This window comes from Scyliorhinus torazame, chromosome 18 (assembly GCF_047496885.1).
Source record: "Scyliorhinus torazame isolate Kashiwa2021f chromosome 18, sScyTor2.1, whole genome shotgun sequence".
NCBI classification, from domain to species: domain Eukaryota; kingdom Metazoa; phylum Chordata; class Chondrichthyes; order Carcharhiniformes; family Scyliorhinidae; genus Scyliorhinus; species Scyliorhinus torazame.
In genome coordinates, this window is record NC_092724.1 from 113,210,812 (window position 1) to 113,787,527 (window position 576,716).

Sequence of the window (576,716 nt, forward strand, 5' to 3'; positions counted from 1 at the left end):
ACCACTGGTTCTCAAAATGCATTACAGCCAATGAAATATTTTTTAAAGGGTAGTTACTGTTGTAATGCAGGAAATGCAGCCGGCAATTTACAATCAGCAAACTCCCAAGACAGACAATGACCAGATGATTTTTTTTGTGTGTGTGATGTTGATTGAGGAATAGATATTGGCAGAAGAATGGCCTAGCACTTTGAAATAGCATCCTGCGATCATGTACATCCATATGAACAGGCAGAAGGGGCCTCGATTTAATGCCACATTCAAAAGACAACAGGCGGGGTTCTCCTTCCCGCCGCACCCACTTTCTGGCACGGTGCGCCCCCACTGGCAGTGGAATCCTCCGTCCCGGCAGCCGGCCAATGGGGTTTCCCATTGTGGGTACCCACATGCCGTCGGGAAATCTGTCGGGCGTGAGTGCGCTGCCGGCAAAGGGGAGGCTCTCGCGACAGAGAATCCAGCCCAACACTTCCAACAGTGCAGCACTCCCTCAGTGCCGCACTGGAGAGTCAGTCATGATTTTGTGCTGAAGGGTGAATGGGATGTGGTGGGTATAGCATGGAAAGAATGAATGACAGATGATGGAAAATTAAAGATGGACTGTTACCATAAAGACACTAATTGCAGTGCAAAACCATCAAGGGTCTCTGCTAGTTTTCGAACAAAAAGGGTAAACTCTACCCTCCCCACAGTTAATGAGGTAACTTAAACCAGCCTCCCTTGAAATGGAAGGAATGCTTTAACACTGCACTACATTTATTGTTCAGTCCATGCACACAATGGTCTCACTTATGACTTATAATAAAGCAGAAAAGAGAGTATGTTGCACCATTGCATTCATATACATTTATTGAATGTTCAAGTGAACCATGTAATATGCTCATAGCAGATGTGTTAAGAACTGCAGCTACCAGCAAGATGACAGAAAGAAAATTATATTCAATGCATTTATTTAAAAGAAAAGTTTGTTAAAATCCTGTGTTTTCATCAAAGTAATTCAAGCTTTGATTTTTCAAAATCCTGTGACTTAGTTTGAATCAGTTCTGATCTGTTGAAGTTTAATTGACCGAGTTCCACAAACCCGTCTTTATTCAAATATTTATGCCTGAAGTTCCATTGACTACAGACACACATCTCACTGCTTTACAGGATCCCATCGAAAAGTCGCATGAACTGTCATGTGAAAACAATCAACCGGACATGCGCATTCCCTCAATTCTTCGAGCATGAGTTTGAATTTTTTTTGTGTTGAGCTCAAATATTGTGCCTTTGATACAGGCACAGAAACCACAATCTTTGTTAAACTAAGATGCAGTCACTCGAAAATCACATCAGCATTTTGCACACTTAACATTAGATCATTACTTCAATCAGCCATTAACACTGAGACAAAAGTGTAATGACAATTCCAAATACTTATGCATAATTGACTCAATTTTAACCTCCCATGCCGATTAAGTGCAGGGAGTTAAAATGGAGATAAAGTGCTTACCTCCTTGTTTGCACTGCATTACTACAGGTTGCTATCTTAATACCTCTGGTAAGCTAGGTATGTGATGTATTGCCGGCGAGGACTTCAAATATTTTCAGAACCCAGGGTCCAATTTGGTCAATCAAGTCCGCACAGGATTTTAGCCCTGAGCTAGTCAAAGCAGTCAGCAATATGAGTCTGCAGGCGGAAAAGGCCCAGCAAAACTGGACTCTTTTAATATGTCTCATGGTTTATTTCCGTGTTGAAAGGAAATCTTCTGGGTATAGCCTCACAAAGGGCTATGGGCCTCCCTGTTCTTTCACCTGTACCCCCCACCCTAGTAGACCGTGAGCACCACCTGTCTTCCTCCTTCACCCAAACAACTTCCCTGAGTGCTTACTTCCTCTCACTGGCCCCAGCTCCTCCCTGCCACCATTAAAATTGAGGCAAATGTATCATCCAGCGCATGCCAGAGTGTCCAAAGATTGTTTAATTATTGTGCCTCTCGCATCTGCAAAAGGATATTTTTTCAGTTTTGTCAATAACTTTCTCTTACCAGTTGCACCACCTAATGGATAACGGTCAAAAGAGTCAAGCTCAAACATACGGCTTGTGGAGCGATAGACATACAATAAAAACTGATCTTTTATCTGAACTGACAAATGAAATCCATGTGACATTTGTACTACTTCACAAGAGTCTATATTTTACGATAGTAATGATGTTGAAACTGTTGGTGTTCACCATGTGCATGCACAGAATAATATAGAAATCCAGAAGTTGCTGTCAGTGATTCCACGCTTCTCCATGGGATGCCCCAGATCACCCTCAATTTGAGAAACACAGTTAACATTTTGAGTTCATTGTTTGTTTCTCTACAGATGCTGTCAGACCTGCTGAGTTCATCGAGCATTTTCAATTTGTATTTCAGATTTCCAGCTCTAATCACACTCAATTTGAATTCATTGAAGTGATGAGAACTTCAACTCTTATGCCATTAGCCTCACTGCAAAAAAAATTGACACGGTTTTACCTTGTTTAATGAATGGTAACTAGGTTTTTAATGGCATACTAATTTCATAATTACTGCTGAACAACTCCATTGGCCCTGAAAGAGTGACTTTAGATTTGTTGAATATCAAATATCTCTGTATGATAAGAAATTCCACATTTTTAAAAACAATAACAATAATATTTTATTTAAAGCTTATGATATTTTAGCATTTACATAAAAGCCATGAGTAATCTCCCAAAATTAATTTTGCTGCCTGAAAATTTTCAATTTAAAAGTGGAAGGCTTCCATGGGTTTTAATCCTTGGGTTGCTGCCTGTGAGAATATTTCAATGTGATTGGCTGCTTACCTTGCTTGATGACATCACTGTTGTTATATATCTGGAGATTCCCATGGATTAGCAGCAGATTCAAAATGGTGCCAGGAAAGGAGAAATCCATGTCACAGTGTTTGCTAGATCTTTGTGGGAAGCTTTCTTCAAGGTTAGTGGTGAGGACCATTTCTCATCACTGACCGCAAAGTCCAGTCCATTAATCCTTCTGGAATAGTCACTTGTTGAACATATTAGATATCAAATTGATGTCAAGTACTTCTGTGTTTCATGTACATATTTCCACAGTATGGTCAAAGTAATTACTTAAATAGTGTCAGGAAATCAACTGAAACCAGATTGGATAGGGACACAAAAGTGGCTCAATGGCATACAAAATATAATGTAAATATTGAATTAAAAATCACACATTCCACTCTTAGCATTTGTGGGTGCTTGCTAATATTGCCACAGTAATGTTTCCCAAGTGCAAACTGCATAAAAAGAAAGTGAAGGATTAATTACTCACATGATAAAATCTGTTGAGATGAAAGAAGAATCATGGGTGGGATTCTCCGACCCTCCACCGGGTTGGAGAATCGCCAGGGGCTGGCATGAATCCCGCCCCCGCCGATTGCCGAATTCTCCGGCACCGGATATTCGGCGGGGGTGGGAATCGCGCCGCGCCGGTTGGCGGGGCCCCCCCCCCCCCCAGCGATTCTCCGGCCCGTGATGGGCCGAAGTCCCGCTGCTGGAATGCCTGTCCCGCCGGCGAGAATCAAACCACATCTCTTACCGGCGGGACAAGGCGGCGCAGGCGGGCTCCGGTGTCCTGGGGGGGGGGGGGGGGGGGGCGTGGGGCGATCTGGCCCCGGGGGGTACCCCCACAGTGGCCTGGCCCGCGATCGGGGCCCACCGATCCGCAGGCGGGCCTGTGCCGTAGGGGCACTCTTTTCCTTCCACCTTCGCCATATTCTCCACTATGGCGGAGGCGGAAGAGACCCCTTCCACTGCGCATGCACGGGGATGTCGTGAGCGGCCGCTGACGCTCCCGCGCATGCGCTGCACGGCAAAATCATTTCCACGCCAGCTGGCAGGGTACCAAAGGCATTCCCCGCCAGCTGGCGGGGCGGAAATCAGTCCGGCGCGGGCCGAGCCCCTCAAGGTGAGGGCTCGGCCCCTCAAGATGCGGAGAATTCCGCATCTTTGGGGTGGCGCAATGCTGGACTGATTCGCGCCGTTTTTGGCGCTGGTCGGCAGACATCGCGCCGATTTCGGAGAATCCCGCCCCATGTGTTCTTCATACCACAGTTATTTATGCAATGGGTCAATTCTAAAATCATAACTTTAGACAGATTGGAAACAGCCACAAACCACACCACTGAGGATGCAAGGCCTGCAAGGCCTAGCTGAGAAAAAGAAAGCAAGATCCTCGGTTTGTCACCTACTGGTCAATAATTTAAGCATACCTTTGTGCAGTTGGAGCACCTGGAGTCAGGAGATTGGGGGGACATTTGGTGAATTGTAATGTGACTTTTTGAAATACAAAGACATAGGGCTGCACTCTCCGAATTTGAGACTATGTCCAGAGCATATGTCTAGTATTATGATCAAAAGGTCGATCCCGCCCCCGCACCGATGCTCCGCCCAGTGGGGGGCTCGCAGTCGCGCCACATGAAATGAATGAAATGAAATGAAATGAAAATCATTTATTGTCACAAGTAGGCTTCAATGAAGTTACTGTGAAAAGCCCCTAGTCGCCACATTCCGGCGCCTGTTCGGGGAGGCTGATACAGGAATTGAACCATGCTGCTGGCCTGCCTTGGTCTGCTTTAAAAGCCAGCGATTTAGCTCAGTGATACGGACAGAGAATTGCCGGGTCCATGATTGCGCATTCGCACGATGGCGACCTGCAGCGGTCGCACCGTACAACATGGCGCCGGCCGTGTGCAGACCCAATAGTGCCCCTCTGTGAGCACCCTCGGCAACCCCGGACCACCTCCCACCAGCCCCCCAGCCACTGCCGAAGCCCCCCCCCCCCCCCGGCCAATGGAACGGCTCCCCCCCCCCCACACGACTGTGGCAGCGCTAAACACAGTCCGCAGCCACCACGCAAGGTTGACAAAGCCTCAGACCACCAGTGATCCACGCCGTTGGGATGTCGGCCCATCGGGGGAGGAACATCGGGGAAGGGCCTTCAGGTGACAACCTGAAGCCGTCCCAACGGCATGTGGTGTACTCACCGATGACACTGTTTTGGAAGGGGCGGAGCATCCAGAAACAGGCGCTGCCCCCAACTTTGGTCTCAAAACTTTTCTCCAGCCAATTGCCGAATGTGATTCCGGCAATCGGAGAATCCAGCCCTATTCTTCAGACCTCCAGCCACATGTTTCCCGACAGCGCCGTTGGCTGGTGGTGGGATTCTATACTCCCGCCGCTTGTCAATGGGATTTCCCATTGAAACAACCCACACCACCGGGAAACTCGTGGGCTGGGGTGTGCTGCCAGTGGGAAAAGTGAATCGCAACGGCTGGAGAATTCAGGCCAAACTTAAGTTCCTTTTTGTTGCAGAACTTCCTAATGGACCTGACTTCTCAAATTGTTTGATGAAGAAACCGGAATGTTGTCAATGCACGGTTTTCACCTGACTTTGCTTCTGTGAATTTGGCTGCACATATCAAACTGGGAGCTGGGTGCCACTGCTGAAGAATCAGGGGCGTCATTCTCCGACCCCCCGCCGGGTCGGAGAATGGCCGTTGGCCGCCGTGGATCCCGCCCCCGCCGAAGTCTCCGGTACCGGAGATTGGGCGGGGGCGGGAATCGGGCCGCGCCGGTTGGCGGGACCCCCCGCTCAATTCACCGGCCCGGATGGGCCGAAGTCCCGCCCAGGAATTGCCTGTCCCGCCGGCGTAAATCAAACCTGGTATTTACCGGCGGGACCAGGCGGCGTGGGCGGGCTCCGGGGTCCTGGGGGGGGCGCTGGGTGATCTGACCCCGGGGGGTGCCCCCACGGTGGCCTGGCCCGCGATCGGGGCCCACTGATCCGCGGGCGGGACTGTGCCGTGGGGGCATTCTTTCCCTTCCGCCTCCGCTACGGCCTCCACCATGGCGGAGGCGGAAGAGACTCTCCCCACTGCGCATGCGCGGGAAACTGTCGGCGGCCGCTGACGCTCCCGCGCATGCGCCGGGAAACTGTTAGCGGCCGCTGACGCTCCCGCACATGCGCCGCATTTCCGCGCCAGCTGGCGGGGCAACAAACACCATTTCCGCCAGCTGGCGGGGCGGAAATCCCTCCGGCGTCGGCCTAGCCCCTCAATGTTGGGGCTAGGCCGCCAAAGATGCGGAGCATTCCGCACCTTTGGGCCGGCGCGATGCCCGTCTGATTGGCGCCGTTTTTGGCGCCAGTCGGCGGACATCACGCCGTTGGTGGAGAATTTCGCCCCAGATACTTTATTTCTAATATATGCTCTCAATACTTCACAATTCAGCAAAGCAAGCGGCATATGAAGAATATAAGATCATTATTGTACCCCAAAATGGGTTAAGCCCAGTCTCAGAGCTACCAGGGTTATGGAGGAGGGTGGTGGTGGCAAAATTAGATGGCTCCAACAGTTGGGTGTGGGAACACATTGCAAAATTAACTTGTCCCAGTTCAAAACAAGGAGAGCAGCATGCAAACTGTGTGCTGCCTGCTGATTATAATGACTGTGGCAGGCAGCCCAGCAGGAAATGTGTTGCTGAATGATTACACTCACGATATACTCATCACGACTGCTGCCATGATAGTGGGCATTCAGCTAGATGATGTGCTGAGCATGGTCACAAACCAATTGCACATTCATTGAGTGGTATCCCTTTAGAGTCCTGATATACCTCACCCTTGAGATGCAGCGCCTGCAAAGCCATGTGTATGCAGTCGATGGCAGCCAGCACCCTGGTAAAACCACATGCACACTCTTCCTATTTCTCTCTATTCAGACAGAAGACAATGAAGATCCCCCTCCTGGAATACAGAACCTCTGTCACTTCTCTACTGTGAACGACGATATGTTTGTTACGACAAACATTCCAACCTAGAAGGATCTAAGCCAAAATAAATTAAGTGCCATGGTCACTTTCACAGGATGTGTAAACTGTGTTCTGCTCTGAGGTTCCTGGTCAGACTGTAAAAAGGGCTATGGCCCCCTCCTTAATGAAGTACACACTTTCAACACAATACTACTGACTGAGGTGGATGCAGGAGAAATGGTGCTGGAAGACAATAGGTAGGTCAGGCCTGTTGCTCAGAGCTCTTCTCCCTGTCTGCCTCCTCCTTTTTGGAGCAGTTTTTCATCCTTGCTGCCTCTGTTCAATTTCTCTCCATTACTGCAGCACACGGAGGGATTGCTAAATAATCCTCAGAATTTGAGGAAGGTTGCCTTGCAATAGCAATTACTCCTGATCTGCATGCAGACTATGCCAAAGTCCAAATTTGTGAGTTTAGGTGGATTGACTGTGCTAAATTGCCCCTTAGTGCCCAAAAGGTTAGGTGGGGTTACAGGGATAGATTGAGTGTGTCGGCCGAGGTGGGGTGCTCTTTCAGAGGGTGCAGACTCGATGGACCGAATGACCTCCTTCTGCACTGGAGGGTTTCTCTGGGTGCAATTCAGTGGACTTGAGTTAAAGTCTGCTGAATGGTGCGGTGAGCGGGGTGTTTCTAGGCGCATGAAGCGCTGAGAAACATCTCGCTATTCAATGGCATTTTGCTGTGTTTTGCGGCCTCGGGGACATTTTCTCCACCAAGGCCGCACACAGAGGGATTTCCTGGGGCGCCATTTTGGAAGTATACCCCAATCATTACCCTCCCCCTTTCAGCTCACCATCCCCCATTTTCAACCCCACCTTCACCCCTCAACCTTGAGGAGGCCCTCCAGGAATGCCCCCTTCACCGCGCTCCACCTGGTAAGGGTCCCCCCGGCCCAATCCCTGGCACTGCCAACCTGGCAATGCTACGCCAAGCACCCTGGCAGTGTGCTACACTACCCTGTTCCCGACCACATGGGGGTCTCCAATGGCCTGGAAGACATTACGCCTGGTTCAGGTTTGTGTGGACCAGTACTAAACAGTACTAGGCACGACTGTTGAGTACCGGGCACTGGGTGAATCCGGCGAACATATATTTAAATGAGATGTGTGGCTCATTTAAATATGCTAATCTGGAACATGGCCAGTGAAGGTGAGATCCAGATCATTACCTCTCTCGAGATCCTGTTGAATCTCATGCGACGTTTCGGACTTCACAAATCTCGTGAGAGGCCTTTCGCAAGATTCAACTGCCTCATCCTGACAGTAAGTGAGTTGCGACGAGGCCGCTGAATCGTGCCCAATGATTATCAGCTCCTCAAAACATCACTGTTTCCACAACTTCAAAAAGAGCCAATCAAGGTTAATCAGCAACTGACCTGCATGTTGTGATGATTCTTTTAAATGGCATTAGTTTTATCTTTATATTTCCTGTTGTTGAAGACATGTTCAGTTATGCATGTTGAAGAGAGGACACTAACTAGAGCAGCAGTGTAAAAAAAGGCCAGGCTGGCATCGAATCAGTGTTACACGCTGAGTCACAACCTGTCTACTTTGCACGCTTGCAATTCATGGGTGTGATGCCCATTTCACTGCCGTCACTATGATGGCATTTGACATGTGATGCACCAGAATTGAGCAGAAGCAACATGGGTGGCTTTAAATTAAATTAAATTTGTAATTTAATAATCTTTATTGTCACAAGTAGGCTTACATTGACACTGCAATGAAGTTACTGTGCAAAGCCCTGGTCACCACATTTCGGCACCTGTTCAGGTACACTGAGGGAGAATTCAGAATTCACCTAACCAGCACGCCTTTCGGGACTTGTGGGAGGAAACCGGAGCACCCGGAGGAAACCGGAGCAAACACAGGGAGAACGTGTAGACTCCGCACAGACAGTGACCCAAGCTGGGAATCGAACCTGTGCTAACTGCTGTGCTACCGTGCTGCCCTATTATCAATGTGATGGGGACAAACTCAAGATCCACAGTTTTCAGCCCAACATTGCCACAATTGCTTTGGCGAGTGATGTTGTTAATGTTGTGACAATGTGGTTTTTGAAATCCAGAGTGTTTTAGGCTTTGCAGTTTCAGACACTTAAGCCTGAACTTTTTGCATGGTGATATCTGATTTCTTGCCATCCCAAAAGTCTTCCTCACTGGCTCATTGTTCCACAATGCACAATATTATCTGGTCAGCGAGAGGTATCTATACTCCTGTGCTGGGACAGAAGAGTTAATGGCATTTCTCTCCCACTTTTGTTCCGTCCATTCCATAATTTGCTGATGAATATCTCTCTTCAGGGTGAAGCATCAGCAGACAATGACCAAGGTCCTGCTGAGAGGTAGTACGCTGATGGATGGATGGACAGGCGGACGGATGTTCTTTCCAATTTGAGGTAACAGCTCTTGGGCAATATCTATCCACTGGAAAGGTGTCAAAGAAACAGTGTAATAAAACAATCAAATCAGAAAATGGTGGAAAAGGACAGCAGGTATCAGAAAATGGAAATGATTGGTGAATCTTTCTGTTGAGGCTGACCCTTAGGACTTAGGCGTTTGAGCTGTCTCTTCTGTGGGTTTCCAATATTTCAATTCAACTTCTAATAATTGCAAATCATGCAACCAATTCGAAATTGGATTAACAGTCAAAACTGATCACTTTGTTTTAGCAGTTGCGGTGCATTACTTACCAGAATACGAAGACTCATAACTTTTCATTGTCAGAGCTAGAAGTTTTCTTTCTCACTAGTTAAGCCCAGAAGTGTCCTGAAAGAAGTGCACCATTCCATGGAGATGAACGTTTTGTGCAATTGTTTCTTTCAAGCATTTATTATGCATGACCATCAGGCTTTTTCTGTAAGCTGCCTCATCAATGTCCTCATTGGAGTGATCTGCAGCAGAACTAGTGGTGCTGACATCTGCGAGAGTCTTTCCCCGAGCCCAGGCCTCGTCATTCACCATGTGAAGACCTTGCCCTCTAAAGTGCATGCGGTACCTGAGCTAGTGGCTGTGATTATGAAATTAAACATGTGATGGTGTTTCATCATCATCAGTGTCTTCTTGTTCTTGCCCTTCATAGTCCTGGATCACTGCCTGGTCAGATGACAGTTCCTGGATATCTGAAAGAAGGAAGGCACTAAGGTAGAGTTGCAGTGGGCGAAAGCAAGAGCTGCACGCTTCCACCATCTGCTGCCTGGGAATCAGGAGAAGTTGTGAATGAGGGGAAAGTGGCACGTGAAGTGGGGGAATGGGTAAAAACAGACCATCATCTTCAGTCCATCCAGCCCTGCCATTGGCCAAGGCCACAGCAAGCACTGTGTCCTCCATAGGAATGAGAACATGTCCCTTGCCAGTTAGGTGCTGCTCCTTTCGGTATGTGCCACTTTGTCCCATGGGAGAGATGCAAGTATGTTAGAGGGTGTGGTGAAATTTGTCTGGGTGATGTGACTGTCATGGTTGAGTAGATGGCATTGTGTGCAAGCTGTGAGACATGGTTGTGAGGTTTACAGCCATGCTAGGTAAGTGAGGGTGAGATGAAGCTATGAATATTAGGTATGACCTGTGACTGATGGAGACTTTTGGCAGCCAAGTAATGGGGCTGTGTTACATTGAGCGATGTGAAAAGCTAATGGTGCAATTATAATTTTTATAATCTTTATTCGTGTCACAAGTAGGCTTACATTAACACTGCAATGAGGTTACTGTGCAAATCCCCTAGTCGTCACACTCCGGCGCCTGTTCGGGTACACAGAGGGAGATTTCAGGATGTCCAATTGATCTAAGAAGCGCGTCTTTCGAGACTTGTGGGAGGAAACCCACTCAGATTGATGGAATATGGCAAGTGAAGACACATTCACTGACCTTGACCACTCATGTCAGCCCATTCAATTTATTTTAGCACTGTTTCCAGCTCCTTGGGGCCAGAATCTTGGCACTGTTCTGCACGGTTATCTGCTCTTATGTAGTTTGTCTAGAGGACCTTTCTCCTCCTCTTCACCTCATGTACCAAAGCCTCTAGTGCATTGTCAGAGAACCTTGGAACCAGCCCCCTGCCATGTTATGTTACTCCATTGCCTTTCTCAGACTAAAATCACTTCTGTCATGAATTGCAGCACCTTTAAGAGACACACCCTTAATTTAAGTAGCACTGTCCAGCTGGAACTCGCGCGAAACTCTGATGACTTTGTACCCCTTGATTAGATGTGCAGCCACTCAAAAGTGCATTTACTGTTGGCTGCACAAATGAGCATTCTACACAATGTTTTACCTGTATCACAACAGACAGACACAGGTTACTTACTCCTCACACTCATTTTTGACCCTAGTGCAATTTGCCACCAATTAATTCCAAAACATTTTCTTCTATAACAAAGGTTTATCCTTCTTCACACAAAGAAGGCAAAGGTGATATTAAAAAAAGTATGAAAAAATTAAACCATGTCTTCACAGGCAAGCAGTGACTACTGATTACAAATGATATTGTTATAAATACCCGTAACCTTTATTAAATGTGTGCTTTTAAAAACTCATAAGTGAGGTAAAAGAAATGACCCTATACAGAAATAGCACCCTTAGTTAAAGAAATTTGCGAATAAAATATGAAGGTAATACAAAGATTTAACAACTCTGGAAAAATAACAATTCTTTTGCATGATTTGAGATAGGTGTCGAAAATGTCTAAATAATTCCAAGTAAAACTGAACTCTACTGCAAGTGTGCTAGATTGCTCATTCTATAACCTTGTGTAATATGTGGCTAATAGTTTAAATAAATAACTCAGGGAAAATGCATATTTGAACATAAAGATAAAGTCACCTTGCTTCCAACAGATTCCTGCCCCAAACTTTCTCAGAGTTTCTCTTTCTCTTATTATTTTACCCTATATAGTCTCATTAGAAATATTTTACATATTTAGTATTTCAGTTATCCCAGCCAAAGTTCTGTCCCGTCATTTGGTAAAATTTCATGTTGAAAGGCCGGTAGAAGTCTCTCAGCCTCTGAACCACCTCTGGGTCAATGTTGGGATGGGTTCTGCCTTTTGTTTTGCCCAGGCAATGGGGTTTGCTGCTGCCCTCTGGCTTCTTCAAGCAAGGGAAGCCCTTGGTCTTGTTGAAATAGAAATGTTTGTCTGTGATGATCCTCTTCAGACCCAGAAAGTCTTGAACTTTGCCTAGTTCTCCTGCAGGGTCACTGATTAGCCTCTCTCCACTCACAAAAAGAATCTGGTGCATTGGGAAATACTGTAGCCAATTCTCCAAGTGCTTGGCATAGATGCCAATCTGAATCGCACTCCATGACGTGTCAATCAGGCCTGTAGTCCTGTTTTTGAAGGTCAAGCTCTCAAAGCTCGGGATGTCGGGTTTTTTTGAGAGAGTTTGCGTGTAGTCAGAAATAGCTCGAGTGACGGGGTCCCGAACCACCACAATTAGCTTGGCATCCTTGGACATTGCATAGATTCGAGCAGCTGCCTCCTTGGTAACAAAGTAACTGGGAGTTTTCTCCATGGTGATCTGACCGTCCAGTGTTTTAGGCATCAGGCCCCTGTGGAAACACAAATTTATATTTAAGAAAAAAAAGCACGTCAGGATTTATCTTTTATTAGTTTCGTTCAAAAATACTAAAATCCAGTATGGAGACTATGGGACTACAATTCAAATTTGGCAGTGGATAAAATGGCTGCCCAGGATCCCCACCCAATTTTCTTTCCCTTTCAAATCAATCAACAGTAAAATGACAGCCAATCCATTACTCCTCATTTTATGCTCTTGCTGATCTGACCTTTTCCCTCATTCAATCTCGATTCTGATTTTGAGAAGGTTATGGAAACAGCACTCAACAGTTTGATGAAAGTGATAAATCTGTACTAAACGTTCACTTCTCTAGGAAGAGTGAAACATTGATCTGATTGGTTTTCCTCACTTCTACAACCCACATTGACTTCCCTATATGCCAAGCTAAATTTTATAGTTGGAATGAAATATCAGTATCAGCTTATATTTATTTGGTGGCTTTAACGTTGTAGACCATTCCAATGCGCTTCACAGGCACATAATCAGACAAATAAAAATTGACACTGAGCTGAAGAAGGAGTGATTAGAACAAGTAACCAAACGTTTGATCAGAAAGGATGTAAGAAGGATTTTAAAGGAGGAAATATGAGACAGGGGGCAGGGTTTTCCAGCCCCAACACCAACGGAAATAGTGATGGACAGGGCGGGGAGATTTCCTGTCTCGCCCGAGATGATGACAGCCTGCAGTGAGGCTGAGAATCCCGGCCTTGGGGAGGCAGAGATATTTAGGGAGGGAGTTCAGAACTTGAGAGTCCAGACAGCTAAAGGCATGGCCAACAATGGTGGAACTAAGGAATAGGGGATGCACAAGTGACCCAATGTGGAAGGATGTAGAGCTGTTGGAAAGTTGAAGGGCTGTCGGAGATTAGAGAGATAAGGAAAGGACGAGATATGTGTTGTAATATGCCTTTAGGGGATTAGCAGCATAACATCACAAGAAGGGAAGTGTGTCATGTGATCCAGTCTCAGTTTCACTTTGACCTGTGAGTGGGACACAACTCTCACAGCTTTGCTGGTGAGGTCTTCAAGCTTTCTACCTTTGTATAAATGTCCCCAAGTGCCTAGTTTAAATAAATGAAAACACGACATGTTTACACAATCCCTTATGAGTGACTTTATATTATAAAAACATGGCAACATTTGAGGCATTTGAATTTGCAGTATCTCCACAATGTTATACTCAATTATACTCAAGGCATTTTAATTTTCACTGCAAACTGTTGCATACAGTAGCTTGTTACAGTCCCCCTTACATTCCCATTTTTGTTCTCTCACCCCCTGGATTTAAAATGGCATTTGTCACTTTTTAACCCAATCCTCCAATCTTTCCACATCCTTTCGTAGTTGAACCATCTGTTCTCTGCTTGCAGACCCTCTTTCCTTCAATTCATTAAGATAACTTTGTTTTATGCCTGAGCTTCCAAACTCATTTATGTCCAATGTAAAAGTTGATGGCCCTGAGGAACCCCAGTGAAAATCATTACCAGTTCCAAGTACAATTATCCTTTGTTTCCTCAGACTGAGCCAATCTTCCGAGCTGCTCCTGAGGTGCAGACCAATTAAACACAAAGCTGGGTACCTCACTGTTCACATAATGCACTCACTCCAGCTTGAGTCTCATAAACTCATAGCTAATTTGCCATTAAAGAAATGTTACGGTTAGAACAGGGTTTCCATTAACTCCAAATAAAATAAAAAATCCAATTTGCAAGTCTTTGTACTGCAGCCATTGAAGTTGCACTCAGTAATTTAAATTCAAACAAAACTAACAAAATGCTTTCCAAAAGCACTGATTGCCCACACTAGTGATTACATGTGGCTGCCTCTCAAACAGACTTAGCAGACTGAATTTGTTCCATTTTTTAAAAAAAATACTGGGGTGTATTTTATGAATGGTTTCGGATTTTACCATTATAATATTTTACACTGTGAGTGAATGGCATGTGTCGCCTCACTGCAGTTATATGTTTAAAAGGCCTTGTTTGTGTTTACAGCGCCCGAACATCATTTCAGCAGAGAGTTTTCTTCAGTGTAGGTTCTCTAGAATTTACTGGCTGTTAGTTATAAAATCCCGGGCGGGATTCTCTGATCCTGAGGCTAAGTGTTGACGCCGTCAGAAATGCCGTCGTGTTTCTCGACGGCGTCAACATGGCCTCAGGATCAGCAATTTTAGCCCCTACAGGGGGCCAGCATGGCACAGGAGCGGCCCACGCTGCTCCAGCTGCTGATCCCGGTGTCAACTGAGCGCTGCGGGGTCTGCGGATGCGCAGTGGCTCCCTTCTCCGCGGGCCGAGACTCGCCGGGGAGCTGCGTAGAGCGGCCACTGACTTGCACCACGCCGATCACGCCGGCGCCAATGGCGCCGATTCTCCGCCACGCGGGGAATCGCATCCTGGCATCGGGGCGGCGTGGCGCGATTCACGCCGATCGCGGCGATTCTCCAGCCCGACCCCGGGCTGAGAGAATCCCACCCCCCATCTTTTAAGGGTTAGAAATCAGCTTGAGTGTGCTCTCCAGGCTCACACCTGAGGGAGGGAGTGGCGCACTGTTATTGTCACAGGATTGGTGATCCAGAAACCCAGGGGACCTGGTGACCTGGGTTTAGATCCTGCCATGACAAGTGGTGGAAATTGAATCCAATCAATATCTGGAATTAAAAGTGTGATGATGACCATAAAATGATTGTTGTTAAAAAAAAACCAGCTGGTTCACGAATGTTCTTTAGGGAAGGAAATCTGCCATGTGACTCCAGATCCACAGCAATGACACTCAGTTGCATAAAACTGCTACAAAGTCAATAAAAAGGAAAGAAACCAGATAGAACACCAGCATCGACCTAGGCACTGGCAAGGACAACGGCAAACCCAGCCCTGTCGACCCTGCAAAGTCCTCTATACTAACATCTGGGAGCTTGTGCCAAAATTGTCTCACAGACTAGTCAAGCAACAGCCTGACACAGTCATACTCACAGAAGCATACCTCACTGATAACGCCCCGGACAACACTATCGCCATTCCTGGGTATCTCCTGTCCCACCGGCAGGACAGTCCTAGCAGAGGTGATGGCACATGGTATACGATTGAGAGGGAGCTGCCATGGGAGCCCTCAACATCGACTTTGAACCCCATGAAGTCTCATGGCTTCAGGTCAAGCAAGGGCAAGAAAAGTATCGTCCACCATCAGCTGATGAATCACTACTCTTCCATGTTGAACGCCACTTGGAGAAAGCACTAAGGGTGGTAAACTCAGGGTGGGGACTTCAAAGCCCATCACCATGAGTGGCTTTGTAGTACCACTACTGTCCGAGTTGGCCGGATCCTAAAGGACATGCCTGCTAGACTGCTTCTGAGACAGGTAGTGAGGGAACCAAAAAGAGGGAAAAACATACTTGACCTCATCATAAGAACATACGAACTAGGAGCAGGAGTAGGCCATCTGGCCCCTCGAGCCTGTTCCACCATTCAATAAGATCATGGCTGATCTTTTTGTGGACTCAGTTCCACTTACTTGCCCGCTCACCGTAATATTTTATTCTTTTATTATTCAAAAATCCATACGCCTTTGCCTTAAAATGAAGGGAATAGATAAGATCGAAGCAATGAGGTTGTTTCCACTGGCGGGAGAAACTAGAACTAGGGGGCATAGCCTCAAAATAAGGAGGAGCAGATTTAGGACTGAGTTGAGGAGGAACTTCTTCACCCAAAGTGTTGTAAATCTATGGAATTCCTTGCCCAGTGAAGCAGTTGAAGCTACCTTGTTCAATCAATCTGCCTGCCGCAAATGCATCTGTCCATGACAGTATCGGTAGAAGTGGTCTCCGCACAGTCTTTGTAGAGACAAAGTCCCGTCTTCACATTGAGGAAATTCTCCATTGTGTTGTGTGGCACTACCATCGTGCTAAATGGGATAGATTCAGAACAGACCTAGCAAGTCAAGACTGGGCATACCGCGAGGTGCTTTAGGCCATCAGCAGCAGCAGAAATGTACTCAACGACAATCTATTACTCATAGGCTGGAATATCCCCACTCTACTATTACCACCAAGCCAGAGGATCAACTGTGGTTCAATGAAGAATGCAGGAGGGTGTGCCAGGAGCAACACCAGGCATACCGAAAAATTAGGTGTCGACCTGGCGAAGCTACAACACAGGACTACTTGCATGCCAAACAACATAAGCAGCAAGTGATAGAGCTAATCAATTCCACAACCAACAGATCTAAGCACTGCAGTCCTGCCTCATCCAGTCATGAATGATGGTAAACAATTAAACAACTCACTGGACTGGGAGGCTTCACAAATATCCCCATCTTCAATGATGGAGAAATCCAGCACATCTGTGCAAAAGACAAGGCTGAAGCATTTGCAATAATCTTCAGCCAGAAGTGCCGAGTGGATGATCCATCTCGGTCCCCTCCAGAGGTCCCCAACATCACAGATTCCAGTCTTCAGCCAATACGATTCACTCCACGTGATATCAAGAAATGTCTGAAGGCACTGGATGTTGCAAAGGCAATGGGTCCTGACAGTACTTCAGCAATAGTACTGAAGAATTGTGCTCCTGAACTTACCGCTCCCCTGGCCAAGCTGTTCCAGCACAGCTACAACATTGGTATCTACCCGCAATGTGGAAAATTTCCCAGGTATGTCCTGTATACAAAAAGCAGGACAAATCCAACCTGGCCAATTACCGCCCTATCGTCTACTCTCAATCCTGCTCACTGTCGCTCAGTTTGGGCTCCACCAGGGTCACTTTGCTCCTGACCTCATTACAGCTTTGGTTCAAACATGGACAGAAGAGCTGGACTCCAGAGGTGAGGTGAGAGTGACTGCCCTTGACATCAAGGCAGCATTTGATCGAGTACGGCATCAGGGAGCCCTAGCTAAACTGGAGCCAATGGGGGCACTTGGCCTCAATTATAGGCTGCGAGGGATGATTAGAGTCGGACACAGGTGGCAGGGTCTTGATAGCAACTCGAGGACCATCTGGAGAACAATCTTTTTCCTCTTGGCTCCAGAGGAATTTTCGGTCCCATCGTGGGGTAACCTGCCGCGGGGGACTCAACCAAAAATCCATTGGCCGGGATATTTCCCCCCCTCTCGGCGGCAGGTTTTCCGGTGGCGGAGGCGGTTTGCCATTGGCTGCCGTTGGGATGCTATGGTCCTGCCAAAGTCAATGGCCATTTACGTTGCCCGCCGGCGCCGCCAGTGCGGAACCCACTGCGGGGGTCACCTTCAGTGTGGCTGGATGAGCACAGTGGTGGGCGGGGCTGGAATACCCCAGCCCTATGTTTTTTTTAACAGCCTTTCTTTTCAGTTTTTCTTTAAACTGCCTTTCTTTTCAATTTACCTGCTTTTGACATCCACAGGGTCTGCTGAAGAATTCTGCATGAGGCCAGCTCTACACTACACTGCTTATTGCCAAATTATTTCCCAATGGGGTCTTTCAAGATTGCCTAATGTGCATACCAAAAGAGGCCTAATACCTAAAAATGACCTCCACGATATGGGCAGTGGCATCAACACCTGCGCAGATTGGGTGTCAGCTACCCAATAAATTGTTATGCTTTGCATACATCTTGTGTCAAAACCAGCATAAGCCAATTTGTACCTCAAAGCTATCTACAACACCAGTTTAAGAGCTGTTTTTCATCGAGTCAGGATGACTTAGCAGCCCTTGGAAAATGGTGGCCAGGGCCTGATTCCAGGATTTCAGCGCCTTCCTGGCATTTCTGACCTTCGAGGGGTTATTTTTAGGTATTAAGTCTCTTTAGGTGTTTTAAGGCTACAGGCTGGTTAGAGTTAAAAGCCCACATTTTGCAACCGCAACATGGCTGGATCAATTAGACTCGGGTCAGTTTTAGATTGAGCTGTAGTTCACTGCACTTCAGGGGGGAACTTTAAAAAGGTAAGTTTGAAAGGTTCTCCTCATTCCCCCTATTCCAAGGGATCTCCCTCCATCTATCACCATAGGCCCTCATGCCAAGATATGCCCCCTGAACAACCCATGGCCCCTCATGCCCTCATGGCATGTTATGTCCTCCCAACAACACCCCTAGTCTCCAGTGAGCAGTTTTGGAGGGTGGAGCATTGGGGTGGTGAATATATAAAGTAACTTACCTCAGGGATTTGCGGCCTAGTCTCCAGGGAGCACTCTCGGTGACAGTTATAGAAGTTGGGCACAGACTCGGACTGTGCAGGTATCTTAATGATCACCATCCACAGCAGCTCACAGGAGGGGTAATGATGTGGTGATGTGGCAGCAGCAATGACTGATCTCTGTAACCAAGGGTGTTGCTACCAACCTCAGAACCTCATAACTGCTATTCCAGATGTGCTTTAGCAACACAGCCAACACTCAGGATTCAACCTAGATCCTTGCTGGTCTTTTTGGATGAGACAGGAGGGTTGATGTTCCAATATGAATACAGAATACTCACAAATCATAAGGTCTAGGTTAACTGGATCAGCCTAACTGCATACTGCTTCCACCACCAACAAACCATGGCTGGTATGTGTAGTATCCACAGATTGCACCACAGCAAGCCACCAAGGCTTCATCAGCAGTTCCTTGTCAACCCACAACCTCCACCATCTAGGACATGGGATCACCAGCAGGAAATGACCGTAAGTGTGGTCTTGGCTGAGAGAAACACCCGAAGCTGAAAAAAGTGCTTCACAGCTTCTTGGTCCCAGGTTCGATTCCCGGCTTGGGTCACTGTCTGTGTAGAGTCTGCACGTTCTCCCCGTGTCTGCGTGGGTTTCCTCCGGGTGCTCCGGTTTCCTCCCACAAGTCCCGAAAGACGTACTGTTAGGTAATTTGGACATTCTGAATTCTCCCTCTGTGTACCCAAACAGGCGCCAGAATGTGGCACCAGGGGCTTTTCACAGTGACTTCATTGCAGTGTTAATGTAAGCATAGTTGTGACAATAAATATTATTATTACAAAGTGGCAAAGTGTCATTCAGTAACAAGCAGTGGGATTCTCCCTTCTGGGGGACTAAGTCCCCACGCCGGCAGGAGAACCGGCGCCAACCACTCCGGTGTCAACAGCTCCCGAAAGTGCGGAATTCTCTGCACTTTCGGGGGCTAGGTGGACGCCAGAGGGGTTGGCGCCGCTCCAACCGGCGCCAATGGGACTGCGCAAGTTTGCGCATGCGGCGAAGGGCTGGCGTGATCTCGCGCATGCGCGGAACCGCCGACGTGGTTCCGCGCATGTGTAGACCGGCCGGCATATTTTGGTGCATACGCGGGGGGTTCTCTTCTCTGCGCCAGCCATGGCGGAGCCCTACAGGGGCCCGCGCGGAAGGAAGAAGTGCCCTCACGGCACAGGCCCGCCCACAGATCGGTGGGCCCCGATCGCGGGCCAGGCCACATTGGGGCCCCCCCCGGTCGGAATTCCCCATGCCCCCCCGAAGACCGCCCCCGCCGACTTACCTGCCAGGTCCCGCCGTGTGGGACCCTGCGTAATCCACGCCAGCGGGACTGGCCAAAAACGGCTGCCAACGACCCCCGACCGGCGTGGCGTGAAACCTGCCCCTGCCCGGAAAACGGCGCCGGAGAATACGGCAGCCGGCGTCGGGGCGGCGAGGCGGGATTCTCGCCCCCCCCGCCCGGGGATTCACCGACCCGGCGGGGGGTCGGAGAATCCCGCCTAAAATGTTTCTCAGCGCTGCAGCCGCCAAGATACACCTGGCTAAACACATCCAAAACCAGGAATAGATTTTTTTCCAGTTAAATTGTGCCCTCTTTGCCATTTTATTTTTGTTTCAGGAGAAATGGATCAATGTTTGTAGATGTCCTGCTGTTATTTTACCCATGGCAGGAGCAGGCACATGCCCACTGGTAGCCTGGCAGCTTTCACTGGGCGGGCTGTTCTCAGGGAATAAGGGGAGGGGGCAGGTTTGGGTGAGGGGAACCACCTTTGGAGGGTCACTGTGCTCATCTGAGGCTCAAAGTCATAGCACCCCCTCACCCCCCTTTAACCATCCCACCCTGGCCTCTCAAACGCCTCGCTAATGCCTGCCGGTCAGGTCCTGCCAGTACCCCGGATCTATCAGACCTCTGGCTTCCATAACGCCCTCTTCCTCAGCTACTAGCTGTAGTCAAAGTACTGGCCACCACTTGAACCTCACACTGCTGGGACTCCAAGCTCTTTAGGGTGTGCCTTGCTCCCTAGATGGGTGTGAAAGTATCACCCTGAGCCAATTGATGCCCGCCGAGTTAAATATGGCTGCAGGGCAGTGACTTTTTCATGCACAGACTCCTGTCTGACTTTTTAGTCAGGTCAGATTGGGAGGGGGGCTGTGGGATGTAAAATCTCTGTCCAGTCTAAAGTTTGGTTCTGTTTTTCCTCCTTACTGAAATCCACTTTGGCTGATCTACTTGAATGACGGACAGCAGCTTTGTTTACTTAATTGCATCAATTAATCTTATAGTATTGAGTGGGTGAAGTCAGCTCTGTCCCCGATTTTCACTTATTGCAACATGCCAAATCCAGATTCAATGTGGGGAATGTAAGAAAACGAACTGCCAACCATCGGATGGGCACATTCAAGGCCCAAGGCTGTGTGCTTGCTGATGGATGCACTAAAGCTTGGGGCAGGTACCGTAGAGATGCAATGGGGAAAGGCAGCTGGCTAAAGCCATCCCGCCATAGTGCATGAGGGGTACAAAACCATGCAAAACCCCACAGGTTGTATGTCTGACATGGAAAGAATATTGTAAATATCAGCTGTATTTATAAGAGTTATGAGCCACCTCAGAGTGCTAAATGTATTGTAACCGTGACTGATTCAATCGATCTGTTCAATGTTGGGAGAGATCGCTGAGTGTGCAGCTAAATGTATTTTTGTAGCAAATTGACATTGCCGTTTCAGTGGGGTTTTTTGTATCTGAATCAACTGTAAAATGTACCAAGAAGCTTTGTTACAAATGGCCGTTTTCATGATTAAAACATTCACTGTGCACAAAAAAAAACGACACTCATTTGCACTTTATGTGAAACCAACTGTGAACTGTGATGGAATTAATAAATTTTATAAATAAAGTGTATTTTTGGGCAAAGAAAGATACCTGATAGACATTGGATTTTTTGGCATGCTAAAATGTTAATGTGAGTGTCACGGCAGACACTTCCTCTCGTTTTCATTTTTTTTGCTCTGTGAATTTTGTTGGGAATCATTTTTATATCAGAAGGGAAACGGCCTTGAATAAATGTTCAGCAAACATATTCCATCTGTGTTCAAACCTTGATGAAAATGGCTTTTAGAAAATAGTGTTGCATCGTCTCATTACTGCTATCTAATATTTTCTTGCAGTGAAAATAATATTTTATTCTCTCTAACCTCAGACCATAATATGAAGAAAGAAAATAAATGTGAGACTAATAGTACCAAGTATACCCCATATAGACAATTTAGTTTACTTTGAAATGGCCAGATGTCAGCATGTGTGCATGTGGTAAATATGCAATCATGATTGAGACTTGATATATTAGACTTTAAAAGTAAATTTTCAGTGTCTCTTGGGCATGAAAGTTTAAACTTTTTGGGCAGGATTCTCCCCTATCCAGCATGGTGGGCCATACTGGTGCCGAGGAGTGGCGTGAACCACTCCGGCATCAGGCCGGCCGGAAGGTGCGGAATCCTCCGCACCTTCAGGAGCTAGGCCGGCACCGGCGGGGTTGGCGCATGCGCAGGGGGTTTCTTCTCTGTTCCGGCCATGGCAGAGGTTGAGAGCAGCCGGCGCAGAGGGAAAGAGTGCCTCCATGGCACAGGCCCGCACGCGGATCGATGGGCCCCGATCGCGGGCAAGGCCACCGTGGGGGCACCCCCCGTGGCCAGATCCCCCCGCGCCCCTCCGAGGACTCTGCAGGCCATCCGTAGAGCCAGGTCCCGCCAGTATGGACCTGGTTTGATTTACGCCAGCGGGACTGGCCCAAAACGGGCGGCCGCTCGGCCCATCGCGGAGAAGCACCGGGGGGTGGGGGCCCTGCCAGCGGCCGCCGACCGGCGCAGCGCGATTCCCGCTCCCGCCAAAACCCTGGCGCCGGAGAATTCGGCAGCCGGCATTGGTGGCGGGATTCACGCCGCCCCCCGGCTATTCGCCCTTGTTGGATAATGAATCCCGCCCTTTGTTGGATAATGAATATTTATTATTTTATGACGGGTGGTTGATTATTCAACATCACTCTTGGCCTTGAAGATTGCTCTGTTCCAGGTTTCTGAAAACAACTACACTCTGCCAACAAAACAGGCAAAGAATCATAAGAACGCGCCTACGGCAGATGATGAGACCATTTGCCCCATTGTGTTTGTGCCAGCTCTTTGAAACATTCCTTTGCATCTCTCCATTTCTTTTCAGACTAACTGTCACTGAACTGTGTGGGCGGCATTGTGGCTCAGTAGTTAGCACTGCAGCCTCACAGTGCCAGGGCCCCCGGGTTCAGTTCCACCCTTGAGTGACTGTCTGTGTGGAGTTTTTACATTCTCCCCGTGCCTCCGTAGGTTTCCTCCGGGTGCTCCGGTTTTCTCCCATAGTCCAAAAATGTGCAGGTTGGGTGGATTGGCCATATTAGGTTGCCCCTTAGTGTCCAAAAGGTTAGATGGGGTTAGTGGGTTTCCGTGATTAGGGTGGGGGCATGGGCCTAGGTAGGGTGCTCTTTCAGAGGGTCAGTGCAGACTCGATGGGCCCAATGGCCTCCCTCTGCACCGTAGGGATTCTACGAACATGTGTCTGTTTGACATCGAAAAAAATGTGATACTGAAGCGCTGAGGGTTAACCCGACTGATTTTGGTATAGCACAAAGGCTTTCTTGTATTTACAGTTAATGTGTTCATGTTTATAAGATTGTGGTTTGGGCCAACAGCGTATGGTTAGATTATTAATGATTTACAGCTGTTCTCTTCCACTTCAATCTATTCCGAAGCTCAGGGAATTTGAAATTCAAAAGTAAAAAGAACATTTTAATTATTTATTAAAACTGCTGGCGCTGCTTGAAGGAGAGCGCTGTGTACAATACGTCAGCCCATAATAGCACTGCAGAGCGAAGCAGGTTACATTCTGATAGCTAAATATCAAATGAAAAGGGACTTGCCTGAACCACTTAGTTTGATGCACAAGAAAATACAGATTGTAGATATTCATAAAGGATGATTTTAATTAGCTGGGAATCTGCTGGAACCCGAGATAAGTGAACAATTTATGTGACCATGAAATGTTGGTCAGGTTTACACCAGATGTTTTATTTCAGGCTGTACACCACTTTAAAGATAAAGGATAAAACCTGACGGAAATTTTATTCCAATGCAAAACTGGCTGAAAATCTTACTTTCGATTTTGATGGTATTGACCTGCTCATAAACCAAGATATTGTCAATGTAGACGTTGTCTTTCTCAGAGCATGTATCCCAGAAAATTCCAGCAATTATAGCCAATGGCGGTGTATTTGGTTACTGTACTTGAGCACTACGTCCTGGGTCTGAATAGGAATATATCACCGTTCCTTCACAGTCACTGGGACTGAGACCTCTCTCCCAAACAGCACTGTGGGTGTACCTACACCACATGGACTGCAGCGGTTTTAGAAGGCAGCTCACCACCTCCTTCTCAAGGGCAATTAGGGATGTGTAATAAATAATGGCCTAGCCAGCAATGCCCACATCCCATGAATGAACAAATAAGAAAACAAATATGTGTAGGGAAGCTATTGCTTTTGGTGGAGAGTTCAAGAACAAGTAGTCATGATCCTAAATTTAAAGTCAAGCCATTCAGGAATGAAATCAGGAAGCACTTTTTCGCACAAAGGCAGTGGTAATCACAGCAACCACCCTGTACGAGCACCTTTCTAAACCTCCCTCTTTCCTACATCACAAGGCGGTTGGTCATCCTTACCTTGACCAAACCACCACACTTAAATGAAGGCTGGAATGCAGAGCCCTGGGAGCCACTGGATTCATCGGCTTTATACTGCTAGTATTGCCAAACCCACTAATAACAAGGAGGAGATCGGTGGCAGACTCTGAGGTGGCAATCAAAGGTCTGCTGAAGCCCCTATGGTTAAGATCTCTGCCAATCATCAAACACTCAACACCAAAGTTGTTTACATTTTGGCTCAGTTGTAAACCTAAACTAAGATGAAGCTTCAGATTTTGGGGCAATTCTGCACCTTTCAAAGTGTTTCTTCCTTTTCTGGTGCTGCAGTGTGCGCACTATTGTGACACTCCTGCATCCCACTCCCTTGCAGCGCCGCGCATCTTGGCTCTTCTCTCTTCAATGTCCAATGCTTGCCTCCAAATGGTGCCCAGACTCAGAAAACACACATTGGAGCATTTGCCAGGACTATCTTCAGGTCGGAGTTCGTGGCAGGGATGAAGACTGATTAGCCTCGGTCTTGCTAAATTTTAGTTGGATGAAGTGAAGACTCATCCAAGGTCAGATTTTGAATAAGCAGTCTGTCAGCTTGCAGTGGATGAGTGGAGAAAGATGATTGTAGGTGTCATCAGCATAAACGTGGGAGCAGACCTCTATGATTTGAGATGGTGTTGCCCTGAGGTTATAGGTAGATGAAGAGCAGGAGAGTATCAAGGTGGATCCCCGGAGGATCGAGAAATGATGGCAATGGGTGGGGAAGAAAAGCCATTGCTGGAAATGCTTTTTCCATGATTGGATTGGATGAAAATGGAAGCAAGTGAGAGCAGTCCAAATAAGCTGTACAGTGATGGATAAGTGTTGCAGATGGGTGGCATAGCTAACAATACTGAACACTATATACAGGACAATGAACCACAGACACAAACACAGAGCATATTAACAGTGATTTGTTTGGTTGCTGTGTAGTACCTAGCCACCATGGGAGGATTCAACCCTGTCCCTTCTCTTCCATCCAAAGCGAAGCAATATATAATTTTGAGCATGAAAATTTAGTTCTAAGATTGTGACTGAATGGCTGGTTAGATCCTTATTGGGCACGTAAAGCTGTAAGATAAAGTTTGTTGATTGTCATTAAGCTGCTGAATGTGAAATTGTTTAAAATCTAATTATTCCTTCATTATGCAGTGTTGGACTCTGAAACATTGGGTTGGATTTTGCGATGCCTGAAGCTGCAGGGTATTCAGCATTCACTGTTACCGGGTATTGGAGGGGTTCCACAACATCCAGATTGTATAGTATAGTGTGCTAATACAAACGTTGTAATAGCCCAGCCAGCGCTACTCCCTACAGTTGACTACTTCAAATGGCAAGTCAGGAACCAATGTGAATTTGGGCTAGTTGCCCACTAATTACAAATTAATTACACTTTTAAATGTTACACCTCTTATTTTCAGGAATAAGAGGTTCCTCTCACTTCACCAGTTATTAATGAGGAGACGCACACCATTTTTAAAGTTAAAATGAATTGATTTTTTTGACAGTACTTACCATCGAACCTTTTAAAAATCTGATAAATCTTGTTGAGGTGTAAAATCTGTGACATCTCCCCCATGATTTATCAGACGTTTTTAAATGTCACTTTTTAAAATGACATATCTGATCAAAATTATTGTACTCTTTAGAAATGTGCTTAATTTTTAAATTTTGTAAAATGAATTGCGGTGACTAAAAATCAGATTTTCTAATGCCTTTTCAATGTGATTTTCCAACACCTTTGTCTTACTGCTGCAGCCATTTCTATTCAGTTTTTGTAGTGCAACAACCACCTGTCATTTTCCCCTGAACTGTGCAACTGGCTGCTCTTTAGGTGGTCAAAGTTCTTGCCACCAGGATCACAGTAGGCTCATGTGAAGATTAGCTTGATGTCAATGGTGAGCGTGGCACTCAAAATCTGGACCGTATGAGAACTATTTCCATTTTTTTGCTGGATGTAGATAAGAGGTGGGTAATATATGATAATCAGGGACAGAGTAATCTCTTGGTATGGTTTAAATTGCCAAAGGAGGGGATTGGAGTTCTATATCTACCTCCTCATTCTCTTGGGGATTGGAGATAGCCTGTTCAGATTTAATTTTCTCCAAATTGTCCTGGGATTTTCTCTGGTCTCCAAGAACAGCACATTGTTTTTGAGTGGAATGGCGAGTTGTGTGGGCTCGGCTGTCTATCATTGTTCGATCAAGACCACGGCATTTAATTATCTTCATAAAATTCCACAAATGCTATGTTTGTGAACCTGTAATGGAGATCACAGTCCAAGATGGCTACTTCAATTTGTATCACTGCAATTCAACATTCCAGTTCAATTGAAATGGAGTCAGCCTGTCTGCAAATCCCATCAAACACAATGACCTTGTGAGGAATGTGAAGGTCCCACATCCCTTCTCCCATTCACAAAGTATTAATGCTTTGAGGTATTCAACTTTTGGAGATGGGCCATTGAGACTGCTCACTTGGACAATGTGGCCCTCGCTGAGCTAGCTTTCCAGACATGTACTGATCACGTTAGCTTTGGAATACATGGACAATAATATTATTTGGATCCTTCTGGCAGTTGTTGAAGAAGGAAGGTCATGTGACAAGCCAACTCTGTATGTTTAAGTACACATTTTTTCAACAGGGCTGAGGACAAGCAGCTAAGAAGTTGAGAGAGAAGACCCAAGTGGCTCCCTCCTGTCACTCTCTCCAACCCACCTGGCAAACATCGGGTTCTGTTAGCAGACCACGATCATCCAGGGATGCTCCTGTTGCGGACATGGACTTCTTTAAAAATAAGTCACCCTAGCATTACTCTGTCCATGTGAACAACCAAATTAGCCATCTACATCTTTAAATCAGAATATTTGAGATCACTGAATTCAGTATGAAGCCAGCCAAGTCACCAAACCTTATATTACTTTTTATGGATTCTAATTTGGCCAACCTATTCTGCCCCACACTGTAACCTGTATTTGTGTGGACATGAATTCCAAGTGTTTATTTGAAAGTTGGGTGCATTCTATTATTTCACTTTGATCAGTTTAAGTACAATAAAGCTAACCATTTTCTTTGTTAAACTCAAGAATATCTGTAAGGTTGGATCGTTTACGTTCGCAGCACGTAAACAGTCAAGTAATCATTGAATTGGCAAGTATATCCTTTTCAAACAAAAAGAATGGAGCAGTTGACTCTCCCAGTCTGGTCATAATATTGTAAAATTTAAAAAACAATTGAAGGTTTTTAGTAGCCATTGGAGCAAATAAAAAGATTGAGTAGAGGAAAAAAAAATCTATTCCTATGTTATTGCAGAAGAGTCACTAGACATGAATTTCAACTGAAAGGAAACTATGTACCAAATGTAACAAATGAATATAATTGAGAGGCTCGACTGTGGTAAACAAAATCTGATACGTGAAAGGCAGAGATTTTTCATGTTTTCAGAAAACATGGGCAAACATTATGTATTTGAAATTAAATTGTGAACTTACAGCAGAGCCTGTGAATCTGGGCAAAGTGCCCAGGAATCAGGAATAGGGACTGAGTAATTTGTGAAACTCCAAATATTTCTCTGTGACAAAGACAGGAACAATATCTAGGGCAAAATTCTCCCCAAACGGCGCGATGTCCGCCGACTGGCGCCCAAAACGGCGCCAATCAGACGGGCATCGCGCCGCCCCAAAGGTGCGGAATGCTCCGCATCTTTGGGGGCCGAGCCCCAACATTGAGGGGCTAGGCTGGCACCGGAGGGATTTCCGCCCCGCCAGCTGGCGGAAACGGCCTTTGTTGCCCCGCCAGCTGGCGCGGAAATGACATCCCCGGGCGGCGCATGCGCGGGAGCATCAGTGGCCGCCGACAGTTTCCCGCGCATGCGGAGTGGGGAGAGTCTCTTCCGCCTCCGCCATGGTGGAGACAGTTGTGGAGGCGGATGGGAAAGAGTGCCCCCACGGCACAGGCCCGCGGATCGGTGGCCTGGCCCCGCGCCCCCCCCCCAGGACCCCGGAGCCCGCCCACGCCACCTTGTCCCGCTGGTAAATAGGTACTCTAATTTACGCCGGCGGGACAGGCAATTTATCGGCGGGACTTCAGCCCATCCGGGCCGGAGAATCGAGGGGGGGGGCCCGCCAACCGGCGCGGCTTGATTCCTGTCCCCGCCGAATATCTGGTACCGGAGACTTCGGCAACCAGCAGGGGCGGGATTCACGGCGGCCAACGGCCATTCTCCAACCCGCTGGGGGGTCGGAGAATGACGCCCCTAATGTTAGACTGTGGAATACACATATATGGATTAGGAGTAACAATAGGAAAGCAGGACAATGTTCCACGTGGTGAGGAAAATTGAACCATTCTTAAGGTGAACAAGAAAGTTGAATAAACCATCAAAAGTGAAATCTGAAATGCAGTCCATCAAGACTGAGGGAACAAAAGAAGAAAATAGAAAATTGCGCTTGTAGATTGAAGGGGTGTCTTGTGGCACAATGGTAGTGTCCCACTTCAGGACATGGTGGCTGTTATAACCCCCATGAGACCCACAGGGATGACCTGATTAATCGCCCTGCGGGGCTCTTGGAATACGTACTGCACCGCTGAGGGTCCAACAGCAGGCTCGTTCATTCCCCAAAATAAAAGCCAGGGAGGTGCCGGCATCTCTGGATGGTCCTCGCTGGGACTTGGATGGTTGTTTAGTTGCTGTAATGCATAGCTGTGAGTAGGAACAGAGATATTCAGGATACGATGAGAAGTAAAAGAGAGGCTTTTAGCAAGTAAAAAGGGAACTAATCAGCAGAGGCATTAGTGGAGTACAGAAAGAACAGGATGCAATTCGGAGAGCAAAGAAGGGATATGAGAAAAGTAGGGAAATCCCAAAATATTCTATAAGCATATCAATAGGAAGAGGATAACCAGGGAAAGAGTAGGGCCCATTAGCGACCAAAAGGGAAATATGTGGGTGGAGCCAGAGGACATTGGTAGGGTGCTGAACAGATACTTCATATCTGCCTTCACTCAAGAGATTGAGGAGGTAGATTCAGAACTCAAGGAGAGAGAATGTGAGGTTCTTGAGCAAATTGTCAAGGTATTGTTGATGTTGGCAGGCTTAAAAGTGGACAAATCTCCAGGTCCAGATGAATTGTGTCCTAGGATGCTGTGTGAAGTGAGGGAGGAAATTGCAGGGGTTCTAACCCAAATTTTTAATTCCTCTCTGGCTTCGGGGGAGATTCTAGAGGACTGGAGAACAGCTAATGTGGTCCCATTATTTAAGAAAGGCTGGAGGGATCAGTCAGGGAACTACAGACCATTGAGTTTCAAGTCAATGATAGGGAAACTATTTGAGAAAATTCTGAAGGACAGAATCTATCTCCATTTGGAGAGGCAAGGTTTGATCAGGGATAGTCAGCATGGCTTTATCCGAGGGAGGTCATGCCTAACAAATTTGATTGTATTTTGTGAGCATGTGACCAGGTGTGTGGATGAGGGTAGTGCAGTTTATAATGTTCTCATGGATTTCAGCACAGTCTTTGACAAGGTACCACTTGGGATAATTATAAAAAAGGCAAAGGACATGGGATTCAGGGTAACTTGATAAGATGGATTCAAAATTGGCTTAGCGTAGGAGACAGAGGATGATGACAGGTGGCTGCTTTAGCGACTGGAAGCCAGTGTCCAGTGACATATCACAGGGATCTGAGCTGGGTCCCCTATTGTTTGTTATTTATATAAATGACATAGATGACTATGTAAGTCTGCGGATGGCACAAAGATTGGCCGGATGGTTAATAGTGAGGTTGAGTATCTTGGGTTACAGGAAGATATAGATGGGATAGTCACATGGGCAGATAAGTGGCAGATGGAATTTAACCCTGAAAAGTGTGAGACGATAGTAATGGTACAAGGAATAATTCAATGAATGGCATAATATTGGGACGTTCCGAGGAACAAAGGGACCTTGGCATGTTTTACCATAGATCTCTGAAGGCAGAAGGGCAGGTTAATAGGGGGGTGAAAAAGGCGTATGGGACACTTGCCTTTATCAATCAAGGCTTGGATTACAAAAGCAGGGAGGTCATGTTGGAGTTGTATAGAACTTTGGTGAGGCCACAGCTGGAGTACTGTTTGCAATTCTGGGTGCCACATTATAGGAAGGATGTGATTGTACTGGAAGGGGTACAGAGATACAGAGACGGTTCAGCAGGATGTTGCCTGGGATAGAACATTTAAGTTACGAAGAGAGGTTGGACAGGCTGGGTTATTTTTGCTGGAGCAGAGAAGACTGAGGGGCGACCTGATCAAGGTGTACAAGATTACGAGGGACATGGACAAGAAGCAGCTGTTCCCCTTAGTTGAACGGTCAGTTACGAGGGGACACAAGTTCAAGGTCAGGGGAAGGAGGTTTAGGGGAGATTTGAGGAAAAACGTTTTTACCCATAGGGTGGTGAAGGCCTGGAATGCACTGCCTGAGAGGGTGGTAGAGGCGGGTTGCCTCACATCCTTTAAAAAGTACCTGGATGAGCACTTGGCATATAACATTCAAGGCTATGGGCCAAGTGCTGGCCAATGAGATCAGGTAGACAGGTCGGGTGTTTTTCATGCGTCGGTGCAGACTCGATGAGCCGAAGGGCCTCTTCTGCACTGTGTTATTCTGTGATTTTGTATTAAATTACTTTAGTCTCACCTTCTTGGGACTCCTCATTGACATGCATAATAGCCATGGAAGGTGCATTTATAACATGGCCAAATGGGTTAATTATCACCCTACAAATCCTTCCAATATGCCTCTGGTTGGTGCTATGAGGGGGAGTATCTCCTGGTCAGCCTGAATTTACAGAAGGCAACGTATCACTGCAGTATTTTGCCAAGCATAACCGTGGCCCAACACATGGATGTCCATTGATGTCAATGCCCTCTTAGGGCATGGTATCTGGAGAGAGGGAGTTTAAATTGCAGTAAAGTACAAGACTTTGTGGAAAGTAAGAATAAAATGTGGGAAAAATAATAACAGCAAACAAATTCAAGTGCACATCAAGTCAAGTCACTTACGAAATCCATACATAGGAGATATAGACGCAACGACTGGACACTGCAATTAGTTATGTATTTAGCAGTTGTACCATTTAGGTTAATGCAGGAGTGGGCGAGACAAGTAGGTGACATGTCTGAGGAGACAAGCGATTATAACATAAGAGTTTGGCAGCAGTAATTCCATTGAAAGAAAGATATGTTGCTGGCTTCACATCAGGATAGCAAACAGAAGCTGTTCTTTGTGTTACAGCCAAATGATGTCTATCCAATTTTTTGGTCTAAATTCTTTAAGTAAAGGCTGAAAACACCAACAGAGTATGGATCGCTTACACTGGAATGCAAGGAACTATTTTAAGGACATTTCTGTTTGCTATGGAATACCAGATTGCTATCATAATTAATGAACAAGCTGGTCTGTTAATGTACCCTTGAGGAAAATGACCATTTGCACTGTGGGAGAAAATAAAAGTGGAATATGATAGAATAAAGGACACAAGTAACACAAACCAAGAGAATGGACAAATCTGATAGTAATTGTTGAGAAGAGTAAATCTGCTTGGAAACTACATCAGGAAATCATTAAAACTTGGAATGGTGCCTGAGGACTGGAAAGCAACTCACTAAATACCAATCTTTACAAAGCGAGATGAAGAACTGCAAGCAGCAAACCCAACATCTGTTGTGGGTAAAATATTAGAAGATATTTTGAAAGAGGAGATAATGAAAGACATAGATAGGTTTGGTATGGTACCAGAGAAACAGCATGCATTTACATAAGGAAGTTCTTGCCAAATAAATGTTCTGCACTTCTTTGAGAAAGTGGGAAGCCTCATTGACAGTTGAATCACTGGACAGAATATCAGCTATGGCTGTGAACGAAACTATATTAACAAGGCATGTGGTCACTGAGTGTTGCTGAAGAACATTGGTATCGAAGTCAGTGGAGTTTGCCATGTATAAATTTTATACTACAAAGCACAACAAACTCACTGAAACTAACAGCACAGTTGGTTTTGCAGCGGTAAGAAAACATATTCAAGTTTTGGAATGTATCGTCAGTGTGATAGAGTATAATCCACCGGGGTGATACTGATTCTGTGTAAGGTATTGCGACGACCATACCAAGAACATTGCGAACAGCCCTCATCACTGTTCGAAAACAGGGACATCCAAGATTTGGGGACAGCCGAGGAACAAGCAAACAAATTGATACTTAGAGCTTGAGCTGCAGAGGTTGGGACAGTCTGGGTTGCTTATTTCGAACAAGAGAAGACTAAATTGGACCAATATAAACTGTTCAAAATTGCCACAGACTCTGAAACCAGTGGGTGTAGGCTCTAGTTTAGAAAGGAATAGTGGTACAGTAAGCTCCATTTAAATTTAGATGTATATGATGATGGAATGGAATTTCCCAGGAAATCCACTTGTGTGGAAAAAGTTAAGGGAGAACTGGATAGATATTTGTGGTCGAAGGCAATTGAGGCATATTTGTTTTAGGGTCAGCCCAGAAGACTGAAGAGTCTTTTTTAGTTCTGTACTTCTTTATGTTGCTAAATTGAGCTTTGAAAGCACAAGTTTTCAGACTTTTGATTCATGCGGAAATGAGTGCATAATGTAACATTGCTAAATAATTTAGCAAGTTGCGTGTGCTCACAGGTTTCTGACATTTGAAGCTGACAGAAGCATGGTCCAAGTTGTGTATCTTCAATATTCTTTTTGTGTGGTTCAGTTTCTTCTGCATCTCCTCTTTGGTATTGTTTTGACTCCAGACATAGATAAAAAAATATTCCATTTTGTTATTTGTGGTATATTTGTGGCATTAACACATTGATGGATAACATATTGATGTGGATTGACCTGAAGAGGAATGCGTTGTTGGAATGTGGGGCTATGGAAGTGTCAGCCTGAAACTTCACCGAATCACATGATTGTACTGGCACAGAACGAGGCCATTCGGCCCTTCAGGTCTGTCCCAGCTCTCCGAATGAGCAACATACCTTGTGCTACACACTCATCCTCTCCCCATAGCCCTGCACATTCCTCCTTTTCAGATAAAAATCCAATAGCCTTTTGAAACCTCGATTGAATTTGCCTCGACCACACTCTCAAGCAGCATATTCCAGATCTTAACCACTTGCTGTGTGAAAATATTTCTCCTCATGTCTTCATTTCTTTGTTCGCCAATTAACTTAAATCTGCGCCCTCCTGTTTTCGCTCCTTCCACAAATGGGAAATGTTTTTTCCTTATTTACTCGGTCCAGACCCCTCATGGTTTTGAATACTTCGATCAAATTTCCTCACAAGCTTCTATTTTCCAAGGAAAACAGTCCCAGCTTCTCCAATCTATCTGCATAAGTCAAGCTCCTCATCCCTGGGACTATTCCGTGAATCTTTTCTGCACTCTCTCGAATGCCTTCACATCCTTCTTAAAGTCTGGCACCCAGACCTGGACCTAATACTCCAGTTAAGGCTAAACTAGTGTTCTAATCAAATGTAACGTAACTCCCGTGATGTACGCCATGCCCTATTAATAAATAATATTAGTTCTCCGGGCCCCGATGGGCTGAGCGACCGTCAATTTCTGGCTGGTCCTGCCGGCGTGGATTAGACATGGGGCGAAATTCTCCGTATCGGCGTGATGTCCGCCGACTGGCGCCCAAAACGGCGCAAATCAGTCGGGCATCGCGCCGCCTCAAAGGTGCGGAATGCTCCGCATCTTGGGGGGCCGAGCCCCAACCTTCAGGGGCTAGGCCTGCGCCGGACTAATTTCCGCCCCGCCAGCTGGCGGAAAAGGCCTTTGGTGCCCTGCCAGCTGGCGCGGAAATGACATCTCCGGGCGGCGCATGCGCGGGAGCGACAGCGGCCGTTGACGGCATTCCCGCGCATGTGTAGTGGAGGGAGTCTCTTCTGCCTCCGCCATGGTGGAGACCGTGGCGAAGGCGGAAGGAAAAGAGTGCCCCCACGGCACAGGCCCGCCCGTGGATCGGTGGGCCCCGATCCCGGGTCAGGCCACCATGGGGGCACCCGCCGGGGCCAGATCGCCCCGAACACCCCCCCGGGACCCCGGAGCCCGCCCGTGCCGCCTTGTCCCGCCTGTAAGAGAGGTGGGGCCATCACGCCGATTGCTGAGAATCCAGCTTCAGATAATTACTACTCTGTTACCTATTTTGCCAATTGTGCATCCATGTTGCGACTGCCCCTTTATCAATCCCATGCTTATGACATTACAAATCATTCATCCCACATTGAATAAACCAACAAGCAGCATCACTGAAACGTCAGCTAGTACCATTCTAACTCATTAATAAGCTGGAGTTTTTACTTGTTGCTGTTAAACATACCGAGGTAAACACGATTGTGAGTGCCTGATCAAGTCTTTAGTAAACATGGATCATAATTTGCCAGTGATGTTGAGCTCGATTCAAATAAATGGAAAGAATATCCCATCGCGAGCACGTTTGGTGTGTGTTTTGCGGTGCTCACAATGCCGAGAAACATGGGCGAAATTCTCCGGAAACGGCGCGATGTCCGCCGACTGGCGCCCAAAACAGCACAAATCAGACGGGCATCGCTCCGCCCCAAAGGTGCGGAATGCTCCGCATCTTTGGGGGCCGAGCCCCAACATTGAGGGGCTAGGTCGGCGCCGGACGAATTTCCGCCCCGCCAGCTGGCGGAAAAGGCCTTTGGTGCCCCGCCAGCTTGCGCGGAAATGACATCTCCGGGCGGCGCATGCGCAGGAGCGTCAGCAACCGCTGACGGCATTCCCGCGCATGCGCAGTGGAGGGAGTCTCTTCCGCCTCTGCTATGGTGGAGACCGTGGTGGAGGCGGAAGGGAAAGAGTGCCCCCACATCACAGGCCCGCCCGCGGATCGGTGGGCCCTGATCGCGGGCCAGGCCACCGTGGGGGCACCCCCCCGGGGCCAGATCGGCCCGTGCCCCCCCCCCCCCCCCAGGACCCCGGAGCCTGCCCACGCCGCCTTGTCCGCCGGTAAATAGATGCTTTAATTTACGCCGGCGGGACAGGCATTTTAGTGGCGGGACTTTGGCCCATCCGGGCCGGAGAATCGAGCGGGGGGGCCCGCCAACCGGCGCGGCGCGATACCCGCCCCCCACCGAATAACCGGTGGTGGAGACTTTGGCAGCCGGCGGGGGGGTCGGAGAATCTCGCCCCACATGTCTATACAAGGCAACCCGCGTTGTACAGGGGCCTCAGTGGGGATCACACTGCTGAGGCCACACTTAACAGTTTTAGTGCAGTTTTATGCACTGAGAAGCTCCGCTCGCCGGAACTCCCCAGTGTAGGGAGAGATCAGGACGCCATGTTTAAATGGTGTCCCGATCTCTGAGGCCCCTGAAACAATCCACGACCCACCCCATCTAAACCCACTATGGGAGGGTCCCCGCACCCCCACCAACACCTAGCAGGGCACCCTCCCTGCCCGATCGGACGAGTGCAAAAAATGTCAGTTTGGCACCTTGGCAATGCCTATGCCATCTGGCAGTGCCGCCTGTGCACCTTGGCAGTGCCAGGCTGGCACCAAGGCAGCACTGCCAGAGTGCCCAGGTGGCACCAGCAATGCCAGGGCGCCAAAAGGCATGCAACCGGGGGGGCCGCTGGTCCTCTGGGTGATCCCTATGAGTGCCATTCCGTCTGGTCCCATTTTGTGATCTCCGAAGCGAAGAGGATGAATCCGAAAGCCTCAGGTACCTCAGGGTACTGCAAATTAGAGTGAGATGAGCTGTCTCACTCTCATATGCAGATTGCCTAAAAGTGATTCTGGCCACAATGGGTGGGATTTACATCCCAACGTCTCCCGAGATCGGGCTAGAGCTCGCGAAGCATTGCGAGTCCGGTAGATCCCGGGAGCGTAGTCTCCTGGCTTTTATCGGGCGCGTTGTGCCACAATGAGCTGCTTTTTGGGTGCAGCGTGGCCATTCAATCGCGCCCGATGTTTTATTCACACAGCTTCAAGAGCAATTTATTCGCAGTTAAATGGACTTGTGAAGACATCAGCTTTCACTGTAAAGATACTCTTGATGAGCCATGTGGGGAGAATTTTTACTTGGGTCCAAAATGGATGGCAAGTCTGTGAACAATATTGAACACTGAAGGGGCAATTGGATAAGGCCAGTGAGGTAAGCTGAAAATCCCTCCTGCACGCACCCCCCCAAAGATAGCAAACAAAAGCCCTGAGGTAATCTTGTGGGATACTTGCATAGGAGTGCTTAAAGAAATCATCTGAAATTCCCTTCTTATTTTTGTAGGCCCATTGATTTCAAAAATGTCATTTGTTTTGAATAATATGAATATGAAAAAACAAAAGTAGCGTATCAAGCCCCCAAGATCATCGCAGAACCATAACCTGCACTGTGGCAGAAGAATTTAACATACAGAGCGCAATGACCTTGATAGTCGAGTTCATAAAGGCTAAACCTCTGAATTCATTTATATTCATTATTTAACTTCTTGCATTATTATTTCATTTGATAGTGGCCCCGATACTGCCGTGCTTCCTGAGTGATTTCCATTTGAAGTAAATTAAGTAGGGACTTTTACAATATGAATATAATTTCCAGTGGAAATTAAATTCCAAGTGCCTAATGGTTACTGTAATAGAAATGGTCAACATATTTCCAAGAGCTGTTATTTCACTTAAAGAAGCTATTTTCTACAACACTACATCGCTATCACTCACTTTCAGACCTCACTTGCAATTGACTGTGACTGCTGTTTTGTGAAGACAGTTTTAAAGGTGAAATAGTATGGGCTTTTTACATTATGTCTAATGTAAGTTGGGATCAAGCCACCTAAATCAAATTTAGATAGTAGACACAACTGAAACTTGAGACTGAAAGGTTCCTAACCTTGCAATGGCCTGGTTAGGAACATTTCATATCTGTTCAACCTATTTAAAGTCAGTAGGTAATCAGGATTTACATAATCAGCTTATCATCAAAATTTAATTTGCATCCAAATCTACAAATGCAAAACTATTATTTTCCTTGGGTAGAGAGCTGCGAGTTACTCGTTCCATCGGGACTGACGGTTTAGCTTAGTTGGCTGGACAGCTGGTTTGTGATGCCGAGCGAAGTCAACCACAACGTGGGTTCACATTCCCGTGCCAGCTGAGGTTAGTCATGAAGGCCCCGCCTTCTCAACCTGGCTCCTCGCCTGAGATGCGGTGGTCCTCAGGTAAAATTACCACCAGTCAGCTCTCCCCCAAACAAAGGAAAAGCAGCCTATGGTCATCTGGGACTATGGTGGCTTAACTAGCTCCACCTCCTTGGACAAGAGTGGTGAACCCAATCCTTCACTTACACACCTTACATTCATCATGTTCCATAACAACTGATCTTTGGCTGAAATTACAGGCTGAATTTTACATCCCCCACCCTCATTGGACGCAGTTTACACAGGGGGACACATAATTTACGAGGCGTGGCAAGCACACCACTTTCCCAACAACCCTAAAGTTATCCCACGTGACATGGAAGATGGGTGGGTGTCAAAAACAGCAGACCCATCGCCATTTTAAATAAATAATTAACGGTCAATTGAGCTTGTTACCAAGTCAATTGGCCCAAATAATACTGTCCATGCCATAGGTTTAGGTAGGCAGGCATGGGTGGGGGAAGACATTTATTTAAGCAAACTGCTTAAAAGATGAGAAGGAACAGGGATACATCCGTTGTGTGGGGGTGTCATCCCAAAGGGAAAAGCGGTTAAACTTTGGAAATGACTGATGTTGGTCTGAACTGGTCTTGTATGATCTCATATAGAACTACAGTTTGGACAAGTACCAGTAATTTTTACTTGTTTTTCCAGCTGTGCATTTCACAAGATGATAACTCCTCCTTGTTCCTTCCTGCCTGGCCTACAAAACCTGCTCCTACCTCCCTCGCCATCTTGCTAGTCTGCCCAATCCCTCTCTATCCAAAATCTGGGTCTTACCTGGGTCTGGAAGTCATCGTTGTCTTCATCCCGGGGCCTCATTGCAGTCCCAGCAGTGCCTACCCCTGAGCTATGGTGCTGCTGGGATCACTAGAGCTGCTATCCAATTAGGTTGACCAGCAGCCCATGAGGACTGGACTTCCTTCCTCTGAGGAGCCAAAGTTCAATTCTTGCCTCATTAATGCCGCACTTGGGGGCAGAACGGTGGCGCAGTGGTTAGCACTGCTGCCTTACAGCGCCGAGGTCCCAGGTTCGAACCCGGCTCTGGGTCACTGTCCGTATGGAGTTTGCACATTCTCCCCGTATTTGCGTGGGTCTCACCCCCACAACCCAAAGATGTGCAGGGTAGGTGGATTGGCCAAGCTAAATTGCCCCTTAATTGAAAAAAGTGAATTGGGTACTCTAAATTTATTTTTTTAAATGAATGCCGCTCTTGAATTTATATATATTGGGGATGGGGCGGGATTCTTCAGAGTTGCTAGCTAGCGGTGGGAATTGCGGGAGTGAGGCCAAATGATGTGAGTGAGCTGGCCTGCCCTGCTAGCCCCGACAAGGTTCCCGCCAGTCCGAGGAGGTTCCGGGAGGAACATGGAAACACCTCATTAAACCGGATTTGAATGTCAATATCGGGCAGGAAGCCCAATTCACCAGACTCCTGTGATACTCCAACACCCCCAAGCCGGACGTCTCATTGGCATAAATTGGAGCAAGCCCTGAGAAACTGGGTCCTGCTGGCTTGCATTCCAAGGTGTGGAGCAATGGGTTGAGTACCCTCTCTATTCTTGTCCCCAGGGTGCCCATGGAAATCCTTCAAGGGAGGTGCAGGTCAGGGGAGGGGCTTGGGCTGGCTGCAGGGCTTAGTTCAGAGGTCTTTCCTTGGATGGGTGTCGTTTAGCTGATCTTCCCATCTGTAGTCTTTAAAACCTTTAAACTGTCTTTCAACATGTCAATGGCAATGATCTGTGAGGAGGAAGTGAAAGTCTTTTCCGTAGCCCTAAACCCTTTAAAATCGCTCCCATCATGTCAACATCAAAGATCTGTGAGGTGAAGGTAAAGGTTTCCCCTTTAATGTGGTGGACACCTTTGAAGTGCTTTTATCACAGTCAATTTCATTGGCTCTAACTTTTTCAAGTCTGTGTGGATGCCTAGAAGCCGAACAACTTTGAACGTAATTCTTTACAGTCAATTTCACCTTTTAAAGTCTCTTGATTGACAGGTCCAGGCAATTTCAAAAGAAAGATTACCTTTGTTTAGTTATATAACTCTACAGGGGTCCATTAACCCTGAAGTACTTCCTCTTTTGAGCAGCTGTTCTTTCTAACTACAGTTTTTTTTCAAGAGGCTGACTTTTTATTCTGAACAGCTTCCGAGAAACACTACGAGGGCTACACTCAGCCAAAACACGCTGCCTCAGAGCTGCACAATGAAACCTTAGTTTACTGCAGAAAAAATAAATGGCAGGTCCAGTTCGGCTTCTAGGAATAACCCACTGCACACGTTGATCGGGATTCTCCGCCGTCGGGTTGCTCCGTTTTGCCGGCGGCCCAGGGGCTTCCCGATGACATGGGGCTGCCTCACAGTGGGAAACCCTACTGACCAGCCGGCGAAAGGGAGCATCCCGCCCGTGTGCTGAACCAGAAATCTGGCGCGGCAGGGCGGAGAATCCAGCCCGAGTTCTCTGCTGCAAGTGAGAGGATATGGTATCACTCTGCGGCATACAGCCTCCTACGCAAGTGAGTAGCCCTTTAAATATATTTAGTATTCATTCTTTTAAAGGCTTGAAGGATCATTCAGTGATTGAACAAGATATGGCATGAATTGAATACATTTCAGAGTGGAGCATATTAAAATTTTGTGCCTGAACAACTAATAAAACATGAAGTCATTCATTCATTAAGGTTTTCACATTCCTGTCACATTCTATATCTTCTGTTTACTTCATTTAATACTCGGCTATGAACAAGTACCATAATACAAACAAATGTTACCCTCTACTGAACAAGGGAACCATGAGAAAATATGGTGACTCAATCATTTGACATGGAGACAATTCCCGAAGTGCTAAAGATCACCAAGCCCAAGTTATTTTACCCACGGGCAATAACCATGAACTCTGCTGTTGGGTTTGATTTCTCAAACAGGGAAATGGTGAGGGGTGGGGCAATTTCTGGCTCACAGTTGACCCTGTTTTTTAGACAGAACAGCACAAGAGAGATGAATGTTACTGCCTGATTAGCAGTCAATGTGATTTTTGAATGGGTCATGATTTAAGCAGCCAGCAATCCCACGCAAAATAGGCAGGTCCCTCATTAATAAATTCACATCAGAGTACCTTGATGTATTTGGTGCACTGATCTTCCATTGGAAGGAGCATGGAACCTCTGCTTGGTAGAACTGAACAAAAGGCAGACAAGTCACTTACAGTTTGAGAGGTCTTTTGTGGTTTATAGTTTGTAAGAGCTGTATTCTGTAGTAATGAGGACCAGAAAGAAGGTCTCTAGAGTAATTGATATTATCTGGTATTAAACATTTTCTAAATGTTTAATTTAAAGAGGCAGATCATGGCAGGAAAGCTCAAAGCCCTGGTGTGCTCCTGGTGCACCATGAAAAGCCGGGAACATTTCCAGTGCCCTGGGCCAGCATGTGTGCAGGAAGTGCCTCCAGGTGCAGCTCCTGCAAGTCCAGGTTCCAGAACACTTAAAGCACTTAACTGGCTTTGTGTGGTCCAAGAGCTGTCAATCCTAGCTACATGTTCATAAACATTGTGGTAATATTCACAGCTGACTACTTGAAAACCACTCAAGCATGAAGGGAAATGAATTAAACCATCCAGACAGCTGGGTGCTGTCAATCACAGCCTAGTTAAAGCATTTTCACATAGACATAAATAAAAGGCTTGCAGATCAAAGATCTGAGGGGTTTAAACCGAGCGGACTGGTTTTCTCTTTCCAGGAATTGACACGTGGTGCTTCCACTGTCTGAGCCAGCAGGTGTATTGCACAGGTGAGTTTTAAAGCAGTGATTAGTCTGGACTGACCTCTTGCTTCTAGGCAGGGATCCTTCTTTGTGGGGGGCTTCCAGGCAGGGGTCTCTGTAATTGGGGGGGGGGTTATCTGGTGGGGGGGTGGGAGAGTCTGGTAGGGGGGTGGGATGGCAGGATTTGCTTTGTGGGGAGAGGGTGGCCCTCCAATGGAACTCCCTTGAAGAATTAGCCTCTTGGCTCACCGCAAGGTCCACCACATCAGGGCTATGTTTGTTAATACCAGCACCAATTCCCTCATGAATCCCAGCCCAGTGGACCAGAGAATCACATGGGCTTGGAAAATATGGTGCCTGGCCCTTTACTAGGATGCAAATGGGTCGACTGACCCATTTGAATCCTCCTGCTGGCACGGGATGTGAACCTCAATGTCACTGCCAGCGGGGAGCCGGAGCTACAGGATTGGATTTCCTGATGCTGGATTCTCCACAGCATTGGGAACTCCGTTACCAGCAGCGGATGGTGGAGAATCCAACCCATTATTCCATTGGAAGTCGTTCAGAGAAGATTCACCAGGTCAATCCCTGGTATGGAGGGATTATCTTATGAGCAAGGTTAAATAGACTGGGACTCTACCCATTGGAATTGAGAAGAATGAGAGGTGATCTCATATAGGGTAAATACTGAGAGAATGTTTTCTCTCAGAGGGCATAGTCTCAGAATAAAGGAGTGCCAACTTAAGACCGAGATGAGGTAAAACCTTTCTCTCAGAGGTAGGAGATTCTTTGGAAATCATTGCCATAGGGAGCTGTGGAGGCAGAGTCCTTGAGTACTTCTTGGGCTGAGGTAAATAAATTCTTAAGTAAGGGAATCAAGGTTTACGGCGAAAGGGCAGCAAAGTGGACATCAGGAATGTCAGATCAGCCACGATCCTATTGAATGAAGGAGCAGTCTTGAGGGGCTGAACAGCCTATTTCTGCATTTTATGGCTTTATGATCTTCTTATGGAGTCATCAGTGGACAGGGGTCGGGAATTCGCTGATCCTGAGGCTAAGTGTTGATGCCGTCCGAAACGCCGTCGCGTTTCCCGACGGCGTCAACACGGCTCCAGGATCAGCAATTCTTGCCCCTACAGGGGGCCAGCAGGGCGCTGGAGTGGTTCACGCCGCTCCAGCTGCTGATCCGGCCGTGGAATGGGCGCTGGGGCATGCGCGCATGTGCAGTCCCACCAGCACGATTTCCGCACATGCGCGGTGTCTCCCTTGTCCGCGCCGGTCCCGACCCAACATGGCGCAGGAGTACAGGCGCCGGCACGGAAGAAAGGAGTCCAGGAGACAGGGAGGCCGGCCTGCCGATCGGTGGGTCCCGATCGCGGGCCAGGCCACATCGGAGGCCCCCCTGGGGTCGGAAGCCCCCTCCCCACTCACAGGTTGCCCCCGGACCCTTCAACGCCGAGGTCCCGCCGGCTCAGAGCAGGTTAGAACGGCACCAGCGGGACCCGTTTTTTTTTAGGGCCAAGCCGGAGAATTGCAGGGGGGGTGGGCCACGTAGAGCGGCCCCCGACCGGCGCCACGCCAACCAAGCCATCTCCAATGGTGTTGGGGCGGCGTGGCGCGATTCGCGCAGCCCGCCGGCGATTCTCCGACCCGGCGCGGGGTCAGAGAATCCCGCCCAGGACTCCTCATTCAAAGATTATCCCCACAGTCTTTTTACTGGAATATCATTATATTGATATATTTTTGTAAAAGCCTTTTTTGCACCTTCTGCATTCACAGGGATAGTATGACAGATTTTTTCAGCTTGCAAAATGCGCAAATGCTTGCTATCTGGGAAATATTAAATATGGCAGCATTTAACCACTTTTATATTGAGTTTGATGTAAGCTAACATGGCATTCCAACAAAAGCCTCTTGCTGATACGAGAGTTAGAATCACAGAAACCCTACAATGCAGGAGGTCATTCAGCCCATCAAGTCTGCACCGATCCTCTGAAAGAGCACCCTATCTAGGCCCACACCGCCACAACCTCGTAACTCCACCTAACCTTTTGGACACTAAGTGGCTATTTAGCATGTACATATTTGGACTGTGGGAGGAAAGCGGAGCACCCGGAGGAAACCCACGCAGACACAAGAGAATGTGCAAACTCCACACAGTCACCCAAGTTTGGAATCAAACCCAGATTCCCGGCGCTGTGAGGCAGCTCTGCTTACCACTGTGCCACCGTGCCGCCCCACGTAACAACATTGCCACTGTGTAGCAACACTATGCAATTTCTAATTTGTCACTCTTTGATGCTATTCTTTACTAAATGTGCCAGAAGAATTGGATTTTGAAACTGATATAACGAGTGAAGGGGCAATGGGTGAATACAACTCAAGTTTTACAGCTACGATCAAAAGCTTGTCACTTTGACCTTTCTCACTGCTGACACCTGCTCATCCCTGCAGCACGCTCTTTATGATTGTTACTGCACCTGCTTATTGGGTGTCTTTGCATAAGTCGTATCAGATGTCCGTGACCCTCCTTTGTCACATGATCTGCCGTCGAGGTCATGTGTTTGCAGTAAGGAAGTGGCTCGATTTGCACAACACATGTGAAAGCCATTCATTAGCGAGAAGAAGACTCTCATGTGACCCATCTATCTTTCCACCTGGCCACGCTATAGGAACTTCTTCTAACTCCTTCAGGTGCTGAATTTCCTTGTTAACTTTAGAAATCTTTATATAATTTTTTTTAGTGAAACATCAGCAAAAGCAGAGCTTGTACTCTTGGGCATCTGAGTATTAAAATTAGATCAGCTTATCATGCCAGAGAATGTTTCGTCTCATCGAGTTGAATCTTACACCCTCCCCAAATCCCGGAAGGGTGCGTTTTTACTGGGGGGTTTATGTAAAACACAAGGGGTGCCCAGCCCACCACCTTGAAACCCACTCCTGAGCTGTTCACCACAAACCGGAGGTGGACAGGCGCCAAAATCAGCAACCCGCCGGCCACATTTAAATAAATAATGAAAGGTCGATTGAGCTTGTTATCAAACCAATTGACTGGGACATTACGTTGCCCATTCCATAATATGGTTGGCACAGGCAAGCTGGCGGCAATGGGTCGGGCGGATTTGAGTCCAAGTCATAAACAGGTGGGAGTGAATCAAAAAATTATTAAACGCAAGTTACATTTTTATTTTGTCGAACAAGATTCTGCCATTGTCCTTATGAAGCCCCATATAATGCAATCATTGATGTTCATAAGGCAAACAATTTAACAGAGAACGGCCTTACAAATTATAAAAGAGAACCCAGCTATTTATTTCTCAATCAATTTCATTAAAATAGATTGTCCGTTGATTAATGCATTGTTGTTTGAGGAAGCTAGCTGTGAGCAAATTGGCTACCTAGTTTCCTGCATTTTAACAGTGACTACATTTTGAAAGTAGTTAATATGCTTTGAAACACTTTAGGATGTATCTGAGATGGTAAAATGTGACATACAAATGTAAGTTTTATTCTTTTACAGCTTGTAGGAGAAGAGCTATGCAGCATAAACTGTTCTTTTTTGCACCCTTTCCTCTTGCAGTACATATTGTTGGAACGGTTTGAAAATCTCATCCTGATGAGTGCAAAATGAAACGTTTCAGCAACCTGTCTCTCTTTTCAGCATTATTCTTTTTCTTCTGTTAGATTAGTTTGAATCACGTCCAGGGTTCAAGATGGCCTACCTTTCTCATCTGAGTGAATCAGAATTAATTAATTCCATGTAATCAGTTAATCTGAACATCATATTATTCATTAAATCATAAATGATTTGTTGCTTCAGGAAATTCAGGCAGCAAAAACAATCTATTGGAAGATCTGAATGTTATAAACGGTTTCCATTTTTGCACATTTTAGAATGCTATGCTGGGACCATTTTCTGCTCTCATTGGTTTAAACTTCTACCCTTTATTAATGTGGCACCTTGAGGTTTATTTCTTCAGACACAATTTTTAAAGGGTCTTCATCAGTCCATTCAGGAATGGGAACCAAAGCTGTCAGTGACAATGAGGATACTATTATACTTTGGTGATATGAAGGTCAGGATACAGAATATTATTTAAAAGCTAGACAAAAATTACAAAAGAGATAAGAGTATATTTATAGTCGAATGTCATCTTGGACAGTGTCAGCTGGTGGTGTGTTTGGCGACAATAATTTTGAACTTCCACATTACAAAATTGCTCGTGGCAATAGCTGGTTAAGGCTTCCAGACTATTGATAAAAGCAATTTCAGGTCACATTTCAAAAGTTAATGTCAGTCTGTAAAAGATCAAAGACCTGGAAATTATTGCCCTTATTAACAAAATTTGTTTGAATTAGATTTGGTTTTGTTCAAACAGTTTAGCAATCCCAGTGGGGCTTTTGCAGTGTGGGAAATTAATTGGGTCCTACTTATCTCACCCTCTAAAGATATTCTTTGCAGAGGTTTGAAGAAAATATAATTCTTTTCCTTGCTATTAGTTTTTTGATGTTGTTGTAATAAAAATTAGATACTCCAATAGTGGATGATAAATCCTACTTTGGGATTGGGCAGAGAGTCCCTGGCACCTAACTAGCTCTGTACTTTGGTTGTCTGACCCTTGGATGTTATAAGTCATAAAATAGACAACGTCAACCAGATAATCTTGAGCTATAGGCCTAAATATTCACCTACACTGAGGGTGTACACATGATATAGAATTGCAACAGTGCAGAAGGATGCCATTTGGCCCATCTAGTCTGCATTCACCGTCTGAAGTGCACCCTACCTAGGCCCAATCACCCATCCTATCCACGTAACCCCACCTAACCTGCATACCTTTGAACACTAAGGAGCAATTTAGCATGGCCAATCCATCTGACCTGCACATCTTTGGGAGGAAATCGGAGCACCCGGAGGAAACCCACGCAGGCATGGGGAGAAAGTGCAAACTCCACACAGACAGTGGTCCAAGGCCGGAATTGAACCTGGGTCACTGGAGCTGTGAGGCAGCAGTGCTAGCCACTGCACCACCATGCCGCTTTATATCGATCCTGAGTAATGATCCTGAGTCCAGGTTCATTTCTCCTATCCTGTCTGCCATGTTTTCAAAAATTTAACAAGTGTGCAACTGGGATTGAGACAGAAACTGAAAAGTTACTTAAGTGTAGACATCTTCAAATAATTAGAGTCAACAACCCAAGCATTCAGTGGCTTCTGGCATGACTAGATTGTTCAATCAGTTCTACTTGCTATTTCATTTCAGTAGAAAGCAAAGCTCTTTCAAAACTCATTTTTGCTTGTGTTTTCTAGCTTTCTTTCTTATGCGCAGTATGGTTTAGAGGCTCCTCTGGGAGTGGGGTATTGGCTGACTGCCCCCAGGAAATCAGCAAGTTCATAATTTCACACTGCCAGCAGTAAGCTCATAGCTTAAATATTTAAAAATGTCACTGCTGATATTCAGCTATATTACTGGCCAAAATAAAGAACAGTGTTGGAAAAACAGGAAAGGATGCTTGCCCAACCTAGCCATGCCATGTAGCCCACCGAAACACAACATTTTAAATACCCCCTGTAGTGCATGAGCAAGTCCACAGTCACTTCCAAAACCCATGCTTTCCCCAAATTTGAGAAAGAATGTTTTTTCAAATATAACAATGAGACTGGATGCTGTTTAAGGGCAGCATTTGTAACTCATCACCAGTTGCCCTCGGGTAAGTGGGAATGAACCTTCATCTTGAACGATTGCAGACCATGTAGCGAAGGCATTTCCAACAATGTTGTTAGGCTTCATATTCCAGGAGTTTCACTCAATGACAGTGAAGGTACTACAATATTTGTCCAAGTCGGGCTGATGTTTGACTTGGAGATAAATGCTGAGTTTGAGAGACACTGCTCGGCAACTTGCTGAAGTACATCTTGCAGATAGTTTGCACAGCAGCCATTGTGCATAGGCGGTGGAGGGAGTGGATGTATAAGCTATGGGGCGAAATTCTCCCCCAACGGTGCAATATCCGCCAACTGGCGCCAAAAACGCCACCAATCAGACGGGCATCGCGCCGGCCGAAAGGTGCGGAATGCTCTGCATCTTTGGGGGCCGAGCCCCAACATTGAGGGGCTAGGCCGACGGTGGAGGGATTTCCTCCCCGCCAGCTGGCGGAAATGGCGTTTGTTGCCCCGCCAGCTGGCGGAAATGGCGTTTGGTGCCCCGCCAGCTGGCGCGGAAATGCGGCACATGCGCGGGAGCGTCAGCTGCCGCCGACAGTTTCCCGCGCATGCGCAGTGGGGAGAGTCTCTTCCGCCTCCGCCATGGTGGAGGCCGTGGCGGAGGCGGAAGGGAAAGAGTGCCCCCACGGCACAGGCCCGCCCGCGGATCGGTGGGCCCCGATCGCGGGCCAGCCCACCGTGGGGGCACCCCCCGGGGTCAGATCGCCCCGCGCCCCCCCCAGGACCCTGGATCCCACCACGCCGCCTGGTCCCGCCGGTAAATACCAGCTTTGATTTACGCCGGCGGGACAGGCAATTTCTGGGCGGGACTTCGGCCCATTCGGGCCGGAGAATTGAGCGGGGGGTCCCGCCAACCGGCGCGGCCCGATTCCCACCCCCGCCCAATCTCCGGTACCGGAAACTTCGGCGGGGGCGGGATTCACGGCGGCCAACGGCCATTCTCCGACCCGGCGGGGGATCGGAGAATAACGCCCCATGGTGTCAGTCGAATGGGCTGCTTTTACACAGGTAGCATTAGGTTTCCTGAGTGTTTTTGCAGTTGTGTGGTAGGGATTTGGATAGGGTTTCAGAGATTGCCCAGTCTCCCAAAGGTATGTTGTTCGAGTCTGTACTCTCTTTAACCATCATCGTTTAGTCGCAAGCAAGTATTTACACATTTGGGCGTCATTCTCCGACCCCCCGCCGGGTCGGAGAATGTCCGTTGGCCGCCGTGAATCCCGCCCCCGCCCCTGCCGAAGTCTCCGGTACCGGAGATTGGGCGGGGGCGGGAATTGGGCCGCGCCGATTGGCGGGACCCCCCGCTCAATTCTCCGGCCCGGATGGGCCGAAGTCCCGCCCAGAAATTGCCTGTCCCGACGGCGTAAATCAAAGCTGGTATTTACCGGCGGGACCAGGCGGCGTGGGCGGGCTCCGGGGTCCGGGGGGGGGGGGGGCGCGGGGCGATCTGACCCCGGAGGGTGCCCCCATGGTGGCCTGGCCCGCGATCGGGGCCCACCGATCCGCGGGCAGGCCTGTGCGGTGGGGGCACTCTTTCCCTTCCGCCTCCGCCACGGTCTCCACCATGGCGGAGGAGGAAGTGACTCTCCCCACTGCGCATGCGCGGGAAACCGTCGGCGGCCGCTGACGCTCCCGCGCATGCGCCGCATTTCCGCGCCAGCTGGCGGGGCAACAAACGCCATTTCCGCCAGCTGGCGGGGCAACAAACGCCATTTCCGCCAGCTGGCGGGGCGGAAATCCCTCCGCCGTCGGCCTAGCTCCTCAATGTTGGGGTTCGGCCCCCAAAGATGCGGAGCATTCCGCACCATTGGGCCGGCGCGATGCCCGTCTGATTGGCGCCGCTTTTGGCGCCAGTCGGCGGACATCGCGCCATTGGGGAGACTTTCGCCCCTGGACCTCGACATGAAGTTGGAGCTTCTCCCCTTCCACATCTTCCTTACTGCTCAGATCTGAAATCATTATTACATTAACAGCATGTATGCTTCTGGTATTTATCGCAAGGGGTTAACCCTTTAGCACCAATTTGGACAAATTAGAGTATTGTATCACAGGTAATACGGCAGCACTGAATTCCCGCTTGGCTTCTGATTGTCCACTGTAACCTCAGTGGAGGATCTGTCGAAACCCGAGAAAAATATAGTATTATATGGCAGCTGATCAGGAGAACTCTTGCATAATTCTAACCCCTTCAAAACAGTAAACATAATACAATCTTTACTGGGACATTTAGTGTGCTGGCCTCGGGAAACTTGAAACAGGCCCCCATGAAGACCTACCTAAAATTATACTGAAGTCTTGATTTCATGAGTTTATTTCCAGTTCTTAATGTATTACTTCATGCTGTGGTGCAGACACAAATCAATGAAGGCTGAGTACCATTGTCAACATGCAAACGTATTGTTAATATAATGAAACAATTTGTTATTCAGGTATATAGGATCATGACAAAAATCATACAATAATTCCCAGGACTCTACCTCCTGACCATTCATTGTACTGAAGCAGGTTTTCCATTAAATAAAATCTGTACGATGTGAAAGACTCACAGTCAGATAACTGCTGTCAATTGGAATTAACGAAAATCTCCTTCATACTTGATGCTCGGTCAATGGCTCCAGAAGTGAGATTGGATGACAACTGAAGGCTTGATTGGACTAGATGTTTCCCCCAGCAGCGCAGGTACAGAATGCAGCTGCTAGGGAGACACAGACTCTTATACTCCGCCTTACTGGGCGGAACCAGCAGGCAGGCTTCACCAATGATCTTCCTGTCTCAGGTACCTCCCACACCAATGATCTTACAGCCTCATCCTAGGTACCGTAATATCCCTAATACCGACTACCATATTCACCCCCTGTTAAAAAAAGAGTCCGGTGGGGGCGGGGGGGGGGTCTTGCGCCATTATGGTGGTACCTGTCGGTGGTGTGTTTTGCTTTATTGCCTGTCACAAATATTTACAGTATTCATTTTACATGTACATATCAGAATGAAGCAATTAGTCGATCGGGGGCCCTGGTCGCCCTCTGTGATCGTCGCAGTTTTGGCGGTGATGCAGGCGTCGGCTCGGGCATCCGTGACTCCGGGAGCATAACTTCAGCTTCTTCGGTAGCTTCATCACCCCTGGGTGGGACCAGGGGAAGAACCAATCCACCTGGGAAGGAGGCAGCCGTGGGGTGTGCCGGTGGGAGGGAGGGTGGGGTTGGTGAGGGGGTGTGGGTGGGGATCCAGCAGGCGCCAGGTCCCGTAGGGAGAGCGTATCATGCCGGCCGTCGAGGTACGCCACGTAGGCGTACTGAGGGTTAGCGTGAAGGAGGTGGACCCTCTCGACCAATGGGTCCGACTTGTGCGCCCGCACGTGTTTGCGGAGCAGAATGGGTCCAGGAGCTACCAGCCAGGTTGGGCGCGAGGTCCCGGAGGAGGACATCCTAGGGAATACAAGGAGACGTTCATGAGGTGTTTTGTTTGTCATGGTATACAGCAGCGATCGGATGTAGTGGAGTGCATCCGGAAGGACCTCATGCCAGCGGGAGACTGGGAGATTCCTGGACCATAGGGCCAGTAGGACAGTCTTCCAGACCGTTCCGTTCTCCCTCTCTACCTGTCCGTTTCCCCTGAGGTTATAACTGGTCATCCTTCTCGAAGCGATGCCCTTGCTGAGCAGGAATTGACGCAGTTCGTCGATCATGAAGGAGGACCCCCCTATCGCTGTGTATGTAGGCGGGGAAACCGAACAGGGTAAAGATACTGTGGAGGGCTTTTATGACGGTGGCTGCGGTCATGTCGGGGCAGGGGATGGCGAATGGGAACCAGGAGTACTCGTCAATCACGGACAGGAAGTACGTGTTGCGGTCGGTGGAGGGGAGGGGCCCTTTGAAGTCCATACTGAGGCGTTCAAAGGGACGGGAAGCCTTTATCAGGTGCGCTTTCTCTGGTCTGTAGAAGTGCGGCTTGCACTCCTCGCAGATTTGTCAGTTCCTGGTGGCGGTCCTGACCTCTTCGAGGGAGTAGGGCAGGTTGCGGGTCTTGACAAAATGGAAGAATCGAGTGACCCCCGGGTGGCAGAGGTCCTCAAGGAAGGCCCGGAGTCAGTCCACTTGTGCGTTGGCACATATGCCGCGGGATAGGGCACCAGGAGGCTCGTTTAGCTTCCCGTGACGATACAAGATCTCATAGTTGTAGGTGGAGAGCTCGATTCTCCACCGTAAGATCTTATTGTTCTTTACCTTGCCCCGCTGTGCATTATCAGACATGAAAGCTTCCGACCGTTGGTCAGTGAGGCGCATTAATCTCCTGCCGGCCAGGTAATGCCTCGAGTGCCGCACGGCTTCTACTATGGCCTGGGCCTCCTTTTCAATGGAGGAATGATGGATTTCTGAAGCATGGAGGGTGCGTGAGAAGAAGGCCACGGGCCTGCCCGCTTGGTTGAGGATGGCCGCTAGAGCTACATCGGACACGTCGCTCTCGACTTGGAAGGGAAGGGATTCATCAATTGTGTGCATCATGGCCTTTACGATGTCCGCCTTTATGCTGCTGAAGGCCTGGCGGGCCTCTGCCGACAGGGGGAAAACCGAGGATTGGATTAGTGGGTGGGCCTTGTCCGCATAATTGGGGACCCACTGGGCGTAATATGAAAAAAATCCCAGGCAGCGTTTCAGGGCCTTGGAGCAGTGGGGGAGGGGAAACTCCATGAGGGGGCGCATGCGTTCAGGATCTGGGCCTATGACTCCATCATGCACTACGTAGCCGAGGATGGCTAGACGGTCGGTGCTGAACACGCATTTGTCCTTGTTGTAGGTTAAGTTAAGGGTTTTTGCGGTATGGAGGAACTTGTGGAGGTTGGTGTCGTGGTCCTGCTGGTCGTGGCCGCAGATGGTGACGTTGTCGAGATACGGAAACGTGGCCCGCAAACCGTACCGGTCAACCATTCGGTCCATCTCCCGTTGGAAGACTGAGACTCCATTTGTGACACCAAAGGGAACCCTTAAGAAGTGGTAGAGCCGCCCATCTGCTTCGAATGCAGTGTACTTGCGGTCGCCCGGGCAGATGGGGTGCTGGTGGTAGGTGGATTTGAGGTTCACCGTAGAAAAGACCTTGTATTGTGCAATCTGATTGACCAAATCAGATATGCGGGGGAGAGGGGACGCATCGAGCTACGTATACCTGTTGATGGTCTGACTATAATCGCTGACCATCCTGTGCTTCTCCCCGGTCTTAAAAACCACTACTTGAGCTCTCCAGGGGCTGTTGCTAGTCTCGATAATACCTTCCTTCAGTAGCCGCTAATGAAGGTCTGGTCCTGGGCACTGCACCGTCTGCTCCTGGTGGCGACGGGTTTGCAATCCTGGGTGAGGTTCGCAAAAAGGGAAGGTGGGTCGACCTTGAGGGTCCGCAAGGCTGCAGACAATGGGGGGGGGGGGGGGTGGGTATAGGGCCACCAAATTTGAAGGTTAGACTCTGGAGGTTGCATTGGAAGTCCAATCCCAGGAGCGTGGCAGCACAGAGGTGAGGGAGGACGTAAGTCGGATTTTAAAAAATTCTCTTCCCTGGACCGTGAGGTTCGCTGCGCAGAACCCCTTGATCTCTACAGAGTGAGACCCGGAGGCCAGGGAGATTCTTTGGTTAACTGGGTATATGGGAAGAGAACAGCGCCTTACCGTGTTGGGGTATATGAAACTCTCTGTGCTCCCAGAGTCGATCAGGCAGGATGTTTTGCGCCCGTTGATGAGCACGGTCGTCGTCGCGGTCGAGAGCGCTCGGGGCCGAAACTGGTCCAGGGTCACCGAGGCGAGTCGTGGTAAGAGTTGGAGATTTTCCTTAGGCGGTGTGTGGTCATCCGAATCGGGGTCCTGAGACTCCAGCCAAGATGGCGGCACCCATGCATCGCATGTGGTCCCTGGGGAACAAGATGGCTGCGCCCGGGGTCCGCATGTGGCTCGGGAAAATGAAGATGGCGGCCCGTGGACAGAGTTGTGGTGGCGTCCCCGGTTCGCCCCCGGAGACAGCGGCAACCACCCGGGCCTGGCGTACCGTCACAAAATGGCCCTTTTTGCCACAACCTTTGCAGGTGGAGGAGCGGGCCGGGCAGCGCTGCCAGGGGTGCTTGGCTTGCCCGCAAAAATAACAGCGGGCCCCCCTGGGGTTGCCTGGTAGCCGCGCAGCACAAGCTTGTGGGGGAATGGGGGATGCATCGGGGTCAGCCGCGGGTGGGTTCCATGCTGCCCAAGGGGCAGCGCGTGCGTTTCGGGAGACCACATCCAGGGAGCTAGCAAGGGCCCATGCCTCCTTGAGGCCTAGTGTCTCTTTCTCCAGCAGCCGCCGACGGATTTGGGAGGACAGCATACCTGCAACGAATGCGGCCCGGATTAAAAGTTCTGTGTGGTCGCTGGCTGAAACTTGCGGACAGTCACAGGTCCTACCTAGTAACTGGAACGTGCGGTGGAATTCATCCAGCGATTCTCCCGGGATTTGTCGCCTTGTCGCTAGCAGATGTTGGACATAAACCTGGTTTACTGGGCGCATGTAGTGCCCTTTCAACAGGGCCATCGCGGCCTCGAAATCATCCTCATCCTCGATGAAGGTGTAGATCTCTGGGCTCACCCTCGAGTGGAAAACTTCTGGTCCTCCATGGGTGCAGTTGTAGCCGCCTGAGGTACCCGTTGAAGCATGCCAACCAGTGTTTGAAGGTTGCCGCTGAGTTTGCCATGTGGGGGCTGAGTTGCAGACACTCCGGCTTGATTCGGAGCTCCATTCTTTAAAATCTAGTCCAATAAATTGATGCTCGATCAATGACTCCAGAAGCGAAATTGGATGACAATTGAAGGCTTTATTGGACTAGATGTTTCCTACAGAATGCGGCTGCTAGGGAGACACAGACTCTTATACTCCGCCTTACTGGGCAAAACCAGCAGGCAGGCTTTACCAATGATCTTCCTGTCTCAGGTACCTCCCACACCAATGATCTTTCAGCCTCAACCTAGGTACCGTAATACCCCTAATACCGACTACCACAATCCTAAAATAGCTGACGTGTTCTGTTAATCAGGTACAATTGAGAATTGAAAGCGGTCTGAACATGGATTTACTTCATGCTGGTATTGCCAACTCTGTACCACTGAAGAATGGCTTCAGGTAAAACTACAAGTCATGATGAATCAGTTCATCAATCTGATGGAATGCAAGAAGAATAGTCAATTTACAAGTCGTTAATCTGTCTCCCACTCTGAGATGGGCTGTTCCCTCCAGCCAACTCACAAACAGGTATTTGCATCAAACTGACAATTTATCTTGTGCTTCGAACAACTCTTATTCTCTGTGAATAAATTCCTTAATCTCCCTAGTACATATGCACTTATACTCAGTGGTAGCATCTGGCACTGACACAGTGATATGAATCACAATTCATATTGCAGCGTTCTGACATTAACGTTTGAAACAAGGATGGAAGGTTCACTAATTCCAACTTTCATTCTTTACATAAGCAATTGTTTTCCAGCTTCTTTAAGATCCGAGAGTGGGATTGAAAAGGCTGCACCAGCAAACCCATGTTACCTGAAGCCAAGTGTGAAGGGAACAAACAAACCTCCTGGCAGCTGTGTTAAAACCATTCAGCTGTTAATCAAAGGCAAGTTAAAGATACTGCTCTGTGAAATCGAATGAATGCTTAGCATTTCAAAGGATATCAGGGGATTTAAAGCCTCTTCACGTGATGTGGGCTTTCTAGGAAGGTTTTGACGCTTTAAAAAGCAGCAGTTTGAAAAGCCTAAGGCTGACTGAGCAGATGTGAGTAAAGAGTAAGTGTTCTGACTGAACTGTCTGGTTTGCTCATCAGCTGTCAGGCAGAGCAGTTCAGAGTGAGAAGGCCAGTTCAGAGTTTAAACAGTTCAGACCGGGATGAAAACATTGAACAGTGGGCTACTTGAGATCACCATGCCAAAAGTGTCATGTTCTGTAGACTGGGCAAAGTGAATGATGAACTACAGAACATCTAGTTTAAATAATTTATTATGAAACAACTGCGTGATAACGATAACTAGGATAAATCAAATAATAAGCTACTAACAGTATTTAACCATTGTAAAGCTATTGCAAAATATGTCTATCCTCCAACACAACCGACTCCCACCGCCCCAGCCACATGTTCCACCTGGTGGGTTTACACTGCCACCTCGTGGTACATTATGTACAGAATTGCTTTATTCATATCATCACAAAGAGTGATCTTCCAGTTCCCCAGGGTTGGAAGGAGCAGTCCAGATATGAGACTCCCATCCTGTGGAGGCTGGGGACAGGTCTGCCGCTAGGTGCCTTGCCCAGTTTTGGCCTGATCAGGATTCCCGATCTTGGTGGCGGGCAATGGAGAATCTCGTCCTTTATCACGTGTGGGACAGGCGGTGCGTTAAGGATTGGTTAGGTGTATTATTTGCGCTCCCTCTGATGCCTCAAATGCGCCTCTGCACATCCCTGACAAAGTGTCTTGATGTGTTTAGCGACTTCCCGAATGAGCCTTCTCTATTTTGGTCAGTCATAAGCTAGGGTCTCCCATGAGTCAGTGTGGCTATTTTCCCTCTTCAGCGAGGCTTTGATGGCATCCGTAAAGCAATTCCGCTGTGCTCCTGGGAGTCTCCTGCCACGGAGTTCAGAAGGATGAGAGGGGATCTTATTGAAACGTACAAGATACTGCGAGGCCTGGATAGAGTGGACGTGGAGAGGATGTTTCCACTTGTAGGAAAAGCTAGACCCAGAGGACACCATCTCAGATTAAAGGGACGATCCTTTAAAACAGAGATGAGGAGGAATTTCTTCTGTGGAGCTCTTTGCCGCAGAAGGCCAATTCACTGAGTGTCTTTAAGACAGAGATAGATAGGTTTTTGATTAATAAGGGATCAGGGGTTATGGGGAGAAGGCAGGAGAATGGGGATGAGAAAATATCAGCCATGATTGAATGGCGGAGCAGACTCGATGGGCCAAGTGGCCTAATTCTGCTCCTATGTCTTATGGTCTTATGGCCGAGTTCCAAGTACAGCAGTTGCTTCAGGAGTTTGGTGTTCAACTTAGTGTCAGAAGAAGAGAGTGAAGGAAGGTGTTTGTTTATTTACTTTTCTCCACATCCTGCAAAATCTATCAAAATTTTAACCTAAAACTTAATCTGAATATAACTGTCTTAGCGTTAATGTCAAAATAGCCATCTGGACATTAACGCCCAAAAGAGATTCCATTAAAACCACAACAGTAGGCGTTTTGCCAAACTCATTTTTGGTACATGGGCAATTATTGATGCAATGGCCATCAATCGGTAGCATTTTAACTACTATTTTTTAAATCTTTGCTTTGGATCAAAACACAGCTGTGCAGATCACCCCATTAATTTCATTTAACATTTCTGCACTCCATAACCTCTGCTTAATCTTTTACAACTTAACCCCAATGAAAGCAATGCAGATGAAGTTTCCCCAGCTGTTAACTGCGACACACTAAAGTGTTTTCATTTTCTGTCATTCGCAGTCATTAGCAATGGCCTACAGATTTCTGACTTCACTTTGTAAAAGTTTTATGGAACAGCTGTAGAAGTAATTGGTTTATTTAAAAGGAAACCATGTTAATATAAGACAAAGGAATTTAGATTCACATTAAATGGATGAAGGATGGCTTAACATAGTGGATTGCAAGAGTACATCTGTGTTTTGTCCCATCCTGACACAAATAGATGATGACATCCTTTTCCTGTAATGAGCCATTATAGTAACTTATGGAATAGCAATCTAGTGTAAACTGAAAGCCAAATGTATGGAAGTAGCTCTCAGCAAGAAATACAGAGTTGGGTAAAGTCAAATATGTATTCTAATTCTTCTCAAACTAATCGGAAGTTCAGGATTGTGCTCCTTCACTCTTGCTTGTTCCAATGTTATGTGAAAGGTGTTGTTTGCTGAACTGTTCAAAGTGATTGGAATTGGGCCAACTCAGATTTGGGAACTGATTTTTGAGCTCATCCTCCCTCACTCCATCCCTGGCAAATAGTTTTTCCTCCCAATGATTTTCTCCTCTAGGCTCGAACTCTCATGAAGGCCTGATGCCATGGATGTCAATTTCCAATACATTCCCAAGTGGCTATTTTTCATGTATTGATCCAGATGGTAAATGTTGGCTAGATGCTGTTTGGGCACCCATACATATGCACTTTTCAACAGAAAGTCATCAGGAATGGAAACTTTTTACTGATTAATCTCTCCCCAGTTCAGTGACATTTGTCAGGGCCTTTACCGCTGCATCATACCACTCATTCAGCGTAATCACTGAATCAAACCTTGATGATATTTCCTGATCTGTAGGGCCGTATTCCAAACTGGGTCACTGGCTTGTTTCAGAAACCTAATTATCAGTACCTTCAGGAGAATTGGGAAAAGTTATCAGCTGCTTGATAAACAGAGAGGTGGCGGATATCAGTTAAAGAACTATGGCCACTATTCTCTGGTCCGGCGCCAGAGTGCTGGCGTCAGCGCTAAAACGGGAGTACTTTACTCCGGCGCCAGTTCCGAGAGCCAATTCTCGGATCCTGGGGGGGCCAGCTGCCCACGCCTCTCCAACTGCCGAACCCGGCATCGCTCGGCGACGCGAGGTCCGCGCATGCGCAGTTGGGCCGGCGCCAACTAGCGCATGCAAATTGGCCGTCATCTCCGCGCCGGCCCCAACGCCAAATGGCGCAGGGATCCAGAAGCCGGCGTGGAGGAAAGGAGGCCCCCGACAGAGAGGCTGGCCCGCCGATCGGTGGGCCTCGATCGCGGACCAGGCCACTACGGAGGCCCTCCCCGGGGTTGGACACCCCCCCCCACCCCCCCGCCCCACAGGCCACCTCCGGATCCTTCAACCCCGAGATCCCGCCGGCCCAGAGCATGTTAGAACGGCGCCGGCGGGATTTTTTTGGATGGCCGCTCGGCCCATCCTGGCCAGAGAATCACGGCGCCGCTGGAGGATCGCCGCTATGACCGTTTTCCACATTTCTCCGTGCGCACTCGCCTGTTTTTTCACGGATGGGAGAATGGCGTCCCGGCATCGGGGTAGTGTGGCGCAATTTGCGCGGCCCCCCGCTGATTCTCCGGTCTGGCGGGGGGTCGGAGAATCGCGCTCTATGTTTTAAAAGTAGGAATAGTGAATTCTCCCTTAAAGGTGAACCCTAAATATTCCCCAAAATTGAAATGTGTAGGGCTGCAGTGGTCTTTAAAAGTGGTGATGCAAACTAAACTCTTTTAGGATAATTCATGAGTAGAAAATGAAGAGATTCATGTTGATTTTGTACAACTATTTATTTTCATGGATTGTGACTGTCACAGGTCCGGGCAGAATTTGTTATCCATTCGAAAATTGCACTTGAACTGAGTGGCTTGCTGGGCCATTTCAGAGGGCACTTAAGAGTCAACCACATTGCTGTGGGTGCATGTAGGCCAGAGCAGGTAAGGACGGCAGAATTCCTTCCCTAAAGGACAGTAGTGAATCAGATAGATTCACATTCCAGATTTATTAATTGAGTTTAAATTCTACCAGCTGCCATAGTGAGATTTGAACACACTGGACATTATCCTGGGCCTCGCAATTACTAATCCAGTGATATTACCACTACACTAACATCTTTCCATGTATTAGAATCATATAATTAGCCCTCATTTGGAGTATTATGTTCAGTTTTGCACACACTATCATAGAAAGGGTACAACAGCAGCTTAAATCGTGCAGCATAGCTTCATTAGAATGGTATTCTGAAGGGCTCCGATTGGGTGATAGTGATAGATTGTTTCCATTAAGAAGTTAGCACAAATTTAAGACAATCGCAAAGAGAATTAAAGGAGAGAGTTAAAAAAAACTGTGTGGGCCTTTGCCACAAACTGCTGTTAAAACAGTTTGTGAATTATTTGAAAAGGGATTGGCATATTTGCTTGAAAGAGAGGGAGATTGAATGGTGATATAGGGAAGAGAGAGATTTTGGGATAGTTAGCTCAGGTGAAGAACCATGTTCAATGAGATTCAGCAGATTTAAAGCTAATCACACACTTGTGTGATTGGAATGTACTTAGTGATTGGAATGCACTTACCACTCTTTGATGTGGTTGATGTTTGTAAATATTGGAGTTTCAGCACTTCAGAATCATTCACACATAAAAAAAAAAATTTAGAGTACCCAATTCATTTTTACCAATTAAGGGGCAATTTAGCGTGGCCAATCCACCTAGCCTGCACATCTTTGGGTAAACACGCGGAGAATGTGTAGACTCCACATGGACAGTGATCCAGAGATGTGATCAAACGTGAGACCTCGGCGCCGTGAGGCTGCGGGGCTAACCCACTGCGCCACCATTCACCCATGAAGGGAGATTGATGAACCACGGCTGCAGCTGTTTTGTGGAAGCTGTCAATTGCAGCCCACTACTAGAAATTAATGAATGGATTACAGCTGCAGGGTCTGAGAGGTTTTAAAACAGGTCACAACTGTTCTCTTTCCAGGAATGGACATGTGGTGCTTCCAAGTAAGTGTTACAACTGTAATTTCTGTCACTGCCCCTGTCTGGACTGCTGTCTAGGTTCCAGACAGGGGTCTCATTTCCAGGGGTTCTGTGGGTGGGCCCTCTATTTAGGGGGTCCCTGTTGGGGGTCTCCTTATTAAGGTAGCCCATTGGGGGTCCTTCTATTTAGGGGGTTCCTGTGAGAGGTCCTTCTAGTTAGGGGGGCTCCCATTTTAGGGGGTCTCTGGGGGAGCAGGTAGTGCATTGTGGGGGAGGATGGCCCTCGGGTGGACTTTGGGGGGAACTCCCTTTAGAAGTTATTCCCTTGGTCCACTACAGAGACCAGCACATCAGGTACATGTTTGGTGATAACTGTAGTGAGCCATGCCCATGTGATTCCCGGCACGGAGGACTGCAGAATTGTGATGGCCCGGAGAATCTGGTGCTGGGCCCGCTAAGTGGATCTAAATGGGTTATTAAGACCCCTTTGCATCCATTGGCATCCTCCCACTGGCACGCGGTTGAGAACTCCGATCCTGTCTCCAGCGGGGGCCAGAGCATAGTGGTTGGTTCGGCGCCTGGCATGAAGTTTGATTTTGGCCGGATGGTGGATTCTCCTCCGCCTGATCACGATCCACGTTGCCGCCGTCCCGGGGTGGAGAATCCAGCTCTATATATTACCAGTGTATTTAACAGTGGTCATTTTCTGTGCACATAGTTATTTATAGCCAAAACAAAACAAAATATGAACTAGACTTGGCAGCACGCAACTTTTTTCGCAACAACTCCAGAACTGCCATGCCAATCTTTACAATTAATAATTACTCAGTATTTGATATTTCAGTGGAAACCTCTCACAGGCAGCACCAGGTTTATACAGTCTTGTTCACTACTCCAGTCATCACTATCCTTTTTTTAAGTCACTTGGTAGTATATAACTTTAATATTGCTGACAGAGGAATTATGCTGTCAAAGTTTTTGCACTCATCAGGACAGCTCACAAAACAAAACAATAGAGTCGACCTGCATGGTCTGAGTTTAAACTAAAGCTTGGCAGTTAGCTGTTCTCTGCTGCATTATCCATGTGTGGCAGATTTACTTCCCTGAAGGACATTAGTGAACCAGATGAGTTTTTACAACAATAGCTTCATGGTGACAATACTGAGGCTAGTTTTTAATTCTAAATGTATTAATTGAATTCAAATTCTAACTGCTGTAATGGTGGGATTGGAACCCGTGTCCCTACAGCATGAGACTGGGCTGCTGGATGACATCACCACTATGCCACCACTTCCCCTAGAGTGGTTCAGTGAGGCAGTAAGAAACCAGCTGGAAACCTGGATAAGATAGATGAAGTGATTTGACATGCTGCTCAATAAGATGACACCCAGGTGTTTAAATGGAGCTAAGAACTAATATAATACATCACCTCTCTCACAGTTTGGACTGTGTGGGATCACTGAACATCTGTCTTAGAAGGAGCACTTTTGTTCTAATGCAAGAGTTTAAAATATTTGAGCAAATGTACAATATTCACGAAGATGCTGAGGCTTGCTGGGATCATTCCATGGGCACCTGCAACATTTCCTAAATGGTCATACCATGGAGGGATTCTTTCTTATGAGTCCAGCTCGTTACCGTTACCAGCGTGGATGGAGAATTTGACGCTTAGCAGACCGGCGAATTGCCGTGAAGTAAGGGAGAATCAAAGTCCAGTGTGAGACCAGAGAATCACTGCAAATCCATAGCCTCCAGTGTCAGAAGATCCTGGGACTAACTTTAGACTTGGAATTATCAGAAAAAAGCAGCCACGATTGACGAATTCAGGTTCGATCCGTAGCCAGGGACAGAAGGGTGTGACTGTGAGGTAGACATGGGGAACCAGAAGGTAAAAATGGAAGGGCCTCAGCCCTTTCAAATGCCCAATAGGTACAAGGGGCGGGATCTTCTGATCCTGAGGCTAAGTGTTGACGCCGTCATAAACACCGTTGTGTTTTACGACGCCGTCAACAGGCCCCCAGGATCAGTGATCCTGCACCTTACAGGGGGCCAGCACGACACTGGGGTGACTCACGCAGCTTCAGCTGCCGATACCGGTGTCAAACGGGTGCCACAGGTCTGCGCATGCGTGCTAGTTGCCTTCTCCGCGCCGGCACCAACGCAACATGGCGGACAGGTTCAGGGGCCCTGCGCGGAGTAAAATAGGCGCCACCAGGAAAAGCCGGCCCACCAATCTGTTGGCCCTGATTGTGGGCCAGTCCACGGTGGAGGCCACCCCCGGGGTTGGATTCCCCCCTCCCCTCCATTAGGCCACCCCCTGCAGGATGAACGCCGAGGTCCCGCCGGGTAGGACCACATGTGAATGGCGCCAGCGGGACTCGACCTGTCTCGGCGGCCACTCGGCCCAACGCGCGCGGAGAATCGCTGGAGGGCCGCGACCGGCGTCGACCACGCCGGAACCAATGTCGCCGTCTCTCCAGTCATCGGAGAATCGGTGGACTGGCGTTGGGGCGTGAATCGCGCTCCCCCCCCCCCCTCCCCCCAGCAATTCTCCGACCCGCTCCGGCGTCGGAGAATCCTGCCCAAGGTTCTTTTGTCCTATGTGGTCAAGAGAAGGGACTGCAGGGATGATGAGCAAACTGACCACAACACCATGGTGTGCGAGGCCATTCAAGTTGGGGAGAGTAAAGGAATGGATTAGTGGTAAAGGACACTATGGGCGAAATTCTCCGTAATCGGCGCGATGTCTGCTGACCGGCGCCAAAAACGGCGCAAATGAGTCCGGCATCGCGCCGCCCCAAAGGTGCGGAATCCTCTGCATCTTGAGCGGCCGAGCCCTACCCTTGAGGGGCTAGGCCCCGCCAGCTGGCGGGAAAGGCCTTTGGTGCCCCGCCAGCTGGCGCGGAAATGACATTGCCGAGCGGCGATGCGCGGGAGCGTCAGCGGCCGCTCATGGCATCCCCACCCATGCGCAGTGGAGGGGGTCTCTTCCGCCTCCGCCATGGTGGAGACGATGGCAAAGGCAGAAGGAAAAGAGTGCCCCCATGGCACAGGTCCGCCCGCGGATCGGTGGGCCCCGATCGCGCGCCAGGCCACCGTGGTGGCACCCCCCAGGGCCAGATTGCCCCGCGCACCCCCCAGGACCCCGGAGCCCGCCCGCGGGTAAGAGAGGTGGTTTAATCCACGCCGGCGGGACAGGTATTCCAGCAGCGGGACTTTGGCCCATCCGGGCCGGAGAATCACCGGGGGGGGGGCCCGCCAACTGGCGCGGCGCGATTCCCGCCCCCGCTGAGTCTCCGGTGCCGGAGAATTCGGCAACCGTCGGGTCGGGATTCACGCCAGCCCCCGGCGATTCTCTGACCCGGTGGGGGGTCGGAGAATCCTGCCCTATATTTGTTTTCTGGGTGAATTCTGAAGGCTGTGTGGCCTATCCAGTGCCAGGGTTAAGGACATCTCAGGGTTGGAGAGAACCTTGGGAATGGGAGGGGAAGGATCCAGTTGGCATGGTCCACATGTGTACCGAAGACAGAGGCAGGACAAAGAAAGGAGTTCTTCTATGGAAGTATGAGCAGCTAGGGGCTAAATTAAGAAACTACTAGAAAATGACAACAGAGTACACAAGATCAGCGAGTGAATGTATGGCGTTAAAATTGGAGTGGGAGGAATGGAGCACCGATGCCAATGCTGGGGAAAGAGGGAGCTGTTCTATTGGGACGGGCTCCCCTTGGAATGCACTGAGAGACATGGAGAAGTGAATAACTCAAGCTGTAGGGAGGGCTCGCTAATTAAGGAGGGAGGGTTCAAGGGAGGGGAAATTGAGAAAGTTAAAGATTGTGATTAGTACAATTTAAGCCTATGCTGTTTCTGAACTTCCTTGTTAAATTTCTTTAACATGTAGTTAATCCGGTTGAAGCCTTCCAGTTTTACTCTGAGCTGTCCTCAACAGCTTGTTTACACCATTCAACCAAGTTATCACTCAGAAATGCAACACCAAACCCATTAGACCCAAAGGAAAAGGAATATATTGCTTTTCTGCTGTCCTCGTCTCAAAGGGTCAAAAGCTGAACAACGCTTTTAAAAGCAAAAGTCATTGAAGGTGCTTTTTGGGAGTGAAGGCTTTCTGATTATCTGTGTTTTCCTCCTGAAATCTAAACAAGATACTGCTACAAATTAGGTCCATCTCCCTTTGGTATGTGGATAGTCACGCACGATTGACTATTGCAAAGAGAAAGTGATTTTGAAGCTCCCTACCCTGCTGGTGTGTAACAGCTGTTTAAAACATGTTGCAATGTGAAGATGTTTATATGCCTTCATCGTACTGTAACTCCAGAGTAAACTGCCACCTCCGTGAGTTGATAAGGATTCCCCAGGATAACTTGACTCTGTGTGCATCTGCACACATAAAGTGAATTTGTCCCGATTGCACACTTACTGTGTAATAGTCCATTTGAACATTCGGAGAGATAAATCACGTAGAATGTCTCTGTACATCACGGCAATGAAGAATAATCTTTATTTCAATGCAGTACTCCCATCTGCCACCAATAAGAATACAGGTACACTTTGTTATACAGCTACGGTTTCACATTGAGTTTGGGATCCATATGGGGTCTCTTTAGATTTACCCCAACAATTTTAGCATAGAACGTATTTGTAAAAATCATACTTGTTTATTTACAGATCTATATGCACATCTCAATTCGCTACATACTTCTGCTTCCCACCAAATCTCAGTCCCTTAGTCATGTGACACTGCATCATTGTTCCATCAGTTTCAGGTGCTCCTGATGTTGACCTTATACTTTGGGCCTACTAATAATGAAAGATTGGAGACATGGACAAAATGTTCATGCCTATGGAAATATACATTTGTCTTGCAGGAGTGCAAAGGCAGCCTTAACTGACTTGATGAAGTGAACACATTTGGTCAATTTGATGCTATATTTCCTTCAAGCTATTGTTAAAGTGGCTTCTCCCCAGAAGAACCCAAGTCTGAAAGTCATTTTAAATGTGGGAATGTAATGACAAATTTCACCAATCACAATTTATACTGCAGGAATATACATTTGCCTGTAATATAAAATGTGATCATTTGAAACTTAGAATTCTTGGGCTGGATTTTCCATTCCTATGGCTAAGTGAATAGGGGGAGGTCGACACATAAAAAGTCAGCGTGAATCCCTCACCGATTCCGGTACCAGTGAAGGGCTAGCACCAACGCCAACCAAAACTCCCACCTCCCGTGCCGAAAACGGCTGGAAAATGGACGGGTCCTGGCCCGTGCGTGCGCACAGCTGATGACCTGCAGCGGTCGCGCCGTACAACATGGCGCCGGCCGTGCGTGGACTCGACCTGCAAACTGAGACCCCACAGCCCACACCCTGGTCACCCCCCACCAATCCCCCCAGCCCTCGCTGAAGCCCTCCCAGCCAGCAGCACAAAACCCAATCGAGTGCGATGGCGCTGGTCACAGTTCCGCAGCCAACACTCCGGGTTCATGATTTTTGTGACCACCTGTGTCCCACGCTGTTGGGAACTTGGCCCATTGGGGATGGAGCATCGTGAGTGGATCGGCCGATGAGGCGCCAACAGCATTGCGATGGCATGCAGCGCGTGTCACAGTGATGCCAGTCTGGAGGGGTTGGAAACTCGCAAACCGGCGTCAAACCTGCACCGGCCCCGATTCCGGCGTTGGAATCGATTCTCCATTCAATCTCCCATTACAATATCTGCGTCGGGCAACGGAGAATCCTGCCCATAGTGTTTTTCCTGATGAGTGCAGTGTGGAAAACTTCAGCAGCATGTCTCTATTCAGCAATGTTCAATTTCTGGAAACCAATCGATTGATAATGAAGATACTTCTGTTTTACATGTTAAGACCTCTTTGGCTCCTATTGTTACATTTCCACTCCCTTGTTACCTGACCACAAGAATGGAAGATTTTCAAATGTCTATGCTGCTCTAAACAAGCAAAGATGCCACAGTCCCAGATGACCAGGGGAGAGCTGACTGGCGGTGATTTAACCTGAGGATCACCACACCTCAGGCGAGGGGCAAGGTTGAGAAGTTGGGGTCTTCATGAATAACCACAGCCAGTACGGGGATTGAATCCATGCTATTGCCACGCTCTGCGTCACAAACCAGCTGTCCAGCCAACTGAGCTAAACCAGCCCTGAAACCGGTCCATGCTGCTCTACACCGTCAGGCATTGCTGTTCCAGGGTGCAGGAAAAGTCATCCTGTTGACTTGAGCCTTACCCCCAGAGATAGCAGCATTCTTTTACAGAGAAGAAGTCAGGTCCCATCGCTCATCCAGATAGAATTACAATATTCCAACATACAAATTAGGCCAATCTGCCCTTTGAGTCTGCTCTACCATTCACTGAGGTCATGGCTGATCTGATTGTAAGCCCAACTCGACATATCTGCACACTCCCCAAACACCTTTCACCCCCTTACTGATCAAGAATTTATGGGCGGGATTTTCTGACCCACCGCGCTGGATCACGCCCGGCGCGGGCGTAGAGAATAGCTGTTCACGTTGGAAATCCGGCGTGACGGCGCTTCCGCGATTCTCCACGGACCCGCCGGATGCGCGTGCACGTTGGTGACGCGGCGCCGGTCGGGGCCGTTGAAAGCGGCCCCCGCGCCGTTTCTCTGCACTCGACGGGCCGAGTGCCAGCTGAGTTCCGCCGACGTGGTTCACATGTGGTCCCACCCGGCGGGACTTTGACATTCTGGCTGCGGGGCCAGCCTGGTGGGGGGGTGGGAGGTTCCGACTCTGTGGGGGGACTCCACAGTGGCCAGGCCCGCGATCGGGGGCTACCAATCGGTGGGTGCGCTCATTCGGGGGGGGGGGGGGGGGCTATGTTCCTCCACGCCATGTTCACGGCCATCCGCCGTGCACATGCGCGGCCACGTAGGCGTAACTGCAGGTCCCCGCCGGCAGCCGGAGCTGTGGGATGCATGCCCGGGCCCTGCTAGCCCCCTTGAGAATGAAGAATCACCCGGACCTCCCAGAGTGAAAAAGTCCAGAGTGATTCTCAGCAGTTTTCTGGCGGGCATGGAGACTTAGTCCCCAGAAGGGAGAATCCTGCCCAATATCTATCTGCCTTAAAAATATTCAAATACTCTGCTTCCACCACTTTTAGAGGAAGAGAATTCCAAAGTCTCACCACCGTCTGAGAGAAAAAGATTCTCGTTAGTGGGCAATCCCTTATTGGTAAACAGTTGTCCCTAGATTCGCACACAAGAGGAAACATCCTCCTCACACTGACTCTGTCAAGAACTCTCAGGATTTTATATATCACCATCTTCAATGGTGAGATTCAAATGAATCTGCCACATAATTAAAGTGACATCTTACACTAAATGCAAATTTCTAATATATTCATATTTATTTTATTAATGCTGTTTTTGGAAAAATATGACTGCAAACTTGATGTTTTTATTTGGTTTTGTTTTGATGTCCTTTTCCCCACTATTGTCTGCCATCCATGTATTGTGTCACATTCATGGTGGGGAGCATATGCAGTTCAGGCTGTCAGCTCAGACCCTACCCTCCACCCAACACATGCACGCGCACACACACACGTATTAAACTACTTGTTCATTGCATGTACTTATATTGCTGACAGTTACTAATCAGGAACATGCTCAGGATTTGAATTTCTGATTGCCTGATGTCACCAACAAACATGGTTCTAGATACTTGTTAATCAAGCAAGTGTTGCTCAAAAACTCCACTGCCAATTAAATGCTATGCACACTATGTGCTCAATTCTATGCCAAGGTTGTAATAATTGTGAGTAACTACAACTGCTATCAACAGAATATTGGAGTTACCCAAATAACTCACTAGGAGAGAATGGAGACCTTCATAGTTCATCGGCTGGATTTTCAAAGGGGTGCATTGTGGGCGGAAATTCTAAATCTCGGTCCTGTTGGTCATCTCAGGACTTTGATGCCTCCGGGACAGTTTCTTCAATTCTCAACAGGTTGGTGGAGGCGAGGGTGTAGGTAATGCAGTCATCATCAATTAACAGCCCCATACGTTCCTTAAGGAGAGTGTTAAGGGCCCTTTCTGATCAGGATTGCATTTTTAAAATTCTTTCCAGTCAGTCATGTGCACGTTTTTGCACAGCTATTGAGTTCACATGGAGACCATTTCTGTGATGTTGCCAGCAAGCACTGCACCACATCTTGTCCATGACCAGTTTCTCCAGAGTTCAACTTCATCATCATCTGATGAGCTGCCTGCTCTAACTGGAAAAGGCAGCAGCATCTTTTAGCATGGCTGCTGTTTGTCTTTGTCACTGCTGCCAGGAAGTTAGCTCCTGTGTCATATGGCTCCAAACCAGATGGCGGAATATGTAGCTGGACACAGATCATTTAATTGATGGTAGGTTTATTCATCGAATGTAGCATTAAATAACTCTGTCTCCTACATAGCAATTGACCTTCAACCATGTATCTTTAACAACATAATTAACCTACCATTTACATCTTGGATGTACTCAGTGCCTCTAAGAATCTTGTATTGAAGTTTTGTTTGCACTTCAGTCCCACACTCTTAATCTACAGGCACCCAGTGCAGAAAGGGGTGGGGAAGGCGGAGAACCTGCTCGTGAACCTCGTCCTGGGCGAAACTTCCCATTAACAGGTCCAGGCAGCGGGTGACCGAGGGGGTCAGCCAATCAGACTTGCTGCCCCTCTTCCGCAGCTTCATTCGCGGCTGGGTGCCCCTGGAGAGGGAGCCTGTGGTGTCCATGGGCACTCTCAAGGCCTTCCGTACCCGGTGGGCACCGCAGGGGTTGGACTGATTTATCGACTCCTCATTTCACATTATGATTTGATGTTGATAAGTTTTGGTTATTCTTTGTTATTTTTGGGCAGTGCCCCTACCAGGAGTGGCCCCTTTTAAATTTATCCTTAAGTTAATTTCTGTTATTCTATTAAGTTGATAGACCCAAGAGATCTCAGTGCCTCTAATTGGGAGTCAAACTCGCCTGCTGACCAGCGAGGACATTTGCATTCAAGGATCGCATTGCAAGAGTAACACACCTGAGTCATTGAGTCAAGACCTGGAATTTATCACGGTGTCAGGGCTCCTACCCCCCTGAGAAAGTTTGGTCCCATAGGATTACGGGCAGTAATGCTTGCGTCTGGCCAGACTCTTTCTACGGTCAATATGGCTTTACAGCGACAACAGAACAAACTACAGTGTCAGAGCAGATAGGAATATTTCCTTTAATATCCTGCAGCTTCACATCAAAGTGAAATTGTATTCTGATTTAATCAGCCCTTGTATTATTTATGAGACAGAGATCGAGCAATCAATTCCTAAAATTATTCTCATCTTAGAGGTGACAGTGGTTTGAAAAAAATAAAAATAAAATCATGGTATTTGTTTCCCATGTGTGCAATTGTCAGACATAAATATATATATTCCTCATTTCTGAGTGTCATCAACAGACCCAGTATATCAGACTGGCAGGCAACACCTGAATATTAATAGTCATCTTCTGCACTCAAATCTCCGATAAACTACACTGAGTAGGGCGAGGATGTACTTGGTGAAAACTGGCAATTTTCTCATGTTAATTATAGTGTGGCTTATGGGTCCCAGAGAATTCCTGTACTGGTTAAGATATGTGCCAGTTATTTTATAGTGTAATGGCTATATCACTGCATCATTATGTTGTATCTACAAAACAGAAACATGACAATCAGCCCAAACACTCTTTGCTGGCTCCACATGAGCCTGCTCCTCTAATCCCACCAGCATAGTTTTTTATTCCTTTCTCCCACGTGCACTTAGTTAGCTGCCCATTAGGTGCATCTATACCAGTTACCTCAGTGACACTTTGTGGTGGCAAAGTGCACATTTAAACTACCCTTTGGGTAAATAAAATTTTTCCTGAATTCCTTATTGAATCTATTTGCAATTATATTCTATATGGGTCTTCTAACTGCGAATGCCTTACAAGGTGAAAACATCTTCTCTACACCTCAGGCATGGCGGCACAGTGGTTAGCACTGCTGTCTCACAGTGCCAGGGACCCACGTTCAATTCTGGCTCGGTTGACTGTGTTGAGTTTGTACATTCTCCCCATGTCTGCATGGGTTTCCTCCAGGTTTCCTACCACAGTTGAAAGATGTGCGGGTTAGGTGCATTGGTCATGCTAAATTGCCCGTAGTGTCCAAAGGTTGGGTGGTGTTATGGGGTTCCAGGGATAGGGTTGGGGAGGGGGCCTAGTTAGGATGTTGATGTGAAATTCTGGCCCATGTTGAAACACAGTGTAATTCACTGTAATGGAGCAGGTGCTTTTGTGAGATATAGGGAGAGAGACAAAACAGCTACTGCTGTGAAGAAGAACAAAGCAGCTACTGCTATTGAGAAGCATGATGCTTGCAAGAGTTTGTTTTCTGTTTGAATGGAAAGGAACAGAACATTTGGGACTTCTGTAGATTTAAGGAACAAATGAGTGGGCCTTGCTGCTGGTTGTTGGATCTGGAAGACCCAGGCTGAGTGGGACATCTTTGAAGGATACTGGAAGTTGCAATTTGGGGGCTGGGGGATGTAAGCCTGCTAGAGAGCGCAGAACAAAAAGGGTTGTAAGAGGTATCTCAATTGCATTGGTTAGTTACTGGGAAAGTATGTTTCCTTTAGTTCAATGTGTTAGTTGCCTGTATGTAAAGTTAGATTTTTGTTGATTTTAGTTTGTTTTTTACAGTAAATGTCTTAAAAGTCTTGTCCTTTGGTTATTTCCATTGGTCATTTGGGAAATCATTACAAATGTGAGCTTGTATACAATAAGTCAAGGTAAAATGGATTAGCAAAGAGATTCATGTGATCTGCTATGATTTCTGTCTGACAACAAGCCTGTGTGCCTTGGTTACCCATGGGAAAGGGGAGGTCAGATAGAGACTTACTGAAAGCAAGGTGCAAAATGTTCATACATGATTATCATAGAATTTACAGTGCAGAAGGAGGCCATTCGGCCCATCGAGTCTGCACCGGCTCTTGGAAAGAGCACCCTACCCAAGGTCAACACCTCCACCCTATCCCCATAACCCAGTAACCCCACCCAACACCCAGTAACCCCACCCAACACTAAGGGCAATTTTGGACACGAAGGGCAATTTATCATGGCCAATCCACCTAACCTGCACATCTTTGGACTGTGGGAGGAAACCGGAGCACCCGGAGGAAACCCACGCACACACGGGGAGGATGTGCAGACTCCGCACAGACAGTGACCCAAGCCGGAATCAAACCTGGGACCCTGGAGCTGTGAAGCAATTGTGCTATCCACAATGCTACCGAGCAGCTGGGCTTGGTCTCTGAGAGCTTCTGGACAGAAAGAAAGAGAGCGGTCTTACAAAGAGTAAAAAGGCTGAAGCTGAATGCTCGGTGTTCTGCCCAGTAGCTCATAGGAGAGCCACAGAAGACCTGCAGAATGTGGGAGGGAGGACAATCTGTAGCCATGAAGACTCGAGAAGATTTTCCCTGGATAGGCCAAGTGGAGAAATTGCCAGAGTGGACTCCACTGCTGGGGTAGTCGCTTCGGGAATTCTCTGAAAACTGAAGGAAGCTCCTTTCAACAGTCAGTCAATGTTACAACTCAGTAAAATGAGGAAACGCAAACACATTGAAAGCTGGGAGTGACTGTAAACTGTTTCCTATAAATACTACAATTCTGTAGAGAGTGTTTTGTGCATTTGTGGCGTGGGGTCATTGGTCATGTTATAACATTAATAAGGATTATCTTTTCTATAATTTACAGTATTAGTTGCCTACTAGGTAATGCTAAGTTGATGTTGCTTTTCCTTTGTTTCTTACAGTATACGTATTAAAACTTGAAGTTGTGTCTTACAATTCCTTTATGTCAGTCACAGGAAATTCAAATATATATTTAAAAGTTACCGGTCTCTATAGGGTTCATAACAAAATGTGTCTCTTTTCAAAAGTTATTGGTTTCTATGTGGATTGTAACAATCCGCATTCACAACTTTTGATATTTTAGGCCTAATATTCCTGTAAGAAAAACCTCGGAATATATTAATATCTTCCCAACTAACCCTCATTGCCAGTAAAAGATCTGCTTGCTTGTTCAAGCCAATCATTATCCTCCTCAGCGCATTGATAACTTGAACCTTCACCAAATATTCAGATGATATCAGGAATAATGCTCTTGAACGAACACAAAATCATCACTTTTGCATTCAGGGCATTGGAGAAAGACAGAAAAGCAGGCAAGCAGGGAAGTATCATGCTCTTGACCTGTCAAGACAGAATGAAAATATCACAGTGTAGTCGAAAGCCACTTGGGGCTGGAAGTAGCTATGATCTTTGACAACCTCCACAACACATCAAACAGTTTCAAAAATTCAAGTCCTTTGGGAATACGTTTGAATGCTTTCTTAACTTCCCTGGTCCCTGTATCGATTACTAGCTAGAAACATAAACTCTGCGTGCATAGATCTTCTTGACTTGGTTAATTCTCCCCATTATAAGGCATGAAACATGGACTTCTGAACATAATTGGGAGAACTATTTTGGAGATTTCATAGTATCTGTAAGTGCCAATGTACCTGTGCTTACTATCTGCATTAAGAACAAACAAAAATATCTTACTTTATACTCACTAATGTTTATTTTAGTTTGGCATCACAAAGGATTGCTTTTCAACTTTAAAGATTTTGTGCAGAAATATTTTCAGGAGCAAAACTTAGTTGGTGAGTAAAAGTTCTGATATTTACCGACCTCCAAAACAAACAACCTACATACATTGCTAGGCATGTACTGATAGGTCCAATTTCTCGGCCTAGATAGTCTCCATTTCAGTAATGCTGAACAAGGCAACTAGTATTGGCTCTTGCCAACATCACAGAACAGAAAACAGAAAACCTTTGAAACAAGTCTATTTTTGGGAAGGATTGATCTAAAGCGAAAATAGCTTCGAAAGCAACATAAGCAATGTGGATTTTGACCAATGTACCCTTTCACTAAGTACTTTATAACCATACAGACATGTTTAAAGGGCACAGGGGACCACTAAAACAAAGAAGCAGTTAGATGCTGTGGGGAAATGAGAGTACTATTCACGACATCATCTCCATCAATTAAACCATCAGCATTCCGTTTAAATACCCTGGCAAATAATGCTACCTGTGTAAAGGAATTTCCTTCTTATTGTCTCCAAGAATTGAACTTTAAAAATAGCAGATTGCACTGGTACTGCATAGATGTCTCAGTGATCTAGGTCAGCACAGAATGATGTAATTTGCCAAGCCATTCATTTCACCTTCAAGCATTCAGTGTTCAAAGTGCTTTCCAGTGTATTCTGAGTATTATGCAAACTCTGCAGCAAAAAAAGGATCTCCTGATGGTTATAGCAGGCCCAGAGATCATACATACACCACGATGCAATAATAGGGAAACAACACAAATCAAGGTTTTAGTTGCCATGGTGAAATTCGCTGCCTGTTTTTGCATGCAGTGGAACAAGTGATGGCCGTGACCATGATAGGTACTGTTCATGATTGCAAACGCAATTAAATATTTTATATTGAACAAATAAGGAAGGATAAAAAGCTGAAAAATTTGGGTAGTGTTTCCCTCACAGCAGTAACAAAATCTATTATCATGTTAAATTAGGTTGATGATTTACACTATAGAATTTGATTGCAGTATCATAGCTGGTTGTGTGTGATCTGCTTCAGGATCTCACAACGTCTAGAATTCCCCCCCCCCCCACCCATCCCCCGCCACCCCGTAAGCTGACAACACCTATTTACAACACAAATAGTTCTGAACATTGGATCTTCAATTATACCGAACAGATTCAATAGGAACTTTCTTTTTTTTTTAAACGCATTTTATTCAAACTTGTATCAAAGTAGGTTACTGCAAATAAACACCCCGGGAAACATTCTTCCCAACAATCACTATATAGTTTGTACAGATGTTTCTCCTTTTTCACCCCCCCCCCCCCCCATCACCCACCCCCCCACCCAACCCCGCCCCCACCCCCTGCGACGAACAGCTCCTCAAACACGGTCACAAACATCCCCCACCTTTTCTCAGACTCCCCTGCTGAGCCCCTTAACTCATACTTTACCTTCTCTAACCGCAGGAAGTCATAGAGGTCACCCAACCATGCTGCTACCCCCGGTGGCGATGTCGACCGCCACTCCAGCAAAATTCGTCGCCGTGCAATCAGAAAGGCGAAGGCCAAGACATCGGCCTTCCTCCTCTCCATGAGCACCGGCTTCTCTGAAACCCCAAATATCGGCACCAAAGGGTCCGGGTCCACTCCCTCCTCCACTATCCTGGATAAGACCGTAAACACTCCCGCCAAAATCTTCCCAATTTTTCACAACCCCAAAACATGTGCGCGTGATTCGCTGGGCCCCACCCACACCTCTCACATTCATCTGCTACCCCCTGAAAGAACCCACTCATTCTCGCCTGAGTCATATGCACCCTGTGCACCACCTTGAACTGTATCAGGCTCATCCTTGCTCAAGAGGAGGTCCCGTTTACCAATACTCCACTCACAATCACATATCTCCCACCTGGATCCCTCACCTCCTTCGCACTCACAAATCGCTCATTAAAATCGCCACACCCCTCGATTTCAAATCAAACCCCGAGTGAAAAACTTGCCCGACCCACCCCTTCCTTAACCTAACGTGGGGCGAAATTCTCCGTTATCGGCGCAAAGTCTGCCGATCGGTGCATATCCGACTTGCGTCACGTCGGAAAAATGGGTCGAAAGTCTCCGGCCCGAAATGGGCTAGCAGCGACGTAACGGGATCCGCACTTGCGCAGTGGTTCATGCCGTGCGGCGCGTATGACGGCTCATAAGGCCGCGCTGCTCCCCCCCACCCGACCGGAACACCCGACCGGAACACCTGACTGGATGGCTGGCCGCCGCTCAGCCCCGAGGTTCAAGTCACGGGATGTGGAGGCGCTCCTGGACGCAGTGGAGCAGAGGAGGGACGCCCTGTATCCCAGGCACGGCCACAGAGTTGCCCCACGCCACAGCCGGCGCCTGTGGAGGGAAGTGGCAGAGGCCGTCACCGCTGTGGCCCTGACACCACGGACAGGCACCCAGTGCCACAAGAAGGTGAACGACCTTGTCAGAGCAGGCAGGGTGAGCCTCCCCATATCCCCCCTCCCCCATATCCCCCCTCCCCATATCCCCCCTCCCCCATATCCCCCATATCCCCCCCTCCCCCATATCCCCCCTCCCCCATATCCCCCTCCCCCACATCACCTGATCACTGCCTGCATGTCTAACCATGCATGCTTCATTGTGTATCGCAGGACCAAACGTCCAGGCACCCATCCCCGCAGATGAAGACCGCCCACAGGATGCCCCTCGGAGGCCACGGGACACAGAGAGACCCGGACCCTCCAGCATGCGACGCCCGCAGGATGCCCCTCGGAGGCCACGGGAGACAGAGAGACCCGGACCCTCCAGCATGCGACGCCCGCAGGATGCCCCTCGGAGGCCACGGGAGACAGAGAGTCCCGGACCCTCCAGCATGCGACGCCCGCAGAATGCCCCTCGCACACCACGGGAGATGGAGAGACCTGGAGCAACAGGGAGACGACACCCCCGTCACGTGCGGGAGCGACCACCCAGCGACGAGGGGGGCAGCCACAGGCCCCCGTCACATCCAAGCCAGGACACCACTACCCAGGACACCACTACCCAGGACACCAGGACACCACTACCCAGGACACCACTACCCAGGACACCACTACCCAGGACACCACTACCCAGGACACCACTACCCGGGACAGCACTGCCCAGGTCACCCCTACCCGGGACAGCACTACCCAGGAAGACGAAATACCGGACAGTGACTCAGAGTGGATGGGTGGAGACGGACCCCCACCCCAAAGTGCCATGGACTCAGAGTGGGACGAAGAGCACGACACAATGCCACTGCTGTCACCAACACCCTCCACCATCGCAGAAACACTCACCTCGGTTGGGCACTTTAGTGATGAGGCGTCTGGTACACTCACTGGTGCGCACAACACAGCCGTCCCGGTACAGCAGGTGGAGGTAGGAGCAGCAGAGGGGCCGGGCGGTCGGAGGGCAGCCCAGCCCAAGCGAACATCTGCCGCCCAGATGGATCCCGGGTTCCTGGAGTTTCCACACCCACACATAGATCCGATGCAACCACCGACCTGGAGACGAGCGAAGAGGGTGACGGCCGGCTTGCGGCGGCTGCAGTCGCAGGTGGAGGAGTCCACCCGCGTCCAGGAGCTGGAATTGGTGCCGGTCATGCGTGCCACCCAGGCCGACACCGCACGGGTGGCGTCCGCGGTGGAGGCAATGGGTGCAACGGTGTCAGACATGGGGAACGGATTGCGAGGCCTGGGGCGTTCCGTGCAGGTGGCGTCTGTGGCCCAGGACATGGCTGCACTCTCACAGGAGGCCATGAGCCAGTGCCAGCGCCAGATGGCAGAGGCGCTCAACACCATAGCCCAGTCTCAGCAGGCCATGGCCCAGTCTCTGCAGGCCATGGCCCAGTCTCTTCAGGCCATCGCTGAGGGCATCGGCGCCAGTGGCCATGTGCGAGCCGGCGTCGCACTGTCACAGACAGGGTTTGCCAACCCCCTGGGCTCCATGGCTGCAAACCTGCAGACCCCTGTCGATACCAGCACGGGTCTCCAGGACTGGCAGCGCCAGATGTCGGGGGGGGCATCGGACGGCCAGTCCGTTCGCATCCCCCACCCATGTAGAGGCCTGGGGGCCATCGGACACCCCGAGGGAGGAGGAGGTGGTGTGGTCCGTCCCGGCTCCCCCTGTAGGGGAGGTCCCGGAACACCGCGACACCTCGGACTCCCCCCCCCCTTCCGTCCCAGGTGCATCGGGTGGGCAACGGGCAGGACAGTCTGGCAGCTCGCCATCCCGGTCGCCTGGGCCGCAGCCTGGCCCATCTAGGCCAGGACGCCCCAGGAAACGGCCGCAAAAGGGATCCAGTGTCAGAGGGCAGGAATCCCAGGAGTCCACCTCCAGTTCTGCTGTACCGTCTGGGGAACCACGTAGACGTAGTCAAAGGGCCCGTAAGGCCAAACAATTAGACACTGAGTAAGTTGGCACGGGTGCAGGGCACAGATGAGTTTTAGGGGCTAGGGCACGTGCATGAACTCGTTTGGTTATTAAAGTCAATGTTACACCTACAGAAGCTGCCTTTGTGCTCTGTCCAAAGCGTGCGGGGGTGTCATGTACGTTGAGCGCAAGTGTGTGTGTGAGGGGTGTTCTTACCTCAGCCCCAGGTGAGTCTGCCCCCTTCCCCCTGGGCCGCCATCAACATCCCCCCGGGCAGAGGACGGGACCGTGCGCTGCAGTGTCACAGCCGCATGCAGGGATGGTCCGGGTGGATGGTGGTACTGTGGCCATGGGTCAGACATAGTCCAACGATGTGGAGCCAGGAGCTCACCGCAGGGCGGGTTGTCATCATCCTCCATGGCCTGCAATAGACAGGCGTCCACCCGCAACTGTGTGAGCCCGGCCCGTTGTGCCGCAGGTGGATCGGCAATGGGGGGTGATGGTGTGCATGCGGGTGGTGTGGGTGGGGTTGGGGAGGGGCGTGAGGGTGCTGGGTGGGTGGATGGGTGGGGGGTGTGGGTGGTCGGCTGTTGCCATGGTGTGCGGTCTGTGGCCATACTACCCGACTCCCACGCCCATCTAGTCAGTGAAGCGGGCGGTTATCAGTCTGTCCCGTGCCCGCTGGGCCAGCCGGTAACGGTGGACAGCCACCCGCCTGTGTCTACCCCGTCTGCCCTGACCATTACCCCCATCCCCCTCATCTGGGGAGGACTGCGCCTCTTCCTGCTGCTCCTCCACTCCGCCCTCCGCTGCCTGCGGCACATCGCCCCACTGCTGGGCTATGTTGTGCAGGACGCAGCACACCACAATGATGCGGCCGACCCTATCTGACCGATACTGGAGGGCACCCCCAGAGAGGTCCAGGCACCTGAAACGCATCTTCAGCACGCCAAAGCACCTCTCTATCACTCCCCTTGTCACTACATGGGCATAATTGTAGCAGTTCTCCGCCTCATTGCGTGGCCTCCGTATAGGCGTCATCAGCCACGATCGCAATGGGTAGCCCCTGTCGCCCAGCAACCAGCCCCTCAGCCGGGGATGGCGTCCCTCGTACATGCTGGGGATGGATGACCGCGACAACACGTATGAGAAGTGTACATTGCCTGGGTAACGGGCGCAGACTTGCAGGATCATCATGCGGTGGTCGCAGACCACCTGTACGTTCATCGAATAGGTCCCCTTCCTATTGGTGAACATGGCCCTGTTATCTGCAGGTGGCCGCACGGCGACGTGCATCCCATCGATCGCGCCCTGGACCATGGGGAACCCGGCCACGGCAGAGAAGCCCACGGCCCGGGCATCTTGGCTGGCCCGGTCCACAGGGAAGCGGATGTAGCGGTGCGCCATGACATATAGGGCATCTGTCACTGCCCGGATGCACCGATGCACCGATGTCTGCGATATGCCGGACAGGTCCCCACTTGGTGCCTGGAATGACCCCGTTGCATAAAAGTTCAGGGCCACCGTAACCTTGACAGACACGGGAAGAGGGTGTCCCCCGCCAGTGCCACGCGGTGACAGGTGTGCCAGCAGGTGGCAGATGTGTGCCACGGTTTCCCGCCTCATCCGGAGTCTCCTCCTGCATTCCCGGTCCGTGAGGTCCTGCTATGACTGCCGGGGCCGGTACACATGGGACGCCCTCGGGTGCCTCCGTTGCCGTTGGGCCGCGACGTCCTCCTCCCCCTCTTCATCCTGTCGGTCAGGTGTCCCTCCAGCCTGTGCGGCTGCCGCCTGCCCCTCTGCGGCAGCCTGTGCCGCCTCTCTGGCACGCTCCTCCTCCTCATCCAGGGCAACATGGACATTAGCGGCTGCCGCCACGGCGGCCAACATCGCTGGATGATCGGAAAACATGACGGCCTGGTGCGGGGGAGGGGGGGGGAGGGAGGAACGACGACATGTCATCATTGCCCATATCCCCTCCTTCCCCCCAGCCAGGTGGCATGGACCGCATGGGTCCAACTGTTGGAGGCTGGCACCTGGCCAGGTGGACCAACTCACTTGCCCTTTCACCCCCCCTCCCCGGCACGGACCCCCCCATCCCCCTCCCCGGCACGGACCCCAACCTCCTACCCGGCATGGACCCCCCATCCCCCTCCCCGGCCCGGACCCCCCATCCCCCTCCCCGGCACGGACCCCAACCTCCTCCCCGGCACGGACCCCCCATCCCCCTCCCCGGCACGGACCCCCCCCAACCTCCTCCCCGGCACGGACCCCCCATCCCCCTCCCCGGCACAGACCCTAACCTCCTCCCCGGCACAGACCCCCATCCCCCTCCCCGGCCCGGACCCCCCAACCCCCTCCCCGGCACGGACCCCAACCTCCTCCCCGGCACGGACACCCCATCCCCCTCCCCGGCACAGACCCCCCCAACCTCCTCCCCGGCACGGACCCCAACCTCCTCCCCAGCACGGACCCCCAATCCCCCTCCCTGGCCCGGAACCCCCATCCCCCTCCCTGGCATGGACCCCAACCTCCTCCCCGGCACGGATCCCCCATCCCCCTCCCCGGCACGGACCCCCCCAACCTCCTCCCCGGCACGGACACCCCCATCCCCCTCCCCGGCAAGGAGCCCAACCTCCTCCCCGGCACGGACCCCCCTCCTCCCTCCCCGGCCCGGAACCCCATCCCCCTCCCCGGCACGGACCCCAACCTCCTCCCCGGCATGGACCCCCCATCCCCCTCCCCGGCATGGACCCCCCCAACCTCCTCCCCGGCACGGACCCCCCATCACCCTCCCCGGCACGGACCCCCCCATCCCCCTCCCCGGCACGGACCACAACCTCCTCCCCGGCACGGACCCCCCATCCCCCTCCCCGGCACGGACCCCCCCAACCTCCTCCCCGGCACGGACCCCCCCATGCCCCTCCCCGGCACGGACCCCAACCTCCTCCCCGGCACGGACCCCCCATCCCCCTCCCCGGCCCAGACCCCCCAGCCCCCTCCCCGGCACGGACCCCCCATCCCCCTCCCCGGCACGGCCCCAACCTCCTCCCCAGCACGGACCCCCCATCCCCCTCCCCGGCACGGACCCCCCCAACCTCCTCCCCGGCACGGACCCCCCATCCCCCTCCCCGGCACGGACACCACCATCCTCCTCCCCGGCACGGACCCCCCCATCCTCCTCCCCGGCACGGACCCCAACCTCCTCCCCGGCACGGACCCCCCATCCCCCTCCCCGGCCCGGACCCCCCATCCCCCTCCCCGGCACGGACCCCAACCTCCTCCCCGGCATGGACCCCCCATCCCCCTCCCCGGCACGGACCCCCCATCCCCCTCCCCGGCACGGACCCCAACCTCCTCCCCGGCACGGACCCCCCCAACCTCCTCCCCGGCATGGACCCCCCCATGCCCCTCTCCGGCACGGACCCCAACATCCTCCCCAGCACGGACCCCCCATCCCCCTCCCCGGACCGGACCCCCCATCCCCCTCCCCGGCACGGTCCCCAACCTCCTCCCCGGCACGGACCCCCCATCCCCCTCCCCGGCACGGACCCCCCCAACCTCCTCCCCGGCACAAACCCCCCATCCCCCTCCCCGGCACGGACCCCCCCATCCTCCTCCCCAGCACGGACCCCCCATCCTCCTCCCCGGCACGGACCCCAACCTCCTCCCCGGCACGGACCCCCCATCCCCCTCCCCGGCCCGGACCCCCCATCCCCCTCCCCGGCACGGACCCCAACCTCCTCCCCGGCATGGACCCCCCATCCCCCTCCCCGGCACGGACCCCCATCCCCCTCCCCGGCACGGACCCCAACCTCCTCCCCGGCACGGACCCCCCCATCCTCCTCCCCGGCACGGGGCCCCCCATCCTCCTCCCCGGCACGGACCCCCCTCCCGGCACTCCCCCGGAGCCCAGCCCACTCTAACCACCCCCCCCGCCGCACACACACACAACCCGAGACACACCTCTCCCCACACATTCAGACTGCGGCCACGCCATCGCCTGCACAGCGGCCAACCCCCCAGGCCGTCACTCACCTCCACGCTGGTCGGCGTGAACCTGGAGCACAGGTTCACGCCGATGAAAAGGAGGTTTGATTTACGCGTCGTGAGCAGGCCCAAAATCGGCTGCCTTGTGCAGACCCGTGCCATTCTCCGACGTCAGCGGCGCCATTAACGCCCCGCCGACTTTTCTCCCTTCGGAGACTTCGGCAACCGGCGGGGGCGGGATTCACAGCGGCCAACGGCCATTCTCCGACCCGCTGGGTGGTCGGAGAATGACGCCCCTGGTCTTTCACACGGAGGTGTGTCTCCTGCAAAAAGACAACACCCGCTTTCACGCTCCTGAGGTGCGCGATCACCCGCGACATTTTAACCGGCCCATTCAGTCCCCGGACGTTCCACGTTGCCAACCTTACCGGAGGCTTGCGCCTCCAATCCCCTCTACTGTCCGTCATCTTCCCCACTTAACTCCTGCCCCTTTAGTTCCACTCTGTACCTAGCCCATCCTAGATGGCCCCTTTCTTCACCCTTGACCATGTCATCTCTCACCCCCTGCCACGTTGCAGAAACACCCCCCCCCCCCGCTTTTCCCCTGCCCCTTCTACCCCCTCCCCCAGTTCCCCTTTCCCCCTCCCTCCAGCCACCCCTCTTGGTCTTCTCCCCCACCACCTGACTTCCGTTCACCAGCATAACCTGCTAGCGCGGCTGACCCTGCCCAAAGGCACATCCTAATGACCTCCCGCTCCCTCTCCCCCCCACTCCTCAGCTCAAAGAAGAAGGCCTCCTGCTGGCCTTACCCTCCCCCACCCAAACAAGGACTTCTCCTGAACTCCAGGTAGCCTTCTCCAAAAGCAAACAAACAGATGTTAAACACAAACAGTCCCATAAAACAGGAGGGGGGATGGGAACATCCATCCCCACATAAACTTTTCACCCCTACAACGCCTTACAAAATCAACATTGAACAGAGCCTCCCCCCCCCCCCCCCCACAAAAAAAGGCGAAAACCCCCCAATCCATACACCCACTTCAAACATGTTCCCGACCATTACATAGTGCCAGCACCCCGGTTCCCAAGCATTGTCCACTCAGTTCTCCCCCAGTTTATGCTCCTTAATGATGTCTTTGGCCACTTCTGAGGTCTCGAAATAATACTCCCGGTCTCCGAACATCACCCATAATTTCGCCGGGTAGATCACCCCAAACCTGATCTGCCGCCGGTACAGCACCGCCTTGGCCTTGTTGAAACCTGCCTGCCATTTTGCCAACTCGGCTCCGATGTTCTGATAAATCCGGATGTTATTTCCCTCCGCAGCTACACTTCTCCTGGCCCACCGTAAAATTTTCTCTTTCTCCACAAATTTATGGAGTTTCACGATCACCACCCGCGGAGGCTCCCCAGCTCTAGGCTTTTGCAACTTCCAGAGCTACCAAACACAAAACAACGGGATCCAGTAAGATATTGGGCGGGTTGTTTTATGAGGAAAGGTTAGAAACATAGGAAAATAGGAGCCCATCGAGCCTGCCCCGCCATTCAATACGATCATGCTGATCATCCACTTCAATGACTTTTTCCCACACTGTCTCCCCATGCCTCTTTATTTCATTGGAATTTAGAAGTCTGTCTGTTTTAAACATATTCAGTGACTGAGCTTCCACAGCCCTCTGGGTTAAAGGATTCCAAAGATTCACAACTTTCTGAGCAAAAGCAATTTCTCCTCATCTCGGTCCGAAGTTGCTTCCCCCTTATTTGGAAATTGTGCACTCTGGCTGGACAGGCTAGGCTTATGTCTGCTGGAGTTTAGTGGAGTTAAACAGTGACCTTGAAATATGTAAGATCCAGAGGGGTTTGACGGCATTGATGTGGAGAATCTAGAACTAGGGGGCCACTGTTTAAAAATCGGGGGCCCATTTAAGATGGAAACAAGCAGAATTTATTTCTCTCAGGGGGATGTGAGTCTCTGGAGCTCTGTTCCTCAAAAGGCAGTGGAAGCAGAAACTTTGAATGTGTTTAATGCTGAGGTAGATAGTTTCCTGATAAACAAGGAGGGTGAAATGTTATCGGGGACATGTGAAGTTCAATCAGACCAGCCATGGTCTTATTGAATGTCAGAGCAAGTTTGATCAGCCTGGTGGCCTGCTCCTGCTCCTAATTCATATGTTTGCATGTTCATGTGACAAATGTGCAGTGTATTACTGTGCCATATAAAACAGGAATATTCCAGGTTTAACTTTTGAATGATGCTAAGTTTTCTGTTATGTGCTGACACGCAGGGGTTGGGGAGCTGAGGGGGTGGGGAGCGAGAAGGGAGAGGTGCTACAGCTGGTCTCCATGTCCTTGAGTTTAGAAAAGGAAAAGGTGGCTCGGGAATCTGTTTCTGATTAATATTCAGTGATCTCTGCTGGACAATGTGTTCACGTGAAGGCATTGCTGGAGGGTTACTGTCACTCAGGGAATCATAGCCCACCATCCACTCTAGAGAAGAGAATAGCACAGGGGAAAAGGCTGACAAATAGTTCTTTAAATGTCTCCTTTGATCCAGGCAAGAGCTGAGCTGTGGAAAACAGGAAAGACCAACATGTGCCCAGTTAGGACGTTACTCAAGGTGCGACAGCTGGATTGAATCTCCCCAGAGAGAAGAATCTCCTGATCACTGTCCATGCTGGATCGGGGGGGTCCAGAGCAGCCTCAGCTATCATCTCACTCCACTCTTCCCTTAAGAGTAAATAGCTGGATGATTTTGACTGTACATTTCACACTTGAATAATGCCTGCTGCAGCCACAGAAGGCAACAAGTAACTGTAGAACAAGACAAGAAGTCAATTGTTTGCAAAAGGTGACAGGAGGTATTTACAAATAAATTAATGAAATAAAAAAATGGACCAAACTCTACAATTATTAAATAATTATTTAGTAATTCACAAAATCACCTTGTCTTTCAATTTAACATCCCTGAATCAGATGGCTATGGTTTCTGTGGCTAGTTTAGCTCAGTTGGCTGGACAGCTGGTTTGTAACGCAGAGCAAGGCCAACAGCGTGGGTTCAATTCCCGTACTGCCTGAGGCTATTCATGAAGGCTCTGCCTTCTCAACGTTGCCCCTCGCCTGATGTGTGGCGATGCTCAGGTTAAATCACCACCAGTCAGCTCTACCCCTCAAAGGGGAAAATGGGCCTATGGTGACTTCATTAAATGTAAATAATTTTTTATTATTCATTTAAAATTGTATTTCACTTTATGGTTTTGATGGTTTGATGGTCATTTTCAATGTGCACTGGTATCTTTTATTGTTTCTGTCCAGTTGCCTTCAAGTAACTTTTGGCACTGCAGATTTATTCAGTAAACGGCACTGAAGGGTCAGTGGTGATTATTGACATGATTTTTCTAATTTCTGGTTGGGACCAGTAGCAAGATCCGCTCATGTAATCAAATGCTCGAGGCAAAATACTTTTAGGGATGAAAATTCTATTGGTTGCTGTGACCCTTCATCAGGCCCTCTCAAGGGTAATTTGGAATGGGCAATAAATGCAGGTCAGTGATGTTCACATTGCATGAGTGCATTAAACAAAACCGATGACTTGGAAGTGGCTGCTTCTGGGTACTTTGCGATGCCGCTGAAAACATTCAATTAATCCATTCATAGGGGCTGGTTTAGCACAGGGCTAAATAGCTGGCTTTTAAAGCAGACCAAGGCAGGCCAGCAGGGCGGATTCAATTCCCGCACCAGCCTCCCCGAACAGGCGCCAGAATGTGGCGACTAGGGGCTTTTCACAGTAATTTCATTTGAAGCCTACTTGTGACAATAAGTGATTTTCATTTCATTTCATTGAACAAAAGCCAAAGCCTGAAGTGCTTTCTGAAAGGAACAAAATAGAATAGAAAATATGGAAATAATTGCGATTCCACAATGGGACAAGGACAATATTATTTGGCTAGTTGTTCAAACATAAAACGGAGAGGCAGATTTCAAACTGCTAGAGGTTATAATACCTGCCTAACCTTGTTAGCACAAATCCACAAAGGGGTATCAACAAGCTACTTTGTATGTGGGGAGAAATCATAGCTTGCATTTCTGGACTCTCAAACCCGGTGTTATATTTGTGTAGGGCTTCCTGTACAATGCTCCCATGGCAAGTGTACGGACAAACAACACCAGCTCCCAGTGCTTCCAGCTGCACAGAGGCACCAAGCAGAGATGCCCGCTGTCCCCACTGCTGTTCGCCTTGGCGATCGAACCATTAGCGAATGCGCTCAGAACAGCAAAGAACTGGAGTGGGATGCAAAGAGGAGGCAGAGGGCATAGACTCTCGCTCTACGTGGATGACCTGCTCCTCTACATCTCGGACCCACAAAACAGCATGGAAGGAATCATTGCGCTCCTGAAAGAGTTTGGTGCCTTCTTGAGCTACAAACTCAACATGAGCAAAAGTGAGATTTTCCTGGTGAACCCGCAAGGGGGAGGGGCAGCGCAGGGGGGGCGTCTGCCGTTTAAACAAGCCCCACACAAATTCCGCTACCTCGGGATCCAAATCACTCTTGACTGGACGGGAATCCACAAATGGAACTTGACCAATCTGACAGAGGAAATCAAAAAGGACATGCAGATGGAACACACTCACACTCTCCCTGGTGGGGAGAGTACAGATGATCAAAATGAATGTACTGCCCAGGTACCTAGTCCTACTAAGATCCATCCTGATCTATGCCCCCAATGTCTTTTTTAACTCACTGGACAAGTTAATCATGGCGTTTGTGTGGGGGGGAAAGAATTCTAGGATCACAACGAAGGTCCTACAGAAAACAAAATCCAGGGGAGGGCCAGCCCTCCCAAAACTACAATTCTACCACTGGGCAGCGACAACGGAGAACAAAAGAGCCCGAAACCGAGTGGGTGCGCGTGGAGGAGGCCTCCTGCAAGGGGACCTCTCTCCGGGCCCTCGCCACGGCGGCACTCTCATCCCCGCCCAAGAAACACTCCAGCAGCACAGTGGTGATAGCCACCCTCCAGATGTGGAACCAACTACGGCAGCAATTCAGACTGACCGAAATGGCCGACAAAGCCCCCATCTGCAATAACCACAGGTTCACACCAGCAGTTACCGATGCCACCTTCAAAAGGTGGAGACAGGACGGGGGGACATTGACAGTCAGGGACCTATATACTGATGGACGAACAGACAGAGATTCCAACTAGCTAAAGGCAACAAACTCAGATACCTGCAGCTTAAAAACTTCTTACGGAAGGAGACAAGGACATAGCCACGACCACCACGACTGACGCTATGAGAAGAGCTACTGGACGCAGACATCCTAGGCAGAGGGAACTGTAGTGACATGTACGAACGACTGTTAGAGAGGGCAGATACCGAACTGGACACGACAAGGAGGAAATGGGTGGAAGACTTGGGGTTCGAAATAGGATGGGGAATCTGGAGCGAGGCACTGCACAGGGTCAAGTCTACCTCCACATGTGCAAGGCTCAACCTAATGCAGCTTAAAGTGGTACATGGAGCCCACTTGATCAGAATCCGAATGAGCAGGTTCTTCCCGGAGGTGGAGGACAGATGTGAACGGTGCCAAGGAGGCCTGGCCAACCACGCCCACATGTTCTGGTCTTGCCCCAGACTTGCTTGGTACTGGACAGCCTTTTTCGAGGCAATGTCCAAAGTGGTGGAGATGAGGGTGGAGCTATACCCAAAAGTGGTGGTTTACAGGATATCAAACCAGACAGATCTCTTCATGGGGAGGAGGGCGGACGCCCTTCTCTTTGCCTCCCTGATTGCCCGTCATAGAATCCTACTCGGCTGGAAGTCAGCAGCACCACCTAAAGCTGCAGACTGGCGATCTGTCCTATCGGAATTTCTCCAAATGGAGAAAATCAAATTCGCCATCTGTGGGTCGGAAGACGGCTTCGACACAACATGGGAGCCATTCACCCGACTGTTCCGATATCTGTTTGCGGTCAACACATAAATAAATAAGTAGCCAGTGGCCAGGGAGAAATAGCCAGGACAAGACAGAAAGAGGAAAGCGAGGGAGGACCCTGGGGGGGCGGAGGGGTGGGGGTGGGGGGTGGTTTGGGGGGCAAGGTGAGGTAGCAAAACCCAGCAAGAAAGAATGAGGGGCAGCAGTGAAGAAGGGGTGAAGAGAGTGGGAAGGGAGGAGAACAAAAAAGGGAGCCAGAAGGGGGAACAAATAAGAGAACAGAAACAGCAGGAAGTTAGGGGGAGAGCTGGAGGGGGGGGTGGGTGGGTAGGGAGGAATGCATGCTGAGCCAGACGGCGACAGATTGTAAATAGAGAAACCTAAGAACAAGCCTGTTTGTACTGTACAATAAATGAAAACGCACGGCAATGTATATCATTTTGAAAATGCCAATAAAAAGATTTGAAAAAAAATATTTGTGTAGGGCTGAATGAAAGTGAATGGTGTTTTTTCAGAAATTAATACATAAAAAAGGAATTTTTCAAATCATGGAAAAATGTTCCAGAATCCGAAGTGAAATTTTAGAAAACCTCTTGCCAACTAATTTTCTCTTTTTAAAAAAAACACCTTGCCTGGAGTTGAAGCAGCAGCTTGAGACACCATGGGGCAGTCATACAGGATGGTGGGATTTTGGACCAGTGCCAACATTTCTTTGCGATATGAACTCAGGATTTAAAAAAAAATCTTTATAAGACGTGGAAGTGTCTGCCAAAGCCAACATTTGTTGTCCATCCTTAACTTGCTTGAACTGCGTGGTTTACTAGGCCAACTTCAACCTCGTTGCTGTGGTTCTAGATCACATGTAGGCCAGGCCAGGGGCGTCATTCTCCGACCCCCCGCCGGGTCGGAGAATCGCCGGGGGCTGGCGTGAATCCCACCCACGCCGGTTGCCAAAAGTCTCCGGCACCGGATATTCGGCGGGGGCGGGAATCGGGCCGCGCCGGTTGGCGGGCCCCCCTGCTGGATTCTCCGGCCCGGATGGGCCGAAGTCCCGCCGATAAAGTGCCTGTCTCGCCGGCGTGGATTAAACCACATTTTGAACGGCGGGACAAGGCGGCGTGGGCGGCGTGGATTAAACCACATTTTGAACGGCGGGACAAGGCGGCGTGGGCGGGCTCCGGGGTCCTGGGGGGGGCGCGGGGCGATCTGGCCCCGGGGGGTGCCCCCACGGTGGCCTGGCCCGCGATCGGGGTCCACCGATCCGCGGGCGGGCCTGTGCCGTGGGGGCACTCTTTCCCTTCCGCCTCTGCCACGGTCTCCACCATGGCGGAGGCGGAAGAGACTCCCTCCACTGCGCATGCGTGGGAAACTGTCAGCGGCCGCTGACGCTCCCGCGCATGCGCCGCCCGGAGATATCATTTCCGCGCCAGCTGGCGGGGCAACAAAGGCCGCTTCCGCCAGCTGGCGGGGCGGAAATTCCTCCGGCGCCAGCCTAGCCCCTCAATGTTGGGGCTCGGCCCCCAAAGATGCGGAGCATTCCGCACCTTTGGGGCGGCGCGATGCCCGTCTGATTGGCGCCGTTTTGGGCGCCAGTCGGCGGACTTCGCGCCTTTTCGGGAGAATTTCGCCCCTGGTAAGGATGGCATATTTCTTTCTCGAAAGGATATCTTCATGATCACATTACTGAGAGACTAGCTTTCAGATCCAGATTCTATTGATTGAATTTAAGATTCACCAGCTGCCTTGGTGGGATTCAAACCACCTGTCCCCGGCACCTGGGCCTCTAGGTTACTAGTCCAGTGACAGTACCACGATGCCACCATCTCACCCATGTACACAGTAGTTAGCTGTTTGAAGGCTATGCTTTTACTAACTGCTCTTAGCCCAGCAATCTCGACTACACCTCAGACCTGGCGAACAGTAAATGCTGGTCTTCAAACTCTGGATCTGAGAAAACAAATCAGATGGCCACTGAGGCTCTAAAACAAATGCATGTATAACTGTGCCCATATTCTTGAGTCTTTGTCCAAGTTCACAATCTAAGGCTAGTTCATTAGGGCGGATGGATTATTGTGTAGATAGCATCGATTGGTTGGGCCAAATGGCTGATTTATGTTTGTTATAACCCGATTGGTCTCCCCGTGTGCCCATGGAGTATGAGTTCCCCTGCTGAGGGGCGGAGGCCCTTCAGCGGGCTAGTTATCTCAGTCCCTTAAAAGCCGGCCCAGGTAGGAGCCGAGCTGCAGAGTAGTCCGACTGGGACTGTGACTGGTGTCATGTTAGATACACTGGTCTAACACTGGCTGCAACTGGATGCAGCTTAGATCAGAAAGATACTCCAGACCTTGAAGTTAGTTCAATCAGGTTTATTGAACGAATAGCACAGTTAGCACAGTTCTCTGTTAGTTCGACTCTCTGCTAACTTAAGTGTGGTTACTCTGTCTGACTGAACCAGACTAGCTCTTAGCCACATGGTGGAGGTGTGAGTTTGTAACAACACCCTTGACTGACTCTCTAGATATTCATCAGTGGAAAGAGGCGGAGTGTGAGTGTCTCGTGTCTTTTATAGTCAGATCCCACCCCTGAGTGTCCTGCCTGCTTATTGGTCATGTCCTGTTCTCTGTGTCCATTAGCTGCTTGTCTGTATATCATTATGTGTGTGTCTGCATATCATGACAACTGGGACTTACAAATTCTTTACATTTGGTAATAAATCATGGGCGGGATTCGCTCAGCCCAGGGCCGGCCCGGAGAATCGCTGCGACCAGCGTAAATCGCGCCACACCGTCCCGACGCTGGGACACGATTCTCCGCAAGTGGAGATTCGGCGCCATTGGCGCCGGCCGGGGGACGCTCTAAGGGGGCCACCCCCAGCGATTCTCCGCCCGGGATGGGCTGAGCGGCTGTCACAAGAACCCCGAGTCCCGCCGCCGCCGTTCTAACGTGGTCTTACCCGGCGGGACCTCGGCGTCGAAGGGTCCGGGGGCGGCCTGTGGGGGGGGGGGGGGGGGGCAACCCGGAGGGGGCCTCCACTGTGGCCTGGCCCGTGATTGGGGCCCACCGATTGGCGGGCCGACCTCTCGGGCTGGGAGCCTCCTTTCTTCCGAGCCGGCCACTGCGCATGCGCGGACCCCGTGGCACCCAGTTGATGCCGGGGTCGGCAGCTGGAGTGGTGTGAGTCACTCCACTGCTGTGCTGGTACCCCGTAGGGGCCTGAATTGCAGATCCCGAGGCCATGTTGAAGGTGTTTACGATGGCGTCAACACTTAGCCTCAGGATCAGAGAATCCTGCCCTGCTTTTGACTCTCCTTTCCGGACTCCTCCTTGACTACTAAAATTTTCAATAACATTCTATAATGCAATAGTATGTAACGAGCAAGGAAAAGAATCAAATAAAAATCGAAGGAAATAAAAATCAGGGGCGGGATTCTCCGACCCCCGCCGGGTCGGAGAATCGCCGGGGGGCGGCGTGAATCCCGCCCCTGCCGGCCGCCGAATTCTCCGGCACAAGAAATTTGGCAAGGGCAGGAATCGCGCCGCACGGGTTGGCGGGCCCCCCCCCCCCCGGCGATTCTCTGGCCCGTGATGGGCCGAAGTCCCGGTCCCGCCGGCGTAAATTAAACCACCTCCCTTACCAGCGGGATCAGGCGGCGCGAGCTGGCTCCGGGGTCCGGGGGGGGGGGGGGGGGGCGATCTGGCCCCGGGGGGTGTCCCCACGGTAGCCTGGCCCGCGATCGGGGCCCACCGATCGGCCGGCGGGCCTGTGCTGTGGGGGCACGCTTTCCCCTCTATGTCTGCCATAGCCTCCGCGATGGCCAACGCAGAGGTGACCTCCCCTGCACATGCGCGGGGATGATGTCAGCAGCCGCTGATGCTCCCGCGCATGCGCGGACGTCCGCCGGCTGTCGGAGTCCCTTCGGCACCACGCCAGCCGGCGAGACGGGAACCACTCCGACGCGGGCCTAGCCCCTAAAGGTGGGGGCTTGGCCCCTAAACCGCACCTTTGGGGCGGCCCAACGCCGGAGTGATTCACGCCACTCCATCCCGCTGGGACCCCCCGCCCCGCCGGGTAGAGGAGAATCCCGCCCCAGGTGTTTTCACCTTGTGAGTAAAGGTAAATAACTGAAGTGAGTCACATCATCTCACCCTCAAGCAAATTCTAGTGTATAAATCAACAACAGCAGCCATAGAGAGCTGAGAAGACATCATTGGCCATTCTTTCTTTGGATCAGGCAACTGTGCATGGCGGGGGATGAGACTTAACACAGAGATTTTTCAAAAGTAAGATTTAATCCTATCCATTATATTTCCAAGAGCTGGAAACCATAAAATCTCATACACCTTGATTAACATTTATGCTAAATTCCATTTATTTGATTGACAACATGGATGTTTCTTGCAACGCAGTATCACGGACACATGCACTGGCAGTCGTAAAACCTATAGCTTTTCAGTGCACGTTAAGATCAGTTTACAAAGGCACAGTTTGTCCCTGTGAAGAATTATTGATGGTATTGCTCCCTGAGCTAAATCACATTATGCATGCACCTCCCACAGATACTGTGCCTGCATGGCAACAGAGCCTTCCCAAAGTATTGATGGTATTCCTACTCCACACACACTAGGCACAGTGGAGAGCTTTCCAGGAAAATGCACGTGCAAGTCTCCAGCATTTCAACACAGCAGCAATTCACCATTGTGTGAATAATTCCAGTGAAGCTCCTGAGTGGAAACATGCTGATAGACGCAATGCCTGCTGAATGAAAGAATATGGCCTGAATCTTATTAGATGGTCACTGTTATTTGATTCCTCTGATGGAATATAATCCTGTGCATCATTATGGCAAGATACACTGAAATGCTATTTTGATGTTTAAATAGTCATTTGTATTGAACTATGCTCTTCCACCACCACCTATATTTCTGAACACAGAAACTGATTCTGTTCTGTTATTTTCCATACCCCTCCCCTAGTCATATCACCATTTACTCGTGCTCTGTAGTTTAATAAACACCGCTGCTTCATTTCATTCTGTGTGCACAGTAGGATGTTTAACAGTAGCACAATGGTTAGCACTGCTGCTTCACAGCTCCAACGTCCCAGGTCCGATTCCTGTCTTGGGTCACTGTCTGTGCGGAGTATGCACGTTCTCCCTGTGTCTGTGTGGGTTTCCTCCGGGTGCTCCGGTTTCCTCCCACAGTCCAAAGTTGTACAGGTTAGGTGGATTGGCCATGCTAAACTGCCCTTTGTGTCCAAAATGGTTGGGTGGGGTTACTGGGTCTCGGGGATAGGGTGGAGGTATGGCCTGAAGTAGGGTGCGCTTTCCATTTCTGGTGCAGACTCGATGGGCTTTTTTCATGATAGTGTTGAAGTATTTTTCTGCAGGATACCTGGTGCAAGATAATTCTGATGTTGTCAAACTGAATTAGTATATCGTTCGTCCCTTCATTTTTGCCCCTAGCAACGCTGAGATTTAATGCCCTGTGAGGAAGGGGCAGGGCGATCGGACGAATTGTGTTGTAGGGAATCAAGTGCGGCAAACGGCAGGTTTGTAAATTCTATGAAGATTTCGCAGAGAAAACCAGCAGCACCTTCTCAGGGTAGCTAGGGATGGATGATAAATGTGTTGCCACATTCCGAGGTGGTCTCATACGTGTCCCCCTCCTCTCCTCGGCCAAAGTCCATGGCACACCGACTTCAGCATAACCTGCCATTTGCCGCACTTGATTCCCTACAATGCAATTCGTCCGATCGCTCTGCCCCTTCCTCACAGGGCATTAAATCTCAGCGTTGCTAGGGGCAAAAATGAAGGGACGAACGATATACTAATTCAGTTTGACAACATCAGAATTATCTTGCACCAGGTATCCTGCAGAAAAATACTTCAACACTATCATGAAAAAAGCCTCAAATAGTGTCCTGAAGATTTATGTAAGTTTACCCAGTCCCAGGAGCAGCCTGTCCGCAACTGCTTTAAAATCCTAGTGATGCTGAAGGCTTAGATAAGACATTGCTCTATGTCTGAGGTAATACCTGCAGTCGACGTCCAATTTGTCTGGGAAGGCTTTTTTTTCTGGGCTGGTTTAGCTCCTGTATAACCATCGAGCTTGTAGATAAATGTCTGGACAGCGAGAAGCATGAGGGTCATATAACTACTCTGAAGAAGGACATTAAATCATTCCGCAATCAAATTCTCGCCCTTGAAATAGACAGTTTCCCACCAGTCACTTGATTAATCTGTTTACTTTGGTAATATATCGAGAATGACAATTGCTCGAGATTGAACCATCTTATCACAGCAGAAATAGACAAGTACCAGTTTCCGAAGAAAAGCATAGCTATTAAAGTGTGTTTTCCTGGCACGGTGGCACCAGCTGATGTGTCGAATGAGCCAACTACCACTGGTGGCATTGACCATTCCGGGGAGTGGCACCTCTCATGAAAACTGGGAAAAAGATGTCCCAAAATAAATATGACCAAACACGGACATATTTGACACATCTGATCCGATTTTCAAACACCTTAATACACCATACAAAACTGTGACAGGTCACAGGACAGGACTGACATCAACTTTTCAAGCTTGCTGCAAATACACGCTGATGCAAGTTTATAACGGGTCATGTCAGCCCTGAGGTGAAACTTCAGCCTCCAGAATCACTCGCCTATTTGGTTTACAAGGTGAGCTTTGGAGCATGAAGTGCTCCCAGGTCAAACATAGCATCTGTCAGACACAGATTAATGATCCCAAGTCAGATGCCTTAATCTGAGGAAGAGCATTCCCCTCCCACTCGACCAATGCAATATGTCCACTTACACATGAGCATTCTTGGGAATTCACTAAGATTTTAATGCAGAGAATCGTTTTACAAATCTCAATCTCCAGTTTGCCATCAGTCACAGCCACAGAAATAACTTTGGACTCAACTCCCAGTATTTTCTATCTATTAGTTTTAATGGACGGCTAATATATATTCTTAATGAAAAAGGATTCAAGTCGAGAGCACAAATTTGTAAAATGACCCTGTACTGTTAGTTTGGAGCAGGTTTGTCTGATGGTTCAGTGCTTTTTTTAGGAAACGGATTAAATTTGCCCAAATGAATATTATGTAGATACTTTCAGATCAATTTGCTTTTATTAATTGTCCCCTCCTGTCCTAATGGTGTTCAATCTCTGGTCCAATTATACTGCCTCACCTAAGTGGTCATTTTTGTACACATGAGCCCAGGAGCCGTGTCTGTTTGCTATTCGACTTTGATGGGCATCATTGCCAAGCCCCATCCTGTTATCCTCTGCTCTCTACAAACAGGCATTCCCGAGCAAGGAGTCACTGGATAGAAGGATGCTTCTTCTTCACTGACCAATGGTACTGAGGTGAAAAATAGTTCTCAATATTTGAGCTACATTTGTTGTCAGGTTAAAGCTAGCTGTGCCAGCACAGTCTCGGCCCAATCCTTGGTCCTCTGGTCCAACTGGCTCAGAACTACACTGGGTCTTTCAGGAATGGTCTTCTTTTCTTTGTCTCCACATGAATCAGAATCACAACATTCAGAATGTTTCTAATGGTCTCAATTTGAACTCAAAGCCATTATTCGCATCATGCTCACTGTCTGTCCCTTAGTTGTTCAGTCTTATTAGTACACCTTGTAGGAGGGACCAGACAAAAAAGGGTAATCGAGCATTGATTTTGTTTTCTTTCCATATTGTATTTTGTTCAATAAGGGGATAATTTTACAAAAAAATTGCACTCCTGATGCGTAGCTTCACATGGAGATAGCCAATATCTGCTTGATTTCCCATTCATTGAATAAATGGGTAAAAAGTCAATTTAAAAAGAAGCAAATACTGGAAAGATTCAATTTGAAAACTGGTGGCTTGAAGAGACTCTTCAATTTAATTCAATTTCCCAATGTAAACATCTCTTTCAATTAAAGTTACTGAAACAAGATATGATAAAAAATAAGAAATGTAAGCACAAAGTGACCATGTTTCTTCAGTATCTCATCGCTCCCCATGCAGTGCCAGGTGTGGACGCTAATCATCTCATTAACCACAGGGGTGTAATTGCCTATGATGTTGTGAACACAACTCTGAAGATCGAAGAATCTCTTATAGCCAGAGACCGAACCATTAATCCCACGCTCCTTGAAACCAAACTGATGACACTTTGATGCTTCAATGTCGCCAATCTATCCCTAAAAACAGTCCAAGGAAGTGCTGCTGGACGAGAATGCTGGCTTTGTTCCCCACAGGTTCTGTGTATCAATCACAGCCCAATGCACTTAATAAACTGTGTTTTCCCACACACAGCTTTAGAACTCTGTGGGTATCGGGAGAAATAAAACAGACCCACCACAAGCACGAGAGAGAGAGAGAGAGGAAAAGAAATTACATCTGAAAGAACAACTCTGACATCCAAAGCAATTTACCTTCCAGCACATTGTGAAGCAAGGTCACCTTCCATTAGCTTCTCGAGAGCTACAGAAATAATTTAGAAACCAATTATCACAAGGTTAACTTTGTTCATCAGATTGTAACAACATTAAAGGGCCTACTGCTTTAGACAAAAGGTACAATTGCTCCAGTGTCTGTACAGTGCATCTTATCTTATTGTATAATTTGCATAGCAATTACTTCAATCATGTCGAGAACCTCTAATGGAAATTCAGGTTTGTGTCTATATTATTGTGTTTCCCTTTTCAGTAAATATTGGCTTTAAACTACAACCTTTAAGAAAGTTGATCTTTTTGGACCAATTATGTTTTGCTCAGTTTCATGTGGTGCGTATTAATTAATGGGTGGTGACTCTGATATTTAAAGGAAGATCTTGCTATGACTAAGGACTTTTCACCTCCTCGTGGCATCTGCATACTCTCAGCAAAAGTTGGCTTTTGAAATGTGATCATTGTTGCTGTGAATGCAGATGCAGCAAATTCAGCACAAACAGAATAAATACAAAAACAGAAATTGCTGGAAAAACTCAGCAAGTCAGGCACCATCTGTGGGGAGTGGAACAGAGTTAATGGCCGGCATTCTCCGTACTGGAACCTACCCTTCCAGCGGAGAAATGGGACTGGTCTCCGCTGGCACTAGGGCCCAGGATAGGAGTCTCTTCCCTTTACCAGATAAATCTATGCATGGGGGAGAGCTCACCAGATTCCATCGAAATCACGGTTTTGGGGCAGCAATTTTGAGCGGGCAGTCCAATCCCGATATCCGGCGGCAGGACCCCTCCACAACGTAAATCCTGTCCCCTCCTGCTGACAAGGAGGGGCGTCCTCCCTCCCACCATGGGAATAATCGGTCCCCCCCCCCCCCCCCCAGAGCAAGCACACATGAGGGTGACCAGACCCCCTACCTCCCGATCCCTCCACTGACCTACCCAGCCCCCATCGGTCACCCTGAACAGACCCCACATTAGACCCCCCCATTAGAGACCCCCATTTGTCACCCCCGTTTAAAGCTGAAGAGCAGTCCACTGTACAGTTAGTGTAGTGAAAGATAATAATAATAAATATTATTATTATCCCGGCTTGGGTCACTGTGCGGAGTCTGCACGTTCTCCCTGTGTCTGCGTGGGTTTCCTCCGGGTGCTCCAGTTTCCTCCCACATGTCCCGAAAGATTTGGACATTCTGAATTCTCCCTCTGTGTACCCAGACAGGTGCCGAAATGTGGCGATCAGGGGCTTTTCACAGTAACTTCATTGTAGTGTTCATGTAAGCCTACTTGTGATAATAAAGATTATTATTATTATTAATTATTATTAAAACACACCATGGTGGGCCCAGAAAATGTCACCCTTTATGAACACTGCTTCTCTCTCCACAGATGCTGCCAAACCCACAAACAGAATGCTGGATATTCAAAATATAGCAATATTACCGGTTCTCCCAGTGCCCAGTTTATAGCTCAAACAACATCACCCAAACATCTCCTCACTGCTGTCCATAGGACACATCTGTTCAAACATGGTTGCATTTTCCTGCATAAACACTGTGACTCCACTTTAAAGTAATTAGTTGGTTGTGAAAGACTTTAGGAGCCTCAAAAACCCGATATATGCTGCTTAAATCAAGGAATCTTTGTCCCTTCCCCAAGTATATGACCACAGCATTCTGCTCCCTGCTGACACACAAGTTTCGCCTATGTGTTCCAGGGATGTTTCATGTCCACTGCACCATTGGACTGGCAATACTGGCTGCCCCACCCTTCCTTCCCAAATCCCATATATTTGGGTTGGAACTCTGACAGCTTCAACACACCAATGGCGCCAGTGTGGCTGGCCAGTGTAGAAGTTGCTGAGGCCCTACACGGAGTTTGAATATTGCCTGACTGGCACTATCAGTCCATGCTTTCATTCCTCCAACAATATAAGACTTGAAAAACCCAAACTTGGCATCACTCAAGGCTACTTTTGGATTTATCCTTTACCCCCACTCTTTTTCATTCCTACACTGTGGCTGTAGCCAATTATAAATGATAGCCATGCCCAAGTTAAACCATTGTATTGTGAACTAATTACTGTTCAGCTGTGATTTGCTTGAGATTTACTTTTAATACTTCAAAGTAACTTAGGCCTCGCTGGCCCTCTTCCATTGATTAATTACTTCTCCACACCAGTAGCTCCTTCCATAATTCAAAAAAAAAAGTATTGCTCCATTTTCCAATGAAAACAGATTTTGCCCTCTTCATCTAGCTTCACAGCTGATTGATTTAAGACTCTGCAGAATCCTTGTTACCTTCCTTTGAACTTTTTGGGTTTTTATAGGAATATTGTGTATTTGCAAGCATCCTTTCAGTGTACATATTGGCATGATACTACTCCATTCGTGTTTTGGCAACATGTTAATGCCATTTTCTATTTAATGGTTCCAGCACTTGAGTTCCTGACTTTTTATTATATTCATTCATTTAATAGTTTCATAGGTTCCTTATCCTTAATTTATTGCACGTTTAAAGAGAAATCATTTGCGGTAATTCAAGTCCTGACAGGCCATCATAGAGAATATTTACTGCAATACGGACAGGCTGCAAGCAGTCGCAAATCTAATCTTCACTCGGTCCTCCCATGATGTGTGGGATGATCGTGTGAGCACAAGCATAGGGCTCGCCACCCTGCAGCACAATTCACATGTCTTACAAACAATGAAAGCTTTTTTTCCACGTTTTACTTATATTTGGACATCAGCGGACAAGGCAAATAATTTGGTAATGCTTAGTGGAGACGTTCTTCTTTAATGCTGCTGTTGTTTTCAACCCCTACAGATACACTGACAGTCAGGGGAACTGTAAACATATCTACCTGTTCATCCCACTCGCTGATGATATGGTGTACCGTTTTACTACCATGGGCCAGTAAACCTGTTGATTTAAACCTCTGCTACGCGGCTAACCTTCAGCTGAACCGGTTGATAATTGCTGTCAACCAATATACCCAGGATGGTCGGCAACCAAATGATAATTCTCAGCTGCAAACGCTGTGAATTTTCATTGCAGCGCAGAGATATTTGACGTCAACGTAATTTGACTTACAAAGTGAAACACAGAACTGACTTGCACATCCAGCAAGATATACCCTGGAAAATTTCGCTGTGAGGTGTGGGGAGGGGTGTTGGACAAATCTCTCAAAGTAACTTTGACATTCGATTGGCAGAAACTGCAGAGAAATTATGTAAATGTCATTGTTTCGAAAATAAGTTAAGTAATTAATTTTACGCAAAACACCTTAGGATATTTGTGAGACGTGTGACAGGAGCTATTTAAATGCAAGTCTAATTGAACACTTCAGACATAAACCTTCAATACACTACTGTTCTGATGAAGTGTAGGAATGGGATTCATTGTGTCATTATGTTTAGCATTGTACGGCTGGGATTGAACACTGTAGGAATGACATTTTTAGTTTAAGCAAATGTTGAGACTGCATTTTTTTTCCTGCTGTTAACAATCAACTAATAGGACACCTTCTTTCAAAGTTGCATACTTAGTAGATTGTTATTAATGTCAGAGAAAATCAGTTGTCATCACAAATTGTCAGAAACATAATTTGGTCACATGATGAACTGTTCACTTAGTTTTAGTCCTTCCAGACTGATTGTACATTTGCAGCATTTTCTGGTTTCGATATCAGATTTACAACAGTTTTGGTTTTAATTTTTACTTCTAATTTTAAATGTCTGAGTCCTAATTATAAAACTCATCATGTGACGTAATTTTGTTTTTGACAATTGGTAGTGACTTCTGCTTTTCTCTGGTGACAGTCCAGGGCCCAGAACTTCAGATCCCCAGATGGTCGTACCCCATACTTATCCCCCAGGATGAGTTACAGAAACCCGCAGAAGTACCAACACGCTGACTATGCAGGAATTGCTCAGGAAGTTTGGACTTCTTATGGAAGTCCGGAACCTTCCTAAACCTGGAATCTTCCATGACAAGTCTCCAACTCTGAGTTAGAGTCACAGACTGAGGGTTCTAAGTTGCTTGCCTGAATTGCTCAAGAAATGTTAGACAGAAACAGTGACCACTCCCCCCCCCCCCCCCCCCTAACATTCCAATGTCTGGCCCCAACCCACCAACACCTTCCAACCCAGCATGACTACATCCTCCAACCCGCCACGACCCTCCGACTTCCCCACATCCCTCCGATTTACTCCAGACGCTCTGACCACGCCCTGATCCTCCGACTATACCTGACTCTCCAACACCCCCATCCTCTGACTCCTCCCTGACTATCCAATTCACCCCTGACCCTCTGACAACCCCCCAACCCTACAACTGCCCCCTCCCAACCATCCGATTTGGCCCCTATGAACCGACCCAACCTCAGCACCTTACCTACCCTGCTGCCCTCCTCAATTGGCCCATGCCCACCCTGACATTCTATTGACTTACCTCACTCACATCATTCACAAACACATTGAAAAGCTATTTAAATATAGAACATAGACCATACAGTGCAGAAGGAGGCCATTTGGCCCATCAAGTCAGCACCAATCCACTTAAGCCCTCCCTTTCAGCCTATCCCCCTAACCCAATAACTCCTGACCTTTTTGGACACTAAAGGCAATTTAGCATGGCCAATCCATCTAACCTGCACGTCTTTGGACTGTGGGGAGAAACCGGAGAACCCGGAGGAAACCCATGCAGACATGGGGAGAACTGCAGACTCCACACAGACAGTGACCCAGCAGGGAATCGAACCTGGGACCCTGGCACTGTGAAGCCACAATGCTGACCACTATGCTATCGTGCTGCCCAAAAGCTTTTCACTGTGTTAGTGAGTGAAGACTTACCAAAGAACGGCAGCTAGTGTCATACAAAAGAGGACGTGGTTTGGCTTCCCCCCGACGTTCTTGCATTACAAAGAAGGACTCCGAGAACATGTTTGCTCCTCATTTCTGAGGAGGCCTGGTTTGGAAATTCAGGCCAGAAATGTGGAACTCCAGTGAAAGGCTAAAAAAACCGAGCACATTGGTAATCCAATGGTGATTCCCTTGCCCCTGCTGTAAGCCCTCCACACAGAGGGGTGAGAAATAGGGACAGACTTGCAGGATAAATAGTGTACATGAAATAACTTCAAAAAGACTGTGCAACTTTTCAAAAAGAAAAGTTTATTCTGGTGTTTGTTGAATGCCTATAAGTAAAGGTGAAATAATGTGGAATGACAGAAACCTCATTTGATTCCGCTGAAACTTTCATCCACTCGTCTGATGTAGAAATGCCCCTACAGTTGACATAAGGGTCAATCCACCTACTGGGCAGAGCAACTTTAAAGTGAGAAGAATCAGCTTTGAAAATAACAGGAACATTTCAAAAGGAAGTATCCCCAGAAACCGGGAAGTAAAAACAGCAACTGTCAATTCTTGGTGGTAAAGTAAAACAACATTTTCATTGCAAATCCTCCAACTTATAGAGTGGGATGAGTTTCCATTTTGAACACGTTTGACTTGAATTGAATCCATTTTGATCTCATCCAGGTTTGCACTTACTTATTTGCACATCATGAACCCAAACTCTGCCCTGAGCAAGCGCAATTGGGCAATGTTTGAAAGAGAATTGCCGGCAAAAATATTCCTTGAAATATTTAAGTGCGGTAAATTGGTAGAAACGTTTTATAGATTTGGGTATAGTAAGTAGTCAGTTCCTCAGTTAACTTTAAAAAATATCTTTAAAAATATACCTACGAGAATCCTTGGACAAAATGTAATGTCCTCTCCTGAGGTAGGATTAGAATCATAGAATCCCAACAATGCAGAAGGAGGCCATTCGGCCCATTGAGTCTAAACAAACCATCCAAAAGAACACCCTACCTAGGCCCCTCCCCTGCCCTATCCCTACAAGCCCACCTAACCTTTTGCACACTAAGCAATTTATCATTGCCAATCCACCTAACCTGCACATCTTTGGACTGTGGGAGGAAAACGACACAGACACCGGGAGAATGTGCAAACTCCACCCAGACAGCCATTCAAGGCTGGAATTGAACCCGGGTACCTGGTGCTGTGAGGCAACAGTGCTACCCACTGTGTCGGATGGGAGATGGGGAGGTGGGGGGGTGGGTGTAGGCGGAATTTGAACTGACAGAAGGGTGCCAGGTGGGATCCTTGCTGCCTTCCCACCTCTGCTGATTAAATCCAGGATGGGAAGGCTCATGGACAGCCTTCCTGCTCTGCTGCTTATTGAGGCCCTTAAATGGAAAATTAATGGCCACTTTAGGGCTATATCCTGCCTCCTCTAATATTCACCTAGTGACAGACAGGGCAGTAACCAGGCAGGAAACTCAACAAACTCTCCCTGTTGGGATCACTTGCAGGATCCTGTGCAAAGCCCTAATTCAAAGCCACTCAGTGGCTGATTGAGGGACCCAGCACTTGGCGAGGGAGAGCCTGGAAAGAGCCACCCTCTGTCCTTGCTGCTGGACCCACAAACCCCACCCCAGAACACCCATCCCACCCTCACCCACTTGTGGCCTGGGTCTGCCGGTGACCCTGGGCCTCTCTCTGGCAACTGCACAGCTCCCTTGGTGGCACAGGCTTCAATAACTGATGGACTTTGATTGTCCAGAAGGAGAAGGAAGTTGGGATCTTTTCCCCAGGCTCATTGATGCCAGGGAATGTCCACCACTTGTTTTGTTATGCTCTTGAAGTAGCATAAGCTGCTTCCTTGATGTGCACTCTGACAAAGGAAGGTTCAGACTTGGAGATAGTTTTAACACGTTTATTACTGTTAACGAATCTCCTGCTTGGATTTGACTCTACTGTTAATCCTGCTATAGCTATTCAGACTGACGAACCAGTCTGCTACAATCCACGTGGTGGGTGTGATGTTCAATCAACCCTGTGTCTGTACTCACTGAGTTTCTCCACTGGAAAGAGGAAGATCATGTGTGCTGTGTCCTTTTATAAGGGTTGGTGTAATGACCTCCTGTGGTAGTGTCACCTCTGTGTGTATTGTGAATGCCCATTGGTCGTGTCCTATCTTACTGATCTATTGGTTGAATGTCTGTGTGTTATGTCTCTGGTGCTCCATCTAGTGTCTATCTAGTCTATGTGTATTTACATTAACCCCTTGTGTACTTACAGTGATGAAAATCACCACATCCCCTTTTTTTTGTGTTACATATTTTCTGTACAGTGTTAAAGAAAATTGAACATAAAACAGGTAGATAAGTGATGCTCTGTACAAGTTATGATAACAGTGATCATTAAACAATAAGTCCAAATCATATGCATGAGTCCAAAATCCATTAATTATTATGGTCGAGTGACTTTCTTGTTTGGTTGGTGAGTTGGTGATGTTGATGGTGGCATGTCCTTGTGAACGCGATCAGTGTCCCTGTGCGGAAGGAACCAAGAAGTGGTCACATCACTTTGTTGTCTGGTTTGGAGTCTTTTTTTTCTTTCGATGCTTGTGGTAGCGATGTATGCAATCTGTCCTGAAAGCCATGTTGCCTGTTGGTAGTGCAGCAAACGTGAACTGGTAAAATGCATCGTCCTGCCATGGTAAGTCATTGTACTGAGCTGAGCAGTAACAGTGCCCCTCATGGGCAGAGTTGTACAATGTCGTACTAGTCGTAGTTCCATTGGTGTTGTTTTTGTCGTGCTTGTTGTCGATATTGTTGCCTTTGGTACGCTTCTTGCTATTGTCTTTGATGTTGTTGTTGTGTTGGTTGGTTTTGTTATCATGTTTGCTGCGCTCAAGGACCACACTGTGGATAATACGAGTCCTTTACACAGTTACTCGTGTCTGCGTCCTGTGTGGCATCTGCTGTTTCCTTGAGCGTGCCGTCACTGAGTTTGCGGCGCTCCCTGTCTGGAGTCATGTCCAGCTTACGTGAATCAGTTTTGGCTTGTCGATTCTCCCTGTCTGGAGTCAGGGGCGTCATTCTCCGCCGGCGGGAGTCTCCGTTTTGCCGGCGCCCGGGGGTTTCCCGACGGCGTGGGGCTGCCCCACAATGGGAAACCCCATTGACCGGCCGGTTTTACGGAGACTCCCGCCGGCCGGTCGGAGCAGAAATGTGGCGGGGCGGGTAGGAGAATTTCGCCCCTGGTCTGTTTCACCTAAGTCAGTTTTGGCTTGTCGATGCTCTCCGTCTAGGGCCCTTTCTGGTTCACTTGCATCTTCTGAGGTTTCTTGATGCTGCCCGTCTGGAGTCATTTCAAGTTCACTTGAATCTTCTGAAGTTTCGTGATGCTCCCGTCCGGAGTCAAAACATTCAGGAATGCATTTGCTTGTGGAGAGGCTCAAATGAATGAGGTTTGAAATAACGTGGTGTCACCGGAGTCACCAGGGGCGAAATTCTCCCCCAACGGCGGGATGCCCGCCGACTGGCGCCAAAGCCGGCGCAAATCAGGCGGGCATCGCGCCGGCAAAAAGGTGCGGAAGTCTCCGCATCTTTGGCGGCCTAGCCCCAACATTGAGGGGCTAGGCCGACGCCGGAGGGATTTCCGCCCCGCCAGCTGGCGGAAATGGCGTTTGTTGCCCCGCCAGCTGGCGCGGAAATGCGGCGCATGCGTGGGAGCGTCAGCGGCCGCTGTCAGTTTCCCAGCGCATGCGCAGTGGGGAGAGTCACTTCCGCCTCCGCCATGGTGGAGGCCGTAGCGGAGGCGGAAGGGAAAGAGTGCCCCCACGGCACAGGCCCGCCCGCGGATCGGTGGGCCCCGATCGCGGGCCAGGCCACCGTGGGGGCACCCCCCGAGGTCAGATCGCCCCGCGCCCCCCCCTAGGACCCCGGAGCCCGCCCACGCCGCCTGGTCCCGCCGGTAAATACCAGGTTTGATTTACGCCGGCGGGACAGGCAATTCCTGGGCGGGACTTCGGCCCATCCGGGCCGGAGAATCCAGCGGGGGGTCCCGCCAACCGACACGGCCGGATTCCCGCCCCCGCCCAATCTCCGGGAGCGGTGACTTCGGCGGGGGCGGGATTCACGGCGGCCAACGGCCATTCTCCGACCCGGCGGGGGGTCGGAGAATGACGCCCCAGTAGTTTCACTGTGATTGTCGAGTGCCTCTGTACATTCTAGCTGAGGTCTGTCACATTGCACATCTGGTATGGGAAGTGGGATGCCGTTGTCACTTGTCGCACATACAGTGGGTAGAGCCTCAATGTCTTCTTGTTGTTCACTTGAGCTGGGTGGTAGACTGTCATAGTCTGCTTGCTGTTCACTTGAGCGTGGTAGACTGTCAGAGTCTTCTTCTTGTACACTTGAGCGTGGCAGACTGTCATAGTCTTTCTGTTGTTTACTTGAGCGTGGCAGACTTGCATCGTCTGCTGCTGGTTGCTCAGAGGAGGTTGCTCGACCCTCATGGTCTTGTTCATGCAAGGACTGCGCTGTGGAGTTTTGCATTGCTTCTATCATGGAGTCTGTCCATGAGCTCGCTGTGGAGGCTTGTGTCACTGGAGTCACTTCTTGTGTGGAGATGTGCAGTTGTCTCGCTGTGGAGTCTTTCATCGCTCTCTGTGTGGAGGCGGGGACTCTTCGCGGTGCGTGGACCACTCTCTGTGTGGCAGCAGGCCGCTCTCTGTGGGCTTGTACCGCTCTCTGTCTCTTGGTGTCAGGCCGCAGCATAATCCTGTACTCACGAGTCATATATGCTGGGCTGAAGATCCTCAAATCCGAAGATCACAACCGGGTCTGTGTCGGATTCTTCACTGTAGAACACATCTTGTTGCGGTTTGGATTTGGTACTGGGGTCGCCATCTCCAATGATGAAATTATCGTCTGAGTCGTAGTCTTCTAGGACCATATCATCACGTTTTGTGTCGGAGCTGGCATTGGGCTCACGATGTCCAAAGAAGAATTCAAGGTCTGAGTCATAGTCTTCAAGGACTGTATCATCTCTTTGGGCGATGCCAACTGCTTATTACAGGGTTCTGCGGAGGTTACTTTCAGCTACTGGTCGAAGTTCAGGCATTGTGCTGTCGTTCCAGGTGAAAGAATCTTGTTTTGTGGCTTAAAATTTTTTCTCTTGTTTTGGGACATTTCCCCTTTAAGTGGGCGTGTTGCTGGACCTCTGACGTCACGACGATTGTGACGTGGAGCATAAGAAGCGATTGCGCATGCGCAGATCGCTATTCCTTTACTTTGCGCATTTCTCTCAACTGCGCATGTGCGGTACCTTCCAAGATGGCCGCCGATCAAAATTGTCATTCGTAACTCTGTTACCTCGGCCTCGTGGTGAGTATTGGCGCCTCTCTTACCGATTTCTGTTGGTTTATTTGTGTTTTCCTCGCAGTATTGTTCGAACTTGTCCAAGACTGTCTGGCAGTCTCTCTTTACTTCCCCTCTTGAGTACTTGAAGGTTTTGAAGATGTGTTCTGCATTTTGCACCAGCAATTATGAGCAGAAGCTCCGTCTTTCCAGCATCGGCCATGTCTTGTAGGTCAGCACCTACCAGGAAGATCTCAAACCTTTGCCTGCATGCACACCAGTTTGCACTGAGATTGCCGTGGCACCTGAACCGCTGTGGAACCGGAATCTTGCCTGGGTGTTGTTGCTGGTTGTCACTGTTTGCTGAGTTGTAACTATATGGATTTAAACAGTTACTCACTGGTACCATGTTTTGTTACGCTCTTGACGTAGCATAAGCTGCTTCCTTGATCTGCACTCTGACAAAGGAAGGTTCAGACTTGGAGATAGCTTTAACATGTTTATTACTGTTAACGATTCGTCTACTTGGATTCGACTCTACTGTTAATCCTGCTATCGCTACGCAGACTGACGAACCAGTCTGCTACAATCCTCGTGGTGGGTGTGATGTTCAATCAACCCTATGTCTGTACTAACTGACTGTCTCCACTGGAAATAGGAAGATCATGGGCGGGATTCTCCGCAATCGGCGCGATGTCCGCCGACCGGCGCCATAAACAACGCAAATCAGTCTGGCATCGCGCCGCCTCAAAGGTGCAGAATTCTCTGCATCTTGGGGGGCCAAGCCCTCACCTTGAGGGGCTAGGCCCGCGCCGGACTGATTTCCGCCCTGCCAGCTGGCGGGAAAGGCCTTTGGTGCCCCGCCAGCTTACTTTGCCATGCGGCGCATGGGCGGGAGCGTCAGCGGCCGCTCACGGCATCCCCGCGCATGCGCAGTGGAGGGGGTCTCTTCCGTCTCCACCATAGTGGAGATCATGGCGAAGGCGGAAGGAAAAGAGTGCCCCCACGGCACAGGCCCGTCCGCAGATCGGTGGGCCAGGCCACCGTGGGGGCACCCCCCGGGGCCAGATTGCCCCCCCCCCAGGACCCCGGGGCCCGCCCGCGCCACCTTGTCCCGCCGGTAAGAGAGGTGGTTTGATTCTCGCCGGCGGGACAGGCATTCCAGCAGCGGGACTTCGGCCCATCGCGGGCCGGAGAACCGCCGGGGGGGACCCGCCAACCGGCGCGGCGCGATTCCCACCCCCGCAGAATATCCGGTGCCGGAGAATTCGGCAACCGGCAGGGGCGGGATTCACGCCGTCCCCCTGCGATTCACCGACCCGTCAGGGGGTCGGAGAATCCCGCCCCATGTGTGCTGTGTCCTTTTATATGGGCTGGTGTAATGCCCCCCTGTGGTAGTGTCACCTCTGTGTGTATTGTGAATGCCCATTGGTCATGTCCTATCTTACTGACCTATTGGTTGAATGTCTGTGTGTCATATCTCTGGTGCGCCCTCTAGTGTCTATCTAGTCTACGTGTATTAACCCCTTGTGTACTTACAGTGATGCATATCACCACACCATTGGTGATTGAAATGAGAGGCACTTCATTTGGCGTGCCTTCCATAAAGGGGGCGGAGCTTTTATTAGCCCTCCTGCCACCTTCAGTGAATACTGTCGATTGCTTCCAAACATTCCAACATAATGTTTGGAGCCTCCCCAAACACCTTCAAATGCGAGCTATTAGCAAAACTCCCAATTGTAATTCATTCACCTTTGGGAAGAGGGGGCTGTGGCCAGGGGACGTGGCCAGTTTTGCTGGTGGGGCCTTCTGAGGAGCATAGGGCTTAAGAGAAGGAGATGGCCATTCGGCCCTTTGAGCCTGCTCCACCTGCTATATCAGGTGAACTGCAATGAGGAAGACATTATTGTCAAGTAGAACCTCCAGACCAAGACATTCAAATGTTTTCAATGTAGATCTCAAAGAAATGCAATGCTTTCCTTCATGTGAAGAAATATGAAGAGGTCACTACAGTTTTATTTCCATTTTGTAAAGAGGTTGGGACCGATTCTGTCACCAATCAAGTGTTTTCTTTTGAAAATGGAGAGAGATACAGACTCTTAAACGCACCAGTTTAATGTTTACATTAATAATAATCATCTTTATTGTCACAAGTAGGCTTACATTAATACTGCAATGAAGTTACTGTGAAAAGTCCTTCTGTTTAAACAACTAAAACAAGTTTCAGTGTCCCAAGTTGCTTCTCAGTCATGTAATCGGACAAATTAGGTGACCCCAAGCCAGATGAGCAAAGGTTTGACCAAAGACGTAGGTTTTATGCAGTGTTTTAAAGAAGGAGAGAAAGATAGCGAATCAGCTTTAAGGAAGAGAATTCCAGAGGTTAGGGCTCAGACAAATGAAGGCACAGCCACCAATTAGGGTGGATAAAATTAGAGACACTCAAGGGCAGATTTTGAAGGAGCCCCTAGCATTGTTGCAGATTTTAATGTTGGCGATAGTATTACTATAGAACCGTAGAACAGTGCAAAAGGAGGCCATTAGGCCCATCACGTCTGTCATAATATACACCAGTATATCATGGTGCAGACACACACACACTGATGGACATGCAGTGGGACCAATCAGCATACACAACACCGCAGCCAATCACCAGTGAGAGCACACGCACTATAAAGACAGGGGACAGGAGAGTTCCCGCTCATTCTAGTAGCAGCCAGCTCAGAGCACAGAGCTCACAGCCTGCAACACAGACATTCACCATGTGCTGAGTGCATCACCTGGTTAGGACTAGGCAAGGGTCAACAGTTAAAGCTGGTATTGCATTTACCCACAGTTCAAGTATGTTAATATAGTTAACCTTATAATAAAATAGAGTTGCACCACTTCCAGTGTTGGTGACCTGTCTGTGATACAGAACACCCAACACATCATGGTACAAGGAGTGGTTGCATACTAGCACTTCTGAGAGCCACCTGCAACTAATCAGCATTCCGGCATCCTAAAGTATGGAGAACATCAACCCGCCGCTGCCGCCACCGCTCCGCATTGCCGGCACCTCAGAGTACAGTGAGAACCAGCAACGATACCCAGGCAAGATGTTCAAAATCCGGGTTCCGCAGCAGCTCCAGTGCCACAGCGATCTCCGCGAAAACTGGCGGGCATTCCGGCAAAAGTTTGAAATCTTCCTGCTGGCAGCCGAACTAGAAGACGTGGCCGATCCTGAAAAAATAAAGCTTCTCCTCACCATCGCCGGTGCCAGAGCAGAAGAAATCTTTTAAAAATTCAAGTTCTCCAAGGGGCAAAACAGGAGCGACTTCCAGGCAGTCCTGGACAAACTCGGCAAATACTGTGAGGAAAACACACTCCAACCAGCAAGGAAAGGTAAGAGAAGCGCCAGTACTCACCTCGAGGCCGAAATCCCGGAGCACAGAATAATTGTGGTCGGCGGCCATCTTTCTAAAGGGACTGCACTTGCGCAGTTGCGCAACGACGTGCATGCGCGATCACGAAAACGGCCATCAGTAAAGGAACGCCTCCTACGTGCTACGTCACGTGCGTCATGATGTCAGAGGCCCCGGACCACGACCATTTAAAGGGGAAACGTCCCAAATCAAAGAAAAAATACTTTAAAGCTGTAAAACAACCTTCCTTCACCTGGAATGACAGCACAATGCCTCAAATTGAACCAGGAAATGAAAGAAACCTCCAAAGAACCCTGCAACAAGCAGTTACCTACCCCCAAACCGAGTCCGATTCCGACTTCCCGCAAACCAGTGACACCGAGGACCCGAGGGAGCCTTTTCGAGTCGCTTTTCGAAATTATAACAAAGAACAGGCTGTCCCCGAATCAAAACCACCAGCCGCTGTCGGTGCACAGCATTGATCCAGACGACGAGTGGTGTGCTACCTTGACGGTCAACCAGAATACGTCGCCCACCTCAGAGACTTGACTGAGTTTTACGATGTTGGACTCTTTGATCTGTTCTGTTATCCTGTTTCATCGTTCCAGTAGTTTGTATATAATGTTCATTTCGTTGTTGGTGTGACACACTGGGCGACATTCTCCGACCCCCCGCCGGGTCGGAGAATCGCCGGGGGCTGCCGTGAATCCCGCCCCCGCCGGTTGCCAAAGTCTCCGAAGAGAGAAAAGTCGGCGGGGCGTTCATGGCGCCGCAGACGTCGGAGAATGGCACGGGTGGGCGCAAGGCAGCCGATTTTGGGCCTGCCGATATTCTCCCGTCCGGATGGGCCGAAGTCCCGTCGACGTGATGACGGGTCACGTCGACGTAAATCAAACCTCCTTTTAATCGGCGTCAACCTGTGCTCCAGGTTCACGCCGACCAGCGTGGAGGTGAGTGACGGCCTGGGGGGTTGGCCGCTGGGCAGGCGATGACGTGGTCGCAGTCTGAATGTGTGGGGAGAGGTGTGTCTAGGGTTGTGTGTGTGCGGCGGGGGGGTGGTTAGAGTGGGCTGGGCTCCGGGGGAGTGCCGGGAGGGGGGTCAGTGCCGGGGAGGAGGATGGGGGGCCCGTGCCGGGGAGGGGGATGGGGGGGGTCCGTGCCGGGGAGGAGGATGGGGTCCGTGCCGGGGAGGGGGATGGGGGGGGGGGCGTGCCGGGGAGGAGGATGGGGTCCGTGCCGGGGAGGGGGATGGGGGGGTGGTCCGTGCCGGGGAGGGGGATGGGGGGGGGTCCGTGCCGGGGAGGGGGATGGGGGGGGTCCGTGCCGGGGAGGGGGATGGGGGGGCCGTGCCGGGGAGGAGGATGGGGGGCCCGTGCTGGGGAGGGGGATGGGGGGGGGGCAAGTGCCAGGGAGGGGGATGGGGGGGGGGCCGTGCCGGGGATGAGGATGGGGGGCCCGTGCCGGGGAGGGGGATGGGGGAGGGGTCCGTGCCGGGGAGGAGGATGGGGTCCGTGCCGGGGAGGAGGATGCGGGGTCCGTGCCGGGGAGGAGGATGGGGTCCGTGCCGGGGAGGAGGATGGGGGTACGTGCCGGGGAGGAGGATGGGGTCCGTGCCGGGGAGGGGGATGGGGGGGGGGTCCGTGCCGGGGTGGAGGATGGGGTACGTGCCGTGGAGGAGGATGGGGGGCACGTGCCGGGGAGGAGGATGGGGTCCGTGCCGGGGAGGGGGATGGGGGTGGTGGTCCATGCCGGGGAGGGGGATGGGGGGGGTCCGTGCCGGGGAGGTGGATGGGGGGCCCGTGCCGGGGAGGAGGATGCGAGGGCAGGTGAGTTGATCCACCTGGCCAGATATGGCCAGAGGGGGATATGGGGGAGGGGGGATATGGGGGATACGGGGGAGGGGGGATATGGGTAAGCGGGGATATGGGGAGGGGGTATGGGGGATATGGGGGTGGGGGGATATGGGGAGGGGGGGATATGGGGTATATGGGGGAGGGGGTATATGGGGGAGCGGGGGATATGGGGAGGGGGGATATGGGGGAGCGGGGGATATGGGGAGGGGGATATGGGGGAGGGGGGATATGGGGGATATGGGGGAGGGGGAATATGGGGGAGGGGGGATACGGGGGATGTGGGATATGGATATCGGGCAGTGGGGGGGGAGGCTCCCCCTGCCTGCTCTGACGAGGTCGTTCACCTTCTTGTGGCACTGGGTGCCTGTCCGTGGTGTCAGGGCCGCAGCGGTCACGGCCTCTGCCACCTCCCTCCACAGACGCCGGCTGTGGCGTGGGGCAACTCTGGGCCGTGACCGGGATACAGGGCCTCCCTCCTCTGCTCCGTGACTGGAACCTCGGGGCTGAGCGTCGGCCGGCCATCCGGTCGGGTGTTCCGGTCGGGTGGGGGGGAGCAGCGCGTCCTTATGAGCCGTCACGCCGTGCGGCGTGTGTGACGCTGCACGGCATGAACCACGTGAGCAAGCGCGGATCCCGTCACATCGCTGCTAGCCCATTTCGGGCCGGAGACTTCGCGACGAATTTTGCGGCGTGACGCAAGTCGGATTTGCGCCGTTTTTTGGCGGACTTTGCGCCGATAACGGAGAATTTCGCCCCCTATTTCTCTGCACCAGGCACCTTCCCGTGTAAATAGATTAGTCTCATGTACATAGTCATGTAAATAACACGCACACACATAGTCAGGTACATTCACTCCCTGTCGCTGTGACGCAGCAGTGCTAACCACTGTGCCACCGTGCAGAATTCAGTGCTCTTCCAACCTATAATTTTTCAAGTAGCAGCTTGTCTTTTCTGCTAAATAATTCCACAAAAGCTGAATTTTTGAACCTGGCAGGCACACAAATTCTCGGGAAGCTTCAAGCTTCTCCAAGTGTGTTAATTTTGCAGCACTTCATTGAATTTCTCCATTCAGCCTTAGGTGACAGGGTACATTAATAGTCGCTTTGTTTCAGTCCCTGTCAGATTATCCATTGTTATTTTTATTTATCTTTGAAATTTCAGGGGAGAAAACATTATAAAGTCAACAGTAGCTTAAAAATACCACTGTGAAAGTTATGTTTGAAGTGCATATTTATTTATTTTTGTCTATTTCCTTTTATCGTTAAGAAAAGAGTTATTCATATATTTGTTTAATGTTCGCTTTATTTCTATACTGCCACACGCATGCAATATGTCTTTGAACTGCATGGGAAGCTGAATTTGTCTATCGAGGAAGAATATACTTGGGCATGAAGTTCATTTCTTGTCAAGGGGAAATGTTAATTAGCCAACACTGAGGCAGGCGAATTCTCCCATTTTGAGACTAAGTGCCGTTGCGGGGAGTGGGCAAGAACATGGAGGGCAGGATTCTCCAATAATCGGACTATGTCCCCACACCGGCGTATAAAGCGGCGCCAACCACTCCGGCGTCAACGGTCCCCGATAATGGGGAATGCTCCGCTTCCAAGGGGGCTAGGTCGGCGCCGAAGTGGTCCTCACAGCTCCAGCCGGCGAGGAACAGCTGCCGCGAGTTCGCGGTTGCGCGGAATGGCCAGCGTGACTCTGCGCATGCGCGCTACTGCCGGCGTGATTCTGTGCATGTGCGGGGGTTCCCTTCTCCGTGCTGGCCCCCAGGCAATATGGTGGAGCCCTACAGGGGCACGGCGCGGGGGAACATAGGCCCCCACAGAGCCAGCCCTACCGCCCGCCGATCGGTAGACCCCGATCGCAGGCAGGCCACCTTGGGGGCCCCTCCCAGGGTCGGATCCCCGCGCCCACCTTCCTGGACGGCCCCCGCAGACACACCTTCAATGTCCCGCCGTGTGGGACCTGAGAAATCCACGCCGGCGGGACTAGGCCGAACTCAGCGGCCACTCAGCTCGTCGGGGCCCGAAGAATCGCCGGGGGGACCGCTTTCAACGGCCCCCGACCGGCGCGGCGGGAATCCTGCAGGCGCCGGAGAATCGGGAAGCCGGCATCGGGGCGTGATTCTCGCCTCGCCCGGGGATTCTCCGACCCAGCGCAGAGTCGGAGAATCCCTGCCGGAGTGTTTCCCACTGCAGATGCCGTAAGGAAAACATGCAAAATCGTCCTGCCCTGATCTGATTAATTAAGCACTCGGGTGTTTCGCACCATATTTCGTGGTGGGGCAGGCCTGGATGGCGCACAGTCCGCCACTGAGTTCAGGCACCACATTGAAAATGCGCCCAAACATCACTGACTCACTATTGAAGAAAGAAGGTGGACCTTCTGAAAATAGAGTGGATCCTTGGGAACATTCAGAGGCTGGAGAGTGAAACCCCACCAGAAGGTCCACATGCAGATGCACCCCCGACCCACAGTTATGGTGTTCCAGGGTTGTGGGCAGCCTCCATCCTGAACTCCACCCTGAAATCCATATTATCGCCCCCATGTTCGCCATCAAACTCGCTGGCGGGGGCTTGGGAGATTCTGCCCATATACATAAACATAGAACATACAGTGCAGGAGGAGGCCATTCGGCCCATCGAGTCTGCACCGACCCACTTAAGCCCTCACTTCCACCCTATCCCTGTAAACCAATAACCCCTCCTAACCTTTTTGGTCACTAAGGGCAATTTATCATGGTCAATCCTCCTAACCTGCACGTCTTTGGACTGTGGGAGGAAACCGGAGCACCCGGAGGAAACCCACTCAGACACAGGGAGAACATACAGACTCCGCACAGACAGTGACCCAGCGGGGAATCGAACCTGGGACCCTGGCTCTGTGAAGCCACAGTGCTATCCACTTGTGTTTATCTTTGCAGTCACAAGAGATCTGTGTTCCAATCATGTTTTGCTCCAGTGGAAACTTGGGGACTTCATTCTGCAAAGGGGGCTGGTCCCTGAATTATGGTGGGGAAAGAAAACCCAGCTTACTGAAAGATGCTCCCACCTGCTTGGATAACTATGAAGTGACTGTGTAAATAAACATGAATCAGTCAGTTTGACCACAAGCTCCACTAAAACGATCAAAATAAGAACATAACCAAGTCCATAGGTCTCAGCCCCAATCAGCAAAAATTAACAAATTTCATGTCAGTTGCTATATTTAAAATAAAAACTATTAAGAAATCCAAATTCTTGGGCAGCACAGTGGCGCACTGATTAGTACTGCCCCACGGCGCTGAGGACCCGGGTTTGATCCCGGACCTGGGTCACTGTCTGTGTGCTTTTTGCACACTCTCCCTGTGTCTGTGTGGGTCTCCCCCCACAACCCAAAGATGTGTAGGGTAGGTGGATTGCCCACACTAAATTGCCCCTTAACTGGGAAAAATATTGGGTACACTAAACTTATATTTTTAAAATGCTCATCTAATGAGATGTTCCAACTCTATGTCCTATTCAGTTCTGCTTTTATCAAGAAAATGGCCTGTGTTAACTTGTACAAGTGAAATCAAATCTGTATCTTTGCAGAGTTCAGTTGAGGCAATGAGCACCCTCAATAGTTTAATTGATAAGTGCTTGGCCAGTGCAAATCTTGTTGTGAGGTCCCAGGTTTGATCTGCAGGCATTGTTGAGTTAGCCAAGCTCAGGTAGCGTATTGATGGGCCATTTACAATCGCCCTGGATGAGCAAGGTTAAAAGAAAATCGAGTTCTAGTTCCCGATCACTCTCTAGTGGCCTCTGATGATAATAACAACTGTAGGATATTACATCAGGGCAAAGTTAGACTTGCTTGTGAGGTACCAATGGGTGGTAGGTGATTATGGAAGAGACCTTCAACAGAGTTATGGAAGGAGGAAATTGGAAAACAGTCAAATACACATGTTAAAAACACTACTTCAGTCTATCCCAGTACAAACCATTGCAGTCCAAACTGGGTCACTGGTAGAGGCTGGTCTTAAGGCGATGGTTCTGGTCAAATCCATAATTCAACAAGTGTTTCCTTCCTAAGCTCTATTTACAAGGGAAATCCACTCTAATTTGATTCAATTTGATCTATATCGACACGCTTCTTTGTTCATTTCCTCTTCCATTTACACAAAAATGTGGACTGTTTACATAATGCGTAGATCAATGCAGATTAAGGAGAAACATTTGTATCCCATAATGCAATGGGTTAATTATTCTGCTTAAAATCCCTGGTCTGCATAGACTTGCTGGGAACCTGAAAATGTAAGTGAATCTAAAGTAAGGGATGTTAATATGTACAAGAACCTAACATCAAACATTTGTATATAAGGAAGCAATAATGGAATGCAAGTCTCGGGGCAAATGGTGGTGGTGAAGTGGTGCCATCAGTAGGCTAGTAATTCAATGGTCCAGGCTAATGCTTGAGGTGCGTAGGTTCAAACCCCACCATAGCATCCGATGAAATTTAAATTAAGTTTTTTAAAAATGGTCTTCATAATGGTGACTATGAATGATGATTGTAAAATCCCATCCGGTTCACTACGGGAAGGAAATCTGCCAGCCTTACTTGGTCTGGCTGACATGTGACTCCAGATCCACAGTAATGTGGTTGACACTTAACTGCCCTAGGAAGTCCCGGGCGAGATTCTCCGACCCCCCCGCCGGGTCGGAGAATCGCCGGGGGCTGGCGTGAATCCCGCCCCGCCAATTGCCGAATTCTCCGGCATCGGATATTCAGCGGGGGCGGGAATCGCACCGCACCAGTTGGCGCCCCCCCCCCCCCGGTGATTCTCCGGCCCGGATGGGCCGAAGTCCCGCTGATGGAATGCCTGTCCCGCCGGCGTGGATTACACCACCTCTCTTACCGGCAGGACAAGGCGGCGCGGGCGGGCTCCGGGGTCCTGGGGGGGGGGCGCGGGGCGATCGGGGCCCACCGATCCGCGGGCGGGCCTATGCCGTGGTGGCACTCTTTTCCTTCCGCCTTCGCCATGGTCTCCACCATGGCGGAGGCGGAAGAGACCCCCTCCACTGCGCATGCGCGGGGATGCCGTGAACGGCCGCTGAATCTCCCGCGCATTCGCCGCCCAGCAAAGTCAGTTTCGCGCCAGCTGGCGGGGCACCAAAGGCCTTTCCCGCCAGCTGGCGGGGCGGATATCAGTCCGGCGCGGGCCTAGCCCCTCAAGGTTAGGGCTCGGCTGCTCAAGGTGCAGAGACTTCTGCACCTTTGGGGCTGCGCGATGCCGGACTGACTCGCGCCGTTTGTGGCGCCGGTCGGCGGACATCGCGCCGATTGCAGAGAATTCTGTCCTGATCCTCATCTCATACCTGCAATCTACTGGAAAATATGGGCTGGGATTCTCCCCTACTCGGCGGGGCTGGGGGGGTCCCGGCGGGATGGAGTGGCGGGAATCACTCCGGCGTCGGGCCGCCCCAAAGGTGCGGATTTCTCCGCACCTTTAGGGGCCAAGCCCTCACCTTGAGGGCTAGGCCCGCGCCGGAGTGGTTGGCGCGCTGCCGGCTTGCAGGAAAGGCCTTTGGCGCCACGCCAGCCGAGGCCGAAAGGACTTCGCCGGCCGGCTGAAGTTCGCACATGCGCGGGAGCATCAGCGGCTGCTGATGTCAACCCCGCGCATGCGCAGGGGGGGTGTCTCTTCCGCGTCGGCCATGGTGAAGGCTGTGGCCGAGGCGGAGGGATAAAGAGTGCCCCCACGGCACATGCCCGCCCGCGGATCGGTGGGCTTCGATCGCGGGCCAGGCCACCGTGGGGGCACCCCCCGGGGCCAGATCGCCCCGCGCCCCCCCCCCCCCCCAGGTCCACGGAGCCCGCCCACACCGCATGGTCCCGCCGGTAAGAGAGGTGGTTTGATTCTCGCCGGTGGACTGGCATTCCAGCAGCGGGACTTCGGCCCATTGCCGGGGGGGACTTGTTTTTCCGGCGCGGCGCGATTCCCGCCCCTGCCAAATATCCGGTGCCGGAGAATTCGGCAACCGGCGGGGGCGGGATTCACGCCAGCCCCCGCCGATTCTCTGACCCGGCGGGGGCTCGGAGAATCCCGCCCATGATCAATAATAGTCATGCCATGCCTGGCCTTCAGTGCCCAGTCTAGAACGCTTTCAAAACAGTTAACTACCCGTTTTAAATTCATCTCCGAACTTAAACTCAACCCCCCCCCCAATTTATCTCGCGACTAGCTGACCATACCACACCAGGTCCGATTCCCACTTTTTACAGAGTTAACTGAGTTAACAGAGTTACCAGGGAGGTGGTGAAGTGTTATGAATTGGTGTCAGCACCTTCGAGTTAGGAAGGACAAATTGGCCCTGGCAGGGGGATGGGGGGGGTGGGGGGTTATACTTATGTCAAAACTCCTGTGAGAAGTGCATGTGGGTAAATATTTGGGGAGAAGTTTTCAACTTTGAATCTTGCCATAGCCTTTCCCCTTCCCATCTCTGCACCATTCTCCTCCACCCTAACATTCCCTTTCAAATGCTCAGTCACTCTAACTCCAGCTTTCGCTGAATTCCTCCATTTTCCTCCACATTCCACATTTATTTGCACAGTTTTCAGCTGCCTCGGTCCACTCCTTTGTCTAAATTTGCCTTCCTCGACAACTCTCTTCCTACCTTTCAAAATCCCCCCAAGACCCATCTCTTTGATCAACCCTTTATCGTTATGTCGCCGAACCTTTCCGTTCTTGGTTCAGCATCCAATTTCCTTCTGTCTATTGGTGAAACATCCGAAGAAGCTATTTTACATTAAAATGTGTACTATAAATGCTTGTTTTAGAAGCTGTTGCTGATATACACTGGGATTTTAAGATAGCATCATGGAGAAGTGACACAGACTGGACTTTTCTCTTCTATTAAGTGATGACCTGTGATTTGCTGAAAGTTTTCATTTTTTATTGTCGCTGTGTAAAATAAAGGAGGTAAACTCCCTGAAAAGTCCCATTTTCGAATTGAGAAAGCTCACAGCCTAATCACTGGTGTACAGTGGGGTCCATACTGGAGTTCTAGCAAGCATACATGAGTGATATAAGCCAGAATTCTCCCTCCGTTAGGATTCTCTTTTCTTGTGGTCAGTGCACCCCCGCCCATGGGTTTTCCGATGGCATGGGATGGCTTTAACGGGAAATCCCATTGGAAATTGGTAGGAGTAGAGAATCCCACCGCCAGCATATGGCACACTGCTGAGAAACACGGGGCTGGGGGAACGGAGAATCCAGCCCATAATGTGATTCTTCACTCTCACCGAGACCTTCCAAACCCCCCTCAAAAAAATTATGAGAATGAAGAGTCAGTTGCCATGGCAAGTGCAGAAATCTGGGGCGTCATTCTCCAACCCCCCGCCGGGTCGGAGAATGGCCGTTGGCCGCCGTGAATCCCGCCCCCGCCCCTGCCGAAGTCTCCGGTACCGGAGATTGGGCGGGGGCGGGAATCGGGCCGCGCCAGTTGGCGGGACCCCCCGTTCAATTCTCCGGCCCGGATGGGCCGAAGTCCCGCCCAGAAATTGCCTGTCCCGCCGGCGTAAATCAAAGCTGCTATTTACCGGCGGGACCAGGCGGCGTGCGCGGGCTCCGGGGTCCTGGGGGGGGGGGGGCGCGGGGCGATCTGACCCCGGGAGGTGCCCCCACGGTGGCCTGGCCCGCGATCGGGGCCCACCGATCTGCGGGCGGGCCTGTGCCGTGGGGGCACTCTTTCCCTTCCGCCTCCGCCACGGCCTCCACCATGGCGGAGGCGGAAGAGACTCTCCCCACTGCGCATGCGTGGGAAACTGACAGCGGCCGCTGTACTCCCGCGCATGCGCCGGGAAACTGACAGCGGCCGCTGACGCTCCCGCGCATGCGCCGCATTTCCGCGCCAGCTGGCGGGGCAACAAACGCCATTTCCGCCAGCTGGCGGGGCGGAAATCCCTCCGGCGTCGGCCTAGCCCCTCAATGTTGGGGCTAGGCCGCCAAAGATGCGGAGCATTCCGCACCTTTGGGCCGGCGCGATGCCCGTCTGATTGGCACCGTCTTTGGCGCCAGTCGGCGGACATCCCGCCGTTGGGGGAGAATTTCGCCCCTGATTGGAGAAACTCAGCAAGGAGTACCAGCAAAGATCTGGGGCGTCATTCTCCGACCCCCGCCGGGTCGGAGAATGGCCGTTGGCCGCCGTGAATCCCGCCCCCGCCCCCGCCGAAGTCTCCGGTACCGAGCTTGGGCGGGGGCGGGAATCGGGCCGCGCCGGTTGGCGGGACCCCCCGCTCGATTCTCTGGCCCGGATGGGCCGAAGTCCCGCCCAGAAAGTGCCTGTCCCGCCGGCGTAAATCAAAGCTGGTATTTACCGGCGGGACCAGGAGGCGTGGGCGGGCTCCGGGGTCCTGGGGGGGGCACGGGGCGATCTGACCCCGGGGGGTGCCCCCACGGTGGCCTGGCCCACGATCGGGGCCCACCGATCCGCAGGCGGGCCTGTGCCGTGGGGGCACTCTTTCCCTTCCGCCTCCGCCACGGCCTCCACCATGGCGGAGGCGGAAGAGACTCTCCCCACTGCGCATGCGCGGGAAACTGTCGGCGGTCGCTGACGCTCCCGCGCATGCGCCGCATTTCCGCGCCAGCTGGCGGGGCAACAAACGCCATTTCCGCCAGCTGGCGGGGCAACAAACGCCATTCCCGCCAGCTGGCGGGGTGGAAATCCCTCCGGCGTCGGCCTAGCCCCTCAATGTTGGGGCTCGGCCCCTAAAGATGCGGAGCATTCCGCACCTTTGGGCCGGCGCGATGCCCGTCTGATTGGCGATGTTTTTGGTGTCAGTCGGTGGACGTCGCGCCGTTGGGGGAGAATTTCGCCTGTGTTTGGGTTTGGGAGCTAACAATATATTCAAGGATTTTAGAGTGAAAAGAGAAATTAAAGTTAAGGCAACAGTTTGCAAGGCCAAAAGGACTGAAGGTGAGTTTTTGGAGAAGCGGAGTGTCAGTGGATTTGAAAAAGAGGCGCTAAAGGATCTGAGAGCAATTTACTTTATCAGCTAGCAAGGGGTTTGAAGAAGAATGGGTTGATGGGCAGCAGTTTTGTGGCACAGCAAAGATGCAGAAGGCACGGATGGTATGGTCCAGATAAATTTGAAGAAAAAATAGACAAAAATGTAAACTCTGGCTAAAAGAAACCTTGGGACAGATTTGCCTTGGAGGGCAAGAGGAAGAGATGTAATGGAAACGTATCAGGAATATCCATGAAATGGAATATTTTCTGCTGCTAATGTCCTTGTCATATATTTTAAACTGTGGGATTATATGAGTAAGATAATTAAAGCAGGGATAGGGTGACTGTGTGAATCAAAATGTGCATTTGAGACAGTAAAGAGCCTAGCAATACTGAAAATAGATGTTTACCTAAGGTAAGAATTGGGGGGCGTGGGCGGGTGTGTTGGAATGGGGGAGGGATAGGGCAAGACGGGGCATGGAGGGAATGATCCAACGTTGTCCATTTTACACTCCCGCCAAAGTTTTATTTATCCCCTTTTGCTGCCAAGGATTAAAATTATTCATTGATTTATAGCTCTGCATTCAACTCACTTCACATGCTCTTCTGTTCCCCTTTGATAGCTAAAAAGGAAGGCCACATGAGGGGAGGAGCTGTTGTCTGAACAGCAATGACCAGAGTTTATAGTGAGGGTAGCAGCTCCCCTAATGAGCTTGATTAATTATTGATGAACAAATCATTTGTTTACAGGTACTCAGCATGCTACACCAACCTCCGCCCCTTCTCCAAGCTGACCACAGCCTGATCCATGGTTGATCTAATGATTAAGGAGTTAGCATTTGCTCTTGGAGACCTTGGCAGCCTACTTCGATTATTCAGAGTAAGCTTCTGAATGGAGGGAATTACAGGATTTTATGGAGAGCTTAGATTCTGAAAGCAGTTGTCAAACTCAAACTGTTATTGATGTAATGAGCTTGTCCTATGTTTCTGCATTAACTCCTGAAATGCAGGATATTCTTTCAATGGCAAAGAGACTGGAACATGTGATTGCATCTTTCTTAAATTAAAGGACATTTGTATTGTTAAGCAGCAAATTATGGGCGGGATTCTCCAATCCCACGGCTGAGTGCCCACGCCGTCGTAAACGCCGTCGCGTTTTATGACGGCGTGAACGGGCCGCTCCCACATCTAATTCAGCACGGGCCAGCACGGCGCTGGAGCGGTTCGCGCCGCTCGAGCTGCAGATCCCGGCGCGAACTGGGCGCCACAGGATCCGTGCATGCGCAGTTGCACCGGCGCCAACGAGGACATGCGCAGTGGCGCCGGTGCCAATGCGTGCATGCCTCCTTCAACGCGTCGGCCCCGACGCAACATGGCGCAGGGCTACAGGGGCCAGCGCTTAGGAAAAGAGGCCCCCAGCCACAGAGGCCGGCCCGCCGATCGGTGGGTCCCGATCGCGGGCCAGGCAACATCGGAGGTCCGCCCCCCCCCCGGGGTTGGACCCCCCTACCTCCCCCCATAAGGCAGCCACCCGACCCTTACACGCCGAGGTCCCGCCGGCTCAGAGCAGGTTAGAACGGCGCCGGCTGGACTCCGCTCTTTTCCTATGGCCGCTCAGCCCATCCATGCCGGAGAATCGGCGGGCTGGCCACATGGAGTGGCCCGCGACCGGCGCCGCGCCAACCACGCCAGCGCCAATCGTGCTGATTCTTCACACTGCGGAGAATCGCGTGTCGGCGTCGGGGCGGAGTGGCCCGTTCGCAGGGCTTCTCCGGCCCGGTGCGGGGCTGGGAGAACCCTACCCAAGATGCCCAAAAGTGCCTTATCGGCTCAGTACCCCCCCCCCCCCCCCCCCCCACCCCCGCACCTCCTGTACACAACTGGAAACCATCAGCCCATTCAAGATATCTTAAAGAAAATACTGACTTCCTAAAGTTGCACTATTTTAATCAAAGTCAGTAGTGAGCTTTAGGAAGTCAGCGTTTTATTTAAGAAATCTTGAATGCACATTTAAACATACCTTCTGTCGTTGGAATTATGAATTTTCTAAAACTTGATTGAAAATGGAGCATATTGGCCAGGTATGAATTCAATGCATTTCTCTTGGCTTTTGTTTCTCATCACCTAAGAGTATGGAGACAGAGATAACCCATTTTCTAAGCAAATGTTCTCATTGAAATAGGCGATGGTCTGAGAGATTGCTTCCGTGCCAATGGAAAAACCTTTGCCGTGGGGCAGCACGGTAGCACAGTGGTTAGCACAATTGCTTCACAGCTCCAGGGTCCCAGGTTCGATTCCGGCTTGGGTCACTGTCTGTGCAGTGTCTGCACATCCTCACCGCGTCTGCGTGGGTTTCCTCCGGGTGCTCCGGTTTCCTCCCACAGTCCAAAGATGTGCAGGTTAGGTGGATTGGCCATGCTAAATTGCCCTTTGTATTCAAAATTGCCCTCAGTGTTGGGTGGGGTTACTGGGTTATGAGGATAGGGTGGAGATGTGGGCTTGGGTTGGGTGCTCTTTCAAAGAGCCGGTGCAGACTCGATGGGCCGAATGGCCTCCTCTGCACTGTAAATTCTATGAAATCTATGAAAAGAAACTTGGGCCACAATCTCCTGTTCTAAAGTCTAAGTTTGGTAGCAGGAGTGGAAGTCGGATTGTTTTGCACTGGGGGTCTGGACACTGACCACATGCAATTTTGCGCTGGTCAGTCCATTACCGAAGAATTCTTTCAAAACACAGTGAAATTCTCCGTTTGGGAGATTAAGGGCAGGTTTCTCCGTCCCGCCGATCCAGATTTCTGGTTCAGCACGCCATCGGGAGTCTCCGTTTCACCGGCTGGTCAATGGGGTTTCCCATTGTGGGGCAGCCCCACGCCATCGGGAAACCCCCGGGCAGCAAGCAAAACGGAGCGTCCCGACGGCGGGGAATTCAAACTGAATCTCATGTCAGGAGTAGGCAGGAAGTCTCCATCCTCACCATTATCTTAAAGGGCCAATGATCCGGGCGATTTAAAGGGCTATCCCTTCCTCTTCCACCCGGCCAATCCCTTCCCATCTCGGCCTTCCTCAGATGTTTAGAAGATGAATGTGGACCGACAACCAACTGATCAAAAATACAAAATGTACTAGGTCAGTGTTCTCAGCACCCTCCTTTACAGTAGCGAAGCATGGACAACTTGTACAGGCCAAACCAGGCTGAACAGCTTCCATCTCAAACAAAAAGAAAATGGCTGAAGAGAGTGCCAAAAACAGAAGTACAGCAGGGTGCAGTGATTCCAAGCATGTTTTATCTCTTGATTCAGCAGTGACTCCGTTGGCTGAATCATGTGAGCTGAATGGATGTTGGCGCACTCCTGCCCGTGGGTTTCCCAGTGGCGTGGTTTCAATGGAATTCCCATTGACAGCGGCAGGAGCCGAGAATCCTGCTGCCAGCAAACGGAGCACAGCACCCCGTTGCCAAGAAACACATGGCTAGGAGGCCGGGGAATCCCACCCAATGGTCAGTCCAGATGTGACAGACACTCTGGGCACAGTCAATCGGGCGGGATTTTCCAGCTGTTCTGCCAGCGGTGGCGGATGTGAACAATGGGAAACCCCCTTGATAGCGGTGGGACTAAAACATGCTGCCTCTGGCCAATGCAGGTCACCTCCATCTGTGCCTCTGCAGAACACACCGAGGAGGGTGTGGAAAGTCCTGCCCTTCCTCTATGTCACCGTAGTATAAGCCCATTTGGAAAGTTGCTCCCATTAACAAATAACACACTTGGTGGGAATAGAAGGCATCATCGAAAGTCCCCTATGTCACTGTTTGATCAACAGGCAGAACAACTTGAATTTAAGATAACAAGAATAACTTTCAAAATCTACTGTTCCTCAGGATAAATGCGAAAAACATTTTTACAGTGTACCTTAAGATATCATAACAGGCTGTTGTTGTGCTATTAGCTAAGCCCTCAGACTTGTGTAGCTCCTAATATACTGCACAAGGCAAAGGTCTATGAGTCCATTACACATCTGTAATTTGACGTTTGAGCAGATTTATGAGTCAGCGCATTTTTAAAATATTCATGCCCACTTCTCTGATATTTTATTTTCCTGTTTATGCATTACAGCTTTCCTTCTTGTTTTGCTGGATCTTTTAAGAGGTATTATCCCCCTTGGACACATCAGTAGCTTTTAAGAGATAGATTCAGCAATAATTTGAGACCCAAAAGTTTTCTAATGCCTTATTTTTGATTAATTAGTTTTAGCTTCATTACTTCATGATAAAGCTCCGTTCATAATTAATTATGATTGCCATAAATCCACGAAATCCAATCAATTTGAAAAGCTCCTTAATAATATGCTAATGCCTCCTTCAGAAAATCATGAATCTATGTTAAAAAAAACTCAACAGGGTCCACAACATTCATAAACAAAACTTGTGAATGTCTGTCAGTTGATTCTGTTCTCTAAACATTTTGCCTTTCACAATCTAAATAGAGACTTAGTCCTTTCAGCTCCTTAATAATTGAGTGAGATTCTCGCTAGCAGTTCCTTTTACCACCTAACCTTCATCTGTAATTACTTAGGTAGTTTGGAAATTATTCGTCGGGTCTGATAGGGAGAGTCAGGCCAGAGTGCATCAAAACACACCTTAGGCTATCAGTGACCAGACAGGAAGGTGAGACAGGAAACATAAGTTTTGGACGACATCCAAATAAGCCATTCCCCTAATGACAGGGCAAAGCTAATGGAACGTATTCCAATTACCACCAACTGATTCAAGTGGCTCTCAGCTCTGGGACTCATGCATGTACCCATCTGTTTGGAAAAACAGGCACTGTGTAACCATGAGATCACTGCCACGCCCATGTCAGCAGAGGGATACTTTCATAAATGACAGCTTTCTCAGATGCTGCTAAGTTCTGCAGGGGCCCACTGAGGAATCCTTTAATCATTTTCAGTTAAGTACTGTCAGAGACCATGAATGCTATGTAAGGTGCAGACTACTTTGAACTGAACATGGAGCATGATCGTTCTTCAGTCCATTGCAGAACGATTTGTTGAAGACGCTTCCTGGTTAGAGATTTAACCCTCTGGGCACAGATAAGTAAATGGACCTTGGCTTGATTTGAGCATGTCCGACTTTAAAGCCGAAATCTTCCCTCCTCGTGGGATTTTCCGGTGCCGCTGGGAGTGAATGGAGTTTTCTGGCTGGAACGCCAAAATTTCAGCTTGCGCTCTCAATGGGTCCCTGCCACGGATTAAATCGGAGAATCCCGCAAACATTTTTCAAAATGGAGGATGCCGTAGTTAGAAAAGTGTTTTAAACGTCATTGGCTGGAATTCTCCAGCCGTTCGCCAGCGGGAGGATTCTCTGGTACCGCTGGCAGTGCAGCCCCACCCATGGATTTCCCAGCTGCACGGGCTGGCTTCAATGGGAATTCCCATTGACAGAGGCGGGATCAGAGAATCCAGCCACCAGCGAATGGCATGCCGCCTCTCGCCTCTGAGAGCCACGCGAATCCCGCCCCATTTTCTGTGGTGTCTTTGAGGTTTTAGGGTTACAGCCAAGTTTAGAGAGAGCTGAGATAATGTAGTGGCCATTTTACAGATGTTCTCTTTTTTTGCATTGGCAAGAACTTCACGTTGAAAGGACAAACTAAATGGAAATGACAATGGAATTCAATGAATCCTGGTACTTTTCTGGAAATGCTTTGAAGCAGGAGTGGAAAGTGACAATTAAGAAAATAAGATGAACTAAGGCTAATGGCATTGCATGAGCTTAAACTAAATTTAGGTTTCTGAGTAAAAGCACATGCTGGGAACATTCAGCAGGTCAGGTAACATCAGTGGAGATGAATTAACTGGAGGGGTTATACCTTTTAAGATAGAATGGGGAAAGGGTGAAGGGGCGGGAGGCACCAGAATAAGGGATGGATCAGAATATTTCAAGAAATTTCTTCAAAATATTTTTGATTAAATTTGAATACTTAACTCTTATCATTGCAGAGTAAATGCAGTAGTTTGAGAATGACAAATAGGCAAAATAAATGCACAGAATTTAGATCAACGTCTAGAAGTGAAGCATAGGAATGTTTTTGGAGAAGAAGTTCTCATTACTTAAATCAAAGGCTCGATTTGAAAACTTTTTTCATCTTTCAGAAATGTCCCGAAACCCTAGACTGCATTACTAAAATTTTCTAAGTTGTTTCAGTTTCCAACATTTACGATTTTCATTACAGAGGGACAATTTTCTGTGTGCTCATATTCTGAGTTGTTCTTCACAAACAAGTTCTAAAACATAGAACGTAAAGGAATTCCTCCTGATAAGAATGAACAGCGAGCTAACTCACAATTTAAACTTTTTAACTTGGAACCATAGCACCGTTCCTTCATGCTCTCTGGATTAAAAACCTAAAACGTGTACCAACATCATGTAGATTGCAGCAGTTCAAGAAGGCAACTCAACACCAGCCGGCGATGTCCACATCCAGTGAACAAATAAAAGAAAATTGAAACACGGCATTCGCACTTGCAATCCATATTACAGCAACAGTGACATTTTCTTTATTCATTCATGGGATGCAGGCATTACTGGCTGGGCCAGCATTTATTGCCCATTCCAAATTGCCCTTGGAGAGGTGGTGGTGAGCTGCCTTCTTGAATATCTACAGTCCCTGTGGTGTAGGTACACCCACGGTGCTGTTAGGGAAGGGGGTCCAGGATTTTGACCCAACGGCACTGAAAGAACGGTGATATATTTCCAAGTCAAGATGGTGAGTGGCTTGGAGGGGAACCTCCAGGTGGTGGTGTTCCCATGTGTCCACCACCCTTGTCCTTCTAGACAGTAGCAGTTGTGGTTAGGAAGATGCTGGCTAAGAAGATTTTGTGAGTTGCGGGACTGCATCCTGGAGATGGTACACACTGCTGTCACTGTGTGTCAGTGATGGAGGCAGTGGATGTTTGTAGGTGGGGCACTAATCAAGCGGGTTGTTTTGTCCTGGATGGTGCTGAGCTTCTTGAGTGTTGCTGGAGCTACATCCAGGCAAGTGGAAAGTATTCACTTACACTCCCGACTTGTATCTTTCAGTCAGAACGCTGAATCAGAGTCTGATCTGACATTAAACTGAGGAGACATGAAACAGTACTTTCAATTCTCTTCAGAGTCAGTTCAGCACTTAATGCAAATGCTAAATTTGTGGTGTGAATGCGCCATAAATCCTCTGCCAAAATGCTATAAATATTCTTCCAACCACTACCCCTTCGCTCTCACTATCTGGCCGAGCTATCAATCTGCTTTCGTTAGAACCAATAGTGGCTCTGCTATACACAATGGTTACCTGCCTGTACTCTTGTGTGTCCTGCTTCTCAAGCTTGGCGTGAAGATTTATGCTTTTTAAATTCATTCTGCTAAATTGGACATAGCAGCTAACATCAAAGAGGCATCCAGTACTACATACCCATTCAATCAGGTGAATCATGTACAGCATAATTGTTTTGTTTTTAGTTTTTTTTAATGTAACCGACAACTGTAGTTCAATTAAAAGCATGGCTGTCTAGAAATAATTCAAAGGCATTGACCAATTGAGGGGCTTTGTCCTCTAACCAACACATCAGCAAGTGATTCCTGCAATTTTACTACACTGCATGTGCTACCAGACGTCCAAACATTTTTAAAGAATGGTGAGGGATGGGGTTCTACTTGGCTCAATTTTGATGGGTGGGGAATAGAATTTAACCATGTCAATGAAATTATGTGGAAAATGTTTGTCAATAGCACTCATGATGAGTTCCTATATAATGAAGATGATTAATAATAAGAACACCAAGAAAACCGCTGCACCCATTCTAGAATTCTAATGTTTCTTGTTTCTTGAATTATTTTAATTTTTAATTTTTTTTTACTCCATTCTTAAAGTTAAAAGCCAATCCTCAGAGGGAACAGGGTAAACACCAAATTCAAATAATAATAATCTTTATTGTCACAAGTAGGCTTACATTGCAATGACGTTACTGTGAAAAGCCCCTCCTCACCATATTCCTGCACCTGTTCGGGTACACAGACGGAGCACCCGGAGTAAGCCCATGCAGACACGGGGAGAATGTGCAGACTCCACACAGAAAGTGACCCAGCCGGGAACCAAATCTGTGACCCTGGTGCTGTGAAGCCACAGTGCTAACCACTGTAATACCTTGCTGTCCATTGAATCCAATTCATGGGGCGCGATTTCCACTCCCACGCCGAAGTGGCCGCGCCGTCGTGAACGCCGTCGAGGTTCACGACGGCGCGGAACGGCCCCGGTCCCGACCGATTCAGGCCCTGACAATGGGCCAGGATCGGGGCCACGTCATCTACACGCGCCAGGCCTTCTCGCCCACATAAAAGCGGCGCCGCATAGATGACGAGGCCGGCGCCACATAACGGGCGTCATCCGCGCACGCACGGGTTGGCCGGCGCCAACCCGCGCATGCGTGGTTGCCGTCCTCTCTAAGTCCGCCCCGCAAGAAGATGGGGGACGGATCTTGCGGGGCCGCGGAAGGAAGGAGGTCCTCCTTCAGAGGGGACGGCCCGACGATCGGTGGGCACCGATCGCGGGCCACCCCACATTTCAGGTAAAGCCCGGTGCAAGATCCCCCCTCGCCCCCCCCCACAGGCCGCCCCCCCCCCCAGCGTTCATGCACCGCTCACGACTGCAGCGACCAGGTGTGGACGGCGCCGGGAGGAACCCGCCATTTTGGCCTGGCCGCTCGGCCCATCCGGGCCTGAGAATAGCGGGGGTGCCGGAGAATTGCCATTTTCTGTGTCCGCCGATTCTCCGGCCTGCGGCCCGCGAATCTCGACCGGGCCATTCCCGCCGCTTGGGAGAATCGCGGGAGAGCGTCGGACCGGCGTCCCCGGAACTTTTGGCGGCCCAGGCGATTCTCCCAACCGGCGTGGGAGTGGAGACTCGCGCCCATGGTCTCCACAAGAGAGACCTACAAGATCAAATTGACACGAAAAGGCATTACATCTCGGGCGTCATTCTCCGCCGGCGGGGGTCTCCGTTTTGCCGGCGCCCGGGGGTTTCCCGACGGCGTGGAGCTGCCCCACAATGGGAAACCCCATTGACCGGCCGGTGTTACGGAGACTCCCACCAGCCGGTCGGCGCAGAAATGTGGCGGGGCGGGTAGGAGAATTTCGCCCCTGATCTTGGACTAGATCTGACGCTTGACCTGAGCTAAAAGGCTGATTTCAGATTCCATTGCATTTTAGTAATTATATCGGTGTCCTTTTCTTTTGCAGTTCTTTTTTTATATAAATATGTTATTTTTATTTCCAATTGAGGGCAATTTGGCATGGCCAGTCCACCTAACCTGCACATCTTTGGGTTGTGGGGGTGAAACCCCGCAGACACAGAGAGAATGTGCAAACTCTACACGGACAGTGATCCGGGGCCGGGATCGAACCTGGGTCCTCGGCACCATGAGACAGCAGTACTAACCATTGTGCTACCGTGCTGTCCTTCTTTTGCATTTCTAATTTCCTTAATAATATTGCTCAATATTTACCTTTTCTACGTCATTTGGCATGTTCTATTCTGCTATAAAGTCCCTTCTCAATGGCCTCCTTTAAAACCTGAAGAGGGCAAGTTGTTGCTAGCCTTTACCCACAACATAGTTACTTGATGTTCAGGACCAACCTTCCAACCCTTGTTTGCTGATCAGAACTAAGTGCAGTGCTCAGGTTGTAGCCTGCTCACAGCATTAGTACACTTTCAACATGACCTCCATGGAATTGCAATAAAGCTCAGCATTCTGTTAATTACATTAACAGCTGCTTCACAGGACTCAGCTTGAAAATTTTTGATGCCAGTACTGTTCCTGGATCTCCTTCAATCTCTCCCATTCACTGAATAGGTACAGGGGCATGTTCAGATTGTAACAGATTGACATTCACGTACCAACTCTCTGAGGCTAGTGGCAAAATTGTAAATCCAGTTTCTTTTGCAAAGGATGTTAAGGATTGTGAGTGATCAGCGCTCAGCATCTTGACAGTCAGCACGTAAGGCGCAACAGCCAACTCTTGCACTCCGATTTAACTCTCCCTTGGAAGAAAGTCTCGTCCTTGAGAGCTGTTCGTCAATCAGATTCGCTATCAGCTCTCCAACCTGGTTGGGCACAGCACTTCAATGGTCAGAGGTGGTACTGCAGTGTTTTGCTTGGAACTAAATCCCAGAACCATTGGAAACCGGTGGGGTCAGGAGGGAGTGATTGTGACATCAGGGGATAGGAGGGGGAGTGCAGGGGCTCCCAGAGCTCCAATGTCCCAGGGGAGGGTGCTCCAACTCTGCAGGGCCCTTCCCGCCCGAGATGGGGGAAAAGGGGCGTCATTCTCCGACCCCCCGCCGGGTCGGAGAATGGCCGTTGGCCGCCGTGAATCCCGCCCCCGCCCCCGCCGAAGTCTCCGAAGGGAGAAAAGTCGGCGGGGCGTTAATGGCGCCGCTGCCGCGGAGAATGTCATGGGTCTGCGCAAGGCAGCGATTTTCGGCCTGCCGATATTCTCCCTTCCGGATGGGCCGAAGTCCCGTCGACGTGATGACCGTTCACGTCGACGTGAATCAAACCTCCTTTTCATCGGCGTGACCCAGTGCTCCAGGCTCACGCCGACCAGCGAGGAGGTGAGTGACGGCCTGGGGGGTTGGCTCTGGGCAGGAAATGGCGTGGCCGCAGACTGATTGCGTGAGGAGAGGTGTCTCTCGGCTTGTGTGTGTGTGTGTGCGGCGGGGGAGGGGGGGGTGGTTAGAGTAGGCTGGGCTCCGGGGGAGTGCCGGGAGGGGGTCCGTGCTGGGGTGGAGGTTGGGGGTTGGGGGGGTCCGTGCTGGGGTGGAGGTTGGGGAGGGGTTCCGTGCCGGGGTGGAGGTTGGGGAGGGGGTCCGTGCTGGGGTGGAGGTTGGGGAGGGGGTCCGTGCCGGGGTGGAGGTTGGGGGGGGGGGTTCCGTGCTGGGGTGGAGGTTGGGGGTTGGGGGGGGTCCGTGCCGGGGTGGAGGTTGGGGGTTGGGGGGAGGTCCGTGCTGGGGTGGAGGTTGGGGAGGGGGTCCGTGCTGGGGTGGAGGTTGGGGGGGGTCCGTGCCGGGGTGGAGGTTGGGGGTTAGGGGGGGGTCCGTGCTGGGGTGGAGGTTGGGGAGGGGGTCCGTGCCGGGGTGGAGGTTGGGGGGGGGGGTCCGTGCTGGGGTGGAGGTTGGTGGTTGGGGGGTGTCCGTGCTGGGGTGGAGGTTGGGGAGGGGGTCCGTGCCGGGGTGGAGGTTGGGGGGGGGGGTTCGTGCCGGGGTGGAGGTTGGGGGGGGGGGTCCGTGCTGGGGTGGAGGTTGGGGGGGGTCCGTGCCGGGGTGGAGGTTGGGGGTTGGGGAGGGGGTCCGTGACGGGGTGGAGGTTGGGGGGGGTCCGTGCTGGGGTGGAGGTTGGGGGTTGGGGGGGTCTGTGCTGAGGTGGAGGTTGGGGGGGGGGGGGTCCGTGCTGGGGTGGAGGTTGGGGGTTGGGGGGGGTCCGTGCTGGGGTGGAGGTTGGGGGTTGGGGGGGGTCCGTGCCGGGGTGGAGGTTGGGGGTTGGGGAGGGGGTCCGTGCCGGGGTGGAAGTTGGGGGGGGGGGGTCCGTGCCGGGGTGGAGGTTGGGGGTTGGGGAGGGGGTCCGTGCCGAGGAGGGTGATGGGAGGGCAAATGAGTTGGTCCACCTGGCCAGGTGCCAGCCTCCAACAGTTGGACCCATCCGGTCCATGCCACCTGGCTGGGGGGAGGAGGGGATATGGGCAATGATGACATGTCATCGTTCCCCTCCCCCCCACCAGGCCGTCATGTTTTCAGACCATCCAGCGATGTTGGCCGCCGTGGTGGCAGCCGCTCATGTCTATGTTGCCCTGGATGAGGAGGAGGAGGAGGAGGAGGAGCGTGCCAGAGAGGCGGCGCAGGCTGCCGCAGAGGGGCAGGCGGCAGCCGCCCAGGCTGGAGGGACACCTGACCGACAGGACGAGGAGGGGGAGGAGGACGTCGCGGCCCCACGGCAACGGAGGCACCCGAGGGCGCCCCCTGTGTACCGGCCCCGGCAGTCATACCAGGACCTCATGGACCGGGAATGCAGGAGGAGACTCCGGATGAGCCGGGAAACCGTGGCACACATCTGCCACCTGCTGGCACACCTGTCACCGCGTGGCACTGGCGGGGGACACCCTCTCCCCGTGTCCGTCAAGGTTACGGTGGCCCTGAACCTTTATGCAACGGGGTCATTCCAGGCACCGAGTGGGGACCTGTCCGGCATATCGCAGACATCGGAGCACCGGTGCATCCGGGCAGTGACAGATGCCCTTTATGCCATGGCGCACCGCTACATCCGCTTCCCCGTGGACCGGGCCAGCCAAGATGCCCGGGCCGTGGGCTTCTCTGCCGTTGCCGGGTTCCCCATGGTCCAGGGCGCGATCGATGGGATGCACGTCGCCGTGCGGCCACCTGCTGATAACAGGGCCGTGTTCACTAATTGGAAGGGGACCTATTCGATGAACGTACAGGTGGTCTGCGACCACCGCATGATGATCCTGCACGTCTGCGCCCGTCACCCAGGCAGTGTACATGACTCATTCGTGTTGTCGCGGTCATCCATCCCCGGCATGTACGAGGGACTCCATCCCCGGCTGAGGGGCTGGTTGCTGGGCGACAGGGGCTACCCATTGCAATCGTGGCTGATGACGCCTATACGGAGGTCACGCAATGAGGCGGAGAACCGCTACAATGATGCCCATGTAGCGACAAGGGGAGTGATCGAGAGGTGCTTTGGCGTGCTGAAGATGCGTTTCAGGTGCCTGGACCTCTCTGGGGGCGCCCTCCAGTATCGGTCAGATAGGGTCGGCCGCATCATTGTGGTGTGCTGCGTCCTGCACAACATAGCCCAGCAGAGGGGCGATGTGCCGCAGGCAGAGGAGGGCGGAGTGGAGGAGCAGCAGGAAGAGGCCCAGTCCTCCCCAGATGAGGGGGATGGGGGCAATGGTCAGGGCAGACGGGGTAGACACAGGCGGGTGGCTGTCCACCGTTACCGGCTGGCCCAGCGGGCACGGGACAGACTGATAGCCGCCCGCTTCACTGACTAGATGGGCGTGGGAATCGGGTAGTATGGCCACAGACCGCACACCATGGCAACAGCTGACCACCCACACCCCCCACCCATCCACCCACCCAGCACCCTCACCCCCCTCCCCAACCCCACACACCCCACCCGCATGCACACCACCCCCCCCCCCCAGTTGCCGATCCACCGGCAGCACAACGGGCCGGGCTCACCCAGTTGCGGGTGGACGCGTGTCTATCGCAGGCCATGGCGGATGATGACAACCCGCCCTGCGATGAGCTCCTGGCTCTACATCTTTGGACTATGTCTGACCCATGGCCACAGTACCACCATCCACCCGGACCATCCCTGCATGCGGCTGTGACACTGCAGCGCACGGTCCCGTCCTCTCCCCGGGGGGGTGTTGATGGCGGCCCAGGGGGAAGGGGGCAGACTCACCTGGGGCTGAGGTAAGACCACCCGTCACACACACACTTGCGCTCAACGTACATGACACGCCCGCACACTTTGGACAGAGCACAAAGGCAGCTTCGGTAGGTGTAACATTGACTTTAATAACCAAAGGAGTTCATGCACGTGCCCTAGCCCCTAAAACTCATCTGTGCCCTGTACCCGTGCCAACTTACTCAGTGTCTAATTGTTTGGCCTTACGGGCCCTTTGACTACGTCTACGTGGTTCCCCAGACGGTACAGCAGAACTGGAGGTGGACTCCTGTGATTCCTGCCCTCTGACACTGGATCCCTTTGGCGGCCGTTTCCTGGGGCGTCCTGGCCTAGATGGGCCAGGCTGCGGCCCGGGCGACTGGGATGGCGAGCTGCCAGCCTGTCCTGCCCATTGCCCACCCGATGCACCTGGGACGGAAGGGGGGGAGTCCGAGGTGTCGCGGTGTACCGGGACCTCCCCTACAGAGGGAGCCGGGATGGACCACACCACCTCCTCCTCCCTCGGGGTGCCCAATGGCCCCCAGGCCTCTACATGGGTGGGGGATGCGAACGGACTGGCCATCCGACGCGCCCCCGACATCTGGCGCTGCCAGTCCTGGAGGCCCGTGCTGGTATCGACAGGGGTCTGCAGGTTTGCAGCCATGGAGCCCAGGGGGTTGTCAAACCCTGTCTGTGACAGTGCGACGCCGGCTCGCACATGGCCACTGGCGCCGAAGCCCTCAGCGATGGCCTGCTGAGACTGGGCCATGGCCTGCTGAGACTGGGCCATGGCCTGCTGAGACTGGGCCATGGCCTGCAGAGACTGGGCCATGGCCTGCAGAGACTGGGCTATGGCCTTGAGCGCCTCTGCCATCTGGCGCTGGCACTGGCTCATGGCCTCCTGTGAGAGGGCAGCCATTTCCTGGGCCACAGACGCCGCCTGCACGGAAGGCCCCAGGCCTCGCAAACCATTCCCATGTCTGACACCGTCGCACCCATTGCCTCCACCGCGGACGCCACCCGTGCGGTGTCAGCCTGGGTGGCACGCATGACCGGGACCACTCCCAGCTCCTGGACGCGGGTGGACTCCTCCACCTGCGACCGCAGCCGCCGCAAGCCACCCTATTCGCTCGTCTCCGTGTCGGTGGTTGCATCGGATCTATGTGTGGGTGTGATAACTGCAGGAACCCGGGATCCATCTGGGCGGCAGATGTTCGCTTGGCCTGGGCTGCCCTCCGACCGCCCGGTCCCTCTGCTGCTCCTACCTCCACCTGCTGTACCGGGACGGCTCTGTTGTGCGCACCAGTGAGTGTACCAGACGCCTCATCACTAAAGTGCCCAACCGTGGTGAGTGTTTCTGCGATGGTGGACGGTGTTGGTGACAGCAGTGGCGTTGTGTCGTGCTCTTCGTCCCACTCTCACTCCATGGCACTTTGGGGTGGGGGTTCGTCTCCACCCATCCACTCTGAGTCATTGTCCGGTATTTCGTCTTCCCGGGTAGGGGTGTCCTGGGTAGTGCTGTCCTGGGTAGTGCTGTCCCGGGTAGGGGTGTCCTGGACAGTGGCGTCCTGGGTAGTGGTGTCCTGGCTCGGATGTGACGGGGGCCTGTGGCTGCCCCCCTCATCGCTGGGTGGTCGCTCCCGCACGTGACGGGGGTGTCGTCTCCCTGTAGCTCCAGGTCTCTCCGTCTCCCGTGGTGTGCGAGGGGCATCCTGCGGGCGTCGCATGCTGGAGGGTTCGGGTCTCTCCGTCTCCCGTGGTGTGCGAGGGGCATCCTGCGGGCGTCGCATGCTGGAGGGTCCGGGTCTCTCCGTCTCCCGTGGTCTCCGAGGGGCATCCTGCGGGCGTCGCATGCTGGAGGGTGCGGGTCTCTCCGTCTCCTGTGGTCTCCGAGGGGCATCCTGCGGGCGGTGTGCATCTGCGGGGATGGGTGCCTGGACGTTTGGTCCTGCGATACACAATGAAGCATGCATGGTTAGACATCAGGCAGTGATCAGGTGATACGGGGGAGGGGGATATAGGGGAGGGGGGATATGGGGACGGGCTGTTGGTGGCTCACTTGCTCGTGGGCCCCCGACCTCTGCATCAGCAACCTCCCGGTCCTCAGGTCCGCCAGCCAGTTCCAGGGCCCTTTCCTCGTGTACGGTCAGTGGCCTCTCATCAGGGGGCCCTCCTCCAGTCCTCACATGCTCCCTATTGTTGTGTGCGCGCTTCTCCTGTGGGGGGGGGGTGGTGGCAGGGGTAAAAGGCAACAGTGTTAGGCAGGTATATGAATGCACGCCATCGGTTGCGCGTGCATTGCAGAGGTTAAGGTTAGGGCTGGATTCACTTGGGGATATGGGGGATATGGGGGAGGGGGATATGGGGGATATAGGGGAGGGGGGATATGGGGGATATGGGAGAGGGGGGATATGGGGGAGGGGGGATATGGGGGAGGGGGGATATGGCGGAGGGGGGATATGGGGGAGGGGGGATATGGGGAGGGGGGGATATGGGGGAGGGGGGATATGGGGGAGGGGGGATATGGGGGAGGGGGGATATGGGGGAGGGGGGATATGGGCGAGGGGGGATATGGGGGATATGGGGAGGGGGGATATGGGGGAGGGGGGATATGGGGGAGGGGGGATATGGGGGAGGGGGGATATGGGGGAGGGGGGATATGGGGGATATGGGGAGGGGGGATATGGGGGAGGGGGGATATGGGGGATATGGGGGAGGGGGGATATGGGGGAGGGGGGATATGGGTGAGGGGGGATATGGGGGATATGGGGGAGGGGGGATATGGGGGATATGGGGGAGGGGGGATATGGGGGGGATATGGGGGATATGGGGGATATGGGGAGGGGGGATATGGGGGGGATAGGGGGGATATGGGGGAGGGGGGATATGGGGGAGGAGGGATATGGGGGAGGGGGGATATGGGGAGGGGGGATATGGGGGAGGGGGGATATGGGGGAGGGGGGATATGGGGGAGGGGGGATATGGGGAGGGGGGATATGGGGAGGGGGATATGGGGGATATGGGGGAGGGGGGATATGTGGGAGGGGGGATATGGGGGACATGGGGGAGGGGGATATGGGGGAGGGGGGATATGGGGGAGGGGGATATGGGGGAGGGGGGATATGGGGGAGGGGGATATGGAGGAGGGGGGATATGGGGGATATGGGGCAGGGGGATATGGGGGAGGGGGGATATGGGGGATATGGGGGAGGGGGGATATGGGGAAGGGGGATATAGGGCGGCTCAACCTGCCTGCTCTGACGAGGTCGTTCACCTTCTTGTGGCACTGGGTGCCTGTCCGTGGTGTCAAGGCCACAGCGGTGACGGCCTCTGCCACTTCCCTCCACAGACGCCGGCTGTGGCGTGGGGCAACTCTGCGGCCGTGCCCGGGATACAGGGCGTCCCTCCTCTGCTCCACCGCGTCCACGAGCGCCTCCACATCGCGTGACTCAAACCTCGGGGCTGAGCGACGGCCAGCCATCCAGTCGGGTGTTGCGGTCGGGTGTTCTGGTCGGGTGAGGGGGAGCTGCGCGGCCTTATGAGCCGTCACGCCGTGCAGCGCGTATGACGCTGCATGGCGTGAACCACTACGCAAGCGCGGATCCCGTTACGTCGCTGCTAGCCCATTTCGGGCCGGAGACTATCGTCCCATTTTTATGACGTGGCGCAAGTGGGATTTGCGCCGTTTTTTGCGCCGATCGGCGGACTTTCCGCTGATAACGGAGAATTTCGCCCAAGGTTTTTGACAATTCTCTGCACTCTCTAGCCTAAAGAAAGTGAGGCTGTGCGGGAAAAGGCCATCAAGTGGCCATTCAGGGACCATAAGAGATGAAAGGGCAGGCTTGAGGCTCTGGGTAGGGGCGGGGGGGTAACCCATCCAATCAATTGTATGTTCTCTCCCTGCCTTAGAACCCGCCTTGGGGAGAGCATATAATTCTGCCCTGTGGGTTTAAAATTCCATGTAATGATTTGGAATTCATACCATTTTTTCCAACTCATGACCTTTTCATTGAACAGTGTGACCAAGATACAGTTTATCCACACCCAACTCCCACCATTCCATAACACACTTTAACATAACATAGACCATACAGTGCAGAAGGAGGCCATTCGGCCCATGGGGTCTTTGAGCACTTAAATACTGTATTCCACTCCTCTCGATTTGCTTTCTGTTTTGAACTGCAAAGTGGTTGGTTACTTGCAAAATGGACAGCACGGTAGCATAGTGGTTAGCACAATTGCTTCACAGCTCCAGGGTCCCAGGTTCGATTCCCGGCTTGGGTCACTGTCTGTGCGGAGTCTGCACGTTCTCCCCGTGTCTGCGTGGGTACCCTCCGGGTGCTCCGGTTTCCCCCCACAGTCCAAAGATGTGCAGGTTAGGTGGATTGGCCATGCTAAATTGCCCTTAGTGTCCAAAATTGCCCTTAATGTTGGGGGGGGGGGGGGGTTACTGGGTTATGGGGATAGGGTGGAGGTGCTGACCTTGGGTAGGGTGCTCTTTCCAAGAGCCGGTGCAGACTCGATGGGCCGAATGGCCTCCTTCTGCACTGTAAATTCTATGACATCTATGAAAACCACTTGAGTATTATCTTCATCTATGAATCATGACCTAGGGCACCAAATTAAAAGTCTTGCATATAGTCATCAAGTGTAGATTTAAGAACTGTTATATTCTAAAGTCTTAAACTATAATGTGCTCATTGACCTCCCCTTTAACTCAAATGAACTGTTAAGGCAGAAAACAAATTTAATGATGAAATATTTCCAAATGGGATGGGCTAGGTGTTGGGATGGAGGGAGATAGGTGGAAGACTGCGGTGGGAACGTTTCAATAGAACACAGCACTCTGAGAGGAACCTGGACCTGTGGGGCGTCATTCTCCGACCCCCCGCCGGGTCGGAGAATGGCCGTTGGCCGCCGTGAATCCCGCCCCCGCCCCCGCCGAAGTCTCCGGTACCGGAGATTGGGCGGGGGGCGGGAATCGGGCCGCGACGGTTGGCGGGACCCCCCGCTCAATTCTCCAGCCTGGATGGGCCGAAGTCCCGCCCAGAAATTGCCTGTCCCGCCGGCGTAAATCAAACCTGGTATTTACCGGCGGGACCAGGCGGCGTGGGCGGGCTCCGGGGTCCTGGGGGGGGCACGGGGCGAACTGACCCCGGGGGGTGCCCCCACGGTGGCCTGACCCGCGATCGGGGCCCACCGATCCGCGGGCGGGCCTGTGCCGTGGGGGCACTCTTTCCCTTCCGCCTCCGCTACGGCCTCCACCATGGCGGAGGCGGAAGAGACTCTCCCCACTGCGCATGCGCGGGAAACTGACAGGGCGGCTGACGCTCCCGCGCATGCGCCGGGAAACTGACAGCGGCCGCTAACGCTCCCACGCATGCGCCGCATTTCCGCGCCAGCTGGCGGGGCAACAAACGCCATTTCCGCCAGCTGGCGGGGCGGAAATCCCTCCGGCGTCGGCCTAGCCCCTCAATGTTGGGGCTAGGCCGCCAAAGATGCGGAGCATTCCGCACCTTTGGGCCGGCGCGATGCCCGTCTGATTGGCGCCGTCTTTGGCGCCAGTCGGCGGACATCCCGCCGTTGGGGGAGAATTTCGCCCGTGATTCTTAATCTGCCCTGTCAGTCTCCTTCCCATTTATGAGCTTCCCCTATTTTAATTCCAGACCTGAGGTATCCTGTGGCAGTGCTGTTTCAGATACTGACACATGCTTCTCTCCTGTCATTAATTTATTTCATGCTTCTTTCCATTATCTGATCTGAAGATAACCTCGGCTATCGGGCTCCATCCTGTTATTCTCCTAAGCACGTTGCAGCTCAATGCTTTTTTTTTTGCCAATCTTCTCTGTGGTGTTGATTCTATTTAATTGCCTGTTTGGATTTCACTTGGTCACTCTTCAAAAAATCTTTAAAAACAATTCTGGTTTCTGGTATTTACAATTTCTTACGCTTTTTATTCAGGAATCTTTTTGGCGGCAGGTTCCTTTCCTCAGTTTGGAGTGCTGTTTTGAACCTTTTCTTATTTTTGCACTCCTCTTTCAACAAAGAAAGAATCAGAGTTCATGCTTAAACAGTAGATATGCAACAAATGAAAGGCGTCCCATTTTTGTCATTCAGCACAAAATGGTGCGCACTTGAGTCACTTATGCAGGTTTTCTGTCAAACATAGAAACATTTTGCAAAGGTGATGCCCTCATAAAAGTAAAACTAATATGATCACTAACAAACATTACCGCTTGGGGCTTAAAACAAAGACATTTAAAATCATAGGAATGGACAGACACAACTGTACATATTGAACTCCTAAAAGGTACAGGAAGTTCATCTAGTGAATATCTGAATCGCCTAAGCTAACAACTTGTACCATCTCGAGCAGAGGCTTGCGACTTGCACCTCCAGAGCTGTGCACAGCTCAATAAAGATTAATGTGTGGCTCCTGACCTTAATTGATCAAATCTATTTTGACAATAATTAAGTGGCTTGTTTCATTTTTTCAAGCTGTTACTATGATTGTGTGAGGATGTATCATTCAATTAACAACGTTTTGGTAAAAACCTTTAAAAAATGTTAAAAAGTCTTTCCTAATTTTTGATTTTTATTGGCATTTGAATAACAGTTTTGTGGTTCTTAAGATATCGGCTGGAAGCCTCTATTCTTTGCTGGTGGCGGGGTTCTCAGTTCCTGCCAGCAACACAACCCCGCCCACAGGTTTCCCAGCGATGTGGGATGACCTCAATGGGATGTTCACATTGAGAGCAGCGGAAACAGAGAATCCCGTCGACGCGCTGCCTCCCGCAACCCAGAACAATGGGCGGGATTCTTCCCTAACCGGCGGGGCGGGCCGTACCAGTGCCGAGGCGTGGCGTGAACCACTTCTGCACTGTAAATTCTATGACATTCTATGGCAGCACACCACCATCTTCTTAAGAGCAACCGGTAATGGATAATTAATGTTGGTGCTGCAGCAATGCTCACTTTCCATGAATGAAGATATAGGAAGTGAAAAATGACTGAGCTACGGCATAAGGGTTTGACACTGCAGAACACCGCGGATGCTGGAAATCTGAAATAAAATCAGAAATACTGGTAGCATCTGTTTTATTTTAGGTCCTCGGTTTGAACCCTGGTTGCCAAGCCAAGCAAGAGAGCTACAGTTAACATCTTATGCGCCTGGTTTATGAAAAAGAAAACTAACTGCTCTTGGAATGATCCCCTCCTTAAATGTGAGGATGTCACTTGAGGTCAGGGTCAGGCTCAGAGGTGATACCCTTTCTGTGGCCAAGTAACTTGCAATCACCCACATGAATAATGACAATTCTGAGGAGGTGCTGCCATTGGGCAAAATGCCAACATAATAGTTCTACTTTGGGTGTTGGGGATGGAGACAAAATAAGTGTTTTTTAAAAGGGGGAGGCAATCCTAATTCATTGGGGGGTCTTGAGGTGCAGTGGGTAGCATCCCTGCCTCTGAGCCAGAAGCTCGGGGTTCGGGTCCCAACCCAGAACTTGGTGGCCAAGAAAGCTGCATTCATAACACGGCCAAACAGGTTAAATGTCAACCTGCAAAATCCTTCCAACATGCCAATGTCAGGCCATAAGAGTGGGAGAGACTCCTGGTCAGCCATATTTGATACGGAGTGACGCCCCTCTCGTGACAGGTTAATGGCCTGTCCCAGGAGAAAATTTGCGATGGGAACAGATGAAAATCTGCCTTGTAGACCATTGGTGCAGGAAGGGAACAACAGACCTAATTCATTAAACGTTTAAGATGGGTTCAAGAGGGGGCTTTCTTAGATTTACAACAAAACTATGAACGCCAGAATAAGTTCATCTGATAGCTTGTGGATTCTATCAATCACATTACAAATGAGTAAAATGATCATGTAATGAAAATGATTCATTTTGGGATTAGTTTGTTTTCATCCATCAGCATGGCTGTACATTTTCCATTCGTCCCCAATTCTGACCCAGTAAATTATGTCTGAAAACGGATAACTCCAAGTAGTAGGAATAAAATCCTCACTTCTTGTTTGATCTCATTACAATTGCATAAGACTTGATGTGGAGGGGATATGCTGGTCACATACTGGGTTGGGTGGGACGGGTGTGGACAGAATCCTGAACGTTTGGCAGCGAGTGAGGCACAGATGGAGAGCTGGAATCAGGATAACTGGCTGTCTTTTGGACCTGTTGTGGAATGATGAAACCTTTCATCGAATCATAAAATCCCTACAGCGTGGAAGGAGGCCATTCAGCCCATCGGTCTTACCGATCCTCTGAAAAAGCGCCCTACATAGGCCCATGCTTCCAACCTATCCCAACAACCCCATCTAACCTTTGGCACTAAGGGGCAACATAACATGGTCAATCCATCTAATCTGCACATCTTTGGACTGTGGGAGGAAAACAGAGCACCCGGAGGAAACCCACGCAGACACAAGAACGTGCAAACTCCACACAGTCAGTCACCCAAGGCCAGAATTGAGCCCGGGTCCCTGGCACAGTGAGGCAGCAATGCTAACCACTGTGCCACCTGCCACCCCTTTTGTTTTAGGAGCAGGAAGGCGGCGATTCAGAGCAGAAGTGGAACTTTCTTTTTAGTGGATGAAACAAATTATGCTGGCTGTGTTTCATTCCCGTGCTGGCTGAGATTCCTTATTTAACCTCAAGCAAAATCATCCTTCAGATAGAACATCATCGCTTCAGTTATCTGAGAATCTGGGACTGACCTGAATGCATTTAAGAAAATCAAGTAAAGAGGAGGAAGCAGCTGCCCTTTGCCTTGCCGAGGCTCAAGAGCTTAGACTTCAGCCTCCATTTTTAACAGCGCTGATAAAATATTAAAGCTGTAAATAGAATTTTAAAAAAGGTTTTTGAGCCTCAGGCAATTCCAGGAGGCACTGGAATTCTGCTCATAAAATTAGTTAACTCTTTTTTCCCCTTGGCAAAGCCACTGTTACCTAGGTAACAAAGATGTCGGTGGATACGACCAAGACTTTTGTTATACGAGGCTGAAGTGGCAAAATGGGTCCTTGGGCTAACTTTGGTGTTTGTGATAAAGCAAACAACATCTTCTGGCCGCAAATATGCATTTTTTATCAGCATTATTCATTTTAAACTAACATGGTGGGATTTAAAAGTGAATGCTTTGTTGCTTGCTTTAAATAAGCATGGAGACATAGATGCTTTTAAGACCAAATGTATATTACAAGGAAAATTGCAAAGTTCCAGGCAAGCGATCACACGGAAGCGATGACTGTTGGAAAACTCAATATGCATTTTACCAACTTTAATACAACTCCTGACTCCCTGAAGAAGTCTCCTACGGCCTCTCTCGGGCCAGGATATTTATGTCCCATGGGCCTCTTGGCTTAAAGGTGCAGCTCCGCTCCCTCATCTGGGGGGATTGTATTCAGTTGAGGCCACGGGGACTCTGATGTTGCAGACCCCGTGGCATCAGGTCAGGTTATAACAAAAACACAGTGGAAATAGAAACCAATTTAAATTCAGAAGGTAATACACATTTTGGCTGACATTTCATTACAATTTTGATTGTGTACAATTTTCCCAGTTTACCATTATTTCCAATATAATGAACTGTACTACCATATTGCATTAATTAGCATCCAGTACTAATAGCAGGGGAGATCTTGTGGCGCAATTGGTAGCATACCTGCTTCTGAGCCCAGAGGCTCCAGGTTCAAGTCCCACCCCAAAACTTGATGATGGCCAAGGAAGGTGCGTTCATAACGCAGCTTGAGTATCAACCTGCACAATCCTTCCAACACGCCAATGGTGAGCAGGAGAAATTCCTGGTCAGCCGTGCTTGATGCAGAGTGGTGCCCCTCATACTAGTGACCTGTTCCAGGAATAGCATTGCTACAGAAACAGATGAAAATCTACCTTGTACAGGGAGAGAAACGACAACTAATTATCAGACATTTCGATATCATTGTGGTAGACAGGATGTTTCCATGGGAAATGTTTGGATATGAGCTCAATTACTTCAATTAATGTACTTTTCAAATAAGAAGTTCTCAATGAGCTTCAAACAGCCTTATTGCATGAAAACTCTAAATCACAAAGTCCAATTGTTTATTATGTGCAGGTAGTATATTAATAGTTTCACAATACCCCAGAGAATATTTAGAAGCATCAATCTGTTTAATTTCACTGGTCAAATTGTTGAGTGGACCAGCTCTGGAACATTTCTGTTTCTATCCCGTGTTCAAAGATTCATTCTAAAGCAGAAAATACGAGATATCCTCAGCAGGCCTGGCAGCATCTGTGGGAAGAGAAACAGACTTAATGGCTGGGATTCTCTATTGGTGTCAGTGGGAACAGGGGGCGGAATTCTACGAGCCTCCGCGCCAAAATCGCACTCGATGCGGGGGCAGAGAATGGGCGTCAAATCCGAGATCGGGCCTGATGCCGCTCCCGCGATTCCCGCGGTTCTCCAAGTGCAGCTGGCCGAGTTCCACCCTGCGGGCACTCGGCGTAGTGGCTGCGGACTCAGTTCATGGCCGCCCTGGTCGGGGGCGGGGGGATCATTCACTGGGGGGGCCTTCAGGACAACCAGACTATCGATCGGGGGCCACCGATCCGCAGGCGTGCACGATCTGGGGGGGAGGCTATCTTCTTGGTGCCGGTCCGCGGCGTGGGGTGGCCGTGACACATGCGTGCACATGCGCGGACTCCCGACCAGAAGTCCAGGGCCCCGTATCGGCAGCCAGAGCTTTGAGGAGCACTCTAGGGTCCTGCTAGCCCCCTGCAAATCGTAGAATCACCCTGGACTTTTTCCAGGTAAGTCCAGAGTGATTCGCACGCATTTTTCCACGGGTGTGGGGGCATAGCCCCATTATTGGAGAATCCCACCCAGGGAATTTGGTGCTCAGAAAAAATTCCATTCACTACAGCGGGTCCGGAGAATCCCAGTCATGGGTGATGTGGGAGAATTCCGGCCAACAATTCGAGTCCGTATGACTTCTTGGGCGAAATTCTCCCCCAACGGCGCGATGTCCGCCGACTGGCGCCAAACACGGTGCCAATCAGACGGGCATTGCGCCGGCCCAAAGGTGCGGAATGCTCCGCATCTTTGGCGGCCTAGCCCCAACATTGAGGGGCTAGGCCGACGCCGGAGGGATTTCCGCCCCGCCAGCTGGCGGAAATGGCGTTTGTTGCCCCGCCAGCTGGCGCGGAAATGTGGCGCATGCGCGGGAGCGTCAGCGGCCGCTGACAGTTTCCCGGCGCATGCGCGGGAGCGTCAGCGGCCGCTGTCAGTTTCCCGCGCATGCGCAGTGGGGAGAGTCTCTTCCGCGTCCGCCATGGTGGAGGCCGTAGCGGAGGCGGAAGGGAAAGAGTGCCCCCACGGCACAGGCCCGCCCGCGGATTGGTGGGCCCCAATCGCAGGCCAGGCCACCGTGGGGGCACCCCCCGGGGTCAGATCGCCCAGCGCCCCCCCCCCAGGACCCCGGAGCCCGCCCACGCCGCCTGGTCCCGCCGGTAAATACCAGGTTTGATTTACGCCGGCGGGACAGGCAATTTCTGGGTGGGACTTCGGCCCATCCGGGCCGGAGAATCCAGCAGGGGGTCCCGCCAACCGGCGCGGCCCGATTCCCGCCCCCGCCCAATCTCCGGTACCGGAGACTTCGGCGGGGGCGGGGGCGGGATTCACGGCGGCCTACGGCCATTCTCCGACCCGGCGGGGGGTCGGAGAATGACGCCCCTTCAGAGCACTTTGCATTTATTTCATTCCAAAGGAGACTGTTTGTCCAACATCCAGTACTAGATGTGCAGAAAGCTCATCCAACTAAATATTGGTCAGACCAAAGCCATTATTTATGGATTCCGTCACAGTCTAACTAAATTAGGTGTTTGCTAGCCACCAACTCTGTACCTTTCCCAGGCAACTGCCTATTTCCACCTCCATCACATCACCAGACTCATCCCCTGCCTCAGCTCATCTCCTGCTAAAACCCTCATTCTTTGTTCCCTTTAAACCTGCCTATTCCAATGCACTCCCAGCTTTACTACCCTCTGTGAGCTCGAAGTCAGCCAGCACCCTGATGCCCATATCCTAACTTGTAGCAAGTCCTGTTTACCCATCACCTCCAAGTTCGCTGACCTACACTGGCTTCCGAGTATGCATGCACCATGTTAACATGCATCATGTAGCCTTTCCAAAACATTGTGTGCTTAGTAATCCATTATTCTTTGGATATTAGGATTGCCCACTTCCATCCTTTATTACTATTTACCCAATCACAATAATGTTGCATTGCCCTTGGTGTTGGGTGGAAGTGTTGAGTTTGGGTAGGGTGCTCTTTCCAAGAGCTGGTGCAGACTCAAAGGGCCAAATGGCCTCCTTCTGCACTTTAAATTCAATGATAATCTATGATTAATCTAGGACAAAGGTTCGGCACAACATCGTGGGCCGAAGGGCCTGTTCTGTGCTGTATTTTCTATGTTCTATGTTCTATGTACTCTTGTTGTCATTTCTTTTCAATGGGAAGAAAATTCCATCTGTTGCAAAGTGGTTCTAACCATCTGGTTTTAGCCAAATGCAGTGATTTAGGTGGTTATTATGTTTATTTAGAACGTAAGACTAGGTTCATCCTTTACCAAACTACTGAATATCATATACAGGAGTAACACTAACCAGCAGTGCAAAACCTTACTCTGCCTCACAATCTAATACAGTCTGCAACTCAGCTCAACAAATGTCAAATAAGTAATTCCAAATCTTATTCAGCTCGCCTGTAAATATTTTACAGAGCAATATTGATGTGATGTATAATTGCCAATCACTTAATTGTTGCCATGATCTGTGGTCTTTTTAAGTATTAAACTCTATTTTGGTCAGATAACCATTTATCTATTTATTTTTAAGATAAATGTATAACTAGTTGCATGTATGTAAAGCTTTAGCTATGCTTAATTGGAGAACGAGTTTTCCTGAGCATTTTTGATTGTCTTATTTTTTGATTAAATATTTAACAGCTATTAATTCATTCTCACAATGAACATAAACATGATTCTACATAAATTAAGCCATTGATTTTTATTTTTCATGTTGGGTATCCCTTATCTGAACAAAGGGTGCATGAGAGCACATTGGTTAGCACAGTTGCCTCACCGCTCCGGGGGCCCAGTTTTGATTTCCGGCTTGCATTACTGTCTGTGCGGAGTCTGCACGTTCTCCCCGTGTCTGTGTGGGTTTCCTCCGGGTGCTCCAGTTTCTTCCCACAGTCCAAAGATGAGCAGGTTAGGTGGATTGGCCATGCTAAATTGTCCTGAGTGTCCAAAAAGGTTAGGTGGGGTTACTTGGCTACGGGGATAGAGTGAAGGCCTGGGCTTTAGTAGGGTGCTCTTTCCAAGGAACAGTGCAGGCTCGGTAGGCCGAATGGCCTCCTTCTGCAATATAAATTCGATGATAAAGTAGGGTACCGATCCTGGGGCGGGATTCTCCGACCCCCCCCGCCGGGTCGGAGAATCGCCGGGGGCTGGCGTGAATCCCGTCCCCGGCGGTTGCCGAATTCTCCGGCACCGGATATTCAGCGGGGGTGGGAATCGCGCCGCGCCGGTTGGCGCCCCCCCCGCCTATTCTCCGCGATGGGCCCGCGATGGGCCGAAGTCCCGCTGCTTGAATGCCTGTCCCGCCGGCGAGAATCAAACCACCTCTCTTACCGGCGGGACAAGGCGGCGCGGGTGGGCTCCGGGGTCCTGGGGGGGGGCGCGGGGCGATCTGGCCCCGGGGGTGCCCCCACGGTGGCCTGGCCCGCGATCGGGGCCCACCGATCTGCGGACGGGCCTGTGCCGTGGGGGCACTCTTTTCCTTCCGCCTTCGCCATGGTCTCCACTATGGCGGAGGCGGAAGAGACCCCCTCCACTGTGCATGTGCGAGGATGCCGTGAGCGGCCGCTGACGCTCCCGCGCATACGCCGCACGGCAAAGTCAGTTTCCCGCCAGCTGGTGGGGCGGAAATTAGTCCGGCGCGGGCCTAGCCCCTCAAGGTTAGGGCTCGGCCCCTCAAGATGCAGAGGATTCCGCACCTTTGGGGCGGCACGATGCCGGACTGATTCGCGCCATTTTTGGCACCGGTCGGCGGACATCGCGCCGATTGCGGAGAATCCCACCCCATATTTAAAGGCCAAGACAATGTTGCTTCTTTTTGGGTTTTCAATACATTTCTCACTGCTCGAGGGATTACTAATCAGCCTCTTCCAGCTGTTACATACCTGTGCAATCCCACCTGAGAGATGGCTAGGTCTTTCTACACGAGCAATTTACAAAATGACACTAAACTGTCTCAGCAGTTTTGAACTGAAGATACATTTGTGAGATTGAAGTGAAGCAGCCGTTTGTGGATGGATTGTAAGTTGTGACATTTCACAAGTTACTGCCCTACTTGGAGTGGTGTGGCAGTGGGATTCTTCTACAGAGACACCTTGGTCTGCACCAGTACACAAGCAGGCAGGGAGGACCTCTCGGCCTGCGTGAGTGCTGTTCTGCTGCCGGGTACTCGCCTCCAGGCAATTAAACTGCCCCCGCCAGGTCAGGAACCTGGAGGCTGACTGGGAGTCTTTTAACTTAAGGGCATTTAGGGAAGGACAGTACACACTGACCTAGCCAGCAATGCCCACATCCTGTGAAAGAATTTTTAAAAGTTGGCAAGTCTCTTAATAAGCCTCGTGAGAGCAAGTGGTCCTGGCAGCCCCCAAACCCACCTCAGCAAAAATGGACAGAGCCGAAAAATTGCCGCACCAGCTGATATTGGTATTTTCAGGCCCAGTCCACCTCCATTCCTGACCTCAGTGGGCCCCAAAGATTCAGCCTATTGCCTCTAATATTTGGATGCTGTTCCACTGGTGATCACACCTCTCCATTTCTTCCTGATGTGGGCATGGTTCAATGAGTACAGATATTCTATTGTATCTCATGCAAGTGGCTGCTCTTCATGTATGAGTGTTGGAAAACTATTTTGCTATGGGAGGCTTATCAGATCTCACCCAACATCTTCACAAATGCACTTCGCTGAGCAATAATCAAGAACAAGTCTGGCTGATTTTTTTGCTGGTCTGCCTCACCTGGCACAGTGATAGCTGTACCCTCTGCAGTCCATCAAAGTGTTACGACCACCCAGGCTAGTGCACAGTCAGTTCCTGCACCACAGACCCCAGAGTCCCAACACAAGTGAATGAACCAATAATTTGTTTAAAATTCTTGAAATCTTTGGCCGTCGGCTGCCCAATAAATTACATCCACTAGTTTGTAAGTTGAAACACTATGGGCGGGTTCTCTAAAAATGGGGCTATGTCCCCACGCCGGCGGGAAAATCGACTCCGGCATCAACGCCCCCGAAAGTGAGGAATTCTCATCTTTCTAGTGGGCTAGGTTGCTGCCGGAGTCGTCCCCGCTGCTCCAGCCGGTGGGGAACAACCGGCGTATTTCCACGCATGCGCAGGGATTCCCTTCTCCGCTGCGACCCCCGGGCAATATGGCGGAGCCCTACACGGGCAGGCGCGGAGTAAAGTAGCCCCCACGGAACCAGCCCGCCCGCCAATCGATAGGCCCCGGTCATGGGCCAGGCCACCGTGGGGCCCTCCGCCCCCGCCCCCCCCCAGGATGGCCCCCGCACACTTACCTTCCAGGTCCAGCCATGTGTGAGGTGAGTAATCCACGCTGGCGGAACTGGGCAAAACTCGTCGGCCACTCAGCCCATCGGGGCCCGGAGAATCGCCGCGGATGCCGCTGCCAACGGCCCCCGACCAGTGTGGTGGCGATCCCGCTGCCTCCCAAAAAATAGCACCGAAGAACAGGGAGGCCGGCATCGGGGCGGTGAGGCATGATCCTCGCGCCCCCCCCCCCCACCCCCCCGCCCCCTGGGGGATTCTCCGACCCGGCGCCGGGTTGGCGAATCCCGGCCCACAACTATTCATTTATGGCAGAAATAAAGTTGACATATGCGGTAATTGCAATGGAATAATGGCCAGCTAACCTATTACCCCCCTTTTGACTGTCCCACCCTCTACCCACACACACACAAGACAGACAGACACAGAAGAGTCAAAATAATAAGGACTAAAGCAAAAAGAAAGATAAGGGGCAGAATTCTCCGCAATTGGCGCGATGTCCACCGACCGACACCAAAAACGGCGTGACTCAGTCCGGCATCGTGCCGCCCCAAAGGTGCGGAATTCTCCGCATCTTGAGTGGCTGAGCCCTAACCTTGAGGGGCTAGGCCCGCGCCGGACTGATTTCCGCCCCACCAGCTGGCGGGAAAGGCCTTTGGTGACCCGCCAGCTGGCGCGAAACTGACTTTGCCGGGCGGCGCATGCGCGGGAGCGTCAGCAGTTGCTCACGGCATCCCCGCGCATACGCAGTGGAGGGGGTCTCTTCTGCCTCCATCATGGTGGAGACCATGGCGAAGGCGGAAGGAAAAGAGTGCCCCCACGGCACAGGCCCGCCCGCGGATCGGTGGGCCCCGATCGCGGGCCAGGCCACCGTGGGGGCACCCCCCAGGGCCAGATCGCCCCGCGCCACCTTGTCTCGCCAGTAAGAGAGGTGGTTTAATCCACGCCGGCGGGACAGGCATTCCAGCAGCGGGACTTCAGCCCATCCGGGCCAGAGAATCGCCGGGGGGGGGGGGGGGGCCGCCAACCGGCGCAATTCCCGCCCCCGCCGAATATCCGGTGCCGGAGAATTCGGCAACCGGCGGGGGCGGGATTCACGCCGGCCCCCGGCGATTCTCCGACCCGGCGGAGAATTTAATACTTTGTAGCAGGCTATCCTCCTGAGTGGTCAAAGCCACTGGTGTATTGTTAGTGATGGTCTTCTGGCATAACATTCATTCAGTACTCCCAGGCCATAGAATTTCCTCAGACGAGTCACTTTAACCTTTATTAAACTGGACCTTAATGCAAAGTATCAACCTTAGGCCTGTTTCTTTCTTAAGACTCTTTGTGTCACCTCAATCCAGTTTCCAGCCTCAGTTTCCTGAGCAGCAATTTTCCTCTGGCGGGAGAACATAGTCTCCCAACTGGAGAATCCTGCCCACTGAGTTTAAAAATGTCCTTGCAGTGAAGGCCACGAGAGATTCCAATTGCTCTCCTGCAATTATTTGCTCAGGAAAACTCACTATACTTGGCAGAGCTTTATGAAAAAAAGAGAAAGTAAATATAACGCCATTGTTGAAATGAATGAAGATGAAATTTCCATCTGAACCATTGAGGAGGCCCCTGTGCAACTTTCAAAATCAATTTGATGTGGTAAAATCTGTAATTCTATTGCATTTGCTGGGAATGCTCCCATCTGAGAAAAAGATTTCCTTTAAATTTCCAAGTAGCAAGGTGATTTGACAAGCAAAAAGCTCCCATATATTGACTGCATAGTTTGCATTGCATGGATTCAGCTAATGTATCTTTGCACATAAGAGTATCTAGCACAGGTGATTCTGGAAGCTGGGGAAAGATTGAGTGAGTCCATAGAATCCCTACAGTGCAGAAGGAGGCCATTTAGCCCATTGAGTCTGTACCGACCCTCTGAAAGAGCACCCTGCCTAGGCCCACTACCCCCCCCCCCCATCCCTGTAACCCCATAACCTCACCGAACCTGTACATCTTTGGACACAAAGGGGCAATTTTGGCATGGCCAATGCACCTAACCTGCGCATCTTTGGACTGTGAGAGGAAACCGGAGCACCCAGAGAAAACGCACGCAGATGCGGGAGAGAATGTGCAAACTCCACACCGACAGTCACCCGAGAATGGAGTTAAATCTGGGGCCCTGGCGCTGTGAGGCAGCAGTGCTAACCACTGTGCCACTGAAGTAATATTCTGGCATTGCGAATTTAAACTTTGAAAATATCCTCAGTCGTGATTATTTCATTGATTCCACACTTAGGAAAACACTGTTCAGTTTGTTTTCTCTTGGCGCAATCATCTCAGCATGGAGAGATGTGACCTGTGTCACTCCTAAAGGTTAGCCTACATTGGCATCACGGGTTAAGTGCAGTTTACCAGACAAGGGGAATTGCGACTGCATGGGCTGATTCACAAGAGGAGAGCTGATGCCAAAAGTGCAGTAATAATTACTCAGGCATTTTATGACAGGTTAATTATAGTTTAACTTTTTGTCAGCAACAATTCCAAGTTTCTGACAGTGCTAAATGCCAACAACTAAACTTCTTTCAATCGGGTCACGCAAATCACACATGTGGCCAAATAAAATTCAACGCTTGGCTCTGGTATTATTTCTCAGCATACCAGTGGCACTCAAACGGCTGTCATCAGTCTTGCTTGATTTTGTGCTAAATTTTCTCTGTCAAGCAGTACACTGTCATAATATACACCAGTATATCATGGTGCAGACACACACTGATGGACACACAGTGGGACCAATCAACATACAGAACACTGCACTATGAAGACAGGGGGCATCAGAGTTCCCGCTCATTCGAGTTGCAGGTAGCTAGGAGCACAGAGCTCACAGCCTGCAACACAGACATTCACCATGTGCTGAGTGCATCGACTGGTTAGGACAAGGCAAAGGTCTTTATGAAATGAATGAAATGAAAATCGCTTATTGTCACAAGTAGGCTTCAATGAAGTTACTGTGAAAAGCCCCTAGTCGCCACATTCCGGCGCCTGTTCGGGGAGGCTGTTACGGGAATTGAACCGTGCTGCTGGCCTGCCTTGGTCTGCTTTCAAAGCCAGCGATTTAGCCCTGTGCTAAACAGCCCCTTTAGTTAGGTCTTTAGTTAAAGCTAGTATCGTATTTACCCGCAGTTCAAGTATGTTTAAATAGTTAACCTTTTAATAAAATAGTGTTGCACTACTTCAAGTGTTGGTGACCTGTATGTAATCCAGAACACCCAACATATCATACACTTTGGGTTATAAAAGTTCCCTCACGGCAACCTAATTGTTTCCTTCCCAATTCCTCAATCGCTTGTGTGAACACTGGACCCAATATATTTAGAAGTACAAGAATAAACAAGCTCTCTGGATGATAAAAAAATTTGATAAAATCAAAACGATGCAAGATAAATGATATTGAGTGACATTTACCTTTATTAATTGAATTATTGTAATACTCCGAAGATATTAAATGCCACAAGTTTGCTGGTGGCTCATTCTGCTAATTTCTTTGTCTCCCTCTTGACTCTTGTAGTGTTTTATCTTCAGAAGCATCAACAGCCTTATAGTACTGCCCCTGAGCAGCAGTTCTGAATGTGAAAGACCTGACAGTGATGGTTTGCAAATATGAGCCCGACCTTGACTGAGCATGCATTCCCCAACATTGGTCATCGGAAATGATCAGGAACAAGAACGCTGACTGATTTGATGTAAATGATACTTGCATATGGTTAACCCATATTGATGGGAGTATGTCCATTGTCGAGATTGCAATTTCTCTCCTGTACTGTTTTGGTTACACATTGACAAAGATTCCAGAGGGCCTGGAAATGATGGGTGGCACTGTAGCACAGTGGTTAGCACTGTTGCTTCACAGTGCCAGGGTCCCAGGTTCAATTCCCAGCTTGGGTCACTGTCTGTGTGGAGTCTGCACGTTCTCCCTGTGTCTGCCTGGGTTTCCTCCAGGTGCTCTGGTTTCCTCCTACAAGTCCTGAAATACGTGCAGTTAGGTGAATTGGACATTTTGAATTCTCCCTCTGTGTACCCAATCAGGCGGCGGAGTGTGGCGACTAGGTGATTTTCACAGTGACTTAATTGCAGTGTAAATGTAAGCTGACTTGTGACAATATTAAAAATTCTTATTATAGGCGGGAATTCTCTTGTCGTTGGGATTCTCTTTACCCGCTGGCAGTGCACCTCGTCTGCGGGTTTCCCGTTGGCATGACGTGGCTTCAATGGGAAATTCCATTGACAAGCAGCGGGGAAGAGAGAATCCAACTGCCAGCGATTGGCATGCCCCCCACGAAACACACAGAACGGGATTCTCCAATAATGGGGCGATGTCCCCACTCCAGCGTCAAAACGCGGGCATTTCACTCTGGACTTTCCTGAAGAAAGTCCAGAGTGATTCTCCAAACTGAAAGGGGCTAGCAGGGCCCCGGAGTACTCCTCACAGCTCTGGCTGCCGATATGGGTCCCTGCACTTCCGGTCGGGAGTCTGTGCATGTGCACGGCGGCGGTCTTCGGTGGTTGCCCCGTGCGACATGGCGGCCCCGTAAATATAGGCACCCCCGAGATCGCGCGCGCCCGCGGATCGGTGGCACCCAATCGCATGCCTGGCCGTCCGTGCGGTTCCCCCCGCCCCCGGTGAAGCATCACCCCACCCCCCACCAGGGTGACCGCAGACTGACTCCGCAGGTGCCACTGGCCGTTCCCGACAGGCAAAACGTGGTTAGAACCACGCTGTCGGGAACATGGCCAGTTGTTGTCGGAGAAATGGCCCCCTAACCGCGTGCGATTCTCTGGGAACCGGAGCATCGCGGGAGCGTCATCGCGTCGGATTTTGGCGTCAATGCCCATTCTCCGCCCACACGCCGATTGCGATTTCGGCTCAAAGAATTCCGCACACAGTGGGGGACGGCAGAATCCCACCCATAATCCCAGCTAGACTGGCAGGCCAAGCTTAAATTTGGGGACTTGAAATTGAAAATGGGATCTTCTTGGCACAATTAGTTGCAAGCGCACTTTATCAATTCAGCCATTAGAGAAAGCCTAATTCTACTGTTTTCCCAGTTCAGTTCTCGATGTTACATGTGACGATGGCAGATGGTGCTTTATTTACTATTCAACTAGAAAGATAAACAATTCCTGAGAAATAGTTCACAATCCAGTCACTAGAGCTTGCTGATAAAAATTGGTTGCTTGTCTTTATATCCAAAACCATTTGAACTAATTATCAGATTTGGTGGAGGATGTTAATTCATTTCTGGATTTTAGCTTCTGATGTCCTCCAGAAAAAAAATTACTTTTGGCTGGGATTTCAAAATTTGTTGATAAATCTTTTGCTGAATCAAAAGTATTCAATACCACACCGATTACATGTAATCAGGCTTCACACATCTCTTTTTCATATTTATTAGCTGAAGTGAATTTGTTCAATAATTACTGACTAAATGTGAACCAGTCTATAGTGTCCTCAAGGCATCAGCTTGACTTTGAGATTCGGTGTCTTGCGTCATGGGGGAAATGGAGGAGTTTTTGCAAATCCCTATTTGAAAGTTGCTGAGCAGCTTATACCATAGAGCAGTGTAATTTTCAAAGAAGTAATGCATGCAAAGCTGTGACATTTGCAATCCAAGGTCATGAAGTCGCACAAATCATTTCCAGGTGGAAAATAATCGCTTGTTGGGAGAACAAAAGCTCCTACAGCCAGAATAAAATAGAATAAAATCAGAGCTGTCACGGCGTAAAAATAATAAACCATAAGTACCATCTGGGACTAAACCTACATATTAATAATCAATGATCTTTACTGCACACAGTTCCCTTTTAAGGGAATGATTTTTAGCCATTCCAATAAGCAGCTGGTCAGTAAGGACTCAGATTGTCAAATGGGCCAATTTGCCCAAAGCCTGCCAGCCACAGAAACTGGATCCACGTGGGGTAATCAATAGAAAAAAGTGGTGCACCTTGCCTGGGAGGTGCTTGTTTATGCTTATTAGTGAAAGCTACCCTATTTTTAAAAGTTTGTCCAACTTGAATTGAAGGTTGTTTACAAGGAGTGGTAAGGATTTCTTTTTCTGTTTACAATCAAAGTGCACATTTAAAATTAAAGTGGCTGTGCTATTTGCTTTATCTGTAATTGGTACCGAAAGATGATCTTGATTAACCTCACCACTTCGGGTTTCTTCATGCCCAGGTCCCATGCGTTGAAGAGAAGTCTAACTAAAAGACAGCGATAGGGCAAACATGGATAAATTAAGTATTCTGTTAATGCTGAATAGAATTGCTTTGCACTGTGCACGCTATTATCTTTCCACTCACCCCCCACCCTGCAATTTTGCCTTTTAGTGCAAGCACTTTACCAGCATTACACTTAATTGCTGACTCAAGTCATGTCAAAATGACATCAGTTGCCGTGGTTAATCCACTGTGCTTTTGAGGAATACCTTAACAAAAGATCGATGGCACAATACGGTCTTAAGCTATATAAGTTGCTTAGTTACCTGATTCCAGCAAATACAAATGAAATTAATCACCGTAGCAATTATCACATAGATCAAAATTTTGCGTAACCTCACTAATACTAAATAAATGTGCAATGCCCGTTTCTTAATGCACAACGCACACTAAATTCAACCAGCTGCTGCTGTTTTCTGGTGCTCATAAAACTGATTTCATTTCAATGCTGGGCAATGAAAAGTTATACTCACTTTCTTTGCACCCTGCAAATTATTCCAAGTCAATAATTGTTTAATAACTGTAACAGAGGGGGCAGCATACGGGGTCGATAGTGATTTTGTATTCTGGACAGTTTGAAGTGTTCCTCTGTCGGCCTTTTGAGAAGGATGTCACCATTTAGATTAAGTGCTGCTTACAGCAAATTCATTGCAAACTCTGTTCCATCATTTTTGTTATGCTGCTCAATTATTCCAAATAGCTGGAATTTCTCTTCTGCAAGCACAAATTTTCCTGTCAGCATTGGGGTTTTACGATCTAATTGGATTTTGAAACAATTTCGGTGGACAGGATGAAATTAAGCATTTTAGAAGCTGGACTATTGCCAGTCTGTCGTGCCGCCTCTCTTTGGGGGTTGGTGGTGCTGAGGGAGAATAGATTGTACCAGTTCAGCTTCTTGCTCACATTCAATCGTCCCATATCGCTTGTCCCAAATGCACACTTTAGGAAGTGAGTGTCAATATTTCGGTTTGGAAGATTGCTCTTTATGTTTAATAGAGTTTGCAAGCTATGTCAAATTCACTGAGAACAAACATCACCCTTGATGTTGACAGCTCTGAACTCAGTGCAATTCTGTATTCAGACTTGAGTGCATTTGACTATGTCCTGTTCTAATATCACAAGATAAATACAGATGAGGAAAATCGTATGGTGCACATTAGCTCAATCATTCAAAGCAGCATGATCACAGCAGCATATCAGTTGATCGATGACTGCAGGGCTTTTTCCCTTCTTGATAAATCTCAGAAGATTAAAAAAGGAACTTGCATTTATAGAATCATAGAATCACTTCAGTGCAGGAGGCCATTACACCAACCCTCTGAAAGAGTACCCTACCTAGACCCACGTCCCCACACTATCCCCATAACCTCCTAATCCCACCTAACATTTTGAATACTAAGGGGCAATTTAGCATGAACAATCCACCTAACCTGCACATATTTGGACTGTGAGCGGGAAACCGGAGCAGCCGGAGGAAACCCATGCAGATATGGGGAGAATGTGCAAACTCCACACAGTCACCCATGGTCAGAATCGAACCCAGGTCCTTGGCACTGTAAGGCAGCAGTGCTAACAACTGTGCCACCATACTGCACGTATGTAACACCTTTCACAATCTCAAGACATCACTCAGCACTTTACAACCAATTATGTAATTTTGAAGCACTGTATAACCACTGTTACAATGTAGGAAGCACAGCAGCTAATTTGCACACAGCAAGGTCCCATAAATAACAATTTGATAATGTCCAGGGGCGAAATTCTCCCGAAACGGCGCCATGTCCGCCGACTGGCGCCCAAAACGGCGCCAATCAGATGGGCATCGCGCCGCCCCAAAGGTGCGGAATGCTCCGCATCTTTGGGGGCCGAGCCCCAACATTGAGGGGCTAGGCCGACGTCAGAGGAATTTCCGCCCCGCCAGCTGGCGGAAACGGCCTTTGTTGCCCCGCCAGCTGGCGCGGAAATGACATGTCGGGGCGGCGCATGCGCGGGAGTGTCAGCGGCCGCTGAAAGTTTCCCGCGCATGCGCAGTGGAGGGAGTCTCTTCCGCCTCCGCCATGGTGGAGACCGTGGCGGAGGCGGAAGGGAAAGAGTGCCTCCACGGCACAGGCCCGCCCGCGGATCGGTGGGCCCTGATCGCGGGCCAGGCCACCGTGGGGGCACCTCCCGGGGCCAGATCGCCCCGCGCCCCCCCAGGACCCCGGAGCCCGCCCACGCCGCCTTGTCCCGCCGGTAAATAGGTACTTTAATTTACGCCGGCGGGACAGGCAATTTATCGGCGGGACTTCAGTCCATCCAGGCCGGAGAATCGAGCGGGGGGGGGGGGCCCGGCACGGCCCAATTCCCGCCCCCGCCGAATATCCGGTGCCGGAGACTTCGGCAACCGGCGGGGGCGGGATTCACGGCAGCCCCCGGCGATTCTCCAACCTGGCGGGGAGTCAGAGAATGACGCCCCAGATGATCTGTTTTAGTAATGTTGCTTGTGGGATGAATGTTCGTCAGGAAACTGGGGAGAACCCTCTTCTCGGGCGTCATTCTCCGCCGGCGGGAGTCTCCGTTTTGCCGGCGCCCGGGGGTTTCCCGACGGCGTGGGGCTGCCCCACAATGGGAAACCCCATTGACCGGCCGGTGTAACGGAGCATCCCGCCGGCGGGTCGGGGCAGAAATGTGGCGGGGCGGGATGGAGAATTTTGCTCCTCGTCTTTAAAGTAGTGCCAAGAGGTGTTTTGTGATCTGAGAATGTAGATAGAGCCTCAGTTTACAATTTCATCCAAAAGACTGAACCTACGACAATGCGGCACTCCCTCAACACTGTATGACAGTGACTATTTTTTTTACTGAGCCCATTTTATTGGAGCAACATTTAAATTTTAAGTAGTTCTGCAATGTTCTAGAAAGGCCCTGAATCAACTCATTTATAATAATAATTTTTATTGTCATAAGTAGACTTACATTAACAAGCCTCTAGTCGCCACACTCTGACGCCTGTTCGGGTACACAGAGGGAGAATTCAGAAAGTCCAAATTACCTAATAGCACATCTTTTGGGACTTGTGGGAGGAAACCGGAGCACCCGGATGAAACCCATGCAGGCACAGGGATAACGTGCAGAATCCACACAGACAGTAACCTGCGGGAATCGAACCTGGGACCCTGGCACTGTGAATATGAGAGAAAGGATACCTGAGGAGTGGTAGCATCGGAGAAACCACCCCGTTTGCCCCAAGTCACAATTCCACCTTTCCCTTTATGGGAAAGATGATGTAAAGGACCTGTACAGACCAACAATGGCAAAATCACAGCAGTAGTTACACAATGAAACAGTATGCACATGCAATGATGCCCAGAGTGACTGTTGTCCCTTCAGCTGTAAAGTGCGGATTAAAGCCAAATTACATTTTACTCTTATCTGAAACACGTCCTGGATGGCTGCAAAGCAACCCTACAGGCAGCAGACTTTGCATTGACTAGGTAAAGAATTTTAAGGCATTTCTTTATTGAACACAAATTATTAAACACTTAACAGAAACGACTGCAAGTTATTCAGCACTAATTAGCCGCAGAAAACACGAGTGATTCACATAGGTGTTATCTTTTGCTATAAACTCTTTCAGACAACAAGTGTGCTGGCAAGATTGGAGAATGTTGGAAACTATCGGCCTGTGAGGAGGTAGGAGAATTATGCCATATTTTATTTTAAAAATTAAAGCACCAAGTAAATTGTGCAGTTCTGGTCTATTTGGCCTGGTCTACCATCTGCCTGCCTGAAGGCTGGAGAGATAGCAGTGGACTCAGCCCACCCTTATTTAAAGTAACAGTCCTAACTATTAATTATACAGGAACGTTATTCTGAAAGGTAGGCAGAATGTTTCCCATCCTCCAAGTGTGTGCTGTCCATCCAGTGGACCAGATATTGAACCCGATATCCATCTGCTGTTTGGGATGGTCACTTGAAGATTCTATAGTAATGTCTAAGGAATATAGAAGTCCTGCAAACAATTCCCCAATGAATCAATAACTTTAAAAAAAACGTGATTACTGGCCTATTCTCTCATTGTTACTTCTGGTATGGAGTGGCTCATGTTGTGCTGAATTAAGAGCACAAGCACATGACCCACCTGCCCACTCCATTAACTTGCCTTTATCAGTAGCTTAAATATGCAGGTGAATAACGTAAAAGACTATCATGCACTACTGAACAGGTTAATTAATAAGATTATTTTTTTACATTGTCCTGAATTGAATAATTGAATAAAAGTGGAAAGAAATGAATATGCAGGAGCCATGATGTGTTTACCTTTTAATTCTACACGCAAATTGCTTTGACAGCCGGCTTGAAGTAATGCTAAAATGATTAAAGAATAGAGACAAACACAGAAGACATAATTATGTGGCCAATATAGATCTCACTAAATGAACTGGATGTCTTAATGGCACTAGAGATTATGATGGTAATGAAGTTACTATTACATGGTTATGGCTAATGAGCAGCCATCGCTGAGGGGAAGTGGCCCACAGGGAAATTGGTTTCGTGTTGATTTTTATTAGAAGTGTCTTCATGATCTGATGGTGTCCCCCAACTATCCAAAAACAGAGGGCCATGCCTTCCTGAGATGGAGCTTCAGCTTTGATTAATTTTTATTAGTTTGCTCCTCTCTCCTTCTGAAGCACTAGCTGACCAGGATTTTATGCAGGATGGTTCGCAACTTTAAGTCACCGATGCACCAAATGTGCGTGGCATGGCGACCTGGAAGAGCAGGCATTCAGTCATGCGTGCTAAAAGCAGGCGGTGTTTAAACTCCCGGGCGTTTTCTTTCTGATAGCTTGAAGTCCTGCATTGCTGGAGGAAAAATCCAGCTGCAGTGCTAACTTGGGCCACATACTCGGATATTTGGTGAGTTTTTACACCTTTTTATTAACACAGAAATGATTCAGTCTAACTGAGGCGGGTGACATTTTTTGGTGGGTTAAAGTTTTATATTATTAGTGCTTAGCGTTTATAAATATGTTTAAAATCCAAATAAATTGAAAGGAAGATATATATATATTTTTTTTTAAACTTTGGTTTGTCATGAGGCTGTTAATTCCATTAAAAGGGTACTTGACTGTATAAAGTGAGTTTGAAGTCACAGAAAGTGAAACATTATTTTCTTTTTAAACTTTGATTTGTCACGAGGATGTTAATTCCATTAAAGAAACTATAATGGATAGAATGCGGTGATCACTCGTTAACGGGTATGATTATCCACCTAAGGTACTTTGTATTACTGGCCACAGGTTCTGTCGGTCCTTGTGTGGCTGATGGGCCCGATCCTAGAGCCTAGAGACACATCTTCAATCATTCACTTGGCAGGACTTTCCAAAAGGTGGGATCGGTCCTTGGATGGTAGATCTCACTCCAGTCCAATGCCGGCATCTCCACATCATGGCTAGATCTCAGGCATTCCTTTCTCAGGCACCTTTTCAAGCCTCCTCTTGCCATCGGATGTTCTCAAAGAATTGTGTTCCTTCAATCAGAAGGTTCCTCCAAGTAGGTCTCTTATGGGCAAAAGTCTCCCAGGCATTGATGCCTATGTTCCATTTCTTGACGTAAGCCTTCAAGGTGACTTTGAAGAGCTTCCTTTGTCCTCCTCTTGTTCGGGATCCTTCCTTGAGCTGGGTGAAGAAGGTTTGTTTTGGCAGTGGAGTCTCTGACATCCTAAGCATATAGGCAACCCAGAGGAGTTAGTTTTGGATGATCATGGCCTTGATACTGGTGCTATTGACTCCTTCAAGGGCACTAACGTTAGCACGCCTGTCCTCCCAGCTGATTCAGAGCTAAATTACATTTTGATTTTGCAATGCATTTTAAGCTGAGTTGTTTACGAGTCTCCCTCGTGCAATGTTCATCCTTAGAAGCCTCAATGATCACTTCAAATGCTTTAACAAAGTTAAGTATATGTAAGCCTCCTATGACTTTCATGTAGGGATGACTGATATGGGTCCCTGAGGCATCTCTGATGGAGGTTCAAATGGGGATCGTTGTTGGGGGTCTTTGATGGGGGCCTCTGTTGGGGATATCCATTGGGGGTCCATGATGGGGGCTCTGATGGGAGGTCTCTGTTCGTGGTCTAGTTACAGGTTGCCATCCTGAAAATGTTCCCCTTATCCCAACTTTCTATCTTCTATCAGTTGCCTAATGTTATACCCATGCTTGTATACTACCCCCCACACCATGGGATTTTATCTTATTAAGCAGCCTTTTGTATGGTATCTTATCGAAAGCTTTTTGGAAATCCAAGTATATTACATCTATTGGTTTCCCTTGATCTATCCTGCTCGTTACCACCTCAAAGAATTCTAATAAATTTGTGAGGCACGATTTCCCCTTCATGAAGCCATGCTGATTCTGTTTGATTATATTGTGAATTTCTAAATGCTCTGCTTTTACATCCTGTATAGTGGACTTGAAACATTTCCCAAATACTGAAGTTAAGCTGACTGACCTATAGTTTTTTGTTTCTTGTCGCCCTCCTTTTTTGAATGAAGGAGTCACTTTGGCAGTTTTTCAATCCTTTGGGACTTCTCCAGAGTTTAAGGATTCTTGGAAGATTATTACCAGAGCATCCACTTCCTGTAACGTCCTGGGATGTAACGCATCACATCCAGGGGACTTACTGGCCTTTAGCCTCATTAGTTTCTCAAGTACTCTTTCCCTTGTGATGTTACTGTATTTATCCACCCTCCCCCTACCCCATCATCCCCCGCCCTTCAGCCCCTTGATTATTTACTTTTGGAATGTTATTTGTGTCTTCCACCGTGAAGACTGGTGCAAATGATTTGTTTAATTCCTCAGCCATTTCCTGGCTCCCCATTATTATTTCCCCAGTCTCAATCTCTAAGGGGCCCATGTTCACTTTGGCTCCTCTCTTCCTTTTTATACATTTAAAGAAGCTCTTGCCGTATGTTTTGATATTACATGCTAATTTATCCTCATAGTTTATCTTCTCCCTCTTTATTATTTTTTGGTCATCTTTTGCTGGTTTGTAAAACTTTCCCAACCCTCTGGCTTACCATGAAATCATAATTTAGGAGCAGAATTAGGCCATTCGGCCCATTGAGTCTGCTCCACCATTCAATCATGGCTGACATGTTTCTCATCCTCATTCTCCTGCCTTCTCCCCATAATCCCTGATCCTCTTATAAATAACACTAATCTTTGTCACATTATATGTTTTTTATTTCAATTTAACACTAGCCTTCACTTCCTAGGTTAATCATGGTTGATTTATCTCTTTCCTAGAATCCTTCTTCCTCACGGGGATATATCCTTGTTGTGAGTCATGAACTATCTTCAGAAACACCTGCCATTACTGATCAACCGTCTTTCCTGCTAAACTCCTTTCCCAGTCTATTCCAGCCAACTCTGTCTTCATTCCTTTATAATTACTCTTATTTAAGTGTAGCACAGTTGTTTCTGACCCAAGTTTCTAATTCCCAAATTGAACGCTAAATTCGAACATGTTATGGTCACTGCTTCTATGGGGATCTTTTACTCTGGGATTGTTTATTAAACCTGCCTCGTTACACATTTCCAAATCCAAAATAGCCTGATCCCTGACTGGATCCACAACATATTGGGCGTCATTCTCCAACCCCCCAGCGGGTCAGAGAATGGCCGTTGGCCGCCGTGAATCCCGCCCCCACCGGTTGCCGAAGCCTCCGGTACCGGATATTCGGTGGGGGCGAGAATCGGGCCGTGCTGGTTGGCGGGCCCCCCCGCTCGATTCTCCGGCCCGGATGGGCCGAAGTCCCGCCGAGAAATTGCCTGTCCCGTTGGCGTAAATTAAAGTAGGTATTTACCGGCAGGACAAGGCGGCGTGGGCGGGCTCCGGGGTCCTGAGGGGGGCGCGGGGTGATCTGACCCCGGGGGGGTGCCCCCACGGTGGCCTGGCCGCGATCGGGGCCCACCGATCCGCGGCGGGCCTGTGCCATGTACATAGATCCCTGAAAGTTGCCACCCAGGTTGATAGGGTGGTGAAGAAGGCCTATGGAGTGTTGGCCTTTATTGGTAGAGGGATTGAGTTCCGGAGTCAGGAGGTCATGTTGCAGCTGTACAGAACTCTGGTACGGCCGCATTTGGAGTATTGCGTACAGTTCTGGTCACCGCATTATAGGAAGGACGTGGAGGCTTTGGAGCGGGTGCAGAGGAGATTTACCAGGATGTTGCCTGGTATGGAGGGAAAATCTTATGAGGAAAGGCTGATGGACTTGAGGTGGTTTTCGTTGGAGAGAAGAAGGTTAAGAGGAGACTTAATAGAGGCATACAAAATGATTAGGGGGTTAGATAGGGTGGACAGTGAGAGCCTTCTCCCGCGGATGGAAATGGCTGGCACGAGGGGACATAACTTTAAACTGAGGGGTAATAGATATAGGACAGAGGTCAGAGGTAGGTTCTTTACGCAAAGAGTAGTGAGGCCGTGGAATGCCCTACCTGCTACAGTAGTGAACTCGCCAACATTGAGGGCATTTAAAAGTTTATTGGATAAACATATGGATGATAATGGCATAGTGTAGGTTAGATGGCTTTTGTTTTGGTGCAACATCGTGGGCCGAAGGGCCTGTACTGCGCTGTATTGTTCTATGTTCTATGTTCTATGTTCTATGTGCCATGGGGGCACTCTTTCCCTTCCGCCTCCGCAACGGCCTCCACCATGGCGGAGGCGGAAGAGACTCTCCCCACTGCGCATGCACGGGAAACTGTCAGCGGCCGCTGACACTCCCGCGCATGCGCCGCCCGGGGATGTCATTTCCGCGCCAGCTGGCGGGGCAACAAACGCCGTTCCCATCAGCTGGCGGGGCGGAAATCCCTCCGGCGCCGGCCTAGCCCCTCAATGTTGGGGCTCGGCCCCCAAAGATGCGGAGCATTCCGCACCTTTGGGGCGGCGCGATGCCCGCCTGATTGGCGCCGTTTTGGGCGCCAGTCGGCGGACATCGCGCCGTTGGGGGAGAATTTCGCCCATTGTTCTTGGAAACTGTCCTGATTACACTCTATGAATTCTTCCACATGGCTACCTCTACCAATTTGATTTTCCCAACCTACATGAAGATTAAAGACACCCATGGTTAAAGTCCTGCCTTTTTTACATCCCTTTATTATCTCCGAATGTATTTTCTTTCCTACAGTATAGCTATTGTTTTGTGGCCTATCGGAACAATGGAACAATGTGAATGCACTGGAGAGAGTGCAGAAGAGGTGTACAAGAATGGTTTCAGGGATGAGAAACTTCAGTTCTGAGAGGTTGGGACTGTTCTCCTTGGAGAGAAGAAGGCTAAGAGAAGATGTTGAGGACAGAGTTGTTAGGGAGAAACTGTTCCTACTTGTAGAGGGATCAAGAACGAGAGGGCACAAATTTAAAGTGATTGACAAAAGAAGCAAATGTGACGTGAGAAAAAGCTTTTTCACGTAGCACGTATGGAGTGGGCCAGCCAAAGATCCGTTGACCTTCGGTGGAACCAAACAATCCTCACGGCAGGCAGAACTGGAAAGTCCTGTCCTATCGCTTTTGTTTACATTCTGGCGCAATACAAACATACCTCAGGCACAAGCCCCAGGGTGAGTCCAATTACCAGATTGCACATTACAAACTGAAGACGAACATAAAACAAACCTGGATTAACACTCTTGACTCTGCGCATATGATACTCGAACATCAACACAAATCATACTGGTGTCAGTTTGCACCACCCAAGGAGTATACCAAAGAATATAAAAGCCTTGAGCATGTGATGCTAATGCACAATTTTTATTGATTCTAAATATTCACTTTCCAATTTCTCATGCAGTACCTGTAATACCATATCATGTTCTTTTTGTTCAAATTGGCGTTTAGGTTTCTAATCCTCAAACGTAATTTCTTTTACATTCTTTTGTGGGACGTGGGTATCACTGGCAAGGCCAGCATTTGTTGCTCATCCCTAATTGCCTCCTAACTGAGTGGCTTGCTCAGGCATTTCAGAGGCCCATTCAGATTCAACCACATTGCTGTGGGTCTGGAGTCGGGTGTAGGCCAGATCAGGTAAAGATGGCAGGTTTCTTTCCCTAAAAGGCATTAGTGAACCTGATAGGTTTTTATGACAATCGATGATAGTTTGATGGTCGAGCTTTTTAATTTCAGGTTTTATTCATTGAATTTAAATTCTACCAGCTGCCATGGTGGGATTTGAACCCAGGTCCACCAGAGCATTAGCCTGGGATCTCTGGATTACCAGTCCAGTGCCATTAGCACGACACTACCATTTCCCCAAATATTGAACAATTAATAATCGCACTTATAGTGATTTTAGTAAACTTTACAGTCAATGACTCATTGCTAGGTTGCAGGCAGATCAAACCTAACCTGTTGTTTAATTAAATGTTTGATACTAAAGGGAGGATCTCTAAAGTTTCATGCTCTAATAATACACCCTAACAGTATTTCTGGGGTGTGCGTGATTGTCCATTGAGGATGGGATCACTCAGCTGTAATGCTTTCCATGATTGAACAGCTTTTTAATGTTCAGCTGTCTCCACTAAGAACAGCCATTTTTATAACACCAGTCAGATGCCCAAACCATCAAAGGACTTTACAAGACCAGTGGTAGACACCAAACAGGAGATCAAAAGACGAGAGAATGCAACTAAAGGCAGGTTTTAATAGCCTGAAGAATTGTGATATTGCTTTCATGGAATATTATGAATAGTGAGCTTTCATCATTACAGCAGAAGGGGATCTCATACAGCTTGTGACCCAGCAGTAGGCATGGTGTTGATTCTCGAGTAGGATATACCTGTAGAGCTCTCCCGTAACTTTCTATATTTTTAGAAAAGAACCAAAAGTATCTGTTGCCATTCATCAGTGTGTGATTGGTAAGTTTGCGCAAAGAACCCAGCGACACAATAAACACCATAAGCAGTTCTGAAAATTTGAACACATTTTGACATAGTTTGTAAAGTTGGGGAAGAAGTTATGGTTCAATGTTGAGGTTAACAATCTAGTCAATGACTTCAGTTGACGCAGTGTAAATGGTTGCGATGCCACCAGGAATCGACCTTTCAGAGCATGGAGTTCATGATATGGGCAATGGTCTCACTTGAGGCCACAGTCACGATTTGATATCATTTTGTTTTTTTTAATTTAGAGTATCCAATTCATTTTTTCCAATTATGGGGCAATTTAACGTGGCCAATCCACCTACCCTGCACATCTTAGGGTTGTGGGGGTGAAACCCACACAAACACGGGGAGAAGGTGCAAAGTCCACCGAACAGTGATCCAGAGCTGGGATCGAACCTGGGACCTCGGCGTCATGACGCAGCAGTGCTAACCACTGCATCACCATGTTGCCCCGATATCGTATTGTTATTGGCTATGGAGTATGAATGAGTTGGGAGTTTGTATAGAGTGAAACTGGGATTTAGGGAATATGGCAAGTAGAGCATTAGAGAAATTGAACCTTGAGGTGGCAACAAATGTGAATAAGGTTTGAGCCATGATTTGGGTATGGTAGTGCCCACTGTAGAAGTAAGAGGTTGTGGGATTTCAAAGTCAGAAGACAAAGAGATCAAGGCTGTGTGCCTTTTTGCTTCAGACTGGTGAAGAACTTGGGATGGAATTAAACCTGCACCTCAGTTGTGTTTCTGACAGCAACCCACAGAGGGTAGCTTTGATGTAACCAAAAATAAAGTACTTGCTCAATCAAGACTTGGGGCTGGATTTACCTGTGGGCATCAGGACCCTGATGATGGGACCATGTGGGGGGTCCCACGCCCACACTTGTTGGCACTGCTAACGGCTCAGCAACAGTGGAGATTTCCTTATTGCCTCCCTCTGAACTTGCTATCCTATGAAGGATGTTTGGCGGGCTCCCAATCAGAGACTGGCAGTTCCAGCGCCTGAGCAGTTCCCCCCAGGAGAGCTGGGTACTGCAGAGGCAGACCAGGGATTGAGAGGACGTAGAGGCATTCAAGTGGGTCAAACATCTGAGGGACAAAGGCAACACGCACCTCGGAGCAGTGGGAAAGCGCCTCCGTGCCCTCATCAGTGGCTTATCAAATCTCCTGCTGCCAAGGCCACAAAATTGTTCCAAACTGGGGTGACTATACAAATTAGCTGCCCACTTCTGTGATGCAGATAGCCAATATGTTTCCTAGGCTGTCCCTGGAAGCGTCCCTTGTAATCGGAATGCTTTGGAGAGTCGTCCCAATGCAATTCCCCCCCCCCCCCCCACCCCCCCCCCCCCCCCCCCCACACCCCCGACCCACCTCCTCGCCTGCTATCAGGGGGCCGAGAGAATTTAGACTCAATGTCAGAGAAGTAGTTGACTCCTTTGATGGTAAATCAAATAGTTACTGACGAGCACCTTCAGAGGAAAGAAGTTGGGGATAAAATAATTGTCAGCGGTAATAAGATTGCGAAGAAGATCTTTCTAGATTTGTTAATAAAAGGGACATAGTATGGCTCTCATTACCATACATAATGTTAACTTTTAATTATGCAAAGCAACCCCAGTCTTATCGCCAGTGTTTCTTACACACCTCTCCTGAATCATTACAAAGACTGAGTTAAGCACAAAAAGATGACAGGGATAAATAAAACAATTAAAGTTTTAAAGCTTTATCATAATTTGGTTATCAGTATGAGTCCACCCCATCTTCGGATTATCACCCTTTGACCTATTTAGCTGGCTATTATCCATTTCTATTCAGCAGTCAAAGGAACAAAAAGGGCAGGATTTCTTGGTCTCAGCAGGTGCTTCTCTCCGCCGAATCGATTCAGCTAATAATAAACAATTAGCCTTTCTCTCCTTTATAAATCCAACTTGATCAAAGCATTTTGTGTCTGCGCTTGAAGGATAAGCTTATTTGTACAGGCTAATTAAGAGTCTTTACAGTCATTACAGGGGCAACAGTCTTTATTTTTATCCATCATCTCCCACGAACAGAGGTGGTGTTCGGTGGAACAGACCACATCAGTGACACGGCACCTGCTCTCCGCATTCCCCACATACTTCTCAGCAGCTGATAAAAGAAATCTGAAGCAGGTGCAGAGGTCCCAACTGTCCCCGAACTGCCAGGACTCATCCCAGTGTTTCCCTAATTGTCCGGAGCTAGCCTATTGTTTCCTCGGCTTTCAGACAACTCTGATAGATCGTGGGCCATGCAAGCATGGGGACAAAAGCACGGTCCGGGATTGAGGAAGGCCCTAATGAAAAACATTCCTAGCGTGGGCACTAACATACCCACAATGCACTTGCAAAGTTTGCTTGGATCGCGGTAACTGAGGTGCTGCTCCACTGGCAGTCTGTGCTTCAACCAAATTGGCTTCAAAATCCCCAGTCCCCTATTCAAAGTATAAGATTTTTCTGCTCTCGTCCTAAGTGGAGTCAGGCATGGTTAGCTACAAACTCAAAGCTAGCCTCAAAGCACAATGAGCTGGCTGCTCACACTTTCCTTGGGTCTCCTAATTTGCATGATTATTCTCTGTAGTTTTTGGCCTTGTGCCGAACAGGGACCTCGGAATGTTGCAGCTGAAATTTAAAGGGACATCCACAGGTAAGTGACCTGGCTTTGAACATGTAGCCATTTCTTCATCATGGCTGGGTCAGGATCCTGGAACTCTCTATCTAACATTACTGTTAAAATACCCTCACCACATGGGCTGCAAGATGAAGGTTCAGCACCACCTTCTCAAGTAGAACTAGGGACAATCAATAATTGCTGGCCTTGCTGCTGGTGCCGATATTCCCAGAGCAATCCTTAAAAGTGAGACAAGGGGAAAAATATTGGCAAGAATGTTTAGGAAGGCTCGGCATGAATTTCAAACATCAGCAGTCTTTGACAAGACTAGACACTGGCAACAGAGAAGAAAATGCAGGCAGCCCAAAAGTGAAAAGGTGCAGGTAACTGAGATTGGTGGGGTGGCGGGGGTGGGGAGCAAAATATGAATACGTGTATCAGTACAGTACATAATGCCCTGTCCTAGGGTTGGAAAAGTCGAGATGCTGCTGAAAGGGGTTGGTGTAAAAATAGTTGCTCTCTTTGGTATTCTTAAAATCTGCTCAGGAGAGCAGTGTATCAAGCCAGTTTACATGGTGGTCGGGCTCCGTAATCCACATGTGTGGGACCTAACAATAGAAGCAGGTGAAGACCCTCACGTTAAGACTGTGGCATGACCAGGCCATCCAATATTAGCAGGCTGACAGTACAATTCTACGCCACAAGGAGTCACTTCAGTGGTAAGCACAGCTGCTTCACAGCTCCAGGGTTCCAGGTTCGATTCCCGGCTTGGTCACTGTATGTGCGGAGTCTGCATGCCATCCCTGTGTCTGCGTGGGTTTCCTTCGGGTGCTCTGGTTTCCTCCCACAGTCCAAAGACGTGCAGGTTAGGTGGATTGGCCATGCTAAATTGCCCTTATTGTCCAAAAAAATGTTAGGCGAGGTTACTGGGTTACAGGGATAGGGTAGAGGCGTGGGCCTAAGTGGGGTGCTCTTTCCAAGGGCCAGTGTAGACTCGATGGGCCAAATGGCCTCCTTCTGCACTGTAAATTCTATGATTCACAATCTTTTTTTTAACGTTTCCGATTAAGAGGCAATTTAGCGTGGCCAATCCACCTACCCTGCACATCTTTGAGTTGTGGGGTGAGACCCACACAAACATGAGGAGAATGTGCAAACTCCACATGGACAGTGACCTGGAGCCAGGATTGAACCCGCAACCTCGGTGCTGTGAGGCAGCAGCGCTAACCACTGTACCACTGTGCCGCTCTATCAATTCACAACCTGTTCCATGTTTAACACTCACCTATGCCAAACCCTCACACAAAGCTGCAGCTCTTTCACTTCAACTCATGCATGCCGCCAATCCACAGTCAAGATTATCTGGTCATTTATTTCACTGCTGTCTGTGTGAAGTTGCTGTGCACAAATTACCGCTTTTGCTCTATTATGACAGTGGCACTTCAAAAATACTTAATTGGCTGTAAAGCACTTTGGTATGCCTGGGGTCGAGAAAGGTGCAAGTCTTTATTTCTTTATGGGCAGTGCCAGTGCTTGACATAATTTGCAGATTGGAAAAGAAGCCTCGTAAGTGAAGCTTAAGTGGCAAAAGCAAAAATGCTCAAGTGTAGACACAAATGCTAGAGTTTGATGCTGAGCCTCGAGAGGCTGGGTGGTATTCTCCCACTTTGCGACTAAGTGCAGTGGTGGGTGGCTCTGTCAGTGCCTTTCCCACTGGCCAGAATAGCACCAGATCCTGAACCAGGGGTGTCATTCTCCGACCCCCAGCCGGGTCGGAGAATGGCCGTAGGCCGCCGTGAATCCCGCCCCCGCCGAAGTCTCCGGTACCGGAGATTGGGCGGGGGCGGGAATCGGGCCGCGCCGGTTGGCGGGACCCCCCGCTGGATTCTCCGGCCCGGATGGGCCGAAGTCCCGCCCAGAAATTGCCTGTCCCGCCGGCGTAAATCAAACCTGGTATTTACCGGCGGGACCAGGCAGCGTGGGCGGGCTCCAGGGTCCTGGGGTGGCGCGGGGCGATCTGACCCCGGGGGGTGCCCCCACGGTGGCCTGGCCCGCGATTGGGGCCCACCGATCCGCGGGCGGGCCTGTGCCGTGGGGGCACTCTTTCCCTTCCGCCTCCGCTACGGCCTCCACCATGGCGGAGGCGGAAGAGACTCTCCCCACTGCGCATGCACGGGAAACTGTCAGCGGCCGCTGACGCTCCCGCGCATGCGCCGCATTTCCGCGCCAGCTGGCGGGGCAACAAACGCCATTTCCGCCAGCTGGCGGGGCGGAAATCCCTCCGGCGTCGGCCTCGCCCCTCAATGTTGGGGCTAGGCCACCAAAGATGCGGAGCATTCCTCACCTTTGGACCGGCGCGATGCCCGTCTGATTGGCGCCGTGTTTGGCGCCAGTCGGCGGACATCGCGCCGTTGGGGGAGAATTTCGCCCCAGATTCTGCGCTTGGAACCTCATTAATTATGCACAGATCCCCTTCAAATCCACGGGCAGACCGGCAGCTAGCTGGCAGGTTCAGTGGTCTCGATGCCATATTTAAACAGTAGTCCAGCACTCTCTCCACCTGCCTTCACAGACCGTGCAGGATGTCAGCAATCCAGAGAGAAAGGCTAGCAGCCTCAAGAAGTGTGCTCCTTGGTTCAACCATTCTGCCCCAAGCCCATCACCTGCGAAGTGGACCCCTACCACCACCTCTGGAGTCTTCATGTATCCTCTTCCAGTAAATGATGTGTTATCCCTTGTTTGTGAGCTTTTCTTGCAGCCTTGGAGGGGTCCAGCTTCCCTCCCCTCTGCCTTCCATTGATCATCTTTTCTATCCTCCTCCTTGCACCCCTGCCTGCCATTGTGAGCTCTCACCCTACCCCCACCCCTCCTTGCACAGCCTTCCTTCCAAATTCTCCCCCATTGTCTTTGTCAGGCCGACTTCTTAGCTCCCATGAAATTCTCTGCTCCCACCTGCCACCAAACCTGCTGCGGGCAGGAGGGGACAATTACGCCCACTGTCTCAGATGCAGGCAAATCTATTTTTAATCCTTCACACTCCATATCTATAGTGTGGCCTTCACGGCTATCACACACTGCTTTGAAAGATGTTCCTAAAATGTTAATTTCCAGATGTCATGAATTGACAGAAAAATTGAGAATTATTTTGTTGAAGAAATCTTGGTTTTTCGTACATATTCAATTTAAGTTTGGTTTAATCTTTTTTTTTGTACTCTTTGTTTATGGCACTCCAATGTTCCGCCTTTCCCTCACATTTACACAGTCACCCTTTGGTATTGCACCCTTGTAAATGTTGTTCACGTCCAAAAAGCAAATCTTCTTTGATAGGTCAGTTTTCAATCTTAATGTACAAGCCAGAAAAGTCAATGGGATCAATTCACCCAAATGGGAACAACGTCCTATAGACAGCGCATTTAGCCACGTGTTTCCTGGCGCTCGCAGTGCTAGGAAACACATGGCTATTCAAAGCGACTCGCATTATATGAACCTGAACCGAGCTGGGACCAGTGTTCTGGCGAAAAGAATAAATAGGGTGGTCAATAGGACTTTAAACTAAAGATTGGGGGGGAAGGGAAAGTCAGGGAACCAAGAGGTGAAGTAATCAGTGGGAAGCGTAGCTGCTTAGGAATACAAAAAAGCACGAAAAGACAAAACTCAGGAGAGGTTACGATAGTCCCCATCCCACAAAATATGACACAGTGTATGGAAAGGCTCAGTAAACCAAGGTCCACCACACTAAGAAAACAAAAAGGGACGGTCAATAGAGAATTAAAGGTGCTATATTTAAATGCGCGCAGTGTACGGAACAAGGTAGATGAGCTTGTGACCCAGATTGTGACTGGCAGGTATGATGTGGTAGGCATCACAGAGACATGGTTGCAGGGGGTTCAGGACTGGCATTTAAACATCCAGGGATTCACAACCTATCGAAAAGACAGGGAGGTGGGCAGAGGGGGGCGGGGTTGCCTTGTTAATTAGGAATGAAATTAAATCAATAGCACTAAATGACATAGGGTCAGATGATGTGGAGTCTGTGTGGGTAGAGTTGAGGAACCACAAAGGCAAAAAAACCATAATGGGAGTTATGTACAGGCCTCCTAACAGTGGCCAGGACCGGGGGCACAAAATGCACCACGAAATAGAAAGTGCATGTCAGAAAGGCAAGGTCACAGTGATCATGGGGGACTTCAATATGCAGGTGGACTGGGTAAATAATGCTGCCAGTGGACCCAAGGAAAGGGAATTCATTGAATGTTTACAGGAGGGCTTTTTGGAACAGCTTGTGATGGAGCCCACAAGGGAACAGGCCATTCTGGACTTAGTGTTATGTAATGAGCCAGACTTGATTAAAGATCTTAAAGTAAGGGAACACTTAGGAGGCAGTGATCATAATATGGTAGAATTCAATCTCCAATTTGAAAGAAAGAAGGTAGAATCAGATGTAAAGGTGTTACAGTTAAATAAAGGTAACTACAGGGGCATGAGGGAGGAACTGACGAAAATCGACTGGGAGCAGAGCCTAGTGGGAAAGACAGTAGAACAGCAATGGCAGGAGTTTCTGGGAGTAATTGAGGACACAGTACAGAGGTTCATCCCAAAGAAAAGAAAGGTTATCAGAGGGGGGATTAGGCAGCCATGGCTGCGAAAGGAAGTTAGGGAATGCATCAAAGCAAAAGAGAAAGCCTATAATGTGGCAAAGAGTAGTGGGAAGTCAGAAGATTGGGAAGGCTACAAAAACAAACAGAGGATAACAAAGAGAGAAATAAGGAAAGAGAGGATCAAATATGAAGGTAGGCTAGCCAGTAACATTAGGAATGATAGTAAAAGTTTCTTTAAATACATTAAAAACAAACGGGAGGCAAAAGTTGACATTGGGCCGCTCCAAAATGACGCTGGTAATTTTGTGATGGGAGACAAGGAAATAGCTGAGGAACTAAATAAGTACTTTGCGTCAGTCTTCACAGTAGAAGACATGAGTAATATCCCAACAATTCCGGAGAGTCAGGGGGCAGAGTTGAATATGGTAGCCATCACAAAGGAGAAAGTGCTAGAAAAACTAAGAGGTCTAAAAATTGATAAATCTCCGGGCCCAGGTGGACTACATCCTAGAGTTCTAAAGGAGATAGCTGAAGAAATAGTGGAGGCGTTAGTTATGATCTTTCAAAAGTCACTGGAGTCAGGGAAAGTCCCAGAGGATTGGAAAATCGCTGTTGTAACCCCCCTGCTCAAGAAGGGAACAAGGAAAAAGATGGAAAATTATAGGCCAATTAGCCTAACCTCGGTTGTTGGCAAGATTCTAGAATCCATTGTTAAGGATGAGATTTCTAAATTCTTGAAAGTGCAGGGTCAGATTAGGACAAGTCAGCATGGATTTAGTAAGGGGAGGTCGTGCCTGACAAACCTGTTAGAGTTCTTTGAAGAGATAACAAATAGGTTAGACCAAGGAGAGCCAATGGATGTTATCTATCTTGACTTCCAAAAGGTCTTTGATAAGGTGCCTCACGGGAGACTGCTGAGTAAAATAAGGGCCCATGGTATTCGAGGCAAGGTACTAACATGGATTGACGATTGGCTGTCAGGCAGAAGGCAGAGAGTTGGGATAAAAGGTTCTTTTTCGGAATGGCAACCGGTGACGAGTGGTGTCCCGCAGGGTTCAGTGTTGGGGCCACAGCTGTTCTCTTTATATATTAACGATCTAGATGACGGGACTGGGGGCATTCTGGCTAAGTTTGCCGATGATACAAAGATAGGTGGAGGGGCAGGTAGTATGGAGGCGGTGGGGAGGCTGCAGAAAGATTTAGACAGTTTAGGAGAGTGGTCCAAGAAATGGCTGATGAAATTCAACGTGGGCAAGTGCGAGGTCTTGCACTTTGGAAAAAAGAATAGAGGCATGGACTATTTTCTAAACGGTGACAAAATTCATAATGCTGAAGTGCAAAGGGACTTGGGAGTCCTAGTCCAGGATTCTCTAAAGGTAAACTTGCAGGTTGAGTCCGTAATTAAGAAAGCAAATGCAATGTTGTCATTCATCTCAAGAGGCTTGGAATATGAAAGCAGGGATGTACTTCTGAAGCTTTACAAAGCATTAGTTAGGCCCCATTTAGAATACTGTGAGCAATTTGGCAGCACGGTAGCACAAGTGATTAGCACTGTGGCTTCACAGCGCCAGGGTCCCAGGTTCGATTCCCCGCTGGGTCACTGTCTGTGCGGAGTTTGCACGTTCTCCCCGTGTGTGCGTGGGTTTCCTCCGGGTGCTCCGGTTTCCTCCCACAGTCCAAAGACGTGCAGGTTAGGTGGATTGGCCATGCTAAATTACCCGTAATGTCCATAAGGGTTGGGAGGGGTTATTGGGTTGCGGGGATAAGGTGGAAGTGAGGGATTAATGTGGGTCGGTGCAGACTCGATGGGCCGAATGGCCTCCTTCTGCACTGTATGTTCTATGTAATCTATGTAATTTTGGGCCCCACACCTCAGGAAGGACATACTGGCACTGGAGTGGGTCCAGCGGAGATTCACACGGATGATCCCAGGAATGGTAGGCCTAACATACGATGAACGTCTGAGGATCCTGGGATTATATTCATTGGAGTTTAGGAGGTTGAGGGGAGATCTAATAGAAACTTACAAGATAATGAATGGCTTAGATAGGGTGGATGTAGGTAAGTTGTTTCCATTAGCAGGGGAGACTAGGACCCGGGGGCACAGCCTTAGAATAAAAGGGAGTCACTTTAGAACAGAGATGAGGAGAAATTTCTTCAGCCAGAGAGTGGTGGGTCTGTGGAATTCATTGCCACAGAGGGCGGTGGAGGCCAGGACGTTGAGTGTCTTTAAGACAGAAGTTGATAAATTCTTGATTTCTCGAGGAATTAAGGGCTATGGAGAGAGAGCGGGTAAATGGAGTTGAAATCAGCCATGATTGAATGGTGGAGTGGACTCGATGGGCCGAATGGCCTTACTTCCGCTCCTATGTCTTATGGTCTTATGGTCTTATATAAGGGGCCCGGTATATTGACGTCACGTACTCTGGGCTCGAAATTACTGAGGAAACTTCCTCTGTTTTGTGGCTGCCAGCAAGCAAGCAGCAGGACTGTGTGAAGAACTGAAGATGGATCTTTTTGGACTAGGGAAGAGAGGGCCAGAGACACAAACAGGCCAGATTCTCACGATTGAATCTGCTGGAGAGAGCTTTGCAGGAGATTCCACGGAAGGACAAAGCAGTGCTGGTGTGAGCTCCAGGACTCTGATGAACAACCCATTGAGAAATGTAACATTGAATGACAAAGTAAATGAAATCGTGAAGACCAAGCAGGCTCACCTTTTGCATTAAAGATAAGCAAAAATGTCACGAAGTTCGGCTGGCGTGGGTCGGGAAGGTCGGCTGGTGTGGGTCGCGAACATCAGCCGGTTGGTAAAAGTGGGTCCCCGGAAAAAAAGTTCGAAAAACACTGCCCTATCTTAAGGTGCATTCATCCACTCACTCTTCAGGTAATTTGTGCATCTATTTTTAACTGAAAAGTTTGTATAAATAATGAATGTTGGCAGGAAGCACATTTTTGTGGATTGCTGCCAGTGTAGATATAAATATTTAACAGAAACTGAATGTAATAGAGGATATTTTAACTTGGTACACAGTAAATTTAGTTAAAAATTCTCTAATTCCGCAGCAGTCTCCATGCCGTCGTAAACGCCGTCGCCTTTTACGACGGTGTGAACGGGCCGCTGCCAGGACTAATTCTGGCCCCTACAAGGGGCCAGCATGGCGCTGGAGAAGGTTTGCGCCGCTCCAGCTGCCGATCCCGGCACGAACTGTGCGCTGCGGGATCCGCGCATGCGCAGTGGCACCGGCGCCAACGCGCGCATTCGCAATGGCCTCCTTCAACACGCCGGCCCCGACACAACATGGCGCAGGGCTACAGGGGCCAGCACGGAGGAAAGGAGGCCCCCAGCCAGCGAGGCCGGCCCGCCAATCGGTGGGCCCCGATTGCAGGCCAGGCCACATCGGAGGTCCCCCCCCGGGGTCGGAACACCCCTCCCACCCACCCCCCCCCCCCCCCCACAGGCCGCCACCCGACCCTACAACGGCGAGGTCCCGCAGGCTCAGAGAAGGTTAGAACAACGCCGGCGGGACTTTTTTTTTTTTACGGCCGCTTGGCCCATTCGGGCCGGAGAATCGCGGGGGGGGGCCGCAGAGAGTGGCCCGCCACCAGCGCCGCACCAATGCGCCGATTCTCCGCTCTGCTGAGAATCACGTGCTGGCATCGGTGCGGCGTGACCCGGTCGCGGGGATTCTCCGGCCTGGCCCAGGGCTGGGAGAATCCCATCCAGTAGTGCGAGTAACCAAACTATTTATGCTGGGTCATAGACATTCCCTGTGCAAATGTCACTGAGAGCCCTCAATCAGATGGTTTCATTTGCAGGGCCTTTGTAAATTACTGCATTTAACAACTAGAAGTCTCCTCAAACACACATCCGAGTGCGCCAACTAAGATGCTGCGAAGTGATGAGGTTTGTAGGACTGCCCAAAGACTAGATAATCCTGCCCTCCCAAAGAAGGAGTGGATTTGATGTTTTTTTTTCATGGATATCTACCGTTCTGCAGTCCTAACAAAGAAATAGCATTGCTCCTGTTTATGGGTGAGATGACAGAATGGACAACCCTCTATGGTTATCATCTTTTGTCAAGTTCAACATTTTTGTCCAGAGCTTTCTAAACAAAAATGGAATAAAATGATTTTCGCTGTTGTATGCCTTCACTATACAACTGTGATAGAACGTATTCTCAAGTTTTTTTTACAGGGTACTTATTTATTGCATGCCCCTCATTACCCATGAAAGGATGGCGGTGAGCCACGTTCTTCAACTTCTGCAATGAATGTGGGGTAGGTACACCCCCACAGTGCAGTCAGGACAGGAGTTCCAGGAGCCCCTGTCCTTCTAGGCGTAGAGGTCACAAGATTGCAAGGCACTGCCTCTCTCCCTATTTCTCTCTCTCTCTGCCCTCACTCGCTCTAACTTATTTATTCCTCTAATTCTCTCTCTCTCTTTCTCACCCTTTCTTGGCATCTAACCGTAGCAGCTTTTGGTTTGGATACTGAGGATTTACATATAGTATGTCTGCCTCCTTATTATTTATTATTCTGTTTACTGGTTTAAAATCTTTTTTAAAATATTAGCTTCCAGCATTCTCCTGATTCCTAGCTATAGCGTAACATAATTATGTAGACTCTCTCTTGCACTTATATCATTGGGCCCAGCTGCCCTTCCTGATTGGTGACCGTGAATTTCATTCCAAAGCTCTGTCAGCTTTGCGATCACGGAAGTGGTTGAAGTGTTCCAGCTTGACATTTTACTGTAAGACCTGTGGCTCAGAAAAGCACAAAAAAAAATTGGCCTGCTCCAAAGCAGACTGAAGTATATATGGCAATACCACCCCTATTGCCCTTCAAGGAACTCTGAAGGTGTTCAGGATTTGGATCATTCTACCCTGCTGAAGGAGTAATGTTGCCCTAAGGAGCAGCCAGCTGCCTGGATCATCGAACTCTCTTTACCACGAGAGGAGATGTTTACACAGTGAGTTCCTTCCATTCCTAATACTGCTGTGCAATCAAATCATATGTTCCAACACATGGCTTGTTTCAAAGTTTACGAAAGCAGCAGTAACAATCCTGCTGATCAGTTAAATATCTCCCTTTATTTAAAAGTACTAAGGATTGGCAAGGGAATATTTACAAGTGATTTGTGATCCTCCAATTCTGTGAATACTCTTCATGTAGGCTTCCTCAAATGTTTCAAACTATTATTGCTACAGACAACAAAACTCAGAGAAATTATACAAACATTATACAAAGGAGCTTTGGTGCAATCTGAGTTGTAAACACCGTGCCTGGGGAAAGCACTGAAGGTTATTGTGAATTTTCTGCTGGAAACAGGAATTTAAACAGTGGTGAAGGCAGAAAATGATTCAGGATTTTCCACTTCTGTACACAGCAGAATAGACACTCAAACAGGTGGAGTACTCAAAACATCAACAGCTATCCTATCAAACTTTGTTTCTTTCAAAAGGAACGTGTTTGCCAGGAAGATATTTACCCAGAGCTCCCATAATTATACTTAAATCAATCAAATGGACACCTTCACCAATATCCCAGGGAAATGAAAGCTTCAGATTAGCAATTGTTTTACAAACATCCTGTAATAAAGCTAATGGATAACCCAGGATGATGATGGTTTGGTAATTGTGAGAGCGTGGTTCAGGAGAACTTTCCATAGTTTAATGGTGTCAGTAAGTGCCCTTGAATACTTGATTTTGGTCTGGAATTTTACACAAAGAGAGTGTTGTTAACGATAGGAAGTGGATCACAGTTCCCATTTTAAGAAATCCAAGATACTTTCAAACTGTGGAATTGTGGCTCACAGCAGACATATGATCGATAGGCCAGAATTTGCTGTGAAAATAATGGTGAGGCTAATAGCACCCATGGTTATTTATGGATAAATGGTACAGCAACTTGTCACCTGTGAGAATTCTTCAACGCTTATGCTGCTTGATGGCATCACTGTTGCTGGATGCCTGTAGATTCACTTGACTTTGCACCAGATTAAAGTTAACATCGGAAAAGGTAAGAGATATCTAGGTCTTTGTAGCCAGCTATCTTTAAGGTCAGCAGTGAACATGTTTGCTTTGGTGTTAACCGAAAACTCCAGAATGTTAAGATAACTTCATTTTTGAGAAATAAATCTTTCCACAACGATCTGCAGCTGATCTTTCAACCTTTGCACCAACTCTTTAACCTTAATGTGTCTTTGCCCATTCTTTCATCCTCCCCAAGCTCTTGCCATCCTGACCCAAGATCCTCTGCATCCTTCTCTACATGAGGAACACACCAAACAGACAAACATACAAAATTGACAGGTGGCTGGAGGGCAGCTGGTCACTCAAGCCTGCCCCACACAATGACAGATGGTCCATCGTGAATAAACACCCCTTCCCTCCCCGCTGCCCTGCACTAATGCAATCTCCTTGGGGGAAGGCTAACAAAACAAAGTCAAATGTTTTGTTAGGACCCCGGAATTCCCGACTGCGCAGAAGGCCCTGCAGCCTCCATTTTGTACACTCTGGTGCACTTGCACCCGACCCCCTGATCACCTGTTCTTCGTGTCCTAGAGCATCGTGTGCAGTTTGTATCAATCTGACAACACTGTTCGGCGACAAAACATCTTAAAGGGAGAAAGAAATACAGCAGAGATAAACAAGTCGCTGATTGGAAAAACACCTGGAAATCCACATCACAAACCAAGTGCATTTGGTTAGTCACAGCACATTCCAGCGTTGTGTGATTACAGAGGGAGTGGCAGTCCTCTGCTGAAATCAAACCCTGGTACTGATATTATCACAGACCTTTCTCCTTTGATCTTGCTTGCACCCTGTGACTTAACATTGCCCACAAAACACACTGCTGTGAACACTTCTGACTCAAACTGAGAAACACCTGACTTGTGGAATTCTTAACTCCCCCTCCATTATCTGAATGTATTTAACATGTATATTCATGCTCAAAGATCTTCACCCCACTACTACGAACACAACATTGCCCCATCTGAATAACCTCATTACAGGCAAGCCAGAAATGTTTTGGTCTGATCTTTATATTCTCCGTAACTACACTGTATATTGCAATTTATAGTAACCGTGCACCCATTGCACTCCTCACTCAAACCTTGTTGGCTAACAGCATCAGTTCCAGGTGGGAGGGAAAATTCATCTCTCTCTGAACAGGACAGCATGCTTATGTGCGGCTATATTAGTTATTACATCTGACCACCCACGAATAAAAATAAATCCTCCCTTAACAGTTAAAAGAAAAACATCAAAGATGCAATTTAACAGGAACATTTCTCAGGTCGCGATTCTCTGGAAAAATACCCAAGTGTGGTAGCGGGCTTGAATTGCCACGAGCTTCCCGGCGCTCGGCCCATCGAGGCCGGCAACACAATTCAACATTAGTTGGCCCATTTAATGAGGCCTCACGGCCTTCTCGATGCAAATGAAGGCTCCCCAGCTGATTCGCCAGGACGCACTCGTCAGCCCCCAGCTAACAAAGTCAAGCAGCATTTAAGCTGCACTTGCTCTGCCAACCGCAGCCAGCTTACAACAACGGCACCGAGGAGATCAGCCCCACGATTCACGGACGCAAATTTGGAGAGGCTGCCAGACGCTGTGGAGGCCAGGAGGGATGTGCTGTTTCCCCAAGGGTCCAGGAGAGTCAGCTACAGGGCAGCCACTGCTCCCTGGGATGAGGTGGTGGCAGCTGTGAGCTCGGGGAGTGTGACCAAGAGGGCTGGCCTTCAGTGCCGAAAAAGGTCAACGACCTACACTGGGCAGCACAAGTGAGTAGACACCAATGCGCTGGGATACGGCCCAGACTGGCGGTGGGATGCCGGACTTAAGAATCCTCACCTCCTTCGAGGAGCATGCCCTGGAGGTGACTGGGGTGGCCGAGAACAGATCAGTCGCCCACGCGGTGGCTGGTGTACGCTTTGAGGTGAGGGACCACCAGACTCCACCCAGAGGACCTGTCAAATGTGAGTTGTTATTGCCGTACTGACTGACCCAACCCTCCCACTGATCACATGTCCATTCTCCCGCAGGTACTCCCGGGCGGCACCCGCTCCTGACTCCCAGGTGAACACCTCAGAGAAGAACTCCGAGGATGCAACCATTTTAGTCGCCACACAGGTCATCCCCATCCTCTACCAGGGCAGATACACACAGCTCGGTGGGGCATGTTAGTGGTCAGGCGTCTGGGACACAATCTAGTGAGCACCACACTGCAGATGATGCATATCAGGTGGAGGCAGGAACCCCCAGGGAAAACAGCAGTCAGAGGCCTGTGGGATCCCAGGACCCAGCTGGGTTCCAGCCTGATGCTGAGCCTGTGATACAGAGGTACCTGGAGCTGATTGAGATGATAGGGAGCAGCCTGAACATTTAAAGGGGAATATCAGCATCACTTCAGCAGGTCCATAGCCACTTGGAGGAGTCCCATAGACCTGGAGATTTGCCGGTAATGCGTGGCACAGAGGCCAACATTGCTGGGGTGGCGATCACGGTGGACAGCCTGGTGCACGGCGTCTGCACATTAGTGAAGATGCCAAGGCTTTGCGCAGTCGGTGACAGCCGTGGCTGAGGGCCTCGGCAGAATGTCTGACTCGCTAGGGGATGTGACCCAGTACCAGGCTGACCTTGATGAGGTTCTGCGGGTCATGACGCTGAGGGACGTTTCCCCAAAACAGGTGACATTGCCAAGGCACTGCAGAACATGTCCCAATCACTGAGGGCCACATCCCAAATGCAAATGGCCATTGCTGAGGCACTCCAGAATGTGGCCCAGTCACTGAGGAGCATCACTGAGGACGTCGATACCATGGTGCACATAATGGAGAGCTGCCAGGACTGGCAGAGCCAGGTGACTCAGAAGCTTCTGGAGCTCACTCCAGCTGCCTCTCTTTCCCATGGGTGCTCCAGGGACCTACGGGCACCGTTCGGGAGGAGGAAGCGCTGGAGGCCAACTTGTGGTCTCCCTATCCTGAAACTGCCACATCTCAAGGGCAGCGGGCAGAATAGGGTAGCACAGTGATGCCTGTAGCATGGGTCAGTAGACCTGGACCCTCTGGCTCCAGGCCCTCCAGAGGATCAAAGGGCACCAGAGGTCACAGGGCGCAGAAAGCAGCAGGCTGCCTCCACCTCTGATGTGCACCAGAGCTTTCCTCACAGCAAGTGATCATCACACTTCTGCCTTGTATATTGACCCACTGTTAGTGTCGACACAAGCCCATCACCCTGGAGTGATGTTAAGCAGACGCTTGGAGAGTGCAACAAGGTAGTTGGGAGAGGGGCGGTATGATGGCAGATGAGGGATTGGGGGGAGGATTGGGAGGAATGAGGGGAAAGGGGATGTGGTGGTTTGGGGGAAGGAGGGACATGGGCAGAAGGGGCCTGGGGGGTGGGGGGTGGTGGGGGGGGGGGGAAGGTGAGAAATGGAGGAGGTGAGACTGGGGAAGGAGGGAAATGGGGGGTGGGGGTATTCGGGGGAAGGAGGGAAATGGAAGAGAGGATTGGGGAAGGATGGAAATGGGGGGGATTGGGAGGAGGAGGGAAATGGGCTGAAGGGTAAATGGGGGGGAAAGAGGGAAATCTGGGGGAGCCGGGGCTTTGGGGGAAAGGAGGGAAATGGGAGGGAGGAGTTGAGCTGATGGACATAGCCTCGTCCTATGGCAGTCTGGTGAAGATGAAAACCTCCCTGCTTTCAGGCAATGTTGCAACCTCCATTCTTTGGCTCCTCGCTGGGCTCGACTTCCAGCCCCTCCTGGCCGCTTCCTCCTCAGATGATACCACATGTCCCTCCTCCTTCTCCTTCAGCATGTCGCCCTGCTCCTGTGCCAGGTTGTGAAGGGCACCAGCCACCAGCAACGTGAGGGCAGCCGGTGCTGGACCAACACCAACATCTATTTTGATATCTGTAAGGAATTGGAGAAGGAGAGAGGCCATCAATCAGTTAGGACTTCCAGTCCGGGACCCCCAAATCCAACAAGCATCCACCACCCCCCCCAACCTTACCATTCCTGTTCTACCTTCTCTCAGAGTGCCATCCAGCGAGCAAGTTGTGCGGGAAAACCTCACTCTGCACCCTGGCTACATCAGGAGCCCCTAGACTCCAGACCTCAGACCTCTGCTGGGATCATTTGGGAAACTGTGCTCAGGTGCCCTCCACACATGTATCCTTTGACCACAAGAGGACCACCAGTGCTGAAGGCCTGCTCTGTCGTGTTTGATTGTTGGCAGCTACCCCTAAGGTGCTGACCCTCCGAGAGTTCAGGTACAGTGTTCTGGTTTCAAAGTTTCCTTGAGATGATATACACTAATAATCCTCTGAGGCATGGCATGTGTACCCTGGAATAGGTACTTAAGAGTTGAGAGTTTGAAATGCTCTCACAACTAACAAAGCTAATTCGTCATTTTCAATAGCCTTCAGCTGTGCAGCTAGAGGCTGCTCACAGTCAAAGGGGGTGCAATTGACTTTCAGCATTGATGGCACAGAAAGGCTCTGTCCTGGAGGTGTTCGGTGGGACAGGTAGGCAGCAGCTTGCCTCTGTTATGGGTTTCCACAATATTTAAAGATGTCTTGAAGGCCTCACAGTCGCAAAGCCCCTCACCACCCCCGGCCCTCCACCCCCAGCCCAGTGATAACCCCGACCTGGAATGTTTCAGCCCCCGACCAAGCCCAAGCCCTGAGGTGTGTCCCCCGTCCCACCCTAGCACTGGGCCAGCAGCTGGAAAATGGAAATGGCTGCTCACCTCTTCACTTCCCCTCAGCACCCATTGCAGCAGCATTGCGTTTTTAAAAAGGAGTACCAAACGTGATTTCTCGCTGGCGACTCGGGTAATTTCTGGGAGGCTGTTGCATTCAACTTCAATCTCGCCAATGAGACGGAAATGAATGCAAATGAGGTTTCATAATATTCTCACCATTTGGGGGTATGAATTAGAACTCACCATCTGGAGCAGGCCAGGTGAATTGTAAACTGGTTTACGCCCGGCTCAAATCTCTATTTTGGCCTTGCCCGCTATTGACCCGGTGCGCCCAGATCTGCATTGGGCACAGCGCAGGGTTGAATTTCAACCCAAAGTTTTGTGCATTATAAAATCATCTGCGAATAAGGTGGAATTACAGAATCTCCCGCCAAATCCTTCCTAAAGAAACACAACCCACTCCCAGTTATTCTATCACAAATCTCCCTATTGAAGTTTATTTTGTTTTCTTTTGTTCTTGGGAGGTGAGCCCTACATTTCACTTTCTGAAACATGTTCAGTGCAAACATTTGTTTAGTTTGCCTCACAATAACATTGTTCAAATCAGTTGTTCAAAGTCTATAAACCTTGACTGAACCAATTCAATCCAAATATTCCTCACTTTCTGGAGCACTGAATCATTTTTCTGAACAGGTTAACTGGCCGGGGAGTGAACTGGAGTCCGGAACAATTCTACGTTCACACTGCTTTCAGATTGGCCTTATTATTGAATTCTGTGATTGGGTGTCAACATTAATACTGCCTTCAGTCTCCTGGGATCTCCTACCTGTATTGCCCAGGGAGGGTGGGTCGGTGGGGTGAGACTGCGGTTTTGCACACTGGCAATTTTCTCACTGAACAGCAAGATCACAATTCATCTGCACTATCAAAGACAAGAACTGAATTGCCCTTCTGCCCTGCTAGCAGAAAAGACTTTTGAAAGCACTTTCACATTGAAGGAGAGCGCAATGAACTGTGGCAGCTCAGGCCATTGACAGTAATGTAAACGGCTTGACATCCCGGGACCTGACAGCACCGCAGAGCCATATTTTCATAGGGCTCACAAATTGTCATCAAGCCTCCACTCAACTGTAAAACAACACAGCTGGTCCACAGTCTTTCAGCGACTGGAATCAAGGATCCCTCACAGGCCTGGACCTGGAACATCAGAGACACATGAAAGGAATGGGAAGAGCAGCACAAGAGATCATAGGTCTCCATCGGAGCAACACTCCCTTGAGCCCTTACCGAGAACATGAGATTGCCCTTGCAAGTTGTTCTCATTAGGGGTTGCCAACCCTCAAGGCTTGGCCTGGAGTCTCCAGGAATAGAGCTCGCCAGGAATAAAGATCAATCTGCAGAACATTGCTGTGTGCAAACCTGGAGAATAAAATGATTGAGACATGAAAAAAGTTTTTTTTTGTAATTTTCTTTGAATGTTTGTCTTTACCAGATATAAAAATATTAAAAATGGTGGTTGGCGGGGGGGGGGGGGGGGGGGGGGGGGGCGGCGGCGGCGAAAGCTGCTTAGTTGAGCGGAAGCATCATCCAATTGGGAAATCAGTCTTTTTACTTTCCAATTGGCGTAAGAAAGTAACACGTCATAGGGATGGATGTGCTGGCTGACCAATGGCTGGAATCAAAGTGCTGGGGGGCGAGTCTTGTGATCGTCTCCAGGAATTCATTCAATCACAGTTGGTAACCCTAGTTCGAGGGCTCCTTTGTCCTCTTCACAGAGGCTGGTTTGAGAGCTATGCATGGCAGAAGTCAATAGATCGCTAGCCAAACCTATTTATTGCAGAGTGATACAGGAAACTGTAGCATGATGAAGGAAGTATGGCCAGAATAGGAAGAAAAGATCACTATAGCACCTTTGCAACCTCAGGGCATCTCAAAGCTCTTTACAGCTAATGAACATTGTACTCATGACATATTAGTCACAGTTGTAATGCAGAATCCGGCTGCAAATTTGTACACAGCAAGGTCCCTCAAACGGCAATGTGATGATGGCCATTTAATCTGCTTTTATTGGGATTAGTTGAGGGATGAATGTTGACCAGGATACCAGGAAGAATATCCTTGCTTTTCTTCAAAACCATGCCATTGGAGGCCAGACAACTATTTGGTCTTGTGTCTAATCTAAAAGACAGCATCTGTAGCTCTGTATTGCACTTGAGTTTTGACCAGTCTTGAAGTTGACAAGGTGAGGACCTGAGCCCACAACCTTCTGCTTCTGAGATAAAACTGAGACACAATGTAGTGAAAGAGAAATGTGATTATAATGAGGCATTATAATAAAAAGAATGTTAGAATCGAAGATGAGAAGGTTGGCACCCTGGTGCAGTGGTTAGCACTGCTGCCTCTCGGCGGGATGGACCCGGGTTCAATCCCAGCCCTGGATCGCTGTCCATGTGGAGTTTGCACATCCTCACTATGTCTGTGTGGGTCTCACCCCCGCAACCCAAAGATGTGCAGGGTAGGTGCATTGGCCATGCTAAATTGTCCCTTAATTGGAAAAAAAAAAATTTTTTTAAAGCAACCATTAAAAAAAAGAAAAAAAAGAATCAAAGGTGGATCTCTATATTACATGGGCACTAAAGGACAGGAGCAATTGTCAAGCCAACTATCAACTGTTATTTCTATTTTTTGTTCCAGTGAGTAATTTACGTCAGTACTGAAGTTCAGTGAACTATGCAACAGAACCAGCCTCAAAGGAGATGGAGTCTGTAGATTTGGAAATACTTCTGCAATCAATTAATTTTGACCACAATTACTCATTCCAGTTGGTGCCAATGATTTTTTTGTTGTTGTTGCAGCATTTACCCTATATAATCTACCCTGGTGCTTTTACCCTGATATCACACATTTCCTCCTCCCGTTTTGCAGTCTGATTGATCAATGTTATTAAACAGTAATGGAACGCCACAGATGATCCCTAATGATTTTCCTAAACACTCTTTAATTAGGTGGTTAGAGATGCAGTGAAAAACAATTGGACTATGGTTACGGAAAGTCTTTTCGCAATCAATTCCCGGTCTGCAGGAAACGGTCACTGAAATCTTTTTGTGCCAGTAATTAGTGCGTGGTTATTTTTCACCTTGAATTTCTTTGGCTGATCCTTACTGTAGGTATTTTATCCTAACTCTCATTCGTTAGCAGCAATCAAACCAGTTTGGTTTAAGAGGAGAATTGTCTGATTTGGGTCCAAAAGGTTATAGGACGTTATAGCATTCAATTGATGGTTGCAGCCAACCAGGAAGAATGATTAGATTGAATTCCCCTTGAGCTACTCCTGATATAGTGTGCAGGACACACTCTCTCTGTAATCAACAACAGATTAGTTCTCTGTAGACTGGCAGCAAATCCTTCACACTTTCAATCCCCATTCATAAGCATCACAGCACACAGCTCTGAGCTGCCCGTTTTGTGTGGAAGGTCTGAAGAGCAGTGCTGCCTTGGAAACAGAATTAACATCGCCAAACTGTTTCTGTCAACAGTTGTAAATAGCAATGATAAATTTCAACTACATTTGTGGCACAAAGGAATATCATAATACAAGGTACCACACACTTAATGCCACAATGAATTTGGAGCATGTCACAAGCTCCCCTCTCTACTATCCAGTATTGGTGCTCAACTTTCAAACTTAACAAGCAGTTAAGGTGACGTTAAGCACAAACAAGTGGACACAAAACTAGATGCCAGAAAGATAAGAGTGAAACACATTAGGGTAGAGGACAACTTTGTATGTCGATTGGCCAGATTCATGATCATTCAACAAAGGAATGGTAAGTTTATAAGAGAAGAAGAATAAACCAGAAAGCATATTTCAAAAATACACCAAATGATCATTATCAAGCTGTCTGGCTTAATTATTTGGAAAGCAATTAAAGGGGGAAATTTTTGACTAGTTTTTGAAGTAATATATTTATCGAAGGCAAATTGAACTTTAATTTCTGAATCTAATAAATAGATTGACTGCATTGTTTAATGAAATAATAAGAATGTTGTTGATGTCTTTCATAATAATTGTAATTTCTGTAGCTTAAAACTGGTAAAGGAATAATTGTCTGATACAATGGAAAGATCACAATGTCAATGTGTTTAACACTGAATAAATGCAATAATACTATTTTTAAGTGGTATGATCAAACTGCAAGTGTCTTGAGAAGGTTGTTGTAATCAAAGGGTCAGATTAAAGTGGTGAAACAGCTGCTGTCTCTCCAGCAAAGAGGAAATTCAGTGTTAGGTGAGCAGATGTTACTTGCAAGGATATAGGACGGAGGAGATCTCTAAAGTAGAGTGAGCCAAGGCCGTGAAAATGTTTAATTTGGTTTTGTGAGAGTGTACAGAGTCGGTGAAACTTGGAGAATGTGGGAGCGCTGATACCGATGGGGACTTGGTGCAGAAGAAAACATGAGGTGCAGCATTTTGGACCAAGTGAAGCTGGTGGAAAATTGTGGAACGGAGACTGGCTAGGGGAGCCTTAGCGAAGACAAATCTGGAGATGGCAAGACATGGAATTGAATGGTACACTGAGAAAAGTAGGGGTGGAAGCAGACAATTGAAGTGGAAGAAACTGGTCTCAGTCATGTAGTGAACATGGGAGCAGAGACAGAACATCAGATCAAAGATTCCGCATCCCTTTATTCAGAGGTTTCACTGGAAATCTACATTTGGACTTGCCAACACAAATACCAACACCACAGCCGAGTACGAGAAAACAAAAGTCGTCATTCACCATTTTCTAACTTACCGAACTGAACTTTACATTCACTAGCATCATTAAACTCTGAAAAGGTGAAGTTGAAGGAGCTCATGAATTACGAGGAATCAATGGAGAATTGGAGCTGGACGAGTTAACGCTTAAGTGGCGGGATTCTCCACTCCCGCACAGAAGTGCCCACGCCGTCGTGAACGCCGTCGAGGTTCACGACGGCGCAAAACGGCCCCAATCCCGACCGATTCAGGCCACGACAATGGGCTAGGATCGGGGCCGCGTCATCTACACGCGCCAGGCATAGTCGCCGCGTAAAGGCGGCGCCGCATAGATGACGCGGCCGGTGCCGCATAACTGATGTCACCCGCGCATGCGTGGTTGCCGTCCTCTCTGAGTCCACCCCACAAGAAGATGGCGGACGGATCTTGCGGGGCGCCAGAAGGAAGGAGGTCCTCCTTCAGAGAGGACGGCCCGACGATCGGTGGGCACCGATCGCGGGCCATGTCACATTTGAGGTACCCCCCCCGGTACAGGATCCCCCCCCCACCCCACCCCCCCCACCCCTGCAGGCCACCCCCCCAGCGTTCCCGCACTGTTGCCGACGGCAGCGACCAGGTGTGGACGGCGCCGGGGGGAACCCGCCGTTTTGGCCTGGCCGCTCGGCCCATCCAGGCCTGAGAATAGTGGGGGTGCCGGAGAATCGCCATTTTGGGTGTCTCCGGCGATTCTCCGGCCTGCGGCCCGCGGAACTCGACAGGGCCGTTCCCGCCGCTTGGGAGGGCGTCGGAACGGCGTCCCGGGAAATTTTGGTGGCCCAGGCGATTCTCCCAACCGGCGCGGGAGTGGAGAATCTCGCCCAAGGTGTTACCTGCAACTGAGTGAGATTTGTTCTCATCTCATTAAGGATGTTAAATCACTCGCCGTTTGCTAAGTGCTATGTCCCATCACTGATGTTAGGCAGATTATACCAGGAAGGGTGATTTCATTTCATGTACAGTAAAACACAAAACTCGGAGCATTTAATTTGCAACAGATCTATTTCAGAAAGAGCTTTGTATTTTATATGAAACATCCTTTCTGGCTTACGCTGCTCAAGCCCTATGCAATTGCCCTTCACTCATCTGCTGCTGTAGGATGGCTTTCCCACATCCTGCATTCACCTCCTGTAAAACCCTCTGGATTTCATCTTGACCAGAAACAAAGAAAGACTGATTTTCCACTCTGCCTTGCTGAATACTGATTATCTGAGTAGAACTATAACAATGTGATTCCGTGGTGATGTCGAGGCAGTGTCAAACAGCCGCCAAATACGATTACCAGTCTTGTTATGTCATTAAGGCAGCATTTGACTGAATATGGCATCAAAGAGCATTAGCTAAACTGGCGTCAATGGGAATCGGGGGGAAACTCTCTGCTGGTTGGAGTCATACCTGGCACAAAGGAAGATGGTTGTGGTGGTTGGAGGTCAATCATCTAAGCTCCAGGACATCACTGCAGGAGTTCCTCAGGGCAGTGTCCTAGGCCCAACCATCTTCAGCTGCTTCATCAATGACCTGCCTTCTATCAAAAGGTCAGAAGCGGGGATGTTTGCGGATGACTGCACAATGTTCAGCACCATTCACGACTCCTCAGATAATGAAGCAGTCCATGTAATAATGCAGCAAGACCTCGGCAATATCCAGGCTTGGGCTGACAAGTGCCAAGTTACATTGGCACCACACAAGTGCCAGGCAATGACCATCTCCTACAAGAGAGGATCTAACCATTGCCCCTTGACATTCAATGGCATTAGCATCGCTGCATCCCCCACAATCAACATCCTGGGGTTATCATCGATCAAAAACTGAACTGGAATAGCCATATTAATCACTGGCTAACAGGGCATGTCAAAGGCTAAGAATCCTACAGTGAGTAACTCAACTACTAACCCCCCAAAGTCTGTCCACCATCTACAAGGCACAAGTTAGGAGTGTAATGGAATACTCTCCACTTGCCTGGATGAGTGCAACTCCAACAACAATTAAGAAACTTGACACCATCCAGGACAAAACAGCCCGCTTGATTGCTCCTCCGTCCACAAACATTCAAACCTTCCACCACCGATGAACAGTGGCAGCCTTGTGTACTATCTACAAGATGCACTGCAGTAACTCGGCAAGGTTCCTTAGACAACACCTTCCCAACCCACGGCCACTACCATCTAGAAGTACAAGAGCAGCAGATACCTGGAAACTCCACCACCTGGAGGTTCTCCTCTAAGTCACTCACCATCTCGGCTTGGAAATACATCACCACTCCTTCAATGTCGCTGGGTCAAAATCCTGGAACTCCCTCCCTAACAGCATAGTGTGTGTACCTACACCTAAAGGACTGCAGCGGTTCAAGAAGGCAATGCACCACCACCTTCTGAAGGGCAACTAGGGATGGGCAATAAATGCTAGCCTAACCAACGAAGGCCACATCCCGTAAATGAATTTTTTTTAAAAATCGATTATTGCATCAATATTGCATTTTTTCATGATTCAGTCTTCAGATTTGATGTGACTGGTAAGATTGGTGTTTATTGCCCATCCCTTGTTACCCTTTAAAAGGCAGTGGTGGACTTCCTTGAACCACTGAAGTCCATGTGGTGAAAGCACTCCAACAATGGAGTGAACTAGGAATTTTGCCCCAGTATCAACTTGTTGTAACCAGCCTTCACATTCGCTTACCCCTTGCTTTTGATTACGGGCATGGTAGATATTGAAAAATGGGGTTAAGTGGCACTCTTTAGCTGCGCTCCAAGATCCATGTTAGAATAGGAAAGGAAATGTTATCTCTTTCCACATTATGCACCATTTCCCAATCAAGATGTCAAGCAGGTAGTCAGTCTCTATGCTGGTGCTTGGACTGCGGGCGCAATTGCAAGCCAAAATTCATTACTGTACAGGAGTATCTCACCAGTTAATATACTTTCACCCTTTACCTCCCCCTATTGCCTCGCCGCTTTTTCCACTGACACCACTAAGACAAGCAACTTCCTTGATGTGAATTCAAATTTGTCTGGACGGCATTGCCTGATTTAAAAACAACTTTGAGAGTATTGTTTACAGTTCCAAATAACACACGATTGTCGCATGTTAGCTAACCAAATCCCACACCTAAGGCTATTTTTGATGCTGACACGTTTACTGGAAATTCTTGTCTGAGTACGAGTGGCTACAAGAATATATTGTCACTCCACAGGCTGATTGATCCAAGGTGCAGCTCCTCCCACTCATTATGCGACAAATGGAAACAGGTTCCCCGAAGATTAAATGCTTCTACTGGATTGTCAGGTAACCTTTCATTATTTTCTTTAATCCTGCATAATAACAGTGTCAGGGTGTCACTGATGCTCCATTACACAGGAAACAACCCGAAGGAAAGACTTGAATTTCCCTAAAGACCATCAGCACCATATTGACATGGATGAAATCACAAGATATTGATCTACCAAGCAAACATAGAAATCCTTTTGGAGAATTTTTACAAAGTGAATAATCTGTTTCTTTACAAAACTGGATTCATGGTTACCATTGAAAGACCATTCTTCAGAAATAAGATTAAAATGCACCGCATATTTCCTGAATTGCGTTCACAAAAATTAGTCAGCGCAATGCATTTTCGACATAGATAATTTCTTCTTGATGTTGCAAGATGTACAAACCTGGGTGTAATTAGATCGCAAAACCACTAATGTGTAATATTATTTATAATTCAATAAATTCACAATGCTGTTTTGACATGCATTAGTGAAAGAAGGAATAGTGGGAGAAAGGGAGAGCTCCCTATTCCAATGGGAGGAAAGGGCAGCATGGTTGCACAGTGGTTAGCACTGTTGCCTCACAGCACCAAGGACCCCGGTTCCATTCCAGCTTTGAGTGACTGTGTGGAGTTTGCACATTCATCCCCGTGTCTGTGTGGGTTTCCTCCGGGTGCTCCAGTTACTTCCCACAGTCTAAAGATATGCAGATTAGGTGGCTTGGCCGAGATAAACTGTTCCTTAGTGACCAAAGGTTAGGTGGGGTTACAGGGATAGGGTAAGGGGAATTGGGCCTCAGAGGATTAGTGCAGACCCGATTGGCTGAATGGTCTCCTTCTGCACTGTAGACATTCTATGATTCTATGATTACAACAATGCAAAATAGTGCAAGTTATGTAAAATGAATAAATCATTAATGAAATAGCAATTGCTGCTCATGTTGAGATTGAATCCTCTTCAAACCAGGATATTTCTCACATATTTTGTTTCAGACAATCCGTAAAAACATTGCAGGTTGTTCTTGTTTCATCCTGTTGATCGAACTATTGTGGGTATGTAGTCTGGATTGCACAACAGATTAAATTAACTTGTTGCAAACTTCCAAGAAGCTACATAGGGCGGAATCAGACTGAAAACCAGTGTGTAGGTCTCCAGTTGAACAGACCATTTTTTTCTGTCTGGGATTTTGAGCTCTCTGAGAAAACAAATTGAATGGGCATGGTTTGTGTCATCACTCTGGTGGAATGGGGCCTGATACAGCTGGCACCCAGCTCCACAGACATCGGGACACCATCTATAAAGGATGTATCGATCAAGACTGAAGTGGAACTCATTCCCCACCACCCCTCAACGGAGATATTGGGAGCTCCAACCCCCGGCAATCACCAGGGCTCTTCCCCACACCACCACCACCTTGGAAGTATCGCTGACCATCCCCTCCTCAGTGCCCGCTTCCCCTTGTTCCTGCAAGATCCCCCCTCATGGCCATCTCTTCCTGCCCTACCCCCCCCACCACACATAACTGAAACCCTACCCCAATGGGACTCCCACAAGTGCCTATCCTTGCACTGCCCCTCGGCACAGGTTGGTACTGTGCCCAGCTGGCAATGCCAATCTGGAAGTGTGAACCTGGCCGTGCCAAACTGTGCCGGGGCATGTCCTTCACCCCCCCCCCCCCCCGGGGACTATACTTGCCTTTGCACCCCGGCTGCACCCCTCGACCGAATCTCGTTTTTAAAAAGCTGTGTCATGCCGGTGAGGTTTGACTATTCTGTGGGGGGGCGCGGTAATCATGTGGCAGGAGTGGGCGTGGTCCTTGTGACATCACTGGTGAGGGGCGTTTCCCATTTTTCACTGGATTTTCCAGCCATGCCGCCATTCTTTCTGACCCCAATCAGTGCAGTGGGCTCAGGCTAATTACAGCGGGTCCAACATTTCACATCTTAACAACAGTTAAGGAGGGGCTGGTTTAGCACAGGGCTAAATCGCTGGCTTTGAAAGCAGACCAAGGCAGGCCAGCAGCACGGTTCAATTCCCGTACCCGCCTCCCTGAACAGGCACTGGAATGTGGTGACTAGGGGCTTTTCACAGTAACTTAATTTGAAGCCTATTGTGACAATAAGCGATTTTCATTTCATTTTTTCATTTCAGTTAAACTTTACTGGGGTAGTTATTCATTCTTTTTCCCTCGTTGATCATGTTCTTTCTCCCTTGTGATAGTAACTGCACTGCTTCCCATTCAGCATAGGGAACAAGACTCATAATGTTTTCTGATTTCAGTTAGATGAATAAATAACCATGACGGTAACACCATTTCATAACACACCGAACCAATGTACAAATTACAGTTGAAGACAGAAGGAATGCTAGTGTAGCAGTTGAAAACGTCCTAGTGAGCCAAAGTTTTTCCCTTTCCCTAAAGATGCATTGTTGATGAAGTCTATAGGAAGGCTATATTGAATTGTATGTATTTTTATATTGCTGAACAGCTGGGAAGATTTTTCTATGGGTTATACTGAAGTGCAACTTTTAAACTTGCAAAATAGGTATCTAATTGACAAGTGCATAACAACATAGAAAAGTATGAGGTATTATATTTTGGTCAGGAAAATAAGGAGGTCACATGTTACTTGGAAAATATAAATTATCAGGGGTGGACAAACACAGGGATCTGGGAGTACAAATACAAATGAATCAAATCAGTAAAATGTGTAATGCAGGTTAATTGGGTCATTAAAGAATGCAAACCAAACACCAGGGTTTATTTCTAGAGAAATGGAATTGAAAGGTAGAGAAATTACACTATGTTTGTGTCAAACCTTGGTTAGACTACTGTGCTACACATAGATCTGGTTGCCATATTATGAAACAGATAAAGAATTCAGGGGCACAGTACTCCTTCACCCCAGCTATACCCGCACAGATATGTACGAAGACAAAGAGTGGTTAGCACTGCTGCCTCACAGCGCCAAGGAGCCGGGTTCAATTCCAGTCGTGGGTGACTGTGTGGAGTTTGCACTTTCTCGCCATGTTTGCGTGGGTTTCTTCCGGATGATCCGGTTTCCTGCCAGAGTCCAAAGATACGCAGGTTGGGTAGATTGGCCATGATTAAATTGCCCCTTAGTGTCCAGGGATGTACAGGTTAGGTGGGGTTACGGGGATAGGGCAGGAGAGTGGGCTTCTTTCTTTCAGAGGGTCGGTGCAGACCCGATGGGCTGAATGGCCTACTTCTGTACTGCAGAGATTCTATGATTCTATCCTCGCTTCTTGACCTATCTGCAGACTTGAACATGATTGACCCGACTATCTCTAACCATTGTCCAAGTGGATTGGGTGGCACTCGCCACCCAATCCACTTGGGTAGAAACATCTGCAATATTCTCCCCCACTTCTGCACCCTGACCTCTGGTGCCTCCTCAGATCTACCCTTGGCCCCTCCTATTACTCATCCAACCCTTTCCCCTGATCGTCATCTGAAATCACAGCATTATTTCCCATATGTACGCTGATGACATCCAGCTCTGCCTCATCACTACCTCTCTTGACCCTTTCACTGACTCTAATTTGCCTGACTGCTTGTCCAGTACTGACTGAGCAGAAATTTACTTCAACTAAACATTGGAAGTACCAATGTCTTCAGACACCACACACAAACTCCTTACAACTCAATTCCATCCCTCTCCCTGGCAACCACTTTGAGGCTGAACCAGACTGTTCTCAAACTTGGTGTCTTCTTTGATCTAAAGTTGAGTTTCTAATCACAAATCTGCACCATCATCAAGTGTGTCTATTTCCACCTCCATAACAATGCCTGACTCCTTCCCTGCCTCCATTCATCAGCTGTTGGATCCCTTATTCATCCTTAGACTTGACTATTCCAACGCATACTGGCCTGCCTTCCCCTATCTATAATCTCAAACTCATCCAAAACTCTGTTGCCTTTTCCCTCACTCACACCAAGTCACATTCACCCATCGCCCCTGTGCTTTCTGAGATCCATTTGCTTGCAGTTAAGCAAGGGCTTGATTTGAAAGTTCTCATTTTTATTTTCAATTCCCTGCATGATCTCTCCCCCTACCCATCACAGCTATCTCCTCCAGTCTTACAGTTCTTTTGGATATGCTCCCTCAATTCTGTCCTCTTGAGCATCCCCAATTTTATTCACTCTACGAAATGCTGCCATGCCTGCAGCTGCCTAGGCCCTATCCTCTAGAATCCCCCCCCCCCCCCCCCCTAAACACCTTCATTTCTTGTGTACAGGCCACACCTGAGCAATTTCCTACATTGCCCGGTAGATGCCAGTGTTATAGCTGTACTGGAATAGCTTGGCTAGGGGCAGGTTCTGGAGCACAAGTCTTCAATACTATTGTCGGGATATTGTCAGGGCCCATAACATTTGCCGTATCCAGTGCCTTCAGCCGTTTCTTGCTATCACGTGGAGTGAATCATATTGGCTGAAGACTGAAATCTGTGATGCTGGGGACCTCCGGAGGAGACTGAGATGGATCATCTGCTGGGCACGACCTCAGCCTTGTCTTTTGCTCATATGTGCTGGGCTCCTCCATCATAGAGGATGAGGATATTTGTGGAGCCTCCTCCTCCAGTGAGTTGTTTAATTGTCCACCAACATTCATTGCTGGATGTGACAGGACTGCGTTTGTTGTGGAATCGCTTAGCTCTGTCTATTACTTGCTGCTTATACTTTTTGGCACACAATAATAATAATATAATAATCGCTTATTGTCACAAGTAGGATTCAATGAAATTACTGTGAAAAGCCCCTAGTCGCCACATTCCGGTGCCTGTTCGGGGAGGCCGGTATGGGAATTGAACCCGCACAGATGGTCTTGTTCTGCATTACAAACCAGTTTTTAGCCCACTGTGCTAAACCAGCCCCTCCAGCTAACCAAGCTAAACCAAGTAGTCCTGTGTTGCAGCTAAACCAGGTCACACCTCATTTTTTGGTATGCCTGATGTTGCTCCTAGTATGTTCTCCTGCACTGTTCATTGAACCAGGGTTGATCTCCTGGCTTGGTGGTAATGGTGGAGTGGAGGATTTACCAGGCCATGAGATTGCAGATTGTGGTTGAATACAATTCTGCAGTTGCTGGTGGCCCACTGTGCCTCATGGATGCCCAGACTTGAGTTGCTAGATCTGTTCGAATTCCATTTAGCAGGGAGGTAATGCTGAGGGTATCCTCAATGTGAAGACCGGACTTTGTCTCCACAAGGACTGTGCGGTGGTCACTTCTACCGATACTATGATAGACAGATGCATCTGCAGCTGGCAGATTGGTGAGGATGAGGTCAAGTATCTTTTTCCCTCTTGTTGGTTCCCTCACCACCAGCTGCAGTCCCAGTCTAACAGTTATTTTCTTTAGGACTTGGTCTGTGGTGGTACTACTGAGCCACTCTTGGTGATGTACATTGAAGTCCCCCACCCAGAGCATATTCTGTGCCCTTGCCACCCTCAGTGCTTCCTCCAAGTGGTGTTCAACATGGAGGAGTAAAGATCCATCAGCTGATGGTGGCCAGTACGTGGTAATCAGCAGGAGGTTTCCTTGCCCAAGTTTAACCTGAAGCCATGGGGTCCAGAGTCGATATTGAGGACTCTGTTCTGGGTTGCCACATGGTATACCTCTGTACCGCCAACTCTTCTGGGTCTGTCCTGCCGATGAGACAGTACATACCCAGGTGTCTGGGACATTGTCTGTAAGGTATGTTTCTGTAAATTAGCTCTCCCAACTTTGGCACAAGTCCCCAGATGTTAGTAAGAGGAGGGCTTTGCAGGGTCACAGGGCTGGGTTTGCCGTTGTCGTTTCCGATGCCTAGGTCGACGATAGGTCAACCGTTCATTCATTTTTTTATGTTTTTGTAGCGGTTGAATACAACTGAGTGGCTTGCTAGGCATTTAAGAGTCAAACACATTTCTGTAGCCCAGATAAGGATAGCAGATTTCCTTTCCTAAAGTGAACCAGATGGGTTTTTACAACAATGGTTAATGGTCATAGACTTTAGACTTTCAATTCCATATATTTTATTGAGTTTAAATTCCATCACCTGCCGAGGTGGGATTCGAACCCATGTCCCCAGATCATTATCCTGGGTCTCTGGACTACTAGTCCAGCGACAATACCACTATGCCACCACCTCCCCTCGACAAATCTTAACTTTTATGTTTTGCTTAGAGACATGGATGAGCAGAGTCACAGGGCTCCTCAGGGCTTGGTCAACAAAAGGATATAAAGCTTATTAAACAAGTAAATATTAATTATAACACACTACTCCTTCTCCCCAGCTACACTTTTGCAAACATATACAGATTTGTAAGGATAACATAAGTTGCAGAATGTATCTTATACTCTAATGTTCTCAGTAAGTACACAGTCCATGTAAACCAATGGGCAGAATGTGGTCAGGCACACCACACTCTGTAACCAAGTCACAGATGCCACCCAAAAAAACTTCTGTAGATTTCACCATCAAATCCCCGCAGATGCTTGTTACACTGCGGGCCAGTTGGTCTCATTGGAACTCTGGCTTCAACACGAGGGTATCCAATCACGACTTTTGAAGACTGCACTTTGAAATCTTCTCCCACATGGGGCTTTCTTTCAGATACCGTCTCCAAGGATCCCCATCCAGGGTGTCAAGCTCTCCTCTATTCTGGGTTGCCACATGTATTCAAGCTTCCACACAATCATTCAGGTACCCAGCCATGCCAACAGAACACGGCAACTTCACAGGCTGTATTAAGGTGGCACCAATCTTAGGATTACTTCAGATGTCTGTCTTCTCGCGAGCCAACTGCACTAGGTCGGCATCTTTCAGCTGTCGTTAACTGTGCCTCTCTCTCTCTGCCCCTTTCTTTAACTTCAGTGAAAATTACCTTGTTCAGATTCTGGTTCCTTGTCCCTTTGACTTCAGTCTTGCTGGGACTCATCTTTTCATTCCCTGGTTTCTGACTGTACTTCAGCTTCTGAGATTTGCTTTCTTCCCCTTACTTTATTGTCTTGCCTGTATTGGCAGTTCCTGTGATAGTTGCTTTCTTCTCAGTCAACTGAACTTTAACTGTTTCTGCTTTTTAATGGTTGCTCAGCAACATCTTGTTTTTTTAAAACACTGTAATTGCTATCACATCGTACAAATGGCAGAGCGGCGGCGACCCGGATGTGGAAAACTTGATCCCATCTCCAGAAGGTTTCATTATTGCTAGTAGGGGAAAGGGGCTCGGTGTGACTCATACAGGCTGGAAACCCAAATGCAGCAGAACCATTTGAAATTATTGTTGAGTTCAACGGACTCCATTTTCACTGAGGAGATGTAAATGTTCTTGAAGGATGGATAAGGTTTGTTTAAGGGTCATGATCTGAAGTTATTTAAATCCCCAGCCCTTAAAGAAAAAAAACGAAGCCGCAACTGTCATTTAGAGATAAAAAAATACAAAAACATGTTACTGGAATGTATTGATTCACATGACATCTGTTGCAGCTTAGAAAAAAGATTACCTTCACTTCCCTCAATTTCAATTCCCTTCATTGTTGACATTTCCCAAGGGCTCTTATTACAGCTCAGGCCATTATGGATCGAGTTTCAAAAACTCAAAAAGCACTTATTACAGCAGGGATACTGAGTTCACACTTTAATTGACAGTTTTAAGTGGCTAGTAAAGAATTATTGTCTTTGATGTAGCTACTGAACAAAAGTTTGTTTTTTACAACAGACTCTGCATTTGTGAATATTCAAATCTCAGAATGGGTTTCATGAATAAGAGGGTTTTTTTCAATATCAAGTACGCATAAGAGGTCCAGTAGATGGTTAGAAGTTCAGTTTTCTTTTTCATCTCCGCATATCTCCTGAGGTGTGCCCATAGTAAAGATTGGGTGAGTGACTATGGGTGAGGTATGAGAGTCTGAGGTGGCGTGGAGTTGGGTGTGGGGTGAGGAGAGAGGGCTCGAGGGCCTAAAAGCCTTTAATGAAACTGAACCAAAGTCTCAAAAAAACCAAGATGGGCCTCTTAACCAACTTACCTTGGCACTCACCTGCCTCCGTGGCCACATCCAAACTGCCTCCAGAGGTGGCGGGCCCAACTTGATCTCCCCTCATGAAGCAAAAACTGTGTGTAACGGGGCCCTTCATATTGAGGTGGGTCTCTTAAGTTGGGGAATTTCCCAACACGGTCTAACCACTTTGATAGCAAACATTCGGCCCTTAAAATCAAAAGTTGTTTTTGTTCTGGTGCTTCTTTAGGTCAGACTGCAGAAGAACGATGTCCATTAGACATGTGTGTACTACTAAATCTGGCATAAAAAACAGCTATTCATGGCTTTACAGTCCTGCTGCCAGGATAAAAGAGCCAGATTTAGCGGTATAAACCAAGGCAGCCAACTCACAGACATTGGCTTCCTTCACTGTTCAAACTGAACAAGTACCAGCTAAAAGTGGCCTGACCCTGTTTTCAGAATTCCAAAGGCATTCAGCCGAAAAAAAAAATCACTTTTAAGGACTGTCTAAGAAAGCTGCACTAGACTCACCCTTCAGCAACATTCTTCCCCCTTTTTTTATAGGTCAGTCCCATATCATCCTTCAACAGGCAATGAGCAGCACTGGAGTTGGGAAAAACCCATGGAACTTTTCACGGCTCAAGAAAAGAATGGAAATGAAATGAAATGACATGGTCAATGAGGTGCTTTACATATATTTATGATTTCAACTAATAGCAAGAGAGCCATGTTGGTTGTTGAGTTGCAGAATTCAAGTGTAAAAAAAAGCAGCTTTCATTAAGTAAAACGCTGAGTGGGTATTTGCGCCCACAGTAGAGATCAGAGAAATATATATATTTTTTCATACTGTAATCCAATATATTTTGGTAATCGGCAATCATCTCAAATTTTGACCCCTGAAGGATAATTCATTCTCCAGGTTCCAGCACAATGGTTAGTTTCTGGCCTAAATTCCTGTAGAACTGGATTACACACAGCTGTTGCGTGACTCTAACTGCTTTAGGAGGGGTAGAAACTTAATCTTGTGATCATGAATAAATTAGAGGCTACATTTAATAGTATTTATGGAAAGTTGCTTTCACAGGTCATCAGGAAATGAATACAGGTGCACATTGGATGTGGAAAAAAAGTGCAATGAAAAGTTTTGGACCGATTCAAAACTGAATATTTCTTTTTTTTTAATATTGGCCTAGAGTTTGCTGTGACCAGCAAATGAATCACTTTGGCCATTCAGCTCACCTCCAGTTATGCAGAGACTATTAGCGGGCTTGTCAGCAGAGATTTCCAATCTTCTGGCGTCTGTTTGAAACCAGCGCCCTCTAAAGGGCATCTGGAGCACCTGTGAGCAGGAAAGCTGATCAACAAATTTGATTCGTAAGTCCTCAACGAGATGGGTGTACAGCGAAGTGGGAAGTGGAAAACAGGAAATATAAATTATATCTAAAGACTTGTATAGGCATCAGAAAAAAAGATTGGAGGCTGACAAAGGGGATTGAGAGAAAAACAGATAAAACCTTTTCAAAATGTATTTCAATTTTTTGATTTTCGGAACATTCTGAAATATGAGGTTTGTTCTGAGGGAATGAGACTCCACACTTATAAAATTAAATTTCCAAGGCCCAAGAGGTTGTTTAGGAATATATATGAATTATTACATCATTAAAGGGCCTTCTTGGAGGTGAGTAGTGAATTTAAAAGCACTTACCTTTACAGGAGCAGCCCTTTGGATTTCGGCGGCAGCGGTGCGCAGGGGCCTTCTGGGAGGTGAGTAGTGAGTTTAAAAGCACTTACCTTTACAGGAGCAGCCCTTTGGATTTCGGCGGCAGCGGTGCGCAGGGGCCTTCTTGGAGGTGAGTAGTGAATTTAAAAGCACTTACCTTTACAGGAGCAGCCCTTTGGATTTCGGCGGCAGCGGTGCGCAGGGGCCTTCTGGGAGGTGAGTAGTGAGTTTAAAAGCACTTACCTTTACAGGAGCAGCCCTTTGGATTTCGGCGGGAACCGGAAGTTCGACCTCTGGCAAGCCCCCCCCCCCCCCAACCAATAAATTCTGGTGGAGAGGAAACCCGAGACACTACACGTGTAGTGTCTCCCACCCACCCTCCTCCTCTAACCTAATAATAAGACCCATTGGTGTAAGGTAAGTGCCATATTTTATTATATTATTAGCATTGTGCAGGTCAAGGATTGGAGGTGGAGGAGCAGTCTCTGTCAGCGAGAGAACCTGAGAACATCTCAGAAGGTAAGCAAGTGATTTTTACTTTTATACCTGTTTTTCAAATTGTGTGTGTCGGGGGGAAACTGAAGTGACATCACAGAAAAGCTGTGACCTGAGTGGCTGGTTGGGATTCTAACCTAAATTTTTTTGAGTATTTGGGAACTAATTAAACATAATAACTTAATTATAATTTAGAGGATATCTAAGCCAGGGATCGGAGAATATTATAGTTAGCTATCGCATTTCTATTAGAAATCTAGTGCTAGGAAACAGATAGTTGACAGTAACTTTGAAATTTAAAAAAAGTATTTATAAAAAAAGACAAATTTTAATTTTAATTAATTGACGCAATGTCAGTTAGAGGGGTGCTGTGCTCTGACTGTGAGATGTGGCAGGTCCGGGAGGCTTCCAGCGTCCCGGATGGCTTCATCTGCAGAAAGTGCACCCAACTGCAGCTCCTCACAGACCGCATGGTTCGGTTGGAGCAGCAATTGGATGCACTTAGGAGCATGCAGGTGGCGGAAAGCGTCATAGATCGCAGTTATGTAAGTGTGGTCACACCCAAGGTGCAGGCAGAGAAATGGGTGACCACCAGAAAGGGCAGGCAGTCAGTGCAGGAATCCCCTGTGGTTGTCCCCCTCTCGAACAGATATACCCCTTTGGATACTGTCGGGGGGGATAGCCTATCAGGGGAAAACAGCAGCAGCCAGAGCAGTGGCACCACGGCTGGCTCTGATGTTCAGAAGGGAGGGTCAAAGCGCAGAAGAGTAATAGTTATAGGGGACTCTATAGTCAGGGGCACAGATAGGCGCTTCTGTGGACGTGAAAGAGACTCCAGGATGGTATGTTGCCTCCCTGGTGCCAGGGTCCAGGATGTCTCCGAACGGGTAGAGGGAATCCTGAAGGGGGAGGGCAAACAGGCAGAGGTCGTTGTACATATTGGTACTAACGACATAGGCAGGAAGGGGCATGAGGTCCTGCAGCAGGAGTTCAGGGAGCTAGGCAGAAAGTTAAAAGACAGGACCTCGAGGGTTGTAATCTCGGGATTACTCCCTGTGCCACGTGCCAGTGAGGCTAGAAATAGGAAGATAGAGCAGACAAACACGTGGCTAAACAGCTGGTGTAGGAGGGAGGGTTTCTGTTATCTGGACCACTGGGAGCTCTTCCGGGGCAGGTGTGACCTGTATAAGATGGACGGGTTGCATCTAAACCGGAGAGGCATAAATATCCTGGCCGCGAGGTTTGCTAGTGTCACACGGGAGGGTTTAAACTAGTATGGCAGGGGGGTGGGCACGGGAGCAATAGGTCAGAAGGTGAGAGCATTGAGGGAGAACTAGGGAATAGGGACAGTGTGGCTCTGAGGCAGCGCAGACGGGGAGAAGTTGCTGAACACAGCGGGTCTGGTGGCCTGAAGTGCATATGTTTTAATGCAAGGAGCATTACGGGTAAGGCAGACGAACTTAGAGCTTGGATTACTACTTGGAACTATGATGTTGTTGCCATTACAGAGACCTGGTTGAGGGAAGGGCAGGATTGGCAGCTAAACGTTCCAGGATTTAGATGTTTCAGGCGGGATAGAGGGGGATGTAAAAGGGGAGGCGGAGTTGCGCTACTTGTTCAGGAGAGTATCACAGCTATACAGCGAGAGGACACCTCAGAGGGCAGTGAGGCTATATGGGTAGAGATCAGGAATAAGAAGGGTGCAGTCACAATGTTGGGGGTATACTACAGGCCTCCCAACAGCCAGCGGGAGATAGAGGAGCAGATAGGTAGACAGATTTTGGAAAAGAGTAAAAACAACAGGGTTGTGGTGATGGGAGACTTCAACTTCCCCAATATTGACTGGGACTCACTTAGTGCCAGGGGCTTAGACGGGGCAGAGTTTGTAAGGAGCATCCAGGAGGGCTTCTTAAAACAATATGTAAACAGTCCAACTAGGGAAGGGGCGGTACTGGACCTGGTATTGGGGAATGAGCCCGGCCAGGTGGTAGATGTTTCAGTAGGGGAGCATTTCGGTAACAGTGACCACAATTCAGTAAGTTTTAAAGTACTGGTGGACAAGGATAAGAGTGGTCCGAGGATGAATGTGCTAAACTGGGGGAAGGCTAATTATAACAATATTAGGCGGGAACTGAAGAACATAGATTGGGGGCGGATGTTTGAGGGCAAATCAACATCTGACATGTGGGAGGCTTTCAAGTGTCAGTTGAAAGGAATACAGGACAGGCATGTTCCTGTGAGGAAGAAAGATAAATACGGCAATTTTCGGGAACCTTGGATGACGAGTGATATTGTAGGCCTCGTCAAAAAGAAAAAGGAGGCATTTGTCAGGGCTAAAAGGCTGGGAACAGACGAAGCCTGTGTGGCATATAAGGAAAGTAGGAAGGAACTTAAGCAAGGAGTCAGGAGGGCTAGAAGGGGTCATGAAAAGTCATTGGCAAATAGGGTTAAGGAAAATCCCAAGGCTTTTTACACTTACATAAAAAGCAAGAGGGTAGCCAGGGAAAGGGTTGGCCCACTGAAGGATAGGCAAGGGAATCTATGTGTGGAGCCAGAGGAAATGGGCGAGGTACTAAATGAATACTTTGCATCAGTATTCACCAAAGAGAAGGAATTGGTAGATGTTGAGTCTGGAGAAGGGGGTGTAGATAGCCTGGGTCACATTGTGATCCAAAAAGACGAGGTGTTGGGTGTCTTAAAAAATATTAAGGTAGATAAGTCCCCAGGGCCGGATGGGATCTACCCCAGAATACTGAAGGAGGCTGGAGAGGAAATTGCTGAGGCCTTGACAGAAATCTTTGGATCCTCGCTGTCTTCAGGGGATGTCCCGGAGGACTGGAGAATAGCCAATGTTGTTCCTCTGTTTAAGAAGGGTGGCAGGGATAATCCCGGGAACTACAGGCCGGTGAGCCTTACTTCAGTGGTAGGGAAATTACTGGAGAGAATTCTTCGAGACAGGATCTACTCCCATTTGGAAGCAAATGGACGTATTAGTGAGAGGCAGCACGGTTTTGTGAAGGGGAGGTCGTGTCTCACTAACTTGATAGAGTTTTTCGAGGAGGTCACTAAGATGATTGATGCAGGTAGGGCAGTAGATGTTGTCTATATGGACTTCAGTAAGGCCTTTGACAAGGTCCCTCATGGTAGACTAGTACAAAAGGTGAAGTCACACGGGATCAGGGGTGAACTGGCAAGGTGGATACAGAACTGGCTAGGCCATAGAAGGCAGAGGGTAGCAATGGAGGGATGCTTTTCTAATTGGAGGGCTGTGACCAGTGGTGTTCCACAGGGATCAGTGCTGGGACCTTTGCTCTTTGTAGTATATATAAATGATTTGGAGGAAAATGTAACTGGTCTGATTAGTAAGTTTGCAGACGACACAAAGGTTGGTGGAATTGCGGATAGCGATGAGGACTGTCTGAGGATACAGCAGGATTTAGATTGTCTGGAGACTTGGGCGGAGAGATGGCAGATGGAGTTTAACCTGGACAAATGTGAGGTAATGCATTTTGGAAGGGCTAATGCAGGTAGGGAATATACAGTGAATGGTAGAACCCTCAAGAGTATTGAAAGTCAAAGAGATCTAGGAGTACAGGTCCACAGATCACTGAAAGGGGCTACACAGGTGGAGAAGGTAGTCAAGAAGGCATACGGCATGCTTGCCTTCATTGGCCGGGGCATTGAGTATAAGAATTGGCAAGTCATGTTGCAGCTGTATAGAACCTTAGTTAGGCCACACTTGGAGTATAGTGTTCAATTCTGGTCGCCACACTACCAGAAGGATGTGGAGGCTTTAGAGAGGGTGCAGAAGAGATTTACCAGAATGTTGCCTGGTATGGAGGGCATAAGCTATGAGGAGCGATTGAATAAACTCGGTTTGTTCTCACTGGAACGAAGGAGGTTGAGGGGCGACCTGATAGAGGTATACAAAATTATGAGGGGCATAGACAGAGTGGATAGTCAGAGGCTTTTCCCCAGGGTAGAGGGGTCAATTACTAGGGGGCATAGGTTTAAGGTGAGAGGGGCAAAGTTTAGAGTAGATGTACGAGGCAAGTTTTTTACGCAGAGGGTAGTGGGTGCCTGGAACTCACTACCGGAGGAGGTAGTGGAGGCAGGGACGATAGGGACATTTAAGGGGCATCTTGACAAATATATGAATAGGATGGGAATAGAAGGATACGGACCCAGGAAGTGTAGAAGATTGTAGTTTAGTCGGGCAGTATGGTCGGCACGGGCTTGGAGGGCCGAAGGGCCTGTTCCTGTGCTGTACATTTCTTTGTTCTTTGTTCTTTGTTCTTTGTAAAAACTGGTGTCACTCCTGATTCTGCAAACACTAACATGTGTTTTTGTCTGTCGAGTTAAAACAGTGGGCGGTCAGCCCAACACCACACATCACATTAATTTCTGCACAGCTTTCGCTGGGGAAGACTGCAACAGCACAGAATATGAAGAAATAGGATATCAGTGACAGCAGCTTTCAGATTTCCTCATTTAACTGCACACGTGTGGACTCCAAAATGCATGCCAGTTTTGCCCTGTAATAAGGATGCATGCAGACAGCCTGTTTTAATTTGTCCATCAAATTCCAATCCATTCATTTATTGCAGACTCTCAACTAAAATTACCCTGTGTGTCGATATATTAACTATACCTCAGCACTGATGCATTTCTGTTTATTGCGATGTTCATATCACATGAATGTACACGTCGCAGAAGCAGCATTGATAAAATGGAAAGGACAAGGTAAGGCAACAAATAGCTTTCTTTTCACAGAGTCTAATTCACACTGAATTTGTAAAAGGCTTGCTCTCAATTTGGAGGGACTGTACAAACAAGCTTGTTCTCTTTATTTGGATTTCTATTTAAGGTACAAATAGGCACATCTGTCTTGACGGAATGAGAGCAGAAATTATTTTTCCTCTGAAATTAATCATACAAAGTGAAACAAGATTACCACAAACCACACTGCTCTTAACTTTGTATATGCGTTTCTGTCTCTAAGTATATCTATGCATAGTGCAGCTGGTGAAACTTCACATAACAGAGCTGGAGTAGGTCATCGTATCAACTCATGCTACACATGTGATGCTGATGCCGTGACAATTTGGGTGCTAAAAACACACTAAATACATAGAGCGGGATTTTCCGGCCTCGCCCTGTGACATGTTTTCCAATGGCGGAGGCATCCCATCATGCCACAGGGGAACTGCCATCGGTTGGGGGGGGGGGCTTCAACAGGGCCAGAAGATCCTGCCAACAGGGAGGGTCGGGAAATCTCGCCAGTAGTATAGGCTCAAGCAAATAGTCAGAGAACTGAGGTGACCTGAATGTGAACACCACCTGGGAGAGGCAGTTGCACACTGGTGTTATTATGCATTACCTGCTCCACAATGTCCCAATGCCACCTGCTGCACACATACATGAACCGATGTATATGTTGCGGAAACAAAATGAAATGGAAAGGACAGCAGCAACAATCACTCACTTAATAGAGTGCCTTTAATGTAAAAAGATCTCACACGGAACTTCACAGAGGTACTTGGTGCAGATAGGCCAGAGCAGTCACCTACATTCCCAACAGAAACCTACCCTTGTCACCTCAGAGGACGAACAAGGTGACACAAAATATAACACCAAGCCACATGAGGAGATGTTAGGTCAGATAACCAAAATCTTGGTCAAAGAGCTAGGTTTTTAAACAATGTCTGAAAAAAGGAAGGCAAGGTTAAGAAAGGAAGGGGTTTATGAGAGAATTCCAGAGTTTATGGACTAGACAACTGAAAATATAGCCAGCAATGGTGGAGGGATTAAAATCAGGAGTGCACAAGAGGCCAGAATTAGAGGAGTGATGATACTGAAAGAGATATGTAGAGACGAGGTCATGGAAGGATTTGAAAACAAGGATGAGACTTTTCCGATCACAATGTCATTTGACTGGTAGCCAATAAGGTCCGTGATATGGGAAGTGGACATGATGTGAGTTAAGACTGGGGACAGAGTTCTGGTGACTTCAAATTTACAGAGGATAGAGTATGGAAGGGCAGTCAGGAGTGAATTGAATACTCAAGCTGAAAGGTAATGAAAGGATGAATGAGGGTCTTCGGAGAATAATTCAGTAGCTGAGATGGGCAAAATTGGGTGATGTTATAGACGGGGAAAAAGGAAGAAGGATGGAGTCAGGAGTTAGGGAACAAAGTTTGGAGCGGGGATTGAAAGCAATGGCATCAGTCTTCCCAGTGCTGAGAATCTGAGTATTTTGTTTTCATGGCTGGGTGTCACTGGCAATGGTCACATTTGTTGCCCATCCCTATGAAATGATCATGCAATATTGCTGATGTGTTCTCATCATGTTTGCACAAGGTTTATAGCTTTTGCTCCCATGTGGTGGAAAGATAAGAATTGAATCTTGTTGTGGGGGCCAGCATTCATTTATCTGCAATGGGTGATCTGCCTGTGGCGTATGACAGGCACAAACTGAAGTCTTATCTCCAGATTCAAGCTCTTGCTAACTGCTAGTTATCTGTCTGAAAATGGGCCAACAGACATTATTTTCTATATGACGATAAAATTGGTCTTGGAATGTATCACCAAATAGCCCATTTTACACCCTGTCCAATTTTATTTTCCATTTGCAATTGTCCATTTTACGCTATTACTCAAGAACAATTTTGCCCCCATACTGTCCATATTGTCAATTTAAAAATAGCATAATTCTTACACAGAAATTGGCAGATAAATAAGCCTGAGGTTTCCTGTTATTGAAATATTTTGAGAATGCAGGCAGCATTAAAAATAGAACACTGGATTTATTAAAATGTGAAATCTGCAAACTATTGGCACTCAGCATTAGTATTCCAATATGGTGCGCCATGAAGCATTATGAGTTTTACAATACGAGAGCCTCTCCAATACCTCCTGAGTTGAACAAAGATTTTTTTTTCCCAATTAAGGGGCAATTTAGCGTGGCCAATCCACCTACGCTGCACATCTTTCGATTGTGGGGGTGAGACCCAAGCAGACACCGGGAGAATGTACAAACTCCACATGGACAGTGACCCGGGGCCAGGATCGAACCTGGGTCCTCGGCACTGTTGGAAGCAACAGTGTTAACCATTATGCCACAGTCCCGCCCTTCAGCTGAACAAAGGTGTTCAAAGGAACGACTTCATCCCTATGAATTGAAGCATGGCCTTATGAGAAACGTAGCTCACAGTTACTCAACTGACAAGCATGTTTGTGGCCTGTTTATAAGAAGAGCCTTGGTGAGTTGCTGCAGTGCATCAAGTAGATGGTGGTGGAGGCAATCGATGTTGAAGGTGTTCGATTGGGTGCCAATCAAGCGGGCTGCTTTATCCTGGATGGTGTCAAGCTACTTGAAATGAAATAAAATGAAAATCGCTTATTGTCACAAGTAGGCTTCAATGAAGTTACTCTGCTTTAAAAGCCAGCTATTTAGCCCAGTGTGCTGAACCAGCCCCTTGAGTGTGGTTGGATTTGTACTCATCCCGGCAAGTGGAGACTATTCCATTGTACTCCTGACTTGTGCCTTATTAATGTTGGTCAGGCTTTGGGGGGTCAGTATGTGAGTGACACGCCGCAAGATCCCTAACCTCTGACCTGCTGTTGTAGCCACAGTACTGATACAAGCTACAACACAACACCAAACAGCAGAAGGAGCAAGTGATAGACAGAGCAAAGTGATTCCACAACCAACGGATCAGATCTAAGCTCTGCAATTCTGCCGCATCCAGTCGTGAACGGTGATGGACAATTAAACAAGCAACAGGACAAGGAGACTCCACATATATTTCAATCCTCAATGATGGAGGAGCCCAGCACATCCATGCAAAAGACAAGGCCGAAGCATTTGCAACAACATTCAGTCAGAAGTATCAAGTGGGTGATTCAGCCTAGCCTCCTCCAGGTGTTCCCAGCATCACAGGTGCTGTCTTCAGCCAACTTGATTCACTCCATGTGATAACTGTGCTAATCATATAGTACTGTGGTTATAAGAGCAGGTCAGAGTCTAGGAATCTTGCAATGAGTAACTCACCTCCTGACTCCCCAAATCCTGTCCAAAATCTACAAGGCACTGGTCAGGATTATGATGGAATAATTCCCACCTACCTGATTGAGTGCAGCTCCAACAATACTCAAAGAACTTGACACGATCCAAAACAAAGCAGCCCACTTGATTGGCATCCCTTTCACAAACAATCCACTCCCTCCACCACCAACTAACATTGGCAGTAGTGTGTACCCATGTACAAGGCTCGGTAGACAACCCACAACCTCTACCACCTAGAAGGGTAAGGACAGCAGACACATGAGAACACCACCACCTGGAAATTCCCCTCCAAGCCACTCACCATCCTGACTTGGAAATATATTGCTTTCCTTTACTGTCGCTGGGTCAGTATCCCAGAACTCCCTCCTTAATGGCACAGTGGATGTACCAACACCATATGGACTGCAGTGGTTCAAAAAGACAGCTCACCAGCACGTTCTCAAGGACAATGAGGGATGAGCAATGAATACTGACTTGGCAGTGAAGCCCATTCAAATCCCTTGAATGAATAAAATCAATATGAATGAAATGAATGAATGAAAATCGCTTATTGTCACAAGTAGGCTTCAAATGAAGTTACTGTGAACAGCCCCTAGTCGCCACATTCCGGCGCCTGTTCGGGGAGGCTGGTACGGGAATTGAACCATGCTGCTGGCCTGCCTTGGTCTGCTTTCAAAGCCAGCGATTTAGCCCTGTGCTAAACATGTCTGGTTCTTTTCAGTTTCTGGTCAATGGTAACACCATGGATGTTGATAGTTGGATATCCAGCAATGGGAATGCCATTGAATGTCATGGGGAGATGGTTGGATGCTCTCTTGTTGGAGATGGTTATTGTCTGGCACTTATGTGGCATGAATGTTACTTGCCACTTATCAGTCCAAGCCTGAATGTTGTCTTAATTTTACTGCATCTGGGCACAAGATGCTTCAGCGTGTTAGAAGTTGTAAATTGTGCTGAACAGTATGCAATCATCAGCAAACATCCCCACTTATGACCTTATGATGAAAGGAAGGTCATAATGAAGCAGCTGAAAATGGTTGCGCCTTGGATCTTACCCTGCGGAACCCCTTCAGTGGTGTCCTGGAACTGAGATGATTGATCTCCAACAACCACAATGATCTTCCTTTGTGCGAGGTATGACTCCAACCAGAGGAGAGTTTTCCCCAAGATTCTCGTTGACTCCAATGTTTCTCCCTAATGCCACACTCGGTTAAATGCTGCCTTCATGTCAAAGGCAATCACTCTCACCACACCTCTTCAAGTCAGCTCTTTTATCTATGTTTTGCACTAAAGCTGTAATGAGGTCGGGCGCTGACTAATTCTGGTAGAATCCAAAAGAGTCATCAAATTATTGGTGTAAATGCCACTTGAATGCACTGTCAATGGTGCCATCCATCACTTTGCTGATGATCAAGAGTAGACTGATGGGTCTGTAAAGGCTGGGCTGACTTTGTCCTGCTTTTTGTGGAGACGACATACCTCAGCAGTTTTCCACGATGCCGAATGGATGTCAGTGCTGTAGCTGGACTAGAACAGCTTGCCTAAGGTTGCAGCTAGTTCTGAAGCACATGTCTTCAGTACAATTGCCAGAATATTGACAGGGCCTTTCATAGCCTTTCAAAAATCCAGTGCTTTCAGCCATTTTTCGATCTCATGTGGAGTGAATCGAATTGACTAAAGACTATGCTGTTGGAGACCTTAGGAGTAATCTGAAATGGATTATCCACTTTGCGCTGACAGGAGATGATTGCAAATGTCTTATCATTGTACTGATGTAGTGGTTTAGCACAGTGGGCTAAATAGCTGGCTTGAAATGCAGAACAATGCCAGCAACACGGGTTCAATTCCGTACTGGCCTCCCCAAACAGGCGCCGGAATGTGGCGACTAGGGGCTTTTCACAGTAACTTCATTGAAGCCTACTTGTGACAGTAAGCGATTATTATTATTATGTTCCCCGCACCCCCATATTTGAAAATGGGTACAGGTATAAAGCTTCCTCCTCCAGTTACTTGTTTACTTGCCCACTGTCATTCACAATGAGATGTGTCAGGGCTTCGATCTGGTCCATTGGTTATAGCATCACTAAGCTCTGTAAATGCCGAATGTCAGTTTGCCAACAGGATGGAGATACTGGACTCTCCTCTTCAAGGGTAGAAAGGAAGATATATGGGTCAATCAATGAGGCGCTTGTGCAACCTCTAGTGACCGACTCAGGGATGCCATTTAATAATAATAATCACTTATTGCCACGAGTAGGCTTCAATGAAGTTACTGTGAAAAGACCCTAGTCGCCAAAATCCGGCGCCTGTTCGGGGAGTATGGGAATTGAACCCGCGCTGCTGGCATCGTTCTGTACTACAAGCCAGCGATTAAGCCCACTGTGCTAAACCAGCCCCTGGTTTTACATTTGACCATATGTTTCATAGGCATTCTCCTTGTTTGGGGAACAGGTTGAAGATTTTAGAAAAACCCAAAGATTAGAAGCAAATTACCTATATCTTTAAAATGGGAAAATAAAATTGAAGTGTAACTCATGTTGTTCATTGCATTACACTTGCATCAAAAATAGCAGGAGCTCGCTTTAAGTAGAAATATTGGATTATTGGTTATTGGATATACTTGAAAATGGCTCTTGGCATTGGTCAAAAACAGTTGACTGGGCTGTTTTAGATGGAGGTCAGTGAGGACTTCACAGAGCTACCTTGAGGTCAAAGCCTGTGGCCACTTTGTGATAGGTTAAATCAAATGAAAAATTAAGACACCAGAATTTACAAGGTGTAAATGTTGATGGGATAGCATAATAACTGGAAGTAAAATCTGTGGTCAGGGAGCTTGTACCCTGTGCAAACTCTTGAATGGAGATACCAATTTCCCATGGTGTTGTACATCGGGAGTGAACAGCAAGTGAACCAAGGTTAATTTTTTTATTCGTCCATGGGACGTGGGCATCGCAGGCTGTGCCAGCATTTATTGCCCATCCCTAACTGCCTTTGAGGGGCAGTTAAGAGTCAACCACATTTCTGTGGGTCTGGAGTCACATATAGGCCAGATCAGGTAAGGACGGCAGATTTCCTTCCCTAAAGGACATTAGTAAAGGACATTAATGAATACCTGAAACAGAATGTGCAGCCAGTTTTCAATCCCATAATAAAGTCACACAGTTTGTCCTTAGCTATATATAATTAATTATTCTATTATTTATAGTTCAATCACAAAATTACTGTGATTTATAAATTAGCATTGATTGGAGCAGACAGCAAGGGGACACAGAATCATAGAATCCCTATAGAGCAGAAGGAGCCCATTTGGCCCATTGACTCTGCACCGACCCTTTGAAAGTCCACCCTATCCCAACCCTTCGAAAAACTTCCCTACCTAGGCCCAATCTCCCACCCCACCTTATCCCTGTAACACCACCAAAACATTGGACACTTAGGGGTTGAGGAGGTACAGTGCCACTCCTAATGGCAGGGTGCAATTACAGTATGACTCATTTATATCATGAGCTATCATCGGAATTTATCATGGAAAATATTGACACAGAGACCAGGAAGAGACTTTTATAGGCAAGAGGTGTGTAGACAGACTCTTTTAATACTTAGTGAAAGATGTTTTTAAAGCAGTGAACTATTGCCTCTCCAGAGAATTATAGAAACTTACAGCATAGAAGGAGGCCATTCAATCATGCCCTTGAACAAATTATACAATTATTCCCACTCCCCTGCGCTTTCACTACTATCCTGCTCCTTTTTGAGAATATATCCAATTACCCTTTTGAAACTTACTCTTCAATCTGCTTCCATAATTCTCTCAGGCAGTGCAGAGCATAACCAGTACTGCATTCAAATCTTTTCATTTCCCTTCTGGTTGTTTTGCCAATTAATTTAAATAACTGTATTTTGGTTCTCAAGCCTCCTGCGAGTGTGAATATGTTTTCTAGCCCTTTCTTATTCTTCACAGCCAACTCCAACCCAGATTCATGCTAATAATTCAGGATTGCAACAAACAAAACTGTCATCGAAGATTAATTATGCATAGCAGTTTATAAAAGAAATTAAAGCAGTGTTGAGGATGAAGAAAACATAGGATGTAATTTCTATTCCATATTCACTCCTTAACAAACTCAAATGGGTCTTTTTCTTCTTCTCTTCTCATCTTAAAAAAAGTCTAATTTAGTCCTGAACAGCAACCTCTTGGTTGAGGTGTTCATGTTGTTTGTGCATGTTACAAACATCAAAGATCACAGTGACTGATTCAGGTATGTGTAAATCTTATCACTTGATTCTCACATGGGTCAGAGCATTAAAAAAAGCACACAGGAATGAGTACATATTTAATGATAATGCAATTTTTAAAACTTCTGTATTTAATCTATGACAGCAAATTCATTCAATTTCAAAATTTGAGAACTCGTTCAAAGAACATTATTAATTAAAAGTGAATGAGTTAATTGAAACCTATAAATAAAATGGTAAGTACGGTTTGATTTGGAACACGGAGAGAGAAAGGTTCTGTAAGCTTATTTGCTCGACTGTTTAGTAAAGTTTTTTTAAGCCCAAGATAATGTCAGCTGTTGGGTTTGAATCAGAGTTCTCGCACCTCCAACTTTATCCCCATCTAGCAAGATCATCAGCTCCTATTACCCTGAAGATAAAATGGAAAAGGGCTATTTATTTTGCACTCCTGGCACATAATCTTTGCAGGTAGAATGATAATATATTTTGCGTTTGAGACAGAGGGGTTTTATGAGATTCTACAACAAGCATCGACCAAAATCTATGCCGAAGTCCAAGTTTCATTTCTGCAAAGGAAGATGGCATGCAAGATATGACAAGGCCAATTGTATTTGGAACCTTTTAGAGTTTTATCTAGTGCTCTATCTCTTTGTGTAATCATTTCATGACACTGAATTCAGACTTTAGCAAGTACAAGGGTTTGATTTTTAATTCATGGTTGGGAACAGGTCTCCCAGATAATTTCAGGGGCTTGACCCTGTGTTGCAAGTGCTGTGATCTTCAAATACAAAAACCCCTGATTGGGTGGGGGGGGGGGGGGGGGGGGGGGGGAGGCTCAGCGCCCAATTAGAGGGCAGCACATTACAAGGAGGCAGGACAGGATCCGCGAAGGCAGCCATGGCTAGATGGTTGTTTTGATGGGCGCAAATGCAATGAGCCGAAGGGCCTTTTCTGTGCTGTATGATTCTATGACTTTATGTGTGCAAATCATTATTAATCTTGAACTTTACACCTTTATTTACCAAAATGAAGAAATTATTTCCCATTTAAGTAGTTGCATTTTCCATATTATGATCAAAAGCATTTAGATGGCGAGTTTGCATAAAGGAATTTTATTTCCCAATTAACTATCTGTCAATGTTTTTGATCAAGTAGTTCGTTTTGGTGACATCATCAATCCAGTGTGTAGGAGGAGTTGGGAAGTTTGGTATTGTCAGGGCCTGAACTCAATTTAGTAAATGCAATCCTTGACTGAGGAACCTTTAAAGATGTTGTAAGAAATCAGTTTGAGCAGTAATTCCCTCATATCCAATTCTTCTCACCGCCCAATAATAATCACTGGTAACAGTCGAATTCGTAAATGGAAAATCCCCCTGTCCTACTTTAAAAAAAAACAATGTCAAACAAATCGACGGGGTTTACTGTTAAGCTTTTCTTTTGGGATGTTGTGAAAGTTAAATATTCCCACTGACCCGTAAAAGCCAACACTGCTGGCTAAATAACTGGGTAGAGACGGGTTTGAGAAGGGAGGGATAATAACAGCGATTTGTATAAAAGGCTGATTGAACAGCATTGCTGTTACTCTGAAGGAGATTCCACAACACGAATCTTGTTAATTTCACGTTCCAAATTATGATGGATACATTCAAGCCATGGTATAACTTATATTTCAAAAAGAGCCATGTGAAAGTCAATTAGGGAGCGTGTGGCTACACAGCCACCGGTGGCCTTGTAGGACTGGAGCGCATTTTTTAAGCCTGGGTCTTACTGTAAAAAAACACTTTATGAGTTTCATCATAATGATCACCCATACCCCTCTATTAAAACTCTGTTGTGTAAACCAGCCACTACTAGCCCGGGAAAGGAAACTTCTGCGTTAAATGCTGCTGAAAGTGTATCACTGAGGCCTCAATAAAAGTACTTGTACTGGCGGGTGCTGAGTGGGGGGTGAGGGGTACGGTTATTTCACACCCCTCCTTCCCCAAACCCGTCTCTGCACAGTTTTTTTGTAGCTAGCTTTTGTGGACGAGTGGGAATATTTTCAATGAATTCTGTCACAACAGCCTGACTGCCCACACCCAGGCCTCAGTGATCCAAGAATCATAATTGAGCAGATGCTTACTAAAACGTTGGCACAAAATGTTCTGCCAAGAAGACATTACCGAATGGGGACCATTAGCCTCACAGAAAGCCCCCGGTATATTAGGAAATTATTTTCTGATACAAAAGTCTCAGTGCAAAGGGCAATGACGAGTGAAGAAAGAAACGCGATGAGCAACAATTACAATTAAATAGTGTCGCACAAGTTTCATTGAAAGTTATGAAAAGTATTATTACAGAGAAAATGCCTACTCGCCATGTGCACCAGCGTGTGTTTGTACATTAAGTTTGTAAAAACATCCTGTACTCCGGGAGATAATTGCTCAGGAACGCTTAAGCAGGAACTTCGAATCAACAAGTGAGGGTTTAATGATAAACTAGTGTGTGTGTGTGTGTGTGTGTTCGCGTCCGCTCGGTGTGATGCCCCTCCCAAAAAAATCCTTTACCTGTACCAGCGCAATCCCTCATCGTAGTGTCTGTCGAAGAAATGCGGCTCTGCCCCCACCGCCCGGACGTCGGGATGGACCCGGACAAATTCAAGCAGAGCCCGGGTGCCTCCCTTCTTCACCCCGATGATGATGGCCTGCGGGAGCTTCCTCGCCCCGTCGCCGCTGAAGCTCAGGGTGCTGGGAGGGTTCCCCGCCAAGAACCTGGCGGTCCCCCCTCGCGGGTTGAGATTGAAGGGCTGGAACTGCAGCCTCAGGTCTCGGAAGTACCTTTCGCCCTTCCAGTAGCCGCCCTGCGCCTGGAGCTTGTGCAGGAGCCTCTTCCTGCGGAGCGCCTGCCAGCCAGCCAGGTCCGCGGCCAGGTACTTGCCTTGTGCTGAGACGCGCAGCGGGCTGGGCATCGTGTGACAGAGATCCGACAGACAATACAACAAGTACAGGGACATCAGCAGCACACACAACATAACCACGATTTTCCGGTAGACCTTCGTGGGCAGAGCGTCCGAAAAGACTGTGCTTTGTGCCATAACGTGTAGCAGTCCCCAGCACAAGAGAATTCCATACTAGGCAGTAGCCATGTATCAGCTTAACAGAAACATTTTATTTGGGTGTTGTGTGTGATCCTTTCGTGTGTTTGCTTAAGTCTGATGTGTGGATTAAATTGGATGCCACTCGTTCTCCCAGTATGTGTTTGGGTGGGAGGAGGGGTGTTTATATCCTTCTAGCTTTACTGCTCCCGTCTTCAGCTGCCCGCCACTCATTTACTTTCTGGCATATTTTTGTTTCCCCCCAGTCAGCTCATTCTGAGTTGTCACGGTGCATTTTTACTCGCCTCTTTGATTCATCCCCGACTTTCCAGCCACAGTTCCATCCAGATCAATGTGGCAAAAGTTCCCCTGTGTGTGTGTTTGTGTGAGAGAATGATTGACCAGCCACCCAGGCCAATCACAATCTCCGTACCCTCTCCGGCTATCCTCCAATGGAAAGGTTCCTACAACCTCCCGTCCAATCAGTGTAGACTGGGGGCGGGGCCAGTGGGCGGGGTGAAATTGAAGCGAGTAGCGCGCTGGTGACTGGATGAAACTTCTCGACTCTTCAACCCGGGCGGTCTTCACTCCGCTCCCAGTGCCCCCACGAGAACACCTCCCTTGTCCACCGCCCAGAGAGGGCAGCTTTCCCGAGCCGGTTGTACAGATATTGCTCTATCTGTGTAACATTTTGAGAGTGGAGTAAGGTTTTTTAAAAAAACGGCAATGGTCCATAATGTAACTAGGGGGCTGTTCACAGCAACTTCATTGCAGCGTTAATGTATGCCCACTTGTGACAATAAAGATTATTATAGTATAGAAGGCGCTGTGTTTTTTCAAATTGGGTTTTTGGAAGCCCCTATCACTTCCCCCCCCCCCCCCCCCCCCCCCACATAGCTCCGATAAGCCTGGCATCATTTAAGGAATATTTTTAAAATAAATAAACCCCCACACCGCAGTCTGCAGTGGTGTTAGTACTGAAAGCCCCATGTGAGGGAGATTAGGAGCCTTTCACCACCAAGTATGTTCACATCACTTGAGTTTTACACCATGACAGGATTTCTTCCCTCAACCCAGCAGTGACCACTGATTTCAGCTCCAGTGGTTTGAGGGGGTGAAGTGAGAGAGCCCGGCCCCTTCCCAACATTCAAACTGAGGCAGGAATGAGCCGCTGTCCCTCCTTTGCCACCGCGGGGCTGTCAGACAGTGAGTGCACTGTAAACAGAGGCCGCCCGCCACTCGCCCGCTTCCTGTCAGGTCGGCAGATCATACCTTTTTTGTGAGTGTGGAAGAAGCAGCTTCGTTAATACAATTGAACAGATCGGAAAACACACGAGGCCAATTGCTTTCCTCCGCGGGACCGCATCATTGAACGTTGGCGCGGTGGGCGCCGCGTTCCAACAACATAAGAATGCTGCCGGCAGAGCGAGGCGGTGAAGAGGGATCTCTCAATCTTTCTGATGCAGAAATGCGACCGAATTCTGTTGGAGCGGGAGAGCAACTCCCACTAATTCCTGCCTTTGCAAATCGGTGCAGCTGAGGGGAGATATCGATTGAGGAAGAGGAGACGGGGGCGACTAAAATTCACTTCATCACAATGTTGGCTTTCAAATATTATTACACAAACGCGTAAATGACGTACACCTCGTTATGTTTACACATTCTCGGCCCAACGCAGACATTAAACAATGATTTGTTTTTGGAGTGTGTGTGTCGGGGGGGGGGGGGGGAGGGGGTAATCTTGCTGAGGTGTATTTGAAAGGGAAAATGTGGGGTGTCCGACAGCCTGGGACTGAATTGACTCTAGATGAGAAAGTCCACACCCTGGCCCTTCAGTGAATTTCTGCCACCGTCTGGTTATTAAAGTTCTCCCATTTCTCTCTCTCTTTCTAAAAGCCCCAGGACACGTTTTGGACACCGTGTAGCTGCGTTCATTAAACTGAAATTCCAGGGGAACATGTTGTTCAATCAAACGCACAACAGAAGCGGCCCAGGCGCGCTGTATCGTGGCGACCTTTTGTGCCTTTATTAGACCGAAATGAATGGACATGAATTCCTTTTAAAAAAAAAATAAAACAATCCCATTAATTTCTCAAAATGGATCAACAATGTAAGTCTAATAGAGTGAGTTTGATTGAAGTTCTGATTGAACATGGTGGTGAATGTGTGATCTATCGTTGTGCGCTTGTTTGCTTTTGGCATTAAGAGCAAGTTGGGCTGTACATTTATAAACAACAACATAAACTGAAATACTGCCTCACCCAGGACGATTCTGAGGTATTATTTAAAGAGTTTGGATCTGACAGCCGCCAAGGCAATTTGAAGCAGACTCTGTTAGGAAGCATTCCTTGAGTTGTATAATATACCCGCGTATTGTATCCTCCCCAAACTCCGAAACCTTTCCCGTTGTCGTATTCGCCTGAGGTTGGCACAAAAGCAGTTTTTTGGGACAATGATAAGGGGGAGGGGGGGGGGGGGTGAAATCATATCAGGCGAAAATCAATACAAAACAGCCGAGAAATCCGTCTGAAGTGGTTAAATACGACCATTGCGGATGACCTTTTTCATTATTTATTAATTCCCAGCTTCGATTGAACCAACGCGAGCTGAGAAGTTGGGAACCAAATAGCCTTCCTTCAAACCGATAGCTTCTGGTTCAATTAGCTTCTGTCCAGTTTTGTTTAATTCTGTCACTTGCTGCGTGTTAACATCTCGATCTCCCACTAAGCTGCATTCAGTCAGCCCAGATTTTGCCCAGACATCATCAGGCTGCCCACCAAGGACGATCACCTTTATTAGAACTTGCCTTGTCTCTCGTCCGGCATTTGATTATTTCCTTCACAAAGTGAAACAAGGGCGCAAACCCAATGTTTCACATCTGTTGCCTTATTTTTTTTTGTGTGCGCGTGTTGTTGTTATTTCTTCCGCTGCTTTCTTGGAGGTTAAAATTTGCATAAAAATGACTTGACTCAGTCCTTCAATTTGTCCGCACATCAGTGCCTCAGAAAAGGAGAGCGACCCCAAATATCAGCGACCTCGGATCTACCATATGTTCCTGGGTTCGGGACAAAAGGACCGGCCAATGGTTAACAGATCACCCCTGTTGGATTTATATTTTTTTAAGGACCGGGAGAATTAATTGTGGGAACTAATATCCTCGCAATGTTTCAAAACTGTTCCCACAAAAAAAGGCTGATCACTAAATTTATCAACTGCTAACGCGCGCTTAAACTTTGTTTTATTTAATATACTGGCGCTTCTGTTTATACAACAGCAGATTTGTGCATTTCAGCAGACGGATGCCCAAATCCGAGCGACTACGTTATAATATTTAGTGTTGCCTTTTTCTGTTTAAAATGATAACTTTATGCCCTTTCCAAATATTTCAGGAATTGTGTATCAAATAATTTTGAATTTCTGGACATAATCGTTCCACTTTCTCCCCCATAAAAAAATACTTTAATTTCAAAAACTAACTAGCCTAGTGGCTCTGTGTTCTGAAGAAGTTTGGCTTTTCACCAAGTTTTTCAAACTGAAATGTACGGTTGATTGAACTTTGCAAACTTTTTCCAGTTCAGTGAAAGAGTCCGGATTTTTAAAAAAAATTATATTTTGAAAGCGAAGTTTGAGAACCTGCTAAATAGTTACGCATTCCCGCGAAGGAGAGATTCCTGTAATTGTACTCGGGCTTATATATTTGTCTAAATATACCGCGTTATTTGGCGAACCTTCTGGTATCACCCAGAAGGGAAGGAGTTTTGTCCTTCAAAGTACATTTTATACGCTTCAATTTTCACCATCCTAAACTGCCTAGAAATTTGTTGTCGAAAATGTAACCTTTGGAACGCGAAGTCTATTCAGCTGCCCTTGGTAAATGGCGTTTGTCGTCTCAATCACACTTTGCACGGGAGTGGATTCTGGAAAACTCGTTAAACTTGAAAACCCCACATGGTATTTGCATAATAGTTAGTGGTTCGAATCACCCTAAACATTATTTAATTATCCATGCGATTTTTAATTGGAGATACTGATTACACTTTTCTCCAGTAGTCATCGATGTTATCAGGAACATCATATAATTCAGTGGTAAACATAGATTGCGATTTATTCAAAAAAAGACATCCTGAAACTCGAGTTTCTATCTCGCCTTCTCATAATTAAGCAGAACCTTCCCTCTGCTGATTCTCACTGAGGTGCAGATACTATATATGAGATTGTTGAATATTCTTCTTATTAAGATGTCTCACTTGTAGTCAGAAAAGCTCCTTCCCCGCCTCCCCCCACTACATGGCGGAAGTTTGGAATTTGCAGCGAACTTGGAGACACATTCCGGCCTCTGCGAGGCAGTAAAACCGTGCGGAAAGGCTCTGCCACACGAGTCCTTTCCACAGCTGAGCATCCGCCGCGAACCAGCAATGCTCACTCGAAAGAGAAATCATCCTCTTCTTGTGATAAATCAATCGACAGGGAAACGAACAGAGATTTGTCCCCCCCCCCCCCCCCAAACTAGTGGTGTAACCCGATTGAAATCTCTCCAAACGATATTTGGGGTTATGAAGTAAGGTAAACTCCGTGGAACAGACACATTCCCTGTCCCTAACCATTCACCAGCTTTCTGTCGCTCCAGCCATTTCCAACAAGGTTATTTTTTTCTTTGAGAGCGACACCTTACACAGCGGAAGATGAGGTCTGAATCGTCACTTCGGCCATTGCATGTAATCAAATATAAAGTACACTTTATTACAGTGTAAGCGATTGATGTTCAACCAACTTTTCCGATAAGGAATCGTGGAGTGCACGATGTAAAAATGGCACAAATGCTTTGCTGCATTTTGAAAAAAGTCTGTATGGATGTGGTGCAACTTTTAAACAGAAAATTCACCCGGGGTAGAGAGCGGAATAAATAATTGATCACAGAATAAATAGCATTAAAAGTTATAATGCTGAAGTAAACCCGAATGCGTGGAAGGCACCAGAATAGCTGGAATGTACTGAGTCGATTTTAATGTATTTAAATCACCGCCTTATTAACCAGTACTCGAAACTGCAGTGTTACATGTTTGAAAGGCAAATTTGCAAAGGCTGAGCATTTGACATGAACTCGCTCACATTCAAGAAGCAGGGTGTTAGCAACACGCTGTTTCTTTTCCTGGAGAAAACGGTTTCAAGTTAACGTTTTATTATCACAATATCCATTGAGCTGAATTTCATATAAGCCGCATGTATTGAAAGGCCTCTCTGGTTTCCCCGCCCAAGGAGTGCAGTGCAATGTCCCCAGTAATAATCTTTAATTTATAAATTCAGAGGATTTGATTTATTCACCCCAATCTGACTTTCTCGGCTGACAACGCCTTAATTATTCAGAAAATAATTCTGGTGGTGTGTGATGTGGAAATTTGGTGTTGCAACTGCCTAATTTGTCAGTGGCAAATGTTTTATGCAAGAGAGGAGATTGCGGCTTCCTGGCACGCCTGGTACCTCTGCTCCCCACTGCTTTCCATCTCTCACCCGAAGCTAAATGATTCAAATACAATTGCTGGAATTATAAATATCTACATCACGACTCTGGCCTGGTCACTTGGAAAATAAATAATGAAGATCATTCGTTAATGTCACTGGAGTATTGGCGGGGGAGGTGGTGATGCATGGCTCTTCTGTTGCAGTTTGTATCTGCTGTTCCAATTCAACCTTTACCGTCTATGTGCAGCGGCTTGAGCCTCAGCCATGTATGCGCGCGAAAATTAACATCTCCAAATGACTTTACATTTGCCGGAGAGAGAAAAATACCTAAGTAAACAAAAGGCCAAAGAGCTTGTTGATGTTTGAGGGTTAGTCATAAATCTTTTAAACTCTTTTGCGATCCTCCGTCTACCCGCCCCCCCCCCCCCCCCCCCCCCACAGCGCCTTGCTAGTTGGCCCTGACGGCAGCACAATCTGACAGTTAAACAAATTGTCACAGTTCAAAAGTTTGCCAAGGGTTGGCCAAAGTTTAAAAAAAACATCAGTTTAGGATTCAACTAAAAGAATAATGAACTGGCATCTCCCTCTTGCAGGTGACAACTTGTTCCTGGAAGATTACTTGCAAGATTATTATAAAGTTTTTACATTTTCTTTTCCTTTTCCTTTCTGCCATTTCTCTCTCGTCTACCTTTCCCCCCCTCTATTTATCTTTCTGTATCTAATTTCACTCGATTCCCTTCTCCTTTGTCACTCTCTTTCTGTTCCCTTGCATCACATTGCCTCTGACAGCGCTATTCACCAGAAAATCAGTGAAGGCGATTGGGGTATTGGAGAATTACATGTCAGGCCACAAATAGAATTTAAAAATATTTAAATATATTTATCGGGATTTATTCCTTCAAAAGGGTGCCTTGGTAAATAAAGTACAAAAACAAATTAGAAAAGCTAAACACATTAGTTATAATAAAATCATATTCATTTTGATGTTGATCGGCAGAACCGATTAATGCCGCCTTGTACCACTGCTGATAGTCAACAGCGGCGGGCGTCGCAGGCGCCATGGAGGGAACAACCCTTGTTATGCTTCTTTGTGGGCTTTGGGGGCAAGGCACTCAATACGGATTGTGAGACCAGGGGGAGGGGGGGGGGACTGAAAGTCACCACCATGCGCCCCCTCCCCCCATGGCCTCCTCCAACCCTCACTCACCTGAGTTGTTCACTGCTGCTGGGCTTCGAGTGATGGCATTGTGCCAGTTTCCCTGTAGCACTGGCAGCAATGAGAGGCAGCTCCCATTTGGCAGGATTTCAACCATCAGGGTCCTTGGTCCTGGGCAAGGCCAAGCACTGTCCAACTGAGTGCCTGCTGGCACTGAAAGCCGCAGGACTACCTTCAAAGGAAGTAATCGGGTTTTCAAAGGCTCTGCAGATGGCGGGCAAGACCCCCGTCCCGTCCGTCCCCCCCGTCCCCGTCCCCCGGCCTGGATTAAACCCTTTGTTCCTTCGAAGACTTCAGGAAAGACAAGAGTGGGCTGTGAATGGCCAAAGTGCCACTCATATTGTTGGTCTATGGAGAGAGGCAATTTGATTCATAGTACTGGAAGGAAGTATAGGAAGGAAGCCTTAGATGCATATTTGTATCATTGTCCTGATATTAACAAATCCCATTTCCAACAAATTATGGTGTTAATGTCACACAACCTGAAGGGTAAGGAAAAAAATCCAATTCACTGGGCTTGCCAGAGATTCGCTCCTTCCACCAATTTCTGGGCCAATGTATGCCGGGGGGGGGGGGGGGGGGCGGGGGGCATCTGCAGGTGGTATTCAGCTGGCTGGAAACATAGAGCGCCTCTCGCCTGGGCTGGAGTGAGGCACAGGGATTATTTAAATAATCAACAACCCTTTTTTGTTCTTATTACCTTTGTTGCTGCCATATCATCGGAGTGAGCTGCCAAAAATCTGTTGAACTAAGGAAGTGCACGCTGACTCTCTCAGGAGGATGAAGGTGCTGGCTGCATTTATGAGGGAGATGAGAGGGGCGCACCAGTGGAGGTTTCTGCACCAGCGAGATAGGGTGTACTTGTTCATTTCGCCAAAACACAATGGGCGCGATTCTCCACTCCCACGCCGGTTGGGAGAATCGCCTGGGCTGCCAAAATTTCCTGGGACGCCCGTCCGATGCCCTCCCGCGATTCTCCCAAGCGGCGGGAATGGCCCTGTCGAGTTCCGCGGGCCGCAGGCCGGAGAATCGCCGGAGACACCCAAAATGCCGATTCTCCGGCACCCCCGCTATTCTCAGGCCCGGATGGGCCGAGCTTCCAGGCCAAAACGGCGGGAACCCCCCGGCGCTGTCCACACCTGATCGCTGCCGTCGTGAACGCTGGGGGGGGGGGGCAGCCTGCGAGGGGGCGCGGGGGGATCCTGCACCGGGGGGTACCTGAAATGTGGGGTGGCCCGCGATCGGTGCCCACCAATCGTTGGGCCGTCCTCTCTGAAGGAGGACCTCCTTCCTTCCTCGGCCCCGCAAGATCCGCCCTCCATCTTCTTGTGGGGCGGACTTAAAGAGGACGGCAACCACGCATGCGCGGATGACGCTAGTAATGCGGCGCCGGCCGTGTCATCTATGCGGTGCCGCCTTTACGCGGGCGACAAGGCCTGGCATGTGTAGATGACGCGGCCCCGATCCTAGCCCATTGTCAGGGCCTGAATCGGTCGGGATCGGGGCGGGGCCGGTTCGCGCCGTCGTGAACCTCGACGGCGTTCACGACAGCGCGGCCACTTCGGCGCGGGAGTGGAGAATCCCGCCCACAATGTGTATGCAAGGATTCTTAAGGGGCAACTTAGCATGGCCAACCCACCTCACTTGCACATCTTTGGACTGTTGGAGGAAACTGGAGCACCCAGAGGAAACCTACGCCAGCATTGAGACAATGCGCAAACTCCACACAAACAAAAGTGAAAAATAAGGGGCATGATCTTTTGGGTCCATTAGCCACGGGTGCAAACCCTGTTATGTCTGCAAAGTGTTGCAAGAGGGAAATAACGGTATTTGTGCTGGCACAATCTTGGTTTGAGATCTTCCCCGCCACCCATGGCTGGTGATGTGATCAGGTTCACGCCCAGCAAGGGAATGAATCTGATTTCCATTATATTTGCATGCACTCAAATATAATTAAACAGCTTTATGCCATAGCATCCTGCCTCATGGAATGCTCCCCACCTTGCATCGTGACATCATGATGGCGCGAATCATTGTGGGGAGGGGTCTTCCAGGCTGGTTGGAGGGAGATTAGCTTACTTGCAGATTTGGGCACCCTTTAAAGATGGCGCCTGATTGCTGTACCATGCACCGCTCTGCCAGAGTGACGGCGCAAACCTCCAACCCCCTGATTTCTTTTTGACAGAGTGTCAAAAGATCTGTTCAAAAAAACTGTCTGTTTCTAAAGAGAAACACATCGGTGTTCAGTCAGAACCTGACACTTACCATTTATTTTGGAAAATGCTGCCCATGATTAAGAAACATCCATTAGTGACACACACTTCTGAGCCACCTCTTAGCTTCGCTTGCAGAGGTATACCTTTGCAAAAATATGCATTTGTCATCAATACTTCCCTTAAAATTGGGAAGGCGTCCATAACCAGAAGAATTTGCCTGGCACCCTGACCAATGTTGAACCCTAAACATTATCCAAAGCAGACCAGGAAGTAATAAACTAAGATATCCACCCTAAGGGTATATGGGCTGCATCATAGAACATAGAACATTACAGCGCAGAGGTAGATGTCAAAGCTGAAAATCACACCATGAAAATGTTTCTATGAAATAATTTATTTGAAACATACCCTATAGCCAAGAGATTTCATTCAACAATTCACTTAATTACCTTCTTTCGTACAATTGTTTTAATGAATACTTTTCATCTCCAAAATGTGAGACATAAATATCTAAATTCAATTCATTTGAGAAAAAATATTTATTTTCACAATAAACTTACTTTCATTTGTTTCACTTCATTGGAATTACTCTAATTTAATTAGATATACAATCTTCATGATTTGATTTTTAATAATCTCTCTCCACATCCTCAGTATCAGTCTCAACATCCTTCGGGTCAAAATCTGCATCTGCACCTATTTTCTCAATGTTTGTTACCATTCTGAATTTTCCATCAGTGGTGTCAAAGGAAACGTCTGTAATATCACTCTTTATATTTTCAGTGTTTGCTGAAACATTACATTTTTCATGATAGGCCATATCAGAAATTCTTCCTTCTGGAGCCAAAATAAAGAGATTTCTTGATGAGCCTGCTCAACTGCAAGAGAACAAAGAACAAAGAAAAGTACAGCACAGAAACAGGCCCTTCATCCCTCCGACCGTGCTGCCCGTCTAAACTAAAAATGTCTACACTTCCAGGGTCCGTATCCCGCTATTCCCATCCTATTCATGTATTTGTCAAGATGCCCCTTAAACGTCACTATTGTCCCTGCTTCCACCTCCTCCGGCAGCGAGTTCCAGGCACCAACTACCCTCTGTGTAAAAAACTTGCCTCGTACATCTCCTCTAAATCTTGCCCCTCGCACCTTAAACCTATGCCCCCAAGTAATTGACCCCTCTACCCTGGGAAAAAGTCTCTGACTATCCACTCTGTCTATGCCCCTCATAATTTTGTAGACCTCTATCAGGTCGCCCCTCAACCTCCGTCGTTCCAGTGAGAACAAACCGAGTTTATTCAACCTCTCCTCATAGCTAATGCCCTCCATACAGGCAACATCCTGGTGAATCTCTTCTGCACCCTCTCTAAAGCCTCCACATACTTCTGGTAGTGTGGCGACCAGAATTGAACACTACACTCCAAGTGTGGCCTAACTAAGGTTCTATACAGCTGCAAAATGACATGCCAATTTTTATACTCAATGCCCCAGCCAATGAAGGCAAGCATGCCGTATGCCTTCTTGACTACCTTCTCCACCTGTGTTGCCCCTTTTAGTGACCTGTGGACCTGTACACCTAGATCTCTCTAACTGTCAATATTCTTGAGGGTTCTACCATTCACTGTATATTCCCTGCCTGTATTAGACCTTCCAAAATGCATTACCTCACATTTGTCCGGATTAAACTCCATCTGCCATCTCTCCGCCCAAGTCTCCAAATGATCTAAATCCTGCTGTATCCTCTGACAGTCCTCATCGCTATCTGCAATTCCACCAACCTTTGTGTCATCCGCAAACCTACTCATCAGATCAGTTAATATATTTCTGATAATTTTCAAGAATCGTTTTGAGTTTGTTGTTGTTGCCAGAAGAACATTCAACGGGTCAAATGCCTCATTTAAGGGTGGGAATTGTACTTTACCTTCTGCATAACACATTGAAGGTGACTTTTTTCCCTCTCTGTTTCACCTGATATCCTGCAATATTATATATAGGGCCTGATTCATAATTATGAAGAGGATGATAGATGAAAGATGCCTTAAAGATTATTGGTCTCTTACCTACAACATTTGCCCTTGCATTCTGTTGCTCTCTGTCAACTTCTTGCCTACTTGCTTCAGACTCATCATCTTTCCTGACTCCGCATGCTCCTTGTTACTTTCCCTCACCAAGTAATAATGTGTAGTGCCTCAAAACATATGAGTAAAAAAAAATGAAAGAAGGTCAGAGTTTCACGGTGTAAAGTTAATGTTTTTTTAAAAATGTATGGTTAAGACTGGTTAAAGCATGCCTAATTTGTAGTGCTAGTGAGGGCACTGTGTAGGCAGAGCAATGGGATCCCCTGTTTGGAGGCAAAAGTCACCATCCCACCCCGTGCCCACCTCCGTCCCAGTGGAGGTAGAAACTTGTCATTAGTTCTACTACATGGCCTGAGTACAAGGTATCATCTCACCAAGTGTGTTTGGGACTGATGCTCGAAGGACCTCAAACGTGTTTGACCACAAACTAACATTTTGCTTTTATGCAATAGTATGCAACTTGTGTTAAATGCAATTCAATTCCTGGTAAATCACTTACTTCTTTTAATAATACTTTTATTGTATATACTCTATGTGGAAAATGCTAGCGATATGGATGCCTGCCAAAATCTGTAAGACAATAAATATTTTGGGTTAAATCTGTTTCAGAATTGGAAACCAAAGATTTGTATTTCGCAATTCCGATAAAAGCTCCATACCTGAAATATTATCAGGTCTTCTCTTTCAGAAATGCTGATGGACCAGTCGTATATTTCCATAGCTCTGTTTTTATCTCAGATCTTCAGCTTTTATTATTTTCTTAGTAGTTGATTGCATTAAATGCATATTGTATCACATCACAACCACCAACTAAGAAATACTAAATTGCAGCCGTGCCTGGACCATTCCTTAAAGCTATTTTCAATTCCTAACATGGCATTTACAATTACAAATTGGGTTCATGATTCATGGCCATGCTTGGAATCTTTAATCTCTGGGAAACCCAACTCGGTATGCTGAAGTGCTTACAGAGCGGTTATCACATGTACGGGTTGCACAGCTACCCAGCAAAACAACACAACATTCTGTTACGTATTTTCTTTGATTGACTTGCTTCTCTCCCTCTGTTTGGTAGCTGCTACAATCAGTTGGATCTATATGACATAATGGAGTTGGAACATTAGAAGACTAATTCAATCAATGGTTGAGAATTTTTAAACTAATAATGAGCATCTGAATTCAGAGATTAGATTATAGCCTTGAACTTGCTCCCTAATATATCAGTTTGTATACAATACACTGCTCCAATTGCCTCTGGGCTTTTTAATTTTATCTTTGAGTCAATGAAGGTCACTTATGCATCATGCAGGATAATATTTTTTTGAAGAATATTTAATGCCTTGTTAACCAAAGGCTATGAGCAATTCCGAATGCATTAGGAGGATTTACTGCAGTTGCTAAAAATTAGGTTCTCTTTTATCATTTTAATCAGAAGGCTCTTTCCAACTGCAATTCATATTTACCTAATTAAATACTAAGCATTGACATAATTCTAATGATATGAATTACCTGTATTCTAATTTTTTGGATTCACACATGTAGTTATTATGCAACAGACACTTGCAGATGCTGCAGAGGGAGTTAAAGGGTTTAATTTAATACCCATGATCAGCTGATGTGCATAAACTGCTCAGGCTGTGTTCCTGTGGTTTTATGATGTCATCAAGTCCGCTGATCGAAGGGCAGCATGGTGGCGCAGTGGTAGCACTGCAGCCTCACGGCGCTGAGGTCCCAGGTTCGATCCCGGCTCTGGGTCACTATCCGTGTGGAGTTTGCGCATTCTCCCCGTGTTTGCGTGGGTTTCGCCCCCTCAACCCAAGGATGTGCAAGGTAAGTGGATTGAACACGCTAAATTGCCCCTTAATTGGAAAAAATGAATTGGGCACTCTAAATTTTTTTTAAAAGGAAAAGAAAAAAAATGTCCCCTGATTGAATTAGATATTCTAGAAACTCCCTCAAAAGTAACCATTATCCTATATAAAGCTCCTTTACTTCATCATGTTAATGCAATTTATTTTAAGACATATTGATCTATCATCGTATTGTTTTAGAAAAGAGAATGCAAACAACTAAGCATAAGACAACTTCACTCCCATAATCTTACAACTGTGCCATGCTTGACAGTATTGCCGTCACCTTTAATCTCACCAACACTTTCAATGCTGCCAAACAAATAAACTCTTAAACACCTCTGAGATTACGCAGTAAGATATTTCTCCTGATTCTGTGCTGTCAATAAATTATAGTTATTGAATAATTTAGAAAGAAATGTGACAGATTCTTGATTAGAACAGAGTAAAAGGGTAAGTAAACACTGGGGTGAAAGTCGTGAGTCTTTGAAACACCAATCACAAGAACTGGCTTCAACAGGAATAGCGTCATTGATCTTTATCCTTTCAGTTAGGACATGTGAGAAGGCAGTGGCACAGTGGTATTGCCATAAGACTTGAAATCCAGGGACCCAGCGCAATGCTCTGGACACCAGGGTTCGAATCATAGAAACATAGAAAATAGGAGCATGAGGTGGCAATTCGGCCTTTCGAACCTGCTCCATCATTCATTATGAGCATGGCTGATCATCTAACTCAGTAACCTGTTCCCACCTACCCCTTAATGATTGATCCCTTTAGCTTCAAGAGCTCTATCTAACTCCTTCTTGAAAACATACTGTTTTGGCTTCAATTGCTTTATGTGGTAGCGAATTCCACCGGCTCATCACTCTCTGGGTGAAGAACTTTCTCCTCACCTCAGGCTAAATGGTTTACCTTGTATCCTTAGACTGTGACCCCTGGTTCTGGACTCCCCCACCATCAGAAACATCTTTCCTGCATCTATTCAATCTAGTCCTGTTAGATTTTTATAGGTTTCTATGAGATCCCCCTCGTTCTTCTGAACTCCAATGAATATAAGTGTAACCGACTCAATCTCTTCTCATACATCAGACCCGTTATCCCAGGAATCAGTCCGGTAAACCTTCGCTGTACTCTTTCTCTATAGCAAGAACATCCTTCCTCAGATAATGAAACCAAAACAGCACACAATATTCCAGGTGTGGCCTCACCAAGGTCCTGTTTAATCGCAGCAAGAGATCCCTGCTGTACTCAAATCCTCTCGCTATGAAGGCCAACGTACCATTTGCCTTCTTCACTGCCTGCTGCACCTGCATGCTTACTTTCAGTGACTGGTTTATGAGGACACCCAGGTCCTGTTGCACATTCCCCTCTCTCAATCTGTAGCTATTCATATAATAATATGCCTTCCTGTTTATACTATTGTTGCTAACTTTGCCTTAGTTCAATTGCTCTGTTTTATTACCTTTGCTCTTGAGTCGCTAGGTATCTTTATGATACCGCCACGAGGTTCAAGTACGAGTAATGATCAATAATCCAATACACCGATTAGTAAGATTTAAATCAAAGCACATTTATTATACACAGTAATCGCTACTCATGCACAAATTCTACGTCTAAGCTACTTCTATAACTAACAGGCCTATACTTAACTTGGAACTGGCCCACCAGGTCAGGGAAACAAATGGCCTTTCGTTCGGGTTCTGAGCCTGCGGGATTCGAAGTTGGTACAGATTGGTAGCTAGGAGCGCCTATCTCGTAGCGAGTGCTGAATTAAGACTTATGGGTTCAATCTTCACTGCTCCGGTCACGGTCAATGTTGGTTCGTTGTTGCTGGGTGACCCGGGCAGGAAGAAGAGCTGAAGAGGAGCTGCTGAAGAGTGAAGAGAGGGAAGAGGTGAAGAAGAGCACGATTTGAACTTGGGGCTCAATTCTTATAGTCCCCAGGGGCTTCCCGCCTTTCGGGGCGGACCCTGTACCTGGTCCCAAGTGATTGGATTTTGTCCCAATCGCTTGGTTCAATTTTCTCCAATGCTGGAGCGGTTCCCTGATCGATGGGCGGTCTTGAGCTGCTCGTTCACCTCCGTTTGTGTACGCTCCTGCTGGCGCCGAAGAGTCTGGTTTTGCTTTGTGTGTCTAAATGTTGCTTATTGTTCCCGGGGATTGCTCATTAGTATGCAGATGGCTGTTGTTTTGTTATGCTGATGGTTGCTGGTATCGATAGTGTCTGGCCTTTCCAGAGGTAAATACACAGCCAACCTGCAGCTGCTGGTTTTTGTCTTGCCTTTGCCGTTCGACATTTTGAATCAGGAGTTGGCCATTTTAAGTGGCTACACTATCAAAGTGGATAACTTTGCATTTATCCACATTATTCTGCACCTGCTATATATTTGCCAACTTAGGTTTCACCACTAAGGCAGGTGTTGAAATTTGAATTCAATAAAAAATAACTCTCATGACAATCACAAAATCATAGTTGATTGTTGTAAAAATCCATCTGGTTCATTAATGTTGTGAAGGGGAGATAATCTGCCATCCTTACCTGGTCTGGCCTACATGTAACTCCAGAGCCAAAGCAATGCCCTCTGAAATGGTCTAGCAAGCCATTCAACTCGAGGGCAATTATGTAACAAATACATTAAAAATTAAGCCAAGCCAAAGATGAACATTAAAAAAAACTTTGCAGTTCTGAAGGTTATAGAGTTGATAACACTTTTCAATATTTTGCTTGAATATTAGTAAATGACATCCCCAGCATGCGTTTACCAAGTATCAGCGGATACTTCACTTTTTCCAAGAAGTTCATATTGGTAGTTTTAGTGAGTCCATGCCGAACATGCTAAGATGGCATTCCTCCATTTGCGATTTTCGAACAGGCATTAATCCATTTATTTCAAGAATCGCTTAACCTTTCGTCTAACAGTTTTGATTTTTCATTTTAATCATCCTTACAGCCTCTGTGAATAGCAGTCATTTCACCTAGTGCCCTTAAACTTGTCAGAGAGAAGAGATTTTTAAGCTATTGCTGTGGAATGATCCCCGTCTCAATGGAGAGACAAAAGACTCTAAGCCACCTCATCACTCGTCACTAATTCATTGCTACACCATATTTTTCTGTTCTTTGCTCTGTAACATGAAACAAAATAACATCACATACATAGTCTAAAATGTTATATATTTTAGATATTTTAGCATTGCTAAATATTTGGTTTGCAATTTTCTAACATATTTTGTGTACAGTGGATATGCTGTTAGGATAATTAATATGAAAATAAGAGGATTACCTATTTCGCAAAGTGAACCTAAAGTGACACTTTCAACATACAAATATATTTGAGATAATGGTCAGTATTTTATGAGGTCCAGAAGAGTGGGGGTCTCTGATTGGGAGGTCTCTGATATGGGTGGCTCTGATGGGGCAGTCTCAATATGTGGTCTCTGATATGGGGGTCTCTGTTGGGAGTCTGATGGGGCGGTCTAATAGGGGGGGTCTGATAGAGGGTCTGATGGGGGTCTCTGTTGAGGGTCTGATGTGGGGTGTGATGGAGGGCTGCAGTGGCTGGTGGAGTTGGGGTGGGTAGGATTTTCATTGTACGAGGGATGGTGCCCTCATTCCATATTTACCCCTTGACCCACCATGGGATCCATTGTGTCAGGGCCACATTTGAAACAATTACTCCAATACATGCCCACGTGAATCTCAGCCAAGAAGGCCGGAGCATCACAGAGGCCCTGGAGAATCATGCTTCCATCTCATTAATTGAACGCAAATAGTTTCCAAATGACCCATTTGCATCCTCCCACCGGCACGGAACATATAGCTCACTATCGCCACTGGCAGGAGACTAGAGCATCGGAACGGGAATGGATCCTGTTTTTTTCCTAATGCTGGATTCTCTGCCACCTCGGGAACCCCGCTACTGGCGACAGGAGGCAGAGAATCATCCCCAAAGTCAGTTACATGTTTGTGGTGAATCGGGCCTCACGCCATCCTATGGTGGGTTCTCACATGGAATACATTTCCATGCCATGAATAGTCAATAATGTAAAGCCTTTTAAAATGATATCTTACCTTCAAGATAAAGTCAGTGGCGTCCGGTTTATGTCCATGTACAGGTCATGCGAGACAGTCGGCTTTGTGTAATTGTGTCTAAGTCCAACTGGTTATCATTGTTGAACCCTGCATCACAAGAGAGGGGTGAAGAGAATGGCAGCTTGCATGGAAGCTCAGGATCATCAAACGGTGAGTCAGAGGTGAGGGGAGGTGTCAAATGGGTCAGGTTCATGGAAGGGTGGAAGAGGGAATACCAGCATTCTAGGGTCATGGGGTTGTGGGAAAGGTCAGTCAAGTTAAGAAATGAAGGGTCCAAAGGGCGGTGTCGTTATTGTCAACATGTGGATCCATCTCAGGCTGTTGGCTGGCAGAGTCCTTACAGGGCATTGACCACAAGGGTATAGTTAGACAATGTCCTTTACCATGCACCCACTTCCTGTTCTGTTGTTGGTAATGGCACAGCATGGTTAAAATTCCACCCAATATGTTTCTTTAACAGCTAACTTAACGAGAGAGCTGATCTTGTTTAAATTGTGCTGCTTACGAAGGTGGTTAACTGGGCTTGTAAAGGTCAAGCTTCCTGGATAGGGGTTATCAGGTCAGAGTGTTTGTAAAGGTTCATAGGGCAGAGTGCGTGTTGAGGTTATCAAGCTGTCGATTGAACAGATTATTGAACTTGATATATTGTCACCTGGTAGATAAAGAATACAGTCTTAATATCTAGGTTTGCAAAACTATTTACAAACAGTATTTAGCTCTGATGTCTGATTATTATCTTTTAGTCCAAAAATTCAGAGCATTTGTGCTGAATATTATGTCTTCATTCTTAAAATGACTGAAGGGAGTGATGCTTTAATGGGAACATTGGGGTTATTTCATCAGTTTAATCGCAATCTCTATCATCTCTCTTGTTTGGCTGTGAACCATTCTGACTTACTTTTTAAATGTTTTATTTTTCCTGAGTTGTAATAGGGGAAATATATTTCACGATGTATGCTTTGTTGATAGGCATTTAATTTCAATATCTGAAAAAGTCAATTTCAGGGTAAATAGTGCTGGGTCAACCAATCTTACAGATGAAGGAACAAGGATGTGGATGTGACAAGCTGCTACAGTGTATCTTGGAGATGGCACACGTTGCTGCCACTCTGCTCCTGTGGCGGAGGGGGTGGGTGGCACTTAATTCATCACTTTAATCAATCAAGCGGGTGCTTTGTCTTGGATGTTGTTGAGCTTCTTGAGTGTTCTTGCACATTCACTCATTCAGGAACGTTTGCCTTCACATTCCTGACATGAGCCTTGTAGGTGGTAGACAGGCTTTGGGGCGTCATGAGATCAGTTACTCACTGCAGAATTCCCAGCCTCTGACCTGCTCTTGTAGACACATTATTTGAATGGCTAGCTCAATTCAGTTTCTGGTCAATGGTGACTCCCTGGATATTGATAAAAAGGGGATTCAGTGCTGATAATGCCCTTGAAAGTCAAGGTGAGATGTTTAGAATTTCTCTTGTTAGAGGTGGTCATTGCCTGGCGCTTTTGTGGTGAAAATGTTACTTAACAGCCCAAGCTTGAATATTTCCCAGGTTTTGCTGAATATGGACATGAACAGCTTCAGTATCTGAAGAGTTGTGTTTGCAGCTGAACATTGCACAATCAACAGCAAACATCCCCATTTCTGAGCTTATGATAGAGTGAAGAACATTTGTGAAGCAGCTTAAGATGGTTGGACCTAAGACACTACTCTGAAGAACTCGTGCAGCAATGTCCTGCGACCGAGGTGATTGACCTCAATAACCATAACCATTTCCTCTGTGCCTATGACTCCATTGACTTTCCACCTGAGTTCCCATTCAATTTTACTTGATGCCACACTCGGTCAAATACTGCCTTGATGTCACTCTCAACTCACCTCTGGAATTCGGTTCTTTTTTCCAGGTTTGGACCAAGGCTGCAAAGAGACTGGCAGCCAAGACAGATAATCCACAGAGTTCTTCTACCTGAAGATGGTTGCACACACTTCAATCTTTCCATTTTGAATTCATGTGTTTGGCTCCGCTAGCATTGAGGACAGAGTCTCCACTTTTTGTTAGCTGTTGCATGGTCCACCACCGTTCATGATCTGATGTGGTAGGACTGAACAGCTTTGGTCTGATCAGTTAATTGGCTGTGGGATCGCTTAGCTTTGTCTTCCACTGTTTAGCATATATATAGACCTGTGCTGAACCTGACATGTTCTCCTACACTCCTCATTGCACCATGGTTGGTCCCTTGGTTTGAAAGAAATGGTAGAATTCGGGATATGACAGCTCATGAGGTTACCAATTGTATTGGAATACAATTTTACTTCTGCTGATTGCAAATAAAAAAACAAAAGACTGACCTCAAGGTGATATAAATAACAGAATGCAGAATCATTACCAACAGTTGCCTTTTAAGAAAAATGATGCCAGATGATATGATCTATTACCCAAAGATTAGGGCAGAAGGTATGTGGGGGAGGGTAATGTTTTATTTGTCCATATATGAGGGCATTGCTGGTTAGGCCAGCATTTATTTCCCATTCCTGATTACTCCACAGAAGGTGGTGGTGAGGTCCAAGGATGCTGGAGTCAGCAAGAGATGGTGGGGGCATGGCAATGGGTGCAGTTGGTGACGGTAGATGGTGCTATTGCTTGATGGGATTTCTATCGCTACAGTTGGCAGGGCAGTGGGAGCTTCGGTGGGACAAAGAGTGCCTGACGAGGAGGTTCCACCACTCCTGGAGTCAATTGGAAGGCTATCGGGTTTTACCTAGTAGTCTCTCCAAATTGCTGAGCCTACTCACAACCCCCATCAGCGATCTTCAGATTTTGTTGTTCAGGGGACTTCCAAAAACCAAACTGCAACTTGGTTCATTCATGTCAAAACACAGGAAATTTACTGGTGGCATATATCGCACACCTTACTGAGGATAAAAAATGTTACGTACATGTGTCACATTCTATCATTCATAGAGATAAAGCTGTAAGTCTCATGAAAGTACAGATTCACAGAAATATTGTTAGGAAAATGAAAATAGTTTTAAGCGATTTATATTTGTATTGGTAAACATTAGAAATAAGGCATACTTTTAAATGAGATAAATTCAAAGCTTCTGTGCCTGGAAGGGTAAAATCGATAGTTAGACTCATGCTGGACAAAGGTGTTTGTGTGAGTGTGTGAGGGCTGCTTTGAATTCCAACTGTGATCTTTTGTGCTTAGAGAGAGCTACGGCGTGAATAGTAAATAAACCAGCAATGGTTGCTTAGCAACTGGGGTCTTGTAAGGTAGAGAAGCTTTTAAGTTTTAGTTTCGATAATTTGATTGCAGTCGGAGATAGGTAATGAGAGAGAAGGCAGCTTTCACAGCTCTGCTAGAAGCAGTTGGTTTTAGAAAGCCAAAAAGGGACATCTCTCTTAGCTTTGCTAGAAGAAAAGCCATGCCATGGAGTAATGGTTAAGAGAACAGATGCCAGAAATCTAAAGTACAGTTAGGTAAGGAACTAGCAAAATGAAGAGAAGTTTCCAAGAAATCTGGAGTAAATGGAACAGAGGAAACTGGAAAGCAGAACAGATTACTGTTCGGTAAAGTCACAGAGAGTTGAAAAGACCTGGATTCTTGAGAGGCCAGAAAGATATCTGTAGTAATGCTAAGGTTGGTGATAAATCACTACAGTTTGGGAGACATTGGACGCAATTCTCCAAAATGGAGACTAAGTGTTCGCGCCGTCGTGAATGCTGTCGCGTTTCACGATGGCACGAGACAGCCGTGGGCAGTAGCGATTCTGACCCCCACAGGGGGACAGCATGGCGCTGGAGCGGTTCACGCCGCTCCAGCCTCCCTTCCTGGCGCCAAATGGGCGCCGCGCCAACCCGCACATGCGCTGTTGGGCTGCGCCAACCCGCGCATGCACGGGGGACTTCTTCAGTGCGCCGGCCCCGACGCAACATGGCGTAGGGGATCAGGGGCCGGCCGCGCAACAAAGTAGGCCCATGGGGGAAGAGGCCAGCCCGCCGATCGGTGGGCCCCGATCGCGGGCCTGGCCCCATCGAAGGCCCCTCCCAGTGAAGGAGCGCTTTTCCCCGGCCCACAGGCCGCCCCCCAACCCTTTGCGCAGATTTCCCGTCGGCAGCAACCAGGGGTGAACAGCGCCGGTGGGACTCTGCCGTTTCCGCGCGGCCACTCGGCCCATCCAGGCGGGAGAATTGGCGGCCCGGCCGTGGACAGCGGCCCGCGACCGGCGCCACGCCAAATGCGCCACAGCAAATGGCGCCAATTCTCTGCACCTCGGAGAATCGCACGCCAGCGTCCGAGCGGCGAGGTGCGGTTGCGCCGATTCTCCGGCCTGGTGCGGGGCTGGGAGAATCGCGCCCATTATTTGAAATAATTGTGGAAATTGATGGTTGGATCTCAGAGTTTGTGCAGAAGCCTTTAAGACAAAGGAAACCTGATAGGAGAGATTTAAAACCTGAAAGCAATACCTTGATGGAAGCAGTATAGGGAAAATATAAATTTAAAGAAGATTTGAAAGTTTGATTTTTGTAAACAGAATTTGTATTCACTTGTGTGGAAGCTGAAGTTCAGTGAGACAAGGTGGCTCATGGTATAAGAATTATCTGGAGGGGATTTTGAGGAGAAATCCACAGACTTTCACTTAGGTTCAGAGAGGAGTGCGTTTTACCACAGTCATCCTGTGTGCTTAAAAGTGACTTTTTGTGTTAATGAGACCATTGTAGCTTAAGATGTAATTTACAATCCATTTTTATCTTAAAACCTGTGTGCAATTGTTAAGCTAAATGAGAGTAACGGAGTATTGAATTATAATGCAATTCTTTCATGCTTAACAAATGGTTTTTTTCTTGTTGTTAAAACAACTGAGCTGTCTTGTGACTGGTCCTCCGTGTTTTATTAAAAAAAAATATAAGTTACAGTCTTCTGAGCCAGAATTCTATTCGAGGATCTTCCCTTCCAGATATAACATTAACTGCGATCGTAACAATGGCCCGTAACTTATGGATAGCAGTGAGAAGCCACGGGGATGCGGATTCTAAAAGGAAAAAATGCACACTTACCAGCGCTCGGATATCGCGACAAACCTCTCTCTCCGTTCAGCAGCCTCAGACCTCGAGCGGGACTGTCTGCGCAGGTTCCAGCGCGGTGTAGGAGTAATGCAGCCCCACCCATTTATGACAGGGCCAGCTTGGAATGCTGATTGTGGGCAAGCATTTAAACTGCAGATTCAGATTGAACACAACAGGCAACATATTTAACAAGTGTTTTAAAGTTATGTAGAAGTTTCTTTAACAGTTCTTTTTTCGCTTTTTCTTTTATACAGATATTACAGTTGTTATTGGTTCTTTTAAAGTCATTTATATATTTTTTTATGATGAAAGGTGATTATTTATAAGCGAACAGAGGTTTGTTTTTTGTTTTAAATCTGTGAAACTATTTAAATCTGCACTATATTATCATATACCTTTACGTGTGGCATGCTTAAACGTGTTTGTATGTTTCAATTTAGGTTATGATCACAAGATTTTAAAAGCACCCGAGGATTTTTGCTGTCACCGTGCTTGTAACACTGGGCAGGGTTTCACTGATATCGCAGCCATGTGGTGGCACCGGCGTCAAAACCGGCGCGAGCGATGCCAGCGTCAATGGGCCTCCTGGCCCAGTAATTCGCCTCTCCTTCTGAAGCTAGAACGGCGCCGGAGTGCTGTGCGCTGCTCCGGCGCTGAAAGCCGGCCCTACACGGCCGGCACGGGTCTGCACATGTGCGCCACGGCTGTCGCCGCGTCGGCGCATGCGCGTGGTTGCTATCTCCGCCCCGGCCCCCGGGCAACACGACGGAGCCCTCTAGGGGCCCGGGGCGGAGGAACATAGGCCCCCCCGGAATGAGCACGTCCACCGATCGGTAGCCCCCGATCGCAGGCCTGGCCACCATGGAAGCCCCCCTTGGTGTTGAATCCCCTTGCTCCCCCACCAGGACGGCCCCCGCAGCCAGAACGGCGAGGTCCCGCCAGGTGGGACCATATGTAAACCACGCGGGCGGGACTCGGTGGGCACTCAGCCCGTCGAGTGTGGAGAATCGCCGCGGGGGGCGCTTTCAACGGCCCCCAACGGGCGCCGCGCGATTGCCGCCGATTTTCCGGTCGGCAGAGAATCAGCGGCCCGGCGTCGGAGCGGTGCGGCGGGATTCTCGCGCCCCCCAGCGATTCTCCGACTTGGCGCGGAATCGGAGAATCTAGGCCCTGACAAACTTTTTGATTTGTGTGTATAGAATCATAGAATCACTGCAGTCCAAGGACCAATCCCACCTTCCTGCCAAGTGAGTGACAAATTCCTGCCAAGTGAGTGACTGAAGATATCGCTCTGGGATCGAGCTCATCAGCCACGCAAAGACCTACACAATCCGTGACCAGTAACACGGAGTATCTTAGGTGGACAATCATACTCATTCGAAAGCGATTACCGTATTCTATCCATTATAGTTCATTTAATGGAATAACATCCTCATGACAAACCAAAGTTTTTAAAAAAAACATTCTTTCACTTTCTGTGACTGAAACTCACTTTATTCAGTAAAGTAACTGTTTAATGGAATTAACAGCCTCATGACAATCCATAGTTTTTTAAAAATCTTCCTTTCACTTTATTTGCATTTTAAACATATTTATAAACGCTAAACACTAATAATATTCAACATTAGCCATCCAAAAAGATGTCTCCTGCCTCTGCTCAATGATGCTAGACTGAGAAATAAAAGTGCAAATAAAACGGTGTCACAATTTTCCTAACATTGGGACATGTCGACGAAGTTCGCACTGTCCCTGGATTTTCCATTCGGCAGGTCCAGCACAGGGTCATCGCGTTCCGTATGTGCGGCGGTCCAGCAATGTCAGTCGGGAATCCTACAGGAAGTTACGGGCCAATATTTTTACAAACTTTCAGTCCACCAGTTGACAAACCTTGCTTAAAATGCAAGCTAATTTGTCTCTATACCGTCATGTTTCCATTTATCAATTTCAAAAAAACGTTTCAAATTCAAAATGCCTAATATATTTGTCATTTTTACTTACAATGCTAGTCAGCTAATTATTCTTTGTTCCTCTCTCCTCAAAGCCACTCTGTCTTTTCTGAGTTCTTTACATGATTCTTGAAGAATAACCTTTTCCTTTACTAGCCACAGTGACTCATAGTTTCTTGCTGAAAGGGTCACTTGTGGAGCATAAACCAAAGGAAGATTGTCTCGCTGTTGAGCTGACCAGTATCTGATCAGATGATAATTCTCCATGACCGGGGCCTGACTGATGAATTAACTCTTGACCAGAAGGTCCCAGGTCAGGATTCAAGTGTCTCATCAGCATTTCCCATTATTTCTGTCAGGCATACTCCAATAGCGATGTCAGTAACTGTATGGCACCTGCTCTTTATTGAATGGTGGCTTGGAGAAAACTTAAACCACTTTCATTGCTCAGTTTTCTTCTGCTTATTCCTTTCAGTTAACTTTTCAATGTAACTCAGTCTTAATTTGAACCAGCCGCTATATTTCACACGATGAGTGTGTTTTTAAAGGGTGACACAGCAGGTTCTCTGACTGGGCATTGAATGCAAAATTTAAGCAATATGTCTTTCTTAAGATATTTCATTTGCTCACCCGTGAACATTTTGCTGTCACATTTTTTTAATAAAAGAGAAAGCAAGCCAATTATTTTCTGTTGGTTTCTTCTGAGCTTGAGACCACCTGAAGAATGTCTAATTGACTTCAGGAGCAAACCGTGGGTCTGAATTTTCAGGAGGGGGGGGGCTCCAAACAGTCTAACAAACGTTGATTGGCATAAGGCAGGACTTTTGCCCCTCACTTGGCAGAGAGCCCTGCCTTGGAGAGCTGCCAGCCAGTCAGATTGCTCAGTGGCTCTCCAGTCCCTCCAGCCACAGCACTGCAGTGGCTGGAAGAGGCACTGCAGGGAACTGTCTGGTGCTAATTCCTGGGAGCCGGAATACAGGTTAAGTGGGAAGGGTCTCAGGGTAGGAAGGATTGGGAAGGTTTGTGGGGAGGAGCGGTGATCGGAGTTTCAAGGGATAATCTGGGGTGAGGGGAGGTAGGGGAGGGAGGTCCAGAGGCCACTGGGCACTTTGCTTCAGTAGGGGCTTCTGTTGGAGACACCACCTCTTCCCGCCCAAGATACGACTATCTTTGCTTACATAAAACCCCTGAGATCTGTCATCCACCCACCAGCCTAATATTTGTGTGTGAGTGGAAACGGCCCTTAATAGGCCATTATGTGGCCACTTAGGGGCCTTAATTGGGGCAAGGATGGAACTTCGTCTGAGGCCCTTTAATAATAATTTTTATTAATGTTTCAAGTAGGCTTCCATTAGCACTGCAATGAGGTTACTGTGAAAATCCCCATGCGCCACACTCCGGCGCCTATTCGGGTACACTGAGAGAGAATTCCGAATGTCCAATTCACCTAACAGCAAGTCTTTCGGGACTTGTGGGAGGAAACCAGAGTCCCAGAGGAAACCCACGCAGATGCGGGGCGGGGAGAATGTGCAGACTCCGCACAGACAGTGACCCAAGCGGGAATCAAACACTTCTGCTCCAGTGTAAAATCATGACCACTTCGGAGTGGGTGGCAGCCCGGAGTCAATCTTTATATGCAGGTTCGACCTCCCCCCCCCCCGCCCCCAATTCCTCAAAACCCGTTGGATTGAAACATAAAATTCTGGCACTGGAGCTTTAAGTGACCACTTTATGATCAAGTCTGGAGGAGTGAGCTGGTTCCCCTTCTATTCAGCTTCCTTGGTTGGTCATAACAAATGTCTCAACATTTATTTTACATGTATACTCCTTTTCCAATCCAAATGTATTTATTTAAAAGGAGGCAGTCAAACTAGATTTGAAGAAAGAGCATGGGTGGGATTCTACATCTGTTCACGGCCACGGGATTCTTCTGTCCCACTGCAGTGAGTGGGAGATTTGGCTGAGTGACAAATTGTCCCTCCTCGTTAGCAGGAATATACAAATAATATGGGGAGCACGGTAGCGCACTGTTGCTTCACAGCTCCAGGGTCCCAGCTTTGATTCTCGGCTTGGGTCACTGTCTGTGTGGAGTCTGCACATTCTCCCTTTGTCTGCATGGGTTTCCTCCGGGTGCTCCGGTTTCCTCCCACAAGTCCCGAAAGTGCCGTTAGGTGAATTGGACATTCTGAATTCTCCCTCTGTATACCCGAACAGGGGCTGGAGTGTGGCGACTCGGGGATTTTCACAGTATCTTTATTGCAATGTTAATGTATGCCTACTTGTGACAATAAAGATTGTTTTTTTAAAAAGACCTTTTCTTATCTTTGAGGCATAGACTATTGAGCATTGCGACCATTTGAGGTTAGTTGGTTTCCTTTAGAATCCTGGAGTTGAGTTGATAAGAACATAAGAACTAGGAACAGGAGTAGGCCATCTGGCCCCTCGAGCCTGCTCCGCCATTTAACGAGATCATGGCTGATCTTTATGGACTCAGCTCCACTCTCTGGCCCGTACACCATATCCCCGAATCCCTTTATTCTTTAGAAAGGTATCTATCTTTTTCTTAAAAACGTTTAAAGAAGGAGCCTCAACTGCTTCACTGGGCAAGGAATTCTAGAGATTCACAACCCTTTGGGTGAAGAAGTTCCTCCTACACTCCATCCTAAATCTACTTCCCCTTATTTTGAGGCTATGCCCCCTAGTTCTGCTTTTCCCGACCAGTGGAAACAACCTGCCCGCATCTATCCTATCTATTCCCTTCATAATTTTATATGTTTCAATAAGATCCCCCCGCATCCTTCTAAACTCCAAAGAGTACAGTCCCAGTCTACTCAACCTCTCGTCATAATCTAATCCCCTCAACTCTGGGATCAACCTAGTGAATCTCCTCTGCACTCCCTCCATTGCCAATATGTCCTTTCTCAGGTAAGGAGACCAAAACTGAACACAATACTTCAGATGCGGCCTCACCAACACCCTATACAATTGCAGCATAACCTCCCTAGTCTTGAACTCCATCCCTCTAGCAATGAAAGACAAAACTCGATTAGCCTTCCTAATCACCTGTTGCACCTGCACACCAACTTTTTGCGACTCGTGCACCAGCACACCCAGGTCCCTCTGCACAGCAGCATGTTTTAACATCTTACCATTTAAATAATAATCCATTCTGCTGTTATTCCTCCCAAAATGGATAGCCTCACACTTGGCAACATTGAATTCCATCTGCCAGACCGTAGCCCATTCACCTAACCTATCCAAATCCTTCTGCAGACGTCCGGTATCCTCTGCACTTTTTGCTTTACCACTCATCTTAGTGTCATCTGCAAACTTTGACACATTGCACTTGGTCCCCAACTCCAAATCGTCTATGTAAATTGTGAACAACTGCGGGCCCAACACTGATCCTTGAGGGACCCCACTAGTTAATGGTTGCCAACCAGAGAAACACCCATTTATCCCCACTCTCTGCTTTCTGTTAGTTAACCAATCCTCTACCCATGCTACCACTTTACCCTCAATGCCATGCATCTTTAGTTTATGCAGCAACCTTTTAACCTTGTCAAAAGCTTTCTGGAAACCCAGATATACCACATCCATTGGCTCCCCGTTATCTACTGCACTGATAACGTCCTCAAAAAATTCTACCCAATTAGTCAGACACGACCTACCCTTTGTGAACCCATGCTGCGTCTGCCCAATGGGACAATTTCCCTCCAGGTGCCCCGCTATTTCCTCCTTAATGATAGATTCCAGCATTTTCCCTACAACCGAAGTTAAGCTTACTGGCCTATAATTACCCGCTTTCTGCCGACCTCCTTTTTTAAACAGTGGTGTCACGTTTGCTACTTTCCAATCCTCTGGGACCACCCCAGAGTCTAGTGAATTTTGATAAATTATCACTAGTGCGTTTACAATTTCCCTAGCCATCTCTTTTAACACTCTGGGATGCATCCCATCAGGGCCAGGAGACTTGTCTACCTTTAGCCCCATTAGCTTGCCCAATACTGCCTCCTTAGTGATTACAATCATCTCAAGGTCCTCACCTATCATATCTTTATTTCCATCAGTCACTGGCATGTTATTTGTGTCCTCCACTGTGAAGACTGACCCAAAAAACCTGTTCAGCTCCTCAGCCATTTCCCCCTCTCCTATTATTAAATCTCCCTTCTCATCTTCCAAAGGACCAATATTTACCTTAGCCACTCTTTTTTGTCTTATATATTTGTAGAAGCTTTTACTATCTGCTTTTATGTTCTGAGCCAGTTTACTTTCATAGTCTACCTTCCTCTTCTTTGTAGCTTTTTTAGTAGCTTTCTGTTGTCCCCTAAAGACGTCCCAGTCCTCTAGTCTCCCACTAATTTTTGCCACTTTGTATGTTTTTTCCTTCAATTTGATACTCTCCCTCACCTCCTTAGATATCCACGGTCGATTTTTCCCCTTTCTACTGTCTTTCTTTTTTGTCGGTATGAACCTTTCCTGAACACTGTGAAAGATCGCTCGGAAGGTTCTCCATTGTTCCTCAACTGCTTCACCATGAAGTCTTTGCTCCCAATCTACCTTAGCTAGTTCTTCTCTCATCCCATTGTAATCGCCTTTGTTTAAGCACAAAACACTAGTGTTTGATTTTACCTTGTCATCCTCCAACTGTATTTTAAATTCCACCATATTGTGGTCGCTCCTTCCAAGAGGATCCCGAACTATGAGATCATTAATCAATCCTGCATCATTACATGCGCACTCTGAGTTTCCTGTACTGTGCGCTCTTTTTGCAACTGCCCATGTGCGTCTCCTTTCTCAAGATGGCTGCCGCTCAGAACCTCCGTCTTCCTCCGATTCAACCCTGCCTCTGCCTCATGGTAAGTTATCGCGCCATTTATACCGATTTTGTTTTCTAAGTGATGATTCTGTGTTTGTAGAGACTCAAAGTATTGATTTTGTTTTTGTTCATAAGCAAGGCATTTTTGTATAGCGATTTCTAGAGTTAGATACTTATTTTGTGAAGTTCTTCCCTCAAACTTTTATCAGACAGTCCAGAAATTAATTGATCCTTTAACATAGCGTCTCTGAAATCAGCATAATCACAGCCTTGTGGTATTAACTTGAGATTTGTAGTAAAATCAGAGATGGGCCCTCCGTTTCTCTGACAAGAGTTAAATCTTTCCATCATCTCACCAGACTGACTGTTACAGCGTTCATCAAATTTTTTGAGTATTACTTCTAGTTTGGTGTTGTCCTCACCTTCTAAGTAATTAAAACAATTATAGATTTCTCTAGCTTCATGCCCTCCTGTTGAGAGTAGTAGGGCTATTTTCATTGCATCAGAGGCAATGCTTAAATCATTAGCTGTGATAAATATTTGGAACAGCTGTTCAAACATTTTCCAGTTATAACTTAAATTATCAGTTGTTTCCAGCTGCCATGGAGTTCCAACAAGTTCTATCGAATCAGTTAGTCGTTGAGGATCCGTTTGCTGCGAAGTCTTCTGCAGTCGAATATCCAGTTTAAGTTTTCCTGCTCTTGCTGGTGTCTAGCTAGCTTTCTGAAACCACTTCTGGTACCATATGTTATTCTCTAAGTCTGATTAAAGATTGTAGACTTCCAGTTAACACAAATACTTTATTCAGTGGGTTTGTTCTGTTTCCAGAGCTTAACTAGATATAATACATCAAGAGGTATGACCAGTGAAGCTAAGGTAAGCTGCCTATGCTGAGCTGTCTCTGTGTGCTGCTGCTCCCTAGCTCTGTGCTTCTGAAAGAGGCGGATCCTCCCTTGGGCTGTGAAGCCACAGTGCTAACCACTATGCTACCGTGCTGCCCCAACAATCAATGATGAACAACAATCATTTTTAATGCAGGGACATATCAAAATGTGACAAGTGATGGTGTCCCTCAATGATCTGTGCCTGACATCACCCGTGTCCACACTGTGCCCTTGCAATTCCTTAGCCTTGTGAACCTACCCATTCCACCTAGGTGTGTTCCCAGGATGCACATCAGAGGTGGAGGCGGTGTGCTGCCTTCCACTCCCTGTTGCCTGAGATGCCCTTGGTGGATGTCCTCTGGAGGTCTGAGTGCTGGATCACCCTGGCCTACTTTTGGGTGCCACTGGTGTTGTTGCATCACCATTTTCTACCTGCTGCGCCTGAGTTGTGCCGGCCTCAGGAAGGGGGGAATTCAGATTGACTGGATACTCCCAGGGTCTCCTGGATGGAAGGCCCAGGGTTGTGCTCAAGCAGGTCCTCCTCCCTCCCGGTACTTGTGGACCCCTGGGCTACTACATAGGATGAAGAGGCTGCTGGAATGAGCTCCAGAAGTCGAAGTGACACCTGGCACTGCCAGTCCTGGAAACCCACCATTGCCTGCACCATGTAGTTGAACACCTCAGCCCAGTTCCTCAGCGATTGAGTTGTGCTTTTAAGTTCTCCCACCATGGATTTGACCTCCCTTGGACACCACCCTTGCAGTATTGGCCTAGGCGCCACACATTATCGACACCATCTCCTGCGACAGAAGGCTGTGGGACCTCTCCATTCAACCTTGGTGTCGCTGATAATCCTTTCTGGCATTCCTGGCTCTGCCTTTGAATCTCAGCAGCTGAGGGACAAGTGTGTCCAGAGGCACGATAGCTGGCTGGGGCACAGCTGAGTCCTGCGATCCAACCGACCTCCAACCACCTTATTCCTGGGAAGTTCCTGCCTCTACCTTATGTGCATCAGAAGCTATGTGGTGCGCCTTCCTTCTAAGGACGCCGACTGAGGTGTGTGTCTCTGCGGTGGTGGATGGTGAGGGTGATAGCTGCAATGCTTTATCTGTATCCTCCTCTGACATCTCCTCTGAGGTGGTGTCGAGGGTGGGCAGTGGGACACTGCTGGGTAGATGGGCCAGGCTAATTGAGTGATGTTCCTACAAGGAAAGGAACATGGTATTAGAACATGGCCTGGTCAATGGTCTGGGATACTCAGACCTCACTTGAGTTTGATCATCTTGATGAAGGTACAATGGCTCCTCACTTTCCTCTGACAGGTCCACCTCACTCTCAGCACAGGCCAACTCCTGCTCCTCCCCTGTGAGCTCCAGGGCTCTCTCTCAAAAGGAGCCAGGATCTTCAGCTCGGGCATCCCACTGTCCATCATCTCTCGCTCAAGTCTGTTGTGGGTGATCTTCTCCTGCAGGAACACAAATGGGATTAATGTTAGCTGGCCACCTGGTGGGTCAGATGTCGGTGAAACCTGGCATGTGTATGCACTGCGCGCAAGCAAGGAGGGGCTTTGAAGAGAAGTACTGGAGGTGTGAGGAGGATTGTGGAAGGTTGGGTGCTAGGGTCCTGCTATGTGGCAGCATGTGGGACCGAGGTGACATTCCAAAGGGTGACGGCAAGGCGCGGAGAGGAGACCGGGTGCACTTACCCTGGTAGAATGGAGTCAGTCATTCATCGTCTTGCAGCATTGTATCCCCATCCTCTTGTGCAGGCTGTTTGCACTAACCAGTGCTGTGACCATCTCCCAGGTGAGATTTGTTATCTTGTTGGAGGGCCTGCTGCCAAGCGGAGAATATATTGCTGCCCATCTCTCCCCCATGGCATCCAGCAGATGGGCAAGGGCTCCCCTCTGTGAATCGAGGAGCTGATTTACTTGCTGCCATCCTCCTGGCTTGAATGAAAGCAAGTGCTGTGGAGCTGTTTAACTGCAGCGGATCTTGATGAAAGTGCTTAGATTACCCCCCCCCCCCCCCCCCCAGGGCTGGTGCATTTGATGTTTGCGCCTCAGGCGGGGACTTTTCATGTGGGGACATATTTTTCTTTCAAAGTGCCTAAAACCTGCGGTATGGATCGAGCCAGTGAGGCCGATGGGAATCACACCGGTATTCACTCCGAGATTGACATTTTTTGTGAAAACTCCACCCAATGTTACACTTCCATCCGTATAATATTCTTTGTGGTACATGCATTGTAGTACAACTTGCAAACATTTTACAGAAAATATTTTAAAATCATTTTCATAGTAGGTGTAATGGTATCGATGCAGCAGCAAATCTGTCAAATTAGCTGAAGACTGACATGTGTGATGCTGGTGACCTCGAGAGGAGACCGAGAAGGATCTTCCACTCCGTACTTCTGGCTGAATATTGTTGCAAATACTTTCAGTCTAAACTTTTTGCACTGATGTGCTGGGCTCCTCCTTTATTGAGGATGGTGATGTTTGTGAAGCCTCCTCCAGGGAGTTGTTCAATTGTCCAATACCATTCATGACTGGATTTGGCAAGACTGCAGAATGTAGATTTAAGCCATTGACTGTGGAGTTACTTATTCTGTAGTCCTGTGTTGCCATTTCACTTGATTGTCATCTCGCTATTAGGTTTTGATCCCCTGGCTTGGTGGTAAAGGTAGAGTGCGGGATATGCCGGGCCATAAGGTTACAGATTGTGGCTGAGTATAGTTCTGCTTCTGCTGATAGCCTAGTTGATGCCCAGTCTTGAATTGCTAGATCCATTTGAAATCTATCCCATTTAGCATAATTGTCATGCCACACAAACGATGGAGGCTGTCCTCAATGTGAAGATGGGACTTTGTCTCCACAAAGACTGTGTAGCGATCAATGCTGTCATGGACATATGCATCGGCGACAGGCAAATTGGTGAGGATGAGGTTAAGTATGTTTTTCACTTTTGTGTGTTCCCTCACCGCCTGCCACAGACCCAGTCTGGCAGCTATGTCCTTTAGGGCCTGGCCAACTTGGTCTCTGGTGGTATTGATGTCCCCCATCCAGAGTACATTCTGTACCTTTGCCACCTTCAGTGCTTCCTCCAAGTGGTGTTCAACATGGAGGATTGCTAATTCACCAGCTGAGGGGGGGTGTCCGTGGTAAGCATTAGGAAGTTACCTTGATCATGTTTCACCTGATGCCATGGCACTTTATGGGTCCAGAGTTGATGTTGAGGGCAACTCCCTCCCAACTCTATACCAATGTGCCGCCACTTCTTCTGGGCATATCCAGACTAGGAATGGTGACGGTGGTGTCTGGGAAGTTTTGTGTAAGGTATGAGTATGTCTATGTCAGGTTGTTGCTTGACTAGTCTGTGAGACAGTTCACAAGCCCCCAGCCGTTAGTAAGGAAGACATTACAGGGCCAACAAGGCTGAGTTTGCCTTGTTGCCGTGGTCATTTCCAGCTCCTAGGTCGAGACTGGGTCTAGTTTCATTTGTTTTTATTGACTTTGTCACAGCTGGAAACAACTGAGTGGCATGCCAGGCCATGTAAGAGGGCATTTAATAGTCAACCAACCACATTCTGTGGATCTGGAGTCACATCTAGGCCAGACCAGACAAAATGTCCGATTCCCTTCCCTAAATGGCCATGAGTGAAGCAGATGGGTTTTCACGACAATTGACAATAGTCACCATTAGACTTTTAATTCCAGATTTCCAGAGCATTACCCTGGTCTCTGGATTATTAATCCAGTGAAAATACCACTGTGCTACCACCTCCGCCTGTTAGCTGTCCAATCCTTTATCTGTGCTAATATGTTACCCTGTATGCCTAGGGCTCTTATTTTGTGCAGTAACCTTTGATGTGGTACATTGTCAAATGCCTTCTGAAAATCTAAGTGGAACACATCCGCACATGCCCTTTTATCCATGTTGCTTGTTACTCCCTCAAAGAACTCCAATAAATTAGTCAAATGTGGTTTCCCTTTCACAAACTATGTTGACTCTGATTGCGACAAGGTTTCCTCAGAGTCCTGCTATAACCTCCTTAATTAAAAAATAAATTTAGAATACCCAATTCATTTTGTTCCACTTAAGGGGCAATTTAGCATGGCCAATTCACCTACCCTGCACATCTTTGAGTTGTGGGGGTGAGACCCACGCAAACACGGGGAGTATGTGCAAACTCCACACGGACAGTGACCCAGGGCCGGGATCGAACCCGGGTCCTCGGTTGGAGGTTGGTTGGATCGCAGGACTCAGCAGTGATAACCATTCCATGCCACCCCCATAACCTTCCTAATAATAGATAGTAAAACCTCTAGATAATAATACAACAGCGTGGGAATTAGAATTTAGCCACTGAAGTATTGAAGGAAGAGTATTAAGTGTTTTTAAAAAGGAACGTAACAGAAAATATTTTTAAAATCAAGTCAGAGAACTGTGCTCAGCCTCATGATTTCTTATAAGTCTGGACAGACTTTTAAACCTGTGACTGAGCCAGCTGAGGTGCCACTGGGTGTGATTCAATAAAGGGGGCTCAGCGTCTGTATCTTTGCTGCGCAGTGATCAATGAATCTTACCCTCTCGTTAATTTGATGTGAGACCCCCCCCCCCCGCAAGAAATCACCCCTGTAATTTTTAATTTATTTTTCTTGACAAAATCACTTTGTTTATCCAACATTCCATGTTTAATATGAAATTACACCTTCTGTGCCTTTTTCTCTTTAAATTCAATTCACAACCAAACACCCTCAGTGAGACAATGGGCCAGTCTCTTCAGGAGCGGGAACTGTCTGAAATAGCAATATTGTCACAACTTTGTGGTACTTCAACTGATACACCATTCCCCCTGTCTTTTAGAATCATAGAATCATCGAATCTCTACAGTGCAGAAGGAGGCCATTCGACCCATCGAGTCTGCACTGACCATTGGAAAGAAACCCTACCTAAGCTCATGCCTGACCCGATCCCCGTAACCCAAGCTAACCTTTTGGAAACTAAGGGGCAATTTCGCTTGGCCAACCCACCCAACCTGCACATCTTTGGACTGTGGGAGGAAACCGGAGCCACCAGAGGAAACCCACGCAGACACAGGGAGAAAATGCAAACTCTACACGGACACCCGAGGCTGGAATTGAACTCGGGTCGCTGGTGCTGTGAGGCAACAGTGCTAACCACTGTGCCACCGTGCTGCCCTTTTGTTTTAGGTAAGATGAGGTATTTCTCTTTATGAATTGTTGCATAGTATTACTAAGCAAAGAAAGATGCTTACACGAGATATAAGCTTGACAATGCTTAAGATCTTCTGGACAGTTATTAATTTGTTGACTTCATTTAGAAATGCTGGTAGACTATGGTGCCTCCAATCTGACTGCTCAAAATTGGAGTTGTTCAAAAACAGGGTATTTTTAGAATGTGGCATGCATCAATTTTACTTGAGCAAGATAAAACAAAAATTTACCTTTGGACAATATGGCTAGATGGTGCAGTGGCACAGTGTAGCTCCGAAATAGTTGTCACCTTTGCCGCTTGCTCCGAGCTCCCACGCTCCAAGTGACCCTTTATCCCACCCAACCTGGCTTGATCCCAACTACCCATGGCCCAAACCATCCGACCTGAATCCGGATTGATCTGAAATCCAGTCCCACCCTTGGTCCTAAGGTTGACAATTTTCAGAAACTGGACCTGCATTACTTTATGCATTGAAGCAAGTTATCATTTTCATAGAATTTACAGTGCAGAAGGAGGCCATTCAGCCCATCGAGTCTGCACCGGCTCTTGAAAAGAGCACCCTACTTAGGCCCACGCCTCCACCCTATCCCCATAACCCAGCAAGCCCATCTAACCGAAGGGCAATTTAGCATGGCCAATCCACCTAGCCTGCACATCTTTGGACTGTGGGAGGAAACCGGTGCACCCGGAGAAAACCCATGCAGACATGGGGAGAACGTGCAAACCCGCACAGACAGTGACCCAAGCGGGAATCGAACCTTGGACGACCCTGGCGCTGTGAAGCCATAGTGCTAACCACTATGCTACTGTGGATTTTTAAAATTTGTATTATTAGTTGGAGTTTGGATTATTGTCGGAGAGACATATAAAATCATTGTGGTGAGGTTGTATCTAATTAGTTGTTTAATGTGCTTATATTTACACAAACATTTACACTACTATGCACTAAATCAAGGGCCACTCAGCCTGTACACAGTGCTTGGGAATTTTCTCCCCTACCACGCATGTTCTGCATGAAAGGTCAGACAATCCCACCCAGTGTCTCTTGTTCTTTCTTTTTTTTTAGGCAGATCGGACACGTCACCCTCTCCACCATACCCTTTCTGGGGTGGGTGCAACATTAAGTCGAGACAAGTGGCCTGAAAACCACAAGGAAATCAAACAAATTGCAATATTTAATAATTTTGGACATGAAACAAAAAATAAAATCGCACAATAAAGTTATTTACGACTTAAAATTTACAAGTGGAGCTCACAACACGCTAGTCGTTTTATGGCTGCAGAAAATGAATACACAAAATTAGGATCTGCACAATCTTCTTGTGGACAAGGGAGAATCTTCATTTGGACAACATCATTCCTAAACTCCAATTGGAATTCTAACATCATCTCTGGAGCATTATGCAGCCCTGTCCAGCTTTCAGACAAGAGGCTGCATGGACTGGTACTCTGATGCTGTTGCTATGTCAACAGCTACGACTGCTCGAAGCTGTTCTTACAATCTCACTGATGCTTCAAAGCAGACAAGGGCCTTTAGGAGACAGGCCTCGGAGAGCCGTGCCAAACTCAGCATGGTTCCAATACATTCTCTGTGGGAATGAAACTTTAATGAAATATGCACTTATGAGTGATGCACTTAAGTAAAACAGACTGCACCTCATTTGTTCTCCTTTCAATTAGCTCTTGAAACTATGCAAAACTAATTAATTTACAGAAGGTTGCTGTGTCAAAAGAAAAGACAAATTGAAACTTAATTTACTGTGATAATGACGGTCCTAAAATTCACTTCCCAGCTTGTAATATAGATAATTGTGACCCGAGCAGAGCAAATCATTTAGATGTGAGTCATTAAAAAAGGTTATGAGGAACTCTAGTCTAACCAAAGTGACATTACAGACAAGTTTCTGTCATTATGGGAACTCTCTGGTTGAGGTGGCCTAAGATGCCACCAAAATGATATACAGTTTTCCTGAATCTGCTCATTTAGAAATATATGAACAGCATTTGGTTATTCAGCCCCTCAAAGCTGTTCCACCATTCAGTTAGATCTTGGCTGATCTTTATCTTAACTCATTTACACATTATGGGAATGATTCTCTGTCCCGCCAGACCTGTTTTCTGCCGCGGCATGCCCCCGCCGGTAGCGGGACCCTCCATCCCAGCGGCATGCCAATGGAGTTTCCCATTGTGGCCATCCCCACGCCATTGGGAAATCTGCGGGCATGAGTGCGCTGCCAGCGAAGCGGAGGATCCAGCTGACGGAGAATCCCGCCCCATGTTTCTATAGCCCTTTATACCCTTGCCGAACAAAAAACATCAATCTCAACGTTGACATTTTCAATTGACGTAGCTTCAGCACCTTTCCGAGGTGTGGAGATGCCGGCATTGGACTGGGGTGAGCACAGTAAGAAGTCTTACAACACTAGGTTAAAGTCCACGCCGTGCTCGAAAGCTAGTGATTCAAAACAAACCTGTTGGACATTAACCTGGTATTGTAAGACTTCTTACGGTACCTTTCCGAGGGGCAGAATTCCAAATATCCTCTATCCTTTGTATGAAGAAATGCTTCCTGACATCGACTTCAAAAGGCCCAGCTCTTATTTTAAGTTTTTGCCCCTTTGTTCTTGTCTCCACCCACCAGATGAAATAATTTCTCTCCATCTATACTATCATATCCTTTAATCATTTTAAACACCTCAGTTCTCTCACCCTTAATTTTCTCTATCAAAGGAAATAGAATCTCAGTCTGTGCAACCTGCTCTCATAATTTCACTCTTTTGGCCCCACTATCATTGCCACCAGTGTTGACATTGGTCTAAGCAACTGAGCCACCTGGAAACTGCTGTGCATCCTTTAAAACCATGGTTCAGCCCGCACACATTGCAGCAACAGAGACGGAGACAAACAGGCTAGAGAAGAACAGTGCCCAGACTTTTGCATTTCACTTCACTCTCTACAAAATGTTACAATATGTCTTCGGTGTGAGCCTTTGTTTCAGTGAGTAGCATTCCTGTCCCTGAGTCTGATGATACAGGGGACTGATTCCACTCCAGACAGTTCTGGTGATTTGGAGCACAACAGCCACATGGGTTTTCTGGAGAGTATGAGGGGCCAACCACTTCCCCTGATTGTGCTTTGTAGTTGTTACTTTGAAGAAGTACAAGAATCAATTTTTGTTTTACAAATGGCATGTGTAGAATCCCAGGAGAAGCACTGAGTGAAGAAAGAGATGGTCGATAAAGTAGATTTTGAAATTTCATGTCAGAAAACAATATGTACTGATTTATTGATGGAGATTAGAACAATACAGCAAAAGGTGCAGCCTTGTGGTGCTGATATTTTTACTTCGGTGATGATGAAATAGGGGCTGGTTTAGCACACTGGGCTAAATAGCTGGCTTTTAAAGCAGACCAAGGCAGGCCAGGAGCACGGTTCAATTCCCGTGCCAGCCTCCCTGAACAGGTGCGGAATGTGGCGACGAGGGGCTTTTCACAGGAACTTCATTTGAACCCTACTTGTGACAATAAACCATTTTCATTTTCATGAAATGCTGAACAAGTAGAATTGTCTTTCCCCATTTGCCTTTTTAACCGAACGACGGTTCAACCCTCCATTCACACATTTTACGCCAGAAAGAGGTTTAGTGTGTTATTGTGTGGTAGGATGGACTGTTGTCTGAGAAAAAGACCCCCCGAGTGCCCTCGGCACTTGCCCGGCAAACATCGGGGATTCCCCGGCACTTAGGACCAGCGAGCAGAAGTCCCACCCCCGAAGAGCTGCTGGCAAATGCGGCACTGGCAGCACTCCATAGCCTGTCAGCTCCATGGGAACAGTGGCGGCTGCTGGTAATGCACCCACCAGAGGCCGAGCAATCGATGAGCAATCCAGACCACAGGTGAATGAAGGTAAGATGGGTGTCAAGGGGGAGCAGTCACTGGCTGAGATCATGGAGTGCGGGGGGTGGACAGAGTAAGAAGAAAGAGCTCTCAGTGGAATCCCCTTTCGGCTGACCAGATATCCTGGTTTTGCCAGGACTGTCCTGAATTTCATTAAACGTCCCGATTGTCACCACTTGACAATTAAGTGGTGGATGGTGGCGTAGTGGTAATGCCACTAAACTAGTAATCCTTGATTTAATTTATTATTATTGTCACATGTATTAGTATACAGTGAAAAGTATTGTTTCTTACATGCTGTACAAACAATGCATACCGTACATAGGGAAGGAAGGAGAGACTGCAGAATATAATGTTACAGTTATAGCAAGGTGTAGAGAAAAGATCAACTTAATACGAGGTAGGTCCATTCAAAAGTCTGATGGCAGTAGGGAAGAAGCTGTTCTTGAGTCGGTTGGTACGTGACCTCAAACATTGGTATCTTTTTCCTGACGGAAGAAGGTGGAAGAGAGTATGTCTGGGGTGTGTGGGGTCCTTAATTATGCTGGCTGCCTTTCTGAGGCAGCAGGAACTATAGATAGAGTCAATGGATGGGAGGCTGGTTTGAGTGATGGACTGGGCTACATTCACGACCTTTTGTAGTTTCCTGCGATCTTGGGCAGAGCAGGCTCCATACCAAGCTGTGATGCAACCAGAAAGAATGCTTTCTATGGTGCATCTGTAGAAGTTGGTGAGGGTCGTAGCTGACATGCCAAATTTCCTTCGTCTTCTGAGAAAGTAGTTGTTGGTGGGCTTTCTTAACTATAGTGTCGGCATGGGGGGACCAAGTCAGGTTGTTGGTGATCTGTACGCCTAAAAACTTGAAGCTCCCGACACTTTCTACTTCGTTCCCATTGATGTAGATAGGGGCATGTTCTCCACTAGGCTTCCTGAAGTCGATGGCAATCTCCTTCGTTTTGTTGACATTGAGGGAGAGATTATTGTCGTCGCACCAGTTCACCAGATTCTCTATCTCATTCCTGTACTCTGTCCCGTCATTGTTTGAAATCCGACCCATTATGGTGGTTTCATCAGAAAACTTGAAAATCAAGTTGGAGGGAAATTTGGTCACACAGTCATAGGTGTAGAAGGAGTATTGTAGGGGGCTGAGGACACAGCCTTGTGGGGCACCGATGTTGAGGATGATTGTGGAGGAGGTGTTGTTGCCTATCTTTACTGATTGTGGCCTGTGGGTTAGAAAGTTCAGGATCCAGTCGCAGAGGGAGGAGCCGAGGCCAAGGCCACGGAGTTTGGAGATGAGTTTCGTAGGAATATTGGTGTTGAAGTTTGAGCTGTAGTCGATAAATAGGAGTCACACATAGGTGTTTTTGTTATCGAGGTGTTCCAAGGTAGAGTGCAGGGCCATGGAGATGGCGTCTGCTGTGGACCTGTTGCAGCGGTAGGCGAACTGTAGTGGATCAAGGCAATCCGGAAGGCTGGAGTTGATTCGTGCCATGACTAACCTTTCGAAGCACTTCATGATGATGGATGTCAGAGCCACTGGACGATAGTCATTAAGGCACGCTTCTTGACTTTTTTTTGGTACAGGGATGATGGTCATCTTCTTGAAGCAGATAGGGACCTCAGATTGTTGTAAAGAGAACATAGAACATAGAACATTACAGCGCAGTACAGGCCCTTCGGCCCTCGATGTTGCGCCGACCTGTGAAACCACTCTAAAGCCCATCTACACTATTCCCTTATAGTCCATATGTCTATCCAATGACCATTTGAATGCCCTTAGTGTTGGCGAGTCCACTACTGTTGCAGGCAGGGCATTCCACGCCCTTACTACTCTCTGAGTAAACACTACCTCTGACATCTGTCTTATATCTATCTCCCCTCAATTTAAAGCTATGTCCCCTCATGCTAGACATAACCATCCGAGGAAAAAGGCTCTCACTGTCCACCCTATCCAATCCTCTGATCATCTTGTATGTCTCAATTAAGTCACCTCTTAACCTTCTTCTCTCTAACGAAAACAGCCTCAAGTCCCTCAGCCTTTCCTCATAAGATCTTCCCTCCATACCAGGCAACATTCTGGTAAATCTCCTCTGCACCTTTCCAATGCTTCCACATCCTTCCTATAATGCGGCGACCAGAATTGCACGCAATACTCCAAATGCGGCTGCACCAGAGTTTTGTACAGCTGCAACATGACCTCATGGCTCCGAAACTCAATCCCTCTACCAATAAAAGCTAACACACCTTACGCCTTCTTAACAACCCTCTCAACCTGGGTGGCAACTTTCAGGGATCTATGTACATGGACACCGAGATCTCTCTGCTCATCCACACTGCCAAGAATCTTACCATTAGCCCAGTCCTCCGTCTTCCTGTTATTCCTTCCAAAATGAATCACCTCACACTTTTCTGCATTAAACTCCATTTGCCACCTCTCAGCCCAGCGCTGCAGCTTATCTATATCCCTCTGTAACTTGTAACATCCTTCCGCACTGTCCACAACTCCACCGACTTTAGTGTCATCTGCAAATTTACTCACCCATCCTTCTACGCCCTCCTCCAGGTCATATATAAAAATGACAAACAGCAGGGGCCCCAAAACAGATCCTTGTGGTACATCACTAGTAACTGGACTCCAGTCTGAACATTTCCCATCAACCACCACCCTTTGTCTTCTTCCAGCCAGCCAATTTCTGATCCAAACTGCTAAATCACCCTGAATCCCATGCCTCCATATTTTCTGCAGTAGCCGACCATGGGGAACCTTATCAAACGCTTTACTGAAATCCATATACACCACGTCAACTGCTTTACCCTCATCCACCTGTTTGGTCACCTTCTCAAATAACTCAATAAGGTTTGTGAGGCACAACCTACCCTTCACAAAACCGTGTTGACTATCTCTAATCAAAATATTCCTTTCCAGATGATTATACATCCTATCTCTTATAAACCTTTCCAAGATTTTGCAAGAGGTTGAAGATGACTGCGAATACCCCCGTCAGCTGATCCGCACATGATCTGAGTGCTCGTCCGGGTACCCCATCCGGGCCAGTGGCTTTCCTTGGGTTGACCTTTGAGAAGGCTGCTCTGACGTCTTCAGTGGTGATCTCAGATACAAGTTAATCCGCGGCTCCTGGGGTGGAGGGCTCGCTCTCGCTGACCTCTTGCTCAAGGCGGGCATAGAATGTGTTGAGCTCATCAGGGAGGGGTGCGTTGGAATTGACGATATTACATGCTTTCATCTTGTAGCCCGTTATGTCCGGCAGATCTTGCCATAGACAGTGGGGATCCGTGTGGCTAGCCTGGGACTCAAGCTCGGTCCGGTACTGTCTTTTGGCATCTTTGATGGATTTCTTTAGATCATATCTGGCTTTCTTGTAGAGGTCAGGGTCGCCTGACTTGAAGGCCTCAGACCTAGACTTCAGCAAGCAGTGAATATCCCTGTTCATCCAGGGTTTCCGGTTGGGAAACACGTGGATTTGCTTCTTTGGCACACAGTCTTCTACACACTTACTAATGAAGTCAGTTACTGTAGTGGCATACTCGTTCAGGCTGGTCGCAGCGTTTTTAAATACTGACCAGTCCACTGACTCTAAGCAGTGGATCATCCGATTCCTCTGACCAACAATGCACGACTTACTTTGACGGATTCTCCCGCTTCAGTTTTTGCTTATATGCCGGGAGCAGGAGCACAGCCTTGTAGTCAGATTTGCCAAAGTGTGGGCGGGCGATAGAGCGGTAGGCATGTTTGATATTTGTGTAGCAGTGGTCCAGGATGTTTGGGCCTCTGATGGAACAGGTGACGTGTTGGTGGTAACTTAGTAGTACGCTGTTGAGCTTGGCCTGATTGAAGTCCCCAGCTACAATGAACAAGGCCTCGGGATGTTTCGTTTCAAGGCTATTTGTGGTGGTGACTATTTCATCCAGTGTGATTTTCACGTTCGCATGGGGTGGGATGTAAACTGCCATCAGGATAACGGAGCTGAACTCCCGCGGAAGGTAGTAGTGGCGGCATTTTAGCGTCAGGTATTCTAGGTCCAAGGAGCAGAAACTCGCCAGTGTTGCTACATCGAGGCACCAGGAGGTGTTGATTAGGAGGCAGACCCCACCTCCCCTTGCCTTGCCTGAGGCCGCCGTACAGTCCATTAGGTGGATTGAGAAGCCCTCTGGTTATAGAGCACAGTCCGGTGAAGCAGGAGTGAGCCATGTCTCCATGAAACAGAGCACACAGCAGTCCCTTCGTTCTCTTTGAAAAGTGAGTCTGGCTTTAAGTTTGTCTAGTTTGTTTTCTAGAGATTGGACATTAGCTCGGAGTAAGCTCGGCAGAGGGGCTTTGGGGCCATGTTGTTTCTCACCTGCAGGCCTGCACATTAAGGGAAGTTGTGTCCAATGAGGTTATTCACTCTGGTCGGTGTGTGGATGGAGGATTTGTTGCCTTGCTTGCGGTTCCTGCGTCGGTAGGTGGATCTGCACGGTCGAGCGTCCCGGGTCGCTGTTGGGCTGCGGTTTGTCTTCACAGGTTGGTGGATGTCCAGACCACACTACGGCGCAGATGGGGTAAAGGCCGGTAAGTGGATGACGTCTCTGGGATCGCGGTTGCGGATGAGGCAATGGCCGGGTCCATGTGTTGGGGTCTGCAGGGTCCTTTCCAGATCGCGGTCTTCCTTCAGAGGACGGAGGATCTCCAGACCTGCAAGTAATTTTAAAAGAGCAGTATTAGTGATTGTTAGGCTGTGGGAGTTGATTTTTAGGAGTGTGGGGCGACTGTAGAGGGGTGTGTGGAAGGAGTGCTTGGGGTCTGCAGGGGTCGCAGCTCTCTGGGTCAGTGGGTTGGAAGCTGGGGAGTGGGGGGGGGGGGGGGGGCTGCAGCTGCTGAGATGCTGGTCTGGTCATTGGAGAGCAGCAGAGTGGAGGTCCCGGCTTCTGCGGTGTTTTCCATGTCTCTGGGAGCTTGTAGAGTGAAGGCCCTGGCTTCTAGGGTGTTTTCCTGTTCTGGCAGCCACTGTAGGGGAATTCCCAGGCCTGGGACTGCAGCTCCAGCAGCTTCTCACACATGGTCGGCTGGTCTGGGTTGATTTCAGGTCGTCAGTTTCAGGTGTCTCCAGAGTCCTAAAGTTCACTAAATCTGTAAGTAATTGAATTAGAACATTGTTAGAGAGTTTAAAAGAATTAGAATGAAGTTTTAGAAGCATAGAATGAGAGTAAAAGATAGAATTAGAGGGTATGCTGGGCACAGCTTGCAAGAAGTCACCTCGCTCCGGCGCCATCTTTTTTTTAAAATCCACAGGCCTAGGTTAATGCTCTGGGGACACGGGTTTAAATCCCACCATGGCAGCTGGTGGAATTTGAATTCAATTAATAAATCTGGAATATAAAGCTAGTCGCAGTAATGGTGACTATGAAACTATCATCGATTGTCGCAAAAACCCATCTAGTTCACTAATGTCCCTTAAGGGAAAGAAATTGGCTGTTCTTACCCTGTTCTGGCCTACATGTGACTCCAGATCCACAGCATTATGGTTGACTCTTAAATGCCCTCGGCAATGATGTGGCAAGCCACTCAGTTCAAGGTCAATTAGGGATGGACAATAAATGCTTATCTGCCCAGCGATGGCTACATCCCATGAAAGAATAAAGAAAACAATCCTTGAAATGGTTCAAATGTCCCAGTTTTCTGCTTTCCCATTTATTGTGCAGGAATTGAAATTAGGTTTGGTCATGCTTCCTAGATCTGTCTACTTTACTCAGCGGTACGCCAGTATGCCACTTTACTCGAGAGTGCAAAATTGCATTTTGGGTAACACATGGAAAACACTTTCAGATGGAGCCAGGCAGAAAATGGCCGACAAGATGGTGGGAGCCATCTGTCTGAATTCTTTACATCTGCTGAGTGTGATTTCCTCAAGACTTGGTTGAGAATCGATTTCGAAAAGTAGAAAAAAATACCGATTTATGGCCACCTCATTTGTTTCCTTATTGCAATGATAAAAAAAAACAAAGATATTACTGAAACTAAGGAGCTACAAAAGGGAAATTGTTCATGTTCTGTGGGAGCATCATCTCAGGGAGACCTAGATTTCAATTTTGAAAATCTGGTCACCGTCACCCCTTTTTCTCTGTCCCTTGATCAGGAGCTGAGTGCATTTGAGGGAGCTATTGCCCTGGAAGCAATCATTTTGCTTTTCAGGCTCCCTGCATGGTGACTCCCCTGCCCACCACTGGTCGACTACTAGCAGTGGCAGGAGAAACCCTAATTCTCACTAATGGAACACAACAAAGAACAAAGAACAAAGAAATGTACAGCACAGGAACAGGCCCTTCGGCCCTCCAAGCCCGTGCCGACCATGCTGCCCGACTAAACTACAATCTTCTACACTTCCTGGGTCCGTATCCTTCTATTCCCATCCTATTCATGTATTTGTCAAGATGCCCCTTAAATGTCCCTATCGTCCCTGCTTCCACCACCTCCTCCGGTAGCGAGTTCCAGGCACCCACTACCCTCTGCGTAAAAAACTTGCCTCGTACATCTACTCTAAACCTTGCCCCTCTCACCTTAAACCTATGCCCCCTAGTAATTGACCTCTCTACCCTGGGGAAAAGCCTCTGACTATCCATTCTGTCTATGCCCCTCATAATTTTGTATACCTCTATCAGGTCTCCCCTCAACCTCCTTCGTTCCAGTGAGGACAAACCGAGTTTATTCAATCGCTCCTCATAGCTAATGCCCTCCATACCAGGCAACATTCTGGTAAATCTCTTCTGCACCCTCTCTAAAGCCTCCACATCCTTCTGGTAGTGTGGCGACCAGAATTGAACACTATACTCCAAGTGTGGCCTAACTAAGGTTCTATACAGCTGCAACATGACTTGCCAATTCTTATACTCAATGCCCCGGCCAATGAAGGCAAGCATGCCGTATGCCTTCTTGACTACCTTCTCCACCTGTGTTGCCCCTTTCAATGACCTGTGGACCTGTACTCCTAGATCTCTTTGACTTTCAATACTCTTGAGGGTTCTACCATTCACTGTATATTCCCTACCTGCATTAGACCTTCCAAAATGCATTACCTCACATTTGTCTGGATTAAACTCCATCTGCCATCTCTCCGCCCAAGTCTCCAGACAATCTAAATCCTGCTGTATCCTCCGACAGTCTTCATCGCTATCCGCAATTCCACCAACCTTTGTGTCGTCTGCAAACTTACTAATCAGACCAGTTACATTTTCCTCCAAATCATTTATATATACTACAAAGAGCAAAGGTGCCAGCACTGATCCCTGTGGAACACCACTGGTCACAGCCCTCCAATTAGAAAAGCATCCCTCCATTGCTACTCTCTGCCTTCTATGGCCTAGCCAGTTCTGTATCCACCTTGCCAGCTCACCCCTGATCCCGTGTGACTTCACCTTTTGTACTAGTCTACCATGAGGGACCTTGTCAAAGTCCATATAGACAACATCTACTGCCCTACCTGCATCAATCATCTTAGTGACCTCCTCGACCTTCCCGCCTACATCCCACTGCCTGATTAAACCCCCCTCCATCTCCAAATTCGCCGCTGAGGGGGCACATTAAAATCCACCTGAGGAGTGGGAACCAGGACAGCTAATACTTTCATGAATTGCAGAACCCTAACTGAGTTCAGCTGATGCCCGAGAGATTAAAAAGGGAATTAGAACATCAAACCTTCTCCCTCTTTGTGGCTGATTTTTCCCTGGGCAGTGAATCCTCCAACTGAAGGGTCATCACAGGTTTTTATGAGTGTGAACACACTTGTTCTTCTCAAAGGTTGTAAGCCAATTAGTGCAACTGAAGAAGGTAGAAGATAAATGGGTTTAGATGTGCCTGTTGCTGTTGTGCACACACTGATTTCCTAGCCTGATCAACAGACAATATTGCGGAAATTAAAGAAAGTCACGGGGCAGACAGTTTTCCGTACATTCCTTGGAAACTGTTATAACCGCAAGTAACTTACGGGGTGGGAAAAATTAACTTCCTTGTGAACCTTGCAGAATATGAGCTCCCCCATTAAGGGGGCGGGGAACCTTTAAATAATGTCTAGTTGTCGGGAATATAAAACCGGCCACTTAGGCACCGGCAAGGCAGTTCCAGTTGGGATCGACCGTGTGATGTATATAATAGTGATTGTAAATAAACTAAGTTTCTTTGAACTACTCAGTATGGAATTCTTTGTGGCCTTATTAAAGAAACCTGGCACTATTAAAGTGAAGTTACATTTCTTGACAGAGATAACCAGCTCATTTATTGTTCCCCGCCAGACACCACACTTAAACGGGGCCCCCAGGTCCTGCATTAACGGTCCTATTGGATTCCCTCCACTTCACAACGCCCACTTCACCATCTGAATAGAAGCATCCAGGTGCGTCCAGGAAAGTCAAGTCCCCCTGAAAGAGTTTTCAGTGGTCCCCTGCACATTGGCAGGAGGGCTAGAGACACTCTCATCATGACACATTTCCAAGTGGTCCAGGATTAGGGAGAACGCTTGGTGACCATTCTGAGTGTGGCTCCTCCCATGCGCCTGGGGGGCATGCAAGGCTAATAACTCAGGGAGCTGGTGTTGGGGAGTCCCTGAATGCCAGCTGCCCATTCAGTGCAGGAGAGTGATAATGACTTTCAGTGCAGAAAAGGCTGTGATGTTCCTCAGAGATACTGCAAATGTCTGACTCATGTCTGATGGCAGCTCGCAGACTCCCTGTGGCTTGGGTTATTTCACAGCGATGGTTCGCAGTGTCTGTCATCTCTCCTGATGCTGTCTCGGGGCTTGGGGTTTGGTTACAGAATTCCCTGTATCATTCCTGAGTCCGGTCAGTGGGAGGGTAACACATGCACTGAGATTACATCATTGCATAGAGGGGATGGAGGCATTGCTGTAAGTCTGAATGCACCCCTAACGCTGGATGTACCATTGCTGTCACAAATCAGTGTAGATCGGGCAGCCTAAAAGTGGTTTTAGTACATAGTGAGACCAAATTTACACAAACATCAGTGCCCTACATCCTAAGTGCCTAACATCACCTGTGCCCACGCTGTGTAACTACAATTTCTTATCTCTCCTAATCTCATCGCTACGTCTAGGCATCTCCCTCGGATCCACATCTGAGGTTGAGGTGGCCTGCTGTCTGCCACGCCCTGCTGGCGAGCATCTTGCAGGTGGCACAGATGGTGTGGTGTCTCGGTCTCTGGAATGGGTCAGTTGATGGACTAACTGCTCACCTGCAGGTAAATGGATGCCTCCTCATCTCCATAGCATCCAGTATCTGTATCAGGCACCCTCTGTGAAGCATAGAGCTGGCTTTCTTGCTGTCATCCTCTTGGCTGGGCTGTGAGCAAGTGCTGTGGAACCGTCTAAGTTCAGCACCCCTTGATTGAACTGCTCAGATGACCCAAGATCGGCCGATTCAGACACATTGCACCACAGGCATGGCGCTATTCCTATGAAATGTCTCCCCCCCACCCCGCCCCGATTGTGCCAGCAGGGCCGACGGGATTCACTCCGGGTTTTGTGTCAAACATGACATTTAACCAAATTTTGGGAATATTCTGCCCAAGATCTTTCCCGTTTCTACTTGCATGTATAAAAACAGTAAAATGGATCAAATTGAGTTCATTATGGTTCCACATTAAGTTCTTAGTACTCCAGAGAACTGTTGACAAATGACCAGTCATCCTAGCTGATTAATGGAATTTAAAGAGTTTGATGTAACATTGAAAACTGGGATTTTTCCCAATGAGCTCCAGATAGCTCTGCAGCTTAATGACCTAACAGGGTAGAGTGTTAATAGCATATTAGTTTTATTAAATTGTATGCAAGGGGATTATCTGGGAATTCACTTCTGTCACAATGAATAATTAGAACCAGGACAGTGGCTATTGAGTTAAGAGGTGTTTGTAATGTGTAATTCTGTAAATAAACATTTATAAAGGTATGTAAAGATTGGCTCCAGTTCTATCCATCATCAATTGCTTTTCAGAATATTGTAGTCAATGAGGATTCCCGAAGGGCAGCATGGTGGCGCAGTGGTTAGCATTGCTGCCTCACGCCACCGAGGTCCCAGTTCGATCCCGGCTCTGGGTCACTGTCCATCTGGTCCCCTGCTCTGAGGTGATATAGATGCTTCCGCACCATCCATTCTCAAATCTTTAATTGGTGAGATACCGGTCCAGACCGTTTCACCAAGGTCCCTGGAATCCACCGGGCATCAAAGAACAAACAAAGAACAAAGAAATGAACAGCACAGGAACAGGCCCTTCGGCCCTCCAAGCCCGTGCCGACCATACTGCCCGACTAAACTACAATCTTCTACACTTCCTGGGTCCGTATCCTTCTATTCCCATCCTATTCATATATTTGTCAAGATGCCCCTTAAATGTCCCTATCGTCCCTGCTTCCACTACCTCCTCCGGTAGCGAGTTCCAGGTACCCATTACCCTCTGCGTAAAAAACTTGCCTCGTACATCTACTCTAAACCTTGCCCCCTCACCTTAAACCTATGCCCCCTAGTAATTGACCCCTCTACCCTGGGGAAAAGCCTCTGACTATCCACTCTGTCTATGCCCCTCATAATTTTGTATACCTCTATCAGGTCGCCCCTCAACCTCCTTCGTTCCAGTGAGAACAAACCGAGTTTATTCAACCGCTCCTCATAGCTTAGGCCCTCCATACCAGGCAACATTCTGGTCAATGATGTTACAGTCATATACTGCACCCCCCTGTTGGAAACTTCTGACCCGTGTTGTCTGCCTTGATACTGCCTCTGAAGGTCTTGACTGTGTTTTACTTTCCCGCTAAGGCGGTCTCGGAGCTTCCGGCCCATCAGCAATTCAGCTGGTGCCACTCTGGTGGTGGCATGTGGTGTGGTCTGGAGGCTGAATAAAAAGCGTGCCAGCCTCGTCTCCACGGATCCCATGGTCTGTTTCCTTCTTGAAAGTCTGCACTGTTCGCTCAGCCACACCATTTGAGGAAGGGTAGAATTGGGGCATCCGGGTGTGCTTCATCCTATTTGTCTTCATGAAGTTTTCAAACTCTTCACTGGTGAACATAGTACCATTGTCCGTGACTAGTATCTCTGAGGTGTGGTCCATCTCTGGACAATGATCTTGATGGGGGCAACCCACAGCGCAGCAATGCAATTCAATTGCATGCACTCATCTTCATCAGGCTGCTCCATGCATTGGGTCCTGGCTCTAAACGGGCACTTTCCTTGACCATGGTGAGATTTTTACTATCTGACCTGGTGTTGTCTGTCTTTGATGTTTCTCTGGCCACAGATGGCGCACCTCCACGGATCTTCCTCCATTGATTCAGGGGTGGTGTCTCATCTGGTTGTAACGGCCCTCGGCTAATGGGCCTGGTCCCAATGGTATTCAGGGAAGGGGGGGTGTCCCAGAGACCCCAGTCCACATCTGAATGGGGGGGGGGGCATCCTGCGGTATTCACCTCCATGCCTGACATCCACTGGAGCTCCTGTACTCTTTTCTCCATGCTTTCCAGTGAGAAGACCTCAATAGCCTTTCTTATGATGGCCATGTTGTTCACACCGCATACAAGCTGGTCTCACAGCATCTTGGATCGAGATGGCACGTAGTCACAGTGTTCCGCCAGTTTGCATAACCTTGCTAAAAACTTTGTAACAGACTGCCCTGGGGTTCTCTTGCCTGTGTTAAATCGGGATCGCTGGACAATAACCGACAGCTTGGGGTCATACTGATTTGTCACGATCGCCAAATTCCTCGAACGTCTTGGAGACTGGGGCCATAGGGTAGGTTAAGCTTTTATGATGCTGAAAGTGGGGGCCCCACAGGCGGTTAAAAGAATCACTTCCTGGTGATCTTCCTCGAGTAATTGCATTTGCCCTGAAGAAATAACACATACACTCTGTGTACAGAGCCCAATCTTCCACACTTGCATCAAATGCATGGAATCTACCAAAGGGTGGCATTTTTGAAACAGTGCAAAACTTACTCCCTCGCGTCAAGAAGCAGCCATGGTTTGAGTGGCCAGCAACCCTGTCTATAGGTTCATTTTATCCTCATCGCCAATATTGTGGTCAATGAGTCCCAAAAGGGAGAATCAAAAAGTTTATTCCCCACTGACGCTGGGGAATAAAAGTCCGGGTCCCAACCAGGACCATCCTGAAATGCCAGTTTCTTCCTGGGCCAGCTTTTATACTTGAAAGCCCGATATTTAAATTCTCTGGGTTGGGTAAGTTGCAAGCGAAGGCAAACTCCAAATTGGACAAACAGAATTCTTAACTAGATTTCTCAGTAGTTTGCCTTGGAGACTCTTAAGCATGGTGATGGGTTTCTGTTGTCAGGGATAGGTGAAAAAAAGGCAAAAGTAAAAGGTTATTACAGTTTTCCGGATAATACAGCTTTGCCCATATCTGGTTTCCTTTATTTGTAATGGAACTTTTATTTGTAACACTTTTTAGCTATGTAATTGATCACGCCTCCATCCCATGAAGACCACGATTATTCTGCTGAAATGTTTACAGACAGAAACAAATCAAACTGATATAAATAACTTAATATGAAGACTTTGAGGTAACAGCTAATTGCTCAGACCAAGGGATAAAATCTGACATCTTTTCCTGATCTGTGCAACTCACTACCATTACAATTCACTACGTTTACCAACTGTGCCATCATGTAGAAATGTAATTTGAAAAGCCAGTACAGAAGCTTTAGTCCCAACAGAGTTTTTAAAGTGCTTATATATGTGCTAACAAAGACACTTCTATAGATTTTGGATTAAGTCAAGCCTTTAAAAAACATTTCTGGGGCCCAGTAGAACTTAAAACAGTTTGCATAGAGTGGATCTGCATCCTGTAAAAATAAATTTAAAATAATATAATAATGCCACTGTTGGGAAAACCTGTCTGGACCTTAGTGTACAATGACTCTGTCTATCTGTGTATTTGTAATTGAAATGGATACCAGCTGTAATATCTCAGCTACACACATTGCATATGGTGTCTTGTTTGTGCAACAAAAATGGGGGAAAAAGTCAAGTGTGATTTTCAAAGAAGCCCAGCTTTGTAAATGTCTTGAACAAAAATATTTATAGACGTGGGGTTAATTATGACATCATCATGTGCATCACACAGGGCAAGGAGGAAACCATCGTGACATCAATGATTTAGTAACAAGGGAAGGCCCATTAAGTGATATAATCTGTTTTAGCAGGCATGCCAGCCATTTAGCATCATTGATGTTAGATCAACCCCTTTCACTACAAGAGTGGCATTGTCTGAACACTTGCTAGCAATGCCTGGCAGATTGCAGTTATTCCACTTCAAGAGTATTAGCCACCAAGCTTTCATTAGTACTTTCTTAAGTCAGTAGCTCCAGAATTTTGATACAGCAAACTGCCGTCAACACGAGGTGGCCTAAATATTGCCAAAGTTGGCAGATTTGGAATTTACTGAGCCTTACTCATTCACATGCTGCAACAATTAATTATTGAACACTCTGCCATTGAACATCAAGACCGGCGATTAAACATATAGAGAAGGTTTATTCTTTTTGTCTGTCTTGCTTTCATGATTCATGCTTCAACCTTCTTCAAATCTTTTCCTTCTATCAGAATAAATCACAGCTTTCTCATATTTCATTGTTTGCTCCTATCTGTTCTCCGATTCTGGTGGGGTTAATTCTATTTAACTAACTTGCAAGGTGACCTTCACAGAACCTCAAAAATACAGGGTTCCTTAGTTGTCGGGTTTCTTAACTCTTGTGTCTTGTTTGGGAGCAAAGTTTTGCTGAGTGCTCACTATTTGATAGTAATTATTTAGTTATTAAGCCTGTAGCACTTAATAGTTATTTGTCTAGAGTGAGATCATTTCTGATTTGAGTATTCTTGGATCCGAAGATTTCCTTAAAGTCCATTGTCCATTCACATAGCAATGTTTGAATCTATGGCTTATAAGAACTTTGTGCCTCCAAGTTTTTCCAGTAATTTGCGTTATCCGATTATTCTGACATTTACCACACAGGTTGTATGTTATTTGATAGAAATGTCCATTATACAGTAAGAATTTGATAGTTCAACTATGGTTTTGAAAAGGGGACTAACTTACTACATAAATATATAAACCTTAGTACTAACCAAAAAGAAAATTACTTTTAATTCCACTAATCTCAATTGCTATGCAATTTTGAAGTTTCTTAGGTTAATCAGTACATGTAAAGCATGTTTCTCATTACACCCAATGTCCATTTCAGCCAATTTGCCATGTTCTTTTGTCCTCTCTGCTTCCTGAAGATGCTGACTTGCGCTAAGGTACCATTTCATACTAGTTGGACTGCTCTCTGGTGACTACTAAATGGCCAATCTTCGAACATAGAACATACAGTGCCATTCGGCCCATCAAGTCTGCATCGACCCACTTAAGCCCTCACTTCCCCCTCACTAACCCCTCCTAACTTTTTTAGTCACGAAGGGCAATTTATCATGGCCAAACCTGCACGTCTTTAGACTGTGGGAGAAAACCGGAGCACCCGGAGGAAACCCACGTAGACACGGGGAGAACATGCAGACTCCGCACAGACAGTGACCCAGCGGGGAATCGAACCTGGGACCCTGTTGCTGTGAAGCCACAGTGCTCACCACTTGTGCTACGGTGCTGCCCACCTATCTTCATGTTTGTCTCTAGATAGTGGCAGCTACCAGTCTTGGCACCACAATTAAGCCTACCCCTGATCATATGCACAGATGCAACTTTACCAGGAGCTGCGATAAGGTGATCAGATGCAGGAATCTGACAGTTCCTTGCTCTTTCTAAAATCTTAAAGTCCACCTGAGTTCAGCTGACAGCACAGACATTGGATAGTGAATGTGTAACTGAGCTATTAGGGAGCCAGCAGCCTCAATATCAATAGTTTTTTTGTGTGGGGCAAAGGAACGTCAGTCAGGAAAACCATGTTTCCCCGCATGCTGTAGAGGTTTAGCTTCACAAGGTGTGTCGCTTCTTCTGACAGGTCCCCACCCAGATCCAGCCTGATTGACAGGCTTGGCTCTCAATCAGGTATGAAGGACTTCAGAAGGACAGCATGGTGGCACAGTTCAGCCTCTCGGCGCCGGGGTCCCAGGTTCTATCCCGGCTCTGGGTCACTGTGGAGTTTGCACAGTCTCCCTGTGTCTGCGTGGGTTTCGCCTCCACAACCCAAAGATGTGCAGGATAGGTAGATTGGCCACACTAAATTTCCCTTTAATTGGAGAAATGAATTCGGTACTCTAAATATATAAGAAAAAAAAAATGAATGACTGCAGAGCCGGTTACAGGAGCAGGGGGGAGCAGCAGCTGGTAGTGAGACTGAGGGGAATGAATGTTGGGATCTGACCCTGGGGGCACAGGTGGGAGGCAGCAAACCCACTGGAAATTTGGCTTGATGGGGGTGGGGTAGGGTGAGGGCATTACCCGGTGGCAGCTAACTTGGTGGCCTAGGGAAGCACTCTTGTTGCTCCTGTTCCTAAGACAGTACTGTAAAGCTACAAGTTCTGGAAAGATGTCCTCAACTTCTTAAGCTGTGACGTTTCCCGAGACCTGGGAAATTTGACCAGCCAGAGTATTTTTCATATAAATTTAGATTACCCAATTCTTATTTTCCAATTAAGGGGCAATTTTAGCGTGGCCAATCCACCTACCCTGCACTTCTTTTTGGGCTGTGGGGGTGAGACCCACGCAGACACGGGGAGAATGTACAAACTCCACATGGAACCTGGGGCCAGGATCAAACCCGGGTCCATGCCACCATGAGGAAGCAGTGCTAACCACTGCGCCACCGTGCTGCCCCAACCAGCCAGAGTTAAATCTGCTAGTTACTTTAAATGTGAAACTCGCTGTCTCATTCGAATATTTAATTGGTCAATCTATCCCTGAGCAGTTGATTGGCTGCCTACCCCCTGTTGTGGGCATGCCGGTGTTGGACTGGGGTGAGTACAGTAAGGAGTCTTTCAACACCAGGTTAAAGTCCAACACTGTTTCAAACACTAGCTTTCAGAGCACTGCTCCATTCACATGAGGAAGGAGCGGTGCTCCGAAAGCTAGTGTTTGAAACAAACCTGTTGGATTTTAACCTGGTGTTATAAGACCCCCTATTGAACCTCCTTTAAACCTGGAAATGGGCACAGTGGAGATTGGGTGGCTACAGGTTTGAGATTAAAACATTTTTTACATCTCACTTGATCCTAATCCACCCATTTTTGAAGGTTCAAATTGACCAAAATTTGTATTCTCTTAATTTATTTTACATGCAGCCATCAATTCTTCAATACACTACAAGCCCACTGACTCCCACAGCTATCTGGACTACAGCTTTTCGCACCTTAAACCCTGTAAGGACAACGCCCCTTTCTCTCCGCTCCTTCGCCTGCGTCACATTTGTTCCGATGTGCCACTTTCCAAAATGGGGCTTCGAAAATGTGTTCCTTCTTCCTCGACCGCGATTTCCCACCTACAGTTGTTGATGGGGCCCTCAAAAGTGTGCTGTCCATCTCCCGCGCCCCCTCCCCTCCCTCCAGAACAGGGATAGAGTCCCCCTCATTCTCACATTTCACCCCACCAGCCTCCGTATGCAAAGCATAATCCTTTGCATTTTCGCCAATTCCAGCGTGATGCCACCACCAAACACATCTTTCCTTTACTCCTTCTGTCAGCATTCCGCAGAGACGTTCCCTCCGAGATAATCTAGTCCACTCCAACACCTCTCCCATCACCCATGGCACCTTCCCATGCAATCGCAGAAGGTGTAACACCTGCCCCTTTCCTCTTCCATGCTTAACATCCCAGGCCCAAAACACTCGTTCCAGGCTGCACCTCTTTCAATTTGGTCTATTGCATTCGCTGCTCCCAATGTGGTCTCCTCTATATCGGAGAGACCAAACGCAGGCTGGGTGATCGCTTTGCTGAGCACCTTCAGTCTGTGCGCATTCAGGATCCTGACCTTCCCGTTGCTTGCCATTTTATCACAAGACCCTGCTCCCATGTCCACATGTCCATTCTTGGCCTGCTGCAATGTTCCAGTGAAGCTCAACACAAACTGGAGGAACAACATCTCATCTTCCGGTTAGGCACGCTACAGCCTTCCGGTCTCAACATCGAATTCAACAATGTCAGATGATTAGCTCTACCCCACCTCGACCCCTTTGCTTTCATCCCATTTAATTTTAACTGGCTTTTACCATTTCTTTCTTTCTTGTCTTTCATTAAATATATTTACCCCCCCATCTTATCCCCCTTTCCCTATCTTTTCTCCCCATTGCTTCCTCCTTCCCCTCCCCCCACATCTACACCTGTCAGAGTTTACCGTCTGATGTTAGTTTCTCTGCTGTTTGGCCTTTCTCACCTTTTGTTCTCTCTGGGGACTGCCATCAGCACTCTTTCCCCTTGGTTTCTTTGGCTGTTAGAACTCTGCTCCCTTGGTTTCTGTGGCTATGACTCATCTTTCATTCCCGTACTCCACAGTATAAATATTTCCCACTTTCTCGGTCTTTAACTTTGACAAAGGGTCATCTGGACTCAAAACGTTAGCTCTTTTCTCTCCCGACAGATGCTGCCAGACCTGCTGAGATTTTCTCTTTGGCATCAATTCATTTTGTTCTGTAAGGTTTGCAAACTGGTCAGCCAGCTTTTGATTTGCTTTCGACAGCATTAAAAGAAAATCCAGAAAAATTACAGATAAAACCCCCCCAACCATGCCATTTTTACAAAGCTTCCAACTGAGAAATATAACAACAACAACTTATATTTTATAGCACATTCAAAAACATCACAAGGCGTTTAACAGAAACATTGTAAAACAAAGTATGACATTGTCTCGTGAGATATTTGGTCAAATGATCAGTGCTTAGTCAAAATTTTTAGGGAGTGTCTTAACAATGGAAAGTAAGGCAGAGACGCAGAAAGGATGCAGACAGGGAATTTCAGATCTGAGGGCTGAGGCAACCAAAGGTATTGCCCCCCCCCCCCCCCCACACACAAGGTGGAGTGATTAAAATCAAGAATACCCGAGAGGGGTGGACATATTTTACAAGGTCGTGGGGCGGCAGGTGATTACAGAGATGGAGAGGGGCAAAACCATAGAGAGATTTGAAAACAAGGGTGAGAATTTTAAATCAAAGTGTTGCTTTATGAGGAAATATAGAAATATCATTATAATGTATAAATATTAGTTTGCATGATTTGACTTCCTGTCATTTGTGATATGTTTAAGAATAAAATTATGTTTAATTTGAAATATAAGCTGTGGTATTTGCTGTTAAAACTAGAATGGGCCAAAGCTAATTTGATATCATATTGATCATTGATAAGATTGTTTCTTGGAGAAGATAATGCAGATTCCCTGCTATGTTTAATACAGGAAACTATCAATTCTGGGTGTGGTGCCAGGGTACCAGGCTGGAGGAGTATGAGAATGGCAAATTTGTGGCCACTTTTGTTTTAGAATAGGATGATACTTGAACAATTTGATAGAGATGTTCAAAATCATGAGAGGGCTGGACTCAGTTTTGTAAAATAAATTTAGAATACCCAATTCATTTTTTCCAATTAAGGGGCAATTTAGCATGGTCAATCCACCTACCCTGCACATCTTTGGGTTGTGGGGAGAGTGTGCAAACTCCACACGGACAGCGACCCAGAGCTGGGATTGAACCTGGGATTTCAGCGCTGTGGGGCCACAGTGCTAACCACTGTGCCACCGTGCTGCCCACAGGCTGGACACAGTTGATAGGGGGAAGCAAGAGAGAAAAGAAGAGAGCACAGATTTAAAGCGATTTGCGATAGAAGCAAATGTGATTTGAGGAAAAAACATTTTCACACAAAGAGTGGTTCGGGTCTGGCATGCACTGCCTGGAAGTGTGGTGGAGGCCGGTTCAATCGAGGCATTCAAGAGGGCAATGCATGATTATTTGAATATAAACAACATGCAGAGGTACGGGGAAAAGGCAGGGGAATGGCACTAAGTCACAACACCGGTTTGGAGAGCTGGTGCAGACACAGTGGTCCAAATGGCCTCCGTCTGTGCTGTAACAATTCTGTGATTGTAGATTGGTTGATAACTGGGGCGAAATTCTCCTACCCGCCCCGCCACATTTCTGCGCCGACCGGCCGGTGGGAGTCTCCGTAATACCGGCCGGTCAATGGGGTTTCCCATTGTGGGGCAGCCCCACGCCGTCGGGAAACCCCCAGGCGCCGGCAAAACGGAGACTCCCGCCGGCGGAGAATGACGCCCATGATCCGGAGAGACCTAGTGACAAGAGAGAAAAGGTTAAATGTTTTTAAAATCATGGAAAAGATATAAAACCATCCATTCACTTCTGCCCATCCAGTAACACAGGAAAACCTCATTTTAAGTGATAGATGCGTTCCTGGAAATCACAAATTCAATCGAAACAACTTCTACTGAAGCACGTTTCCCTGTTTAAATGTACATAATTTTCAGGAGATGTGTTTCTAACCCAAGGTTTTCAGCCCCAATACAAAACACAACATTGAAAAGCAACTTAATTATAAGCCAAAGATCAACAAAAAAAACACATGCTTTGCAAAATCCCCCAAAAAAATTAACACTCATCATCAGTGAGGCAAGAAGGATCTCCGGGGAGATGGAAGATGGAGGGTTTTCCTCTGTCTTTCATTTTCATACCTATACACCTTGAGCAGTAGGTCTTGTGGCACAATGGGTTATGTGCCTGCCTCTGAGCCAGAAGCTCTGGGTTCAAGTTCAACCCCAGGTTGACTTGATGGTCATAGAAGGTGCATTCATAATGTCACTAAACGATTTGAGCATCAACCTGTAAATCCTCCCAGCACACACCAATGGCAGGTGGTGAGAGTAGGAGGGATTCCTGGTCAGCTATGTGATGGAAAAAATTTGGAGCCTCTATCACCACTCTCCACAGCTCCAGGCCACAATATGCAAGTTAAAAATTTATGTTGCCACAGCAACCCGGTTCCTTGAATGGACTGGAGTACAGCAGCGCACCACAGGTTGGTGAACTGCAGGTTTGAAGAATGCTCGAATGGATTGTTGGGCCTTTGCTTTTCTTGCTACAACTTCCTGTACCAGCTGAATCTTTAGATGCCCTTTCAATCTCTCTGTTGACCTTTTGACCTCTTTCCAAAGTGAGTTTCTTCAATGAGCTTGAAAAAGTCCAACTTGTGATTCAATGTTGTTCTATGCTGTTTCCTACGCTTTGTCCTTCGCTGCCAGAGCTCGCTCCTGTTCCTCCTGTGTACAGAGGTTTGTAATACATGTTCCAGTTGCCATGATAGTGAGGTAGGTAAAGTCGCCATTGTTCCAGCTGACCATAGGCTGCTTTCCGTTTTGAGGGGGACAGCTGACTGGTGGTGATTTAACCGTAGGATCACCACACCTCAGGCGAGGGGCAAGGTTGAGAAGGCAGGGCCTTCATGAATAACCTCAGCCAGTAGGGGAATTGGACATTGAATGTTGACATTTTCTGTTTCTTACCAACAGCTAAATTTCTTTATGATTTCTTCCGTTCATTCAGGCATTTCATTCACACAGTGGTTGACCAAAATGTTAACAGTATCAACAAAAATATGGGTTGATATTCGGTGATATTAGATTCCACTGCATACAGTTTTTCAAAAAATGTTGACAAAACCTGCATTTCTGCATTGAATAAACCATTAATATTTGTGTGTGAGAGAGTCATAAAACGCTGTTGTAGTTGATGTTGTAAAACGCAGAGGAATGAGGACTGAGGGGGACATCTGCAACTCAATGTGGTGGAAGTACCATCCTCTGAGTCTGCTGGTCAATTGGCTTGAGCGGCAGTTCCATCAGTTCTGGCAGCACCAGGAGGGGCCTCAGTTGCTGCTGCCGAGGCCACAGGAGATGCATATCAAGGCCCATGAGTCCCCAGAGCAGGTATGTTTGGGGTTTGGACCGTGAGCATTTGAGTAGTCTTGGGACTGAGCTGGGGTGGGAGCGGGGAGAGGGTGGATTTAAGGTAGGAAGAAAGGAAGGATTTGACCTAAGCACCGGGGTGGAGGACCGGTGGCCTGCGATTGGCGAAGGGTCCCTCCGAAGAGACCCCTTCACTTCTTCCTGCATTTCAAACAGTTAAGTAAAAAAATCAGGCTGCCCGCTCCCGCGTAGCTGCCCACACCAAACATTTTATGGTGGTGGGCAGCATATTACTGGAGTCAATTGTCTTTAAAACAAGCCTAACTGACCCTTGATTTTTAATTTAAATATGGCCCATCCCTCTGTATTATGGGGGTGAGCTCAGAGGTGGAAGACAACGTGATGGGGTGTGGTGGGGTGGCACAGACCAGGGCTCACCCTATTTTATGTGTCCTCATGCCACGGAAAACATGCCAGCCGGGGACATGTAAAATTCAGCTCCTGACGCTGAAGAAGAGAAGTTAGAAGAAAGAACAGTGCACAGCTTTATGAGAATGTAGAATTTTACAAGACCTTTGAAGATGGGAAGAGAAGGGTTGAGGAAGATAATTCCAAATCCATCACCAAATTCTGACTGAAAAAATCCTGATTAAGGGCTAGTCTGGTTTGACTGTGCTGAGACCATACTATGTCACAGTCTGAATTAAGTAGATCGGATTTATTATGTACTATAATCAGTTATTCCCAAACTATTTTGTGTACATTCAATTCTATCTCACTTTGGTTGGTCACATCCTCGCTGTAAGCTAAGTTTCTTCTCAAATCTCCACAATTTCTGATACATTCGCCAGATTGAATTTAATGATGATTTTTGTCTGTTTAATCAGATTATATTATATATCCACGTTAATAAAATAAAAGCACAATTTCATCACAGGTTAGCAGCAAAATGCTTGAAGTCCTTTGTGCAACAGAGTAATTCACACAGCAATTAAAATACTAATGCAATGTAGGATCATTTGATTCCATTAAAATCTAATTTATTCATCTACTGTGTATTCTACCCCATTGAAATAATGCACAATTCACACATGTAAGTGTCTGTAAGTATATTACTGATTGCATCCTTTGATTCAAACATTATTGTCAGCCATCCTCTGAGAGTAACTTAGTTAATTTGATATCAAATGTAACATAGCGGAAGGCTGTTTACTGCACAACATTTCAAATTATCTATTTCATGAATTACAAATTATGCAAATGATGCTGAAAGGCACCTCGGGCTTTGCAGAGATTGAATGAAGTTGCTATGGTTTACTTGTGGATCGTAATGGACCAGAAGTATATTACAAACTGTTGTTACAAATCTTGCACCCAAACTACCATTTTACCTGCTCTGATGGATGAGTCATTGTAAGGAGCAGAGGCTATCAAATCTTCAGGGAATTTACTCCCTGATACCTCAGTAGTCCCACTCTGTCATCATGAGGTTTGAAGCAATGGAGCATTAATATTGCAAAATCATTTCCACTGTAAGTATTTATAAGTGAATGTTGCTGCTCATAATTCAACCTATTTACATTTCATAGATTATGATGAAGCCAATGAAACTCTGATGTTTATTGCTTTAGTTTAAAGCAGATTAGATCATCCCCTCAGAGCTGTTTTTTGAAACGGTATGAGAGGAGACTGTTTTGTGACTCTTTTGTCAGTTGAATGACATTGGAGTATGTGGAGAGATAGACTCAGAAAAATTTGTACGTGGGATAAACAACAGTTTAGTGAGAGTAGTCAAGGAGGAGTTGGAACAATGTGTAGTTGGAAGACGAGTTTGGAAAGGATGTTGATTCTCAATAGTCCTCTTCAATGTTTATTGTAAGTGTCCTTCCTGTTTATTCCCTTACTTTCTCTTACTTTATTTTTGCTGTTATGATTTTGACCCATGGATGTTCAGTGGAATGTCTCTTTAAGCCGAGCCGAGTATGGAATTCAAAAATTACAAAAGAAAACACTCTGCTAGATTTGGACAGCAAAACTCAGACTTTCTGGCACCCGAGTGATAGTAATCAACTATTTTCTGATAGATCTGATAGGTAAAAAGGCTATTTTAATGTAAATATTAAAGCCCAGTTTTAATACCCATTTTAAAATAAGGATTTCAGTACTCCTAACCTCAGGCCATGATAAAACACATAACTTCAACAGAAGCACAAAAGCCTGACACATGCACAAACTAATTGTAGATTAAAACAACATTTTTGCTGACAAAATGAACAAGCTATTGTCCTAATGAACAGATTTTCAAAGTCAGTTTGACATTAAGAAATAAGCTGTACCAGTAACCGAGATCAAGGTCAAGTAAGCACCATAGCAATATGAAGACACCATTGTCCAGAATGTGGACAAAGCAAAGCCAGCAGAAAACCAGTAGAAACCAGTCTTGATAATAGCACAAAATCACATTCCATAGCATACACAAATATTCAAACATGAAATATTCAGAACTTATGCTGCACATTGAGGATTGACAGTTAACCATCGAATCAAATGTATTTGATTCTCACCCAAACCAATTAGGACAACACAGAGGTGTAGATAGATGGCTTCAGACTGATAAAATTCTCTTTAAACATGATGGACCGCAAGGCCATCTTTATTCCGGGATCATCCTATACTTTGACCTAACTATTCGCTATCTCTATTTTCATATTTTCACTCTTCCACTCTAACTCTTGAAGTAAATGCAAGTTGTTTTGCCGTAAGCAAGAAACCATTTCTGTATTATTTTGAAAGTTAAATTGTTTATAAGTTACTTCTTTTTAAGTCCTTTGCTAGCCGGACTTTATTGAGACCAGGGGCGAAATTCTCCCCCAACGGCGCAATGTCCGCCGACTGGCGCCAAAAACGGCGCCAATCAGACGGGCATCGCGCCGGCCCAAAGGTGCGGAATGCTCCGCATCTTTGGGGGCCTAGCCCCAACATTGAGGGGCTAGGCCGGCGCCGGAGGGATTTCCGCCCCGCCGGCTGGCGGAAATGGCGTTTGGTGCCCCGCCAGCTGGCGGAAATGGCGTTTGTTGCCCTGCCAGCTGGCGCGGAAATGCGGCGCATGCGCGGGAGCGTCAGCGGCCGCCGACAGTTTCCCGCGCATGCGCAGTGGGGAGAGTCCCTTCCGCCTCCGCCATGGTGGAGACCGTGGCGTAGGCGGAAGGGAAAGAGTGCCCCCACGGCACAGGCCCGCCCGCGGATCGGTGGGCCCCGATCGTGGGCCAGGCCACCGTGGGGGCACCCCCCGGGGTCAGATCACCCCGCGCCCCCCCCAGGACCCCGGAGCCCGCCCACGCCGCCTGGTCCCGCCGGTAAATACCAGCTTTGATTTACGCCGGCGGGACAGGCAATTTCTGGGTGGGCCGGAGAATTGAGCGGGGGTTCCCGCCAACCGGCGTGGCCCGATTCCCGCCCCCGCCCAATCTCCGGTACCGGAGACTTCGGCGGGGGGTGGCGGCGGGATTCACGGCGGCCAACGGCCATTCTCCGACCCGGCAGGGGGTCGGAGAATGACGCCCCAGGGGCGAGATTCTCCGACCCCCCGCCGGGTCGGAGAATCGCCGGGGGCTGGCGTGAATCCCGTCCCCGCCTGTTGCCGAAGTCTCCGGCACCAGAGATTCGGCGGGGGCGGGAATCGCGCCGCGCCGGTTGGCGGGCCCCCCCCGCGCGATTCTCCGGCCCAGATGGGCCGAAGTCCCGCCGCTAAAATGCCTGTCCCGCCGGCGTAAATTAAACCACCTACCTTACCGGCGGGACAAGGCGGTGCGGTTGGGCTCCGGGGTCCTGGGGGGTGGCGCGGGGCGATCTGGACCCGGGGGGTGCCCCCACGGTGGCCTGGCCAGCAATCGGGGCCCACCGATCCGCGGGCGGGCATGTGCCGTGGTGGCACTCTTTCCCTTCCGCCTCCGCCACGGTCTCCACCATGGCGGAGGCAGAAGAGATTCCCTCCACTGCGCATGCGTGGGAAGCTGTCAGCGGCTGCTGACGCTCCCGCGCATGCGCCGCCCGGAGATGTCATTTCCGTGCCAGCTGGCGGGGCACCAAAGGCCTTTTCCGCCAGCTGGCGGGGCGGAAATTCGTCCGGCGCCGACCTAGCCCCTCAAGGTTGGGGCTCGGCCCCCAAAGATGCGGAGCATTCCGCACCTTTGGGGCGGCGCGATGCCCGTCTGATTTGCGCCGTTTTGGGCGCCAGTCGGCAGACATCGCGCCGTTTCCGGAGAATTTCGCCCACAGATTTGAGTTTCTCCCAATTGTAATCAAGTAGAGGCAATAAAAGATTCTTATTTGCATCCAAGACGTTTAACTCAAATTTCTACTGGGTTTTAGTGTTGCAAGACTTCACTAGATCCACATGGTAGATCTCTTCACCAAGCGATTGATGGGTCTCAGTTAATAAAATGTACACAGAGAGCCACTAGAGGGACCCAGTCACAGAGGTATACAAGAGAGGACAGTAAGAAGTCTTACAACACCAGGTTAAAGTCCAACAGGTTTGATTCGATGTCACTAGCTTTCGGAGCGCTGCTCCTTCCTCAGGTGAATGAGCTCCGAAAGCTAGTGACATCGAAACAAACCTGTTGGACTTTAACCTGGTGTTGTAAGACTTCTTACTGTGCTCACCCCAGTCCAACGCCGGCATCTCCACATCATGGCTACAAGAGAGGAGGCAGAGCCTTGTGGGACAGAAGGTTGGAGTAGGTGGTAGGAGCTGAGCTAGGAGTACTGAAGATAGTGAGAGAGCATGAGAGTAGTTAATGAGTTAGTGAGTTAGACGTTAGAGGAATATAGTTTATGTGTGTTTAATCAATTGTTAATTCTTAGGGATATGTGAGATTGGTGGGTCTCGGTTCGATTGGTCGGCTGGTGGCCATTGAATTGGCCAAAAGACCTGATTCTGTCTGGTAACAGGTGGTGGTTGTATCCTACCCTCGTGGGATGTTTTTCAGAGATCGCATGTGTTGTTCTCTGCCTTGCTCTAACCAGGTGGCTTTGATGTATAGTGTTGATCAGGGAACAACGAGTCTTGTAAACTAACAAAACTATTTATTTAACACTACAATTGGATTCGACACATATCCCCAAGAACTAACAGTTGATTAAACACATAAACTATATTCAAGAGGGGCTGGAATTGACCATGCCCTAGCTCAGGATGCTGTAACACTATGCAAACCAATAATCAGTGTTTGAGGACACAGAATGGATTCTCCATTTTTGAGACTATGTCCCCACGCTGTCGGGAAAACTGTGTTGTTTTGCACCAGGAAAACTGGCATCAAAAGGCCAAAGATTCACCATCTTGCTGGGACTAGCAGGCAACTGTCATAGAGCTTGCAGCTCTAGCTGCCAATATAGCCCCCCCCACACTTCCGGGTCAGAGGCCACCCATGCGCATGGCGGCGGCCTCCAGCGGCCGTGGCATGCTCCATGGCGGACTCAGCCCGCGGACCTGGACCGCCAAAACAGTGCCCCGCATCGGACGCTCGCACGCCCCGGGCCGCCTGCACACATTGTCCCCAGCCCCGAATGAAGCCCTCCCTGCCCGCCGATCGGCCCTCCCCCGACTGTGGCGGCCCCGGATTGAGTCCGCAGCCGCCACGTGAGGATCACGGGCGGTGGGGCCAGGTTAGAACCACATCATCGGGAGTTCGGCCGGTCAGGGACGGAGCATCACGGCGATGGCCTGAGGCGGTGGATACTTGGTGCGACATACTTCATGAATACGCCGATTTTAGGGAGGGGGGAGAATTGCGAAACTGGCGCCAGTCCCTATTTCGTGCACCAAAACGGATTCTCCGCCCTGTCGATTTTGGCATCAGGGGGCGGAGAATCCAGCCCGTGGTGTTAAGATTGGGCGGTGGGGAGCAGTGGGTGGGTGAGGGGGGTGATGGCAAACAATAACAACAGTGGGGGGGTGATGGCAAACAATAACAACAGTGGCTGTTGCAGATGACAAAACCCGTAGCAAGCACAGAAGGCTGAATACAAGAGCTAGAAGATAAACTATATAGGCATGAACGCTGAAATGAAAATTAACATTGACAAAACCAAAGTGATGCATACTCAAAATCACTGAGAAATATTCATGCATTCATAGAAGGAAAAGAACTGGAAGGGGTGAAAGAGTTCAAGTGTTTTGGTAGCACAATATCTGCAGGTGAAATGTTCAGCAAATAAATCAGAACAAGGATAGCAAAGGAAAAGGTTGTATTTGGCAAGAAGTGACAATTATTAATTGGAAAGCTGAATAAACAATTCAAGAAATGATTTGTAAAAGTTTGTGTATGGATGTGAGACTTGCACCTTAAGGAAGAGGGAGACCAACTTTCTAAATAGCTTTGAAATGTGGGTTTGGAATGGAATGGAAAGGATCAGCGCGACACAAACAAGTAAGAAATGATGAAATCACTGGGAAAATCAGTTTCAACTGAATTGTCCTTTGGATTCATTAGTGTCTGCATCTACCCTCGCAAAACCTTTCATAATCTTGATCTCCTAGGGCGGCATGGTGGCTCAGTGGTTAGCACTGCTGCCTCACGCCACCGAGGACCCGAGTTCGATCCCGGCCCTGGGTTACTGTCCGTGTGGACTTTGCACATTCCCCCTGTATCTAACTGGGCCTCACCCCTACAACCCAAAAAGATGTGCAGGGTAGGTGAATTGTCCATGCTAAATTGCCCCTTAATTGGAAAAAAATGAATATAACAATCAGGGCTATTAACTGTGGGTCCTGTGGGACATCTGCAACCTTTGTAAGCCTCCAACTTGGCAAATTAGTTCTTTGACCTCTGCGCCATTGATGGTGCCAGTGCTGGAACTGTTCTCTGGCATTCCATTCTAAAGCGAGTCACATCCATGATACACTTCAGCAGATGAACTAACTCTGCCTCAGTCAGCAACAATGCCATACGGGAAAATCCCAACACATTCCCTGTCAACCTGCTGGAGAAAGGAAAAGGGTATTATAATAGCCCGTATGGGGCAGGAATGATTATCTCCCCCGTGGTCTTGGCAGATTATGAGCTCCCCTGCTAAGGGAGGAGGATCTCTATTAACCTTTGTATAAAAGGTCAGCCGATAAGGCACTGACCAGAACAGGAATGCATTAGGGCTCTTCCGGGCAGTGTATATATCATGTTGTAAATAAATCTGCATTTCTTTATTTCACTCGGTGTGGACTCCCCATGTCCTTAATTTTTTAATAGTTTTTTAAAATTAAGAGTACCCAATTCATTTTTCTTTTCAATTAAAGGCAATTCAGCGTGGCCAATCTACCTAGGCTGCCCAGCTTCGGGTTTGTGGGAGTGAGACCCACGCAGATATGGGGAAAATGTGCAAACTACACACAGACAGTGACACGGGGCTGGGATTGGACCCGGTCCTCAGCGCTGTGAGGCAGCAGTGCTAAACACTGTGCCACTGTGCCGCGCCCCCCCCCCCCCCCCCCACCCGTGTCCATATTAAAGGTATTATGGAGATGAAGGTTTCATAGTATTGATTAATGGAAGTCCCCTTTTAAAATGATAAACCCTGTTGTCAGCAGCACTGGATAAGCCCCAGGTACAATGTACATTTCTTCTCCAGAAAGATGAAGCAGAATAAATTGGTGATTTCATTCACATTAGCAGCCTGTGGGGAAGACACAAATGGAAATTTGAAAGAGGAACAGCAGGGAAACACACGATAATAAAGAGACAGTGAGAGGGGAAAGGAATTAGGGGTGGGAGAAAAATAGACAACCAAAATACTGCGGATGCTGAAAATTTGAAGTAAAAGCAAAAGCTGCTGTATTGATAGTTATTTATTTAAAAATAAATTTAGAGTACCCAATTATTTTCTTTTTCCAATTAAGAGCCAATTTAGTGTGGCCAATCCACTTAACCTGCACATCTTTGTGTTGTGGGGGTGAAACCCACGCAAACACGGGGAGAATGTGCAAACTCCACACAGACGGTGACCCAGGGCCGGGATCGAACACGGGTCCTCAGTGCCGTAGGCAGCAGTGCTAACCACTGTGCCACCGTACCACCCCCCTTTTGATAGTTATGAGTGGAGAGTATGATTTTCGCTTCAGTATGATTTCAAACACGTCACCTCGAGTCCTCTGTACCTCAGTCTAACGGAAAGGCTGAGAAGGGCGTTCATATCATGAAACAACTACTGAAAAAAGCCTTAGGTAGTCTTATCTCGCGCACCGGAAATATCATGCTGCATCACTAATCAATGGGCTTTTGCCAGCTCAGTTGCTGATGAATAGGCAATTGAGAATGACCTTGCTGTATATTCCTGAAGAAACAGTTAACCTCACATTAGAGAGGCAACGGATCTCTCAACAAAGGAGCCAAAAGAGATTTCACGATGGATCTGCGAGAAGACTCCAACCATTGCAGCCAGATGACACAGTCAGACTGGAAGATTCCAGAAGGGATGGATGGTCAAAGTGTGCAAAGGTATTGTGACAAGCAGGTCCAAAATCGTATCTCATCATCACGGATGACGCTATTGCCTTAAGGAGAAACAGAAGAGCTCTGCTGAAAGTTCAGCAACCTTTTGTGGTGCAACCAACCGCAAGACGAAGTGATGTGTAGCCCTAAGACAGTTGAAGAAGATACAGGACAGTATATGGAGCCACAACAACAAGATAAAGATACAACAATACAACAAGAACAACAAGCAGCATCCACAACTAGAAATGAAGATGAAGTAACCTCAAGTTCAGCAGCCACTCAGATCAACAAGGCTAAGACGTAAACCTGAGAGACTGAATTTGTGACAGACTGTAAATAGTTTAAAGATGTAAAGATTTATGCATATCGTATTGAATTGTAAAAATGACCTAATGAATGTAAATAACGACATTTCCAAAGGAAAGGGGATGTGATGATGTGCATAAGCAATCTTGTATACAATAATGTACACGATCTCTGACCACCAGGTGACAGTGTAAACCTACCATGTGACTTTGTGCCTCGGGGAGTTGGGTGTAAGTTGTGTTGGTGGATAGACATATTTTGCAGTAGCTCTAGGATTGTTAGTTAGTATTAGTTGTTTGTTACATATTTATTCCATGTTACCATGCATTTAATTATAATAAATTATTTTAACCAGTCCAGCACTAGATGTTCTGTAGTGCATCATTCATACCAGCCAGAACATACAGAACATGACATGGTACCAGGATCTGAGAGTGACTCAGAATACATTATTTGTGAACTTCCCGGGAACCTAGCACACACCTGGAGGATGCACTTTGTGTGGCCGCAAACGTGCTGAAAATTCAGGGAGTGGAAGCCCTTGCAGTTCTCAAGCTCACTCTTTTATGCCATGGGGATCAGAGAGCCATGTGAGTGCAGTCGATAGCATTCTGTACCTGAGCAAAGCCAGACATCTGTGCGAATCCCCGAGCATCCCCTGCATCCTGGCTGCCTGATCCCGGTCGAAATGGATGTAATTGTGTGCCCTTGTGAAGAATGCATCCATAACCTCCTTGATGCATTTATGTGCCGAGGATTGTGAGATGCCGTAAAAGTTGTGGCGGCGGAGACTTTCAACTCTACAGGCAGTGGATGCCTCCGAGTCTTCATGATGCCAACTCCTGCAGAAGGGTGCATAAGTGATCCTCCAGTTTCCTTGACAGGTGACACTGGTTCTCACTCATCTGCAGGAAGGTCAGGAACCATAGGTAGACCCTGGGTCGAGGAAGTTGCTTCCAAGTGACTGCTCTCTGGAGTATCTCTTCTCCCCGCAGGGCAAGCCTTGCCACCCCTTCCTCCTCAAGCTTCTCTTTATCCCACAGGAGAGCGAGGTACCTCCATTGATGTCTTTTCGCCTCTCTACAACAATTAAATTGCCGCTGGTCCCAGAGCAATTCAGGATTCATTAGTGGGCTTGCACCGGCGCCACGTGGAACACGATCGAATCCAATGAAAAACAGTGTCCAATTCGCCGGGGACGGAATTGCCACTTGAGAAGTTGACAAGCTGGACGCATATTAGTACTCCACTCCCCACATACATTTATCCCAGCCAACAAAATGGCAGCACGGAGAGCGGCACCCCGATTTGCAGACGTCGAGCTGGAGATCCTGATGGGCACCATGGAGGAGTGGCAGGTCACACCTTTCCCTGGGGTGGGGAGGAGGCTGCAACCTGTGGCCATACACCGGGCTTGGGTGCAGGTGGAAGAAGGCCGTGAGTGCTGTGGGCCCCACCGGCAGGACCGGACAGCAGTGCTGGAAAAAGCTGCACAACCTCCTCAGGGTGGCCAGGGTGCGTAGGCAGCACTGTACACCTGGCACCAACCCCTGTCGCAAACACCCATAACCCCCCTCCCCACCAGCCGGAAGATGACCGAACCCCATCCGTCAGCAGTGTGTGCGCTCCGCACCCTGCACCACACACCAGCACGGTTGCCCTGCCCATAACAGCCACCAGTCTCCCACCACCTGTGCTGCCCGCACCTGAATGTCTCACACTGTGCAGTGTCTGTCTCCAACAGCCCCCTGCCCCCCCAACAACCCCAGCAGAAGGTGGCCCACAACCATCATGACAGAGAGAGAAGACCGGAGAGAGAAGACCGGAGGGAGAAGACCAGAGGGGGGCCACCGGACCTGCGGCCCCTCACCGCAGCAGTAGGGCGGGCACTGATCAGTGGGCCCAGATAGAGGGAAGCCGCCGCCGCGGAGATCGGCCTCGGGTGAGACCCAGCTGTGTTGCGGTTTCCCATGGCACCACCCCCACCCCCCCACCCCCCCCACACACCCCCCCCCACACACACACACCCACACACACACACACCCACACCCCCCCCCACACCCCCCACACACACACCCCCAACACCCCCCACACACACACACCCACACACACACACACACCCACACACACCCGCCCACCCCACCCACCCCTCACCCCCCACACACCCACCCCCCCACACCCACAGCCACCCCCCCACCCCCACACACACCCACCCCCCCACCCACCCCCCACACACCCCCAACCCCCACACCCCCCACACACCCACACCCCACCCACACACCCCACACACACACCCACCCCCCCACACCCCACCCCCACAGCCACCCCCCCACACCCCACCCCCACACACACCCACACCCCCACCCACCCCCCACACCCCCACCCACCCCCCACACTCCCACACAGCCCACACACCCACACCCCACCCACCCCCACCCCACACACACACACCCCCACACCCCACACACTCCCCCCACACCCCCCCACACAAACACCCACCCCCCACACACCCCCACACACACCCCAACACACACACCCCCACACCCCCCCCCACACACACACCCCCACACACCCACACACACACACCCACACACACACACCCACACACACCCATCCCCCCACACCCCCCCACACACACCCCACACACACACACCCACAACCCCCCCACACCCCCCCACCACCACCCCAGACAACCCCCCCCACACACACACACACCCACACCCCCCCAAAAAAACCTACCCCCCCACACACACACACCCCACCCCACACCCCCCTCCCACCCCTCACCACCCCCACCGCCCCCACCCCCCACCCCTCACACACCCCACACCCCCACACACACACCCACACACCTCACACACACACACCCCCACCACACACCACCAACCCCCTCACCCCCCTCCACCCCCCCACCACACCCCAGCCCCACCCCCCCACACCCTCCCACCCACACCCTCCCACCCACACAACCCCACCCCCCCCACCCCCCCCCCACACCCCTCCACACCCCCCCCACCCACATCCTGCACACACCAACCCCACACAACACCCCCCCACACACCACCCAGACACCACTCCCACACCAACCCCATACCCCCCACACGCCACCCAGACACCACCTCCACACCACCACACATCCCCTGCACCACCCCACACACACCAACAACACAACACCCCACACCATCCCCATACCAACCCCACACACCACCCCATACCAAACAAACACACCACCCCAACACAACCCCCACACACCACCCCCATACCACACCAAACCCACCCACCCCCACACACCACCCCTACACCACCCCCACACCACCCCATACCAACCCCCCACACCTCCCCATACCAAACAAACACACCACCCCCACACAACCCTACACCACCCCCACACCACCCCAAACCACCCCTACCCCTCACCATCCCCCACATCCCCCCACACCCCCCTCACACCACCCAGACACCACCCAGACACCACTCCCACACCAACCCCATACCCCCCACACACCACCCAGACGCCACCCCCAAACCACCACCACACATCCCCTGCACCACCCCACACACACCACCAACACAACACCCCACACCATCCACATACCAACCCCACACACCACTCCCACACAAACCCCACACCACCCCTACCCCACACCACCCCCACACCCCCAGACACCACCCATACACCACTCCCACACCACCCCAACACCACCCCCACACATCCCCCGCACCACCCCCACACACACCACCAACACACCAGACAGCTCCCCCACACCACCCGCACACCACACCAACCCCACACAACATCCCACACCACCCCCAAACCACCCCAACATCGCCCCCACACACCACCCAGACACCACTCCCACACATCCCCCACACAACCGCCTCACACACCATCCCCACACACACCACCCCCACACACCACACCACCGAGACGCCACCCCCACACCACCCCCACACCATCGAGACACCACCCCCACACCACCCACACCTCCCCCACACCACCCCCACACCTCCCCACACCACCCCCACACCACTCACACCCCCCCCACACCACCCCCCACACCACCGCACCACCCCCCACACACTGCACCACCCCCACACCACCCCCCACACCACTGCACCACCCCACACCATCCCCACACACCAACCCCACACACAATCCCCACACACCAACCCCACACACCAACCCCACACCACCCCCAAACCACCCCAACACCACCCCCACATACCAACGCCACACAACCCCCACACCACCCCTAACCCACACCACCCCCACAACCCCCACACACCACCCAGACACCACTCCCACACATCCCCCACACAACCGCCTCACACACCACCCCCACACCACCGAGACACCACCCCCACAAAACCCCCACACCACCCCCACACACACCACCACCCACACACCACCGAGACGCCACCCCCACACCACCCCCACACCAACCCCACACCACCAACACCCCCCAACACCACCCACAACCCCCCCACACACCCCCATACCACCGCCACACACCACCCCCACACCATCCCCACACCACCCCCACACCACCCACACCACCCCCACACCACGCCCACACCACCGCCACACACCATCCCCACACCACGCCCACACCATCCCCACACCACCCTCACACCACCCACACACCACCGCCACACCGCCCACACATCATCCCCACACCACCGCCACACCACCCTCACACCACCCCCACACAACCGAGACACCACCCCCACACCACCCACTCACCACCCACACACCACCCCCACACCACCAACACACCACCCCCACACCACCCCTACCCTCACAACCCCCACACCACCACCAGACCACCCACACACCACCCCCACACACACCCACACCCCCCCACACACACACACCAGCCCCACACAACACACACACCATCCCCACACCACCCACACACCACCCCCACACACACCCACACACCAGCCCCACACCACACACACACCACCCTCACACCACCAAGGCACCACCCCAACACCAAGTGGACACCACCCCCACACCAACCCCACACCACCCACGCACTGAACCCACACCACCCCCACACCACCCCCACACCACCCCCACACCACCCCCACACCACCCCCACACCACCCCTACCCTCACAACCCCCACACACCCACACCACCTGATGCTCAATCAATAACTCCAGAAGCGAGATTGGATGACAATTGAAGGCTTGATTGGACTAGATGTTTCCCCAGCAGCACAGGTACAGAATGCAGCTGCTAGGGAGACACAGACTCTTATACTCCGCCTTACTGGGCGGAACCAGCAGACAGGCTTCACCAATGATCTTCCTGTCTCAGGTATCTTGCACACCAATGATCTTACAGCCTCAACATAGGTACCGTAATACCCCTAATATAGACTACAACATTCACCCCCTAGTGGTGGTCTCGCGTCATACAATGGCCGAGGTTATGGTGGTACCCGTCGGTGGTACAGTGTTTTGCCTTATTACATGTCACAACTATTTACAATATTCATTTTACATGTACATATCAGAATGAAGCAATTAGTCCATCGGGGGCCCTGGTCGTCCTCTGTGATCGTCGCAGTTTTGGCGGTGATGCAGGTGCCGGCTCTGGCATCTGTGACTCCGGGAGCGTAACTTCAGCTTCTTCGGTAGCTTCATCACCCCTGGGTGGGACCAGTGGAAGAACCAATCGACGTGGAAAGGGGACAGCCGTGGGGTGCGCCGGTGGGAGGGAGAGTGAGGTTGGTGGGGGGGGGATCCAGTGGGCGGCAGGTCCCATAGGGAGACCATATCCTGCTGGCCGTCGGGTTATGCCATGTAGGCGTACTGAGGGTTAGCGTGAAGGAGGTGGACCCTCTCGACCAATGGGTCCGACTTGTGCGCCTGCACGTGTTTGCGGAGCAGAATGGGTCCAGAAGCTGCCAGCCAGGTTGGGAGCGAGGTCCCAGAGGAGGACTTCCTAGGGAAAACAAGGAGACGTTCATGAGGTGTTTCGTTTGTCGTGGTACACAGCAGTAATCGGATGGAGTGGAGTGCATCGGGAAGGACCTCCTGCCAGCGGGAGACTGGGAGATTCCTGGAACGAAGGGCCAGTAGGCCAGTAGGACGGTCTTCCAGACCGTTCCGTTCTCCCTCTCTACCTGTCCGTTTCCCCGGGGTTTATAACTGCTCGTCCTGCCCGAGGCGATGCCCTTGCTGAGCAGGAATTGACGCAGTTCGTCGCTCATGAAGGAGGACCCCCTATTGCTGTGTCTGTAGGCGGGGAAACCGAACAGGGTAAAGATACTGTGGAGGGCTTTTATGACGGTGGCTGCGGTCATGTCGGGGCAGGGGATGGCGAATGGGAACCGGGCGTACTCATCAATCACGTTCAGGAAGTACGTGTTGCGGTCAGTGGAGGGGAGGGGCCCTTTGAAGTCCATACTGAGGCGTCCAAAGGGACGGGAAGCCTTTATCAGGTGCGCTGTCTCTGGCCTGTAGAAGTGCGGCTTGCACTCCTCGCAGATTTGGCAGTACCTGGTGGCGGTCCTGACCTCCTCGAGGGAGTAGGGCAGGTTGCGGGTCTTGATAAAATGGAAGAATCGAGTGACCCCCGGGTGACAGAGGTCCTCATGGAGGGCCCGGAGTCGGTCCACTTGTGCGTTGGCACATGTGCCGCGGGATAGGGCACCAGGAGGCTCGTTTAGCTTCCCGGGACGACACAAGATCTCATAGTTGTAGGTGGAGAGCTCGATCCTCCACCATAAGATCTTATCGTTCTTTATCTTGCCCCGCTGTGCATTATCGAACATGAAAGCTACCGACCGTTGGTCAGTGAGGAGCGTGAGGAGCGGCCAGGTAATGCCTCCAGCGCCGCACAGTTTCTACTATGGTCTGGGCCTCCTTTTCAACGGAGGAATGCCGGATTTCTGAAGCATGGAGGGTGCCTGAGAAGAAGGCCACGGGCCTGCCCGCATGGTTGAGGGTGGCCGCCAGAGCTACGTCGGACGTGTCGCTCTCGACTTGGAAGGGAAGGGATTCATCGATTGCATGCACCATGGTCTTTGCGATGTCTGCCATTATGCGGCTGAAGGCCTGGCGGGCCTCTGCCGACAGGGGTAAAACTGAGGATTGGATTAGTGGGCGGGCCTTGTCCGCATAATTGTAGACCCACTGGGCGTAATATGAAAAAAATCCCAGGCAGCGTTTCAGGGCCTTGGAGCAGTGGGGGAGGGGAAACTCCATGAGGTGGCGCATGCGTTCGGGAGCTGGGCCTAGGACTCCATCATGCACTACGTAGCTGAGGATGGCTAGACGGTCGGTGCTGAACACGCATTTGTCCTTGTAGGTTAAGTTAAGGGTTTTTCCGGTATGGAGGAATTTGCGGAGGTTGGTGTCATAATCCTGTTGGTCATGGCCGCAGATGGTGACATTGTCGAGGTACGGAAACATGGCCTGCAAACCGTACCGGTCAACCATTCGGTCCATCTCCCTTTGGAAGACCGAGACTCCATTTGTGACACCGAAGGGAACCCTTAGGAAGGGGTAGAGCCGCCCATCTGCATCGAATGCAGTATACTTGCGGTCGCCCGGGTGGATGGGGAGCTGGTGGTAGGCGGATTTGAGGTTCTCTGTGGAAAAGACCTTGTATTGTGCAATCTGATTGACCAAATCAGATGTGCGGGGGAAAGGGTACGCGTCGAGCTGCGGAGAGCTGTTGATGGTCTGACTATACTCGATGACCATCCTCTGCTCCTCCCTGGTCTTTACAACCACTACTTGAGCTCTCCAGGGGCTGTTGCTAGCTTTGATAATACCTACCTTCAGTAGCTGCTGGACCTCCGACCTAATGAAGGTCCGGTCCTGGGCACTGTACCGTCTGCTCCTGGTGGTGTCAGGTTTGCAATCCGGGGTGAGGTTATCAAAAAGGGAAGGTGGGTCGACCTTGAGGATCGCGAGGCTGCAGACAGTGAGGAGGGGTATAGTGCCACCGAATTTAAAGGTTAGGCTCTGGGGGTTGCATTGGAAGTCCAATCCCAGGAGCGTGGCAGCGCAGAGGTGAGGGAGGACGTAGAGTCGGAAATTTTAAATTCTCTTCCCTGGACCGTGAGGTTCGCTACGCAGAACCCCTTGACCTCAACAGAGTGGGACCTGGAGGCCAGGGAGATTTTTTGGTTAACTGGGTGTATGGGAAGAGAACACATCCTTACCGTGTTGGGGTGTATGAAGCTCTCTGTGCTCCCGGAGTCAATCAGGCAGGATGTTCTGCGCCCGTTGATGAGCACAGTCATCGTCGCGGTTGAGAGCGTTCGGGGCCGAGACTGGTCCAGGGTCACCGAGGCGAGTCGTGGTAAAAGTTGAAGATTTTCGGGCGGTGTGTGGTCATCCGAATCGGGGTCCTGAGACTCCAGCCAAGCTGGCGGTGCCCACGGGTCGCACATGTTTGGGGTGGACAAAATGGCAGCGCCCACGCATCACACGTGGTCCCTGGGGAACAAGATGGCGGCACCCAGGGCCCGCGCATGGCTGGGGAAAATGAAGATGGCGGCGCCCGCGGCCCGCACATGGACTGTGGAGAGAGGTGTGGTGGTGGCCCCGTTCGCCCCCGGAGACAGCAGCGATCGCCTGGGCTTGGCATACCGCCACAAAGTGGCCCTTTTTGCCACAACCTTTGCAGGTGGAGGAGCGGGTCGGGCAGCGATGCCGGGGGTGCTTGGCTTGCCCGCAAAAATAACAGCGGGCCCCCCCGGGGTTGCCTGGTAGCTGCATGGCACAAGCTTGTGGGGGGATGGGGGATGCATCGGGGTCGGCCACGGGTGGGTTCCACACTGCCCAAGGGGCTGCTGCGCGGTCGGGGACATACGGGCGGGGTTTCGGGAGGCCACATCCCATGGAGCAAGCAAGGGCCCGTGCCTCCTTGAGGCCTAGTGTCTCTTCCTCCAGCAGCCGCTGACGGATTTGGGAATACAGCATACCTGCAACGAATGCACTCTGATTAAAAGTCCTGTGTGGTCGCTGGCTGAAACCTGCGGGCAGTCACAGTTCCTACCCAGTACCAGGAGCGCGCGGTAGAATTCATCCAGCGATTCCCCCGGGATTTGTCACCTTGTCGCTAGCAGATGTCGGGTGTAAACCTGTTTTACTGGGCGAATGTAGTGTCCTTTCAACAGGGCCATCACGGCCTGAAAATTGTCCACATCCTCGATGAGGGTGTAGATTTCTGGGTTCACCCTCGATTGGAGAACTTGCAGTTTCTGGTCCTCCGTGGGTGCAGCCATGGCCGTCCTGAGGAACCCTTTGAAGCACGCCAGCCAGTGTTTGAAGGTTGCTGCTGGGTTTGCCGCGTGGGGGCTGAATTGCAGACACTCCGGCTTGAACATATCACATAGAACATAGAACATTACAGCGCAGTACAGGCCCTTCAGACCTCGATGTTGCGCTGACCTGTGAAACCAATCTAAAGCCCATCTACACTATTCCCTTATCGTCCACATGTCTATCCAATGACCATTTGAATGCCCTTAGTGTTGGCGAGTCCACTACTGTTGCAGGCAGGGCATTCCACGCCCTTACTAGTCTCTGAGTAAAGAACCTACCTCTGACATCTGTCTTTTTTCTATCTCCCCTCAATTTAAAGCCATGTCCCCTCGTGCTAGACATCACCATCCGAGGAACAAGGCTCTCAGTGTCCACCCTATCCAATCCTCTGATCATCTTGTATGCCTCAATTAAGTCACCTCTTAACCTTCTTCTCTCGAATGAAAACAGCCTCAAGTCCCTCAGCCTTTCCTCATAAGATCTTCCCTCCGTACCAGGCAACATTCTGGTAAATCTCCTCTGCACCCTTCCCAATGCTTCCACATCTTTCCAATAATGTGGCGACCAGAATTGCACGCAATACTCCAAATGCGGCCGCACCAGAGTTTTGTACAGCTGCAACATGACGTCATGGCCCGAAACTCAATCCCTCTACCAATAAAAGCTAACACACCGTACGCCTTCTTAACAAAACTCTCAACCTGGGTGGCAACTTTCAGGGATCTATGTACATGGACACCGAGATCTCTCTGCTCATCCACACTGCCAAGAATCTTACCATTAGCCCAGGACTCTGTCTTCCTGTTATTCCTTCCAAAATGAATAGTAATTTGGAAGGAATTGACCCTTCTACCCCGGGGAAAAGCCTCTGACTATCCACTCTGTCTATGCCCCTCATAATTTTGTAGACCTCTATCAGGTCGCCCCTCAACCTCCTTCGTTCCAGTGAGAACAAACCGAGTTTATTCAACCGCTCCTCATAGCTAATGCCCTCCATACCAGGCAACATTCTGGTAAATCTCTTCTGCACCCTCTCTAAAGACTCCACATCCTTCTGGTAGTGTGGCGACCAGAATTGAACACTATACTCCAAGTGTGGCCTAACTAAGGTTCTATACAGCTGCAACATGACTTGCCAATTCGTATACTCAATGCCCCGGCCAATGAAGGCAAGCATGCCGTATGCCTTCTTGACTACCTTCTCCACCTGTGTTGCCCCTTTCAGTGACCTGTGGACCTGTACTCCTAGATCTCTTTGACTTTCAATACTGTTGAGGGTTCTATCATTCACTGTATATTCCCTACCTGCATTAGACCTTCCAAAATGCATTACCTCACATTTGCCCGGATTAAACTCCATCTGCCATCTCTCCGCCCAAGTCTCCAAACAATCTAAATCCTGCTGTATCCTCTGACAGTCCTCATTGCTATCCACAATTCCACCAACCTTTGTGTCGTCTGCAAACTTACTAATCAGACCAGTTACATTTTCCTCCAAATCATTTATATATACTACAAACAGCAAAGGACCCAGCACTGATCCCTGTGGAACACCACTGGTCACAGCCCTCCAATTCGAAAAGCATCCTTCCATTGCTACTCTCTGCCTTCTATGACCTAGCCAGTTCTGTATCCACCTTGCCAGCTCACCCCTGATCCCGTGTGACTTCACCTTTTGTACTAGTCTACCATGAGGGACCTTGTCAAAGGCCTTACTGAAGTCCATATAGACAAGATCCACTGCCCTACCTGCATCAATCATCTTAGTGACCTCCTCAAAAAACTCTATCAAGTTAGTGAGACACGACCTCCCCTTCACAAAACCATGCTGCCTCTCACTAATACGTCCATTTGCTTCCAAATGGCAGTAGATCCTGTCTCGAAGAATTCTCTCCAGTAATTTCCCTACCACTGAAGCAAGGCTCACTGGCCTGTAGCTCCCTGGATTATCCTTGCTACCCTTCTTAAACAGAAGAACAACATTGGCTATTCTCCAGTCCTCCGGGACATCACCTGAAGACAGTGAGGATCCAAAGATTTCTGTCAAGGCCTCAGCAATTTCCTCTCCAGCCTCCTTCAGTATTCTGGGGTAGCTCCCATCAGGCCCTGGGGACTTATCTACCTTAATATTTTTTAAGACACCCAACATCTCGTCTTTTTGGATTTCAATGTGACCCAGGCTATCTACACACCCTTCTCCAGACTCAACATCTACCAATTTCTTCTCTTTGGTGAATACTGATGCAAAGTATTCATTTAGTACCTCGCCCATTTCCTCTGGCTCCACACATAGATTCCCTTGCCTATCCTTCAGTGGGCCAACCCTTTCCCTGGCTACCCTCTTGCTTTTTATGTACGTGTAAAAAGCCTTGGGATTTTCCTTCACCCTATTTGCCAATGACTTTTCGTGACCCCTTCTAGCCCTCCTGACTCCTTGCTTAAGTTCCTTCCTACTTTCCTTATATTCCACACAGGCTTCGTCAGTTCCCAGCCTTTTAGCCCTGACAAATGCCTCCTTTTTCTTTTTGACGAGGCCTACAATATCTCTCGTTATCCAAGGTTCCCGAAAATTGCCGTATTTATCCTTCTTCCGCACAGGAACATGCCGGTCCTGAATTCCTTTCAACTGACACTTGAAAGCCTCCCACATGTCAGATGTTGATTTGCCCTCAAATATCCACCCCCAATCTATGTTCTTCAATTCCCGCCTAATATTGTTATAATTAGCCTTCCCCCAATTTAGCACATTCATCCTAGGACCAGTCTTATCCTTGTCCACCAGCACTTTAAAACTTACTGAATTGTGGTCACTGTTCCCGAAATGCTCCCCTACTGAAACATCTACCACCTGGCCGGGCTCATTCCCCAATACCAGGTCCAGTACCGCCCCTTCCCTAGTTGGACTGTCTACATATTGTTTCAAGAAGCCCTCCTGGATGCTCCTTACAAACTCCGCCCCGTCTAAGCCCCTGGCACTAAGTGAGTCCCAGTCAATATTGGGGAAGTTGAAGTCTCCCATCACCACAACCCTGTTGTTTTTACTCTTTTCCAAAATCTGTCTACCTATCTGCTCCTCTATCTCCCACTGGCTGTTGTGAGGCCTATAGTAAACCCCCAACATTGTGACTGCACCCTTTTTATTCCTGATCTCTACCCATATAGCCTCACTGCCCTCTGAGGTGTCCTCCCCCAGTACAGCTGTGATATTCTCCCTAACTAGTAGCGCAACTCTGCCACCCCTTTTACATCCCCCTCTATCCCGCCTGAAACATCTAAATCGTGGAATGTTTAGCTGCCAATCCTGCCCTTCCCTCAACCAGGTCTCTGTAATGGCAACAACATCATAGTTCCAAGTACTAATCCAAGCTCTAAGTTCATCTGCCTTACCCGTAATACTTCTTGCATTAAAACATATGGACTTCAGGCCACCAGACCCGTTGTGTTCAGCAACATCTCCCTGTCTGCTCTGCCTCAGAGCCCCACTGTCCCTATTCCCTAGTTCTCCCTCAATGCTCTCACCTTCTAACCTATTGCTCCCGTGCCCACCCCCCTGCCATACTAGTTTAAACCCTCCCGTGTGACACTAGCAAACCTCGTGGCCAGGATATTTATGCCTCTCCAGTTTAGATGCAACCTGTTCTTCTTATATAGGTCACACCTGCCCCGGAAGAGCTCCCAGTGGTCCAGATAACGGAAACCCTCCCTCCTACACCAGCTGTTTAGCCACGTGTTTAGCTGCTCTATCTTCCTATTTCTAGCCTCACTGGCACGTGGCACAGGGAGTAATCCCGAGATTACAACCCTAGAGGTCCTGTCTTTTAACTTTCTGCCTAGCTCCCTGAACTCCTGCTGCAGGACCTCATGCCCCTTCCTGCCTATGTCGTTAGTACCAATATGTACAACGACCTCTGCCTGTTTGCCCTCCCCCTTCAGGATGCCCTCTACCCGTTCGGAGACATTCTGGACCCTGGTACCAGGGAGGCAACATACCATCCTGGAGTCTCTTTCACGTCCACAGAAGCGCCTATCTGTGCCCCTGACTATAGAGTCCCCTATTACTATTGCTCTTCTGTGCTTTGATCCTCCCTTCTGAACATCAGAGCCAGCCATGGTGCCACTGCTCTAGCTGCTGCTGTTTTCCCCTGATAGGCTATCACCCCCGACAGTATCCAAAGGGGTATACCTGTTCGAGAGGGGGACAACCACAGGGGATTCCTGCACTGACTGCCTGCCCTTTCTGGTGGTCACCCATTTCTCTGCCTGCACCTTGGGTGTGACCACATTTATATAACTGCAATCTATGATGCTTTCTGCCACCTGCATGCTCCTAAGTGCATCCAATTGCTGCTCCAACTGAACCATGCGGTCTGTGAGGAGCTCCAGTTGGGTGCACTTTCTGCAGATGAAGCCATCCGGGACACTGGAAGCCTCCCGGACCTGCCACATCTCACAGTCAGAGCACTGCACCCCTCTAACTGACATTGCGTCAATTAATTAAATTTAAAAGTTTTTTAAAACATTTTTAAATGTTTTTTAAAAATTTTAAGTTACTGTTAACTATCTGTTTCCTAGCACTAGATTTCTCATATAAATGCGAAAGCTAAATATAGTACTCTCCGATCTCTGACTTAGATACCCCTCTAAATTAAAATTAAGTAATTATGTTTAATTAGTTACCAATGCTTAATTTTTTTAAATTTAGTGTAGATTCCCAACCAGCCACTCAGGTCACAGCTTTTCTGTGATGTCACTTCAGTTTCCCCCCGACACACACAATTTGAAAAAGGTATAAAAGTAAAAATGAATAAAAATCACTTACCTTCTGAGTGTCTTAGATGTTCTCAGTTTCTTTCCCTGACAGAGACTGCTCCTCCTCCTCCGAACGGCTCCCGAAACTAGGCCGCGATCTTTTAAAATCTCTGCTCTGACTCGCAGCTCCTGCGCTTTTTAAAATCTCCCGCGCTTTTTAAATCTCCCGGCTCTCTCTCCACTCGCGCTGTTTTCAATGTCCCGGCTCTCTCTCCTCTCGCGCTGTTTTCAATGTCCCGACTTTCTCTCCACTCGCTCTGTATTCAATGTCCCGGCTCACTCTCCACAGGATAAAAATAGATAGTTTTTTGAAGAATAAAGGGATTAAGGGTTATGGTGTTCAGGCCAGAAAGTGGAGCTGAGTCCACAAAAGATCAGCCATGATCTCATTGAATGGTGGAGCAGGCTCGAGGGGCCAGATGGCCTACTCCTGCTCCTAGTTCTTATGTTCTTATGTTATGTTCTTATGTTCTTTGTAAAGTAGATACCTGTTCACAAAAGTTCCAATCTGCCTCGGTGCTCTGCCAGCAGGGTGTGAGGGATGCGCTGTGCCGGGCTGGCTGCAGAGGGGCCCTGTTGTTGTTGGGGCGGGGGGTGATGGGCGGACGTTGGAGGTGGTCACAGGCCGGGGCCCCCTGTACCCCGCACATCGCTCCAGTACCGTGCCCCTCTCCCTCCCTCTTACTCAATGCCGCCCCCCCCCCACACCTCCTTCCCCCCCCTCCTCCACCACCCCATTGGCTCGGTGGGGCCATGTGATGGGATGGCAGCTTGAATGCAGGGATCACCCGGGTGGACGGTGGAAAGTGCTACTGTGGGCAGAAGTCAGACATTGCCAACCGATGCAGAGCACCAGAGGCACAGAGCGGGTTGTCACCATCCTCCATCCCATGGACCAGTCCTACTGTTACTGCCAACCCAGGTCACGCACCCACACCCCCACCCGCTGGTAGGAATCACGGAGGGGGTTGCTGGGAGCTGGCGGGGTATAGGATGGGTGGTCAAGGGAGAGGGTAGCCGGCTGGGGGTGGGGGGTGACTGGAGACGATTGGAGCATCCTGTGTGCGCCGACCCAGGCGAAACATTGTGTCGCCTCCAATTCCTACCAGGGCCCTGCTCATCTTGGCCCTCCTCCACTTCCTCTACATTGGACGAGGACTGGTGTTCATCCCCCTCCTCCAGCATGTCGCCCCTCTGCTGTGCAATGTTGGGGAGGATGCAGCAGGCCACCATGATGTGGGAGACTCTCCTAGCGCTTACTGGAGGGGCCCTCCACAGCGGTCTAGGCACCTGAACCGCATCTTCAGGATACCAAAGCACTGCTCGATCATGCCCCTGGTCGCAGCATGGCCGGTGTTGTAGTGGGTATCCGCATTGGTCTGTGGCCCAGAGAGGCACTATCAGCCACGATCACAGCGGTTAGCCCCTGTCATCCAAGAGCCATCCCCTCAGCCGGGGGTGCGCCTCGAAGGTCAGGAACCATCGGATGTGCTAGGATGAAGTCGTCATGCACGCTGCCCGGATATCGGGCACAGACATGTATGATGTACAGCTCATGGTCACACGTCAGCTGCATGTTCATTGAGTTGAACACCTTTCAACCGCGTGATGCCCTGCCGGTGGGTGGCATCCGGTTGTGGATGCGGTGGTTGGTGGGTGGAGGTGGGGTGGAGGGAGGGGTTGTGGGGAGTGGGGTTGGTGGGGTGGAGGAAGAGGTTGGGGTGGGGTCGTATGGAGGCACCCATTGGGCAGGTGTCACTACTTGCAAACAAGGGCCATGGTGGGTGGTCAGTGGGGTGCACAGCAAGATGGCTGCCTTGCAGGCTTCGGCAATGGCATTCTGTGCCTGGACACTGCTCTAGTCACAGCCACAGCCACTGGTCAGCCCCCATTACTCTACCAGCCCTGGCAGCCACCCCCTCACTCCCAAATCCCTCTAGCCAGCCATACCAGCGGCAGACCGGCAGACCACGGTCGTGACCTCCTCTCTCTCCCTCAGCAGCCATGGCGCCTGTTTACCCACTTTTTACAAGTGAAACTCGCCATCGGTAATTCCCCCGGCGGAGATGGAGTATCGCGGGTGCCACGGAGAATACCAGATCAGGCCCGTTAATGATATGCCAACGGAGATTACTGTACATGCGGAGTAGAATGCATTCACACCGATGTCGAGGCATCGGAGCATGGTTGCCCGCCGGGTACCCGGCGCTGGCCATGGTTTTCACCTCACGCCCGATTCTCCGCCCAATCATGTTTCCCGATTCCGGAGTCGCTGGACGGAGAATCCTGCCCAAGAGATTTCACAGTTAAAGTTTTTATCCTGGGATGCGCCGTTTGCCCAATCACCTTCAGGAGCTGCTTCTGAACAACCAATAGTGCTTGCTACCACATTGACAATCACTCCTTCATTCACTCCCTCAATAGTCAAGAACCCACACCACCCTTGACCTATGCAACCTGACAACATGGTTGCAGCTTTGAGCTCTCATCTTAGGCGGAGGCATTGTCCCAAGCTTCACTCCAAGGCCTTGTGAGCAACCCAGTCAATGGAGGCACCTAGAAAAATGCACCTCAGCATACACCTGATGGGTGTGTTAACTGTCCAAGGGGATGTATGTGCTTTCCCAGTCGAATAATGGTGCAGGGAGTCCATATCAGTCACTGAATCTGTAGGCCATGCACAAAGAGTTAACTGTGGAGCAGCAATCAGTGGCACTCACACACATCAGTGGTGATTTGCTGGGCATAATTGGGTGAGAAGTCTGACTACAGGCATATTAATTGAGTTGTAGCTGAACAATCGCAGCGGCAACAGGATGTTCATTACTAACGTGTCTCATCATTAAACTTGCCCTTGTCAGTAATGAACTTGCAGACCCCACCACCCACAACATGAATGGATGGGTTAGTCTGGGATTACTGGCCACTCACCCATTGTACTGGCCCAGGCTTTCGCTCCCAGTGTAAAGGCCCTCCAAAATGATTGTGGTCCAGACGCAGAAGAAGGCGTTCTCGAGAACGGTCATTTTAACATCATCCCCGCAACCCCCATTCCCCTCCCCACACTGCCCCCTGACTCTTCCCCTATTTCTGGCCCCGAGTCTTCTTCTCTTCTGGCCCTGCTGCCTTCACCTCTCAATCCCAAGGCTTTTTCCCCTTCGCCCCGGTGCCTTCACCCTTCAATGCCTGAGTCTTCACACCTAAAATCCAAGGTCTTTACCCCTCAACCGGATCCTTTGACCCTCAATTCCCAGTCCTTCCCTGGAACCCCCGAGTACTTATCTGGAACCCCAGAGGCCTTCCACGGTACCCATGACTCCTTTCCTGGTACTCTCGAGGCCTTCCCTAGTACCCCATCACCTCTCTGACAAAGCGGTGCCACTTTTCAAGCTCTCCACTCACCTCCGAACTCTCCTCGGAGGTCAGCGCACCAGGTGCATGCCTTTTGAAAGCAGTTGTACTTCACACCATCGTGACATCACACTGCCGTGGGTGGATATTTGGATGGGGGAGGGGCAACAATTCCTGCGGGTAGTCCTTGATAATGAACTGCTAATATATTAAAGTGAGGAATCTGCTTTCTCATGGTGGGAAATGTGGCCTGCCACTGACAGGGGAAGGGACGATTGCAGAGACCTTTCCTGCCAATGTAAAAGACGATTTGGGTTTTTCACGAGATTCTGAACTCCCATCACCAAACCCACCCAAAAGAACCATGAGCGGAAAATCCTGGCCTTAGTCTCTCTCAAGAGATAGTCATCAGCCCCTGTGCCCTTCTCCATTATGATCCTTAGATCTATATACTGATATGCGTTGTCTATTGTCTGATGGTCACCATGGCCCTCAACGTCTTTGCCACTAGCTCCTTCCAGGGCCCTGTCGTCGACCTCTGTTGAATCACCCAGTCAGCTGCACACTGCGGCATCCATGTTGTGACCAATGCTCTCTTCTGCAGGGTGGCTGACTTCATAACTTTATAAACACTGCCTCCTCTCAAACCCAGAGGGCAAATGGATTTGACTCCATAGGTGGCTTCCTCCATGCCCAGGACATTTTGAGCAGTATACATGTCACTATTAAGGCAATGATGGAGAACCCAGACAAACGTGTGAACAGAAAAGGCTGTCATTCATTAAATATGCAACTGGTATTTGATCATCGAAAGATCTCCCTGCACATCTGTGCATGTTTGCTTGGGAGCTGATGCGGCTCCTTCATGGTTCTTGAGGCAAGGTTGACTCAACTGTTGCAGCCCAATCCCCAGCTACACAGATAGTTTCTCGACAACAAGACTAGCCTCGAGGAGGTGGCTTCCAACACCATTCAGGTGTGCTGAAACACAACTCCAGTGCCGATACCCACTTCTCGTAATAGTCAGGCCATTGGCCTGCTGAAGATGAGTTTCAGCAGCCTCGGCAGCTCTGGGGGCTGTGTCTATCCAATACTCACTAACCAGGGTTTCCCAAATGGTAGTCGTGTGATGCCCATTGCACAACCTGGCACAACGGAGAGGTGTGGAATTTCAGAAGGAAGAGGACGAGGGGGATCGTATTTCCTCAGAGAAGAAGAAGGAACAGAAAGAGTGGAGAAGAAGACTCAGGGGAGTCCAAAGCTGAAAAGGCTGAGTTGTGGAGTTTTGGACAGAGGCATGCACAGTGTGGGCTTGAAGTTCTGTGGAGGAGTCCACGAATGCTGGTATTGTTGCAAGGGACCTCCTAGCTCTTCATCTCCAGGATCTATGATGAGGAGATCCATAAATGTAGTACAACTAAAAGTAAAATGAGAGTCTTGAAAATTATAGATTATTTGGAGGTTCAATTATGGGCACCGCACTTTTGGAAGGATGTTAAGGCATTAGAAGGTTCAGAGAAGATTTATGAAAATAATTCCAGGGCTGGGAGACTAGTTATGTGGATACAGTGGAGAAGCTGGGGTTGTTCTCCTGAAAGAAGAGAAGGTTGAGAGGTGATTTGACAGTGTTCAAAATCATGAGAGGTTCAGACAGAGTAGATGGAGAGAGACTGTGCTGATTGATTGAGGGTTGTGAACCAGAGAGCGCTGATTTAAGATGATTGGCAATAAAACCAAATACAACATGTGAAATTATTTTTACACAGCAAGTAGTTAGGATCAGGAGTGCCTGAGTGTGTTAGATCAGTGTTTTTCAAACATGTTTGCTCGGGACCCATTTTTAGCAACCAGCCATCCTTCGGGACCCACATGATCTCATTTGCTTTGTCATTCAATGTTACATTTCTGCTAAGGACTGCAGCTGATGATTTATGATCTCACTTCATCCTTGTAAACAATTAAGAGGTTTGTCCTCGATCTCACCATGCTTAGTCTTCAAATGTCTTTGAAGTTTGAAGGGTTTTAATCTTTCATTTCCCAGTACTTCCCTGAATATAACACACACAAACTTTACAGCCTGACTTGCATTGGTACAATTAGTAAGCCCATACCTCAAGAAATCATCTTTATACTGCTTTGTTCCTAATTTCAGCTTCTTACTCGATTATTCACCAGAGGCTTTGGAGCTTACACCATCTTGTATGCCTCAATTAAGTCACCTCTTAACCTTCTTCTCTCTAACGAAAACAGCCTCAAGTCCCTCAGCCTTTCCTCATAAGATCTTCCCTCCATACCAGGCAACATTCTGGTAAATCTCCTCTGCACCTTTCCAATGCTTCCACATCCTTCCTATAATGCGGCGACCAGAATTGCACGCAATACTCCAAATGCGGCCGCACCAGAGTTTTGTACAGCTGCAACATGACCTCATGGCCCGAAACTCAATCCCTCTACCAATAAAAGCTAACACACCGTACGCCTTCTCAACAACCCTAACAATCTGGGTGGCAAATTTCGGGGATCTATGTACATGGACGCCGAGATCTCTCTGCTCATCCACACTGCCAAGAATCTTACCATTAGCCCAGTCGTCTGTCTTCCTGTTATTCCTTCCAAAATGAATCACCTCACACTTTTCTGCATTAAACTCCATTTGCCACCTCTCAGCCTAGTGCTGCAGCTTATCTATGTCCCTCTGTAACTTATAACATCCTTCCGCACTGTCCACAACTCCACCGACTTTAGTGTCATCTGCAAATTTACTCACCAATCCTTCTACACCCTCCTCCAGGTCATATATAAAAATGACAAACAGCAGTGGCCCCAGAACAGATCCTTATGGTACACCACTAGGAACTGGACTCCAGTCTGAACATTTCCCATCAACCACCACCCTTTGTCTTCTTGCAGCTAGCCAATTTCTGATCCAAACTGCTAAATCACCCTGAATCCCATGCTTCTGTATTTTCTGCAGTAGCCTACCATGGGGAACCTTATCAAACGCTTTACTGAAATCCATATACACCACATCAACTGCTTTACCCTCATCCACCTGTTGGTCACCCTCTCAAAGAACTCAATAAGGTTTGTGAGGCACGACCTACCCTTCACAAAACCGTGTTGACCATCCCTAATCAAATTATTCCTTTCCAGATGATTATACATCCGATCTCTTGTAAACCTTTCCAAGACTTTGCCCACAACAGAAGTAAGGCTCACTGGTCTATAGTTACCGGGGTTGTCTCTACTCCCCTTCTTGAACAAGGGGACAACATTTGCTATCCTCCAGTCTTCTGGCACTATTCCTGTAGACAAAGATGACTTGAAGATCAAAGCCAAAGGCTCAGCAATCTCCTCCCGAGCATCCCAGAGAATCATAGGATAAATCCCATCCGGCCCAGGGGACTTATCTATTTTCACACTTTCCAGAATTGCTAACACCTCCTCCTTATGATCCTCAAGCCCTTCTAGACTAGTAGCCTGAATCTCAGTATTCTCCTTGACAACATTGTCTTTATCCTATGTGAATACTGACGAAAAATATTCATTCAGCATCTCTCCTATCTCCTCGGACGCCACGCACAACTTCCCACTACTGTCCTTGACTTGCCCTCCTCTTACCCTAGTCATTCTTTTATTCCTGACATATCGATAGAAAGCTTTAGGGTTATCCTTGATCCTACCTGCCAAAGACTTCTCATGTCCCCTCCTGGCTCTTCTTAGCTCTCTCTTTAAGTCCTTCTGAGCTAGCTTGTAATTCTTGGGCGCCCTAACTGAACATTCGTGTCTCATCTTTACATAAGCCTCCTTCTTCCTCTTGACAAGTGTTTCGACTGCTTTAGTAAACCACGTTTCCCTTGCTCGACCACTTCCTCCCTGCCTGACAGGTACATACTTATCAAGACTTATCAAGACACGCAGTAGCTGTTCCTTGAACAAGCTCCACATTTCCATTGTGCCTATCCCCTGCAGTTTTCCTCTCCATCCGATGCATCCTAAGTCTTGCCTCATCGCATCATAATTGCCTTTCCCCCAGATATAACTCTTAACCTGCGGTATATACCTATCCCTTTCCATCACTAAAGTAAACGTACTCGAATTGTGGTCACTATCACCAAAGTGCCCACCTACCTCCAAATCTAACACCTGTCCTGGTCCATTACCCAGTACCAAATCCAATATGGCCACGCCTCTCGTTGGCCTATCTACATACTGTGTCAGGAAACCCTCCTGCACACATTGGACAAAAACGGACCCATCTAAGGTACTCAAACTATAGCGTTTCCAGTCAATATTTGGAAAGTTAAAGTCCCCCATAACAACTACCCTGTTGCTTTTGCTCCTATCCAGAATCATCTTTGCAATCCTTTCCTCTACATCTCTGGAACTTTTCGGAGGCCTATAGAAAACCCCTAACAGAGTGACCTCTCCTTTCCTGTTTCTAACCTCAGCCCATACTACCTCAGTAGACGGGTCCTCATCAAATGTCCTTTCTGCCACCGTAATACTGTCCTTGACTAACAATGCCACCCCTCCCCCTCTTTTACCACCTTCCCTGTGCTTACTGAAATATCTATACCCCGGCTCCTGCAACAACCATTCTTGTCCCTGCTCTATCCATGTCTCCAAAATGACCACAACATCGAAGTCCCAGGTACCAACCCATGCTGCAAGTTCACCCACCTTATAGCAGATGCTCCTGGCATTGAAGAAGACACACTTTAAACCACCTGCCTGCCGGTACACTCCTGCAACTTTGAAACCTTGCTCATGACCTCACTACTCTCAACCTCCTGTATACTGGAGCTACAATTCAGGTTCCCAATCCCCTGCTGAACTAGTTTAAACCCTCCCGAAGAGCATTATCAAATTTCCCCCCAGGATATTGGTACCCCTTTGGTCCAGTTGTAGACCATCCCATTTGTAGAGGTCCCACCGACCCCAGAAAGAGCCCCAATTATCCAGAAATCTGAAACCCTCCCTCCTGTACCATCCCTGTAGCCACGTGTTCAACTCCTCTCTCTCCCTATTCCTCGTCTCGCTAGCACGTGGCACGGGTAACAACCCAGAGATAATAACTCTGTTTGTCCTAGATCTAAGTTTCCATGCTAGCTCCCTGAATTCCTGCCTTACATCCCTATCCCTTTTCCTACCTATGTCGTTGGTACCTATGTGGACCACGACTTGGGGCTGCTCCCACTCCCCCTTAAGGATCCCGAAAACATGATCCGAGACATCACGGACCCTGGCACCTGGGAGGCAACACACCAACCGCAAGTCTCCCTCGTTCCCACAGGATCTCCTATCTATCCCCCTAACTATGGAGTCTCCAATGACTAATGCTCTACTCCTCTCCCCCCTTCCCTTCTGAGCAACAGTGCCAGAGACCTGTACCCCATGGCTTCCCCCTGGTAAGTCCCCCCCCCCCAACAGTATCCAAAGCGGTATACTTGTTACTAAGGGGAACGACCACAGGGGATCCCTGTACTGACTGCTTCCCCCAGCCCCTCTCACCGTCACCCATCTATCTTTATTCTTTGGAGTAACTACATCCCTGAAGCTTCTATCTATAACCACCTCTGCCTCCCGAATGATCCGAAGTTCATCCAGCTCCAGCTCCAGTTCCCTAACGCGGTTTCTGAGGAGCTGGAGATGGGTGCACTTCCCACAGATGAAATCAGCAGGGACACTGACGGCGTCCCTCACCTCAAACATTCTGCAGGAGGAACAGTGCACTACCTTCCCTGCCATCCCCTCTAGATAAGAAAAGAAAAAGAAAGATGCAAGAACTGGCTTCTATTGTGTGGAGGGCAATCCAAAGGAGGTCACAGGACTAGGCAGGTCAGATCATTGACCCTGGGCGGGTTGCGGAGGGGGGGCTGGAGGGGGGGTGTTGACGGGGTGGTGGAAGGGTCCAATCACAGGGGCCTCCAGTCCTCCACCTGGAGAGAGGATGTCTGATTGCAGAGGGGAAGCTGATTGCTCAACTTGCAGGGGGGATCCAATCCTGGGGTGGGCTTTGTATATGGGGGAGTCCAATGGTGGGGGAGTTGGAGGAATGCAGCAGAGGGAACACTCTTCCTGCTCTTGGCCCACAAGGAGTGCTGTGAAGGAACTTATTTTCTCCCACGGCTCCTCTTGCATCACTGAAGCTTTTGCATTTGCTGGGATTTAAGTCAGGTCATATCCAGGTTTCCGGCTATCCAAAAGTGGGCTGGCTACCTGGTTCATGTCCCAGCTCACTAAAGTCTGTAGCCAACTTCCTAACATATTTGAACTTTTACCCCATTTCACCCCACTGCCCTTCACTGCCACCATCCCACCTGCTCCCTCCATGTTAAAATTCTTCCCCATTAACTCAGATGCTGCCTGACCACCATTTTCTCCTTGAATTGCAGAAACTGCCATCACCTCATTCCACAATGTTCACCATGTCTCCCCTTGATGAGCGAGAGACCAGTCGGAGCAACCAAACCTCCACCCCCCCACCCCTCAATGGAGTATAATTTCCAGGTGCTATTCAGGCTGATAATTTGACCATCAAATTTACATGCGGTATCACCTGAAAGTGGTTCATTCCCCATGCTGATGTCATTGGCAGAATCCACCCACCAGGGCATCTGTTTTGGACTCAGCTACACGCACAGAAACCTGGTCACGCCAGATTGGCTAGTAAAGAAAATTATTTATTGACAAGAAACAAATTACTTGTGCTGAGTTTTTCTACTTGTCAAGATGTGTAAGTAAATGAAAAATGCTGCTATTGTTTACCTTGAGTGCAAGCAAGACAGGTAGATTAAAAATGGTAGCAGCAGTAAGATTTCAATCAGAAGAACACATGGAAGATTGTATTGGGGAAATGTGTTAATTTGGCACACTCAGCAAGGAGTTGCACATGAAGGGAATGCAGGCTGGAGAGAAGGATACTACCCTGCAGTGCTGCTTCTCTGACCCATGCTTTCTGGAGTCTCAGATCAGTGAATTTACTGTTGTATGTATTTAGACAGAAGGCACTTGGTGACGTGTCAAAGAGTGCAACACTGCACATTTGGATGACAGCCATAAGGAGTTTTGTTCTGGGGGATTATAATGTCAGTCAAACTCTTTTTCTTTTGTACAGCCTTGTGGTCCATATCTTTACGCAATATCCACTATGTGACATGCTAATGATGCACGTTAGCTCCTCCAGCTCCCTTCAATTGCAATACTTTGCAACACACTGACTGGGTAGTTTGAACTCTGATATCAATCGGGTAAATAGCTATTAATGTGAACAGCAAACCCGCTCCCTATTGATGTTATTGCTTCTAATTAAATAATTATTTTGTGTATCTCTTCAGAAGGGCAAGCTGTGGCAGGACAGTTTTGGTTCGGAACAGTAGGGATTACATTTTTTCTGCGAGTGGTTGCTGCTATGTCAAGCACTAATATTTCGGCATGTAGCTAGCCTACTGCACAATTTGGGGTCAGCTGCAGATCATGAAACAAAAGGACTCTGATGCTTTTTTAAAAAAACACAACACAGCTTGTGACTGGGAAATCCAATTTATCCCCCTTGGGCTGACAGAATAAAATCACACCAGCGTCTCGATTTGTTCAAACCAAACAACTTGCATTGACATTATATTTCATAGAATTTACAGTGCAGAAGGAGGCCATTCGGCCCATCGAGTCTGCACCGGCTCTTGGAAAGAGCACCCTACCCAAGGTCCACACCTCCACCCTATCCCCATAACCCAGTAACCCCACCCAACACTAAGGGCAATTTTGGACACTAAGGGCAATTTATCATGGCCAATCCACCTAACCTGCACATCTTTGGACTGTGGGAGGAAATCAGAGCACCCGGAGGAAACCCACGCACACACGGGGAGGGTGTGCACACTCCGCACAGACAGTGACCCAAGCCGGAATCGAACCTGGGACCCTGGAGCTGTGAAGCAATTGTTCTATCCACAATGCTACCGTGCTGCTGATTGGGAAGTAATTTAGGTTCAAATAAAGTGCAGTATACCCAGGAGTTAAAATAAGTCTCAGTGGTTATCTACTAAATTGGTTACGGGTAATAAATGGAACAGGTCTATTATTTTTTGCAGATAATGACTATACATTCTGGGAAGATTTTAGTGAGAAACGGAAACATTCTTTTGTATGCAAAGTCCCTTCAGGAACTCACAACACAAAGTGGAAGACCAAATGTAATTTAGAACATAGAACATAGAACATAGAACAATACAGCGCAGTACAGGCCCTTCGGCCCACGATGTTGCACCGAAACAAAAGCCATCTAACCTACACTATACCATTATCATCCATATGTTTATCCAATAAACTTTTAAATGCCCTTAATGTTGGCGAGTTCACTACTGTAGCAGGTAGGGCATTCCACGGCCTCACTACTCTTTGCGTAAAGAACCTACCCCTGACCTCTGTCCTATATCTATTACCCCTCAGTTTAAGGCTATGTCCCCTCGTGCTAGCCATTTCCATCCGCGGGAGAAGGCTCTCACTGTCCACCCTATCTAACCCTCTGATCATTTTGTATGCCTCTATTAAGTCTCCTCTTAACCTTCTTCTCTCTAACGAAAACAACCTCAAGTCCATCAGCCTTTCCTCATAAGATTTTCCCTCCATACCAGGCAACATCCTGGTAAATCTCCTCTGCACCCGTTCCAAAGCCTCCACGTCCTTCCTATAATGCGGTGACCAGAACTGTACGCAATACTCCAAATGCGGCCGTACCAGAGTTCTGTACAGCTGCAACATGACCTCCTGACTCCGGAACTCAATCCCTCTACCAATAAAGGCCAACACTCCATAGGCCTTCTTCACCACCCTATCAACCTGGGTGGCAACTTTCAGGGATCTATGTACATGGACACCTAGATCCCTCTGCTCATCCACACTTTCAAGAACTTTTCCATTAGCCACATATTCCACATTCCTGTTTTTCCTTCCAAAGTGAATCACCTCACACTTCTCTACATTAATCTCCATTTGCCACCTCTCAGCCCAGCACTGCAGCTTATCTATATCCCTCTGTAACCTGCTACTTCCTTCCTCACTATCGACAACACCACCGACTTTAGTATCGTCTGCAAATTTACTCACCCACCCTTCTGCGCCTTCCTCTAGGTCATTGATAAAAATGACAAACAGCAACGGCCCCAGAACAGATCCTTGTGGTACTCCACTTGTGACAGAACTCCATTCTGAACATTTCCCATCAACCACCACCCTCTGTCTTCTTTCAGCTAGCCAATTTCTGATCCACATCTCTAAATCACCCTCAATCCCCAGCCTCCGTATTTTCTGCAATAGCCTACCGTGAGGAACCTTATCAAACGCTTTGCTGAAATCCATATACACCACATCAACTGCTCTACCCTCGTCTACCTGTTCAGTCACCTTCTCAAAGAACTCGATAAGGTTTGTGAGGCATGACCTACCCTTCACAAAGCCATGCTGACTATCCCTGATCATATTATTCCTATCTAGATGATTATAAATCTTGTCTCTTATAATGCCCTCCAAGACTTTACCCACTACAGACGTGAGGCTCACCGGTCTATAGTTGCCGGGGTTGTCTCTGCTCCCCTTTTTGAACAAAGGGACCACATTTGCTATCCTCCAGTCCTCTGGCACTATTCCTGTATCCAATGATGACATAAAAATCAAAGCCAATGGTCCAGCAATCTCTTCCCTGGCCTCCCAGAGAATCCTAGGATAAATCCCATCAGGCCCCGGGGACTTATCTATTTTCAGCCTGTCCAGAATTGCCAACACCTCTTCCCTACTTACCTCAATGCCATCTAATCTATTTACCTGGAGCTCAGCATTCTCCTCCACAACATTATCTTTTTCCTGAGTGAATACTGACGAAAAATATTCATTTAGTATCTCGCCTATCTCTTCAGACTCTACACACAACTTCCCATCCCTGTCCTTGACTGGTCCTACTCTGTCCCTAGTCATTCGCTTATTCCTGACATACCTATAGAAAGCTTTTGGGTTTTCCTTGATCCTTCCTGCCAAATACTTCTCATGTCCCCTCCTTGCTCGTCTTAGCTCTCTCTTTAGATCCTTCCTCGCTACCTTGTAACTATCCATCGCCCCAACTGAAACTTCACACCTCATCTTCACATAGGCCTCCTCCTTCCTCTTAACAAGAGATTCCACTTCTTTGGTAAACCACGGTTCCCTCGCTTGGCACCTTCCTCCCTGCCTGACCGGTACATACTTATCAAGAACACGCAATAGCTGATCCTTGAACAAGCTCCACTTATCCAGTGTGTCCAAAACTTGCAGCCTACTTCTCCACCTTATCCCCCCCAAGTCACGTCTAATGGCATCATAATTTCCCTTCCCCCAGCTATAACTCTTGCCCTGCGGTGTATACTCATCCCTTTCCATCCTTAACGTAAACGTCACCGAATTGTGGTCACTGTCCCCAAAGTGCTCACCTACCTCCAAATCCAACACCTGGCCTGGTTCATTACCCAAAACCAAATCCAATGTGGCCTCACCTCTTGTTGGCCTGTCAACAAACTGTGTCAGGAAACCCTCCTGCACACACTGAACAAAAAACCAGTGATTGACCCATTTAGAACGAGGGTCATTAATTTTCGGTTAGGAGAGTAAATTCTCATTTTTCTAAATCATTTTTGATGCAGCACTTTTACATTTTAAAATGCTTCCAAGTCAAGGAATATTATTGTAAGCCATTGATAAATGAAGTAGCCAACCATAAAATTTACAGGCTTTAAGTTGCATTTTTCAATTCTGTAGAAGTCTTACTGTGGTGTTTTTTTAAACTTGGTTATGTAAAGAGGTCTTTGAGATGGGGTGTGGGAGGCCCTATAAACCTTGGATAATTGGTACAACCAGTTACAACATTTTTCAGCATTCAGCAAAACAGTTTTCCCTGCTTGGTCAACAGATGACACTTTGATGTTTTGACTGTTTTTAGCCTCCGGAATAAATTTGCATTTTTGTACATATCAAGGTGAAGAATATCAGTGACCAGTGACAACTTATGGTGTTCCAAGGGCAGGTACAGCACTGAATGGATACACCACACACCTTTTCCTGCAGAAATCTGTTGTGATATGTCTGTGAATAAGACAGTATGCAGATAGCAATGCGACCTCCAACCATCTGGTGACGCCAGATCTTGGATCTCGTGACGCGGCAGACTTATCAGTTGGTAGTAAGGTGTACACGTGGTCAGTCGCACATCGGGTAATTCCAGAGCAACCTAGTTTGTATAGCATTCTGCATGTTATCCTTTTACGTGTTAAGTAATAAATCTTCATTCTGAGTAACTCATCAACAGTCTGTGAGTATCATTGCGACAGTAAGGCCACAGAGTACAACATAATACACTTGAATTCCCAACTTTAAAGCAGCTTTTAAATGTGAATTAAAAACAGAAAATGCTGGAAATACACAGTAGGTCCGAGGGTATTTGTGGACAGAAACAGGTCATTTAACTTTCATCAGAACTGGGAGAAGTTAGAAATGTGAACATATGAACAGGAAGCAGGCTCCTTGAGCCTGCTCAGTCATTTAATAAGATCATTGCTGATCTGATGGTAACCTCAAATCTGCGTTCTGCCTACCCCAATAACCTTTCACCCTCTTGCTTCCCAAGAATCTACCTACCTCTGCCTTAAAGATATCCAAAGACTCTGCTTCCACTGCCTTTTCAGGAAGAGAGTTTGAAAGACTCATAATCATCTGAGTGAAAACACTTCACCTCACCTCCATTTTAAATAGACAAACCCTTATTTTTAAACAGCGAAACCTAGTTCTAGATTCTCTCACAAAAGGAAGCATCCTCTCCATGTCAGACTCGGGAACCAGGGTAAAATGCTTTACAGACTGCAAGATCTGTAATTAAAAACCATTTTTCTTGTTTGCAGATGGAGAACTAATGCAATGTTGCAACAGTTTGAACCTGGCTAAACAAATCAATTTATAACTTAGAACAAGAGACAAAAGAATGCTGTGTGATTTGAGTGCAGCTGATGTAGCTAATGGGATGGACCAGGTATGCCTGATTAAAGGAGTTATTTTCAGGGCTCAAAGCTGAGCAGAAGGTTTTCAGCTTGATCCTAAAACCAAGTTCCTCTCTCCACGGACTCTGCACCAAGATAAACAAATAAAACCTGGTTGTCAATTGTATGCATAAGTAGTATTTGCTGCAATACATAGGTTTGCTTAATTAGAATGTGGAGGCAGGTTTCAGAAAGCAAATTAAGGTGTTGTAACTATTAACTATAAGCTATTTCCTTGCTGCTAAACAGCTTTATTCTGTGTTCAAATTAAAGTTTGTTTTATATAAAAGCTGCCTACTTGTCAGTGTCATCACTCATGAGTAACATTTCCTCACAGTTTTACCAAATGTAAATAGTTGGGTTCTAATCTGGGATCTGAACCAGAATTGGGATACTTGTCTGTACCCATAAGAATCGGGGGCTGTTGGCAGGATTTAAATAGTATAATTCCTTGTTTGGTTTGGGATCATTGAACATAAAGACAGTGAGAGTGAGGAGCTGTTGCTTTCTTTCAGGTATTTAGACTCTCTCTTTCAATTTAATAGGGAGTGACTTGTAAAATGGTTCTTTCAGTGGCCAAGCATTTCCTGGGTGTGGAAGAACTCACTCTGGGTGGTTTACAAAGGTTGGATTTGGCGGACAAATTGAAAATTGCAGTTGACTTTACCTGCAGGGGTGAGGACGGTAGAGATAATTAAAGCGATAGCTCAGCATTTAAATTTGAAAGAGACACAGTCTGAATCATTGGAATTCGCTAAGATGCAGTTGCAAATGAAATAGTTGTAATGTGATAAAGAAGTGAGATAGCTTGAATTTGAATTGGAATCAAGGGAGAAGGAAAAAAATAAGGAGAGAGCAGAAAGGGCTGTAGAAACGGAAAAGGAAAGAGAGACAATGAAAGAAGGAAAGGTAAAAGAGAGGGCAGAGAGCAAAAGATAGAAAGACAAGGAGAGAGAATTTGAACTTCAGAAAATGGAACTGAAGGAGAAGGAGTTGGAAAAGCATAGAGGATGTCAATTTAAAAGGCTGCAGTTAAAGGCAGATATTGAGGAAAGTCTAGAGGGACGAGTAACCCCACTTGTACAAACTCCTGGTGGGGCTATGTTTAAATATGTTGAAGCACTGCCAGGTTTGATGAGAAAGACGTGGAAGCATTTTGTATTTCACTTGAGAAAGCAACTAAACAACTGAATTTGCCAAAAACCATGTGGCTATTGTTGGTTCAATCAAAATTGGTAAGTAGAGCTAGTGAAGGTTTACATCATTATCAGATGAAGTATCTTGGGACTATGATGAGGTGAGAAAAGCAATTTTAAGTGCATATAAACTAGTGCCAGAATCCTAGACAGGTGTTTAGAAATATAAAGAAAGAACCAGGTCTACAGTGAAGAAGTAGAGGCTCCTTCATTAAATGTTTTTAAGATAAAGCTAGATCATTTTTTGAAGAATAAAGGGATTAAGGGTTATGGTGTTCGGGCCGGAAAGTGGAGCTGAGTCCACAAAAGATCAGCCATGATCTCATTGAATGGTGGAGCAGGCTCGAGGGGCCAGATGGCCTACTCCTGCTCCTAGTTCTTATGTCCTTATGTCAGATGTATCTAGAATTTGAAAAAAAATCAAACAAAATAATTTTGATAGGTGGATAAGAGCATTAAAAATATACCGATCGTATGAAGCTCTTAGGGAAATTATTATTCTGGAGGAATTTAAAGATTCACTTCCTGCAGTAATGAGAGTTCACATGGAAGAGCAAAGGGGTAAGACTGTAAGACAGGCAGTAGAAGTGAATTAATTCATAAATCAAGGTTTGATTTCAACATCGTTTTCTGTCTATGAAGGATAGAAACTGGGGTAATGAAATATCCACAGGTGATCAAGGAAAAAGAGTTGGGGAGATTTTGCCTGAGGTTAAAATGGAAAATTATGACAGTAAAAGAGAGATAAGAAAACTCAGATGTTTTCATTGTAATAAAGTTGGACGCACCAAGTTCCAGTATTGATGGCTCAAGATAACTACTGGGAAGACACTTTTCAAAACAGGTTAAGCCAGTGGAATTTATTCAAGTGGGGAAAAAAATATTGTAACAGCTGAAGAGATGGAGAATATACAGCCTGCTTGGAAGTTGGTTGATGAACAGGGGCGAAATTCTCCCCCAACAGCGCGATGTCCGCCGACTGGCGCCAAAAACGGTGCCAATCAGACGGGCATCGCGCCGGCCCAAAGGTGCGGAATGCTTCGCATCTTTGGTGGCCTAGCCCCAACATTGACGGGCTAGGCCGACGCCGGAGGGATTTCCGCCCCGCCAGCTGGCAGAAATGGCGTTTGTTGCCCCGCCAGCTGGCGCAGAAATGCGGCGCATGCGCAGGAGCGTCAGCGGCCACTGACAGTTTCCCGGCGCATGCGCGGGAGCATCAGCGGCCGCCGACAGTTTCCCGCGCATGCGCAGTGGGGAGAGTCCCTTCCACCTCCGCCATGGTGGAGGCCGTGGCGGAGGCGGAAGGGAAAGAGTGCCCCCATGGCACAGGCCCGCCCGCGGATCTGTGGACCCCGATCGCGGGCCAGGCCTCCGTGGGGGCACGCCCCAGGGTCAGATCGCCACGTGCCCCCCCCCCAGGACCCCGGAGCCCGCCCACGCCGCCTGGTCCCGCTGGTAAATACCAGGTTTGATTTACGCCGGCGGGACAGGCAACTTCGGCCCATCCGGGCCGGAGAATTGAACGGGGGGTCCCGCCAACCGGCGCGGCCCGATTCCTGCCCCCGCCCAATCTCTGGTACCGGATACTTCGGCGGGGGCGGGGGCGGGATTCACGGCGGCCAACGGCCATTCTCCGACCCGGCGGGGGGGGGCGGAGAATGACGCCCCAGGTGTCAGATCTTTTTAAATATTTTATTTGTGAGGGTCAGGTTTATTCGTGTGTGCAAGGTGCAGTAGGTAAGGAGGTTAAAATCTGAAGGGATACAGGAGCAAGTCAACCTTCAACTGTGAGAGATAAGGAAATTATTAGTTCAGAAGGAATATTGTCAAAAAAAGATGTTGGGCTGGTTTCTCAGCACCCCGACGCAAAAATCGGGTTTGATGGGGCAGAGAATCCGTTTTGTTATCAATATCGGGAACGGCGGCGGTTTTTGTATTCTCCGCCCCCTGAAAAGCGGTGTATTCTAGGAGTACGCTGCGCCAATTATCCACGGACGAAGGCCAAAGCCTGAGGCCCACCCCGTGATACTCCGTCCCCGACTGGCCAAGTTCCCGACGGCGTGAGTTATGTGTGCTCACACGTCTGGGAACCTGGCATGGCGGCTGCAGACTCAGTTCTGCGCCGTTACAGTCGAGGGAGGGCCGATCCACGAGCAGGGGGGGCTTCATTCGAGGCTGGAGGCGCTGTGGGTGTGCAGTCCGAAGGGGGCCACTACTTTTGCGGTGTGGGTCCGCGAGCTGTGTTCGCCATGAAGCACGGCGCGGCCGCTGCAGGCCGTTGCAGTATGCAAGCGCAGCCATGGAACTGGAAATGCTCAGGGCCATATCGGCAGCTCGAGCTGTGAGCTCTATGCTGCCTCCCTGCTAGCCCCCAGCAAAACGTGTGAATCGGTGGCCGTTTTGTGCCAGTTTTCCTGGCGTAAAAGACCACCGTTTTCACGCTGGCGTGAGGACTTAGTCTCACAAATGGAGAATCCAGCCCGGTAATATTTTGAATTAATGGTGAAGTGAATAGTATTCCATCATGTAAGGTAAGGTTAGAGAGTCTGGTGAAAAGTGGTAAAGTGGTGGTAAGAGTAATAGGGAAATTACCTTTATCAGAAGTACAGTTTATCCTGGGTAATGATAAAGCTGGATCACGGGTGGGAGTGATGCCTGCTGTGGGTGAATCAAACAACTTAGGTGTTGTGAATAGCATTTTCTGGGGTGTTTCTAGATCATGTGGTAACAAGATCACAAAGCCAGACGGTGAGGCAGGATGAGGGGAAATCAAAGAGTCCAGGTCGGGAGGCTGAGGTTTAGTTATCCGAAACAATATTTGACCAGATTGTTGATAAGGAACAAGAGCAGATGGAGGGTGAAACTTATATTTTTAGTTTAGGAAAGTTGGTAGAATTACAATAGAAGGATTCCGAGATAAAGCAGATGTATCAGAAAGCATGTACAGAAATAGAATCTGAGTGTATACCAGAGTGTTATTACATTAGAAATAATGTATTAATGAGGAAGGGAGTCCTTCACGCATAAGAATTTTGTCGTACATGTCACACATGTCAAATGAAAAGAAAACCTCAAGCGGTTATCAAACCAGTACCCTTAATACCCATTCAGGCATTTGAGAAACCTTTTACGAGGGCCCTAATTGATTGCATGGGACCCCTTCCTGAGATGAGAAGTGGAAAGCAGTAATTGTTGACTAGAATAGATGTGTCTACTAGATTCATGGAGGCCATTCCATTAAAAAATATTACAGCTAAGAGGGTTGTAGAGGAGTTAACTAACTTTTCTTTTACCAGATATGGACTACCAGAATAAATCCAATCAGATCAAGGATCCAATTTTATATTGAATTTATTCAGGGAAGCTATGGATAGCTCAGGAGTAAAGCAATTTATATCAACCTAGAATCATTGGGAATTTCAGTGAGCATTAGAAAGACAACATCAAAATGTAAAGACCATGTTGAGGGCCGATAGTCAGAATTATCCAGAGGATTTGGATAAGTGAATTCCATTTGTACTATTTGCAATTAGGGGTGCACCTAATGAATCAACCAAATTCAGTCCTGATTTTTGGTCATGTGGTAAGATGACCATTTAAATTGATCAAAGAGAAATTGGTGAGTTAACGTTCTGAGGCTACATTGTTGAACTGTGTGTCCAGAGCTGTTGTTGGCTAGGTAACATTTAAAATTGTCACAGCATGTGATGAAACAAGAGGCGGATAAGAAATCCAAAACTCATAGTTTTGTTAGTGGGGAGAAAATATTAATATTATTACCAGTGGTAGGTGAACCATGAAAAGCAACCTTTAGTGGGCCTTATCAAATGAAAAGGAAATTGAGTAAGGTGAGTTATTTGATACGAACACCAGATACGAGAAAAACTCAGAGTGCTTGTCATGTTAATATGCTCAAAAGGTATTTTGATGAAAAGCAAGAGGATGTGTTCATAGCTATACATCAAAGAGAAGAGATAAATGCAGATTAGTCTGAATTTGACATTCCTCAAATTACTTTGAATAACAAGGAAGTAACAAGAAATTTGGATAAATTATTGAATTACCTTCCATAGGAAAATGAGAATGACCTGAAAGAGTTATTACAGCCACATTGAGCTGTATGTGGGGACAAACTGGGAAAATAAAGTTTGTTTGAATATACCATATCCCAATACATGATTATTATACACGATGTAGATGTAGGAAGTTTTGATCCAATTAAGCAACATCCTTGTAGTCTGAGTCCATTAAAATTGGCACAATTTCAAAAGGAGATTGAAAGCATACTTAAGATTGATATCACTGAAATGATTTGCAGTGATTACAACTCGCCTATCGTGATTGTACAAAAACCAGGTGGAATATGTGGACTATAGGAAAGTCAATGCAGTAACAAAGTCAGAATCATATCCTATTCCTCATTTGGAAGACTATCGAAAAGGTGGGGCAACCAAATTACATCACCAAAAATTTACGTACTTAAAGGATATTGGCAAGTACCTAATTGGAAAGGGCAAAGGACATTTCGGCTTTTGAAACGCCAAATGATCTGTACCAGTTTAAATTTACATGGTTTGAAATGAAGAATGTGCCAGCAACACCCCAAAGACTAACCAATAAGGTCATTCCTGGACTATAGGATTGTGCAGTGTACATGTGTGATCTGGTGATATTCAGTCAAATGTGGAAAGAGAATTGGAACATTTAAATAACTGTTCAATCAACTGCAGGAGGCTGGCTTCATGGTAAACTTGACTAAAAGGGAGTTTGGGAAAGCCCAAGTGACTTTCTTAGGCCAGACTGTTGGATATGGTCAGATGGCTACACAGAATGTGAAAACGAAAGCCACTGGGGAATTTCCAATTTCTACAGAAAATCCGTGCCACATATTGGCAGTGTGGTTGTTCCAGCTACTGAACTTTTGAAAAAGCACAGGAAATTTCATTGGACATCAGAATGTCAGGAGGTATTTAATAATCTGAAAACTGTGTTGGCCACAGCACGGGTTTTGGAGAGACCAAATTATGAAAAGCAATTTAATGTGGCCATTGATGCGAGTGATGTGGGTGTTGGTGCTGTACTGTTACAAGAAGATAACAAAGGAATAAAAGACCTGTTGGTTATTTTTCGAGAAAACTAAATGTTCATCAAAAGAAGTATTCAACCATTGAGTTTGGGACTGGCGATGCAACATTTTGCCATTTATGTTGCGAACAATTCATCAGAGACAATTGTTTATACTGACCACAATCCATTGAAGTTCTGGAGAAGTTTAAAGATCGTAATGCAAGACTGCTCAGATGGAGTTTATTGCTATAACCATTTAACCTGCAAATGATACATGTAGCAGGAAGAGAAAACATGATTGCAGATATTTTATCATGACTTTGAGATGTGAGAAGAATGGATCATCCAAAGTTTAGAATGAAAGACTGAAATGGACTACACTGATGTTTAAATTTACTTGCATGAATATGACGTATTATGATGCTTGACCAGATCCCAACATTTGCAAGGATACCAGACAGGAACCCCAATATTTTATTTCATTTTTAAGATGGCGAGGAAAGGATACTTCACTCCAGGAATGACTCCATGCCCAAATAGGGATATGATAGACTGAAACAAGCTTTATTATTAACAAAGTATTAAACCAACTTTAACATCATACAAGAAATAGCTTACAATTACTGGTTAAAGAATGCTTAACAATAACTCCCTATTGTTATCTCTTTATCTGCAATCAAGCAACACCCATCTCAGGTCAAAATCCATTTTACAATTCAGTTAGCAAACACAGGAGTACTTGCTGTATAGATCTGTATTGGAAAAACTGCCTTGAGAGAGCGATTCTTCAGGAAACAGCCTGCAGATTCCTGCCAGTGTCAAACTACTGTTTAATTTCCTAGCATTTTGCAAAAAAATTCCTATTTTGTTCACAGCAAAATCTAAAACTGAAACTCAACACCTGACTGCTTCAACCCCTGGCTCATGCCATCAATTACATCATCTCTATCCCACTAACCTTTGGTTCTAACCATCTTACTAAGATTGACCACAACCTCTGAATTATCTAAACCGTGGAGAATCTTCTTCCTATAACAGAATTCCATATGCCCTATTTAGGTGAACACTGTGCATGGTTCAAATGAATGATGTTCTTTTACAGTTCTTGAATTACACCTTCTGTAGCCACATTGTCCGCCTGTCTTTTAAACAAGGATTTTTAAAAAGCTTACTGCAGTAGATAGATGCACACACTAACACAGGCTTTAACCATTACTGCACCAGATACAAATAGTACAATATATATCTCAAATTCCTACATTCATCACAGTCAAGATATGTCAAGATAAGGGCTGGTTTAGCACAGTGGGCTAAACAGCTGGCTTGTAATGCAGAACAATGCCAGCAGCGTGGGTTCAATTCCCGTACCTGCCTCCCCGAACAGGCGCCGGAATGTGGCGACTAGGGGCTTTTCACAGTAACTTCATTGAAGCCTACTTGTGACAATAAGCGATTATTATTGTCATTATTATTGTATCTTACAGTGTAATAGTAGTGTTTAGTAACAAGTAGTCTTTAAAGTTAAAAAGGCTGTGGAAAATGAAGCCATATTTTCATATTCCTGGTTCCTTTTTTAAGGTAAGCAAGTAAAACCTGGTAGTCACCTGTACACATAAATGGTATTTGCAATATATGGGTTTTCTTAATTGGAATGTAGAGGCAGGTTGCACAAAGAAAGTTAAGGTTTTGCAACTGTTAACTATAAACTATTTATTTGTTGCTAATATGCTTACTTCTGTATTCAAATTAAAGTCTGTTTTAATATATAAGCCATAGTCAGTATCATCACTACTGCTGTGCAATAACATTTCCTCATAGATTTACCAAATGCAAATACTTGGGTTCTAATCTGGAACCTTAACCAAAATTGGGGTTCTAGTCTGAACACAGTTTCACATTTAAAAATGCATCAAGGAGGAGTATCAGTGATGTCATTGGTATAATTTATAAATAACAAATGTGTGCAGGTGTATTATATCTATTCCACCTTTTTGAACCTTTAAATTCAATTTTCCATTCATAGGGTTGAACCTTAATATAACGTACCTGTAGGCAGTCAGCGGGTTATAACAAGGGAGCCCCTGTTTGTCACTGAAGTAGGCTTTGCCATTGTAGCCATCTAAAATGGCCACTTGCAAAGGACCATGGGAATTGTGGTCAACTTGGACACAGACAAGTACACAGCCTCTGTGTATTGTGCAAAGAAACCAGACCTGACCAAAACTTGCACCCATTGAAAGTCAATCACCATTTCCCCCAGGACAATAGAGTTTGAATCAAGGAGCTACAACAGTAGCAGACCGACTGGCGCCACTTCCCCTTATTTGGAAAGGCCTACGTGCCTTGGACAATGATAGCTAGGACCCGCCCAGCCACTGAGGTATCCGCCCCCTAAATGGCCAGGATCAATGAGGGTGATCAAAATCCTATCGATCCATTGGATCTGGAGATAGGACAGCCCAAAAGGGTGTGAAAGAGAAGAAGGATAAGAAGCCCTGCGCACTAGGGATCGGCCTCTTTTAGACCGGCCTGTGTGCGACCAATTGCAGGCTATCAACCAGCCAAGTACAAGGACCCGCGATCGCTACCTGACGGACGGGCTCAGCCGAGACGAACCTGAAGACTTCCAACCGACCCACGTGGACACAGATAAAGGCCTTATCTCCCCCACTGAGCCGGTCACCCCGAAGTTAAGTAAAGGTCATCTTAGTTATTAGGTTTAGTTTAGTGCATGATGCACGTGAATCATTGCATATAAAACAAGTGTGTTTGTTAATAAACTGTCTTTGCAACTAATATACTGGTTGTGTGATCATTCGGTCAATAAAAGAAATAGCTTGTGGTTCACATAGAAATAAAGAAGTCAACACCATGGCTTTTTAACTCTTGCCTTCTTAATGGCCACTGGTAAAGCATGCCACCTAATCCACTGGGAAAGGAAGTCTTGTTCCAGGAGGTTGTTGATGTCAGCAGCAACCTGCCATGAGAGCCTGCACCTCCTGAGATACTAGTCCTCGCACATGTCGACGTAGCTGATTCTTTGTCTGGAGACTTCATGCTAGAAGTCACGTTCCCTTCATACTGAATCTCTATGTCCTCCCGTCTGTTCTGTGAAGCTACCTGTGCTTGAGGAGAAGGCAGTTGTTGCTGCTGCTGCTGTTCATGGTCCTGTTGGTGTTGGTGCTTGTCTTGCTCCTCAGCGGGAGTGCAATATAAAGCTCCATAAGCTGTTGTCATGTCATGGTGAAGAGGCTGACATTAGGGAGGTGCAGATTAGAGGTGAGTGAAATCCAAGACAGCTGAAATGGCTTCCAAAGATAATGGTAATCACCTGTCAAGCAGGTAAAGTACATTTTCAGAAGAAATGCTGTGAGCTCCAGCCTCTCACCTCGGATTGACTGCAGCTATTCAGTTTCACTATCTGAAGAATACCCAGCCTGAGAGAATCACTGAAGAAGCAATGCCCACTGTGCTCTCACTTGGTCAACACTGGTGAGTTCAACACAGATCAGGGCATGCACAAGCTGGCTGTTAAAATCAGAAATCCTGATTTAGTTAGAAAACTGAATATTGTAATTTCTTACTCGACAACTTCATGGGTGGACAGTCATAGAATCATAGAATTTACAGTGCAGAAGGAGGCCATTCAGCCCATCGAGTCTGCATCGGCTCTTGGAAAGAGCACACTACACAAGCCCACACCTCCACCCTATCCCCATAATCCAGTAACCCCACCCAACACTCAGGGCAATTTTGGACACTAAGGGCAATTTAGCATGGCCAACCCACCTAACCTGCACGTCTTTGGACTGCGGGAGGAAACCGGAGCACCCGGAGGAAACCCACGCAGACACGGGGAGATCGTGCAGGCTCCGCACAGACAGTGAACCAAGCCGGGATTCGAACCTGGGACCCTGGAGCTGTGAAGCAATTGTGCTAACCACTATGCTACCGTGCTGCCCCACCTGAGTTAAACCCGAAGGAGGGCAGATTAAATTGGCTATCCAATCTGACGCCTCTTTTTGGGGCTTTAATGTCCCCAGGCCTGCGTACAAACCTGCTCCGTCTTGATAGTTAAAATTCTGCCCATATATCTGTGAACCAACTGCTTTAGGCATTGATTTATAGTAATTTTGAATGTTCAGGGCTTCAAATATTAATCACCAATGGTTGAGTAAGACATCCACTGGATTACTCAGGACTAAATACAATTCAGCCAGATCACTTTCTGTTTCTAAACAAGAGAATGATAACATATTAATGCTCAGCCTGACAATACCTGTGAGATCTGCTGTTATCAGTGGTTCGCACTGCTGCCTCACAGCGCCAGTGTCCCGGGTTCAATTCCGGCCTTGGGTCACTGTCTGTGTGGGGTTTGTATGTTCTCCCTGGGGTGAATTCTCGCTTCTGCAGCCACCTGTTCCTCGGCGGTGCACCACCGCTGTCAGCGGGATTCTCCGTTCCTGCTGCCTGCCAATGGGATTTCCCATTGTAGCCACCCATGCCACCAGGAAACCCACAGGCGGGGATTTGCTGCTGGCGGAGAATCCCGCCCGTGGAGAATTCACCCCCCGCCGTCTTTGCGTGGGGTTCCTCCAGGTGCTCCGGTTTCCTCCCACAGTCCAAAGATGTGCAGGTTAGGTGGAATGGCAATGCTAAATTGCCCATAGGTTCGATGGGGTTGCTGGGTTACGGGGATAGGGTGGAGGTGTGGGCTTAAGTAGGGTGCTCTTTTCAAGAGCCGGTGCAGACTCAATGCACTTGTGAACCGTAGCTTGGGAAATGCCATCAAAGTCCCTCCTCAAGTCCTGGAATGAACCCGTTGCATTAACGTTCAGGGCTCTGGTGACCTTTATGGCCACTGGGAACAGATGTCCTCCTCCTCCACAGGGTGCCAAGTCCACAGGATGTGGCACAGGTGCCAGACTGGCTCTTTGTTGAGACAGAGTCTCCTGTGGCACATGCTGTCCTTCATCTCCGCAGTGTGGCAGCCCCCTACACATGGAGTGCTACCTCCAACCTACACCAACGCTGCTTCCTTCTCCAACGTCTGGCCACCTCGGCTGCCACCAGCACTGCAAGTACATTTTTTGCAGGATCGATACCTCCATCCATTTTGGTATCTATAAGGAATGGAGAAGGATAGAGACCGACAATCAGTTAGGGCTTCCACCCCGGAACCCTCAAATCCCCCAAGACTACCCCACCTTTATATGTCCTGCCTTCTCTCAGAGTGCCATCCACAGGCCAGTTGTGCTGGAGAACCTCGGTCTGCACACTCACCCCCGTCCACAGCAGGAGACCCTAGACCCCAGACCCCTGCCGGGAACATTAGGGAGACCGTGCTCAGGTGCCCTTCCTTGATCCACACATTCTACCTTTGATCGTGAGGATATCCCCAGTGATGAAGCCCAGCTCTTGAGTGTTTGATTGTAGGCTGCTGTCTCGACGGTGCTGAAGCTTCTAGGGGTCAGGAAAACTTTCAGGCTTCAAAGTTTAATTGAGATCTGATGCACCAATCATCGTTTGAGACATTGACACGTGCACCCACGAGAATGCACTTGAGAATGCAGTGTTAAGTCAAACCGATCCAGAGCACATCAGAAGAGAGAAAGAGTTCCCCTTCCCCTTCTCCAGCGTAGGCAGCAGATCATCTTCCCATCCTCCCTTTCCTTACTCCTGGCTACAGAAAACAAAGACAAGAACAGCAGCAGCCTCCAGGCATTTGCAGCCACAAGCAGCAGCAAGCAGCAAACACAACCTGCAGCACCAGTTGAGTGTTTATTAAACGGTCAATAGTAACAAAGATTTGAAAATCAACTATGTAACATTCCACATTTCACACTAACCATTAAACAACAAGGAAAAGTCACCGTTCCATATTGGTACCAATACAAAGCTAGATCAGCTCATTTTCACAAAAAAAACACGTGGGGCTGGATTCTCCGTAGTCCAACGCCGAAATCGTGTTCGGTGATCGGGAGGAGAATGGATTTTCGCACCAAAATCGGGGCCGGTGCCGGTTTGACACTGGTCCGCCATGCTCCACCCCTAAACAGCCGTCATCGTGACAAGCTCCGCGTGCTGTTTCAACAGCATTGGCGGGTCATCGGCCAGCCCACCCGCATTGCTCTGCCCCTATTGGGCCGAGTTCCCGATGGCCGGGGCACGTTTCGTCCCAGCGGCTGGGAACCCGGTGTGCCGGCTGTGGACTGTGTCCAGCGCCACCACGCTCGGCTGGGATCCGTGCCGCTGGCCGGAGGCATCTGCTAGGGCTGGGGGACAGGAGGCGGAATGACCAGGGTGTGGGTTGTGGGTTGTGGCGTCGCGGTTTGCGGGTAAGGTTATGCACACGGCTGGCGCCATGTTGTATGGCGTGACCGCTGCAGGTACATGCGCGACAGGGAACCGGCAATTCTCTGGCCGTTTTCTGCACGATTCACAGGCGTTTCACGTGGCGCCGGTGCTGGCCCCTCACCGGTACTGGAATCGGTGAGGGGTTCGCACCGATTTGCCGGTCGTGAAATACCACAGGTCCCACGCTGACGTTGGCACTTAGCCACAGAAACGGAGAATCCAGCTCATGGTATCACCCCTCGCAGGTTCCTCAACAGAAATGAAGGAGAAACCAGAGAATGTGTTATCATGTCCAGAACTTTATGACGTGACGTACCAGTTACATGCAGCACTCACCATACCAGCAACAAAAGCATCAGCAATCTGCAAAAGCATTTCTTTCACAGCGATAGCAGGTGGCCCATTTGGTACAATGTCAAGCATCAGGTCCCGCAGCATCTTCTTGCTTCAAACCGGATTGTCTTCTTGACTCAAACGTCCCCCTGAGTGCGATGTTCCAGGCCCAGGTATCTTTGAAAAAATTGTCCTTTTTTCTGGCTACAGAAAAGGAAGGAAACATCAACAGCAGCCTCTGGGCATCTGCAACCACTAGCAGGAGCAAACAGCAAACACAACCTGCTGCTGTGAAGTGCTCTTACAAGGACCAAGGTGAATTCCTTATTGGCAATAGCCTTCAGCTGTAAAGCTAGAGGCTGCTCACAGTCAAAAGGAGTTAAAGCAACCTTCAGCATAGAACCAAGAACAGGGCTCTCTCCTGGAGGTTGGACAGATAGGCAACAGCTGCAGTTGCCTCTTTTATGAGTATCCACAATATTTAGAGATGGCTTGAAGGCCTCAAAATGAAAAAACCCTCAACAACGCCCACCCGCCCCTCAGCCAAGGGCGACCCCCGACCTGGAATGCTTCAGCCCCCCCGACCAAGTCCAACGCCTGATGGGTTCCTCACCCACCCCTAGCACTGAGGCAGATACTCCAGTGCCCTTGAGCTGCATTCCAGAACCTTGAAATCGCTATGCACCTCCTCAGACCCCCCAGCAGCCATTGCGGTTGCTTCACTTTATTAAAAAGGAATTCTAAATGACCCCTCCGTGATTGAGTTCTGGGAAGCCGGTCAACTCCCAGGAGGCCATTCCATTTGAGTTCAATGTCACTAATGAGATGGAAATTGGTGCCAATTGGGGTCAGTGAAACGCACACCAGATTTGGACATGATCCAGAACTCAGCATCAGGAGCGAGCTGGTTAAATAGCAAACAAATTTGCGCCCGGCTCGCATATCGATTTTGGCCTTCCCTTCCATTTAACCGGCATGCCCAGACCCACGCCGGGCTCAACACAGTGGTTAAATCGCACCCCTTGTTTCTCCCCACTGCAAATTTGAACCAAACCATTTTGTGTATTTGTGCGGATGTGACTAACCATATTCAGTATGCCATCCTTCCTGAGCACTCACCTGATGAAGGAGCTGCATTCCGAAAACTAATGATTCGAAACAAACCTGTTGGACTTTAACCTGGTGTTATAAGACTTCTTACTATATTCAGTATGATCAGATACCATTGTTGCTTTGAATAATAATTTGATTTTCCACTAGTACTTTAACTTGTTTTGTGTAAGATGTAAATAGTTTTGCACATTTGCTATTTCAACGCACTCACACTTAAATTTAAGAATACGAGCAACGTACAAATAAATACAAATATACAATTCTTGTCTCAACTGCATACAAAAAAAAGTCAATCGAAATAAAATACAAACACTGGAGCAAATTGTGAAAATCTGCATAAGATTTAAACCTGATACATTGTAATATCTGCAGCAATTTTTAGATAATGTTTTTCACCAAAAAATTACGTGAAATTGTCTTTCGATTTTCTTACATCCATTGATAGATAATTCATCTGATTTAACTTTCCCCATTTCTCTGTTACTTTTAACATATTCAATGAGCTGATATTAGCACACAACAAACAGAAATTGTTTATGTAGAGATGATTTAAGCCCCAGTCCATTTCCTTTATTATTGGAAGAATCCAAACATTACTTCATTAAAAGATTTTATGAGTTTAAAATTGCTCCTTTCCGATTTACTCTCTTATTTGTTTTCCTTCCATTTTCTCAGGCTTTCAACTATCGAGCCGCATTCCCTTGGGGAACCTGATGAGACAAATGACAGGGATCTGATGGTTTACATCTGAGTATCCTGGGGGAAACTAGGGAAGAAATGATGGAGGCTCGGAACTATCATTTTCCAGAACTCGGCACAAAAGAAAATGATTGGAGATTCGCAGTTATGATTCAGCCGAACCCACTCCTTTCTGGTAAAAAGGATAAGCCAGGAAATGATAAGCCAGTCAGTGTTTGTAAGTTAGTAGAGTCTATAATATTGGATGAATTCATTGAGCACATAAGAAACATGAATTAATCAAGGCCAATCAATGTGGATTTCTGTGGGCTGACCATATTTAACCAATTTAACAGAATTCTTTGAAGACACAGAGGCTGGATGAAGGAAATGCATTTGGTAAAATTTTTATGTGGATTTTCAAAAAACAAATGATACAGAGATCACATAAGGGACATTTCGAAAGTATAAATGCCCATGGAAATAAGGGGAATATGACCATATAGGTGAAGATGATTGTGGATGGGTACTATTTGCCGCATTGATGAATTATCTGAGGTTACAACTGAAAGGAGCTGAGGGAACGCTATCCAAAATAGCAAAACATGCCAAATTGGGATGTCAGCATAACAAATTGTAATGTGCGAGATTGTATGGGTAGCCCAGCAGGATGAACAGCAGCAGATACAGTTTCATAGTATCATAGAATCAAAGAATCCCATTCGGCCCATCGAGTCTGCAACAGCTCCTGCTCCGATAGAGCACCCTACCTAGGCTCAATCATCTGACCCATCCCCACAACCCCACCCAACCTTTGGACACAAAGGGGCAATTTATCATGGCCAATCCACCTAACCTACACATCTTTGGACTGTGGGAGGAAACCTGAGCACCCGAGACCAGAATTGAACCCAGGCCTCTGACGCAACACGACTGACGCAACACGATTCCCGCCCCCGCCAAAAAACCACCGCCGGAGAATCCGGCAGCCGGCGGCGTGGCGGCTGGGTGGGATTCACTCCGCCACCCGGCAATTCTCCAGCCCGGCGGGGGGGTCGGAGAATCCCGCCCCATGTTTCAAGTTCGTTGTGACTGGCTACGGAATGGCAGCAGAGACATACGGCCAGGATTCTCGACTAACCGGCGGGGCAGGCCGTACCGGTGCCGAGGAGTGGCGGAACCACTCCGGCGTCGGGCCGCCCGGAAGGTGCGGAATCCTCTGCACCTTCAGGGGCTAGGCCGGCGGCGGCGGGCTTGGCGCCGCGCCAACCGGCGCCGAAGGGCCTCCGTCGGCCGCCGCGAGTTGGCGCAGGTGCGGGAGCGCCATTGTGTGCTGCCGTGATCCCAGCGCATGCGCCGGGGGGTTGTTCTCCACGCCCACCATGGCCGACCGTTACAGCGGCCGGTGCGGAGGGAAAGAGTGCCCCCATGGCACAGGCCCGCCCGCGGATCGATGGGCCCCGATCACGGGCCAGGCCACCGTGGGGGAACCCCCCGGGGCCAGATCCCCCCACGCCCCCCCCCCCCCCCCCCCCCCCGAGGACTCCGCAGGCCGCCCGTAGAGGCAGGTCCCGCTGGTAAGGACCTTGTTTGATTTACGCTGGCGGGACTGGTCGGAAACGGGCGGCTACTCGGCCCATCGCGGAGCGGAGGTTCGCCGGGTGGGCCACTGCCAACGGCCCCCGACCTGTACGACGCGAAACCGGCGCCCCAAAATCCGGCAGCCGGAGTCGGGACAGCGGGGCGCGATTCACGCCACCCCCCGGCGATTCTCCGGCCCGGCAGGGGGGTCAGAGAATCCCGCCCATAGGTACGTCTGAAAAGTAGCTGGTTTATTGGATGAACATAACTATTTACAGAGATACAAGACTAGGTGTTGCACAGTGTAAGCTACAAACATATTCCTTCTCAACTATTGGCCATGTGTCTCTTACATCATAATGTGTGGCATTGGTTCTCCAGTCCCACAAGTTAACCCTTTCAACCCTGAACACCCTAATACTACAGTAATGTTTTCAAAAACTTGAGCGAAGAAAAGCAAAGCAGCATATGTGTCAAGTTATGGGGCTGAGGGACTACTTTTTAAGGATGGGAATTGAAACTGACAGTCTCTGATGGGAGGGAACCATCTACAATGTTCACCAGCATGGGAACCAGGAAGGGTCAGCAGCTTAATGGGTTCGGATAGAGAGTGCGGATTAAGAAAGCAGAACGTGGTTCACATGGATGAGATAAGCTTGGAGAGGGGAGACCAGATCGGAGATAAACTAGAGAAAGCTGAAGGAAGGAGGGAGGGGCTGTTAAACAGAAACATGAGTGACATGTGTTAGCCCTTTGTTGTTTAATATCTGAGTGAAGAGGGGTGGGCTTTATCCTTGTCTTCAGGGATGATTCTTAATTAGTGGATGATTTGAACAGATTAGAATGAAGCTAAAATGTGCTTGGTGTGGTCGCGAGCAGGCATTGTCAAACTCAGGGGTGCGACCCGCAGGTGGGTCGCAGACGGGTGGCAGGGTGGGGTCGCGGAGCTGTCCGTCGAGGCGCTCCCGATCACGCAAATCTACGCGCAACAGCCGCAGCAGCCGGCTGTTAATAATGCCGGCTGCAAGCGGCCTTAAAAATGGCCGGGAACATGTAATAAAAATGCGGCTGCACTGCGCATGCGTGCCAGATCATCGGTGCACATGCACAAAACTATGCGCATGCGCACCGATGATTGGGCACGCATGCGCAGTGCGGCCACTTTTTTTTAAACGGTCGCAGCTTTTCGTTTTATAAGTTCGGTGGGTTTTATTCATTTTATTCATTTGTTTTATTCATTTAATTTTTATTTTTTTTACAAGTTTGGGAGGGTTTATTTGATAAAATTTTACAGGAAAAAAATGCAGAACTTTGGAAAGTTGGAGACTCCATACTTTCCGACACCGGAAGGCTTCACCTTCATCCAACAGGTTCCATTGGAGGAGCATGTACGTGGGCCAAAGGGACCCAAAACCATTTCCTCCATTTTTGTCAGCGGCAAACAAGGTAAGAGGAAATGGTGGGATGCTCAGGTCGGTCGGCGTGGGTTGCGAAGGTCGGCCGGGTTGAGTCCCGAAGGTTGGCTGGTTGGTAAAAATGGGTCCCCGTAAAAGAAGTTTGAAGAACACTGGTCTGGAGAATGGTTGATGGTTCCGTGCTGGATATGTTCAAGCCTTTAGCATTACGACTTGAGGTAACATGGATGGGGGGTGGCGAGTCGGGGGGGGGGGGGGGGTCATATGGGATGAGAGAGTGAAAGTAAAGGAAATAGGAGAGCAGGAAATAACAAGTCGCAAGTGGGATACTGTGGTAGGTGATATTAGGGGTATCGCGTTACCTAGATATTACCTTATACTGTAATATGAGTGGTGGAACCTGCCTGCTGGTTCCACCCAGCAGGCAGAGCATAAGAGTCTGTGTTTCACCCACAGCAGTCATTCTGTCCTGGAGCTGCTGGGGTAACTACTTGTTCATTAAAGCCTTCAATGGACTACAATCTCGCTTCAGTAGTGATTGGTCGTGCATCAATTTAATGAACAAAATTGAAGAATGGCTGCTCTGCGCATCAAGCCAGAGTGTCTACAAATCAACCCCCATGCGGCAAATGCAGCAGCAACTTTTAAACATTGGTTGGCATGTTTCAACGGGTACACAAGGACGGCCCCGACTACCCCGACGGAAGAACAGAGTTGGTCAGAACGAGGACGAGATCTCGGGCCTGGTGGCGAGAGTGGAGCAGAGCGAGGCGCTGCACAGGAGGTGGGCGGGAAGACTCGAAGACCTGGAGACCAGGTCGAGGAGAAAGAATCTGCGGATCCTGGGTCTCCCTGAAGGAGCGGAGGGGGCCGATGCCGGGGCATACGCGAGCACTATGCTCGGGGCGATGATGGGCAAGGAGGCCCCTTCGAGGCCGCTGGAGTTGGAGGGGGCACACCGGGTGCTGGCGAGGAGGCCCCGGGCAAATGAGCCGCCAAGAGCGATGGTGGTGAGATTTCACCGGTTCACGGACAGAGAGTGGGTCCTGAAATCGGCCAAGAAGGAGCGGAGCAGCAAGTGGGACAATGCAGAGATCCGAATATACCCGGACTGGATCACGGAGGTTGCAAAGCGGAGAGCGGGTTTCAACCGGGCCAAAGCGGTGTTGCACCGGAAAGAAGTGAAATTCGGAATGCTGCAGCCGGCGTGACTGTGGGTCACATACAAGGGCCAACACTACTACTTTGAAATGCCTGAAGAAGCGTGGACATTTATACAAACTGAAAAGTTGGACTCTAACTGAGGGTTTGTGAGGGTGGGGGGATATTTGAGGTTTGATGTGTGATGATTGTTGTATATAGGGGGTCAATCACAATCACACGCAGGAAATGTTACATGGGCTGGGGGAGAGAGACAAGGCCGCGACAGGAGCTGCGCCAGAGGGGGCGGAGCGGGCTTTGGAAAGCGCGGGGTTTGGTTTTTCCCGTGCGCGGGAAGAAAGGTGGGAGGGGGAACTCCCACGCGGGGAGGTCAAAGGGATAGCGGGGTCAGCAGGTGTCAGCTGACTTACGGGAGTGACATGGGGGGAGCAAAAAAGCTAGACAGGGGTCTAGCGTGGGGGAGGGAAGGGGGGGGGAAAAGGTTTGCTGCTGCACTGGCTGAAAGGGTGGTCGGGACGGGAGGGTGAGGGAGGCATGGACACGGGACTGGCCCAGAAAAGGAGATGGCTAGTCGGCAGGGGGCGGGTGAGAGCCCCTCGAATCCGGCTGATAACGTGGAACGTGAGGGGGCTGAATGGGCCGGTGAAGAGGGCTTGAGTGTTCGCGCACTTAAAGGGACTGAAGGCGGACGTGGTCATGCTCCAAGAGACTCACCTGAAGGTGGCGGACAGGTCAGGTTAAGAAAGGGATGGGTAGGACAGGTATTCCACTCGGGACTGGACGCGAAGAATAGAGGGGTGGCAATATTAGTGGGAAAGCGGGTGTCATTTGAGGCCAAGACTATTGAGGTGGACAATGGAGGGTGATATGTAATGGTGAGCGGTAGGCTGCAGGGGACGTGGGTGGTGTTGGTAAACGTGTATGCCCCGAACTGGGATGATGCAGGATTCATGAAGCGCATGAGTGGTGGTGGATGGCAAATATTCAGCCTGGATCCCAGTTACCAGTGGCGTACCGTAGGGATCAGTTCTGGGTCCTCTGCTGTTTGTGATTTTCATTAATGACTTGGATGAGGGAGTTGAAGGGTGGGTCAGTAAATTTGCAGACGATACGAAGATTGGTGGAGTTGTGGATAGTAAGGAGGGCTGTTGTCGGCTGCAAAGAGACATAGATAGGATGTAGAGCTGGGCTGAGAAGTGGCAGATGGAGTTTAACCCTGAAAAGTGTGAGGTTGTCCATTTTGGAAGGACAAATATGAATGCGGAATATAGGGTTAGCGGTAGAGTTCTTGGCAATGTGGAGGAGCAGAGAGATCTTGGGGTCTATGTTCATACATCTTTGAAAGTTGCCACTCAAGTGGATAGAGCTGTGAAGAAGGCCTATGGTGTGCTCGCGTTCATTAACAGAGGGATTGAATTTAAGAGCCGTGAGGTGATGATGCAGCTGTACAAAACTTTGGTAAGGCCACATTTGGAGTACTGTGTACAGTTCTGGTCGCCTCATTTTAGGAAGGATGTGGAAGCTCTGGAAAAGGTGCAAAGAAGATTTACCAGGATGTTGCCTGGAATGGAGAGTAGGTCTTACGAGGAAAGGTTGAGGGTGCTAGGCCTTTTCTCATTAGAGCGGAGAAGGATGAGGGGTGACTTGATAGAGGTTTATAAGATGATCAGGGGAATAGATAGAGTAGACAGTCGGAAACTTTTTCCCCGGGTGGAACACACCATTACAAGGGGACATAAATTTAAGGTGAAAGGTGGAAGATATAGGAGGGATATCAGAGGTAGGTTCTTTACCCAGAGAGTAGTGGGGGCATGGAATGCACTGCCTGTGGAAGTAGTTGAGTCGGAAACATTAGGGACCTTCAAGCAGCTATTGGATAGGTACATGGATGACGGTAAAATGATATAGTGTAGATTTATTTGTTCTTAAGGGCAGCACGGTAGCATTGTGGATAGCGCAATTGCTTCACAGCTCCATGGTCCCAGGTTCGATTCCGGCTTGGGTCATTGTCTGTGCGGAGTCTGCACGTCCTCCCCGTGTCTGCGTGGGTTTCCTCCGGGTGCTCCGGTTTCCTCCCACCGTCCAAAGATGTGCGGGTTAGGTGAATTGGCCAATGATAAATTGCCCTTAATGTCCAAATTGCCCTTGGTGTTGGGTGGAGGTGTTGAGTTTGGGTATGGTGCTCTTTCCAAGAGCCGGTGCAGACTCAAAGGGCCGAATGGCCTCCTTCTGCACTGTAAATTCAATGATAATCTATGATTAATCTAGGACAAAGGTTCGGCACAACATCGTGGGCCGAAGGGCCTGTTCTGTGCTGTATTTTCTATGTTCTATGTTCTATGTTGGGGCGCATTCCGGACCTGGAGAAAGGAGGCCTGATAATGGGAGGGGACTTCAATACAATGTTGGACCCAGCACTGGACCGCTCCAAATCAAGGACTGGAAAGAGGCCGGCGGCGGCCAAGGTACGTAGGGGGTTTATGGATCAGATGGGGGGAGTGGACCCATGGCGGTTTGCAAGGCCGCAGGCCAGTGAATTTTCTTTCTTATCCCATGTACACAAAGCCTACTCCCGGATAGATGTTTTTGTGCTGGGCAGGGCGCTCATCCCGAGGGCGGTGGGGACGGAGTATTCGGCCATAGCCGTTTCGGACCATGCCCCGCACTGGGTGGAACTGGAGCTGGGAGAGGAGAGGGACAAACGCCCGCTGTGGCGGCTGGATGTGGGACTGCTGGCGGACGAGGGGGTGTGTGGGAAGGTGAGGGGGTGTATCAAAAGGTACCTGGAGGCCAACGACAACGGGGAGGTGCGAGTAGGGGTGGTATGGGAGGCATTGAAGGCGGTGGTCAGGGGCGAGCTAATCTCCATTAGGGCTCACAGGGAGAAGACAGAGGGCATGGAAAGGGAGATGTTAGTGGGGGAGATTTTGAGAGTGGACAGGAGATACGCAGAGGCCCCAGAGGAAAGATTACTTGGGGAAAGACGACGGCTCCAGGCGGAGTTTGACCTGTTGACCACAGGGAAGGCGGAGACACAGTGGAGGAAAGTGCAGGGGGCAACCTACGAGTATGGGGAAAAGGCTAGTCGGATGCTGACACACCAGCTCCGTAAAAGGATGGCAGCGAGGGAAATAGGGGGAGACAAAGATGGAAGGGGAGCCACGGTTCAGAGTGCGATGAAAATAAACAAGGTATTTAAGGCCTTCTATGAAGAGCTGTACAGATCCCAGCCCCCAGTGGGGGAAGAGGGTATGAGACGATTCCTAGACCAGCTGAGATTCCCGAGGGTGGAGGAGCAAGAAGTGGCTGGTCTGGGGGCACCAATTGGGTTGAAGGAGCTGAGCAAGGGTTTGGGGAGCATGCAGGCGGGGAAGGCCCTGGGGCCGGACGGGTTCCCGGTGGAGTTCTACAGGAAATACGGAGACCTGTTGGCCCCGCTATTAGTGAGGACCTTTAACGAGGCAAGAGAGGAGGGGACCCTACCTCCGACAATGTCGGAAGCGACTATTTTGTTGATCCTAAAGCGGGACAAGGACCCACTGCGATGTGGATCGTACAGTCCGATCTCGCTCCTTAATGTGGATGCAAAGTTGCTGGCAAAAGTGCTGGCCACGAGGATCGAGGACTGTGTCCCGGGGGTGATTCATGAGGACCAGACAGGATTTGTAAAGGGTAGGCAGCTAAACACCAATGTGCGGCGGCTCTTAAACGTGATAATGATGCCATCGGTGGAGGGAGAAGCGGAGATAGTGGCAGCTATGGACGCGGAGAAGGCCTTTGACCGAGTAGAGTGGGAATACCTCTGGGAGGTGCTGCGTAGGTTTGGGTTCGGGGGAGGGTTTATCAGTTGGGTTAAGCTCCTTTACCGAGCCCCGGTGGCGAGTGTAGTGACGAACCGGCGGAGGTCGGAGTACTTTCGGCTGTACCGAGGGACGAGGCAGGGGTGCCCCCTGTCCCCCCTGTTGTTCGCATTGGCGATCGAACCATTGGCCATGTCATTGAGGGAGTCTAACAAATGGAGGGGGGTGGTCCGAGGGGGAGAAGAGCATCGGGTGTCGCTATATGCGGATGACCTGTTGCTGTACGTGGCGGATCCAATGGAGGGGATGGTGGAGGTCATGCAGACTCTAAGGGAGTTTGGGGAGTTTTCGGGCTATAAGCTCAATGTAGGGAAGAGTGAGCTCTTTGTATTACAGGCGGGGGACCAAGAAAGAGGGATAGGGGACCTACCGCTCAGGGGGGCGGAGGGGAGCTTTCGTTATCTGGGGATCCAGATAGCCAGGAGCTGGGGTGCCCTACATAAGCTGAATCTGACGAGGTTGGTGGAGCAAATGGAGGAGGATTTTAAAAGATGGGACATGCTACCGCTCTCGCTGGCGGGTAGAGTGCAATCGGTCAAAATGGTGGTCCTTCCGAGGTTTTTGTTTGTGTTTCAGTGCCTTCCCATCGTGATCACTAAGGCCTTTTTTAAGAGAGTAGGCAGGAGTATTATGGGGTTTGCGTGGGCAAATAAGACCCCGAGGGTAAGGAGAGGGTTCCTGGCACGCAGTAGGGACCGAGGAGGGTTGGCGCTGCCAAACCTGAGGAGCTACTACTGGGCAGCAAATGTGTCGATGATCCGCAAGTGGGTTATGGAGGGAGAGGGGGTGGCATGGAAGAGGATGGAGATGGCGTCCTGCAAAGGAACGAGTCTGGGGGTGTTGGTGACGGCACCGCTGCCGCTCTTGCCGACAAAGTATACCACGAGCCCGGTGGTGGCGGCAACGCTAAGGATCTGGGGCCAGTGGAGACGGCACAGGGGTGCTATGGGAGCATCGGTGTGGTCCCCGATCAGGGGTAACCATCGGTTTATCCCGGGGAAGATGGACGGGGGTTCCAGAGCTGGCATCGTGCGGGGATCAGAAGAATGGGGGACCTGTTCATTGACGGAACGTTTGCAAGCCTAGGGGCACTGGAGGAGAAGTTTGAGTTACCCCCGGGAAATGCCTTTAGATATATGCAGGTGAGGGCTTTTGTAAGGCGACAGGTGAGGGAATTCCCGTTGCTCCCAGCACAAGAAATTCAAGACAGGGTGATCTGGGGCGCATGGGTTGGGGAGGGTAAGGTGTCGGAAATACACCAGGAGATGAAAGAAGAAGGGGAAGTGCTGGTAGAAGAGTTGAAGGGTAAATAGGGGGAGGAGTTGGGGGAGGAGATCGAGGAAGGTCTGTGGGCGGATGCCCTAGGTAGGGTTAATTCCTCCTCCTCGTGGGCCAGGCTCAGCTTGATACAATTTAAGGTGGTTCACAGAGCTCACCTGACGGGGGCGAGGTTGAGCAGGTTCTTTGGGGTAGAGGACAGATGTGGAAGGTGCTCAGGGAGCCCGGCGAACCATGTCCATATGTTTTGGTCATGCCCGGCACTGGAGGGGTTCTGGAGAGGAGTGGCGGGAGCAATATCTCAGGTGGTGAAAGTCCGGGTCAAACCAAGCTGGGGGCTAGCAATATTTGGAGTAGTGGACGAACCGGGAGCGCAGGAGGCGAAAGAGGCCGGCATTCTGGCCTTTGCGTCCCTAGTAGCCCGGCGAAGGATCTTGCTAATGTGGAAGGAGGCGAAGCCCCCCAGCGTGGAGGCCTGGATAAACGATATGGCTGGGTTCATAAAGTTGGAGAGGATTAAGTTCGCCTTGAGAGGGTCTGCGCAGGGGTTCTACTGGCGGTGGCAACCGTTCCTAGGCTATCTTGCGGAGCGTTAGAGGAAGGTCGGTCAGCAGCAGCAGCAACCTGGGGGGGGGCGGATAGGAAGTCCGGGGAGTGGGGGGAGGGGGAGCTGCCTGGGGGGGGTGGATGAGCAAGAGATAACATGAAGAGTCAGGGAAACAGGCACGTACGGGAGAGAGCGAGTGTACAAAGCTATGTAAATATACTATTTTGCCATGTATATATCTTGCTCCGCGCAATTTCTCATTTTTTTTTGTTACGGGGGGGCGGGGTGGTTATTGTTTGTAAGGGAGAAAAATTGTGTTAAAAACTTTAATAAATATATATATTTTTTAAAATAGATCATAGATTATAGAATTTACAGTGCAGAAGGAGACCATTCGGCCCATCGAATCTGCACCAGCCCTTACAAAGAGCACCCTACTGAAGCCCACGTATCTACTCTATCCCCTTAACCCAGTAACCCCCACTTAACATGTTTTGGACACTAAGGGCAATTAGCATGGCCAATCCACCTAATCCGCACATCTTTGAACTGTGGGAGGAAACCGGAGCACCCGGAGGAAACCCACGCAGACACGGGGAGAACGTGCAGAGTCTGCACAGACAGTGACCCAGCTGGGAATCTAACCTGGGACCCTGGAGCTGTGAAGCAACTGTGCTAACCACTATGCTACCATTGCTTATTCATATCATGACATATTAGTTGTCTTAAAGTCCTGATTTTTGTATCTCATACTTCACTTCAATTGAATAAGTGCTGAAAGCTTAACAAAAGAAGCAAGACATACACAATACGTGGATCCAGGTGTCAAGTGGATGTTTATTGGCCAATTATAATTTCAGCTAAAATCTAACCCGATTTTTCAAAAACTTTTTGCAAGCTGGTCTAGTTTGGGTGCATAGTTGTCAGAATCAGATTGAAGCAGATACTACAAGACCACATCAACAGCTCTGAGTTCAGTTTCACACTGACAACAAAGCTGTCGAAAAGATTCACAGGAGCCGGACCTTTTTTAATGTTCTTTATTTACTTCAAAATTTTGGTACTGATAAGCAGAGCTCTGCTTACATCTGTTTGCAGATCCTCTTGTTCCTCAGTCTTGGTGTACTCTTGTTTCTTTACAGAGATATCAGTCTCTAACTGATGCCACTCAAATCAGCATGCTCTTAGTCTAGATACTGATGCCTTTAGTCTATATGATATGACATTTGTTCATTTATTAAAAGATATTTCGACAGGATTATTATGTACATTTAGCCAGGTCCAATATCCCTCACGGGGCCTATGGGGTGGGATTGCTTATCTTACCCAAGTTCCCTGCGGAGAACAAGCTCCCCTGCTAGGTATCTCCATTAACCAATGTATAAAAGGTCAGCCAGTAAGGTACTGACCAAGGGAAGTGCCTGGTAGAGGTCTACCGAGGAGTGTAAATATACTGGGCTGGATTCTCCGTTTCAGGGACTATGCCCTCACATGTCATGAAAACTGTGGTCTTTTATTCCAGAAAAACTGGCGTCAAAAGGCCATAGATTTACAGCCCTGCAGGGGGCTAGCAGGCAGCTGCCGTGGAACTCGCAGCTCCAGCTGCCGATACGGCCCCCCTACTTCCGGGTCAGAAACCGCACATGTGCACGGCTGTAGCCTCCAGCATGCTCCATGGTGGACCTGGACTGTGGAAATAGTGCCCCCGATCGGTCGCGCGCCCGACCCAGACCGCCCGCACAATAAAGGCTCAGTCCTGTATGAGGCCCCCCTGCCCTCCGATTGGCCTGCCCCTGACAATGGCGTGCGGACTGAGTCCGCAGCCACCACGAGGGTATCATGGACTGATGCACAATCAATACTCTCGAGACAAAGAGGAGTCATATCTAATCGGCTTTAATCAGCTAGAACTGTACCCAGCAGCGGTGATACAGAAAGTGAAGGCTGCTGGGACGGCATCGGTTCTTATACCCCGCCTCTCAGGGCGGGGCTATGTACATTATCCAATGGTAGACCCCCTCGGTCTAGCCAATGGTCATTCACCTCTCAGGTACTGCAATACCTGGTATTATCACATGGATGATGGGACCACATTAGAAATACGGCGTCAGGATTTCGGCCAGTCGAGGGCGGAGAATAGCGGGGCGGGTCTCGCGCAATGGCCGCAGGTGGTGGATGCGCGGCGCGACATACTCCCCCAGTACTCCACTTTTCGGGGGGTGCCGAATCGCGGAACCGGCGCCGGCCCCAATTTCATGCATGAAACTGAATTCTCCGCCCCGGCGCCGAACGCGATTACAGTGTCAGGGCGCGGACAATCCAGCCCACTGTTTGTAAATAAAACTTTGTTCTTACTTTTATTCAGCTTGGACTCCCATGTCCTTATTAAACCAGGGGAGATAAATTCAAATAATCTTTAAAGTAAGCATTTTAATTAATTGACTTTTGAGAATAAGCAAGCAACTGGCCTTGTGCTCAATAGTAACAGATACAGTCGACTTTGCACATAATTAACACTGGGCCATTAGGAATGTGTTCCCATTAGAGAGAAAACAAGCAGAGTTTACATGTCAATATTGTGGCACGATTAATCTAAGACAGACTTATTGATGAATGATTAGGAAGCCTGATAATCGTAGCAGATCTGCTTTCCATCACAGCATTTACAAATTGCCTTGCAGCAAATACCGTGGGCAGGCTTGATTGAAGGCAAAATAAACAGACCCAATGATATCCAAAAGCTTGCTGCATTCCATATGCAGACAAAGCAACACTGATAAAATATGGTTGGCATGCCATCCAGTAGGTGCACCCAGAGTTGTATCACATTGTGGAACCAAAGAGAGGCTTGTTTTCTTCCCCCTCCCCCATCTTCTGCTAAGTCTCACCTTCACCACGTGCTGCATCCAGTTACAGAATGGCACTGGGAGAAGCTCACAAATGGGTTCCCTTCCATCCTGTCAGCTGCAAATTGAGGCATGGCAGGTAGAAGAACATAACAGAAGAACTGACAAATTAGAACAGACGGTTATTTATTTTATTATCTTAATTTTAATTTGACTTAATTTGTGAAGTGATGCATGTCGCATGCAATTTAGTTATTAAATTAGATAACATTACATAATCTGGGCAAAAGTCCCAAAGATTCAGCAAAAATAAATAACCCCGAGAAGGAAATTATGATATAACAGTTGTCCAGAGATTTCTTTTCATGGTTATCTGGTGAACGCAGTTGACAGTCAGAGTGAAAATTCCATTCATCATGCACAATTCTGACCACTCGGGCCCGGACTTTGCAACAGGAATAATGGTGGGGCTATCAGCACTCATTATTCTAGAGTAAACTGCATGGCAACCTTCGGTGTCCATTCAGGTGCAACTAAACATGGAAATCCAGATTTGCTGTCCAATCTTCCCAGTTCATCCATAAATTCTGTCATATTGCTTGCTTGATGGGTGAGTGATGTTCCTTTCTGTAGACAGCAATAGACATTAAGAATTGTGCATCATGTTTCTGTTCTACATGATTGGAACTAGCATTTTATAACTATGGTTTGCTGAGTTTAGAACAGGGAGGTGGAAAAGCAAGTAGGTGAGCCAACGGAAATTAGGTCATTGTTCTCGTGCTACCTAATATGTGGGCAGCCCTGAAGAACCGCTGTCTTGTCCAGAGTCCAGGGAAGGGCAATGATGAATACAGCCTTCAAATTGCACTTCTCCCATGGAAGGAGTAGAGAAGTATAAAGATGTGAGTTAATAACCAAGAAATGCCTAACTAGGTTTGACTTTGTACGGTCACCAGCACTCAGTACTATATAAATAGATAATATGAAGGCAGCACCTTTGTAATTTTTACCTAAATGCTAATACATAGAAATGCCAACCTAAAAGCCTGGAGAGTGAATTGTAACTTGCATATTCAGTGCTGAGAATATTTACCTGTCACTCAGCCATGTGTCTATCTCCTTTATAGCATTTCAGTTATAAAAATTATACTCTAATGTTACACGATGTAATAAATGTTCTGGGCCTGAATTGTAAAGTTTTTGCAGCATGTGTGATTTATTTCTAAAACCAATTCAATTGTCAGAACATTGCTCCGAGCAGGAACATGGATTGTTACTACAAAGTAATGCTTGCTCCATAAGCCGCTAACGTTTGCAAATGTACGAGTTGCCTTACAGTTTAAAAAAAAAAATTATAAAATCCAAACGATGTGCACGTTAGGTGGATTCACCGTGCTAAATTGCGCCTTCGTGTCCAAATGTGTGCAGGGGTAAGGTGGGGGAGTGGGCCCACATGGGGTGCTCTTTCGGAGGTCAGCGCACACTCGATGGGCTGAATGGCCTCCTGCTGCACTGTCGGAATTCGATGATTCTAAAGTGAAAAAACTACTTAGCGCTTCCATTCGTGCTTATTAACAGATTCATGTCATAATTTTGTTTTAGGGAAAACGTTCCTTTTTAAAGCCAATGGGGCGGCATGGTGGCACAGTGGTTAGCACTGCTGCCTCACAGCACCAGGTACCCGCGTTCAATTCTGACCTTGGGTCACTGTCTGTGTGGAGTTTGCACTTTCTCCCCATGTCTGCGTGGGTTTCCTCCGGGTGCTCCGATTTCCTCCCACAGTCCAAAGATGTGCGGGTTAGGTGGATTGGCCGTGCTAAATTGCTCCTTAGTGTCCAGGGATGTGCACATTAAGTTAAGGTGTTAGTGGGATAGGGCAGGGAAGTGGGTTTGGTGGAGTGCTCTTTCAGAGGGTTGGTGCAGACTCGATGTGCCGAATGGCCTCCTTTTGCACTGCAGGGTTTCTAAGATTCTGTGATTCTTTGCTCTGTAGTTCATGTGTGAATTATTTTTGCTTTTCATGAGAGTGAAATAAATGAACACATTACATAGAACAGATACATCATTGGTCCTTTGGATTACTTGGGAGCTTTCTAAACACTGCAGTAATTATTTTATGTAAAAGAAAGATGACAGTTTTTGACGGAATATCCCAGGGTTCAGAGCATCAACATAGAGATCAAGGACAATGGCATTGGAGCTTTTTTGTTGCTATCTTCAGCAATTTGCACTTTACAAACATTCAACTCTACAGACATATTGGGCGAAATTCTCCTACCCGTCCCGCCACATTTCTGCGCCGACCGGCCGGCGGGAGTCTCCGTAACACCGGCCGGTCAATGGGGTTTCCCATTGTGGGGCAGCCCCACGCCGTCGGGAAACCCCCCGGTGCCGGCAAAACGGAGACTCCCGCCGGCGGAGAATGACGCCCATTGTTCTGAAGCTAGCAGTTAGAGTTTAACTCCAACTTTTATTGTAGCTCAGCTGGCTGCCATTGCAAAACTGAATGTGAATTCCTCACCGCCCCATTCTCAGACCAATAATATACTGGTGGTTATTATAGTCTGGCACTCCAAATTGTGTGTGAGCAAATAGCCAAGTATAATGTCCGAGATTCTCTGTTTGATAGTCTAAGTGCTGACGTCGGGACTAAATCGGGGGTATTCTATGACCCCAAAAGCGGTACCGGTCCCAGAGCAATTCAGGACCCATTAATGGGGTAGCATCTGCACCACGTGGAACTAGTGCAATTCCAATGCAAAATGGTGTCTGATTCACTAGGCACTCGAGAACCTAACAAGCTACAGCCGCATGTAAGCACTCCAGTCCCCACACACACTCATTTCAGCTAAGAAGATGGCACCCCGAAGTCAGGCATCTCGTTTCACCAATGTGGAGCTCAAGAATGTTGTTCCCCGGGATGGGAAGGAGGCTGCCACCCATTACCGTACACAGGGCCTGGGTGCAGGTGGCAGAGGCCAGGAGAGCCATTTGCCCCACAGCAAGGAGTGGCCAGCAGTGCCATAAAAAGCTGCACAACCTCCTCAGGGCGAGGATGATTAACCAGCACCGCGCCTCTGGCATCAATCCCTGCTCCACACACCCATATCCTTCCCCCCCCCCCCCCCCCCGGCAGAGGGCGCCCAAACCCTACCCATCGGCAGTCTGCTCGCACCCCATCCTGCATCACATGCCAACACCCAAGCCACCTACCATGGCTCCAGAGTCACAGAGGACATGGCACATCCCAGAGAGAGAAGGCCCAATCCCTGTGCTCCATGGCTACGAACAATGAAACCCTGGTCAAGACAAGAGCAGGCCTCCAAGACTGGCAACACCAGGTGTCTGGGGAGCCCACTGCATCCCCATCCCAAGATGTAGTCCCGGGACATCGGCATCCCAAGGGAGGGGGTGGTGATAGGGCCCGTGACGGCGGTCCCTGCAGGGGAAAATCTTGTCCAATTTTTTTGTCTTCTATATTATATTTTACCTTCAAGTTAAAGTATAGTAATACTGTATACGGGAAAAAAATAGATTAGATTTGTATTTCTGTATTGCATTTAGAAGAGCTTTTCAACGTACAAGTGAAATGATTTACATCTCTACCAATTGTGTGGGGCTCAAATTCGAAGTGACTCAAAATTTATCTGAATGGGGAGAATATAGGTTAAAGGTAACAATCTGCCATCATCAATCTGAGGCTAACTCCAGCCTTTTGGCAAGTTTGGCTTGCTGAAGGTTGGGCAATGGTTTGTTTCTGGCATTAGAATTGTGAACTCTCATGGCTTTGTGAAGAGGGATGAGGAGTTTGTCAGTTACTTAGACTTTGGGCGGGATTCTCCTGCAAACAGCGGGGCAGGCCGTACCGCCGCCAAAGAGTGGCGTGAACCACTCCGGCATCGGGCCGCCCGGAAGGTGCGGAATCCTCCACACTTCCGGGGGCTAGGCCGGCGCAGGAGTAGTTGGCACCTTGCCAACCGGCGGCGAAAGGCCTCCGCCGACCTGCACGAGTTGGCGCATGCGCAGAACCGCTGGCGTGATGCCTGCGCATGCGCAGGGGGTTTCTTCCCCGCACCAGCCATCACGGAGCCTTACACAGGCCGGCGTAAAGGGAAAGAGTGCCTCTATGGCACAGGCCCGCCCACAGATTGGTGGGCCCCGATCGCGGGCCAGGCCACTGGGGGCCCCCCCCCCCCAGGGACGGATCCCCCAGTGACCCCCCGAAGACTCCGCAAGCCGCCCTCAAAGCCAAGTCCCGCTGGTATGGACCTTGTCTAATCCACGCCGACGGGACTGACCGTAAACGGGCGGCCGCTCGGCCCATCGGGGCCTGGAGAATCGACGGGGGGGGGCCACTGCCAACGGCCCCCGACCGGCGCGGCACGATCCCCGCCCCCGCCCAAAAACAAGCACCGGAGCGGCGGGATTCACACTGCCCCCCGGCGGTTCTCCGACCCAGCGTGGGGTGAGAGAATCCCGCCCTTTGTCTTCCTCATGAATACCTGTCTCAGTCGACATAATATCTGGTGTTGGATTTGCATGCATTTGAAGGATTACATACCATGAGACATAGGAGCAGAATTAGGCCACTTGGCCCATCGAGTCTGCTCCGCCATTCAATCATGGCTGATATTTTCTCATCCCCATTCCCCTGCCTTCTCCCTATAACTCCTGATCTCCTGGCGTTGACCTCCCTGCTTTGTTCTGTAACTATAGGCAACCTTGCAGTTTCCTTCAAATTATATTTATTATGGACACTAAAGGCCAGATTCTCCATTTCTGAGGCTACGTGTGAAGGATCTGTGGTGTTTTATGTGGAAAAAAAATCGGTGCTGCCCCCTCATCGATCCTGCGACTAGAGAGGGGCCAGCAGCCATGCCGCATAAAACTCCCGGCCTCCATGAAATAAATAGCCGGAGAACGGCCGGGTCCATGACCGCGCATGCGCAGTGCATGACGACGACCTGCAGTGGTTGTGCCGTTAAACATGGCGCTGGCTGTGCGCGGACCCGACCTGCCAGATAGTGCCCTCCTGGCCACCCCCTGGCCACCCCCCACCAGTCCCCCCAGCCCTTCCGGAAGCCCCTCCCCGGCCAGCAGCACAGCTCCCACCCGACTCTGGTGGTGCTAGACACAGTCCACAGCCGCTACACCGAGTTCTCGCACAGCTGAGATCACAAGTGAAGCGTGTCGTTGGGAACCCGGCCTATCAGGGGCGGAGAATTGGGGGAGGGTCGGTGACGCGCTGAGGCCGTCCCAACTGCGCATGCCGCGATGATGCCGTTTCAGAGGGGGCAGAACATACGAAACCTGCATCAATTTCGGCATCCAAAGGGATTCTCTGCCCAATCGCCGATTATGAAATCGGCTTCGGGGAACAGAGAATTCCACCCATGATTTTTCAAAATGTAGTAAGTCTCTTGGATTCTCCATCGGCGGTACCCTCCATTTCGCCAGAAGCACACTCACTCCCGCAGATTTCCCGACAGCGGGAGAGAATCTAGCTGCACGAGAAAACGGGTGCGGCAGGACGGAGTATCCTGCCTTATATGTTTGAAACTAAATTGTGATAAATACCTAGATTTTGTAATTGTAATAAAAAATGGCAGTGTCTGTGTGTGAAACTTCAGGTATTTTCATATGCACAATCTAAATGCAGAAACCATTCCACAAGGTGCATTTTTGAAGTGTCTTTGCGGGTGGAAATCAATGAGAAATCAGTGAATTGCTATGAATTCGCACTTTTTGTACAATTATTCTTGGTGTTAAAACCCTTGTTGATTGAGATGTAATTGGGTTTCTCGTAGAGTACTAAGTCATAATTATTCCTAAACAACACCTCTCATCCTGAAAAAAATAATTTTACATTTGTGGTTTGGAAAATGTCTCCAACCGTGCTGTAACTTTCCATAGATAACTTTTTTTTAAGTTTGTTTATGATATTTGTTATTTTACCTTCATTCCAAAACCATTTCGCTTTTTGTAAAATTATAAAATGTGAATGAGAAATGCTAATTGTTACTTCTTGGCTTGCTGTCTGTGAGACTTCTTTAAAGTGATTGGCTGCTGAGCCTGTTTGATGGCAGAAATCCCCAGTGAAATTAATGTCTGGAAAGGTGAAATTGGTGGAGAGCTCATGAGCTCATTGTGGGCAGCTTTGTTCAAGGTCAAATGCAAGTGCTCTCCCCTTAAAATCCAGATCAATACTTTCCTTAATTCTGCATGCAGATACCAATCTTCCATCAGGCCAAAGTCCATTCTTCTCATGCTTTGCTGAATTTTTCCAACCTAAGTGGAAATTTATCCACTTCCTGCGGTGTTGCATTCAGCAGACTTGTTGGCACTTCATTCCTATATTCTTAGAAGTTAAGCTTGAAGTAACATCCACCTTGTGATTTCCTAATCTTATAATCACATTCTCTGGTTCTCTGCTTCTCACATCCTCTGCTACTCTAGCATTGCACAAAGAACGTTGTAAGTTCCATTTTATGAATTCCCTTCATAGTCGAAAACCGTTGAATCAGGCCCTCAGGCATTTTAACGTAATGAGAACAGGTTGAATTCTCTGAGCGTCACTTGCTCTGTGATCTAAGCTCTGGAACCACGCTTGTTGTCTTTTGTACATTTCCCAGTAACTCCATACCACCGCCCGAGCAGGAAATCCAAAATGAAATCTCATGAATACACTATGGGTTATCAATATACTTCTTCGGACATGATCAGCACATTTCAGGACTGGATAAAGATGTACTGATTGTATAAATTAAAACAGACACCTACCAAAGCTATTGGGGGCTATAATCCAATCTGGGAGTTCAGATAAAGTTTAGAATCCTCTGATGTGTGTCCGTTGTGCTTCATAGCATGATTTGAACCTGCTAATTGGATTATAGTCTTGGAACAATCTCCCAGGTAGTTGTCATTCCATTTTTTTTTTAGATAGAATTAAGCTCATGCTTTGAGCAATGTCAAAAGACACATTAACATTAAAGGATCCTGTCATTATGGCGAATGAATGCAAACTCCCTGCACAATTCTTATCATTCTTAATCGCCACAGTCCTGACTAAAGAACATTTTCTACTCTTGTAAACGGGGAAATTTGACATTGGGAATTCATTTCATTCTTTTTAATCATTCTTGGCTTGTGAGCATCATTGGTGAGGCCAGCATTTATCGCCCATCTTTAACTGAAGCAGTGAGTTGCCTTCATGTACCGTTGCAATTCATCTGGTGTAAGTGCACCTACCATGCTGTTCAGGAGGCTTTCCCGGGATTTTGACACAGTAACGGTAAAAGAACAGCGATAAAGTTCCAAGTCAGACTGGTGTGTGGCTTGAAGAGGAACTTGCAGGTGGTGGTGTTCCATTTATCTGCTGCCTTAGTCCTTCTAGATTGGAGGTTGCAGGTTTGGAAGATGTTGACTCAGGAACTTTGATGAATTTGCTGCAATGTATTTTGTAGATAGTACACACTTTTGCCACTGTGAGTTGGTGGTGGAGAGAGTGAATGTGGTTGGGGGTGCCAATCAAGTGGCATGCTTTGTCCTGGGGGTGCTGAGTTTCTCAAGTGTTGTTGGAACCATATTTATCCAGGCAAGTGAATGTTATTCCATCACACTCCTGACTTGTGCCTTAAAGATGGTTGACAGGCTTTGTGGTGTCAGGAGACGAGTTACTTTCAGAATTCTCAGTCTCTGATCTGTTCCTCTAGTCACAGTATACATATGGTTGCACCAATTCAGTTCAATAGCAACCCGCAGATGTTGACAGTGGAGATGCTGATCAGTGGAGGTTCACCTTCTTACTAACATATTGCGCTAAAAGTGGGAAAGTTCTTGATATACCTTCAATTCACCAAGAGGCCGAGAGAGCGAGTGAACATAAGGCTTCATTAGTTGTGAACTTGCCTAGCCAGAGTCGGTTGTCCAGATGAGTGCCACCCGCAGGTGGCCAGGTTATATATATGGCCCCGGTGAGGGCGGAGCCAGAGGCGGAGCCCACCGAGGTTACAGTACAGTACCTGGAAGCAGCTCGTATCACCACTTCCAGGTCAAAGGTTACATTAGGTGGATACAATGGTCACAGTGTCATGCATTATGGTGAATACATTCACCACAGTTCTGCCACAAACTAGTCAAGCAACAGCCTGACATAGTGATAATCAGAGATTTACACCTTACAATGCCCCAAATAGCACCCTTAGTATATCCTGCTCTACCAGAGGTGGCAGAACACTGGTATACAGCCAAAAGATTTGATTTTATTTGATTTATTATTGTTGCATGTATTAGTATACAGTGAAAAGTGTTGTTTCTTGCATGCTATACAGACAACGCATATCGTACATCGGGAAGGAAGGAGAGACTACAGAATGTAATGTTACAGTCATAGTTAGGGTGTAGAGAAAAGATCAACTTAATATGAGGTAGGTCCATTCAAAAGTCTGATGGCAGTAGGGAAGAAGCTGTTCTTGAATCGGTTGGTACGTGACTTCAAATTTTTGTATCTTTTTCCTGATGGAAGAAGGTGGAAGAGAGTATGTCCGGGGTGCATCGGGTCCTTAATTATGTTGGTTGCTTTTCCGAGACAGCGGGAATTATAGATAGAGTCAATGGATGGGAGGCTGGTGTGCGTGATGGATTGGCCTACATTCACAACCTTTTGTAGTTTTCTGTGGTCTTGGGCAGAGCAGGAACCATACCAAGCTGTGATACAACCAGAAAGAACGCTTTCTATGGCGCATCTGTAAACGTTGGTGAGAGTCGTAGCTGACATGCCAAATTTCCTTAGTCTTCTCAGCAAGTAGAATCGCTGGTGGGCTTTCTTAGCTATAGTGTCAGCATGGGGGGACCAGGGCAGGTTGTTGGTAATCTGGACACCTAAAAACTTGAAGCTCTCGACCCTTTGTACTTGGTTTCCATTGATGTAGAGAGGGGCATGGTCTCCTCTACTTTTCCTGAAGTCGATGACAATCTTCTTAGTTTTGTTGAACAATGAGGGAGAGATCATTGTCGTCGCACCAGTTCACCAGATTCTCTATCTCATTCCTGTACTCTGTCTCGTCATTGTTTGCGGTGGTGTCATCAGCAAATTTGAAAATAGAGTTGATGGGGAATTTAGCCACACAGTCATAGGTGTATAAGGAGTATATTATGGGGCTGAGGACACAGCCTTGTGGGGCACCGGTGTTGAGAATGATCGTGGAGGAGGTAGTTGTTGCCTATCCTTACTGATTGTGATACAGAAGAGAGTTGCCAATTACCCTGGCAGTGGATGAGGGGGGACTTCAATGTCACCATGAGTGGCACGATAGCACAAGCACTGACTGACAAAGAACAAAGAATAAAGAAAAGTGCAGCACAGGAACAGGCCCTTCGGCCCTCCAAGCCCGTGCCGACCATGCTGCCTGACTAAACTACAATCTTCTACACTTCCTGGGTCCGTATCCCTCTATTCCCATCCTATTCATGTATTTGTCAAGGTGCCCCTTAAATGTCACTATCGTCCCTGCTTCCACCACCTCCTCCGGCAGCGAGTTCCAGGCACCCACTACACTCTGTGTAAAAAAACTTGCCTCGTACATCTACTCTAAACCTTGCCCCTCGCACCTTAAACCTATGCCCCCTAGTAATTGACCCCTCTACCCTGGGGCAAAGCCTCTGACTATCCACTCTGTCTATGCCCCTCATAATTTTGTAGACCTCTATCAGGTCGCCCCTCAACCTCCGTCGTTCCAGTGAGAACAAACCGAGTTTATTCAACCTCTCCTCATAGCTAATGCCCTCCATTCCAGGCAACATCCTGATAAATCTCTTCTGCACCCTCTCTAAAGCCTCCACATCCTTCTGGTAGTGTGGCGACCAGAATTGAACACTATATTCAAAGTGTGGCCTAACTAAGGTTCTATACAGCTGCAACCTAAAGGGCATAGCTGCTAGACTAGGGTCTGCAATAGGCAACTGGTGGTGAGGGAAACAACAAGAGGGAAAAACATACATAACCACATTCCCATCAATCTATCTGTCACAGGTGCATCTAGTCATGCTATTGGTAAGAGTGACAACTGCACAGACCTTGTGGGACCTTCACATTGGGGAAATTCCATCATGTTGTGTGACATTACCACTGTGCCAAATTGGATATATTTTGAGCAGATGGAGCAACTCAAAACTGGGCACCCATGAGGTGCTGTGGGCCATCAGCAGCAAAATTGGACTCAACCACAACCTGTAACCATGTAGCCCAGCATATCCTCCACTCTACCATAACCACCAACCCTGGTTCAAATGAAGAGTGCAGGTAGGCATGCCAGGCGCAGTACCAGGCATACCTAAAAAAATGAGGCGCCCCCTGGTGGAGCTACAATACAGGATTGCTTCAATGCGAACAACGGAATCAGCATGCGATAGGCTGAACTAAGCAATCCCAAAACCAACAGATTAGATTTAAGCTTATCCAGCTGTGAATGATGGTACACAATTAAGTAACTAATTGGAGAGGGAGGCTCCACAAATATCTCCATCCTCAATGATGAGGAATCCCAGCACACCAGTGCAAAAGACAAGGCTGAAAAATTTGCAACCATCTTCAGCACAAAGTGTCGAATGGATGATCCATCTCGACCTCCTCCGAAGGTCTCCTGCATCACAAATGCCAGACTCTAGCTTCACTCAGTTCCATTTCAAGTGATATCAAGAAACGGCCGGAGAAATTGGATACTATAAAAGATATGGACTCAGATAATATTCCAGCAATAGTACTATCATTTGGGCTCCCGAACTTCCGCACCTCTAGCCAAGCTGGTGCAATACAGCTGCAACTTTGGCATCTACTCGACAATGTGGAAAATTGCCCAGGTATGTCCTGCACACAAAAGTTCAACCCGACCAATTACCGCCTCATTAGTCGACTCTCGGTTATCAACAAAGTGATGGAAAGTGTTGTCCAGGGTGCTATCAAGTGGCACTTACTCTGCCATGGTGGGATTCGAATCCACATCCCCATAGCATTACCCTGAATCTCTGGATTACTAGTCCAGTGACAATACCACTACATCACTGCCTTCCCACTTGCTCGCCCTTGTGTGGATGAGTACAGTTCCAACAGCAATCAAGAATCTCAAAGGAACCCGCTTGGTTGGTACCCCATCCCACCATCTTAAATATTCACTCCCTTCACCGCTGACGCAGTGGCAGCAATATGAACCATCTACACGATACACTGCTGCAAGTCACCAAGCCACCTTCGACAGCTCATTCCAAACCCGTGACCTCTACCACCCAGAAGGTCAAGGGCAGCAGATGCATGTGAATACAAGTCATCCTGTTTTGGGATTATTTCACTGTTCCTTCACTGATGTTGGGTCAAAATCCTGGAACACCCTCTCTAATAGCTCTGTGTGTGTACCTACACCACATGGACTGCAGCGGTTCAAGAAGGCAGCTCACTACCTCCTCAAGAGCAGTGAGGGACGAACAATAAATGCTGGCCTAGCCAGCATCACCCACATCCCAGGAATGAATTCATTTAAAAAAATGGAACTCCTACAACATGGCAATTTTACGATTGATCAATGACAAACATACGTACAGGAATGCGAACGTATGAATTAGGAGTAGGCCACTCGGCCTCTTGAGCCTCCTCATGGCTGATCTGAATTTGCCTTAATGTCACTTTCCCACCTACCACCCGTACCCTTTGACTCCCTTGTTAGTCAAGAATCTATCTACATCTGCCATTCCCCACCCTCCGAGGGAAATTATTTCTCCTCATCTCCTCATCTTGCAGCTTAGAGGCCCCCTTGCCAATCAGCCCGCCCATCAACCATAAAGGCAGAAGGGCAAGATAAAATCTCGATCAATTGGTGTTCAATTAATTTAAATCGGCTTCTTGATAGTCGACAGGTGCAGTTCCAACTTGCGCCCACTGAAATATCGTGCAAAGGTGCGGTGAGGGTGAGTTGCACACCCAACATCTTCCCACACAATTTTAGGTGCTTTTGGGTCGGATGTCCGCCCGAAAATTATATGTAAATTTCTGGCCCATGTCTTTTCCTAAATAAGGAAACCAAGGGCGGGATTCTCCACGCACCAGCGGGGCGGGCCACTCCGGGACCGAGGAGTAGCGTGAACCACTCCGGCGTCAGGCCGCCCCGAAGGTGCGGAATAAGGGAGCATGAGAAACCAGGACAGAAAGGGAAAGTTTCAGAAAATAGATGGATATAAAATTTGACAAACATGGAGGACCAGTTTACCACAAGCAGAAGCGACACTTGCGATTTCAATTGTTCTCTTTTCAGGCTTCCAAGGTTGAGTGTCATGTAAAGAGCATAAATCAAATCATTAACAGGCCCTTACAACGTGAATTAGTTTTTTAATAAATTTAGTGTATCCAATTAATTTTTTCCAATCAATGGGCAATTTAGCATGGCCAATCCACCTAACGTGCACATCTTTGGGTTGTGGGGACAAAACCCACGCAAACACGTAGAGAATGTGCAAACTCCACACGGACAGTGACCCAGAGCCGGGATCGGACTTGGGACCTCAGCAACGTGAGGCAGCAGCACTAACTTACAACGTGAATTATAAATCCTAAATGGGTGTCGCGAGATTCATTTGGGTACTAACGATGCAAATATAGCAATTTCTTGAAATTCATACACAGGTTTGCACCAAGAATACATTATTTCAACACTAGTGGCAGCAGTGTGTATCATCTATAGCAGGCATTTTCAAATCCAGGGTCTCGACCCATGTGTGGGTCGCGGGCAGATGTTGGGATGGTCGCGGGGCCATGCGCCGCGGCAATCCCAATTGCGGAAATGTGTGCCCAATGGAACAACCAGCTTTAAAAAATGCTGACCATTCCACGCATGCATGCCCCCTCAACAGTGCGCAGTCCTAGATCCCAGCGAGGCAGAACCTCCTCTTGATGTCAGCGCGCGTGCCCAGGAGCAGATGCTTTTTTAAAATCGCTGGAGTCTTCATGTCTGGAGTGATGACAGAGAGCAGGTCACATGCTCTGGGCGCAAGAGAGATTCCTCCATTTTGAAGCTACCAGTAGTACCGGTGCCTCTGGTGAACAACCCATGAAGAAGAAGCTGAAAACAGGAACAAAACAGCATAAAGATGATTTCTTGAGTTGTGGGTTTATTAATTGTGCCACTTCAAATCAAAATTCTAAGTTCACATGTGATATATGCAGGGAAATACTGGCAAATGAAAGTTTAAAACCCTCAAAACCTCAAAGATATTTGAAGACTAAACATGGCGAGTTTGAGAACAAGCCTCTTGATTTTTTTCCAACCAATGCAGTGAGATCTTAAACCATCGGCTGAAGTCATTATCAGAAACGTAACATTGCATGCCAAAACATGTCACCTATAAATTGACTGAAAATGTTGGGTTGTGAAGTCTGGGCTGCATGGGTTGAGAAGGTCGGCTGGCAAAGGTCGGCTGGTGTGGGTCCTGAAGGATGGCCGGTTGGTATAAATGGGTCCTGGGCAAAAAATGTTTGAAAAACATAAGATGCTCCTTTGGGAGAGCCTTCCAAACCTGCAAACTCGACCAGCTAGAAGGACAAGGGCAGCAGACCCATGGGAACTGCACCACCTCCAAGTTCGGCTCCAAGCCACAAGGCATGCTGACTTGGAACAATGGGCTGGATTCTCCATTTTTGGGACTAAGTCCCCACACTATCGTGCAAACTGTGGTTTTTTACACCAGGAAACGAGTGTCAAAAGACCACAGATTCATTGTTTTGCTGGGGTCTAGCAGGCAGCGTCATAGAGCTCGCAGCTCTAGCTGCCGATACGGCCCCCAGAACTTCCAGGTCAGATGCCGTGCATGCGCACGGTGGCAGCCTGCAGCGGCCGCGCTGTGCTCCATGGCGGACTCAGCCCACGGACCTGGACAGGCAAAACAGTGCCCTGCATTGGCCGCTCGCGCGTACCAGACCTCCCGCACACATTGCCCCCAGCCCCGAATGAAGCCCCCCCCCTGCCCGCCGATCGGCCCTCCCCCACCTGTGGCAGCCCCGGACTGAGTCTGCAGCCGCCACGCAAGGGTCCCAGACGGTGGGACCATGAGAGACCCATGCCATTGGGAATTCAGCCGGTCAGCAACGGAGCATCGCGGGACGGGCCAAAGGCAATGGCCTGAGGCGGTGGATACTCGACACGGCGTACTCCACAAGTACGCCAATTTTCGGGGGGCGGAGTATTTAAAAACTAGCGCTGCTCCCGATTTCGGCAGCAAAACGGATTCTCTGTCCTGTCGCCGAATGCACTTTCGCCGTCGGGGAGCGGAGAATCCAGCCCTATATCTCTGTTCCTTTACTGTTGCTGAGTCAAAATCCTGGGATTTCCTAATGGCACTGTGGTTGTACCTGCACTAGAAGGACTTCAGCGGTTTAAGAAAGTGTCTCACCACCACCTTCTCAAGAGCAATTAGGGATGGGCATTAGGTGTTGGCTTAGCTAATGATACCCACACCCCATGATTGAATAAAAAAAACGATTAAATGCAGAACCATTTGTCTAGCAATTACTGGTGGTGAGCACTTCATTACCTCTCTTCCTCAGCACAAATTGTTATTTTTATTCGGCACTCATAGCAGTCAGTGACAAGAACCTACAATTATTTCTCCAACAATTGCGAGGTTATCATTTCCAGCTCTCAGATTCATCTCCACAGTTGAAGCCAAGCTTTACAACAGAGAAAAAAAACCCAAGATTTAATCAAAATAGGACAAAATTATTGATTAACATAGCTAGTCTAAACGTTATCATCCTTGCATACTGCAACAATATAAAATATAATTCCCAATGGAATTAAATCGTGAGTCAAGCTTCAGTTAATGTACAGCACAATGTCATGTTATTATTTTAATTATGTTTTGTCCTCAAATAATGACATTTTAAAATCTATTGTAATGCTCCCAAAAGAGCCAAGCTGGAAATTTGCTATTTCACACAAGTATCTATGGCTGATGCACTATTGGGGTTCCCTCGAGTGCATCAGGTGATTATTTTCACACAACTTTTTAGACTTGATGCAACATTTCCACAGAACTCTCCTAATCAGAAAGCATACATTGTAACTTTTTCAGTGAGATTAAAGCCTGCATTGCAGTCTGATGTGCAGGGTATCATGAGCAAAGAAACAAGAGTTCTTAATAAGACACAATGCAGATTGGCATAATTCTTGCTTTGTAGAATCTAACTTCAGTTCCCCATGAACAGTTCTGCCCACTGGTTCAACCGGTACAATTTGGAATGGTTGAACTTTAGCTCATGTTGAAGGTAGATATTTGAGCACTCGTGGAATATTTTCCTTCAGTAACAATTGGGCTCAAACTGAGAGTCCAGGACATGAGAAAAAGAAAAAGAATTGGGTTAGACAGGAATTTCAGGGAGTGCGAAGAGTATAGAGCAGTGACAGCAGATGGATTTTGAGAATGTGAACATGACACTACAAAGCTCTAAATTTCATCAATCATTGAAATTACCATGAAAATGTCTTGTTTTCTTTCGCATTTATGAAAAGCATTTGGCAATTCACACTTTGAGGAATTGTAGGGAAGATGATGTTGAATAGAATACAACACAGTATTTCATTTTATTTGAAACACTTCTTGAAAAATTCAATCACTGCCTTTGATTTCAAAGCTTCCACAATTGCCCGACAGTGCCACCATTAAACTCAACAGGATTTTATTACAATTCGAGCGGGCACAGAGTTCTAATGTTCCATTCAAAATATCTGCAAGCTAAATTCTTCAAAGAATGGAATTAAATACCATCAAACATATAATCAAATACATATGAGGACTATAAGGAGATTGGAATTAGTGTTCTTTGAAGAATGAAGGATATGACACTTGATTTAATTCCAAGGACATATGATTTTCAAAGGACCTTCTTCTGATAAGGGCAGCCTATGAGTTATGAGTGTTTAACAAGGAATATATTCCACTGACAACAATTAATGGCTCCCATTTATTTCCAGATCTTCATAAATGCAGAATATAGAAACAACTTGCTACCACACTCTAATCTGAAATTCATTTTGTGATGGTAGGATTTGCATGGTTAATTGGAGTAATTTTAATTTCCTCTGATTGTGATGCTTTCTGCTGTAGGGAACGAGATGTGCAATAAACAAATGGGGCTTATTTGCCGCAATTAGACTGATGCATCTTAATATTGCTGGATAATGTCGTGTTTCGTCAATGTCAAGCTCTGTTCCGTTCCCAATAATAAATTGTCTAACTTAGCCCGGGCTTTGCATGACCTACCGTTGCTTAGTGCTTGTATGTATAATAACAGAACTGTTTACATTCTTCTGCTCCTTTTGTTTGGAATAGAGACATCAGAGACTGTCCAGTGGGATTTCTGCCTCTCTCAGCCGCTTACTGCGGGGATTTGGAATTATCTGTAGGCTCGTTGCTGCAAAAAAAAACAGCATGGAGGATCTTCTTATCAGAACTCGCAATGTCACAGCTTTGTATGTTTGTCAGGGTTTTACTCCCACTGTTCTTGCCAGTTGGGGGGTGGGGAGGTGTCGTCGGGGATGGAAGGCTCCAATATAAAAGCCAATTAATGGGTTAGGGGTGAATTGCTATATTTTCTTGTATGGGTAGGGGTACAATGTTCTATTATACTGCGCAAGTCAGCAATGTATTGCTCTATTTTATTGCATAAGTTGTTAAATACTTCAGGATTGCTACCAGTATGATATCCTATTAATTGTACAAATATTTCAATAAAAATAGAGTACAATCAAATCAGATTGTGACCATTAAGAGAAAGGTCTATCGTGATGTGAAAATTCTTTGGGACAGTCTGTGATACTTTTAGCATGTTTGATGTTTTAATCATTTTTTTTTCATTCCACAGCCGCTGTTTCAGTCCACGTACAACAATCATTATCTGACTGGTCAACCATCGATCTGTATAATGCAATTCAGTACTTGCACTGGGGGCATTAGTTCTGCAACGATCTACTGCGATGCTCCGAATCTGAAAGCCTGCAATCTGCAGCGATCGCATTGAAACCATCCTGGGCGAGGGGAATGTTTTTGTTTCCGAAGCAGATTTGTGTGACAGCTGCTACACAAATGCTCATCAGTTTGTCTCATCTCAAAATTACACGAGTTGCTAATTGGAAGTTAAAATGGGAGCACTGTTACTGTGGTGTGGAGCTTTTTTTCTATCTAAGTCCTGAGGAAAAAAGTCTGTTGAAATTCTATCATGCTAGGTGTCAGGGCAATTTTGCATTTCAGTAGGTGCTACATCTGTTGTGGTGTTTTTCTTTAACCTTCTCTGTGAATTAAAATTGAAAACATTTAACAATATTGTACGGAACTGCATCTCCAGTCATATCTCTGTTTTGCGGTGACAAACCTTTGAAGAAGAGTTGTCTACAGCAAATGGTAAAACATTTGTTTACAAGCAAATGGTGCAGTGTAAATGCCCAGAAATCACATTGATGAAGATGATTTTACTGTGTATCATTAGATTTAACAGTGCAGAATTCTAGGTTTGTTTAAATGAAGCTATCTGTGCGACAGTAGAAGGGAGGTTCGGGGAATAAATAACTGTCAAACTCTGACTGCGCGTCCCTCTCATGTCTTCAACTTTATCAACACAATCTGCAGCAAGCAGGCAATTTCAGCTTTGAGTGGAATTGCACTTTGATTCAAATTATAATTCACTTTCTAAATATGGCCTTTGAAGGGGTCTTGTCACACAGTGGGTAGCGTCACTGCTTCTGAGCCCGAAGCTATGGGTTTGAGGCCCATCCCAGGACTTGATGGCCAAGGAAGGTGTGTTCACAACGTGGGCCACACAGCTTGAGTGTCGACCTGCAAATACTCCCAACACACCAATGGCTGGCGGTAAGAGTCGGAGAGACTCCTGGGCAGACACGTTTGATGAGGAGTGGCATCCCTCAAGCTATAAGCCTCTGGTGACAGACTAGTGACCTGCTGCGGGAACAACAACTAGCTATGGAAACAGATCAAAGTGTGCCTTAGTGCACCACTAGGTGCGGGAAGAGACTTAATAATAATCTTTATTATCACAAGTAGGCTTACATAACACTACAATGAGGTTACTGTGAAAAGCCCCTAGTCGCCAAATTCCGGTGCCTGTTCGGGTACACTGAGGGAGAATTCAGAATGTCCAATTCACCTAATAACACATCTTTCAGGACTTGTGGGAGGAAACCAGAGCACTCGGAGGAAATCCACGCAGACACAGGGAGAACGTGCAGACTCCACGGAGACAGTGACCCAAGCTGGAATCAAGCCTGGGACCCTAGAGCTGTGAAGCAACAGTGCCACTGTGACCAAGGGGTTTGTGAATACACTAGCCCTTTACTGAAAACTAGAATTTGGATTATGTAGATCTGACCTGAATCATGTTTAATTTTGATAATTGGTTACTCACCATAAGATGTTGGTGGTAAAGGTGTGTTATGTTAAAACATGCACAGAGTAAAGGATTATTAATTACCACAGACATTCTTTGGGTCATGATGAAAGTATGGTCACAGCTACAGTGAAGGTGTTTGATTTTGTGCCCCCTCAGATTTACCGTAGGGTTGGGGTAGTGGCAGAGATGTTCAATCCACATTTGATCAGTTACAGAGTGAATTATTATTGGAATTAACTAGCAAATCAAGTCAAAGCTGAACTTAGTACCTTGCTGAGTATCATTCAGAAAAAGGTGAACAACGACCAAAAGTCAGGGAATTATGATAATTTATGCCTCATTTATGGACTTGTGGGAGGAAACCGGAGCACTTGGAAGTTTAGTCTTTCTTTCTTTTATTTAGTTAATTAACTTAAAAGTTGCTGTTTGGTTTAGATGAAGGTGAATTTTCAATCAGCTTTAAACAAAGGTTCTACTTGTAGGTACTTGCAGCTAGAGCTTGTTAATTAGTTAATTGGATTAGGCCAGTTTTCAGAGGCTAGATTCACAGTATAAAAGTGATCCCCTGCAGTGCAGACTTTGTTTGTACTGAGTGCTGAATGTGGTGCATTTGAGTGCTATAGTGAGAGTTTGTTGACTGAGGGAGTGCTGAATTTGGTGCATTTGGGTGCTATAGTGAGAGTTTGGTGACTGAGGGAGTGCTGAATTTGGTGCATTTGAGTGCTATAGTGAGAGTTTGTTGACTGAGGGAGTGCTGAATTTGGTGCATTTGAGTGCTATAGTGAGAGTTTGGTGACTGAGGGAGTTAGGTGAGGAGGGAGCAAGGCGCTCCTTTCATTTTGTTTCCTACATTTCCGCAAAGAGCGAGAAGGGAGCCAGGAGTTTACAGAGAGTGCAGCTGACTGGTAGCAGAGTCGGAGGGCGGAGGTCCAGTTGGTCCACAGGGCAGCTATATTCTGTAAGGTAAGAGGGGATGGAGGCTAGGCCAGTTGCATGCTCCTCCTGTAGGATGTGGGTGGTGAGGGATACCACCGGTGTCCCAACTGACTATGCCTGCGGGAAGTGCACCCAACTCCAGCTCCTCAAAGACCGTGTTAGGGAACTGGAGCTGAAGCTGGATGAACTTTGGATCACCCGGGAGGCAGAGGGGGTGATAGAGAAGAGTTACAGGGAGGTAACCACACCCAAGGTACAGGACAAGAATAGCTGGGTTACAGTCAGGGGAAAAACAAACAAACAGGCAGACAGTGCAGGGATCCCTCGTGGCCGTTCCCCTTCAAAACAAGTATACCATTTTGGAGGCTGTTGGGAGGGATGACCTACCGGGGGAAGGCCCTAGCGGCCAGGTCTCTGGCACTGAGTCTGGCTCTGGGGCTCAGAAGGGAAGGGGGGAAAATAGAAAAGCAATAGTTGTAGGAGATTCAATGGTTAGGGGAATAGATAGGAGATTCTGTGGTCGCGAGCGAGACTCCCAGAAGGTATGTTGCCTCCCGGGTGCCAGGGCTAGGGATGTCTCGGATCGTGTCTTCAGGATCCTTAAGAGGGAGGGGGAGCAGCCAGAGGTCGTGGTGCACATTGGTACCAACAACGTAGGTAGGAAAAGGGGTAATAAACGGGTTTAGGGAGTTAGGCTGGAAGTTAAAAGCCAGGACAGACAGAGTTGTCATCTCTGGTTTGTTGCCGGTGCCACGTGATAGCGAGGCTAGGAATAGGGAGAGAGTGCAACTGAACACGTGGCTGCAGGAATGATGTAGGAGGGAGAGCTTCAGGTATTTGGATAATGAGAGCGCATTCTGTGGAAGGTGGGACCTGTACAAGCAGGACGGGTTGCATCTGAACCAGAGGGGCACCAATATCCTGGGAGGGAGGTTTTCTAGTACTCTTCGGGAGGGTTTAAACTAATTTGGCAGGGGAATGGGAACCGGATTTGTCGTCCAGCAACTAAGGTAGCCGATATTCAGGATGCCAAAGCGTGTAATGAGGCAGTGGGGAAGGGAATACTGACAAAGGAGAGTACTTGCAGGCACGGAGATGGGTTGAAGTGTGTATACTTCAACGCAAGAAGCATCAGGAATAAGGTGGGTGAACCTAAGGCATGGATCGGTACTTGGGACTACGATGTGGTGGCCATCACGGAAACTTGGATAGAAGAGGGGCAGAAATGGTTGTTGGAGGTCCCTGGTTATAGATGTTTCACTAAGATTAGGGAGGGTGGTAAAACAGGTGGGGGGGGGGGGGGGTGGCATTGTTAATTAGAGATAGTATAACAGCTGCAGAAAGGCAGTTCGAGGAGTATCAGCCTACTGAGGTAGTATGGGTTGAAGTCAGAAATAGGAAAGGAGCAGTCACCTTGTTAGGAGTTTTCTATAGGCCCCCAATAGTAGCAGAGATGTGGAGGAACAGATTGGGAAACAGATTTTGGAAAGGTGCAGAAGTCACAGGGTAGTAGTCGTGGGTGACTTTAACTTCCCAAACATTGGGCGTCATTCTCCGACCCCCCCGCCGGGTCGGAGAATGGCCGTTGGCCGCCGTGAATCCCGCCCCCGCCCCCGCCGAAGTCTCCGGTACCGGAGATTGGGCGGGGGCGGGAATCGGGCCGCGCCGGTTGGCGGGACCCCCCGCTCAATTCTCCGGCCCGGATGGGCCGAAGTCCCGCCCAGAAATTGCCTGTCCCACCGGCGTAAATCAAACCTGGTATTTACCGGCGGGACCAGGCGGCATGGGCGGGCTCCGGGGTCCTGGGGGAGCGGGGCGATCTGACCCCGGGGGGTGCCCCCACGGTGGCCTGGCCCACGATCGGGGCCCACCGATCCGCGGGCGGGCCTGTGCCGTGGGGGCACTCTTTCCCTTCCGCCTTCGCCACGGCCTCCACCATGGCGGAGGCGGAAGAGACTCTCCCCACTGCGCATGCGCGGGAAACTTTCAGCGGCCGCTGACGCTCCCGCACATGCGCCGGGAAACTGTCAGCGGCCGCTGACGCCCCCGCGTATGCGCCGCATTTCCGCGCCAGCTGGCGGGGCAACAAACGCCATTGCGGAAATCCCTCCGGTGTCGGCCTAGCCCCTCAATGTTGGGGCTAGGCCGCCAAAGATGCGGAGCATTCCGCACCTTTGGGCCGGCGCGATGCACGTCTGATTGGCGCCGTTTCTGGCGCCAGTCGGCGGACATCGCGCCGTTGGGGGAGAATTTCGCCCATTGAGTGGAAACTCTTTCGATCAAATAGTTTGGATGGGGTGGTGTTTGTGCAGTGTGTCCAGGAAGCTTTTCTAACACAGTATGTAGATTGTCCGACCAGAGGAGGGGCAATATTGGATGTAGTACTTGGTAATGAACCAGGGCAAGTGATATATTTGTTAGTGGGGGAGCATTTTGGAGATAGTGACCACAATTGTGTGACTTTCACTTTAGTAATGGAGAGGGATAGGTGCGTGCAACAGGGCAAGGTTTACAATTGGGGGAAGGGTAAATACGATGTTGTCAGACAAGAATTGAAGTGCATAAGTTGGGAACATAGGCTGTCAGGGAAGGACACAAGTGAAATGTGGAACTTGTTCAAGGAACAGGTACTACGTGTCCTTGATATGTATGTCCCTGTCAGGCAGGGAAGAGATGGTCGAGTGAGGGAACCATGGTTGACAAGAGAGGTTGAATGTCTTGTTAAGAGGAAAAAGGAGACTTATGTAAGGCTGAGGAAACAAGGTTCAGACAGAGCTTTGGAGGGATACAAGATAGCCAGGAGGGAACAGAAGAAAGGGATTAGGAGAGCTAAGAGAGGGCATGAACAATCTTTGGCGGGTAGGATCAAGGAAAAGGCCAAGGCCTTTTACACATATGTGAGAAATATGAGAATGACTAGAGCGAGGGTAGGTCCGATCAAGGACAGTAGCGGGAGATTGTGTATTGAGTCTGAAGAGATCGGAGAAATCTTGATCGAGTACTTCTCTTCTGTATTTACAAATGACAGAGGCCATATTGTTGGAGAGGACAGTGTGAAACAGACTGGTAAGCTCAAGGAAATACTTGTTAGGAAGGAAGATGTGTTGGGCATTTTGAAAAACTTGAGGATAGACAAGTCCCCAGGGCCTGACGGGGGGGGGGGGGATATGTCCAAGGATTCTATGGGAAGCAAGAGATAAAATTGCAGAGCCGTTGCCAATGATCTTTTCGTCCTCACTGTCAACGGGGGTGGTGCCAGGGGATTGGAGAGTGGCGAATGTCGTGTCCCTGTTCAAAAAAGGGACTAGGGATAACCCTGGCAATTACAGGCCAGTTAGTCTTACTTTGGTGGTAGGCAAAGTCATGGAAAGGATACTGAAGGATAGGATTTCAGAGCATCTGGAAAGACACTGCTTGATTAGGGATAGTCAGCACGGATTTGTGAGGGGTAGGTCTTGCCTTACAAGTCTTATTGAATTCTTTGAGGAGGTGACCAAGCATGTGGATGAAGGTAAAGCAGTGGATGTAGTGTACATGGATTTTAGTAAGGCATTTGATAAGGTTCCCCATGGTAGGCTTCTGCAGAAAGTAAGGAGGCATGGGATAGTGGGAAATTTGGCCAGTTGGATAACGAACTGGCTAACCAATAGAAGTCAGAGTGTGGTGGTGGATGGCAAATATTCAGCCTGGATCCCAGTTACCAGTAGCGTACCGTAGGGATCAGTTCTGGGTCCTCTGCTGTTTGTGATTTTCATTAATGACTTGGATGAGGGAGTTGAAGGGTGGGTCAGTAAATTTGCAGACGATACAAAGATTGGTGGAGTTGTGAATAGTGAGGAGAGCTGTTGTCGGCTGCAAAGAGACATAGATAGGATGCAGAGCTGGGCTGAGAAGTGGCAGATGGAGTTTAACCCTGAAAAGTGTGAGGTTGTCCATTTTGGATGGACAAATATGAATGCGGAATACAGGGTTAACGGTAGAGTTCTTGGCAATGTGGAGGAGCAGAGAGATCTTGGGGTCTATGTTCAGACATCTTTGAAAGTTGCCACTCAAGTGGATAGAGCTGTGAAGAAGGCCTATGGTGTGCTAGCGTTCATTAACAGAGGGATTGAATTTAAGAGCCATGAGGTGATGATGCAGCTGTACAAAACTTTGGTAAGGCCACATTTGGAGTACTGTGTACAGTTCTGGTCGCCTCATTTTAGGAAGAATGTCGAAGCTTTGGAAAAGGTGCAAAGGAGATTTACCAGGATGTTGCCTGAAATGGAGAGTAGGTCTTATGAGGAAAGGTTGAGGGTGCTAGGCCTTTTCTCATTAGAACGGAGAAGGATGAGGGGCGACTTGATAGAGGTTTATAAGATGATCAGGGGAATAGATAGAGTAGACAGTCAGAGGCTTTTTCCCCGGGTGGAACAAACCATTACAAGGGGACATAAATTTAAGGTGAATGGTGGAAGATATAGGGGGGATGTCAGAGTTAGGTTCTTTACCCAGAGAGTAGTGGGGGCATGGAATGCACTGCCTGTGGAAGTTGTTCAGTCGGAAACATTCAAGCAGCTATTGGATAGGTACATGGATTACGGTAAAATGATATAGTGAAGATTTATTTGTTCTTAAGGGCAGCACGGTAGCATTGTGGATAGCACAATTGCTTCACAGCTCCAGGGTCCCAGGTTCGATTCCGGCTTGGGTCACTGTCTGTGCGGAGTCTGCACATCCTCCCCGTGTTAGCATGGGTTTCCTCCGGGTGCTCCGGTTTCACCCCCACAACCCAAAGATGTGCAGGTTAGGTGGATTGGCCATGATAAATTGCCCTTAGTGTCCAAAATTGCCCTTAGTGTTGGGTGGAGGTGTTGACTTTGGGTAGGGTGCTCTTTCCAAGAGCCGGTGCAGACTCAATGGGCCGAATGGCCTCCTTCTGCACTGTAAATTCAATGATAATCTATGATTAATCGAGGACAAAGGTTCGGCACAACAACGTGGGCCGAAGGGCCTGTTCTGTGCTGTATTTTTCTATGTTCTATTTTTCTATTTCTGGCTATTGTTCCTGCAAAGCTGACATCATTTAAACACACTGTCGGGAGCCTTCATTATTGAGACTAATCACACAGTAAACATTGTCTTTGCATTCAGCTGGATATAGCATTCCACCTGCTTACAAAAGTCAATAAAGCTGAAGATTGACAAGCTTTTTATTGCAGAACATGGGATGAAAAATTACTGTCTTAAGGCACCTAACTATGTGACATGATCTAAGACACCCAACTTTATATATAGCTGACAGATTGTGCACTCAGTGACTACGAAGAATGAGTGTAACTTGACTGAAGTGGCCACCGGAGGAACAGTTAATACTCCCAACACTGTGAGAACCCTGGGCGGAATTCTCCGACACTGCCGCCGGTCAGGGTTTGCGCTGACTCTCCGGCCCGGGCCAGCACAGGCTGGCGCGCCGATTCTCCGGCCCGGATGGGCCGAGCGGCCGTCACAAAAAATCCGAGTCCCGCCGGCGCCGTTCTAACGTCCTCTGAGCCGGCGGGACCTCAGCATTGAAGGGTCTGGGGGCGGCCTGTGGGGTGGGAGGGGGGGGCCGACCCCAGGGAGGCCTCTGTAGTGGCCTGGCCTGCAATCGGGGCCCACCGATCGGCGGACTGGCCTCTCTGGCTGGGGGGCCTCCTTTCCTCCACGCCGGCTCCTGTAACTCTGCACCATTTGGCGTCGGGGCCGGCGCAGGGAAGAAGGCCACTGCGTATGAGCTCGTTGGCACTGGCCCAACTGCGCATGAGCGGACCCCGTGGCGCCGGGTTCATTCCAGGATCGGCAGCTGGAGCAGCGTGGGCCGCTCCAGCACCGTGCTAGCCCCTTGTGGGCCAGAGAATGGGATCCCGGAACGGGCGCCGATGCCGGAGTAAAACACTCCTGTTTTTACACCAGCATCGACACTTAGCCGCCCGATGGGAGAACCCTGCCCCCGAACTTTCTCCAGTCTATAGGAGAGGTATCGGATAACGAGGCAGAAGAAGCAAAAATGGTTCTTGTAGCTGACCACTTGACCAAATCATTGCTTAGTAACTGCTCTGGAAGGACAAATGTATTTGGCTTCAAGTTTCTGCATTGCTATCTAGAAAATTGCTGGAAAAAAAAGACACGCTATCAAAGCTTTTCATCTTGCAGTGATCAGGGTAGGTCACAAGAAATTACCAAGAGCAACTGGCGAACAGCAATTTACACTGCATGAGCAGAGAGCGATGATTGGTTGGTAAGTGGGCTCTGATTGGTGCAGGTGTTGCCATGGAAAAAGCAGCATGTATGTACAAACAATTGTTTAACAAGTGTTGTCCACTCGCTGAATCACATCTAATGTTGGATACTATGTTTGGAGTTTTGCAAGCACGGACTGGCTGGGTACAGTCTGCACTTTGCTTGTTGTGAATAGCTGAAGGGTCGGGCTGTTTGGTACAATTTGCCAGTCGGTGGGACATATGGCCTATGTACATGGCTCTGAAATTCATATACAGGGGCTGCTTTTGCACAGTGGGCTAAACAGCTGGCTTGTAATGGAGAACACTGCCAGCAGTGGGGTTCAATTCCCGTACCAGCCTCCCCGAACAGGCCCTGGAATGTGGTGACTAAGGGCTTTTCACAGTACCTTCATTGAAGCCTATTTGTGATAATAAGCGATTATTATATACTGCATTGCTTATTATTTTAGATTGATGAGCAGCATGCTGTTAGTGGAGAATGCCACTTGTGTTGCTACTACATAGCAACAGTGTGAAACTGCTGGCATTACTTGTTGCCCAGATTTTCAAGACACCTTACCCTTGGGTAATCTGAAGTTGACTGTGCACTGAAATTCACAGCCTTCGACTCATTCATGAGTTTGCTTGTGATGCAGTGAGCGATAGTCTGATCAGGGCAGCCATTATCGCGCAGGATGTCTTCGATGAGTCTTATTGCAGCATCAAGCTTGCAAGGTGAGCAAATGACTTGGGCCCTATTTACGAAGTTGCTGATCAGGACAATGTTGTAGGATATGGAACTGTCAGAAAACCAGTGACAGATTTGAGAAATCTGCCGATGGGTTCTTTACTACTGTCTACAACAAGCCTACCTTGTCTTTCCTGATGCGTGCAAGGTGAAAAGCTTTGACAGTATGTTTCTTTTTTTCAGCAATACTCTAGCTGTGTGCTACCAAACGACTATCTATGTGGGAAATATTCATGCTCACAGAGGAGTCATTTTTAACAGCAAAAGGTAACCACTGTGATATATCCAACCTATGGGCAAAATTTAATGCCCCTCTGGTGGCGGTTTTGGAGGCAGGAGGCATTTAATCAGATGGTAGGGTGCCACCTGATTAAGACCAGGCCAGGAAAGTTCATGGATGGCCTTCCTGCCCAGATGCCAATTAAGGCCCTTAAGTGGGCAATTAATGTCCTATTGATACCACTCAAAGGCTTCATTCCGCCACCATTGGTATTCAACCAGTGACGGGCAAATGATGCCTTCACATGGGGAAAGTGAAAAGCAAGTGTTGAGTTTTCTTGCGGGCATACAAACATACAAATTAGAAGCAGGAGGAGGCCACTCGGCCCCTCGAGCTTGATTCATGGCAGATCTGATTGTAACTTCAACCCCACATTCCTGGCTACCCCCAATAATCTTTCACCACCTTGTTAATCAAGAATCTATCTAGCTGAGCCTTAGAAATATTCAAAGACTCTTCTTCCACCACCTTTTAAAGATGTTAGTTCCAGGGACTCACAACCCTCTGACAGAATTCCACCCCTGCTCTTCTTTCTGACGCCATCCACTCCCCCCGGCCAGTAATCGCCTCCCAGCGACCCACATCCCACTCTCAGTCACCCGTGGAGTGGGGCCCTCGTCAATCCTAGCCCTCTGGTGGTATTGCGAGTAGCAGCCATGGTGCTGATGGACAATGGAGAGCTGCCAACCTCTGATAGGCCGACAACTCTGAGGGGCAGGATTTCTACCTCATGAGGTTTAAATCCTGGGTAAGGCCTGAATCTGGCCGGTTAAGTGCTTGATGGACACTTAATTCTGGTGTGGTGGGGCTCTCACCGGTTTTCCAACCAATGAGCGAGACCCCTGCCACCAACCTTGAATTCCGCTCTATAAGAACATAAGAACAAGGAGCAGGAGTAGGCCATCTGGCCCTTCGAGCCTGCTCCGCCATTCAATGAGATCATGGCTGAGCTTTTGTGGACTCAGCTCCACTTCCCCACCCGAACACCTTAACCCTTTATTCCTTTATTCTTCAAAAAACTATCTATCTTTATCTTGGAAGCATTTAATGAAGGAGCCTCAACTGCTTCACTGGACAGGGAATTCCATAGATTCACACCCTTTGGGTGTCTTAACATTTATATAGTCATATCATTACTGTGAGGAGGTTGGATGGAAATTGTGTTTACATTTGAAATTGTTTCTTACAATTGGTGCTTAAGAAGCCTATAAAAGAACAATCAATAGCAGCTGCGCACATTAACATTTTTTAACTTCTATGGTGCACGGCAGATTTAGGAAATACAGCTAAGAATATTTTAAGACTTTGTTAGTGCAGCTAAACTGCAAACCTCTACAAATTTATGCATTATTTCTTGCATGAAGATTGATAATCTCAAGTTCTATAAATCTTATGGATTAGCTTCACCTGTGTTAATAAGTATATAATACACAATCCTAAATAGCAACAATCTTTTGGCTGTTAACAGAACATTGCATATACATCGTCTTCTTCAAGAAGCATAGGTAAGAAATGCCACTCCTGAAAGATTTAAAACGAATTGTCGGGATGGGAGATGTCGGAAAAGGATAGAAGAGTATCGATGAAGTGAGATTAAAATGGTTGAAGAAAGAGATAGAAGAATGATGTCTCACCTTGTCTTTAACCATCCACAACTTCCAAGCTGTTGGAGGAGATTATTATATAATCTGTGCTCAGTTCAGGACCTTAGGTACAAGAGGACTGTTTGACCCATGGCAACCTCAATCCTGTTGATTTAAGGTATTTTTCCAGTCTCTTTTCAATTCTATCTTCACTTCCCTTTGTTCCAGCCTGCTTAAATTGCAAATCCACCCCCTTCCCTGTGCCTCTGACAGTCTGGGTGTTTATGTTCCTTTGGAAGGAACACCTGCTGCAGGACAAGACAGCTCTGTGCCATTTTGCCCTCCCTCAACAAAGCAGCCTAGCTCAGTAATGAAACTCATCAAATGAGTAACTGGCGGATTAGAGAATCAGACGTTAGGGATTCAGACCCACAACCATAGGATTGTGCAGTGAATATCTTAACCTTTAGAAAGATGCCATTTTCTGGTACCGTGAACTGGAAATTGATGGCAGCTTTCACAGAAATTTCTGCTGTCGCCCCGCTCCTCCTGTATGTCGCATTATTGGTTGTCGTTTTTATTTCCATTCTACACAGGGTACACTATTTTCTCTCCTTATCATTAATTTTCTCCAAAGTTATACCCAGTATTCTTTGCCATCAGATGTTCATACAATGAAGCATCCAATGCATGTAAACGTTTTACCTTGTTTGATTAATTTGGAATGTAACATATGAAGAGACTGCAATTTTTAAATAAGATTGTTCGCCCAGTTTTTTCATCTCTTTGTCACATTTGTTCTCTGGTTCCTCAGTCAAGTTGGCATTCCTCATCTCCGATTCAAAATTTGGGGCGCGCAGGAAAGTTTCTCCTTGATGTCAACACATTGGCTGTAGCTGTGAAGGTGCACACCCAGAATCAGTCAGGATTGTCATCGTGGTGTCAACCAGCCAGGTCTAGCATCAGGATGTCATATGTTGGCAGGTTATTCCTCCATGGGCAAGGGAATCACAAGTCAGGATAATCTTGTCCTCATCAATGTCCACATAACATGCACATTTCCGGCAGTGGCCATTAATTAGTGATCCGGAGCCAATTTCTGTTGTGTATTCATGTTTGTTCCTGGCAATAATAATAATAATCTTTATTGTCACAAGGCGGCTTATATTAACACTGCAATGAAGTTACTGCGAAAAGCCCCTAGTCGCCACATTCCGGCGCCTGTTCTGGTACACGGAGGGAGAATTCAGAATGTCCAAATTACCGAACATAACGGCTGGGATTCTCCAATCCTGCGGCCAAGTTCTGACGTCGGTGTGCAAAGTGGCGTGAGCCACTCCGGCATCAACTGGCAGCTATCCACCCATTCCTACGGGGCTAGTATGGCGCCAGAGTGGTGTCCGCCGGTCCGGCGCTCGAAAGCTGGCGCGCCATGGCCGGCCGAGTTCGCACATGAAACTAGGCCGCCTGCCGATCGGTAGGCCTCGATCGCGGGCCAGGCCACTGTGGTGGCCGCCCCTCCCCAGGGTCAGATCCCCCCGTCCACCCACCAGGGCGGCCCCCACAGACAGAACTCCGAGGTCCTGCCGGGTGGGACCATACGTAACCGATGCCGGCGGGACTTGGTGGGCTTTCAACAGCCCCCAACCGGCGTGGCGGCGATCCCGCGGGTGCCCGAAAATCGGCGCCGGAGAATCGGCGAGCCGGTGTCGGGGTGGCGTGGCGCGATTCTTGCGCCCCCCCGGCGATATTCCGACCCACCGCGGGATCGGAGAATCCCGGCCAACGTCTTTCGGGACTTGTGGAAGGAAACCAGAGCACCCAGAGAAAACCCATGCAGACTCAGGGAGAACGTACAGACAGTGATCCAAGCCGGGAATTGGAACTGGTTTCGCTGGCGCTGTAAGCAACAGTGCTAACTATTGTGCTACCGTGCCGACCAAGGAGCAAGTTGTTGGAGAAAGGTCACTTTAAGAGTTCAATCACTAATGAACGGATGACGTAATTGGTCGTTTGGGCAGACTAACAGTCAATCTACTGTAGCTGCCTCTGAGAAAACACCTTTCGAATACAGCTCTTGTTTGCTTGTACCTCCGTGGTCTACAAACCTATCCTTTCAGCATACCAGAAAGAAAACTGGCAATGAGGAGGCCAGAACCACGCTGGCAGGGTCTTGGATCGAACCCGGATCCTCGGCGCCATGAGACAGCAGTGTTAACCACTGCACCACCGTGTCACCCTTCTTGCTTGCAACACCCATTGCAAAACTTGGAAAGGATGAGTTCGGGATTACCTTGTTTGAAATAAATAGAAGTGAGGTAGTGCTAATAGCTTCATGACACATTTGTGCTTATGCAAGTCTTCCCATCGTAAAAATGACAGGAGGTTTTGGCACCATGGGACTGTGTGATGAAAGCCACGAGTGATGGAGCTCTAATACTGGACGATTCAAATATTTTGTCCAGGCAAATAAAGTGTCTGTGGAGAAAGTAATCCCAATTTTCCTGAGTACAATGCGGGGGGAAACCTTCAACCACTTGTGGAGTCTTGTGCAGCCAGAAAAACCAGGCTTGAAAACCGATGATGAGATTGTGGAGACATTGTAGAGTCACTTCTCAACTAAACTTTTGGTCATTGCCAAGAGGTTCAGGTTTCATAAATGTAACCAACAAAATTGTGAATCAATTGCACAGTTCCTAGATACTTTGAAGAACTGAGTTGAATACTGTGAATTTGGAGATGTCTTGAACGATGCTATTAGAGACAGACTAGTGTGTGGATTAAGAAGTGAAGCTATCGAAAAAAGGTTGTTAACAGAAAGCAACTTAAACCTGAATAAGATTTTAGAAGTCATGATCCCTGCAGAATTAGAAACTAAGGAAGCCCAATAATTAAGTTTGAGCACAAAAATCCATAACATGTTGGCTGTGTCCGAAACGCAAGCATGGTTCAAAATTGCCATTGATGTGCAAAAGCTGGACATGCGGCAACTGGTTGTTGGAGTAAAGATTCAAAATGCAAGAATTGTAATAAAAAGGTGCATATCGAACATATATGTTGGAGAAAGAAAAAGCAGGTTTCAAATGAGAATTATAAAAACATGACCCAAATACATCAGATGAAAAATCGAATAGAGGGAAGAGTATCTCCGTGATCTGAAAAGGGCATGAAAAAGGAGCAGAGTCACAGTCAGATGATGAACTGTTGTTGAACGTCCTGGCCATTGCAGGCACAACCAACCGTTATTGGGTCGTTCCTTTACTGGATGGACAATCGGTGGAAATGGAGGTGGACACTGGTGCAGCTGTTTGATCGGTACCAGAAACTGTTTACCAAGAGAAACTACATCATATCATCTTAAAACCCTCAAAGATAACCCTTGAAACCTATAGCGGGGCAGGTGTGCTGTTAAGGGGCCGTATTGATGGAAATGTGCAGCAAGTGGACAGACCACAGACTTGTCCCTGCATGTTGTTAAAGGTAACTATCCTGCTCTAATGGGGAGAACCTGGCTGGAGAGAATCAAGCTAAGCTAGGACAAGGTGAATTTCATGTCGGGGTCCGAAGCAGGCCCAACCAAAAGCCTAAAGGAACAGAAAGTAACAGCTGCTGAAAAAGGTCTCAAAGCAGCTGTGGCTAAGGCTCAGGCTCGTAGTGCTGGGTCCAAGACGACAAAGCCCAGCGTACTGCAACAAATGTGGTTCAGGATCGAGAAACAAAGGGTAAAGAGTTAATGGAAGATGCATTTGAATGCTTTGATAAAATGAAACTTAAAACTATACTGAAAAATTCAGCGAGGGTGACCAGAATATATTTACGTGCTCTCTTTGTAAATTCCAAACCACAAAGGAACAAGAAATTGAAGCACATCCTGAAACGCCTGACCATAAGGAAACTCTCGAGTTCATTGGAAAGAACATTCGGTTTGGGAAAAGAGCTGCTCATTCCCTTCATGCATCAAGGGTCAACAAGAATAAAAAGATTGCTGACCGTAAACAACGGCAACAACAGCCAGCACAGAAACTCAGGAAGGATGTTTGGATGGGAGTTGCTCCAGATGACCAAATGAAAAGAGTTGGAGCTGCTCAGAATGCAGTCTGCAACATCAATATTCCTTTCCTATTTCACTCTGTACAGCAGCATTTGAATTCCAATTAACATACGGACAGCAAGAAAATGATCATAAAAGATAAAAGCAAATTACTGTGAATTCTGGAAATTGAAACAAAAACAGAAAATACTGGACAATTTCTGCAGGTCTGACAGCATCTGTAGAAAGAGAATGGAGCTAATGTTTTGAGTCTGGGCGACTCTGTCAAAGTTAGAGAGAACTGGAAATAGGAAGAGATTTATACTGTTGGTGGGGGAGGGGGGGGGGGCATGGAGCAGTAAGCTGGATAGGGGGCCAGCGATAGGTGGAGATTGACAAAGATATTGACAGAAAGACAAAAGGAATGTAAATGGTGGTGATAATAACTAAAAAAGATGCTGATCGTGGCACTTTAAGAGATCAGAATGTGTTAATGGCAGAACAAAGGTGAGCAGTGTGTCAAAGGGGAACAGGGAACAGGTAGCCCAAGTGGGGTGGAGGGAGGGGGACAATGGTGAGGGAAAAACAGATCGATGGAAGAAATGAAAATAAGTTGTTAGAAATAAAAAATGGGGTGAAGTGGAGCAGAGAGTTCACAGTTGGAAGTAGTTGACATCAACGTTAAGTCCGGAAGGCTGTAATGCGCCCAAGGTGCGGTGCTGTTCTTCCATTTTGCACTGGGTTTCACTGGAACATTGCAGCATGCCTAAGACGGGCGTGTGGACAGGAGAGCATGATGGTGAGTTGAAATGGCAAGCGCCAGGAAGGTCTGGGCCCTGCTTGTGGATGGACCAAAGGTGTTCTGCAAAGCTGTCACCCAGTATACGTTTAGTCTCTGCAATATAGAGTAAACCACAGTGGGAGCATGAACAAAATGAAAATCGTTTATTGTCACAAGTCATCAAATGCAATAGACCAGATTGAATGCGGTGCATGTGAAGCACTGCCTCACCTGAAAAGTGTGTTTAGGCCCTTTGATAGTGAGAAGGGAGGAGGTGAAGGGACAGGTGTTACACCTTCTGCGATTGCATGGGAAGGTGCTGTGGGAAGAAGGTGAGGTGTTGGGGGTGATGGAGGAATGGACCAGGATATCCCAGAAGGAATGTACCCTGTGAAATGCTGCAAGGGGGATTGAGGGGGAAGATGTGTTTGGTGGTGGCATCATGCTGGATTTGGCGGAACTGGCGGAGGATGATTCTTTGAATAAGGGGGCTAGTGGGGTGAAAAATGAGGACAAGGGGGGCTATAACCTGGTTCTAGGATTGGATTTGGATTTGTCACGTGTACTGAGGTACAGTGATAAGTATTGTTGTACGTACAGTCCAAATGGGAATGGTGAGAGCAGAGGTGTGGGAGATGGGTCGGACACGGTTGAGAGCCCTGTTGACCACAGTGGATGGGAAACCACGATTAAGGAAGAACAAAAACATGTCGGCAGCACTGTTTTGGAAAGTGGCATCATCGGAACAGATGCGACGGAGACGAAGGAACTGGGAGAATGGGATGGACTCCTTACAGGATGTGGGGTGTAGTCGAGGTAGCTGTGGAAGTCTGTAGGGTTTATGATAGATGCTAGTGAATAGTCTATCCACAGAAATCGAGATAGAGAGGTCAAGGAAGGGAAGGGAAATGTCAGAGATGGACCATGTGAAGTTGACAGAGGAGTGGAAATTGGAAATGAAATTAATACATTTTTTCCCAGGGCAGACGGGAATAAGAATTATCGCACCTGACTTTGTTGAACAAACCAACACTAAAGGCTAAATTTGACACATTCTTAAAGGGCGAGAACCCTTTTGGAAATCCTCAGAAGCAATAGCTTCAACTGGAGAGGTTAGCAGTTGCATTCCAGAAAAAAGACCTAAAATGGGAAGGTGAATACAGCGAGAATTAAACCGCGAGGGGAGAGACTCAGGGTCTGCACTCTGCACAAGGCATCGGAGATGCTGTGCCATGTGATTCAAGTAAAGGAGGTCCTGGTGTGCAGATTGGAGGGGCAGCATTTGGCAATGGAACAACAGATCAACAGCCTCGGGCAGGATTTAAAGAGGTTGGAAATGGAGGTTGAGCGAAGTCGGAGACCTCCAACACCTGCAGAATGCTAGCTGCACCAAATTAGGGTAAGATCTAACCTGGGTGTAACACGCTCAGCAGTGTGAATGAATGTTCATTGCCTCTGAAGTGAAAGCTGTGAAAGAGCAGCTGAATCAGGCTGTACAACGTGAGACCAGGACTAAATGCTGTGTTTTTCATCAAGGTCAAGAAATATTGGCAATGAACTATACACCAGTGAGAAGTGAATACCTGTCATTGTATTAGCACAGACAGGACTGGTCTCTTGCACCGTTCAAACTCAAGACAATATTGTGTGGAGAAGACGCGCTGACCGACTTTAAACAGCAATAACAAGTTTGCCAGAGACAGAGTCAACAGGGAGCCTGCAAAACTCTGTGCCAGGCGAAGACCTGTACATGCCTGAGAACCTGATGATATCAGAAACAACTGTGGAAGACAGTACCTCAGTTGAGGACATTTCAACATCGAGCCAACCTCCAAATCCTACATCGACTCCGGTTGAACGAGACAATGTTCAAACAAATAAAAAACATCAGAGATTACAGTCAATATGAAAAAGCAGGTGCCTGGGGTTTGTGAACAAGCACACAGGAATTGCTCCCTAGGGGGAACCTATTAAGGGTGTCTCCTGGTTGGGTCTCCTGTTTTAGGGGTCTCTGGGGGGGTACCATGCTAGAGGAGGGGTGGGTAGGTCATTGGGGGGGGGGGGGGGGGGTGGCCCTCGGATGGACTTTGGGGCAACTTCCTGAAGGAGTTACCTCCTCGACCCACCGCGAGGACCACCATGCCAGGCTCACGTTTGTTGAGACCTGCTGTGATTCCTGCCCATGTGATTTCCAGCCCAGGGGACCGGAAGATCCTGGAACGCCAGAGAACAGGATGCTCGGCCGCTAAGTGGATGCAAATAGGTTATTATTCATTTGCATCCTTCCTCTGGTGTGAACCCCGATCCCGTTGCCCGCGAGGTCTGAAGAATTGCGATCGGATCGGGCGCGCTGACGGCCAGTGCCGAATAATTTTTCGATTCTCTGCCGCAATGGGGTCCCCATTACCGGCCACGGGCAGGGGAGAACCCAGGCTGCTGTGTTTCACTGCAGGCGCCTCTGATGTAAAGGTGGAGGAAAGTGTTGCGTGTTCACATTTGTTTCTAGTTGGAACAAGGTCACTTTAAGAGTTCAACCTCGTGATGCACTGATGATATCATCGTCAGTTTGGGTAGGCTAACAATCAGTCTAGGCTAGCAGACTGTAGGGAAGACACCTTTCCAATAAGGCTCTGTTTGTACCTTTATGGTCTGCAAGCCTGTCCTTTAAAAATACCACAACTTCCACTGTCCTTAACAGTCTAATGATGCTGTGGTCGATCTGACAACCGTGACTGATACCCACGTGAGATCCCCTAACAGGACATGAACGTGAGTTAGAACTGAGGCTTTCTGTTTTGTATATTTCAATTTCACATTGTGCAGAACATTTAAATGCTAAACCAAAGGCAAAACCTGCAATATATTAACATGCTGCAGGTCATACATTGACTCAATCACTGCTTCTCCATTGGTCGTGGATCTGATCACTATCTCAATGGCACCATGCCCAAGTGTACACAGGTACAAAGGATAGGTGAATTGCAGCCGGAGCAATCAAACTTAATACAACTGTAAATATCCAAGATGTTCTCTAGTTGTAACAAAGTCTGTAAACGTGGGTCGAAGTTATGTATTTACAAGACAACAAACAGAGGACTCAGTGACCAATCAAGGAAAAGTTTGCTTGCTTACTGATCAATGTCACAAACAGCACTAAAATTAAAAACAAGATTGCTCCTTGTACAATCCTGCTTTTATCCTCCTGATATTTCCATAGTTCTAAAGACTCATTGGAACAATATTGTTCTCATACCATTGCTTTGCATATCACAGCCACAGTTAAACACTTCACAGGGTGTCCTTTTCCTGTGCCTGACTTGTAGTTGACCTGAAACAGTCGCTACTGAAACATTCTGATAAAGTGAAAAATGAGAATGATACTGAGGATCCCTTGAGCCATGCACTTGATCACCTGTTACTATTCCCAGACGTTCGCAACATGTGTTTATTTTCTTATACAAGGAAGTTGCAAATCTCTGATTTTGGACCTGAAATGCAACTGGAATACTCAAAGCTATACAAATGCAGCTACTGTGTGCTGCTCAGCGGAGCTAGACACATAAAACTTCATCGCACAGTCACGTTTGCAGGCTCGGATAGTGTTGGCCTATTCTGGGGATGGAATTGCAGCTGCAGGTAGCAGATTTCAGTGAGGATGCCCTTAAGAAGCAGGGACATCTCACACACTGTTCCTCACTGATGTTCAGATAGGGTTGTTCCCTGAACACCCTGAATGGATAACGGCTGCTGTGGAGAAGCCTTCTCCTCTTCCTCCTCTCTCTGCTCACAGCGTGCGCTGCTCTGTGTGGCCTCTGTTCATTTTTCCATTCATGCTGTTTTCCAAGTGGACTGTCTGCTGCCGCACCAATGCCTGGGAGCAACTGATTTGTGCTGAATCTTTGAAGCCAGCAACTCCTTGCTCGGCACCTGACAAATCATTCCCTGTTTTTACAACTTGAAGCAATCATGGACATCGCTGCACACTTGTAGAATTGTAATAACTCGCATAATAAAATCAGCTAGCAACTAACCTGATACCCGGTTTAAATAGCACCAGTGGTGTTCCTTCCTGCTGTTTAACACATGTTCAGCTGTGTGAGGTGAAGAAAGGGCATAGACTGGAACGTAAAACTCCAAAATAGCAACATTGGTTGATGTCATGATCTGCTTTCTCTGCAGACATTTGTTTGTGTGCAGGCAAACACCTTCATTAGGGTGCCATCCAATACGACTCACGGTGGAAATGTGTGGGCAGACCAACACCTTCACTAGGTGGCATCCAGTACGGTTCATGGTGAAATGTGCATACAGGGTAACACCTTCACCAGGGTTCCATTCAGTACGGTTCACGGTGAAATGTGCATGCAGGCTAACACCTTCACCAGGGTGGCATCCAGTACTGTTCAGAGTGGAAATATGCGTGCATGCATTGGACGCCATTCTAGTCCCCAAACACCCAGTAGTACACAAAGAATTTGCTAAGCACCATTTCACACATTGGATTTTGATTTGTACCATAGCTGAGCCAGCTATTCCTACTGCCAAGCTACACAGCTTGACCTCGATTACTTAACATTACTCCCATTGATTATAAAATTAGTTTGATTATAATTCTTCAAAACTGAAACTGCTAAAAGATATTAACATCCCGTGCTGTGAAGATAGTATCTCAAATCCTTATATATCAAGGCAGGTTACATATTTATAAAAATTCCAAGGCATGCACTTATGTTTTCGATAGAAATGGGACATGTGATAGATTAATTTACTAAATGTCCATAAAGTTAATCGTTGGCTTCAGCAGCCCTACTGTCTCTCAATCTCCCCTCTCATTGATCTACAATGTCAAAACTTGTAACCACTCACCAATCCTCCATCTTCTCAACTCTGCCTTGTTCCAAAGTTTTAGTCAGTTTTTATATGTAAATGTGGAACCCTAAAATCTTTAACTGCCTTCTCGCTTTCATGAAAACTACGAAAATTGGCTTTCTTCAAAGCAAAAATAAAGACATCCAGCCTTAAAGGCAGGTGAATTAGGTGAGAGATTCATTCAAAAGCAGTACCATCTTTAAAGAATTGCACTAACCTTTACTATCAGTATTTTCAACTCTTCTTCTATTCCAGAACCGTTTAGATCTGTGCTCAACTGCGAGTCAGCCCACAGATGGGTGATTACTAGGTTTGTGAGATAAGAATAGAACAAAACAAATGTGACTTGGATGCCTGAAATAACAGAACAAAAATGTTGGGAATGCAAGTTAAATTAGTCAGCATCTGTGATGCACGATCAATGACCACTAAAGCGAGGTTGTAGTCCAACTGAAGGCTTTAATAAGCTAGGTGTTACCCCCAGCAGCTCAGGTACAGAATGAGGGCTGCTGGGGCGGCACGGGTTCTTATACCCCGCCTATCAGGGCGGAGCTATCATACACTCCAACCAATAGAAAGCATACAGTTTCCACCAATGGTGCTTCAGCCTATCAGGTACCATAATACCTATAAAACCACATTCACCCCTGTTAAAAAAGAGTCCGGCGGGGGTGGTGGCCAGAAAGTACAAAACTTAACAACATTATATCATTAATTATGGAGGTACCGTAATACCTCCGTACAGTGTTTAGTAACTATTTACAAGTCTGGTAGCTATGTACATTTAATGGTTTATATTTACAGATTACAGTTAAAATGAAGCAATCAGATGATCGGGGGCCCTAGTCGTCCTCTGTGATCGTCGGAGCTTCGGTGGTGACTCCGGTGGAGGCTCGGGCGTCTGTGACTCCGGGAGCGTGGCTTCGATCTCCATGGCAGCTTCGTCAACCCCAGACAGCGCTGGTGGGGGAAAACGGCTGACCTGGGAAGGGAGTGCATGCGAGGGGAGTCGGTGGGTGGGGGGGGCCTAGACGGGGGCGGCGGAAGGACTGATCCTCCTGTAAGGTGCTGCGGTGGAGGGGAGGGTGGGGCTTGTGGCTGGAATGTGCGTGGGGTTCTGGCGGGCACCAGGTCCCGTAGGGAGACCGTATCTTGTCGGCCGTCGGGGTACGCCATGTAGGCGTACTGGGGGATAGCATGAAGTAGATGGACGCTCTCGATCAACGGGTCCGACTTGTGCGCCCGCACGTGTTTTCGGAGCAGGATGGGTCCGGGTTCTGCCAGCCAGGTCGTGAGCGAGGTCCCAGTGGAGGACTTCCTAGGGAAGACAAGGAGACGTTCGTGAGGTGTCTGATTGGTGGTCGTACAAAGCAGTGACCGGATGGAGTGGATGGCATCCGGGAGGACTTCTTGCCAGCGGGAGACTGGGAGGTTCCTGGACCATAGGGCCAGTAGGAAGGTCTTCCAGACCTTTGCGTTTTCGCTCTCTACCTGTCCGTTATCCCGGGGGTTGTAACTCGTCGTCCTGCTCGAGGCGATGCCCTTGCTGAGCAGGAATTGACGCAGTTCGTCGCTCATAAAGGAGGGCCTCCTATCACTGTGTATGCAAGAGCGGAACCCGAACAGTGCAAAGATGCTATGGAGGACCTTGATGACGGTGGTTGCGGTCATGTCGGGGCAGGCGATGGCAAATTGCAACCGGGAGTACTCGTCAATCACGTTCAGGAAGGACGTGTTGCGGTTGGTGGAGGGGAGGGGGCCTTTGAAGTCCATACTGAGGCGTTCAAAGGGACGGGAAGTCTTTATCAGGTGCGCTTTCTCTGGCCGGTAGAAGTGCGGTTTGCACTCCGCGCAGATTTGGCAGTCCCTGGTGGCAGTCCTGACCTCCTCGATGGAGGAGGGCTGCTTGCGGGTCTTGACAAAATGGAAAAAGTGAGTGACCCCCGGGTGGCAGAGGTCCTTGTGGAGGGCTCAGAGGCGGTCCACTTGTGCGATGGCACATGTGCACGGGACAGGGCGTCAGGAGGCTCGTTTAGCTTCCTGGGACGATACAAGATCTCGTAGTTATAGGTGGAGAGTTCGATCCTCCACCGCAAGATCTTGTCATTTTTTATCTTGCCCCGCTGTGCATTATCGAACATGAAATCCACCGACCGTTGGTCAGTGAGGAGAGTGAATCTCCTGCAGGCCAGGCAATGCCTCCAATGTCGCACAGCTTCTACTATGGCCTGGGCCTCCTTTTCGACTGAGGAGTGGCAGATTTTGGAAGCATGGAGGGTATGGGAGAAGAAGGCCACGGGTCTGCCCGCTTGGTTGAGGGTGGCCGCCAGAGCTACGTCGGACGCATCGCTCTCGACCTGGAAGGGGAGGGACTCGTCGATGGCGTGCATCGTGGCCTTTGCAATGTCTGCATTGATGCGGCTGAAGGCCTGGCAGGCCTCTATCGACAGGGGACAAACTGTGGATCAGGGGACGGACCTTGTCCGCGTAGTTGGGGACCCACTGAGCGTAGTAGCTAAAAATCCCTAGGCAGCGTTTCAGGGCCTTGGAGCAGCGAGGGAGGGGGAACTCCATAAGGGGGCGCATGCATTCAGGGTCGGGGCCTATAACTCCATTTCGCAGTACATAGCCGAGAATGGCTAGACGGTCGGTGCTAAACACGCATTTATCCTTGTTGTATGTTAGATTAAGGATTTTAGCGGTCTGGAGAAATTTTCAGAGGTTGGTGTTGTGGTCCTGCTGGTCGTGGCCGCAGATGGTGACATAATCGAGATACGGGAACGTTGCCCGTAAACTGTACCGGTCAACCATTCGGTCCATCTCTAGCTGGAAGACCGAGACCCCGTTGGTCACACCAAAGGGAACCCTTAAGAAGTGACAGAGCCGCCCGTCTGCCTCGAAGGCAGTGTATTTGCGGTCACTAGTGCGGATGGGGAGCTGGTGGTTCCCACATGCTTCCGAAATCCGCCACTCCTCAGTTGAATAGGAGGCCCAGGCCATAGTAGAAGCTGTGTGACATTGGAGGCATTACCTGGCCGGCAGGAGATTCACTCTCCTCACTGACCAACGGTCGGTTGCTTTCATATTCGATAATGCACAGCGGGGCAAGATAAAAAACAATAAGATCTTGCGGTGGAGGAATAAACTCTCCACCTGCAACTACGAGATTTTGTATCGTCCCGGGAAGCTAAACGAGTCTCCTGACGCCCTGTCCCGCGGCACATGTGCCACCCGCACAAGTAGACCGCCTCCGAGCCCTCCACGAGGACGTCTGCAACCCGGGGTCACTGGCTTTTTCTACTTTATCAAGACCCGCAACCTGCCCTTCTCCAACAAGGAGGTCAGGACAGTCACCAGGGACTGCCAAATCGGCGCGGAGTGCAAACAGCACTTCTACCGGCCAGAGAAAGCGCATCTGATAAAGGCTTCCCGTCCCTTTGAACGCCTCAGCATGGATTTCAAAGGCCCCATCCCCACCACCGACTGCATCACATACTTCCTGAACGTGATTGACGAGTACTCCCGGTTCCCATTCGCCATCCCCTGCCCCAACATGACCGTAACCACCGTCATCAAGGCCCTCCATAGCATCTTTGCACTGTTCAGGTTCCCCGCCTACATACATAGTGATAGGGGGTCCTCCTTTATGAGCGATGAACTGCATCAATTCCTGCTCAGCAAGGGCATCGCCTCGAACAGGACGACCAGTTACAACCCCCGGGGAGAGGTAGAGAGGGAGAACGGAACGGTCTAGAAGACCGTCCTACTGGCCCTACGGTCCAGGAATCTCCCAGTCTCCCGCTGGCAGGAAGTCCCCCCGGATGCCCTCCACTCCATCCGGTCACTGCTCTGTACCACAACCAACCAGACACCTCATGAACGAAGGGGCAGCACGGTAGCCTTGTGGATAGCACAATTGCTTCACAGCTCCAGGGTCCCAGGTTCGATTCTGGCTTGGGTCACTGTCTGTGCGGAGTCTGCACATCCTCCCCGTGTGTGCGTGGGTTTCCTCCGGGTGCTCCGGTTTCCTCCCACAGTCCAAAGATGTGCGGGTTAGGTGGATTGGCCATGATAAATTGCCCTTAGTGTCCAAAATTACCCTTAGTGTTGGGTGGGGTTACTGGGTTATGGGGATAGGGTGGAGGTGTTGACCTTGGGTAGGGTGCTCTCTCCAAGAGCCGGTGCAGACTCGATGGGCTGAATGGCCTCCTTCTGCTCTGTAAATTCTATGAGTACTATGAGAGTCTCCTTGTCTTCCCCAGGAAGTCCTCCTCTGGGACCTCGCTCCCGACCTGACTGGCAGCTTCCGGACCCATCCTGCTCCGAAAACACGTGTGGGCGCACAAGTCGGACCCGTTGGTCGAGAGGGTCCATCTTCTCCAAGCTAACCCCCAGTACGCCTACGTGGTGTACCCCGATGGCCGACAAGTTACGATCTCTCTAGGAGACCTGGTGCCCGCCGGAGCACCACGCATATCCCAGCCAGCAGTCCCACCCTCCCCTCCACCGCAGCACCTTACAGGAGGATCGGTACTTCTGCCGGCCCCGTCTAGGCCCCACCCACCCACCGAGGCTCCCCGCAGGTGCTCCCTTCCCAGGTCAACCGTTTTCCCCACCAGCACCCTCTCGGGGTGTCGAAGCTGCCACAGAGATTGAGGCCATGCCCCCGGAGTCACAGACGCCTGATCCTCCACCGGAGTCACCACCGAAGCTCCGTCGATAACAGAGGACGACCAGGGCCCCCGATCGACTGATTGCTTCATTTTAAATTGTAAATTTAAATCATGAATTGTCAATAGTTACTAGAATTATAAGTAGTTGCAAAACGCTGTACGGAGGTATTACGGTACCTCCATAACTAATTCTACCACGTTGCCATGTTTGTAGTATCAGGCCACCACCCCTGCTGGACTCATTTTTAACAGGGGGTGAATGTGGTAGTAGAGGTATTATGGTACCTGGTAATGATGGAACACCATTGGTAGAAATTGTATGCTTCCTATTGGTCAAGCTGTATGGTAGCTCCTGTCATGATATCCACATCAGCATATCATGGTGCAATCACACACACACTGATGGACAGGTAGGTGGACCAACCAACACACACACAACATCGCAGCCAATCACCAGTGAGAGCACATGCACTATAAAACAGGGAACACCACAGTTCCCGCTCATTCTACCAGGAGATAGCTCAGAGCACAGAGCTCACAGCATGCCACTCAGACATAGACCATGTGCTGAGTGCCTCACCAAGATAGTGATAGGGCTGGGTCCACAGGTTAGCTGGTGAAGCACGAACCTAAACCAACAGTTAGTAGTTATCATTGTTTAAGACAATAAAACAGAGCTGTACCATCTACAGCTGTGTTGGATCATTTGTGCATCGGAACACCCAACACGACAGCTCCGCCCTGCTAGGCGGGGTATAAGAGCCCGTGCCGCCCCAGCAGCCTTCATTCTGTACCTGAGCTGCTGGGGGAAACATCTAGCTTATTAAAGCCTTCAGTTGGACTGCAACCTTTAGTGGTCATTGTTCGTGCATCATTACTATAAATATATATAACTGAATATGCAACAGTTCCAATCTATTACACCATCTTCTGGAAATATGCATTATAGAATAAGATGCTTGTACGTTGATGGTGGAGAAGTGGGTAGCGTCCCTAACTCTGACCCAGAAGCTCTGCATTCGAGTCCCATCCCAGGAATTGGTGGCCAATTAGGAGAGTTTATTCATAATGCGGCCAAGAAGTTGAATATCAACCTGCAAAATCCTTCCAACGCACCAGTGTCAGGCAGTAAGAGTGGGGGAAACCCCTGGTGAGCCCCGCTTGATGGGGCATGGTGCTCCGTCAAGCTAATAATAATAATCTTTATTATTGTCACAAGTAGGCTTACTTTAACACTACAACAAAGTTACTGTGAAAATCCCACACGCCTCTGATGACAGATTTAGCACTCTAATCCAGGTTAAACTCACTATGGAAACAGATGAAAGTCTGCCTTGTGTACCGCCAGGTGTGGGAAGAGAAACAGCAAACACCATTGATGGTGTCACAAAATATGGGCTGCAAAATTGGGCTCTGTAGAGTTGCAGGTTTTGGTTTTCTGGGAGTCTTTGAGGGGTTGCAAAGCTGGTGGAACTGCTTCCTTAAGCTATAGGTGTGGCCTGCCATCAATCACCATCGTAGGAAGGAAGGTTGTCCAGGAGTGCCTTAAGCACACAGAGTGTGGAGTTTGTGATGTCTGTCAAGCATCTACCACTGAATTGGCTCCTGACCTGAAATTCTGGCCCCCACAATTCTCGTTAACACCCTCCATTGAACACATACAGCTGGGCATGTGTCCAGCTCCTCTCCAGCAGTGCTATTTCAGGACATCATCATGGGACTTTCGCATGAAGCACTTTTGATTTTTGCTGCTGCGGAGCTTGTGGAACACTGTGTACTGTGTTATGGAAGAATTTCTCAAAAGTTATAGGAACCAGAAGGGTGTGGTGTATGACCTTTGCAAGAAACTGAGTGCATTTTAAAGGCTTTTGAGCAGAAAACCTACTCCCAATCACGTGTGTGACAGTTGCCGTAGATTCTGGAGAAAGTGCACAGGGACGGGAGGGCGAGGATGGAGGTTCTCAGTAGAATGTCACACCCACCAAGAAGCATTTAATCTACCTCCATCTTAGTCAGGAGCAGAGTCTGAAGCAGCTATAATTCACCAAGAATGAGGTGATTGAACTGTGCCATTCTCTCGAACTGAACCGCCTGCCGCAGAGGGCAGCACCGCCAGTGGCCTTCAAGGTCACTGTCACATCTAATTTGTTTTATCCTTTAGGATCATTCTAGGCAACAGTAACTCACCAAAATTCCTTAGACAACACCTTCCAAACCCATGACCACTACCGTTTAGAAGGACAAGAGCAGCAGATACCTAGGAACCCCACCACCTGGAGGTTCCCCTCCAAGTCACTCACCACCCTGACTTGGAAATATATCGCCACTCCTTCAGCGGGACCGGAGATCCTACCGGCGTGAATTGGCAGATGAGCTCCTTCTATGTTTTGAATGTTATCTCATATGACCGAAAATGGCGGGGATTCTCCCCTCCGGGGACAAAGTCCACACACCAGCGGGAAAACCGGCGACAACGACTCCGGCGTCAACGGGCCCCCAAGGTGAGGAATTATCACCTGCCTCGGGGGCTAGGTGGACAGCGGAGGGGTTGGCGCCGCTCCAGCCGGCACCGAAGGGACTGCATGAGTTCGCACATGCGCGGAATGGCCGTCGTGATTCCGCGCATGCGCAGGTCGGCCGGCGTATTTTGGCGCATGCGCAGGGGGTTCTCTTCTCCGTGCCGGCCATGGCGGAGCCATACAGGGGCTGGCGCGAAAGGAAGAAGTGCCCCCATGGAACAGGCCCGTCCGCAGATCAACGCCCCGATCGTGCACCAGGCCACCATGGGGGCCCCCTCGGGATCGGATCCCCCTGCGCCCCCCCGAGGATTGCCCACACCGACTTACCTGCTAGGTCCTGCCATGTGGGACCATGCGTAACCCACGCCAGCAGGACTGGCCAAAAACAGATGGCCGCTCGGCCCATCAGGGCCCAGAGAATCGCCAGGGTGTGCTGCCAACGTCCCCCAACCGGCGTGGCATGAGTCCCGCCCCCACCTGAAAAATGGCACCAGAGAATACGGCAGCCAGCGTCGAGGTGGGATTCGCGTCACCCCCCCCCCCCCCCCCCGCCCCCGGGGATTCTCCGACCTGGCCGGGGGGGGGGTGGGTTAGAGAATCCCGCCCAATGGCTCTGAACACACAGGGAAGTAGAAATTGAATCAGGCTGTGGCACAAAACTTGCAGTTTTGGAACAGTCGCCTGTTATGCTCAGAGCCTGATATATGATTGCTTTGACTGAATATAAGAGCCGGCCAATCTGAATCCGCTCATTTTGTGCCATCACCTGAGTCGAATTTCTGTCTCTTTGTGTTTAACAACCTATGCCCACTAAACTCCTTCTTCATCTTTAAGATCATGGGCGATAATTATTCTGCATCTATTTCAATTCATTTTAGAATTGTAAATGAATTAAAAATTAATTTCATGCTAACAAATTCCAATTTAAATGGAGGTACAATGTTTATTATAGAAGTCTTGAGTATATATATGTAGGTTTAGTATGAAAAAATTATGCATGTGCTTTTACTGTTTGCAGAATTTACTTGTAATTCAGTACAAAAGAGCTTGAGTATTTTTCACACCATTCTTTCAAACACATCCAAAATGTTTGGCATTTGAGATATTTGAAAATCACTGCACTTTGGATTTTTATTTCATCTTTCAACTGTTACTAATTTGATCTTATAATTATAATGCAATGTAATATATAAGAAATATATTAATTATAATATGATTAGCACTAATCTCTCCTCTGCTTCAAGGCATTGTTTTTCCATTTATTTTGCTGGGTGTGAGGATTATTTTCTCATCTTTTGAAAGCTGCTTTTCCTCATTATTAGTTTATGAACAATATGGGTTTCAGTTGTTTCTTTAAACAACTTTTACTGTGGTTTTCTGCACATCTTTTCCAGATTCATTGTAGGTAGTCCTTACTTATCTTTATGTCGTCATTGTCTACATTGATCTTTATGTCGTCATTGTCTACAGGAATAGTGCCAGAAGACTGGAGGATAGCAAACGTTGTCCCCTTGTTCAAGAAGGGGAGTAGAGACAACCCTGGTAACTATAGACCAGTGAGCCTTACTTCTGTTGTGGGCAAAGTCTTGGAAAGGTTTATAAGAGATAGGATTTATAATCATCTAGAAAGGAATAATTTGATTAGGGATAGTCAACACGGTTTTGTGAAGGGTAGGTTGTGCCTCACAAATCTTATTGAGTTCTGTGAGAAGGTGACCAAACAGGTGGACGAGGGTAAAGCAGTTGATGCAGTGTATATAGATTTCAGTAAAGCGTTTGATAAGGTTCCCCACGGTAGGCGATTGCAGAAAATACGGAGGCATGGGATTCAGGGTGATTTAGCAGTTTGGATCAGAAATTGGCTAGCTGTAAGAAGACAGAGGGTAGTGGTTCATGGGAAATGTTCAGCCTGGAGTTCAGTAACTAGTGGTGTACCGCAAGGATCTGTTTTGGGGCCACTGCTGTTTGTCATTTTTATAAATGACCTGGAGGAGGGCGTAGAAGGATGGGTGAGTAAATTTGCAGATGACACTAAAGTCGGTGGAGTTGTGGACAGTGCGGAAGGCTGTTGCAGGTTACAGAGGGACATAGATAAGCTGCAGAGCTGGGTTGAGAGGTGGCATATGGAGTTTAATGCAGAAAAGTGTGAGGTGATTCATTTTGGAAGGAGTAACGGGAATACAGAGTACCGGGCTAATGGTAAGATTCTTGGTAGTGTGGATGAGCAGAGAGATCTCGGTGTCCATGTACGTAGATCCCTGAAAGTTGCCACCCAGGTTGATAGGGTTGTCAAGAAGGCATACGGTGTATTAGCTTTTATTGGTAGAGGGATTGAGTTTCGGAGAATGAGATCATGTTGCAGCTGTACAAAACTCTGGTGCAGCCGCATTTGGAGTATTGCGTGCAGTTCTGGTCGCCGCATTATAGGAAGGATGTGGAAGCATTGGAAAGGGTGCAGAGGAGATTTACCAGGATGTTGCCTGATATGGGGGGAAGACTTTATGAGGAAAGGCTATTTTCGTTAGAGCGAAAAAGGTTAAGAGGTGACTTAATTGAGGCATATAAGATGATCAGAGGATTAGATAGGGTGGACAGTGAGAGCCTTTTTCCTCAGATGGTGATGGCGAGCACGAGGGGACATAGCTTTAAATTGAGGAGAGATAGATATAGAACAGGAGTCAGAGGTAGGTTATTTACTTCGAGAGTAGTAAGGGCGTGGAATGCCCTGCCTGCAACAGTAGTGGATTCGCCAACATTAAGGGCATTTAAATGGTCATTGGATAAACATATGGATGATAAGGGAATAATGTAGATGGGCTTTAGATTGGTTTCACAGGTCGGCGCAACATCGAGGGCTGAAGGGCCTGTACTGCGCTGTAATGTTCTATGTTATCTCGGGTCTGGCTGTTTCTCCGTTTCAGTGGGAGTGAGCAGATTTATCTCATCTGATCTTGGCACCTCTGCTTCTGAGTTTTTCTTATTCTGGATGGTCCCGTGATATACTTATTGGCATGGTGGTCATTTAGATCATCTCCATATTGTACGTTTTTTATGTGCTGTCGAAATAAACATGTGAACATGTGAAAACCAGCCATTGACATCAATGCAAGAAATATTTTCATTTAATTACCGGTGCAATGATTTGCATTTACATGCATTGTGACACTGAGTCCTTCCCCTCTGCTTCTGTTTGCAACAAAATGGCGGTTATTCTTGTGGCCGATGTGAATTGTGTCTCTCTTGTGTGTTTTCTTTTTCGCAAGCACTTCTGCTGCAAAATGGATGGAGATGACCCAGATTCATTTCAATTTGCGTAGTCATCAAAGGCAGACGGATTTTCATCTTATCGGTCCATCTAGACTGTATTTCGCCATTGTGCTACATGTTACGGAGCTCAGTGGGGAGGTGGGGGTGGGGGGGAATGATTTTTTTTCCTAGGATATCAAAGTTCACAAAAGATGTAAAAATTCCCCTGCCGCGCTCTTGTAATAAAGTGGGCTGAAAGTGTTGATTCTGAAACGATTGTGCACAGTAAATCTTCAGATGTTGCTAAACTGCTCTACTCATTTTTCCTATTTATTCTGCTTTAGTCCAATAGCATGCCCTTATTGTTGATTTTTAACGTGAAAGCTCCCATTCATTCATTCCCCTATCAACATGCACAATCGCTGTTTGCAAACGGATGTGTATGATAGAATATTACTCATGTTACTGACTGGAGCAGCAGATATCCAATCAACCATTTGTTCCACTGAAATTTCAAATGTCATAGCGTCTTAGAGTTTCACAGCACAGAAAGAGGCCCTTCGGCCCATCATGTCAGCGCCAGCCATCAAACACCTATCTATTCTAATCCCATTTATCAGCACTTGGGCCATAACCTTATTTGCTATGGAATTTCAAGTGCTCATCTAAATGCTTCTTCAATGATGTGAAGGTTCCTGCCTCTGCCACCCTTTCAAGCAGTGTGTTCCAGATTCCAACCACCCTCTGGGTGAAAAGGTTTTTCCTCACATCCCCTCTAAACATCCTGCTCCTTACCTTAAATTCAGATCCCCTTGTTATTGACCTCTTGACTGAGAGGAAATTATTACCATTAACGTCTGCCTCCTGCCACAAGCCAATTTCAGATCCAATTTGCCAAATTGCCCAGGATCCCATGGATTCTTCTTACCTTTACGATCAGTCTCCCATGCGGGACCTTGTCAAAAGCCTCACTAAAATCCATGTAGACTACATCAACTGCACTTCCCTCATCTACACACCTAGTCACCTCCTTGGAAAATTCAATCAAATTTGTTAGACATGACCTCCAAGCCATGCGGATTATCGTTGATTAATCTTTGTCTCTCCAAGTGAAGATTAATTTTGTCCCTCAGAATTTTTTCTAATAATTTCCCTACCACTGATGATAGACTCATTGGCCTGGAATTACCTGGCTTTTCCCTAGTTCCTGTCTTGAATAATGGTACCACATTAGCTGTTCTCCAATCCTCTGACATCTCTTCTGTGGCCAGAGAGGATTTTAAAATTTGTGTCAGAGCCCCTGAATCCTTTGGTCCCTAATGGGCCTTACTTTTTCCCTGGTTACAGTCCTGTCCTTAATATACTTTAAAAAGCACCATGGGATTTTCCTTTAGTTTTCCCGAACATTGTTTTTTTTTTGCCCCCTCTTTGCTCTCCTAATTTATTTTTGAAGTACCCCTTTGTGCTTTCTATGCTCCTCTAGGCATCCACTGTTTTGGGTCACCTGTATCTGCTAAAAGCTTCATTTTTTTTTCCTTATCTAATGCTGTATATCCTTTGACATCCATGGCTCTCTGGACTTGTTGGTCCCACTCTTTATCTTTACGGGAGCATGTTGGCCCTATGCTTTTTCTATTTCTTTTTGAATGAATCCCACTGTTCTGATGTGGGTATTCCTAGAAGTAGCTGCTAGCGGTCCACTTTGGCCAGATACTGTCTTATCCTATTAAAACTGGCCTTCACCCAGTTCAGAAATCTTATTTTCAGTCCATCTTTGCCTTTTTCCACAACTACCTTAAATCTTAACTAGATTTATTTTTAACATCTCATTAACCTTGCCTATTGCATACAATACTGCACTGTGAATCACAAATAAATGCCTCCCATAAACACAAGTTGCTTTCAGCTTATGCGAGTGTCGAAATGCAGTTGTCTCACAGTCAGTGGCATATCCTCACAGTAAGTAGATTGACCCCCACCAACCCTCCCCTCTCCTCGCCCTCAGGTATTGGAAGCAAAACTACTTTGGATCCACTGGACCATGAATGGGAACACTGAAATTGTCCTCCAACCCTTTCTAACTTAAGGAATAAACTCCAAGGAGATAGAAATGATACTCATCAACATCTGTAGAGGAAGCAACAGAGATAATGGGTGGAATTTAATTTGAGCTGTGGGGATCTTGCCCACTGATTAAAGAATCAGTTATTGAGCAGTGAGTGCAGGAGGCTGCATTGAAAAATGTATACACAAATCACAGTTTCACATGGAAGGAATGATTAGGGTCCTGGACAAGAAGGGAGAAAGAGTCAGGTGTTGCATCCACTGTGCTTGCAAGGGATTGTACCATGGGAAGGGGAGGGGGTTATTGAGGAAGGTTAACGAGTGGACCAGTATGTACAGAGGGGATGATCCCTTTGGAGTCCTGAAAGTGTGGGATGGGAGAGACTTGTTTGATGGTGGCGTCACTCTGGAGGTGACAGAAATGGTGGAGATGATCTGTTGAACGTGGAGACTGGTAAAGTGGAAGGTGATGATCAAGGGGAACTTGGGGTGAAAGGAGAAGTTTAGGAAATGGGACAGTCATGTTTGAGGGCTCGACCACTATGGTGGCGAGGAAAAAAATTAAAAGCAAATTACTGCAAATGCTGGAATCTGAAACAAAAACAAAAAATACTGGACATCTCCCCAGGTCTGACAGCATCTGTGGAGAGAAAAGGGAGCTAACATTTCGAGTCTGGATGACACTTTGTCAATGCTCGATGGTGTGTACAGTGGAGAGGAATATTCATTTGAGGGAAAAGAAAGGCTTATTTCAAAGACTTGTAAGTAAGGTCGCATCATCTGAGCACGTGATGGGGGATGGTGACACTGAAAAAATGAAATGGATTCCTTACAGGAAACAGGGCAGGCGGAATCTTGTGGACTCATTGGGTTGAATTTAATGCACCATCAGAGGGGAGTTTGGAGGTGGGGGATGGGCAGTATGATTTGGCGGAAGGATATGGGTTGGTGATCATATCATCGTCCCACCTTCTTCTGATTAAGTCCATGTTGGGAAGGCTTGCATCCTGAAGACCAATTGAGGTGGCCATTGCACATCCTCTGTGTACAGGCCCCAATGCAATTCCGGCACAGCTCACAGCTCTTGTTCTGATTACCCAGCAGCTTGTGGGGGTGAGATTTTCACCCCACCGGGGCAATCGTTCAGTGGGAGGCCAAATGCTGTCAGGTAAAAGGTGACGTGTGGGCTCCCACCAGTTCTCCAACCGGTAAGCAGGACCCATGTCGCTGCCAATAACCTCTGGCCAATGTTGAGTCAATAATGATCTTTGTTAGTGTCACAAGTAGGTTTACATTAACATTGCAATGAAGTTACTGTGAAAATCCCCTAGTCGCCATACTCTGGCGCCTTTCGACTACACTGAGGAAGAATTCAGAATGCCCAATTCACCTAACAAGCACGTCTTTCGGGACTTGTGGAGGAAACCGGAACATCGGAGGAAACCCACACAGACACAGAGAGAACGTGCAGACTCTGCACAGATAGTGACCCCAGCCAGGAATCGAACCCATGTCCCTGGCGCTTTGAAGCAACAGTGCTAACCATTGTGCTTCCGTGCTGCCCATATATAACCACTTCAACATATACAATTTCCATTGCAGTGAACCGGTATATTTGGAAATAATGCAGCTGCCCAGTATAATTGGATCACACATTATATGTGGTTTGAAGTGAATAAACTGTCAGATCAAACAAATACCAACAATGAATACTGTGGGGGCATATACATGTGACAAAAGCGATACCCTGTGTTTTGAATCCACTCCCAAGTTAAATTCCACCCCTGTAGAAATCCCCTTCTGTCCTCTTACATTTTTACTTTTCAAACACTTATCCACTTCCTCTTTAATGCCTACCGTGGATTCTGCTTCCACTATTGATTTTGTTAAACGATTTCGCATCTGAGCAATGGCCTGCACAAAATCAAATTCTCCCAACGTGCCCTTTTTACTCTGATTCACCGGCCAGTGGAAAATGATTATTTTTCCCAATTCGTCGTTATCCAAAATGTTCTCGGATTTTGACCTTTATTATCTGGGACAACAGCAGCAGTGACTAAGTTACAGCACAGCTTTTAACAATAAGTATAATGAGAACGCTTTCCTTATGAAGAAAAGATTAAACCCAATATCAATTGTAATGACCTTCAGAAGCTAGCTGATGATTTTCAGTCGAAGCTACCATGATACAATGCTAATTTTTTGACAGCTGCTTTAATATCATTTAAAATTTCCTAACCCTTCATGTCTAATCTTATTAGCTGACCAACAGCAGCGTAATCCCATATTTGTTCTATTAGCTGCGTGGAACACCTTGTCTGTACGTGTAGATCTACTTCTCCAGCAGAAAAATAACATGGACTTCTTTTGTAAAAGAAACAAACGATGATTAATGTGTTGGTTTTAATTAACATGCAGTGACAGATTAATGGTGCACTTGGTGTGTCTTCTCTTCCCTGCGGGAGTGGGCACTGATAGGACAGGTGGTGAGAAGGAACACGAAATTCAATTTTCTCCTCATTTGCATACATATGACAACCATCTGTGCTAATAACACCACAACATCTCTATCAGGTATCGCATTAACAAAACGCATTTTCAGTCAACAAATTTCACAGAAACGGTCAACACTCACAGCCCAGTTAAACATTTTGGAAATCAAATTCTTAAATCGGTGGCATTGCGCGCACGTGTGTGTCCTATGTGAGGAGCAGAGTTAAGGCCATGGAGGAAAATAGAAAGATTATCTCTCAGAGTAACAAGGCACTAATTTGTGTCTTTGCACTCGCCATGGTCAGCTTTCAATATCTTAACCCTTTGTGGGTAGAATTTCTTTCTGTTCCACCTCCTGCCATCATTTCAATCCAAGCCCACAAATTATTTATAGATGTTAAATGGAATTTTAAATTGCATAAAGTTGATTCAACATAGAACCTTATTGTACCAAAGCCATTTATATTCAATCCCATTATAAAGAATTTCTGATCCAAGCACAGAATTCTCTAATCGCTTTGTGGACAGGATTCAAGTCATTGCCCTGCTACATCCATAAACACCACAGCAGCTTCAAAACATAAAAGGTGTTTCCGCCACTATAGTTTCAGTATTTTCTGCATTTGTTCCAATTACATTTTAAAATTAAAGATTTAATGGGTTATGTTTGAAATATTTTGAAGACACACGTCGACCCAAGTCATATATTTTCACCTAATGATACAAATCTTGGCAGGCTATTAACATGGTCAATGTAGGTTCCTCTTTATTACAGAATAAAATTAAAGGTATGTGCCTAAGTGCAAAACACTTCTTGACAGCTATTGCTGTTTTAATAAAACAGAAAACTCTCCTCTAAACTGTTCAACTTCGAGCGCTGAGCTATTATCTGCTCCAAATAGTAATAACATTTTATCTACTCAGAGCATCTTACTGCTGTTTAACTCACATTTATTAATTTAAACGCTCCTTGTATGTGCAGGGCTTTTGACGCTGCACTATGGCATGGGAGTCTGTTTTGGATGTAACACGAGCTCGCAAATAACACTGTCCAGACTTGCCTAATCGGAACCCTAATAAAAGAAAACATTCATTTGCAACACAAGCTTTACAGTCAGAATTAAATAGCTGGGAAAATGACTCTTTTGAAAGACCCGCTGACCTCAGCGGAAAGATTGTCGCCAATACCAGTTTTGCTATCAATCTATTTGCCTCGTCCTCAGCAAAAATTTCCACCAAATTGGCACCAAAAATCAATGATGTATGATTTTCGAGCGAGCTTTGCTGAGTGCCTCTGCAGTTGCCTCAGTTCATTTTTCTCTGACGAGATCAAGAGGTGCCCCAGGTAACTCCCTCTGTGCAGAGAATTACAGGCAGAAGGCCATGTCCAACTAGTTCATGGTGTAATACATTGGTACAGCAACAATGACACTTAATCACTGTGGCCATAATTATGAGAATGAACTGTTTTGTTCCGCAGGCAGCTCTCTGTCCAATATATTGGACACTGAACCTCCAGGTCAACATCTTGCTCCTGGCTTGTTTGCAGACCAGAAAAACAGACTGCAGTTGTCTAAGTAATATGAAATACAAGCCTTAGGACAACCATTGCAAATGTAAGTCTAATGAAATCATGGGTTGATACCTTAACACTAAATTCTCTAATCTTCTCACCATCTGGTTTGCTGCTTTAGTTCACTGGACAGTTGAATCTACTCTGCACTTGTGACGAGACTCTTCAGTGCTTTAACACTTCTGTTATGGTAGCAGAGCTAGTGCACATTAAACTTGCAAGTGGCGTATGCCTATTAAACTCAGAGTAATTTGTCTTCGGTACATGCTAGTACTGTAGATGCGTTCATTCATTCATTGTCACCATAACCTTAGTGAGGCCATAGGCACTGTATAGCTTCTTCTCTGGTTTCCTTCAATCCTCTCTCAGTCCACATCTTGATGTTATCTACCCATATGATTTTTTTTCTTTCCTTTCTGTTTTTGTCATCAGTTTTTCCTTCAGTTGCTGCCAGCACAAGGCTGCTGGATCTCCATTCCCTCTCTAACTGTACTTTGCAAACCTTTTGCTTCCTGAATTTCTACTCTTGATCTATCTCACTCATTTATCTTTCTGTCCATCCTGCTGATCCTGAGCATCCTACAACATACCCACATTTCAAAATTGATGCAATCCCCTTGAATTTCCATCATGTGTCTGGTTAATATTAAACGTTTTAAAAATTACAACCTCTTAGATGTTACATAAATCTACTAGAGTTTTGCATGCTGCACAATGTTTTTTGTCGTATAAGGATCTGGCACATATAGGGTTAATTTGGGACTAAGTACCACACCGTGATACATGAGAGCACATGACTCACATCTAGATCAGTCTAATGTTGGAAGGAGCTGTGTGTAGAAGCAAGCATGGAGACATTTCCAAGCTTGTATCTTTTACTGTACATTTGTACATTGTTCAAGAGTCAATAAAGACTTACAGTTAACCTACGTATGACTACGAAGGCTTCTTCAGACCTACCGAACTGTAACCAATACCCAATAACACCATTGGTTCTGGGTAACCTAAATAGGGATAGATTTTAATGTTGAAAGGATGATAAATGGGTGAACTATGTGGTTTGAATTATAGCAGGTTATCTGGTCGTTATCCCATTGCGCCTTTTGGGGACTTTCTATGTGCAAGGTAGCTGCTGTATCTCCTGTGCTACAACAGTGACCACGGTGCTAGACTAATTCTTATATTTCTTAAAGATTTGAAATAACAATACTGCTGCTGAATTTCCTTTGTCTCTGTATGTTTTCTTGCACAGACCTTCTGATCTGTCTTGTGCCTGTTAATAATTTGGCAATGAAACATAGATCACCTGTAATACATTTCAGTCAACTGCCAATGTACATCAATCACAAGTTTAGCTTGATCAATTCTTTTGGCAGTGAATGAATTACTGAATGAGCTCTGGAATTCCTTGGAATTGTAATTGGGAGGTAGTAAGTAATCAATCCAATTACTCTCTGGTACATCAGGTTTCAGATTTCTGGTTAAAACTATTTCCATAAATGTCCTTCTGTACTTTTGAGATTGATACAAGGGCACTTGCAATATAATTGGTGTAAATAGCATGAAGCCAGGACTCAACATTTTACAGCCGACAGCTGGTTGGGTTTGTAATAACTTCTGCCAGTCTTCACTGCCAGTTTTGTGCCATGATCAGTTCGTAAAACATGTGCTGAACGTTGCTAGAGGTATGCATAATGATCCTCTGCATGAAAAGATGGGTCTATCCTGTACTGATTAACAGCTGGAGAAGTTTCTATTACCTGGGAGTGATATTAAAATCACCAAGGAATCACTGACCAGAGCATGTTATATCTCCCTCTCTGTGTTTCATTTTATTACAATAATGCAAAGATGCATTAAATATAAAATTTTAAGTTAGCTCCATGGATATACTCTTGCCCCCATCAACGGTACCATTCAGTCAAAGAGTCAACTTTCACACCTACACCTATGATACACATATTTACTTCTTCACAACTTCTCTCGACTATCTCGGTATCTTGACCAAACATCAAGCCTTGGATGAGTCACAACTCCCCTCAGCTCAATATCTGCATTGTATTTGGCTTCCATCAGAAACTTCACTCCCTTGCCGCTGATTCAATCCTCCTATCTGACCTTACTCAGGATGAAACTAGCCAATTGCAATCTTGTTTGATGTTGAGTTGAGTTTCCAATCCCTCATGCTCGCCATTACCAAGACTGATTAGTTCCACTTCATCGAATCACAGACGCCATTTGGTCCATCATGTCTGTACCAGCTTGCCAAACGCACGTCATGACTTATTGCAATTCCCCTGCCTTTTCCCCATTTCTATTCAAAAAATCTTCTAATACCCTCTTGAATGCTTGATTGAACCTGCCTCCACCACACTTCCAGGGAGCACATTCCTAACCAGAACCACTTGCATGGAAACGTTTTATGTCACATCACATTTACTTCTTTTGCAAATCACCTTTAATCTGTGCCCCTTGTTATTGATCCCTTTACCAGTGGGAGCAGTTTATCCCTATCTATTCTGTGCAGCCCCCTCATGATTTTGGACATCTATATCAAATCTTCTCTTAAGCCTTCTTCTCTCCAAGGGTAACAGTCCCAACCTCTACAATCTATCCTCATAACTGAGTTTCTCACCCTGGAACCATATTTGTCAACCTGTTCTGCACTCCATTCACGTCTTTCCTATCATGTAGTATCCAAAACTGTACACAATACTCCATCTGATGTCTAACTAGCCTTTAGTATAAGTTCAGAATAACCTCCTCGCTCTTGTACTCTATGCCCCTAAAAAAGTGCATCATCTCACACTTCTCTGCATTGAACTTCTTCTGCCACCTATCTGCTCACTTCACCAACTTGTCTATGACCTTTTGAAGTTCTACACTGTCCTCTTCATGGTTTACAATACTTCCAAGTTTTGTATCATCCACAAACTTTGAAATTGTCCCTGCACACCAAGATCTAGATGATTAACATACATCAGGATGAACAAAGATTCCAATGTCAAACCCTGGGGAACATCAGCACAAACCTTCCTCCAGCCTGAAAAATATCCATCCTCTTTTGCACTATTGCCTGATTCTGCCCCTCCATTGGCTCCTCTGCTCCTGAAAACCTCGTATATGCCTTTGTTATCTCCAAACATGGCAACACTCTGCCCGCTGGCTGCCCTTTGCCTCCATTATTGCTGATTTACCCTGATTTGAAATTGTCCAAGGCAATCAATTCAAAGTCCATGTCCTTGTTTATAAATCTTCCTTCAATCAGGTATCATCTGCAGGATTCTCTGTTTGTGGGATGCTGCCCCCCGCCGCCAGCGCACCCATGTCCGCCCATTTCCTGATGGCGTGGAGTGGTCAAAATGGGACACCCCATTGGCCGGCTGCGGGAATGTAGAATCCTGCTGCCGGCGGAGGCGCGCTGTGCTGGAAAGGGGTTGGCGAGACAGAGAATCCCGCCCCATATCTTGTCTAATCATAATCAGGTCACATGGTTTTGTGAAAGGGAAATCCTGTTTGACATATTTATTAGAGTCTTTCAAGGAGGTAACAAGCAAGGTGGATAAAGGGAACACATGGGTGTCGTGTATTTGGATTTCCAAAAGTGTTTGACAATGTGCCACACCAAAGGTTACTACACAACATAAGAGCTCACAGTATGGGGGTAATATATTCAGATGAATTGAGGATTAGTTAACCTGCTGGAAGCAGAGAGTAGGGGTAAATGGCTCATTTTCAGGTTGACAAGCTCCAACTAGTGGAGTGCTGTCGCCATCTGGGATGGCCATGTCCCGATTACAAAATGGACACTTGCAAAGAATGCAGGGAAAATCGGACAATACTGAGAAACAAGCAGATGCAAGGTCTGTCTGTTGATTAGAGCCTTACCTCTCAGACAGGACAAAACTGCTAAGCCATCTACATACTAATGAGCCATGTCCGGGGACAAAAGGGAAACATTTAGATAAACAATGTTAAGGCAGACACCCCGGTGCCAGAGGAGACTCAAACAAAGCAAACCAACGGCCACCTAGGACACGCCCAGCAACCAGGGAACCCACCCCTCTATTGGAGGAAGATCGATACGAATGATTGTGAAAGGCCCAATTAATTGAGGCCAAGTTCAAGGCCCACCCAAAAGATTAGGAAATATCTCAAATGAGATGGGAAGATGAGATTCAGGAAATATCTCAAAGGGAAAGGATGGCCCCTTTGGAGTGAATTCTACGATAATGAGGAAATAGGTCCCGGGAGTATAGGACATACTTGGTGGGAGAACCTGTCAGAGATACACAAGAAGAGCTTAGGGAAAGCTCGCAAGCCGATGGAAATCGTGTCCTGTTTGGCACAATTGCGAGGCACAGAGGAGGTCGTTGGGACGCTCCGTAGAGAGATAGAGGAGAGAGACAGAAGTAGTGAGGTAGACGTGAGTGAAGTAGAGAAGGAGAATAGAGATTTAAAAGAGCAGTTAGCAGCAAGGGACAGAGAGGAGGATGATGCCAAGGGGGCACATCAGTCTTGTCTCGCGCATTTGAACAGTTTTCAGACGCAATATGATGAGGCCTACCAGGACACGCAACGTGCAGTCTTTGTAAGACAAGAGACAGAACAGCAAGTGGAGAAATTGCAGAAACAGTGCAATGATCTGAAAGCAGCCCTACGAGCACTCCATACTTCCACGACGGAACAAAGGCAGAACTCAGTAGACCACGCAAAGTGCCAGAAGCAAATTGCAGAATTTCAATCTCTGCTTTCCGTTCAAAATGGGTTTCAAAGCACATTTGGACCACAATTAGATCAAGAAAACGGCCCCAACTTGCAGGAATTGAACGAGACTGCCCATAGATACGTACATGGGACATGTACGCAGGGGAAACCCCAGAAAAGGAAAGCGCCCCAACCCCCAACCGAACAGGCAGAACACACCCCCATGAACCCTGTAACCACACACTGCAGGACCGCAAGAGAAGGAGAAGCAGATTTCCTTTATACAACCCCGTTAACCGTGACCCAATTACGGGACGCGTGTGGAAAAATTACACCGTTCCTTCCCACTTTAGACCCCCACCAATTTTTCGTGAAAGTCAAATAGCAGGCTACCATGTACGGCCTGGACGAAAAGGAGCAAGTGAAGCTCACGGTTTTGAGCCTCGACCCTTCAATCGGGCAGCCCTTCCCGACACACAGAATGTTGGAGGAGGCACACTCCAAGAGATGCACACAGCGATCCTTGATGCGATCGGCTTTAACAGAGGAGACCCCGGAGAAGGCCTAAACAATTGTAGGCAAAAGAAGACAGAGCACCCCACAGTGTTTGTTGGACGCTTGTGGATACACTTCAGCGCAGTTTTTGGAGAGTTAGCCCGCGCCCATTTGTCCCCAGATAATATGGCCAAATGGACCCGAATTTTAGTCTCCCACGCCACAGAAGCAGGACAAAAAGCTTGCGCAAACTATGACCACTCAGATGAGGTCCACAATGAAAAATGGGTTTTGAAGAGATTGTCCCGTACTTGGGAGCAATCAATTGCAGGCAAAACCGTATTTATAACACCCGATGAAGAGCAGGCAGAGATGAACCCAGTTAAAGCGCACCAGAACCCCGCATGGGTAAATGAGGGCAGGAACAGCCCACCCCAGCCCAAAGCTCAGGAGTGTTACAACTGTGGCCAGCTAGGACACTTTGCACGAGAGTGCAACGCGCCCCAAAAGCAGCAGAGAAGCCAACAGAGAGGCACCCTAAACAGGAATAGGGCAAAGCCGATCCATAGCATTAGCGCCCGTTCTGAGAACGCAGACATGAACGGCACCGACTGACGGTGTTCGGGCTCACCAACTTGGGTCTGCGACACCCTTTGGGACAAGTCCGGTAGACCGGTAGTAGCAGGCAAAGTTCGGGGGCAACCCGTAGAATTTCTTTGGGACACAGGAGGGTCCCGCACCACACTCAATTTCTCTACGATGTTCCAGCGAGACACGTGGCCCACAACAGACACCATCACACGCAGCGGTTTTACAGGGCATTTACAACAGGGACACATCACAGCCCCTATAGCAATACAAATAGGGAACATCACAACTAAGCACCCCGTAGTTTTGGTTGATCTGCCCCAGACAGCAGAACATATCCTTGGGATCGATTTCATGAGCTCCCATAACCTTTCTTTTGGCCCAGTTAACATGTATGTTTGGAAAATAACAAAGGCAGCACGTGCCCCCGCCACGCTCACAGTAGGAGAGTACGTAAACAGGATTAGCTCAGTAGGAGACTTCTGGTTCGACCCTCGAGCCATTAATGCAGACAAAAAGGTTAGGGCAGTCCTGCAGGAACATAAAGCAGCATTTGCGCAGCACAAGCACGACTGTGGCAAATTAGCTGGCTTTGTGAACATTACAGGTCCCGACCCTAAACCCCAGAAGCAGTACGGATTTCCCCAGGAAGCAGAGGGAGAAATCTCCAAAGTAATAGAGAGTTTGTTAGATCAAGGCGTACTCAGATCAGTAGCCTCCACAACAACGCACCAATTTGGCCTGTCAGGAAACCGGATGGATCATGGCGACTGACCATTGATTACCGGGAACTGAACAAAGTAACCCCAGCAGCAGCCCCCACCGTAGCCACGAGTCCCGAGACAATGCTCAAACAGGGACTCCAGTCAAATTTGTTTTTGTTTTTGGACATTAGTAACGGCTTTTGGTCCATTCCATTGGCTAAAGCGTGCCAATACAAATTCGCCTTTACATTCCAAGGACAACAGTATATGTGGACGTGCCTTCCACAAGGCTTCCACAACTCCCCCTCCATTTTCCACCGATAGCTGGCAAATGGATTAGCAAAATTTTCCCGCCCCGATTGTCTGGTCCAATATGTAGACGACTTGTTACATAAGAACATAAGAACTAGGAGCAGGAGTAGGCCATCTGGCCCCTCGAGCCTGCTCCACCATTCAATGAGATCATGGCTGATCTTTTGTGGACTCAGCTCCACTTTCCGGCCCGAACACCATAACCCTTAATCCCTTTATTCTTCAAAAAACTATCTATCTTTATCTTAAAAACATTTAATGAAGGAGCCTCTACTGCTTCACTGGGCTTGGAATTCCATAGATTCACAACCTTTTGGGTGAAGAAGTTCCTCCTAAACTCAGTCCTAAATCTACTTCCCCTTATTTTGAGGCTATGCCCCCTAGTTCTGCTTTCACCCGCCAGTGGAAACAACCTGCCTGCATCTATCCTATCTATTCCCTTCATAATCTTATATGTTTCTATAAGATCCCCCCTCATCCTTCTAAATTCCAACGAGTACAGTCCCAGTCTACTCAACCTCTCCTCGTAATCCAACCCCTTCAGCTCTGGGATTAACCTAGTGAATCTCCTCTGCACACCCTCCAGTGCCAGTACGTCCTTTCTCAAGTAAGGAGACAAAACTGAACACAATACTCCAGGTGTGGCCTCACTAACACCTTATACAATTGCAGCATAACCTCCCTAGTCTTAAACTCCATCCCTCTAGCAATGAAGGACAAAATTCCATTTGCCTTCTTAATCACCTGTTGCACCTGAAAACCAACTTTCTGCGACTCATGCACTAGCACACCCAGGTCTCTCAGCACAGCAGCATGTTTTAATATTTTATCATTTAAATAATAATCCCTTTTGCTGTTATTCCGACCAAAATGGATAACCTCACATTTGTCAACATTGTATTCCATCTGCCAGACCCTAGCCCATTCACTTAGCCTATCCAAATCCCTCTGCAGACTTCCAGTATCCTCTGCACTTTTTGCTTTACCACTTATCTTAGTGTCATCTGCAAACTTGGACACATTGTCCTTGGTCCCCAACTCCAAATCATCTATGTAAATTGTGAACAGTTGTGGGCCCAACACTGATCCCTGAGGGACACCACTAGCTACTGATTGCCAACCAGAGAAACACCCATTAATCCCCACTCTTTGCTTTCTATTAATTAACCCATCCTCTATCCATGCTCCTACTTTCCCCTTAATGCCATGCATCTTTATCTTATGCAACAACCTTTTGTGTGGCACCTTGTCAAAGGCTTTCTGGAAATCCAGATATACCACATCCATTGGCTCCCCGTTATCTACCGCACTGTTAATGTTCTCAAAAAATTCCACTAAATTAGTTAGGCACGACCTGCCCTTTATGAACCCATGCTGCGTCTGTCCAATGGGACAATTTCCATCTAGATGCCTAGCTATTTCTTCCTTGATGATAGATTCCAGCATCTTCCCTACTACCGAAGTTAAGCTCACTGGCCTATAATTACCCACTTTCTGCCTACCTCCTTTTTTAAACAGTGGTGTCGAGTTTGCTAATTTCCAATCTGCCGGGACCACCCCAGAGTCTAGTGAATTTTGGTAAATTATCACTAGTGCATTTGCAATTTCCCTAGCCATCTCTTTTAGCACTCTGGGATGCATCCCATCAGGGCCAGGAGACTTGTCTACCTTTAGCCCCATTAGCTTGCCCATCACTACCTCCTTGGTGATATCAATCCTCTCAAGGTCCTCACCTGTCATAGCCTCATTTCCATCAGTCACTGGCATGTTATTTGTGTCTTCCACTGTGAAGACCGACCCAAAAAACCTGTTCAGTTCCTCAGCCATTTCCTCATCTCCCATTATTAAATCTCCCTTCTCATCCTCTAAAGGACCAATATTTACCTTAGCCACTCTTTTTTGTTTTATGTATTTGTAGAAACTTTTACTATCTGTTTTTATATTCTGAGCAAGTTTACTCTCATAATCTATCTTACTCTTCTTTATAGCTTTTTTCGTTGCTTTCTGTTGCCCCCTAAAGATTTCCCAGTCCTCTAGTCTCCCACTGATCTTTGCTACTTTGTATGTTTTTTCCTTCAATTTGATACTCTCCCTTATTTCCTTAGATATCCAAGGTCGATTTTCCCTCTTTTTACCGTCCTTCCTTTTTGTTGGTATAAACCTTTGCTGGGCACTGTGAAAAATCACTTGGAAGGTTCTCCACTGTTCCTCAACTGCTTCACCATAAAGTCTTTGCTCCCAGTCTACCTTAGCTAGTTCTTCTCTCATCCCATTGTAATCTCCTTTGTTTAAGCACAAAACACTCGTGCTTGATTTTACCTTCTCACCCTCCATCTGTATTTTAAATTCCACCATATTGTGATCGCTCCTTCCGAGAGGATCCCTAACTATGAGATCCTGAATCAATCCTGTCTCATTACACAGGACCAGGTCTAGGACCGCTTGTTCCCTCGTAGGTTCCATTACATGACAGACATAAAGGGAGAGCACATTTCGCTTCTCGGCGAACTCCTAGGACTCCCAAAAGAAATTGGTTGTAAAGTCAACCCCAAGAAGGCCCAAATTTTGCAAGAGAAAGTGATTTACTTGGGAACAGTGATCACTCATGGTAAACGCGAGATCGAGCAAAAGAGAATTGACTCGATCGTCAAATTGCCCCTTCCCCCCCAATGTCTCAGCCCTCCGGTCATTTCTAGGACTGGTTGGCTACCGCTGAAACTATATTGCCAGTTTCGCCACTAAAGCAGCGCCCCTATCCGACCTTCTCAAGAAGCAGGCACCTTGGGAATGGCTTCCACAGCGTACAGATGCCGTGGACGCTTTAAAAAGAGCACTCAGGTCCCCGCATTACATGTCCCAGATCCACTTTCCCCATACGCAATCGAAGTTGCAAGCACCGACCGAACCCTTTCGGCCGTGCTCCTCCAGGAACGCCACGACCAATTACGCCCCATAGCATACACCTCACGTGTGTTAGACCCCGTAGAGCAAGGAATTTCTGCCTGTGAAAGGCACCTGCTCGCAGATTTTTGAGCAGTACAATACTTTGCCTACATTACAGAACTCAACCCCATCACCATCCTCACAAAACACACCCTGACACAGCTATTGTTAGACAGCCGACTGAAGGATGGCACAGTCAGAAAAATCCGCGTAGCCCGTTGGACCCTTCTTTTACAGGGACGGGACATCACAGTAAAAAGAACCAAGACCCACACCTTCCTTGCCGATAATGTGCAGTATGCAGGCACCCCTCATGAGTGAGAGATCATCACCACAAAACAGAACACAGGCCCATTTATTCCTAAAACACCTCCCAGGAAAACAGGTAGTACACCCCAGAGACCCCAGACCACAGAAACGTGCGCACCCCTGAAGATTTATGTGGATGGCTCCTCCACAGTGTTAAATGGAACGAGAATTACCGGTTGCGGTATATATGTAGAGGACGCGCAGGGACGCGCCCTAGAAGAAATTGCATTAAAGTTGCCAGGACACTTAGGCTCACAGGCAGCAGAACTGGCAGCGACTGCATACATTGTAGACCACCCCGACTCGTTCCCGACCCCAGCAGACATCTATTCGGACAGCTCATATGTCTGTAATAGTTTGACAGAGTTCCTACCACTGTGGGAAACAAGAGGATTTGTTTCCGCGGACGGTAAACCCCTACCCTCAGCCCCATTACTCCACCATATCTTAGAGACAGCGAAGGATCGAAAATACAGAATAATTAAGGTTCGCAGTCATCACCATTCTTACCCACCTGGTAACGTTAAAGCAGATGCCCTAGCGAAAGCAGGCCCCAGGCATGGTTACTTTTGGAACCCCCCCCCGAAAGCACCCCAGTACACACAGTTCATGTCTCACATACCAATATTCAGGATTTAGCGAAGGCACAGAAAGAGGACGAGAAACTAAGGGAAGTTTTGAAGGGAACCTTTCCAGCCCCGTATGATAAATTCAAGAACGCAATCACCACACTCGACGGTGTGATTTTAAAGGATGGCATTTATATAGTTCCCAGCCAGGACAGGAACCAGATCATTTGTCAGTTCCATGACAATCATGGACACCAAGGAATTGAACCCACCCTAGCCCACCTCAGACCACTCTGTTGGTGGCCTGATTTAAAAACCGATGTAACGCACTACATAGAGAATTGCTTAATCTGTGCCCAGAACAATCCGGGCAGATATGCGAAAAAGGCTCAACTTAGTCACACCTGCCCCGTTAATGGACCCTGGACAAATCTCCAGATAGATTATATAGGACCCCTACCCCCATGCAGAAATGGTTACAAGTATGTGTTGGTGGTCATAGACACCTTCACAAAATGGGTGGAAGCCTTTCCATCGTGAACTAATACGGCCAAGACAATGGCTAAAATATTAACACACCACATCTTTACAAGATGGGACCTCCCCCGCAGTATAGAATCCAATCAAGGTTCCCATTTCACAGGACGTGTAATGAAAAACGTCCTCACGATTTTCGGCATTCGACAAAAGTTTCACATTGCATACCACCCCCAGTCAAGTGGTATTGTAGAGCAGATGAATAGGATATTAAAAGCCACCCTGAGGAAAATGGTTCAGCAGAATAACAGCACCGGGAATTCAGTACTCCCATTTGCTTTAATGTTTCTAAGAAACACGGTATCCACATTCACAGGATACACCCCCCACACCCTCATGAACGGGCGCCCCATGAAAGGATTGGATTTGGCCAGCCCCGCAGTCACAGCCTTCACTCATGAAAATGCGGTTCAACAATTGTTAGAGAACATAAAGACAGCCCAACTCGCAGCAGCTGTGAGACTTGGAACCAGGAAGAAACAGAGCAAGGCTAGTTTCGACAAAACAGTACCCGCCACTGAGTTTCCAGTAGGGCAACAAGTTATGTTTTCCCTTTACAACCCCAGTTCATTCCTTTCCCCTACATTTTCCGGACCATATTCCATTTCGGACAAAGTCAGCCCCTCAGTATACAAAATAACCTATCCCAATGGTAAGTCTGCGTGGTTTCATATAAACCAGCTTCAGGCTTACGGCTCGCAGAATAACCACACACACCACATCCTGCTCGCAGCAGCAGACGATCATGCCCCGCCCACAGATGATGTTTTCCTACCCTCCCCCACCCAGTCCAGCCCGTCCTCAGACACGACTTCAACTCCGCCCCCAGAGGCACGACTCCGCCCCTCCCTTCCCTCAACCAGCAGCGTCAGCGACCGTGATAGCGATCACGATGACGATAGCCACAGCACACCACGTTACGACTATACCCCTGCACCAGGCCCCACTCCCAGCGAATCCGAGCATGATTCCACTTCTAGATTACATATATCAAAGCCCCTGACCCAGACCCACCGCCCGATGATTACGGATTGAAGCATAGTAGCTCCAACCTCGACACACGATTCTGGCACCGAGACAATTCGTTCAGGCTCATCTGGAATGATGAGATGGACCCCAATTCGCCCCAAGCAGCTTTAGCACGGTTACGACAGTCAAGAGTTTGGCTGCCGGGACAAGATGATGACTTAGAGTCTGACTCCCACCAAACAAATCCCTTTGCGACCCTGTTCGCTATTGAGCAGTGCAGTGTCCCGATGATGGAGAAAAAAGGAACTGATGGAGAGATACGGTGTCCTTTCTGATGGAACCTGCACCATGTTTGTTGTATGTTTGTTCGTTAGCGTCAACGTTAAGTCTTGTTTGTAAACTCGAAAGTTTTCACGGCCCCACGTCACCACTCCTTTGGTGCCTAATGCCTGTTAATGGAGCAAGTTTGTCCCCAGACAATAGTTCAGAGGAACTAGTTTGTCAACAGAAACCAGTTTAAAGGTACAAGTTTGTCACCAGACAACCGTTCAGAGGAACTAGTTTGTCGACAGAATACGACTCAGAGCTTCTTTCCTGATTCGAGAGCAAGCCCCCACGACGACCACATTCTTACCCGTTCTTGCCGGTTGCTCAGGTAGTGGAGAAACGGCATTGGTCCCCACCCTGCCTGAGGACCCCCCTACTGGTCAACTACGCTCGGGTAGAGCACATATGGCATTGATCACCATCCTACCAGGGGATTCCACCCATTTCTTACCCGCCGCGGCCCATACGCACCCCATTTTGGCTTGTTACGTTCAAAATTCTTTTGGGTTTTTTTGGCAACCCTTAGGTTGCTTCCCTATGCTGTTTACATCTTCAAACACTGGAATGGTAAGTCACACAGGCTGCGAGACGGCTCGCAGTATGGCAGTATTTTTCTTAGATGTCTAGTGCAAATATTTGGTTTAAAAAAAAATGAGGGAGTCACAGATGGTGACCAATTATAAAGGGAAATTGGCAACAAAGGACAGACAGACAGCCATACAAGATCTTAAGCAAGATAATAACAGAAATTATGCTTGTGTTCACAGAACTCCAGAACCTCAGGAACCCCAGAGGAAGACAAAGAAGAAGACCGACAAAGATGAAGACAGCCTTCGTGTTCACATGGATCTTAGCGGGATCCCTTCAGTTGCGCGCGGACGCTACCCCCCTGACCCCTACCACACAAACCGTAAATGATTCTCACCCCTGCAATACACGGAGCCCGAGATAACTAGTCCCGCGACAGCTAGCAATACCCCAACCTGGTGTGATAAGTTTATCACCTAGTACTCACTCTCATATGTAGTCGAAGCACTCTTAGTGCTGGCGATACTTTGCAGTGTCGTGCAAACGTTTAGAGTTAGGAAATGGCGAAAGAGAGCAGATCGCTCTCGCACCCCGGTATACAGGTTTAGGTCCCACATTTTCAGATTTCACCAGACCCCCAAACCCATTGGGACGGATTAAAGTGCATCCATTTTTCCTTATGTATTCTGTGGAACAAAGAGATGTAAACCTCCGTGTCTGACTGCCAGGCCAGAGGAATTTGTGTGCTGCTATTTTGTACAGGTTAAGATGTCTAGATTATTTTTGGATTGTTTGAATGAGGATAGTTTATTGAGAATAGTTAGAGGTTCCAGTTTTTTTATTTTTCGGTAATGCATGTATTAATGTCATAGCGCCCCGTAGAGTTTTATGATAATGAATGTATTTAAAATGGTTTAGGTAAAATTGTGTTGCATGGGATAGGACAGTGAGAGCCTAAGTATGGGTGCCCCGTTTGGTCAGAGGATGAAGACGACGCAGTAGTGTGATCCTTCATGCTTCGCGTTAAGGATCACAAGGAGCTAGTGTAGCCATCTGGGATGGCCACGTCCCGATTACAAAATGGACACTTGCAAAGAATGCAGGGAAAATTGGACAATACTGAGAAACAAGCAGGTGCAAGGTCTGTCTGTTGATTAGAGCCTTAGCTCTCAGACAGGACAGAAACTGCTAAGCCATCTACATACTAATGAGCCAACTCCGGGGACAAAAGGGAAACATTTAGATAAACAAGGTTAAGGCAGACAGCACGGCGCCAGAGGAGACTCAAACAAAGCAAACCAACGGCCACCTAGGACATGCCCTTCAACCAGGGAACCCACCCCTCTATTGGAGGAAGATCGATATGAATGATTGGGAAAGGCCCAATTAATTGAGGCCAAGTTCAAGGCCCACCCAAAAGCATGCAAAGCCCTTTTTAGTATAAAAGGTATTCTCCAAGGGAGAATCTTTCTTCTTTGGCTTTGGCTCTCAGCGAAGAGAGAGACCAGCCTAGCAGCTACAGCAGACCAAGTAAGTTCCAAGTCAACGCACGCTACGAGATAGAAGCTCCTAGTTGCTATCCTGTAAACAGCTCAACCCAGCAGCCTCAGAACCGAGCAACGGCCATTGTTCCTCTGACTGAGTGGGCACCCGAAGTTAAGTATAGGCTTTAGTAATAGTGATAGTTTAGGTTGTAGAGTTTTATGCATGAGTAGATTTGACTGTGTGTAAATAAATGAGCATTGCTTTTGAACTCACTAACTGGTGTATCGTGTCTTTGATAAGTATTTGGTTCTGAACCTTGTGGCGGTGTCGAAAGATACATAGCGATTCTTGAGCAAACGTAATTAAACAGAGCCAAATTAAGAGACAACACCAAAGAGAGCAACAGTGCCACAGGGATCAGTGATAGATCCTTGGCTATTTACAATCTAGATCAATGACTTGGATGAAGGGACTGAAAGTATAGTAGCTAAATTTGCTGATAATACAACGATAGGTAGGAAATCAAGTTGGCAAGAGGACGTACAGAGTGATTTTAAGAACATAAGAAAATAAGAACTAGGAGCAGGAGTAGGTCATCTGGCCCCTCGAGCCTGCTCCACCATTCAATGAGATCATGGCTGATCTTTTTTGGATTCAGGTCCACTTTCCGGCCCGAACACCATAACCCTTTATTCTTCAAAAAACTATCTATCTTTATCTTAAAAACATTTAATGAAGAAGCCTCAACTGCTTCACGGGGCAAGGAATTCCATAGATTTACAACCCTTTGGGTGAAGAAGTTCCTCCTAAGCTCAGTCCTAAATCTACTTCCCCTTATTTTGAGGCTATGGCCCCTAGTTCTGCTTTCACCCACCAGTGGAAACAACCTGCCCGCATCTATCCTATCTATTCCCTTCATAATTTTATACATTTCGAAACGATCCCCCCTCATCCTTCTAAATTCCAACGAGTACAGTCCCAGTCTACTCAACCTCTCCTCGTAATCCAACCCCTTCAGCTCTGGGATTAACCTAGAGATTCCACTCTGCACACCCTCCAGCGCCAGTATGTCCTTTCTCAGGTAAGGAGACCAAAACTGAACATAATACTCCAGTGTAGCCTCATTAACACCTTATACAATTGCAGCGTAACCTCCCTAGTCTTAAACTTCATCCCTCTAGCAATGAAGGGCAAAATTCAATTTGCCTTCTTAGTCACCTGTTGCACCTGTAAATCAACTTTTTGCGACTCATGCACTCGCACACCCAGGTCTCTCTGCACCGCGTCATGCTTTAATATTTTATCATTTAAATAATAATCCCTTTTGCTATTATTCCGACCAAAATGGATAACCTCACATTTGTCAACATTGTATTCCATCTGCCAGACCCTAGCCCATTCACTTAGCCTATCCAAATCCCTCTGCAGACTTCCGGTATCCTCTGCACTTCTTGCTTTACCACTCATCTTAGTGTCGTCTGCAAACTTGGACACATTGCACTTGGTCCCCAACTCCAAATCATCTATGTAAATTGTGAACAACTGTGGGCCCAACACTGAAGCCTGAGGGACACCACTAACTACTGATTGCCAACCAGAGAAACACCCATTAATCCCCACTCTTTGCTTTCTATTAATTAACCAATCCTCTATCCATGCTACTACTTTACCCTTAATGCCATGCATCTTTTTCTTTTGCAGCAATCTTTTGTGTGGCACCTTGTCAAAAGCTTTCTGGAAATCCAGATATACCACATCCATTGGCTCTCCGTTATCTACCGCACTGGTAATGCCCTCAAAAAATTCCACTAAATTTGTTAGGCACGACCTGCCCTTTATGAACCCATGCTGCGTCTGCCCAATGGGACAATTTCCATCCAGATGCCTCGCTATTTCTTCCTTGATGATAGATCCCAGCATCTTCTTTACTCCCAAAGTCAAGCTCACTGGCCTATAATTACCCGCTTTCTGCCTACCCCCTTTTTTAAACAGTGGTGTCACATTTGCTAATTTCCAATCCGCCGGGACCACCCCAGAGTCTAGTGAATTTTGGTAAATTATCACTAGTGCATTTGCAATTTCCCTAGCCATCTCTTTTAGCACTCTGGGATGCATTCCATCAGGGCCAGGAGACTTGTCTACCTTTATCCCCATTAGCTTGCCCATCACTACTTCCTTAGTGATAATAATCATCTCAAGGTCCTCACCTGTCATAGCCTCATTACCATCAGTCACTGGCATGTTATTTGTGTCTTCCACTGTGAAGACCGACCCCAAAAACCTGTTCAGTTCCTCAGCCATTTCCTCATCTCCCATTATTAAATCTCCCTTCTCATCCTCTAAAGGACCAATATTTACCTTAGCCACTCTTTTTTGTTTTATATTTTTGTAGAATCTTTTACTGTCTGTTATTATATTCTGAGCAAGTTTACTCTCATAATCTATCTTACTCTTCTTTATAGCTTTTTTCGTTGCTTTTTGTTGCCCCCTAAAGATTTCCCAGTCCTCTCGTCTCCCACTAAGCTTTGCCACTTTGTATGCTTTTTCCTTCAATTTGACACTCTCCCTTATTTCCATAGATATCCACGGTCGATGTTCCCTCTTTCTTCCTTTGCTGAGCACTGTGAAAAATCGCTTGGAAGGTTCTCCACTGTTCCTCAACTGTTTCACCATAAAGTCTTTGCTCCCAGTCTACCTTAGCTAGCTCTTCACTCATCCCATTGTAATCTCCTTTGTTTAAGCACAAAACACTAGTGTTTGATTTTACCTTCTCACCCTCCATCTGTATTTTAAATTCCACCATATTATGGTCGCTCCTTCCGAGAGGATCCCTAACTATGAGATCATTAATCAATCCTGTCTCATTACACAGGACCAAATCAAGGACCGCTTGTTCCCTCGTGGGTTCCATTATATACTGTTCTAGGAAACTATCGCGGATACATTCTATAAACTCCTCCTCAAGGCTGCCTTGACCGACCTGGTTAAACCAAACGACATGTGGATTAAAATCCCCCAAGATAACTGCTGTACCATTTCTACATGCATTAGTTATTTCTTTGTTTATTGCCTGCCCCACCATAATGTTACTATTTGGTGGCCTATAATCTATTCCTATCAGTGACTTTTTCGCCTTATTATTCCTGATTTCCACCAAAATGGATTCAAACTTATCCTCTATAGCACCGATGTCATCCCTTATTATTGCTCGGATGTCATCCTTCAATAACAGAGCTACACCACCTCCTTTACCATCCACTCTGTCCTTGCGAATAGCTTGATGCCCTTGGATATTTAACTCCCACTCGTGACCATCCTTTAACCATGTTTCAGTAATGGCCACTAAATCATAGTCATTCACGATGATTTGCGCCATCAACTCATTTACCTTATTCTGAATACTACGAGCATTCATGTAAAGTACACTTATGTTGGCTTTTATACCTCTGTTTTGAATCTTAACACCTTGATCAGTAACCTCTCCTAAGTTATTTTTCCTCTTAACGTTTCTCTTAATTTTTCCTTGTGGTTGAACCCATATCTTCATGTAACAACCTGCCGCATCGCTTTCCATTTATGTTTTTACTTCCCGTTTAATTCCTTTTAGTATTACTGGGCCCATTCACTGAGCTCCCCTCAGTCACTGTACCTTGTACTGTCGCCCTTTTTGATTTTTGACTCTGGCTTCTCTGCCTTACACTTTCCCCCGTCCTGCCTTTTGTTTCTGCCCTTGTTGTACTCCCTTCCGACTTCCTGCATTGTTTCCCATCCCCCTGCCACATTAATTTAAACACTACCCAACCGCACTAGCAAATAGCCCCCCAAGGACATCAGTTCCAGTCCTGCCCAGGTGTAACCCATCCAGTTTGTACAGATCCCACCTCCCCTAGAACCGGTTCCAATGCCCCAGGAATCTGAAACCCTCCCCCTGACATCATCCCTTCAGCCACGTATTCATCCTATATATCCTGTCATTTCTACTCTGATGAGCACGTGGCACGAGTAGTAATCCTGAGATCACTACCTTCGAGGTCCGATTTCTTAACTTCCTTCCTAGCTCCCTGTATTCTGCTTTTAGGACCTCATCCCTTTTTTTACCTATGTCGTTTGCACCAATGTGTACCACAACCACCGGCTGTTCACCCTCCCCCTACAGAATGTCCTGTACCCGCTCCGAGACATCCTTGACCCTAGCACCAGGGAGGCAACATTTCCTCCTGGAGCCTCGTTTGCGACCACAGAAACGCCTGTCTATTCCCGTTACAATTGAATCCCCTATAACTATTGCACTGTCACACTTATCACCCCTCCCCTCTGCAGCAGAACCAACCGTGGTGCCACAAGTTTGGCTGTTGCTGTTTTCCCCTGAGAGGCCATTCCCCTCAACAGTATCCAAAGCGGTATATCTGTTCTGCAGGGAAATGGCCACAGGAGATTCCTGCACTACCTGCCTCGCTCTCTTGCTCTGTCTGGTGCTCACCCATTCCCTTCCTGCCCATGGAGCCTGAGCCTGCAGTGTGACCACCTCTCTGTATGTGCTATCCACGATGCTCTCTGACTCGCGGATGCTCCACAGTGTCTCCAGCCGCCCCTGCAGCTCTGAAACTCGAGCTTCCAGGAGCTGTAACTGGAGACACTTCCTGCACACATGCTGACCCTGGGGACTGGAACTGTCCCCACCCTGCGACATGGAGCAAGAGGAGCAGACCACGCCTTGGAGCTGTCTTGCCATGAATTTTTCCTTTAAATTATACCTTTAAAATTAAACTTAAGGGGCGGGATTCTCCGGGAATTGGCGGGGCGGACAGAAATGCCGCGCAGTGAAGTGGCGGGAACCACTACGGCGTTGGGCCGCCCCAAAGGTGCGTAATCCTCCGCACCTTCAGGGGCTAGGCCGGCACCGGAGTGGGTTGCGCCCTGTCGGCCGGCGTGGAAGGCCTTTGGCGCCGCGCCAGCCGGGGCAGAAGGGACTCCGCCGGCCGGCGCAGGTCCAGCCATGCGCGGGAGCATCAGCGTCTGCTGACGTCATCCCCGCTCATGCGCACATGGAGTCACTTCTGCACCGGGAATGGCGGATGAGCACAGCCTCCGGTACGGAAGGAATAGAGTGCCCCCACGGCACAGGCCCGTCCATGGATCGGTGGGCCCCGACCGCGGGCCAGGCCACCGTGGGGGCTCATCCCGGGGCCAAATCCCGCCGCGACCCACCAATAACCCCGGAGGCCGCCCGAGCAACCAGGTCCCACCGGTAAGGGACCAACTCCAATTTACGGCAGCAAAACTGGCTACAGGCGGGCGGGACTTCGGCCCACCGCAGGCCGGAGAATTCGGGTGGCCCCGGGGCCCATTGAGTCACGCCAGACCCCGCCATTCTCCGAGGCGGGAGGCGCGACTCACACCACACCGGTTTTTGGGGGTTGGGAGAATTCGGAGGCCGGTGGGGGTGGGATTCATGCCGACCCCCGGCGATACTCCGACCCGGCGCGGGGTCGGAGAATCCCGCCGAATATGTTTTTGTGTCAGATTAAATCCAATCCCAGGGTACTATTTAATTAGCTTTATCCTTGATTATTTATCTTGCTTGATCTTATAACAAATTAAATAGTTATTTAATTGAAATTTAAAAATTTATTTAATTAAAATTAAAAAAGTTATTTAAATCAACTTAAAAATAGTAATTTAAATCAACCCAAAATAGTTATTTAAGTGAGATTTAAAATTTAAGAAATAGTAATTCAACCAACTTAAAAATAGTGATCTAAGTCAAATTTTAAAAAGTCATTCAAATCAACTTAAAAATAGTAATTTGAATCAAATTAAAACTAGTAACTCCACAAATATTCAAATTTAGCCCAGTCTGCCTTTCAGCCAATCAGGTCACAGTCTCCTGTGACGTCACTTTACCAGGTTTTTTTCTATTTTGCAGCTGTCCTACCTGCAGCATAGTGTCCCGCGCAGGTTTTGCTCCTCCCTGCTCCAGGAAGGTAAGTAATTTTGATAGGTTAAGTGAGTGGAAAAAGATTTAGCAGGTGGAATAGCCTACAAAAACATGTGAACTTGTCCAATTTGGCAGGAAGAATTGGAAAGTGATATTTAACCTGAATTGAGAGAGTCTGCAGAACAACTCTACAGTACAGAGAAATCTGGGTGTCCTGGTATATGAATCACAAAATGTTAGTACGCATGTACAGCATTAGGATTAGGAAAGCATATTATTTTTATTTATTGTTCCAGCTGCGACTTTCTATGCAAACTATTATTTAACCAGACCAAACGGAGTTAAACAAGTGGATCAAAGCATGGAAGATGACTTTTGATGCAAATAAATGTAAAATATTTAAATGCTTGAATGGAACGACCTGAGAGCTGAATTTTCAGAGATGTGTAAAATCGTTGCAGGAATGGAAAAGTTAATCTGAAACACGACTTCAAATTCTACTGTGAGACTAGTAATAAGCTAAAGGCAAATTTATGCCTCATGAGAAATGGAACGTTGGTATTTATTGCAATGCAATTTGAGTATAGAGGTAGGGAGGTGTTGCTACAGCTGGACAGGACATTGGTGAGACCACACCTCGAGTATTATGTACAGTTTTCCAGTTTGGCTTTCTTACTTAAGAAAGGATATAATTGCATCAGAAGCAGTTCAGAGAAGGATTACTTGACTGATTCTGGAGATATGTGGGGGTTCATCTTATGAGTAAAGGTTGGTCAGGTTGGAGCCTGTATCCATTGGAGTTTAGAAGAATGAGAGGTGATCTTGTTGAACCACATAGGGTTGGACCCTCCAGTCCCCCAGCTGTCATGTTCTGTAAACTGGCCGACAGGAATGATGCACTACAGAACATCTAGTTCTTGACTAGTTATTACAAAACAAATGTGTAGCAAAGATAACTGGAATAAATAAATAACAAACTACTAACGCTAACTAATTATTCTAGAGCTACTGCAAATTACATCTATCCACCAACACAACTTACTCCCCACTCCCCTCGGCACAGAGTCACATGGTAGGTTTACACTGCCACCTGCTGGTTGGAGGTCGTGCACATTATTATATACATGATTACTTATGCATATCACCACACCAGCTACGTGTTTCTCAGCGGCACGCCTTTTTCTGGTGGCGGGATTTTCTACTCCCGCTGCTTGTTAATGGGATTTCCCATTGAAGCCACCCACGCCTCCGGGAAGCCCACTGGCGAGGATGCGATGCCGGCAGAAGATAGAATCCCAATGGTTGGAGAATTCTGGCCTTAAGATCATGAGGAGAGTTGGGAGAGTGGATGCTGTGAGGATTTTTCCACTTGAGGGAGAGACTAGGGGCGTCATTCTCCGACCCCCCGCCGGGTCGGAGAATGGCCGTTGGCCGCCGTGAATCCCGCCCCCGCCCCCGCCCAATCTCCGGGAGCGGAATCCAGCCGCGCCGGTTGGCGGAACCCCCCGCTGGATTCTCCGGCCCGGATGGGCCGAAGTCCCGCCCAGAAACTGCCTGTCCCGCCGACGTAAATCAAACCTGGTATTTACCGGCGGGACCAGGCAGCGTGGGCGGGCTCCGGGGTCCTGGGGGGGGCGCGGGGCAATCTGACCCCGGGGGGTGCCCCCACGGTGGCCTGGCCCGCGATCGGGGCCCACCGATCCGCGGGCGGGCCTGTGCCGTGGGGGCACTCTTTCCCTTCCGCCTCCGCTATGGCCTCCACCATGGCGGAGGCGGAAGAGACTCTCCCCACTGCGCATGCGCGGGAAACTTTCGGCGGCCGCTGACGCTCCCGCGCATGCGCGGGGAAACTGACAGCGGCCGCTGACGCTCCCGCGCATGCGCCGCATTTCCGCGCCAGCTGGCGGGGCAACAAACGCCATTTCCGCCAGCTGGCGGGGCGGAAATCCCTCCGGCGTCGGCCTAGCCCCTCAATGTTGGGGCTAGGCCGCCAAAGATGCGGAGACTTCCGCACCTTTTTGCCGGCGCGATGCCCCTCTGATTTGCGCCGGCTTTGGCGCCAGTCGGCGGGCATCCCGCCGTTGGGGGAGAATTTCGCCCTAGATTAGAAGACCCAGTTTCAAAATTAGGGGTCTCCCATTTAAGATTGAAATAAGGAGAATTATTTCCTCTCAGAGGGTCGTTAGTCTGTGGAACTCTCTCCCTCAGATAGTAGTGGAGGCTGGATCATTGAATATATTCAAGGTTGAGTCAGTTAGATTTCTTTATCAACAAGAGAGTCAAGGATTATGGGGGGGTGGGGCGGCAGTGAACAGACAGGAAATTGGAATTAAGACAACAATATGAGCATCCGTGATCTTATTGAATAGTGGAGCAGACTCGGGCCAAATGCTCTACTCCTGCTCCTAATTTGTGTGTCCTTGCATACTCAATTTCTCAGATTGCAGATTTCTCTGCATTCCAACCACATTCACCACATGATAGATTCAACAGCTTTCACATTGTTTGAAATTCCATCCCTAATCTTTACATTTCCCTTCTCAATCTCCACCTTTTAATACCTGGAAAGGCTCAAGTGTTTGACTAAGTCCCTAGGCTTACTGGCACTATTCCGTAGGAAGCATCTTGAGCCAATATTTCATTAAGTTTGCTGTATTAATGTGAGTTATTATTTTTATTTATTGTCCCAATTTTGACTTTCTATACAAATTAATATTTAACCAGACTAGAAGGTGTTAAACTAATTAAAGCATGTGGGATGACATTTGATGCAAATAAGTCAAAAATATTTAAATACTTGAGAGCTAAATTTTCAGAGATATGTAAAATCGTTACAGGAATGGTGAGGTTAATCTGGAACATGACTTCAAATTCTACTGCGAGACGAGTAAACAAGTAAAAGGCAAATCTATGCCTCATGAGAAAGTTCTTGAAATGGAAATCACACCAAATAGAAAAGCTCTAGAAGCATTTTTAAGAAACAGTTGATGCAAGTGATGGAAGAGGGGGGGGAAGTGCGGGATCTTTCTGGATCAATGAATTAAGATGAGCTGAATAGCTTCCTCATCGCTAATCTTGCAGAGATGGCTGAAGGTGAGAGTTCATTCGGGAACAAACGTGAGGAAAATTATCTGGAAAAGCTGCATCCTGCTTTTGCTCATTGTGAAAAGTTGAACTTTGAAAATCTGCCATATTATTATTGATGTTTTTTAACTAATTGGACACTTGCCATTTTTGACCTTCCACTATTCACTGTGGCTCTTAGATTCCTTGAATGACGGCTGAAAAAACTAGATGAAAAATACAGCACAGTAAAGAAACATGTTCAATAAGAATTGCATTGACCAATAATTAAGTGAATCTACTATTTAAAATTTACAAATCCCCCTTTCCGCTACCCACCACTCTCTCCACCCCCCCACCACCCACCTCTCCCCGGCCCCACTGCCACCTAAACTATCCCCGTGGTATATTCACCGGCCTGTTTATGTTATCTAACCCTTCTTCAGAGCTTTTGTCAGAAGTAGAGTTTTGTCCTACGACATATGGCATCTGCAATGAAAAACAAGTCACTAGCTTATGTGCTGAGGAGATCTTGTGGCGCAGTGGGCAGGATCCCAGGCTCTGAGCCAGAAACTCAAGGTTCGAGTCCCACCCCAAGACTTGACAGCCAAGAAAGGTGCGTTCAGAACAGGTTGAGTGACAACCTGCAAATCCTTCCAGTCACATCAATGGCTGGTAGAAGAGCAGGAGAGCCTCCTGGTCAGCCACACTTGATGTGGGGTGGTGCCCCTCAAACTATAAATCCCTGGCAACAGACCAGGAACCTAGTCCGGAATCAGACAAAAGTCTGCCATAGTGCACTACTAGGTGCGGGAAGAGAATTTAAATTGAAATCTTGCATGGTAGGACAATGGTCTATCTTACCAATGACACAAGGACATTTTAAATGCACTGTAATTAGGGAATTAATCCATCACTACACTTTGGAGTTTGAACGATCACAAAATGCTGGAAATTGTTTTCTTGTGGTATGATATCATTTGAAAGGTTAAATTTAATTGTTGCATTTTATTTAACTTAGGCTATCTGCTGTCCTCCAATCGTCCACCAGGCAAACTGGGAGGCCAACATTGTTGGATCGATAGACGGTTATAATCCGGAAGCAAAATGGAATTTTCAGAATTAAGCTAGAATACATGTTTCTCAATATTTACTTAATAGTGCGATTTGAAAGGGAGGAAGGAAAAGAAAATGTATGATTCACCTTCTCAATGTGGTATCCATAATGAAAAATGAACACCCGGTAAGTGTCAAAAGAAGATGTGAAGCAGATGTTCAGTTGCATGTGGGCCAACAATGGATGCAATTAATCGTCCAAAGCAATGTGATCCAAACAAAGAACTAGACAGAAAAAGTGAGATCAGTGTATATGATTTTATACAATTTATCTAAAACTTAAATACTTCACTTAAATGCACAGCATCATATTACATTTGAGATGTTGAGCTTCACCATAGTAGCACTGATAAAATGACTAGTTCACAGGCTGGAGAAATCCCAGGAACTTTAACTGACATAGTTTTGTGCCATGGAAAGGTGAGTTACAGTAGTTTAATGGAATCCACTCCCAATTAGCACGTTATAGAACTTATCAGGCCGCTCTGGTAAGTGTCTTGGTGCACAGCATATAATCAAGAGGACTGGTGTAAACGGGATCTGTTGAGCATAATAACCGACTTACAGTGTCAAAATGAAATGACAATCCGTATGACCAAATCGAGAAAATATTAATATCCTGAAATCTACACAAAGCCAATTCCAGAAGACCTACAATCCAGCATGCGCCTGCAAACCCTGCAGTCGGTGGAATTATTACAAATAAAATTCCTATCATGTTCTGTTTTTATTTCAGATTTCCAGCATCTGCAATTTTGCTTTTGGGATAATTATAAACAGGGTATAGAGCCTTTTTAAGACTGTCGCTGTATCCCTACTTCCCAGAACTGCCATCTTTCAAAGTGCAAGGGATGTACCCTGAGGTTTCGATCAGGTCTTTAGATAAATTAATCGCAAGCCTTCCTTCATCTGAGATGTTAGAATTGGGTCCCATATGCCTATTTTAGTATTTCACATAGATGCTAAAAGATCCCATGACACTATTCAGGGAAGAGCAGGAAAGTCCCCTTGTCTCCTGGTTAGTACTGCTCCCTCAATCACCGCCATACAAAATGGTGTGACAGGTTGCTGGTGCAGAATAATTGCTGCACTGTCTCACACAACAAACTCTACACTTCAAAGTAATTCATTGTGTGTGAAGCGATTTGAGATGGTTCCGAGAGACATAATAAGATGCTACGTGAACTCACCTTTTTATTTTATCATCTGCGCTCATTCCAAATATGAGATAGAAATACGGAGGTGTCTACAGAAACACTTCAGTTGAGAAACTAGCTGCATAGACAGGTTTGTGCACAAGATTAATTTTTGCTGGTGGATCAAACTGGTATCACTGGCATTTTAAAATTGAAGGGGGTTAGAGGGAGAAAATGAGAGCCCCTCAGTCATTAGTTTTGCACTGCATGAGTGTAGGAAATAATATTTCTCGTTTGTCAGAGCTGGCAGGTATCCAATTAGTTTATTTTACACTTGTCTTTCTTTCTGATTTTTTTTACCCTTGTGATTTATGGAACAAGCTGCTATCACATGACTCTATTTTTTCCCTAAGACTTTCTCTTTGTTTCAAGGTTCAGCCAAGCAGCTTATTTCCGGGTTGAGAGAGGGAACATTTTTTTATCAGATATAAAACGTTAGGCTAAAAAAAAGTGAAGCATGTTTTCCACTATGTCTCCAGCTTATCAACCTCTACCATGACCCTTATACAATGTTTCTTTGATCAGAGACACATTTATTTAAGGCAATGAATGCATTTCTTATTTTGTTTAATTCTAAATAAATTTGCACAATTGCTAATTTAACATGTTTATTGACTCATTCTGAATTTGCAAACATCATGGGGCAGGATTCTCCGTCCTCGCTACCAGGAATGCATTCCCCGATGGGGGGAGAATCGGGCCCTGGGGCAAAATCAGGATTGGCGCCAGGCGCCACCACGAACGCCATACTCTGACCCCTCCGCCTGGCGATATGAATGAGTTCCAAGCCAGCAGGAGCAATTAAATAAGTGCGAATGGGTCGCAATGATCCATTTGCTTCTATTTAGCGGGCCCGGTGCCCTATACTCTACACCCCCTCCCCCACCCATGATTTTCCAGTTCCTGCAGCCGGGAATCACGTGGATACAGTTCACTTGTGGTATCTACCATCGTGGTCCTGGTGTGGTTGCGTGGTTGCCAGCTTGGCCCACCGCAAGATCCTCCATACCAGGGCCACAATGGAAGAGACCATCCGAGCCACAACTGTACCCCCGCAGTACAAATCACCACCCCCCCTGCCATACTGTATAGCAGCCCCCAACCTTGGAGTGCCTGGGTGCACCCCCCCAACCCCTAAGTACGGGGGTGACCTAAACCCCCCCCCCCCAACCCCTGTAATAGGGAGACCACCCCAGGGACCCTGTGATAGAGAGACCTTTCCCCCTCCACAGGGATCCTTGTGATAGGGAAACCTCCTACAGGATCCCTCTGATAGTGAGGCTCCCCACTGGGACCCCTGCAATTGTGAAACCCCCACAGGGACCGATGTAATAGAGGGACCCACCCCCCGGGTCCCCTGTGATAGGGAGATCCCCAAAGGGACTGATGTAATATGGTGACACCCCACAGGGACCTGCTGCCTATTCCCTCTCACAGACCCCCCCCCTACAAAAGGGACCCCCACCTCAAAGAGATGTAAGTTGTACTAAGTGCAGTCCATTCACTCAAGTGTATGAATTAACTGCACTTACCTCTCTTTGATGGGGCAATGTTTACAAACATTGGGGTTCACCACTTAGGCCACTGAAGTGTGAAAGGATATGAATAGATCAATGGCTGAAAATGGTTTTTCCAAGCTGTCAATCATAGACCACGACTGGAATGCCATTAATGGCCTGCAGGTAATGGATCTGTGGGACCCAGGCACAGGTACAGCTGCCCTCCTTCGAGAAATGGACACATGGAGCTGCAAGGTAAGTATTACAGCTATAATGCTTTCCACTGCCCCTGTCTGGACTACTCTCTAGCTTCCAGTGTGAAATGACAGTGGGAGTTCAAGAATCGGTGGCTGTACATTACGTGCTAACTCTCAGGATGGCAAATGCCGATCGCTCATCCTCCTTAAAATCCTACCCATGAAGAAGACATGGGGTTGGATTTTATGCTCTCCGTTAATGGGTTTGAAAGCAAGGGCATGTGGAACCAATGGATAGCCTTCCTGCCACCTACCCGATCACCCCAACCTGTCTCAAATTTTATGGAGGGTGAATCAGATGACTCACTCATCCTTAGGCCTAGTGAGGCCCTGAAGTGCCCTATAATGGCCTCTTAAGGGCCTCAACCCACTGCCGCCAGTCTGTTACCCAACGTGGGGGAGGACCACCAGTGGAAGACTGGCAGCTTTGGGCTGATGTTCACCAAGATCGGTGGGACCTTCTTTGCAGGTCCCCTGAACCCATCGGAGGGACCAGCCCCCACCTTTCACAATGTCATCACCCCCTTTAGCCTCCTCTCCCTGACCTCTTAACTCCAGTTCCCTGCCCCACTCATCCTCCTCACGCCCTCAGCGAGGGCCAGGTTGTTTGGCCTCAGTGAGACCCCCAACCCCACACTTACCTGGGCTACTCAGTGTGGTGGGACTGCCTGCAGCCCCAGCAGTGTCCACTGCTCCTGATGGTGCTGCTGCAACGACAAAGTTGCTAGTCATTCAATTGGTTAGCAGTTCTCCATGGCGGTGCTTGTTACTGAGAGAGGGTCAAAAGTCTTGTCTTAAAACAATTTAATGCTGGTAGCAGCATTAATTGCTCCCAGCATTAAATTGTTGTGGGGCAGCCATCAAGATCGTGAGTGCTCCCCCCCCCCCCACCGCCCCCTCCCCCCTCCCCCCCCACCATCCTCCAGCCCACCTTTTAGCCAGGGGAGGTGGCTGGGGACCATAGCCCCATAAAATCCAGCCAGTCCATGGAGTGGGACAAATAGCGGGGCAGCACGGTAGCATTGTGGATAGCACAATTTCTTCACAGCTCCAGGGTCCCAGGTTCAATTCTGGCTTGGGTCACTGTCTGTGCGGAGTCTGCACATCCTCCCCGTGTGTGCGTGGGTTTCCTCCCACAGTCCAAAGATGTGCAGGTTAGGTGGATTGGCCATGATAAATTGCCCTTAATGTCCAAAATTGCCCTTAGTGTTGGGTGGGGTTACTGGGTTATGAGGATATGTTGGAGGTGTTGACCTTGGGTAGGGTGCTCTTTCCAAGAGCTGGTGCAGACTCGATGGGCCGAATGGCCTCCTGCGGCACTGTAAATTCTATGAATAGCCTAGCTTTCAGGCGGAATCATCCCAGAAATCAGCAAAGTTTAATTTTGGATGGGCAAATTCCTCTTTGACCCACTGATGCCAATGGCAGCTTATTCCACTGTATCGTGTAACAATTTGTTTTAAAAATGTAGAGGCACAGGTTTCTCATTTTAATGCTGGCGGAAAGCCTCTGATTCGCCCACCTTTTATGGCCTTAGAGCTTCAATAATCTGGGCGTCAGATTTAAAGGCCATCCCAACATGGAGCTGGCACTCCTCCAGGAATAGGAAGTGGCTGGGAATTGATGGCTGCCAAAGCCAAGAAACATGCTGCTCCTCAATTTGGCAACACCTCCCTCGGTGCCTATTAGACACAATGGAGGCCTGCCGCATTGTCCCGTAACCCACTCACGGCAAATACCAAGTAAGGTGGCAAATCTAGAATGGGAGACGATGTCAGTGGTGGCCAGTGCCAGCACTCAGCAGAAGAGAACAGCCAGTCAGTGTCAAAAAGAGGGTGAATGATTTCATTCATTCTGCCAGGACATCTCACTCTTCTCATCACTCTCAATTCACACACCAATCACAAATCCACCGGGATCTCACCAACTGGAGCTTGAGGGAAACCACCACCCACTCTCCCACACACACCTTCATCTCCCCTGTGGATTGTGTCCTCTTCACATTCATGGCCCCACTGACCATCCACACATGCCAGGCATCCTTATATCTGGCCTGGTTCACATTCTCTACATCTGTCTTCGTACAAGACAACTGGCACACAACAAAAGGGAGAGGTCCCAAACTGGTGGCCCGGCAACAAGGTCCTCAAAGATTTTGGAAACAGAGTGATCCATCTGGCTGGCAAGGATGTGGACCATTCGCGTGCTGACGGTGAGGTCGGAGACAAACTAGGTGAGGATCCAGCACTGCATCCATCAGTGCTGACAATCACACTATTAGTCATGTCTCCTGTTTATTAGCCCCATGCCATGCTCAAATGATCTCTCTTTTGTTGGGATACCAGACTGGAACCTCAAACAACTTTTCTATTTGTAAAACTGTGAGGAAGAGATATTTGAAAATGAAATGAAAATGAAAATCGCTTATTGTCACGAGTAGGCTTCAATGAAGTTACTGTGAAAAACCCCTAGTCGCCACATTCCGGCGCCTGTTCGGGGAGGCTGGTATTTCATTCCAGAAGTGATGACTCTGACCAATAGGTATCTTTTATATTAAAACAAGCTTTAATTTAAATATGGAATTAAGCACATTAACATCAAAGAAATAGCTTTACAATTATCTCCACCTGCAACTTTTTCCAATTAAGCAACCTCATACAGTTCAAATGCCACTTATAAATAAAGTTAACACAACAGGTTAACATGCAGTCTTCTGTATAGATACTTTTAGAGAGAGACCCTTTCAGGATAGATTCAATAAACTTCTGTCTTGTCAGACTCAAATTCTATGGTTAACTGTTCAACTTAAAATCCTATAACAGACATACCTGGCTCCACCATTAATTACATCATCTGTATCCCACTAGGTTCCATGACCTGCTTACCTAGGACTAAATACAATCCTTCATAAATGATCTAAACTTCAGGGAACCATCTAAAATATAAACTATGTTCCATTAGCCCTTTATCTGTAACCAAGTAAGTGGTTAGAATCAATGATTACTTCACTCTTTTATGACACTTTAATTACAGCTTTAGCAGACATACTGGGCGGGATTTTCCATTAGCCGATGCCAAAATCATAATAGGTGATTGGGCGGAGAATCCCATTTGATGCCGAGATCAGGTGCGGCGCCTGTTTTCGGATGCTCCACCCCCTCCTAAACGGCGGCATCAGTGAGTACGTCACACTCCATTGGGATGGCCTCAGGACGTCACCTGAAGGCCATCCCACGATGCTCGCCATCAATGGGCTGACTTCCCAACAGCGTGGATTACTTGTGGTCTGAGATTTCGTCAATCTTACGTGGTGGTTGCGGACTGTGTCCAGCGACGCCACAGTCGGGGGGGGGGGGGGAAGCTGTCCCGCTGGCTGGGGGGGGGCTTCGGCAGGTGGGATTGGTGGGGGGGGGGGGTCCGGGTGTGGCGAGGAGGGTCACAGGTGGGCACTATCTGGCCGGCCGGATTCACGTGCGGCTGGTGCCATGTTGTATGGCGCGACTGATGCAGGTCGCTGCAGTGCTCATGCGTGGCCACTGACCCGACAATTCTCCAGCCATTTCTGTCGGGAACTCTGGGGATTTTATGTGGTGCGGCTGCTGGCTCCCCACCGGCCGAAGCATCGGTGCGGGGGTGGCACCGACTTTTTCATCGTAAGACTAGACACATGGGGCGTCATTCTCCGACCCCCCGCCGGGTCGGAGAATGGCCGTTGGCCGCCGTGAATCCCGCCCCCGCCGAAGTCTCCGGTACCGGAGATTGGGTGGGGGCGGGAATCGGGCCGCGCCGGTTGGCGGGACCCCCCCGCTCAATTCTCCGGCCCGGATGGGCCGAAGTCCCGCCCAGAAATTGCCTGTCCCGCCGGCGTAAATCAAACCTGGTATTTACCGGCGGGACCAGGCGGCGTGGGCGGGCTCCGGGGTCCTGGGGGGGGCGCGGGGTGATCTGACCCCGGGGGGTGCCCCCACGGTGGCCTGGCCCGCGATCGGGGCCCACCGATCCGCGGGCGGGCCTGTGCTGTGGGGGCACTCTTACCCTTCCGCCTCCGCCATGGTGGAGGCCATGGCGGAGGCGGAAGAGACTCTCCCCACTGCGCATGCACGGGAAACTGTCGGCGCCCGCTGATGCTCCCGCGCATGCGCCGGGAAACTCAGCGGCCGCTGACGCTCCCGCACATGCACCGCATTTCCGCGCCAGCTGGCGGGGCAACAAACGCCATTTCCGCCAGCTGGTGGGGCGGAAATCCCTCCGGCGTCGGCCTAGCCCCTCAATGTTGGGGCTAGGCCGCCAAAGATGCAGAGCATTCCGCACCTTTGGGCCGGCGCGATGCCCGTCTGATTGGCGCCGTTTTTGGCACCAGTCAGCGGACATCGCGCCGTTGGGGGAGAATTTCGCCCCTGGTGCGGGATTCTCCGACCCCCGCCGGGTCGGAGAATCGCCGGGGGCTGGCGTGAATCCCGCCCCCGCTGGTTGCCAAATTCTCCGGCACCGGATATCCAGCGGGGGCGGGAATTGGGCCGCGCCGGTCGGCGGGCCCCCCTCCTCTGGCGATTCTCTGGCCCGTGATGGGCCGTAGTCCCGCTGCTGCAATGCCTGTCCCGCCGGCGAGAATTAAACCACCTCTCTTCCCGGCGGGAATAGGTGTCGCGGGCGGGCTCCGAGGTCCTGGGGGGGGGGGGGCGCGGGGCAATCTAGCCCCGGGGGGTGCCCCATGGTGGCCTGGCCCACGATCGGGGCCCACCGATCTGAGGGTGGGCCTGTGTCGTGGGGGCACACTTTTCCCTCTGCCTCAGCCACAGTCTTCACCATAACCAACGCGTAAGAGATACCCCCCTGCGCGTGCGCGGGGATGACGTCAGCAGCCTGCTGACGCTGCCGCGCAGGCGCGGGCTTCCCCCGCCCGGCGAAGTCCTTTCGGCCCCGGCTGGCGTGGCGCCAAAGGCCTTTCCCGCCAGTTGGCGGCGCGCCAACCACTCCGGCGTGGGGCTAGCCCCTCAAGGTGAGGGCTTGGCCCCTAAAGGTGCGCGCTCTGGATCCGTGGAACACATACAGGTCACCAACACTTGAAATAGTGCAACACTATTTTATTGAATCATTAACTGTTTAACATACTCTCACTATGGGTTAACACGACACTAGCTTTAACTAAAGACCTTTGCCTTGTCCTAACCAGTCGTTGCACTCAGCACATGGTGAATGTCTGTGTTGCAGGCTGTGAGCTCTGTCCTCCTAGCTAGTTGCAGCTCGAATGAGCGGGAACTCTGATGCCCCCTGTCTTTATAGTGTGTGTGCTCTCACTGGTGATTGGCTGCGGTGCTGTGTGTGTTGATTGGTCCCACTGTGTGTCCATCAGTGTGTGTCTGCACCATGATATACTGGTGTATATTATGACACTGATTGGTTTGGAAGTCTGCGCACGAGGGGGTAAATGTAGAGGAGCAATCATTGGCGCTCTCAGGAATTGAGTGAGCGTAATTGCTTGACTATCCTGACTCCAACGTGTCAATTCAACTCAAGCTAAATGATTTTAGCTGCGAAAAGGTTTTCATCTTTGACATGTTTTTCTATTTGCCTGCCCATTTTCTTCACACACCCCCCTCCCTCTGGCCATTCCCCCACCATATGTTTGCAACATTCAGCCTGTGGTGCACTGACACCCCGCCCACCCCCCTAGCTGTACTGTCACCCATGCCCCAAACTTCCCCTCCTTCCCTTCGCTCCGCCAGTGTTGCCCATGATGCAGCACCACAACCAGAAATGATGAAGCTGCTGTGGAAGCTCGTCTGTGGCGCCCCCGCCAACTGCCACGCCCCCACCCTTGCTATGGGAACCTTGTGAGCGCTGTGCAAAATTGTGCGCACTCACTTCCAAGTTCCCCTCGAAGTTCAGGTCTTGCAAAACTATTTGTAGATCACGCCATCCTAAAGTCGCGATGATGTGATATTTAAATTTGAAATGGTTGGGAGGGGGGGGGGCAGAATCCGCCATGTGGCCACAATAATGAGATGCAAACATATTAAAATTCAGCTTCTGATGTTCAACGGCGGGAAAGGCAGCCCAGCATTGATGAGGTGGAGGGGACAATCGCTTCCTGGATTTATGTCGCCAGGCAACACGGATTCTCTGCCCCGCCGCACCACATTTCTTCCCCGACCCGCCGGCGGGATTCTCCGTTACGCCGGCCGGTCAATTGTATTTCCCATTGTGGGGCAGCCCCACGCCGTCGGGAAACCCCGGGTGCCAGCAAAACGGAGAATCCCGCCGGCAGAGAATCCCGCCCACACCTCGCCACCGGACAGGCCCATCCCATTGGGCCCAGAAAATCCCAGCCTTCATCACTAAGGACTTTCACGTTGCTCAGTTTTATGAAAAACTAATAATTTATAGATCAAATTGAAATAAAACGCCATACATACCCTCAGACTGCTCATTATGGAAGTCATCCACAATGTGAACCTGCAGATCTAAAAATCATCCCTAGCCCCTGCTGTTAGTTCTAGATAAGCAGTATTACCTATTACCATGACATGGAGTGTATTTATCTTATACTATGAACAAAATCAACGCTCTCATTATTTTATGAGTTTTTATTTAAAAAATGCTTATTTTCTCAAAGGACAGGTTTGGTGTAATGTCGTTAATTGGGAAGTTCATGAAGACGATTGAATCTCAAAGCATACAATATGAATTAAAAAAACAGCCATCCTGTCATTTAACAGCATGTAGCATTTGCGAACATGATTTTGCTATTTCCTGATGAGTGTGGATAACTGGCAGGGGAGGGGAGAAAATTGTCTTGTTAATGAAACCGAAAAGGTTGCTAATATTCATGTTTCGAGCATGCAGTGCCATCTTCATTTCACAGAAACATCCGAATATGTTCATTGTCTTCCATCTTATTTAATGAAGGAATAGAAAGATTATGAGCGCAATTCTCCGGCCTCGTTGCGCTCTCGCTCAAACGTAATGAGGCCGGTGACTAGCGGGAGAGGCCAAAAACGGGACCCACGCCAGGCGCCAAACAGTTTGCGATGTGACCGGCCCACTCCTGTAGGTAAAATCGGGATCGCAGTGTAGCGTGGCGAGAAACCAATAATCACCACTTAAGCCCATTTCCATACAATTAACAAGAGCGACCCCAAATCCAACGGCCTCCTGTCACTCAGTGGCCTCCCAGCAAGTGGTCACACTGGCACCGAATAGTACTCCTTTTGAAAAATGGCTGGCGGAAATGGCTCTGTGGGGAGCTGAGGAGGTGAATAGCATCTTTGCCCACAGGCAAAGAGACCGAGGTGCTGGGATTGCCACCCCTGTGCTCGGTGGGGGGAGGGGGGGGTAGCTCACCTGGCAATGGGGACACTCTGAAAGGGTAGGCCACCATCGTGGGGTGAGGGGGAAGCGCTGGGGGGGCAATCACTCGTGACACCACTATGCCAACCCCGGGATCATGTGTACCTGTTCCGGGGGCAACCCTTGTCCCTACCCGTCTGCCCCACCAACCACCCATTACCCACACCGACTTCTGAGGCCTCTGGCTTCGCAGCTGAAGGCTAGTGCTAATAGGAAATTGGCAATCGTGGTAAGTGAGCCCTTGACACGTGGCAAGTGGATTCCTGATTCCTGTGGTGGGTGGGCGGGCCATGCAGCATGTGGGAGTCATTGCCTAGCATTCCAATCAAACCGTGATGCCTGGACACTGTGCCTGAACTGCGGGAGGCAACATCACACACACAAAATTGGAACACCCATGGGATGTTGCACAGCTCCGGGGACGTGCCCACGGCCGGAGGGTGGGTGAGCACCATGGTGGGGGGGGGGGGGGGGTGTATGGAGGGATGGGCAAAATGTCCGGGGGTCAGCCAGCATTGAGGAAAAAAGTGACAGAGGCACCCATAATGGTTGTGCAAAAAGTTGTTTAATGTGCTGCACAATACCCCACTAGCATTGGTGCCCCCAACTCACCATCCCTATGTACCTCCCCACCCCAATCCCCTCCTCTCACCCCGGTGCCCTCAGTGATCCTCAACATGGCTGACTCTCCTAGCTATACCACTACGTCTCAGTGTTTCCCCAAGATTCACATCAGAGGTGGAGGCAGCCAGCTGCTTACCTCAACCCATTGCCTTCGATGCACCTGGCGGGCATCCTTTAGGAGCTCTGGGGCCAGAGGGCCACGGCTCACTTGTCGGCGGCACATGCACAGCCGTGCCGGCCTGTCCCGTGTGCTGACCTCGAGGCGTGGCCTCATTAGAGGGGTGGAACTCGTGGGAGTTGGTGCCGACCATCGCCACTCCATGGGATGGGTCCACCCTGGCACTCAGCGCCCCTCCTCCAGATCGGTGCCCACAGGGCCCTGCGTTCACCTTGTGATGGAGGAGCAGCAGGTAAAGGTCTAGCTGCCCCTGCAGGCTCTGCCAGCCCTGCCAGTTCCACATGGTGCGCACCATGGTGTCGACGCCCACAGCGATGCTCCTCAGTGAGTGGGACATGCTCCGCAGCACCTCGTCCACGCCCATCTGAGAGCGGGACACGTCCTGCAGAACCTCATCAAGGTCGGCCTGGTACTGGGTGACATCCCCCAGCGAGTCGGGCAATCGGCCAAGACCCTCATCCATGGCCATCGCCGACTGTGTGACGCCTTGGACACCTTCACTAATGGTGTCGACATTATACACCAGGCCTTCCACTGCGGTCGCCACCCCTGTAATGTTGGCCTCGGTGCCACTCATTGCCGGTGCCATCTCCCATGCTCGTAGTCTCTAGGACTCCTCCAAGCAGCTACGGATCTGCTGGAGCGACGCTGCAATGTTTCAGCCACTCCCTATCGTCTCCATCAGCTCCGGGTAACCCACATCCACAAGTCCAGCATCAGGCTGGGACCCAGCTGGATCCCGGGATCGGGCAGAACTCGGACTGCTATCTCGCCTGGGTGTTCCAGCCGTGTGGTGCTCACCAGATTGTGCCCCAGAAGCCTGTCCACTAACATTTCCCACCGAGGTGTGTGTATCTGTGCTGGTGGGGGGTGGGCGTGACAGCTGTGCCGCTCACTCGTGCTGCCGGTAGTTTCTTGACCTTCTTCCTGCGCTGCTGGCCTGTCCTCCTGGTCCAACTGTTCGAACTAATGGCTGCCGCCACCTCATCCCAGGCTGCACTGGCTGCCTTATGGCTCACCCTCTGGGACCCTCAGGGGAACAGGGAATCAGTCCTGGCCTACACTGCCTCCCCAGGTCTGCATCCCTGAATCTAGGGCTGGTCTCGTCGGTGCCATTGTTGCGAGCTGGATGGTGTTCACTGAGCAAGTGCAGCTTAAGTGTTGCTCGAACTTGTTAGGGGGGGGGCGAACGCAGTCCCGGCAAATCAGCTGGTGAGCCGTTATTTGCGGCGGGAAGCCCATGAGGCCGTGTTAAATGGAGCAATTAACGTTGAATTCCATTGCCAGCCTTATTGGGCAGAATGCTGGGAAACACCCGCAATTTCCGTTTGCTATCACACTTAGATATTTTTCTGTTGAATCGGGCCCTATCCTTTTTGTGCAATGGGTATTTATTACATGCAATGGTTAAAATGTTATACATTACCCCCATCCCAACAAAATAATTTCCTATTTGGGACTTCAGGCGGATTGCCATAACATTTTGTAATTATACCATGCCATTGTGTTACCAGTCAAAATGTATATGGCAAATTAGTTATTTTTAAAACGAATGTGTGAAAATCAACTAAGATTTAAAATGAAAGCAATATGCATTTGTAAAATTCTGTACAGAAATATAATGGGCTGGATTCTCCAAAAATGGGGCTATGTCCCCACGCCGGTGTAAAAACGCTGTTGTTTCACTCTTGACTTTCCTTAAAGAAGTCAAGAGCGATTGACTTAGCTGCAGGGGGCAGAGCAGGGCCCTGGAGTGCTTCTCGCAGCTCTGGCTGTGGATACAAGCCCCCGCACTTCTGGTCGGGAGTCCGCGCATGCGCACGGCGGTGGCCTGCAGTGGCCGCGCCGTGCGTCATGGCAGACTCAGACCACGGACTGACATCGACAATGTAGGCCCCCCCGAGATGGCATGCACCCGCGGATCCGAGCCACCCAATCGTTACCCCGGCTGCCCATGAGGCTCCGCTGCTCGTTCCCCCCACCAGGGCGGCCGCAGACTGAGTCCGCAGCCGCAAACCGAGGTTCCTCACCGGCAATACGTGCTTAGAACCACGCTGTCGGGAACTCGGCCAGTTTTGCCCGGAGAATCGCTGGGGGGGCCTCTGACAATAGCCCCCTCAGCCGCGCTGCGTAATCCGTGCGCGAGTGATTCTCCGGGGACCAGCGAATTGCGGGAGCGGCGCCGGCCACGATTCCTGCGTAAACATCGATTCTCCGCCCGCGCCAAACGTGATTTCAGCGCAGGGCTGGGGAGAATCGGCCCAATAACTTAATAGCGCCTTAGTGTCTTCGGGGTGTCCCACAGAATATACAGTCACTGGGGTGAAATTGGTTTATGCCAACAGTGCGAAATGGGCTTATATTGAATCATCAACCAACATCATGCCTGATCTTCTTTCCATTGAAGTTCACAGAACGACAGGTCAAACTCATTTTGGAAACTAATTTCCTCATCCCTTTGTCACTTTTATTTGGTTTGAAATTAAAAACCGTGGCAATATTTTCCATGTCAATGGAAAATAAAGAGTGGTGCGGTGTATAACCAGCTGCCAGTTCACTATTAGTTCATTTTGCGCTGCTGACATTGATTCATTTCAACACCCCCCCCACCCCCACCAGTGTTGTTATGTGTGTTTTGATATGTTGCAATATTGTTCGGTACAGGAAAGGTTCACTAAATTAGACCATGTAATGCGGAGGTTGCTCGATGATGAGAGATTGAGTAAATTGGGTCTATATTCTCTGGGGTTTAGCAGAATGAGAGGCGATCTCATTGGAACTTTGAAGGGGCCTGATAGGGTCGGCACGGAGATTTATTTCCACTTGGTCGGGAATCTAAAACACGGGGCACAGTCTGAGGTCAAGGGACCAATCATTTAGGACTGAGAGGAGGAGAAATTACTTTACTCAGAGGGCTGTGAGTGCTCCATCGTTGAACACAGTTAAGACTGAAAGAGACAGATTTTGGATCTCCCAGGGATCAAGGGAACAGGCAGGAAAGTGGGGTTGAAACTCAAGATCAGCCATGATTATACTGAATGGCTTGACGGGCCATATGGTCTACTGCTGAGCCTATTTCTTCTGCAGAAAAGTACAGTAGACAATTTGCACACCAAGCAAAATTGTTAAAATTGAGCAGATTCTCTGATCCACCAGCCATGTGTTTCTCGGCGGCACGTTGTTCACTGGTGGTGGGATTTCCGATTGAAGGTACCCCATACTGCTGAGTAACCTGCGGGGGTGGGGGGTGCACTGCCAGGGGGAAAAGAGAACCTGACAACCGGAGAATTCAGGCCCCAGAACTGTATCTGGCAAGGTGATGAGTTTTGATTTTGTTTCATCAAGGAGCACAATCAAGGTAAACCTGTTAACGCTCTGGAAGAAGGCTTTCCATTTGGGCATCCAGTATCAGTGTTAAACACTCCCAACCACAAAATCAGTCCGTACCTCAGTCCACACGGTCGTAAAAAAACGTTTTTCAGGGAGATGGCCGTCAGCTCCAATCCCGCTCGTCGCCCACATAGTAATGATAAAGGGAGTCCAGCGGGTTCACAGAGAGACGTTTATTCAGCTTTACAGTGGCACATATATGTGTCCCGGTTACACATTATCAGGTCCTTACACCCGTCAGCTACTATAGAGGCCGACCTGTTATCCAAATGCTGGTTAATTCCTGGTCCAATCAAAACAAGGGAACAAGCTTCCCCAGCTCGAATAACCTCATGCATGCCACTTGCAGGTTATCGCAGAAACGTTCCAAACTCATTTTCTGTGGCCTTCTTGCAACCAGCAATCAGAACAAATTTCTGTCTATCCATCTGGGCTGTAATATACTTCAGAAAGACATAGGTTAGAGGAATAGGAGAATTTTTAAAAAGGTGTCAGATGCAATTTAGTGTGGATATGTGTATGGTAGTACTTTTTAGGAGGAATGCAAAAAAATCGGAAAGATAAAAGAGGGCGAGAATGAACAGGGAGAGACCAATGATTCACTACATAATTCCCTAAAAGTGCAAGAACAGGTAGATGAATCCCCAAAAAAATTACATAGGATACAAGACAGTCGTAATAGTAAACTCTTACAAAACATTGCTTAGACCATAGTCCCGAGTACGGTGTGCAGTTTTGTGTGTCCTTGCGGAGCTAGTGCATTAAAGTCACTAGAATTGTTCATGAGGATGAAGGCAGTGAAGTGAGACTATAATTTCGAAAAGGAAGATGAGACGATGAAATTACTTCTACAGGATCAGAGAAGGCTATAAATAAAATTGAAAAATTCTGAAATTAAAAAGGTTTAGATTGAGTAAAAGTTAATGTGAAGTAGATTGAGTAAATGTTGTAAATGTTGGGCTATTTCCTCTGGCTGGAGAGTCAATGAGGAGGGCTCATTGATTTAGAATGATTATTAATGGAATGAAAATAGAGATTTAAATTAATTTATTTTTGCAGGGGGAGGGGTGTTATTGGAGCCACAGGGAGTGTTTGAGGCAAAGTTCATTGGGTTTTTTTTGCGGACAAAAAGGGATATTTGTTTGAAGTAGAGAAAGATATCAGGCTTTGGGGAGAGTATGAGGAGTGGGATTACCACTGGATTGCTCAAGTAAAGGTCCAATAGTGGCTCAAGGAGCTGAATGATTTCTTTCTGTAGTTCAATGGATTTGGACGGAGGTCACATATGTAAAAGGTCAATGCCAAAACGACTGTATCAACTAAGTCCTATAACTACTCAATTTTTCAATCAAATCCCAAATAGCAATCTTGCTACAAAGTAATTATTAATGTGACACTTAATACTACAGCCGCCTTTGGAGAGTTCATAATACAGATTGTCCATGGTTTAGAATGTGAACATTCAAATAGAACAAGCAGGATTTGCATAAATAAATGATAAGTTTGATGAGTAAATTCAGCTTTGTATAAATGCTGCACCTCATACCTCAAATATAATACAAACATAGCCTGCTCATTGTGATATATATCCTCAGCAAATGACAAGATAATTAAGCAATAATGAATCTAAATATCTGCAGTGTTGATGAATAATATTATATGCTTATTACTCCATTCAGTTAACCTCACCTGTCCCAACCTAGTCCACTGACCATTAGTCACTAATAATGCCTATCTTCAACTTCATTACTCCTATTACATAATGCTTAGAATCATTCAAATTCTATTCATGACAAAATAAATCAGATTCTTGACAAGGTGTTGTCGCTGCTCACATACTAATGCCAGCCTCTGACTGCATAGCAGGCTGGGAAGCCAGGAATCTTAATGCTTTTAGCAATGTTCACGTTGGAATTCTGAGAGCAACTGCGCTCCTCCCAGTAGAATGGACCCATTGTGAAAACATGAGAATGAATTAGGTGAGTTTCACCAGTCATCTGAAAAATGTGAGATTGAAAGACGTTTTAGTCAGGAGGCACTCAGCCCTCTATTAATAATCCTTATTAGTGTCACAAGTAGGCTTACATTAACACTGCAATGAGGTTCCTGTGAAAAAAAACCCAGTCGCCACACTCTGACACCTGTTCGGGTACACAGAGGGAGAGTTCGGGTACACAGAGGGAGAAGGGCAGCACGGTAGCATTGTGGATAGCACAATTGCTTCACAGCTCCAGGGTCCCAGGTTCGATTCCGGCTTGGGTCACTGTCTGTGCGGAGTCTGCACATCCTCCCCGTGTGTGCGTGGGTTTCTTCCGGGAGCTCCGATTTCCTCCCGCAGTCCAAAGATGTGCAGGTTAGGTGGATTGGCCATGATAAATTGCCCTTAGTGTCCAAAATTGCCCTTAGTGTTGGGTGGGGTTACTGGGTTATGGGGATAGGGGAGGAGGTGTTGCCCTTGGGTAGGGTGCTCTTTCCAAGAGCCGGTGCAGACTCGATGGGCCGAATGGCCTCCTTCTGCACTGTAAATTCTATGATAATTCAGAATGACCAAGTCACCTAACAAGCACGTCTTTCGGGACTCCTGGTGCACCCGGAGGAAACTCACACAGACACGGGGAGAACGTGCAGACTCCGCACAGAGAGTAACCCAAGCCGGAAGTTGAACAAGGTCCCTGGTGCTGTGAAGCAACAGTGCTACCCACTGTGCCACCATGCCACCTTTGAATAATGATTCAGTCCAATAGATAATACACAAACAGAATGCTTCACCATGCAGTGCAAGGATGTGAATTTGGAAAAAGCTCTGTCTTAAAATATGCATTTCACGGCAGACATTGCGAGGACGCACTACAGCTGGCGCATTTCTGCGCATGCGCCCTAGGGCATGCGCGTGGATTCCCGTCTCCGCACCGGTCCCCGGGCAATATGGTGGAGCCCTACAGGGGTCCGACGGAGGAACATAGGCCTCTACGGAACCAGCCCGCCCGCCGATCGGTAGGCCCTAATCGCGGGCCAGGCCACTGTGAAGGCCACTCCCAGGGTTGGATCACCACTCCCCCCCCACCCCCCCAAGAGGACAGCCCCCACAGACACACCTTACAGGTCCCGCCGTGTGGGACCTGAGTAACCCACGCCAGCGGAACTCACTTTCAACGGCCCCCGGCCGGCGCGGCGGCGATCCCGAGGGCGCCCGAAAATCGGCGCCGGAGAATCGGCGAGCCGCCGTAATTCTCGCGCCCCCCCCCCCCCCCCGCCCCCCGGGGATTCACTGACCCGGCGCCGGGTCGGAGAATCCCGGCCATTGTTCCTTCACCATTTATCTCTAATGCAATCTCAGAGGAGTTCTCTAAACTCTAAAATAAAATACAAATAGACAATGTGGGCAATACTCAGTGGGCCTGGCTGCAGCCAAGGAGAGAGAAACAGAGTCCCAGGTTGATAACCTTTCATCAGACCTGACAGCATTCACTGTACCTGGGATGGCGGGACTGACATATGTGGAGAGATTGAGTCAGTTAGTATTATATTCGTTGGAGTTCAGAAGAATGAGGGGGTATATCATTGAATCCTATAAAATACTAACAGGACGAGACAGGGTAGATGCAGGAAGGATGCTCCCAATGGTGGGGGAGTCCAGAACCCGGCGTTACAGTCTGAGGATACAGGGTAGACAATTTAGGAATGAGATCAGGAGAAATTTCTTCACCCAGAAATTGGTGAGTCTGTGGAATTCACTAACACAGAAAGTAATTGAGGCCAAAACATTGTGCACTGATTCTCCGTTTGAGAGACTAAGTGCTGATGCGGGGACTGAATGGGGTGTGTTCCGATGTCCTGGAGACGGCGAATGTCCCGGAGAAATTCGGGACATGGGCGGGATTCTCCGACCCCCCACCGCCGGGTGGGAGAATCGCCGGGGGTCGGCGTGAATCCCGCCCCCGCTGTCCTCCCAATTCTCCCGCCCCCCAAAAACCAGCCTGGCGTGAGTCGCGCCGCCCGCCTCGGAGAATGGCGGGGTCCGGCGCGACTCAATGGACGCCGGGGCCGCCAGAATTCTCCGGCCTGCAATGGGCGAAGTCCCACCCTCCTGTAGCCGGTCCCACCGGCGTAAATCAGAGTAGGTCCCTTACCGGCGGGACCTGGCGGCGCGGGCGGGCTCCGGGGTTCCTGGGGGGTCGCGGGGGTCGCGGGGGGATCTTGCCCTGGGAGGTGCCCCCACTGTGGCCTGGCCTGCGGTCAGGGCCCAACGATCCGCAGGCGGGCCTGTGCCGTGGGGGCACTCTATTCCTCTACATCGGCCGTTGTGGTCCTCCGTGATGGCCGATGCGGAAGTGAATCCCTGTGCGCATGCACGGGGATGATGCCAGCATGCGCTGGTGCTCCCGCGCATGCGCTGGCCCGCGCCGGCCGGCGGAGGCCCTTCGGTGCCGGTTGGCATGGCACCAGGCCCCTATCCCGCCGACCGGCGGGGTGCCAACCACTCCGGGGTGGGCCTAGCCCCTAAAGGATTCCGCCACTTTGGGGCAACCCGACGCCGGAGTGGTTCACGCAACTCCGTCACGCCGGGCCCCCCCCCCCGCCCCGCCGGGTACGGGAGAATCCCGCCCCATAATGGGCCAGCACTCGTGCCACCTGGAACTAGTCAAAATTCCAACAAACGTCGGCATTGGATTCACTGCCGTCGGGATTAGCACTGGAGAGCCTGTGCACTGACTCCCCACACACTCTCATTCCAGTCAAGAAGGTGGAACCCCAAAGAGTGACCCCGAGATTTGCAGATGCAGAGCGAGAGATACAGAGATACTACTGGATGCCATAGAGGAGACATGGGACACGCTGTTCCCTGAGGTGGGTAGGAGGCTACCACCCGCCGGCTTCAACCAGGCCTGGGCACAGGTGGCAGAGGCTGTGAGCTCCACCACGAGGACCAGGCAGCGGTGCTGGAAAAAGCTGCATGACCTCTTCAGGGTGGGCTGGGGGAGTCACCACCTCCGTGCCCTTGGTACCATCTTCGTCACACAAAAACCCCCAACCCACACCTTCCACCAACCCCCCCCCCCCCCCCTCTCTCCCTCCCCCCACCCCCCTCCACCCCCCCTCTCCGGGACTCTGGAGCTGTTAAGCAACTGTGCTAACCAAAGTGCTACCAGACATGCTGCGGTACATCAGGGGGATGTAGGAACCCCCGAGGAGGCAGACGGTAGGAGGGTGGTCTGACCCCCGGGGACGAGTTGTCCAGACGGGTCTCGCACTTCTGGAAAGGGCAGTCCCATCATTGTATTGGAGATGCAGGTGCAGAGCCAGGTACGACATAAGGGATTGTCAGCAACCATGCAGAGCCTGCAGGTGCAGTTGGAGGAGTCCAACCGCCTGCAGGACGGGTGGCACCACTCGACGGTGAAGCCCCAGAGCTCACCCTGGCCGTGCTCGATTCTGAAGGAGTCGCCCGGGGTCCACGGTCTCACTGAGGGAGGAAGAGGTGATAGGGCCCGTACCAATGACACCCACAGGCGAGGTGCCGGAACACCGCAGCACCTCTGAATTCGCCCCATTTGTCCCGGCACATCCGATGGGCAGAGGGTGGAGCAGAGTGGCATCATGCCATCTGTGACACCCGGAGGACTACTGGGCCTGGTTGCTCCAGGGGACGGCTGCCAAAGAGGAACCAGGTCCCAGGTGTGGTGGGTGAGTCTGGTTATGTGGCGTACGGGTGTTGGAGGATGGCATGGGCCAGGGACCCCAGTGCAGTTCGAGATATCCCCAGTGGCCCACCCTTGGAGCAGCAAGGGCCTGGGCCAGAGATGCGGGGGCGCCGTGTGGCAGGGCCTACCCGGTGTGTGACCGAGCACGGCACACCAACCCAGCCCCCCCGACTCCCCATGGAAGGACTGAGGCCAATGTGATATAATGGCTCGCACTCATGCAGGGATCCCCGAGCAGACAGTGGTATGTGACACCAGGGCGAGAGTCAGATGTTGTCAGTGCGGAGAATCAGAGCTCATCACAGAGCGGGTCGTCATCATCCTCAGCTGATGCTGCCACCCCAGGGCCAACACCCTGTTACAGGAGTGGGGTGGGATGGTTTGGCTGACGGTGGGCAGGCCCCCTAGCTGGTGAACTTGAGGACTCCGTGTGCTGCCCAAGTTGACCCTCCCCTCCCACCTCGTTATTGGAATAGGTGTGGCATTCCTCCACCTCCTCCTTCAGCATGACCCTGTAGCGCGATGTTGTGGAGAACGTAGAAGGTCACTGAGATACCCTCAATTACGACTCAGGAGAGAAGATTGATAATTCAAAGGCTTTAATTACCAGAGAACCACACAGCTGCCGAGAAGTGTGCTCACTGCACGCTGCCCACAGAAAGTAACCTTATATACAGTTCCCTGGGGGCGGAGTCCCCCAGGGTTCCAAACCCGGTCTTAAAGGGATCATCACATTAAAGGTACAGTTATACAGTTATCATTCATCACATTCACCCCCTGTTTTTAAAAAATGCATAGTCCGTCGGGGGTGAAGTAGAATGACATGTTCAGTCTTTTGGGTGGTCTGATTGCCCGTGTCGACCTTCTCAGCTCCGGCGGTGGTGCGTTGGATACGGTCGTCCTCGGTGGTGGTATATCCAGGAGCACGGTTGTCTGAGCTTTTGCCCACGTTGGAGCAGGGGGGCTATCCGGGGTGACTAGGGTGATCGGTGCCAGCGCCGGCTGGGGGGAGGGGGGGCGCTATGGGTGTTGCTGTCGGAGTCGACAGCTGGTGAGGGGAGGGAAGCGTTGGTAGAAGGGGGGGGCGTCGGTGGGCAAGCCAGCGGGTGCCAGGTCTCGCAGGGAAACAGTGTCCTGCCTGCCGTCGAGGTGCTCGATGTAGGCGTATTGGGGGTTTGCGAGTAGTAATTGGACCCTCTCGACCAGCGGGTCTGTCTTATGGCTCCTCACGTGCCTCCGGAGAAGAACTGGTTCCGGAGTCAGCAGCCAACGTGGAAGCGAGACCCCAGAGGTGGACTTCCTGGGGAAGACAAACAAACGGTTTTGAGGGGTCTCATTCGTGGCCGTACAGAGGAGCGACCTAACTGAGTCCAGGGCATCGGGCGATTGGGAGACTTCTTGACCATAAAGCTAGAAGGACAGCCTTCCAAACTGTTTCGTTCTCCCTCTCCACCTGCCTGTTTCCCCTCGGGTTATAGCTGGTCGTTCTGCTCAAGGCGATGCCCTTGTTGAGCAGATATCGATGCAGCTCATTGCTCATGAGCGATGTACCCCGGTCACTGTGGATATAAGCAGGGAAACCAAACAGCGTGAAGATGCTGTGCAGTGCCTTGATTACGGAGGCCGAGGTCATATCGGGACAGGGGACAGCGAAGGGGAAGCGGGAGAATTCATCGATGACAGTGAGGAAATAACTGTTGCGGTTGGTGGCTGGGAGGGGCCCTTTGAAGTCCACGCTTAGTCGCTCAAAGGGCCCAGAGGCCTTTAACAGGTGGACCCTGTCTGGTCTGTCGAAGTGCGGTTTGCACTTTGTGTAGATCTGGCAAGCCTTGGTCATGGCCTTGACCTCCTCTGTGGAGTAAGGTAGGTTGCGGGACTTGATGAAATGGGCAAACCGGGTGACCCCCGGGTGGCAGAGGTCATCGTGGATGGCCCTCAGGCGGTCTTTTGCGCGTTGGCGCACATGCCACGGGACAGGGCATCAGGGGACTCGTTGAGCTTCCCCGGACGATATATAATATCGGACATGTAGGTGGAGAGTTCGATCCTCCGCCTCAGAATTTTATAATTTTTTATTTTGCCCCGTTGTGTGTTATCGAACATAACGGCGACTGACCGTTGGTCGGTGACGAGGGCGAACTTCCTACCGGCTAGGTAGCGCCTCCAGTGCCGCACGGCCTCCACTATGGCTTGTGCCTCCTTCTCGACTGCAGAGTGTTGAATTTCCGAGGCGGTGAGGTCTGCCCGCCTGGTTGAGTGTAGCAGCCAGAGCGACGTCTGATGCGTCGCTTTCTACCTGGAAGGGAATGGTTTCATCCACCACGTGCATGGCGGCCTTGATGATATCGGCCTTGATACGACTGAAGGCCGACAGAGCCTCAGCCGTCAGGGGAAAAACCGTGGTCTTAATGAGTGGTCGGGCTTTGTCCGCATATCTGGGGACCCACTGGGCATAATAGGAAAAGAGCCCCAGGCACTGTTTGAGTGCCTTGAGGATACGGGGGAGGGGAAGTTCCTTAAGGGGGCGCATGCGGTCGGGGTCTGGCCCTAGGACCCCATTTTCCACGACGTAGCCGAGGATGGCTAGCCAGGTTGTGTGGAACACGCATTTCTCTTTGTTGTATGTCAGATTGAGGGCCCGGGCGGTCTGGAGGAACTTCCTCAGGTTTGCGTCATGGTCCTGGTGGTCATGGCCGCAGATGGTGACGTTGTCCAAGTACGGGTATGTAGCCCATAAGCCGTACTTGTCCATCATTTGACCCATCGCCCTTTGGAAAATGGAGAGTCCGTTTGTGACGCCAAAAGGGAACCCTGAGGAAGTGGAAGAGCCGACCGGCTGCTTCGAAGGCTGTATAGGGGCGGTCCTCTGGGCGGATAGGGAGTTGATGATAGGCCGATTCCAGGTCGACCGTGGAGAATACTCGATACTGGGCGATTTGGTTCACCATTTCTGCTGTGCGGGGAGTGGGTACGCATCGAGTTGCGTAAAGCGGTTTATGGTCTGGCTATAGTCCACTACCATACGTTGTTTTTCTCCGGAGCGGACTACCAGTACTTGTGCCCTCCAAGGTCATAGCCTCTATGACCCCTTCTTTTAGTAGCTGATGAACCTCTGACTTGATGAAAGTCATGTCTTGGGCACTGTACCACCGACTCCTGGTGGTGACGGGCTTACAGTCGGGGGTGAGGTTCACGAAGAGGGGGGTGGTGCAACTTTGAGTGTCGCAAGGCTACACACTGTGAGAGGGGGCAGGGGTCCGCCGAAATTCAGTGTCCGGCTTCGGTGGCTGCACTGAAAGTCCAGACCGAGCAGCAGGGAGGCGCAGAGGTGAGGGGGACATAAAGTTTAAAGCGGGCATATTTGGCGCCTTAAATAGCAAGGTTCGCGATACAATTCCCCGGGGTTTGGACCGAATGAGACCCAGATGCGAGGATGATAGTTTGGGAGGCGGGATAGGTGCGCAGAGAGCAGCGTCTTACCGTGTCTGGATGGATAAAACTCTCCGTGCTCCCGGAGTCAAAAAGGCAGGGGGGGTCGCGGCCATTGATTTGAGCCTGTATCATTGAATTTCGCAAGTGCTTTGGCCGAGATTGATCGAGCGTGATCGCTCCTCGTTGCGGGCAGTCAGAGTCCTCGGTTGAATTGGACTCGCAAAATGGCCGCCGCCGTCGGTCGCACGTGTTGGGTTTTGAAGATGGCCACCGCCAAGATGGCCGTCCCATGACTCGCACGAGGCCGATGACGCGTCAGAAGTAGGCGTGGATGGCCGCCGCGCGGCCGCATTGCGGGGCCTGTGGTCCCGGGAGTTCGATTTCCGGGACCGATGAGATTTTTGTTTCTGGCCTTTGGGCCCAGCCAGGCAGACCTTTGTGATGTGCCCCTTCTTTCCGCATTCGTTGCAGATAGTGGAGCGGGCCAGGCAACACTGGTGTGAGTGCTGGCCTTGCCCACAGAAATAGCATGGGGGGCCCCAGGTGTGAGCGCGTCGCTGCGCGGCGCAGGCCTGTAGTGTGGCCGAGTCTGGAGGGGATCGAGAGTGGTTCGCAAGGTCCGCGGAGTACGTGCGTAGATTATGGCGGGCCGCTTCCAGAGAAGAGGCGAGTGTTACCGCGCCTTGGAGGTCCTTCGCCTCGACTTCTAGAAGCCGCTGCCGGATGTACGTGGATCGGATACCGGACACAAAAGCATCACAAATATGTAAGTTCATGTGGGCTTCTGCTGTCACCTCGTTATGGTCACAGTTCCTGGCGAGCGCGGTGAGTCTCTCCAAGTATTCATCTAGCGTTTCCCCGGAGCGCTGGTGGCAGGTCGAGAACAAATGTCTGGTGTGTACCTCGTTTATCGGCTTTACGAAGCGCTTCTGTAGGACTTTGACCGCCGTTTCGTACGTCGTAGCTTTCTCGATCACGGAGGATAGTCGGTGGCCCACCCGGGCATGTAGTAAGCTCAGCTTGCGAGGTCCGTCAACTTCAGTCTCTGAGGAATTCAGATTGGCCTCAAAGCACCGGAGCCAGGATTAAAAAATTTCAGTGGCCTCCGGCGACCGAGCGTCCAAATTGAGCTTCTCCGGCTTTAGACCGCTGTCCATCTTGACGTAGTCTGGTTATTAAATTGAGATACCCTCAATTACGACTCAGGAGAGGAGATTGAGAGCTGCCGAGAAGTGTGCTCACTGCACGCTGCCCACTGAACGTAACCTTATATACAGTTCCCTGGGGGCGGAGCCAGAGGCGGAGTCCCAGGGTTCCAAACCTGGTCTTAAAGGGGCCTACGCATTAAAGGTACATGTGTGTACAGATATCATTCATCACAGTCACCACTATGCGGGAAACCCTCCCAGGGCTGAAACGGAGGGCCCCTCCAGGGCGGTCCAGGAACCTGAATCAGCACACTGATGCACCTCTCGATGACAACCCTAGCTGTTGCATGGGTGTCGTTATAGCGGTTCTCCGCGTCGGGCTGAGGACTCTGGATAGGCGTCATCCATCACAACCATAGCAAATAACCCCTGTTGCCCAAGAGCCAGCCCCTCACCCGGTGGTGCGCTTCAAAGGTGTCTGGCCGGCGAATGTGCTAGGACAAAGGCGTCGTACATACTGCCTGGATGGCTATTGCAGACATGCATGATGTGCAGCCTGTGGTCACATACCAACTGAGTCCATACCTCCCTGAATTCAGGGAGTGGAATCCCTTCTGATTAATTAAGTGCACCCCCTCAAATGTCAGTGCCCATAGGGGGACATCAATCATCCTCTGACCTGGGGCATGCCGACGAAGGCAGCGAATCCCGCTGCTCAGGCAAGCTGGTGGGCTCGGACCACGTCGAAGGTAATATATTGTGCTGCCTGGGCATACAGGGCATCCATTACGGTGCGAATGCAACTGTGCACAGAGGTCTGGGAGATTCCAGACAGGTCCCTGCTCGGTGCCTGGAAGGATCCCGTGGCATAAAGGTTCAGGATGACCGCTGCCTTCACGGCCACTGGGAGCAGGTGTCCTCCCCCACACCCCCATGGTCCCAGGTGCCATGACCCGGCACAGATGTTGCACTGTCTCTCTGCTCAGCTACAGTCGTCGGCAACGCGCCTGGTCCGACAGGTCCTCGTACGACAGCACTGTCGGCATACACGAGGAGTTAACACACTCTAATATCTTAAAGCCACTCATCGGGCGGCACGGTGGCACAGTGGTTGGCATTGTTTGCGCCGGGGTCCCAGCTTCGATTCCCGGCTTGCGTTACTACCTGTGCGGCGTCTGCACATTCTTCCCATGTGTGCGTGGGTTTCCTCCGGGTTCTCCGGTTTCCTTCCACAAGTCCCGAAAAGACATGCTGTTAGGTAGTTTAGACATTCTGAATTCTGCCTCCGAACAGGCGCCGGAATGTGACGACTAGGGGCGTTTCAGAGTAACTTCATTGCAGTGTTAATGTAAGCCTACATGTGACAATAAAGATTATTTTTATTAATGCGGCGCCTCCTTCCCACCTCCTCCTCGGCCTGTTGGGCAGCCGGCCCTCCATCATCATCAGCTGGCTCCTGCTCCTCTGGGGCAGGTTCCTATGCTTGTGCCTTGTAGATTGTGGACAAAGTTTGGGGAGTCAGGAGGTGTGATGCTCTCCGCAAAATTCCCAGCCTTTGAGCTCCTCCTGTAGCTACAGTATTTATATAGTTGGTCCAGTTCCGTTTCTGATCAGCGGTAACCCCTCCGCCCCCCAGATGTTGATAGTGGGGATCAGTGATGGTAATGCCATTGAATGTCAATGGGACATGGTTAGATTCGCTCTTGATGGCAATGATTATTGTCTGATACTCTTTTGGCACAAATGTTATTTGCCACTTATCAGTCCAATGCTGAATGATGTCCAGATCTTGCTGCATAAGGACATGGACTGCTTTGACGTTATGATATCTTGTAAAAAAACAAGTTTTAATATTTGCAAATAAACTCACTATCTGTTTATATTAGGAGGAATTTTAACTCACAACATTAAACTAGTGGGATGAATGGGCAGCTGGCCCAGGGGCTGCAGTCAAAGGCCTAGCCTGGCCTTTCGAATCATAGAATCATAAAATTTACAGTGCAGAACGAGGCCATTCGGCCCATTGAGTCGGCACCGCCCCTTGGAAAGAGCACCCTACTTAAGCCCCACACCTCCACCCTATTCCTTTTATCGCCATAACGCAGTAACACCACCTAACCTTTTTGAACACTAAGGGCAATTTAGAATGGCCAATCTACCTAGCCAGCACATCTTTGGACTGTGGGAGGAAACTGGAGCACGGAGAAAACCCACGCACACACGGGGAGAATGACCAGTCTCCCCACTGACAGTCAACCAAGCCGGGAATCGAACCTGGGACCCTGGAGCTGCGAAGCAACTGTGCTAACCACTGTGATACCATGTTGCCCTTTAGCTTGGCCTCATTGACATCACGTTGCCCAGCTTCCTAGCTGGGCTTCTGGAGGTTGCCCGCTGTCTTTTGGCCTGTGCTGATCGGAAATTCAGAGACTGTCAGTCTGAGAGAAGGGCTAATCTGGCTGGGAGTGGCCTCGGGAGGTGGTGGGAAGGGATGCAGGGAAACCTGGGGCCACGCAGCAGCTCAGATTCTCCTTGGTGGACCTGGGCCAACACACCTGTATCCCCACACTCATCTTACAAGACCTCGGCTTCTTGCCAGCAGGTTTCATGCAACATCCATAGCAGACGGCTCACTCACAAATTGGACATATGAAGTGACTCGAATAAGAATGTGCGAGTCAGCAAAGCACTTCAGATATTTTTGAAAATAAAATTGAAATGGCCACGGGCAGGATTGAATCCACCACTCCCATTTTACTCCCACTCTGTCCCGTTGTAACCAGAAAGTAGGGGGAGCGCGTATGGGGGGGGGGGGGGGTTATAATTTCCCTTCTTGCCTCTTGAGGGCAGTCAGCTGTGCACTCTGTTCACTTTGTGACATGTATTTAAATCTAGCCTCGACTGACAATGATGAATGTCTCCTCTCGCTCTATAGCTGTAAGGTTTCCATGTGAAATGATTGTGGAGTCACATGGGTGAGCCCACAGCAATGCTAGCTGTCAGTCAGGTATGGAAAATTTCCGGGTTCCACCTGTGCCCTTTGTGGAAACTGATATCATTATGTCACATCTCAACAATGTTGTGCAACCGGCCAGGAAACCCAAGGGATACTGGGACTGAGGTTCTTTATATTAGAACAAGGAAAAAGCTCAATGCATTAAATTCCATAATTTTCAATTAATTTGCATTGTTATACTTGTTTCCTCCACGTTTGCAATCACCGTCAGGGCACGTAATTTGATGTGATACAGCAGCCTACAACAAACGTCATGGATTTCTGTGTTTCTTACACAATACAGCGCTTTGTATAAAAATCCCAGGGTTTTATTAAAAAGGCTGCATTCGCTGCCAGTTCTGTGCATGCACAGTTGTACGCTCATAGCGTGCCCCAGGTTAACAGCCGCCATCGTTATCGGGGACAATGTGCAGCAGGGCACACATGCAGTCATCACTGGCAGCAATAGGAGAGGACATTATGAATTTCTAACTTGGACTGACAGTGGTAAACGTTTGGAAAGCCCTTTTACAGGGGTTCAGAAGGGAAAGATTTGCAGTCGGGAAACTAAATCTTTTCCTTGCGGTATATTTTACTGCAGACATGTTGTCGTTGTTTCGAAACTTTGTCTGACTGTCCCAGTAATGTAAGTGGATTGTAGGTGGCTGCGAATGTTAGACTATTAGACTATTAGCAAATTCTTCCCTCCCTCTTCTGGCTCTCTGCGTTCCAAGCTGCAGGCTCCAGTCATTCGATTTATATGCATGCATGCACAGGAGGTATCAAAGGCCATCTTTTGCAGCCATTTTGCATTGGCAGGACTCACAGTGCTGTTAAAATGCCATTGTCTGAGTTGACCTGAGAAACGTGAAATCACTTGTCAATACAACGATGGCTTTGCAGGACACTTTGCCTTGGGTGTATCCTGAGCTCAGTGCAAAGAAGCGATCAGCCCTGCAATGTCCTCCTGCTATTGTTTGTGGAAATTTTCAGATTCAGTGCCCTAACCTAAACCTGCCATTGAGTCTGACCTGGTGAGATTGCAGCTTTTATTTCAGTGGTGGGGGAACCTGTGGTGAACCACTGTTATGTTAGTTTCACTGTTGTTCCACTGTTACTTACAGCGCTGTATATATTCTCTGTCACTGTTTGTTCCATTGTTACTCACTGTGTTATATATTGTTGTTCTTCCGTAGCTCCGCCCCACTGGGTGTTGTATATAGTTGACTGATCTGTAGCCCTGTCTCCAGTCTGGGTTCAGCAGCAGACAGGCTACATCTTAGAGTATTAAAACTATTACTTCGTTTTCTACAACTTGCCTCGTGTGTAATTGATGGTGCATCAATTTAATACTCTAAGATAGTACAATGGATAAGTCACTCAAGCCTGAGCGATTGGACCTGGACCTAGAGGCAGCCGATGCCACCACGATCTTCCAGCATTGGCTAAGCTGTTTCGAGGCCTACCTCGACTCTCCACTGACGCCATCTCAGGGGAGCACAAGCTTTGCGTCCTCAACGCCCGGGTGAGCCACCGAATATTTACCCTCATCAGAGACGCGGCCACGTTCGACGAGGCGATTACGCTCCTCAAAGGGCAGTACATAAGGGTGGTAAACGAGGTGTACGCCCAGCACCTCCTCGCCATGAGTCGTCAACGCCCAGGAGAATCTTTGGCCGAGTTCCTGCGTGACCTGCGGGTATTCGCCCGGAATTGTAGCTGCCAGGCAGTAACGGCAGTTCAACATACCGAGTTCCTGATCCGGGACGCCTATGTGGCCGGCGTTAGGTCTGACTATATCCATCAGCGCCTGCTCGAATGGGGTACCCTCGACCTAAACGACACGGTGCGGTTCACAAACTACCTGGAATTGGCCTTCCAGAATATGGATGCCTTCACGCCCGACCATGCAGCATCCTCGTGGGCGTCCTGGGCGCAGCCATCACCCAATCCGGGGGTGTCACAAGCCTGTGCCACGTGGCAGCCCGCCAACTCGGGGGGACCGTCCTGCTACTTCTGCGGCCAGGGTCAGCACTCCAGACAATGCTGCCCAGCTCGGAATGCGACCTGCAGCGAATGCGGTAAGAAGGGCCACTTTGCAAAAGTCTGCCAGGCCCGGCGCCTAAAACGTCCAAATCCCGCCGCGTGGTATCTTGCCTGTTAGGACCGCCCCCTTCTAATGCGTCATCCGCCTCGTGCGACCCATGGAGTCCGCCATCTTGTTCGCCATCTCCGACGCGACCCGCCACGTGCGACTCGTGGGGGCCGCCATCTTGGCCGCCTCCACCTTCGACGCCACCCGCTACCACCGACCAGACCAGCCATCTTCTGCAGCTCGCCTCGTCACCCTCGACCAGTCCCGTCCCCGTCATCTCAAGAACTCCATGATGACCGTCCGGATCAACGGACACGAGACGACCTGCTTATTCGGCTCTGGCAGCACGGACACTTTGGTCCATCCGGATACAGTAAGGCGCTGCTCCCTCTGAATTTTTCCTGTGGCGCAGACAATCTCTCTGGCTTCCTCATCACACTCTGTTGAGGTCTGCGGGTACAGTGTCACAGCTCTAGCGATACATGACGTAGAGTACGTTAACTTTAAACTCTACGTCCTCCCCTATCTCTGCACTCCCTTTTATTGGGCCTAGACTTCCAATGCCATCTCCGAAGCCTGACCTTAACGTATGGTGGACCCTGCCCCTTCTCACCATCTGTAGCCTCGCGACCCTTAAGATCGCCCCACACCCGCTCTTCGCTAACCTCACCCCAGACTGTAAGCCCGTCGCCACCAGGAGCAGAGGATACAGTGCCCGGGACAGGGCCTTTATCAGGTCAGAGGTCCAGCGACTCCTATGGGAAGGGACCATAGAGGCCAGTACCAGCCCCTGGAGAGCCCAAGTGGTGGTCGTCAAGACTGGGGAGAAGCTCCGGACAGTCGTCGACTAGAGTCAGATGATCAACCGATACACGCAGCTCGATGCGTACCCCCTTCCCCGCATATCTGACATGGTCAACCAGATTGCGCAGTACCGAGTCTTCTCCACGGTAGACTTGAAGTCTGCATACCATCAGCTCCCTATCCGCCCAGAGGACCGCCAATACACTGCCTTCGAGGCAGATGGGTGCCTCTACCACTTCATCAGGGTCCCCTTTGGCGTCACCAATGGGGTCTCGGTCTTCCAACGGGAGATGGACCGAATGGTTGACCAGTACGAGCTGCGGGCCACGTTCCCGTATCTGGATAATGTCACCATCTGCGGCCATGACCTGCAGGACCATGACGCTAACCTCCAGCGTTTCCTTCACACCGCCAAGATCCTTAATCTTACGTATCATAAGGAGAAGTACGTTTTCCGCACAACCCGCCTAGCCACCCTCGGCTACGTTGTGGAAAATGTAGGGCCCGATCCTGACCGCATGCGCCCTGCAACTTCCCCTTCCCCACTGCCCCAAGGCCCTGAAGAGATGCCTGGGGTTCTTCTCGTACTATGCCCAGTGGGTCCCCAACTATGCGGACAAAGCCCGCCCACTCATCAAATCCATCCTTTTTCTCCTGTCGGCTGAGGCCCGCCTAGCCTTCAACCGCATCATGGCAGACATTGCCAAGGCCACGATGCATGCTGTGGACGAGTCCATCCCGTTCCAGGTGGAGAGCGAAGCCTCTACTCTCAACCAGGCGGGCAGGCCTGTGGCTTTCTTCTCCCGTACCCTCCAGGGCTCCGAAATTCGGCACTCCTCCATCGAAAAGGAAGCCCAGGCTATTGTGGAAGCTGTGCGATATTGGAGGCATTACCTGGCCGGCAGGCGATTCAATCTACTCACTGACCAACGGTTGGTTGCCTTCACGTTCAATAATACACAGCGGGGTGTGGTGAACGTATTATAGTAACCATTCACCCCTGTACTACATTGTACCACACTGTTGCCCATGTGGGCTCCACCTATGGACCATTGTACTGTACTGCACTGATTGTATCATGTTGGTGCCCTTGTGGGCTCCGCCCCTGGCTCCGCCCCCTTGAGGGGAGGTATACAGAGCAGCTGCCCTGTAGGCGGATCTCATTGCAGAGCAGTCGCAGGCAGGCAGTTCTAGTTGATTAAAGCCACTGTTCACTTCAACTGCCCTTCATGACCAGTTAGGAGGGGTTATTGGGTGACGGGGATAGGGTGGAAGTGAGGGCTTAAGTGGGTCGGTGCAGACTCGATGGGCCGAATGGCCTCCTTCTGCACTGTATGTTCTATGTTTCTATGTTTAACTATCTGCCTCGTGTGAATTGATGGTCGCATCACGGGCCAAGATTAAGAACGACAAGATTTGAGGTGCAGGATCGAACTCTCCACCTACAATTACGACACCTTGTATCGTCCTGGGAAGCTCAATGAGCCCCCGGATGCCCTGTCCTACGGTACATGTGCCAGTGCACAAGTAGACCGACTTCAGGCCCTCCACAATGACCTCTGTCACCTGGGGGTCACCCATTTGTTTCATTTTGTCAAGGCCCGCAACCTGCCTTACTCCATCGAGGAGGTCAGGACCATGACCAGGGATTGCCAGGTATGCGCGGAATGCAAACCGTACTTCTGTCAGCCAGAAGGAGCGCACCTGGTAAAGGATTCCCGCCCCTTTGAGTGCCTTAGCATCGACTTCAAAGGGCCCCTCCCCTCCACCGACCGTAACGTGTACTTCCTCAACATCGTTGATGAGTACACACGTTTTCCTTCACCATCCCATCCCCTGCCATGACCTCGGCCACTGTCACCAAGGCCCTCACAGCCTCTTCACCTTGTTCGGTTTCCCCGCCTACATCCACAGTGAACGGGGCACCTCATTCATGAGTGATGAGCTGCGTCAGTTCCTGCTCAGCAAGGGCATCGCCTCAAGCAGGACTACCAGCTACAACCCCCGGGGAAACGGACAGGTGGAGAGGGAGAACGCGATGGTCTGGAAGGCCGTCCTCCTGGCCCTACGGTCTAGAAGTTTCCCAGTCTCCCGCTGGCAGGAGGTCCTTCCCAATGCGCTCCACTCTATCCGGTCACTTCTATGTACTGCCACCAACGAGACCCCTCATGAGTGTATGTTTGTCTTCCCTAGGAAGTCCACCTCAGGGGTATCGCTCCCGTCCTGGCTGACAGCCACAAGGTCTGTCCTCCTCCAGATGCATGTGAGGAACCACAAAACCGATCCCCTGGTCGAGTGGGTTATGCTTCTCCACGCTAACCCACAATATGCCTACGTGGCACATCAGGACAGGCGGCAGGACACAGTCTCCCTCTGGGACCTGGCACCCGCTGGTTCCCCACCCAGCCCTCCACCGTCTACCTCCATTACCATCGCCCCCGCGCCTACACCGTCTCCCTCTCTGTCGACACTTCCGGAAGAAGAAGAAGAAGAGGACGACACGCTCCTGGAGTCGCAGGTCTCGGCACGAGTGCCCACACCACAGCCGGGACTGAGCAGATCACAGCGGATGGTTAAAGCTCCTGATAGACTTAATCTATAAGTTTGCTTCACCCCCGCTGGACTTTTTTTTTAACATGGGGTGAATGTGGTGAACCACTGTTATTGTAGTTCCACTGTTGTTCCACTGTTACTTACAGCGCTGTATATATTCTCTATTTCTGTTTGTTCCATTGTTACTCAGTGTTATATATTGTTGTTCTTCCGTGGCTCCGCCCCACTGGGTGTTGTATATAGTTGACTGATCTGTAGCCCTGTCTCCAGTCTGGGTTCAGCAGCAAACAGGCAACATCTTAGAGTATTAAAACCATAACTTTGTTTTCTACAACTTGCCTCGTGTGTAATTGATGGTGCATCAGAACCAAAGTCTTGTCCAGATATTAAAGAAAAAGAAGACTACGTGACAGGGTGACCAACTGTTAACAAGCAAAATTAGGGATACTTGGACCAGGAGAGCAGACGGGGTGGTGGTAACTGATGACTGAGCAGTGGATGGGTGCTGCAGAGGTGTGGCAGCAGGGCGGGGTGGGGGGGGTGGTGCTGCAGGGGAGGGTGGAGTGGATGTTTATGGTCATCATAACAGTGAGGGGTGAGGCTAAAGCAACCAAAACGTATTACTTATCTTATGGAGTCATGTCATCATTTCACTGTTTGGCCGATTGAACATAGAACATAGGAGAAGGAGGCCATTCGGCCCATCAAGTCTGCACCGACCCACTTAAGCCCTCACTTCCACCCTATCCCCATAAACTAATAACCCCTCCTAACCTTTTTGGTCACTAAGGGCAATTTATCATGGCCAATCCACCTAACCTGCACGTCTTTCGACTGTGGGAGGGAACCGGAGCACCCGGAGGAAACCCACGCAGACCGAGGAGAACGTGCAGACTCCGCACAGACAGTGACCCAGCAGGGAATCGAACCTGGGATCCTGGCGCTGTGAAGCCACAGTGCTATCCACTTGTGCCACCGTGCTGCCCAGTATTGACTTGCAGTCTTACTCAAATCACTCACACTGAAACTCTCAGGACCCCATAGGCTGTTCTAGAAATACAAGACAAAAGGTTTCCCTCAAGGATGTGGAACAAACAATCAAAGTAAGGGACAATATCACTTAAAATACGGGACAGTTGGTCATCCTGCTGCATAGCTCAAAGTTAAAAGAAGCAATGCAACTAAAGCTATTTGAAAAGTGCATTTTGTTGCAATTGTAAAGAAAGGCTCAGAGTAATTTAAATTTATCCAGCCATTCACACCTTACCACAACCAACAAGCCTTTGAGCAAATTGTAGTCCTCTAGCACAGCATGACAATTGGCTCGAAAACGTAGCAGCTTAATCACCCAAATAATGTTTTTTTTAAATCAGGGATTTTTAAGGCTTACGGCTTATTTAAAGAGCAGATATGGGCTCAGGTGGTGTAATAATTGTCAGGGCAGTGTTTCAGTGGTGTGACCCATTCAGTTCACCGCTAAGCTGAGTGCAAGCCAGATGTGAGCAGCAGTAAGATGGGGATCAGATGTGTAATAAGCCTGGCCACGTCTGCCTGAGGTGTTCGTAGTTAACAGCATTGAGGAGGCCAGTGTGATTTTTCTCACAGATTTAGCATTTTTGTGTCCACGTTTCATCAGAAGCTGGAAATAAATGCTGTCAAAACAGAATTTTGCTTACAGCCAACAAATATAGACCATCACAGCTAATTAAATAGTAGTGCTATTTAATTGTCCATGAATGAAAATTGAGGTTACTGATTTCATCAATGTATGAAATTTTATTTATTGAAAAATGATGACCAATTAAGAAAAACATTTGCCATTAACATCCTGTTCCAGTCCAAAATTCAATCCTGACTTTATATGATGCTTTTATATTTTGTTCAGCAAACACCCTGGGCAGGATTCTCTGTTCCTGACGCCGATTTCGTAATCAGCGATCGGGCAGAGAATCCCTTTTTACAATGGAATCGGGGCGGCACCTGTTTTTGCCTGCTCCGCCCCCTCCAAAACATCATCATCGCGGTGCGCGCCGCACACCATTGGAACGGCCTCAGGATATCACCTGAAGGTCCTCTCCCGATGCTCCACCCCCGATGGGTTGAGTTCCCGACCGTGCAATTGACGTGTGGTCTCAGTGGCCAGGAACCCGGCGTGGCAACTGAGTGTGTCCAGCGTCGCCGCAGTCAGGAGGGAGCCGTGCTGCTGGCTGCGGGAAGGGGCTTCGGTGAGGGCTGGGGGGTCTGGTGGGGAGTGGCCAGGGAATGGCGAGGCGGTGTCCAGGGGGGAACTATCTGGCAGGTCGTGTCAGCGCATGGCCGGCGCCATGTTTTACGGCGCGATCACTGCAGGCCGTCGCTGTGCGCATGCGCGGCCACAGATCTGGCAATTCTCCAGCCATTTATTTTGCGGAGGCCGGGCATTTTACGCGCGCTGATCCTCACCGGTCAGAGGATCGATGCTGGGACGGCGACGATTATTCCCACGTAAACTGCCACAGATTCTGCGGACATAGCCCCAAAATGGGAAAATCCAGCTCCCTTTATCTCAATACAGTATTCAGTTTGATTAAATTAAGTATTGTACCTTTACTTGCATTTTTTCTTTGGCAATTCATTATTTTTGCACTTGACTTGGGGAAACCCACGCAGACACTGGGAGAACGTGCAGAGTCCACACAGACAGTGACCCAAGCCAGGAATCGAACCTGGGACCCTGGAGCTGTGAAGCAACAGTGCTACCCACTGTGCTACCATGCTACGCTAGCATGTGATAACTTCAGTCCTATATTGGGCATGACAGCTGTGTATTAAAGGTGAGACAAACAATGAAGGTGCTGTGTCACCAAATTTAATTTTAATGAAGTAAATTGAAGTCTTCAAATTGGCACCAATAATCTGTGCAACAATGTGCCCTATCAATTTTATCAGTAGTAAGTGCTCACAATGATCATGATTATCAATGAAGTAGTGCCAACACAACAGAAATGATGACCCAATCATTGTTACAATGCTTTTGGACTGAACCAATCTGCATTTTTCTATTAAATTTGAGATGGTGCAATGGGATATTTGTAAGAGTAGAATCAAATACTTGACTTCTAAAGACTGTGCTACGAATAAATACATGAAGAAAATTAGAGAAAAGGTGTAGGATAAAACAAAAAGATAAAGGGTGGGGTTTTCCAGCACTTCCTGGCAGTGAGGTCTTCCGCTCCTGGCGAAGGCGAACCCTCCCCATCCCCTGCCCCCCAACCCCGTGGTGGGTTCTCCAGCATTGGGATGGGCAAGCCACTCAAAACAGTGTAGCCATTGGTGGGACTGGAAGATCCCATCAGTGGCCAATGGGAAGCTGCCTCCGCTGCTGGAAAACATGCCGTGGTGCAGGGGGGGGGGGGGGGGGGGGGGGGGGGCGTAATCACACCCAAAGACTGCAAATGATTACATGCATATTCATTTGCTTTAAAACAGACTACTGAAGTTTGAATTAGGACTGGTTTAGCACAGTGGGCTTGTAATGCAGAACAAGACCAGCAGGGCGGGTTCAATTCCCGTACCGGCTTCCCCGAACAGGCCCCGGAATGTGGCGACTAGGGGCTTTTCACTGTAACTTCATTGAAGCCTACTTATGACATTAAGCGATTATTATTATTTTTTTAGTGACCTGCAACTTTTAGGTGCCATCTCTCCCAAAAGTTGAAGCTGTGTGCCCCAGGTTTCTGTATTTCACATCCCAGATGTCTCGCAGAAAAACTCTTTCTACTGACAGGAGGGTCAGTAACCAGAGGACACAGATTGAAATAATTGGCAAAACATCCAGACGGGATGTGAAGAGAAGCCTTTAGATTTGGCGAGCACTTATGATTTGGAATGCACTTTCTGAAAGGTGATGGAAGCAGATCCAAAAGTAGCTCTAAAAAGAGAATTGGATCAATACTTGAAGGAGTAACATTTGCAAGATTATAGTAAAACAGGCGAGTGGGATTAATTGGATGTCTCTTTCACAGGGCTCGCACACACACAAGAGATGGAATGGCCTCCCTCTTTGTTGTACGATGCTTTAATTCTATGACCTGAATTTTACGTTTGGGTGCGCCCGAAGTTGGCGCAGGCAGATCTAAAACTCGCTCCGAGCCAAGATCACATTGTTAACACAATATTACGCTGTGTGGTCAATTAAGGCCCACCCAGCATGAAACAGGTCTGCAGATTGGCTCGCAATAAGCAGGGGCAGTAACAGGTTGGGCACCCGCTCCAATGGAAACCCCAGTGAGAATAAACAGCCCAGTTGTCGTGTAATTATCATTAAAGACTATTAGAACATTCCTGCCTGGCGATTGTCACGCAATGTCCGGCAGGAATGTTCCCTTCCAGTCGGGGAACACTTCAGCAGTCAAGGGCATTCAGCCTTTGATCTTCGGGTAAGCGTTCTCCAAGGCAGCCTTCAGGACGCGCGTCATCGAAGAATCACCGAGCAGAAACTTATAGCCAAGGTCCGCACACATGAGTGCGGCCTCAACCGTGACTTTGGATTTATGTCGTATTACATTCATCCCCCACCATCTGGACTGGGCTTGCGAAATCCTACCAACTGTCCTGGCTTGAGACAATTCACACCTCTTTAACCTGTGATTATCCCTCTCTCCAGTTGCTCCGCCTGGACCTGTAGACTTAAATACCTGCAAAGACTTGCATTCAAAGTATCATATTGCACCTTTGAGTTTGTCTATATATACGTGTCTGGAACCCACCTCTTCATTCACCTGAGGAAGGAGCAGTGCTCCGAAAGCTAGTGATTCGAAACAAACCTGTTGGACTTTAACCTGGTGTTGTAAGACTTTTTACTGTACTCTCAGACTGTTATGGTATGTGAATTACTAAACACAGACGGTTTATGTAGAATGTACCTTTCATTCCAAAATATGCCTACAGCATCTGAACTCCGTAAGACTTCCCCATTTCTCCAAACAACATCCAAAGTAAATAAAGTTGAAACTAATTTATAATTACCTCGCAATACAAGGATTATAATTAAGTCTAGGAAACATCATTTCCTGGTCCCACAAAGATATTTAAACTGCCTTACAAAAGGTTTTCTGCACTGTTTGGCTCTTTAACTTTATGGCTGTTACATTTAAAACTTGGCCTCAGGCTGCTTGCTGGAACCTGGCTTTTAGGCTGCTAGCTAGAAAACTGGGGCGAAATTCTCCGGTATCGGCGCGATGTCCGCCGACTGGCGCCCAAAACGGTGCAAATCAGTCGGGCATCCCGCCTCCCCAAAGGTGCGGAATGCACCGCATCTTGGGGGGGCCGAGCCCCGACCTTAAGGGGCTATGCCCGTGCCGGACTGATTACCGCCCCGCCAGCTGGCGCGGAAATGACATCTCCCGGCGGCGCATGCACGGGAGCGTTAGCGGCCGCTGACGGCATTCCCGTGCATGTGCAGTGGAGGGGGTCTCTTCCGCCTCCGCCATGGTGGAGATCATGGCGAAGGCGGAAGGAAAAGAGTGCCCCCATGGCACAGGCCCGCCCACGGATCGGTGGGCCCCAATCGCGGGCCAGGCCACCGTGGGGGCAACCCCCTGGGGCCAGATTGCCCCGGGCCCCCCCCACAGGACCCCGGAGCCCGCCCGAGCTGCCTTGTCCCACCGGTAAGGTAGGTGGTTTAATCTATGCCAGCGGGAGAGGCATTTTAGCGGCGGGACTTCGGCCCATCCGGGCCAGATAATTGCGGGGGGGGGGGGGGGGGGGGGGGGCCCGCCAACAGGCGCAGCACGATTCCCGCCCCCGTCGAATATCCGGTGCCGGAGAATTCGGCAACCGCCGGGGGCGGGATTCACGCCAGCCCCCGGCGATTCTCCGACCCGGCCGGGGGGGGGGGGGGGGGTCGGAGAATCTCGCCCCTGGTTTGTCTGCTTTCTGAGCCTACTAGGTGTGAACTGGCCTCCTTTGCTTCTGAGTGTCTTGATCAATTATACCTTTGTTTTTACTTTGATTGTGCCTTCTGCGTGTTTCGCTGTCTGCCCCTATCAATTTCCTTGACTCGGGACATTAACATATGTATATCTTACTGATCTTCCCAACAATCTATAAGTTGTCTCTCCTCATAAACCTTCATATTTGCTCCTTTTCTGGACTGACTTCTAAACTCATAACTGTAGAGGGATACATATCATTGGGGTCTTTTGAATTCTGTCTACTGCTGTCTCTAAGCTGATTTCTACCTGTTGCTGGACATATCACACCTTATTATGTTTTGTTAAATTTGTTTTACCACTGTTACTAGGCACATTCATGACACTGCACAGTGGTGAAGACACATCACAGTCAAGTGAGGAGTTGGCAGAAGCAGAGAGATCCCATGGCACCGACAGGGGGAGCACTGCTGGAGACCAGAAACATGCTGAGGCCAAGGCTGATGACGAGGCTCGAGAGACAAATGCTGTGTATCCAGTGTGATGCAAGAGGAGATCTGGTGGAGATTCATGAAGATTCACATAGGCTGTGCATATATAAATGAGCTTAATGGTTCATTTAAATATAATTATCTGGATCACACCCAGCAAGGCTATGATCCCACATCAGCGCCGAGCAAAACGCGGTCAGAATCGCACCCATAGTTTTACGGGAGTCCAGACTCCTGAATCAAAAGTTCACTGGCGTTTTCCTTCCGAGTTGCAGGGTGATCATCTTTCCAGAAACGAGAACTTCCAAAATGGGTGAAGGCATGTAGAATTAACCTTGAAGGCACAAATAAAGAATATTCCAGTAGCTCATAGTGTAGATGAAGGTGAGGCAATTTTTGACCTGGACAGGGATTTCTGCTGCTACCTGTGAGATGATAAAATGCGCTGAAGTCCTGCTTCTCTTCTGAGTCAAATAGTAGATAAAGATAAATTCAAAAGCAGTATAATTAAAGGAGTTCAGACAGCTCAAGTCTTGGTCATGTGGCAGAGTCGTTTCGGGTTGAGTTATTTTGTCAGCTAACAGTGAAACCATTAGCACCACATTGGAGGTTAAGTCGCAAACAGCTGCTTCTTGGGAAGACACCTCGGGCGGGATTCACCAACCCCCCGCCGGGTCAGAGAATCCCCGGGGGGAGGCGCGAGTCCCGCCCCGCCGCCCCGCCGATGGCTGCTGTATTCTCTGACGGCGTTTTTTGGGTGAAGGCGGGATTCCCGCCACGCTGGTCACGGGCCGTTGGCAGTGCCACCCCCCCCCACCCCCGGTGATTCTCCAGGCCCCGATGGGCTGAGCGGACGGCCAGTTTTGGCCAGTCCCGCCGGCATGAATTACTCACCGCACGCACGGTGAGACCTGGCAGGTGCGTTTGCGGTGGCGAGGGACTTCCAGGTGCGGCAATGACCAGCTGAGTCGCACGTTTCGGCACCTTCCGCTGGAACGGAACTTTTGGGCTCTTAATAGGAGCCCCAACGGCAATTTAAACGGCCAAAAACACTGTGCGGTAAACCAGAAGGGAATCCCCCCGGACACGCATGGAAAAGGGAGAGGATAGCGGCCGGATTACGGAGGATCCTCTGGAGCAGCGGCAAGGAAGGGAAGCTCAAAGCAAGATGGCGTCGGAAGGCGGCCGTTTGTTATGGGGCCCAGAGCAACAAGAGTTCCTGCGGCGCTGTGTAGAAGAGCTGAAGAAGGAGTTGAAGAAGGAGCTGTTGGCCCCGATATTACAGGCGATTGAAGGGCTAAAGGAGGAGCAGAGGACCCAGGAGCTGGAGCTTCGGGTCGTGAAGGCAAAGACTGCTGAAAATGAAGATGAAATACAGGGCCTGGTGGTGAAGGCAGAAATGCACGAGGCACAGCACAAAAGGTGTGTGGAGAGGTTGGAAGCACTGGAGAATAATTCGAGGAGGAAGAATTTAAGAGTCCTGGGTCTTCCCGAAGGCGTAGAAGGGGCGGACGTCGGGACATATGCTTCACTCGCTAATGGGATCGGAGGCCTCGACGGGCCCTTTGGAGGTGGAGGGAGCCTATCGAGTTCTGGCGCGAAGACCAAAGGCTGGAGAAATACCTCGAGCTATTAGTGGTGAGGTTTCTCCGCTACAATGACAGAGAGACGGTCCTCAGATGGGCGAAGAAAACTCGGAGCTGTAGGTGGGAGAACGCGGTGATCCGCGTATACCAGGATTGGAGTGCGGAGGTGGCGAGAAGGAGGGCAAGTTTCAATCGGGCTAAGGCGGTGCTTCACAAAAAGAAGGTTCAATTTGGAATGTTGCAACCGGCGAGACTGTGGGTCACACACCAAAGGAAGCACCACTACTTTGAGACGGCAGAAGAGGCGTGGACATTCATTGTGGACGAGAAGCTGGAATAGTCTGGCGAGAGAAAGAGCTTCTGGGACAAAGTGGTGGGGTGATTATGTGGGGCGAGGAAGGAGGAAGGGGGGGGGGGGTGACGATTTTTCAATTTGTTAATTCTGTGACCCTGTAACTTTTCTCTCCTCCCCATGTTGGGGGGGGGGGGGGGAGTATGAGGAACTGTGGGCGCCGGTGGGACGGAAAGGGGAAGGAGAAGGGAAATGCGCCATTAGGGGCGGGGCCGAGTGGGAAACGCGGGCTTTGTTCCCGCGCTAATGTAATTGTGGCAGGAACGGGGACGCAGGAAGGAGGGGGCCTCGCACAGTGGGGGCCGAGGACAAAGGGGGCAGCAACATGGGGGGTGCAACTACGCTAGAGGGGGATCTAGCGGAGAGGGGGGGGAGGGGGGGTAACGGGGTTGCTGCTGCTAAGGAGAAGGGGGAGCTGTTATGGGATGGGGTGGTCGAGGCGGGGGGGCACCTTCGGTGGGATATACAGGTACGTGGGAACCGGGTGAGGAGCTGGGTTAAAAAAGGGGATGGCTAGTCGACAAGGCGGGGGGGGGGGGGGGTAAAGAGCCCCCCAACCCGGCTGATCACGTGGAACGTGAGAGGGCTGAACGGGCCGATTAAAAGGGCACGGGTACTCGCACACCTAAAGAAATTAAAGGCAGATGTGGTTATGTTGCAGGAGACGCACCTGAAACTGATAGACCAGGTCAGACTACGTAAAGGATGGGTGGGGCAGGTGTTTCATTCGGGTTTAGATGCGAAGAATAGGGGGGTGGCTATCTTAGTGGGGAAACGGGTACTGTTTGAGGCAAAGACCATAGTGGCGGATAGTGGGGGTAGATATGTGATGGTGAGTGGCAGATTGCAAGGGGAGGCAGTGGTTCTGGTGAACGTATACGCCCCGAACTGGGATGATGCAAATTTTATGAGGCGTATGCTGGGACATATCCCGGACCTGGAGGCGGGAAAGTTGGTAATGGGGGGAGACTTCAATATGGTGCTTGATCCAGGGCTGGACCGGTCGAGGTCCAGGACCGGGAGGAGGCCGGCAGCGGCCAGGGTGCTCAAGGACTTCATGGAGCAGATGGGAGGAGTAGACCCCTGGAGATTTATTAGGCCTAGGAGTAAGGAGTTCTCATTTTTCTCCCATGTTCACAAAGTATACTCACGGATAGACTTTTTTGTCTTGGGAAGGGCACTGATCCCGAAGGTGACAGGGACGGAGTATACGGCCATAGCCATTTCGGACCACGCTCCACATTGGGTAGACCTGGAGGTAGGAGAGGAAAAAGAACAGCACCCACTCTGGAGAATGGATATGGGCTTATTGGCGGATGAGGGGGTATGTTTAAGGGTGAGAGGGTGTATCGAAAGGTACTTGGAGCTTAATGACAACGGAGAGGTTCAGGTGGGAGTGGTCTGGGAGGCGTTGAAGGCGGTGGTCAGAGGGGAACTGATATCCATAAGGGCACATAAAGGGAAGCAAGAGGGTAAAGAAAGGGAGCGATTGTTGAAAGAACTTCTGAGGGTGGACAGGCAATATGCAGAGGCATCGGAGGAGGGACTGTACAGGGAAAGACAAAGGTTACATGTGGAATTTGACCTGCTGACCACGGGTAAGGCAGAGGCACAGTGGAGGAGGGCACAGGGTGTACAGTATGAGTATGGAGAGAAGGTGAGTCGGCTACTGGCCCACCAACTGAGGAAGAGGGGAGCAGCGAGGGAGATAGGTGGGGTGAGAGATGAGGAGGGAGAGATGGAACGGGGAGCGGAGAGAGTGAACGGGGTGTTCAAGGCATTCTATGAGAGGTTATTGTGGTAGTATGTATTGGGGGTCATGTGGGACTGGAAGCCCGAATGTCATTGGCTGACAGATCCCGGGTCCTGGTTGGCCGTTGACCTCATACTCCGCCCTGAAGGCGAAGTATAAGAAGCCGGTGCCTTCCCCCGCATGCCAGTTTACTATCGGGCTGCTGGGGAACAGACACGCTTAATAAAGCCTCATCGACTTCACTCTGTTTGTCTCACGGAGTCTTTGTGCGCCACAGTTATATAAGGCTCAGTCCCCGGAAGGGAAGGAGGGAATGATGTGTTTCCTGGATCAGCTGGAATTCCCGAAGGTGGAGGAGCAGGAGAGGGCGGGACTGGGAGCACAGATTGAGATGGAGGAGGTGGTAAAAGGGATTGGGAGCATGCAGGCGGGGAGGCCCCGGGACCGGACGGATTCCCGGTGGAATTTTATCGGAAATATATGGACCTACTGGCCCCGCTTTTGACGAGAACCTTTAATGAGGCCAGGGAAAGGGGAGTTTGCCCCCGACTATGTCGGAGGCGACAATATCGCTCCTTTTGAAGAAGGAAAAAGACCCTCTGCAGTGTGGGTCCTACAGGCCCATTTCCCTTTTAAACGTAGATGCTAAGCTCCTGGCCAAGGTGATGGCGACGAGGATAGAGGACTGTGTCCCGGGGGTGGTCCACGAGGATCAAACTGGGTTCGTTAAGGGGAGACAGCTGAACACGAACATACGGATGCTGCTAGGGGTGATGTTGATGCCCCCACCAGAGGGGGAGGCGGAGATAGTGGTGGCGATGGACGCCGAGAAAGCATTCGACAGAGTGGAGTGGGACTATCTGTGGGAAGTGCTGAGGAGATTTGGTTTTGGAGAAGGGTTTATTGGATGGGTACAGCTGCTGTATAGGGCCCCAGTGGCGAGTGTGGTCACGAATAGGCAGAGGTCTGACTACTTCCGTCTTTATAGAGGGACGAGGCAGGGGTGTCCCCTGTCTCCGTTACTGTTTGCATTGGCGATTGAGCCCCTGGCCATAGCACTGAGGGTCTCCAGGAAGTGGAAGGGAGTACTCAGGGGAGGAGAAGAACACCGGGTATCCTTGTATGCAGATGATTTATTGGTGTATGTTGCGGACCCAGTGGAGGGGATGCCTGAGATAATGCAGACACTCAGGGAGTTTGGGGAATTCTCGGGGTACAAATTGAATATGGGGAAGAGTGAGTTGTTTGTGGTGCATCCGGGGGAGCAGAGCAGGGGAATAGATGATTTACCGCTGAGGAAGGTAACAAGAGATTTCCGATACTTAGGGATTCAGATAGCCAGGAGTTGGGGAACCTTACATAGGCTTAATTTAACACGATTGGTGGAACAGATGGAGGAGGATTTTAAGAGATGGGACATGGTGCCCCTGTCACTGGCGGGTAGGGTGCAGGCGGTCAAAATGGTAGTCCTCCCGAGATTCCTTTTTGTGTTTCAGTGCCTCCCGGTGATGGTCACGAAGGCTTTTTTCAAGAAAATCGAGAAAAGTGTCATGTGTTTTGTGTGGGCTGGGAAGACCCCGAGAATGAGGAGGGGGTTTTTGCAGCGTAGCAGGGATAGGGGGGGACTGGCACTACCGAGCCTAAGTGAATACTACTGGGCCGCCAATATCTCAATGGTGTGTAAGTGGATGGGAGAAGGGGAGGGAGCGGCGTGGAAGAGATTGGAGATGGCGTCCTGCAAAGGAACCAGCCTACAAGCACTGGCGATGGCGCCGTTGCCGTTCTCCCCGAAGAAATACACCACAAGTCCAGTGGTGGTGGCAACACTGAAAATTTGGGGGCAGTGGAGATGGCATAGGGGAAGGACGGGAGCCTCGGTGCGGTCCCCGATAAGAAATAATCATAGGTTTGTCCCGGGGAGAATAGATGGGGGATTTGGAGCATGGCCGGGAGCTGGGATTGTGCAACTGAGAGATCTGTTCTTAGACGGGACCTTTGCGAGTCTGGGAGCGCTGACGGAAAAATAGGGGTTGCCCCAAGGGAATGCATTTCGGTACATGCAACTGAGGGCTTTTGCGAGGCAACAGGTGAGGGAATTCCCGCAGCTCCTGACTCAGGAGATTCAAGATAGGGTGATCTCAGGGACATGGGTGGGGGATGGTAGGGTGTCGGATATATACAGGGAAATGAGGGACGAGGGGGAGATCATGGTGGATGAGCTGAAGGGAAAACGGGAAGAAGAGCTGGGGGAAGAGATTGAGGAGGGGCTGTGGGCTGATGCCCCACGTAGGGTAAACTCGTCGTCCTCGTGCGCCAGGCTAAGCCTGATACAATTCAAAGTTTTGCACAGGGCGCATATGACCGGAGCACGGCTCAGTAAATTTTTCGGGGTAGAGGATAGGTGTGGGAGATGCTCGAGAAGCCCAGCAAACCACACCCACATGTTTTGGTCATGCCCGGCACTGCAGGGGTTCTGGGTGGGGGTGACAAATGTGCTCTCGAAGGTGGTGGGGGTCCGGCTCGATCCAGGCTGGGGGTTGGCTATATTTGGGGTTGTAGAAGAGCCGGGAGTGCAGGAGGCAAGAGAGGCTGAAGTTTTGGCCTTTGCGTCCCTAGTAGCCCGGCGAAGGATATTGCTTATGTGGAAGGAAGCCAAACCCCCGGGCGTGGAGACCTGGATAAACGACATGGCGGGGTTTATAAAACTAGAACGGATAAAGTTCGCACTAAAGGGCTCGGCTCAAGGGTTCACCAGGCGTTGGCAACCGTTCATTGACTACCTCGCAGAACGATAAAGGAAATGGGAAGGTAACAGCAGCAAGCCGGGGGGGGGGGGGGGGGGGGCGGAGAGGGAGGGCTCGGGTGGGTCCTCAGGGGTGGTTTTTGTATAGATATTTGCACGTGGTTATGTATATTGGATTGTTTGACTTTATTATCTGGAGAGTTATTATTTTTGTTATGGCAGTTGCCATTTAGTTTATATATTATTAATTTACTTGTTAAAACGGTCACTGTTATTTATCTTGTTTTATTGTTGTAAAGAGGGAAAACCTTTGTATTGTTTTGTTTGGCCGAAAAATTTGAATAAAATATATATTTTTTAAAAAGTGTATGCGGTGGCGCTCCCCGGGGGGTCGCCGGGGGATCCGACCCCGGGGTGGGGCCCCACGGTGGCCCGGCCCGCGATCGGGGCCTACCGATCTGCGGGCGGGCTTGTTCCGTGGGGGCACTTCTTCCTTCCGCGCCGGGCCCCTGTAGGGCTCCGCGATATTGCCTGGGGGCCAGCATGGAGAAGAGAACTCCCCCGCGCATTCGCGGACTCACGCCGGCCGTTCCGCGCATGAGTGAACTCACGCCGTACCTTCGGCGCCGGCTGGAGCAGCGCCAACCCCTCTGACGTCAACCTAGCCTCCTAGAAAGGTGAAACTTCCTCACCTTGGGGGGCCGTTGACGCCAGAGATGTTAGCGCCGGTTTTCCCGCCAGCATGGGGGCTTAGTCTCCAGAAGGGAGAATCGCGGCGATCTGCCAATACATTGTATTGACTTGGCTGGACTGTTTATGTGAAACAAGGAGTGCTATATTGCAGTGGGTTTATGGGGTTAGCCTTGGTTGCTTTCAAACTGCTCAGAAATTTCCAGAAGCCACATCTGATCAGTTAGAGCCATTTTGTCAGCCCAGCTATTGTCCATTTTGAAAAACAGAAAAAAACATTTCATAAAGTAGCCAGACTGTGAGTTTTTTTGCCCTATCTCTTGGCCAGAATAATAATGGGATAAAATGGAGTTATGAAACAATTCTGCATAACCAAAGGATTAAACAGAAACCAGATAGGATTAAGCATAAATTAGTTAATTTGTTACGTGCCGTGGAAGTCATTCGAAAGAGAAATGATGATTAAAGTAGGAGGAGGTTAACAGAACTCTGAACATTATGGTCCGCTTACTCGGGACACTGCACAATAATGTATGGGGGGGGGAAGAAACCTTCATCGCATTGTCATTCTACACCACATACATTGTTAAAACGCCTGTACATTAATTCCATTTAATTTTGCTCAGATTCCATATGGCACTAGCTCTGTACCTTGTCAAAATCACCACATCCAGTCACATTGTTAATCTTCTTCAAATCTGCTGCTAACCCTATTGAGATAAATAAGTAAGCCAACTTTGGTCATTGCTACATAGAGACATTGTATTAATATGTATAATTAGTGCTATTTAAAAAATCAAACATTTATGTTATAGAACCTAGCCTTCAATTTAACTGGAGCCAAAGCTTTCCTATATTTAGGGGTGAATCATTACAGGAATCAATAAAGATAACTTTCTTTCATTGTGGCATTCATCCACAATTAGGTGACTTGTCTTTTGATTCACTGCACAGCTTTATCATAGAACCATGATTTAAACTGAAAAACAGTGGACTGGATTCTATGCCCTCCCTGCTTGATTTATTTTGACGGGAGCCAGGGGATGCACATAGAATATGAGGGGTGGCAAGCTGGCAGTGCTCGAGGGCATGACTTCCTCCCACTGAGGGGCGCAAATCCCACCTTCACCTCACTCATGCCACCCGCAGTGTGTTATTGCTGCAGGCGGCCTTGGTTAGCATGGGTTGGCTGGCTGGCTTCCAAAATTTATTCTCCGGCGGGTGGGGGTGGGGGGGGGGGGGGGGGGGGGGGGGGGGGTCAGTCGGATGCATAGCATCCCCCACTAAAACCCAACCCATTATGTTTGTGTTAGATACAAATATTTAGTCAACGTATTGATGAGATGTTCTAGGAGTGCCAACCACTGCACTCAAAATCTAAAGCAGTAACTTAAGCACAATTTCCAGTTTTATTTGTGTTTAAGACAGGTGCACAAATGCTATCAGAATCATGCAATAGAAGCATATGTATTCTGGTATTACTGTGTTTTTATGAATCAAAATTGTGTATATGTGTGATCCAATGATGAATGTATGTGAGGTTCCTGATCAGACCTGATACGATCAGCTTTGAACCAAATTGAGCAAACAATGACAAATAAAAGAAAACGTGGGGGAAATTTGGATTTACAGGATATATTAAAGCTGACTTTCAGGTGGGTGAAGCCATAAACAGACCCAATGAGTACCATGATTTACGACAAGAGGTAGAAAATATAAAAGTCCAGACTTACTATTGAATAAATATCAAAACGACTGCAATCGGAGCATTGTGCACAGATTTGGGTTGTACACCACAGGAAGGGTTTTGAGGCACTGGGGGGTTTCAGTGCTGATTCATTAGAATTCTGCTTGCCGTGATAAAATGCGAATGCAAAGTAAGATGAGATAAATTGCGACTAACCTCATTAGGGCAGATTAAAAGGACTAAATGATGACAGGATGGGGCAGAGGGTTTAGAAAAAGACTGTTTTCAGTGGTCGAGGTGTTTGGAACAATGAGACGTTGATATAAAATAAAAGTAAAGGATTTATGACAGAGAGGAGGAGTAATCAAAGTTAGAAATTCAAGAACGGTTACATCAATTTCTAAGAATAGATAACTGGAATAAAGGGAAATGGCAATACGGGGGTACACGGGATGAGCACAGATACACAAATGAATGATAAACACCAGTGTGGACTGGATAGGTTGAATGACCTGTTGCTGCATCGTGAATTCTAAGTAAATACATATATTCTCACAGTAAGGTGGGGAAAGAAGCAAAGAATGAATAATGAGTGGCTCGGAGACCAGAGGTAGGGTTGAAAAGAGGAACAATCTTGGAGGTTTCTGAAGTTAAGGATGTCATGATATGTAGACATGGAGATAATGATATACAGACAGGCACAGACAGGCAGCTAATGAACACAGAGAACAGGACATGACCAATGAGCAGGCAGGACACTTAGGGGTGGTATCTCACTATAAAAGGCACGAGGCACTCACACTCTGCCTCTTTCAACTGATGAACATCTACAGAGTGAGTCAGGGTGTATGTACAGTATCACACCTCCAGCGCGTGGCTAAGAGCTAGTCTGGTTCAGTCAGACAGAGTAACCACGCTTAGGTTAGCAGAGAGTCGAACTCATAGAGAACTGTGCTAACTGTGCTACTGGTTCAATAAATCAGATTGAACTAACTTCAAGGTCTGGAGTATCTTTTGGTTAAAGCTGCATCCAGTTGCAGCCTGTGTTATCCCAGAGTACATAACACAACAAAGGATGGCAGCAAGCTAAAGATGGAGGAAAACATACCAGAATGCAGGGGCATAATAAGTGACTGAAAGGGGAGATTTTAATGGTGGACTGAATGGAGAGGTGAATAAACAGTAATCTGTGTCAGAGGAAAATGCGACAATTCCTTCAAAAGGCTTCGGCTGGACTGGAAGATCCCTCCAGCAGGAGGTGGAGTTCTGCTCCAAGCGTGCAGGAACAATCTGCTGCAACAGAAAATTCAGGCAAGACCAGAGCTCATGTACAATTTAGCTTTTTGACAAGATGCTAACTGTGTAACATTACCATCTATTCTGTTTACACCTCAACATGCCATTTGTGGAAACTTGGAATTATATAGCACCTTTCATAACCTCAAGAGTTCCCAAAGCTCTTTACAATGAAATTAGTACTTTTGAAGTGTTGTCACTGGTGGACTGTTGTAATGAGGGAAACAGCAGCCAGTTTTTGCACAGGAAGCTCCCACAAACAGCAATGAGGTGTGATGAATGTAGAAATTGTTATATAACGGGCTGGAGTCACCGTTTTTCAGACTAAGTGCTGACGCCAGTGGAGGAACTGTGGCGTCAACACTTTGTCTCAAAAACGGTGAATCCGGCCTGTTATATAACAATCCTGCGACCGGTGAGGGGCCAGCAGCCACGCTGAGGAAAACTCGCAGCTCCCATGATATAAATGCCTGGAGAATGGCCGGTTCCGTGGCCGCGCATGCTCACAGCAACGACCTGCAGCGGTAGCGTTGTAAAACATGACGCTGGCCGTGCATGGACCCCACCTGCCAGATAGTGCCCCTCTGGCCACCCCCACCAGTCCCCCCCAGCCCTCACGGAAGCCCCCCCCCCCCCCCACCGCCCGACTGTGGCGGCGCTGGACACAGTCCACAGCTGCCACGCCGGGTTCCTGACCGCTGAGACCACACATCAACCGCGCAGTCGGGTACTCAGCCTGTCGGGAGCGGAGCATCGGGAAAGGGCCTTCAGGTGACGCTCTAACATCGTTCGGCGTGCAGCGCGTGACGTGATGATGCCATTTTGGAAGGGGCAGAGGATACATAACCTGCGTCAAACAGGCACCGCCCCCAATTTCAGCGTCAGAAGAGATTCTCTGCCCGATCGCTGATTACGAAATCAGCGTCGGGGAAGGGTGAATCCCGCCCATTGTATTTTATATCTGGTGCAGTAAGGCTTTTAAAAGCTTGGCTTAAGGTACATATTTGTTGCAGTAATATCATAAAAGAACCAAGGTTAATGTATCCAGCCTGTATGGCTGCTAAAGCTGTAGTCAAGAAGTTGGAAAAGTTGAGGTCATGGTTGATTCTAACTATTTACTTGTTAACATATAGAGGGCTAATGGAACATTGTTATGATGGCTGGAGATTCCCTGGAGAGTAGAACAGTTATGAGGGGTTGTATTTAGTCCTTTATAAGCAGGTCAGATGACATCCTAGTGGGCTACAGATGATATAATTAATGACTCAGGTCTGTCTGTAGTTTTGCTGATTGCCGTACGATTTGAGTCTGAAAGACCGGAAGGATTTTAAGTTGAACCACTGTTTCGCCAAAATGCTGCCAAGCGTATTGAATCTGCTCGTGAAAGGGTCTCTCTCCAACTGTATTGGGTTGCTTAATTGGAGTTAATAGCAGGGGTGGGTCAAATCTAAAACAATGAACCTGTTTGAAGATTCAGGTTTTCCTGTTTTTACAAACTGTTTAACTGATAATTGTAAAGCTTGATATTACTGTGGGTTATTCTGTGTTTAAATTAAAGTTTGTTTTAACATTAAAGATACCTATTGGTCAGAGTCATCACTCCTGAGGTGAAGCACCCTTTCCTCACAGAATTGCAAATTTAAAAAAATTGTTTGGGATTCTCGTCTGGTATCCTAACAAATATTGGGGTCTGGTCCGGTATTCTAACAAATGTTGTGGTCTAGTCTGGTATCCTAACAGAGGTAATAAAAGAAATTTGTTCTGGTGACATTAGTTGAGTAATAGGTATTGACCAGGAACTGAGGAAAACTCGCCAGCTCTCTTTGCAAATAGTGTCATGAGATACAGAGAAAACAGAAGCCATTCAGCCCATCGAACCTGCTCCCCCATTCATTATGATCATGGCTGATCATTAAGTTCAATACCCTGATCCTGTCTTCCCCCCATATCCCTTGATCCCATCAGCCCCAAGAGTTTTATCTAATTCCTTCTTGAAATCGTTTTGAGATCTTTTACATTCACCTGTGAGAGCAGACAAAGCCTCAGATTAATGCCTCAATCAAAAGGTGAGGCTGCCATTAGTGCAATGCTCCCTTGGTAGTGCACTGAAGTACTCATCCTCCAATGTTTTACTTCACTGCTCCTGTGGCAGGTTCTAAACAAAGACGCCTAGATCTTTCGGGAAAAAAACTTTTTTGCCAAATTCTTAACTGACAAAGATCAAAGATAAACTATTTGTACGGGTTTTAGGCTTCATACTAAGTAGGATTTGGAATTTCCTGACCAGCCAGAACAGTGTGGTAGCTTCAGTGTAACAACCACCCCATGTTAAAATACTCCATGCGCAGTTTCTTGTCACTCCATGGCAAGTGCCCCGCTCCTTCTCTTCGAGGGACTACCAGACGGAGAAAGACAATGCCTCCTTGAAGTGGTGAGGTTGCATTTAGAATAGTGAGATCTGAAGTGGAATACTGTCATTCTGTACTGATGGCAAAGCATGGGCATCTGAAGAGGCTTAACAAAACACTGCACTCCAAAAAGTAATTGATTGCCACGAAGGACTTTGAGATGATTGTGGGATACATGATAAAGGGGCTAAATAAATGCAAATCATTTTTTCCCTGCTGCTGACTGATCTGACTGGAATCAGCTGTTCTCCTTCAACTTTCTTTTCCCGCAGTTAAATCGATGAGATGTCCTCCCATTGAGGCACTTTGTGACTGAAAGGTACATAAAACAGATGAGATCCAAATGAATTTTAACAAAATGATCTCCTTTTATCTGTTAATCACTCACAATTGTAACATTCAACAATACCAAAATGACAGCAAAGGCTTAGTGTCATGCTGGGAGCTTCTGCAGAATCCCAACGGGCTTGTGAATGGGGTCATTAAATGATGGAAAACGTTTTGGGTCTGTAAGGTGCAAGGGTGATTTAGCACTCAGTGGGTTTAAGGCAACGCATAAGCTTACGGAGCTGTCCAGGAGTGCCAGGGCCACTCTTGATGGCGGAATGTGTTCCTGGAGTGTTGGGAGTCATTCATTTTGAATTTGAAAAACTGGACTGTTAAACCCTCTGCCACAAGTGAAAAATGATTGACTCGGCAGCAGCATCATTTGCATGTGTATACACAGTGCCATGTCATGAACATCATCATTTATAACCTGGCTAGATTTCATGCATTTTCCAAAGCAATAAAATGGAAAATTTGGAACAGGGATTTTTTTTATAGCTTCACCTGAAAATGGAAAGATTTGCAGTCAACAGTGCCGGGGGTGTTACAGTAAATCCTGGACAGGGGTGTTTAACAACTTTTTAAAAAATTTAGAGTACTCAATTCTCTTTTTTTCCCCAATTAAGGGGCAATTTACCGTGGCCAATCTGCCTACCAGGCACATCTTTGGGTTGTGGGGCTGAGACCCACACAGATACAGGGAGAATGCGCAAACTCAACACGGATTGTGATCCAGGGCCGGGATCGAACCCGGGTCCTCGGCGCTAACCACTGAGCCACCGTGCCGCCCCCGTGTTTTTCTACTTTACACTGTCAGAATAAACTGCTAAGCACGGACACTGAACAGTGTGATTGTTTCATCATTTTAAACTGATATTCAAATAGACTCATGACCATGACATCCTTTCCTACAGAAAGAAGCAGGATTCCTTTTCATTTCCAATTTTAGTTTGGAGCTTCAAACTCACGTCACCAGATTTGCTTGAAGCCATTGCTAGCTTAAGGTGATGGCATAATCAGAGTGCAGTGATGAGGACAGCCATTTAGACAGTATTAAGGCCATCTGCTCACTGCATTGTTTCAAAGCGAGGTTACTCAGCATTACTTGTCTGAATCACTCTAGCTTTGAAAAGGCGAGTGTGGAAAATAAAGGAGACAGAAGGAATCAAAAGGAAACTTACGAAAACACAGATGTCTATTTAGGAACTAATGTCGAGGATGCTTCAAGCCCAGTTCTGTCTCTGGAACCAATATTCAGCCACAGCTAAAAATCCAAACCTATGCAACAGAACACGCACGGTGGCACAGTGGTTAACACTGCTGCCTCTCAGCTCCAGGGTCACGGGTTCAATTCTGGCCTCTGGTTACTGTGTGGAGTTCGCAATTTCTCCCCATGTCTGTATGGGTTTCCTCCGGGTGCTCCGGGTTTCTCCCACAGTCCAAAGATGTGCAGGTCAGGTGGATCGATTGGCCATGCTTAATTGCCCCTTAGTGTCCAAAAAGGTTAGGTGGGGTTACTGGTTATGTTAGAATCATAGAATTTACAGTGCAGAAGGAGGCCATTCGACCCATCGAGTCTGCACCGGCTCTTTGAAAGAGCACCCTACCCAATCCCACACCTCCACCCTATCCCCATAACCCAGTAACCCGACCCAACACTAAGGGCAATTTTGGACACTAAGGGCAATTTATCATGGCCAATCCACCAATAGAGTGGAGGCTTGGGTTTAATCAGGGTGCTCTTTCCAAGGGCCGATGCAGACTCAATGGGCCAAATGCCCTCCTTCTGCCTGTAGATTCTATGATTCTTCAAAACACCTGAGGAATCAAATACAATCTCAGCAAAGATAGTCAATGCTTGCTCATCACTGCCTCCAGAAATAAGGTGCCCATTCATGCCAGAATTAATAGATGTACTGCCATATCCCGCACGGGACATACAGGGTGGGGATGATTATCTTCCTCATGGTACCCAGGGAGTACGAGTTCCCCTGCTGATGGGCAGGGGGACTCCATTCAGCTATGTATAAAAGGTCGGGCAGAAACCGGGAGTTATATATAACCTAACTGTAAATAAACCAAAGTTCTTTTTTTTAATGTATTTTATTCCAAATATATTCAAAGTTATAACAACATAAATCAAAAGCATTCTCAACGCCCCCACAATTCAAAATTTGCACAATTTTCCCTCCTTTTCACCCCCTCCACTCCTCCCCTCCCTCCACCCTCTCCCCTCCCCCCACGACACACAATTCCTCAAACATTGTCACGAACAATCCCCACCATGTCTCAAAGCCCTCCTCAGATCCCCTCAACTCGAACTTGATCTTTTCCAGTCGAAGGAAATCATATAGGTCCCCCAGCCAGGCCGCCATCCCCCGCGGTGTCGCCGACCGCCAATCCTTCGCCAGGCAATTAGAGAGGCAAAGGCCACAATATCCATCTCCTCCAGCTTAAACCCATGGTTCCCACACAACGGCGTCAGCAACGACATCCCCTCCATCCTAAAGTGCCTCCTCAGCTGGTTCCACACCCTGATCGTAGACTGTACCACCGGATTTGCCAGCGGAACCAACGCTGTCACAATGGCCCTCAAGCCGGCCCTCTACAGGACTCCTCCTCCATCCTAACCCACTCTAACCCCTCCCCCTCCCATGAACTTCTCACCTTCTCCACGTTCGCCGCTCACTAGTAATGTAGCAGGTTTGGTAGTGCCATCCCCCCTTTCTGCCTCTTCCTCTGTAGCTGGGCCCTCGTTACCTTTTGTGCCTTCCCCACCCACACAAACTCCGAAAGTCCCGAAAGACGTGCTTGTTAGGTGAATTGGACATTCTGTATTCCTGAACTGGTGCCAGAGTGTGGCGACTAGGGGATTTTTCCAGTAACTTCATAAGCCTACTTATGACACTAATAAAGATTATTATCACAGCCTCCAATTTCCAGAAAATAGTCTGAAGGATAAAGATTGGCAGGTTCTGGAATACAGACAGAAACCTGGGCAGCACATTCACCTTAACCACCTGGACCCTCCCACCACCGTCAGGTACATTCCATCTCCTAAGACCCCCCCTAACCTCCTGTATCAACGTTGTCAGATTCCACTTGGTGCGACTGGAGAGAGGGATAATCACAGGTAAAAGGGGTGTGAATTGTCTCAAGCCAGGACAGTTGGTAGGATTTCGCAAGCCCAGGCCAGATGGTGGGGGGCTGAATGTAACGCGACATGAATCCAAGGTCCCGGTTGAGGCCGCACTCATGCGTGCAGAACTGGGCTATCAGTTTCTGCTCGGTGATTCTGCATTGTCTCACGTCCTGAAGGCCGCCTTGGAGAACGCTTACCCGAAGATCAGAGGCTGAATACCCTTGACTGCTGAAGTATTCCCTGACTGGAAGGGAACATTCCTGCCTGGCGATTGTTGTGCGATGTATGTTCATCTGTTGTCGCTGCGTCTGCATGGTCTAGCCAATGTACTACGATTCACGAGACCATGCAGACGCTGCGACAACGGATAAACGGACGTCGCGCGACAATCACCAGGCAGGAATGTGATTATTCCTCTCTCCAGTCGCACCATCTGGACCTGCAAAGACTTAATTACCTGCAAAGACTCGCATTCAAAGTATCATCTTGCATCATTGAATTTGTCTATACATGTGGTTTTGGAACCCACCTCTTCATTCATCTGAGGGAGGAGCTACGCTCCTAAAGCTAGTGATTTGAAACAAACCTGTTGGACTTTAACCTGGTGTTGTCAGACTTATTACTGTGTCCACCCCAGTCCAACGCCAGCATCTCCACATCTTCAGATCCAGAAATGGAGAACCAAAAGTCTGAGGTCTCTGATGCAGATTCAATGGTTCAGCCGCCTCCTGCTGATCATCCACCATAGCATTCCTGCCGCAAACTACGTTCCCCTTCGAGATAGATGCCGCCTGATCAAGCACTCGGGCGCACAACATTCCACCGGAGCAGAAGAGGGTCCGACGTCCTCCACCTGCTCCTCCTCTTTCTCCTCATCGGCCGTCAAGGGTGTCTTCGGACTGTGGCAGGGAGGAATGTCATAACCCACACGGGACTTACAGGGTGGGAGTGATTATCTTCACTGTGGTTCTCGGGGAGTACGAGCTCCCCCGTTGAGGGGCGGGAGCACTCCATCCAGCTATGTATAAAAGGTCGGACGGTGAGACGCCGACCGTGGAGAGACCTGATAGGGATGTACCGGGAGTTGTGTATGACATAACTGTAAATAAACCAAAGTTCTTTCATCTTACTCGATGTGGACTCCCCGTGTCCTTACCAAATGTACACTTGCCATTATATTGGCACGGATCACATTCCCCTCCATTTAATAATCAAAGAAGTTTAATTGCTGCTGACAAATCCTAAACTTTTATGTCCAAGATTAAAAGCTACCTCTTTAATTCTGTTATGAGATAGTTGAATGGCAGAACAGGCTTGAGGGGTTAAATTACTTATTTCTGACCTTTTTCCTATTCTTCAGTATCTTATCCAGTACCAAGTGCCACAAACCTTATATTCTTGTCCTTGTTTTTTAAAAATAAATTTGGAGTACCCAATTCTTTTTTTTTTCCATTGAGGGGCAATTTTGCGTGGCCAATTCACCGACCCTGCACATTTTTTTGGGTTGTGGGGGTGAGTCCCATGCAGACACGGGGAGAATGTGCCAACTCCACACAGGCAGTGACCTGGGGCCGGGATCGAACTCGAGTCCTCGGCGCCTTGAGGCAGCAGTGCTAACCACTCTGACACCGTGCTGCCCTTTGTTATCCTCGTTAACCTACACTGACTCCCAGTCCCCACAAGCATCTTATTTTCAATGATCACCTTCACATGTAAATCCCTTCATAGCCTTGGTCCTCCCTATCTTTCTAAACTCAGCCGGACAACACTGCTCTGAGCTCTCATGCATTCTCTGTTAATGGTGGAGCAAAGAGAGGCGAGGCGGTGCTCAATTCTGGCCACTTGTTCACCGTTCCATGCCTTTGCTCTTCAATTGGCGTGTTCCCCCTGCCTAGCTTGCGTGCTCTGAAATTCTCTCCGTAACCCCTGTCCACTCTCATCCTTTGAGAACTCTTTAAGATCCACCTCTTCATCACTTATTCTAATACCACCTTTTTTTTTATTGCACCATCCAGTTTTGTCTGATTATGTCTCTGTAAATATTTTTTGCTACATTAGGAGAAAGAAAGAGAAACATGACAAATGTTTCCATGCAATATGGTGAAGAGTTTTAAATTATGTGCACAGTGGTAATGCTGATGTAACAATTCTGCACTTATTTACTGGAGGTTGCAAAGAGTTTTCAAGGGGATTTGGGCAGGGTAATTGAATGAGTGAACAATGGCAACTAGAATATAATGTGGATCAATGTGAGGTCATCCACTTTGGTAGGAGGTACGGAGGTACGAGTATTTCATAAATGATGAGAGATTGGTAAGCGTTGATGTCCAAAGAGACTTGGGTGTTCTTGTTCCTAAGTCACTGATACCTAACATACGGGGCAGCAAGCTATTAGGAAGACAAATGGTATGGTGGCCTTTAAATCAAGAGAATTGAGTACAGGTGTCTTGTTTCAACTGTACAGAACAATGGTTAGACCGTGCCTTACATCCAGTTTTGGTCCCTTTACTCAAGGAAGGGTATATTTTCCATAGAGGGAGTGCAGCAGACGTTCACCAGACTAATTCCCGGACTGTCCTGTGAGGAGAGATTAAGGAGACTGAGCCTGTATTCTGTAGAGTTTGTAAAAATGAGAGCTGACTTCATTGAAATGTACAAAATTCTTAAGGGGCTAGACGGGGTAAATGCAGAAAGGATGTTTCCCCCGGCAGGGCTGTCTCGAACCAGTGAACACAGTCTTGGAATAAGATGTAGGCCAGTGTGTGCTGAGATGACAAGGAATTTCTTCACTCAGAGGGCTGTGACTCTTTTGGACTTCTTCACCCCAGAGGGCTGTCGAGGCTCAGTATTGAGTATGTTTGAGACAGAGATTGATAGATTTCCAGATATTAAAGACATCAAGGGACATCAAGTCCAAAGCTAGTCACAGTCCCAGATAAGATCAATGAGGCCTTTGCAACCTTTTATCGGGGGCTGTACACCACCGAGCTGCCTGATGGAGACTCAAAAGACCAGTCGGTTTCTCGACTGGCTGAACATACCAGCTGTGGAGGAGGAAACGAGGCAGGAACTGGAAGCACCACTAGAACTGGGGAAGTCATGGGAACGTATCAAGAGTGATGAGCCTGTGGAATTCATTATCACAGGTAGTAATTGATGCTGAAACTTTGAATATATTCAAGAGGCGGCTGGATATAGCACTTGGGGAGAATGGGATCAAAGGCTACGGGGAGAAAGTAGGATTAGGCTATTGAGTTGGATGATCAGCCTCCTCCTGCTCCTATCTTCTATGTATTTATATATGTGCACGTTAGGTCGATTGGACATGCTAAATTGCCCCTTAGGGTTAGGTTACATGGTGGGGGATTGGGCCTAGGTAGGGTAGTCTTTCAAAGGGTCGATGCAGACTCGATGGGCCGAATGACCTCTTTCTGTACTGTAGGGATTCAATGGTTCTATGATATGGGGTTGGTGCGTGAAAATGGCGTGAGGTAGACGATTGGCCACAATTTAGTTGAATGGCGGAGCAGGCTTGAGGTGTCGAATAACCTACTCCAGTTCCTATTTCCTATAGTTCTAAGTGATCCAAACAGCCAATTTCATAAAATGTCCCGAAATGATTCAGAAGGGATTAAAATATTCAGATGCTGAACTTTGGGGTGAGGTGGGGGGAGGGGGTGGTTGGAATTGGAGTGCTAATCAGCGGCATTAGCAAAGAAATGAAAACACTTTTGGTGGAATTGGCAGAGTTAGTAAGTCAGACTTAGGGACTGAGTGGAACAGAGGTGAGGAACACAAAGAAGTCGAGAGTGGGAAGGGAAAAAGGCTCATGCAGGAAGATGGGACAGAAGGAGGTTAGAAGCTATGGAGAGAGTTGCAGTAATAGCAAGGATTTTGAAACAGATGCAAGTAAAAGTTGAGGAGGACATTTGAATAAGAGACTTTGCATCAAGTTGCAATTGTGAAGATCACAACTTGCTCAGGAAGCAGAGAGAGCAAAGGAGTATTCATGCTTCCAAGTGACAAAAATTCTTTGTAAAGGTAAAAACCTCAATAGCAGCAATTCTGCTGGAGACAGCAAGGCCAAGGGACTAGCTCTCAGTGTGGGAGGTGAAATAACAAATTGGAGGGATCTGAGTGAAAACAGAAGTATAGAGAAATTGGGCAGAAAAGATTGGGAGAATTTCAGGAAATCACTGAAGATGATGAGTTATGCAGTGCAGAAACAGAGTTAGAAGACTACGGAGAAAATTTTGACAAGGAAGTAACTGGAGGATTTGAGAAAGCAAAACATTGCCAAAGTGAGGATTTGTACAGTGCAAGATTTCAAATGAAGGGTGCCAGAGCCATAAAAAAAAGAACATATTAAGATGGGAGCTGGCAAGGTGAGGCAAATGCCGAACAATGCGGCTTCAGCAAAGGGAAAGAGTTTTTCTCTGTGACCCAAGTTTGCTTCAGTGGATTTCCCTGGGGTGAGATTGTGAAGGGTGAAAGCAACATTTGCAAGGGAGTGAACATTATGATGGGCAGTACAGAGTGGGGGGAGAGAAGGCTAACTCTGGAGGTGGCTGAAGTGGAAGAGGACAGGGACAGAGGAGCAAGAGAGAGGCGGGAGATTGAGAAGTCTGTTTCTGAAGGGTGTGATTGACAGGCTTTACATTGGGATGGGGATGCGGTATTACAATTGCTACATTGAGATACTCTGGTGGGAGTGGTAGTCTTAACTTTGGAGAATAGGAAGTATGGAACAAGGAAGCCATGGGCATGTCCTGAAAGGACTCCATCCCGTGATAAAAACAGACAGAACGTCAGTGCAGAAGGACTGAAAAATTATTTCAAAAGTAAGATAAAGAGAAATTAGGTTGTAAGGGTGCTTCCTGTTGATTCCCTTTGTTCCCCTTTCCTTATTATTGCTGTTATTATTTTGATCCATGGATGCTGAATGGACAGGTATCACTAAGTCAAGCTGGGGAGGTGAGGAATTCAAGAGTTGCAAAAGAAAACATTCTGCTAGCTTTGGACAGGGTTCAATTGGTTGGCTGGTGGGCAATGAATTGGCAAAAAGGCCTTATTCTGCCCAGTAGCAGGCGGTGATTGGGTCCTGGCTGAGTGGGATGATTTTCAGAGAGACAGGGAAAGCACGGCTGAACCCCTGGACACTCAGGAGCGTCAGCGGCCGCTGACAGTTTCCCACGCATACACAGTGGGGAGAGTCTCTTCCGCCTCCGCCATGGTGGAGGCCGTGGCGGAGGCGGAAGGGAAAGAGTGCCCCCACGGCACAGGCCCGCCCGCGGATCGGTGGGCCCCGCTCGCGGGCCAGGCCACCATGGGGGCACCCCCCAGGGTCAGATCGCCCCGCGCCCCCCCCAGGACCCCGGAGCCCGCCCACGCCGCCTGGTCCCGCCGGTAAATACCAGCTTTGATTTACGCCGGCGGGACAGGCAATTTCTGGGCGGGACTTCGGCCCATCCGGGCCGGAGAATTGAGCAGGGGGTCCCGCCAACCGGCGTGGCCCGATTCCCGCACCCGCCCAATCTCCGGTACCGGAGACTTCAGCGGGGGCGGGGGCGGGATTCACGGCGGCCAACGGCCATTCTCCGACCCGGCGGGGGGGTCGGAGAATGACGCCCCATATTCTTCCATTGGAGGAGAATAGCTACTGATTGCCGCTCTCAGGAAGCAATTCAGCATCCCTCGCCATGCAATTTTATGCAGAGGGACAGGTAGTATTGAGGAGCACGGGGGCTGCACAAGGTAGGAGAGTGGGCAAAGAAGTGGTAGATGGAATACAATGTGGAAAAGTTTGAGGGTACGCACTTTGGTAGGAAGAATGAAGGCATAAACTATTTTCTATAAGGAAAAAGGCTGAGGAAATCAGAAACACAAAGGGATTTAGGAGTCTGAGTTCAAGATTCTCTTAAGGTTAACCTGCACGTTGAATCGGCAGTTAGGAAGGCAAATGCAATGTTAATATTTGTGCTGAGAGGGCTAGAATACAGGGGTAGGGATGTACTTCTGAGGCTGTATAAGGCTCTGGTCAGACCCCATTTGGAGTATTGTGAACAATGTTGGGCCCTCTATCTAAGGAAGTCTGTGCTGGCCTTGGAAAGGGTCCAGAGGAGATTCACAAGAGTGATCTCTGGAATGACAAGCTTGTCATATAAGGAATGGTTGAGGACTCTGGGTCTGTACTTGTTGGAGTTTAGAAGGATGAGGGGGGGGATCTTATTGAAACTTACAGGATACTGAGAGGCCTGGATAGAACGGATGTGGAGAGGATGTTTCCACTAGTCGGGAAAACTAGAATCTGAGGGCACAGTCTCAGACTGAAGGGACGATCCTTTAAAACTGAGTTGAGGAGGAATTTCTTCCGCCAGAGGATGGTGAATCTGTGGAACTCTTTGCCGCAGAAGGCTGTGGAGACCAAATCACTGAGTGTCTTTAAGACAGAGATAGATTCACTTTACGTATCTGGGGGTGCAGGTTGCCCAGGAGTGGGGGCGATTTCGCAGGTACAACATCACTAGTTTGGTGGGGAGAGTGAAAGCTGATCTGGCAAGGTGGGATGGTCTCCCTCTGTCACTGGCGGGTCGGGTACAGGCGGTTAAAATGAATGTGTTGCTGCGATTTCTGTTCATTTTTCAATACCTACCGATTTTCCTGACAAAGGTTCTTTTCAGGGAGATTGAGGGAAGGATTACCTCGTTCATATGGGGAGGGAAGGTGGCCAGAATGAGAAAGGTGCTGCTACAGAGGAGAAGGCAGGCAGGGGGTTTGGGTCTTCCGAACCTGATGTACTACTACTGGGCGGCGAATGTGGAGAAGGTGCGGAGCTGGGTCAGAGGGGTTGATTCCCAGTGGGTCAGAATGGAGGAGAGTTTGTGCAGGGGGTCGGGACTGAAATCACTAGCAACAGCGCCGCTCCCGATAGCTCCAGGGAAATACTCAGGGAGTCCGGTAATAATAGCTTCATTGAAAATCCGGAGGCAGTTTCGCCAACACTTCGGGTTGGGGGCAGGGTCAAGGGAAATGCCGATTCGGGGGAACCAAAGATTTGAGCCAGGGAGGTGGGATGGAAATTTTCGGAAATGGGAAGAGAAGTGGATTAAGACGCTAAAAGATGTGTTTCTTAGGGGTCGATTTGCAGGATTGAAGGAGTTGGAAGCGAAGTATGGGCTGGAGCAGGGAGAAATGTTTAGATACATGCAGGTTCGAGATTTTGCCAGAAAGGAGATACAGAACTTCCCGGAGGAGCCGGCCTCCGCATTGCTGGAGGAGGTGCTGACGACAAAAGGGCTGGAGAAGGGGGTAGTGTCAGCGGTGTACGGAGCTATTTTGGAAGAGGATAAGGCACCACTGGAAGGGATAAAAGCAAAGTGGGAAGAAGAGTTGGGAGAGTTTATAGAGGCGGGGGTCTGGTGTGAGGTGCTCCGGAGAGTAAATGCCTCTACCTCATGTGCGAGGTTGGGGCTGATACAGCTGAAGGTGGTATACAGAACAAACCTCACGAGGCGAGGATGTGCCGATTCTTTGAAGGAGTAGAAGATGTGTGTGAGCGTTGTGGGGGGGGGGGGGGGGGGGGGCCCGCTAATCATGTTCATATGTTTTGAACCTGTCCAAAGCTAGAGGATTACTGGAAGGAGGTTTTTAGGGTAATTTCCAAGGTGGTACATGTGGAACTGGATCCGGGTCCCCTGGAGGCCATATTCGGGGTGTCGGACCAGCCAGGGTTGGAAACTAGTGCGGAGGCAGATGTTGTAGCCTTCGCCTCGTTGATCGCCTGAAGGCGGATCCTGCTGGGATGGAGAGCAGCCTCTCCACCCTGTGCCCTGGCGTGGCGGGGGGACCTGTTGGAATTCTTGACTCTTGAAAAGGTTAAGTTTGAACTGAGGGGAAGCTCGGAGGGGTTCTACAACTCATGGGCACTATTCATTATGCACTTTCAAGAACTAGACAACATCGAACATTAGTTGGGGGGGATGGGTGGTAGGGTTGGGGGGAAGGGGGCTGTGTGCATTAAGGGTGACTATGGGTAATCCCTGATTCCTTTTTGTCATTTGTTTATGTAAACATGCGGGCTAATGTTTGGGGGTTGGAGGGAGGATGGGATCATTGTTATTGTTATGGGGATTGACATATTTGTTGCTGATTATTGTTTATTATTGGTGGGTGTAAATTTGGGAGAAAATGTGAAAAAGGAGGAGAATAAAAAGACAGAGATAGATAGGTTCTCGATTAATAAGGGGATCAGGGGTTCTGGGGAGAAGGCAGGAGAATGGGGATGAGAAACGTAACAGCCATGATTGATAGGCAGGGTGACCTAATTCTTTTTTTAATAAAAATTTAGAGTACCCAATCATTATTATTTTTTTCCAATTAAGGAGCAATTTAGCATGGCCAATCCATCTAACCTGCACAACTTTGTGTTGTGGGGGTGAAACCCATGCAGACATGGGGAGAATGTGCAAACTCCACACGGACAGTGACCCAGAGCCGCGATTCGAACACGGGTCCTCAGCGGCGTAGCCCCAGTGCTAACCAATGTGCCACGTGCTGCCTCCGGATGACCTAATTCTGCTGCTGTGCCTTATGGTCTTATTTTATTTTATTTGAGTTATTCTTGTCACAGGTATTAGTATACAGGGAAAAGTATTGTTTCTTGCATGCTGTACAAACAATGCATACCGTACAGAGGGAAGGAAGGAGAGACTGCTGAATATAATGTTACAGTCATAGCTAGGGTGTAGAGAAAAGATCAACTTAATACGACGTAGGTCCATTCAAATGTCTGATGGCAGTAGGGAAGATGCTGTTCTTGACCGAGAAATACGAGGGATTCCTAACGGAATTCTGCTATCGGGCTGCCATTTTGAGCGGGTGGACTGATAGAGAAGTCTCGCAGCCGGCCACACCCTGCAATTCAAGTCAGCCCCCACATCCCACATCGCTGATTAGCCCCCCACACTCTCGCATTGCAAAGCAGGCCCGCACCCCCGGATTTGCTGGGTTCCCCCCCCCTTCTCCCAAGTATGGGGGTGACCCGCCCCAGGACTCCCTAAATAGAGATACCCTTCACAGGGATCCCCTGAATAGGGAGACTCACCGGAGGGAACCCCTAAATAGGGAGACATCCCCCATGGACCCTCTAAATAGGAATCCCCCAAAGGGACCCCCTAACTAAAGGGACCCCCCCCTAAGACCTGCTAACTAAAGGGATCACCCCTGAGGTCTCCCTAACTAAAGGGACCCCCAGAGGCCGCCTAACTAAAGGGATTCCCACAGGGACTCCCTATTTAAAGGTGGCAGTCCAGACAGTGGCACTGAAAAAATTACTGTTGTAACACTGGGAAGCACCAATTGTCCATTTCTGGATAGAGAACAGCTGTGACCTGTGTTTAAACTCCTCAGATCCTGTAGCTGTAACCCATTCATTCATTTCTAGTAGTGGGCTGTGGTTGACAGTTTCCACAAACCAGCTACGTCCTGATTTATTCATATCTTTTCATGGGTGAGTGACTCTAAGTGCTGAAACCCCAATGTTTACAAATGTCAACCACATCAAAGAGCAGAATGGGCATTGCAATTACATGCTTAAGTGATTTATTTTATTTTATTTTATTTGATTTATTGTCACATGTACCGAAGTACAGTGAAAAGTATTTTTCTGCGGCCGAGGGAACGTACACAGTACGTACATAGTAGACAAAAAGAATAATCAACAGAGTACATTGGCAAATGGTACATCGACAAACAGTGATTGGTCACAGTGCAGAACAAGGGGCCAAACAAAGCAAAGACATGAGCAAGAGCAGCATAGGCGTCGTGAATAATGATCTTACAGGGATTGTAATGCACTTTTTGATTGGAATGTACTTACCTTTCTTTGATGTGGTTGATGTGAGAGTTAGGTGGTGTCACATTCCAGCTCAAGCACTTCAAAATCATTAAAGCATGAAGGGGCGTGATTTGAATGCATGTAACTCTTTTTGATGTGTTTGATGTTTGTAACCGTTGTGGTTACCGCACTTAGAATGAAGAAGGTGAATTGTAGAAGCTGTCATTCACAGGTCCCTAAAGTGTCTCTCTATTAAGGGGGTCTCTCTATTAAGTTCCCAGGGGGTCTCCCTATTAAGGGGGTTTTGTGAGGGCCACGAATAATCCAGCACTAGTTTGTAGAATCCAAAGAAATATCTTTATTTACAATTACATATACACAACAGCAGCAGTACTCCACCACTGCTCACTCTTCTCTAGCTGGTTCCACACTGGCCAGCTCTATTTATGCAGGTGACTCTGCTAATGATCCCCCCCCCCCCCCCACCCCCACCCCCCCCCCCACCCCCGCCCATTGGGGAACCTCATACTCACTTAGGATTGTGGGATTGCCATTAGTCCCCAGCCAGTAGTAATCAGGCAGGTTATAACAGGGAGTCTCTTGTGGGGTTCTCCAGCGCCGAGGTGGCAGAGAATCCAGGCCATCAACTCTGGCACAGGGATGAACACAACACAAACAAAATGTTACCGTTTATAAACAAAAGATAATCTGACCTAAAGCCCAAATATGTGGAGATAATATACAAAAGTATTACACTAGTTTAGTGTCAAGTATTTATTTTTTATTAAGTTTCTTGAACTATAAACGATAATAGATTTATAAGGGTTAAAATTCAAAGGATTGGAATTAGCAATGGTGATAGATATTGCTGAGCTTCACAAAGCCGGCACACTCATGCTTCATTGCCGCATGGAACTGCTGATGCCGTTAAATACAATGTCAGGCCATGGCTGATGTCCAGTGTGAGCAGTGGAATCTGTTGAGCTGCTGTTGCTTAACATGATGGTAAACATGTGTGCCAGTTAAGTCCAGGTGGCCAGATAATGAAAGGCTTCCAGACAAGTCAAGGGTGATAAAAGCCAGAAATGCACTTCACCCAGATGATTTTCCCAGTGGCCCTAGATCAATAACGCAAACCAAAGCTGCAGATTTGGTGGGAAGAATGTGTGTGTGTGGTGGGGGGGGGGGGGTGGCGGCAGGTTCAGGGTCGGAGAAGAGAGAGAAAAGCAACAGAGAAATTGTGTGTTCCTGCATTCAATGCAACTGATAGAACGCCATGTAAATTCCAATGACCTGTTTATTTAACAGTACAGTCCCTTCCACATTATTTTTGGAATGGCACAAGCATGAGTATTGTCTATACTCGAGTAATAGTCGATCTCATGTAATTGTCAAACCCCAACTTTCCAAGGACAATCTGCTCCGACTCAGCTCGCTGCGTACCCCCCTCTGTGTTCAGAGTAACGTAGCAGAAAGCAATATTTGAAGTAGGAGTTTTCTGGGGCTGAAGTGTCCGCTTCCCGCTGCTGGCAGAGAGAGTTGCAATTGGGCAGAGAACATCACACAATGGAGAAATCGTGATTTGCACCCAGCGCCGATTCCGTTACGATACGCCAGTCCCCTGCTGGCGCCGTTTGTGAATTTCACACCCTACGCCAGTGGGCCCATGCAAAACCGTCATTTGCATGGAATTAAATCTCATTTGAGGATTGGACACTATGCTCTAATCCTCTCAGGCAGAAGTCACACTGGCAAGAATTGCCGCAAGTATTTACAAACGGGGCCTGGGCGCCATGGCTGTTGAGGGGCAGTGAGAAGGGAAGAAAATTCCGAAGCTCTCAAAAACGTTTTAAAGTTGTTAAGCTTGCTAAAGGCGTAGCTGCCAGGACTAGGGGGAATTGTGGGGATCGATGGTGCTCAGCCCGTGGACTCAGGATATCACACTCGCGATTGGGGTGGCCTGGCTCAGACCACCGTTGCTGCAGTCTGTGTTTTAACTCACCCCTTTGCTGTTACTTATAGGCCCCTGGCTGCTCACACTGCTGAGTGCTCACTGTGTCTTGCAAATAGTCAGAGAGTCTCTAGTCATTTAGGAACCCACCCAGCCAGTCCCTCAGAAAACCTTCGACACCAGCGGCAAAGAAAAAACTTTATTGTCACAAGAAGGCTTGCATAAACACTGCAATGAAGTTACTGTGAAAAGGTACGGTAAAGTCGTCATTGTCCCATATGACCATAGGCTGCTTTCCCCTTTGAGGGGGAGAGCTGACTGGTGGTGATTTGACCCAAGGATCACCACACCTCAGGCAAGAAGCAAGGTTGAGAAGCCAGGCCTTCATGAATAACCTCCACCAGCAGTATCATCAAAGGGATGGGCATGGCCAAGATCAATTATCGGCCCACCAGGTGTAATAATAGTAATAATATTTATTGTCACAAGTAGGCTTACATTAACACTGCAATGAAGTTACTGTGAAAAGCCCCTAGTCACCACATTCCTGCGCCTGTTCAGGTACACAGAGGGAGAATTCAGAATGTCGAAATTACCTAACAGCCCATCTTTCGGGACTTGTGGAAGGAAACAGGAGCACCCGAAGGAAACCCACAGGAGACACAGGAGAACGTGCAGACTCTGCACAGACAGTGACCCAAGCCGGGAATCGAACCTAGGGCCCTGGAGCTGTGAAGCAAAAGTGCTACCCACTGTGCTACCACTCCTCAGTGCATTCATCAGAAGCACAGCCCCACAGCACAGGAAGCAGGGGAATAGCAGAGCTCACCCCAAACACCCACCCTGGCACACAGCCCCTCTCAGAGTGGAAGCCTCACCAGTGACATCATCAGCTAGCCCACTCCTCAGGCCCACAAGCTGTCTCCAAGCCCATCCTGTGCATCACGCCACTGCTCCTATCAATTCTGCCCCAGACAGGAAACCTTACCAGCTCTCTGTCACAGCCTATGTGTTATACCCAGGGCCTACAGCGAAGCTCCCAGCAGACGCACACTTCACTCGCTCACTCTCAATTGTGACATGCTCACAAACAAGACTCTAAGAATGAAGGTGATTGGTTGCACACAGTGACTTTCTCCACCGCACAACCAGTTACCAACCTGCTGGCGGGATAGCCCCAGCCCACCCAGTGAGGAGACCCACAATAGACCCCACTGGGGAAACAGGACAGGGGCCACGGAGCCAACATGGGTTACAGCAGCCACCGGTGCCCCTTATGACAAGAACATGTGGTGAGGATGGAGAATCCTCACATCACAGGACAGGTGGCACTTAATTATAATAATAATCTTCTATTGTCACAAGTATGAAGTTACTGTGAAAAGCTCCTAGTCGCCACATTCTGGCGCCTGTTCTACACCCCGGGACAGAGGTTTAGTATGTGTGTCAACATTTCGAAGGGGCTGGGTGCGAGGCAGTGGTAGGATGGGGATGGGGGGGGGAACATGTTGAGGGAGGCGCTGCAGTACAACTCAGGGTAACCATGTAACCTGGTGGCTTTGAATGGTCTATGGAATACTCATTGTGCTAACATTCTCTGTCTCTTTCAGCCCCCCACTATGCTTGCAATCTACCTGGCTGCTGCTGCCACTACAGGCGCATGGAGGTTGGAGGAGCAGCGCAGCTCAGTGTGGACACTGCACAAGAGGATCCTGCCCCAGAAGAGGAGGGACCAGCTAACGAGGCTCAAGGCCGCTCAACAGGCCAAGGAGGAGGTGCGAAGGCGGCTCTGCATCAGTGCACGTAGATACCGTCGCCACCTGTCCTTCGGGGAGCTGCCGTATGCCGACTCACCAGGGAGACCTTGTGCCACCTCTGCCAATTGGTAGTGCACCTGTCACCGTGGGGACTTGGAGGAGGACACTCACTCTTGCTGGCCGTCAAGGTGATGGTTGTGGTATTAGAGGTATTATGGTACCTGATAGGCTGGAGCACCATTGGTGGAAATTGTATGCTTTCTATTGGTTAGGATGTATGGTAGCTCCGCCCTGCTTGGCGGGGTATAAGAGCCCGTGCCGCCCAGCAGCCTTCATTCTGTACCTGAGCTGCTGGGGGAAACATCTAGCTTATTAAAGCCTTCAGTTGGACTACAACTTTGCTTTAGTGGTCATTGATTGGGAATCAATGGTCACCTTGAACATTTATGCTTTGATGCCCCAAAATCCACAGCGGAGGTGGAGGCAGCCTGCTGACCGCTATGCAGTGTTATCTATGATGATCTTGGCAGACAGTTTCTGGAGGGCCAATACCTGGAAGTTTACGTACCCTGGCAGAACGAAAGAGATTGTTCACTCTCTTCTTGCACTGGGTGACTGACTTCCACATGGTACTGACACTGACCACCTCTGCCATTGCTTTCCAAGCTGGGTTTGTGACATTGCTGGACCTCCTGTGGCCAGAGTGGGGGTTGGAGGACAATGCGGCGGACTGTCCCACAGGCGTTCCAGTGAAACGTCATTGTACAGCTTGCTTGCTCCCTTTGGGTGCCTTGTTTCCCATGGAGCAGTCTTGGGCTGGAGACATTGACAAAGCTATGCACGGGTGCCATTTAAAGTTGGCACACGGAGTGACGAAGCAGTGTGGCTGACGCTGGCTGGCATAACAGAAGCTATCCGCCGGCGACCCAGCATGTTTCACACGCATGCATAATTATTGAGACAGGGAGCAGATGTTATGGCGCAAAAAAAACCCCATCACAACCGGCAGGAAAAAGACCAGTTTTCATGCCTATTCCCGCACTTAGTGCAATGTGGGAAAAATCCCATCCATTATTTTTCCATAGGAGGCAGGCATTACATTGCAACCTTACATTTGTTCCTCCTGAACTGTTTATGACTGTGTTCCTGTTGGTGCACTGGAAGGAATTGGTTTGCTGGTCTTCAACGGAAGCTAATAAACAGTCCAACCCCACCCTCTGAAAACTTATCAAATTACTTGTTGGTAGTCAATCACATCTAAAATTAATTCTTGCAATTTATTGAGTACTCAAACGATTTTATTTTTTCAGCGGCTTTCTGAGCTACCCCCAAAGTAACGGAAAAAAATTAGAGTGGTATATCATTAATTACTTCTGATTACAACACCCTCAATGGGTGAAGATTGATGTTTCTTTTTCATTTATTCATGAGACATGGGTATTGCTGAAAAGGGCAGCATTTATTACCCTTTCCTCGTTGCCCATAAGGAAATGAACCACTTTCTGGAACTGCTGCAGTGATTGTGGTATTCGTACTCAATGAGCACTGTTAGGTCCTAGGATTTAAACCCAGCAACGACGAAGGAGCACTGATACATTTCAAAGGGTTAGGAAGGGAACGTTTAGGTGGCGGTGTTGCCATGTGATTGGGAGATGTTTAGCTTCTGTCTTGTTGGAGATGGCTCTAGTGTTACATAGCACTTATCAGTACAAGCTTGAATGTTTTTCAGGTCTCACTGCATGGACCACTTTATTATTTGAAGAATTTGGAGTGCACACAGCTGAGTGAGGTGAGTACAGTTTAAAACATTTGCTCAGATTTGTATTCTTTATTTCGTGAGGCAAAAGTGTGACGAATTGAGGGGAAATGTAAAACCAGTTGATACCAGAAACATGCCAATACAAGCAATGAAAATTAGCAAGAATGATGAAAAACATGGAATATGCCCAATTAAGTGCTTCAGCAATGTTAAGTTGAGCTTCAGTTCAGACTGAAGCTGAAGCCAAGCTGACACTGCAAATCATCACTGAGAATTGAAGCTTGCTCCCACCTCCCCCCCCCCCCCCCCCCCCCCCACCATCCCCCACGCACATTCCACCCCTTAATTTGAGCTCCTGCCACTCAGCAGTGACAAGTGAACTTGCAGCAGTAGAGATGATGGGATATGATTTACCACCTCCAAAAATGATCGGTATGAAATGATTATGGTTGTGAATCTAAATGAGACAGAGAAATGTTCAGCGTTTGACCTGTGGGCTCCTGCTCTGTGCGCTGGTGGGCTGCAATTGTGTTCAACGTCCCAGTGTTTGTCCGACACGGTGTGACAGTCGCGTTTCCGTTAACATCTGCCATAACGCTGAATATTACCGGGCGGTTATTAATCCACTGGGCTTGTTTCACGGAAGTGCAACCCTTCAACCTGGCTTCAGCATCCATTTAATCCCAGCATATCACAACTAAAATTTATATTTTAGAACAGGTATATCTTGTTTCATTTCATTTAAAAACTCAAAACACAACCTATTTTATAGTTAAAACCTCTGGGTCTGTCATCATAATTCTGTACACCCGCCTTTCCTGTCATTGGGGCAGCACGGTAGCATTGTGGATAGCACAATTGCTTCACAGCTCCAGGGTTCCAGGTTCGATTCCGGTTTGGGTCACTGTCTGTGCGGAGTCTGCACATCCTCCCCGTGTGTGCGTGGGTTTCCTCCGGGTGCTCCGGTTTCCTCCCACAGTCCAAAGATGTGCAGGTTAGGTGGATTGGCCATGATAAATTGCCCTTAGTGTCCAAAATTGCCCTTAGTGTTGGGTGGGGTTACTGGGTTGTGGGGATCGGGTGGAGGTGTTGACCTTGGGTAGGGTGCTCTTTCCAGGAGCCGGAACTCGATGGGCCGAGTGGCCTCCTTCTGCACTGTAAATTCTATGATAATCTAATGCAAAGTTACTTTGATCACTCAATATTTGTAATTACATTGCATTGTCATTTGAACAGTTTTGGTCATTAACACGCAAAAACAATTAGATGTATTTTTTCTAAGGAATTAAATAGAACCAAGAATGTACTCAGTGGGTCACACATTCATACTCAGTGTGTGACATATTTATAAATTCCATACATAGTCATAGAATTTACAGTGCAGAAGAAGGTCATCCAGCTCATCGAGTCTGCACCGGCTTTTAGAAAGAGCACCCTACTTAAGCCCACGCCTCCACCCTATCCCCAACCCAGTAACCCCACCTAACCTTTTTTTTTGGACACTAAGGGGCGATTTAGCATTGCAAATTCACCTAACCTGCACATCTTTGGACTGTGGGAGGAAACCGGAGCACCGGGAGGAAACCCACGCAGACACGGGGAGAAAGTGCAAATTTCACACAGACATTCATCCAAGGCCGGAATTGAACCTGGGACTCTGGAGCTGTGGGGCAACAGTGCTAACCACTGTGCCACATACACTTTAAGCTGAATTTTCCAGCAGGCTTTGAGACCCAACGTTGGAAGCATAATTGGGTTGTGACCCCAATGGTGACCAAGTCCCAAACATCCGCATGGTTTTCCAAGAGTCTGCCTTCGAGAGCCTTGTCCATTTATGGACAGTAAGTGGGCAGAGTAGAACAAATGAGAGTAGAAATGCTGAAAGAGGAAAGCAGGTTTGTGCACTGTAGAGCCACTGCCACTCTCCCATGGTGAATCCTCATTAATCCTAATAATCCGCTGGACTGCTGGGAGACAATGTAAGCTGCTTTCAGCATTGGTATCCACATCCACGATGGCAGCAGCCAAAGTGGGTATGGCACCAAGCTGGGTTTTCATGGTGACAAACATGGAGTTCATGACATCCGTTGTGTTATGGGTCCGGGTTTACAAAACCTCAAAGTGTTTCATGGAGTTTAACCGACAAACAACTTTTAATAGATTGTGGTGTGGGAAGCACACGGCGTACTCTCCAGGTGTGATACAGCAATTATGGAGAAATGGTTTTTAAAACAAAACAATGTTTATTCTATGAACTCAATTTAACCTTTAAAAAAGCAAACATTGAATATCTTAACACCCATTACTTCAAAGATAACCCCAAAAGACTACAACACTAAATAATCCTTGAAACTGTTCCTTTAAACATCCAAAAGACTTCACCTTCAAAAACAGACATGAGATTACATTCAATATATTTATAATCTTTGGATTTGCAGACATCCACAGACCAGCTCAGTGTTTTCTTCTCAGCAAAACACACAGACACTCCCAGCTTTCTCCTCAGAAGAAGTGAGCTGAATTCCCCCCATCCTCTGACATCACTTCAGTAATATGATCAGCTCCATTTTTTAAAGGTACATTGCTTAAACATCCATTTCTTAAAAGTACTCTCACATGACACCTTCCCCCAAGAAAAAAAATAAACCATCAACTTCAAGATGGTTTCATTTTTAACCTTGCACCATCAATTAAGAAATGCACACAGTAAAAATACTTTTTTGTTCAAAACAAAAACAGCACACGCAAACAGGCATAATAATATAGTCCATTTTCCCCGTTCTTCTTCCTCCGACCGAAAACCTTCTCGATTGACAGTCTCTTTGAACAAGAAAGTCTCTGCACAATCCATCCATTCCTCTACTCCTCGGCATTTCTCTTTAGAATCAGATACTGTAGTTCATAGAACATAGAACATAGAACAATACAGCGCAGTACAGGCCCTTCGGCCCACGATGTTGCACCGAAACAAAAGCCATCTAACCTACACTATGCCATTATCATCCATATGTTTATCCAATAAACTTTTAAATGCCCTCAATGTTGGCGAGTTCACTACTGTAGCAGGTAGGGCATTCCACGGCCTCACTACTCTTTGCGTAAAGAACCTACCTCTGACCTCTGTCCTATATCTATTACCCCTCAGTTTAAAGTTATGTCCCCTCGTGCCAGCCATATCCATCCGCGGGAGAAGGCTCTCACTGTCCACCCTATCCAACCCCCTGATCATTTTGTATGCCTCTATTAAGTCTCCTCTTAACCTTCTTCTCTCCAACGAAAACAACCTCAAGTCCATCAGCCTTTCCTCATAAGATTTTCCCTCCATACCAGGCAACATCCTGGTAAATCTCCTCTGCACCCGCTCCAAAGCCTCCACGTCCTTCCTATAATGCGGTGACCAGAACTGTACGCAATACTCCAAATGCGGCCGTACCAGAGTTCTGTACAGCTGCAACATGACCTCCCGACTCCGGAACTCAATCCCTCTACCAATAAAGGCCAACACTCCATAGGCCTTCTTCACAACCCTATCAATCTTGGTGGCAACTTTCAGGGATCTATGTACATGGACACCTAGATCCCTCTGCTCATCCACACTTTCAAGAACTTTACCATTAGCCAAATATTCCGCATTCCTGTTATTCCGTCCAAAGTGAATCACCTCACACTTCTCTACATTAAACTCCATTTGCCACCTCTCAGCCCAGCTCTGCAGCTTATCTATATCCCTCTGTAACCTGCTACATCCTTCCACACTATCGACAACACCACCGACTTTAGTATCGTCTGCAAATTTACTCACCCACCCTTCTGCGCCTTCCTCTAGGTCATTGATAAAAATGACAAACAGCAACGGCCCCAGAACAGATCCTTGTGGTACTCCACTTGTGACTGTACTCCATTCTGAACATTTCCCATCAACCACCACCCTCTGTCTTCTTTCAGCTAGCCAATTTCTGATCCACATCTCTAAATCACCCTCAATCCCCAGCCTCCGTATTTTTTGCAATAGCCTACCGTGGGGAACCTTATCAAACGCTTTGCTGAAATCCATATACACCACATCAACTGCTCTACCCTCGTCTACCTGTTCAGTCACCTTCTCAAAGAACTCAATAAGGTTTGTGAGGCATGACCTACCCTTCACAAAGCCATGCTGACTATCCCTGATCATATTATTCCTATCTAGATGATTATAAATCTTGTCTCTTATAATCCCCTCCAAGACTTTACCCACTACAGACGTGAGGCTCACCGGTCTATAGTTGCCGGGGTTGTCCCTGCTCCCCTTTTTGAACAAAGGGACCACATTTGCTGTCCTCCAGTCCTCTGGCACTATTCCTGTAGCCAATGATGACATAAAAATCAAAGCCAAAGGCCCAGCAATCTCTTCCCTGGCCTCCCAGAGAATCCTAGGATAAATCCCATCAGGTCCCGGGGACTTATCTATTTTCAGCCTGTCCAGAATTGCCAACACCTCTTCCCTACGTACCTCAATGCCATCTATTCTATTAGCCTGGGGCTCAGCATTCTCCTCCACAACATTATCTTTTTCCTGAGTGAATACTGACGAAAAATATTCATTTAGTATCTCGCCTATCTCTTCAGACTCCACACACAATTTCCCATCCCTGTCCTTGACTGGTCCTACTCTTTCCCTAGTCATTCGCTTATTCCTGACATACCTATAGAAAGCTTTTGGGTTTTCCTTGATCCTTCCTGCCAAATACTTCTCATGTCCCCTCCTTGCTCGTCTTAGCTCTCTCTTTAGATCCTTCCTCGCTACCTTGTAATTATCCATCGCCCCAACCGAAACTTCACACTTCATCTTCACATAGGCCTCCTTCTTCCTCTTAACAAGAGATTCCACTTCCTTGGTAAACCACGGTTCCCTCGCTCGACGCCTTCCTCCCTGTCTGTCCGGTACATACTTATCAAGAACACGCAGTAGCTGATCCTTGAACAAGCCCCACTTGTCCAGTGTGCCCAACACTTGCAGCCTACTTCTCCACCTTATCCCCCTCAAGTCATGTCTAATGGCATCATAATTGCCCTTCCCCCAGCTATAGCTCTTGCCCTGCGGTGTATACTTATCCCTTTCCATCATTAACGTAAACGTCACCGAATTGTGGTCACTGTCCCCAAAGTGCTCTCCTACCTCCAAATCCAACACCTGGCCTGGTTCATTACCCAAAACCAAATCCAACGTGGCCTCGCCACTTGTTGGCCTGTCAACATATTGTTTCAGGAAACCCTCCTGCACACACTGTACAAAAAACGACCCATCTATTGTACTCGAACTATATCTTTTCCAGTCAATATTTGGAAAGTTAAAGTCTCCCATAATAACTACCCTGTTACTTTCGCTCATATCCAGAATCATCTTCGCCATCCTTTCCTCTACATCCCTAGAACTATTAGGAGGCCTATAAAAAACTCCCAACAGGGTGACCTCTCCTTTCCTGTTTCTAACTTCAGCCCATACTACCTCGGAAGAAGAGTCCCCATCTAGCATCCTCTCCGCCACCGTAATACTGCTCTTGACTAGCAGCGCCACACCTCCCCCTCTTTTGCCTCCTTCTCTGAGCTTACTAAAACACCTAAACCCCGGAACCTGCAACATCCATTCCTGTCCCTGCTCTATCCATGTCTCCGAAATGGCCACAACATCGAAGTCCCAGGTACCAACCCATGCTGCCAGTTCCCCTACCTTGTTTCGTATACTCCTGGCATTGAAGTAGACACACTTCAAACCACCTACCTGAACACTGGCCCCCTCCTGCGACGTCAAATCTGTGCTCCTGACCTCTCTACTCTCATTCTCCCTTACCCTAAAACTACAATCCAGGTTCCCATGCCCCTGCTGCATTAGTTTAAACCCCCCCAAAGAGCACTAACAAATCTCCCCCCCAGGATATTTGTGCCCCTCAGGTTCAGATGTAGACCATCCTGTCTGTAGAGGTCCCACCTTCCCCAGAAAGAGCCCCAGTTATCCAGAAATCTGAATCCCTCCCGCCTGCACCATCCCTGTAGCCACTTGTTTAAATGCTCTCTCTCCCTATTCCTCATCTCACTATCACGTGGCACGGGCAACAACCCAGAGATAACAACTCTGTTTGTTCTAGTTCTGAGCTTCCATCCTAGCTCCCTGAAAGCCTGCCTGACATCCTTGTCCCCTTTCCTACCTATGTCGTTAGTGCCAATGTGGACCACGACTTGGGGCTGCTCCCCCTCCCCCCTAAGGACCCGGAAAACACGATCCGAGACATCACGTACCCTTGCACCTGGGAGGCAACATACCAAACGTGAGTCTCTCACGCTCCCACAAAATCTCCTATCTGTGCCCCTGACTATAGAGTCCCCAATTACTAATGCTCTGCTCCTCTCCCCCCTTCCCTTCTGAGCAACAGGGACAGACTCCGTGCCAGAGGCCCGTACCCCATGGCTTACCCCTGGTAAGTCGTCCCCCCCACAAGTATCCAAAGCGGTATACTTGTTTCTCAGGGGAACGACCGCAGGGGATCCCTGCACTGACTGCTTTTCCCCAGTCCCTCTTACAGTTACCCACCTATCTCCAATCTTTGGTGTAACTAATTCCCTGAAGCTGCTATCTATGACCCCTTCTGCCTCCCGAATGATCCGAAGTTCTTCCAACTCCAGCTCCAGTTCCCTAACTCGGTCTTGGAGGAGCTGGAGATGGCAGCACTTCCTGCAGGTAAAATCAGCAGGGACACTAACTGCATCCCTCACCTGAAACATCCTGCAGGACGAACATTTCACTCCCTTCCCTGCCATTCCTCCAACTTTCTACCAAGATCTGGCTAACAACTAAATTAAATTTTTATAAAAAATAATAATAATATAATAAAATATGGTACTTACCTCAGACCAATGGGTTTTATTATTAGGTTAGAGGAGGAGGGCGGGTGGGAGACACTACACGTGTAGTGTCTCGGGTTTCCTCTCCACCAGAATTTATTGGTGAGGGTCTTCCCAGACGTTCGCGGGTCGACTTCCTGTTCCCGCCTAAAAAACTAATTTTAAAAAAAGAAAAATTCTCAGCTCCTGCTGAAATTGACTAACCAGCCAGCTCCACTCCCGCCGAAATCGACTGGCCTGCCCCTGCAAAGACAAGTGCTTTTAAAGGACAGACTTACCTCCCAGCAACCACTTCCGCAATGCTCCCGCTGAAACTGACTCACCAGCTGTTCTCACGCCGAAATCGACTGGCCTGCCCCTGCAAAGACAAGTGCTTTTAAAGGACAGACTTACCTCCCAGCAACCACTTCCGCAATGCTCCCGCTGAAACTGACTCACCAGCTGTTCTCACGCCGAAATCGACTGGCCTGCCCCTGCAAAGACAAGTGCTTTTAAAGGACAGACTTACCTCCCAGCAACCACTTCCGCAATGCTCCCGCTGAAACTGACTCACCAGCTGTTCTCACGCCGAAATCGACTGGCCTGCCCCTGCAAAGACAAGTGCTTTTAAAGATTGACTTACCTCCCAGCAGCCACTTCCGCAATGCTCCCACTGAAACTGACTCACCAGCTGTTCTCACACCGAAATCGACTGGCCTGCCCCTGCAAAGACAAGTGCTTTTAAAGGACAGACTTACCTCCCAGCAACCACTTCCGCAATGCTCCCGCTGAAACTGACTCACCAGCTGTTCTCACGCCAAAATCGACTGGCCTGCCCCTGCAAAGACAAGTGCTTTTAAAGGTTGACTTACCTCCCAGCAGCCACTTCCGCAATGCTCCCGCTGAAACTGACTCACCAGCTGTTCTCACGCCGAAATCGACTGGCCTGCCCCTGCAAAGACAAGTGCTTTTAAAGGACAGACTTACCTCCCAGCAACCACTTCCGCAATGCTCCTGCTGAAACTGACTCACCAGCTGTTCTCCCGCCGAAATCGACTGGCCAGCCCCTGCAAAGACAAGTGCTTTTAAAGGTAGGACTTACCTCCCAGCAACCACTTCCGCAATGCTCCCACTGAAACTGACTCACCAGCTGTTCTCCCGCCGAAACCGACTGGCCTGCCCCTGCAAAGACAAGTGCTTTTAAAGGTTGACTTACCTCCCAGCAGCCACTTCCGCAATGCTCCCACTGAAACTGACTCACCAGCTGTTCTCACACCGAAATCGACTGGCCTGCCCCTGCAAAGACAAGTGCTTTTAAAGGACAGACTTACCTCCCAGCAACCACTTCCGCAATGCTCCCGCTGAAACTGACTCACCAGCTGTTCTCACGCCAAAATCGACTGGCCTGCCCCTGCAAAGACAAGTGCTTTTAAAGGTTGACTTACCTCCCAGCAGCCACTTCCGCAATGCTCCCGCTGAAACTGACTCACCAGCTGTTCTCACGCCGAAATCGACTGGCATGCCCCTGCAAAGACAAGTGCTTTTAAAGGACAGACTTACCTCCCAGCAACCACTTCCGCAATGCTCCTGCTGAAACTGACTCACCAGCTGTTCTCCCGCCGAAATCGACTGGCCAGCCCCTGCAAAGACAAGTGCTTTTAAAGGACAGACTTACCTCCCAGCAACCACTTCCGCAATGCTCCCGCTGAAACTGACTCACCAGCTGTTCTCCCGCCGAAACCGACTGGCCTGCCCCTGCAAAGACAAGTGCTTTTAAAGGTTGACTTACCTCCCAGCAGCCACTTCCGCAATGCTCCCGCTGAAACTGACTCACCAGCTGTTCTCACGCCAAAATCGACTGGCCTGCCCCTGCAAAGACAAGTGCTTTTAAAGGTTGACTTACCTCCCAGCAGCCACTTCCGCAATGCTCCCGCTGAAACTGACAACCCAGCTGTTCTCCCGCCGAAATCGACTGGCCTGCCCCTGCAAAGACAAGTGCTTTTAAAGGTTGACTTACCTCCCAGCAGCCACTTCCGCAATGCTCCCGCTGAAACTGACTCACCAGCTGTTCTCACGCCAAAATCGACTCAATCTGGCCAGAGAGCCCCTTGCAATTCTCCAATACAGAAACATTTGTGATCACAGCTTTCAGGTAATCAAATGCCTGTTGAAAGTCCCCTGTCCATTGAAATTTTTTACGTTTCTTCAGCAATTCCATCAGTGGAGCAACTACGCTACACATCCTTTGCTCAAAGGTTCGATCAAATTCATTCATGCTATGAGATCGCATTATTTCCCTTCGTCTTGAGGGTATCGGAAACTCCTCAAGGAAAGTGATTCTGGCTTCTCCAAATTCACTTTCGGCTAGGTTCATCACCAAACCCGCCTCCTCAAGTCGATCGAAGAACTCCATACGATGTTTTGAATGTTCGCTCCATGTCTGGAAGTTGGAAATAAAAGCATATTGTCCCACTTTCTCAATGCAATCCATCAAACATGGGATAGGGTAAGAATCCGTTCTTGTAATTGCATTCACCTTTCTATAGTCCACACACAACCGTTGGGTACTGTCTGTTTTAGGTACCATCACTATAGGTGAGCTCCATTGGCTGCAACCCACTTCAATTATGCCATTTTTAAGCATACTCTCAATCGCTTTGTTAACATGTGCCAATTTTAAAGGATTAAGTCTATATGGATGTTGTTTGATAGGAACAGCATTTCCCACATCTACATCATGTATAGCCATTTTAGTACTTCCCAATTTATCTCCACAAACTTGCCCATGTGATATGAATAACTCTTTCAGGTCAGTTCATTTTTCCTCTGGAAGATAACTCAACAATTTATCCCAATTTTTAAGAACATCCTCATTTTCCAATTTAATTTGAGGTATGTCAAATTCACAGTCATCTGGATTTGGTTCATCACTTTGAGTTAGAATCATTAAAACCTCCTCCTTTTTCTCTCCTTCCCTTTCAAAGTACCTTTTAAGCATATTCACATGACACACTCGGTGAGTCTTCCTTCTATCTGGTGTTTTTACCATATAATTCACCTCACTTAATTTCCTTTCAATCTGATACGGTCCACAAAACCTAGCTTTTAAAGGTTCACCTACCACTGGTAACAACATTAAAACTTTATCTCCAATGGCAAAACTACAAACTTTGGATTTCTTGTCCGTGACCCGTTTCATCACATTTTGTGCAACTTTCAAATGTTGTCTATCCAATTCACCCTATTTAATCGTTCCCTAAAATTTGACACATAATCCAATAGTGTAACTTCCAATTTCTCACCCACCAATTTTTCTTTAATCAATTTAAGTGGTCCTCTTACCTCATGACCAAAAATTAGTTCAAAAGGACTAAATTTGATTGACTCATTAGGTGCATCCCTAATTGCAAATAGTACGAATGGAATTCCTTTATCCCAATCCTCTGGATAATCTTGACAATACCCCTCAACATTGTCTTTAATGTCTGATGCCACATTTCTAACGCTCCCTGCGATTCTGGATGGTACGCAGTTGACTTAAATTGTTTTATACCTAAGCTATCCATAACTTCTTTGAATAACTTTGAGGTAAAATTTGATCCTTGATTCGATTGAATTTCTGTGGGTAGTCCATATCTAGGAAAGAATTTAAGTAACTCCTCCACAATCTTTTTAGCTGTAATATTACGTACTGGAATGGCCTCTGGAAACCTAGTAGACACATCCATTATAGTCAAAAGATATTGATTCCCACTTTTTGTTTTACGGTCCTACACAATCAATTAGAACCCTTGTAAAAGGTTCCTCGAATGCTGGAATGGGTATTAAGGGCACTGGTTTTATCACTGCTTGAGGTTTCCCTATCATTTGACATGTGTGACATGAATGACAAAATTTAACTACATCCTTATGTAGTCCAGGCCAATAAAAACGTTTCTGGATTTTAGCTTGAGTTTTCCTTATCCCCAAATGACCTCCCACTGGTACCTCATGTGCCACTCGTAACATCTCCTTTCTATACCCTACCGGCAATACTATTTGATGAACTTCTGCCAATTTTTCATCCGCCTGCATATGTACAGGTCTCCATTTTCTCATCAAGACATCACTTTTACGGTAATAACACTCTGGTATACATTCGGATTCCTCTTCCGTGTATGCTTTCAGATATATCCGTTTTATTTCTACATCTTTCTGTTGTAACACCGCCAATTTTCCTGAACTAAAAATATCCGCCTCATCCTCCACCTGTTCTTGTTCTTTTTAAACCATCTGATCAAAAATCGTTTCTGATAATTACACTTCAACTTCATCTTCATTCTTGTCCTCACCTGTGACTTTGCGACTTTGTTACTACACAAGCCGGAAAAATCCCAAGATATTAGTCCTTCAACACTTCAGTTGTCTGATTTTCCACTGGCTTATCAAACACCGTAGGCATCACTCCCACCTGCGATCCAGCTATATCATTACCCAGGATAAACTGTATTCCTGGACAAGATAGTGTCTCTATTACTCCTGCTACCACTTCACCACTCTTCACTGAACTTTCCAACCTTACCTTATATAATGGAACGCTACTCCTCTCACCCTGAATTCCACATATTACCACCTTTTCTGGCAACATTCTTCCCAAATGACATAATTCCTCATCTCTTACCATTAAAGATTGACTAGCTCCCATATCTCTTAAAATTGTGACTTATTTACCTGCTCCTCCTGATACACATAAGTAAACTTTACCCACACAAGTAAATTCTTTAAAGACATCTGGCACCTTCATATCAATCACCTCTTGATCCGGCTGTACAATCTTCTGCACCTCCTTCGCTTCACTTGGGCTTTCCTTTACCACTTTAACAAACCCCACTGTCTTATCCTGTTTTACCACATCAGCCTCCCCAGTGCTTTTCTTCAACCACCAACACTGTGACTTTACATGGCCTAGTTTAATACAGTGAAAACATTTGAAACTTTTCATTTCTTTTATACCCTCCTGGATCTCTTTTTTAATCTGAGGTACACTCTCTTTATTATCTCCCATCAGATCACCTTTACCTTTACCACTTGAGTATTTCTCATGTCCCCAGTTTCTATCCCTCACAGGCTGAAACTGATGTCGGAAACCAAGCTTTGATTTATGAACTAATTCATAATCATCTGCCATTTCTGCTGCTAATCTTGCAGTTTTAACCCTCTGCTCTTCCACATGAGTTCTCATTACATCAGGAATTGAATTTTTGAACTCCTCCAAAAGTATAATTTCTCTGAGAGCTTCATATGTTTGATCTATTTTCAAAGCCCTTATCCACCTCTCAAAATTACTCTGTTTGAGCCTTTCAAACTCCATGTATGTTTGACCAAATTCTTTCCTTAAATTTCTAAACCTTTGTCTGTAGGCTTCAGGCACTAGTTCATATGCACCTAAGATGGGTTTTATCACCTCCTCATACGTCCCAGATACCTCCTCCGGTAGTGATGCAAACACTTCACTAGCTCTACCTACCAGCTTTGTTTGAATCAGTAATACCCACATGTCCTGTGGCCATTTAATTTGTTTAGCTACCTTCTTAAATGAAATGAAAAAGGCTTCTATCTCCTTCTCATCAAACCTTGGCAACGCTTGGACATATTTAAATAGATTCCCACCAAGCCTTCGACTATGACACTCTTTCTCACTATCCTCATCACTATCATCCAACTGTACGTTTCCCTTTACATCTGCCAATTTTAACTGACTGTCATGTTTCATGGCCATTTTCTGAAGTTCAAACTCTCTCTCTTTATCTTTTTCCCTGATCTGTATCTCCCTTTCTTTTTTTTTTTCTTCACTCTCTCTCTTTCTTTTTCCTCTCTCTCTCTTTCGTATTCAAGCTGCTTTAATTCTTTCTCATGTTCCATTTGATTAATTTGCAACTGAATATTTGCCATTTCTAATGAGTCAGACTGTATCTCAGGCAACTTTAAATGCTTAGCCAGCGCCATAATTACCTCATATTTTCGCATTTTGTCAGGTAATGTTAACTGCAATGGTTTTGCCAAATCTAACAGCCTGCTTTTAGTCTCTGTCCATAAGGTACTGCATGTGACCGTCTCCACCCCCAAAAACTTCCGAGCCTCTGAAAGAGCCATTTTCCACAACACACTCCCCACTTAAACTAAAATACCACACCTGAAAAGCAACCACAATATGCTCACCCCTCATTGTCTTTAAGTTCACTAAGCCAATCCAATAGATAAACTTTTATTCCCCTCGAGCCCCCAATTGTTATGGGTCCGGGTTTACAGAACCCCAAATTGTTTCATGGAGTTCAACCGACCACAACTTTTAATAGATTGTGGTGTGGGAAGCACACGGCGTACTCTCCAGGAGTGATACAGCAATTATGGACAAATGGGGTAAAATTCTCCGGTATCGGCGCGATGTCCGCCGACTGGCACCCAAAACGGCGCAAATCAGTCGGGCATCGCGCCGCCCCAAAGGTGCGGAATGCTCCGCATCTTTGGGGGCCGAGCCCCAACCTTAAGGGGCTAGGCCGGCGCCGGACGAATTTCCACCCCGCCAACTGGCGGAAAAGACCTTTGGTGTCCCGCCAGCTGGCGCGGAAATGACATCTCCGGGCGGCGCATGCGCGGGAGCGTTAGCGGCCACTGATGGCATTCCACACATGCGCAGTGGAGGGAGTCTCTTCTGCCTCCGCCATGGTGGAGACCGTGGCGAAGGCAGAAGGGAAAGAGTGCCCCCACGGCACAGGCTCGCCCGCAGATCGGTGGGCCCCGATTGCAGGCCAGGCCAACCCGCGCCCCCCCAGGACCCCGGAGCCCACCCGCGCCACCTTGTCCCGCCGGTAAGGTAGGTGGTTTAAACTACGCCGGCAGGACAGGCATTTTAGCGGCGGGACTTCGGCCCATCCGGGCCGGAGAATCGCGGGGGGGGCCGCCAACCGGCGCGGCGCGATTCCCGTCCCCGCCGAATATCCGGTGCAGGAGAATTCGGCAACCGGCGGGGGCAGGATTCACGCCAGCCCCCGGCGATTCTCCGACCCGGCGGGGGGGTCGGAGAATCTCGCCCATGGTTTTTAAAACAAAACAATGTTTATTCTCTGAACTCAATTTAACCTTTAAAAAAAAACATTAAATATCTTAACACCCATTACTTCAAAGATATCCCCAAAAGACTACAACACTAAATAATCCTTCAAACTGTTCCTTTAAACATCCAAAAGACTTCACCTTCAAAAACAGACATGAGGTTACATTCAATATAATTATAGTCTTTGGATTTGCAGACATCCACAGATCAGCTCTGTATTTTCTTCCTGCAGCTCTCAGCAAAACACACAGACACTCCCAGCTTTCTCCTCAAACTGAAACCAAAAGCAGAAGTGAGCTCAGCTCCCCCCACCCTCTGACATCACTTCAATAATATGACCAGCTCCATTTCTTAAAGGTACATTGCTTAAACATCCATTTCTTAAAGGTACTCTCACATGACAGTTGCAACACTCATATATTGGGTGGCTTCTGCCAGTGCTGCAACGGAAGCTGCAAGATTAGCCACCATTAGGTGCATCATGGCTGGCTCCACAAGTGCTGTCATGGAGCTAGCCTTCCAGACTAGAAAGAATGGGCTCCAAGTTATGGGCAATGCCTTATGCTAAGTTGAACTAGACCACTTCATGTTTCTTAACAGAGAAAACAGGCTCTGTGACAGGCATGCCGGTGGGCCACACATTTTGGATTTGCATGCCCAATAAACTTTTCATGTACACCGCCCTATTGAAGTCCTCATCTGAGCCCTCCACAGCAGAACTCGTGAACAACCTTGCCCTCCGGGGACCTGGCACATGTACTAACCTTTCCCTTCAGCCTTGCAGCAGCAGGTTCGGGCCCATTGTTTCACCATGTGGAGATTCTGGCTCTGTTCACCCTCAAAGGTATACATGGTGCCAGCTATTGAGTTGGTGGCTCATCGTGTCAGATTTAGTGATGGTGCCTCTTCCGCTGAGGTCAGCTCTTCCTCCTCAGACACCACTGGCTAGTTGGTAGAAGTTCTGGTGTTTCTGAAAGTCTAAATGCAGAAAAGGAAGTTTGAAATGAGATAACGGGAGGTTATTGGAAACCAACAGTTGCATGATTATACCATCTGCTGCTTGTACATCATACCAGATTGTGGGAAGAGGGTGAAGTGAGATTTGGAAAGGTGGAAAAGGCAAAGGAACACGTCATCAACAAAGATTTGTTTCAACGACACTGTTTGTCTTGGCCCAGGCTAAAAATGTCAATCACCATCTCCTCCAAGGGGACCTGGATCTGTTTCCCACCAGCTCTTTGCCTCTCCATCCTGTTATGGACCACCTTGTCCTGCAAGAAAGAGGGAAAAATAGCAGCGAGTGTGATACAATGTGTTTGGCTGTTGTGCCTGTCATAGTTGGAAGTCTGTGCAAGCCTTAAGATGTAGATGTGAGGTTTGTAGCAGTGGGAAATGGGTGAGGGTGAGGTGGAGCATTGGAATGTTAGGCATGAATACTGGCTGCTAGAGATTGCTGGTATTTTACTAATGGAAGTGTGCTGTATTGACATTGTGTGAGGTCAAGAGGTCCAGTTGGTAGAATATTACATTTGAATATTACATCACTGACTTCAACCATTCGCGGGAAGTCATTGAACTTTTTCCAGCACTGTATGCAAGACCTTTGAGTCCTGACTCCTGTCGCTGTCCTCCAACGTTATCTGTTCCTGCTGTTTTTGCAGCATATACCTGAAGGGCTTCCAGGATCCCGGCAAAAAAAGTGGCCTCTGTCCTCCGTGTTACTTCGTGCATTAAAGCCTCCAGAGATACATCTGAGGACATGGGAATTTTGTAGCCACTGAGGAGTTCAAACGAGAGGCGTAAAGGAAACTGTTTCATTACAGAGTAAACTATATACCCAGTACACTTCAGGTCCCAGCCATGCTCGGCTCCCACCTGTGGTGTTGGGTGTTCTGACACACAGATGAGCCAACACGGTTGCATATGGTACAACGCTATTTTATTTAAACTTACTATTTACAGTTTGGTCTTTGCACCCTGCACGTGGGGGTTCCCTGCTTGTGATGTTTTAACAGCTCTTTCTTGTTCCCTTCTCCCCAGACCTACTGACCACCAGGTGTCGTGCTCGTGCTTTTTATGTGGTTGGTGTTCTTGTCTGTGATTGGTTGTGGTGTTGTGTACTCTGATTTGCCTGTTAGTGTGTCCATCATGATGTGTGTGTTTGAATATCATGACATCCCCCCTTTTTACAAAGATATGTGCCTACGTGGTAATAAATATGATCGTGTCGTGAGTGCATCTAAGAGTGTGTGTGTGTCGTGTGCAGCATGTGCATATGACGGAACTATGTACATGGGGCGATGTCGGGTGCGTCACATGAACCAAGTTGGACCATAACATAACATAAATGCGAACGAGAGAAGAAGAAAAAAAAAAAAAATAACTTGAACAGTTGTCCAGTCAGACGACATCTGGAACGATAAACAACAACAGGTTATCATGTAAAATTGTGCAACTTGTTAAACATATGAACGGTATTATAAGTCCAGTCTAATGGGCTTGCGACGAGTTCGGGTTGACCGCCTCAAGGGTGGATCAAGAACCACCGGCTGCTGTGCAGGCATGGCCATGGGTGGCGATGGAAAGGGCGTGATGTGCGGCAGCGCCACAAAGTCATCCTCGGAAGCCTGTTGAGGATCTGGCGTGTGCGTACTGTGTGGCTGTGAGCGTGGAAGTCGGCGAAGGGCGCGCCGATTGCGGCGACGCACGGAACCATCCGGCATGCGAACCAGGAACGAGCGGGGAGCCACTTGTCGGAGGACTTCGGCCGGTGCTGACCAGCCACCATACGGTTGATGGACGCGTACTTTGTCTCCGGAGGACAGGGGGGGCAGGTCCGTCGCTCGTGTGTCGTACCGACTTTTCTGGCGATCACGCTGCAGTTGCATGTTCCGAAGAACCGCCTCATGGTCTGTTGTTGGTGCCAGGATGGAAGGTACCGTCGTCCTGAGGGAGCGACCCATTAGTAGCTGCGCTGGCGAGAGACCCGTGGATAGCGGGGCCGATCGATAGGCCAGCAAGGCAAGGTTAAAGTCCGATCCGGCAGCAGCCGCCTTGCACAGGAGCCGCTTGGCGATGTGGACACCCTTTTCAGCCTTCCCGTTCGATTGTGGATGCAGAGGGCTGGATGTCACATGAGTGAAACCATATGCTGCGGCAAAGGACGACCATTCACGGCTGGCGAAACAGGGTCCATTGTCTGACATGACAGTCCTTGGAATGCCATAGCGAGCAAATGTTTCCTTGCAGGCCCCAATGACTGCGGACGACGTCAGATCATGGAGAGGCATGACTTCCGGGTAGTTTGAGAAGTAGTCTATAATAACGATGTAATCTCTGCCGAGCGCGTGAAATAGGTCAACACCCACCTTCGCCCAGGGGGACGTCACCATCTCGTGTGGTAGAAGTGTTTCCGGAGGTTGCGCCGGCTGAAACCTCTGACAGGTTGTGCAGTTGAGCACCATGTTGGCTATGTCTTCATTAATACCCGGCCAATATACCGCCTCCCGGGCCCTTCGTCTGCATTTTTCGACGCCCAAGTGGCCTTCGTGTAGTTGATGAAGAATCATCTGGCGCACGCTGTGCGGAATAACGATCCTGTGTGATTTCATAAGGACCCCGTCTATGTTGGTGAGATCATCTCGCACATTATAAAACTGGGGGCACTGCCCTTTTAGCCACCCTTCCGTCATGTGGCGCATCACTCGCTGCAGAAGGGGGTCAGTCGCCGTCTCTGCGCGTATGTGGGCCAGACTAGGATCATCAGCTGGCAGATTTGCTGCTGTCAGAGTTACGTGTGCCTCAATTTGACGCACGAACCCCTCCGCATCTGGTGGTGTGCTCACTGCTCGGGAAAGAGTGTCCGCCACGATGAGCTCCTTCCCCGGAGTGTAGATCAGTTCAAAATCGTACCTCCTGAGTTTAAGTAAGATGCGCTGGAGGCGAGGAGTCATGTCGTTCAGGTCTTTGTTAATGATGTTGACCAGGGGGCGGTGGTCAGTTTCGACCGTAAATCGTGGCAGGCCATACACATAGTCGTGGAACTTGTCCAGTCCAGTTAACAAGCCCAGGCATTCTTTTTCGATTTGCGCGTAGCGCTGTTCGGTAGGGGTCATGGCTCGTGAGGCACATGCAACCGGGGCCCATGACGACGTGCTGTCTTTTTGCAGGAGTACCGCTCCAATACCAGATTGGCTGGCGTCTGTTGAGATCTTTGTAGGGCGAGTCGTGTCAAAGAAGGCCAGCACTGGTGCCGTGACCAGTTTGTGCTTGAGCTCCTCCCATTCCCGCTGATGCGATTGGTGCCAGTTGAATTCTGTCGATTTTTTTACGAGATGGCGCATATTTGTTGTATGAGAAGCCAGGTTGGGAATGAACTTCCCAAGGAAGTTGACCATGCCCAGGAATCTTAAGACAGCCTTCTTGTCAGCCGGTCGTGGCATGGCTGTGATGGCGCTAACCTTGTCTGCATCGGGACGGACCCCTGACCTTGAGATGTGGTCCCCGAGGAATTTCAGCTCCGTCTGGCCGAAGGCACACTTCGCACGGTTGAGACGCAGGCCATTTTGTCGTATGCGGGTAAAGACACGTCGTAGACGATGCATGTGTTCCTGCGGAGTGGTGGACCAAATGATGATATCGTCCACATATACACGTACCCCTTCGATGCCTTCCATCGTCTGCTCCATAATGCGGTGGAAAACTTCAGATGCTGAAATGATGCCGAATGGCATCCGGTTGTAGCAGAATCTGCCAAAAGGGGTGTTGAATGTGCATAGTCTTCGGCTGGCCGGGTCCAGTTGGATCTGCCTGAATCCTTTGGACGCATCCAATTTAGTGAATATTTTGGCTCGCGCCATCTCGCTGGTGAGGTCTTCTCGTTTCGGGATGGGATAGTGTTCCCGCATGATGTTGTTATTCAGATCTTTAGGATCTATACATATACGGAGCTCGCCAGAGGGCTTCTTTACACAGGCCATGGAGCTGACCCATGGCGTGGGCTCCGTGACCCTGGATAGGACCCCTTGGTCCTGAAGAATCTGCAGTTGTGCCTTGAGGCGGTCTTTGAGTGGCGCAGGAACCCTGCGAGGTGCGTGAACGACAGGGATGGCGTCCGGGCTGAGTCGAATCTTGTACGTGTATGGCAATGTCCCCATGCCTTCAAAAACCTCCTGGTTGTGAGCAAGGAGGGAATGGAGATTTGCGTGGAACTCAGCATCCGGGAAGTCGGATATCTCATCTGGAGAGAGAGACATAATGCGCTGTACCAGGTGAAGGACCTTACACGCCTGTGCGCCCAGTAACGAGTCCTTTGATGAGCCGACAACTTCGAAGGGGAGTGTGGCCGTGTACATCTTGTGAGTCACCTGTAGCTGGCAAGATCCTATGGACGGGATGACGTTCCCGTTATAGTCAACCATCTTGAGCCAGGATGGCGTGATGGGTGGTTTGACCTTCATGGCCTGGACTGCAGAGTAAGCAATCAGGTTGGCGGATGCGCCGGTGTCCAGACGGAAGGCGACGCGCGATCGGTTGACCGTCAGGGTGGCACACCACTCATCGGCTGGATTGATGGCATTGACCTTGTTGACATCAATGACGGAAACGCGGAAGGCATCCTGGTCATCTGCATCACTTAACTGGAAGTCTTGATGCGTGGGCTGGACGGTCCTGACTTGTCTGCGAGATTGTCGAGGATGCGCCGGATCCATGGGTTGAGCCGAACGACAGTGGGCTGCGTAGTGGCCCATCTTGCCACATCTGAGGCACTGTCGGTTTTTTGCAGGACATTGCCCTTTTAAATGTAGAGCTCCACAATTGCCGCACGTCATGACGTCACGGCGTTCGTTGCGCCACTGCGCATGCGCAGTGCGATCTTGCGGTGGGCGCGCCTGCGCAGTGCGTCCCTCGTTGTGGCCGTTATTTTTGGCGCGCACCTGCGCGGGAGACCGCGAAAAGCGCGGGAAGCGGCCGTTGTCGTCCGGGCCGTGGGTCGGGAAGTAATCGACGGCCTGGATGCGTTCGACGTCGTGGGCGGCCTGGCTTGCCGATTCGACGGCTGGGGACCCCCTCCGTGCCAACTCGGACGCCTGAAATCGGGCAAAACGGCAGGTAGCATTTTCGTGGAGGACACAGGCTTCCACAGCAGACGCTAAGGTGAGGCTTTTCATTTTAAGAAGCTGCTGGCGTAGGCCACTAGAGGCAACGCCAAAAACAATCTGGTCCCTGATCATGGACTCTGTGGTGGTGCCGTAACCGCAGGACTGCGCTAGAATCCGGAGGTGCGTCAAGAAGGGTTGAAAAAGCTCCTCCTTACCTTGCAGGCATTGCTGAAAGAGGTATCTTTCAAAACTTTCATTTACTTCAACTTGAAAGTGCTGGTCCAGTTTGAGGATGACCGTGTCATATTTGGCTTGGTTTTCGCCTTCTTCGAACACCAGTGAGTTGAAGACGTTGGTGGCGTGCTGACCTGCGTAGAAGAGGAGCATTGCAATCTTCGTGTCATCCGAGGCATTCTGTTTTTCGGTGGCACGGATGTACAGGTCAAATCGCTGCCTGTAGAGCTTCCAGTTGGTACCTAGGTTCCCCGCGACTTGCATCGGCTGCGGTTTGTCGGTGTGGTCCATGTCCAGAATGGCAGGTTAGTAGGCAGGTATCGATCCACTCCTGTACCATGTGGTGTTGGGTGTTCTGACACACAGATGAGCCAACACGGTTGCATATGGTACAACGCTATTTTATTTAAACTTACTATTTACAGTTTGGTCTTTGCACCCTGCACGTGGGGGTTCCCTGCTTGTGATGTTTTAACAGCTCTTTCTTGTTCCCTTCTCCCCAGACCTACTGACCACCAGGTGTCGTGCTCGTGCTTTTTATGTGGTTGGTGTTCTTGTCTGTGATTGGTTGTGGTGTTGTGTACTCTGATTTGCATGTTAGTGTGTCCATCATGATGTGTGTGTTTGAATATCATGACACCACCTAGGCCGGCTTTTATGCTCGAGTCCATTTACTCTGCTGATGGGCCCCCACCCTTCAGCGGAGAAGCTCATATTCAACGAGGCTCATGGGGAAGCTAAGTGATTCGTCCTCATAGATTTTGAGCGGTTTATAATGGGGACCTTTTCTCTCACTGGTCTACGGCTTCATTGCTCCAGTCTCTTTCTCCTCAGAAAGTCTTTCTCAGCCACTTCCAACAGCTTCCTCCACTAGCGTGCACCTTGGCTTTCCGAGGTACAGCTGACTTTAAAAAGTGAAGGCTAGTTTTAGGGGCTGGTTTAGCACAGTGGGCTAAACAGCTGGCTTGTAATGCAGAACAATGCCAGCAGCGTGGGTTCAATTCCCGTACCGGCCTCCCCAAACAGGTGCCGGAAAGTGGCAACTCGAGGTTTTTCACAGTAACTTCATTGAAGCCTACTTGTGACAATAAGCGATTATTATTATAAATGGTGCTAGGCTCACAAGCATCTGGGTCACCTGCTGCATGCCACAATCATGGGAGAAGAACAAGCAGCACAACGTTTGTGTGCTGCCTGCATCAACTCCATCCTGCTTTACCATCTCAGTGCCTCCTGATAAGCCTTTGTATATTTTTAGTCCATTGCCTGATTTCTTTATGTTGTGAACGGACATGACATTCTTGTCCAGGGATTTGAGTGTGCCTAAAAATAGGATACAATCCCTCCACCTGCAAGTGTAGGCCTGATGTACATGTAATATTGGTCCTCAGGCCTCATTGTCACTGAGCTGCAGACTTCCAAAAGGCCTCTCCAGGTACTTCACTGTAGACAGCTCGGATATCAGCTCAGTGTCATGCCTGCAACTTCCCAAGAGAAGTGCTTAAAGTGGACCAGAGCAGGGTCAGGTGGGGGAAGAGGGGGGATAAATGAGTGGGGGGGGTGGGGGTGGTGGGGCAACCTGGAGGGATGATAGCAATGGCCAGAGGGAGGTTAGTGGTGATCAGGGATTCAGAAGAGTATTTGGCACTGATTGAGAACAATAGAAGACAGTAGTGGTGGCAGTCAGGGGCTAATGTGGAGCATGGGTGTGGTGAATGACAGTCGCCCATGTAACTTTAATGTGGGATAAGGACTGCACATCTCTTGTTCTTTAACTTAATTGAACTTCTTGTATACAGACTCTGCTGGTAGGACTGCCTGTTGGCCACATGTTGATCTAGTTTTCCCGAATGCAGTTGATTGGTCGAGCACCACCAATTGCATACTCAAGGCAACCCAATTGTAGAGGGGGCCACTAACAGATGGTAGCCCCTTAATTGAATGTGGCTAATCCTGTTTCAGGTGTGGGCCCTTAAAGCCTGTTTTGTTGCCAACACCATTATGATGCACTTGTGGGTTGAAATGAGCGCATACTTCCTGCCCGCCATATTGATGGCTCAATGCTCGAAAATTGAGCACAGTGAAGTTGGATTTCTAGGCCACTATTTTCACTTCAGCATATTCATGTAAAAGCCCTTTGTTTATGAGTGGGGAGAAAATCTCAACAGGCAATAAAGGAAGTCCAATGGATCTCTTTCTACATTTCCAGAAAATACAGATCTACCTCCCATTGGATGGTGGATGCAACTCTCCTGTTAGAAATATGTCACGTGTACTTTCTCATCGAACCATCAAGCACACCAGGGGTGACTGGATGCTGTGTTTTTTTAAAAAAAAGACATGAAGAACTGCAAACTACGAAGGAATTATTCACTCTCTTCCACCTGTTTACCACCATCATCACATTTAGAACATTTGAGGTGAAGTTGCCAAATGTGACTGTGCAGTGCCACACAAGGAGACAGACTGGCGATTTTGTTTTTCTTTCTTTTTGTTTGTTTGTTGAAAAAATAGAAAACTGCATAGGAATCCGAAGAATTTGAAACGGCCCAAAAATTTGGAAAGTTTCTTTCCATGCACCTGAAATGCATGACCCATTTTGGATCTATTTTAAATTCAACTTCAGGCCTGACACTGATCCCTATTAGAAATATAATATTCATGCAACGCACATTGATGAGACATATTGTACTGCAATGCAATACAACAAGGCATTGGCGGGATTCCACGGTCGCGTTCTCCCGGCGACCGGAGAATCCTACGAAGTCAATGGATTTTTCCATTGCTGGCGTCTCGCCCGTGGCATTCTTGCGGCGGGCGGGGCAGACGAATCCAGCCCATTGTCTTTAAATATATTAGAATATTGAGAAAATTAAAACAAAGAAGTTGAAAAACTCATGCTATTCTGCTTTCAATTCCTTTTCTGGGCTGTAATAGCACTGAGGTTGCATTGAAATGAATCCTGGAGGGGGCTTACCATTCTGACTCATAGTATTTGCTGCAGCAGTTCAAAATGAGTGGGTAACTGCTTCATCGAGCTTAGGTCGCGGAATCATTTGTAAGGAAGGCTTTGAAAGCCAGGAGTTAAGTACTCTGCATCCTCCCATAAAGCAAACCAAATGCTTCAGATCATTTAGGGCCCTTTCCAGATATCTGCTTTCCGATGCTATTATCTCAAATGGTTGAGGTTGCCAAGGTCTCGTCCGTCTGATGCTGTTTTAGACATACAAGCGCTGGCCAATGAGTAATGTTGAGAAGTTGGACAAATGAATAATGGCACTTTTAGTTTGCCATCATCATCTGTCCAGAAGCTATTACTGCCCTGAGAGAGTAATCTGGCTGATATAATGTCTAATCACAGCTGGTATGTCAGGATTTCACACTTCTCCAGCTGTCAGGCCGAAACCAATTGCGACCAAAATTGTCAACCAAAAACCCTGAAGTGCTCTTGGTTTGGATGTTGTTCGGGCTGACTGATTATGGCTCACTCTATTCAATCCATTTTCTTTTAGTTTTCCATTTCCCGGTTTTTAAATCTCTAATCGTCAATTCATGCAGGAATTATTTTTTTGCCTGTGCTGTCCTTCATAAACACTGGCTGTACAGCTGTACTGTGGAGTGCTTAGTTGATAATAAATATAAATATGACTTGTAGCTTGTAATGTGTTCCAGACATTGAGAAAAATGGCAGCGCACCTTTGATTGCATCTTGCCCATCATTGGGGGTCATCTTCAGAACTTGCTCTGTCTGTGACGCAAATTCAGCCTCGATACACATTTACGTGGCTAAATATAAAAAGACTTATCTGTGTACTGTAATTGGCTTTCAGACAACAACATCTGCTGACCTTGTAATTCTTTGGCTGCCTATGCAAACGTTAGTGTGTTCAGCTTGAAACCAAACTCAGAATTGTGAGTGGGTCAGGTAGTATTTCACCATCTAACTGACCTAGGTGGTCTTTATTGTTTTATCAAGTACAGTATCAGATCAGGGATATCCTCAATACTGTAAATATAAATATCATGAACAGCAGTAGAATTTGAATTTGGGTTTAGGAGTTAATGTATCAATTTGCCTTTTTGATTAAGATTTTAATCGTTTAAAAATGTTTGCTAATAACATTAATATGTTTGAACCAGTCAGCAACATTGTCTCCTGTAGTAGAAATTGCTGTGATAATTTGAAATTTGGCATTCTTGTGTTTGTCCTGATGAGTGCAAGATGAAAAGCTTCAACAGCATTGCTCTTTTCAGCAATATTAGTATTTTGAATTAGCAAGTCAAGGATTAGCAGTATTTCAGGGGTCGTTTTTGCACATTTTGCTTCCGAAAAAGTGAAACCTATATAAGGAGTAGGATTTTCCAATGGCCGTAGAAGTGAGACCAGAGACAGCCAGACAGAAAAATCATCATCGGAGAGCAATATGACAGCTTGTCAATATCTTCCCAGCTCTAGGTCATTTTCAAACAGGCTGGCCTGGATTTTCATCAAGTCAGGATGACTTGGGAGCCCTTTAGAAATGATGGGCAGGCTGATCCACATTTCCAGATTCTCAAATCCATTCCTAGGCTGTCTTTAGAAGGTGCTGGCTGGTTCCTGTGAAAAGGCCACATTCAGTGCTCCCGACCTGGCTGGCTCCATTGCGGAGATATACATGTGCTACGCCCCTGCAGTTTTCATGGAGTTGGGCCAGGTTTTTAAAGAGTTATGGTTCACGGCCCCTCAGAGGAGTCATGAACTATGGTCTGCATCAGGGAATCATTTAAAAGGTGAATACGAAAGGACCCTTCATGTCCTCTATGCCAGATCTGTCCTTCCATCCTCTCCCATGGCCCCTCATGCCTCTTATGCCAAGTTCTGCCCTTCCACCCAGACCCCCCCCCCCCCCCACCCCCCCCCGGGCCATCATGCACCCCAAAGCAAGATATAGCACATCCATCCCAATCAACTCACTAATCACTGTCTGGAACCAATGAACCTGAAAGTGACAATAGGATGTAGAAAAAGACTTTTTAAAAGTTATTCATTCGTAACTTTCTTTGGTGTTAAAGGAAAGAAGCAATTTCACTACAAGCTAATAAAACTGTCAATAATCTAGACCCTTTAAAGTATCGATAACAAGAACCACAAATCCTGAAAATTATTTAACGTTGGCCGGGAATCTCCATTCTGAGTTCGCCCCACCACCGCTGCTTGCGAGAAGGGAGAACTTGGCACTTAGCCAAAACTCCATTCACTGCATGGGACTGGAGAATCCCACCATTGAGAGAACAGCCATTGTGTAAACAAACATTGTGAAATTGACAGCCTCACCATGTATGCTTGGCTAAGAGCCCAGACAACCTTAAGAGTACTAAAACAGCGGGATTGTTCCTCGGATCTGGTGCTCCTGTGCCAGCGGTTCCAAACACCCTCTTGCACCTTGCCCAAGTGGTAATTATTCATTGCTGAGCCCAGATCAGCTAGTCCAGTGAGGGGATTAAATCTGATATTGTCCCCACCTGTATGTCTCAGCTACTCACTGGATGAAGACCCTGAGCGATAAAGGGAGCTCGCACACGATGTTGTATGAAAGCCGAGGCATAGTAAGCATTCAAAGCAACTTAATACTATTAATAAAAATTTTCTTTAAGAGCCTCTCATCAACCAAAATAACTGTTCCCATACCAAGTCGTAAACTGAACAATAGAATGACTGGGTGATACAATTGGCACAATGACGGGAACTGTTGGTTTTTATATTCTTTACTTAAAATGCATTTAGAGAAGGGGTTGCACATCTTAGACTCTGTTGCAGACCCATACTAATCTATTAAATCTTAGCTGGGATAGCAATCGAGAAGTTTTATTAATGAAGGCACCATTAAGTTAAGAAAGTGAAAATCATCAGGAGCTTCTTCTACATGCTTGTGTGTGGACCCCAGCCAGATTACCCTGCCCGATGCTCATTATTATGCTTCCCAGGTGAATAAAGGCCACTTGGTACGAGACAGGGGATCTGTGTCATGAAACCATATCAGTATGGTTCCTCAGTAAGGGATTCAATGTCGTCCTGAAGGATGATATAATTGTGCACATAAGTTTGTGTGATTTATTTTCCTCCTTCATTTTTAGTTAGAAGCTTATTCATGTTCATTCCATTCTTTTGCTTAATTCTTAATCCTGTTTCCGGTTCTGGGAGCTTTAATGCCTAATAACGTTGAGCTTGTCACCTTCATGACACCTATCCCTACCCTTCCCCAATCATCCTGATTGTTTCACCCTTTTCTTCCTGTCTCCTGTACATATTCAACTAACTTGTACTGGTTTGAGGTTAATTTGTCAGTTATTGCGTAAGTATCATAGTTCTACAGATTACTGATCACTCTCCCTTTTATCGCATTTTAGTTACTCATTCTGTTATGCTGTTTTAGCCATGATTTCGTCTCTCTCAGCAGCACTGTTTTCTACTGCATGTCCATATTGAGATTTGCTCTTTATGACTTTCAATTATGCACTAATTATTTAAAGTACTATTCTTTTTAATTAAGAAAAATACATGCAGATAAACATGAAACGGCAAAAGACATGTTGAAAATCCTTTACAAACAGCAAGCAGAAGTTGCTTAAGCAGCAGGTCCAATTTTAACTGTGATTGATAAGGTTTTGAGTGAATTAAGATCACTGGAGATGCGGTGAAGGCGGAATCGCCAAGAAAAGTGGGAGAATTTTTTCTACTTTATATCAATTCCTTGGGAGTTATATATCTCAGATATGTGAATTTCAGTCATTTTGTTCCCGGCCATTTTTAATGATGGAATGCTGTATCCTGACAGATCTTTGTATTCACAGTAATTACACATATTTGGCATTTAACTTTGTGACTGAGTAACCTTAGAACAATCTTGTCATAGAAAGAGGAGATAAAGCCCTAATATAACCTGTCACTGAAGTGATTGAATTATACTGATAGTAATTATATAAATATTTATTTTAAAAAGTTTCTGCTAAAAGTACTTTGCTAAACATATAGAAGGACAACGTATACTTTTCGATTTTTGGATTCCTCGACTCTTTGGACAACTTTATTTCAAGGCTGAAAACCAACATATTTTACAACATTTTTAAGCGTTAATGAACCTCACTGTAAATATTAACTCCACAGCTTGCACAGGAACCCGGACATAACTATCGTTGTCGTGAGGAGGTGGCTTCAATGCAACATTGTCTGGTGTTATTTTTCCATTTAAACCTTTATTGGATTTTCCCATAATAACATGCCCCCTGGCCCTAAGGGGGGAAATCTACAGCAGTGTTGGAACAACAAGTGGGTGGACAATGAACACACGTTATAATACGTGTAAAATTCCCATGCAGCAGTAGCACAAATCAACAGGTGGTTTGCATTCCTCTAACTTGTTGTTGAGTTCATTCCATTGAATTCGTTTTTAAAACTTCTGTCTTTAGCTATTCCCAGAATCCTTATCCAGGGTTTTGTTTCAAACAATTTTAGTATTTAGTAAATTCTTCTTTTTGGCAGATTTCCACCTATAACTGGAGGTATAAACCTATCTGCATTTAAATTCAATTTTCTTATCATTGTAATTATAAGTGAACTTCAATGCACCATTTCAGGTTTGACTTGGATTGGTTGAAAGGGGACGATTTTTACTTTGAGCCGATGGTGTGAAAAAGGTGTAATAGAATTGGTTGCCTGTTTTGTACTGAACCTCAATCTTTTCTATTGATCCCGTGGATGTATGGACTAATTCGCTATTCCCGATGTTAAATTATCACCCAAAGTTATAATCACCAGCATACACTGAGGCCACACTAATGCAATTATAAGCACCATAGAGAGGGATTTTCCTCCCCCTCCACGCCGTGTTCTGTAGCGGAGGAGGGTGGCCCGTGGCCGGTTCTTCTGCTCCCGCCGTTGTCAACAGGGATTTCCATTGAACGCACACCACGCTGCCGTGAACCCCGCGGCCGGACTGTGCCGTCAGCAGGACTGTAAGATCTCGGCAACGTGAACGGCCAGAAAATACCGCCCACCGTTTGTGAAAATTCAACTTTAACTGATCTGCCAGAAAGATAAAATAAAAGGGTAAATGAAAATAAGTACAGAATAATGACAGCAGAGTAAGGGTTGCAGCTCTTGGCTTGTAAAGTAAATAGGTTACTGTTCAACACGCTTTGAATTCTGAATTCCTTTTACATTGCTTTTTATTTAGAATTTTGGCAACACATTGTATTTATTTTGTCAATTGATGGAATGATTGCCAAGTAGATCAATGAAAGTTGAATTTTCAAAAAACATTTTTGTTTTAATAATTGTGCTAGTGTTTCACTCCATCGGCCCAAAGCAAATGGTCCACTTTCAGTTTTACTGTGTTCTGTGAAGCAAGGGCAGAAATGTAATGCTGTGTCCAAGAGCTGATAAGAGTTCAACTCCCGCACCCCATCCCCCTCAAATTCTTCGTCACCCTTTTGTGAAGATGCTAAAACATTCGAGGATTTAATTCCATCGGCACTAGCAGCTGTCTGGTGCCTTTGGCAACATTTCAGGCGTGAGTTCAGCTGGAATATTCTCAAGCTATCTAACCATGGTGTAAGAGTGCCGTTTTATAGACTTCATTGATGAACACAAAAGGTATTTATTAATACGAATTGTACAGCAGCCTCATAGCTATAGCTAACTCCCTACATGTCTCTTTGCCAAAGAGGGCTCCCCCCACCCCTGGGGTGATTACCCACTCTGTGTCACATTTGGCTACCCAGGCCATGTGACCCTTACTCTGCTGTGTTGCCCTTAAAGGGACAATCACCACACAGGGGATGCATGACAAGGGGCTGTTTAGCACAGGGCTAAATCGCTGGCTTTGAAAGCAGATCAAGGCAAGCCAGCAGCACGGTTCAATTCCCGTAACAGCCTCCTGAACAGGCGCCGGAATGTGGCGACTAGGGGCTTTTCACAGTAACTTCATTGAAGCCTACTAGTGACAATAAGCAATTTTCATTTCATTTCATTTCACAGCTGTGTCTGATCCTGTGCCCATGCAAGATCTACACAAGTTGATTTTTCCTTTCCCGGTGGTCCAGGAACGCTTTTCCTTTATTCTATGCGGGTTGTTGCTGGCAAGACAAATACTTGTTTCCCATCCTTAATTGCCCTTGAGAGAGTGGTGGTGAACTGCCTTCATGAGCAACTGCAGTCCATGTGGTGTAGCTACACTTACAATACTGTTACAGAAGGAGGCGCATGGTTCTGTTTAAAGTAGAGCGAGATTTTTCAGTGTCCTCAAAATACCAGGGTCTAGCAACATGCAAAATGACTGCCATAGCTCCTTCTGACCTCCCACTGCAATTTCTTGCCTTCATTCTTGGAATGCACTTACATCCCAAGTCAGCACCTACCTCATATTTGTAACAGCTTCAATTGTTCCTGTTATGTAAATACATGAAGGTTATATGGGTGTTCGCTTTCTCATAGAAAATATTTGCTTTTGCTCGGCATACATTTTTATTTTCATTATGATTTTCCACTTCATTTGAACTTTAACAAGCTTTACTTTAGATGAAGGAAATTGATTGTGATTCTTATGTGGAAAAATGAATAAAACCTGCCCTGGAAATAGTAGCAGCTTCCAAAAGGACCTCTTTTGAATAATGGAAAAATGGTTTATTTTCAAAGTGAAATAAATGTAGGCTTAATTCGGTTCCTATGGAATGCTGGCATAAATCTAATCTTGAATTTGGCACAAAATGGTCTTTTTCACCACAAAATGATGTTTGGACTGAAATATAATGGAAAATATTTGGTGAAGAGCTTGTTCTGTGTGGCTAAAAAGAAAAATAATGCATGCTGGAAATAGAAATAGTCCATCGGCGGCGTTGAAAAATTCTCAAATGTGATTCCAGTGCTTCCCATGGAAGGTTAAACCCAAAAATGTAATGGGTTCAGATGCTGTTTGATCTGATGATTTTCTGTAGGTTAGATCATAATATTCTGGTGATTTGAGGGGACTCCTACTTTCAATCTGATCTATGCCTTATCACCTGTTAGTTTAAAGCTAATGGCACTTAATCCTGTCAACATAGGTAGTGCTGTAATGTCCCAGTCGGCAGTACTGTCATCACTCACTGTGATCAGGATATATGCATTTACATATGGCCACACACACACATACCAGCTAAAGTAAGGAAAGGCACATGTGAGAGTTAATGCACAAGTAAATTAGCTTTGCCCACATGTGTGTGAAGCATTTCTGATTTGTCTCTTTTCTCAAATGTACCAAAATTAATATGACTGAGGCAGCAGAATTTGCTTGGGGAACAATTCGTCACAAATACCTATCCCCAAGCTTAAGTCAGGACTCTCGGCAAAGGTGAACTGTAACAATCAGAAATGAATCTTTCTCATCCAGGAATCAGCGACTTTGCATCACAAACTGTTGGTAAAAAATATATTTATTTGGTCAGGGTGAGTTTTACTTCTTTGATAACGGCTCCATCAAGTTGAAGCATGTGCCGCTGGTTTTATTCATATACGACTGTTATTAAATATGACACCTATGTCAAGTGAATCCCAGGATGCCATTTAACCACTAGCAGAAGCAGCTGGGTTTTGAAATGTTACCTGAAGGCTGAGGCCACCCACGTAGCACAATATCTTTATGTGTAGCAGCAGAGAGGCTTCTGTAAATGGCTTGTCTCGTTGAGGCCGTTTGGAGGAGTTTTCAAACAAATTTTGCTAATTGGTTGAAACGTTCTGTGCCTCCACACCATTTGATCAGGGCGAGTGGAGCAAAACTCAGGATTCCTGCACTAAGAAGAAACACATGCAGCCCTGCTGATTAAAGGTACAATTAGATGAAGACATTGAACTGGTTCCATTCATTGTGTAGTCATTAGCCGTGCAGAGGAAATACACAAAAGTTTTTGTTTTCGATTAGAAAGGAACTTTGCAGACTTGCTTCTCGCAATATACAGTATAGCATTGTTATTATATTTATTTCTGTGTCACTGTAAATGAATCCTGTTGGATCATTTGGCCCATAGGTAATTATAGGAAGACACCCCCAACAATTGAAAACATATAGGCCGGAGTTCTCCGGTCATTGCCATTCACTTTTCCTGCTGGCAGTGCATCTCCACAAGTGGGTTTCCTGGTATGCGTGGGGTGGTTACAATGGGAAATCCCATTGACAAGTGGCGGGATGTTAGAATCTCGCCATCAGCGAATGGCGCGCCGCCGAGAAACACGTGGCTGGGGGACCGAAGAATCTCGCCCAAATTCTTTGACAGAATTTAAAATCCTGTATAATTGCCTAAATGTTCCATTTGATTGCACTGGATTTCTTGCTGCAATTCCCCTGATTCAGCGTGATTAGTGCAAAAAATCTCCGAATATTAAGTGCAAATTTGCATTCAGTGCAACACGGCTTTCTGTGATTTTTGTGCTCTGATTTTTCGAATATTGGGCTGGTTTTAGTGCGGGCATCAAGGGTTCCATCAAAGGGCCTGAAAATGGGAAGCAACTCTGCTTCAGTGGCTGGAAGGACCCAGGGCTGCAACCTGACAGTGGCACCCAACAAAAAGCTGGCAGCTCAGTAGCTTCAGCAGTGCCACTGTAGCAATGGTCATTTCTGGGACTGCATGTGGAGGATGAGGGTGCATCGATGGATATGCGCACTCACAACCAGGTACGTGGAATATGAGGGCACAGTGACCAGTCAAGCCAGCCCCAGCGAGAGGGGCAGGGTGTAGTTGGTGAGGTAGATGATGACGTTGCCACAAGGGCAACCATTGACTTCAGGGGTTCCCCATTCATGGGCCAAGGAGTGCCCAGAAAGGATGCCCACCAGGAGCCCGCTGGGAGGCCACCTCCCTATACAACACAGAATCTGCCACCACTGGTTGTATACCAACAGATAAGGGAAGAGGCCCTTAACTAGCCATTTAACTGGCTCAATTGGGCTCTTGGCTGGGGGGTCATCTTCCACCTTTCGCGCTGTTTCTAAGATTGCGTGGTGATAGGGAGACGATGGGCATTTGATCCATTATCTTCCCACACCGTTCTCCAGAGGGCTGGTAAAATTCAGCCGTTGGTGCGAGAATTAGGCCCCGCCCACAAAACTAGCCACACCCCCAGATGAATGAATCACCATTGGGAGTTTCCACTAATTGCTCTCACTTGCTAGTCTTCGAAGAGGCTCTGAAAAATTAAGTTGGAACAAGCACACGAAAAGGTAGATTTTTGAAAAGTTTTACATGTTTCTTTTTAATTGGTTAAAGAACTGACTACTGTACCTCAATCTGATTAGAAAGTAGATTTGTGTATTTTTGAAAAGTAATTTAAAAGGACTTGCAACTGGTGATGGGTTGACAGTGTGATTCAAAATGCTTATTGTCTGATAGTGAAGTATGAATCAAACCGAATCAAGTTATCACTCTTAAATATGCAAATAATATCTTAAATCCAATTTTTTTCCCCTAAATTTACATTTGGAAGGGCTGCTCAATTACATTGGTCCAGGGCAGATTTTGCGTGTAGCAAATAAATTGGAGCTGAACCTTGGATTGGATTTATTTTATTGTCACATGTACCGAGTTACAGTAAAAAGTATTGTTCTGCGTACAGTCCAGACAGATCATTCCATACACAAATACACAATGTAAATACACAGACACAGGCATCGGGTGAGCATACAGAGTGTAGTACTACTCAGTCCAGAAGATGCGTGAAGAGATCAGCACAGTCCACAAGAAGGTCATTCAGGAGTCTGGTAACAGCGGGGAAGAAGCTGTTTTTGAATCTGTTAGTGTGTGTTCTCAGGATTTTGTATCTCCTGACCGATGGAAGAAATTGGAAGAGTGAATAACCCGGGTGGGAGGGGTCTTTGATTATAGTGCCCACTTTCCCAATTGCTTAATGAGGTTTCTGCACATTATATCTGCTGTCAGACTACAAATCTGCCAGTCATTCTAGTTTCTTTCCGTCATACACCCACCAAGTGAATATCGATGCAGAATATTGCAAAGTAGGAAACCGATGGACCTATTATAGCTTCAAGGCACATGCTTGTGCTGGATGTGTGGCAAGGGATGGAAACTCTGGTGAATGCTCAATGGGCCTAATGGTAACAAATTAAATCATTGAATCTCTGCAGTGCAAAAGGAGAACATTCAGCCCATCGAGGCTGCACCCAACCTCTGAAAGAGCACCCTACCTAGGCCCAGTCCCACCCTTTCCCCATAGCCCCACCTCGGTATAGCCAATCCACCTAACCTGGCACATCTTTGGACTGTGGGAGGAAACTGGAGCTCCCGGAGGAAACCCGCGCAGACATGCAAAGAATGTAAAAACTCCACACAGAGTCACCCGAGGTCAGATTCGAACCAGGGTCCCTGATGCTGTGAGACAACAGTGCTATACACTGTGCCACCGTACTGCCCACATCTGTGTAGCTTGCCATACATGGTAATTTTAACAGGTAACTTGTAGGCCAGTAAGGGTATCAAATATACAAAAGTATATTATTGATATCTAGATGGTGTCCATTAACGCAAAATGGTTTCTCTGGACACAATATTACAACACTGAGGATGCGATTTAACCAAAAAATTTCAAAGTGTCTTTTTGGGTGAGTTTGGCAGGGTGTTTCTTGCCGGCTTTTTGGGTGAGAGCACGATTTACAGGTTGCGTCTCACTGGAAACAAGATGGATTATCGCAAACGTCACAATCTGGATCCCACCCACAATGGGTGAGACCCAGACTCGCATAGTTAAAAGAGCTTAAAAATCATTTAGCTGTGCAGCACGGTGGCACAGTGGGTTAGCCCTGCTGCCTCACAGCGCCGAGGTCCCAGGTTCGATCCCAGCTCTGAGTTACTGTCCGTGTGGAGTTTGTACGTTCTCCCCGTGTTTGCGTGGGCTTCTCCCCCACAACCCAAAGATGTGCAGTCTAGGTGGATTGGTCACACTAAATTGCCCCTTAATTGGAAAAAGTTAATTGGGTACTGTAAATTTATTTTAAAAAAGATCACTTAGCTATGTTGCCGCCGGATCTAACAGGCATCTGTCATCCAATGGCCTTGCCTAGGAGACCCCAGCCAGGTGTCATTTAGCACTGCTCCCCACAAACAAGGACCAGATAAAATAACAATTGGGGGGCCTCCCAGGTGATCAGAGGTCTCCGGTTGGTTGGCCTTTAGACAGGTTGGCACCCTGACACTGCTAGTGGCACCTGGTCACCTTCGCACTGCCAGCCTGGCACCCTGGTTGCCACAATGGCATTTCCAGGGTGCCCAGGTGACACTGCCATGTTGGCAGGGGCACTGCTAGGGTGCCAGGTTAGCAGTGCCAAGTTGGCATTTTGCCCACACCAGGGATCGGGCCCAGGGGTGCCTTGCCAGTATGTGGTGGAGTGCGTGGGGTTTGAGGATCTCCCCAACATTTGAGTTGGGGCATTGTGGAGGCCCAGGAGTCACATTTGGGCAGTCAGGAATTCAGGACACCATTAAAAATGGCTGCCAATCTCTTCCTGCATTGAGGAGTTCTCATCGCAGCTCCTCAGTGCAGGAAATGGCGCTAAAGTGTAGCCACAGGACGTGTTCCACACCAGGGCCTGAAAAACAACCGAGTGTCATTCGATAATGGGATCATTCCCAAGCATCGAGAATGGCCCTGCTACTCCTGCCAAGACGGACTCTGTTATTTTTTAGTTCAATGGAGCTCTTAGTCATTTTGGGGGCATCAGGAGTTTCCCCCTTTCTAGCCCACACTTCAAAATCTTTTCAGCAATGGGGAGCTGAACTCCCCGACTCGGCCGGCCCCTCCGGGATCAGGCCGCTATTTTGAAAGGGTGCCCCGATCTCCAAAGTGAGGGTCCCTTACACCCCCCACTCGTGGGTAATGTCATCCCCACACATATGCGCATTACTCCACATCACCACAAGTGGCGACATCCCGCTATGGGGGTCCCTGAGGGCTCCCCTTTTCAGAAAATCATAGACAGGAAAAAAACATGTCTAACTCCTGGGTAACTATACAATTGTCAACCCCCCCACCACCCCGACTCCCCACCTCCCAACAATCTGAAACCCCTCCTCGACTCCCAGTTTGCAGATGATACAAAAGTTGGTGGGGTGGTAAATAGTGAGGAGAATATCCTTAGATTGCAGGAGGATATAGACAGACTTGTCAGATGGGCTGATCAGTGGCAAATGGAAATCAATCCAGCGTGTGTGGTGCATTTGGGCAGGACAAACAAGGCAAGGAAAGATATGATAAATGACAGAACCCTGGGAAGCCCCAAGGAACAGAGGGACGGCTCTTTGCGGACAAAGGTACCCACTCAGGAAGTGGCTGATGACGCTTGTGCGGAGGCCACAAACACCCAAAGACGATTGGGCTGCTAAAGATGTGGTTCCGGTGTCTGGACCGGTCAGGGGATGCCTGCCAGTACAACCCTCAGAGGAAGATGTCAGGAGCAGTGAGGGTCAACCCACGGAGGAGGCAAAGGAAAGACCACAGGCAATGGCCTTTGCCCGCATGGGGCAAAGGGATAGGGATGTCCTCATTGTATCTCGGTTTGGGGGCGACCAGGACAAGGGAGTGGAGAGCTCTACCACCATGGAGTCTGATATCAACTCATTAATATGGTGCCTGCGAGAGGTCCTCATGATAGTTCCTATATTCATGAGCAGGACGTTAGAGCCTTTGCCCACAGGCTGCAGGAGAATGATGATGATTTGCATTGAGAACAGAGCGATGCTCCTCTCATGCTCAGCAATATGTCTGATCCCTGCATGACAGAGAGATGAATGTTGTCTGCCAATGAACCAACATAGACGGTGAGAGACGGTCGATGACAAATCTCAGCTACTCAGAGGTCAGGTATCCTGTTGTTTTTCAGCACCTTATGTCCGAGGTGGGCAGGCTCTCAACACTTTGTCAGCCCTTGGCATCCTCATCACTGGAGAACAGTGGCAGACATGAGAGGCCTGAGCGTTGATGTTCGGGGGGGACGTTGTTACCTTGCATGGATGGGATGTTGGGTTGAGTGGCGGGGGATGGGGGGGGGGGGTGATGCAGCTGGGAGGGTCCGTGCCAGCAGTGACACTTCTTTACTGTGTTGTCAGTGTGCGAGGTGGGAGAGACATGTGCTGCAATTCTCACACTCCACAGGGAAGAAGCACCGAATGAACTTGGAGGTTTATGAAGCATGATGCCTCAAAATGGCAGAGTGGAGGATCTTGATGGGTGAACAAAGTGATGTTTAATTGAAGTGTTATATTATAATGGTACGTTATCTCTACTCGGGCCCACTGGCTGCCAATAGTTTCTTACTCTTTTTCACCCTCCGCTATGTCTAGATGTTTCCCCAGGATTCACAGCTGAGATTACGGGCTGCCTTCCACGCCCTGTTGCCTGAGATGAACTTGGCGGGCGTACACAGGGGGACCTGGACCTTGAGGGTCTGTGCCTACCTTTGTGCTGCCCTTCTCAGTGCCTGGGGCTGGAGGTGTGTTGCTCGCAGGGAGGGGGGTCTCAGATGAGCAGGACACTCCCATTGTCTCCTGGGTGGAAGGGCCTGGGCCGTGCTCCTGCTGACGCTCTTCCCTTCAGGTTCCCCGGGGGCTATGTGCTTCTCCATGGGGTAGATGGGCAGTTGGAGTGAGATACAGAAGCCCCGCTGCCCTCTGGCACTCGTGGATTCCTAATAGTGCCTGCACCATGAAGCCCTGCAACATGGAACTCATTAGCTCAACCATGGAGCCGACATCCCCTGACATGGAGTGCACGCCCTGCGCCAAGCTCTCCGCTGCAGGTGCCCCCCTCACAGTATTGGCCTCGTTGCATCGGGTTGACAGCACCATCTCCTCGGCCAGAAGGCATTGGGATTCCTCTGCCAATCAGCCTTGCAGTCTGAGGAAGGATGTTGTCCCTTCCTGATTCTCGCGACTCTGCCTTTTCGGTTCCAGCAGCTCTGGGCCAACCCAACACAAGGGCACATCATCGATCAGGAGCTCAGCTGAGTCCTGGGCTCCAGCATCCCTCCTAGTGCCGGATCCCTGCAACATTCCTGCCTCCATCTACTGTGGATCATCAGGTGTGAGGTGCTCACCAGCGAATAACCCAGAAGCCTGTTTACCAGTTAATCCCACCAAGGTGTGAGTACCTGTGCTGGTGGAGGGTGTGGATGACAACTGTGATGCCTCCTTATCGCTGGATTGTCTCCCTCAGAGCTGTTCAACTGTGGCCTCCAGAAGGCATGAGAATGGTCCGGGCTGGTCGATTGATTGACCTGCAAGGGGAGGGAAATGGCATTGATGTATCATTGGGATAACTGATGGGAGAAAGTTTACTCATGTGAGACTTTAAGTCTGACTGTGTGTTTTGTGAGGAACAATGAAAGGATTCCACAATGGCTTGAATAGGAGCGGGAATGTGAGGAGTAGATTAGCTAATGGGGGGAGCATGGGAAGTGGCGAGTGGGGGAGAGGAAAGCATGATTGGTGTTGGGAATCCGTGAGAAGGCTGGGTGAGAGTTGACCTTGGAGTTGTGAAGGGAATAAGAAGGGGTGCAGTGGGAGATTTGTGGAGGCAAACTTACGCTGGCCACACAAAGAAGGTTATTCATCTTCATGTGGCACCGTTGCCCTGTCCTCTTCTGTCATGAGCTGGCACTCACTAAGGCTGCCACTGCCTCTCAGGCGGGGGTGGTGACGTCTGCAGGAATGTGGGTGTAGGACACCCTTTCTGTGCTGCACACCATCCAAGAGTTTGGTCAGGGCTCCCTCTGAGAATCTTTGCGCTGGTTTCATGGCAGCCGTCCCCCAAAGTGGAACTGAAACAAGTGCTGGGGAATGCTGGGGATGCATTTATACGTAACGCCCCACTGATCACAGAGATGAAGCTGTCCTGGGGCGAGCGTATCAGCATGGCGTGATTCACGGGGGGTAGAAATGGGTCTTTTTCAAAGAGGTTCAATATTCCGTGCAATTTCCCAACACCGGCATTAACGGGATTCTCTCCGGTTTTCTCACCGGAACCAACACTTGGTTAGATTCCACCTTTGTTTAATTACACATGAAGGAGACTGCCATCGACATGTTTGCAATGATTAACTCAAACTCACTTACCTTTTCAAAGTAATCTGATTGAATCTCGCTGCCAATTCCTCCAACTAACATTGTATTCATAGCCAATCAGATAAGCTCCATCCAGCATAATATGTGGAATTAATTATGTTGACATTTATATGTTTCACAGTTATTAATAGCACCTTAAGTCCTTTGTTTAGAAATTGATCTGTTCATGACATTTTAGTTTGAGTTCATTATTAATGGTCGTCCTGTTGGAAGTGGCCAGATGTGTGTTTGTAAAATGTCCTTATCTCTGCAGCTGAGGTTTTTGCTATTGTGTTATAAGTATAATTGGAACCTACTTACCTCTATTCCTGAGAGAACATTTTGCATATTATAAAAGGGATTTAACACTAACTAGATGTTTGCTATTGAGTTAACTTAAGGAAGAAAGTGACAACCACCTAGAATGAAACTTTTAGCAATGTTTTGCTTTTATATAACGATGAAATGGACCAACTGCCCAACAGAAAATGTTTCTCTGTTAACTACGCGTTCTATTTCAGCCGATATAATGGTTGAATCTGTTCATTCATTTTTATAAAGCATTCATTTCAGTTCAGCTACTGGAATGAAATCATTTAACAACAATATTTTTTCACCAGTAAACTGATATAAGACTAGAATCATTACAACATAGAAGGAGGCCATTCGGCCCATCGAGTCTGCCCCAGCGCTCTGAAAGAGCACAATGCCTAGGCGTACTCCCCTGCCTTATCCCTGTCACCCCACCTAACCTTTAGACATGAAGGGGCGATCGAGCGTGGCCAATCAACCTAACCTGCACATCTTTGGACTGTGGGAGGAAACCGGAACACTTGGAGGAAACCCACGCTGACCTGGGGAGAAAATGCAAACTACACACAGACAGGCTGGGAATCGAACCCGGGACCCTGGCACTGTGAGGCAGCAGTGCTAATCAGTGTGCCACCGTGCCTGACTTGAAACTATTTACTAGGATTTAATGTGAAATTGTTGTGTACCAGCTACATGAGACACTGCAACAACTTGCCATGGTTTCCTTGCTGGTACCTTCAAAACCCTCGTGTCTTCTACCATCTAGAAGAATAAGGGCAACTGATTGGTGGGAACACCATCGCCTAGCGGCAAGTTCCCCTCCGAGTCACACACCGTCCTGGCTTGGAATGAGATCGCCGTTCCTTAACTGTCACTGGGTCAAAACCACGGAATTCCCTCCCTAACAGTACTGTGCTGTACCTACACTATATGGCCTACAGCAATTGAAGAAGGCAGCTCACCAAGGGTAGTTCGGGATGAACAGCAAATGCGTGGCCTAGCAACACCCACATCGCATGGAAAAAATAAATGGAAACCAGAAAAAAGCGAGCGCTTTCTGATGTAGAAATAGGTAGCACAGAAAGTGTCAAAGACAGAAACGGCTTTGTTCGCTCTTATGCCAGACATAATCACTTATTAAGCAGTCATTATCTATAGACAAAAAAGCTGTTCAACTACTTGTCTTGTTTAGTAAAATGTTTTGATAGAGTCACAAAGGAGGCAATTATAGGCATCTAACTTTTATTTCCTCACTGATCTATTGTGGTCTTATTGAAGCACACTAACTGATCATAAATATGTTTTTTAATCCAAAGAAAATCTGATACCAAATATAAATAAGTCATTAACAACCTTCATAACAATTTGGAGCATGGAAGCATTGATACTGTAGGTGGTAACCCAAGAGCCAAAATGAAATGTAAACTGAGCACTGCAGAGAAATTCAAAAACATGAGACGAGAATTCTTAGCTGGGTTAGAATTTCTCTTTTAAAATATGGGCATCAAAATTCAGCTCTTAACTGCTGATGTTGGTGCCATGTGCACCCGAATACTTGAAAATGGTTGTTAAATCACACCTGGCTACTTCCAAAGCAGCTTGCCATTCTTGTAAGGGCACTACTGCAACCAGGAACATCGTGGAGAACACCACTGGATTGTCCCAATAGAACCCCCATCCACTGTCCCTTGTTCTTAAGTTCTGCTTTGACAGAACACTGATCCTTTGTTCTCCTGTTAACACATTCTGCTATCTTCGGCTTGATTCTCTGTTCCCGCGTCTAAGTGCTGGTGCCAACAGAGGATCCATGGAGTTACATGATGGAAAAAAATCAGCGCCATACCCACACGGATTCCGCTACTGGTGAGGGGCTAGCAAGGGTGTCGCATGAAACACCCATAGAACACCGGCAAAATGGTGGGAGAATTTACGGGCCCCTGCTGGACACGCGCAGGGCTGACAAGCTGCAGCTGCGCATACACGTACACTCCCCACACACTCACCGATCGCGCCCAAAATGATGGCGTCGGTTGTGTTGGGCTGCGTACCCGTCCACCTTGACCCCACAGCCCACCTCTCTGCCACCCCAGCCTGGCAGAAGCTCCACGGCCAGCGGCACGACTGTCGGCAAAGTATGGCGGTGCTGACTCTGTCCGTATGCCCTGTCTCCGCAGCCACCACACCAGGTTCACGACTGTTGAGACCACAGGTGGACCGCGCCATTGGGAACTCGGCCCATCATAGGCAGAGCATCATGGGTGGGCCTGATAATGAGATGCAAACAAAGTTGCAACTACGTGCGGTTTTCGTCACAATGCCGCCAATTTGGAGGGGGCGGAGCATTGCGATTCGGCGCCAAACCACGCCTGCCGCTATTTATGGGAGCTATTCACCCCCTAATCGCCGTTCCTGTTTCGGCGTCGGGCAATGGAGAATTCCGCCTCTTCTCTTTATGACATTAACAGAACCTTCTGTAAGCCTTAAAACTATGATGAACGTTTCAACTGCCGCGTGTCCTAAACATCTTTTCTTCCAACCTCTCCTAGCTCACACCTACCACTGACCTCCCACTCTGTTCCACCCCTCTTGCACAGTATAAAATTCATCACATTTCTCCTTCTCTTTAGCTCTGATGAAGAGTCATACGGACTTGAAACATTAACTCTGTTTTTCTCTCTCCACAGATGCTGTCAGACCTGCTGAGCTTATCCAGCATTTTCTACTTTTATTTCAGATTTCCAGCATCTGCAGTATTTAATTATTCATTATTGCGCAGCGTGTGGTCCAAATTCATGGTAGTCTCCTGCATTCTACACAACTTGACTCATCATCAGGACATAACCCTTGCCTTTGGACCTCAGGAGGAGGATAAGGGCAAGGAGGAAAGTGGGCAGCACGGTAGCATAGTGGTTAGCACAGTTGCTTCACAGCTCCAGGGTCCCAGGTTCGATTCCCGGCTTGGGTCACTGTCTGTGCGGAGTCTGCACGTTCTCCCCGTGTCTGCGTGAGTTTCCTCCGGGTGCTCCGGTTTCCTCCCACAGTCCAAAGATGTGCAGGTTAGGTGGATTGGCCATGCTAAATTGCCCATAGTGTCCAAAAAACATTAGGTGGGGTTACGGGGATAGGGTTGAGGTATGGGCTTAGGTTGGGTGGTCTTTCCAAGGGCCAGTGCATACTCGATGGGCCAAATGGCCTCCTTCTGCATTGTAAATTCTATGATCTATGATCTATGAAAGGAGGAATCCGTTGCTCCAAATGGGCTGTCCATGAGCAACTAGACAGATTCTGTTTTCCCTAAAATCTCATTCCCATGTCACGTCAGCTTTCCATCCCTCTGCTGTGGATCGCCATACCAACCTCAGTCAAAACTGTGAGATAAAAGACATCACAGAAAAACCAGTCTGTAGCAATTTAATCCAACAATACCTTCAATAAGACATGAAAAACTGAACTATTCACATTTCTGCCTTGTCTTGGTGCCTTTGCCTGGCATAGTGTCCCAATGGCTGTAGGATGCCCTCAAGCAGCTGTGTGCCTGGAGGACCCTACGTCAGATTGCACCACAGCGACAGTCTAAACTGTTTGATTGACAGGTGACAGTAGGATCACAGGTGGATTGTTGATGGTGAGAGCATGATTGCTGTTATCCTGACTGAGCAGAGCAGGTTTGAACCCCACTGGGCCACTGCCACTCCCACATGTCATAATAAACACCAGTATATTATGGTGCAGACACACACACAAACACAGACACTGATGGACATGCAGTGGGACCAATCAGCATACACAATACCGCAGCCAATCACCAGTGAGAGCACACGCACTATAAAGACGGGACGGGAGCCTGCAACACAGACATTCACCATGTGCTGAGTGCATCACCTGGTTAGGACTAGGCAAGGGTCAACAGTTAAAGCTGTTATTGCATTTACCCACATTTCAAGAATATTAATATAGTTAACCTTATAATAAAAGAGAGTTGCACCACTTCCAGTGTTGGTGACCTGTTTGTGATCCAGAACACCCAACACATCATGGTACCAGGATTGGTTGCATACTAGCACTTCTGAGACCCACTTGCAACTAATCAGCATTCCGGCATCCTGAAGTATGGAGAACATCAACCCGCCGCCGCCGCTCCGCATCGCTGGCACCTCAGCATACAGTGACAACCAGCAACAATACCCAGGCAAGATGTTCAAGATCCGGGTTCCGCAGCAGCTCCAGTGCCACGGCGATCTCCGCGAAAACTGGCGGGCATTCCGGCAAAAGGTTGAAATCTTCCTGCTGGCAGCCGAACTAGAAGACCCGGCTGATTCTGAAAAAAACAGAGCTTCTCCTCACCATCGCCGGTGCCAGAGCAGAAGAAATCTTTAAAAAAGTCAAGTTCTCCAAGGGGCAAAACAGGAGCGACTTCCAGGCAGTCCTGAACAAATTCGGCAAATACCGTGAGGAAAACACACTCCAACCAGCAAGAAAAGATAAGAGAAGCGCCAGTACTCACCACGAGGCCGAAATCCCGGAGCACAGAATAATTGTGGTCGGTGGCCATCTTTGTAAAGGAACTGCAGTTGCGCAACGCCATGCATGCGCAATCACAAAAACGGCCATCAGTAAAGGAACTGCGATCTGCGCATGTGCAAACACCTCCTACATGCTACGTCACGCACGTCATGACGTCAGAGGCCCCGGACCACGCCCATTTAAAGGGGAAACGTCCCAAATCAAAAAAAACATCTTTTAAAGCTGTAAAACAACTTTCCTTCACCTGGAATGACAGCACAATGCCTCAAATTGAACCAGGAAATGAAAGAAACCTCCGAAGAACCCTGCAACAAGCAGTTACCTACCCCCAAACCGAGTCCGATTCCGACTTCCCGCAGTCCAGTGACACTTAGGACCCGAGGGAGCCTTTTCGAATCGCTGTTATAACAAAGAACAGGCTGTCCCCGAATCAAAACCACCAGCCGCTGTCGATGCACAGCATTGATCCAGGCGACGAGTGGTGTGCCACCCTGATGGTCAACCAGAATCCGTCGTTCACCTCAGAGACTTGACTTATGAGTTTTACGATGTTGGACTCTTTGATCTGTTCTGTTATCCTGTTTCATCGTTCCAGTAGTTTGTATATAATGTTCATTTCGTTGTTGGTGTGACACCCTATTTCTCGGATTAGCCTCATGAGTCGATTTCGGCGGGAGAACAGCTGGTGAGTCAGTTTCAGCGGGAGCAGTGCGGAAGTGGCTGCTGGGAGGTAAGTCTGTCCTTTAAAAGCACTTGTCTTTGCAGCGGCAGGCCAGTCGATTTCGGCGGGAGAACAGCTGGTGAGTCAGTTTCAGCGGGAGCAGTGCGGAAGTGGCTGCTGGGAGGTAAGTCTGTCCTTTAAAAGCACTTGTCTTTGCAGGGGCAGGCCAGTCGATTTCGGCGGGAGAACAGCTGGTGAGTCAGTTTCAGCGGGAGCAGTGCGGAAGTGGCTGCTGGGAGGTAAGTCTGTCCTTGTCCTGTCCACTTGTCTTTGCAGGGGCAGGCCAGTCGATTTCGGCGGGAGTGGAGCTGGCTGGTTAGTCAATTTCAGCAGGAGCTGAGAATTTTTTTTTTTAAATTAGTGTTTTAGGCGGGAACAGGAAGTCGACCAGCAGACGTCTGGGAAGACCCTCACCAATAAATTCTGGTGGAGAGGAAACCCGAGACACTACACGTGTAGTGTCTCCCACCCGCCCTCCTCCTCTAACCTAATAATAAAACCCATTGGTCTGAGGTAAGTACCATATTTTATTATATTATTATTATTTTTTATAAAAAAATTAATTTAGTTGTTAGCCAGATCTTGGTAGAAAGTTAGAGGAATGGCAGGGAAGGGAGTGCAATGTTCCTCCTGCAGGATGTTTGAGGTGAGGGATGCAGTTAGTGTCCCTGCTGATTTTACCTGCAGGAAGTGCTGCCATCTCCAGCTCCTCCAAGACCGAGCTAGGGAACTGGAGCTGGAGTTGGAAGAACTTCGGATCATTCGGGAGGCAGAAGGGGTCATAGATAGCAGCTTCAGGGAATTAGTTACACCAAAGATTGGAGATAGGTGGGTAACTGTAAGAGGGACTGGGAAAAAGCAGTCAGTGCAGGGATCCCCTGCGGTTGTTCCCCTGAGAAACAAGTATACCGCTTTGGATACTTGTGGGGGGGACGACTTACCAGGGGTAAGCCATGGGGTACGGGCCTCTGGCACGGAGTCTGTCCCTGTTGCTCAGAAGGGAAGGGGGGAGAGGAGCAGAGCATTACTAATTGGGGACTCGATAGTCAGGGGCACAGATAGGAGATTTTGTGGGAGCGTGAGAGACTCACGTTTGGTATGTTGCCTCCCAGGTGCAAGGGTACGTGATGTCTCGGATCGTGTTTTCCGGGTCCTTAGGGGGGAGGGGGAGCAGCCCCAAGTCGTGGTCCACATTGGCACTAACGACATAGGTAGGAAAGGGGACAAGGATGTCAGGCAGGCTTTCAGGGAGCTAGGATGGAAGCTCAGAACTAGAACAAACAGAGTTGTTATTTCTGGGTTGTTGCCCGTGCCACGTGATAGTGAGATGAGGAATAGGGAGAGAGAGCATTTAAACACGTGGCTACAGGGATGGTGCAGGCGGGAGGGATTCAGATTTCTGGATAACTGGGGCTCTTTCTGGGGAAGGTGGGACCTCTACAGACAGGATGGTCTACATCTGAACCTGAGGGGCACAAATATCCTGGGGGGGAGATTTGTTAGTGCTCTTTGGGGGGGTTTAAACTAATGAAGCAGGGGCATGGGAACCTGGATTGTAGTTTTAGGGTAAGGGAGAATGAGAGTATAGAGGTCAGGAGAACAGATTTGACGTCGCAGGAGGGGGCCAGTGTTCAGGTAGGTGGTTTGAAGTGTGTCTACTTCAATGCCAGGAGTATACGAAACAAGGTAGGGGAACTGGCAGCATGGGTTGGTACCTGGGACTTCGATGTTGTGGCCATTTCGGAGACATGGATAGAGCAGGGACAGGAATGGATGTTGCAGGTTCCGGGGTTTAGGTGTTTTAGTAAGCTCAGAGAAGGAGGCAAAAGAGGGGGAGGTGTGGCGCTGCTAGTCAAGAGCAGTATTACGGTGGCGGAGAGGATGCTAGATGGGGACTCTTCTTCCGAGGTAGTATGGGCTGAAGTTAGAAACAGGAAAGGAGAGGTCACCCTGTTGGGAGTTTTTTATAGGCCTCCTAATAGTTCTAGGGATGTAGAGGAAAGGATGGCGAAGATGATTCTGGATAAGAGCGAAAGTAACAGGGTAGTTATTATGGGCGACTTTAACTTTCCAAATATTGACTGGAAAAGATATAGTTCGAGTACAATAGATGGGTCGTTTTTTGTACAGTGTGTGCAGGAGGGTTTCCTGAAACAATATGTTGACAGGCCAACAAGAGGCGAGGCCACGTTGGATTTGGTTTTGGGTAATGAACCAGGCCAGGTGTTGGATTTGGAGGTAGGAGAGCACTTTGGGGACAGTGACCACAATTCGGTGACGTTTACGTTAATGATGGAAAGGGATAAGTATACACCGCAGGGCAAGAGTTATAGCTGGGGGAAGGGCAATTATGATGCCATTAGACGTGACTTGGGGGGGGATAAGGTGGAGAAGTAGGCTGCAAGTGTTGGGCACACTGGATAAGTGGGGTTTGTTCAAGGATCAGCTACTGCGTGTTCTTGATAAGTATATACCGGTCAGGCAGGGAGGAAGGCGTCGAGCGAGGGAACCGTGGTTTACCAAGGAAGTGGAATCTCTTGTTAAGAGGAAGAAGGAGGCCTATGTGAAGATGAGGTGTGAAGTTTCAGTTGGGGCGATGGATAGTTACAAGGTAGCGAGGAAGGATCTAAAGAGAAAGCTAAGACGAGCAAGGAGGGGACATGAGAAGTATTTGGCAGGAAGAATCAAGGAAAACCCAAAAGCTTTCCATAGGTATGTCAGGAATAAGCGAATGACTAGGGAAAGAATAGGACCAGTCAAGGACAGGGATGGGAAATTGTGTGTGGAGTCTGAAGAGATAGACGAGATACTAAATGAATATTTTTCGTCAGTATTCACTCAGGAAAAAGATAATGTTGTGGAGGAGAATGCTGAGCCCCAGGCTAATAGAATAGATGGCATTGAGGTACATAGGGAAGAGGTGTTGGTAATTCTGGACAGGCTTAAAATAGATAAGTCCCCGGGACCTGAGTGGTTTTATCCTAGGATTCTCTGGGAGGCCAGGGAAGAGATTGCTGGACCTTTGGCTTTGATTTTTGTGTCATCATTGGCTACAGGAATAGTGCCAGAGGACTGGAGGACAGCAAATGTGGTCCCTTTGTTCAAAAAGGGGAGCAGGGACAACCCCGGCAACTATAGACCGGTGAGCCTCACGTCTGTCGTGGGTAAAGTCTTGGAGGGGATTATAAGAGACAAGATTTATAATCATCTAGATAGGAATAATATGATCAGGGATAGTCAGCATGGCTTTGTGAAGGGTAGGTCATGCCTCACAAACCTTATTGAGTTCTTTGAGAAGGTGACTGAACAGGTAGATGAGGGCAGAGCAGTTGATGTGGTGTATATGGATTTCAGCAAAGCGTTTGATAAGGTTCCCCACGGTAGGCTATTGCAGAAAATACGGAGGCTGGGGATTGAGGGTGATTTAGAGATGTGGATCAGAAATTGGCTAGCTGAAAGAAGACAGAGGGTGGTGGTTGATGGGAAATGTTCAGAATGGAGTACAGTCACAAGTGGAGTACCACAAGGATCTGTTCTGGGGCCGTTGCTGTTTGTCATTTTTATCAATGACCTAGAGGAAGGCGCAGAAGGGTGGGTGAGTAAATTTGCAGACGATACTAAAGTCGGTGGTGTTGTCGATAGTGTGGAAGTATGTAGCAGGTTACAGAGGGATATAGATAAGCTGCAGAGCTGGGCTGAGAGGTGGCAAATGGAGTTTAATGTAGAGAAGTGTGAGGTGATTCACTTTGGAAGGAATAACAGGAATGCGGAATATTTGGCTAATGGTAAAGTTCTTGAAAGTGTGGATGAGCAGAGGGATCTAGGCGTCCATGTACATAGATCCCTGAAAGTTGCCACCCAGGTTGATAGGGTTGTGAAGAAGGCCTATGGAGTGTTGGCCTTTATTGGTAGAGGGATTGAGTTCCGGAGTCGGGAGGTCATGTTGCAGCTGTACAGAACTCTGATACGGCCGCATTTGGAGTATTGCGTACAGTTCTGGTCACCGCATTATAGGAAGGACGTGGAGGCTTTGGAGCGGGTGCAGAGGAGATTTACCAGGATGTTGCCTGGTATGGAGGGAAAATCTTATGAGGAAAGGCTGATGGACTTGAGGTTGTTTTCGTTGGAGAGAAGAAGGTTAAGAGGAGACTTAATAGAGGCATACAAAATGATCAGGGGGTTGGATAGGGTGGACAGTGAGAGCCTTCTCCCCCGGATGGAAATGGCTGGCACGAGGGGACATAGCTTTAAACTGAGGGGTAATAGATATAGGACAGAGGTCAGAGGTAGGTTCTTTACGCAAAGAGTAGTGAGGCCGTGGAATGCCCTACCTGCTACAGTAGTGAACTCGCCAACATTGAGGGCATTTAAAAGTTTATTGGATAAACATATGGATGATAATGGCATAGTGTAGGTTAGATGGCTTTTGTTTCGGTGCAACATCGTGGGCCGAAGGGCCTGTACTGCGCTGTATTGTTCTATGTTCTATGTTCTATGTACATAGTCATGTAAATTATATGCACACACATAGTCAGGTACATTCACTACACAATATTTATTGTCACGCAGGCACATATTCTTTATATAAAAGGGGGGATGTCATAATATACACCAGTATATCATGGTGCAGACACACACACACACACCGATAGACATGCAGTGGGACCAATCAGCATACACAACACCGCAGCCAATCACCAGTGAGAGCACATGCACTATAAAGACAGGGGACAGGAGAGTTCCCACTGGTTCTAGTATCAGCCAGCTCGGAGCACAGAGCTCACAGCCTGCAACACAGACATTCACCATGTGCTGAGAGCATCACCTGGTTAGGACTAGGCAAGGGTCAACAATTAAAGCTGGTATTGCATTTACCCACAGTTCAAGTATGTTAATATAGTTAACCTTATAATAAAAGAGAGTTGCACCACTTCCAGTGTTGGTGACCTCTTTGTGATCCAGAACACCCAACACATCACCACAGGATGAAGCTTCAAGAACCCAAATAATCTCCTGAAACATGGATTGTTGGTCTGTTGCAAAAGCCTTCAAACCTCTTTGTACACTGGTATCTGCAGCCTTGATTGCAGCAGTCAGAGCCTGCATGGGATTAAGCTGGGCTTGCATGGCAACCAGTAAAGGTGCCATGAAATCTTATCTCCCCTTGCAACACTCACCCTACTTTCCCATTTCTTTTATTCATCAACAACACCACATAAAGGGTGCTCCCAACAGATGAGCACTCATGTGCACCACAGCTTTGCTTTTCTGGTCTTAATTTTGTAAATCCCGTTCTGACCCACCTAAGCTCATTGACAAGCTCTTCTAGGAGCTTACAGGCAGTTAGATGGGCAGGTTGCTGGTTACCTGCCTCACCTGCTCCACCCACGCCTCAACCGCCCTTCTTTGCACCTTGATTCTGCTGTCGTCTGCTCTCCTGCCTGCTCTAATCTGTAAGGAAACAGTAAGACATGTCATGGCCACCATATGCCTTTGAGCCTGTAATCTAGAGCCGATTCCTGATTCCAGAGCTATAAATTGGGCATCGCGCTTGCTTTCGGCCCAATTAGTGGCTTTCCATTTCAAAATAGCATCACGTCGGCAACACAGGCACAGGATTGGGAACCGGAAACGATTTGCCATTGATTAATCAAGCCCAAATAATTAACTCAAATCCAAAACAACGATTGTTTTCTACCTGAATTCATGGAATGTGCCCATTCTGTAGTATTCAGTGTTGGTGTTTTATGAATTTTTTTTAATAAGGCTTTGCCAGCTGCAAATGCCTTTTTTTGCATGAGTTTTATTTCTCCCAATGCCATTCTGATTTTTAGTCACAAGCTACTTGGAGGCCTTGAGACATTTCTACTGGGGATAGGAGTGTTGAACCAATGGGGCTTTGGTGAGTTTTTTTTAAGCCTGAGGTTTATTGAGGTGAATTTTTGTGCTAATCACGATGTAGATTATGCTGCTGAATTGAGCAACTTTCCACTTTTTGCAGCCAATGGGCAGATTTACTATACTGAAGTGGGCCCTATTTTAATTTGTTCAGGAGTCAATACATATCACAGAGCCACTCCAAGTTTCCGCACGGTTAGTTTTATACAGGCTCACTTCATCCCACCAGAAGGAAATGCAGACACCCAAGGAATCCATTTCTGAGGGTGTGCTGAGACAAGTTATTTCTTATGGTCTCGATGAGGAAGGAAAATAAGGGTGAATGAAACATCTAAGAAGCAGAACAGGTCAGAAATGCAAAATAATGGAATAAGTTGCCTGGAGGTTTCCAATAATTCAACCAACTAAAATGCTGAACATAATTTGAAATGAAAATAGAAAGTGCTTGATATACAGAGCGGATCAGGCATTACCTATCATGAGAATAGGCAAGTTAATTTTCCAGCCCTTTTTCAAATGCGCTTCACTAGATCTGATTATATGCGGCCAATTATTTGTGCTGTGTTGATCACCAGATGCCAACTTCACTTGGATGCAATTGAATCCTTACACAAGCATTTCATTTTAAATTGGTTTAGGCTTTTTGAAGTGACATAGTAGTTTTCTTAAATGATAACCTTTATGTTCTGCGAGTTGTGCTAAAATCATTAATGAATCCAATATAGAAATACTTTGTGCACTGAGTGAATCTGGTGTGATTAGAGGGAGCGATGGACACTCACATCTGACTCCTTTTACAGGACACTGAATGTGTGTTTAGACGTGTAATTTTGTCTAGCCATTCTGCACAGAAATTGTCCATATATGGATGAATTGCATTTCTGACATTTGCACCAGTTAAGTGGCTTCCTAGCTGCTTGAGGAATGTTAAAGGGTCATTAGTCCTGATGTATGGCAATTGGTTGAGCTTCTAATATTCATGTCAGTGAAATTACATTCTCAGGAAGAGTACATTTCAAAGCTGCGCATTCTCATCATTTCATTAGCAGACGGAGGATAATGAAGAAAAGCAGCCTTTACCCCTCATGTTTTGCAAACAGAGAATAGGCTTAGGCATGCCTTCTAAAGTGCAGGATTTCTATTTTCTGAGGCTTGTCTTTCTTGGGGCCTTTGGAGAGTGTGCTAAATCATGTGAAGTTTCAATTATTTTGTGCCGTAGGTTTGCATTTCCTTGGGAATTATTTCGGGTTAATTCATACTGCTTTGAATTCTATTAGTTTTGTTCACTGAATCCCACCTGTGGGACGTGCAGATGCCCAAAGAAGCTGAGATCGTCCAAATTTTTTCACATAAAGTGTTATCGGTAAAGTGCGAGGAGATCAGACTAATTGAATCATTCCTTTATAACCAGCACTTGGACTGAATAGACTCCTTCTGTGTTGTATAATTCTACATTTCTTTGAAAACGTTTCATCTACAATAAATTGAATACATAAGGGGATATTTTGTGACACCTTTCCCAGATACGACTTAGTGCAGCAATTGTCAGGGTTGTACCTTTACAGCCACCTGTTCTCCCCATGACTGCGTGAATTTCCTCCGGGTGCTCCAGTTTCCTTCCACAGTCCAAAGATGTGTAGGTTAGGTGGGGTTACAGGGATGGGCGGGAGAGGGGGCATACGAAGGGTGCTCTCGATGGGCCAAAGGGCCTCCTTCTGCACCGTAGGGATTCTCTGGTTCTATTCTACATTTTTCTCTGTTACCCTCTTTTCCACTATCCACTGTGCCCAGGGAATGCAAGGAAATCTTCCTTATTATTTTACCAGCTACTGCAGTAATTATCCAGAAAAGTAGAGTTTAGTTCCCAGTGTGGTAACTTGTGGAATTGAATTTAAAAGATCTTTGCACCGTTCACAACCTTGAGACATCCCAAAGTGCTTTACAGTTCATGAAATACTTTTAAAGCATAGTTACTGTTGTGATGTCGGAAGCATGGTGGATAATTTGTGCACAGCATACGCCCACACATAGCAATGCGGTAATGACTGGAAAGATCTGGTATTGTGATGTTGATTGAGGGATAAGCATTTGTCAGGACACCAGGGATGGTTCCCTACCATTTTTCGAAATAGTGCTATGACATCTTCATGTTCATTGGAGGGGACAGATTGTTCCTCGGCTTAATGTCTCATCCAAAATGTAGCATCTCTGACAGTGAAACGCACCCCAACACACCCTCAGCGCCGCAACTGAGTGTGAGATTTTTGTGCTCGGGTCTTTGGAGTGGGACTAACATCCAAACTCAGAGTGAAAGTGCTGCCAGCTGAACCTTCTGGAAACCAGAGAGGGGCAATTATATGCCGGCAATGTCCACATCCGAAGACAAAAATGTTTGCTCTGTCTTGACTATCCCAAATTCCAGAAGTGAAGAGATAGTGGGCCGAATTTTTCGGCCACGCCCGCCGCTGACTGTCAATTCCCGCCCGAGGTCAGTGGACCTTTACATGGTACCCGTCCCATCCATGGCGATGTTGCGGCACGGGCGGCCGAAAAATCCAGCCTGGTGCATTCAGCAGTCCTCAGCTTTGTTCCGCACATGTATTACAATCCTCAATAAGCAAAATACTGCCGATGCTGGAATCTGAAACAATCCTTTGCTTTGCAACATTTTGCTTACAACTTCTTATAGCATTTGTAAATGGGAATGGGACACTCCCACCCCCCGTTTCCAAGGATTATCAGTAAATGTCTTTCTCTTGGATCCTGTATATTGCATGACTAATGAGTTCGAGCAACTTGTTTTAGATTTCCCTTTTTTAAATGTATAACTTTAACATGCTGTAAAGTTGTAACCCCTCTTAGCTGGGATTAGGTAATAGGCCCTTCAGAAATGTGCAAAATTAATTTTGACAGCATAATTTCAAAAGGAGAAAGGATTTTTAGGATCTCACTGAGCAAACCAAAGCAATTGCCTATGGAGAACGCACAGTGCAGTTTTGAATTGCACTTTGTATCATATATTTTCCGACAATCAGGACCAAATTACTATGATTTGGCAATTTTCCATTTTTTAATTGGAATAAGTATACCAACAGATTTCTTCAGTCAGTTCAGATTCCTAGACAGATCACATACTCTTTTGTCCAGGGGGAAAGCCAAATCCAAAGTGACAGGAATCTTGGAATTGAGCCAAGATTTTACTTGGCCTGTCTAATTTTGGCAGCAATTTAAGTCTTTTAGATTCAGGTTCAAGTATGATGGGCTGGTCAAACTGACCTGAAAATCAGAACCATGACTAATTTACTTAAGCTAACGACCTAACTACTGACAAAATCAAGCATCTTCATTTCAGGTACGACGCAGATCAGACACAGTATTAGCATGACCTTGATAATACAGTTTCTGCCTCAAATCTGCCTGTCCAAAAAGCAGAGTTATCCCAAGACCAGACATTTTTGGAATGCGCCCAAGCATCAATTTTAAGTGAGTCAGATTTTTTAAAAGAATGTAACTTGTCCATTTGGCTGGGTGCTGTGGTGGTGTTGTGTGGCTCCAGAGTAGTTATCCGCTTCGCCACAGGTGCGCCAGCCTATTCCCACACTCGGAGCGACCCATGAACCCACCAGAACCAACTAGGTCCTAATCACTCAGAGTCCGAGCCTCCCAACCTGAAATCGAGCAAGACCCAAAATCCGGCATGGCCTGGGTCCCAAGATTCGGTACCTCAGTCAGAAGTAGCATAAAAATGACTGTTGATTATTGTTATCCAAACTATGTTTGTGGTAAATTCAGCTGTGCATTTAATTAATTGAGAGCCAGATTGTTCCCATTTGAATTTAGAGGGCTAGTCAAATGTTTATTGAGGACATTTGATTATATGTTAAAATAATTATTTTTGAAATTGTTTTGCTTATTCGTGAGCACACATTTGGAATATTAGGTGATGCACAATCAATCACTACTGAAGCGAGATTGTAGTCCAATTGAAGGCTTTAATGAACAAGTAGTTACCCCAGCAGCTCCGGTACAGAATGACTGCTGTGGGTGATACACAGACTCTTATGCTCCGCCTGCTGGGCGGAACCAGCAGGCAGGTTCCACCACTCATACTACAGTATAAGGTACATCCCACCTAGGTACCGCGATACCCCAGAAGTGCGGCTTGCCCTCCACGCAGATTTGGCAGTTTCTGGTGACGGCCCTGACCTCCTCGATGGAGTAGGGCAGATTGCGGGTTTTAACAAAGTGGAAGAACCAGGTGACCCCCGGGTGGCAGAGGTTGTCGTGGAGGGTCCGGAGTTGGTCTACTTGTACACTGGCAAAAGTGACACGGGACAGGGCACCAGGAGGCTCGTTGAGCTTCCCGGGACGATACAAGATCTCGTAATTATAGGTGGAGAGTTCGATCCTCCACCGTAAGATCTTATCATTCTTCATTTTGCCCCGTTGTGCATTGTCAAACATGAAGGCAACCGACCGTTGGTCAGTGAGGAGAGTGAATCTCCTGCCGGCCAGGTAATGCCTCCAATGCCGCACAGCTTCGACGATGGCTAGGGCCTCCTTCTCGACGGAGGAATGGTGGATTTCTGAGGCGTGGAGGGTGCGTGAAAAGAAGGCCACAGGTCTGCCCACCTGATTGAGGGTGGCAGCCAGAGCTACGTCTGATGCGTCGCTCTCGACCTGGAAGGGAAGGGACTCATCGATTGTGTGCATCGTCGCCCTGGCGATGTCTGATTTGATGTGACTGAAAGCCTGGCGGGCCTCTGCTGATAGGAGAAAAAACGTGGATTGGATTAGTGGGCGGGTCTTGTCCACATAATTGGGGACCGACTGTGCGTAATAAGAAAAGAAGCCCAGGCAACGTTTCAGGGCCTTGGGGCAGTGGGGGAGGGGAAACTCCATGAGGGGACGCATGCGTTCGGGATCTGGGCCTATGACTCCATCATGCACTACGTAGCCGAGGATGGCTAGGCGATCGGTGCTGAACACGCATTTGTCCTTGTTATAGGTTAAGTTCAGGATTTTTGCAGTATGGAGGAATTTGCGGAGGTTGGTGTCGTGGTCCTGCTGGTCGTAGCCACAGATGGTGACATTGTCGCGGTACGGGAACGTGGTACCGGTCAACCATTCGGTCCATTTCCCGTTGGAAGACCGAGACCCCATTTGTGACACCAAAGGGAACCCTTAGAAAGTGGTAGAGCCGCTCATCTGCTTCAAATGTAGTGTACTTGCGGTCATCCGAGCGAATGGGGAGCTGGTGGTAGGCTGATTTAAGGTCTACTGTCGAGAGAACCTTGTATTGCACTATCTGGTTGACCATTTCAGATATGCGGGGGAGAGGGTACGCGTCGAGCTGCGTATACCTGTTGATGGTCTGACTATAGTCTATGACCATCCTATGTTTCTCCCCGGTCTTTACAACCACCACTTGATCTCTCCAAGGGCTGTTGCTGGCCTCGATAATGCCTTCCTTTAGTAACCGTTGGACTTCCGACCTAATGAAGGTCCGGTCCTGGACACTGTACCGTCTTCTCCTGGTGGCGACAGGTTTGCAATCAGGGGTACGATTTGCAAACAGGGAAGGCGGGTCGACCTTGAGGGTCGCAAGGCCACAGACAGTGAGGGGGGTATGGGGCCGCCAAATTTGAATGTTAAACTTTGCAGGTTACACTGGAAGTCCAGTCCCAGGAGTGTGGCAGCGCAGAGATGGGGGAGGACGTAGAGTCGGAAGTTATTCAACTCCACGCCCTGGACCGTGATGTTGGCTCTGCAGAACCCCCGGATCTCCACAGAGTGGGACCCAGAGGCCAAGGAGATCTTTTGTTTAATCGGGTGTACAGGCGAGGGAGCAGTGTCTTACCGTATTGGGATGGATGAAGCTCTCCGTGCTCCCAGAGTCGATCAAGCAGGATGTCTTGTGCCCGTTGATGAGTACCGACGTCGTAGCGGTTGAAAGCTTTCGGGGCTGAGACTGGTCCAGTGTCACTGAGGCAAGTTGTGGCAGAAGCTGAGAGATCTCGTTGGGTGATACACGGCCACCCAAGTCGGGGTCCTGAGACGTCATCCAAGATGGATGCCCCCATGAATTGCACATGGCCGGCTGGGAGATCTCATCAGGTGATACATGGTCAGCCGAGTCGGGGTCCTGAGACGTCATCCAAGGTGGCTGCCCCCATGAATCGCACATGGCCTGTGAGGCGAGGAATGGAAGCGGGCCCGGTTCGCCTGTGGAGACAGCGGCGGCTGACCAGGCCTGGCATACTGCCACAAGGTGCCCCTTCTTCCCGCAGCCCTTGCAGATTGCGGATCGGGCCGGGCAGCATTGCTGGGGGTGTTTGTTTTGCGTGCAAAAATAGCGTCACGCCCCCCCCCCCCCCCTCCCCCCGGGTTTCCTGGCTGCCACACTGCACAAGCTTGTGGGGAATTTAGGGGTGCTTTGGAATCGGCCGCGGGTGGGGTCCACCCTGTCCATGCGGGTACCCCGCGGTCAGGAACGTAGGCCTGGGCACTGCGGGAGGCTACGACTAGGGAGTGCGCAAGTTTCCGTGCCTCTTTAAGCCCTAGCATGTCGTTTTCCAGCAGTCGTTGGCAGATGTTAGAGGACAGCATGCCCACAACAAAAGCATCCCGTATTAAGAATTCGGTGTGGTCATTGGCTGAGACTTGTGGACAGTTACAGTTTCTACCTAACACTAACAATGCGTGGTAAAAATCATATAGTGATTCCCCTGGGATCTGCCTTCTGGTAGCTAAAAGATGCCGAGCGTATACCTGATTCACAGTGCAGACGTACTGGTCTTTTAACAAAGTCATTGCGTCCTCGAAACCGTCCGCGTCTTCGATAAGCGTGTAGATTTCTGGGCTCACCCTTGAGTGGAGGACTTGCATTTTCTATTCCGCGTGGGGGTAGTCGGAGCCATCCTGATGTACCCGTTGAAACATGCCAGCCAATGTTTAAAAGTTGCTGCTGCATTTGCCGCATGGGGGTTGATTTGTAGACACTCTGGCTTTATGCGCAGAGCAGCCATTCTTCAATTTTGTTCATTAAATTGATGCATGATCAATCACTACTGAAGCCAGATTGTAGTCCAATTGAAGGCTTTAATAAACAAGTGGTTACCCCAGCAGCTCTGGTACAGAATGACTGCTGTGGGTGATACACAGACATTTATGCTCCGCCTGCTGGGTGGAACCAGCAGGCAGGTTCCACTACTCACACTACAGTATAAGGTACATCCCACCTAGGTACCGCGATACCCTTAATATAGCCTACCACATTAGGGTAATATATAACTGGAAAAGGACATTGACCAAACAGCATTGTAGCAAATGTCACCAGATGTGAGCATCAGTGGCAAGGTCAGCATTTGTTGCCCATCTCAAATACCCACTGTGCACCAATGATGGGAAAAGGGAATGTTTGACGTGTGTTACGGCACCCTGGGCTAGAGCACAATCAATTCCAGAGCCTCTTGACCCGGAGTCGCAATACAATTGAATTAATCAATAATTGTTAGAAAAATAGCCAAAGTCTTTGGTCCTTGGCTGCCCAATAATTACAGTTACCAGAGGCGGGATTTTCCCTACCCGGCGGGGCGGGGGGTTCCAGCATAATGGAGTGGCGGGAACCACTCCGGCATCGGGCCGCCCCAAAGTTGCGGAATTCTCCGCACCTTTAGGGGCCAAGCCCTCACCTTGAGGGGCGAGGCCCGCGCCGGAGTGGTTTCCGCTCCGCCGGCTGGCGGGAAAGGCCTTTGGTGCCACGCCAGCCGGCGCCGAAAGGTCTTCGCCGGGCGACGCATGCGTGGGAGCGTCAGCGGCCGTTCACGGCATCCCCGTGCATGCGCAGGGGAGGGGGTCTCTTCCACCTCCACCATAGTGAAGACCATGGCGAAGGTGGAAGAAAAAGAGTGCCCCCATGGCACAGGCCCGCCCACGGATCAGTGGGCCAGACCACCGTGGGGGCATCCCCCAGGGCCAAATCACCCCGCGCCCCCCTCCAGGACGCCGGAGCCTGCCCGCGCGCCTTGTCCCACCGTTCAAAAGGAGGTTTAATCCACGCCGGCGGGCAAGGGTTGACAGCGGCGGGACTTCGGCCCATCGCGGGCCAGAGAATCGCCGGGGGTGGGCCCGCCGACCGGCGTGATTCCCGCTGACCGGCGCGATTCCCGCCCCCGCCAAATCTCTGGTGGTGGAGAATTCGGGACACGGCGAGGGCGGGATTCACGCCAGCCCCCGGTGATTCTCCGACCTGGTGGGGGGGTCGGAGAATTGCACCCCAGGTTTGTAAATATAAACATCATTACTTTTTACTCAAAAAAAGAACTATAATTAAATGTGCAGCAAATACAACTGGTTAACTATTATCTAATTCCTAAACCCCCAATTTGACTTGCTCCCGTCCTCTACACATGCACACACACAAGATAAACAAACACAGAGGGGAAGAGAGGGGTGTAAAATAATAAGTAAAAAGATAATGAGTTTTTGTTTCGGATGGTTGTCTTTAAGGACATCGTCCTTCAAACTAGGCTTTCAGGTTGAGGTCTCTGTTTTCAGCCTGTAATGGGTTTCACTGGAGATTCATTCATTCAGGTTCTCTGTAGGTCTAGAAATACAGCAGCTTGCAGGAGATCTGGAGATAGAGAAGAGAGGAGAGAGAAGAGAGCAGGCACTCACAATTCCTTCTTCCTTGAGCATGTAGGACCCAATTCTGCTTTCCTTAGGTCTCTGAAAATCATCCCACTCAGATAGGACCACATTTTACCGGGCAGAATACAGCTTTTTGGCCTATTCACTGGCCACCAGCCAACATATCAAACCGAGTCCCACCCCATCTCTTGAGTGCCACAAAGTCAGCGTTCTGCTGTTCAAAGGCTAGAACCATACATTATGTTGCAATTTCTTGAATTCCTCACTCTCTCTGCTGCTTCATTTAAAGATACATACATGAACATGAAGCATCCAAGGATCAAAATGATAATGGCAAAAAATAAAGGGGAAAGAAGGGTATCAATGGGAAAGACCCTTCCAGGTGGTTGATGGTGTGAGAATGATGCAGGTAGCTTTGTTCTGGATTATGTTGAACTTCTTGAACATTGTTCGGTCTGTACTCATCCAGATATGTGGCAAATATTCCATCACACTCCTGTGCCTTGTATATGATAAACTGGCTTTGGAGAGTCAGGAGACAACTTACTTGCTACAGAATTCCTAGTCTCTGACATTATTTTTATGGCTGGTTCAGTTAAGTTTCTGATCAATGGTAACCCCACAGGATGTTGATGCCTTTGAACATAAAGGGTTGATGGTTCAGATCAGGGTTTCCGTAACTTTTCCAGCCCCTGTAACCGCAACCACCCTGGGACTCCCACTCTGTCCCTCGGACGGTCTTTCCCTCCGTCCCTCGCTCCGTCCCTTGGCCCCCATGGCTCCTGCCTCTCACTTGCCTGTGAGTTAAATTAAAGATAGGCGAACTCGTGTGCCTATCAGGAGCCAACAAAGTGAAACAACCCAAAGTGAAACAACCGCCTTTAATTGTTCTAGCTGGAAGTTTTTTAAATTTAAACCGGTGACCTACCATGGAACCCCAAGAGGAGTCCTGCAGAACCTTGGATTCCACAGAATGCAATTTGGGAGACACTGCTTTAGATTCTCGCTTATAACAGGTGGGCATTTTCTGGCGCTTGAGTGGTTGGAATGTTACTGACCATTTATTAGCCTAAGCCTGAATATTGCCCAGGTCTTGCTGCATGAGAACATGGATGGCTTCAGTATCAAAGGAGTTGCAAATGGTACGGAACATGGTACAAATCATCAGCAAATTGGTCTGGAACCAAGTAACCTTGGTGGAACCCAAACTGAGTATCTTTGAGCAGGTTATTGCTGCGTAACTCCTACTTCATAGCACTGTCAATGACACCTTCCACCACTTTGTTGATCACAATGAGAAGTCTTACAACACCAGGTTAAAGTCCAACAGGTTTGTTTCGATGTCACTAGCTTTCGGAGCGCTGCTCCTTCCTCAGGTGAATGAAGAGGTATGTTCCAGAAACATATATATAGACAGATTCAAAGATGCCAGACAATGCTTGGAATGCGAGCATTGGCAGGTGATTAAATCTTTACAGATCCAGAGATGGGATAACCCCAGGTTAAAGAGGTATGAATTGTGTCAAGCCAGGACAGTTGGTAGGATTTTGCAGGCCAGATGGTGGGGGATGAATGTAATGCGACATGAATCCCAGGTCCCGGTTGAGGCCGCACCCATGTGTGCGGAACTTGGCTATAAGCTTCTGCTCGGCGATTCTGCGTTGTTGCGTGTCCTGAAGGCTGCCTTGGAGAACGCTTACCTGGAGATCAGAGGCTGAATGCCCTTGACTGCTGAAGTGTTCCCCGACTGGAAGGGAACATTCCTGCCTGGTGATTGTCGCGCGATGTCCGTTCATTCGTTGTCGCAGCGTCTGCATGGTCTCGCCAATGTACCACGCTTCGGGACATCCTTTCCTGCAGCGTATGAGGTAGACAACGTTGGCCGAGTCGCACAAGTATGTACCGCGTACTTTGTTGATGATTGAGAGTAGACTAATGGAGTTTTCATCTAGACTCTCTTGAATGAATCAGTGGAAAATCTGGGAAGCAAATGATCAGCAGCTGTGAAACATTGATGACTGAAATTCTCCTGCTGTTGGGATTCTCCTTTCCCACTGGTAGCGCACCCCCGCCCATGGGTTTCCCAGTGGCGTGGGGCGGCTTCAATGGTAAATCCTATTGACAGTGAATGGCGCGTTGCTGAGGAACACCCAGCTGGGGGACTGGAGAACCCGCCTGGTGTGATTGAAAGACATGATATGAATGTATCTTTATTCATGATTGATGTTTTGATATAATCTCATTTCTTATTATGATGACTCGCTATAACCTGCGGCATTCTTCAACCTTGATGTGTATTAATGACAACCTCTTACAGGATGCCAAAACCATATGCCACACTGGGCATGTGGAAAAGAGGATAGCAACCTGTAATCAGTAATGCAGATGGAATCACAACTACAACTGCATCAAATCCTTCAGAATAGATTAGGTAGGGGGATGTGGATGGGGGTAAACCCACCACTGAATAGGGGAGAATAAGTGGGCTCAAATTGTAGTGGAAGTGTGCAAGGGATTAATTTCCTCTCCAGACTGAGTGAATAAAAAGGTGCTGGTATTCATCGGAGATCTGGGGATAGGCATCCAGCCACCCATGGCAATCCATCTGTGCACATTGGTTGTTGTGCAAATGTGTCTTTTGCTGGTGGTCCATTTCCTCCCATGGTCCTCAACATTCTGGCTGGCTGTATGCTGTTTATTTAAATCACTGCAAACTAATAATGTCATCATTTTAATAACTTGAGCACCACAGAAGAAGCTTTTCTATGACAAGCTAAAACAAATAGTCAAAATTATTTCAGTAAGTTGAGATGTATATGTAATTCAGAGCAAATAATAGAAGCGCTATTAATAAATAACAGAATGTTGAAGCACATTGTTTGAAGAGGATTATTTACTGTAACCCTTCAATTTTTGATGGTTGACTGCTCAGGACTTAGAATTATATTTTCCCCTTTAATTACATGATTCACTTAACTCTTTGTAAGGATTAGTTACTCCAGTTAAAATTAGCCCCAGATAATTTCACCCCAAACTGCACCTGATGACACTCCACTTTACCCAGCCTGAAGACCCAAAAATATTTTTGGTTGGTGGTTGTTCCATGCAATTACCATGGCCGGGATTCTCCAATCCCATGGCCAAATTCTGACGCCGGCATGAAAAGCGGTGCCAACCACTCCGGCTTCAACAGTCCCTGATAATGAGGAATGCTCCCCTTCCTAGGGGGCTAGGTCGGCGTCGGAGTGGTCTCCGCAGCTCCAGCCGGCACGGAACGGCCAACGTGAATTCGCGCATGCGCGCTACGTGATTCCGCGCATGCATGGAATGGCAGGCATGGTTCCGCGCATGCGCGTGGGTTACCGTCTCCACGCCGGCCCCCAGGCAATATGGTGGAGCCCTATGGGGCCCGGCGCGGAGGAACACAAGCCCCCACGTAGCCAGCCCGCCCACGGATCAGTAGGCCCCGATCGCGGGCCAGCCCACCGTGGAGGCCTCTCCCGGGGTCGGATCCACCGCTCCCCCTCCAGGACGGCCCCCACAGACACACCTTCCAGGTGCCGCCGTGTGGTGTCTGAGTAACCCACGCCGGCGGGACCCGGCCGAACTTGACGGCCACTCGGCCCGTTGGGGCCCGGAGAATCGCCGGGTGGGGGCCGCTTTCAACAATCCCCGACCGGCTCAGCGGTGATCCTGCAGGCGCCCGAGAATCAGCGCCGGAGAATAGGTAAGCCGGCGTTGGGGCAGCGGGGCGCGATTCCCGCGTCCCCGCCCGGGGATTCTCCGACCCGGCGCCGGATCGGAGAATCCCAGCCCATGAATTTTCAATATGTTTTTATAACTGTTCCTGGTTTTCTGGTGAGATACCATAATGAAGTTGACCTGCTGAACAGCTGCAATTGTAACAGTTAAGGTGGCACAGTGGTTAACACTGCTGCCTTCCGGTGCCAGGGACCAGAATTCGATGCGTTGGGTAAGTGACTGCGTGGAGTTTGCATGTTCTCCCCGTGTCTGCGCGGGTTTCCTTCGGGCACTCCAGCTTCTTCCCACAGTCCAAAGATCTGCAGGTTAGGCGGGGTTGTGAGATTAGGGTGGGGGTGTGGGCCTAGGTGGGATGCTCTTTCGGAGGATTAGTGCCGACTTGATTCTGAAGAGGTTAATTACAGTGCTTTGAGTAGTTTTTCTAAATTTTATCCCCAATGAAAATCTAGCATATTGAGATGAGACGCAGCAGAGATAAGCTAATGCATACTCCCATTGGTATTCTGTTCTCAGCCTTATTTTTCCAACCGCTCCTGTTTTTCCCTAATCTTCCCTGTTCTTGTAAACATTTCTGGTAGCCAGAGGTTTATGAAAATCAAACAGTCCAACAGTGTTTGGAAGATCTGAAATTCTTACTAATGAGGGAGTGTGGGTGTAGTGCCTTCGAGATTTAAAGCTACGAAGGGGAATGGGAGTCACAGTTAATAAACTAACAGCAACATTGTTAGGCTATTAGCTTTAATCTCCATTAAGGGCATACAGGGAGGTCAGGAAGGAAGGCCCTCTCCCAACATGTTCAAGTACGTCTGTAGATTGTTTGAAAAGCAATGTTGATGGTTTTCAAAAAGTCACAAATACCTGTGTAGGCTACATGCTGAGGCGTTGATGAGAAATATATAAAGTTAAAAGTTAAAAATAGAGAAAAGTAATGGGGGGGGATTCTCTGTTCATGAATGTTGATGACACGGCAGGATTTGTGGACTTCCACGGCAGCAAAACTGCCACAGAAACTGTCCCGATTCAGCGGCTAGCACCGGCGCCACGTGGAACACAATCGATTCCAATGAGAAATGCTGCCGGATTCACAGGGTCTGTGATTGACACTCCATGCCCACCACCCGGAACCCACAGCCCACCTCCTGGCCACCCACCGCTACTCCCCTCAGGCCTGGCAAAAGCCACTCAGCCAGCTGCACAACCGTCAGCAAACTATGGTGATGTTAGACACTTTCCGTACCCTCTCTCTCTGCCTCAACATCCACGACACTGGTTTCATGATTTTTAAAAGCACAAGTGAACCTCGCCATTGGGGATTTGGCCCATCGGAGGCGGGAAATCGCAGAGGCCCTGGACAATACCAGATCGGGCCCGCTAATGATATGCAAAGATATCATTTACTGTACGTGCGTTCTGGAATGCATTGATGCCGCTGTCGAGGCGACGGAGATTTGCAATTTGGCATGAAATTGGCGCCTGCCGCAATTTCAGCGTCGGAACCGATCTCCACCCAATCGCGTTTCGCGATTCTGGCATTGGCCGATGTAGAATCCCACCCATGATGTATGGGTAATGATAAATGTTGGCGGTCTACCTGCTTGAATGGATGTAAAAGATCCCATGACACATTTTTAACAAGAGCAAGGAAGCTATCCTTGGTGTTCTGTCCAATATTCATCCCTCAGTCAACATTGAAATAAACAGATTACACGGTGATTATCATACTGCTGTAAAGGAAAACTTGCTTGTACAAATTAACTGCAGTGTTTCCTACATTATACAGTGACTACACATCAAAAGTAATTCATTGGCTGGAAAGCACTTTGAGATGTCCAGTGGTTGTGAAAAGCGCTACAGAAATGCACGTATTTATTTTCTTTCCTTTGCCAGTTCACACCTGGGATGTTATGTACTGTTTTGCTCTCCTTACCTAAGCAAAGCTATAAGGGAAGCATGAGTGGAAATTGAGGAGGCACTGGCCATAATTTCAATTTACCATAGGCTCATTGGTGGTGCCAGAGTATTGGATAATTGCAGATGTTCCACTCTCATTCAAATAAAATATGTGAAGATAAGCCCAGCAATTGCAGGACAGTCAGTTTAATCTTGTCATGAGGAAGCATTTACAAACGATAATTTGGAAGAAAATTAGTTGTCACTTGGACAAATGAAAGTTTACTAATGAAAGCCGGCACAGATTTGTTAAAGGAAAATAATGTTTTACTCACATTTTGAAGAAGTAATAAAGGGTCGATGAGGGTAATGCTGTTGAAGTGGTGTGCATGGAGTTCCAAAAGGCATTTGATACAGTGCCACTTGGAAGCAAAGTTTGAACACTTGGAATAAAAGGAAAGTAGCTACATGGATACAAACTTGGCGGAGTGCCAGGAAACAAAGTGAAGTGGTTATCGGTTGTTATTCAAACTGGAGGAGCTCCCAGGTCACGTGTTACGACCGCTGCTCTTTCTGATATGACCTACACCTTTGTGTACATGGAAAAATACAAGGAGCACAGCATAGAACTTCAAAAGGACAAAGGCATGTTGGTATAATGGGCATACTAGTGGCAGTTGAAGTTTATTGCAGGTAAGTGTGAAGTGATTAAATCTGATAGGAAGAACATGGAGAGACAGTATAAAATAAAGGGTACAATTCCAAAGTGGTTTACGAGCAAAGAGACCTGGGTGTGTCTGTGCATAAATCATTGAAGGTAGCAGGACAGGTTAAGAGAATGGTTATTAAAGCATAAAGTACCCTAGACAAAGAGTCATCCAGACTTGAAACGTTAGCTCCCTTCTCTCTCCACAGATGCTGTCAGACCTGCTGAGATTGTCCAGTATTTTCCGTTTTTGTTTCAGATTCGAGCGTCCACAGTAAGTCACTTTTATATACAGTATCCTAGGCTTTATCAATGGGAGCATAGAATACAAAAGCAAGGAAGTAATGTTAAACATGTATAATATTCTTGTTAGCCCTCAACTGGAGTATTACATCCAGTTCTGTGTGCCATATTTCAGGAAGGATGTGAAGGCATTAGAGAAGATGCAGAAAAGAGTCACAAAATGATTTCAGGGTTAAGAATCTCAGTTACATGAAATGATTTGAGAATCTGGGACTATTCTCCCTGGAGAAGAGAAGGTTGAGAGGAGATTTGGTTCAAAATCATGAGGGGCCTCGACAGAGTAGATAGGGAGAAACTGTTTCTCATTGGTGGAAGGATTGAGAACCAGAGGACACAGACTTAAGGTAATTGGTAAAAGAAGCCAATGGCGACTTGAGGAAACTTATTTTTGCAGAGCAAGTGACTAGATTCTGGAATGTGCTGCCTGCGAGTGTGGTTGAGTCAGATTCAATCGAGGCGTTCAAGAAGGAATTGGATTAAAAGGAAGGATGTGTAGGGTTATGGGGAGAAGAGTGGTGTGGCAATCGGTGAATTACTTCTTCAGTCAGCAGGCACAGACACAACAGGTCAAATGACCTCTTCCTGTGCCACAACGATTCAGTAATTCTATGATTTACCTTAATGTAATGAAAGTTTACTAAATTGACTTCTGGGAAGAGAGCACAATTCTACAAGGAAAGCTGCGTAGACTGTGCTTATATTCTCTGGTTTTTAGCGACTAAGAGACAATCTCGTTGAAGCGCATAAAATTAATTTAAGGTTGGACTCACTAGGTGCTGAGAGTGTTTCTCCTGGCTGAGAATCTAGAACTATATTCACAGTCTCAGATAGGGAATTGGCCATTTAGGACTGAGATAGGGAGACATTTATTCACTCAGAGGGTTATGAATCTTTGGAACTGTCTGTCCCAGATTGCTGTGGATACTCAGATGATGAGTATATTCAAGATTGAGATTGATAGAGTTGCGGGCACCAAAGGAATCAAGGGATTTTCCGGTGAATGTTTTGTCAGTTACATTGTTACGGTTAAGAGAAATAGGTGATGGGCATTAATCGTCTTTGAGCGCTTAAATAGGGGTGATCAAGGTGGCATTTAACAGGTCCAGGTAGCGGGCAGTCAAGTGGGTCTTCCAACCCAACTGTCTGACTCTCTACCATGGCTACATTCGCAATCTGGTGGCATTGGACCCTATTAACATTACGGATAGGCTAAAAAAGTGGAGTTGATGTCTAAGTTAAGGCATGATTTGATTGAATGACAGAGCAGGCTCAAGGGGTTGTATGACCTACTCCTCCCTGATCCCATTTATGTTCTTATATAAGGTGGAAACTTGCAGTTGCAAATAATTTTCGAGGTTACAATATGTAAAATAACTTCCAGCTGAGAGCAATAATGAATAACTTATCTCATGAGTAATGATGTATAGACATAGTTTAAATTCAAAGGTTAAATCGCTGCATCTTCATTCAAACCCAATATATTCATCCTGATGTTGCAAAATGAGGGTGCTACTTTTGTTTGAGCTTACTACAATTATGTACAGCTTTTAAAAGACTGAAAATCAAAGTTAAATATATTCAATTAATTGGTATTAAAGATAGATTAATGTCATCCCATGTGTCATAGCATAAATAATAAAAATAATTTTGTAAATTTAAAATAAAATTACATATGAAGCGTGTGCCTATTGTATTTTGGAGATATATATTTCTCAAAGAATTAATTGTCCATTGTTTTATAGAGAATTTCACACTTGTGAGAAATTAGTTGCATTGAATGAGTTTTACTTTTGAGCAAGCCTCCTTGCGAAGGCCTAGAGCTGATGAGTACCAAAAGCCTAAGTGAATTCAAATAGTTTTCAAATAAGCGGAAGTTGCGTCGAATTTTTTTGTGAGCACAGTATTCTGTTTATCCTTCTGTTTCACATTCCTGGCTGAGTGACTTTGCGTGCAATTCTGGAAAGCTGCACATTTCTGCCCATCATTAAGCATTGTGCATGAAATAACACTTGCTTTCACCATGTGTGAAATATTAGGCTTGCGGACAGCAAAATTATCATTTCTATCAATGGGGTGAAATTGATTCTTACACCATTAACTGCTTGTTATTTTAGACATTCTGTGCACAAATTTTGCATTTAAATGTACCAGATGTTGAATTGCAAACATTGCAACACTGAATGGAATGGATGGCTGACATTTTATATTCATTACAATGAATACTGTGCATTTTAGAATTTCCTACTCTCATTCTCTTTGAGGCATTTCAAAATATCATTCTTGGCACTAGCTCCAAAATTATTTAGTAATTATTCAAGCCATGAATATCACCTGTTTTAAATAGCTTTACGGGTAATTGGTCATTAACAACCCAAACTTTACTGATTTGTACTGTTGCTGTATCTACAAGGTACAGTTTTACACTTTGCTGTACACCACATAACCCCTGTGATGAAATGAATGTTTCTGCTATCACCTTCAACATTGACATGTTATGTGGATCTCAGTTTAATGTCCGATCAACAAAATATGCAAGTGTTTATCCCTGGCAAGGTCTGCTTTCCAACGCACTGCTTTGTTTAGTACCAGTTGCGTATGTGTAAATGGTGCTTTGAATCTGCCTATTCCTTCTGCAGTCGATTAAACAAGAGGCAATTCTTGCTGAAAACTGCCCCAACATGAAAACCTGGTTTAACCAGAATGGATTCAGCTTCTTGCTTCATGTCCATTCAAAGGGGCATCCCCTCCACGGGCATGAGTAACTGGCAGCAATGCCCTTGGTTCAGGTTTTATCTGACGTTGAGTGCGTAGAGGTAATTTCCCTCCCTTGTAGAGGTAATTTCAGATCGCCAAGGCTTGAGACTGTCGTGTTGGGTGCTCTGCTACAGAGACGAACCAACACGGTTGCGGATGGTACAACTCAGTTTTATTACTAACAATAACAACATCTGTAAACTGGTTTCTGTGGTTCGTTCATTACCCTCTAACCTGTGGACCTAGCCCTAACACTATCCTGGAGAAGCACTCAGCACATGGTGAATGTCTGAGTGGCTTGCTGTGAGCTCTGTGCCCTGAGCTGTCTCCTGCTGGAAATGTCGTGTTCCCCGTTTTATAGTGTGTATGCTCTTGCCTGTGATTGGCTGTGATGTTGTGTGTGTATTGATTGGTCCGTTGATCTGTCCATCAGTGTGTATGTATGTTTGCACCATGATGTTTATCTGAATATCATGACATCCCCCTTTTTTACAAGAATATGTGCCTATGTGGTAATAAATATAGATGTGTACTAAGTGCAGCTGAATGTGTGTGTGTGCAATATCTACAACATGTACATGAGGCTAAACTATATACATAGGAAGGTGTCAGGTGCAACATAGCAACGAGGTTGTACGATAAACAAAACAAGTGTAAACATCAAGCATCAAAACAAACTCCTGTAACGACAAAAAGAGAAACATATTAACATTGTGGCATGATATGTCAGTGAGTCCAATGTTCAAACAGGTTCATAAGTCCAGCCTAGTAGGTGGGCGACGAGTTCAGGTTGACTGTTAGGGTAGCACACCATTCATCACCCAGATTGACACTGTTCACTGGCATCGGCTAGTGGGTCCTGCTTGGAGACATCTGGTTCCTGTCAATGGCCGCAACGCGGAAGGCTTCCCAGCATTTTGTGTTCTAATTCATGCAGCCAAGTTGGTTTCTTGGGCATTTTGCACAAATTGTTCGAAGTTTTTTCATTCATTCATGAGCTGGGTGCTCCAATGTCTAGGCCAGTGTTTATTGCCCTTCTGAATTTCCCATGAGAAGGTTGTGGTGAGCTGCCATCTTGAACCGCTGCAGTCTACGTGGTGTAGGTACACCCACAGCGTAGTTAGGAAGGAGGTTCCAGGATTTTGACCCAGTGACATTGAGGGAACCATGACATATTTTGAAGCCAGGATGGTGGGTGGCTTGGAGGAGAACTTCCAGGTTGGAGTGTTCCCATGTATCCGCTGCCCTTGACTTTCTAGATGCAGGCAGTTGTGTGTTTGGAAGGTGCTGTCTAAGACGACTTGGCGAGGTCCCACATGCTGCTTTTTCAAAAAGCAGACACTACGACACGTGACACATAGATCTATCCTTGCGAATGTGGTCCAGTTTGCAGCGAGGTAACATCTTGCAGGAGCCTTGCCAGATGCATATCTACATCCACTGGCCTTAAACTAATAATACAATGTAGCCAGAACCTGTGCAAATGAGAATTGGCAGTTTATCAATTGTGTCAGAGTGCAGATTTATCTCCATACAATGTGTATTCTAATTTTAGCTGATCCTGATTTTAGCCTCCAATTAATCACACCAATCCTATTTAAGAGACTCGACCAAGAAGCAGTTAGACTGGCTGATTTAGCATCTCATCAGATGCTTACTTGATGAGTTTGTTTTATTCTTTGGTTTGGGTCTCTTCCTGTTGAATATATCTCACAGTTATGGATAGTGCCTTTTTTTTACTTGTACCATTCTGTCTATATTTATTTAAATATTTATTTTTATCCCATGGAGCCTCCCACCTATGAATGCTACCTTTCACCAGAGTCCAGAAACATGAGCAGACTTTTAATGAGACTTGAAAACGCTGGATAAACTCCGCAGGTCTGGCAGCATCGTTGTGGGTCTAAGTCAGCCTTCTACGGAACAGAAGAAAGGTAGAATTGGACAGAAATATATAGTTAGACGGGGAGGTAGGGCAGAATGAAAGAACACGATGGCACAGTGGTTAGCCTCACGGCATCAGGGACCCAGATTCAATTCCGGCCTTGGGTGACTATTTGTGCAATGTTTGCACGTTCTCCCCATGTCTGCATGGGTTTCCTCCAGGTTCCCCGATTTTCTCCCACAGTCCAAAGATGTTCAGGTTAGGTGGATTAGCCACCCTTAAATTGCCCATTAGTGTCCAGTGACGTGCAGGTTAGATTATGGGGATGGGGTGGGGTGGGCGGAGGAATGGTCCTAGGTAGAGTGCTCTTTCAGACAGTCGGCGCACACTCAATGGACCGAATGGCCTCCCTCTGCACTGCAGGGATTCTATGGAACAGGGATAGGTGGGGGAAATGTCCTAGATATGAAGAATATTTTCCCCATTGTTGAGGGGTCAATAACCAGGCAGTATAGATTCCGAATCACGGGCAGGATATTTAGAGGGGATTTGATGAAAAATATTTTCACCCAGAGGTTGAGAGGGTGGTGTGAATTTGGAACTCATTGTCTGAAAGGGTGATAGAGGCGGGAACATTCACAGCACTTAAGAAATATTTAGGTAAGCACATGAAATGCCATAGCATACAAGGCTATGGACCAAGTGCTGGGAAATGTCATTAGAATAGATACGCGCTTGATGGCTGGCACAGACACGATTGGCTGAAGGGCCTCTTTCTGTGCTGCAAAACTCAATGGCTCTAAAGGAGAGCTTGACACATATGTCATGGCATAAACAAAGAGAAGTATTAATGGTGCCATTTAGGGATGAAGTATGCTAATAACAGTAAAAGGCAAAAAAGCAGAATGTGTTAATGGAGTAACTGAACAGCAAAGGGACAGGTGACCAAATGGGGGAGGGGTTGTGGTTGGTTTGGGGCAGGCCAAGGAGCTGAAAAACAGCTGACAACAAACTACAAAAGGAGGGATTAAGATGGAGGGGGAAATTCACTGTCTAAAGTTGTTGAACTCAACATTGAACTTAATGTTGAGTACAAAAGGCTGTAATGTGCCTAAACGGAAGATAAGCTGTTGTTCTCCCTATTTGTATTGGGCATCGGTGGAGCTTTGCAGCAGGCCTATGATGGGCATGTGGGCATGAGTGCAAGATTCTGAGTTGAAATGGCAAGTGACCAGAAGGTTGGGATCATGTGGAGCAAAGGTGTTCAATAAAGTGCCCACCCAGCCTGCGTTTAGTCTCACCATTGTAGAGGCGACCACATTGGGAGAAGCCTCGCAGAAGACCTGCTGCCTGCTGGGCCTGGTCTCCAGGCCTTAGCAGTGACTGTGAACATCGTCACCACCCTGACCTTTTTTGCCTCTCGTTCCTCCTAAGGTGCAACCAGAGACACATCGAGGGTTTCATGGTTGGATGTAAATAAATGCATAAGGCACCTTCTGGATGGATTACTTTCAATGGTTGGGCTTTATGTAAGTTTCCCAGGATAATAATAGCCAAAATGCATGTGGGCCCTTGGATCCGCCGCTCTGATTACAGGTTAATGCCCCATCAATTGGGAAAAATCTGACCAGTGTTGCTGCTAACTTTAGCCTTAGTTTAATTGCTCTGTTCTATCACCTTTGCTCTTGAGTTGCCAGGTATCTTTCTGATACCGCCACGTGGTTCAAGTCCGAGTAAGGATCAATAATCCAACACACCGCTTAGTAAGAGTTAAATCAACGCACATTTATTATATACAGTAATCAACACTCATGCATAAATTCTACGTCTAAGCTACTTCCTACAACTAACAGACCAATACTTAACCTGGAAATGGCCCACCAAGTCAGGGAAACAAATGGCCTTTTGTTTGGATTCTGAGCCTGCGGGATTCGAAGCTGGTACAGATCAATAGCTAGGAGCGCCTATCTCGTAGCGAGCGTTGAAGTAAGACTTACGATTTGAGCGGCTGTTGCAGACGGCTAGCAGACGGGTCGCAGGAGGGTGCCGAAGGGGTAGCAGAAGGTTTGATTTGAACTTGGACTCTATTCTTATAGTCCCCAGGGGCTTCCCGCCTTTCGGGGCGGACCCTGTACCTGGTTCCAAGTGATTGGACTTTGTCCCAATCACTTGGTTCGATATTCTCCAATGCTGGAGCGATTCCTTGATCGATGGGCGGTCTTGGGGTGATCGTTCACCTCCCTTTGTGGAGGCTCCTGTTGGCCCTGAAAGGTCTGGGTTGTCTTTGTGTGTCTAAATTGTTGCACATTGTTCCCGGGGATTGCTCATTAATATTCAGGTGGCTGGTGTTTTGTTGTGCTGATGGCTGCAGGTATCGATCTTGTCTGGCCTTCCCAGAGGTGAATACACAGTTTACCTGCAGCTGCTTGTTTTAGTCCTGTTGGCTGATTTTCCCATCAGCCTTTTCCATTCACCATTTTAAATCGGGGTTAGCCATTCTAAATCGGGAGTTAGCCATTTTAACTGGCTACACCAGGATTGTTTTATGAACTGCAAAGGGAATTATTCCATCAATGTGCAGCAATTGTGCAATCACAAGAAAAGTTTATGCCAGATTCCCTGGAAGCTGTCATGTTGAGGAACTGCAACATTTCATACTTATAATTCCAGGAAAGAGACTTAAAGGCTGCTTCATTCGAGAAAGGGGATATCAACTAAAAAAATCATGACAGCTGTAAGAAATTCCATCTCTGAGGAGTGCCAATAAGGTGCAGGAGTGCTAAAATGCAAGCTCCATGACCAGATATGTCACAGAGTACACCATTGGAGTGTTGATGATGTGCTTGGAAAACATTCTTCCCTGACGCAGATTCTCCATGGCTCTGCCGGTCACCTGTGTCTGCTTGTTCTCACTTGTGAGTCCTGTCTCACTGGATGAAAACCCCAACTAACCATCTAACTGAAATCTGAGTATTTGTGCTGGGGAACGATTGTACTTTCTGTGATATAATGCACCTGTAGGAGGCATGAGGCCCTCTGAGGAAATGACCTCACGCTTGCCCTGAAACACTTGCAGCACATATGAAAGCCTTAGAAAAGAAACAAAGTAAGAACCTTGATAATTACCATATACAATCTTCCTCCTTCAGAGGCTCCTAAAAACCTATCTCTTTATTATAGTTTGGTGGTGTGGCCTTATCTCTCCTGCTGTGGCTTGGTGTCAATCTTTGTTTCATAATGTTTCTCTAAATTGCCTTACAATGTTTCCTTATAAATTAAAATTGTGGTTGTCGAAAGAGAAAGGATGCCAATTTAATTGTCAAATTGTTGATAACTCATTTTAAGTAAGGCAGTGTTTTTCCAACCTTTTTGTCTGGGACCCATCTTTATCAAGTGGTCATTCTTCGGGACCCACACCGCCAGACCTTCAGAACCCATGCTGGCCGACCGTCGGGACCCACACTGGCCGACCTATATGACCCATGCCAGCCAAACTTCGGAACATATGCCGACCAATCTTCAGGACCCACGCTGGCCGACCTCTATGACACATACTCGCCAACCTTCAGGACCCACGCTGGCCGACCTTTGCCACACACGGCGACTGACCTTCCACGCCGCCCGAACTTCACGACCCACCATTTTTGCTTTTCTTTAACGTGACAGCCGAGCCTACTCTTGCTTTGTTATTCAACGTTACATTTCTGCCAAGGACTTCAGCTCACGATTTAAGTCCTCACTGCGTCCAGTGAAAAAAATCAAGAGGTTTGTCCTCGAATTCGCCATGCTTAATCTTCAAATGCCTTTGAAGTTTTGAGGGTTTTAATCTTTCATTTGCCAGTACTTCCCTGCATATAACACACACAGGCTTTGCATCCTAGTTTGCATTGGCACAATTAGTAAACCCATACCTCAAGAAAATGTCTTTATACTGCTTTGTTCCTAATTTCAGCTTCTTAATGGGTTGTTCACCAGAGACCCTGGAGCTCACACCAGCACTGCTAGCATCTACAAAATGGAGGAATCTCACTCATGCCTAGAGCGTGTAATGTCAGTGTACACAGTGCTTCACCCGTTCCCTGCTGCTGCTTCTGGAGAGAAGAGTCCTTCGATTTCAAAAATAATCTCCTCTTGGGTCAGCGTGCTGCTGAGGGGGGCATGGCCAGCATTCTGAAAGTCGCTCGTGACCGGCATTTTCAGAAGCAGGTCACGGCCGTTGAGCCCTTCTTCCCAGGATCGGGAATGCCGCGACCGATGGCCCTGTGACCCTCCCGACACCCATCCATGGGTCGCGACCCTGAGTTTGAAAAAGATCAGGTGCAAAGTCCTGCCCTTTGTGATGAGAAGTCACTCGTTGCATAGCTCATTTATAAAAAATGGGGAGGGGTGATATGACTAAAACATATAAGATTCTTAGTGAGTTAGACAGGATAAGTATTCACTAGATTGATTCCAGAAATGGGAGATTTGTCTTATGAAGAGAGAGTGAGCAGTTTAGGCCTAAACTCTCTAGAGTTTAGAAGAATGAGAAGAAATCTAATTAGGTTTCTAACGGCCAGGATTCGGCGGCCATTGGGATTCTCTGTTCCTGACAGCTGCACACCCCCACCTGCGGGTTACCCGGCAATGTGGGGTGGCTTCAATGGGAAATCCCATTGACAAGTGGCGGGAGTAGAGAATCCCCCCGCCAGCGAATGGCACGCTCCCGAGAAACACGTGGCTGGGAGACCAGAGAATCCAGCCCAAGGTGCAAAGGGGGTTGACAAAGTCGATGTAGAGAGGATGTTTCCCCTTGTGGGTCAATCTAGAACGAGAGGTCATAGCTTTAGGATAAGGGGTTGCAGATTTAATACAGAGATGAGGAGAAATTACTTCTCTCAAAGGGTCATAAATCAGTGGAATTCACTATTCCAGATTGTGGTGGATGCCGGGACATTGAGTAAATTTAAGGAGAAGATAGACAGATTTTAAATTAGTGGTGGGTTGAGGGGTTATGGAGAACGGGCAGGAAAGTAGAGATGAGATCGACCATGATCGTATTGAATGGCAAGCAGGCTCGAGGGGTTGAATTGTCTACTCCTGCTCCTAGTTCTTATACAAATGTTGGGAGGATGTTTCCGCCCATAGGAGAGTGTAGGACCAGAGGGCCTAGTCGCAGAATAAAAGGGTGCTCATTTAAGATGGAGTTGAGGATGAATTTCTTCTCTCAAAGAGTGGTGAACCTTTGGAACTCTTTACCCCAGGAAGCCGTGGAGGCCAGAACCACCATATTAATGCTTTCTGATTCAACCTCCTCAAATTGGGTATTTCAGTCTTGGGTGGATGTACCTTACTTGAATTTGCAAGAGACGGTTTGGAAAATACAGAATGCTGTGAGGTACAAGCTTTTTACTTCTCCCTCAGAACTGTGATAGCTTCTTATGGATGCTTTATTGAAGCACAAAGGAATGTGTGCAAGTCCACCCTTCAAATAAATCTTGCTTTTGTCAGTGTGTCAGAGTTTGGAGAGGGAGGTGACACAAGATAGTCTGATGGTCATTAAATACACTGAAACCAAAGACAAAATGCTGGAAAATCTCAGCAGGTTTGGCAGCATCTGTAGGGAGAGAAAAGAGTCAACGTTCGAGTCCAAATACACTGAACCTGGATTTGCGACAGGGTTCAGTTGATGCCAAGTTAAACAACTGCAAAGAGCTCAGGGCAGGAGCAATGGGAAGAAAATCAGGGTCAAAGTATTTTGCAATTTACTATTCTTGCAGAGAGAGCTGGATGCTTTGACTGAACCTCGAATTACTACTGAAGACAATATCCCTAAGAGTTCCCGAAGAATTCTCTTCATCCACGTTTTGAGGCAAAATTGCTATTAGGATACTTCATAAAGTCTTGAGGAAGATTCGTTTTCAAAATATTTGTGCGGATATGTTCTCTAATTTCTGCTACCGAAAAGTTTGAAAGAATGGAAATAATGTTAAAACCATGGGCACTGCAGCGTTAACCTTATCAACACAGGTATTAAGTGCTGTGGTCGTCTGATACAGTGAGACCGCTTCCTGGGATCCCACAATCCATATGGTGATGGAAGGCCATCCACACCTATTGAATTTTTTTCTTTATTCATTCATGGGATGAGGGTGTCGCTGGCTGCGCCAACATTTATTGCCCATGCTAGGCCTTTTCAGAGGGGCATTTAATGGTCAACCGCATCGCTGTGGGTCTGGAGTCACCTGTATGCCAGACCAGGTAAGGATGGCAGATTTCCTTCCCTAAAGGTCTTAAGTTAACCTCAGCAATGTCCAGCTGTGTCTGGGACATGCTCTGCAGTGTCTCAGCAATGTCCAGCTGTGCCTGGGACATGCTCAGCAGTGTCTCGGCAATGTCCATCTGTGTCTGGGACAGGCTCTGCAGTGTCTCAGCAATGTCCATTGGTGTCTAGGACAGACTCTGCAGTGTCTCGGCAATGTCCAGCTGTGCCTGGGACAGGTTCTGCAGTGTCTCGGCAATGTTCATCTGTGCCTGGGACAGCCGCAGTCTCACGGCGAACGTGGGCCAGACGTGCATCAGTAGCCGGCAGATTGGCCGATGTGAAGGCTACTTGTGCGTCGACCTGACAAACGGACCCCTCCGATTCGGGCGGTGTGTTCACTGCTCTGGACAGGGCATCCGCGATGATGAGGTCCTTTCCCGGGGTGTAAACAAGTTGGAAGTCGTACCTACGGAGCTTGAGCAGAATCCGCTGGAGGCAAGGGGTCATATCGTTGAGGTCTTTCTGAATGATGCCGACCAGGGGGCGATGGTCGGTCTCCACAGTGAACTGCGGAAGGCCATACACATAATCGTGGAATTTGTCGATGCCGGTCAACAAACCCAGGCACTCCTTTTCAATCTGCGCATAGCGCTGTTCTGTGGGGGTCATGGCCCGTGAGCCATAGGCGACCGGGGCCCATGATGCAGTGTCGTCCCGTTGCAGGATTACCGCCCCAATGCCGGACTGGCTGGCATCAGTCAAGATCTTTGTGTCCCGAGTAGTGTCGAAGAACGCCAATACCGGGGCGGTGGTGAGCTTGATCTTGAGCTCCTCCCATTCCTTCTGGTGTGCGGGCAGCCACTGGAATTCCGTTGTCTTCTTGACCAGGTGGCGAAGAGCCGTTGTGTGCGAGGCAAGGTTGGGAATAAACTTCCCCAGGAAGTTGACCATCCCGAGGAAGCTTAACACTGCATTCTTGTCTGCCGGCTGCGGCATGGCTGCGATAGCTGCCACTTTGTCGGCATCCGGCCGCACCCCTGACCGGGATATGTGGTCCCCCAGAAACTTTAGCTCAGTTTGGCCAAAAGAGCACTTGGCTCGGTTGAGGCACATTCCCTGATCTTGTATCCGTGCAAAGACACGCTGGAGACGACAGATGTGCTCCTGTGGTGTGGTGGACCAGATGATGACGTCGTCAACATAGACTCGTACCCCTTCGATGCCCTCCATCATCTGTTCCATGATGCGATGAAACACCTTGGATGCCGAGATGATGCCAAACGGCATCCTATTGTAGCAGAACCTGCCAAAGGGAGTGTTGAAAGTGCACAGCTTCCTGCTGGACTGACCCAGTTGAATCTGGCAAAAACCCTTTGAGGCATTAAGCTTGGTGAAAATTTTAGCCCGGGCCATTTCGCTCGTGATTTCTTCTCGTTTGGGTATGGGGTAGTTTTCCCTCATGATGTTGCTGTTCAGGTCTTTCGGGTCGATGCAGATCCGGAGCTCGCAGGAGGGCTTTTTTACGCACACCATGGAGCTGACCCATGGCGTTGGCTCCGTGACCCGGGAAAGCACTCCTTGGTTCTGCAGGTCCTGCAGCTGCTGCTTGTGGCGGTCCTTGAGTGGTGCTGGGACTCTACGAGGTGCGTGAATGACCGGGGTGGCGTCCGGTTTGAGCCGTACTCTGTAAGTGTAGGGCAGTGTGCCCATGCCCTCGAAAACCTCCTGGTTGTGGGCGAGGAGCGAGTGGAGCTGCGCCCTAAAGTCCGCATCCGGGAAATCGGACGTGCCTTCTGGAGACAAAGTGTGTACCCGCTGATCGAGGTGGAGGATCTTGCACGCCTGTGCGCCTAACAGAGAGTCCTTCGAGGATCCAACTATCTCGAAAGACAATGTGGCTGTATTTGAATTGTGTGCAACCTCGAGCTGGCAGGGCCCCATGGCCGAGATAACGTTTCCGTTATAATCAATCAGCTGATAGTGGGATGGCAGAATCGGTGGTTTAACCTTCAAGGTGTGGAAGGCTGACCATGCAATGAGATTGGCGGAGGCACCAGTGTCTAAGCGGAATGTGATTGGTGGTCGGTTGACCGTTAGGGTGACACACCATTCATCGCCCGGATTAATGCTGTACACTGGCATCGGCTGGTGGGTCCGACTTGGGGACATCCGGTTCTTGTTTATTACCGCAACGCGGAAGGGTTCCCGGTCGTCGGTAACACCGTCTGCACGTCGTCAGGGTATGACTTGGTGTATGGGGGCTGAATGGCCCGCACGTCCCTGCGAGGCTGGCGGAATTGCGGAGAGTTGGCAGGTTGGGCTGCTCGACAGCAGGCAGCGTAGTGGTCCATCCTGCTACAGCGGAGGCACTGTCGCACTTTGGCCGGACATTGCCGCTTTAAGTGTGCGGATCCACAGTTGCCGCACGTCGTTACGTCATGGCGTTGGTTGCGCCACCGCGGTCCTGCGTAGAGTGCGCCTGCGCATCCCGTCCCTCTGCGTCAACGTCCCCTCTTTTGGCGCGTACAAGTGCGGGAGGCCTCGGAAAGCGCGCAAAAATGGCCGCCCTCGTCTGGGCCGGGGGGAACTCAATCGACTGCACCCGCTCGGCCTCGTAGGTCCCCTGCCGTGCCGATTCGGCCGCCTGGAATTGGGCGTACTGGCTGGTCGCGTTTTCGTGGAGGACGCAGGTCTCGATGGCGGTGGCTAGGGTGAGGCGCTTTATTTTGAGGAACTGCTGGCATAGGGTGTCCGAGGTGACCCCAAAAACTATCTGATCCTGAATCATGGAGTCGGAGGTGGCCTCATAGCCGCAGGACTGCGTGGGATACGGAGGTGTGTCAAATAAGATTGAAAAGGCCCATCCTTACCCTGCAGGCGCTGCTGGAAGAGGTACCTCTCAAAGCTCTCATTAACTTCCACGTCGAAGTGTTTCTCAAACTTTAGAAGGACCGTCTAGTACTTCGTCTTGTCCTCGCCTTCCGCGAATGCCAGGGAGTTGTAGATGTGGATGGTGTGTTGCCCCGCCGTGGAGAGGAGGAGGGCGATCTTCCTGGTGTCTGATGCATTCTCCCTGTCTGTGGCTTCTAGGAAGAGTTGGAAGCGCTGTTTAAACAGCTTCCAGTTGACGCCAAGATTTCCAGCGATCCGGAGCAGCTGCGGCGGGCTGATGGTTTCCATGGCACAGAATGGCGGGTTTCTCAAGAGGTGCAGGTAGGCCTCACAGTCGCTGGCGAGTTTCCAGTCCTGGTATCATGTCGTGTTGGGTGTTCCGATACACAAATGAACCAACACGGTTGTAGATGGTACAACTTTGTTTTATTATTCTGTACAATAATAACTATTAACTTCTGGCTGTGGTTCGTAGTTCACCAGCTAACCTGTGGACCCAGCCCTAGCACTATCTTAGAGAGGCACTCAGCACATGGTCTATGTCTGAGTGGCACGCTGTGAGCTCTGTGCTCCGAGCTATCTCCTGGTAGAATGAGCGGGAACCTTAGTGTTCCCTGTTTTATAGTGCGTGTGCTCTCACTGGTGATTGGCTGCGATGTTGTGGGTGTGTTGGTTGGTACAACTACCTGTCCATCAGTGTGTGTGTGTGATTGCACCATGATATGTTAATGTGGATATCATGACACACCTGTGCCTGGGACAGTGTCTCGGCAATGTCCACCTGTGTCTGGGACAGGCTCTGCAGTGTCTCGGCAATGTCCAGCTGTGCCTGGGACATGCTCTGCAGTGTCTCGGCAATGCCCATCTGTGTCTGGGACATGTCCCTCATCGACTGGAACATGATATCGAGGCCCTCAGCCAGTCATCACATACTGAGCCATACCATGGACACTGCCACTCAAGGCGCTGACGCGTGCTCCAGGCTTTTCACTGCTGCCAACTCCCTAGCAGTGTTGGCTTCAGTACCCCACACCGTCTCCTACACCCATAGCCTTTGGGACTCCTCCAATCGACTATGCCATTAAAATGCAAATTATGGCCAACCCAGGACTCAGACAGATTCAGAGCCTATGTGTATCTGAAACACGTAACCAGACTTGATCGAAACGAGCGGGGGTTTATATCAGGTCTGGTTACCTGTGTTTCAGATACACATAGGCTCTGTATCTGTCTGAGTCCTGGGTTGGCCATAATTCCCATGGTCCTTTGCAGGTGGCCATCTTAGATGGTTACATTCCGTCCTCTTGATCCTGAACGCGAAGCGTGGTGGATCACACTATTGATCCCTGTTCATCCTTGGTGGACCGGTCACCCTTGGTCAAGGCAAGGTTCTACTCTACTCTATCTTATAGTTTGGGACATTTACCTGATATTTCATTAATACATTCATAAATTAATTCATCTCTAATGGTTACTATAATTTAGGTCACTATAACATTTAATTTATCCGCACAGTTGATCTCTAGCTAACGCTATCTCAGCTACTCTCATGCTGCTGGTGAATATCAAAGAACTTATATTCAGTACAAAATTTAAAACAGCAGCATCACATTTCTACTTAATCCAAATAATGTTAAAGAGGGACATGGTTTATTTTTAGCAGCGATTGTTACATGAGTTCAATTTTGTTGAATTCTAAAGAAGGGGGCTCGGACTGTATATATCAGGGACCGGGAGGCGTTTGCTCGCCATTTACGGAGTCGGAGTGTCTGAATGACACTGTACATTATCTCAATTACTAGAAGGGCCTCTACTATGTATGAAAGGGGGTTCCATTTGGCAATATTTTCGCACCAGGTGGGGGTTTCGATGCCTGTCTTTATGTGTGGTGTAGTGTCCGGGCTGGTGGTGGCCTGTTGTGTGGTAGTGTTCGGGGCTGGTGTGGGGTTTGTTAAAACAGTCTGTTGCGCGCGCAGTTGCAGAAGTCCAGCGATGATCCAAACGCATGTCAGCAGTCCTTGCTTCATCCTGTGTTTTCTGTTTTCTGTGTAATCCTGGGGGTGCACGCATAGTATCTGTTATTATCTTTGTTAATATCTCGTTTTATTAGTCTTTCTCTCCTTACTCCAATGACCCGTTATGATTCTCACCATGTGTGACTCCCTCATTTTTTTTTTTTTGAAATACCATTTTGAGAGACAAGAAAAGCAAATTTTTAAAGTACAGAGACTCTCGCAGCTTGCGGTAGATGCGGGGAGTGGTTGGACAATTTCTTCGACCAGTTTTTTCTTTACTTGCAACCAGTGGTGGTTGACGCTTATCTTAACCAGCCGAATTTCAGGGCGGACAGTTTTATAGAGTTTTGTCCCAGGGCTCAGAGGTAGTTCGCATGTAGCAGCGTGTATAGCGACCAATTGTGTCATATGTGTAAATAGCAGATGGGGAGCGACCAGAGGCTCGCGGGAGGTAAAGGAAAGAAGGGGTGAGCGTACAGAACGTGGCAAAATGCATTCTTTATACCACAACCAAAGGGAGAGTAGAGAAGGTGAAGTTAAGGCCTGCCAAAGACAGTGCAGAGTGTAGAGAACCATTCCAGAGTGTATGAAGTGACGAGAACATGAGGTGCGTGTGAGCCGCTGCGGGCTAAGAATGGGTGGAATCCCCGGGTAGGGCGGGGGTTAGTGCCGCTACTCCACTACCCGAGTTTAACTGACCGGATGAATTTGGGGTCCCCAGGTAGGGCGAGGATCAGTGCCGTTACTCCCTACCTGGGTGACCTGGGTGGACAGTAAGAGTTTGTAGTCGTGTGGAGACTTGTCATAAAGACTGGGAGAACAGTGATCTGTTTCCCCACAAACTTGTGCCTTTAACTGACATTGGGTATCGTACCCTTGAATCAGAATACTAATTTCGTGTCGGGTGACATTAATTAAAACCATGTAGTAGAAAAAAGAAGAAGGAACAGGCGGGCAGGCTCCATCAGAACTTTGGACACCTTAATACTTAGGCGGTGTCTCTTTCTCATCATCTGAACACCTCAGGGTTCTGTACCAAACAGTGTTGTAAAAGCATTACCGAAATGAGAGTCAGTATCTGAATCATCACCATCTCCCGGTTGCCAGACTCGTGTCTGCCGTTTCTGTGCCTTGGCCGTGTGGGCCGTCGGATGGTCCGAATCGTCGTGCCTTACCAGTCTGCAAGAGTTGTCACGGTGCCAAAAAGGGGCTTATTTGTCGGGAGGCGTAGGGGCGGTGGGAATGGAGAGCAAGTTACTGTGATCGGGCGGTGGCTGTGATGGTGGCTGGGGGAGGACATATAGGGGGTCAAAGATATCTAAGTCGTGGTTCCGGGGACTGAGGTGTCTGGGGGCAGAGAGTTCACTCCAGTGTTCAGGGATAGTAATCAAATCCGTGAGGCTCTCGCTGTCGTCGGAGTCAAGTTCAAGGTGAAAGTCTGTACCTGGGGGCGGAGACAAGTTTGGGTTTGTGGGCGTGGACAAGGGATAAATGCCGGCATGGCTGGGGAGGGTTGGTGTAGGGGTTGGGCTAGGTTGTCGATGGACGGGGCATAATCGTCTCCTATTGCCAGAGAGATGTGCTGGGAGTGGCTACATTGGGATCCGTAGACTTTGAGTTGGTTGATGTGGAACCAAGCAGTTTTACCGTTGGGGTACGTTATCTTGTAGACGGAGGGACTCACTTTGTCCAAAATGGTGTAGGGTCCTGCAAATTTGGGGGAGAGGAAAGAACTGGGATTGTAAAGTGAAACCATTACTTGCTGACCGACTGTATACACTACGGGGTGGACGGTTTTGTCAAAGCAGGCTTTACTCTGCTTTCTTCTAGCGCCTAATCGGACAGCTGCAGCGAGTTGTGCAGCTTCAATGTTTTCTGTAACCTGTTTTACTGCTTTTTCGTGGGTGAGGGCGGTTACCATAGGGCTTGCCAGATCAAGGCCTAATAAATATTCAATACCCTTCACGGGCCGTCTGGTCATGAGAGTGGGTGAAACCGTGGAACTGGAAATGGTAATGATCTAGATGACGGGACTGGGGGCATTCTGGCTAAGTTTGCCGATGATACAAAGATAGGTGGAGGGGCAGGTAGTATGGAGGAGGTGGGGAGGCTGCAGAAAGATTTAGACAGTTTAGGAGAGTGGTCCAAGAAATGGCTGATGAAATTCAACGTGGGCAGGTGCGAGGTCTTGCACTTTGGAAAAAAGAATAGAGGCATGGACTATTTTCTAAACGGTGACAAAATTCATAATGCTGAAGTGCAAAGGGACTTGGGAGTCCTAGTCCAGGATTCTCTAAAGGTAAACTTGCAGGTTGAGTCCGTAATTAAGAAATCAAATGCAATGTTGTCATTCATCTCAAGAGGCTTGGAATATAAAAGCAGGGATGTACTTCTGAAGCTTTGAGGGGAGATCTAATAGAAACTTACAAGATAATGAATGGCTTAGATAGGCTGGACGTAGGGAAGTTGTTTCCATTAGCAGGGGAGACTAGGACCCGGGGGCACAGCCTTAGAATAAAAGGGAGTCACTTTAGAACAGAGATGAGGAGAAATTTCTTCAGCCAGAGAGTGGTGGGTCTGTGGAATTCATTGCCACAGAGGGCGGTGGAGGCCGGGATGTTGAGTGTCTTTAAGACAGAAGTTGATAAATTCTTGATTTCTCGAGGAATTAAGGGCTATGGAGAGAGAGCGGGTAAATGGAGTTGAAATCAGCCATGATTGAATGGTGGAGTGGACTCGATGGGCCGAATGGCCTTACTTCCGCTCCTATGTCTTATGGTCTTATGGCTTGTGGTGTTCCGAATAAACATGAGAGCAAATGGGAGGACTGTGTCCAACGTGGTTCTGTTGCACCATCTTCCTAATGGTCGCTTTTAAAGTTTGATTCATTCTCTCAGCAATGCCACTGGATTGGGGGTGATATGCTATATGGAATTTCTGACTGATCCCAAATATTGTTAAAACATTTTGCATGACTCTGCTGGTGAAGTGGGAACCTTGGTCTGACTCAATGCTGCGGGGGAGACCCCAGCGTGTGAATATCTGTTGGGTCAAAATCTTAGCAGTGGCTTTTGCTATGTTTGTCCGTGAGGGAAATGCTTCTACCCATTTAGTAAAGGTGTCGATTACAACCAGCACGTACTTGAAACCATTTCT

At 48.2% G+C, this 576,716-nt stretch overlaps 1 protein-coding gene and 3 long non-coding RNA genes across 7 annotated transcripts; 2 read left to right on the top strand and 2 right to left on the bottom strand.

Moving 5' to 3' along the window:
• Positions 1 to 11,337: 11,337 nt before the first annotated feature.
• LOC140395423 (heparan sulfate glucosamine 3-O-sulfotransferase 3A1-like) lies at positions 11,338 to 217,734 on the bottom strand. The gene is made up of 2 exons (XM_072483156.1): positions 216,696 to 217,734; positions 11,338 to 12,399 (listed from the first exon to the last, which is right to left on the bottom strand). Exons 1-2 carry the CDS (start codon positions 217,220 to 217,222, stop codon positions 11,778 to 11,780), a joined length of 1,149 nt encoding a protein of 382 aa, XP_072339257.1. The 5' UTR covers positions 217,223 to 217,734; the 3' UTR covers positions 11,338 to 11,777.
• On the top strand, positions 177,535 to 359,977 carry LOC140395424 (uncharacterized). Its single transcript, XR_011936184.1, has 4 exons — positions 177,535 to 177,845; positions 329,931 to 330,171; positions 358,992 to 359,129; positions 359,522 to 359,977. It is a non-coding gene; the product is annotated as an uncharacterized lncRNA (long non-coding RNA).
• LOC140395426 (uncharacterized) lies at positions 178,715 to 201,262 on the top strand. The gene is made up of 3 exons (XR_011936189.1): positions 178,715 to 178,894; positions 191,570 to 191,661; positions 200,195 to 201,262. It is a non-coding gene; the product is annotated as an uncharacterized lncRNA (long non-coding RNA).
• LOC140395425 (uncharacterized) lies at positions 342,791 to 422,971 on the bottom strand. 4 transcript variants are annotated; one of them, XR_011936188.1, is made up of 6 exons: positions 422,878 to 422,971; positions 421,776 to 421,912; positions 380,747 to 380,835; positions 357,193 to 357,328; positions 355,998 to 356,122; positions 342,791 to 343,248 (listed from the first exon to the last, which is right to left on the bottom strand). It is a non-coding gene; the product is annotated as an uncharacterized lncRNA (long non-coding RNA). The 4 variants fall into 4 exon arrangements; XR_011936185.1 differs by lacking the exons at positions 421,776 to 421,912; positions 422,878 to 422,971 and having other exon boundaries at positions 380,747 to 381,007; XR_011936186.1 differs by lacking the exons at positions 342,791 to 343,248; positions 421,776 to 421,912; positions 422,878 to 422,971 and adding an exon at positions 350,812 to 355,724 and having other exon boundaries at positions 380,747 to 381,007.
• Positions 422,972 to 576,716: the final 153,745 nt, after the last annotated feature.

Excerpts from the sequence above, each read along its gene's own strand:
- LOC140395423 (XM_072483156.1), bottom strand. The coding sequence starts at position 217,222 with ATGGCACAAAGCACAGTCTTTTCGGACGCTCTGCCCACGAAGGTCTAC. Across the intron at positions 12,400-216,695 it reads GAGGGATTGCGCTGGTACAG|GGGCCTGATGCCTAAAACAC; the intron begins GTAAAGGATTTT and ends GTGTTTCCACAG.